Source organism: Rhinolophus sinicus, chromosome 2 (genome assembly GCF_057876585.1).
Source record: "Rhinolophus sinicus isolate RSI-liver-muscle chromosome 2, RSI-T2T, whole genome shotgun sequence".
NCBI classification, from domain to species: Eukaryota; Metazoa; Chordata; class Mammalia; order Chiroptera; family Rhinolophidae; genus Rhinolophus; species Rhinolophus sinicus.
Window position 1 is genome coordinate 145,555,896 of NC_142502.1, and position 539,105 is coordinate 146,095,000.

A 539,105-nucleotide genomic window follows, 5' to 3' on the forward strand; every position below is an offset into this window, starting at 1 on the left:
TTTTTCTCAACCTCGGGGACCCAAATGATAACAGTCTAGATTCTAGGATCCAGAGAGATTTAAGGAGTAAGCAGAATTCTTTGTTGTATAGGTACGTGTACCTATACATGTTACACATTACATGATCAGTCTCTAAATCTGTAAACATTGGAATCCCTTCAGAAGAATTCCTACAAAATATGTACTGTCATATAAGGTTGTTTTGTTTGTTTGTTTTAATTTATTGGATTTTTTTTGTTTCAGGTACTCAATATTGGTTTCCAGGGAGGCAAAAGAGAAAAGGCAAACTTTAGAAAATAGCCTGCGAAGTGAGTACTCCTAGTGTTTCTCATGTTATAGTGGAATCTCAGAGAGGTCGAGAAACTTGTCTGAGGGTACTTAACCACTCTGGGCTCAGTCCCTTGGGACATCAGTAGTACCTGCCTGTGATGTAAACAGCAGAGGATGGGTTTGATTCCAGACAATCTGGCACCACAGCCACACTCTGAACCATCACACAGCACTGCTGCCCCGACACCAAGCCTATGATCCAAAATAAAGGAATAATAACTACAAAACCTACCTGGCATATTTTCTGTTCTTCATTACTCAGGTGGCAGGTTTACATAGCCAAACTGATTATATCTGGACATTTTAACTTATTCTGAATTCATTTCTTTAATTAGTGTGAGTTGCCTTTTCTCCTCTCCTCTGGATTCTTTCTCTGTCTTACATTGCGTGGTCAGTGTTCAAGGACTGGAATAAGGTGTTCCCTCCTGTCCCTCCCCAAATCTTGAAATTGAGTGGTAACAAAAATGGCATGTTCTGCAATTGAAGCGAACAGAATCAATTAAAACAGAAAGGAAGGAAGGAGGAAGGGAGGGAGGGAGGGAGGGAGGGAGGGAGGGAGGGAAGGAAGGAAGGAAGGAAGGAAGGAAGGAAGGAAGGAAGGAAGGAAGGAAGGAAGGAAGGAAGGAAGGAAATAGCCTGGCTTTTTATTTTGACTTCTGCCACTTAGAACATGTAAACCTTGGATAAATTACTTGGTTAACTCTATGAGCCTTAGATTCCTCACCTAAAGATAGGAAAAACAACTAGTAATCTGTTTTGCCTCTTATAGGGTTATCATAAAGATCATCTCACTTGGTGTTGCCACAGAGTCTGACTAATAATGATTTTCTGTGTTGCCTTGCTGTAACATTAATCTCAAATTATTACTTGATTGTTATTACTTATTAAGTATCTATTTTCCCATCATAGACTGTAAGCTCTTTGAGAGAAAGGACCATGTCTATCTGGTACCCCAGAGCATGTCTGTGTGCTTGGCACATAATCAGCAAAAAATTTTTGTTGAATAAATTATCAAATAAGACATTTATGAATGAATTTTAAAAGCTGTAGAGTGCTCTATAGGTGTATATTCGTGTTTTCATTATTTCTTTAGGAAACATGTTGTGGATGGCAAATAGTCAACCTATAAATTTACTTTTAGAACACTAAAGGAGGCCTTTTAGAATGAGTTTTCTGTGATATATAGTTGCATAGATGATCACATTCTTCCCATCCCTGTGCCGTGCTCCTCGGCAGTGTGACTTTGTCAGCCCTCCCATTAAGAGGTAGAATGTGTTCCCCTATACCTTGAGTCTGGGTTGGCCTGTTGACTTTGTTTGACCAATAGAATGAGGCAGAAGTAATGTTGTGTGATGTCCAAGCTTTAGCCTCAAGAAACTTTTCAGCTCTCAGTCTCCCCCTTTGGAATGCTGCCCTAAGACCACTATATGAAGAAATCCATTCTCACCTACTGGAAAATGATAGACCACATGAAGTACAAACAAGTTTTTCTAGTTGAGGCCCCTAGACCCACCATCACTAACTGTCAGACATGTTGGGGCCCATCTTAGGCTCTCTAGCTCTAGTCAGAATGCCTAATAAGTCAAACGGGTCGCACGAGTGACCCAGGTAAGACCAGTAGAAAAATCTCCCAGCTGAGCTATATCCAATACTGTCTATTGTTACACAGTATAAGATAACTGATAGACCTGTACATGTAATGTCAAAGGAAAATCAAACCATGCTCATTTATCTTTGTTTAGCCCAAGAGCTGCCCTTAATCTTTGCATACTGGGATTGTATTTTTCAGCCTACTCATTTCTCACCTCTTCAGCTAGAGCTTTTAAGATTCTGTAAGTGGAAAAATGTATAGGTTTTGATTTTAAAATATATTTTTAAACATAATTTAAAATATAATGCTTTGAAGATGCACTGTGTATACAAGGATATTTTTTGCAGAGTTTTAAAGGTAAAAACAAAGATACAACTCAAATGCCACCAATAGGGGAGTTATTGGTTATACATTTGGAATCAATGTAAAAGGATATTTTCAGTCATTAAAAGTTGTGGTGGTAGTATATGTATATTGACATGGAAAGATATTCCTTATATCCTAAGTGGGGGGAGGAAATCAGACTACATATATATATATATATATGTGTGTGTGTGTATGTATATGTGCGTATATATATATCTTTTATATATATATAGTGGCATGTATATATATATATATATATATATATATATATATATATATGTCTTTTATCATGTGTATATATGATAAAAACAGTGAATGTTTAAATAAAAAAATTTATTACAATAAAAGACACATTGTCATTAATTCCCCTCAAAATACTCTCCTTCACTTCAAGCACACTTATCCCATCATTCTTGCCACTTTCTGAAGTAGTTCTGTAAGTCCTCTTTCATGAGTGTCTTTAGTTGCGCTGTCGTGGCTGCCTTGATGTCCTGAATTGATTCAAAATGTTTACCTTTCATGGTCATTTTGACTTTGGGGGAGAGCCAGAAGTCCCAGAAGTCGCATGGTGCCAGATCCAGTGAATAAGGTGGATGAGGACACACAGTAATGTTTTTATTTGACAGAAATTGCTGTACCAGAAGCAATGTGTGACATGGACCCTTTCCATTGTGATCACAAAATACGGTGAATGCTGCTGCTGAGTGACATCCAATGGAAATGCAGGGATCTTCAATACAGGAAACAGCGCCTCAAACTTTAATAACTGTGTGAGAAGTTTCAACTTGTTCATTGCAGTCAGTCAGGTGTGAGCTATGGTTGAGAGAAGGTGTGTTTTAAAGTGTACCATAAATCATCTTTCATCATGACAACACTCCATGTCACACATTGCTTCTGGTATATGGCAGTTTCGGTCAAATAAAAACACTACAGTCTGTCCTCATCCACCTTATGCAATGGATCTGGCACCATACAACTTCTGGCTCTTCCCCAAAGTCAAGATGATTTAGGACCTCAAGGCAGCCACAACAGCGCAACTAGATACTTACGAAAGAGGACTTCCAGAACTGCTTCAGAAAGTGGCAAGAAAGATGGGATAAGTGCGTTTGAAGTGAGGGAGAGTATTCTGAGGGGGATTAATGGCAATGTGTCTTTTAGTGTAATAAATTTTTTAAAAAATTTAAACATTCACCATATTGTTTGGTCACACCTTGTATATAAAGTAAGACACAAAGTTTTTACAAATTTTTGTTAAAAAAAACACAAAAATGTTTGCTTGCTTGTTTTTTGTTTAAGACTGAATAAAAATACCCAAAATGTAAATGGTTGCCTCGGGGTGGTGAGAGCATGGGTGAATTTTCTTTTCGATTATTTTTATGTACGACTATTAATACTACTACTACTACTATGAACAGGTATTATTTTTGTAATAAAAATAAAATTCATGTTGAAAGTATAGACTTACCAAAACACAAAGAATAACCATATTCCAGCACTAGAATTAATCAACCTAGCGCCTCATTCATGAATATGGAAAATCAAGAATCCACAGATATTTAAGGAAAACCAACTGGACCAAAGAGAGGGACAATGATAGAATTGAAAATTTAAATATGATGGACATGAAGATTAATTCAGACAATTAAAAAAAATATACGTACATATATACTTATATATACACATATGTATGTATATATATACATATATATATATATATATATAGATATAGATATAGATATAGATATAGATATAGATATAGATATAGATATAGATATAGATATCAAGCTATGTATAAGGGATAATCAGAGTATAAGAAATAATGCTTGGGATAGATTGCCAAAATTAAACCATTTGATAGATGGGATGAAAGGTAAAATCTGAGAAATTACTGGAACATACAGCAAAGAGACAAAAAGAGAGAAAATATGAAAGTTATGACGTGGTGTATCAATCCAGGAATTTCAGTATCTGCTTATGTCCATTTTATTAAACTGTTGGAACTAGTTGTGTCACAACATGAAACTTCTTTTTCTAAACACTTCCTTCAGTCATGACCTATCAAATTGCCCTTTTCTGCCTCTTGACAACACCTTGGGCAGATACCATAGTTTTCTGGTTACTTTCAGTTTTTAAGATTCGAGTAGATCAGTTTGAAATTTCAATTTCATATCCCATTTAAATCTCATCTCTTCTACCCGACCTCATTTTAGCTCAGGCTTTACTTGCGGCTTCAGGAACTTGCAGTGGAAAGGGAAGCATGGTCTGCATTTCATTTCTCTTCCCTGTCCTTCTGGTTGTAGCTCCTCAGGAGCTGGGAGACTAGAAGGAAAAATGGGGAACAGTGGTAAGTATTTCTTTAGTTCACTCGGTTTACAATTATAGTTCTTTGTTAGTTGTTATTGCTTTACTTCTATAAGGCAGAGATGCAAATGCTAGCTTTCTAATGCAGAGCTTATATAAATTTGTGGGGCCCAGGAGGAGGGTGCTTGCAAGGCTTTCCGGCTATAAATTTCCCTGACCTGGGAGATCTGATGCAAACTTAACTTTTTAAAAAATTTGTATTAAATTTATTGGGGTGACATTGGTTAATAAAATTGTATAAGTTTCAAGTGTACAATTTTATAATACATTAGCTGTATATTCCATTGTGTGTTCACCAGCCAAAGTCAAATCTCCTTCCATCACCATATATTTGACCCCCTTTACCCTTTTCCACCTCCCCCTCAACCCCTTTTCCCTCTGGTAATCACCATACTGTTTATGTCTATGAATTTTTGTTTGTTTGTCTTGTTTGTTACTTTCAGTTTTATGTCCCACATACACAAACTTGACTTTTTTCACCCTACCTCACCTCTTACCACTGGCAATACACCCCACAAACCCTTGCTACAAGGATCCCCTTACCCAAAGACTATTCTCCTAGGTGGGACATTTGCAAAATGGCTTAAGTCTTGCTACCTTCCAAGGAGTCATTTGGCTAATGAGAAATTCCTATTTTCTTGCCACACCAAATGGTCTCAGTGAACACTTCTCTGCTTCCTACTTTCCAACCTTAAAGTGGTACTGGGTATCTCAACAAGTAGGCTACCTAAAAAAATTTCCAAGAGGTTGATGTTGGTCTTCTCTTCTTGTGAGAAATTATTTTCAGTCTTCATACCTCACCTCGTTTGGGAGGTAGGAAACACACTCCCCTGCTCCCCATAGAAAAGGTGCTCCACTCTGGCCTACAACAATTCTGACAGTTTCTTTTTTCACTATCCTGCCTCAATCTTCTAGTTATAGACACTGGGGACAGGTGGGGAAGGGGGACTGAAGACTCGTTGGAAGTAGCAAAGATCCAACTGTTGAGGCTTTCTCTTTAAAATGAGAGATACTTAATATCTTTGTACTCAGCTTGACATATCACCAACTTTGGGGCAATGAGATAAATCCCATTCAAATCCTATGGTGATCAAAAAGAGGTTCCAGATAACAGAGAACAGAAAAAATTCAAGGGGTGGAAGTAAATAAATAGTAAAAGAAAATGTGAAGGGAAACAAGTTTTCAGAAAAATAAATGTGTTCAGAAAAATAAACTGTATGACTTAAACCATTATCTTTTTTACATTCTTAATGAAATTTCAAAGCACAGTTTCATTCATGTCTTCATCCAACAAATATTTATTGAACACCTACCATGAACCAGGCACTGGTAGGCTGTAGGTTTATAATAGTGAGCTTAACAAAGAAGTTCCTAGCCTAAGTGGGGAGTGATAGATTATAAATAAGTAAATAAAATAATAATTAAATAATTGCAGATTGAATGAAAAGCTATGAAGGAAATAAACAGAGTGCTATAATCCAGAATAAGGGGCCAGGGATTGATTTGGTAAGGTGGTCAAGAAAATGCCTCTGAGCAATGGCATTTAGACTGTTGCCTGTAGGCGCTAAAGTCCAACCCACACTATGCTCTCCAGAAGGGTATCTTAAGTTAAAACCTGGAGGCTCAAAAGGAGTCAGCCATATAAAGACTTGTGGGGAAGGTACTCCAGACAGATAGAATAGCAAGTACACAGGCTCTGAGATTGAAAGTGTATTTTAGGAGATGATGAAATTGGACTGAGGAAATGAGTGGAGAATGACAAGAGGCAAGAAATGAGTTGGAGATGTAGGAAGGAATTAGACATGCAGGGTTGGCTATATAGGTTTTGGATTAATGCAATGAAAAGCAACCTGATCGTTTAAAACAGGACACTGATGTGGTCTGATTTACATTTTAAAAAGAGTATAGAGACATATTTTGAAGGTGGAAATAGCAGAAATTGGTGATGGATTGGATGAAGAGGGAGGAGTCATGAGGAGTGAATGAAAGGGAAAAGTCAAGGAGGACAAATTAATCATAGGGCCATTTATTGAGATGGTAAAGGCTGAGGGAGATCCAGATTTAGAGGGAACCATTTTGGTCATGTTAAGTTTGAAATGCCTGGGAGACATACAACAGAGATGACAAGTAGATATTTAAAGATGTGAATCTGGAGCTCAGAAAGGAAGTCTAGCCTACTGATATAAATTTAGGAATTGTTTTTAAAAGCATGAGAATGGATATGATCATATAGGGAGGAGGCATAGAGAATAGAAAAGAGGGTACAGGAACTCCAACATTTATGGGTCACATAGAAAAAGAAAAAAACATGTGAAAGAGAAGGAGCAAAAGTGCCAATTATTTAAGAAAACCAGGATAGTGTGTGGTATAGGAAACGTCAGTTATGAGAGTTCAGTTAAACTGAGGACAGAAAGGAGAGTTAGCCAAGTAGAGGTTATTGGTTACCTTTACCAGAGTGATAGGGAGATTGAAGTAGATTGAAGTTTGCCATGTACCTTATCAGCAACATTAATTATTAAAATACAGTAGATATCTTCAAAGTTCTGAGAGAAAATTATTCTGAACCTAGAATTCCATAGGCAGACAAAACATTCAGGGATGAGGACAAATTAGGGACTTTTTCACATTTTTTGAGCTCTTAAGCACCTTTTCAGGAAAAAAAAAATGCTTAAGGAAATGTTCTTGAAAAATGAAAAGAGAACTCCAGAAAGAAACATGGGAACTCAGTAATAGGATCTGTTCTAGTAGTGCAATGAAAAGATGTTTCAGCACATATATTTAGGCTTTCAAGGTAATCAACAGTAATAGAACAGGAAGTTAGAAGGATCTCAGAAGAATGTCTTTAAGAAAAAGATAGATTCACTTTATAAAATGACATGATTAAAAGCCTAATAATATTAATATTCTTAACACTAATAATTTTAATATTAACATATGCTTCTCCTGTCATCAACACCAAAGAAGAACAGTTAGACTTTTAGTAATGGCAAAAAAAACAAAACTGTATAAACTATGGTCCAATAATAAAACATACTACCATAAAATGTGACATTATTATGAGTAATCAATGGGCATATAAGAGAATCCATTTGACATTGATACCTAGAACATTCTCCTTCAATAATTGTATGTTTTGGAACATGGTTTACATTTCCCTTTTCACAAGTCCATTTATATTACTTGATTCAGCAGTGAATAGGATTTACAAAATTCTAATATTGATTAAAACTACTTTTCAAAAGAAAAAAATGCAGAAGACAATTATTCTAAGTAAATATAAATATTGACAGTGTAAAAGTAGTGCTACAGTTAATGGAAGTTGGGGAAAGGAGGGAAGACAAAACAAACAAATATATTAATGTTACGTGATTGAGGAGTCAAGAGACACTTTCTAAAGTGGGAGGATCAAGAAATAGAAGTTTAAATATAGTAAAGTTTTGGGAGAGTCAAAAGTTATATGCAGATTGTTGACTGCACAGGGGTTGGTGCCCCACCCCTAACCTCCATGTTGTTCAAGAGTCAACTGTATTCTTTAAAGCAATAAAGTAACAAATAGAACTTAATGTGATATAATAAAAATTGGAAAGAAGAAACTAGGGGAAGAAAAGTGGGTAGTAATGTACTTGAGTTAAATTCTTATTTATTTTTCAAAGCGGGGGGTAAATTTCAAAAAGTGAGGAGTTGGACCCAAAAGTGTCGATATATGTATATTATTTTCAGTTATGGAGGTGACTATCAGAAGTACTAAAAACAGTTTGATATAGCTACCTTTAAGGCAGTGTTTTTCAAACCATGGGAGTGAAATCAATTCAGTGGGTTACAACCTATGTTAGAAGAAGTGGAAGAAAAAAGGAAATACCAAGTTGTATTGCACTAGTGAGGGTAGAACTTTTTTCAGGGGTGTGTGTGTGTGTGTGTGTGTGTGTGTGTGTGTGTGTGTGTGAAATGTATTTCCTGTATGGGTCCTGGTCAACAAAGTGCTCTAAGAAGTAGAACTAGGTTGTGGACAGTGATTGAGCTTCTTCTTTTTTTTTCTTTTTTAAGATTTTATTGGGGCAGGGGAACAGGACTTTATTGGGAAACAGTGTGTACTTCCAGGACGTTTTTTTGTTCCAAGTCAAGTTGTCCTTTTAATCTTAGTTGTGGAGGGTGCCATTCAGCTTCAAGTTGTTGTCCTTTCAATCTTAGTTGTGGAGGGCGCAGCTCAGCTCCAGGTCCGGTTGCCGTTGCTAGTTGCGGCGGGCGAAGCCCACCATCCCTTGGGGGAATCGAACCGGCAACTTTGTGGTTGAGAGGATGTGCTCCAACCAACTGAGCTATCCGGGAGCTCAGCAGCAGCTCAGCTCAAGGTGCCATGTTCAATCTTAGTTGCAAGGGGCGCTGCCCACCATCCCTTGTGGGAGTCGAGGAATTGAACTAGCAACCTTGTGGTTGAGAGCCCATGTGGGAATCGAACCGGCAGCCTTCGGAGTTAGGAGCATGGAGCTCTAACCACCTGAGCCACCGGGCTGGCCATTGAGCTTCCTTTTTAATCTTTCATTTTTCTACTGATCTGTTTGAATTTTTTTAAACTCATGCATGTATCACTTTTATCATAATAAGTTAAAATGTACATCTGTTTTTTAATACATAAAAATACAAATTCATGAGCTTCTATAACATAAAGTGTTATATTTCCTAACAAAAGCAAATATTAGGCAATTTTCTTGAAAACAAAGTAACAGGCAATCTTACCATCACTTGGCAAGAAAGCAAAGTTAATAAGTTTTAAAGATTACTTTAGGCTCAACGGAGGGAAGGCTGGGGTAGGGGTAAAAATTTAAGACATTAGGAGTCCATGCAATGGATTAAATAGGAAGAAGATAAAATAAGACAAATAAAAAATTTTAAATATCATTGTCACAATGTAAACCAATAAATACTTTTACCTTATTGATTCTATATAATAGTGTTTCATCTAACCATGAACATTGTAATTACTTGCCTTTCAATGGTGGCTTTCAATTTTCCTCAATTTGCCTTTATAGAAAATTTGAGACAATTTTTGAGTACCGGCTTTCCCAGACCCTCCCTGTTCTAAAATCTTCTACTCCATCTGGGGCAGACCTCTGTAGCCATGTGCATTTTGTGACCTGCCACCTAGCCATACCGATTTGGACCAGGGAGAGACTATTGACCCAGCTTGTGCCAGTCAGATTTTCACTCCTAGGAATTTAGAATTGAAACTCAGAAATGCTGATCATTTTGTGTTGGTCACTTGGGGGAATAAGAATATCAATTGGGAGCAGCCACGTTTGGCCCATCTTCACAGAAAATAATTCATCTTCCTAAAAAGGAAAAAACCAAGCACAGAGGAGAGGCCATTAATTCATTAAGTCAACACATACTTACTAAGTACCTACCGTTCCAGGTATTGTTCTAGGTATTAGGTATATAACAGTGAATAAAAACGAGTCTCTGCCCTGTGGGTATATATTCTTGGAGGAGGGAGGAAGATAATAAACATAAAATTTAATAAAATATCAAGTAGTAATAAATTCTATGAAGAAAGTAAAGGAGAACAAGGGATAGAAAGTTGGAAGTTGGGAGAATGGCCTCTCTGAAGAAGTAATTTGTGCAGACTTGAACCAGTCAGGGAAGCAAGTCAAAAATATATCTAGAGGAAATACTTGCTAAGCTGCAGTTCCAGGACATGCAAAAACTTTGAGCTGGGATCATTCTTGGGAAGTTCAGGAGACATGATGGCAAAAAGAATGAAAATAAATCTACATCTAGATAAAGAGAATATCTTAAAAACATCCAGAAAGAAGAGATCCATTACCCAATTGTATAAATGGGTTAAAGATGGCCTCTGTATGTCAACCCCTGTGTTGTTTACTTATTCACAGCAGGCGAGGACCATTAGATCAAAGCCTGCCAGTGCCAAACTCAGTTGCTTTAAGTGTAGCCAAAATAAGCAGATTTCTAGCCACTTAGATCCTGCCAGCTTGGCATACCCCATGAAACTACACCCAACATCTTCTAGCCATAGGTAAGACTAACCCTCTTGCTATAAAAGACCCCAAACTGTCTCCTTCAGAGCTCTCTGACCCAGAGATTCTCCACCATGCTACTGAGTGACTTATTATACACACATAAGCACCCTCTTTGATTCCCTTCTCCTTGGGAGTTCCATTGATTTTTTTTTCCTTCTGGCTGTTGGCCCCAACTACTGTCTCTGAAATCTCTTGCTGTGAGTGACTTCCTCTCTCATGCAGTCCTGTCCAAATGCCATCCAATAGACCTTATTGTGCAATACTGTGATCTCATGGGACTGTCTTTTCCTTCTTCTGTCCTGAAATCCTTGTACTCACCACATAGATTATACAAAATTAAATGGAAACTGACTTCTCAATTGCTACAATATAAATCAAAAGACAATTGAATAGTATATTCCAAGTGCTAAGAGCAAGTATCAGTCTAAAGTTTAATACCCAGCTAAACTATAACTTGAGAGACAAAAATTGAGAATTACTACTAAGTATATCATAATTAAATAAATTACACCACAAGGAAGGAATGAGATAAAAAAAAAGAAAGAAAAGAATGGTGATGGGGTAGGTAAATATATGGGGAAATGTAAACAAGTATTAATTGTATAAAACAATAGTGGTGACTCATGAGGGAGTACAAAAACAAGATGCAGCTAAAATGCTAATGGCAGTAACATGTATGATGGGATAAGGTGATCATAGGAAAAGTATTTTATGTAGGTCCTTATCAACTTTAGACTTTAAGTGTTCATGTTAAGGAAATCACTAAATGAGTATGTGTAATTGGAGGGGTTATCACTTTGTGAGGGGTGTAAATGTCTAATCATTATGTTGGTTTGTACACCTAAAACTAATATAACAAAAACATTTTAAAAAGAATATGTGTAGAATGTATTACTCCATAATGCAACAGACTGAGGGAAAAGTAAATAAAAAAATATTTATTTAATTCAACAGATACCAGCAAAAGAGAAAAGAACAAATATTTAATAAGTAAAAACGAAATACAACATTTTTTTAATTTATAAAGAGAAAACCATGAAATAAGATGGTATACATAAATCCAAATGTATAATTAAACAGAATAAATATAAATGGACTAAACTCACCAATTGAAAAATAGAGATGATCAGATTGGATTAAAAAAACATGTACAATGCACCTGAAGGGAATTTGCAGGAAACATCTAATATGAGAACACAGAAAGTTTGTAGGTAAAGGGAGAGCTTTTATAGTAAGACAAGAGAAAGAAATAAGAGTTAAAGGACGGAAACGGGACAAATAAAACTTCATTATTTGCTTGTCTACATAGCAAATATGATTGTCTACATAGAAAAATCCAAAAGATTCTACTGAAAATCATTAGACTTAGAGAATTTGCCAATGTGTCAGAAATAAAATTAACATATAAAATTTAGATGCATTTTATATACAACTAGGAAAATAATTTTTAATCTATTTAGATTTTATTTTGGTATATAGTTGAAGAAGAATATTTAATTGATTTGTTTTCCAAAATGGCTAACCAATTATTCCTGCATTTTAGTGAATAATTCTTTCTTTTCCCACTAATTTGTTGTGGTTTTTCAGCTTCATTTTCTTACCAAATATAATGGAGTTTTTATTTCAACTTATCCATTCTACATTTTACATTTATCTGTTTCTTTGTTCCAGGATGGTTTCTGAAAGAGTCGATTGAGTAACAAAATTGGGTTATCAAAATACCCCTTAGGTTTTGCTGATGTGTTTAGGGGACAAATCATGATGTCTGTGAAGTCTGCAACTTACTTTCAGTTGGTTCTGAAACTAGAAAGAGAGAGCAAGCATAGCAAAATGTGAAAAATAAATTTAAAAAGACATATCAAAATGTTAATCTGGTGAATCTAGTGTTCATTGTGGTAGTCTTTTTTATGTAAGTTTGAAAAGTTTTTAGAGTGAAACATTTTTTTACACTTCAGTGAAATTTTAAAAATTAAGGTGAGCAAGCATAAGGTGTAATTTACATACAGTAAAATAGGTTTGAAGTTTTACAAAATAAAAGTGGGGAATAAAAGCAATACATTTTAAGTGAGGCATGTGATTTGGTTCAACGTTTAAGACAAAAAAATCAGTGTCAAAGATTTTCCGGTAAATATTTGTTGTGCCATTTTAAAAGAGACTTAATTAAATTTGGTGGGTTCTTTTTTTTACAGACTTCATGAGATGGGTCAATGACAAATGAATAATTTTCTCTATAACTTACTTTTGGGAACCTGTGTGAAATAAGAGTTATTTTTAATTAATATTTGATTTCTTGAATCTGTGAGTTATATGTTTTTATAATAAAGTGAAATCCAGATTTGGGGTGTGCACAATTAAATTTCCAAAGCTGAATTTTATTATGAAAAGTCTACAAACTTAAATTTCCTGAAGTTATGAGTATGTAATAATACATAAGCATATAGCCCAGTGCTTTGTTTGTATTTTCTATGACTGTTTGTAGTATAAAACTATCCTAACACTTTTGCATGCTATGTAAATTTACATCTTTTATATGTAGCTATTCGTATTATTCCCCATATTTTTCCTTTTAAAGATCAAATTGATTGATTCACAAACCCCACCTCTTTTTTCTACTTCTTTTAATAATACATTTAATTGTTTCCCAGTATATCCCAGGAATCATACTCCCTCTGCCCTCATGTAAAGACAGTACAGATTTTTATCTTACGTTAATTAGTTAACCTGCTGAAAAGTATTTTACGAACCATCAAGGAAATACACCTACTTTTACTCTTTAACCTCATACTTAATGTGTGTGTGTGCGTGTGTGTGTGTGTGTGTGTGCGTGTGTGTGTATTTGTTCCTGAAATCCTGTGATATACTTGATTTTTCATTTTTACTTAGAACTTTAGGCCTTTGGACAGAGCTTTTAGTTTTAATTCATTTTCAGCAATTGTTCCATTTTGTATAATATAACAATCTAAGACTACTGTTAAATCATACATTTGGAAACAACAGACAGAATTCAACCTCCTGAGGACTGTTGTGACCAAATTGTAACATGACTTTTTGTGGAGGTATTTCACTCTCTTGTACCGTTGACCTTAATGTTGTTGCCAAGATACAGATCTGATCTTGTAACTCTGCTGCTTGCAAAGCTTCCATGGCTCCCAGCCACGTACAGGTAAAATCAAAACTCCTTAGAACAGAAAAAGAACCTTTCACCATCTGGCCCCACCTAACTTTTTACCCTTCTTTGTACCCCTCTTAAAATGAACATAGGAGTTGTAGCCACACATAGGTGCTTATCAGTCTCAACGATTATGTCCCATGTTAGTCCTGGGGCACTTCTCTTCTTATTTCTGTTTAGAATGTCTTGCCCTTCTCTTCCACTTCCTCACCGCAATTCTTAGTATCCTTCAAAAGCCAACTCAAAATTCACTTCCTCAGTGAAACTCCAAGTTCAGACTGCCTGGCAGAGTCAGTCATCTCCCTCTCCAAGGACTAGACAATCATAGTCTGGAGGGAGAGAGAGACAAGGAAACAAATAATCAAATGCATGGTCAAAACGACCTCATTTACTCGCCTCTGTGTCCCCTAAACCCACCAGTCATACAATAAATAAATGTTGAATTGAATTTAACTGAATCAGAAAGAACAGGTTCAATAATAGCACTTTAACTTTTTAAGAATATTGAACTATGTAGTTAATTTGGTTCATAATTTGACCTTAAAAAACAAACCACAAAATCGTTGCTAGTTTTACAAATAATTGAGTTGGTGCAAAAGTAATTGAGGTTTTTGCAATTATTTTTAACCTTTTAAACGGCAGTTACTTTTGTGCCTACCTAATAAATGTATATCTTATAAGTTTTAATAAATTTCAGTTACATTAAGATGGGGTTTTTTGTTGTTGTTTTTTTACTTTGTGTGAGGTCTGTATAATGCATAGAACCTCTGTAAATGTCTCAAGGTAATTTGAAAGTATATAAAGCATCGAAATAATATTAGAATGGATAGCTGAGATACAAAGTATAGGAATGTGCCAAAAAGAAACTCTTGCCTGAAAAGAACACATATTTTTGGCAGAAAGCAAAACCCTCGTATTTAATGAGGTATTGCAAAATTTGCTTTCCCCCCAACCCCGGCTGGAGGCAAAGTCAAGGTTTAGACTGAACTTTGTTTAGAAACTTTGGAACCCTGTGTTTAAAGATGAGAGAGGTTTGTCAAGACTTTCTGCCAAAGCACATCACAAGCTTAACATGTGCTTACTGCCTGCTCTTCAAAAGGACTCTCCAAGAGCCTGCCAGCTGCTAGCATTTGGGACACCCTCTAGCTACTTAGTTCTCAAACTGGGTCACAGCTCCAGTTCCTAAAGGAAGCTCCAGAAACTTTCTGCTGTCTCCTCTGTCTCTCATATAAGTTGTTAGCTCTGTTTTAGAAAATGTCTCAAGTTTAACCTTAGAGCCATGATACTAAAATTTATAAATATGAAAATACAGATATTAAAATGTTCCTAACTTAGCTAAATCACCTTCCTGATAGATCTGCTCATCCCACATGCTCTGCTATGATGCAGCCATCTTTGCAAACACCCACCTCAAAAAAGTTGAAGTCATAACAATAATAGCTAATATTCATTGAGGGCTCTTAATGCTCAGGCACTATGGTCTTTGTTTTTGTTTTTTCAATCTCCATTAATTCTCTGTGGGGACAGAGTCCCAGAGAGAAGTTTCCAGGCTCTCAGCCTCACGTGGAAAGGTGCTGGCTCGGTTAGTAGATGGCCATCAGCTGTAATCAGATGGCCGTCCGCTGTGGCTGGGTGGCCTTCAGCTGTAATCAGTTAGCAGTTAGCCACTAATATAACTGCCGTGGTTGCGCCGGGGGATTGCAGTTAGCAAGGGGTTGGGGTTGGTTGGCAGAGAAATGGACAGTAGATTGTGGCTCCTGCTTCCTGTATCTCCAACCCAGCCGCCAGCGAGACTATAGTGGTATGAACCCCGTATCTATGGCTCCGTGGGTGTTCCTTTTTGGCCTCACCAAGTCCTGCGCTCTTGTGTGGGGAGTGGGACCAGAGACCCTGTATTACATTCTCATAGGAGTTTCTGGTAAGAAAATGGGTTGAACATATACCCTGACTTCTTCCTACTCTCATTCCCTCTCCCTAATTCCTTACCTGAGCAACCCAGCAACTGAAAGCAGCCACCAGAGGCCCTGGGAGGTAACCTATGTTTCTGAGGCCGACCATAGGAGAGAGTAGATGCAGGACATACGAGGTCTGTAGCTTGGGAAAGCCAACTCCCAACAGGAAAATAAGGGCTGCGCAGGTAGCGAGAGTCGCTCTTCTTCCAAGTATCTGAGAAAATAGTCTCTCTCGTACTTGGAGAGCCTGAGATCAAAGATGCTCTCTCCTGCCTCCTTTTAGGGAAGCGGTCCCAATTTCCCAGCTACTCTGATTTGGGCTAGAATAGTGGTTTTCAAATGGTTGTCCCTGAACAAGGAACAATGGCATCATCTGGGAACCTGATAGAACTTGTTAGAAATGTAAACTCTCAGCCCTCACTACAGACCTATACATTAGAAACTTTAGGAGTGAGGCCCAGGAAGCTGTGTTTTAATCAGCCCTCTCCAGGAGATTGTAAGCCACAGGCTAGGAGAGCAGACAGCTTAATATCTTTCAGCCACCTGACCTCTAAAGGCAGGAGGAACTCATTTCCATTAGTAGGACACAGGGCATTATGCATTTAATGAACTCAATAATTTGAGGGAGGGCTAACCAGCTGATCAGTCAGAAGGGGTGATTCTTTTAGGGAGAAATAATCAAAGAGAAGGTAAATTTAATCTCAATAGCAACCCTATTAGCTTCCCCAATAGAAATTGAGGCCTAGAGAGGTTAAATAACTATTCAATATTACACCACTAATAAGTAACAGAACCAAGATTTGAACCCAGGCTGTCTGACTCCAAGTCCTTTTTCTTACCGTCCTATATGGAAGTCCTAATTACGTCTACCTCAACTGTTTCTGTAGAGTCTTTCTTTTGTCTTTTATTAACTTTGTTTTAAATTGTGATATAAGATAAAATACATACAGAAAATTGTACCAGCAGCCCCTCTATGCCTCTGTCTTCCACCCAGAGGTAACCACTATCTTTACTTTGGTGATCATTGTTTCCTTGCTTTTCTTTTTTACCACATCTAGAAGCATTCTCAAGCAACATAGTTTGTTATTTTTTTCTGTTTTTAACTTCATGTGAAAGAAATTATACGGTTTATATCCTTTTGTATCCTGCTGCTTTTGCTCAACATCATGTTTGTCGTATGTAACCATAGTTTGTTCATTGTCATTGCTATAGAATATTCCTGGACTCCATCATGTCTTCATTCCCACTCTCACGCTCCTAATTCAGGCATTAAATGATTTCTCATTAAGTTGTCCCAATGGCCCCTAACTGTTCTTCTCAATTTCAGGCTCTCCCCAACTGCTGCCAGAAGAATCTTCTGAAAGTCAACATGAATCATGTCTCTCCTGTTAAAAGAAGATATAGAAGGAGCGGAAGAAGAAAGGCTGGGAGGTAGGCGCTGACACATTATTCAGGGTCTTGGAGATCATTTTAAGAATTTTGGTTTTTGGAAGGGCAATGGAATGCCATATCTGGCTGATATTTTTGACTTTCTAACCTCAGACACTCTTACCTGAGAGTCCCTAGACCACTGGATTAGATCCCTTTGATAACTACGCCTGGAAGAATCCAACCAAGTTGACTAGACCCTTCTTAAGCTCTGCTCCATGGCCCTTTGGGATCAATTCAAGTTAAGCTCTGTCAGCCCTAGTCCCATCTGTTGCCAGTTCTCTCTTTCATTTCTCTGTAAGCAACTGTTAAGTTCTGTAGGAGAGGCAAACTTTTACCTTTACCCTCTTAGGGTTCTTTTAGGCTGGTCCTGAGAATTAAACTGACATAAGAGAGATCAACAGGAGAAAAGCATACCGATTTATTTAATACAAGTTTCACATGATACGGGAGCCTTCGTCAGGAATGAAGACCCAAAGAAATAGCAAAACCTACTTGCTTTTATATCAGGTTGAACAAAGAAAGGCAACTATGGGAAAGTGACTAAACTATGTGAGGAAGCAAAGGATTATTTTAACAAGGTCTGCTTGTAATGGAATTCTCTCAGTCCTCACTTCTTGTCCTTGATGATAAGAACATTATTTTCCTTCTGGTACAGGAAGGACATCTCTCATATAGGAATATCATCTGCTTTTAAGAAAAAGAATGAAAGTCAGAGTGTCTTTCTTGTCTATGCTGAATTTCAAGTTCCTTGAACTCAAAATAGTTAATATGGCAGAGCGGCATGTTTTGGGGTGGCATGTTTTGAACTTCTTCAGTTCCTAGGTGAGAGGAATGTATATATAGATAAAATGCCATGACTTTGGACAGTGCAGTAGTGAACTATTGGTTGTGCTGGAAAATGGCAAATGAAATAAAAATGAACTAATGCACTAAGAATCATAAGATTTAGCTCAAAATCTCACCTTAGTGCTGAGGGTAATGATATTTCAAGTGTCTTAACAAATACTGCTAATTCATACCCTGGAGTATAATGAGAAATACAGAATATTAGACAAGAAAAGACTTCCATAGCTGTAGACATAGAGTTATAGACTATAATTTTAGTGTAGCGGTTGGCAAATTTCTGCTATAAAGGGCTAGACAGTAAATACGTTCAGCTTTTCAGGCCATACAGTCTCTGTCAGAACTGCTCAACTCTGACTTTGTAGGTGAAAGCAGCCACACACAATATGTAAATGATTGAACCTGGCTGTGTTTCAATAACGTTTTATTGGCAGCAGGTCACATTCGGCCCATAGGCTGTAGTTTGCCAACCCCTGCCTTAGTGTATAATTTCGGTCCTCATTGCTGTTTTAGTTTATTTTTCCTTTTCAGTAATTTTTAATGAAGATGTGATTTACATTGAATAAAATGTAGCAGCTCTTAAGTGTACTTTTTGATGAGCTTTTGACTAAGGTATTCACCTACATATAACCATCCTAATCAAGATGTAGAACAATTCCATTCCCCCCCAAAAGTGCCTTCAAGCCCCTTTCCAGTCTCCCCACCCCCACCCCCAGAAGTGAACCACTCTTCTGATTTCCATTCCCATAGGTTAATTTTGCCTGTTCTTGAATTTCATATAAATAGAATTATACTCTGTCTGTATGTCTGACTATAAAGCTTCTTTCACTCAACTGATTAGTGAGATTCATCCACGTTGTTGATCAGCAGTGCACTCTTTTTTATTGCTGAGTAGTATTCCATGGTATAAATATACCACAGTTTTTATGACTAGACCTGTTATGAGTATCCTTGGACTGTATTAAGAAATTACCGCAAACGTTGTAGTTTAAAACAACAGAAATTTATTCTCTCTCATCTCTGGAGGCCTGAAGCCCAAAATCAAGGTATTGGCCATGCTGCTCCCTCTGAACACTCTAGGGGATAAATTCTGCCTTACTTCTTCTGGTGGATCAGGTGCTCCTTGGCTTGTGACAGTCTAACTCCCGTCTCTGCCTCTGTCTTTACATGGCCTTTCCCTCTGTCTCTGTGTCTTCTCTTTTGTCTCTTATATGGACAGTGTTATTGGCTTTAGTGCTCACTCTAATCGGGTGATCTCATCTCAAGATCCTTAATTATACCTTAAAAGACCTTTTTTCCAAATAAGGTCACATTCACAGGTTCCAGGTGGTTGCAACTTTTTGGGAGCCACTCTTCAACCCAGCACAATATCACAATCACCTAATAACAGGTTACTGAATTATTTCTCCTTCTTATGGCTATTATGATAAAGCTGATATGAATATTCTTGTACACTTGTATAAGGTTTTTTGTAGATATGTTTTCAGCATCACAGTTTTAGAATTCAGTTCTAATTATACTACTATGTGATTAATTTTCTTTTTTATGATAATTACCCATAATAACATTTTTAATTCTGGCAGTAATTTCTATAAGAATTGGTCAACCTACATACACCTGATTTAAATATGTTGTATAGCTGAAAACATAATATTGCCAAGAGCTAAGATATGGAATTCTAATAAGTATCTTCGCTTTTTTTTTGTCCAGACATTATCAAGAAACAAACAAGTTTCAGATCAGGAAACACTGACTTTAACTCTTTAAAATAATAATAATAATACCTGATTAAATTAAAGACAAACAAACACAGTTTCACTCCATTCTGTCAGTTCTTTTGTTTTGTTATGATACATTTCATTAGTTCTTGCAGCCTTCACCTAGGCTAAATTTGATATATTTATCTCTTTATGGGCATAACTAACATGGACCATTCCACCAGTATGGGGTTTAAATACCGCTCCTTAATAAACAGGAATAAAGCCATTCATCTGGGCTGCTCTCCCACCCCGAGATTCTAATAGACCCAACCTTAGCAGAACTACTAGGATATGGTTTAGAGGCTTTCTGCCTGTGTAGGCTGGCTGCCACTTTACAATGACAGCTGCTTGGAGGGAGGGATTCTTGTTTCATTCATCTGTGTATCCTCCAACTCCAGGCCCAGCTCAGTGCTTTCTTAACCTTGTAAGTGTTTCCTGACTAGTGCCTGTGAATAAAAAATAAGAAGGAAGATGCTGACAACTTTGCTCTTCATAGTAGTTTTCACTAATGCAAAACAGTTCCTGTTAATGAAATTTCATTGAAATAGTTTTAATAAATGATTCCTTTTTTTAGTCTATCAGGAAATCACCAGGATTATCATTTATTACACTGGTGGTTTCTTATTGAATATTTGCTTCATTTATTCAGCAATTCTGGGAACTGATGATTGGCTACACGATTCATTTATGAAAGCAATTTAAAACGCTACTCAGGTCCTGATGACACTTAGCAAGTATAACAGAGAAAAGCATAGAATTCTCATTATACTTTTTAGACAGCTTAAAAAATGGTCCTGTAAATGGTTTGGAGTTTTAAAAATAGGAAAAAAATTGTGTAATGTGCTCTGTCATTACCACCTCAGTCTTTTGCAATGTCTGTAAATAAAAATCTTACTAAACTGTTTGTTTGTTTGTTTGTTTTTTAAAGTGTAGATAGAGCTCCATTATTTTAGAATATACTTTGAAACTTTTGGGTGGATAAATTTGGAATTTTCAGTAATTCTAATTTTACATCTTTACAACATTCTGTTCCTTTAATTTTCATTTTAATAGGCCTATCTCTGAAATCAGAGTTGACAAACATACTCTATTGAAATCATATTTTTTTTATATTTATTGGGGTGACATAGATTTCAGGTGTACAATTCTGTATTACATCATCTATAAATCCCATTGTGTGTTTACCACCCAGAGTCAGTTCTCCTTCTATCACCATATATTTTATCCCCCTTACCCTCATCTCCCACCCCCCACCCCCTTACCCTCTGGTAACCACTAAACTATTGTCTGAGCTGGTCCGGTGGCTCAGGTGGTTGGAGCACTGTGCTTCTAGCGCCCGAGGTCCAACTGGAGTGTGGGGGGAGGGGCGGAAGAAAGATGAGTGGGGAAAAAAAATAATAATTTCTTCATTTTTGACACAGTTATCCACAGGATGAGGTTTTATAGACGAGACAGTGAAGACTGTGACAACACAGTGAAATGCTAGTGTAACTTATATATTTTAAAAGATACGTAAGTATCTTTTAAAACCATAGTTTCAAAATCAAATTAGGCATTTTAAAGGCATTTCATGGTAGCATTATTTACCTAATTGTATTGTTATCCAGATTTTCTAACCTGTACTAATTTGGAAATATTTTTATCTACAAGTAACAGAACAGCAGACGAATAGATCTTAAACAAGAGCGGTTTGTTTGTCTAACATAACAGGGAGGCCAGAATTAGGTGCTTCACTGGCATCAGGTTAGCAGCATAATAATGCAAAGGCTTAGGTTGGTATCTCTGTGATTCCCTTTGCCTTCTCTCTTAGTGACAAGATGGATGCAAAAGCTCCAAGTATCACAACCATTTTCAAAGGCAGGAAGCAAAGGACACTACAACAGAGCTTTCCACTTTCCTCTTTTTTTTGCCAGGAAAGACACATTTTTCAAATCACCTATCCAGTAGTTCCCTTTGCATTTCATTGACCATAATGGTGTTACATGGGTATCCCTAGCTATAACAGAGGCTGGGAATATGAGTGTCCACTTCCACCTCTGTAATTAGAGGGAAGCAAGGGAGAAGGGGTTGGGAATGACTTTTGGGTAACCAGTCACATCGCACGTGTACTACTATGTGCTCGGCAACCATTTGTTGAATGAATTAAGGGATCCACAGTGTTCCATAGAGCTAAAGTTCAGGGATACACCCTCCTTTCATTATAATTCCTATTAAATTTATAGTTTCTTTTCCTCATTTGTTCAGAAACATTCAGAGAGGTTCTTAGTTGTACTGCTTAATCAGAAAATATTTCTTAAGCATGTGGAATATACTGGTACTTGCTCAGTGATTGGGGAGAGCATTAAAAAATCCTAATTCTGAGACATTCATTCATTTACTCATTTATTGACTACTTACTATATGCCAGACACTATTCTAGAATTATGAGATATATCTGTAAGCAAAACAAAGAGCCCTACCCTTGAGGAAGCCTACGATCTAACAAAGTATATTGACATGTTAATTGCATTTTAAGAGGTGAGTTGGATTTTAATAAAGAAATGTAGTTGGGACATGCATTTCATTCAAAGCATGAGCAAAGACATGGAGATACGAATATATGTGTTCTACTTGGGAAGCATCAAATAACTCCATGAAGCATAGAATATGTGGTGAGGGCTGAAAAGGCAGGTTACTGTTAGGTAGTGAAGGGTTATGTCTAGGGAAATGTGAATCTTGCCAGATCAAAGCTAGCATCTCTCGAAGTTAGTGCCCAGACTTACTAGATATCTTCACTTGGAGGTTCTACAGACACTTGAACTTACCATGCCCCGTATGGAATCATTATATTTCTCCTGAAACCTGCTCTTACTCCTATATTTTCTAACTTGATTTAGCCCCTCACCATTTCTCATCTGGGCTATTGCCATTATCTGCTGTCTACAGTCTGCCACTCCTCCAATCTATCCTTGCAGCTGCTTTAGAAAGTGATTTTTCTAAAACTTATATAACCCAGAAGTCAGATGAAGGCCACAGACTATGAAATATCTGTAAATTCGGTGAAAGGAGACACTGTGGAGGAGGGTTGTCACATTTATATTAGTTTTCTATTGTTATATTACAAATTACCACAAATTTTAGAGGATTTTTTTATTTCACAGTCAGGGGTCGGGTACAATTTACCTGGTTCCTTGCTTAGGGTCTCACAAGACTACAAAGTATCGACAGAGCTGTGTTCTCATTTGGAGGCTTCACTGGAAAGAATCTGCTTCCAGCTCACTCAGGTTGTTGGCAGAATTCATCTGTTTGTGGTTGTATACTCAGAGCCCCACTTCTTTCTGGCTGCTGGTGGAAGGCTGCCCTCAGCTCCTAGAGGCTACTTACAGTCCCTTGTCATGTGAACTTTCCCAACATGGCTGTTTACGTCATCAAACCAGCAAGGAGGACCATGGGAGTGACAGCCCATCACCTTTGCTATTCAATTCATTGTAAGCAGGTTACAGGTCTGCCCACATTCAAAGGGGCATGAACACCAGAGATGTGAACACCAAGAAATAAAGATCATGAGGAGACATCTTAGAGTCTGTTTGTCCCAGCACTCTCCTAGTCTTTTCCATCTTTGTGTTCAGTGGGTATTGTTGCTGGAAGTTACCATGAAATGAAGCTTAGTTTCTATCAAAACAAACAAATCAACCACTCAAAGTGTGAGTTAGTGCTTTATGGAAAATATAGGAACATTACCATTGGCTATTTTGCTGGCTTCTCTCACCTCTGTCCCATTTCCCTACAGTTGTCCTAGGGAATTCCTTCTCCCTCTGGAAAGTGTAGCCGTTCAGCTTTTCTAGCTTTCCACTCACAACGTGTAGAGCTGAATTTCTTCAGAGGCTCAGCAGAACAAATTTAATCCATGTTCTTTCTTTATTTTATTTTTTAATCCATGTTCTTTAAAAGGCAGTAGAGATTAAAATAGAAAACATTTTTTCCCCTGTTACATCTAAATCTGATCCTGTTTCTCCTTTGCTTAGAAAGCCCTTTAGTGGTTCTCTATCATTGCACAATAAACATAAGAAATATGGAATACATTTGAATTCCCAAGTATGACAAATCACCCTCCCTGATCTGGCCTTTGACTGGTTTCTGGCCCTTCCCCACTTGGCACTCCAGGGCCCATGTTTTACAGAACTGTTTTGCAGGCTGATTCATGATTTGGGAACTTGACTCATGCTGTTTTTTCTCCCTACAATGCTAGTCTATTTCCTCCCTATTTATCTCTCCTTCCCTTAAACACATTTACTCCAATATTATTGTCTCTCTGAAGCTTTTCCTATTTCTCTTTCTTTTGTATTCACAGTACCTTGTACAAACTGATACTGTTAATGTTTATAACACTTCCATAAAAATATTTTGCATGCCTATGATTTTATGAAACTAATCCTCTTGATGAAGTGGGGAGAGAAATACAGGTCAACGCAGCAGGAAGAGAGGTGATGGCTGGAGTATATGTTTGAAGGTAATTAACACATAAGATGATATTTGACATCATAAGAGTGGATGAGAATCCAGAAGACAATAGGGCAGTTCAAGGCAGTCTAGAAACTCTAATTAGAATGCTCAATGCTGTGCAAAATCAACCTGGTATTTGCAGTTTACCCTGGTCTTTTGGTGCTATTTTGCATATTGCTTTTTTTAAGATTATTTTTTTTCTTTACTGGATTGATTAGCCAAATGTTGTAGAGTGGTTTGGAATCTCACTATGGTCTAAATAAGGTGTACTGTAGATGAAACTTTTCGTTTAAAGGAAAAACATTTTTTATGAAGGAATTAGATTTTTTAAAACCTTAGGTAAAACATTCTATTTTTCATAATTTGAGCAACTTGAATGATTTTTCAGTATCCTGCCAGTTTCATTTCAGTAAATTCCTATTCTTAATAGCATTTCTATTAAAGACCGTAACACATAAGCTCACAGCTTTCTGATCTCAGGTATTTTATTAAAAGAATGAGCACTGAATGAATTCAAGGTCTTAATGTTCAGAGATAAAAGCCCAATTTCTTCAGATTTTATATAGTCACTCTGTAATAATTCAACAAGTACACTGAACACCTATTATATGGATCTGTTTCTGCCTTTCTTGGTTTGATTGGTTTTTTTGTTTGTTTTTAATTTAATGTATTTTTAACAGCAAACTTACAGGAACAGCAGAGACAGCAGACAACATTAAAAACGTGTACTTGCATGTAGGACAGCTCAGTTAGAAAAGTATAGGAATGGATGGAATCTACTGTATGATAAAAATGCTACAAACATCATTTAGTTGCCATCAATAAAAATCCAAATGCTGGCATTGTCCAGCAAATTGTTATAAATTTGAACTGCTGAAACTTGGTCACTGAAACCTTTTGACTTGCATTAATACTTTATATCCCCGCATTTATATTAAAAATTCACACATAATTGAAAATGGAAAAACTGCCGATACCTGATTTCTGTCCCCTATTTTTCCACTTGCAATCATATTCTTAGGTACCTTTTGACCCTATGGGAAATAAATATCTAACGTTCAGAACTACCAATAACAGGAAGAAGAGAATTTTTTTTTAAAGAATGGAATGTTTCTATCATAGTGGATTCTTAAGCACGTTCTCTATGCTTATATGGTGTCCTAGCTGGATGTCTTCTAGCTTAATTCTTACGTGTTTGGCATGGACCACACACAGGTTGGTGTCTTCAAAACAGCCAACCAGACAGGCCTCACTTCTGCAAAGCACCAGTAGTTGCACTCCGGAAGCGCAGATGCGTTTTGAAGTCTTGAGCAATTTCTCGCACCAGACGCTGGAAGGGAAGTTTGCAAATCAGAAATTCAGTAGACTTCTGATAACATCTAATTTCTAGGAGTGGCACAATATCAGACCTGTAATGATAAGGTTTCTTCACTCCCCCAGGAGAAGAAACACAGGTTTTATAACCAATTGCTTCCTCTGTGCTTTATGTGGCAGTTGGCCTTGTATGAGTTATGGTATGGAGACCTCATTACTTACCCCACTCCTTGTGCCAGAGCTTGGAGAGCTAGAGGCCACTGGCGTTAGAGAACCACGGTGGTGTGGCTGCGGCTTGGGAACATATTGATTGCTTTTTAACATATGGCTTCCATATATTTGTGAACTTCATCAGTCAATGTAATGTCATTAACCGAGATTTAATTTTTTTTTAATTATAGAAGTCCTATCTTTTAGAATTAGATTGCAAGCAAAACTCATCTTCTCAGTTTTAATCTTTAACTCCTTTCATAGAGAGCAATTCTACATTCAGTATTAATTCCTTCAAAGTAAGTTTGTTGTTATTGTTAAAATTACTTACAATTTGACATGTAAGGTAAATTGTTGTGATACAGCTTTGAGAGAGGAAAACTACAGTGATTTAAAATTTATTAATTTTTTGCCAATATGTTTGAGAGAGGTTAGTAAAAGTCTTATGAGTAGATTAGAGTTCTGCATTAATAACTTACAGTACATTCTTATTAGACTATTCTTGAATTATTTTGAAGTGAAATAGAGGATTTCAGTCACAAGACTCCTGTGGCTCTGTACCTCATAAATGCTGGAAAGTGGTGTGCTCTCCCCTTAGTCCTGTTTCCGTGTGAAGGGACTCCCCTCCAGAGTAACACTCTGGCCTTTTACCCTACCTAGTTAATAGTCATGAATCCACAGATTATAATTGAGTGGAGTTAATCTATTAAAAAGAACATAAGCATGTAAACTTTCAGCCCTTACCAGACTGAGGCAGTCTCAAGTTCTGTTCAGGGTTTGAACAGAACCGTCCCCCTAGTACTTCTCCTATATGGGGGAGTAAGGGGTGGGACAGAGTATGTCAGGGAATATTAGCAAGCTCACTTGGCCCTCAGCCCTAACCCTCACTCCCCAAACAGCCTTATCAATAATAAACGTGCTATTTTTACCTCTAATTGTCTAACTCCAATTGGAGTCTCTAATATCCCTTCCAGTTCTGAAATTCAGTGATCCTTAATGGGATTAGGTGGGTGTACTCATTGAGTATATAGGTTCCTGATGAAAAGCAGTTTTGTCAAAAGTATATGTAATTCTTTAAAAAAATGTATTAATTAAAATATTGCTAACATAACATTATATTAGTTTCAGGGGTACACCATAGTTATTCAACATTTCATGTACCTAAAGAAGTGATCACCATGGTAAGTCCAGCTGCCATCTGACTCCATACAACGCCATCACAATATCGTTGACTATATTCCCTCTGCTGCATGTTACATCTGCATGACTTGTTTGTTTTATACCTGGAAATTTGAGCTTCTTATTCTCCTTCCCCTTTAAAAATTTTTTCAATTACAGATGACATTTAGTATTATATTAGTTTCTGGTGTACAGCATAGTGGTTAGACATTTATGTAATTTGTAAAGTGATCCCCCTTACTAGTGTAATACCCATCTGGCACTATATGTAGTTATTGCCATATTGTTGAAAAAGTACATTGAATTATTTAAAGTTAAATTGTTTTGATATAAATTGTTAGTCCTGACACTTACCTTGTATAAGGGAGAATAAAACTGCATAAATTTGATATGTCATGGCTAGCTTTCCTTTTGATTCTGTTTCTAGCCATAGACACCCTGGCATGGACCCTACATGTGCTCTTGTCATATATGATACAGTGATAGGTCTGAAAAGAAGGGGTTGGAGGAAGAGAACTATCCCACCACGACGCTCAAGAATTCTGCCAAGTCACTTTTGCTGCTCACCGACATTATTTTGCAAAGGTGGGATTTGCTACCTTGCAGTTAGAAGGATAGGGTCACATACATAGAGTTGGGATATGAGCAATTGGTTTGTTCTCCAGAACATTCCTATGCCTCCGAATGTCTGGAATAGAAATCAAAAAGGATGCTTCTCCTTAATGTGTGCTAGCCCTGCTCTGGGTATGAAAGGGAGAACTGAGCCAGATAAAATTTTATAGTCACAATCGCATTACCAAGTGTAGTATCACCTAGGATAAACCTGTTTTTGAATGAAAACTACCCCCAAAGGAAGCTATTTCAATTCAATGCCAACTTTTCTCACTCTGTCACACGTAGGTTTCTGGTGATAGAAGAGATGTGAAAAATAGAAGACCGAGTGAGCCATGTGAAATTAAATATAAAAGCATGGCATTTAATTGTCAGTGATGGTAAGTGCATATCAGAAACTAACAGTGAAATTCTGTGTATTTGTGTTCAATAATCTATATTCTCAAAGCATATCCGAAAATGCCTTACATGTGGTTGAACACTGAATTTAGTATGTGGTGAGTGTAACTGAGGGAGAGCTGTAAGCTCTTCAGTAATATTTAATAAGTGAGCTACTAGGAAAAAACTTAGATTTTTTCTCATTGTCTGCTATAGACTGAACATTTGTGTCCTGCCAAAATCGTGTGCTAAAACCTAATCCCCAGTGTGATGGCACTTGGAAGTAGGGCCTTTGAGAGGTGATTATGTGATGGAAGAGACCCCAGAGAGCTCCCTCCCCACTTCTACCAGGTGAGCACACAGTGAAAAAAGGGCTGTCTATGAACCAAAGAAGCTGTATCTCACTAGACACTGAATTTGCCAGTGCCTTGAACTTGGACTTTTCAGCCTCTAAACCTGAGAAATAAATTTCTTTTGTTTAAAGCCCAGTCTATAGTATTTTGTTATAGCAGCCTGAACAGACTAATATTACCTGTTTTGTAGAAATAATGAAACATAATAAAATAAATACAATGTGTGAATAATAATTTTTATATTAAAAGCTATGAAAAAGTACCCAGAAAAATAATTTTAAACACCCAGAAAAAGAAAGAAGTAAGGGTTACAGCAGATGGTAAGTGCTGGCAAATTATGTAACTCACTACTCAAAGTTACTAAGGCAAAGAGCCAACTTGTTCAACTTTTGGTATATGCTAGTGCTGTATTACTCAACAAAATAATATGAAAAGATGATATTTTCTAGTTTATATCATACCAATTCTGCCAAAAAGAAATACCATGCCATTTTTAGAGTATATTCCATATGTTTATTGCTTGCGATAAATTTAAAAATTATTGTAGGCAATAAATCTGATGACCAAATTTGTTTTTTTCAGTATCAAATCAGAAACTTTTTTTCTTGTATGTTTGAACTTCATAGGCCACACTCACACATCTGCTATCAGGGTTGGTGTTTCTGCCAATGAATGAATGTCCGAGTGAAAATGTCAGAATCTCATGAGACATAGTTCCATTTAGAAGCTTAATGGTAAACTTCCATTGGTAATTAATGCTAAACATCAATAGTTTGAAAAACACATGCTCCTAGACAGGCACAGCCTCTTCTGACCACCTTTTTGAAGTGTGTTAGTCCATATATAACTTTCAAGATTTGGGCCTTTGAAATGTCAGGGTCTCTAGAAATGCTACAAAAAGATCTATAGTAGATCCTTGAATAACATTTCATTAAATGTCATTTCGTTATAACGTTGATGAGAAAAGAAAATGATTCCTGGCCAGGCTTTCTATCTGTGTGGAGTTTGCACGTTCTCCCACGTCTGCATGGATTTTCTCTGGGTCTTCCGGTTTCCTCCCACATTCCAAAGATGTGCACGTGAGGTGACTGAGAGTGTCTACATTGTCTGAATCTGAGTCAGTGTGGGTGTGAGAGTGAGTGGCCCTGCCATGGAAATGTGTCCTGTCCAGGGCTGGCCCCTGACTTGTCCCCTGAGCTGTCGGGATAGGCTTCCGCCGCCTGCAACCCTGAACTGGAATAAGCAGGTTGGAAAAGAATTATCTTGTTTTTATTAAATGTACGCATAGCTCACATTTATTTCAATGTTTAATGTACTAAATGTTTTGGGTCTTCATATAGAGGTTTGGTGATGTTTTTGTGACCCGAAATATGCTGTAGGAACTTGACTCTTGTTTATACCTATTACCCTGTGGTAAAATTGGTTTTGTTATATGTCATTTCACTTAAAGTTGCAGTTTCCAAGAACTTATTGACAATGTTAGGCGAGGGCTTGCTGTAACTACAAAGAAGAAACCTTGAGCTTTTTGTGTTACAACCATGTGAAAATGGTTCACTTCCTAAACAGGTGCAAGTATGAAACCTAGGGTTTCAGTTGGTTAGAGCTTGGGTAGAATGCTCCATGTTTAGGGTAATGTCCTGAGCTACTTCTAGTAATTGGTTAAGAATGTGCTAAAGAAATTAGAATTTTACAGAACTCTTGTTCTTCCTCTTATAGGTGAAGGAAACAGAATACCGTTCCACATGTCTCTTTTTTAAAAATCTGTGTAGGCTAACAAGAATACAGATTGCTTTTCTGATATGCATCTGCTGGACTAGGTGCAGTACAGCAAAATTCTTAGATTGAGAAGTTGTGAATACTGTACAATTTTTAAAAATCATCCTCGGTAGGAAACGTTCCTCTAAGAAACTCAGCCCAGTATTCTTCACAATGTTTACCTTCAATCAGAGCTACGTAAAGGTCAGCAAGGCCTTTGGGACGTCACTCAGGACATCTACAAACCTTACTGTGAGACTAAAATAGCACTGGCAATATTACTACATGAAAGAATCTGTAGGAGTGATATTTGGTATTTCTGGGTTGATATTTTCATAAACGACTCAGTGCTGAGACTGGGACGTCCTTCCCGTAGGGCCACTGAGAATCACACACCACCGTGAACGAGGATGACTGGACATGCAAGTTTGAGGTCAAAGCTGAGTTGCTCAGGACAATAGAGGAGAGGCAATGTAATGTGCTTGTTTCTTGCTTTTCGAGGTGGTTTTAAGATATATCCACAAGTTCTTTGATATTCCTCCCTTGAAAAGGTGGTGCTTACCATCTTCCCTCTTTCCCCAGCTTGAGAGTGAGCTGGACTTTATAGTTACATAGGTAACTATGAATAGGTACTACCTATATTATTATTATTCTATGAGCGAGAGAACATTTTAATGCCTCTCTTTCCCCCAGAATGGAGGAAGGACATCATTTCAGAACAGAGGACAGTCCTTTACATTGAATGAATTTAGCGTACTACATTGCCCTATGGTTCTCACTCTGCCCAGGGCCAGTGAAAAGTATGCTGACCAATACTCTCTGACCTACAAGAGGGATTGGCAAACTACTGGCCCAGGGGCCAAATCTGGCCATTAGCCTGTTTTTTAACTGGAACTCAAACTAAAAATGGTTTTTACATTTGTAAAGCATTACAAATAAGAAAAGATTGAGAAAGACTGTTCCCCACAAGGCCTAAAATATTTACTATTGACCCTTTACAGAAAAAGTTTGCAAACCTCTTGAATTATCACCTTAGAATTGATCCATTTAGAAAAACTCTGATGCTGCTGCAAACCATTGAGATTACTATTGATTGGCTGTCACCATCAGGGATAGTGTCAAGTAAAGATTAGAGTTGGGGTTAGGTTGGTACATTCCTAAAACTCCCTCCCTCTGTCTCTGACACCTTGGGTAAGTCACTGAGTCTCAGCAAGCCTCAGTTCTCTCATTTGTAACTTGATAATGGTTGAGGTCACTTCCAAATCTAAAAGTCTGTTTCTAGGATACCACCAATCTTTTATTGTTTTACCCTCCTTATATTCAGTTTCACTTCTTGAGTTCAACAACTAATAAGAGCTTTAATTAAACTTTCTTAATTAATTTCTTCATAGGCTGTATTTCTTAGACATCTCTGTTCAGTTTGGCCAAACTTGTTCTTCAGAAATGTAGTTGATTTGCATAATAGGAAAAATTCCAGAAACAGAAAACTATTATTTGTATTGGCAGATTCAAAGTGTAAAACATTCTTAGTAGATATGGTAATTAAGCAAAGGTAAGAAATACACATTTGGTCACTTCTAAAACTTTTCAGATCATGGATGGATCTTGGATCTAGAAACAACAAAATTCAAAATAAGTAGCTCTAAGGTTGGTGTCATTTCAACTGAGAAATGTAACATTTTAGGGATATTAAGTGTAGTATTATCACCTTTCTTAGTCAAAAGAAAAATACCTTAGATTTCTCCAATAACTAATTATGATAGGTACAATCTGATTACAAGCCAAAATAAAGGTATTTGTTCTTGCTTAATTTTTCTAACCAGAGATTTCTTCTGGAATAATAATTAAAAAAAAACACTCAAAAAAACTGCACACTAAAATTGCATTTTCAACATTTATAGTTATACAAGAAGCTTAATTTTATGTGAAAGGACCAAAATGAATCTAGGTCAAGTATGGTATTTACTTATTCTGTTTTTTTTAAAAAAAAAAACTCAATTATTAAAGAGTTATTCTATGGCTTCCTGCAAATAGGTAATAGATTATAATATTAAGACAAAAGATTTCAGGATAGAGTTCACATAAAATGTAAAACCTTACTGTGCCACTTATTTCTTTGGTAACAGCTGTACATTTTTTCTGAAATCAGTTGGACGAAAATAGCTCACCATGGTTGCCCCAAGGTAAATTGGCAGGGAGTGGGGACTGGTTGTTAAGTCTCTGTAGCGAGAAGAGCCTGGTGTTTCCGTAGCAAAGTAAATGTAGATCTAATTACTAGCTCTGAGTAGGGGAGAGAACTGGAACAGTGACCAATGATGGCTGTACGAAATTTGCTTCCCTCCTTTAAAACCCAGCACAGAAGTTATTACCTTCTACATAAAAAAGCCTTCCAGCACTGTCCCTTCCTAGTGCTTACTTCTTTTCATCACTTAGATTTTATTTCCCCTACACCTTATTTTGTAGGTGTAATTATGTTTTATTGTCTTGATATTCTATTAGATAATATAAGTGAGGACAAGGAGCACAGTTTTTATATTTTTTTACTACCCCTCTTCCTTTATAATCTTCACTTAGATTTTTTGATAGCAACTTTATTGATAGTCTTGAGTACCTTTTACAACATTGTTCATTGTGAATCATTTGGACAAAGCCTCATCAATTAAGACTGATTGTAGAGAAGTTGATCTGAATTAAGTATCAAATATTTTAAGATTAATGCAACATTATTCCTTTCATGAACATAAAATTTATCGTGAATATTTATGATTGAAATTTGCTTTAAAGTACACACAAGAATGATCTGCAATTGGCATATGACTTGTTGTATTAGAAATAGTTTCTTCTAAAGTTTTTGAGAATTCTCTTAATTAGTTTAAACTCGATGACACAGTGAGCTACTTTACTTAGCTTGAGAGCAGGAATTAAGTACTTTATTCATCTCTGTAGACCTAGCATTTAACGAGTCCTGGGACATAGTAGTTACTTAATAAATGCTTTTTGAATTAAATTGAATAAGTAAATGAATGCATAGCAATGTAATATTTATGCTATTTGTTTGCTAAATCTGTTAAGAAAGAAAAACTCCTGGGTTCCTAAAAGAAATGGCACAGATCCTGCATTAGTTTGCTAGGACTGCCATAGTAAAGTATCACAAACGGAGTGACTTAAACAATAGAAATGTATTGTTTCACGGTCTGGAAGCTAGACGTCTGACATGAAGGTATTGGTAGAGTTGGTTCCTTCTGAAGGCTGCTAGGGGAAGTATCTGTGCCCAGCTTCTTTCCTTCTTCTGTGTCTCTTCACGTTATTTTCCTTCTATGCATGTCTGTGTATTTTCCTCTTTTTACAAGTATATCAGTCATTTTGGGTTAGGAGCCACCCTAATGACCTCATTTTTCTTGATTGCTTCTGAAACGACCTTGTCTCCAATTAAGGCCACATTCTGAGGGACTAGGGGTTAGGACTTCAACATGTGAATTTTGAGGAAGACACAATTCAGTCCTTAATAGATGCTGAAAGACTAGAGTCTGAATTAATATTTGTATAGTATCACTTAATAAATACATTCATACTCCAAAAAGTACACTTGAATATAGTGTCTAGGTTAGTAGTGTCCAGGCTCCACCTTCAATGAGCTGCCTGTAGGGAAGTTTGCGTCACAAAATATTAAGCAGGTGAAAACAGCTCTCAAAGGGTGAGACAGAGATATATCCATGAGGATATGAACTGCAAGTAAAAGACATCGCTTCAATTTAAATAGACTTAAGCAATAAGGATATTTATTATTATATATAACAAGAAATCCTGAAGTAGAGAGACTATAAGACTGTTTAATTCAGTGTCTGAAGGACACCGTTTCTATTGTTTTTGTCTCCTAAGCATATCAGCTTTGCATTTAGTATGACGCTCTCCTCATAGTTACTAGATGACTACAGCAGGGCCGTGCATTATAACCTGACATGATAAAGTGCAGCATGCAGAGAAGCTATGACTTTCTTGCATCTTTTTTTAAAAGTAGAGAAATATTTGCCAGACGTCTTCTAGCAAACTTCTCATGTCTCATTGCTTGACACGTCCATGTCTAAAACAATTACCAGCAAGGGACTAGGAAAATCATGATTGGCCTAGACTAGTCTGGATTTACCTCTTGGAAATGGGCGTGAGACCAATCTCTCTTGGGCACACAGATGGGGGTGGGTACCTGAACAAAAGTCAGTTCTTTCAATAAGGAAGTAGGGGGAATGGAGGTGGAATGGACAACCAACAGTATTACATATAAGTCAGGTTTCATACCTCCCTCTTCCCATACATACAATCTGAAAAATGTCCATACCTACATGAGGCATATTCATTGCATCCCCAGTGGGAAACAACACAGAGTCTGAGCCAATAACCATGTCCAGTTCCAAGGCCAAGACCTCTCTGTTAGGTAGGTCTGGAAATGACTTCTTTAAACTAGGGACCCATGGCTTAAAGGTAAATTTGATGCCCCAAACATGTTTAATATACAATAATGGAGAAGAGATAGGATAATTACAGTTAAAACTCTGATTTGCAAAGGGAATGATACTCAGTGGACATTGGTTCTTAGCCCATATCCTGTCCTATTAGAAAGAAGGGAGAGGACTGCCCACCCTAGTAGTGATGAGTTCCTTGGTCAGCTAAACCAGAAGGCTCTGAATCTGTTTTTTTTTTTCTTTCTTTCTTTTTTTAAATTCCAATTTGTCCTTCTACTTTGTGCTGTTTAGTGCTGGATTGCAGTACAGTTCTAAATGAATCTGTTTTCTAGAAGGTTCCATTACCCTCCATGGCCCTCAGTTCTGTCCTTTGGGAACATCTTCCATGATGGTTGTCCTCTATGACCCCATTTGAGACAGGTATTGGAGAGATTAACACTTCCTGTTAGTGTGAGTTTGGAAGCCTGGGGGTGGTGCCTTAGAGATTGAACTATCACAAGATTGTTCATTGTTGTGGATTGGCCAGGCTTAGAATTTCTTTAGTAGTCAATCCCCTTAAAAACGTAGTGGGTCCTGATTACTTTTCTTTCAGCCAATTCCACAAACCAGGAAATACAGCCATAGAGTTTACGTAGATATAGTCTTTGGGAATTCCAGATCCAGAACTCTCTGAGGTCTGCCCATTCCCTTGGTCCACATTTTGATGACTTCTGCCGCAAGTACAATTGGAAACAATGGATTTAGGTAGAGAATCCCATCTGTAATCTTATATTTGACACAAAACTAGCTACCTTTGTCCAACGTAGATTATTTAACAGATCCTTAAGAGAAACTTTGGCAACTAAGTTTATCTCCTTCTACTGCCTACCGTATTCATCTCTGGTTTAAGCCTAAGCTTCCCTCTTTACTATAGGTTTTTAGTGAAGACCATAAGAAGTAGCCAACACACACCAACATCCTCATTCTTACTACCATTTTCCCTAATGTTAGTCTCAGAAGGTTATGTCTTAGGTACAAAGCGTCAATTCAATGAAATGTGGTCTTCAACCGCAGAACAAGAGTGACTATCTTCTTAGTCTGCAAAAGTGGGATCCTCATTGTCCTCTGTTCTACCACTTCCACTCATCCATTTCCACAATTTGGGGTTTCTTATTTGCAGCATCCCACATTCTCCAAGCAAATTCTTTATCAGTTCAGATGTTTTCAAATTCAAAGAACAGAATACTCCAACTTAAATAGTCTTAAACATGACAGTATTTGTTAGTCATATAACAAGAAGGCTGAAAGGAGTGTACTCCAGCAGTTAAATGACATTATCAAGGACTCAGGTTTTTCCCCCCCATTTTTCTGTTTTGTTATTTCCAGCATATCGACTTTGTCCTCAAGCTAGCTTCTCTCATGGCTGCACAAGCTTCATTCAACCGATCCAACATGATAATGTCTAGTGAAAGAAGCTAGGAACAGATATTGAATAGACAACCAAAATGTTCACTGTAATGACTAGATAGAAGAATGCTCGTGGTTTGAGCTAAGAAAGATAGCCAGTTGGTGCATCAGGTTAGAAGCAAAGTGGTAGGAAATTGCATCACTTAGAATGAATTGAGCTACAAGTAACAGAAATCCAACTCACAATGGTGGCTTGAACAGTGGGGTATTTATTGGTTTACACAACTGGAAGTCCAGAGGTAGAATGGGCTTCAGATTTGGTTGAAACACAGTTCAACAATGCCATCATGGACCCATGGTAATATCAGTTCTATCCTAAGGTGATTTCCTTCTGGTCATTGAATGATATTAACAATTAGAGCTACATGCTTCTTTGTTAAAAAAAAAAAAAAAAAAAAAAAAAGCATCTTTTCTCATGACTCTCACTTATGAGTAAGGAAACTTTTCCTAGAAGCCTACAAGCAATCTTCTTGCCATGTTTCATTGGCCTAGATACAGTCATGTGCCTATTCCTAATCTAGCCTGTTTCTAAAGGAATGTGCTAACTGGTTTAAGCATTGGTTCTAGATCAGTATTGGTTATAGGCAAGAAGGATCAGATTTTCTTGATTGAATCAGACTTAATCAGGGTCTGCCTCAGTTGCTCCGTCAATTCCTTAAACTATGTGGCTGATGCCCAGTGTCAACAGGTAGGATAATGCTGAAGAGATGACCTCAATGTCTACTACACAAGTGGAAGCCAATATTAAGGGGTTAAAAAAAATGGCAAAGTACAAACATGAAACAGGGCAATTCAGAGGTGGGCTTTGACTGGAGCATGCCTTTTTTGTATGACCTGGTCAGCTTCACTATATGAGACACAGAGGCTTCAACAACCAATATCTGACATTTTTTATCTAACATTTCATCTGTATGTGTGATTCAGTAGATGCCTTTAATTATTATTCAGTTCCCTTAAGTTCTTTTACAATCGTTTCTCAAAAATTAAATTTCCTGTCGGCATTCTAAAAATGGCAATGTCACACACACACACACACACACACACACACACACTATGAAAGTACTATGTATTTTACGAAATTGAGAATTTCAAAATATAAATTGTCAGTAACATTTATACAGTTTGGTGTAGACATAGCTCTACACTAATCCCTTAAAGATTAAACACTCCACAATAAATATAATTTCCATTTATTAAGTCGTTTTTAGTCAGACTTGTGACTACCAGGGGTACAACCACAGAGTGTTAAGACCATACATATGGGGAGCACATGTGTGGGTGCTAGAATTTCAATTTAATTATCTTTGAAGATGTATTATTTTGTTTCTTAAAAAATTCAAAAAGCTCACGGTAAAAGATATTTTATTATTTTAAATGTTGTTGTTGTTGTTGTTGTTTTTTCATTATCCTAACACCTTTGGAATCATTTTGGCGTGACATTTACATTACAAGTCTGTCAGATTCTAAATCTTTGCTTTTTTCCTCCACACAACACATTATGGAGATCCTTCCTAATACCTAAGGGTGGGAGGGTGCCAAGCTCAGTGTTATTCCAGGCAGATACTCAAACAGTAAACACTGCTCCAGGATAAGCAGGCACCATTTCCATGGTTTAGGGATATCATCACCTTCAGAGAAGAATCCTAGTGAGAAGCTAGAGGTGTAAGAAATAGGAGTCAGTCTTTCAGTCAAGATCCAGAGATAGATCAGCCGCCCAGCCAAGTGGACTGGGTCTCAGTGTAAGGCTCCATCCCAGCAAGGAATTGGAATGCTAAGGGAGGAACTTGAAGCCCAGTGATTGAAACTTCGCCAACTTGGCAGGGTTAGGGAGTAACATATGGCCACTCAGGGCTCACCAGATACCAACTCCGTAACAACAAGGCTAATTCTAAGTCTTATATTGAATCGTCTAGTGTATTTCCCTATTCCAGACCAGGAATTGAGCAATGGTATGTGGGGGTAAATGATGGATCCTGGTGACGTCCAGGATTGGCACAGCCTATTGCCCTGGTGAATCAGACAATGAGTCAAGAGAAAAAATATGCTTAGCAGCTTCCTAAATGAGGAATTCATGTCAAGTAATTGCTAAATTAGTGTTTCGGAAGAGAAAACTTTTTTTTTTGGTCTTAATCCTTCCTGAATTTAAAAAAAGAAAAAGTCTGTAATTACAATCTGTATTGACACTTTCGTTCTTGCCTTATTATGTGTAAAGGAAAGCTAAAGAATGTATACTAAAAAAAAAATCTGATTATTTTCTACTCCCACTAAAAAAAAAATTCCCTTTAGTAAGAGGTCTTCTTTTAGTTAGCAGTAGCCTGAAAGATTTAAGTTATCTTTTTGTTAAGTTTTATGTAATTTGTTCTATTTTGATGACTTAGTTTTAAGCCCTGCACAGTCCGATCTTAATTGTTTCCAAGTCTCTGCTGTTCTGTTTTCCCCTCAGCAAAGGCTGCTTCGTCCTAACCATGAACTCAGCTTACCCTACGGTCCAATCAGACCTTGAACAGAAGAGATTTAAGGGGCTGTAGCTCAGTGCTATAGGGTTCAGCATCAATCACCCTTGTTGCTAGTCCAGCTCTTGACTACTTGCCGAAGTTCTGATTACAAGTTTCTGTCTTATTCTCCAAGACCCGCTTGTACTTCAGTCTGACAAACTGAGTTTGTGCCTTGTTTCCTTATGGCTGGTATCTGACTTCTTATCTTCACCAGCCAGAGTCCTGTTTTGTTATTATCAGTCTCTACTATCAGTGCTTCCCAGGGACTGGAGACTGTCCTTGAACACCAGCCAGGTGGCTAACGTTCAGTTACCTGCTGATGGGCATCCCTGATGCTGACTCTCTGCCTACTTAGATTTCCGAACTCCTTTCCTCTGTGTTCCCTATTTCCCCCCTTTTGGGGTACCCCATTTGAAGTATCAGAACTCACGATATCAACTGTTTGAATTTATCTATTGCTATACCTCTTAGATATCATGCTGCTCTATACTTTTCCCAGTACTTTGAGAGGGGACTGCTTGCTCCCAACTTCTCCTAGCGAGCTCTTAACTGGTCTGGTGGGTGGGTCTAATTCTAGGTGCAGGTAGCTCCATCAGGAAGCTGTTAGTTAACCTAATAATACATCTAGATTTTACTTTGTCTTTAGTTATAGAGCTTCCTCGATTTCTAGCACTCGATGGAAATGAAGCAATCTAGAAATTTTGAAGTTAAATTATTTTAGAGTGGGAATGCTGTTAAGTAGGAACATGAATAAAATAGCAATATCAGGTCACAATAGGCATTTTATTCAAGCCAGGTATTTTAACTTGGAGCTCTCTGTGGAAATCTTCAATCGCTTCCAAACATTGATATCTTGGGACTTGATGTAATTCTGCTCACATATGTTTCACATTATTCAGTTAAAGGGAAGGAAGAGTAACCATTTTCTTCAAATAAGAAACAGAAAGGAATAAATTTCCAAACTATGAACATTAATTTGCATATTCTTCAGAGATAGAATTTTATTTTCATTAATTTTAGCACCTATCAAGGTATGAAAGCACAAGGAAAAAGAGTGCTTCTTGACTGTAAAACAATATGACAGGCTCTAGTCTCGTTTTCTCTGCTTCTGCCATCTTGGCTTCCCATTAGCTGGGTTTAGGACCTCTACTGGGAGATCTCTACTGGGAGATGTGGTGCCATCACTGTTCCCAAACTGATCCAGCCTGGAGACTGGGTTTGCCAAAGAACCTCTGCATAGGCTAACCCCTCCTTCACTAAACTGAGTGTCATGTCACTACCCTTGGACCGACAGCCATTCCTGCATATTCTTTCAACAAACATTTCATGTGCCAGGTTCTGAGCCAGGCAGTGGGCAGAGGCAGATCCATGTTTTGTGTCATCCAAAACTTATGTAATTTGGGGCCCTCTTTAAGAAAAGGAATACTGAATTACAAAAAAAAAAAAATGAGAATGAAAAATGAATAGAGAAAAGAAATCATGACAAATTCAAGTTTTTAAAATCTGATAAATACCCTAAAATTACATAATCTAGAAAAAATTTATATTTTTATTAACTAATTGCCAGACAAACCGCTATAATTCTTTCCCCTATTTCTTGTTGGCATACTCTTTGATAGTTTCTTCATATAGCAATAATTTTATGAATTTTTTTCTATAGAAATAGGAGAGTCTTCTAGCATGGTTAACCAAAAATAAATTTTTAAATTGAAAGTTTAGAAAAGTTTCTTTCAGCCTCACTACTCACAATAGTAAATTCATATAAATTCTTTATATGTAAGGAATATATATATATATATATATATATATATATATATACACCTCTATCAAGTTTCCTTCATATATAAGCAGTAATATTTGAAGAATTTCAAATTTTCTTGTGCAGGAGCTAATCTTAATACTCTGAATTTTCACTGATGTCGTCATTGTAGTGGTGTCTTATGAGTTATATATTACCTTTATTGACTCAGCATTTCATATCAAATCAGCAAGCAATTTGAATCTTTGATTAGTGGATTCATGTGATAATACTTTGCAATGCATAAACACTGCATACTCAACTGTACTTATTGTTTGTTATACTGTTACAGGTTTGTTCTCCATGAAGACAGGGACGATGATAAATTCTAATGGGAGAAAAGTATATAGTGCATTTAGAATTATACAAGCGACATTGTCAAGTTCATTCTGTACAGAAGAGAACTATTTTGTTTAACATTGACAAGAATGAAATCGTCCACTTGTAGTTATATACACATCTAGACGAGAAGCATTTCCTCTTGATTAACTTCTGGTTCCATACATATCAAACCTAGTTTCTCCTCCACCACCCGTATAATTCTGTGTTGGCCACTACAGGAACTGTTCACATCCTGATGTAACCTCTGGCCATGTTGCCCTAGGATCACAACACACTTAATGTCAAGGCTGAGTTAGGAGTATCACTGGGAACCATTCCTGCATTAAGATGGCTAGCAAACACTTAGCTAACTCAGAAGTGACTACAAACCATGTGAACATTTCCACTAATCCCAAGCTAGATTTATCTCCAACTCAATTTTCTCTTAGTTGAGTCCACTTGCAGCTACTCCAACACTACACCAGGAGGGGAAGTGTGAGAAGTTCTAGTGGGGATACTTATTTTGGTTGTGATTGTGGTTAGACCATCTTACTTTTGCAAGAGCACTTGACAATTGAACACTTCTAAGCCCATACAACTGAAGTGTACCAAAGCTTCAACTTCATTAGCTTCACAGGAAATTTACTTCTGTCACTAGAGAAAAAATTGTAAAACAGACATACGAGTAGTCTCTGCTCCAGGCCTGTCCTACCTTCTTCTGGGGATAAGGGATGCATGAGGTAATACAGACAAGGAAATAGGCTTCCATATTCTGTGATGTCTCTTTGCATCAACCCTGATATGGGACACAATGTCCTTTCCACCACATCCCCTCTTCTCCACCCCCACCCCTTGCTCTCTTTGTTTTGGTTTTGTTAGTTATTGTTGCTGTTTTTTTTTTTTTTTTTTTTTTTACTTGTCTGTTTGTTGTGTTATTGTATGAGTATATCTGTTTAGGGTCTGAATGGTCAGAATTATAAGCATACTCTATAGACACTGTGTGTGTGTGTGTGTGTGTGTGTGAGAGAGAGAGAGAGAGAGAGAGAGAGAGACAGAGAGAGAGAGAGAGAGCATGAAGTCTGGCAATGCCAGGAGCAGAAGGCAATATGGTTGGAGAGGCAAAGAAAGAAATGAGATTTGAAAATGTGAGGGCAGCCAAGGAAGATAGATCCTGTATGCACCTAATCATCATTTTGAAAACCACTTGCAGAATTGATATAACAAAAAGTAATAACAAAGCAGATGTTTCTTTTTCTTAAAAAAAAAAATCAGTTTTGCAACTGAACTATGGTAGTTTTTTTTTTTTTTTTTTTTTTTTAAGTAACAATAAAAATGTCTTTTAGATAATATTCATACTGATTATAATGAATAATGATACAAATGAATAAAATAAGACTATATCTGTATTTAGCATTAGGAAGACAGAAGTCCTTCAGTGAGTTCTGAGAGAAACCCTAAAGATGTGGTTGCAAACAGTTTTCACAGGCCTCCTACCACTGCTGAGTCTGTTAAGTATTGAACCATATGTTTCTCTCAAGTGTAAAAATATGAAGTTGGAAAACTTACTAAGAAAAATTCTTCTGTTTCCCATTACATCTGTTGATCAGACTCCTTATTGGAAAGGGCATTGGCTAATGTCCTACGAGTCATACCCATTAATGACGTATTGCTCATTTTTGTTTTTTTATAATACTTTACTGGAACCTCATGTCTGGAAAAGTCTACTACTTGTTTGTACATGTATCTTGAAGGGCTGTGTAATTATTCTAGTTATAAAATGTTGTAACACACATCTGCAGATGTGCTAGATATCATGAGTTTGAGCAAAGCTTAAAAAGAGAAATAATATGATATTAGCCTTCAATTTTAGTGATCAAATTGACTTAGTATTTTGTTCCACAGTTTAGTTATTATTTATATTTACTATAATTTTAATTGACAGAAGTTGGATTATGGTAAATCCTCAAGTTTACCTCCAATTTTAGGTAATGCTGCTCTCATGTATGCTTGTTACAAATATATCTTCTAAAGAAGTCTGTTCTGGAACAACAAATGAAACTAAGTCACACATTTGATTCTTCAGAATTTCAGATAAAGTGTTTTTAAGTAAATCAAAATTACTTTGGCTGAAGATAAAAGCAAATCCTCTCCAGTCATTGCATATTTCATCTCTTTTTGTCCAATAGTTTTACCAGCAAGTATAGGTAGAGGAATGCCTCAGTCTCTTTTTGTACTCTACTTATTTAAACAGGCCTGTGGTGTATAAAACCAGGTGACCCTGAACAAAATTACAAAGTAGGTAATGTTTGTTTTTTGATGCCAGCCTTTCTATGTTTGTTTTTGATGCCGGCCTTTCTTTCCTGAAGTCACCCTTGCCCTTAGGGCCCCATCTCAGGCACTCTATCCTAAAACAACATAGAAGCAAACAAACAAACACAAAAAACCTGTTTTCACTTCACACTACCTTATTCTGTAAGATCGTGGATTCCCTAATTACTTTCTCTGGATTAAATTTACCTGTTCTGTGTTGATTTTCCTTAGGATTTCAGGATACACTAGTTCATATAATTAAAAAAAAAAAGAGAAGTCAAGGCAGATGTACTGATGTGAGAGGGCTAGAATAATCATGAATTAGGGAATGTAAGTATCTACCAGAAATAATGCCCTTTCCTCATCGATATTGTCTTGATCATTCATTCAGTTGACATCTTTCTACTGAGTACCTCTTATGCACCAGAAACTGTTCTAGGCACAGTTCTTAAACTAACTATACCAATACCAGAGGATAAAATTCCCTGTGCTCATGGTACTCACATTTGTACAATTTTATATCTCTTGAGAGTATGAATCACTGTTTTTCATATTGTAAGTCACAGTATCAGTGCATGCAATTTGCTTTTCTTGGCAGACTGCTTCCTCTGATCATGCTTTATGTCACGTCTGTATTACTTGATGACACACAACTTAGTGTCTTGGATGAGGCCATTCGAGTGAACAGTCAGTGACAGACTTGCTTCTCACATTATTAGAAACAAAGTGAGAGGCTGACATTTTCATGGCGTGAGGATGCAGACAGATCAGGACCTAATGAGGCTGTGTTCAACATACGTATTTGGCACCAGCAGTATCATAAGCAAATCCTCGGCATTAAAATTTCTCCAAGGTTCCTGCAGGTTTGAATTAAACCTGCTTGAATTAAACCTGTTTGAATTAAATTGCTTCAAAACTCAGATGTCCCTTCAAAACTGCATAGAGCCATCCTCTTAAAGACATTCCATAATGGGACTGAATTTTTTAATTCAAGTATTCACTTTCTGCTTAATTGACTATCACACAGAGAAACAAAATGAGATGGAAACGTAAAATTTTTAAATAAGGAATTTGTCTATGGAAAACACATACCTCTTTTTTAAAACATTTAGCTAAAGTCGGGTCAGTATAATTAATCTTGTTTTCAAACCATGCAGCTGTGCTACCAAATGTGTACTCTGTTTTTCCTGATAAAAACGTTACCCATGATTATTCTGTCTTGATGTATTCTTTCTTTTTTTTAATGTTTTTGTCTTGCTGCACAGTCATAAAACCCAGTGTTAATTCAAGTTTCTTCAGATAACCTAAATTAAAACTTGTAAGGTTCAAATTAGGGGACAGAAAATGAATCTAGGAAGATTTTAATGGTTCTTTTGCTTCAATTAAGCTGAAGAATGCAGGCATCTGGAAGACACCTAATTTTAAACCAAAAAAAAAAAAGGAGAACAGAGGAATATGATAAACCTTTCCTAAAATATAGCACTCTAGGAAAAAAAATTATGTGCAGGAGTGTTGCATTAAGAACTTTATAAATATTGGAATAGTAAATGTATATAATGCAATATTTATGGATTCTTAATTTATAAATGCCTATTTAGTATCCTTTCAAAATACTGACTAAAAAATGACACTCTACCCTTCTTCAATAATGAATGAGCTCAGCTCTCCACACAGAGGGAGAAGCAGTGAGTATGAACTCACGCTAAGTAGCCAGCCTAGTGTGTACAAAAGAAGCAGAGAGAGTGTAGGGGCTCTCTCTCTCTCTCTCTCTCTCTCTCTCTCTCTCTCTCTCTCTCTCTATATATATATATATATATATATATATATATATATATATATATATATATATATATACACACACACACACACACACACACACACAATACTTTTCCTCCCAACTTCTAAGTTGTTCTAGCTGGGCTAATCAAATAAATAGAGACAGATTAACAGGAGAAAATCAAATTTTAATATGTGCTCATGGGCAATTCATAGAAGCATGAACATTCTAAAAACAGTGAGGCAGAATCGGGTATATATGACATTTTGGGCAAAGGAAAAAGGTGAGGGACAAGATCTTAGATTTCAGAAGTGAGAATGGGTGATTTACAGGTAGTTGAACAAGAGGGGAACACACATGGCAGACAGATTCTTGCTAGACAACCCAGAAAAAATGGGACAGAGGGTATCTAGCTAACAGGCCCCTGCCAGAAGCCTTTCTACTTACCATACTTAATTCAAATTAGGCTAAGGCGGACATCCTAAGATTTCCTTCCTGAGGCTGGTTTTTCTGTCTGAATCTCTTGGGCAGGAAAGTGGGGAGGGTCAAAGTTTTCCTGAGTTTTTGGTTTCTTAATAACCAGCTTAAAATCAATATCTCAAAAGGAAAAACTTTTGGTCCTTTTTAGGAAGAAGAAAGGAAGGAAGAACTAATTCCTCTGGCATGAGCAGAACCTAGAAGGAAGCAAAAAGAGATAATCTCCTTTGTATTTAGGAACACATTTACACTAGCTTTAACTAGAAATAATAAGGATACAGTATTTAAATATTCTTATGGATGAGGAAAAAGAACAACTCGGTAAATTGAAGAACAAATCTGATGGAGAAATAGATTTTTAAGGAATATTTTTAAATGTTAAAGGACAGAGTTTATTTAATAATCATTACATTTATTGAACCCTCATATGCTAAGCACAGCTAAACTGTGTGTGTGTGTGTGTGTTGTGTGTGTGTGTGTGTATTTCCTTTTATCTTTACAATTCTGTGAGCACAATTATGTTCATGGTTTATATTAAGAAACAGGCTTTCAGAGGTTAAACCCACTCAAAGCTCCAGGATTCACCTATGGTTTTCCTGTGTCCTAAACAGAGCATTCAAAGCCTGTGTCCTAAACAGAGCATTGGTTCCTTGTACGATTTCAATACTGAGATTTGAATGCAAGAACTACAATACAATTGTATGTATGGTTTATGATTTTCAGTTTATAAGAATAAAATAATCATTTCCGTTTGCTAGCATTTGTGTTCGGTAAGTGGGTCTAAACTTTGAGTTAACTGTTATTTACTGTCTTTCCTTGTTATGGCGAGAATTTGTCAGGACTTTCCTCTAGAAGCTGTATATATATCTAAAGCTGCCATATTTGTTGTGTATAATTTTTTTATGTAGATATTTATTTTCTTTCTCTTGGGTGTATACCTAGTAGGGATTGCTGGGCATATGGTAACTATGTTTAACGTTTTTTAAAAGCTGTGTACCTTTAAATGCCAGCTCTCATTGTTTTTGTTTTTCCCATTTTTCCACCCCCTCCCCTTTGGCAACCATCAGCAAGTACTCTATATCTATGGGTCTGTTTCTATTTAGTTTCACTTATTCATTTATTTTGTTTTGTTTTAGATTCCACATATAAGCGAAATCGTATGGTATTTGTCTTTCTCTGTCTGACTTCGCTTAGCATAATAACCTCTAAGTTCATCCATGTTGAATCAAAAGGCAAGATTTAATTCTTCTTTATTGCTAAATAATATTCCATTGCATACACACACAGAATGGAATAATTTTATATATATATATATATATATATATATATATATATATATATATATATATATCTCAGGTTAAATTCATTCCTAGGTATTTTATGCTTTTTGATGCAATTATAAATGGGATTATTTTCTTAACATCTCCTTCTGCTCATTCATTATTGGTATATAGAAATGAAACAAATTTCTGTATATTGATTCTGTATTTTGCAACTTTACTGAATTTATTTATTAGTTCTAATAGTTTTTTGGTGGAATCTTTAGGATGTTCTATATATATGTGTGTGTGTGTGTATATATATATATATATATATATATATATATATATATATACACACATATATATATGTATATATGTATATAGTATCACGTCATCTGCAAATAATGACAGTTTTACTTCTTCGTTTCTGACTTGGATGCCCTTTGTTTCTTTCTTGCCTGATTGCTGTGGGTGTGACTTCCAATACTATGATGAATAGAAGTGGTGATAGTGGGCATCCTTGTTTTGTTCCTGATCTTAGAGGAAAAGCTTTCAGCTTTTCTCCATTGAGTATAATATTAGATGTGGGTTTGTCATATATAGCTTTTATTATGTTAATATATATCGCTTCTCTACCCACTTTGTTGATAGGCTGTGATTCCTGAGGACAGAGACGATGTCTTATTTACCTCTGTTTTCCTAGAACCTAGCATAATGACTGTACATTGCCTAAAGTGAGCACTCAGTAAAGAATGCCAATGAATGAAGGAATGAAATGACAAACTACCACTGAGTACCTCTAAAAAATGAATGAAATAAAGAACAAGGGAGTTTTTACTGCTATCGGGGAAAGTTAAATGTGCCCTCTCCTTGGACATTGTACATATCTTTTTTCTACCATTGGGCATGCCTGGGAATAAGTGGTATGGTGATTCCTGGGGCACGATGCCATCAGTAGGAACACCGCTATTAAATGGAAAATCTTGGATGAGAAAGGAGAAGAGATAGGCAAGTTTTTGGCTCATGTGTACAAAGTATCTTGCAGAGTGCCTGTATATAATAGGCAGCTAATTTAACTTCCTATCCCCTCCTTTAAGAGGGTCGCTCTATGCAGTTTTGAAGGGGCACCTGAGTAAGCAATTTAATCCAAACTTTTATGAACCCTGCAGATATTTTAATGCCTAGGATTTGCTCATGATATTGCTGGTGCCAAGTACTTATGATGGGCACAGTCTTGTTGGATCCTGATCTGCATCCTCACTTCATGAAAATGGGGAGCTTTAACCTGTCAGCTTCTCACTTCGGTTTTAATATAGTGACAAGCATGTTTGTTACTGACTGTCCACTTAAATGACCACATCCGACACTAAATTGTGTTTCATCAAGTAATACAGATGTGACATAAAGCATGATCAGAGGAAACAGTGCAAAAAAATCCAAATGGCGTGCACTGATGCTATGACTTACAGTACAAAAAAGGATCATTCCTACTCTCAAGCCAGCTGACATTCCAACATTTCTGGGTCCATATATTTGGCATATGCAACATATGCTGCATGAACAGGCATGTGTGATGGCAAATATGTGGCAGTCATGGAATGCCTATCCTCAGCAAGTATCCATGTGACACTTTAGGGCTAATCCAAGTCCTGGCATTTGGAGTGGGGTTGAGTATGGAAATGACATAGGAAAGAAACAGTGGCAACTGGTGGTGCTCTTAGGGGTATAGCTTTGAAGAAATAATTTAGGGATAAATAGCACAAATTGAGCTGTGTGGCTCAAAGAGCAATACACTTGTCTCAAATTCTGCAACAGACTGATTCTCTAAGTTTTCAATGTTGGCTCAATTTCAACTATGTGTAGAGATCCTATCCATTTTTTGAAGTGATTTTCTTTGTAGAGGAGGAATATAAGATGACTACTTGGTCTGGTTTTGCTTGGTTTTTGTTTTGTTTTGTTTTGTTCTTTTTTAGAGCCTAAAAAGGCTCCATTACACTGGAGTCTAACTATCTATTTATTTTCTTTATCGTTTCTATTCTGCCTGAAGTCAGTTACCATAACAAATGTTGTTCTCCAAGCTGTGCATATATTATCCATCAGTGCTAGGAAACAAAGAAAGATGTGGTGTCCTGAGAAGACTGCTATTGTTAAACAAAGCAGCAGGTGTCTTCAATTAGATCTTGGGACTGATTAAAACACTGTGATTCTCCTCCTGAAGTTGGATTTTATTTGTTACACTTCAGTCCCTACTTCTGATTAAACTAAAATGTCCTTGGGAGTTCTGTGCTTAGAAGGAAAAACATGTAACAGGAAAAATATCTACTTCTCTATAATTGAGGATAATAATGTTCAGCCTGGTTCATTAGCAGGGTATTCTTCTAGGGAAAAGCAGAATAATCCTTCTATCTGTTCTTTTCAGATTGTATTCTGGCAGCCATATTTTCCCATGACCCACAAAAGAACTGTTTCCACTAGCTTTTTTAGTGGTGATTGGAAGTTTCATGCAGAGTGAGAGATATAATATTCATTTATAAAACAAATTGAGCCAGGTCTTCTATGAGCCATATACTATAGCCACAATTAGGAAGATCATTGACTGCCAGTCACACTTTGACATAACACATTTGCAACTTGTGCAAAACAGAAGCAAACAGCTGTGCATAGCTGAAAACCTGAGTGCAGGAGCACAGAGCTGGAAATAAGTATAAAAGACAAAGATTCCTAGGTTGCTTGGCAACTAGAAAGTAGCTGTAGGTAGGTGGGGTAGTTGGGAGTATTGTAGGTAGTTGGGGGAAAGATGGTGAGCAACTGGAGGGCAGGGACTCTGTGTTATTTACCTTTGTAAACATAGAACCCTAACTGATAATATGTCAGAATTTGCCAGCACCTTGATCTTGGACTTCCCAGCCTCCAGAACTGTGGTAAATAAATATCTATTGGGTTTTAACATGGAAGTTCTGGTCAAGATGGCAGAGTAAGTAAATGCTCCCATGACCACGTCACAATTACAATTATAGAACAATCAACGTGGAGAACCATCCGAAGACTAGCTGAACAGAAGTCCCATAACTAAGGATATAAAGAAGAAGCCACATTGAGACTAGTTGGAGAGATGGAGACATGACACAGACTGACTCCACACCCACACGTGGCAGTTGAGTATCAGGTGGAATATCTCATTCCTCCCTAAGAGAAAGGGGTCCCAGTGCCACACTGAACTCCACAGTCCAGAGCACCAGTGGCGAGAAAAGGAACCCTCACAACATCTAGCTGTGAAAATCAGCAGGGATTCCATTTGTTCAGTGAGACGGAAGGCTGCTGGAAACCCACGGATCTTAAAGGGCCCATGCACAGACTCACTGACAGACACCCTGGGTTGGGAGGCACCAGAGACATACAAAGGGAAACTAAATTGTGTGGCTTCTGGACAAGGGCTTCAGGGACAGCCCCCATTGTCTATGTTGAGCCCTTTTCACATATAGCTGGCAGGTGGGCGCCATCTTTCCTGTATTGGGCCCTCCCTTCACATGGCCATATCTGAATCTGCATTACCCTGATGAATACTACTTGCCCCATCCTGATGACTCCCTGAGATCCTACCCTGCCTAAGTCACACATTACCAGAGTCTCTTTCAGCAGCGGATAGCTGGCCATGGCCCATGCTGCAGTCTTTCTTACAAACTCTCAAAAGTCTGCAGGCCCCAGGAAGGCAACAGCTGTCCTCGGTGTGCTGTATGTCTCTTGCTGAGTGGCCCCAGGCTCGGCACTGTTGCCAAATCTGAATCTGAATTAACTGGGTGAACACACTGCACCCTAAGGCCCCACCTCATCCAACTGACCTACTATCTGAGGCTCTTTCAGTGGTTGAGACTTAAGAACAGCCAGCAAGTGGCAGCAGGCTTCAGGGTCCACTGTGCCTTTGGCTGAGTGGCCCGAGACCCAGAACTGGTGATGGCCAGCCTCAGTTCACATCGTGGCCTTTCCCATGTGCCTCCAGGCCCAGCACAGGCAGCTAATAACTGCAGATCACTTTGTAGCTTCTACTAGGTAGCCCCAGGCAGGTCACAGGCAGCAGCTGATCTTGGCATGCACCAGAGCCCCTCCGTAGAGGCCCCAGAACCAACATACCTTGTGGTCAGCTTCAGAGCACCACCTCATATGCTCTACAAGCAGCACACCTAAAAGATGGTCTCAGTAAGCATCAGAGCCCACTGGAGCAAATCCTGCTTAATGGGGGTAAGCCCCCTGCACAGCAGTATGTATGCTGTGGTCTTGGCCATTCCTCACAGCCAGTCAGCCTGAGGGTCAGTCCAACCCACTGATGTTCCAACAGCAATCAAAGCTCAACAACAGGAGAGCGCACACAACCCGCATAAGGCACACTCCTGGAGCACCCAGCTCGGGTGATTGGGGAGGCTGCACCATGGAGCTCCATAGAACACCTACTACATAAGACCAGCCTGCCAAGACTGAGAGAAGTAGCAGATCTATGGGTACCTAAAACATAGAAACAAACACAGAGAAGCAGCTAAAATGAGGAGACAAACATGTCCCAAATGAAAAACCAGGAGAAAACTCTAGAAAAAGAACTAAATGAAATGGAAGCAAGCAATCTACCAGACAGAGAGTTCAAAACTCTGGTTGTAAGGATGCTCAAGGAACTTAATGGGAATTTCAACAAAGAGATAGTAAGCATTAAAAAAGACCTAGAAACCACAAAAGAAGAACCAGTTAGAAATGAAGACTACAATAACTGAAATGAAGAATACATAGAAGGAATCAACAGCAGATTAGAAGCAGCAGAGGATCAAATAAGCAATTTGGAAGAAAACCTCCAATCAGAACAGCAAAAAGAAAAAAGAATAGAGAAAGTGAGGATAGTTTAAGGTACCTCTGGGGCAACATCAAGCATAGCAACATTCACATCATATGGGTACCAGACGGTGAAGAGAGGGAGCAAAGGACTGAGGACCTATTTAAAGAAATAATGACTGAAAACTTCCCTAACCTGGTGAAGGAAATAGCCATACAAGCTCAGGAAGCACAAAGAGTCCCAAACAAGGTGAACCAAAGAGGCCCACACCAAGACACATTATAATTAAACTGCCAGAGGTTAAAGACAAAGAGAGAATCTTACAAGCAGCAAGAGAAAAGCAGTTAGTTACCTACAAGGGAGCTTCCATTAAGACTGTCCGCTGATTTCTCAACAGAAACGTGGCAGGCCAGAAGGGACTGGCATGAAATATTCAGAGTGATGAAAAGCAAGGACCTACAACCAAGACTATTCTACCCAGCATGGCTATCATTTAAAATTGAAGGAGAGATAAAGAGCTTCCCAGACAAGAAAAAGCTAAAAGAGTTCATCACCACCAAACTAGTATTACAAGAAATATTAAAGGGATTTCTTTAAGAAGAGGGGGAAAAAAATAACATAACTATGAAAAGTATGGATAATAAAATGCAATAACTATTTTAAATGTAAGTGGATTAAATGCTCCAATCAAAAGACAAAGGGTAGCTGAATGAATAAGAAAGCAGGATCCATATATACCGTGTTTCCCCAAAAATAAGACCAGGTCTTATATTAATTTTTGCTCCAAAAAACGCATTAGGTCTTATGTTCAGGGGATGTCATGCTGAAAAATCATGCCAGGGCTTATTTCCAGTTAGGTCTTATTTTCAGGGAAACACGGTATGTTGTCTGTGGAAGAAATGCACTTCAGATCAAAAGACACACACAGACTGAAAGTAAAGGGATGGCAAAAGTTATTTCATGCAAATAAAGACAACAGAAAAAGCTAAGTTAGCAATGCTTATGTCAGACAAACAGACTTTAAAACAAAGGCTATAATAAAAGACAACGAAGGACATTTCATAATGATAAAGGGATCAATCCAACAAGGGTATAACCCTTATAAACATTTATATACCCAACATAGGAAATATTGACGGACATAGAAGAGATTGATAGTTATTACAGTCGTAATAGGGGACTTTAACACCCCATTGACAACAATGGATACACCTTCCAGACTGCAAATCAGTAAGTGGACAGAGGCCTTAAATGATACATTAGACCAGATGTATTTAATTGATATTTTTAGAGCATTTCACACTAAAGCACAGAATATACATTGTTTTTTTTTCAGTATATCTATTTTTAGTTATCTTTATCAATTAATATAAACAGATGAGTCTGCATATAATTTACCACTCATTCATTAACATTTAGCATTGATCTGCTGTATGGCTTGCTTAGTTTCAATTATTTGTTTAAGTACCATACTTTGCTTTCACCCCCACCTTACAAAAAATGTGCAGCCTTTGTGATGGTGATTTAAAAACATTGGATCTAGAGCCCTATGGAAACCTGTACTTTGGAAACAGTGTAGAAAGAAGACAAATGAATCGCGTGGAAAATTATATAATTTTTCTTTCTTTTTTTCTACTGAAAGAATTCTGATAATTCCAATATTTTTCAATTATTCACATCATTTTCCTCCCTGAATTGCCAGAAAAACAGTCTTTATATGTGAAAACTGAAAATACAGGGCTCTTATAATGTGACTGGTAAATATTACTTCACATTTTACATTATTTCTGCTGTATATGTGCATAGAGCCAAAAGAAGCCACACTGAGTATACAGCCATACTCAATGAATTTGACAAAATATTGGTTTAAAGCTAAATACAGTTATTTCTTTTTAAACTTTTTATCATACATTTATTTATATGTATGTATGTATGTATGTATGTATTTATTTATTTATTTATTTATTTATTTATTTATTTGGGGTGACATTGGTTAGTAAAATTGTACAGGTTTAAAATGTACATTTCTATAATACAGTATCTATATATCACATTGTGTGTTCACTACCCAGAGTCAGTTCTCCTTCTATCACCATATATTTGATCTCTTTTTCCCTCTTCGACCACCACCCTTCCCCCTTTCCCTCTGGTAACCACTAAACTTGTCTGTGTCTATAAATTTTTATTTCTTTGTTTGTCTTGCTCTGTTGCTTTCAGTTTTATATCCCACATATGAGTGAAGTCATATAGTTCTTGACTTTTAATGTCTGATTTATGTTTCTTAATATAATAATCTCAAGATTGATCCATGCTGTCGCAAATGGCAGTATTTCATATTTTCTAGTGGCCAAGTAGTATTCCATTGTGAGAATATACCACATCTTCTTTATCCAATCATTTATTGAAGGACACTGGTTTCCATGTCTTTGCCACCGTAAGTAATGCTGCAATGAATATCATAGTACATATATCTTTACAGATAAATGTTTTCAGATTTTTTAGGTAGATGCCCAAGAGAGGGATTGCTGAGTCATATGATAATTCTATTCTTAATTTTTTGAGGAACCTCCATACAGTTTTCCATAGTGGCTGAGGGTTCCTTTTTCTCCACAGCCTTTGCAACACTTGGTATTGCTTGTCTTGTTGATGATAGCCAAGTTTACAGGTGTGAGGTGATAGCTCATCGTGGTTTTGATTTGCATTTCTCTAATAGCTAGTGAAATTGAGCATTTTTTTCATATATCTGTTAGCCATTTGTATGTCTTTTTGGGAGAAGTGTCTGTTCAGGTCCTCTGCCCATTTTTTAATTAGATTGTTTGTTTTGTTGTTGTTGTACGAGTTCTTTATATATTTTGGATATTAGCCCCTGATCAGAGGGTTGTTTGCAAATATCTTCTCCCATTCGATTGTTTGCCTGTTTGTTTTGTTGCTGGTTCATTTTGCTGTGCAGAAGGTTTTTAGTTTGATATAGTCCCATTCATTTATTTTTGCTTTTACTTCCCTTGCCTTTGAGGTCAAATTCATAAAATCCTCTTTGAACCCAAGGTCCATAAGTTTAGTATGTATGTCCTATGCTTTCTTCTATCCAGTTTATTATCTCAGGTCTTATGTTTAGGTCTTTGATCCATTTTGAGATAATTTTAGTATATGGTGACAGTCTAGTTTCATTCTTTTGCACGTGGCTTTCCAATTTTCCCAGCACTATTTATTGAATAGACTTTCTTTTCTCCATTGTATGTTTTTGGCTCCTTTGTTGAAAATTATCTGCTCATACGTATGTGGGTTTATTTCTGGGTTTTCAAATATTTGTAGCGATGAAAAGCAAGGACCTGGGTGTCCATCAATGGATGAATGGATAAACAGGAGGTGCCACATATATACAGTAGAATATTGCTCAGCCATGGAAGGCAATGGATTCTTGCCATCTGTAGCAGTATGGATGGACCTGGAGGGTATTTTACTGAGTGGAGTATGTCAGACAGAGAAAGACAGATGCAATGTGATTTTTGCTTATATGTGGAATGTAAAGAACAAATAAACAAACAAACAAAATAGTAACAAACTCATAGACACAGAGAACATTCTGATGGTTGCCAGACTGGGAGAGGGTGGGGGAGGTGAAAAAGGGGAAGGGATTAATGAGTACTTATTGGTTGTTATACAGTAGTCATGGGCATGCAGGGTATAGCATAAGGAATATAGTCAATTGTATTGTAATAGCTATGTCTTGATTCCAATAACTAGTTCTTGGAATCTTTTTGGGGAAAAAAACGAAAGGGTCATTCAGACATACAGATCTTATTTATCATAAATAGAGTAAGCTTTAAACTCCCATGCTCACACAGTGGGCTAGAAGTTGAAACCCAATGAGGTTTTTTTTTTTTTTTTTTGCTTATGTGAATTTTTTTTTAAATTAAAGTTTATTGGGGTGACAGTTGTTTTTTCAGCAGTGTTTTTGTTCATTTGAGAAAGTGATTTGCAAGATTCTCTTGTAAAACTGCCTCCATTTATTCCTCACAAGATACTTAATCAACATCAACCCTATTCCCTGCCCCAAGGAAATACACACTTGCAGATAAATCATGGTTTATTCTCAGGCAGGAATTCTGGGTTCTTCTGCCTGCCAGACAAGGGCTCATGAGGCCTGTCCTACTACATCTGCAGCAAGTGCCTCTGAGGCTCGTGCCAAATCAGAATATGTCAGGACAAGCACGTGCCTTATTTCTTAGCAGTTTTATTTTGGCTCCTTCCCAACTTAAGGAATGTAATTACCTAAGCACTATAACACCCTACCTTCTTCTTCAGGAATGGAAATGAGACTTTAACGCCTATTGTTCTCCAAGTCTCCTCCAAAATTTGTTTTATGGTTGGAGTCCATAGCAATTCATCGTACCATTAAGTAGCCATTTATACAACAGGTTGCACATTTGAGAAAACAGTTCTACTATTTTCATAGTTCACCATATTTTTATATAAATGAAATCGTACAGCATTCACTCTTTCTTTCTTTTTTTTGGTTTGGCTTCTTTCACTCAGCATAATTATTTTGAGGTTCATTCATGCTATTGCCTGTATCAGTAGTTTATTCCTTTTATTGCAGGGTAATATTCCATTGTATGGATGTACCATCATGTGTCTATTCATTGACCTGTTGATGGACATTTGGGTTTTTCCAGTTTGAGCTTTTACAAATAAAATTGCTATGAACATTCAACTACAAGTCTGTATGGATATATGTTTTCAGTATGGTAGGTGTCTGTTTAACTTTTTCAGAAATTGCCAAACTGTTTTCCAAAATGGCTGTCACATTTTACATTCCCTCTAGCAGTGATGAGAATTCCAGTTGTTCCACATCCTCACTAATACTTAATATGGTCAGTCTTTAAATTTTAGACATTCTAATAGACGTGGTTTGAATTTACATTGTGTTTTCTCTAATGATTAATGATGTTGAATATCTTTTCATGTGCTTATTTACCATCTGTATATCTTTTTTGGTGAAGTGGTTATTCAAATCTTCTGTCCGTATTTGTATTGGTTATTTGTGTTCTTAATATTGATATTTGAGAGTTCTCTTGGTATTCTGAGTACAAGTTCTTTATATGATGTATGATTTGCAAATATTTTCTCTCTGTGGCTTGTCTTTTCATTCTCTTAACAGTATCTTTCAAAATATTTTGTATTTTGATAAAATCTAATTTATCAATTATTTCTTTATGGAGCAACCTGTGTAGTTATGTTTTTTATAGGGAAAAGTTATTGAATACAGATAATTTCATATGATTTCGTTTAGGATTAAGTTGGTATTCTTTTCCTAACTTCTTAAAATTATTTTCAGCCTTTCTTCTTTTCTAATATATTCATTTAAGGCTACTCATATTCCTCTGAGCACAATTTAAGTTGCACCTTTGTTTGAATATGTTATATTTTCATAATATGAAACAAAATATTCCTTTCAGTTCAAAATAGTTTCCAATTTTTACTGTGATTTCTTCTTAGACTTCTAGATTATTTAGAAATGTATTACTAAATTTCCAAACACAGCAATTTTCTAATTAACTTTTTAGTATTGATTGCTATCTTAATTCCACTGTAATTAGAGAATATGCTCTATGTGGTTTCAATCATTGGAGAGTTTTTTAGACTCTATGACCCAGAAAATGATCAGTTATGGTCAACATTCCATGTGCCCTTAAAAAAACTAATTATGTTTTTTAAACTGTCAAACATTTTAGCTGCTATTTTTACCTCCATATAAACTACAGCACATTATCATTATCCTGCTCATGTGGTCCATAAAAGAGATTAATTTCACAGAAGTTGCATGACTCTGATCTTCCTTTTCCCAGTAAGATTGCCTAATTATTAGGTTGGTATAAAAGTAATTGCAGTTTTTGCAATTTTTAACCTTTTAAACCACAATTCCTTTTGCACCAACCTAATACCATTTCTATTGTCCCTCCCACATAATGCTGTGTGCCACTGTGTGTTCTTGTCTTTTACACAGAACTAGTTATCCATCAGCGGTCTATTTCATTTCCTTCCCATCAACTCAGAAGTGTAAATTATAACAAAGTCTACACTTGTGACCCAACAGTGTAATGCAGCCAGTTCATGAATATTATTAAAGAAATGTTTCACAGAATCAGAAACTCAGAGTAGTTGGCCAAACCGTTTTTCCAAGAATTTAACTGATGCTGAAAAGCTTCTGCACTTTCCTGTTGGTATATAATAGGCCCTTGGTGCATATTGAATGAGTAGAGCCCATCAAATATCTGTCCAGTTTATAGAGCTACAATGATCTCTTCGCCCAGGAAGCCCATTGTTCTGAGGACATCACTGACTATTAGAAAGCACCTCTTTGGGCTGAGATGATGTCTGACTCCCTGAACTTTTTGTCTATTAGATTAGAATCTTATTCCTCTTCCACCTGATAGTCCTTCAGTTTTTCTTTAAGTTCAGCATGACTAGTTAACTCAATCATTTCTTGTGTAATTCCGTACAGCTCATTCCTTTTGGAGCATTAAGCAGGCAGAACCCCACTAAGAGAGATACCAGGGCTCAGTGTTTACCACTGTGGGTACACATTAAAATCACCTGTGGAATTTCTGAGAAAATAACCGATGTCCCATCCCCAGAGATTCTGATTGAGTTGGTCTGGAGTAGTCAGGCATTAGTAATTTTTTTTTTAAACACGCTAATAATTGAAGACTTGGTATTTTTAAGATATCGTTTCTCCCCAAATTGATCTATAGATTCAATGCAACCTCCATCAAAATCTCAGCATTTTGTAAACATCGCTAAGTCGATTTCAAAGTTCATATAGAAATGCAGAGACTCCAGAATAGCCAAAACAATTTTGAACAAAAAGGACAAAATTGGTAGGACTTACACTACCTGACTTCAAGATTGAAAGATATTGGTTTCAACATAGTGAAGCAGTTCTATAGAACAGAATAGAGTCTCCAGGAATAGGTCTACACATATATGGTCCATTGATTTTCAACAAAGGGAAAGGCAATTCAGTGAAGAAAGTGTAGTTTTGTTTGTTTTTGTTTTCAACAAATGGGGCTGGAAGAGTGGGACATTTATTTGTAAAAAAATTAACTTTGCGTCTCTCACCATATAAAAAAATTAACTCAAAGTGGATCATAGACTTAAATATAAAACCTAAGACTATAAAAATTCTACGAGAAAAAAATACGAAAAATTCCTGGTGACCTTGAGTTAGGAAAAGGTTCCTTCAATACCACTCCAAAAGGATTATCCATAAAAAGTGTTTTGATAAATTGGACTTCATCAAAATTAAGAACTTCTGCTCTTCAAAAGACACTGTCAAGAGAATGATAAGACAGGCCGCAACCGGGAGAAAAATATTTGCAAATCACATATGAGATAAAGGACTTGTATCCCGAATACAAAAGAACTCTTAAAACTGAATAATGAGAACAAACACGCACATACACACACGGACAGACCTTTCACCAAAGCTATTCAGATGGCCAATAAACACATGAAAAGATGCTCAACATCATTAGTCATTAGGGAAATGCAAATTAAAACCACAGTTATATACCTATATATCTACTAGAATGCTTAAAATTAAACAGACTAACCATGCCGAATAATGGAGAGAACATGGAATTATTGGAACTCTCGTACACTGCTGGTGTGAATGTAAAATGTTACATCCATTTTGGAAAAGTTTGGCAGCTTCTTAAACAGTTAAGCCATACACTCACCTAGGTATTTACACTCAACTCATAGGTATCTATCCAAGATAAGTGAAAAGATACATCCATACAAAGGCTTCAACATGAATAATCATAGCAGGTTTATTTGTAATAACTAAAAATTGGAAACAACCCAAATGTCTATACAGGTGAATGGATAAGTATATTACATATATGTACAATGCAATATTATTCAACAATAAAAGGAATGAACTACTGGTCCACACAACATGAATGAATCTCAGAATAACTATGTTGAATGAAAATAAGCCAGATAGAAAGAATACATACTTTATCATTCTATTTACATAAAATTCTAGAGAACACAAACTAATCTACAATATAGGAAACAGATCACTTGTTGCCTAGGGGTAGGGTAGGGGTAGAACAGAATGGTAATATTACAAAGGGATATGAGAAAACTTTTGGAGGTGATCCACCTGTTCATTTTTTGATGGTGGTGATAGTTTCATAGGTGTATTAGTATGTTAAAACATCATATTGACATTTTAAATATATGAGGTATTGTATGTCAATTATACTTCAGTAAAGCTGTGTGTGTTTTTTCCCGTAAGTAACATTTGTACCTTGGAGTACAGAAGTGCAACAGAGTAAGATAACAACTGTACACAATTTCACTGTGAAAAAGTTAACATTTGGGCTTATTTACTTTCAGACTAATTTCTTTATAAATATACTTTTTAAAACATTAAGGAAATGCAAATTATATCTGAAATAAAACTGCATATGTATTTTTTTAATCCCCACGATGTGCAGTCAGGAATGAGAATTATAGCTTTAGCTGCTGTTTTCTCACACCTCTGTGAGCAGAGAAAGCTAATCTTCTAGATTAGCTGGGAAATAGTTTGGCAGAACTTCCTGCTCTGTGCTCAGCCTCCACTCAGCCATTACAAAGGTATTTATTGACTCCCTACCCTGCAGTGTGCACTGTGCCAGGTACCGAGATACTGCTCCAAATAGGATGGACAACTTTTATGGCTTCCTGGAGCAAAGGATGGCTAGGGGTGCTATTCCCACTCATAGTAATTCTACCCAAATATCTGTTAGGAAACCTGGCCCGGATATAACTGAGAGGTTTATGACTCTTCAGGCTGTTCATTCCTGGTGAAGCTTTTCTGCTCGGGAAAGCACAAACATGGCCACACCCTTCCTGCTACAGAGGAGTTGATGTGGGGAGGGGTTTCTCATGCAGATGTACACACACATGCCACTGCACCAAGCCAAACGTTTAACCTGCCAGCACCACACGCCTTAGTTTTAGCTTCTGGTATGAGACTTGATCTAAATTCCAGAATAATCCTGGGGTTTCCTGAAGAGATTGAATTCCTATCTTTTGGACAACATTCCATAGAAACCTGAGGCATGTGACGTGGCCAAACTAATGGCCTAGTGCATTTGGCTAGAGAAAAAACAGGACACCTGCCAAATCCTTTGACCAAGCCCTTCAAGGCTCTAGTTCGGATCACACCCCACAACCTTACAACCAGGAGGGACTCTCTGCGCTGCCTGGAGCTGCTGTGTTTGTAGCAGGACACTTGACTGTGCAAGTACAGGCACGTAGACAGCTCCTTCATAGACTGTATCCCACTGCTGCTCTCTCCATCCCCCATACTCAAGCCCACGGGCCTCAAACTCAAGCTCCTCCCACCTCAGATACATTTACACACTCTTCCCAAGTCCCTATCCTCCAGGTTGCAGATTAAATGTTTCCTCAGGGAAGCCTTCCCTGTCCTTCCAGACCTGGTTAGATTCCTCCATTAAACACTGCCATGGCCTACTGAACTATTCCTTTGTAGCCTTTATTATAATCTGTATTTCTGTAGTTCTATTTTAAACGTCTACCTCTAGACTAAACTTCTTAGGGACAGAGACTGTATCTGTCTCATTGTATCCTCTGTGTCTAACAAATGTCCTGTGCTTAGTTCTTCCCACACGTATTTGTTGAATGGATGAGCTGCCTTAGTCTAGTTTAGGAGTCTTCCTTTTTAGTTAAGCAGCTCTTTCAATTTCAGTTTTTCACTCAGCATGTCCACTACCCTAGCCCACCCCAGCATGAGTCCCAAGAGAATCTGGGCTACGAGAAGAATCTGAATGACAAATATAACAGTGGACTCAGAAACACCATACCCTTCTGTGACTCAGTTTCTGGCCCAAACTCTTCTCATAGGATGGGTTTTCTCTCTAAGAGCTCTCTCTTGGTCTTTCCCCTAAATATGTGAGTTCCTTACCCCAATACAATTCTCCATCAATAGAGTCAAGGTTGTGAAGAAGCAACAGTTCCTGGAGGCCGTTAGTGTAGTGTTTGTGACTTTCTTCACATTCCAACCCATTTATCAACTTTAAATCTACACTTTTCTTTTTAACCACTTACCACATCTCCTGATTGCCTGGCTATTGATAATTGAAGATCACTTACGTGAATATTCTTCAGAACTCAGTTTTTATTTTTGGTCTTCTAGAATCACCCAGGCAGCTTTCTCAGGGGCAGAAAGTTCTGTGCAAAGATATAGCTGCTGCCCCTCTGAACACACTCCCATGTTCAGAATCAGGAGCGCATCACTTTTGGGATCACAGACCGGCCCCTGGGTGGTCCTACAAACCCTATTATTAAATTACTATTTTTATATTTTTGCAGGAGAATGATTTTCATGTTGTTTCTCTATTACAAAGCTGATAGGATTTGTGCTTATTACATGGAGCCAAAGATTAACTAATGCTCAGGGTGACTGTTGAAAACGTTCTGGAACTAGATAGAGGTGATGGTTGCCCAACATTGTGAATGCACTTAAATGTTATGGAATCGTATACTTTAAAATGGTTAATTTTATGTTATGTGAATTTTACCTAAATAAAAAAATAATAACAATAATTCTCAGAGAACATAGAATTTCTTTCATAAGAAAAATTTAGGAATTTTAGTTGATTATCACCGAGGTCACAGAATTCCCTGGAGATGTGGCATCTGTGTCCCCTTCCCCCACCCCCTGTATCATTGGAAGCCAGTTGGATTTCATAGACGACTTAAAGATTCCATTTTTAAAAATAACTTCTAGCAGCAAATTGTTAGCACAGACGAATAGCCATGATGGAAGAAAACAAAAATAATTCTTGACTAATCTCTGAATATATTCTTTATAAAGCTATTTTTCTACATAACTTCATTAATCAAAATACTCTTTTGGTGTTACATTGAGATGCATTTTGGTTTCATGAAGTTTTAGTCATACTAAATAACAATATATTCATTTTGGATGAATTTCTCAAGCTATGCTATTCTCACTGCAAATGAATTCATTTATTCAGTCAACAAATATTTTTTGAGTACCTTCTAGTGTCAGTCAGGATATTGGGTGCTAGGAATACAGACACAAATAAAGTATATCCCTTACTCAAAAATTTACCGTCTAATAATCACATTAATTATGTAGATGATCATGTTTCACACATAGAAAGCTGTATCAGAAGATGAAGGTGAGCTTCAGGGTACCAAGAACCGGTTTGTCAGGTCACTGCTGAATCCCCAGCGTACATAAATAGGTCTGGCACCTTGAAGAAACTCAGCAAATATTTTTTGATACATGGATGAAGCTTTCTACAATTATGTACTATTTTCACTGTTTTATGTGGTTCTTACATAGTCTAGCATTGACTCAAACCAGAAATGCCTAACTTATTGGCTACAATCTGGAAAATGTGATGAATGCATTCTTTCTTACCTTCCTCAGTGTGCAAATATCATTGTCGTGTCAAATGTTCAGATTGTCTGCTTTTAATTTACTGATCCCGCTCACATAAGTGGGTCAAGGGCTGCAGAAAAATGCCTGTGGAGAAAGGCATCCATCCTCCTTTGTAGTCTCCTCACTCTCCTCAGTCACCAACTTCTCTGTGTTCTCCGAAGATCCTGACTTCTCCACCAGCCTCTAGTCTCTGCCCAGGCGCTGGGACTTAGTGCCTTGGTTTTGGGTTACTTGTTCTGATTTGGTCTGTAGTGCCTCCATCCAAGGCAACTCCCAGCATCTCCATCCTGCCCTGAACCTTGGGTTAATACCATACATTATGAGAAGCTACCAGCAATGTGGACAACGCACCTTTTCCAAGATTCCTAAAACAATCTGAACCAACTGATTTATCCCCAGTCATGACCTCACCCACCCATCCCACACTTGGGCTATGTTAGGAAGATTCTAGGAGGAAGGAGACTACCAGTCTTATTGTTCATCCTCCCTTGAGGGAGAAGGAGGAGACTTGCCCTCCCACCCCATGCCAAGTGGCCAATAGGAAGAGCCCAATCAGAAGCCCGGTAATAAGAGGCTGTGAGATGCACCACTCAGAGGCTGTCTGTAGAAGAAGTGGAGCTGGGGTAGCATCTCTCATTTCAGGGATTCCAGCAGTGGGCAGATCTTGCCTCTGCAGAACTCACACATGCACCCAAGGAAGGAAGGCTGAATTTGGGCAACTGTCACACAGAGGGCATCTTCAGAACCACAGTGTTGACGAGAGAGAAGTGACAACCCACTGAGAGAGGAAGAGATCCTTGTCCTGGTCACTTGCCTGTCCTGCAAATTGCAGCTTTGGGAGAGGGAAGGAGGAGAGACATCTCAGAACCAGGCTCTTCAGTAATCAGGCCCCCCAGGTCATTTCTGCCCTTGGAGGAGGGGAAATGACATTTCAGTTGAGAAAGAAATTAAAGTCTTTACACGGAGTTGTAATACCCAACATGAGTAGTAGTCCCCGAATCTGAAAGTCAGGAATCTAACTTTCCTAGAAGTTCTAGAAGTTGTTAGGGGCAGGAAGGGGATATTCCACAGACCTCTGTTAAAAGCAAGGATTGGAGGAAAATAAATCCTTTTCATGTTTAAATCCTCTGAGTTGAGACATAATCAAGCTTTCCTGGAACAGAGTTGAATCAGCTGATATGTAATAACGGATGTCGGCTCCAACTCAGGATGGGCACATTCAGCTCTCAAGCAGGACGCCTTTCATGGGTACAGCCTCACAGGGGCTCCATGCGTAAGGTTTAATGTTTTGCAATGACCATCTTGAGTTCTTAATATTTTCTTTTTCAAATTTGTTTTTTGTAAATGAAGTGAAGCCGGATGGGGCAGTGAAGCACGTGCCCAGGGCCTGGAGCCCTGGCTCATGCGCCGTCCCACCCCCACCCCCTCCACTGCCCACCGCCCTGTTCCCTGTTTCCCAGAGCCCCATGCAGCCTCCCCCACTGCCCCGCCGAGCAGTGGCTGCTGTCCTGTGCCCCCGTGGGGACCTGGGTTTGTGCACAGGGAGGTTGGGGTCAGGAGGGCATGGGCAGTGCCATCTCCACCCTGGGCTGATGGTGCCACAGCATGTTGGACAGGACTTGGCAGAATGAGCCTCTAGCCTGCCCTCGATCCAGGAATCTAGTGCATCTGGGGGTCTCTTGTCCACTGTGGGTTGGGCCAGCAGACGGATGGAAGGGGAGACTTCTTCACAGTGCATTGGTCTAGTGGCTGGTGGAGGGGCCACCCCTCCCCTGATTGAGTGTCTCACTCACCACACCAGGATCCCCAAGCCTGAGGGAACTCTGCGTTGAATAGCCAATTTAAGACACCATGACAGATTGAGAGAAAGTAGAAGGAAAAAGATTTCTATTTTAGTCCCTTTAACAACACACATTTCTTGCTTTTTGAACAAAAAGCCCAGCACTTTTATTTTGTTCCAGGCCCTACAGTTATTTAGCCGATCCTGCTTTCAAGCCTCCTTTCCCCAGGGAAAGATTAATTTCCCATTTGTGAGTGTCCTGCACCTGGCTCTCAGGCCTGAAAATGTGACAGAGCTGTCCATGCCAGCTTGCCACCTCCACACAGAAGCAGATACAGGGTCATGGGCCTGAAGCTTGTATCATAGAGGGGACACCCCTTTAAAAATTAAAAATACATAATCTCTAGGTCCCTTCACAGGACCTTGGAGGATGCCTGTGCACATGAGGGGCCTGAAGCTCACGCCTCATTTACATTATGGTAACTCCACCCTGGCGTTCACAGCATGCCTTCCAACCACTGGTGGGTCCACTGTAAGAATCTAGAGTTTTCTCGAAAATTACAGAACCTCTCTTGCTTACCCTGAAACCCACATATCACAAGCTGAGCAGTCATATTTTTTTGACAGGGAAAAAGGTGAACTTTGCTTGAGACCCTCATGATTGCGGTATTTTTCTTCCACTCTGCTTTTCTGCCACAAAGGGGTCCCTTGTGGCCTCCCTGGGAGGCCTCTTGAGCCGAACTGTTCCTGGTCTCCTTTGTGAAAACTCTTGTCAATTAAATGATGAGGGGCTGCTCATAGCCACATTCTGCAAGGAAGAAAAAAGTCTCCTCTTCCTTCAATTATTGCAGTCTCACCTTAACTGATTTTATCCCTATTTTGAGAAGCTGTGTGGTTCTACACACGTTGAAAGCACAAATAAATGTAATAATTCCTTTAAAAATAAGAATAGAGATTTTTCAACAATATTATACAGAAATATAACAGTATATTATATATATACTGAAATTGCTGAAACAAGAGCGTCCTTTATCTTTACAAAATTATGCTGGAGATTCACTCTGCTCCCCACGTCAGTTCTGTTCCCATCAACCTTTCCTAGAGAGGTAAATTACAATAAAAATTGCAACTGCTGTCTTAGGATAATTCAAGGGAGAGAAAAAAATTGCTACATTGTGGGAAAAATGTTGTTTAAACTCTGAGTATCCATGTTAGCCACCTAACCTAACAATATTCACCAGATAATTGCCATTCGTCCCACACTGTATGGCAGATTGTAGCCTAATTCTATAATGAAATAGACAAGCATACGTGACTACAGATTAGATTATTGGCTCTATCAGTGACAGAATGTTTGGCAAGCAATTTCAGATACTATTAGGAAATGCAATTAAGTTCACTAAAAATAAACTGCAACTCTATCTCAGGTTAGTTAAAACTGATCTTACTTGTGAAGTCACCTTGTAAAGGATGTGGTTTCAATGAATTAAGAAATTCTGTGCTTGTATCAATATGGATAGGCTGCTTTTTATTGTAGTAACAAACAGCCCTCTTATCTCAGAGGCTGGATCATAAAGATATTTATTTCTTGCTCACTCTACATGCAGAACCCAAGTCAGCCAGAGGGTCTCTGTTTATCTTAATGACTCAGGGACCAAGGCTCAAAGAGGTTCCCTCTCAACATGTGCTTCTGATTTCACTACAGTAGAATAGAAAAGTAACATACCTGCTCTTGAAGGATTTGCCTGCAAGTGACACATATAATTTATATTCACATTTCATTGGCCAAAGTAAATTATCTGCCCGTGTCTGACTTTGAGGGGCAGGAAAGTACAATCCTATCATATCCCTGGAGAACAGTCTTAATGGCTATTCCCCTGGTTGTCATCAAATATTTGATTCACTCTGTTTCTGACATGCAAAACATACTCACTCATTCCCCAAGGAAGAAAGCCTCAAAATTCCCTGTAATTATGGCATCAAGTGTATAATCTGAGATGTTTGAGGAAGATGTGGTAGTTTCAAATCCTGATGCTGCTTCTCTAGATCCTACCTGTATCTTGTATCTGTGTGGAATAAAATAAAACCTTCCTTCCACTCAATATGTAATGGTGGTAGAGGAACAGGATAATTGTAATAAATGCTCTCTTTGGGAAAAATGACAAATACACAGCAAACAAGGGTCTGTAGAAATGCTGAAATCCTGCTGGGGAGAGCTTTTGAGGGCCCCCTACCTGTGGTTTAGGAATGTTACTGATTAAGCCCTGATTTTTGAGAAGCTCCTTTTGCTCACTGTCCTCTGTGGTATCTAGCTCTGCCTTCTGAAAAATTCCATTTTTTTCATTTTTCTTTTTTCCCCATTATAAAGTACTGACAGACCCTGAAATGGAGCTACTGTCTCCTTAAATTATTATAGTAACAAGGCAGCATGCAACAATTCAGAGAATATAGAAGTTTTACAAAGTACTACTTCTGTCATTCCAAGTATATAGTCAAGCAAGCTTATTTAAAAAACAAATGAATATATACTATCCTCAGTGGAGATATGGGCAAAACTAGTTCTGAGTTATTAAATGTTTAGTACAAAGCAAAAACATTCTGAATTCCAGTTCATTGATGCAAAATATAATACAAAGACAGAATGTTTGGGACAAATTAGGAAGAAAATTTTCCCCCCTTGAAGTTCATGTTACAACTAAGAGATTATCTCTTCTTTAAGCAAAACTAATTGAAAACTCCTTTTCATTGACTACTTAATCTTCTGAGGTTTTACTATTTTTTACAGGAAATATAACGCGAATTACCTGATCTGTGACCTAAATCAGTGCATAGGAAACATTTCTTCAAGGGAAATTCTCAAAGAAGGGGTAGGATATTTTGCTGTTTAATGACTAGGTTTCTAGTTAGTAATGTGCAGACAAATTATACTTTCCCTGTTGTGTATGTGTCTTGGGTTTCACTAATGAACGTTAGTAATTTTTGTACTATTTTTTTAAAGTCAGTTACTTAAAATAAGTGGAAAACATTTGTTAAGGCCAAGACTAGGATGTTGGCTTTTCAGACAACCTGTTGGAATTTTAAAATGTTTGCCTATGAGATGATATGGGAAAGAACAGTTTCATGAAATAAGAAAAAAAAATTTTAAACATTGTATTGGCATGAGCCAGATAGTTGGAAATTTGCTCACTAAGATCAAGTTTTGTTGTTTTATTTTAGTTACTCATCTCTTGAATATTTTCTCTTCCTAATTCATTTTCCCAGTTGTAGCAGAGCCTGCCAGATGTGCATCTAAATTCCTCCCCCCCCCCCTTTTTCCACTATAATAAAAAACACATGGCTGGCCAGCTATACTACATGTCCTTTCTTTTCTTGCTTTTACATATGGTCATGTGAGTAAAAGCCACCTAGGCCCATAAAATCCTCCGATACATGCTTCTCTAGGATGATAGTCTACCTCCAAAATGGACCCCAATGATGCTTGATTCCTAGCATTTATGACCCTATGTAATCAATTCCTCCACTGAATATAGCTGACCTATATAACTAATAAGATATTGCAGAAAATATGGAATGTGATTTCCAAGTCTAGGTCACAAAAGCACTTTCTTTGAAGCAAGCTAGATGCCATGTCATGAGAACATTCAAACAACCCTGTAGATCGGTCTGTGTGGCAAGAAACTAAGGCCACCTGCCCACAACCAGCACTAAATGAGCCACATCGGAAGTACTTCAGCCCAAATCGAGCCTTCGTATGACTGGAACTACAACAGACACCTGACTGCAAATTCTGAAAACCAAGCCATAATTATTCAACTAAGCTGCTTCCAAATAATTAACCCACCGAAACTATGAGATAATAAATGTTAAATTTTTGTTTTAAGCTGCTAAGTTTGTTGTACAGGAATAGATAAGTGATCCATCTAGTCAACTGTATGGTGATGCTCCTGGCAATCTTGGCAGCCACATGTTAAGGAGTACAGAACTATAATCCACTCAGTTTCCTCAATGACTGTGTAAAAGAGAGCCTTCTCCTCTAGTTTCTTCATTCCCCACACCATCCTGGACTGCTGAGAGAGAAATAAACTTCTTCAGAGCCATTGCAGTTGGGGTTTATATTTTATAATAGGTTAGTATGTCTTAACTAATGCAGATGTGACAATTAAGTTCTCAAACTCATCCTAGAAAAGGTGCTACAGACATCACTGCTGAATATCACTATGGTCACCTTTGAGGTACTCCCCTTGGGAAGCTATGCACCAACACCAGTGCCCTCAAAGCAATTTTGGAACTCCTTCTGGAATGGCCATCAGAGATGTCGTCGTATTACTCTTGATGTCCTGAATGTCATCAAAATGTCTTCCTTTCAATATTTCCTTTATCTTCGGGTAAAGAAAGAAGTCACCGGGGGCCAGATCAGGTGAGTAGGGAGGGTGTTCCAATACAGTTATTTGTTTACTGGCTAAAAACTCCCTCACAGACAGTACCGTGTGAGCTGGTGCATTGTTGTGATGCAAGAGCCATGAATTGTTGGCAAAAAGTTCAGGTCATCTAATGTTCTCATGCAGCCTTTTCAGCACTTCCAAATAGTAAACCTGGTTAACCGTTTGTCCAGTTGGTACACATTCATAATGAATAATCCCTCTGAATCAAAAAAGGTTAGCAGCGTCGTTTTGACTCTTGATTTGGACCTGTGGAATTTTTCGGTCATGGAGAATTGGCTAACGTCCACTGTGCACTTTGATGCTTTTGTTTCAGGGTCGTATTGGTACACCCAGTGATAACATGGCCCAAAACATCATCTTTCCTCTCCAAAAGGTCTTGGCAATCGACTCTCCTTTGCTTTTGTTCATTGGTGAGCTCCTTCAGGATCATTTTTGCGTACACCTTTCTCATGCCAAGATTTCAGTTAAGATTTTCCTATTGATGTTTACTTGGTCTTCTGTGCTTCTCACAGTCAGCGGATGATTTTGACATACAATTCGATGAATTTTTGCAATGTTTTCATCAATTCTGCTCGTTACTGGCCGCTGTGGCCTCTCTTCATCAGTGATGCGTTCTATCCCCTCTTTCATCCATTTGTACACTGGTGTTTTCTTCATGGCATTATCCCCATAAACTTGGACTAACATATCCCTGATTTCACTTCTGCTCTTGCCAAGTTTAACAAAAATTTAATGTTTGTTTGTTGCTCTAATTCAAGCTCAGACAGTCTTGCAACAGTACACAGAAACACGAAACAACAATAATGGATGCATTCATCAAGACACCTCCACTTGTCTACATGAACACAGCTGTGAGACATTGATATTTCATATTTCTAATATGAAAGACTGTATCAATTTGCAGTGCTACCAGCAACATATTAATGCCAGTCTCTACACTGTTGGTTGATTACTATCATTTTTAATTTAAAAATATGTATATAGTGTTAATGTATATAGCTAAAACTCATAATTGTTGATTTTATATTTATTTCTTCACTGAACAAGGTAATGCTAATATACATTAACACTATGTACATATTTTTGTTGTTATAGACCTTTCATCAAATATGTATTATATATATAATATATATATGTATATAATTTATTTACTTGTTTGTTTATTTATTTTAAGGAATTGGCACATGCCATTGTGAAGGCTTGAAGAGTCCAGAATCTGATGGGGGAGGCCAGCAGGCTGGACACTCAGAACAGAACTGCAGTTTGAGTCAAAGGCAGACTGCTGGTGAACGAGGAAGAGCCAATATTGCAGACGAAGTCCAAGAGCAAGCTGCTGACCAAATTGCCTCTTGCTCAGGGGAGGTCAGTCTTTTGTTCTAATCACATTTTCAGCTGATTGGCTGAGATCTACCACATGATGGAGGGCAATCTGCTTTACTGAAAATCTGTCAATTTAACTTTAAATCTCATCCAAAAACATCCACACAGAAACATTCAATTATCAGGGCACCATGGCCCAGACAAGTTAATGCACAAAATTAACCATCACAGCCCCAAACTAGAAATAATCTAAATGTCTATCCATGGTAGGCTGGATGACAAGCTACAATAAATTGTGAATTATACAATAATGTAATGAAACACTAAATTACTATTGTAATAAGTAGAATTTTAAATAGGCCCCCTATGGTTTCTGCCCCTGCTGTTACTCTCTATATAATCTCCTCTCCTTGAATGCAAACAGAACCTATGACTTACTTCTAACAAATAGAATGTGACAAAGATTATGAGATGTTACTCACTGTATTAGGTTATGTTATATGGCAAAGGTAATGGGATATCACACCCCCGATTGTGTGTATATGTGTTTCTCTCCCCATATATTTATGCATATATATGTATATAAATATATATGTATGTCTGTGTGTGTGTGTGTGTGTGTGTGTGTGTATACAGACTCCTCTTTCCTGCTGGCCTTGTAGAAGTAAGCTGCCATGAGTTTTAAAGCTGAAAAAAAAAATTCTGCCAACAACCTGAATGATTATGGAAGCAGATTCTTCCCCAATTAAGTCCCCAGATGAGAATGAAGCCTGGCTGACATTTTGACCTCAGCCTTGTGAGACCCTGAACAGGGGACCCAGTTAAGTCCCACCTGGACTCGACCCTATGGAAAATATGAGATAACAAATGTGTGATGGTGTAAGCCATCAAATTTGTGGTAATTTGTTGCATAGCATACAAAACTAGTACACTATACAGATATAAAAATCAACAAACTACAGCTACATGTAACAATATAGATGAATTTTATAAACATAATGTTGAGTGAAAGAAGCAAGCCATAAAGAATACGGACAGTATGATTCCATTTGCATGTTTAAAAACAGATAAAACCTAACTAATATGTAATTTAGGGAGACATAAATAAAGAGTAAAGTTATGAAAAGCAAAGAAAGAAAATCACAAGAGACAGGAAGTAGGTTACGTCTGGAAGAGAGTACAGGACACACAGAGAACTTCTAACAGAGTAGCAATGTACTATTTCATAACCAGAGCTCACTTTATAATTATACCCATATATTTTTCTGTATATATATATATATATATATATATATATATATATATATATATATATGTTTTGCTGTGAACCTCATATAATATTTAAACAATTTAATTTATAAGATATATAAAGAACATTTCTGTATTTATGACCAGTTCCCTCACAACCCTCCAGCCCAACTGCCCCCTTCTTATGGTGGAATGAATTGAGGTCAGACAAACCTAAATTCAAATTAATTTTCTCACTTCCTTGCTGCATGATCTTAATGCAGAGCTATAAGATGAATATCTAAACTCCAGACTTTCCAGATGGAAGGACTATAATAACACAGTTGACAAATCATTACCTTGTTCAGTGAAAAATAAATATGAAATCAACAATTATGAGTTCTGCCTATATACATTAACACTATGTACATATTTTTGAATTAAAAATGATAGTAAACAACCAACAGTGTAGAGAGACTGGCACTAATATGTTGCTGGTAGCACTGCAAATTGATACAGTCTTTCAGTGGAGTAGGTGTAACCATATTAGAAATATGAAATGATAGGTTAAAGTATTGCTGTCTTTAATTCAGGATTTCCACTTTGGGGAATTTAAAGTTATTTAAGAAAATAATCTTAAAAAGTCAGAATCAAGTCAATATATACAGTAATGCTTAAAGACAGAAATATTTATGAAAACTAAATTTGAAACAATTCAAATTTCTTATTCTTTGTAAATTCTCAAAGTAGAGCACATTGACAATAAAAATAATGTGATAAATGTATGCTTTGTATTGGTATATGGATATATTAAACAACAGGAATGAACAACCAAAACCAAATATGCTCTCTATATGAATAAAATATCTGCAGAAGCGTTGAAATCATTGATAGTTAAAACAATGTAACTAGTTGTGTTAGGTTTATGGGAATGTTCAATTAGGTGATTATGATTTTTAAAGTAAGTGAGTACATGTTTAATCTGAAAGAGTGTATTTAATGATGGAATTTCAGGCAGTGTTATAGGCAGATGGTGAAACTATTTGTGCAGCAGGAGGTTGGAGTGGGTAGGGGAAAGAGTGGCCTTAAATCTCACCACGTGGACAGTTTCTATAATCAGAAGGTTTTCTCTGGGTTCTGCAGGCTGTGGAGCCAAAAGGGGAGAATCATACAGAAGACTTCTTACAGGGGGAAAAAAATTGGAAGGGCTATACTTAGAAAAATGTGATTGTAAATTAATATCTCTTTAGGGTGTGATAGTAAATTAATTTCTCTTTAGGATGTAATCTGCTTCCTTTGTTTCTTATATTTTTATAAAGCAATTACAACTTAATTATGTACTTCAGTATGTAAGAGACTCAAAAGCTTTCCTGGGTGAGTCTGAATCCTGTGTGCCTTGGTCTGACTAATGTGTTTCATCCCAACATTGAGAGAAGTCTGAAAAATATAGCAATGGAAGAACATAATTAGTCATAGAATGGTATCCAATTGTTTTGATGGCAGTGACATTAGGGAAGTTATGTTCTGAGTTTTAATTCAGTAAGTAAATTAAGTATTATAGTAAATAAAAGCCAAAGAAAGAATTGTTGCCATAGGCAGGAAGAATAGGGACACAGAGGAAGGGGGAGAAAAGGAAGGGGGAGGTGAGGTCAGCCGATAAAGAGAAAGTGCCACTGCAATCCAGCCAGAACGGAATTTCGGCAGCTGAGTGAGGAGCCAGCATGCCATCTTGCCCTTTAAAGTGAACTTCAACTGATTATGACGGATTATAATATTATTAACATGGCAGCCAAGAAAAATCTGCACCCCTCCCATGTCACCAAGACAATTCCGAGAGAACCAAATAAGGATAAAAACGCCCCCTCCCCACGGGAAGCAGTGGTCAGCAAGGACCCGCCTAAGAATATCTACAATGCCACCCTTAAGTCCTGAATATTCCACCCTTTCATTAATAGTGTAATAAATTTCTAAACTCCACTTCTCTCCAGGGCAGCTGGTCTTCTCCAAGTCTGTCCACTGTCACTATCTTGAGAGTGTACTATCCTTTCCAAATAAATCTACTGCCTTCTTGGCTTTTTCTGTGATGAACTCCAAGAACCTGTTTTCTGGCAACAGAATGAAGTGCCGTTTCCCACCACAGGCCAGCATAAAAGAAGGCCAGGCAGGGAGCAAGAGGAGATGGCTGCTAGCTACTGCCCCTTTCAGATTAGAGCAAAGTAGAAACAAGGAGGAAGGCACTGCTTCCTTAATTTGAATCAATAATGTATAAGTATCCTGCTCAGAGAGAAAGTGAATGCAGACAGAAGTGTGTTAAAAAAAAAAAAAGAAAAAAAAAAAAAAAGCATGAAGACTTCAACGGATCACTTTCTCTCAGTTTCTCCAGTTATAAAATAAAATAAGAAATAACTCCCTCCCTCCACCATCCCTTCGTACCCTCACCATTCATACATCTGGAACATATTGTGACTATAGATTAGAGTAATTAATGTTTTGTGTGGTGTTTTTTTTTTTTGGAACGTGATGTACAGAAGTTGTCCCTGCAATCAAGTGGCTCATTACACTTTAATCAAGACTATTGTCTGTTCCTTATGAGTTATGTGATTTCTACCCAAGTATTTTTTAAGAGAGATTTTTAAACAAAGAGAGGTCAATAGTGAGTACATTTTAAAATTCATTTTCCATGGTATTTAAATTGTAAGAAATATAAAAAATATCATGCAGACAATCAGTTTTTACTTTTGAGCAGCTCATGACTTTAAAAAAATGCTTTCAGTATCACAAGGTCTATGATGTAATCTCCCTAATAAGATCATTTGATATCAAGTTGCTCAAATGTGCGCGTGACTTTTCAAATAGAACTCCGTCTCTAAATGCCATGAACTGTCGTGCACGTATTCAGAACTTGGGGTTAAATCTCATATACATTATTTGAGAAGTCTATGTAATACCAACAAAATAATTTTCGTAAAAACCTGTTCTCTTGTTTCCAGATATATCTTGATATATATGTGTGTGCGTGTGTGTGTGTGTGTGTTTTAATTGCAGTACCTACAGATCTCTTTAGAAGCTAAAGTTTAGACAGTGTCACAAACTATTCAAAGGAATTAATAAGTTTTTCCAGCAGCAGCTGTTCTTCCATCTCCCTGGCAACATCAGGTGGCAAGGACAGGCAGTAACCAAATCCATTTAGTGTTAGGTTTGACTCTGAGAGAACACTGACGACCTTACTGAAATAGTTGGGTCTGATGCTCTGAGCAATGATCAGATAGGGGAGCCACGTGTCAGGCTGCACACACCCTTGCACCAGGCTTCATTTAGTGTGTGGCTTGACATTTTGTTGGGATAACAACTTGCATGAGGGGAGAACAGCTCAGGAGTAAAAAGTACTGGAGTTGGGCAGATCTGGTTTCAAATTCTAGCCCATCACAACATCAGTCCATGGGTCCTTGTTAACTCAGCTGTAGCATGAAGTACAAACAATACCACATTTGCTCAAATGTGAACATGGAAAGCAACATTTCTGAACAAGAGGTCAGCTCCGCAGCAGCTTCTCTAGGATGTGAACCTGTTCAATAAAAAGTCAGCTTGAATCTGGCTTTCAAGGAGTTTCTCTAAGGAATGCAATGAAACTATTGTGATACCTAATCAGCTTCTTCTGAATTAGCCTTCTGTACTAATTAAAACTTTTCTCAATTAAAAGGAGTATCTTTGGTTTAAACAAGTCTTTTCACTAAAGTAGAATTTCTCCTTGGATCTTTTTCTTAAAAAGGCCAATGGAAGAATAAAAATATTAATCATTGCAAAAAACAAAACAAAAAAAACAATACCAATGCCACTGGGTTGTTTGAGGATTAAAAGGATGTAAATAACCTATTTAGCATAAAAATAGAAGCTCAAGAAATGTTAGTTCCCTTTCTCCCATTCCCCTGTTCATGCTGACCTTTCTTATTAAATTTTCAGTTCATTTTCAATTATATCATTCTTAGATTCTTTACAGTCTAGTTAATGAGATGCGACTGATAGCATTGTGCTCTGTGTTGGTAATGGGAGGCTTGAGTATAGAGTTTCCCTGGTGCTGCGTGGTACAGTGCACACATTCTACAAGGTCAGGCATAGTCTGCAGCGTTGTGCAGAGGACACAATAAACAATCCATTAACGTTTTTATGTCATCTTGTATGGGTCTTTTTTGTTAGTCACCACTGCTCTGAGGTTTTATGTTGATGTTCTAAAGATAATCTCATTACGATTTTTTAGATTAGAAAAAGAAGCCTCATAGCAATAACAGGCTGTAAAAAATAGATTGAACAAGACTAGATTTTAGTACAACCTACTTTATTAGTGAGAGGACATGAATCAAGCAGGGCACCGTAAACTCTGATGTGACCATACCATAAGGGTCTTTTGGACCTATTCCGGAATAAGGTCGGAGGGCCAGATCTATTTAACAAAACACTAGGTGTCTCTACTCAGTAAGGATCATCTATAAGTTACCTGACACTTTAATTCAGAGGACCACTGAAACGACAAACTGGAATGTAGACATTGAAATAGAAACCCTCCTTTCTCCCTCCCTCCTTCCCTGCCTCCTTCCCTGCCTCCCTCCCTCCCTCCCTCCCTTCCTTCCTTCCCTTGTTTTGTTCTTTCCATTTTACTGTTTTGCAGAAAGAATAACAAGCTACTGACAATAACACACATGTTACAATAAGATGAACTATTAGAGATTAAGGAGACTAGTATTGCTGGACATGTAATCAAGAAATTCCTTGGGGAGGGCGGAAGGCTCAGTTGGTTAGAGCGCGAGCTCTCAACAACGTTGCCAGTTCAATTCCCACATGGGATGGTGGGCTGCACCCCCTGCAACTAAGATTGAAAATGGCAACTGGACTTGGAGCTGAGCTGCGCCATCCACAACTAGATTGAAGGACAATGACTTGGAGCTGATGGGCCCTGGAGAAACACACTGTTCCCCAATATTCCCTAATAAAAACTTTTTTAAAAATGTAAGAAATTCTTCTAGGTTTAGCCAAGAGTTAGAGATCAGGCCTGAGACAAGTCTAAGCATTCATTATCGCAATCTCTAAAATATGCCTAAAATGTGATGAAAAATTTATCTGAAGTTCAGCTATTCCACATCATTCAGTTTGCTCCTTTTGTTAAATTGAAATTAACTCTAATAATTTGTTATTAACCGCTAGCTGTTGTTTGATCCAGTTTTAATAATATTGCTATTTATCTTTATGTCTGAACTTTTATCTCTATATAGGCATAGAGAGATGTCTGGAACAATATTCAGCTAAGGTCAGCAATGGTTATATTCTGAGTAATAAGAAGGAGTAATTTTTTGCTTTATTTGTTATACTTTCCTTAATTGCTTGAGTTTTTAAAATGAGTACATATCTTTTTTTAAAAAAAAAAGTTGTTATTCTTTTAAAAAATAAAATCATCAAAAACAATGATTTACCACTTATCTAGCTTCTAGTTAAATGTTATGTTGCATTGTTAAGCGATTAAATACCAAGGGTGCCAAAAAAATGCATACACATGAATTGTATTTATCTTTTGTTATCGGTATATATGAGTATTACAACTTTAATATGTTTTTTTCCCTTCCTTAAATGTGTATACATTTTTTGTCACCTTCTGTATTAAGAGGAAACGAGTGTAAATATTATAATTGCCCAGATGAACCAGCAAAATTTAAGATGCAATGTATCAAAGCCAGAAAGCACTCGAAGTAGGCAAGCAAAGAAAAGAAATAAACATTAAATATAGTGAAATAACAAAAGACTGATTCTGCTAAGGCCATTTCCTATTCAATTAAACAATTACATTAAATGTTTATTTATAACACATGGTTACCAGAGATTCTGGGGAGAAAAGCAGCCTAGACAAAAAAAGAAGGCCCCAGGGATCTGAGACTGGTTTCCTAGCTAGTTAGTCCTTGATGACACCACAAAAAGTGTCCTTATAGATGGTTGGTCTCAGTATTTTTGAAGGATGAGCTTACAGCAAAGTAAGGGGTCGTATGATATGAGAAACTTGTTACTAATCATTGGAGTTAGCCTTTGGCCAGCAAATGGCAGCATTCTTTCCTGTGACAGCGGTACTACAAACAACAGCTGCCAGGCACCAAATGCGAAGTACTGTTGGTTATACCTTTAGATACAGCTACAAACGCAGAGAATAATCCTATCTCCCCATACAGAATATACCTACTCTGTGGTATCTACAAAGAGTAGATAATACTTGGCTGGAGGGAAGTTCACTTAGACAGCAAACTCACTCATTTAAGGTATCTGTGTACAAATTGATTGTGAGGCCCAATCATTTATCAAAGATGAATGCTGCAATGCTTAAAGTGATAGAAGTTGTGCGGTGAACGCAAGATGTATGAAAATCAAATGAAGACACTGATGATTTAAATCCAGGGAAGTCTACCTTTCTTTAAAGTGGGAAGTGAAATGTGAAGTCTTGGTGAGCATGCGGAGAAACGGGAAGTTCTGTGCACTTCTAGTGGGGGTATTTGTACAACCACCTTGTACAACTGTTTGGCACAATCTCCCAAAGCTGAACATATACATACCCTATGATTCAGCCATTCTCCCCCTTGGTGTGTACTTAACAGAAATGCATGTGTATGTGCAGTGAAAGACATATTTGAGAATGTTTGTAGCAGCACTTCTTCTAATCGTCTCAAGATATAAATGACCCAAATGCCCATCACTGCAGAATGGATAAATTGTAGAATGATCACACAATAGAATACTGTATAAAAATGAAGATGAAGAAACTACAACTGTACACAACAGTGTGAATGAATCTCAAACAAAATGTTGATCAAAAGAAGCCACACACAATGTGGGGAATAGTGTATGAGTCCATTTGTATAAATTACAAAAACACGTAAAAAAGATCTGTGTTGTTAGAAGTTGGATAGTGGTTACCATTGGGGCTAAAGTTGTGGAAAGGGCATGAGGGGGACTTCTGGGGGCTGGTGATCTGTTTCTTGCTCTGCGTGCTGGTTAGATGTGTGTGTTCAGTTTGTGAAAATTCAATGAGCCGTACACTTCAGATGTATGTACAATTCTGTTTATCTGTTTTACTTGAATAAAAAAAAAGTGGGTAATACAATCGTCTCCATGAGTCAGGCTGAAAAGGGGTTTTCACCAGAAATGTTGAGAGCTTTCAAACTCAAAGGCAAAGCAGGTAATGCAAATGAGTAAAGCAGGCCAGATGTAATATGATGGGGTCTGGTGGTGGGGTCTGAGGAAACTACAGAACCCCAAAGCACTGGTAGGACCCACCCCAGATCTACTGAATGAGAAACTTGGGGGGTGAAGCCCAGCAATCTGAGTTTTAACAAGCCCTCCAGTTTTAACCAGCTTGATTCTGATGTTCATGTTGAGAACCTCTCATCTAAGACATGTTCTAATACAATGTTTTTAAATCATGTCGGCTTAAAAAAATCATCTGGCCAGATTTGGCCACAGGTTACCAATTTGTAACTCTTAATGAGAATTAATTGAAAAAATAAAAACTTGAATTATTTGCATAATTATGTCAATTTTGTTTTTACTTTTTCTAAGATAAAGACTAGTACTGCTTGCACCTCAGGTGTTTTTTTTTTATTTATTGGGGTGACAATGGTTAGTAACACTGCATAGGTTTCAAGTATACATTTCTATAATACACCATCTGTATCTCACACTGTGGCTTGCACCTCAGTTTTATCGTCCCCAGGATTCAGGCCTATCTGGGCATGCCCGGTTGGGGTGGGCCTTCTGGAATTCTATTTATAAGACAACTCTAGTCGCCTCCAGGAAAGAAGTAATCCCAATGGAAGAAAGAACCAAGGCACAGAGGTTGCATCAGAGGAGTAGATGAAGTTGAACATGTCTGAGTGTTTCATGGTGTCTGCCATTCAGACTGTTGGCAGCCCAGCCTGGCAGACTCATTCATTCTCTCAACAAATAACTGTTGAACACCTGCCTACTCTGTCCCTGAGCCCTGTGGCCCCAGAGAAGCTGTAATTTAAGACCTAGTAAAAGCTAAAGGAGCGGTGTTTTACTAATCATCTTAGGATGCAGAAAATGCAGCTTGTTTGTGGCATGAATATTGGTGCCAGGGGGTTCAGTGGTGGTACCGGGACCCTTCACACTTCTGGTGACCTTGAAGGTGTACTTCAGGCCTTGGAGGCCTCCTCACACACATCAGTGGCTGCAACAATGCTGGCAGTGGTGTCCTGGCTGGAAGGATTGGTAGCGTCTGCTTATATCAGGCAAGAAGAAGTGTGCACCCCACTTGGAAGCGATGGGAACTGTTCTTGGAGCACACATGAGACATCCCTGGGCACCCCCACGTAGTGGAAGTGGAGGATAAAACCTCCAGCAGAGGTGGGGAAATGCTGTTTTGTAGCTATGGTTGTTATGCTGTGTGACATATGTTACACATAGAAGAACATTGAGTTCTTAAGGGAATCTATTACTTTTCTTTCTTCTTCTTTTTTTTTGGGGGGGTGTCTTGGCAACACTGAAAGAAACTACATGTTGCTTCTTGTGATACACTTAAGGTAATGTGCCTGCCTGCAGTGGACGTGGTCGACTCAAAGATCAAATCTCAAACATTTGGTTTCCTTTTATAAAATAAAAGCAGCAAGATTAGGACAGGCTTTAGGACACGAGGTTTAAAAAAAAAAAATCACAGCACACATTCCTCAATTTTTTTCCTCTCTCAAAACATCGCTATTAAATGAAACAACATTGCTGATGAGCTGTTCTTTGGCACAGGCAAGCAGCGTATTGCAAAGGATAAAGAGATTTGGAAGCAACCACTCCTTTCCTGACAGTATTTTTAGAGGTTGATGCCCTTTTCCTATATTTCTGCAACGCCTATTAGCTGCAGATTTTCAGTTACTTCTTGAAATCCCAAATTGAATTTTATTAAAAACATATTTGTAGTTCTTCCCAAAACAGTTGGGAGTTTGAAGACCACAAGTCCCTGCAAAACCTAAGGAATTCCTCTAAATAACTAGAATTTTCCAGAAAGAGTCAAGTAGTTGCTTCACTGCATTTAACGCAATGTTTTATGATACCTAGTGAGCAAGGTGTGTGGTATGTCAGTGGTCCAACCAGACAGCAGTACCTTGCAGATTTCCAATTTTATGATGGAACCGATTTTTTGATTGCTTTTTATTTGAAAGCAAGTTTTTAAACTCAAGCAAACTGAAAGAGTCACTTGTTTCAATACCTCAGTTCTAACCAACCCAGAGTATTCACAGTGGAATGTGAGTTAGGGGGTGGGGGCAGAGATCAGGAGATTTGACTTCTAACCAGCCGTGATTTCCTGGACAAGTCAGTTCCGGCTATGGGGCTCCATTTCACTATTGGTAAAACTGGAGGTGGGGTAAATTGGCCCAGAATTTTGCAATTAGCCCAGAGTTCTGTGGGAAGAGTTCTGAATTCTTTAATCTCTAGATATGAGAACTCTCCCTGAATAATCCTAATGATGGATTAAATATTCGAAAGAGAAAAATTCACCTCAAGAGGACTCTCAGAGGCTCTTGATATCACAGATTTCTTCTTTATAGAGAGTTGGGGTACTTTTCTGTGTATCTTTGCATACCAGTGACTGATATTGTTACCAGTCAAGCAAAGGTTTGTTTCTATATTAGCTTAATAGAATTTCCTTTCCTGGAATACAAATTAATAACAAGAATATGAAACATTTCTTGAATTCTGTTTTCATAATGTTTCTTTTATCCATGCCCCTCCTTCTGACTCTGGCCTGTCCTATTCTCCCCAAGCCTTTTTACATGTTTTATACTTGGGTTACCAAATTAATCCCACACATAGCTCTTCTCACATTACTTTCCTGCTCAAAAACCTTAATAGTTCTGTTTACCCAATATAAAATAAGTTCCTCATGCCATACAAGGTCCTATGCCATCTAACTCAAGCCAGCTTTTCATCCTGTGGCCCATCATTCTTTTTACCACAGCCTTCCAAGCTTCCTGCTTTCTTTACAGGCCCAGGAATGTTCTGGTTCTGTGCCTTTGTCCTCCTGGTTCTTGCTTCCTGTTTCCACCTGTTCAGACTCTACTTATTCTTAAAGTCGAAGGCCAGGATTCTGCTCCCAGCTTTTCTTGGTCTCTCTCAACTGCAGGCAACCTATTTTTTTTTCTGAACTTGTGTGGCAGTTTATCTGCATCTCTCTCATAGCAGTTATCGCCTTCTACTCTATATTATAGATATTTGTGTTCTTCTTTACTAGATAATTAGTTTCATGAAGTCAGAAGCAATATCTGTTCCATATTGGAGCCCCTCAAAGTACCTGGCACATAGTACTTCCTCCATAAATGTTTGTTCAATGAATAAATGATACCAGAGTTAGTATGGAAATTTGAATGTATCCAAATTCATTCAACCAAATTAGAACCACTCAGCATTTTTTAAGTTGGAAAATTTCTCCATTTGTCGATAATCTATCTATCTCAGCTTATGTCTAATTTTAGTGAGTAAAATAGGAAAAAAAAGAAAAACGAGAAAGCTACGATAACATAAACTACAGGTTTAGCAAGTAATTAGTATCCAGTTCCCTTCCTTCAAGCATTGTGCTGTAGTCAGCTTTCCAAAGTGGTTTAGGTCCACATGGGTTTGTGTACTGTGATGCTCAAATATTTGTTAAAGCTGATGTAACTCTGAGAGAAAGATCAACACAACTCTGTAGATGGTACATACGAGTTTTAATCCAGTGAGGTGAAGCACTGCTACATGTCAGCATTGAGAAAAGTCATGACCTTGTGTTTTTGGGGGGAGGAGGAGACAAAGAGTAGCTACTCAATGGAACTATAAAAAGGAACGAAGTGCTGTTACATGTTACAACATGGATGAACCTTGAAAACACTATATTAAATGAAAGAAGCCAGACTCAAAAGGCCACAAATTGTATGATTCCATTTTTATGCAACTTCCAGAATAGGCAAATCCATAGAGACAGAAAATAGATTCTTGGTTGGCAGCTGCTGGGGGAAGAGGGAAATGAAATGAGAGTGACTGCTAATGGATCTGGGGTTTCTTTGTGAGGTGCTGTGGATGGGAGGCTGTCCCATGACGTGACTGCTGTGTGTCCCATGAGCTGGACCCAGGCCAGGACAGAAGTTGTTTTCCACAAACCTCCCTTAGAGACTAATCATAATTGACATTCATTCTGACACATGTCAGCACCCTTCCTTTGCTTCCTGCCATGTGCTGCTTCCTGGAACAGGTGGTTGTCCTGACCTGGTCAAGCAGCTAATTTCCATTCCTGGTAGCATTCCTATACTACCTGTGACTATCCCGTCTTTACCCTGTGTAGTTCTCTGGCATGTGCCAAGTGGTGTGGGATCCATTTCTCCTTTCAGCTGCCCAAGATACGCCTCCTATGTAAACCTCCCTTAAGAAAGTCTATTAATTACCAGAGTGGGGGGCCAGCCTCTTTCTTTAGTCTTTCCCTGCCCTCCCCTTATGGAAGTAGGTTTTCAGTCTTGGGGTTTTTCCTTGGATCTGCATATACGAACAACATGAAATGTTTGGAATTAGATAGTGGTTATGGTTTACAACTTTGTGAATATAGTAAAAATCACTCCATGGTACACTTTAAAGGGGTGAATATTAGGGTATGCAAATTATATCTCAATAAAAAAAATACCAGGTGAAGATTCTGCAAAACAAGGAGGTTTTCCAGAGGTTTCGTCCAGCCTGCGCTGAAAAGTAGAGAGATGGTAGTCATTGAGCAGCAGTCTTCAACACACTTACCCTTAGTGGTCACTAGATTTTATGGTAACTGATCAGAGACCTCCTAAATGCTTCTTCCCTCTTTGTCTGGGCTGACTATGAAAGCCCACAGCTGCTACATTCCAGTGAAATGAAATCTTTCATTTGTGTGTTGGCTTGTAATTTTTCAAGCACTTTCATCCCCATTAACTTATTTGATTTTCATGTTTGATTCCCAAGCATACTTATATTTTATACCTATTTGTAATTGTTCATCCATCATGCAAAAGGAAAAATTCCCTTTCTTATAAATGCAGGAGACTTCTCTTGGGTTTTTTTGCTGATCCTTTATTTGCTTCACTCTCCTTTTCTAGTATATTTTACCCATATATATACAGTTCTCCTGACTTCATAGTTCTGCTTTTTAGGTCTTTATTTTCAAAAGGGTAATTTGTTCTTCACCTTTCTCCCTTCCTCTGATTAAAATTCATAAGTTTTTTTTCTTTGAAACTATAATTCACCTCTTCCTTTCCCCTAATCTTGGCTAAGTGACTCCAAAAATATTTAGTTATAACCTATGCAGTGGTAGTTGCTGCACCATGAGGAACATTTTTATTGTAGAACCATTGTTTGTTAAAACATTATGAGGAATATTTCTGTTTTATATTATATTTAATATAAACTATTTATATTTAATTGTATTTATTCTTTTGTTTCCTGTAGCCTCTTAGATATTTTTTTAAATACTCAGATTTATTATCTATTCTTTTATAAATATACATCTCCTTTAAGAGTTCTTTGATAGTTCCCTGTCATACCATTTCTGTCCTCAATACTTTATATTCCATTGATGATCTTTCAGCATATCTTCTGGAAAGATACCCTTTTTTATATTTACAGATCACCTTTCTTTAGCACGACTTGCTGTTTCATCTTGGGCAGATGGAATTTGAAGCTTGGTATCCCATTACTTCATTTTCTTCCCTTTCAGAGTGTGCGTTCATTCTATACTTTACATCTTCAGTGCTGTTGTATCCTCTTTATGTCCCATTTTTCATTTTGTTGGCATCCATACCTGCTTGTCTTACTCATTCTTTATTTGTTTTAAACGCTGAGATTCCTTTTATGGCCAAATGAGCCATTATAGCTATAATTGTATAACAATACCCTCTTTCATAGCTTCCCCCTAATTTCTTGGATGTGGTCTGCTTTCTTGAGAGAGGATGTATACACCATAACACCAGAAAGGTCTATAGTTAACATGAAGCCATAACTAGCTCTGTTCTTTTCTAACTTTTTTCCTGGGGAGTGAGGATTTGGTGCATATGCCAATGTAATAGCCTCACCTATTTCAGCAGTGTACCTGGCACTTTTTTGCTCTTCAGATTCGTAAAGAGAAAGTCATCATTGGTCCATGAACAAGACTTTTCTTTCTCTAAACAGAATAAATCATGTTTTTATGACCTTTCTTTGGTATCTTAACACTTCTCTTTCTAGGCCTTTTCTGCCGCTTACCTATACAATTTGATTCCATATCTGAGTTCTTCCTTAGACTGCAAGCTCTTTTGAAGACAAAAATCAGATTGTATTCATTTTTGTTACCTTCCACATTCTCCCCCCACCACAGTATTCAACACCTAGCACAGTACATTATACGAGTACATTATAATGTTTCAGCAAAATATTTGTTAAATAAGATTTAACAAATAAATAAAATGTAACAAATAAGATTTAACAAATATTTTGTTTTTCTTAGGTACATCTGTTAGCTACATCTCACGTCTTGCCATAGCACTGGAATTTTTGTCTTTCTTTGGCCAGTTTTCCTAACAGTATTGCTGCAAAACTGCATTGCTATGGGTACAGCTTGCCTTTGGGAGTGATGAATATGGAGCTAGTTAAAGGTAATGGTTACTCAATAGTGAATGTACTAAATGCAACTGAACTGTACATTTTTTAAAAGTTAATGGTTAATTTATGGTATGTAACTTTTACCTCAATTTGAAGAAAAACGGCATTGCTATGAGTTAATGATGCAAAGACCCTCCAGTTTATAAACAGCCTTCCTTATCTTTTAAAATGCTGCTGACACTTTTCCTTCATGGTCTTGGTTAGTTCACCTTTCTCCCACATGCTGTTAAAAACGACAGCAAAAGGTTGGTCCAGGCAATTGTCTAAAGGTTTGTGAAACTCATCTGTGAGACCGTCAACATTTGGTCACAATGTATTTTGTGGCTATAATTCCTACTAGTAAGTAATCCTCTTTTTGACCTTTTAAAGATACTCTCCTACTAGTTAGTGCCCATTCTTTCTCTTCCCCTTTCTCAGAAGTTTTTCTTGCTCTTGAATCAATTCCATAAAGAATTTTGCCCTACCACAGTGGTCCCCTGACCTCTAGAAACTTTATCAAGAGATAGTACTTCCAGAGGACTTCAGTCATTATGGGATTACTTGTTCCTGATACTGATCTGACTGTTCCTACTCCTTTTTTATTTTTGACAGGTCTAGCAAATCAACATCCAGAAACAGATGTGAGGAAAATTTCCTCCCTGTGGGTTTTTGGAGTCAGACAGCCTCAGTTCAGATCCTAGTTCTGTCACGTACTAGTTGTATGATCTTGGGACAGTCATTTGAGCAAATCATTTTGCTCATGTGAAAACTGTGGAAACAATAGTACCTACCTCTTAAGGTCCTTGTGAAGATTGAATAAGATAATGCCTATAAATGTCCCCGGAAGGAACACACATGAATGTGTATGGGTGTCTGTGTGCACACTTATTCTTTTTCCAGTTCTCCCCTAGCACCAGAAACGACTCCACTTCTTGACTACAAAAACTGAACTACAATTGCCTCCTTTGCTCCCTGCCTGGGGGTGGGGGGTGGCACTTTCTCCTATCCCCTCTATGCATAAACAAATGCCAGCCAAGGAAACACCCAGGTGGAAAAAATGAGCATGGATCATATTTGATGAGTTTCAGTATTATAAGAAAATAACACAAGAGGAGGTATCAGACACAGGAATAAAAGAAAAAGCAACCTCTCTGTGACAAAATTTGTAATTCCTCCTTGTGATCTTCAGTTTTTGATAGGCTTTTTTTTTTCACTGTACAAAATGTCATAGGAAACCTAAATATGGCGCAGAAATTTGGTTATAACTGTTGTATCCCTTTAATCTAGGGTAGGGGGAGGGAAAGCCTTGAACTGTAGATGAAAGTTACTCTGCGTGTTAAATAAAAAGTAGAAATTTGATTGTGCAATATTTCTGATTTATTTTTAGAATGAAGGTGACGTTTCCTAATCTGTTATCAGGAGGCAGCAAGGTTCAGGGAAAGAGCTCTGGATTGGGGACCAAAAGATGCAGGTCCCGACCCTGCCACTAACTGAGTGACCTTGGACAGGTCACTTCTTGCAGAGTCTGTTAATTCACCTGGAAAATATAAGCACTGAATCTACCCCACACTTTTTTTTACTTAAGAATTGCTTTCCACAGAACAGCTCTGCTCCCCAAGAATTTAAAATATATCTTATTATTTTGTGTGGTAAATTAAGAAATGGTTTTAGGTTAAAAATTTTTATCAGTATTTTAATAGAAATATATTAAGATAATTTTACCATTATGTTAATAAATGGTAATAAAACCATTAGCATATAACCAGAGTCCTGCATTTCCTTTTGTGACAATATTGGGTTAGAAAACACTGAGTCACATGACCTCTGTGTCAGTGTTTTATTGAGAACATATTTTTGCAAAGAAAAAATTTTAAAAATGCATGTAGTAAAAAATGACACTATGATTGATTGATTTTCAGTTTGACTCTGATATTGTAGGTAATATCACGAATTCAGACAATATGGATGGGCTCTTTGGGGGTATAATTAAGTCTTGCTCAAAAGCCATACAAAGCACATCAGTGTGTATTCTTACAAAATATAGGTTAAGGATTATTTTTTGTAGAAATATATAATTCTTGGTGCTCGTTCTAAATAGAGACTGGACAAATAGTTTGATGGAGAATAAGTTTATTGAAGCTTATAAAGTGTTCTTAGTTTGTATTTATGAGGCTGTATATTGAAAATTTCTTTGATGCCTGCTGGAAGTCACCCCCTTGGAATTCAGGGATAAACTGTTCTGAGTGGCATATACCTGGGGTGCTTTGTGGAAAAATGCCAGTGGTGAAGTCAGAAGGCCTGCACGCAAGTCTTGGTAGCCTACTCGCTAGTGGAGTAAGTGGGTAAATCACTTAACCTTGAGCCTCAGTTTCCTCATCTATAGAATGAAGGTAATTATATATCTACTTCCTAGGGATTTTTAAAGACAAACTATAAGTCATTACTTTGCAAAAGTATTACATAGATGTTTGTTACCAGATAGCATTTGGCAAGGTCTGGAGTAGGGAGGTGAATGATGTTCGAGGACTGAACATTTAAGGAGACACTCGCTATTAGGGGCGCCCCTGTACTTGACTAATCCTAAGTGAGCGCCCCCTTAGATTGAGCGGGGCTCCTCACTCCTCTCACCCTAGTCCAAGCCATGGTGTTTGGCCAAGCACAGTTCCTGTGAAAGCAGCCACACTGCTCCAATCATGGGCCTGGTTTTTTGTTGTTGTTCACACGCAGGTAAGGTTGGTTAGCAGCAGCCTTTCCTTCTTCCCAAAAGCTATAATGCTGCTGCTTCGATAAAAACAACCTCTAATTTCCTTTTTCATTTCCTTTTCCCCTTTCTTTCTATTCCCTTATTATGCTACTCTAGCTCTGTGCATAGTTAAATGTTATAAGATATATTTATTTTATCTTCAGATATTCCCCTGGAGGGAGTGTTTCATTATGATAGATTGCTAACTAATACGGTGTCTGCATTAGCGTTTTCTGGAATTTGCAGTACTGAGGGGAGGGGGTGTCTTATAACTGAGGCTTCTTTAAATTGCTTGCTTTCAACATAGAAACAATTTACTTGTCAAGTACAAAGATGTTCCAAGGTTCTCATTTTAAAAAATTCCAGAGGTGAATGAGTATGAAAGCAGTTCTTCTAGGCTCAACGTCCTAGAAATAAAAATGAATTGCCCCCTCTGCACAAACAGATCTTTCAAGAGCTGTTCACATGCCCACATGTGTCTGGCAAAGGTGGACTTTTCAGTGTGACTGTTCAGTGACAAACCTCTCATTGATTTTTTTAAACAGGAGAGGCTAGTATTACTGTTTGTTTTAGAGATTTCTAAAATTGCTCACTAGTAGAGTTTTAAAATTTGTTGCCCACTTTTCCATTTGAGTTTCCTCATGCTGCTGTTAAAAGATTGACCCGTTCTTAAAATTTGCCCCATAATACCCTATGCTTGCTTTCTAAATCTCTGTAGATGCCAGATATCATTAATGATATTCTGAAGCTAAATCTGTTACAGAGGAATTGTGATTTAAAATATACATAAAATATATATGAAAGTATAGTCAAGCTTAATGATTATTAAAGTCTGTAGAGTCAGGAATATTGGAAAATAGAGAGACTCCCCAGGAAGCGTGACCTTCACTGAAAATATTGGTGAGCTTCTTTCCAAGAGTGTATTTTTTGCCTCTTAGTAGTTAGGAAGAAGAAGAAAAAAAACAAACTTAAGACCATTTTTTGAGTCTATTAGTTTAATGGAAAGCTAGGACATAGATGAAATAAGGTACTTTTAGCCCCCCCTTTTTTTCCTATTGCAAAAGGTAAATACATTTATGGATAAGAATTTCAATATATCAAGGAACAACTATATGAAACTTAAAAAATCATTAGGCATTTTTCCTTTATTACTCAGTAGTCTGTGCTTATCAGACTGTGTTTATCTCTCATAGAACTTTTTCAAATCACGCTGGACATAACAAGCCCTGTGCTAGATATGTGGGTTGTTAGATAAGGATAAAGGAACTTCAAATTAAAACATAGGCAGCAAATCTGCTGAAATGCCACACAAATTTACCAGAGGTTTAAAATAGACACTATCCTAGATGTTATTGGAAGATTTTTTTTTTTTACTTCTTTATGTTTTTGAACTTTGCCAAGTTTTCTTAGTGAGCACATTACTTTTATAATCAAACACACAAAAGAGTAGAGGAAAAATAAGAATGTTTCATATGAGATTTTATAATGCACGTTACCTCAGCTTTGTTGGAGGTGTGCTGGGATGTCAGTGGTGAGTCAAACCCACACTGGGTGGGACTAGAGGGGGGAACGGGCCCACGGTGTGGCTCACCAGCAAGCAGTTCAAGTTGGTGGGGGGGGGGATACAGAAAACTTGGGTACTGTCCAACTGGCATTAATATGCATTCACTCATCCATAATTCAGCAATCACGTACAAAGCACTGTGTGAGGGGCCAAGCAGCCAAAGGTGAACTCCAGCATGGAGCTTCTTTTTTAGGAGAATTCTTCAATGCACATTATGATGAGGACTACACAGAAGTATTAAGACTTAATAGTATCCATAGTGGATTTTAGGGTAGCTGTTGGACATCCCAGTGGAGATATCAAATAGATAGTGAGATATAAATGCACCTGGTGATGCGTTTAGTTTGATATAGTTGTTCCTTGAAATAACAATAATAGCAGAACTTGACCATGTCAAGGAGGAGGGAACTAGAGGAACGTGGCTGTGAGGAAGTAATACATAGTCTTAGTTCTGAAGGGTGAGCAGGAATTATCCAAGAAGGAGGGGTGGGGAAAAGAAAGCATTCTAGGTGGAGGGAATGGTTTGTGGGAAGAACCAGAAATATGAAAAAAACATACCAAAGTCAAGAACTGAAATACCACCAGGGTGGGAGCCAGAAAAGTGAGGGAGTTATAGTTGTGATTTTTTTTTTTAAGATTTGCCTTTTTTAAAAGAATACTCAGGCTGCTCTGTGGACTCTGGATTAGCAGGGGCAAGAGGGACACAGGGAGCCCTGGAAGCAGCTATTACAGTGGTCTGGGTGAGAGATAATAGTGGTCTCGGTGACAGATGTAGCATCAGGCCTGGGAGTAATAGACACATTTCAGAAATAATACAGGAGGCAGAACTGGTAAGAATTGCTGCTTGGTTGGTTATGTGAGACAGGAAGTTGTTAAGAATGACTCCCAAATTTCTGACTTTAAAAACTGGGTAGAGGGGTGGCTGGATGGCTCAGTTGGTTAGAGCGCAATCTCTGAAAAACAGGGATGCTGGTTCGATTCCCACATGGGATGGTGGGCTGCGCCCCCTGCAACCAAGATTGAAAACAGTGACTGGACTTGGAGCTGAGCTGCGCCCTCCACAACTAGACTGAAGGACAACTTGGAGCTGATGGGCCCTAGAGAAACACACTGTTCTTCCAATAAAATTAAAAAACAAACAAACAAAAAAACTGGGTAGATAATGTTGTTACTTACTGAACTAGAGGACATGGAAAGTTTAGAGTGGATTTTAGGATACCTGTGAGACATCCCAGTGGAAATATCAAATAGTGAGATACAAAGATCTGGAAATCACAGGACAGGTGTCTGTAAGACGGGTGGAACATGACAGCAGCAGTTTTAGGCAATACTCATTATCTCTAAGGAAGGTATATTTACATAGTGTGTGAATGAGGAAACTGAGGCTAAGAGGAGTTAAATGATCTGCCCGAAGCCATTCAGCTAAAAAGTAGTGAAGGGGGCTGTACCAGTTCAGGTCTGAACCAGAAACAGGTGGCAAACTTGAGGAAGATAATTCAATGTGTGTGTGTTGGGGTGAGGGGTGTTAGTTTGTTTTACGAAGGATAATCTAATGAGGATGCAGAGTGAGAGAGCAGGAGGAATAGTGCACTAACCTGGGGCTAGTAGCTGCTAAGCTTTTACCACCCTTAGGATCAAATTATCAAGAGGAGAGAGTAGCTCCCAGACCCTGCAAAGAGAAAGTTGGGTGTGTAGAAGCTGCCTGGAAAGGAACAGTGATCTTCAGTGGAGGAACCCAGCCCCAGGGCAACTTCACTCAACTCTCTTATCTCTCCCACTTGTTTCCTATCAGGGCTCTCATTGGCCTAACCAATAGGAAGCCAGAGGGCGGAGAGCTGGGTGGAAGAGGGTGGAGGGTGGAGAGTGTGATCAACAGGGAGCAAATAGAAAATAACAGGCGTCTTGGGACTTCCATGGGGTCTTACTGACTCTAAAACCCATGCTGTTAACTTCTGGAGCTGCCTAGATTCCGTCAAGGGGTTGCTCAGGGTAATGCCCTGGTGTGATGGAGTCACACATGGAAGCGTGAGCAGAAGCCCTTCCAAGCCTGCAAGTCCTGGACACCAGGTGAGGGTAAGAGTTTGCTGAGCTTTGCCCACGCCCGTCAAATCCCTCTCAGCAGGCCGCCTCTGACCCCTCCCTTAGTGCAGAGGTGACTTATACAGCCAGATGCCTCCCCTCATGACACGCCTCTGAAGTAGGCACGTAGGGAACATTCGTTGACATTTTATATATTTGCAAACAAATAAATCAAGGAATTGAGTGGCAGCTCCATTTATGCCGTCATACCCATTCTCCATGCCTCATGTATCTGAAGCAGCGTTTGAATTATAAAACAGTGATTGTCAGTGCAGATTCTCCTTTACATAGAGAAGCCTGTTAAAAAACTGTTGTTTGCTTCAGGGCTTTCTGTTTAAATGTCCCTATTGTCACTTGAAATGTCAGATGAGATATTACTTGGAGATTGACATTTCAAACTCTAAGTTAATGACTATATGTCAGGTATGGCAGCGTCCTCAGAGAACTGTTAACTGTTTCTGACCAGGAGGAATTCAGAGTAAAAATGTATACGGTAATTTAGATATCCCATTCTTGACATTCATTTCAGTGGGTTGTGTTAAATATTGAGTTTCTTGTTCCGATTATTTCATTTATCCTTCATATTGTTTAACTGCTCTGTAAATGACTACTGTTCCTAGCAGGAATTCTCAAAGAATAGTGGAGCATGTATATTCAGAGATCTCAGGAATGTTGTTTATGTTCAAGAGCTCAGATTTTATTTTTTCAGAAATCACCTCAACTAGGGTCAATGGAAAGAGACACACTGGAATTATAATACTGTTTTCTATCCAGGGAAAAATAAATGAAGGAGGGTAAGTGGATGTTTGGCATAGTGTGGGGTAAGCCATGGCAGTTCTTTCATTTCGGTTAAAATCCTACATGCTACAAAATTAGCTTGGACTCTGCCTTGAGAATTAACCAAAAGAAATTGAGGATAACATCTCAATTCCATTCAGCATGTTTTTACTTAAGGTTTTGTGTTTTTTATGGTACAAATAGTATAAAAGATAAAAAATTCAGATATATGTATGTATGTATGTATGTGTTACCCTCTGTTGATGTAAGAAACGTCTAAACCTGTAGAGAAGTTTTATAAGAGTTTATCTGAGCCAAACTGACGACATGCCAGGGAGAAAGATATCAAATGCTCCGAAGAATAACAGTTCTGCAGCTTTATTTATGCATTCGAAATTAAACAGGGGATGCAGGGAAGGTTGGAGAAAGCAAGGCAGGGGGTTAATCCCCCTTTGAGGGTTATTACTTCTGATATTTCAAAGGTGTGCTAACCTAGATGCACAAGAACAATGGACAGGGCTGGCTTAAAACCTTTCACTAAAGAAGTTACAGGCCTGGGATGTGACTACCCAACGTGACCTGCCCAGGTAGGAATTTATGATCAGATCACCCTGTGAGGTTACTTTCCATAGAACCCCCTTTTTTCATCCACTCCTCCTATCCCACAGATAACCACTATTAATAGTTTCTTAAGTATCCAAATATTTTCTGTTCATCTGTAAGTAGAGAGAGATGATTTTATGCAAATATTAGTATAATGCAGCACCTACACTTTACATCTTATTCTTTTCACTTAGCAATGTATCTTGAAGATCATTTTATGTTGGCACATATCAATCTATCTTTTAAGGCTGATTTCTAATTGAATTATATTGTGTTCTATGTAATATCAATTGTTTAGCATTTGGTTCTCTTGTGACCTGGTATTGTAAATTTTTATAAATATTCCATTGCACATATACTCAGAAAGAATGTACACTCTCTACCTGTTGGAGCAGGTTCTCTCTCTACACACACACACATACCATGTCTGTCAGGTCAAGCTTGTTAATTGTATTGTACAAATCTTTTTATCTAATTCTTGGTCCCTTGGTCTATCAAGTTCTGAGAATGTTACAGTTCTCACTATGATTGTTATGCTGATTATTCTCCATTTGCCTTACCAGACCCATTTTCAGCCCTTCTCTGCCCTACTCTCTTGCCCTCTGGTTTCCTTTTGGTTTGGTCTGTAGGTTTGACCCACCTCTTTGCTCTACCAGGGGTCTTTCATCCTCTAGAACAAGAACTCATTCTCGGCAGCCCCTCCTCTCCATCTCCATCTCCAGCTCTCACTGGGCTCCAGTAATAGTGTTTCCTCCCTTTGTTCCCTTAGGCCTAGGGGAGTAATCGCTTCCCACTGTTGCTGGTTCTTTGGTGTCTCACTATCCCCTCTTGTTCCTTCAACCCTGTGTACAACTCTGTAAATAGTCCATTCATTCCTTCGCTTTAGTTAAATCCTCCTGAGCATGACATGTATTTCCTGTCAAGCCTCTGAATTTTTTATTCTTCTGCTAATTCAGTTTTAATTTTATCAGTTTCAAGACTATATTGTCAAGTACTTATACACATAAGCTTGTGATTGGTTTAGCTCCTTGGTGAATTGTTTCTTTTGTGTATTAATGGGTTTCATTTAAGTATGATTTTGTCTGCTAGAAACTGATAAAGCAGACTTCTTTACATTTGTACTTACCTGGAATAGTTTTTTTCTTTCCATCTCTTATTTTTCAACCTTTCAACGGTGTTTTGTTTTGAAGTGTTTGTCTTTAAGAAAGTTCATAATTTGATTTTTTAATCCAATCTGATAAAGAGGTGAATTTTATCCATTTGCGTTTATTGTAATTACTGATATATTTGATCCTATTTCTGCCATCGTACTTTGAGTTTTCTGTTTAGCTCCTCTTCTAGTTTAGTTCATAGATTGTATTTTTATTCTTTAAGTTTTCATATGCTTAATTATGATTTTCCCTAAAATATGAAATTGTTTACTATCTCTGTCCTCTTCCTGACAAGAGACCGACCATAGCACATTTTGACTCTCCATTGAATACCTATTCCTATATAATATTTTTTTATCATTGTAGAGAATTTTAATTCCAATGCTATTTTTGTCATAAAAATAGATTTATCCTTTATAGTCAATAATGAAAATGTATTCCCCAACATGTTCTATCAGTTCTGTGGTGGCAGCTCAGTGTCCTCATCTACAGTGATGTAGGGATACCACAAAACTACTCCCTGAACAAGCTGGGCACTGGCCAGGTCCTTGTTACAAGACCATATATGTTTCCTATGGCCTTCTTTCATAGGCAGCTTCAGATGAGCCGTGACCCCAGACAGCAACTGGGGTGACAGCTTCATGGGTGTTGTTTTCCTCTGGAGGAGCCTCATTCCTGCCCTGGTTCCCTAGTCTGATGCCCCAAATGCTAAACAGCTCTGCCCACTTTGTAGCTGGAATGGCCACTTTGTGTTTCTAGTACATTTCTGGAATGTGGAAATGTTTACCATATTTTGAAGTACAACTGTATATTCAAAGTGTTCTCTTTTTGTATTTTATGTATTATTGACATGTATTGTTTCGGGGTGCCTCGAAGTGTACATTTATGATGCTATTTTGACTGGACGTTGAATCCCAAAGTTTGTATTGAGCACCTGTAATGTACCTTGTCATAAGTGGCAGAGAACACCCACAAAAATGTGTCTCGTCTTGCTCTTCAAGGAGCTTATAATTTCCCAAGTGATATAAGACTTAACATACATACATGAAACAATTTTAAAAATGCAAGACAGACTAATATCGAAGTGTCAAGATACGTGCTGTTTTCTGCAGGTATAAAAAGACAGGAGAATCTCACAACCATTGGCGAGGCTCGGGAGGACTGTGTGTTGCTCTCCGTTTATTTGAACGGGACGGGGAACAGGAAGAAGATGATTATATATGTTAACTAACACCCTGGTGCATATATCCACACATATGATAGCCAGAACACTTTGTTAAGTAGTCTACGTTATAACCAGTCCTCTTCTGGGTGCTCAAGAGACTGTCTCAATATGCACCTTTCAAAAACAGGATTCATTTCCTTTTAACCTTCTCTAATATATTCAGTTAATTACTTCTTCCCTGTTTACCTGCTGGGAATGTCATGAGTAGGAGCTGCCCACACTGTTAATAGAATTTAATCATTTCAAAAACCAAAAACAAGGTTTCAGTTATGAATAATCAATTCAGACTGATATTTTTCTCTTTTTTCAGGTGTTTTGCAAACAGTTCTAATGAAGTCAGAGCAAAATCAATCACATTTGGTTCTATCATCATCCTATATAACAGGCTCCTTGGAAAAGGTTTCAGATCTTCTAATCACTGGGGTGACCGTGAAATCCCCACCCCTGGCCCTTCTCTGTCCTAATCTGCATCCTCCCAGTTAATGATTCTAGTAGAGTGAACTTCCCTTTGGTTTGGGGGCAGCTGACAGTGATTTGAGTGAATGGTTCTGATCTGAGAGAGAGATTCTGAGAGGTGTGGGGATGGGGTTGCTACTGGGTTGTGTTGAATCTGCACCTCAACGAGCTTGAAGTAATCACACTTTCTCCTGAACTCATAATTTATCTCTACCCCTCTGGTGGCTTTTCAAAAGATAAATACCTTAAAGTATAACTTTTGACCCCTCTAGCTTACATATTCCTTGAGGGAAGAATCATATCTTACTCGTTTTGTAAAATACTAAAGAATCATGTCTTACTCGTTTTGCAAAATACTAAAGTGGCACAAAAAAGCCAGTTGGCACAAAGTGGCCAACCCAGCAGTCCTTTAGAGATTGTAGGCATGCCCAGTCACAATGAAGAAATAGTCAGTCGTAGGTACAGTCACAAACCCAGTTAGTTAAAATTAGAGGGGCATCTAAAGGGATTCCCATCAGAAAATGTAAACAATAACTTTTAATTCTATCACCATCAGTTCCTTTTGAGAAAAAGGGGGAATGACATTATTTTCCTGGGTACGTCTTTCTATCTGGATATATTTTTTAATCTTATTAAAATACCAGAACATATTTCTGACTTTACCTCTAACCCCAATACTTTCAACAGAGAGAGTTCTCAGTGCTAACAAAAAAAGAAAAGAGGTGGCAATAATCTAAAATGGCAGATTACGCAGATATAATTTCTTTTGAGTTTGGAATGCAAGCAGAGACCCCACTCACTTGTTTCCAGAATTCTTGGCCTGACTGATGAGAGTTTGCAGCTTCACTGGGTGGCAGAAAGGAATAGGCCATAGAAAATCCACTCAATAACTGAGGAATGAAAATGTATTCAGATTACAGGAACATATATGCTTAATTTTGATAAGTAGTATTTTTCATCTATGATTCTTAAAACATGCTTGATTATATATTAGATATTTTTCTTTTTTTTTTTTTAATGGGCTTTGAGTATATTTGAATTCATTCAACAAATATTGAATACCTACTAGAGCCGGCACTGTTCTTGGTGCGTAGGATACATATACATCTGTGAACAAAAATGAAGATCCCAGCCTGCAGGGACTTTAGATTCTAGCTTTAGAATAGCTATGCAATAGTTTTGGTATTGGAAGTCCCATTGTAAATGTATTAATTGATGGCTTAGGAGTTTGATATACAAGAGTAACACAAATTTTTAGTACAGTTCCAAATTACCAAGCACTTTTTATTCTCAAGAGTTAACCTAAGGAATCCATGCAGCAGCCCCAGTGCATGGAATGGCCTTGTCTTGGGACTATTTGGACCTTGTCTTAGGAGATGCTGACAGCACCCCGGAGATCGTCAAGAAACCAAGTTAATCAGAACTCTAGTTCTAAATCAGAACTCTAGTTCTTTTTACTCCTAAGGACTCTTTTGAATTTTATACCCCATTGGTTTGAGAAATGTAATGCTTTAATCAAGTCCCACTTAATTAAGTAATAATTGATTTGCTTTCCCCTGTATGTACCATTTCTGCTAGTTCTGTGGTAGGTACCAGAAAAACCTCTGCAGCCAGGAGTGCAGGAGGAATGTAGACCTAAAGGACAGCTTGAGCACAGGGTACTCCTGCTCAGTTCCCGGACACTTACGCCCCTCTGCCACCCCAGGAGTCCTTGTTTGTGGCTGTCGAAGTGTGTGTGCGGGGGTGGGAGAGGGGGAGCCTGCAGAGATAGGTGGTGGTGTTAGAAGTCATCTGTGTTTTTTAAGATACCCTGTCATGAGAACCACAGTATAATTGGTGTAGTAGTTTCTTAGGACTGCCCTAACAAATGACTGCAAACTTGATGGCTTAAAACAACAGAAATGTATTCTCTCACAGTTCTGGAAGCCAGAAGTCTGACATGAAGGTGTAGGCAGGACTGTGCTCCCTGCAGAGGCTCTAGGGAGAAACCTCCTTACCTCTCCCAGCTTCTGGTGGCTCCAGGAGGCTCCTGGCTTGTGGCTGCATCGCTCTAGTCTCTGCCCCTCCTTCACATGGCCTCCTCTCCATCTATGTTTTCTCCTCTGCTGTCTCTTAGAGGGACACTTGTCATTGGATTTAGGGCCCACACAGCTAACCCAGGATAATTCCATCTCAATATCCTTAACTTAATTTATATCCCTTTTTCCAAATAAGGTCACATTCACAGTTCCAGGGGTTGTTACATGAACGTAACTTTTAGAAGGCTACCATTCAATCCACTGCAATTGGGTAGGCCAAAAGAAACCATCAAACCTAGAATCAAAATATTGGGTGAAGGTTTTTAAATTCTCCCTGCTTCTCCAACTCCCCAATCTTTGCTCTTGTCTGAGATATCTGGCTATTGCTTCAGCTCCCAATTGAATGTTGCCACGGGCCTTAATCTCTGCTCTTGGCTCCAAGATCTGATTTCTCATTTTGGTTCTCATCTTGTCTTAACCGCTGGAGTAGATCTTGGCATTCCCTTGCATGATTGACTTCTACTGACTCTACAGCCCATCCAGGATGCCACCTTCTATGCTTGTATGGCTTGCTCCACCATTGCCCAGTCTTGTTACCAACAGAACATAGTGCTTCAGTTGGCCAGATTGTATAAGGACGTGACCCAGTGACCTTCCAAGGATTCTCCAAATATCTTGGGTACAGCTAGAAACCAATGACTCCTTAGTGTTGTGCTCATAAAACTTTATAACCCCAGGATTAACGTGGAGCCATACTCCCCTATGGCGATGGAAAGCAGGTGTTTGCCAGACCTCCATATTCCATGGCTTCCTTTTATCCTGAAGTTCTTTTCACCCAAAAGGACTGGTACAGAGAGCTTGGAACTTATCTTATTAAAAAAAATTGATTTCAGATATTATTTGAGATACACTCATCTTGTTTCTTACTTGTCTAAACTCTGTATTTCATTTTTCTTGTTTATCTTTTGCTCTCTCAGTGATGATGTTCTTTTTTTCTCCTTTCAAAATCAACTAATTAATTTTCCATTGGAAAATACATTTTATTGTACTTTACTCCCTGTTTTCCAGCTCATTTGTTTTTCTAAATGACTCAGATCTTAGCTGAGAATTTTGTTAGCAGCTCCAACATATGATGCACTGTAATTTTCCTTGAAGGTGAAAAGTGAAAAGTATAGGAACAAGTCTAGCCTTTGGCCTGAGGTTCTTACATGAGAATCCTAAAAACTGAGTATATCATCTTATTTTGACTAATCTACATGCTGACCTTTCCCCACCAAAGTGGTATCCGGAGACGTCATACATCAATCACCACCATAACTTTTGTGCCATAAAGACAAATAAAAGCAATAAATGCAAGTATCATGAAAACTACTTGTTATTCAGATACTTAAGTTTATAGTCTTGCTTTGCATTATTGCTTTATAAAGCAATAATAAGTCTTTATACGATATCTCATAACTAAGGAAGTGTGGAGATGTCAATTTGACCAAAACATCAAATTACTACCAGAATGAGATTACAAGATAATTTTTGCAGAGTGCTTATGTGAATATCATTATGATATATTTATTATATTAACTGGGCTTCCAAATTTGGGCATCCTACCTAGTTCAGTAAACTGAGCACTGGATTAGCTTTAAAGTACACCTAAATTCTGATTTGTTTTACTACTGATTGGCTGTGTATAGTAAATAAATCACTTGTTGTTTCTTTGCCTTTGTCCTTGTAAAATATAAAAGATAAGGCATGGCTATTTGAATCCATAATATTTAATTTGAGGAATTCTTGGCTGCAGGGCCAATTCTTGGCTCCAGGGCTAATATTTATTTTCTAATAAAGTACCCATGGGGCAGTGCACCTATTGCTCCTCCTGCTTGCTCCCAGGCCTCCCTTGCACCCCCATACTGCACACCCCAACTTCTCCCGAAGAAGGGTATTTTGGGGGCCCTATAGAACAATAGTGACTATCCTTAGACCCAAGTATGTGAACAACTCAAATATATTCTGTTATTTTTATATATTTATTCAGATAGCTTTTATGCTTCTTTTCTAAAGTCAAGTTGCCCGATCATATAGATTTCAGAGGATAATAAAGAGCTTTGAAATACTGATGAGAATGCCACAAAGATGATCGAGTTAAGAACTAAGATTCTTTTACCCAAAGAATGGGAAACTTGGGTGGAGATAAGCTTTTTGCAGTCAGCTTCAACTGTTTGAAATATTATTTTATAGATAATGACTTTGTTGGCTTATCCCCTAACATTAGGACAACAAGAACGCATTCATGAAGAAACTGCATTAGATACAGGTAAAGAGGTCGATGAAGATACCAGTCCTGTAGTTGCCTTCTCTTAGGGGGAAAAACAAGAGCCTGCTCTGTTACAGCGATGCCAGAGTCAGACAAGTAAATAGTCCTTCCACAGCTCGTCACAGCCGGCAGCTTCCTAAAATTTAAACACCTCCTGAAGAAACTTGTAACCTCCTTTAGTGTCTTCTTTCAGCCTCTTTTAACTCTTGCAGCAAGAACATATTAATGCTGACTAGAAGCTTCTTAGTGCAATTAGGTTTATTTCCTCTTTCCTCTGGGAACGGAGGGCAGGTGATCACCAACCACCCCGTGACAACCTTCCAACACTAAGTCCCTATATTGTTGTCTTTCTTCTTTTCCATTACTCCCTAACCGCCACTGGGTCTATTTCCCAAAGCCTTAATTATTGTTGACCCTCTGATTTTATGGTGAATGGCAATGATGCCAAGAAGTAGAGAATTATTGGCCTTATTTTTGCACTAAGAATTTATATGCAATGGAATGTATAAGCAGAAATGGGCCATTTTTCTTTTGCAGATCAGCAACTGCAAGATTTCTTTTCATAAGAACCAGTATACCAATTTTCTGTTGAAAATATATATTTTTGTAAAGCATGAAAAAATTTAATCTCGAGCTCTTTTGCTGTCAGATAGATGAATGGCTCTTCTATTTGCAACAGCTGCCAGCAGATAAGAGGAACAGGTATCATTTCTCTCCTTGGTGAACTGTCAGGCTTCTCTTCATGAATCTGGCATGTTACAGGGGGCTGAAGTAGTTCTCATTGTCAGGAACTGAACTAGTGCAAACCGTTGTTTCTCTGCCTGTGGCTTATAGTCCTGTTGCTTGAGACTGAAGGATATTCTGAGGTGCATAGTACTTAATGCATAGAATTGAAAAAGCGCTGTTTTACATTTCTTTAAAAATTACTTTTATAAGGTGAAATTCACATATAATTAGTCACTTTAAAGTGAACAATTGTAGCATATAGTATATTCACAATATTGTGCAATCACCATCCATATCAAATTGCAAAATATTTTTATTGCCCCGTAAAGACATCCTATACCACAGGTTGTGGTAACCATCAATCTGCTTTCTGACTCTATGAATTTATCTATTCTAGATATTTCATATAAATGGACTCATGCATTATGTGACCTTTGCTATCAGGCTTCTTTCGCTTAACACTTATCCAAGGTTTGTCCACGTTGTACCGTGACTATGTCTGTGGAGAATTTACGTTTCATTCCTTTTTTTATGACTGAATAATATTCTCTTGTATGTGTATTACACAACTTGTTTATCCATTCATTTGTTGATGGGTTGTTTCCACCTTTTGGCTATTGTGAATTCTGCTGCTATGAACATTCCTGTACAAGTATCTGAGTACCTGTTTTCAGTTCTTTTGGTTACATACCTAGGAGTGGAGTTGCAGGGTCTTACAGTAATTCTATATTTAACCTTTTGAAGAACTGCCAGACTGTTTTCCTACATTTACTTCTGAAAGGGAAAACCCATAGTATTAATGAAAGGAACTTGTCTTAACAAGTGGAGCACAGCCCTCTGAACTTCTGAGGAGAATTCTCTGAAGAATCAAAGTGCACATGGCTTGCTGACCTCTGCTTCTGGATAGACAGAACCAACATACATTCTGAACAACAACGGTAAGCATAATCTCCAACACATACCAGGGGAAGAAATCTCCAATCAGCCCCGGGTAGGTTTTTGCCTTGTGGTTTTCTTTGAGATGCTTCAATCAATGCAGATCTATTGCCCTTTGGCCATGTTGCTACTATAATTAACCTGAACCCAATTAAGAGAATTGCTTTAAAGAAAGAAGCCAATTCTGATGAGGTTTATTCTGAGAAAAACCTTCAAAACAGCCTCAGGTTGCCAGAAGTCATGTTCGTGCCTCTTTCTTCCTGTTAGCGTCACGATCCACATGTTGACTAATTAATTGTATACGCCGTAATTGGTTAATTAATGTTTGACTAATTTTAGCAAATGAATGACTACATTTAAGTATCACATAGGAAGACATCTGTCTGTTTGCCCAAAACCACTACTCTGTTGTGGATAAATTGGTATAAAGACTCATCTGATTTGTCTGTTGTAGAAATTGACCGGACTTTTGAAAGTCCATGCCTATGTTCAGTTTTCTGAATGTCCCCATGGACACTTCCTTTTGTGACCCTGATTTTGAAGATCTAGTGGGGGCACTAGAATGACATACAGCCCACACCCATCCTGCAGTGCCAATACAAGGCAGCGGTAGGCTGGTCGACCTCATGGTGTAGGAAACAGTTCACCATCCCTGTAACCCCATGCTCGAGGAAGTTGTGCTGGTCATGCATGGTGTGCAATGGAATTATAACCATAACAGAGTTAAGGTGAAATAAATTAGAAACAGAACACTACTCTTTCTTGGAGATTTTGTTCAAGTCAGTATAGCTGAGTTAACGTGCCCAAACAGTACACCCAGAAAATTAGCTCATCCACCGTGGAGCTTGCCCTGTTCTAATTCAGAATGACCCCTCAGAATGACAAAGCTATTGCAGTCTGAGGGGCATGGCTGCCAGAGAATGAGTCCTCAGAGAACCCTGGGTAGCCCGAGTCAGAGGAACCGCTCCTTGGCTGCTAATCCACTGTGTCTATAATAGTTCAGCCCTGATCCCTGACATTATGCTGCCTGGATCACATGCTCTTGGAGATGACGTCAAGCTTAAGTAGAAAGGTCAAAAGAGGTCAGGGAGGCAGTGTAGCTTGGGGCTCCGCAGACGCACTCTTCGGTTCAATGGCATAGGTACAGATTAGGGAGAACAGACTATGTGGGGTCTCCTTCCCTCATGAAGAAAAAGACTTCTCTTGGAGGGGGGGCTCACAAATTCCTGAGAACAGTTTAATGATTCTGTCTGTGGAGAAATCAAATGTGTGTCCCTGAAGTGGAATTTTTTGATCTCAGTCATACATAATTGGTGGTAGCAGACAGGAGAGAGGCTGACACTTGAGGTTTTAACTATATTCAGGAGGATTTGCCTCATAGAAGAATTTATGTGAAAACCTTAAGTCCCAATCTCTCCTTATCTCAGGTTATCATCTTGAAGTACTAAGTTAGTTAGACCCCTAAAGTTTGATTAACATTTTCTAAGAACAGAAGACATCATTCTTTGTATGAGAGACAATATTCCTTTCTCAGTAATTTATCTTCTTGAGTTGGTGTAAAACTCTTAATATGTTAAACTACTCTTGATGTTCTTTTTTTAAAAAAAAAAAAATCTTGAGAAATGCATCTGATCCAAGTTAATAACTCACAGCAATATTTTTAGGTGATGCCTGAGTGTACTGCTTACATAAACTGAGTCCGGGCTCCACATCATGTTAGAGATTGTCAGGCGATGTCCTTTCAGCTGGCACACAGGGCCCTTGCTTCTTGCCAAAGTGGAGGGCAAACTCTTAGTAAACGTGCAACACTCATATGACTAACGAGAATTGCTTTGGCCCCTAATGAGATTCTAAATTTCATTAAACCAAAATAGGAATCAGAGCATCACATCAACCTTGTGAAAGTTCCAAGAACTATTCCTGTCTCCAGTACAAGGAAAATGAATTGCTGAACCTCAATGAAAACAAAAATCCACAAATGTTGCCAAATCCACCTGATCCTGTATTCTAACTCCAGTAGAAGTACCCAGGAAGTTTTGCGGAAGGGAAGCGTGGTTTCTCCAGTATCAATCTCTAAAGGTCAGGACATGCTTCAACTTCCATTAGTAAACTGTTATCAATCCACTAGACATAGGGTTTTACCTGACCCTTTAGAAGCTATTTCTGTAAACCATGTATTCCCAGGTTCCTAGTTTATGACTAAAATAGAAAGTATCCTTCCATTTTATACCAAAGTTATGACAGCATTGTCCCCTACCAGCCCATTTGCTGGAAATTCATTTCTCTCAAAGGGCTCTCAACTATATTCAAAACTAAATTTATTTGTACTAACTTATAGATAAAGCTCTAAAACAGAGCATTCCCATGCATCCCTTCTGACCTTCTCAACTCACTGCTTTGACCTTCAGGAAAGTTCTGCTATTATGAGCTCAGTTCTCTCCACTGATGCCCACTGTTGCCCCACTTCAGCTTCAGGAAAGAGAAACTTTTCCCCTTGGTCCAAAGAGAGCATCTTGATACTGCTTTCTGCTTTTTGGAGGGGCTAGAATGCAGATCCAATGCCTTACTGGTCTAGGGGTTCCTTAACCCAAGGCCTCAAATGCTGGTTGTTTCCCTCTCTGAGCTTCTGTTGTCTCTGCTGCCATTCCTGACAAAAACAAGCTTGATGTTGCTGCAACCCTAAGGAGAGCTCACCCCCAGCATGAGCCTGCTCGATGCCTCTCCATACCTCCAAGTCCAGGGTCAAAGAGATCCCTAATCTAGAGAGAGGTGGAAGCTCCTCCTTCTATAGTCCATAGTTTCCATGTATTTCCTACATGGAGATTATCCACTTCTCAGGAAGACTGACAGAGGGAACATCCATTCTCTAAAAGAGAAAGCCTACATCCATTCAACCATTGACCCAAACAAGTGTCCCTTGGTCCCATAATACAAACTCAAAATGCTATAATGTTGGCCTATTTCCCAAAATTAGGGTTAGTCTCTTCTATCCAGGGTCATTTTTTTACATTTGTATTTTCTACCCTTACTATTTTTAAGGTACAGGAACATCTCAGTGCATTAATGTTCCAGTCAGGGTCCAGCATGGGTCTGGAAACGGCTGGTATAGTCTATGTAGGTAACTGAGGGAAGTTAATGAAGGCACTATTTACAAGATATGGGCAGGATTTACAGACATCAGCAGGGATTATGCAACAATGGAAGCTGTGACTGCCCGTAAGTCTAAAGTGGAAAAGGGAAGATGCAGTTCCCAGAACCCTGAGAGAGTGCTGAGAGAGCTGTCTGATAAGAGTGGTAGCCTTCAGTGGGTAGACTCAGCCAACCCTGCACACCCTGGTAAAAAGGGAGCTGGGCAGTAAACACCCCAGCCTCACTCTCCTCCACGTTCTATTCTCCTGCCACGAGGCCTCGCACCACCGCCCCACTCACCAAAGCCAACCCTAGACAGAGGACAAGGGAGTTTGCCGATGCCTCCCGGGGCCAGATCAGGGCAGTGAAGGATAAAAATTAGATCTGAAGAGGCAAAAGAAGGTATCTAACAACAACACCTATTGTGAAACTCAAAGCTTTAGTATTTTTTCTCTAAATTTACTTTTTAAAAGTTTCAAGAAATGTTCTGACATCAGTGTAAGGATTCTATCAGTAGATTCACCTGATCTTTGCATTTGATGTTAAAAACTTTAACCATATGCCCTCTAAGTCATTGCTTTCCCAAACTGAGATCGCTAGTCATTTTTGTTATTCCTGACTCAGCAGCAGCTCTTTCTCTTCAAGCATTTTGCCATATTTCTTTGCTCCTTCTGAATATCTCTCATGATTTCTTTAAAGTGCAGCAACTAAAACAGTGTATTTTATTCTAGAAGCATGCAGCCCAGCATAGCATAGGAAATATGCTAATCCAAGCATGAGAACTTTAAGAACAATAAATCTAAAAGAAAATTTAGGGAAATAGAAATTACAGCAGTACACAATGTAGAGGTAGTTAGAAATTATTAGGAAACAACCCAACATGGACCATCAACTGAAATTCCTAGGAGGCCTTGGGGTAGAAGTTTGTATAAGTTCTAATATATTTTTGATGGCTTGAAATTGATCTTATTTTGAGGGGGGAGTATTTTGTATAGCATGATCAAATATCACTGATGACTAAAATATGCCTGAATCTAGCCCCCAAATAAAATTCCAAATGTGGTAATACCAACAAAACCTGAAAGGGGTGGGATGAGGAGAAGGATAGAGGAGAGAAAAGGCAGCTAAATATTTCAAATTGTTTGAGAATGGGTAGCTATTAATTTTTTATGTTAATATAAAAGCGTAGGCTTAAATATGTGAGGGCAAACTTGACAATATAAAGATAGGAATCAAAGTTTTAAAACACGAGCTAAAAAAGAAAATGAATAATAAAAACTCTACCATTTATCAAAAATTAGGAAAGGAAAAAATATGCATACAAGAAAACACAAAAAGTTGGAAACAAAGTATGACAGGTATACCACATTTTTCCTCATTACCCATCTGGAATTCATCTTTTATTCCTCTCTCACTCACCATGTCTGTGTACTTGATCCACCTGATTTTTTCCTTGGAAATATCTCTTGTGTCTGGCTTTTTTTATTCCCACTACTGTCCCTCTAGTTCCCTCAGGCCTGTACTAAATGCAGTAGCTCTAGCACATCCTATCCTACTTTGGCCTCACCGCAGCAACTAGAGCAGTCTTCATAAAGCATAATATTACACCCCTGCTCAAAAGCCTTCCAGGGCTCCGCATTTCTTACCATATACCCTCCTTACCTAATTTTCAAGACCTTCTATAATATGACCCCAGCTGTGTTTCATCAATTTGAAGACACATTTTTAAAAAGAAACATTTAAAATATCTCTGAAATCAGAGTGCATCCTGTGCTTGATGGCAATCGTGACCTCTTAGATTTGATGAAATATGATTCTTAGTTCTTGACATGGCTGCAGGACACCTCTTTCTAGAAAACAGAAATTCTCACTTTGTTGTGCTATGATTCCTTCTTTCACAGCTTCAAACTTTTGTTCAGACATTTTCCTCTGTCTGGGTACTTCTTGCACTCTGCCTCTCTTTGTATATGGGCCCATCTTTAAGTCCCAGCTCAGAGGCCATCTCCTTAAAGAATGCGTTGTTTACTATCCCAGCTGGAAACAACTTTCCCTTTGAGTCCTCTGTTTTTTTCTTTGCAATTCTAGCAGCTGGTATCACATACTTCCTTTTAGTTTAAATACTTGTGGACATATTTGGTCTGTACACAGGGCTCCTAGAGCCCTGTAAATTCCTTGAGAAGGTAACTAAAATTGTGACATTCTGAGGAAGAACATAGGTTTGTTTCACTAGTATAACCCAGGACATTTCAAATTGTTTCTTTACAATCTGCGAAGTACTACCATTCCAGAACTCTGTAAGAGCCCTGCTCTGAACTGCCCTCTAGAGGTAGACCATGAGACCAGCAAGAGATCCTGGAAGATGGCCAGCTGGGATGGGGAGCCGCTAGGAGGGGCTGTTCTGTCCGCATGACTCATTGACTGGGTCTGTTCCTGGGAGTAGCCATTGCAAAGCTCAATCTCTGAAAAACCGGTGTTGCTTAGAAATAGCCAGCTTTATCCACTCTCCTCACATGCTTCACCATGATGTTTTGAGAGGGTGGGGCTGGGTGGGAGGCTCTTGGTTTTTCAATTTACCCTTCCCCCAGGAAATCCAGACTGGACTGGACGACCAGGAACTCTAGGTTCTCTCCGCAGGCTCCAACAGCGAAATATTGAATGTAACTCAGCACTGTCAGAGGGTGGAGCCTGGAAAAGAGGACTACATGTCATGTCATCGTCTGTGGCAGATTCTTCTCTATCACAGCTCATTTCGAACTCTCCCAAGTTATATGAATAAGCCTTTGCTGCAATACATTTACAGGGCTTTCTCCCAGCAAACTTCTGTGGCCACAAGAAGATACAATCTTATCTTGTCGTCGCCATGATATTCTGTGGCTAAATTTTAAATGATTTGTGAATTTCCTGCTGAGTTCAGCTTCCTAAGGCTAATGCCATTTTCAGTAAGGGCCTCCCAGTGAACCAACTTTCCATGGGTAACCTCTGCAGCCTCAGTCTCTAACAAATGAGGGGGTTAGAGTCAAGAAGCTTGAAGTCCCTGCCAGCTTCAACATTCTAACATCTGCTCAGGGCTCTACACAGCTCACCTCCCAGACACTGGGTTTATGCATTAATAGGTTTGAAGCTCACTTTTCTCGGAGGCAGAGTGGTTGGCCTGATGTGATCAGGGCATGTCCCTTGAAAGCTTTCTGTAGGATGTGACTGCTCTCCACGGCTTCACACCAGAAAGCCTTGAATAAAGATCACAGTTGTTGAGCCGATTTTGCCAAAAGAAACCATTTTGTCTTAAGACTATTTTCCTCATTAGAAAAAGTCATGTTTATTACAGAAAATGTAGACAATATAGAAAATTATAGAGAAGGAAATAAGATTCACTTAAACTCTGACCTCTCATTATTAATACCATGGCATATGTTGTTACAATAATTTTTCTATGCATGTATAGTCATATGATTTTTTTAATGTTTGAGATAGAATTGGAATCACACTTTTCAAACTGTTTTTATTTTATTTTATTAGCTTGTTTTTCTCCCTTAATGATAAATGATTAACATTTTCCTTTGTCATTATGTAACAGTTAACGGTGTGGACTCTAGAGCTAGCCTGTCTGTAGTCGAATCCCAGCTCTGTCACTTACTGTCCCTTGGGCATGTCCTTTAACTGAAACAGGTATTTCAGATTACTTATCTGTAAAATGTGGATAATAACAATTCCTATATCACAGAGTTTTTGTAAATATGGGAGTCAACATGTGCCAAATATTAGAACAGTGCCTGGCAGACAGTATGGGCGTTAAGGACTAGTTATGGCTACTATGACCAGTACTGCATTTTCTTCTACAATGTTATTTTAAAGACGGGATAGGATTACATTGTTTGGGACGTAGCATAATGTATTTAATCAGGGTCCCATTGTTGGATAGAGCGTTCTACTTTTGTGGTATTATGAACAATAGTGCAACAGACATTCTTCTTCCATTGCATTTGAACAGGACAGACTATACACCAGGTAGGGAAGGAATACAGTGACGGGAGATGGAAGAACCATATTTTACCTTCTTGATTTTGAGCTTGGTGGGAGAGGCAGAAAGGACATCAGTACCTCACTTTTGCCTGGAAGGCTGCTGCTTAGAAACTATTCAGACTTTATGGCACCACCCACTCAAATATCTGATGGTCTTTCCTAGTTTGAATCATCAGTAATCCTTTTTTCACATTCCAACTGGAGAAGGACCCCTGGCCAGCCGTGTCATATACTTCTAATTCTTCATACCGCATCTGTGATAGAATGCCTCAGCTCGGTGTGCTCGGCTCCAGGGAAGCCGTGGGGCATACTGAGTGAACTCAGGGAGTCCCTCCAGCTTTTCCAGGCTGGTGAGTCCATTAGAGATGCTCCCACTCTCTTAGGGCTCAATTCCTGTAGCCTTCCTCCCCAACACTACTGGGGAGAAGGGGAAGGGGCTTTCTTCTGGGTCCTAATCCCCTGTTCTTATGGGAATGGTTGTGAGGCATTCTGGTTGAATGGGAACAATGTCTTCTCCACAGGTTGAGGGAATTACAGACTTAGAGGTATTGCATGACTTCACAGAACAACCTTATGCAACAAAGCTATCCCGCTGCAGATGAGTGCTCTAACAGAGAGCCCATGCTGGGGGATGGTGACTCAGAAGAGCACCTGCACAAAACTACATGTGGGAGTGAGTCAGATGCCTCGTTCCTACCACCTCTCTGGTAAATGTATCACTGACCAAACCATCTGCTTGGCCCTCAACCTTTCTTAGCCAAAAATTCATAACCTATCGTATCCTAGAAGACTCACAACTTCTGGATTTCTGCCTTTATTCTCTCCTAGGTCCTATGGAAGGTATTGTCCCTGAGGTTCCCTGGAAGGTTCTGCCCATCTACTACCCCCATGGGGTTCTGGATATACACTGCCTAGAGAATCCATTTAATACACGGAGGCAGGAGGGAGCTCCCCTGAGCTTAACCATCTCCAGTCAACGGGACATTTAACCTGGTGCCAGGGGTCTGTGTTCCAAGTAGGGGGACACCTTCTTAGAATAGAAGGGTGAGGCCACTGACATAAATAGAAATAATGGTGAAATGGCACCAGGTCTATCCTGTTAGAAGTCAGGGTAATTTAGCTTACCCTTATTGAAAGGAAAGGGGTGTAAGGGGCTTCTAGAGGGCAGACAATATTGTGGTTTTTGACTTGGGTGCTGGTTGCATGGGTGTGTCCATATGTGAAAGTTCAGTGAACTGTACACTCATGATAAGTGTACTTTTTTAATGTTGTACTTAAATAAAAATTTTTAAATTAATATTTTATATTAATAAAGCGGATTAAACATGGGAAGATCCACCTCTTTTCAGACAAGTGGCTCTTTCCTAGGACTACCAGATTTAGCAAATGAAAATACAGAATGCCCAGTTAAATTTGAATTTCAGATAAACAACATAATGTTTTAGTATAAGTATGTCCCATGCACTATTTGGGGCATGTTTATACTAAAACACTATTCATTGCTTTTCTGAAATTCAAATATACTGATCATCTTGTATTTGGTCTGGCAACCCTAATCTTAAATCTTCTAAATATGTATCATCTTTGATTTAATGAGAGTGAAAAAAGGATATATATTAAATGGTATATATTAAGGATATATAGTCTTAAGAGGAAATATTAAAATGAGCAAGTAAATTGTAGGAGACAGAAATGAAAAAATAAGTGTTCTACTTTTTCATTTTCTCCATTCCTCCTTCAATACATACCTCTCTTCTGTTGTTTTTGGTTTCTCATTCCCATATTCGTATCGATGGAAAGAGGAGAAATAAGCTAAAGAAATAAGGTAGTGTCAAAATTGTTTATGTTTTCATTTACTGAGTATGATTTTACAACTCTATTGGTTGCTGTTTCTGAAAATTTCACTCCTGATTTGTTTGTGTTCTTGCTTCTAATTTTTTACTTATCTGTTTCCTATTTTACTCTTTTTCAGAACTTTGTAAACTTTGCTCAAATGGAAATTGAGCCCTTCTCAGTATAATCACTGTTTTCCCTGCCTTTTCTTACCTTTAGATTTCATAAGCTAAACTTGAAAAATCTATTTGTTATTGGTCTCAGGAAGGTCATTTTCCCCTTTTCTCGCTCCAATATGTGTCTGATACATTTCGATTATGCTTCTTACACAATTGGTGGATTTGAACCAAGTTTTCAGAATCCATCTCATTTACTTTTCTAGACTTCCCACTCTTAAAGATGAAGAAATTCCAGTATAAATGATTTAGTACAATTAAGCTCTGTCAGTAAATGGAATCAAGTTCCAATGTATTGTGCTTTAACACATTTCCAGTATATAGAGATGGGTGGTAATAAAATGAAATTATTTCCTGCTTCTTCAAAGGCTTCCAAGTTGTTATTTTGTAACACGCAGAGTGTTACCCACTTTATTTAGAATACAATTCTCAAGTCAATGATAATTTTAATATTTTTTCATTTAAACAGTAAATACTTAAGGAGAGGATGAAGGGGAAAAAGAAGGAAGTTGCATCCACATTAAAGATCAGAAGATGTCTCAACAATCCACATTTGGAACCATTGCTCTAAACGCTGGCTACCTAATCTTTTCAAGGTAGTGGGTTTTCTGCAATGTTGCCAACTAATGTACATTTCTGATTGAATCACTTCACTAAGCACCGATCTAGTCATTTCTAAATGACTCCAGGCAACACTTTTTACTAATTATTTTTCACACAGGTGATTGAATTGACTGGTTATCTTGTTGTGGAGATTAAAACTTTTAAAATTTTATATATATACACATATATATGTATATATATATGTGTATATATATGTGTGTGTATATATATATATATATATATATATATATATATATATATATATCCTGTGTTAATAACTTTTATTGCTACCAGTTACCTTCACTAGGAGTGGGGTTGGCCACAGAATGATGAAGCCCTAATATGTGCAGAGGAGAATTTAAAAATGCACAAAGACAAATCAGTATGAAAGCACCACAAATGAGGCAAAAAAAAAAAAAAGCATTATGAAACTATATAAGCATAGATAACATGTATCAAGTAGCTCTGGATTTTTCAGGGAACTCAATAAGCATTACTGAAAGTCCGGTGATCAATAAATTACTTATACAGTTGCAGAACCTTTAACAACTCTAGTAGTATTTTAAAATCTAATAGTCCCCTGCAAATGCAATAGTGATGTTTAGCAGATAAATAAGCTCCCGCGATTGTTCTGGGTTTTTAACAATTACCAATTACTTGCCCTGCAGTCTCTGATATTCCTATAACAGAATAAGATCTCCAAAGTCTGTCCCCACATACTTTCCAACTTTATTTCCCACAACCCCCTCACCTGCCTTGAGTTATTCCTGATCAGTTCTCTTTATTGGCTCCTATATAAATGTCCCTGGACCCCTGTCGGAATGCCACGCTCTTTACTTCCTCCCTGCTGACTCAAATCCTTCCCCACTGTTCAGGCCCAGCTCAAAACCTACCACCTTCATTAAATTATATCTGCCTACTCTAGTCCATACCCATCTTTTCTTTTGCTTGGCTATACTATTAACTTACTATCGGTACCACTGATGTTGTATTTTATGACATACTGGCTTACACCATCTTCTGCAGTGTTTCCTTAGAGTTGTTTAATGTTCATGGGTATACAAACATACTACTGTAAACTATAGAACATCATACTAATGTAATATATTATTGTCTTCATTAATTAGTTTATAGCCATCCCAGTAACTTATGCATACATTTTTGGTATGACATCTAGGAGAGCAGGGCATATTCCCTGGCCCCTCAATAAAAATTTTCTGATGAATGAATGCATGGAAGACCACCAAAATTGGAGCTACGCAACCAGAGTTTGCATTTGCTACTTGTTAGCTATCTTAATTTGCACTAGTTATTTAATCTGCTTGTGTCTCAGTTTCCTCATCTGTAAAATGGGGATCATAATGATATCTACTTCACAGAATTGCTTTGAGAATTAAATTCATACATGTAAAATGCTTTAAAACAGCTTGCTTAGCACATAACCAGTACTCAATAAATATTAGCTATATGAATGAATGAATGAATGAATGAATGAAGCAGAATGGATTACAATTAAAATCTAGAGAAAGCAATAGCTACTTTTTGTTATCCCTGAAACAATGATTATAAAATAATAGGAAGTACATAAGAGTGTTAAGGGAAATTAGTGTATCTCTTTAAGATGTAAGTCAGGATGTATATAGTTATTCCTGGAGAGATTTTTCAGACTGAAGTTTATATTCTGTATTAGTTACTTTGTATTTTTTAAATTAAAAAATTTATATAAGATTTATGTAAAAGATTGTAGTACACTCGTTTTTCTAGGCATCACGTTATTTTTAGATCCAAATAAATAATATTGCTGAATATTCCTGAACTTGATTTACATTGTTTAGAAGATGGGACTTAAAGTAGCAATTAATTCCAGATGATTTGCTCTTGATATCTGTATTGAAATACTTTTGTATATACAAGGGTGAATTTTTAAGTAGAAACTTACAATAATAAATTCGTGATGAACTTCTTGAAAAATATTTGTTTCTAAAATGTTATCAAAACATTTAGCTTGCCTAGGTTAATTCAACAAGTTAAGTATTTTCTTTTATACTATTCAAATTTGTTATGATTAGAAAACAATTCTCTCTCTCTCTCTCTCTCTCTCTCTCTCTCTCTCTCTCTCTCTCTCTCTCTCACACACACACACACACACACACACACACACACACACACACACACACAGAGTAAAAAGATTTCCAACACGTACATGAACCTTAAATTGTTTCAAGTGATTTTTTTGTTGCTCTGTGGAGCCATCTGCTGGTCAGTGGTGTGGGGTTTTGTTTTTTGTTTTTAATATGCTACACAAAAGTTTTTTATCCTGAATGGGTAAAGTCTGACTCTAACAAATCAGGTACTCCTCATAAGACATAGCTAGGAATTTGTAACCCCCAAAAAACTTTCTGAAAATATCCTTCCAGTAAATAATGAGAGCAATTTGGCAATAGGATAATGGAGAAAATAATCACATTTAGAAAATGAGTTATTGTGGGGAATTGTTTCATTCATGCAACAAGTTTTTATAATTCCTTCCTGCTAATAAGATATATATATATGTATATATATATATATATATATATATATATATATATATATATATATATATATAATTTTTTAAAAATGTGTATAGATCAATACCTTTTTACTTATTAAAATTAATAAAGTAAAATGAACTACATTCTTATTTGGTACGGCAACTATATTTTATCACTTTTAATTAACATTTCTCTTTCAGCATCACTACGAGATCATAGCCTTTTACAGTCTTAACTTGTCCCAATCAGCCATTATTATTATCAGTTCTTTTTGGATGCTTAAATGTTTATAGCCTGTTCAGGGGAAGCTCCCTTACATAGTATCTTTTGTCCTCTTAACACTTGGATTTTTGTTTTCTGGCAACCACCTAATGTTTCAGACCCAACATAATGTTTCGTGCCCCCAAATTATGAAGCCAACTATCCTCCAAGTATCCTGGTTCATTTTAATGGAGAATCGTATTAGAGACTATAATTTAAGGGTGCCTGCGTGAGATTTGGTTGTGGGCATAAAATGCTATTATTGATGTTACTGTTGCTTATGACAGAGCTATATAATACATATATTTTAAGATTATGCATATACATTGATTTTCCCCCAAATTTGATATACAGTATTGTGTTTCTATACTTTACATTTTTTATAATATGTGGGGTTTTTTCCCTACCACCATGATATTCCGCTTGTAATTTGATTTACCACCTCTGTTAGATATTTATATTTGTTCCAATCTTTTGCTTTCAACTGCTCTGCAGTGGAGTTATTACAGATGTATGTTACACATATCTGTGACTATTACCTTAGAACAATCTGCTTGATGTTTTTTATGTGTATTGCCAAAATGCAGAGGGCCAGGGTTGTTCCTGAGAGGGAGTTAACTGGGATGGCATTAAAAGAACAAAGAGCCAGGAGTTAAATAGGGGTTAAATACCAGCTCTAAGTAAATCACTTGACATGATTGTGTCTCAGTTTCCTCATTTGTAAAAGTGTGATAATTAACCTTTGCAGCTGAGTTTAGCAGTTTTAAATATGTTTTTACAATAATTTTCTCTCCCACGTACTCCACGGGAAACTATTTTGCAAGTTACTAAAAGTAAGCAATTGGAAGTGCTTTGAACAGTGTAGAACAGGCTGTACAAATGGAAGGAATAGATGGTCTAACTCTTGACCGTCCTTTGTTCCTAGTTCCACTCAGCCAAAGCTGCCATATTCCTACTCATGCTCCCATTCTTGACCTCTTTAAACACTCATTCTGGGGTTTCCACCACCATCCGAATGCAAAGATGATAGGTACATATAGCAATAGGATATTGCTCATATCTGTGTTAGGTCTTCTTTAAAAGTCTGTGCTAGTTGCCTTATTATGATGTTTTATGACTTTCATTCTTGTTTCTGTGTAGTGCGGTGTGCTAATCACATCAAGCTGACCCCTTGGGAAGGAAAGTTAAATAAAACCTGGCAATTCTTGGAAATCTTTATTTTGTATGACACTTAGCAACTCAGTAACTCTGGATAAACCAAGAAGTAACAGAGAATAATGGGAAAATGTTGGATCAGGCCTTACTTTGTTTTTTTAATATTCATTTATGTTATTACAAGCACAATAAAGTCATGTTTTCCTCATGTAAAAACACTGAAAGAATCCAAGGACTAAAAGTGGTGTTGTCTATGTGAAAGCCACTGTTAAGTGGACTCGAGCAGGATGCCTGTAGTTTTTGGAGTTCGTGCATGAACAGCTCTTGTTCTCACACCAGGGTTAGGTAAAAACCTTGCCATCCTTATGGCTGCTGGTTAGGGTTAGGGTTATTTAAGTCTTGTTCTTAATGTTTCATCTTGTAGTCTCATACTAGAATTCACATTCCCGAAGATGAGGGCTTTTCCAGACTGATTATTGCTTATTGGTTATTCTCACCTGGAACTTGTCTGTGATAAGCTTCACATCATTTTGCTCTTCTTGCCACATATCTGATTTTTCTTTTCATTCTTCAGTGTTCTCTGCTAGTTTGGGTTTCTATCTTGCTATTGTTTCATAAGCATTTCTTCTGCAGTTCTTCAGAATCTTACATACCATGTTTACACTTGAAAAACTTTTTAAACCTTTATGCAAGTACTAAAAAAAGGTGTAAAAGCCACCAGGTAAGTAAATAAATACTCAGAAACAAGTACATTTCTTATAAACACTTTTATGAGCTGTATTAAGCTGAAAATGGGTGTCATAGAATTTTCTAAACTTAATTTTAGGAATGTAAAATAAACCAGTGCCTTAAAGATATATGTAATTCCTCTGAAGAATTATCGGTTTGTAAATTCACAGCCACGGTGATCCCTCCATACTTGTGCATTCATTAGTGGAAATAAATCCATGAAATTTTATAATGAGAATATTAATTGTACCTGCCTCATGAGTTTGTTGTGAGGATTAAATAAAATAATGCTTATAAAACACTTAACACTGTGCTCAGTCAATTATTTGTGCTCAATCAGTTAGCAATTATTACATAAGCTATTTTTACTCCTGTTTGGAATAAAAACTGAAGAGATTAAAAAAAAGAAAGTCAGCTTCTGATTACCACAAACCCTCTTTTAAAACTGCTTCTGAAAAGGGTTGACCTTGTGACAGATGTGATGCTGAAGAAACCGGGAAAATTAACAGCCTTTTCAGAACCATGTGCTGATATCCTACAAGCCCATCTTGATGTTGAGCTGCTTCTCTTCTTTCTTTGATCTCCATGGTCACAAGCATGCTTAAGTGAAGAGAAAACAGCAAACACTGACATTCTTGTCTTTTTGATAATAGCTATTCTAACAGGTGTAAGGTGATAGCCTATCATGATTTTAACTTGAATTTCCCTGGTGATTAGTGATGTTGAGTACCTTTTTATGACGTTGTTGGGTTTTTACACGTATATCTTTGGAAAAGTGTCTATTCAAGTTCTCTGCCCATTTTTAGATCAGATTGGCTATTTTTGCTATTGAGTTGTATGAATGCCTTGCATATTTTGGATATTAACTCTTTTTCAGATATATGGTTTACAAATATTTTCTCCCATTCTGTTGGTTGTCTATTCATTGTATTGAGTGTTTGTTTTGCTGTGCAGAGAAGCTTTTTAGTTTGACATTGTTCCACTTGTTCATTTTTGCTTTTGTTGCTTGTAAATTGGTATCATATCCAAAAATCATTGCCAAAACTGATGTCAAGGAGCTTTACTGCTATATTTTCTAATAGAAGTTTTATGGTTTAAGGTTTTATGTTTAAGTCCTTAATCCATTTTGACTTAATTTTTGTGAGTGGTGTAAAATAGGGGTCCACATTCATTCTTTTGCATGTGATTATCCAGTCTTCCCAACACTATGTATTGAAGAGACAATCTTTTCCCCGTTGAGTATTCTTGGCTCTCTTGTCAAATATTAGTTGACCATATATATATGGGTTTATTTCTAGGCTCTCAATTCTGTTCCATTGGTCTATGTGTCTGTTTTTATGCACATACCATACCATTTTGATTACTATAGCTTTGTGATATAGTTTGATATCAGGAAGTGTGATGGCCTCTGGATTTATTCCTTCTCAAGATTGCCTTGTCTATTGGGGGTCTTTTGTGGTCCCATACAAATGTTTGGATTGTTGTGTTCTATTTCTGTGAAAAAAAGCCATTGGAATTTTGTTAGGAATCACATTGATTCTATAGATAGCTTTAGGTACTACAGACATTTTAACAATATTAACATTTCCAATCCATAAATACAGACTATCTTTCCATTTATTTGTGTCTTCCTCAATTTTTTTCATGAACATGTTGTAGTTTTTCAGTTTACAGATCTTTCACCTCCTTGGTTAAATTTATTCCTAAGTGTTTTATTATCTTTGATGCTATTATTAATAGGATGGGTTTTGTTTTTTTGTTTTTTTCATTTCTTCTTTGGATAGTTCATTATTACTGTATATGAATACAACTGGTTTTTGTTTGTTGATTATGTGTCCTTAAACTTTACCAAATTCACGTATTAGTTCTAACAGTTTTTTGGTGCAGTCTTTGGTAGTCTATGTTTAAGGTCATATCATTAGTAAACAGAGACAGTTTTACTTCTTCCTTTCCAATTTGGAAGCCTGTTGTTTCTTTTCCTTGCCTAATTGCTCGAACTTCCAATACTATGTTGAAAAGGAGTATCTAGACTGGATACCCTTATCTTGTTCCTGTTCCTAGAGGGAAAGCTTTCAACCTTTCACTAATAAGTATGATATTACCTATGGGTTTGTCATATGTAGCCTTTATTATGTTAAGGTATGTTCCTTCTTTATCCAATTTGTTGAGAGTTTTTATCATGAAAGGATGTTGAATTTTCTCAAGTGCTTTTTATGCATCTTAGAGATGATCATATGAGTTTTGTCTTCCATTCTATTAATGTGATGTATCACATTTACTGATTTGCATATGTTGAAACATCCTTGCATCCCAGGGATAAATCCCACTTGGTCATGGTGTATGATCCTTTTAGCGTACTGTTGAATTTTGTTTCCTAGTATTTTGTTGAGAATTTTTGCATCTATATTCATCAGTGATATTAGCCTGTACTTTTCTTGTAGTGTCCTTATCTGGCTTTGGTATCAGGGTAATACTGGTCTCATAATATAAATTTGGGAGTGTTCTCTGTTCTTCAGGTTTTTTTGGAAGAATTTTAGATGTTTGGTAAATTTCACCTGTGAAGCCATCTGGTGCTAGACTTCTGTTGTTGTTGTTGTTGTTGTTATTGTTGTTGTTTGGAGGTTTTTGATTATTCCTTCAATCCCCTTATTTATTATTTGTCTGCTCAGGTTTCTATTTCTTCTTGATTCAGTTTTGGTAGGTTGTATGTTTCTAGGAATTTTTCCATTTTTCTGGGTTGTCTAATTTGTTGGCATATAATTATTCATAATAGTCTTTTGTTATCCTTTCTTTTCTATAGTATTCGTTGTAATGTCTCCTCTTTCATTTCTAATTTTATTTATTTGGGTCCTCTTTTTTTCTTGGTAAGTGTCACTAAAGGTTTGTCAATTTGATTATCTTTTCAAAAACCAACTCTTATTTCGATATTTTTCTGTTGTTTTTCCATTCTCTATTTTGTTTATTTCTGTTCTGATCTTTGTTATCTCCTTCCTTCTCCTAACTTAGGGTTTTGTTTCTTCTTTTTTATTTGGTTCCTTGAGGTGTAGTTAGGTTATATATTTCAGATCTTTCTTGTTTCATAATACAGGCATTTGTTGCTATGAACTTCCCTCTTAGAAATACTTTTGCTGCATCCCATAAGTTTTGGTATGCTGTATTTCTATTTTCATTTGTCTCAGAATACTTTTGGTGTGTTTTTTTTATTTATCTTTGACCCATTGGTTGTTTAGTCATATGTTGTTTAATTTCCACATGTTTGTGAATTTCCAGTTTTCTTGTAATTGATTTTTAGTTTCATACCATGTGGTCAGAAAAGATGCTTGATATAATTTCAGTTTTCTTATATTTATTAGGACTTGGCTTGTGGCCTAACATATGACCTATCCTGGACAATGTTCAATGTGCACTTGAAAAGATTGTGTATTCTGCTGCTTTTGGGTGGAATGTTCTATAAATGTCTGTTACGTCTATCTGGTCTAATGTGTCATTTAAGTCCAATGTTTTCTCACTGATTTTCTGTCTGGATGATCTATCCATTGATAAAAGTGGGGTATTGAAGTTCCCTACTATTATTGTATTGCTTTCTATTTCTCCTTTTAGATCTGTTAATATTTCCTTTATATATTTAGGTGCTTCTGTGTTTAGTGCATAAATATTTATAAATGTCTTATCCTCTTGTTCGATTTACCTCTTTATCATTATATAATGACCTTCTTGAAAGTGTACAAATATATCTCATCCAAGGGAAGAATGGAAGATGGGCATTTCTACTCCCTCTGCACTGATCCCTGGAGTGATAGCCGGTTAAGGATGGTTTCTTTGTTTCCTACCATGCCATTTAACCCATGAACACAAGCCCCACTGGCTGCCAGAGCCAGGAAATGAAGGGATGCGTCCTCTGGGTGGCAGCAACAAAAGTCAGGGTGCCAGATGTGTGCACAAGCTCTTTTCATAGAGACACTGGCAACCTGGGGTAGGTCAGAGGGAGAACACAAAGTTGGCACCTGCCAGCCTCCCCAGTTTCTGGAGAGGATTGCAGCCAGCCTCTAAGTGTGTGTTAAATTAGAAGTCTGACTCTCAGGCTGCAGCTTTTAAGATAAACAAATAGGCGTCTTTCATGCAAAGACTGGACATTTCAGTTTCCTGTCTCTGTGCTATGCCCTGGGGGGTTAGCCATGGTGAATCCATGCAAACTTATTAGTTTGCTATAGCCTTGTGAGTCTTGTTGATGCACATCCCATTGGCTTTCAGAGTTAGATATTTTGGGGACTGTCTCTTAGTGAAAGTCTTAAAAATTTGGGTGCAACATTTGGGCCAAACCCTTCATTCTTCAGGGAGATGCTGGGAGTTGTGAGTCACCACACTAGGGTTGGGACTTACAGTAAGATTGTGTCTCAGCCTCTCCTACCAGTTTGGATGTTGGTTTGTTTCTCATTCACCCATCATGTAGGAGTCACTCAGCTAGTTTTCACATTTCTTTCAAAGGGAATTGTTCTGTATGTAGTTGTAGATTTGGTCTATGGAAGGTGGGGAGCTCATCTTGCACAGGAACTCCCTTATTGATTTTCTGTCTGGATGATCTATCCATTGTTGAAAGTGGGGTATTGAAGTCCCCTATTATTATTGTATTGTTGTCTATTACTTCCTGCAGATCTATTAGTGTTTACTTAGTACATTTATGCACTCTGATGTTGGGTACATATATATTTACAATTCCTATATTCTTTTGATGAATTGATTCTTTTATCCTTATATAATGACCTTCTTTGTCTCTTGTCATAGTTTTTGGCTTGAAGTCTATTTTGTCTGATATAAGAAGTATACCTTTCCTTGCTTTCTTTTGGTTTTAATTTGCATGGAATAGCTTTTTCCATATCTTCACTTTGAGCCTTGCGTGTTCTTGAGGCTGAAGTAAGTCTCTTGTAAACAGCGTATAGTAGGATCTTTTTTTTCTTTATCCATTAAGCCACACTATGCCTTTTGTTTGGAGCATTTAATCCATTTATATTTCAAGTAATTTTTGATAGGAAGGACTTATTATTGCCATCTTGTTAATTGATTTCTGCCTTTTTTTTATAGTTTCTAGATGTTTTCCTTTGTGAATTGATCATTTTCAGTAGTGGTATACTTTGAGTCCCTTCTCTTTATCTTGAGGGTATCTATAATAGGTTTTTGTTTTGTGGTTACCCTGAGGCTTCCTTGAAACAGCTTATAATATAACAGTCTATTTTAAGCTGAGAACTTAACTTTGGTTGCATTAAAAAACTACAATTTTACTCCCCATCCCCCCCATTTTACGTTTTTGATGTCACAATTTGCATTTTTTTACATTGTTTATCCATTAACAAATTATTGTAGCTATAGCTATTTTTAATACTTTTGTGCCTTAATCTTTAAACTATAGTTAAGTTATTAACTCACCACTATATTACATTATTAGAGTACTCTGAATTTGACTATATATTTACCTTTACCAGTGTGTTGTATAGCCTCATTTTTACTAAAAACCAGAGTAGAAAAGAGTGCATGACAATATGTAATAGCCACCTTTCTGTGGAAATGAGATTGAACAGCAGTCAGGGGAGAGGACCAACTCAAGTATAGAGTCTTTACTTCACAACCATCCTCCCATCCTTCTCTGTATACGTGCCGCCCACCTAGAGTTAAAGCCCAGATAGAAAGAATGTGATAAAAGCACACGGAAAGCTTTGAGGAAACCCCAGCCAAGGAGACTGTAGAACTCTTAGAGAAGCCCCAGGGTTTAGTGAGCGCAAGCCAGGCTTCTGAGAAATGTGCTGCCTGCATGGTAGATGAGCCACGCTGAGGGACGTGTGTAGGCCTGAGAGGCGCTTGCCAGAGTCTCATACTCCAGGCTGGTTCTGGAAGTCACTGAAAGTTCCTGAACTCCCCGCTGGAGGTGATGAGAGATCCAGAGGACAAAAAGAAACTTGGGTTGGGGTTCAAAAGGACCCTCAAGACCAGGGCAAGTGAGGATCAGCTATACTCTCATGTTGACAAAGGCTGGAAGAAGAACAAGCCGCCTCTGCCCCAGACCAGGACATCTGATAAACACTCAGGGGAAATTAGGTCACACTTGCCTAGCAAGAAGTTGGGTAACCTCAGATCTTAGAGTTGATTTGAATGTTTACATTTTAAGCTAACATGATTGAGTTAAAATGAAAAGGCAGGATTGAATGTTTTCTATTATCAAAGAAAATGAGAATCCAAGAGATAGATAGAATTCAGTTATAGTACCCCTATTCTGTAAGTTTTAAACCACTGCAATACTATTTATAACACATTTTTACATTATGCAAAGAAGTTCTCCTCTGCAGCTTTTCCTTTACAGAAATTATTAGACTCTTCTGCCTTTTTTTTCATTCCATCTGATAAACCCTGAATCACTTTGTCAAATTTCCCAGAACCCCCCTAGAAGTTTTTGTTTACTGTATATAAATCTCTATAGAAATCCGGGGGGGAAATAAAACAAAAAAAATTTTTAACCTGTTATAGCCAAAGAGAAAAGGAAATATATAAAGTCAATCAAATTATTTTTTTTCATTTATGAGGAGAAAACATCTGTTTTTCAGTTACTGGATTCAAACCACAGGGATCCTGAGATTTTATGTAGGTTTGGTTTCTGGAAACCAGTGCTGGGAATAGAATCGTGCAGGGCTGGCGGGAGGCTTTAGGAACATGAAACAAATAGAGAAGCAAGAACAATATTCAAGGAAAAAGTCAGACCTGGGAACTCATAAAGCAGACCCAGCCTCACATCTAAAAGGAACTAGGTAGAAAGGCAAAACCCACTGCAACTGGAATTGGAAATGGGACAGATTCATGGGGGGCAATTAGAAGGAAGTTGGGTAAGATTACCTCAGATGGGGAAGCTGAGTGCCAGGCCCTAATGGAGCTTCCCCTGTGTTTGGGGATGTAGTTGTGGGGAAGGAATTTGGTGAGATAGTTGGGAAGAAGGACTTTTTCAAATAAGGCTTTCTATAGAAGGTATAGATATATGGTGGGAAGTGTTCTCTTATCCTCCCAACAAATTCAGTCAATGAGTAATGGGTTTTGATAGGCTATTGTTTGAGGTGGAGAGAACATGGAGATGTGCTCTTCAGATATCTTGTTAAGAGAGCCTTTTGTAGAGAGCATCGCTGACCAACAGTCTCCAACTGCTCCTACTAAGTGACTGAACCCAGTGGGAGTACTTGTCAGGCCATTCTTACCCGATTCCCGTAATAGGCAATTTTGGCTCAGGGACTCCCCATCAGTACTGGCCAAAACTGGCTCAGAACTGCACTGCAGTTGAAGGTCTTTCTACCCAATCTTTCTTCCGTCCTTATCTAGCTCTCCTTTCATATGTGTCAGACCTACATTGTGGTCTGATGGCACTTCCTACCTATTTCTGCTTCCTCTCACTTTATCCTTTACAGAGATTTCTCCACTAAATCTCTTGCACACCTAATCCCACCTTGGTCTCTGCGTAAAGGACTGAGTAGGGCACAATTGTCCAAGTGGGTTTGATGCCTTAACATCTCCTTTCCACCCCAACCCTCCTCCCCTGAACACAAACATTTACATACATATATTTCTCAAGCATTTATTATGTGCCAGGTGCTATGCTAATTTACGTTCATTCCCTTATTGAATCTTTGGAATCCCCTTATGAGGTAAATACCATTATTGGTGGTGTTTTAAGATGAGGAAATTGAAACAGGGAAGAGCTGAATAACTCATCCACCATGACAAAACTAGCATACACTGATTTTATATAACAGGCTAGGCCTGGCTCCAGATGTGACACTCTTATGGTTGTGCTAAATGGCCTCCAGTGGCAGCTGCAGGCATCTATCAAGAGTACCAGTAAGAGATTTTAAAAGTTCTCATCAAAAGAAAAAAAAATGTATAGGTAGTTTGGTGACGGATGTTAACCATACCTATTGTGGTGATCTTTTTGCAGTAAATACAAATATCGAATCATTATGTTATACACCTGAAACTAATGTAATGTTATATGTCAGTTATACCTCAATTAAAAAAAAAAAAAAAAAAGCATCAGGACTTGTGTCCAGCAACTCCAGAACTCTAGGTTTTTCCTCTTGCTGTAATCTGCTCTCCTCTGTTTTTATCCATTGCCTTCTGCCTGGCCCTTTTGGGTAGACCCTTAGCTGAAGTATCTGATTTTGATTCTGATTGGTACATCCCTGGCCTCCTTGACTTTGATTTTGCTGTCACTGGCCTTTTGATCACCTCATTTAATCTGCAGCTCAAAGCCCAGTTGTATTTTGACTCTGAGCCCAGCCTATGTCCTCAGCATACTGTCTCTCTTCTTCCTCCACCTTTTACTCCCCAAGCCTCCTTCACCATTAGGCAGCAATTTCTTGTGGGATCGTACTGATTAAAAACTGAGGACACCTGGTTAAATGCCCGCCTCCCCCACCCAAAGAATTGAAAAACAGGTGTTCAATGAAATCTTCTACATGAATGTTCACAACAGCATTATTCATAATAGCCAAAAAGTGGAAACAACCTAAATGTCCAACTGATGAAAGGATAAACAAAAGGTATGTACAGTCACATCTCATTATTCACAGTAGTTATGTTCTGTGACATCACAGAATTAGTGAATACTGAGCTATTGCTCCTAGAGGAAATAGAGTCAGGTTCCTGTGAGGCTCTGGTTACATTTTTGTCAACTGTTCAATACATAACCATGTCTTATGTGTGTTTCTATTTAAAGACACTTTAATATGTGTTGTTCATCCATTAACATTGAACTCAGGGCCAACAGCACTATACCCATTACCTCAGGTAATAAGAGGTTGCTGACCCTTGTTATTTACAATGTTAACTCAGTCCAAAGGTGAGTGTGATTCATCACCTCAGACATGATTTCTGACCAGATCGCAGATGTTGACGCAGGTTTATAAAGGGCAGATGGGAACATGGTCTCCAGCAATTATAGGCTCTCATCACTTCTTTCCTCCATCTCATTTTCTCTATTCTTTCCTGTTTTACATACTACCTCCCCTCCACCCTTCCACATACATGCTCACCCTTGGGCACTCACATTTCTATAATCTTCCTGCTGCATTATGATTTTGCTGCCTCTGTAGCTTCTCCGCATGGAACCAGACCTGGCATTCAAGGGTAGGAGGGAGAAAACCCAAAAGCCACCTTTCTCAGTATAATTGGTCCTAGTACTTGCACCTCCCCACACTAGGTCCTAGGATCCCACCTTCTCTGGGTTCTAACTCTATTCAAGGTTCTTATAAAGTCTCTATTGTGGGCAGTCATTGGGGTGGGAGAATAGAAGGAAAGGAGCTGTGTGGCCAAGAGCCAAGGGGAGTCAGGAAGCATTGTGTAGGCAGTGACGCCAGGTCTGCAGCAGATCTGAGGGGGAAGGCTAGTAATGTAAAAGGCTGGCACCTTGAAAGAACTTTCTAGGAGTTGATTCATGAAATTGCATCAAGTGAGAGCCTTTGAAAAGCTGTGTTCCTGTGGGTGATAGCAATGAGCTCCTGCCCTATGAAAATGCTAATTGACCAGCCTTACAGATTGTATTCTCTGTGGCTGAGTATCAGAGAAGTGGGAACCTTGGAATATGGGGACTTTAGTCCTCATTTGTTATTTTTCTCAATAATACCGAACAATTTTTACCATGTCCTTCATTACCTTACCTCATTTAATCCTCACAGCAATCCTAGGTTAGGTACCACTATCATCCGCATTTTACACTTGAGGAATAGGAGGCTTAGAGAAGATAAAGGATTCCCTGAGTTCACACAGCTGGTAAGCAGCCGGCCAGGATTCAAGCCGGGGCTCCATGTACTGACGTGCAGGCTGCGCACTGTACAACTGCGGGGATCGCTAGTCACAAAGACCGTGAAGGGCTCATGGGAGCTGTGCAGTCGGAGTCCTGACAAGCCAGAGTGCTTAAGCACACCACTGGACTTTTGAGTAAATGTATGTAACAAGAGAAGCGCTTTATAGATGTGCTTTTTAAATTAAACACTGTAGAAGAATCAGATTGCTTAGATTGCATTTAAGCACAACTCCATGTTGTGCTTAGACTTTTTACCACTTGGCACTGTGTAGGCTTTAGCTGCTGTTCGTATCCTCCCAAATGTCATAGTTTTATCTTCTGGGGTTCCAAAGGGGTAGAGTTCAGAGACGTCAGTGTCGAACCTTTCTCCCTAATATTTGCCCTGGTGTGGATGTTGGGACACTGTTATTTACTTCATACCAGAAAAGAACAAATGTGCGCTGACCTATGCATCCTGGAGAAGTTTATTTAACAACTGCCAAGTTTTGAGCATTTGAGATTGCTAGAATCTGGCTGAAAGGGTACTGGCAGCAGTTTCCAAAGCCTGTGCTTTCCCTCCTGGGAAAGGAGAGTTATTATAGAGCAATTAGTATCCTTATAATTACACCAGCACTAAGTTATGGATGATCCACCAAAGTCATATTTAGATCTAATTCCTGCCTATTAGAATATCCCACAAAATAAGTAGTGTTTAGAAAGAAGGAGGAAGGAAAGGAGGAAAGAAAGAGCCAAAACTTCTCAGTTAGTCCTGGAAAGGTTGGGGGAGAGGGGGTAGGGTGTGTACTAAACAAATCTGCCACCCCATCCCCACCTGGTCTGTGGGATTGCAGCCGGAGAAGGAAGCACAGACACCTTGATCTTGAGTGCTGCTGGTGAATGTGTATTTACGTTATAAATAAAAAGTGTACTTTCACAGTTTTTAACAATATCCTGTTTTTCTATTATAAACGTGCAGATCCGGATTTTCTTCTGGAGTAGACAGTTGTTCTCGTGTAGATGGGGGTTGAGGTGCTATGAATGATTTTTTAGATGTGCTAGAGCCAAATCTTGAAAAACCAGAACAATGTGAATTAGAACTTTTCTGCTGATTGTTGTAAAAGGATTGGGTTTTGAAGCAGGAATTTTTCTGTTAAGTCTTTTTCATTTTCCTGGGGACACTGAAACTGACATTTTGAGGCTGGGGAATGGTGGGAGTGGGGTTGCAGGAGTGAGTGAGAGACCACCCCAGAGTCACAGGGAGAGACAGCCAGGCACAGTCAGCGGCGCCCTGTCAAGGGAAGGTAGCGGGAGGCTCTAGCAATGGAGATACTCTCCATCTCACTTCGTGTCTTTTCCCATAGTGGCCACCCATCTCTTGCCTCCTCCTCCACCAAAACCCTTAAAAAGCTTTTATTAACCATTACAATGTAGACTTGGGCAAGCACTCCATGCCTCGGGAATCCAGGTTTCAGAACCAAGAGAACCAAGAGAGGGTCCAGCGTTCTGGAGAAACCATAATCAGGGCGAGAAAAGCAGGGAGGAGGCAGGAATCCAGAGTGTGTGCACACCCTCTGTGAGCCCTAGGAAACACACAAGAAGGGGCTGGATTTCTAGCTGTGCAGTATAGGCCTCGAGGTACCTCAATATTAAAGGAAGGAAGCCTGGAGAACTTTAAAGACAACTTGATTTCACTAGCTGGAATCCAGAGGGTGCAGCAAAATATTAGCTGAAACTCTTCTTCCTGGGTTATCACAGGACCCTATTCCTATATATTTTCCCTCTACTTCCCTTTTTTCCATCTTACCCTGCAAAAGATACCCATGGAAGAAAAATAAGTTTAATGCAGCTCTGGAAAAATAAAGAGAAGAAGAAAAGAGAAGAAGAGAAGAAGAAAACAGAACAAGGGGAAAACATCAGAGAATTTCTGAACTGCTTTTGGATATACATAATCTAACCACCCCTTGAAAAGAGGGGGTGGGGGTGTGGGAAGCAACAAACCTATAAGCAATCAGCTATTATTGTTAAAATGTTAGCAAAACATCGTTTCAATTTTCCATCCACTGAGCCAGAAGCCACTAGATTATTTGTTCAGGCTTTTCTGGTCACTTTGTTTGCAGTGTTAAGTGCCTGCCTGTCCCCAGCACCTGTGCCAGTCATGTCCTGTCCTCAAGGACAGGTCATTGCCAGCCTCACCCCACAGTGAATAAATGGGTGTGTGAACATCACTGGCCAAATTCTGAGATACAACATTGTCAGTGAGAGACGATGCAAAAAACAAACAAACAGATAAATTGGTTCAGGAGCCCACACATTTCCCTAACAGATGTATTAAAGTATAATTGGCATACAATAAGCTGCAATTATTTAAGTTTTAACCGTTGTATCCACCCCTGAAATCACCACTGCAATCAAGATAGGAGCCCACCATTTTAATAAAAATTTATGGATGTTTCTAGGAGATAGTTTCTTTTCAAGTCAAGTATCTATCTCATCCAATGAAATAAACTGCCTAAAATTTTTAACAAAAAGCATCTGCTTTGTGACTGTCTAAGCTCCCTTTTTCCATGGGTTGGTTGGGCTCTAGCAGTGGGAAATTTGACAAAGTCCCAATGTGGATTTCCTTGATTCTCCAGCAGAGAATGTCTGTGGAATGTGGAGAGTGTGGACATATTTGTGTGGGGAAGAATTCATGGTAAGGTTCCAACATGCTCAGTGTGGGCTTTCACAATGATAAGCAGATGAAAGTAGTGGGGTAGAAACAGAAAGAAATGGAAAATGTCCGGTGCACAGCAACCTGGCTGTAGCAGGAACTTCAAAAGGCCCCAGCAGCCAGTGGTCACACTCAGAGAGTCATTAGCACACAGGACTAAACTATTTCCAGCCTGAAGGCGGGAGCATGACATTCAGTCCTGCGGGATCCTGTAAGAAACGAATTCACCAAAACAGTAGGGAAGTTTAAAAAGGAATAAAGCATTTCTTTCAAACTGGAGTTTTAAGCATGCAGAGGAAAGCAATTCCCCGTTCTCAGTCACACATCTTTGCTTTCAGAGCTTCTCTGTTTCAGAAATACAGCAACTGGCCCCAGCAAAGAGAAATGAAAACACAGCAGGGACTGAAATCAGCCTTCTAAATCCTACCTCCATCCTGCTGCACAGCTCAAAATCTCTATTTGAATTTGCAGTTATTTGAGCACTTGCATTTTAGAAGAGAATCTCCAGACAGAGGAAAGGCATTTCATTTCCAAGGAATGAAAGTATCTGAAGTATCCTATTACTCATTTGAATAATATTAACATTCAGGAGGGGTGTATGTAAAGGTCCTTAGTATCTAAAATTATGTCTTCATTTTGGAACACAGAAGCTTCAGTGTAAATATATTACCCTGAATTTCTTAGAGTGACAATCACTATGGCAACACACCACACGTTATGCAGATATCTGCCCCAAACCAGTTGTTGATTTTTAAATCAGTTTCTAAAGCTTTGGCTTGACACATAGGAAATAACACCACCAGACTATAAAATTTCTGTTTATACTATTGACTACTGGTACTGGCTACACAGGGGTCTGCCTCCCCGTGTAGAGAGGGCTGTGCCTTTCCTATCACATCAAATTTATGTAGAGAATTATCTATGCAGATTCCCTTTATGTCCTCCCCTAAGCCCTTTCCCCATGTCAACTTCTTTATAATCCATGTCTACCAGCATCATGCTAATGGAATTGTTCTCACCAAATCTCCATAACTTCTTAGTTGCCAAATCTAATAGTTTGTTTGCAGTCTTCATTCTTATCGACCTTTCTGCGGCATTTGTATAGCTGACCACTGTTAGGCATAGGTTTAATTGCACCCCCACCCCCAAATTTATATGTTGAAGTTTTAACTCCCATTCTCATCATGTGACCTTAGTCGTAAGTAGGATCATTACAGATATAATTAGTAAAGATACTGGAGTAGGGTGGGCCCCTAATTTAATATGACTGGTGTCATTATGAAAAAGGGAAATTTGGAGACAGACATACAAAGAGGGAAGACTATATGAAGCAATACAGGGAGAGTGCCACATAAAGGCAGAGATCAGGGTGATGCATCCACAAGCCAAGGAATGCCAAAGATTGCTAGCAAAGTACTAGAAGCTGGGAGGGAAGCATGGAACAGATTCTTCCCTTACAGCCTTCAGAAAGAACCAACCTTGCCAACCCCTGATCTCAGACTTCTAACTTCCAGAAGTGAGAGAGAATAAATTTCTGTTTTTTAAGCTATTCAGTTTGTGGTACTTTAGTATAGCAGCCCTAGGAAACTAATACTACCACCATTTCTTTAAATGCTCTTATCCCGGGGTTTCTTATAGATAGAACACTCTCCTTGAGGTCCTTCCAGCTCTCTGATCATTTATTTCTTCTCAATTTATTTCACTTTATCTACTCCCTAAATGTCTGTGTTTCCTAGATGGACTCATCTTCATTTTCTCCATAGAGAGGCAGGATAGCACAGAACACACGTTCTGGAGTCGGCCCTTCTTGCTGGGCAACTTTGGGCAATGTTCTCGGTCATTCTGTTGATTCAGTTTCCTCACCTGCAAATCAACAGTTTCTACTGACAGAGTTGTTCTAAGGAGTAAATTATTTCCTATGTATAAAGTGCTGAACATGTAAGTGCTGTGTAAACATTTGTTGTAGTCATTATGTTCTCTCCTTACTTCCACATCTCTTTCATAATCTCAGCTTCTATTCTTGTAGGGGACATTTGGTATTCTTTTTGGCCACACTGCACATTTAACCCTCTTCCCATTTTAAGAAGCCCTGCCTCCTACTATAGAGGCCATATTGATAATCACATTTCTAGCCTCCCTTGCAGCTAGGACATAGGCATTTCAACTGTACCCACACGAAACTGAGTTTGGAGCCAGTGCAGGAAAAAGGAGCCTCTCATGGACGCTTCTGGCGGAAAGGAAAGCAGCACTTCTAGGGGCCAGAGGCAGTGTGGCAGAGGCTGATGGTAGTGTCCAATGCCCTGTGTTGGCAGTGTGGGTGGTACCAGCTACAAAGGCAGGACCCAGCCCTGCAATGTGATTTGGGAACTGTTTTTTGTCATATAGTTTCTAAGCTTGGCTATCTTGTCTTTCTGGAGATTCTGTGAGCTACCTATTTATTATCTCTAATAAATTATTTTTCTGCTTAATTAGGGTTGGTTTCTGTTGTTTGTAATGAAGAACGTTAATGGATACGACTTTTGTTTCAATGACTGCTTATATACCCATGATTCCCAAACTTAGATCTTCAGCTTCTATTCCCCACTTGGAATTCCATGGGGACCTCTCCATCTGTATCTTCTAAAAATGAGCTTGAGGGGAGGGGGAGGGCAAAGTGGGTAAAGGAGGTCAAATGTGTGATAAGAAAAGGAAACTAGACCAGGTAGGGAGCATACCTTAGGGAATACAAATGTCAAATTATAATCTTGTACACCTGACAATTATATAACGTTATTAACCAATTAATAAATTGGTTACCCCCATAAATTTAATTTAAAAATAAATTAAATTTAAAAAGTAAAAATGACCTTCAGACAAACATGTGCATAACCAGTGTAATGATTTAATGGTCTCAAATCTCCTGAAACTATATTTTCTGTTCAATGGAATTACCAGATGCTCAAATGCCCCTCAGTAGAGCTTGGGTTAGGTGTTGGATGGGTGTTGATATGGGGATCAAATGTTCTACCAACTTCCCAAACTAGGAAAAAAAGATCATGTCTATTGAAAACATGAAAAAAAAAAAAAGTCAACAATACAGAGGGTGCCAAAAAATGTATATACATTTTAAGAAAGGAAAAATCTGTATTAAAATTGTAATACTCAATATATACCAATAGCAAAAGATGAATACAAGTTGTGCGTATACATTTTTTGGTACCCCCGGTATATGAAATCAACATCAATTATCAAATTAAAACATTCCAGTTCTAGTTGTCCCACAATAGTATAAGAGTCACAAATATTTTTTTACCAAAATATAAGGTAAAAGCCCATCATTACAACATCCAATTAATCTATAACATCCCTCCAAATGTTTTTATCACATAACACCCAACTTAGAAATCTAAGTTACTCTAGACTCCCACCAAGTCTTACAAATCCCATGTATAAAATCTTACAACCTCCCAAGTGCACCCCTTGGTCCATTCTCCATTTCTGTTGCTATGGTTTAATCATCTCTCATCTGTAATCTGCAATTGCCACTTTATGGGGGATTCTATTTCTGTTTCCTCCCTACCCCCTCAGTCTGGGCCAGGCTGGGAGCCAAGCTATACCAGCCTTCACTATTGCTCTCTTCTCTCACTTTCCCTTCCAGGGATCTATATCTAGTCCTAGGATAGGGAAGGAGTACATCGTGTAACTTGTTTTATAAGATTATGTGGTTTCCAAATATTTGTTTCAAGGCTGAACCAGAGCTCTTGAAGAACTTGGCATCTTGGTGCTCTGATTGCCCTGTAATGAAATTTCCCCAAATAATAGTGATCCCATGTGTAAGTGCCAAGGTTGGGAGAGGGCAGGGGACAGGCACAGAGGACCTATCATGTAATAGTTCAATATGTTATCTCTCTGCATACCAGCTGCTCTCCAGAATCTCTCATCTGCAGAAATTGTATGTGTGAAAGAAGCCCAAGAAAGCAGCCAACAGATTGTTGAGGTGTAAGCCAGGAAAGCACCAAATGGAAGCATGTATGACGTGGAATAGTCAGTGGGGTTGTTCACCTTGCAGTATATAGTGGCCAGTGAGCCTTTGATCTCTGAACAGCAGTGGCATCTGTGGGGAAAGGTGTGAGAGGCCATTTGTAGCAAAGAGCACTGTTTTTAGATTCAGGAAGGGAGCTAACATTTTGGGGGTACCTACTGTTGAGATACAATTCTCCGTGAATATTTTCACATTTCTGTGCTATCTGGGCCTTCTCAACAAAGAGCACTGGGAAACTTGGTTAAAGAATGATTTAATGGCAAATGTGCTTAGGAAATTAGAGATAGACATTGCTCTGGAGAGAGTTAGAAACTTATTTCCCTGGAGCCACTTGCTCCTCCCTACTGGAGACATTTGCTTACATTACAGAGTAGAGATTATCTGTCTATCTATCTATCTATCTATCTATCTATCTATCTATCTATCTAATCTAGCATCATCTAGCTATACATATCTTGATAGGGAAATGAGCAGATACGCCAGCAGCCTTATATAAACTCCAAGTCTCATAATTTGGGGGTTCTTCCCTGTGATGCAATCCTGTTGCACAAACATTGTTGCATCCGGCTTTTACCATGTCACCCTGTAAGGACTGGGGCTTGAGGAACCAATGCTAACTAAGATGCTGTGTAAATAATAAATTGTCTGTTCTCTGATCCAGAGAGCTCGTATTTCCTGTCAGAATATGAATAAATATATATCCTGTGTATACATATACACACACACATATATGCATACAAACATAATACAGACCATGTGGCTAACCTATCACTATCTAATTAAATCCTCAAAGAAACCTCAAGTGGTATGAGCTATTATTACTACTTTATAGACAACGAAACTAAAGTTTGGTGAACTAGTTATTTGCCTAAGGCCAATCTGAAGGGCGGCAGTGCTAGGTTTCAAATCCAGCTCTTTAAAGCTAAGGTCCATGCTCTTTGTACTCTAATATTTCCTACACTGCTCTTGACTTCTGGCATAGAGGGCAAGTCCTTTGTCCTCTCTATGCCTTAGTTTCCCCATATTTAATTTGAAAGGATTAGATTATATGACCACTAAGCTCCATTCCAATTCCATTACTTTAAGATTCTGTTTCCCCTCCTGTCTTGTTCCAAGTTCTCCCTATAGTCACCATCGTCCCTTGCCAACTCTTCTATTATGGATCCCTGTCACAACAAATCCACCCTTGCGTTCAAGTCTCTGTCTAGGGTCTTCCCCCCCCCCCCCACCTAGACGCTCATTACCAACTTCCATTCATCAAGGTGCTACTGATTTGTCCAGGCACACAGATCATTAAGAGAACCTTGGTGACAGCTCTCCAACAAAATCCACCGTCCGCAATATTCATTTGATCTGTATAGTATTTGGCCTCTGCTATTTCACCTATCATTTTATTTGTTTCATAGATACTTCAAAACACTGTAGTGTGCAGCTGTTTATCTTCATGGCATCTTGCATTTGAATAGGTACTTAGGTTGACAACAGAAAGTTGTAACAGAAAGAAAATGTGTGGTGATAGTGATGGTGGTGGTGGTGGGGTGTGTGTGTGTGTGTGCGTGTGTGTGTGTGTGTGTTTTAAAGATGATTCAAGCAACACATGTCATGAATGATAACAGAAATATCCTTTTGTGTTTAAATGTCAATACTTATAGCCAATAAGTGTGTTCATTCTGTCATTATTTCAATAAACATGTATTAAGTCCTACTTTTTGCCATGCATTGTACTTGGTGCTAGGAAAACAGTCATGAACAAATAAATGTGATCCTGGCCTTCAAAAAGTTTACAGTCAATTGAGGAGGTAAGCAGGACAGACATGAACTGAATACTTACTGTTGTAGGCAGGTTTCTAATGTGACTCTAACCGTCCCCACCTCCTGGTACCCAGGGCCTTGTGTAATCCCCCACCATTGTGTCTGGGCTGAACTTAGGACTCTCTTCTAATACTTCTAATGAATAGAATACAGGAAAAGTGATAGGATATCATGTCTATGATTGGATTATAGAAGACTGTGAGTTCTGTCTTGCTGGCTGTGTCTCTTACTGGCTGTGTCTCTTGTCCTCTTGCTTCCTGCCATCTTGGCAGATTATGGAAAGACCCACGTCTCAATGAGCCAACTGCATCAGGAATTGAGGCCACAATTCAATAAATAGTCTGTGGCTTCAAATGAGATGACATTCCCAGCTAACACCTTGATTGCAGCCTTGTGTGAGACCCTGAAGCAGAGGACCCAGCTGAGCTGCGCCCATAGAACCCATAGAAGCTGACCCATAGAAACCGTGAGATAATAAATGTGTGTTTTGTTAAGCCACTAAATTTTGGGGAGATTTGTGACATACACTAATGAATATATAACTACAAATGATGATAAGTGCTATGAAATAAAAGAATAGGATAAGAGATTATAACAAGGTTTAATCTAATTTAAATTTAGATTTCCTCCATTCAATGGAATTGAGTTTTATCAAATGCAAGTAGTAAAATGGCCCCTTTCAGTGATGTTGAAGAAAACATTTGCAATAATAATTTATACTTGAATATATTCTTATGTGGAGAGTTTTCACTAAGTTCAACTACTAAACTTAAAAAAAAAAAACAGTACTGTGTTACTAAGATATTATTCAGACCCTGATGAAGGGCAGATGGGAGCATGGTTGCCAACAATGGTAGGCTCTCATCACTTCTTTGCCCCATCTCATTTCCTTTCTTCTTCTCTGTTTTTCTACCACCTCCTCTCCACCCTGCCTCTTACACACATTCAGTCTTGGGCACTTAAATTCCTATAATCTTCCTGCTGTTTTTATTGTGGCCAGAGTTGCATTTTTGCAGAGATTACTAAAATGATTGGATGATTAAAATGGAGGGATTTTCTCAATTCTTCAGAATAAAATAAGTTGGGGTCCTAGATGCTAGCTAGACCATGAGGAAGTGAGCTAGTCCTACAGTGTGGGCACACACCAGGGGGCTGAGGATGGAGGTGGCCATTATGGGACACTGTGGAAGCTTATGAGTCCATAGTCAACCGTATCTAGTATTAATATATTTGATTCCTGTGACTGCTGCAACAAACCAGAAACTGGGTGACTTAAAATGACAGAAATGTATTCTTCCACAGTTCCGTAGCCCAGAAGTCCAAAATCAAAGTGTCCTCTTCCCCAGTGTTCTAGGGGAGAATGTGTACCTTGCCTCTTCCAGCTTCTGGTGGCGGTAGCCGTTCCTTGGCTTATGGCTGCAGCACTCTACGGTCACATTGACTCCTTCTCTTTGTGTGTCTCTCTCCCCTGTGTTCTTTAGTCTAATCTCCCTTTCTCTTATAAGGATACATGTGAAGGCCACTTAGATAATCCAGGATAGACTCTTCCTCTCAAGGTCCTTAACTTCAAGTGACAGCTGTAAAGACCCTCTTTCTAAATAAGATAACATTCATAGGTTCCCGGGATTAGGATGTGTCTTTTGGGGGGGCACCATGCAGCCCACTATATCTACTTATAATTTTTTTTTCTCATGAACATTGTAATTTCTGTCATCCTGAACTTTTCAGTCAAGTGTGGTTAGTCCTAGTCTTATTTTGGCAGAGAGAGACTTATTCGCTCGAGATGAAGCTGTTAGCAGCAGTCCAGCTGAATGGTAAAGTTAGTGAGAGGAGGCCAGTTGAGATGACCAACAAAAAGCAGTTCAGACGTGTGGAACATGTTAGCATTTCCCAGCGATTCCCAGAAACACTCATATCGGAGAATTCAATAAGCAACTGTACGTCTTGCTATTGCCCAGGATGGCGTACACACATTATTGTTATTTGGGCATTTAAAGGAAGCATGGATAACCCCTGACTTTGGGAACTGCTAGGTTACATGTGTTTCCATAGTGTCTTGATTTTATAATACACAAGGATAAGCATCATTTGTAAGGGCTTGTTTTGATCGAAATACTCAATTCAGTGAAAATACTCAATGATATTTTGAATGGTTTTCTCTTTTGTATTCTCTGCTGTCTGTCCTATTATACTACTGTCTCTCACTACTGGGTCCAAGTGATTTTTCTGCATAGTCAGTACACAGGGCTGATTACCCCATCACAGAAATGGAGCAGAAAAGTACACGGCTGCAAAACAGCTGACACATCCAGGAAGGACTTTCTTAAATCACCACTTGGTCTTTTTCCAGAAATGCATTTTGACATTATATAGGGGTCATCCAGGGCAGAGATCAGCTGGACCTTGGTCATTTTCTTTTCAGTGTTAACAAGGTGTATATGAAGCAACTCTATTTAAGCCATTTAAACCATACACTGGGTTGTTATTTTTTTTTTAACCAAGTGTGAGAATCAGAGTTATGTGAAGCAATGCTTCTGTTTAGGGCTGTCGAAATGTAGAACACTACTCAGACCCGTAGAGAACAATGAGCATATTTTTATTATTTCTGATAGTTCTTTGGAAGTTCTTGTCTCCTAACTTCATCATCTGTCATTTCTGGGTCTGTTTCTATCTACCAATTTTTCTCCAGGTTATGGGTCATATTTTTCTGTGTAATTGAATATCTAGTAATTTTTATTGGATGTTGGACTTATAATTCACATGACTGAGTACTAATATTGTTCTATTCCTGTAAAGAGTGTTTGACTTTGTTCTGGCAGGAAGTTATTTGCCGATTAGCTTGATGTTTTCCAGGTTTGCTTTGAAGGTTTTCTTAGGACATGTCTAGTGTAGCCTTAATGTAGGTTGAGTTTAGCCCCATTATTAAGATTTGACCTATTTGGAGTCTCTACTAAATTCCCCACATGTTGAGCAACATGTTTCCACTCTGGCTGGTGGGAAGCTGATTCAATCTCAATCGTGTATGATCTTTGGGAACTATTTGGCTTATAGTTTCCCAGTAATTATTCTATTACTATCTCATTCTATCTCACATAGAATAGTTACCTATTCTATCCCAGTTCTTTGCCTCAGGGAGTTTTACCCTTCATATGTACAGATTGATAGTCAAAGGAGCTCTCTGCAGATTTCTGGATCTGTTTCTCTGCAAAGCTCCTTCCTCTCCACTACTTATGATCCCTGTCTCCTCAACGCAGCAAGACCACTAGGTTCTGTTTGGGTTCCTCCTTCCTGAGCCACTGCCAAGAAATTACTTCCCAGGGCAACTGTAGGGTTTACCTTGTTTTAATCCCTTCTCTTGGATATCATAGTGCTGCATTGCCTATTATCCAATGTCTGAAAACAATTGTTTCATTTTTGTTCAAATTATCTACATTTTTATCTTATGGGAGATGAGAAGTAGTGCAGATCTGTAGTAGTTATTCTTTAAAGGGTCACAGTCATACATTCAATCTCTCTCCTCAGGGATTATATTTTAGCTAAGAACAAATGGACCAAGATCTATAGTCCACACTGCATTGGATTTAAGTTCTCTAACCAGATACTATCAGCAGTTGAACTTGGAGTAAGTTTGGCAAAGTTTATCTTCAGAGTCAACTGCATTGCACTTCTGAATCTTTTTATTCTCAGATCCTAGCAGTCTCTATCCTTTCCTTCTGTCAAAACCTTTTTCTCAGAGAGTCTAAAATATTTTAATAGTGATCAAGCCTTAACTGAAGGAAATGAAGCTCCAGTGCTGCTAATTTCAGCAGATGGTGGAGAACTTGAGGCAGGCAGGAGAGCCATCTGGTGGGATCCTTCCACACAGTTGCCTATTTGTAGACCCAGAGACAGGCTTGATTTCAAGCAAATTAATCCCTGATTTCTCTTCTCAAATAAAAATACACCTTTATTTGAGTTGAGATCTGCTTCAACTAAGGGCTTTACTGCTTCTCAGTAAGAGTTCAATTACTTGAATTTCACAACAATCTGTGAATTGCACAAATCTTATGAGTCACCTTCACCCAGAGGGTATGCCATCCAAGTTTTTGGATGCCATGCATAAAGTTTCAAAGTGAACTGGACTCTGTGTGTGTGTGTGTGTGTGTGTGTGTGTGTGTGTTAGAGGAACTTCCACTGTTCTGGCTAATGTTCTGGCTAATGTTCTGTCCTTGCCAGGACTTCATAGAAGCAGCTCTGCAAATGTCATGCCAGTGTCCATGTATAGCACGATTAAGGCCACTCGTACAATTCAATATTGCTTTATCTGAACAAATGGCCCCTCAGAATTGCAGCATTTAACTTACTGATTGAGTCAGACTATGGGTTTAAGTAATCTCTTTCTCCGTATGGAGCTAAGGCTTAAATTAGGCAGTTTGTGCCCTTGAAGAAAGTTATTATACCTTTAGCAAGACATGGCTAGATAATAAACTAGTACAAATAAACCTGTTGTGAGCCATGTATGTGCTCATTGAAATCTTATCCATTCTTCAAGACTCAGCTCAAATACCACCTTCTACAAGAAGTTGTAATGCCGTGTTTCCTCGAAAATAAGACTGAGGTGGACAGTCAGCTCTAATGCATCTTTTGGAGCAAAAATTAATATAAGACCTGGTCTTATTTTACTATAATACAAGAACGGGTCTTTATAGTATAATATAATATAATATAATATAATATAATATAATATAATATAATATAATATAATATAATATAATATAATATAATATAATATAGTATAATACCGGTCTTATATTAATTTTTGCTCCAAAAGATGCATTAGAGCTCATTGTCTGGCTAGGTCTTATTTTCGGGGAAACACGGTGGTTACTTTTATGTATCAACTTGGTGAGGCTATAGTTCTGAGTCATATAATCAAATACTAATCTAAATGTTGCTGTGAAGCTGTTCTGTAGATTAATTTTGTGATTCATATCTATGATCAATTAACTTGAAGTGAAGATAGTGTGGGTAGGCCTCGCCTAATCAGTCAAAGGCCTTAAGACTAAAAACAGGTTTACCAGAGATGAAATTCTGCCTCAGTCCTGCAGCATTAAGTCCTGCCTGAGTTACCAGCTTGCTAGCCTGCCCTATATATATTTCAGGTTTGTTAGCCCCCACATTGCATGAGCCAATTCCTTAAGTCTCTGACCATGTATATTTATAATATACATGTGTATATGTATAGACTCACACACACACACACACACACACACACATTTATATATATTTAACGTGTTCTGTTTCTCTGGAGAACCCTGACTGAGACAAGAAGCTTTCTCTGGCATATCTAGCCCAAAATGACTTCTCCTTCCTCTGACTTAGCCCACATTCTACATAGACCCATAGAAAAGTAAGTAACAGTAGGGAGGGTTCAAAAGGAAGGGGATGCTGCAAGGCAACATGTGATTAGTGGCCAAATGAGTCAATTATACTGAAAATCTCTATGGGAGTTTTGAGGAGGAAGAATCACTTCAGATGGGAGCTTTATAGGCAGTGACAATTGAACCAAGTCTTGAAGGGGAGAAGGGATGTGGATAAATGGAGATGAAGGAGGATGGGCACTTGAAGCCTTGAAATTCCTTCTGTTCATCTTTTTAAAATAAGCTATTTGGGTAATTTTTGTGGGTGATCTGAGCTACCCATGTGCCAGCATACTCATATCATCTGAAAACTCTTCTCTGCCCCTTCGTTCTTTTTTCTTGTTCTCTACGTGGTCAGCAGACTGACGGGATGGGGGGAAGAGGGAGGTGGTCAAGAAATGAAAGCGGATCAGAGAATAAAGAAAATCCTCCTAGGAAACCTGATAGTGGTTGTGTTTAATTTTACATCTCAACATGGATCATGTTGAAACAGACACTCCTGACAACATATAATTTACAGCCAATTTAAAACCTGATGATTATCCCTCTTCTATCAAGAATAACACATTTTAAAAAGAGCAGTAGTGCCTCTGCTTGGAAACGTGGTCCCAGGTCATGCAGAATTATGTCAACTAGAGCCCAAGGGTATGAAAGAGAAATTGCTCCAGCGCCTGGTGATCACTGTCTAAGTGATGAAGGTAGGAGATAATCACTTACCATTTGACAAATGCAGTAAATATATTCCAAAGGAAAACAAAAAAGAACTAGGCCTGACATCTGGGTAATTAAATTCTTAATAAATTAGTGATTACGCTTGCGTGTACTGAATGCGTTGAAGGTACATAATGAAGTCCATTTCTACCTAAATAGCTGATTGTACCTCCCTTTAAGCTATTAAGTTCAAAGATGCAGTTTCCCCCCAGGAAATCAAGCATCCTCCGCCTTCCCAGTTCTCCACTCCATGCTGGCTGAGTTTTCATTCTAAGCACTTGCTTGAGCATTCTGGAGAATCTTCTTCTCAACAGGATGTTGGTATCTGAGCAGAGAAGAAAATTGTTCCATTTCCAACTCAAAGGTGGTTGTATTTACATAAGCTCCTCTTTCATGTAAATCTGTCTTAATCCTCAAGGATTTAGTAGCTGAAATGCAAAATGAATCTTTTTGATAGATGCAAAAAAACCATGAGAGAAAACAAACAGTACAGAGGAGGAATTTTAACAAATCACCTTATAAAAAATTTTTATGTTGTCTTTCCTAAAAGCGGTGTGGTTTCAAGATATTTGTTTGTATTTTCCCAACAAAAGGTTGAAATAAAATTTATACACATACACACACATGAATATATATGTATACATACACATCAAATGAAGGAATGAGGTCATAATTTCATATGAAAGTACAATGTAATCATTTTAACCTTATTTTTTCATCTCTAAGTTCAAGATCATTCTGAAAATTTTTATTTTGAGTTTGATAGCTGAGTTAAAAGGCAGCTGGTCTGCATTGTCACTCCAACAAATACATTAAACCATAGTTAAATTATTAGCTGAAAGGGTTGCAATAGCATGGCCCATGTAACCTCTTCCCCCTTCCCCACACACACCCTGAGTAATGTGCAAGGATTTATTTTGTGTTGTGAATGGCTTAGTTGAAAGTTCTTAAAAATTTCTCATCTGGTGAGGTACTAATTGCCCCAAGTTCTGCACCACAGGACCTGCAAGCAGAGCAGAGACAAAGCAAAAGCTCCTGCTTTGCATCCATTTCTAAACTTATTTTTTTGTTTTCCATTTAATTGAGCCCATTTTTCCTTGGATATGTTGGAGAATGTATAGATTGAAATGTTATTTCTTTTCACAGTCTCACTAGTATTCTTATTTGCACGTATTTTTTCTTTATAATAACTTTTTGTTCTATGCATAGGATGCTGTGTTTAAGTGCTATGAATAAAAAAAAGGGGCTATATAGTAAACCTGACAAGCTCAGGGGTGACGCATGGCAGGCCTGACAAGCCTGGTGACATAAAGTCACCACATAGGTGGTCTGATCCCAAATTTCTAACTGGGCAAGTCATTGTCACATCCCAGGCTATAGCTTCCTTAGCAAAGGTCAGTCTTGCCTTAAGCGAGCCATGTCCATTGTTCTTAGTCATCTCAGATAACATACCTTTGAACTGTCAGAATACTTTTCTTTCCTAGACCCCCTGCAAGGCACAACCACAGGCACCAGAGCACGAGACCACGGAGCCCCTGATGTTGTCTTGTTCCCCACATATCATCTCTACATGTAGTAAGTGTTAATTACTAACTGTCCGGTACCCACCCTTATAGAAGAAGTATGTGTTTCTCCATTTTGCTTTTTATCCAATTCCAGAGATTCCCCCCCTTTGCTTTCTCCCATCCCCTAAATCTACCACCAATGAATTTCATGGATCTTCCCTATGTTTTCTCCTTTGAAGCTAAATGCATAAAAGGAACTGTAAAACTGCCATTCTCTGGAGCATTTTCTCGATCTGTTGAGATCTTGCCTCTGGGCATGTCCTCAAAAATTTGACTCAAAGAAACTCTTATAAAACTTTTGTATAGGTTTGGATGTGCTTTCGTGGAAAATACTTCTACCATATTTGCATTATAATACTAAAGGAAGAAAGTAGAGTAATATGGCATTTTCCCACTCAAGATAAGCAAAACTGTCCACTAATCAACATGACTGGCAATTTCAAAGCCACTAGAATCTTAAAATGATGTTTATTTTTCTTTGATAGTTCTTATAAACTGTAGAGTAAAGGATATCTAAAATACTCAAATTTACACATTAGACTTTCTTTTTCATGTTAAAAAATTCTATTAATTTCCCTTAGACTAGTCTGGTACCTTAGCAATGGATCAAATGATTTCCTTCTGTCACTAACCACAGTGTAAGTACTAAGAGGAAGTATGTACCATTTATTTTTCACCTACTAAGTGTCAAGCACCTATATAAATCTAATTTAATTCCGTTACAATCCCAGGTGGTAGGTATTATTAACCTTATGAAAACTAGGGATGGCTATAATAGTGTCAATACAGACCACAAAAAAGTACTAATTTTTGTTGTTGTTGTAGACTGTTCTTCAAGGTGTGGACCATGTGTATTTCTGGACCATGTGTATTTCTGTGTGGTCCAAAATGCAGATGAGCTGTGTCCCAATAATCTCCTAGTTTGTATCAGTATAAGGTGAGGGTCCAGCACAAACTGGGTCTTGCCTACCTCCCCAAATATATTTTGAGCCTCTTTATCCCAGTTTGCTCCAAGTCTGTTGGCCTTTTCTTTCCTGGAAGAAGAGGAGCTCTTTCCAGGTTCAGGGCTTTTTCATTTATTATTTCCTTTGGGGAGTAAAGAAGGAATCCCCCCCTCTCCTCTCTTATTCTGTAGGTCTCGGCTTTAAATATCAACTCCACAAAAGGTCTTAAAGAACTATTCCTATTTTAGTGGGTTCTTGCCCCTGTTATTTTCTTAACATTGTATTATTTCCTCCAAAGAATTTATTGTCATTTTAATTGTGTTTATGTAATATTAAGAGAAGATAGAACTCTCAGTGTACCTGCGACTAACACAGTGCTTTGCACAGACTAATTTCTCTTTTTAATAAATGAACAGGGGAATATTGACTCCAGAGACTTTATTCTGGGAACTCCCCAGCTCAAGTCTGAGAATATTATTGTTACCAAGGCAGCTGCCAACCTGAATAAGGTAATGTTATGAATTCAGCTCTATATTGAAATAAGGAAGCTTATTCTTAGGGCCATAAAATAAGAGAAGAAACGTGAGTGAAAAGTCATGCAGCCATAAATCACGTGCAGAACCCAGGTGTAATGCCCTCTCCTTTGAGCATTAAAACAACAGTGCTCATCCAGGCTTCAGAGTGTGTGACAGTGGTGCTCTGTCTGGATGCCTTTTGGCACCTATGCTCTCAACCCCTTAAGCTTTCTGTTGCTTCCAAAAGGCAGCACCTCGGGTTCTTTTCTGGAGGATTGAGCCTGGGCTGCTAGAGGCTGCTTTGCTGGCAGCACAGAGAGTGGGAGATATCTGGGAATTACAACACATAACTGAAATGTTTGGGAGTATGACAGCCCCAGGCCCCTCGCCTCAGGACAGGAGCCCCAGACTGGTTCACGCTGGAGCCAAGCTGGCCGGATGTACCTCCTCTTCTCTGCCCCTGCTTCCCTCTTCCTTAGAGCTTTCTCCTGGGAGTATTGCCTTAGGTAAGTCATGTGCACTGGAATTCTGGAAACCTCATCTTCAGGTCTACTGCTAGAGAACTAATCTAACAATAGGACTTGGAGTTTCCCCCCTTAATCAATAAGCATATATTGACTAACTTCTTGTAATGCATTCTGGAGAAACAGATCATTCCAAGCAGAGAAAATAGCAAAATAAAGGCCTATTTCTATGAAAGTGAATAGCTATCCAAGTACTTTAATGTGGCTAGAGTGAAAGGTGCATGGGGGACAGGGAATGACAGTTAAAGATGGGTCTGGGAAGTGTCACTTGGGGCCAGATTATGACACCTGTTGAAGTGATGCTAGGAAGCTAAAAAAAGAAAAGCTCAACAAAGAAATCAAGCCCTTACTATGTGCTTTCTTTTAATCCTCACAAAACCCTTCTGAAGGAGATACTATTATTATCCCCATATTGTAGCTAAGAGAATCTTAGAAAGGTTGTTTAGGGACACCTAGAAAGAGAACTGGGATCTAAGTCCAGGTTTGTCTTTATTTCCAAGCTCAGGAGTTTGTCTATTCTGCAAAAAGTGGGAAGTAAAATATTATCCTTAACCAGCAGCCCTGGTGCAAAGTCTGGATTAGACTGGGGAGAGAAGAAAGGCATAGACTCCAAACTGAGCTCGTTCCCATCTCTATTGCAATGGTCTTTTTGGAGAGATGGTGAGGGCCTACACCCGAGCAATGGTGGTGGGGACATGAAAAAACTGGATGGATTCAAAGACATCTGTTCTGCTTAAAACTCAATTGTGTTACCCAGGCTAGGCTATTGGTTTGATTCAGCTCTGGGTCACAAGTATATTCCTACTTGAGTTAAGGGCAATGGGCAAGGACTCATTCAGTAAATGTTCAACACTCACTATATTATAAGGAACTGTGCTGGGTGACACCAATTATGGGACACCAATTAATGGGAAAACACCTCAAAGCCTACACACTCCTGCTGAGTTAGTAACCCTTTTAGGTTGTAGCAGAACCAAGCAATAACCAGAAACCAAAACATGGATATGTTTCTTGTTTTGTTAAGGTTGTTTAAAGCCATAAAGATCATAAAGACCATGAGTTCTTATTCTAATTTCAAAGGGACAAGAATGTATTTCTGTTGCTTTTTGTTTTTCAGAGCCAAATCTTAAGGTACTAACCAGGTACCTTCTAGACTTTGTAGGTGGTCAGCATTCCTTGAGAAATATTGTGGTTGGTTTATTCAAGGTGTTGTTTAAAAAAAAAGGTTTAGAAGCAAACGAATCAGATTCAACAGTATTAAAAAACAAAAAATTCCGCTGTGCTCTTGTAAGAATTTATCTCACCCATACACTTGAGCATGTGTGAAATAACCTACTTACAAAATTAGTTCAGCATCTTTACAGTAGTCAAAAGTTGAAAAGAACCTAAAAGTCCATAAACAGGTGACTGGCTACATAAAACATGGCTTATCCCTTCAATGGAAAACTACACAGCAGTTCCAATGAGGTCTTTGTAGGTATCAATATAACTCTAAGATATATTATTAAGGGAAAAGAGCAGTGCAGAACAGTGTATTTAGTATGTTATAATTTATGTACAGAAAGGGGAAGATTATATACATCCACGCCCACATACTTAACATATATGCCGGGGCTATGCACTGAATATTTCTGTACTGTAGACTAGGAGACAAACGGGTTTAAGTGGGTATAAGTCGGGTTCGTAAAGGAAATGTCACTGTATATCCCTTCACTTTAAACTATATTTTTAAAATATATGTTTATATTTTTTCTTTCTGGAAATATATATATATAAAAACTTTTCCGAAGTGTTTATCCTTGGGAGAAGGAAGAGGCTTTTGGTTTTCATTTATCATTCATTAATTTTCCAACATGTATTACTTCATATAACATATGATTAAACTGATAGTAGGATTATAGCGTTTTCCCCCCCTCCTTTATGCTTTCTTCTAATTAAGAAAACGCAATACATTTTATTTCTTTTTTTAAAGCTGTTGTTAGCCTTCTTCTGTTTAGGAAATACCTCGTATTACCAGAGGCCAATTCTCTCCTAAGGTTTATTTTATTCAGATTGTATCTTTTCTGGAAAGTTTTGAATCCAACTTTTGTTGGTTGAAAATATGTCTTTTGTCATGTGATTCACCCATGTGTCATCTCAAGTTCTTGTAAAATGCTCATGAAAGGCCTGGGCTTTTACCATCCTTGTTCATGCTTCTTAAGGGCACAATTTCCTGGGCCTGGACTGTCTATTAAGAGCAGAGGCAATAAAATGCTTTGTTTTCTTAGTTAATGTGACAGAACTGAATAGCATAAAGAAATGGCAGAGATAATACATTTCACACGTGAATATTCAAACACAAAGCCGTGCTACAAAAGCAGTTCGTGAGAAACTACTAGTTTTTACAAGTAATCTACCAGGTCTCTCCAAAGTGTACTACCATTTCATTTACGTGATCCCTGATTTCAAAGAGTTGATGAGGTTACACAATCAAGTAACAGGCCAGTTTACACAAATGGATGAGACACATTGTGGAGTCAATTTAATTTAGCTTATAATTTATCTTCCAGTTGTACCTCCTAGTTCTTACAACTTTTACACTTATATATTTTCTTTATATAACATCTTTAAAATTCTACATGAAATTACCTTGTCTTCAAGCTTCCAATGAATTGCTCTTCTAAATATGTTTAACTCATTCATTTTCTTCTTTCTTGTTTTATATAAAAAGTGGAGAGGTTACGATAGAGGAAGCCAATGGAGAGGAGCCAAGGGCATGTTCTTTCTTCCCCTTGGCCTTCTCGTCTCCCTCCTGTAACTTTTATTGACAGATTTTTAACAAGGAGCAGCTGGTAAAGAAATGTTTGCAGAGTCCCAGTATCACAAGCAGAGAATAGAAGAATGTGTTTGGAACTGAGAATAATTTAATAACTGGTACATACTCATACTTCCTTTATATAAAAAATTTTAAGTTAATTCTATATGAAATTTTGGTTTTATGCATCTAATTTACAGCAGTTGTAAAGTATTTTCCACTTTTTTTCTACCTATGAAAAATGAGATGATACGAATAACTTTAAATAACAAATCCAACCAAGGATTTGAGCATCCACGAAGAGCACTGTATTGGGCCCTATATTTATGCTATTGTCTATTATGTACGAGTTAAACACAAGGATAGACAACTCCTATCCACATGGGTTTGGGGGAAAAAAAGGCTAATAGTTTTTTTGAACAGCACTATGTTTCTAGTAATAAGCTAAGATTTGAGAACATTCCCACTAGAATAAATTCCTGTGGCATTTACCAGTTATGAAATGTAAATGATTCCTTATCTGCTACAGAGTAATACCTCAAGGGAAGACTTACTACCTTTTCTTCTATCATGAAAATGACTGCTCTAAGTTCATCCAATGGCATTAAACTCTTAACAGTATTATCTGTAACCTATTTAACAGCTAATGTTAAAATCAAATTATCCACAAGGCATGAACTGAGATTTTAAAAATGTAAGTGTTACCTAATGTAGGTAATGTTTAAAAATATATTCCGGAGTAAATAGATTCATTATCACAAGGTGGATTTTCCTATTCTATTTAAATATAAGAGAATTAAGCTTTGCCTTGTAACATTTTCCATCTTGACTGCCTTTTTCTGCTTTGAAAAAGAAACAAAAATCACAACCCTTTAGGCAAGCTGGGAAATATGCAAGTTTTTTTTTGAATAGAAACAAAATATTGGCTAAAAATTAGAGTCTGAGTCATCTTCATTTGAATATATATTTTATTTAGAATGCAACACTAACAGCATGATGATAAACTGTCACAAATTTGTACCAAGAAGCACACAATCTTTAGAATGTGCTGTTTTTCACAAGTGATTTAAGTGTAGCATTATTATTACTTATTTGGTACTAGAGTCAAAGACGACATTTAGATTCTTCAGCTTTGGGGCATTTAGTAACATCGAAATGATTGTTTAGTCATGCAGAGGAAAGAAATTCAAAAGCAGTTTCTTTTTCTTCTGTTAGTTCCTTTGCAGTAAGATCCATCTTCTCACGTGAGAAATCATTAATAGGGAGACCTTCAACAATCTTCCATGTCTTATTCTGTTTGAAAATAATTGCAAATAAGAAAAAGATTTACTGATTAAACTAGAATTGATCCTCCAGCAAGTAACAACTTAGTTTGAACTTAAATCTAGACGAGTATCTGTTTTAAAGTCTGATTCTACGGAAGCAAATCCAAATCCAAAATCCAGATCTTAACAGGGAATTCTGATAAAACAAAACACTTAAATTTAAAACTCACTGAATCTAGAACAAAATCTTTAAATGAAGATTAATTAGCAAACAAAAAAACAAATGACTTTACTATGACCACAATAAAGAGTAACAATACTGAGAATTATGCTTCATTTAGAAGATACAATCAATAGGCATCTGACAGTTAGAGGCCCAACAACAAAATGTGTCTAGTGGGCAGAGTTGAATCTTGCTTTCCAGATTAATTTCACTCTTAGTGACTTGAAGTTGTGTTTCACATGATTTTAAAGGAGAGGACAATGTCTAATTTAGTAAAAGAACAACCTTTTGGACTACATTATACCATTATCAATAAAAACATACAAATATTTCCCAGTAGGGAGCAGAGGGAAATAACCCCAAAATACCTTACCTTGATTGTAACAGGGAATGAGTAGAGCAGGTCATCGGGAACACCATAGGAGTTGCCATCAGAAATAATGCCCATGGACACGAACTCTCCCTGAAAATAACAATTTTTACATTCTCATGGTACTCAGAGATTAGTTTACATAACCAATTGATACATGGACTAACAAAATTAAAACAAGTAACACTTTCTTACTACATACGTCTAACTTCATTACTGTATAAGGAAACATCACCAGGCACTTCTTTGAAAGGGTAACTCTTGTGGGTATTATTATATCTCATTCCATACTTCCAATCCATGTGTGAAATAGGCCAGAGAAACAAAACCCTCATTTTATCAGTGATGAAACTATGGCCCAATATAGGCTTTACGAAGAAAAAATAGTCACCCCACCATGTGTGCTAGGTGATATATCAATCATCTCATTTAACGCTCACAACCCATGCAAAAGATGACAAAACAGCTCAGAAAGGTTGTAACTTTCCCAAGGTACTTGGCCAGTAGGCAGCTGAGCTGGGATCTAAACCTAACCTGCCTGATGGATAAGGCTATGTTCTTTTTATATTACAGAATCAGAGGACAAAAATACAAGAGTGGCCTGTGCAAATCACTGAGTCCTCACCTCCGGGGTCCCAAACCAAATGTCTCTGACGTGGTCACAGATGGCTTTCGCAGCCGACATCGCACTGGATAGTTTCCGAGCCTTGATGACAGCAGCACCTCGCTGCTGCACAGTCTGGGCGGGGGCAGGCAGAGACAGTGTTACTGATCTTGACAGCAGCATTTTCATCAATTCTAAGCTGATCCTGGCGGGAAAGGCTGCAACCATAGCTTAATGTGCCCCCCTCCAAAATCACACAACTACCTACCTCATGTCGGCCTTCCCAAACCATTTTAGTTATAAGCACCAGTCGTTTTGAAAAGAGAAAACTACAAATCCCCACAGAAAGTTTACCATACTTCATACAAAGGTATGGATCTCTGTATAAAGAGAATCAGATGACTAGCGGGTACTCGAGTTTTTTCCACTTTAACAGTCAATCTTGACTGCCATGCAACAGATCAGATCAGACTGGATCATGACTGGCTTAGTATGACCCCAAAACAAAGTATGCAGTCATCAGACAACTGTGAAAAGCCTGCTCTCCTGGAGTCCCTCTCTCCCACTACCCCTTGGAGAACAGTCAGGCCGGTAATGGGTGTCTCTCTCATGAGTTCTTTATGCTTGGCTGTTCAGAGAGCTGCCCGATTTTTCTTACTGTGATGAAGTCTCCCTTGAGCCAGCTGTCATTTTTCAGGGCTTCATAAACACCAACTTCCTTTCCTTGCAGTTTCACCTTGGCATGGTTGACATCTGGATACTGAGTTGAGGAATGGTTTCCCCAGATAATGACATTCTTTACATCATCAGAAGTCACACCAAGTTTAAGAGCAATCTAGTTAAACAGAAAACAAATACATTACTTAGATAAATGCTTTTCACTTCAAATTAGGACCTGTTCGACAAATGCGCTTAAGATAAAAAACTTCTGAAACTTCCAAGAGAACACAAGTTAAACTGATTTGTAAAATAAAATTGCAAATTTGACTGCTTGGTAATTTCCTAAAACAGCTTAAGAATGTAAACAAACTGTGAACTGGAAATATTCTAGGATAGAATATTTAAGTAGAATGTTTAAGAGTAGAGAGCACCCTACAGTGTGTAATTAACTTAGTCTAGTGCATTTATCAAATATAAAACACCAAACAAGAGGTTAATATTGTTCAAATACATAGATGTGACCTTTGTTTTGTTGTGATCGTTATACTTGGAGTTGTCTCCTCAGTACTTCAGAGAAATCAGGTATTTAGGTACTTTCTCCATATTTAGGTGAAAGTTTCCTTACATGCCATATATAAATTAAGTAATTTTCAAATAATCCTAAATATAAAATTTTGGAGTTGGAAAGGGACTCAGATTACCAAAGTAGGACTATACATCCATATTGTATAGAGTAGGAAACAGAAGGGTTTCCTACTCTATAATGTATGTAACATACATTATACATGATACTAAAATTGTAACAGCTATAACAATCTCTAGCTGTAGGTTCAAAAAGCACTTTAGGATCCTGCAGCATGCCTTGTGTTCACATGAACATCGGTTATATAGTATAGTCAGAGAAAGTTATGTTTTGAAAGATTTAAATAAAATCAGCTTGTTTATTTTGTTATTTGCCACATAAGGTAATGTACGGGAAAAAAAATATTGTTAGTTGTATAATTTGTTCCTAATTAGACAGTAGACTTTATGATGAACCAGAGGGCAATGTTTTGGAAAAGAATTTTTAAAAGCTGATGTGTTAGGGTGATATTTTGGGTGATTCTTCTTTCCTTATTATAAGAATGGGAGGAAAAAATAGTGTGCTGGAGTCCATAGCTTTTGCATGCATAAATAAAAGCACCACTGCATCGTAGTTCTCTTTGAGCATTCACCATGTAACAAAGGGAAAACACTCTGGTACTTTAAAGCAATTAAAAACAAGGATAGTAATAGCCTCAAACTGGATATAACCCCTAAGTCCTTCAAGAATGGTTAAACAAACTGTAGTACCTCCATTCAATGAAATAAGTGGAATAAGTAGAAAAATAATAAAAAGGAATGAACTATGGATACACGGAACACTAAACTGAGTGAGAAAAAGATAATCTCAAAAGGTTACTTAGTGCATGATCCCATTTTTATAACATTCTCAACATGACAAAATTAAAGAGATGGAGAACAGATAAATGGTTGCCGGGGTTTAGGAAAAGAGAGAGAGGGTGTAACTATAAAAGAGGAAGATGGAGGAGTTCTGTGGGTGATGGAATAGTTCTATATTTTAACTATGGTGGTTATAGTAATCTATATATATGATTAAATGTCATATATATGAGTCACATATGAATCATTCATAGACATACAAAAAAATGTAAAAATTGCAGAAATCTGAGTAACTCTAGTTAAAGAGTTGTGTGTAGTCTAATCAATTTCCAAGTTTTGACAATGCTCTATGGTTATGTAATGCTCTAAGGTTATATATCTGGGTATATGGGTACCTGGGATTCTCTACACTGTTTTTGCAACTTCTTCTGCGTCTATCATTCCAAAATAAAAAGTAAAAAGCAAGCAAAACAAACAAACACAAAACAACCAAACAAAATGGATAAAGATGAAAAAGACCATTACCTAAAATGCTTGCAATGACTTGACTCATCTTCATACTAATTTATTATGTCAAGTTAAGAAGCAAATTGTCTACTTTCACTATGACCCTTAAAATAAGCTGACACTCCTTTCTCAAATCCTACAATAGTCAGATTTAAAAAATTAACTTAGGGCCGGCCCAGTGGCTCAGGCTGTTAGCGCTCCGTGCTCCTGACTCCGAAGGCTGCTGGTTCGATTCCCACATGGGCCAGTGGGCTCTAAACCACAAGGTTGACAGTTGGATTCCTCGAGTCCCACAAGGGATGGTGGGCTCCACCCCCTGCAACTAAGATTGAACACGGCACCTTGAGCTGAGCTGCCACTGAGCTCCTGGATGGCTCAGTTGGTTGGAGTGCGTCCTCTCGACCACAAGGTTGCTGGTTCAACTCCCGCAGGGGATGGTAGGCTGCACCCCCTGCAACTAGCGAGAGCGACCTGACCTGGAGCTGAGCTGCACCCTCCACAACTAAGACTGAAAAGACAACAACTTGAAGGTGAATGGCACCCTCCACAACTAAGAGTGAAAGGACAACAACTTGACTTGGAAAAAAAAGTCCTGGAAGTACACCCTGTTCCCCAACAAAGAACTGTTCCCCTTCCCCAATAAAAAAAAAAAAAACTAACTTAAAAATTCTCTTTTTTTTTTTTAAATTTTAAATCACTTCTCATCTAAACCCTGCTTCATCTAGAATTCTGCAAGTATTAGGGCTATTCAATACCGTATCAGTCTTCACAAATTATACGGATGGTTGGTTTCTGGGATACCCAGCTACTGACCTGCTTAGTGGTTGGGGTAGAGTGTGCTGTGCAATGAGTACCATTTCCTGTGTCCATGACCTGGAAGGACTTGGAAAGAAGTGACCTTACTTATATTTAGCTGGCACTATACAGAAAAAGGAAAATTTAAACTTGGGGCAAGTAACCCAAGATGTGTATTACCAAGAACTTAGAACCCATAATTCTGCTGAATAGCAGCTTCGACTGCTCCCCTACTTCTTTTGTCCTGTTGCCCACTTCCTGTTGTTCTTTTGCTCTCTGGAGCTAATCTACTTCTGTCTGGACAGCAAAGGCCAGTATTTTGCACCCATCAGATGTAGTTTCTGAGTATCATTCATGTCAGAGCTAATCTAAATTAACATGTATCCAGGATAGCAGTTCTTTGCTCCCTTAGACACTTTCATGTCTGCATATATTAATAGATTTATTAAACAGTTTTTCACTAATTCTCCAGCTCTAGCAATTTTCTTCCTCTGATACCAGCTAACTGGTTTCATTGCCAGATTGCCATGTCAGCAGACACATATGCAGTTCTGGTTGGCAAATGCACAGGGCAGTCCTGCAGGTGATAAACAGTTGCTAGGTAGCTAAACCCTCTGAATTCCAAAACAAATGATGTAATAAAACTAGTAACCGTTTATGTTCAAGAAAAATTAATCTTTGGGTTTATTTTTTTCACTGGATCAACAACTTCTACAGGAGGAACAAAGAGTTTCTTCAAAAACTTCCTAAAAGCTCTCACTGTGCCAGACTGGCGTGCTGAACACATGCCCAAAGTTAAAGTTTGATGAAATAGCTTCTTCTTCACCCAGATTTTCACCCCTACAAGGAAAACTGCTTCAGGCATTGGGACAAAGTATTACTTAATACTTCTGGAAGCCGAACATTCCAGTGCCTGCCTCCAGCAAGGTCTCAGGTGAAACAGCAAAGATGGAAGTTTGTTGGTGTTGTCATTTTACCTCTTTCTCTCTCACAACTAAATTACCATCTGGCAATCCAGAATCTACAACCGTAAGACCTATCATATTTTTTTCTTTAACTGTTAAATAGTACGTGTCCTACAGGGTCCAAGTTAGAGGCCATGCCACTCATCTGCACTAATTTCTATAGTAACTGTTCTAAAGTACCCAAATCTCCTGCCTCTAGTCATTCAAACTCCCATTCCTTCCCAGCCACCAGACTCTGGCTAAATAATAGTGAAAAAGACCTAGCCTACAGCCTAAAGGCTCTCAAGAAATATTTGCAATTTAAACTTGTTATCCAAAGACCTTCTAAATTAACTGGAATATTCAGGGAGATTTTTTTTTTTTTTTTAAGATTTTATTGGGGAAGGGGAACAGGACTTTATTGGGGAACAGTGTGTACTTCCAGGCCTTTTTTCCAAGTCAAGTTGTTGTCCTTTCAATCTTTGTTGTGGAGCATGCCATTCAGCTTCAAGTTGTTGTCCTTTCAGTCTTAGTTGTGGAGGGCGCAGCCCAGCTCCAGGTCCAGCTGCCTTTGCTAGTTGCAGGGGGCACAGCCCACCATCCCTTGCGGGAGTCGAACTGGCAGCCTTGTGGTAGAGAGGGAGCGCTCCAACCAACTGAGGCATCCGGGAGCTCAGCAGCAGCTCAGCTCAAGGTGCCGTGTTCAATCTTTAGTTGTAGGGGGTGCTGCCCACCATCCCTTGCGGGACTCTAGGAATCAAACTGGCAACCTTGTGGTTGAGAGCCCGCGCTCCAACCAACTGAGCCATCCAGGAGGCAGCTCAGCTCACGGTGCCGTATTCAATTTTAGTTGCAGGGGGCGGAGCCCACCATCCCTTGCGGGACTCGAGGAATTGAACTGGCAACCTTTCGGTTGACAGACCACCTGCCCATGTGGGAATCGAACCAGCAGCCTTCAGAGTCAGGAGCATGGAGCTCCAACCGCCTGCGCCACCGGACCGGTCAAGGGAGACATTTTTGAGGTATGGCTCTTCTCAACTCTTGGTTATATGCCTCTTAATAATATTAAAAATCAGTAATAATAATACCAGCCAACCTTGATTGAGTTTTACAATGTGACAGGCACCATGATAAGGGCTGAACATAATAGATCTTATCTCATTCAATCCACATAGCTACTCTTTTGAGGTAGATACAATTATTCTATTTTATAGCTTGAATACAGTTTCTCTCTTTTTTTGAATATACTTTCTCAAGATCACAGAGCTATTAAGTTGATTCAGGTTACTTGATCCCATTATGTAAGAACACACACAAGGGTTTGGAGTCAGGCAAATCAAGGTGGCTCCGTCATTTACTAGCTGTATGACTTAGCAGGTTCCCTGACCTTTCTGGGCTTCAGGTTTCTTATCTGTAAAACAGCGGTAATAATGGATATCTCACATGGTTACTGTAAGAATTAAGTGATAAATTACAACGTAAAGCATCCAGCTTAGAGTATAAGCTTAATGAATGTAAATTATCTTCTCCTTCACTGGGCACTTCAAAGCTGAAAATGATCAGTTCTCAGTGTACAGCAGTGATTTTTCAACTTAGACTTCACACCATCTCTTGTTAAAAAAGTTTTCTTAAAACTAAACAAAGTTGTCTTTTCCAGAAGAAAAGGGCTAAACTCATAAACATATCAAGAAATGACGAACTGTGGATGAAGAGAGATGGCCCCAAAATCACTAAGGAAAATGGAAAAAGTTATGTCTAAGACACAGAACATGTCATGACTTCCAGGGCCACCGGGATTGTTTCGATCTGAGAAAACCTAGGAACTCAGCACAGATGAGAGGAATGGCCTCTAATTTTTTTTAAAAAAGCTATTATTAATACCATGGTCACTGACCCCTTGCTATATTTATTATCTAAGGCTCCAAGGGATAAGAAAACTTGATGACAGTTAAAAGTTAGCTGCTAAGTAGTGAAAACTAGGAAATTTTATGGAAACAGGACCACGTAGAATATTTTTTTAAAAGATATAAAATTGAAAAACATTAAATATAAAATTAAAAATCTAAATGTGATTGCTTAGCTGTAGGAAAAAAGGAAGCAGAACCACACAAAACACATACAACTGAAATCTTTCATTTTATAATCTCCTATATACCTACATATATTGGACAAAAGTAAACTAAATTATGTACCATCATGTGAATTACTTAAACTAGTGAATACTTTTTAACCACTGTAGTAAGAGAACATTAGCAACCATATTTAATTATAGTAAGCAAATGAAATATAGTTCAGAAAATTAAGTAGAAAGTTCAGCCCCAGACCTTAAGAGACTAGATTTAAAGATTCCCTAATGAACTGGAATAGCTTTCTACTAAACAAAAACAACAAAAAAGCAAAAACTAAGATTTAGCTACTTTAAAAGTGAGAGAAAACGGTTTTATAAAGTTGAACATTAATATTTTTTAAAAGGCATTTTTCTTACCTGAGCTTTAGCTCTGTTGTGATCCAAACGAGTCAAGCAACTGAAGTTCTCCTTGGGGATAGACGGCGCCGATTTGGCGGCAGTCAGGCAGTTGGTATTGGCTGGGTTTCCCACCACGATGACCTAGGACGTACGGCAGGCACAGTAGTTACAGACCATACACTGATTAACTAACTGTCTTAGGATATGGCAACATGTAACATGTAGCCTTTGTATCAAGTTTGTGTATTGTTATCGTTGTAGTTTCTAGTAGGTTTCTATTCTCCTAAAAACTTTCCCCCCCTTGTTAGTATTTGCTGTGACTACTAAAAACATTTACTTAATAAAACCACCATTATGTATGTGGTTATGTAAGTGCTACACTTTCCAGGTAACACTGTCTAAGACCTAAGGTACATGTCTTTCTATTTTGTTTTGTGCTACGCAAAACACAGACAGCGTTGACTACGTAAAACACAGACAGCGTTTACGTACTTGCCACAAAAAAACAAGTAATCTAAGGCTCTACTCAGAGTTTGATTCACTGATAAAAATTTTCCTTCTTATAAAAGTAGTTCAAGAAGGAAATTCTACTTCAGCTGTTTACTTTAGGGAAATTATTATTATTTTTTAATGAAGTATGTGTTTCTCAATCTTGCCTAATCCTAAGAATTAACTGGGATATTTGCTAAAATACCGGTTACCAGGTTCCATCCACTCCATACCTATTGAGTCAATCTTTAGTAGAAAGCATTTCAGGCTATCTTTTTTATTGAGGCGGTATAGGATACACTGGATTAAAATACAGTATAGGAAAATGTATACATGGACTTTTTTAAGTTATATTAGCTTGGTGCAAAAGTAACTGCGGTTTAAAAGGTTAAAAATAATTGCAAAAACCACAATTATTTTTGCACCAACCTAAAAATCTTTAATAAAATAATTAAAAAAAACTTACTATGAAATATCAAACTTACAGAAAACTGCAAACATATTGCAAAGACTAAGTCACACATCCCTTTTATCCAGATTCTCTAATTTGTTCCATTTTTCTCTCTCTCTCTACACACACACACACACACACACACACACACACACACACAACCTCTTAGGTTTTTTTTGGCCCAGTTGAGAGTAAGCTGCAGACATGATATCCATGCCCCTAAGTACTCCAGTACCAGTGTGTATTTCCCTAAAAAGGACACTTTTGGCCGAGGGGCAATTACTGTGCAAGCCGTACTGCAACTCTAAGCAGCCAGGATATTAGCAGTCCAAACAACCTTGTAATTTTTTACTAGAAGACCTGTGGATTTCTACTCAACTCATTTCTATTATTTTCTACTAATGATTACAGAAAATAAAAGTTAATTATTTAAAATGAAGTCCATAGAAAGCAAAAATTCAGATGTCTAACCATTAGTAGAATATTATAATCGGCAACTTTAAAAAGCTTATAAAAATTTCTTGTACCTTTCTTTCAAGTCAGAATAGAGAGGAAGTGTATTAAAATCAGTAAAACCTCTAACCAGCAAGCCTTTTGCTGTGACAACTAAGTTCTAGTTCACTGATACTTAATTGGTGAAAGAAAGCTTTATCGCAATGTCAAGACAAATTTATTTAATAGAAACCAAAATAGCCTGAACATAAAGAGGAAGTCATACTGACTCAAGAGACAAACATCAAAATTTCAGGGGACTGAGAAAATCTGAGCATTCAGAAACCACCATCTCCTATTGCTGAGAAGGCAGCTTACAGCCATCTCCCTCCACAATCACACACATAAATCCAAATGTCTGAACAAATATTCCCACAAAGCTAAAAGGCACCAGAAAGTTCTATGTCTTACGGGTTTATGAACTAATATTAAACTTCCATGTCATAGTAATAGACAAAGTATCTCCGAGTACCTCTGAATATAGATTTCTATACTATAATACTATAAGAGGAAACCTCAGAAAGGAGAGCTTATCAAGCAGAACTGGGGGGGTGGGAGGGGTATAATTTTGTTTTCACTTAAATGCTGAAAGCAGAAGTTTCAAATGCTGATAATGAAAACCCCCATAAAATACTACTGTATGTCACCTTAACTGACTTCTTGGCATATTTATCCAAGGCTGCACCCTGGCATTTGAAGATTTTCACATTTGCTCTGAGTAAATCTTTCCTCTCCATGCCATCCCTTCTTGGCATGGAGCCCACAAGAATGGCCACATCCAGGTCTTTGAAGGCAACCTCTTCTTTATCTGTTGCGATGACATCTGTGAACACAACAAATATGCAGAGATACAAAACACCAAAGTCTGAGATTTTTCTTTTTCATATTGAATCTACCCAGTAATTACTTCACTTTGTAGCAAATGTTTACTTTTACATATCACATTAATAAAAGTTTTAGGGGCCTAAGTAAAGAACGACAGTTTATGAATTCAATAACCATAACATCAGTAGAAATGTCATAACATTTATTTGGTTTTCCCTATTTCAATAATTATCTCAATTTCAAATAATCTATAGCTCTTATCTTTCATAATCGGATATGATACAATATATAACCTTGTTATATATGCTAACCACCACAAATAACACAAAAGAGAAAATGATTCACCTAACCTTTAAGTTACAATTACTTTAAGGTCTAAGATATCAATCACAAATTAAAAATAATTTTTATTGAGGAATTTGTGCCAGGAATAATGCTAAGAGATTTATTTTATCAAATTTAATCTTAGTATTTTACAGATAAGGTTTAAAGAGTCACTAGCTGCCATCGAAAAGTAGTCGGGCTGTAATTCTAGCCCAGGTCATCCAGAGTTCAACCACCACACTACAGTGTTAGTCCAATAAACATATACTACTTGCTTTTCAATTAAAGAACATATATCACTGCTCTCTTTTGTTGACAGTGTTAAAAAGGCCATGATCGGTGCTATAGACTGAATGTTTGTGTTCCTCACAAAATTCCTATGTTGAAACCTAATCCCCAATGTGATGGTATTAGGAGGTGGGTTCTGTGGGATGTGATTAGGCCATGAGGATAGAGCCTTCACGAATGGGATTAGTATCAATATAAGAGGCTTCAGAGGACTGCCTCATCCCTTTTACCAGGTGAGGACACTGTGAGAAGATGGTTGTCCATGATCCAGGTACTGGGCTGGATCACCCAAAAGACACCCAATCTGCTGGCTCTCTGCTCTCTGACTTCCCAGCCTCCAGAATTGTGAGAAATTAGCTTCTGTTGTTTATAAACCACTCAGTCAGTGGTATTTTTGTTAAAGCATCCCAAATGGACCAGACAACCAAAATTCAGCATTGTCACTGGTAAATTTGTAGATCAGTGAACTTTTTTCACAGTCAGGCTGCTATAAGCCCCCAAATAGGTTATATGTAGGAACCCTACTTGGAGGGAAAAAAAAAGTTAATCTTCTTTCCCAGACACACATTCTTTGCTGAACCTTCTGTTCTCTGTCATATTCACAGCTGACCAAGAACAAGCTGACTGTAACCTGGGCCCAATAGAGAGAGAAGAGGGAACTCATCAGAAAAAGGAATAAATATGGGAAAAAGCAATAGAGGAAGTTGATTTGGAAATAGTGGGGGAGGAAAGGGAGCCAGCTGAATAATTTGGGCAGGGTAATGCACTCTTACACAACTGTGTAACCAAGTGATTTAGATGGCAGTACCCCTTCTAGTAGTAAATGTTTATTGAACATATACATGAACTCTGAGCATGGTCTTTCTTGGGTGTGCAAGTTTTGATTCGTGCAAACTTCTGGGAGAGTATTATTAATTGGATCCTTACCAAAATAAAAAGATTATGATGAAGGTATAGCTGAAGAAAAATACTCAAATTAACTTACAACTTGACCTAGTATTTTCACGAACCTTTCAATCCAAGTTAAGACTTCTGTCTTACATTTCAATATGTTAATAGTTCAATGATTCTCAAAGGCTTTTAACAGAACTCTGGTGGTTTCTTTTTTAAAACTATACAGTGTATGATTAGGATAATTTACACTGTATCTCAACCTGATGACTGGCAGATGGGATGGGACCATATATAAGGGACCAACCAATTTCCAGCCAGCATATGGCTCTGGAAGACATCATTTAGAGTTGAAAAAGTTCTCCATTACAGGAGAACTTTCTCCATTATTTAAAGTTATTTAAATAGACTTTAAATAACAACACAATGTAGACAATCTTAGGGTATAACCCTTGTACAATATTATACTTAATTAGTAAAATAAATTATATATAAACATGTTGGGTAAAAGTATAGTTTTTTACACCTTATACTGGTAATTTCTTGCTTTTACCCTTATTTATTCTTGGTATACATTACCAGGTAGTTGTAGTTCAAAAAACAAAAACGATTGTATTTTGCTATGTATAATGCATACTTTTTTGCCCAAATTTGTGAAGGAAAAATAAGGATGCACATTATACATGGGTAGTACTAATTCCGTATCTATATATAAAAAAATGTTTATAATTCTTTATGTTTATGAGTTAAAAGTGTAATTCTAGAAACCAACAACGATATCCGTATGCAAAATAATACTCTGGAATATAATTGGTTTTGTTGCACTTAAGATGAACTTGCAATGACGAAGAGTTCTTGGCCTTCTATGAAGCATAAATATTGTAAATTTGTCACCAGTATATAAAATTTCTTGTACTTTGTATCTGTTCTTGTGTTTTGTAATTATTTGTTATATAAAATTTCTTGTACCATGTGTTAAAAAGTAAATGCTAAAATTCCTTTATAATACAAAAAACAAGTACCTAAATGTAAACAAAAAAAATTTGAATTAAAAAATTAAAATGATTTTTTACACTGACAGTTTGGGCCAAAAACGTGGGTGCACATTATACATGGGAGTCTATTATACACAGCAAAATACAGTACTTTTATGAAACAACTTCTAATTGACAGTCTAGTGAACAAAAACCTGAAATCTGTTTTTTGAAAGATGTAAAATACTATAAAATCCCTTTCCTCCACTCCCCAACTCACCTTTCAGCAGGGGCAGGGCACAGTCTTGCAGTTCCATTAAGACACCATCCAGGACACCCATCATGGGGGTGATATCCAACAGCACGAGAATTATAGGCTGCCAAATAAATAGCCAGGACAGTGTCTGTCAGTGTAGGTTATGTAATTTGTCACAAAAAAACCCTCTTACAAAGTTTTTGCTTATTTGGTATGTATACATAATTCCAATTAGTCATAATTATTTTAGGTCGGGTATCTAACATGATGCCACTTTTAGAAAAACCAGCAATGATTTTCTAACACACATTCTAACCATGACTGAATTTTAAAGGAGTACATGCACAAATATCAAATTGAAGTGACATGCCCCAACTGCTTTTATTGTTAATAGCTGTATATCTGATTTCATTTCATGGAAGTATCTGGCATGAAGGGAAGAACTTGATATCCATGGATGAAGAGAATGGGTAAATGAGTAGTTTGGAAAAGGATTTTAGTGTACAATAATCTGCTGGAATAGGGGGTGCCTGCTTCAAGTAGATTTATTGGTCTGATTGTTTTGGGTCTAAAGACCATTTATAAACGAGGAAGTGCTGATTCAGCAACTTTCTCTCCCACATGACTCTCCTTAACAGTTACTGTCGTTACTGAACACCTCCTACTGATTGATATCTGCTGGCTATAGCAAGTCAACTAAATACATGATTTGCAAAGCATTTTAAAATGCTGGAGGGATGCATATAAATAAGCTGCCAGCTTCCATTTATAGCATTGTGCCTAGTACATTTATTGGGATTGTCTATTCCTTCACCATTTAAAAATTTCTTTGCAACTATATATAGGGTTTTATTGACAAGATTCTTACATTGACTTAAGATTTATAGACACTTGCCCATACCTGGTCTTTACCAAAGACAGATCCATTTCCGATACTATACAGCAGTGAATATGCAATTTGACCAGCTGCTCCAGTTACAAGGACTTTGATTGGTTCAGGCTGTAATGAGAGAGAGCCATTAACATTTTTTGTATTAAAAAGTGCTATTTTGCCTTAAAAATATTCAGGAGTTTCTCTATTGTAAGGCAGCCACACACTTTAAAAGTTAATGTAAAATTTTAAAGTCTCTTTGTGTAAAGCTTAGTAGAAAACTAACTTATTCCAGACCTGTCATAGGAAATACAGCATGCACAAATCAACTAAGCAACTTCTAGAACTTGTGTCCTTTAGCAGCATATTTATGCAGTGTTATTTAACTCTATTACATGTTATTTAACTCTATTACACTGGATTTACTTACATAATATTATCCATCTTTTTAAAGATATTTTACCACTAAAATAGGCCTAACAATGTTGATATGCATTATATGGTGATAGAACCTTACAAATCCTCTTATGCAAATCCCCCTACTCCCATCTGCTCAATAGAATCCTTTACACCAGGGAGAGGAGTAACAGTTGTTAAAATTTTCCATTTACAATGAGCCTGAGAGTTTTAATAAAACTATTAATCATGATTCAACTTAACTACTTGGAAGAGAAAAACTAAGCCTTCTTGTTTTTTTTTTTTTTTTAAAGAAAATGAGACAATGACAATATCTGGATTATAATCAATTTTAATATTAAATAATAGTAACATGTAGTGACAGGTGACAACCTGATTCAAGGGAAAGGGAGAAAAGTACAAAGAGCATACTAATTACAATAGAGCGACACTGCCTTATAGATCTCAACAGACCCTGAACAAAATATGGACAGAGGGACAAAAAGAACTAATATTCAAAGTGATGACCCTGTCATCAAAATAAAGTTAAATTAAACTCAGAGAATTAAAAAAGCAGAAACATTTTTATTAAAAAGAGCTAAACAAAAATGTTTGGAAACATAATGGGTATTTAATTAGATGGAAAATCCAACCAAGGTGAACTGTTCCTTTGACAATGTTGGGTAAATGTACTTCTACTGTGTCACCTCTATCGCTACCTGCATGAGAGAAGTGGCCCATTGAGTTGACTGGGGATAGAAGCGTTTAACTTCTTTATATTTAGAATTCCCTTTCAGAGGAGTCATGCCTCTGGGATGGAAGGAGACTATATGACCTTGAAGGGTCCTTGTAACCTTCCAACCTTAACCTCTGAAGGTCAACAGCACTTAGCAATTTGGTACCTGTAGAAAACAAAAAAACTCTCAGGAAAGAAGTGTCAACTGTTGTAGAGAAATGAATCTAATCATAGCAGACTATGCAATTTCTTCCTTATAGATGTGACCAGGTGGGAGTGGAACAAAAGGAGAAACCTATGGAGAGAGTTTCTCCCTAACTGTCTGGGTTTCTTTCCCATCCATATCTCTAAATATACAAAATGTGATAATTCCCCAAATAAAACAATTTTAATACAATACATATTTATGTTCCCAAATAGACTTTAGGTTTCTAAAGAACACTAAAAGTTATTGTATATGGTTATTTTCTATCATTGGCCTTTACATGTTTTTAACTTTGAAATTTTTCTCCTCTTCCTTGGAAGGAGAGTAAGTGAGAAAAAAAAAAAAATAGAGGAAGAAATTATTCCCCCTCTCTCTTTAGAATGCAAGATCCTTAATGACAGGGGCTTTGTCTATTTTATTTATTGTTGCATCCCAACTACCTAGAACAATTTCCTTCCCCATAGCTGGAACTCAAATACTTGCTGAGGGAATAGCTAGATCTTATAAAATTACTACCAAAAACTTGGAAATATAAAAGAAGTGTCTGGAAGCAAAACTAACATACTTTTAAAAATTGTTTAAGATATTATACTTATATACACTTGCATTGAGAATGTTGGAAACTTAGTGGCAATAATTCCGGCTATAGTTAACAAAATTATTCTATGTCACTAATTCTAATGATATACTCTTACAAATTGAACTGTTACCTCACTTCATTCATTAAACAATACACCAATGAACCTCTGTTATTTACCTGGTACTATTTTAGGCCAGAGGGCTAGAGAGGCAGTAGGGCATAATAGTAAAAGAGACGGCCTCTAGAGCCAGAATTTCTGGGTTGGAATCTTGACTCCACAACTCATTGGGTGTACCGTGTTTCCCTGAAAATAAGACCTAGCCGGACAATCAGCTCTAATGCATCCTTTGGAGCAAAAATTAATATAAGACCCGGTTATATAAGACCGGGTCTTATATTAATTTTTGTTTCAAAAGACGTATTAGAGCTGATTGTTTGGCTAGGTCTTATTTTCGGGGAAACACGGTATGTTCCTGGGCAAGTAACTTAACCTCTCTGTATTCAGTTTCCCCTGGTAATAATAGCAGCTACCTAATAAAGTAGTTGTAAGGATTGAGAGAGTTAACACACAAAGCGTTAAAACAGTACGTAGCAAGTACTGTAATTGTGGATCTCTGTCACCATAGAGTTTTCCTCTAAGGACTCTTAAAGCCTGTTGTTTTCTATTTACATGTCCGTTACTCTCTACTAGACTGAACGCCCCCCCCCCCCCATAGTTCAGTTCAAACTAAACTGAGAGCAGTCCACCTTTGACTCAAATTTGTACTCCATATAGTGTTCAACAAATATTTGTTGACTGATTTAAAATAAGGATTTAGAAAACTATAAACACATGCTATTCAATGTAAAGCAAGTTCAGATAAGAAATGAGAGGGAAAATGAGTATCACTATCCATAATGCTTAATCTCCCAGAAAGTCAGTTAGATGGTTAGAACAGAATAATGCAGTCAATTTTAGGCATTAATTTTAGCTACTCAAAAAATGTGTTCACAGCATCAGTCCTTAGTGAAGGGGTTGTGGCCAACTAACGAACAGCCACTAATTTCACCTCAGCAGTTTCCTTCTGTATCTTTGAGCAAATTATTTTCACAGGTAGGTAATTCCATCTTGTTAAAGAGTAGTATGAAGCCTAGTTAGTGTCTGAATGTTTGATGATGAAAAGAGAAAGAACTGTGTATTTGGTTCTTTCTGCTCTTTGCAACCTGGCATTTGAAAAGCAGGAGGGTGGGAGATACCCACTGACTTTTCACAATGTTGCATTATGAAGACAGGTTACTATTCTTTGCTTAGATATCTGGGCAGTCTGCCAAGATCCAAAGAAGGAATGTCTTTGCTCTTGGCAGGGCATTTATGACCTTCCTGCAGATGCAGGCTCTGTCTTGCGCATGTGCTGAAGTCTCAGTCATGTGCTGAAGTCTCAGTCATGTGCTGAAGTCTCAGTCATGTACTGAAGTCTCAGTCGCAAACCTTGAATTTAAGTATTCCTTCTGTTATTCTACAGAAAGATACATGTATTCCTTTTTTGCTTTGTAATTTATATATATTTCTGTAATATGAAAGTCAAACAGTATCATTCAGATTCCTTCATACAATTTATTCTTGCTGTCCCTCCCTTCTGACTGACGGACACAAGCAAAGAATTACCTTCTTCTTCAAAAAAAAATTTGCTCTGAATAGCTTAAAAGAGATAGCTCTTTTCTAACTCAGTGATTATTTACACACTCCTGAGGAGGCATGGAAATCCAGAGAATCTGCTGTCAGTTTTGGCGGACAAGATTAAACCTCATAAATGTTTGTTACCTCCTGCCCAGTGACCTTCCAGGGGTGAGGCCTAGCTTGATCTACTGTGTAGCAAAATAACACAAGAATTGGGGACCAAGGATCCCTCTGTGACCTTGGGAAAATCATTTGACCTCATCAGCCTACATTTTAAAATGAGAGGAAATAATCTCCAAATTCCCTTCCAATTCTAGAATTCCAATATCCTGAATTGCAAGGAATAAAGCTATCAAGTAATACAAATGCTGATAACATAGTTTAGTTTGTATTTGTAATATAAGCTTCTATCTTCATCCAGAACCTCAGTTACTAAAAATAAATTTTCAGAAAGATTTGATTAAATGTCTGTATGACACAATATGGTAAAATGGAAAGAGGGTGAGACCCTTGGGGGCAAACTGTTGTGTGACCTTGAGCAAATCACATTCTGTCTGGGTTTCAATAAACTCAATTTTAAGATCTAAAGTGGGGAGATTTCTCAAAATTATCTTTAAAAGTTCTAAAATTATGAAGGCTGCAGTTCTCTAAGTACCTCTGCTTTCTTGCTAAGATTATTGAGTCAGGAACCACTGAAACCATCATTAAATGACTAATTGTGTTATCTGACAAAAAAAAAAGTAGGAAACCTAGGTTTAACACTTATTGAGAATTAGTAGCTATACCCACTAGCCCAATTCCCTTGCCTTGAAAAAATGTCTTTTCAGATTCTGGAAAATTTCCAATCCATTCAAATATTTCCCCACACTCCCCACCCATTTTGGTATTTTGAGATACTGGAGGAAAAATAGTCTCAACTATAAATACAAGCACTGAAGCAATTTCTCTGTCTGATGTCAAATGTCACCTTCAAACAGCGTGCAGATCATTCCTACGTCAGAGTTTCCTCACCAACCCTCCCCCTTCTCCCTTTCAGCGGAGACAAGCAGTAATCAAGATATCCAGAGCTTCATGACAAGGTGGTTACATTGTATAACATTTAAAAGTAGTGGTTCTAGATTTCATAACTCAGAGATCAGTAAGAATATCTGCAGTAGTTATTTGGCTACCGATGCCGTCACTGCAAGTCCTGGCACTACAAAAGCGGCTCAATTAACAGGTTTTAAACGACATTTTGTGAAAATTAGATATGGCTGAAACATCTCTCAAAAATGTAGATCATAATCTGTAGCACCTGATACACACTATCTTTACCGTTGAGGGCCTCTTGTTTTCAAGGGCTTTGTGAGAAAAGCTCTTAAAAACACTGTGGGCATAAAACGGGGGAAAAAAATTAGGACTACTCTCCCTGCCTCCCCCTACCCCCATATCAAATCCCATTATCTGTTTCCGAGAAAATCCGCAGTTTCATATTTTGTACCCCCGCCAACAGCAGGACTAAGATCGCACCTTTCCAAGGATAGCGATTTCTCTAGAGTCCTTCTAAGAGCCCCGGCCAAGTGGAAAGCAACCCTTTCCCAATTACTGGGTCACTGCGACAGTTCCCAGAATGTGAGTCGGGGCTTTCCAAAGGGCGCGAAGGACAGTAGCTTGCACAGCCGCCCCCTAAAAGTCCTTCAAGCGCAAGAAACCCCACATAAAGGCGCAAAGGCCAGAGGTGGGCTGGATCCAGGGCCCACACTCACCATGATTGGAAACTGCGCGGACAATTTCAAGCACCTGCAAAATGAGCTTGAAGGAGTCAGGTCACCTCTACCGCGGAACAGACTCAGGGGAAATTGAGCGGTGAGAGAGAGAAAAAGACAAGGCTCCCGACCGCGGCGCCCTCTGGGAACTGTAGTTTATACTGCTCTGTTTCTTGCGCAATCTCCAGCGCACTTCCTTCAAGTGTTGAACTACACTTCCCGAGGTCAGAGGGTCTGCTCAAGCCCTTCTGCCTGCGCTCGTCATCGCTTGCAAAGTAGTCCCGAGGGCGAGCCGCTGTGATTGGAGAACCGCGGGTTGGGCTCGGAGGAAAGGACTGCCGGATGGCGCCCAGCAATTGGCGAGGGCGAGAGGTGTTTGAGGAGTGTGTGCGTCAAGGGAGTAAAGTCAGACCTCTTAGGTACACCACCCACACGTGCACAAATGAGACTTTATCCTCCCGCAAGAGTAAAAGTGGGAGGTAAAGAGACCTTCCGCTGCGTTCAGCCGGCTCGACCCGGAAACAAAATCTTTTAAAACAGTATTCGTACTTTGAAGGGGCGGGAGGAATTGACGTGTCGGGAAGACTGAATGGCTTCTCGTGTTGCTAAGCGACGAGGCCGGGGAGCCAGCGCTTGCATGGGCCGCTGGGGGGTACCTGAAGAATAAGTAGCGGCAGCACCTCCGAGACTCAGAAGACCGAGCGAGCGCGCCGCGCCCTCCCGGATCCTCCTTCCCTAACCAGGGTAGCCTCCACCCCCGGTTGTGTCCGGTGACGAGGTGAGGGGTTTGCGGCGACGCCCCCTCAGGCGGCCAGGGCCCTGAGTCTTCCCTACCCCGGAAGGTGAGTCCGGGTGGGAGGACAGGGGGTTGGTTTTCTTTTAACTTGAAGGTCCGGGATGCGGTTTTGCGCCGTCCGGCGTTGCCTTTATCTACCTGGGTGCTGATACACTAGGCGGGTGCCCGCAGGCTCGCGGGTTCATTCGCGGCGCAGAGTGTGGTGACAAGTGTACTGGAGGGCGTAGTGCCCTGAACTTCGCGTAGTGCCACCCTCCATCCCCCGCTGTAAGATACAGCTCTTTTGAAGTTAAATGAAAAATACTGAGCGCCCGCTTTGTGGGAGGTGAGCCCCTCCCATCCTGGAGCTCACAGTCCACGAATCTAACTTTTTCTCTAAGTCTTCTGTGAGTGTTGACACTTTTTTGCCCGTTCTCTTTTGGAAACGATGCTTTTTAAACTATCTTGACCTTTAAATTATGTCACACCTGCATTTCTAAGGAAAGCGTGGCACTGAATGGGAGACCGATTGTTTCAGGCAGCCTCAGCTGGTAAAACAATTTAAGAGGTTTTCACTTATAATTAATGCTGCCTTAGAGAATTGTTGTGCTCTCTGAAACCTTGCTTTATGTGGTTATTAAAAGGAAGATGTGCTACTCTGGATTAGTATATATGTAATGAATATGAATGAAATATCTATACTAGATAACATTGGTATAACTTCTGTTTTTTCTCTATCATTGGTAAATGAATGCCAAGTGGTAGCTTTCAATTTTTCTCTTCGGTTTTAGAGGGTTTGTTACTGTGGGAAAGGAACATAACACCTTACTTTCCAACTTTGATCTATCAGTAGCATTTATCATAGCCGAATGACTCTCCTTGAATCACTTTATAAACTTGGAAATCGGGCATCATACTTTCCGGGTTTTCTTTTTGTGTCACTGTTTGCCCCCTCCCAGTGTTTCTTGCAAGTTGGTCTTTACCTCTGACCTCTTAACATTGGAGTGCCTGTATTCTTTATCTGTTCTTAATCCCTAAGTGATCTAACACATGAGTTGCATGGTTTCAAATGCCACTTCTATGTCAGAAAACTCCCAACATGCAAACGTACGTTCTTTAAGTTCCTGATTTTTTTTTAAAGCTCTAGAATGCCTTGTCCAAAACTGTAGCCTCTAGTCTCACATGGCTGTTTAAAATTAAATAAAATTAAAAATTCAGTTTCTCAGTCATACTAGCTACATTTCAAGTGCTCAGTAACCACATGTGACAGAATGTGGAATATTTTCATCACAGAAAGTTCCATTGCACAGCTGCTAGAATTTAGTGGAAGCAAGGCATCAACCAGAGCAGGAACAGCTGCAGCATATCTTTTGGGGGCATTTTTTTTTTTTACCACTGTGTTCCCTATGGAGTGCAGAGCTGTTTGTGATAATACACAGGAAGGGTCCTGTCAGCAAGAAAGAAACCCAATTCTTGTCTTAACTGTTGTCTTTTTATTCTGGAAAACACACATTAACAGTCTAGGTGTGTCGGTTTAAAAGAATGTTTATGAACATTACATTGTCCTCGATCTTGAACCAGACTTAGCATGAGCAAGCCCACGTCTTCAGGAGTGGTTGAGAAAGCAGAGTGTCACGCAGGGCGGCCTGCAGGGTCTCTGGTCCCGCTCCCCACATAAGAACACACGATGTGGCTAGGCCAAAAAGGAACACCCACGGAGCCATAGGTAGGGGAGTCATACCACTATAGTTTCACTGGAGGCTGGATTCACACGACGTGCGACCTGCTGTCCGCTTTTCTGCCAACTGACCGACTCCCCTCGCTAACCTCAGTCCGCACTTGCCAGCCACCACCTTCTTGCTAGCCACCATTTTCTGCTAGCGAGGCCATGGCAGTTATATTAGTGGCCAATGGCTCACTGGTTACAGCTATGGCCAACTAGCCACAGCTGATGGCCATCCAGTCACAGTTGATGGCCATTTACTACCTGAGCCAGCACCTTTTTATGTGAGGCCGAGAGCCTGGAAACAGCTTTCTGGGGCTCTGTCCCCACACAGAGGCATTACCTGGGTAACACTGAACATTTGTCAGCTGCTGTCTACTGTTCTGGAATACTTATGTACCTGCCATATTTTAAGGGGATGAAGAGCATGTCCCATATGCAGAGGTTTGAGATAGAATGACAGATTCAGACCCTACAAATAATGGGGGTTAGGAGAGAGGAGCCCAGTTGGGGTGTCTGTATGTTAATGTGTGTGACATGTCTATATTCATATGGACTTGTTATGAATTTTCATAATACATGTTTTACTTCGAAGTATTTGCTCTCTATGACCTTACCTCTATTATGAGTTCTGTCTATTAAATGTCCATCTGGTTTTATAATTTATATTTTCAGTTTGAATTAGATAAGCATGCTTTTTGTAAATCAAATTTCACAACAATTGTCATTTCTAAGAAGTGAGAAAGATGTCTGGAGAAAGGCCTAAGGGGACTTTAAATGTATTGGTGGGTGGGGAAAATATAGGGTATTCATTTTACTATTTGTTCAACTATACTCACTATCCAGCTTAACAAAGAATATTAATACAAATCCCTTCCTGGGGATAATGTGCTGACGTACTCACACATATATTCATTCACTTTGTGTGTATATATATATTTTGTGATTATAAAAAGAAAGTAAAAAGTTAATAAATAATAAATCAATGTTTTTTCCTATTCCCTACTAACTAGAGATTATGAAAACTTGTTTTATGTCACTGCTTATGGCTTTACATGTAAAAAATACTGCTGTATAAGCACAAACATATCTACATTTTCCCATAAATGTATCCAAAGGCTGATATATTTATGCCCATTGTCTAAAAAAATTAAGACATACAAAAAAAATCTGAAATGGATCAATTTATCATTCATAGAAAGTGGAGAAGTGTGGGAAGAGCTAGATCTTGGACAGTAAGTAGAGGTATGGGCTGGGGCAGGGACAGGGAAGTGGGGGGAAAGAAAGCAATTAAGTGTCAAGAACTTACATAGTAAAGTGAAGTTTAAAAAGGAGGGAAGAAAATCTTACCAAACATATTCATTTGCTTTATACATCTTATCTTTAGAGAACTTAATTGCTGTTGCTCAAACATGTCCTTCAGTTTTCTGCCACCATATTTTATTTATGCTTTTCCTCACTGAAATCTCATCCTCTGTGTCAGCCTGTTAAACTGTATTTCACCAGGCTCTCTCCAAGTGCTTTGGCCTCTATGAAGCTTTTTTCTTAACTCCTGAGTACAGAATTTCCAACATATACAAAATGATGAGATAGAATAATTTCTCAAGTCATCATCCAGCTTCAATAATTATTAACATTTTGCCAATCTTTGTAAATATGTCTCCTCTCTTCCTCCCTCCTCCAACATTTCAAACATCCAGGATACCGTGAATACCCTTTATAGTGGTCTGAGTTCAGGAGACAGAACTATGCTGGTTATTTAAAATTGAATATGATGAATTGTTAACTAGAACAAGGGGAGGAGTGGTTTAACTACTGAAAGGGGTAAAAGAGCTCTGAGTCTAAAGGTCCTAGAAGTAGCAGGTGCAAATAGTAGTTTTTACAATTAGGATGGGGAAGAAAGACCCCATGGGTGAGGGCCTTTCTTCCCAAAACTTGGATTCAAGTGTCTTTAAAAAGGGCATGTCTACCATGGCTACAAGATCTATGGGAGTGCCCACTGTCAGGGTGGGACCTCAGGCCACAGCTCATCTCCTCAGGAGGGCTTTGGGCTCCCACACTGAATAACAATAATAACAGAGGACCAGAATCTGGAAGGGAAGTGTCTCTCTGCTGCTGTCACCTTACGGGGGGTCACTCCATTGCCCTCTCTCAAGCTGGCAAAGGAGAAATGTTTACAAAGATTAGTTCCAGTGTCTTAAGCAGGGCAAAGAAAGGTAGATTTGGAGCTTAGAGGTAATAAATTGATAACTGGCACAATCCATCTAATTTCCACCATAATTGTTAAGCATTTTGCTATATTTACTTTATCGTGTATCTATATACGTCTATCCATCCGTATGAAGTTCTTTTTTATGTGTTTTAAATTTTGGATTTACAAATTATCTGCAAAACTAATCTATGGTGGGGAAAAAATTAACAGTAGTTGCCTTTAGAGATGGGAATTGGGGTGGGGATTGACTAGGAATGGGCACGAGGGAACTTTTGGGTGAGATTAATGTTCTATGTCTTGATAGGGGTTTGGGTTACAGAGGTATAAGCATTTGTAAAAATTTGCAAATGAAACACTTAAGATTTGTGCATTTCATATATATATATATATATACATTTTATCTAAAATCTGTAAAAATTATAAAACTCTAGTTAATGATAGGTATGCTGAAATATTTAAGGGTGAACCATACTTATGTCTGTGACTTTCTTTGAAATGCATTAAAAATATAAGATGTATTAATGGATGTACAAAGGGATGAATAGTTATTATCCATAAAAAGCCAAAATATAAAGAAAATACAGTAATATGAGGAAATACTGTATAATAAATTGTTAGAGAATTTAGGTGGTGGTCACTGTACAATGCTTTCAATTTTTCTGTATCAGTTATTAGACTGATCATTTCCTTGAGTTCAGAGACTGTGTCTTATATATCTATATGTACCTCATAGAATACAGCATGATGTCTTCTTCACAATAGGTATAAGCAAAATACCTTTAAAATTGCCGTTGTGGAAGCTGGAAGACTAATCATGGCTTGATGAACCTAATCAGTTTCAAATTTTTCTAAGCAGAAATTTTGTAAATGCACATTATACATAGTGGAAGATGATTGGAAGAAATTGTGAAATACCAAGCATATCAGTAATTTTACAGATGTAATTTGTGTAATAAAAATTGGTTATCAGTTTTTTTTGTAAATAGCTTGTTGTTAACTTGTTTATCAAATCATTTAGCTAAATTATCAGGCTTAACCTTTAGGCAGAATTAAGAAATTAAGATTATAAAATATATAATTAGCAAAATTATCTTTTGTTCCAATATGATATAGCTAAAAAAATTTTTTTTCAGTGACATTCAGTATTCTTTTATATTAGTTTCAAGTGTACATACAGTATAGTGGTTAGACATTTGTGTAATTTATGCAGTGATCCCCCTGATTAGTCTAGTGACCCCCCCGGCTCCCCCCCACATTGTACATAGTTGTTGCAACATTATTGACTATATTCCCTGTGCATTACTTTACATCCCCTTGACTATTTTGTAACTACCAATTTGTATTTTTTTAATCCCTTCACCTTTTACACCCAGCTCCCCAACCCCACTCCTCTCTGGCAACCATCAATTTGTTCTCTGTATCTATGAGACTGTTTCTGTTTAGTTTGTTCGTTTATTTTGTTCTTTAGATTCTACATAAAGGTAAGATCATAAGGCATTTGTCTTTCTCTGTCTGATTTATTTTACTTAGCATAATACCCTTTATATCCATCCATATTGTTGCAAATGGTGAGATTCCACTCATTTTTATGGCCGAATAGTATTCCATTGTATATATGTACCACTTCTTCTTTATCCAATCATCTATTGATGGACATTTGGGTTGCTTCGATGTTTTGGCTATTGTAAATAGTGCTGCGATGAACAAAGGGGTGCAGATATTTTTTCGAATTAGTGTTTTGGGTTTCTTTGGATAAATACCCAGAAGTGGAATTGCTGGGTCATACGGTAGTTCTATTTCTAATTTTTTGAGGAACCCTCAAACCATTTTCCATAGTGGCTGCACGAATTTGCAATCTCACCAACAGTGCACGAGGTCTCCCTTTTCTCTGCGTCTCACCAACACTTATGGTTTGTTGATTTATTGACCAATATGATTTAGTTATTATCTAGTATGCTTAATTTGCTTGGGGAATATACAGTAGTTAGCTCCATCTAAATGGAACTACTGAGAACTATAGATGGAGGCCCAGATAATGGGCATATGTTACTCTTATCCTTGCTTGCAGGCCTTAGAATTTATGTTGCAAAATGCTCATTATAAAGATAAATTGCAAACTGTCCCCAAAAGATGGATTGACTGGGTAAGGATGGCCTTCTGTAGCGTTGCTTCTAAATCTAAGTTCCCAGCTCCTTTTTCATTTCAGTGCCTTAGTTCCCAATTCTGTTTTTGTAATACCCTCCCATAGTTGGGGTACATTTAAAGAATTGTGGCATGTAAGAATTTAGTTATTTATATGTTCAATTTAAAATATAGCCCCTGGAAATGAATCACGTTTTCATGATTTACAGCTGAGATTTGCAATGTGATGTCTTCCTTGGTCTGTCTAGTTCATATAAAAAGGACTCATAAATTTAACCATATTGTTTTACATTTTGCAAAAAGCATATATATGTGTGTATGTATAGTGAATACATATTGAATATATATAATATTGCATTCTGTATGATTTAATCTTGAAGTAGAATGAATATTATACTCCTTTTACAGTTTAGGAAACTCAGTTTCAAAGGTTACGACTTGTACAAGGTCTTCTAGTCATGTCTTGAGAATTAAGATTTTCTTAATCAATGTTTTAAAATTACGTATCCCCTCGCGTATTTTACAACTAACAAAAATGTATCATGTTTATAGAGTTGTAAAGGTTGTAATTTTCAATGTATTATAAATGTGAATTTTTAAACAAAACTAGTATCACTCTTTAAAAAAATGTAAAATGGAATCGTAATATCCTTCGATGATCATCCATTAAAAAAAAAAAAAAAAAAATAGGGCTACCCGGGTGGCTCGGGTGGTAGGAGGGCTGTGCTCCTAATGCCTAGGTCGCTGGTTCAATTCCTACATGGGCTAGTAAGCCGCGCCCCCTACAGCTAAGATTGTGAACAACAGCTCTCAGCTGCCCTGTGAGAGAGCTGCTGTGAGCCGCCGATTGCCTCAGACGGTGGGGAGTACAAGGCTCATAATACCAGCATGGGCCAGGGAGATGGGCCAGGGAGCTGTGTCCTACACAACTGGACTGAGAAATAACGGCTTGAACTGGAGGGAGGGGGGGTGGAAGAAGGGAAAAAAAAGTAAATACCTCTTTTTTGACATTCAGAAGTTGAGGTTTCTATACATCCTTAATCTCAAACTTTCCATACACTTCCTTCACATAATTTTAATTTTATCTTCCTTTAATATATTTTAATGCTAAAAAGTCCTTTTACAATCACACTATCATACTTATCTATCACAAAAATATGAAAATAAATTGTTTTTTAAATCTGTCACTTATGGCTGTAAGTGTAATCAACTTTTTAGTATTACAACTCTTTGTCTTAATTAAATTTATTGGAGTGACAGTGCTTAGTAAAATTACATAGGTTTCAATTGTACAATTCTATAACACATCATCTATATATCACATTGTATGCTCACCACCCAGGGTCAGTTCTTCCATCACCTTATAGTTGACCCTGTTTACCCTCTTTTACCACCCTCTCGCCCCCCCTCCCCTCCTTACCCTCTGGTAACCACTAAACTGTTGTCTCTATGAGTTTTTGTTTCTTTGTTCCTTTGTTGCTTTCAGTTTGGTATCCCCCATATGAGTGAAGTCATATGGTTCTCGACTTTTTCTGTCTGACTTATTTTGCTGAGCATGATAATCTCAAGATCCATCCATGTTGTCGCAAATGGCAGTATTTCATCTTTGCTAATGGCCAAGTATTATTCCATTGTGTATATATACCACATATTCTTTATCCAATCATCTATCGAAGGACGCTTTAGTTGTTTCCATGTCTTAGCTACCATAAATAATACCGCAACGAACATTGGTGTACATATTATCTTCACAGATAAATGTTTTCAGATTTTTTTGGGTAGATACCCAAGAGAGGGATTGCTGAGTCATATGGTAATTCTATTCTTAATTTTTTGAGGACTCTCCACACTGCCTTCCATAGTGGCTGCACCAGTCTGCATTCCCACTGGCAGTGTATAAGGGTTCCTTTTTCTCCACAGCCTTTCCAACACTTGTTAATATTTTTCTTGTTGATGATACCATTCTAACAGGTGTGAGGTGATACCTCATTGTGGTTTTTTGATTTGCATTTCCCTAATAGCTAGTGAAGTTGGTCATTTTTTCATATATTTGTTGGCCGTTTGTATGTCTTCTTGGGAGAAGTGTCTGTTCAGGTTCTCTGCCCATTTTTTAATTGGATTGTTTGCTTTTTGTTGTTGAGTTGTATGAGTTCTCTATATATTTTAGATATTAGCTCCTTATTACAATTAGTAGTATACAATTTATCAAAATAAATATGTTACAGATTTAGATAATTGCTAAAAATTAAAAGTAAAATTTTGATGGCAATGAATCTTTTAATGGATGGGACTTTTTCTCCCCTGATTAGATTATGTATCTGGATGAATATTACTTATGGTTGGAATGAGACTGGATTCAGTTTCAAATTTATTCTTATTTTCCAGAGTTATGGATGTAATTGCTTAGAAACCTCATTCACATAAATAAGATGGGACTTCTTTGAACTCCTTCCATGTCATTTGCAAAAAAAAAAAAAAAAAGGCATATGGTGACATAATATCAGAAATTGTTTTCAGTGACAAATTAATTGGTAGCTCATTTTGTTCATTTTTCAATTTGATAGAAACCAAAGAATTGAAAACCACTTGACTTGCAAAGGGATTTATTACCCATTAGTCATTCAAAGCTTTACTAAGATTTGAATAAAATTATCATTACCTTAATTCAATGTGCTCTTTCATTTAGTTACCTTAATTCAATATGCTCTGAAAGTGTTAGGAAAAATTTTATTTTGATATCCCCTTCCCAAAGGAATATTTTTGATTAAATGCTTTCATCTTATATCCTTTAAGTATGTTTTTGTTAAAATGTTGAAGTGGCTAATTTGCTCATTGAATTTCCAATTTTGGATGAAATATTGCCATATGACCTAATTGGTGGAACTAATCAGTGAAATAAGATTGAATTACTTTCAGAAAAAATATGAATTTATTTTAAAATTAAATTAATGCATTAATACTAATTTGAAGAATATTATAAAAATCACTGAGAAGTTAAAGAACACATTTGAAAGAGATTATTAAAATAATAAAGTCAAGATAAAAATGATGCTGAGATAATGAAGTACCAACTTTTTTTAAAAATATATTTTTTTGTGGGGGGGAACAGTGTGTTTTTCCAGGACCCATCAGCTCCAAGTCAAGTCGTTGTTTTCAATCTAGTTGTGGGGGGCGCAGCTCACTGGCCCATGTGGGAATAGAACCAGTGACGTTGGTGTTATGAGCACTGCGCTCTAACCAACTGAGCCAATCGGCCACCCCCAAAATATCAATGTTTAAAATAACTTATTAGATTCATGCTATTTCTCATTGCTTAATTTGTAATAAAGTGATATAAAGTACATCTAAAATGATAAGTGATTTATTAAGTGAGGAATATAATAAAGGTATGGTATTCCTTGAATAAATGGGTATCAAACTCAAAGGTATCGAGCTGCTGAGAACTTATTTCTAATTTGTTCTCAAAATAGAAATACATTAATTTTGTTAGACTTCTTATACCTCACAATTAAACTTTTCCTGTGTATTTAATCAAGAAAGTGAAATGCTAAAAATGAGTTGATCTGGCAATTAGCATAAATAAACATTTTCTGAGATCAACATTGACCAGAATTGGAATAAATATTTCATTATGTAATTTGCTTTAAAAAATATGGCTTGCATTAAATTTCTTACTAAAGATTGTACATAGAACGCCTGGATGACTTCCATGGCGTAATACATAGCATGCTCCCTCGGGCTCTTCCCTTGTCCTGCCTCTCCCCTGAATGAAGAGCAAAACAGGTTGATCTCCTTTCTCATATAGAGTAGGTGTGCATTATTCTCAGAACCTAGCTTCTCAGAGACTTAACCTTTCACCCTAAGCACTTATGAAAAACTTCTCCCATTATCCTACCAAATTAATTCTACTAGAGAAAAAGGTTTTTCCCTGCTGTTGTTACTGTTCTTAAAATCTCATGATTTCTCTCCTTGAATTTATACAGTGAATTTTCCAAGAGAGAGTTTTCATAACAAGAATTCTCACTGACGTACTGTAGTAGGACAGGACAACGCCCATGTATTGTCACACGTGTGCCTCCATCTCCCCTCCCACTCCAAACTTACACAAAGTCACTTGTCTGATAGTTCAGGCCCTAATTCTCTTTATAGTTCTCTTTTAAATCTGATTAAGGAGTGAGTCAGCACTGATTAGTTTATGTTACCTTTCACAGGTAATATATGTTGCAAGAGAGGATTTTTGGTCAGGTGGGCGTAACAGCAGATATCCAGTTTTACTGCTAATAAGATTGTCTTCTCTGCCTCCTTGGAGAATAACAACCGATGTCAAGTAGTGCAATATAGCACTGCAATTTCATTGTGAGTTTGAATCTCTGGGTGGTTTCTAAATTTGTTGTAAACACTCATTTTTGTTAAGGCAACAAACAATAGAACATTAAACTGTTATGCTAGATTTGGATATATTCTTAACATTTTTTCCCCAAGCTCAGCATTATTTAGGTAATATTTAATTCAAATTACAGGACATATTTGAAATACCATTCTAACAACATTCAACAGAGCTGTTAAAGACCCTTGAGTTTCCAATCCCTAAAACTGAATGTTAGCTTTTGATGCTCTAGGTATTTTGTAGCTTACAAGATTTTATAGGTTTAAAATAGTTTAAAACTATTTAACCTCATGTTAATTTTATCTATAGCATATATAAAATTTGTATGCATCTAGTTAAAAATGAGCTATTATAATGTTTAATGAAATACAATTAAGCTTTAAATTTCTTTTATGTTATAATCTGATTCAGTTTTGTTGTAATCTGATTATTCCCTCCCATTGAAACTAGCAAAAAAAAAAAAAAAAAAAAGAGTAATCTAAAGATGCCTTTGGTGTTGGTTTAAGTACCTCCACATTTAAAAATGTGTTTTACGTAACATCCATGTAATTAATAAAGAGCCATGTTAGATAACAATGTGATTAAAAACAGGATTGTTAAAAAGCATATTGAGACTTGTGAAATAAATTGATACCAAATTATTATAACTCTTTTTACTGTGATAAAATATACATAACATAAAATTGACTGTCTTAACCATTTTTAAGTATACAGTAGTATTAAATATCTCCATTTTGTTGTGCAGTCATCACCATCATCTATCCCCATAACACTTTTCATCTTGTAAAACTGAAATTCTATACTTATTAAACAAAACTCTGTATTCTCCCCTCCCCCCGGCCCCTGGCAACCACCATCACAATTTCTGTCTTTATGAATTGTGACGACTAACCACCTCAATTAAGTGGAATCCTACAATGTCTTTTTGTGACTGGTTTATTTCACTCAGCATAATGTCCTCAAGGTTCATCCATATTGTAACATTGCACAATTTCCTTCTTTTTTAAAGCTGAATAATATTCTGTTTGTTTATACCACATTTTGCTTATCCGTTCATCAGTTTATATACACTTGGGTTGATTCCATGTTTTAGATATTGTGAATAATGTTGCTATGAACATGGATGTACAAATATCTCTTCAAAACCCTGCTTTCAGTTGTTTTAGGTATACACCTAGAAGTGGAATTGCTGGAACATGAAACTTCTGTTTTTAATTTTTTGAGGGACTGCTGTATTCTTTTCCATTAGCAGTTGCATCAGTTTTTAGTCTCACCAGCATTGCACTAGGGTTCTGATTTCTCCACATCCTCACCAACACTTGTTCTTTTCCTTTTGTTTTTAAATTTTTTTTTTTATAGTAGCTATCCTAATGGATGAGTTGGATCTCATTGAAGTTTTGATTTGTATTTCCCTAATGATTAGTGATTTGAGCATCATGTGCTATTGGACATTAATATATCTTCTTTGGAGAAGTGTTGACTAAAGTCCTTTGCTCATTTTGAATCAGGTTGCTTGTGTTTTTGTTGTTTTAGAAATTCTCTGTATATACTGGATATTAATCCTTTATCAGATATAAGATTTGCAAATATTTTCTCCCATTGTGTGAGTTGCTTATTTACTCTGTGGATAGTGTATTTTTTTAAAGAAGTAGTATCTTTAGCAACCTTTTCAGATAATTGTAGATATTCATCTTTGATACTAAATTAAAACTACACAAAGTGATAGTTTCTCAAATGTTTTTGTAAAATAGAACCTGAAACAATATCACTGAATATTTCTTATTCTGTTACATTAAAATCCATAGGCCTATCTTGTACATTGGAAGGGATCTTGTATTAATCCATGATTTTTAAAGTATTGCATTTTTTCTAACAAGGATAATGTCTTTTGAAGTACAAGATTTTTAAATTGTTCTGAAGTCCTATTTGTCTATTTTTTCTTTTTTTATTTGTACCTTTGGTATCATATCCAAGAAATCATTGCCAGATCCAGTGTCATGAAGCTTTTGTCCTGTGTTTTATTCTAAAGGTTTTATTGTTTTAGGTCTTACTTTTCTGTCATTGATCTATTTTGAGTTAATTTTTATATATGGTGTTAGGCAAGGGTCCAATTTGATTCTTTTGCATGTGGCTATTCAGTTTTCCCAGTACCATGTGTTGCAAAGACTGTCTTTTCCCCTGGAATGGACTTGCCACCCTTATCAAAAACGATTTGACCATGTACGTGAGGGTTTAGTTCTGAGGTTTCTGTATTCTATTCCATTGGTCTGTATGCTTGTCTTTATGCCAGTGCTAAACACTATTTAAATTACTGTAGGTTTATCGTAAATTTTGAAATCAGGAAGTGTGAGTCTCCAGGTTTTATTATGTTGTTGTTTTTTAAATTGTTTTGGCTGTTTGGGGATCCTAGAGATTCCATATGAATTTTAGGATGTGTTTTTCTATTTCTGCAAAATGAATCATTGAGATTTTGATAGGAATTGCATTGAATCTGTAGATTGCTTTGGGTAGTATCAACATTTTAACTATATTAAATCTTCCAGTCCATGAACATGGATGTTTTCCCATTTATTTATGTCATCTTTAATTTCTTTCATCAGTGTTTGTAGTTTTCACTGAACACGACTTTCACCTCCTTGGTTAAGATAATTTCTAAGTATTCTTTTTGATGCTATTGTGAATGGAATTGATTTTGTAATTTTTTTCCAGATTGTTCATTGTTGGTGTATAGAAATACAGTTGATTTTTGTCTGTTGACTTTGTATCCTGCTACTTGGCTGAATTTATTTATTAGTTCTGATAGCTTTTTAGTGGATTCTTTAGGGTTTTCTATATATAAGATCACATTAACTGCAAACAGATCATTTTACTTCTTCCTTTCCAAGTTCAGTGCCTTTTATTTCTTTATTTATTTCTTTGCCTAGTTGCTCTGGCTAGAATTTCCAGTACTATGTTGAATACACATGGTGAAAGTGAGCATACTTACTTTGTTCCTGATTTTAGAGGAAAAGCTTTGTCTTTTACCATTGAGTATGTTTGCTATGGGTTTTTCATATGTGGCGTGGCTTTTATTGTGTTGCAGTAGTTTCCTTCTACTTCTACTTGATTGTTTTTATTATGAAAGGGTATTGAATTTTGTCAGATGCTTTTTCTGCATCAGTGGAGATGATTGTGTGCTTTTCTCCTCTTTCATTTTGTTGATGTGTGTATTATTACACCAATCGACTTTTGAATGTTGAACCATTTTTGTATTCCATAAATAAATCCCACTTGGCATGGTGTTATTTTTTTAAATATGCTATTGAATTTTGTTTGTTGATATTTTGTTGACGATTTTTGTATCAATGGTCATGAGAGATATTGGTCTGTAGTTTTCTTGTCTGGCTTTGATATCAGGGTTTTACTGGTCTCATAGAATAAGTTAGGATGTGTTCCCTTCTTTTCAATTTTTTTGAATAGTTTGAGAATGATTAATATTAATTCTTCTTTAATGTTTGGTAGAATTCACCTGTGAAGTTGTCAGGTCCAGGACTTTTCTTTGTTGGGAGATTTTTATTACTGACTCAATCTCCTTACTAGTTATAGGTCTATTTAGATTTTCTATTTCTTCATGATTTAATCTTGGTAGGTTTTGTGTTTCTACAAATTTGTCCATTTATTTAGGTAATACAATTTTTTGGTATGCAGTTGTTCATAGTACTCTCTTATAATCCTTTTTATTTCTGTAGAATCTGTGGTAATATCTTCACTTTCATTTCTGATTTTAGTAACTTGAGTCTTCTCTCCTTTTTTCTTAGTCTACTTAGCTAAAGATTTGTCAATTTTGTTGATCTTTTCGAAGAACCAACTTTTAGTTTCATTGATTTTTCTGTTGTTTTTCCATTCTCTATTCATTTATCTCTGATCTAATATTTATTGTTTCCTTCCTTCTGCTAGTTTGGGGCTTAGTTTATTCTTGTTTTTCTAGTTCCTTACGTTGTAATATTAGGTTGTTGATTTGAGATCTTTCTGGTTTTTTGATGTAAGCATTTATAGCTATAAATTTTCCCCTTAGTACTGGTTTTGCTGTGTTCCATAACTTTTGGTGTGTTTTTGTTTTCATTTGTCTCTAAGTATTTTCTAATTTCTCTTCTGATTTCTTCTTTCAAATATTTGTTGTTTAAAAGTGTATTGTTTAATTTCCACAATTTTGTAAATTTTCCAGTTTTACTTCTGTTATTGATCTAACTTCATTTTGTTGTGCCTAGAGAATATTTTTTGTATGGTATCTATCTTTCGAAGTCTATTGAGACTTAATTTGTAGCATAATATATAGTGTATCCTGTGCATATTCCATGTGTACTTGAGAAGAAGGTGTATGTCATTGTTGTTGGGTAGTGTTCAATATATGTTAGATTTAGTTTATTGTGTTAAGTTGTCTGTTTCCTTAGTTGTCTTCTGTTTTGTTGTTCTATTCATTATTGTGGCTGGGGTATTGAAGTCTCCAATTATATGGTAGAACTGTCTATTTCTCCCTTCAATTTTACCATTTTTTGTTTCATATATTTTGAGAGTCTGTTGCTAAGTGGGTAAATGTTTATAATTGTTAAGTTCTTGCTATATTGAAGCTTTTATTAATATATAATGTCATTCTTTGTCTCCTATAACCTTTTCTTGTTTAAAGTCTGGTTTGTCTGAAAGTATTAGTGTAGCCACCCTTGCTTTCTTTTGGTTACTATTTGCATGGAATATCTTTTTTCATCCTTTCACTTTCAACTGTTTGTGTCTTTTGATCTTAAATTGGTCTCTTGAAGACAACATATAGTTGAGTCATGTGTTTTTATCCATTCTGAGAATCTCTTGTCTTTTGATTGACTAGTTTAATACATTTACATTTAAAGTAATTACAGTAGGAAGGAGCTTGTCATTATGTTATTTGTTTTCTATATATCCTGTAGCTTTCTTGTCCCTGCATTATTGTCCTGCATTATTGTCTTCTGTGTTTTGTTCATTTTTTTTGTAGTGAAATGTTTAAATTCTTTTCTCATTTCCTTTTGTGTATATTCCTTAATTTCTTTGTGATTACCACGTGGAATATGTTTAATATCCCAAAATTATAACTATTTATATTTATACCAGCTTAACATACAAAAACTCCGCTCATTTACAGCTCTATCCCCACCCATTTTGGTTGTTAATGTCACAGAATTACATCTTTATACATTGTGTGTCCCAATATATAAACTAATAATTCTTTTAAATGCATTAGTCTCCTAAATTATGTAGAAAACAAGATTTGGAATTAAACACATAAGTTACAGTAATACTAGCTTTTACATGAATTGCTTTTCTCTTTAGGTGTATTAGTCTCTTAAATCACATAGAAAACAAAAGAGTATGATTATAGATGCTTGTTACAATATTAGCTGTTATAACTGCCCATGTATTTTACCTTTATTGACATTTTTATTTCTCCATATGGCTTTAGGTTCCATTTGCAGTCTAGTGTGTTTTCTTTTCACCTTGCAAGACTCACTTGAACATTTCTTTCAGGGCAGGTCTAGTGGTGATCCTCAACTTTTGAATTTACTCCAACTTTTGTTTGCCTGGGAATGTTTTAATTTCTCCTTCACTTTAAAAAAAAATTTTTTTTTTTTTTTTTTTATGAAGCAGCCTGGGTGTTCTTTATTGCCTCTCCCTTGGGCTAAGGAAGGAGCCAGCACAAAGTCCTTCTGGAGACTCAGGCCCCACAGCAGGATCGAGAGGCAGCAGGGGTGGGGCCAGCAGGAAGCCATGCTCCAGTGTCTGGGTCAGGGAGAAATGCCCCTGTACCATGACCCTCTTGAGGCTTGAAGGGACTGCTTGGCTATGAGCAGGCTGCTGAGAGAAAGCCTGTGCTGGCTGGAGATATCTCAGGCTCACATTGTCGATCAGGGGTAGATGAGGGTCAGGAGGATGAAGATGGCCACCGAGAGCAGCGTGTTCTTCCATTTCTCTTGTCGAAGCAACTTTAGCTCCTTCTCATAGTTGGAGGCTTTGTTCTTCACCTGTTTTTCTCCTTCTCCAGAGACCTCCTGGCCTCTGGACTCAGCTCTGCCCCACAGAGCCTGGAGTTCACAGCCTCCAAGTTCCTCAGACATTGTGATAACATCTCCTCCAGCCCATGGATCTCTAGAGCCACGCCCAGATTCTTCCATTTCTTTTTAGTCATGTTAATATGTGGGATTCCCCCAGTCATTATTCTCTCCTTCACTTTTGAAGAACAGTTTTGACAGATACAGGATTGTTGATTGACAGTTTTTTCTTTAGCACTTTGAATAAATCTGCCCACTGTCTTCTGGCTTCCAAAGTTTCTAATAAGAAACTGGGAGATAATCTTATTGAGGATCACTTGTATGTGATGACTCACTCTCTTGCTGCTTTAAAGATTCTCTTTTTAGTGTTTGATTATAATGTGTCTTGGTATGGGTCTTACGAGTTCATTCTACTGGAAGTTTGTTGAGCTTCCTGGATGTTTATTTCATGTCTTTCTTAAAACTTGGGAAGTTTTCAGCCATTACTTTTCCAGATATTCTCTCTACCTTTTTCTTCCTATCTTCTGCTTGATGGTGTCCCATAGATCCCTTAGACTCTGTTCACTCTTCAGTCTATTTTCTTTCTGTTTCTGGGTTTCCATAATTTTCATTGTCCCTTCTTAAATTTCACTGAGTCTTCTGCCTGCTCAAGTCTGACTTTGAATTCATGTTAATTTTCATAGTAGTTATTGTACTTTTCAGCTCCACATTTGTTTCTGGTTTATTTTAGATTTTTCTATCTCTTTATTGATATTTACATTTTGTTCACACATTGTTTTCTTGGCTTTCTCTACATCTTTCCTTGGTTCTTTGATCATGTTCAAGATAGTTGTTTTAAAGTCTTTGCCTAGAATATCTGCCATTAAGTCTTTCAAAGACCTTTTTTTATTTATTTGCTTTGAACGGGCCATACTTTCCTATTTGTTTGTATGCCTTGTGATTTTTTTTATTGAACACTGGACATTTGAATCTAACAACTCTGGTGGTAACTCTGGAATTCAAATTTTCCACATTACCCAGAGTTTGCTGTTATTATTATTATTATTATTATTATTCTAATTGTTGTAGGGTGTTCCTGTGCTGATGATCCTACTGAGGCATAAACTGAATGTCTGCTCAGGTCTTTTCTGAGCCTTTTTTGAGGCATGCATGTTTACTTTCTAATTTTCCTTGTAGAAGCAGTGGTTTTTTAATGTGCTAGTTTTTAATGTTTGGTTCCCCAAAGAGGAAAAAAGCAAAAAATGAAGAGGAGGAAAAAAGAGTGCTGGCCCTTTAAATCTATGAGCTGTCACTTCAGCCAGTGGGGGAGGGTCTTGCAACAATGAAGGGAGATGGAAAAACAATGGGTGTCCACCTCTTTGTCTGCACTATGTGATTAGAAGCAGTAATCAGCAATAAGAGTACAGACCCTCAATATTTGGAAGATAGAGTTCTTTTATTCCACCTGACTACCATAAACTCTGTGTAAGCTTCTCCAGAAATGTGTGCACAGCTGCCTGTCATGTGTCTGGGGTTAAGGGAAGGGTAGGTGCTAGTGAGCTAAGAATTAAAATAGACTGAAATTACTGAAAGCACCAGTTCAGGTCTTCTCTTGGAAGCTGCAATCTTGCAAGGGACTCCAGAGTTCCAAAATAGTTACATCAGACAGAGGCCACCAGTGTAATTGTTGTCTTGGTAGGGAGACAGATTCTTGGTGTTTCCTACTCCACCATCTTCCCAGAATCCTCTCTGCATAAGTATTTTTAAATTGAAGGATTGTGCAATGCTAAATAGTTATTAGTTGACTTAGCTAATAAAAACTTTTGGATTGGTACTCTTTTTAACTGCAAGAATAATGTTGAGTATCTTAGACATTATTTGGTTGTTTTAGATGACACACAAAACAGTTTTTGAAAGTATTCTCAAATAACTAAAAATGAATACAGTATTTTTAAAAATGTTTATTACGCTTACTTTGGTAATAAGTAATTCCAAAACCAAATTTAGTAGTGGAAGAAATAAAAATGCTTGTAATTTAAAATTGTCACAATGAGAACTGCATTATTATTATCTTTGTTATTTTATACATACACAGTTTACACACATCCCAATATATTTAAGTATAAAATATTTAAGTAGAATTTTCAGGAACGGTGAAGTGCAGGATATTTTAACAGGATGGAAGTTGTAGTCATGTGATCTTCAGGTGATTAATTTTCTGTGAGTGGTCAAGAGGTAAAATTGACTAGACTCAATTACTAGGACCTACTCTTTGAACTTCATGTAAAACAAGATAAAATATTATCCATCAGTATTCTTTTTTTAATTAAATGCCTCCGATAATGGGCTAATATCCAAAATATATAAAGAACTCATACAACTCAACAACAAAAAACAAACAGTCAGTTAAAAAATGGGCCGAGGACCTGAACAGACACTTCTCCCAAGAAGACATACAAACGGCCAACAGATATGTGAAAAAATGCTCAACTTCACTAGCTGTTAGGGAAATGCAAATCAAAACCACAGTGAGATACCACCTCACACCTGTTAGAATGGCTATCATCAACAAGACAAATAACAACAAGTGTTGGAGAGGCTGTGGAGAAAAAGGAGCCCTCACACACTGTCAGTATTCTTTTTAATAATTATTTTCAGGAATATGAGCTACCTAACCTTGAGTTTTTTCTTTCAAGTAGGAGTAGAATTTATTGATTTTAACTCCATTACCTGGTTATATATAATCTCGAACAAGTTTCTTAGTCTCTTTAAGCCTCAGTTTATTAATAAAATAGGGATAATAACAGAGTGACCATAAAATCTGGAAACATTATGTAGCAGTTACACTCCTACAGATATTCATTTAAGTCAGGAGATGTACAAGAATGTTCTTAAGTGTTGTTTCTAAGACTAAAACTCTAAACACTCATTTGCCCATCAATAGAAGAATAAATGAATGTGTTAAAAATGAATGGACTAGAACTACACACGCCAAGATGGATGAATATAAAAAATATAATGTTGAGTGAAAAAGCAAATCATTTCATATATACAGTATGATCCTATTTTTATAAAATCAAAAAATGTGTAAAAATTCTGTTTTTCAGGGTTTCATAACCATCTGGTAAAACCATGAAGAAGAGCAGGGAAATGATTAATTCAGAATTCAAGATTGTAGTTGCCTGGGGTGGAGAGGAGCGGAGTCTTCAAAGTATTAGTAATCTGCTGCTTCTCAAGATGTATGGGTACTTGGGTATTTTTTTTTCATTTTTTAATATATTTTAATATATATTTATTACATATTTAAAATACACACATACATCTGATCAACCTTGTTTATATGATATTTTATAAAAAACATATATAGTAGCTTAGAGCTTTTTTTTCTTATGGACCAGCAACTTTGAAAAAGAATAAAAGTCTCTCAAAAATCTTCTGCCCTAAGAGAAGGATTTTCACATTTGCAAAATTTCAAGGTTAGATTTAAATCTGTCATCTTGTCTTGCCATTTTTTGTTTATACTATCTGTTCTTTTTATCCCCCTTTCCTCCTTTTGATTAATTGAAATTTTTTATTCCATCTTATCTCCTCTGTTGGCTTATTAATGGTAATGGCTTTGCTATTTTCATGACTGCTTTAGGGTTTATAGCATGCATCCTTTTGTCACATCTATCTTCAAGTGATAATATATCACTTCATTTGTAGTGTAAGAACTTTAAATAAATAATTTACTTCCATTTCGCCTTTCCCGATCATTGTGTTGTGGTTGTCATACATTTTACTTCTGCATAAGTTATAAGTCCCATACTACATTGTTATTATTTTTGTTTAAATATCTTTTTTAAAGATTTAAATAATGAGAAAAATATCTAACACTCATGAAGTTACCATTTTCAGTACTTGCTTTGTGTAGAGCTATATTTTTAATATAGTGTGATTTATTTTCCGTCTGCCTAAGACTTTCTTTTGAAAAAATATTATAATGTGGACTGCATGGTGAAATATTTTCTCAGCTTTGTATGTATGAAAATGTCTTTTACCTTTGATTTTGAAAGACATCTTCACTGGGTTGATCATTTTTTCTTTCAGTACTTTAAAAATCATGGTCCGTTGCCTTTGTTTGCTTTGTTTATTATGTCATCTGCTGTTATCTTTATCTTCTTTTGTACTTAAGCATTTATTTTTTATCACTGGTTTTGAATAATTTGATTATGATATGCCTTCATGTAGTTTTTCATGTTTCTTGTGCTTGAATTCATTGAGATTCGTGGATCTCTGGACTTTCGGTTTTCAACAAATTTGGGAATTTTTCGGTCATTATTTCTTTATATATTTTTTCTCTACCCTCCCCATCCTGCCACTATTTGAAGGACTCAAATGATAGGTATGGTAGTCTGATTGAAGTAGTCCCACTGCTTGCTGATGCTCTGTTCATTATTTAAATTCTTTTTTCTTTCTAGGCTTTATTTTGTAAAGTTTGATTCCTATGTCTTCAAGGCCAATAATCTTTTCATTGCAGCATCTAATCTGCTGTTAATTAGATCCATTGTATATTTCATCTCACATATTATAGTTTTCATTTCCAGAAGTTTGATTTGGATCTTTTTACATTTTTCACATCTAAATTTTTTGAATATATGGAATACATTATAATAATTGTTTTAATGTTTTAGTCTCTTAATTATAGTATCTTAATATCTTTCTCAGAGGTAGGTTGGTTTTGATTGATTTTTTTCCTTATTATGGGTCATATTTTTATGTTTCTTTAGATGCCTGGTCATTTTTTATTTAATGCCAGACATTGTGAACATTATCTTTTTGGGTGTTGGATATTTTTGTTTTTCTATAAATGATTTTAAACTTAGTCTGGGATGCAGTTAAGTTACTTGAAAACAGTTTGAGACTTTCTTTTAAGATCTGTTAGGTAGTGCTTGAGTAGTGCTCAATCTAGGGCGAATAATTCCCCACTCTTGAGTGAGGACTTATCTGGATCCTCTACCCAATTGCTGTGAATCACAGAGTTTTTCCGTCAGGCTGTGAAATAGGCCCTATTCCTAGCCCCAGTGCCACGCACTGACCTCTAATCATTTCTGGTCTTTCTTTCCCCGGCCTTATGAAATTCCCTCATATGCAGTTACTGTCAGTACTCAGCTGAATTCTCAAGGGGAACCCTTGGAAGTTTTCTGGAGTTCTCTTTGTGTGGCTCTTTGTCTCTCCAGAGAGTTCTAATCCCTTTGTCTGCCTCAGTCTTACAGCGCTGTCTCCTCAACCCAAGTTGTTTCCTGGGCTCCTTGTGCTTTCCCTCATTCTACACCATACCTTCTTTTTCCTAACACAGTTCCTACTTTCTTTTTGGTAAAGAGGAGCTCCTCTTTCTTGCAAGCTCAGCTATTTTTAAAAATCTTTTTTATTTTGAAATAATTTTAAGTTTACCAAAGAATTGTAAAAAGAATACAAAAATTTTCTAAGATCTCTCACCCAGATTTACCAATTAATGTCCTGTCACATTTGCTTTATCACACGTTTTCCCTCTTTTTTTTTCTCTACTCCCTCTCCAACTGCTATTTTTTTCTGAACCATTCGAAAGTAAGTTGAGGACATCATGCGGCTTTATACCCCTATATTCTTAAGTGAATATTTTCTAAGAACAAGGACATTCTTATAACTGCTATATCATTATGAAATTCAGAAAATTTGACATTGATGCATACTATTTTATAGGAAAAACTCAGTCTTCCTTCTGTGTTTCTCCTTTACTAATCACACAGAGCACTTCACTTCTGATAGTTTAGTCACCAAATGGTGGGAATTTTTCCCATACCAAACAGTTCTGCAAAATCAGCTGGGCATCTTACAGTTTAACTCATTTCTGACACTATCTACCTGGAGATAGCATCAGACGACACAGGTTAAGGGCACAGTCCAATGACACTCCCCTCCACGTCAGTGCCAGACCTAAGTGGTAGGTCCCTGGTTACCCATAACTTCTCTTGGCTACAAATCGGAGGTTCGCATGACCTCTTCCTCCTTAGAGTCTGTTATTTGCTGGAACAGCTCACAGAGCTCAGGGAAACACCTACATATGTTTACCAGTTTATTATATAATAAAGGATATGATAAAGGATACAGATGGATACCCAGAGAAAGAGGTACATAGGGTGAGATCTGGGAGAGGCTTGAGCACAGGAACTTCTGTCTCTGTGAAGTTGGGGTACATCGTCCGCCCAATATGTGGATATATTCACCAACCTGGAAGCTCTCCGAACCCCATAGTGTTGGGACTTTTTTTATGGAGTCTTCATCATGTAGGCATCATCAATTACTAATTCTATTTCCTGTTGCTCTCCCCTCTGTAGAGAATGGGGAGTGGGAGGGAGGGAAGGAATGAACATTCCAAGCTTCTAATCATGGCTTGGTCTTTCTGGTGACCGATCCCATTCCAGGAACCATCCACCCAGAGCCCACCCAGAGTCTCTTCATTAGAACAAAAGACACTGATATCACCCAGAAAATTCCAAGGGATTTAGGAGTCCTGTATCAGGAATGGGGGTCAAAGACCAAATATTTGAAGATAAGAGATTCCTAGTGCTCTTACCACTTAAGAAATTATAAAGGTTTTAGGAGCTCTGTGCCAGGAACTAGGGTTAAACACTAAATATTAGAACAAAAGATTCTCCTGGCACCCCTATTTACAAGGGTTTCAGGAGCCCTGTGTCAGGAACAGGGGGCAGATATACAAAATATGTGTGTGTGTGTGTGTTTGTGTGTGTGTGTATGTGTATGTATATGTGTGTGTATATATGATGTACATATATATATTTCTTTTACAACTATTGTTAGTATTATTTTCATCTTCACATTCTGCCAGTTGTCTCAATAATGTCCTATAGATCTACCAGTACCCTGACTTCTTTTTAATTTTTTCTGCTTCCTGCTCTTAACTGTTTGGTGTATCCACAGTTCCTCAGAAATAGAAATAGAGGGAGGGAGGGAGGGAGGGAGGGCGGGAGGGAGACAGGAGGGAGACAGGCAGGCTGGCCTGAGAGGTCATTACCATTGTTGTATGGGCAGAGCTTTCCCTACCAGGCCCCTCATCGTTTGCTTACCAGTCTCTAAGCTATGTCAGGTGTCCATTCCCTGCCCACTCAGGCATATGGGGAGGCAGCGCAGTTGGAGAGGAATCATGATTTTCAGAACACAGCTTATTCTTGTTCATTGGAATATCCCGTGGCCAGCTCCCCTGTAAGGTTGATGGAGAGGGCAGTTTCTCTAAGTGGCTACGGCCGATTTAGTTGGCGATGTCTGTCTGCATCCTGGTTCTTCATCCTGCCAGATCAGAGCCCTTCTCTGTCTATAGGCAATGTGACCTAAGGGATTTACTTTCTGAGTTATTTTCAGAATATTAGTATGGTATTTATTTTAAATAATGATAATGCTGAAAATTGGTATAAAACTAGGAGGAGCATTTTCAATAATACCTTGTATTATTCACTAAAAGTACTGTGAAACCATGACTGTTAATTAAGTCTGCCTTATTAATTTGGCCTGATTGAGAGGTATAAGTCTGCCTTATTAATTGGGCCTGATTGAGAGGTTCAGTATACTTCCTTGAACTTTTCTGTTTATAGCATCATCATTTAGCATTTTCCTTAAAAGAGCTACTCAGCACTTCTGTGAATATCTGTGTAGACTAGTAGTTAACATTTTCCAGGAGGCAAAACTAGACTTCTCATAATGTACAGTTTGCCTTTAAAAATTTCCTGCATTGAGTTGCACTTGTTCATGTGTTTTTGTTATTTAACATGACTGAAATATTAATAACTAATTGTTTAAAGTGTGGTATTTCAGTTAATTCCATGTATAATTAAAAATTTTAAATACATTAACATTTCGCAACATAGTCTGTGATTGGGATTAGGACTGTTTGTGTTTGCTGTTCAAATACTCAGTATAGTATTTGATATTTGGATAAAATACTATTTTCCATATCAAGTATATTTGTTTAAAATTTTAGAAGGAATATACTAGAGAGCTTGGAAAATTTGTATTTAACAAAATTATTTGATTATTTTCAGGTATTAAAAATACAAAACAGTTTTTTTGAATCTCACAGGCTTATATGACTATTAGATTGTGCAAGTTTGCATCCTTTAATGTTTCTTTTTCTGTCATTCATATAACATTTGATCTTTAGGTCATGCTCGAAATGGGATAAAGAGAGGAAGAGTGAGATGAGATACCCTCCCAGTTCTTTTCTAGAGAACATAAAGCTATCCCATTTCCTTTAAGCAGACTCTCCCAAATGATTAACTTTATTTCACAAGAGGTTACCCATCTTTATTTTAAAGTACAATACTTGCCTTGTACATCGTGTGAATTAAGTGTGTTGACATTTAAAAAGCTGTCTGACTGAACGAACTATTTACAACAAGCCCAGGCCAGCCACAGTTACTTTGGGAGGGGCATATAGACTTACTGAAGTTAAAACTACTACGAGGCAAGATTATTCTAGAGACACGAAGTCTGGCTTCTGACTTCAGGAAATATCACTTTGGAAATTGCTTTCTAGGGAGGATTAAATATAAAAGTTTGAAATATGCATCTAAAATGAATTAAGTTACCATACTGAATAGAACTCATCGCCAAGGAATTTTTAAAAAGCATTTTGGTTACTATTATTTGAAATTACCTTAGGAATGTTTGAAACTGAATTGTGGAACTACCTTACCGTGAAAGCTTTAAAAGAACATGATCTTTTCTGGCTGTGAAAATTGGATTTTATTATTATTATAAGTTCATTATGAGAAAGCTATTAACTAGTGGTGGATATTTAACCTATGTCTAATTGAAAGATAAAATTGCTTAGCTGTGTTCTTATAAAAAGAAAATAAACTTTTGCTTATTTATATCCCAAATTACAAATTGTGCTCCTCATTGTAATAAACATCTGGGTGAGAGTTAAAATACAGGAGTCTAGGATTCATAGTTATTTTCTGGATTCTTATTCTAAGTGGTGGAAATGATGATCCATTTACTATTAGGATAGTTCTCATTTTTATACTGCCTACAGCATATATATATATATATATATATATATATATATATATATATATGCATATATATATGTATATATATGTATGTATATATATGTATATATGTATACTGTGTACTACATGTGCTATTTGCTATATATAAGTATAGTAATGCAAGTTTATATATACTGTATAAGATATGTACAGTATACTAAATACTATATAGTATATATGTGTGTGTATGTATATATATTGTGTGTGTGGAGAGACAGACAGACAGACATAGTGTCACATAGTGTCTATAGTAGAGAACACTGCATTTCTAGGCTATTTTTATCATATAATATAGAGAAATTACTATTTTATCAATGGTCTTTAGTCTCTTTAGTTACAGCAGTTATTTTCTAACCTCTCCTTTGCCATATTATTTAAAGTTGTATTATAGAATTATTGGTGGCAATTGTGTATATTTATCTTTCCTTTTAGCCTTCTACTAAACAGACTAATGGTAAAGGATACATTTATTTTATTTTATTTTTTATTGGGGAATTTTGGGGAAGAGTGTGTTTCTCCAGGGCCCATCAGCTCCAAGTCTTTGTCCTTCAATCTAGTTGTGGAGGGCGCAGCTCAGTTCCAAGTCCAGTTGCAGGGGGTACAGCCCACCTTCCCATGCGGGAATTGAACCTGCAACCTTGTTGTTGAGAGCTCGTGCTCTAACCAACTGAGCCATCCGGCCGCCCCTCTGGCAGCTCAGCAGCAGCTTGTTGTCTTCAATCTAATTGTGGAGGGTGCAGCTCACTGGCCCATGTGGGTATCAAACTGGCAACATTGGTTGTTCAGAGGTTGCGCTCTAACCAACTGAGCCATCTGGCCGCCCCTAAAGGATACATTTTAAAAGAGAATATGAACATGATTTTTATACAAATGTAAATTGAACATGAGACAAAGATTTTATTTAACTCATTAATTAATGAGGTTAAGATATTGTTGCTGTTTTGAAGTACCATATATTTGACTATATTTATAAATATAATCAAATAAATGCTGTAATGAATTTACAAGTCAGTGTAGAACAGGGAAAACTGATCCACTGACAATAATCAGGACCAATTTGCATTTCTGTAGACAGGAATTATTTGTATCATTATCAGTTTTCTACAACTTCTCTCTCTATAGAGTTATTTAAAAAGCCTCATCAATGACTGGCAAATGGCCATGCTAGCCAACACACCCATTAAATTTCAGTCTTTCACAATTCTTCCTTACTGTTCAATACTGGTTCCTTCTCTGGGACTTTATATTAGCTTGATTTTATTAGTCGCAAGAGAGAAATTGTTTCATGTCCACCCAGCTATTTCAGGTTAGTCATGTAAAGTCTGTGAGAGCAGGTAACCGAAAAATGCATGAATCTGTAAATCAATAATACAATGTTCAGGGGGAAAATGCAAAAGTTGAATGGTTAAAACCTGTGTTCTGGTGCAGAAACTACAAGAAAATAGGGTGTTTAAAAATCTAATCTTATTTTAATTGTAATGCAGGAAGTAGTTATTTGAAGGAATCCAGGAAAGAATACTTTTGAAAATCAAGAATCCTCTTGTAATGGAATTAATTCCTCCTTGCCTTATTTGTTTTATAAATGAGAGCTTTGTATGTCAGATTTTAAGTTGGGTATAACTTTAACTCTAAAATAATTAGAAGCACTGAAGCATGAAAGAAGCAAACATGACATGTTATTTTTACAAAATCCATATTGTATGATTTTGCTCCAATATTTGCTCCCTTGCCAATCATCTATTTTATAATAAATAATAATATATTAGAACTACCTTATAGTTGCATACCTTTCTTATTTGGGGGTGGTATTAAATATGGTGAGGTAGGCTCTACCTGTATATCCCTGGCAGTTAGACTGTGAGCCAATCAAATAGTCCTGCCCAGGACACTGACGCTTGAGGAAGTGATGTTAAATTACTTAGATGAGAGGATACAGTAGTGGAGTGTGAGAGTTTGGCAGTATGGAGTGGAGAGTTGGGATGAGTACGATTCACTGGGTTCCAGGGGCTATGGTATCTGAGTGTATGGCTTAGGATTTTCATCAGACCTTGCCTCCTTTGGTTTCCTCTGGAGCCTGATTCTTTAGGCTGCCATTGATTCTGTGATGTACCTCATTTTCATGCAATGAGTTTCTTTTTTATTACAATTAATTGGAATTGGTTTCTGTTGTTTGTTAAACTAAACAAAACAAAAAATAAAACTCTAGTAGAAGAAACAGCCAAGTACATAGTTATCTACCTATATGATCATTATCACATTTATATAGGACAAAGTAAAGTGTATATATTGTTTGTGGGAAAAATAGAAACAGTGCTGACATAATTTAGGTTGCTGAATTTAGATTGCTAACCTACTAAACTGCATGAATCAATTTATGGAATAATAGTGATAACCATAAATACATCATTTTGGAGTATTGCAATCCATCTTTTACCTCATGGTCACATGTCCAAGAATATTCTTTGAATATTTAAAACTTTTCTGGCATCTTAAAATATTAGCTGCTTCTAATAATAGTGGAGTAGCTTGTATTGAACTAATCCTGCAGAAAACCATTAAAAGTTCTGGACAAAATAGAAAAAACCCACAATTCTCTGAATGCACTGGAGAGTGACCATAAGCAGGAAGAAACTGAAGGGGAGTCAACACTTGGAAAGAGAGAATAACACTGCACAAATGAAAAAAAGATTTTGTGGCCACGAGACCTGCACTACAAGAAATGCGAAAGGGAGTTCTTCAGGCTGAAGGGAAATTATACCAGATTGAAACTTGGATCTTCTGGAGGAATGAAGAACGCCAAAAATGGGAAATATGTGGGTAAATATATTTATGTCTGTCAATTTCTTTAAAACACATATGAGTATTTAAAGTAAAAAGTATAATGTTATATTGTGCGGTTTATAGCATATGTAAAAAAAAATTATAGCATAATGTTGAGGAAAGGAAATTGCAAGATTCCTGCATTTTACATGAAGTGGTACAATACTAACTTCTAAGAGACTGAAAAATTAAGGATGTACGTATATTGTTATCCTTAGAGCAACCACTAAAAAAATAATGTAAAGAGGTATTGCTAAAACATAAGGTTAGCAGTTTTCAATATGCTGGCATGCAGCTGAATTCAGATTTTAAAGAAGAGTTACAAATTTATATAAGTGATTAGATATTCAAACATAAAATACTTTTTAAATGGTAAGTAGAAAATACCAGCAGCCTGTAAAAGTACTGAAATAATGCCGAAACTCTCTGGTAAATAGTAACTATAATGGCTAACATATATTGAGTGCTGTATGTCAAGCATTATATTAACCTCTTTATGTGTATTGTCACATTTATTCATTACAACAACCTTAGTATGGTGGTTGCTATTATTAATTTGATTTACCATCAGGAAAGTGAGGCATGGTGGAGTTAAATAATTTATTCGTGGTTTCATAACTAATAAATGGCAGAGCCAAGATTTGAACCCGGGAAGCCTAACATTAGAGCTTGTGCTCCTCACAACTGTATTATACTTCCTCAGAAAATAAAACCTGAATTAAGCTTCATGGCCAGCATATTTCAAATAAAGTACAGTAAATTAACTAAATTAATGGTAAAGTATTTGTTAAAATGTGAAATATGAGAACTTTCAATTCCTACTTCTAATGTTCTTGGTATTCTATTTTTTCCACGTATAATATACACACTTCATTCTCTCCTAGGTAAACTTGATAATGATCACCTATCTAGATGTATTTCCCGATCAATCTGTGGGGCAGATAATTCCTATCCCAAATTCTTCATCCATTGGCTTTATTTTGTTCCTTAACCCTTCCTTTTCTCTTACGGCTCCTCTTCCAATATATCTGACTGGAAAACAAGAGCTTTCCATAGCGTGGACTAGGAAAATCAAGGGAAAAATTGGTGAGATGAAGGCGAAGAAGAGCAGAGAGAAAAATCAGGCTATAATTTGGTAGGGAAGGACATAAGCATTTTTTGAATTTCTTCTCTGTATCAAGTTCATAAAAATGCTCCATTGTTTTATATTCTGCCATTTCTGTTTGGTAATACATGCTATAGTTATGTTTTCAAACTTTCTTTTGTTAAATAGCAAAGAAATTTTTTTCCAAGTTAAAAATTTCATTTTATTGCAATGTATAAAACAAAAGTGATACTTTACTTACACATGTTTTTTTAAGTTCACATTTGTAATGTTTCCATCAAGTCAATGAGACCAATCATGTTTTGCTAATATCAAAATTTTAAAACGAGAATGGTAGATAATTGTGATCTTAGTTTCAATGCCTATTTATTTCTGTAGTTTGTTTTAGTTGCTCTGTATTAAGTGGCCCTACTAACTGACAGGTGGGGAGCCAATAATCCAACCATGTCCCCGTCCTTTTTCTTGTGTTACCTTGAGCGGTTATAACTACATACAGTGTAGACACTTGAGGTTGAAGGCATGTGAGAGAGTCTAAGGGTTTTCTTGTACCACTCATTGGGGTACTTCCTCTGTTGTAGTCAGGTAGCTTACTTTGAGGGAAAGAGCCCGATGTGTTCAGGGCCCAAGAGTAGCCAGAGAGGCTAAAGCTTAGCAAGGTGGGATCAGTGAAGTTGGAGAAATTGGAAGAGGTACACGCAAGACCTTGCAGGCCAAGTAAAGGACAACAGTGGATTTAATGTTAGAGAGAGGCAGGATTCATTTTACATCTTAAAGGATCTGTCTGCAGCATAGAGAAGGTATTGAATATAGATTAGTTGGGGAGGCTGTAATAAATTGTGGTGATGGCAGATGATGGTGGCGAATGATAGAAATATTTTGGATTTAGAATAGACAGAACTGGGTGGTTCTTGTATATAGACCTGTGGGTGGTGAGGGAGAGGGAGTGTCAAAGATAATCTGAGATTTTTGGTTTATCAGCCTTCTTTGTTAACTTTTAAATTGTTTGTAGTTTTTAAATTCAACACGCCCAGCCAGGTTTACAACTTTCCTGTATAGTTGTATACACTGTAATAGAATTTAGTGCTTTTTAAAAATAGATGCTTAACTAATGTGGGACTCCTGGTTATATATACACTGGTTTCCTGCTTGCTTTCTAGATTGCTTAGCAATATAGTAATATATAAAATCTTTGAGCTTTTTCAATGAGCAAGGTACTCGTTAGACACAGTGAGCAATTCAGAAGTGAACTGAATCTAGGCACAATGCTGAATCGCTGACATCTTGTTTTCCTTAGTGGCTCCTAGGTATCTTACTATAATTCATATCCTATGGATTTTGAATAGTTCTTTAATTGTCTGTGGTTTTTTAGAATACTGTGTATTTTCAAGGTTTATATCTTCTAGCTTATTTTTTATTGGTTCTGACCAATGGTCATCCATCTGTTTATTTAAGCCCTTATTAAATCTAATTGTACTTTTAGTCATGTATTTATAATGAGAAGTTCATAGGTTTCTGCTAATTAAAAAATACAGTACTTTTTTGGAGTAAGATTTTAAAACAATCTTCTATAAGCTTTGAGGGTTGCTGTCTTTAATTCTATTATTTTGGGACTTGATAATCATTTCGTATTTAGCCTATTCATGGTCTTCAAGCCTTAGGATAAATGCTATCCCATTTTGCTTTTGTCATTTAGGCAGTAGTCTTGTCTTTTGGGTCCATCATATTTTCACATGAGTAGACTATACTCTTGACTGTTGTAGTCGCTCTTAGAGAGACTTTGACCGGGTCTGTTATTTCCTTTTTAGTTTATTAGGTATTCGATAGTTTTTTCAGCCAATTATCTATGTCATTGGCTGAAAATATTAATAGTTAGCTAACACTGGGCCTAGGACAGTTCTTAAAAACAGCATTTATTATTTCCCTTTGGATAGCTCTTGTCCATTCATAACATTTAGAAATGAAATTATAACCAGTTTGTAACCACCTAATAGGTATGTGTTATATGAAACCTCAAAGACTTCCTAAATTTTCTCTTTTGTTTCTTGATTAGGCTATTAAAAATAAGTGTGCCACATAGTATCCTATTTTTTTGTAATACACACACACATACACACACTGAGGGTGGCAAAAAAATGTACACTTTAAGAATCTATGTATAATTTTATCTATGTATAATTTTTCAAAGTTGAATTACGGTAGCAATGTGTAGTATGACGTTTGCTCAAAAGATGGCGTTAATTAAATGAATGCTCGCGTCATTCATTGTATTACAATTTTAATACAGTTTTTTCTTTTCTTAAATCTGTATACATTGTTTTGGCATCGTGTGTGTGTGTGTGTGTGTGTGTGTGTGTGTGTGTTTGTGTTTCCTTTACTTGTCAAGCAGTAAAAGTTAGATTACTGGATATAAAACTTTCAGAATCACTGAATCTAATGTCTTGCCACCTTCAACATTCTGTATCCGAATGCGATTTTTCTAATCTTTAGGCACTTTTCCAAGTTTCTTGTTTGTTTTTAACTGGATTCTTCTGAATGACACTATTAACTCAATTCCTTTGGTATCTCAGAATGGCTTTCAGTGAACTTTTAAATTAAAAAAAGATCAGTTACATCATCTTTAATTAGGCCCTTGCTTGTACTTGATTTTCTACACAAACAATTATTTCTTGTTTGTTTTCCAAGTTTTATTTTGGAAAAGAAAATCATCTCTCTCTTTAGGGTGTGCGAGTTTTTGTGTAGGCAGTGGTCTTCTGAATTTCCTAACTATTTCTTCTTAAATTACTATGGCTAAATTTGAGATCTTTATATGTTAGTAGGGTTCCAAAGTTAATAGGTTAGTGCAGGTTTAAGCTTTAATAACTTTAGAAGTACAAATGCTACAGACTTAGAAAAACATCACTTAAAAGTTTATTTAAATTTTTTTATATGCAAATATTTTATGAATTTTGAATGACAAAATTTTAATTTTTTTGTTTTAGTCCTTTAAATTGAAGATGGCAAGCATTGAAGAAAAAGTTAACTGTGCTCTTGGTTAGCTAACAATAAAAAGAAAATTCAGTTTCTATTATAAGAAAGAGGCTCCCCACAGTTAATTAACAACTGGATTTAAAAAAATCAAGGATCCTGGGCTTAGTTTACAACAAGTCTGGATCTGGGAGATGCCAGCAAGATAGAGACTGTGGCTGAAATTGTAACGGTGTTGGCAAGGAGTGCCCAAAACATGCACTGCACATCTGCTGAATCAAATATTCTAAAAGCCACAGGCTACAGACTTCTAACAGTGAAACTCCAAAGGTACAAGAAGATTGCCATGCTAAGTTAGACTTCTGTCAACCAATGAAGTGAAAAATTAAAAATTCCAATTATATTTTTGACAAGTTGACCTTTCTACCTATGTGGCAGTACTGTCTGTCACATGTTAATTGCCTGGTTGGTGTACAGGAAAACCTCCCAAAGTTTGGCAACATGAGAATCTTCAAAAGTTAATGTTTGGTGTGCTACCCTGTTTCCCCAAAAATAAGACCTAGCCGGACAATCAGCTCTAATGTGTCTTTTGGAGCAAAAATTAATATAAGATCCACTATTATACATTATATTACATTATATAATATTACATTACATTACACTACAAGACTTAAATAAGACTAGGTCTTGTAATGTAATATAATATAATATATAATAGTGGGTCTTATATTAATTTTTGCATTACAAGACCCATCTTATTGTAAAGTAAGACTGGGTCTTACATTTATTTTTGCTCCAAAAGTTGCATTAGAGCTGATTGTCTGGCTAGGTCTTATTTTCAGGGAAACATGGTATTAGGAAGTCTTGCATTAGTGGTCCTCCGTTTTTTATTGAAAAATAATTCAGTATAAAATTCACCCTTTTAAAATACACAGTTCAGTGGTTTTTAGTATACCCAAAGTTTGCAACCATCACCACTACCTAATTCAGAACGTTTTTATCACCCCCAAAAGAAATCCCATAGCAGCCCCTCCTCATTTTCCCCTCCTCCCAGCGCTTGGCAACTAATCTTCTTTTTGTCTCTATGGATTTGCTTAGTCTGAATGGTTCATATAAATAGAATTATACGATATGTGGCCATGTGTCTTTTGACCTTTTTTTTTTTAAGACTCTGTAATTAGTGATGAATCTTAGCAGTGCTTTAGAAGTTTTTCATTTCCACACCGCAGTGACTACTCTATTAAATAATATCCCCTTTCAACATGGCAGAATACCTGTTATGCATTGTATATGTGACAATTTCTGCCTGACACTTTCTCAGACCAGTGAATCAGTAGAGAAGGTCTTACTTTACCCTCTTCCGTCACCTGTTCTATCTTCATTAGACTTTTTTGGGGAGCTCATGTGAAACCCATTGTATATGTATCCAAACCTTTTTCTTCGGATGATCTTAAGACTAGAATTACAAATGTAATTCTTTCAGAACCAGCAGTGGGCTATCTATGTGTATGTATATGTATTTGTATAAATGACTATATACCGAGGGTGCCAAAAAAATGAATACACATGGCTTGTATTCATCTTTTGTTATCGGTATATATCGAGTATTAAAATTTTAATATTGTTTTTTCCTTTCTTAAAATGTGTATAAATTTTTTTGGCACCCTCTGTATATTTCCTAGCTCTGACCCCTAAGAGGGCCTGGAAACAATGACAATCCAATCACAAAGAGTACACTCGTGGCCAGATCTTGGTTTCTAAATATCATTCTCCATTAAAAGGAATCAGGGCTCCTCAGAAAAATAACTTGTTGTGCCAGAAAGCATTGAAGTATTGAAAGAATGATAAAACCATGTTAAAAGCACACAGGCGCCAGCTTGAAGGAGCTCTACTAGCCATATCAGTGGCATGTTGAGCATCAAAATAAATGATAGATTGAACTTATTGAATAAATTGAAATGCATGAGTACATACTGATGTAAATAAATAAATAAATGGGATTAAATGGAAGGCTCTACCTTACAATAGAATACCAATTAAAAGCCTAGATAAATGTTGGAATTTGAAAATCACTTTTGGGAACCTTCACAGTAATAATTGATTTAGGCAAAATCATCATTGGATGCTCTAACTAGTGAGTGATGCTATAACTAGTGAATGAAAGTTTGATGAGAAGCAGGATATTTTCATAGTTTCAAAATATCTCCCCACAAAATAATTACGTTTTTAAAATTAAAGTTTATTGGGGTGACAATTGTTGGTAAAGTTACATAGATTTCAGGTATAAAATTCTGTAATACATCATCTATATATTACATAGTGTGTTTAATTACTTTTTAATAAATACAAAGTACTTACTAACTTTACTGAGGGATACCTTGGCAAGTACCATGTTAACCAAGTGATAGAATTTACCAATCCTAGTAATGGGACATGTCAACCTTGTGTGCCTCCTGATAGTATAATAAACGTAGAAGAGCATAGCATCAGTTCCATGGTGTTCTTGCCAAAAATATGTTAAGTTACATCTAATCACAAGGAAACATCAGAAAAATCTAAATTGAGGAACATTCTATAAAGTAACTAGTTTGTATGCTTCAGAAATGTCAAGGTCATGAAAGACTGAGGAAGTGTTCCAAATTGAAGGGGACTAGAGATGTGACAGTGAATTGTAAAACATGATCCTGGATTGAATCCTGGATATTATTGGAAGAATTGGTGAAATTTGAATTAAGTCTCTGGTTTAAATAAAATCATGTTCGTATTAATTTGTTGATTTTGGTGATTGTATTGTTGTTATGTAGGACAGTGTCTTTGTTTTAGGAAATAGACACTGAAGTATTAAGGGTAATGGGACATCATGTCTGCAACTTAATTTCAAATGGTTCAGAAAAATATGGTATGTGTGTATGAGAGAATGTAAGATGTTTTGTGGAGTTTTTTTTAATTTTTTTAAATTAAAGTTTATTGGGGTGACAATTGTTAGTAAAGTTACATAGATTTCAGGCGTACAATTCTGTATTACATCATCTATATATCACGTGTGTTCACCACCCAGTCAGTTCTCCTTCCATCACCGTATATTTGGAGAGAATGTAAGTTTATTGAGGGTAACATGTTAAGCAGGGAAACTAGATAGGGGTATATGAGTTCTTTGTACTATTCTTGCAACTTTTTGTTAGTTTTAAGTTATTCCACAGCATAATTTTTTTAAAAATGTCCTCTTTTTTTCTAAAGTTGAGTATCCCTATGACCCAATTCACATAGAATGCTCTACTTAGCAAGAAAAAGTGTTTTGTTTTGTTTTAATAGATCAGATTGATGTAAAGGTGAGTTTGAATGTATATAGAAAGTAGATGAGTGGAAGATTTTGCCTTGAATATAACAAAGTTTACGTGGTAATTTTTATTTTTATTTGAAAAAGTTAGGTGTTTTTTTTACTCCATATTTATACTCCAAAGTGCATAAATCATTTTTAAACAGAGATGCATGAAGGATGAATAGTATCCTAAAGGACAAAACACCCCAGGCATTCATCCCCTGACCTAACCAAATGACAGACCTTGAAGCAAGTTCAAAGCTGCAAAAATAACCAGCTCTGACATGTACTAAGGTGAGGGGAAATACTTCCCACAAACTTGAAATAAATACTTAGTCTTTAAAGAGAACAAAATAATAAGTAGTATCGTATTTCATAAATAGAATCAAACAGTTGAAGAGTTCACATTATTCATTTGTGATTTTATTTTTACTTGGAAAAACCTGGTAAAGTTAAATCAACTTATTTTTAAGTTGATTCTTCCTCCTCCCCAACCTCACCCCACCTCCTTAAGGTGGTGTGCAGGGCAACTGAAAGCTTTTAAAATATTCATTGCTTCTTCCCCCAACTGTCACTGAAAGTCATTGGATGCTTTCCTTTCAGTGCCATTAGGCCCAGACAGGTTAAATTTCATTTTACACCCCTCAGTTTGACATTGATGGTCTTCTCTAGTTTAGTGGTACCTATCATTATAACTTTTCTTAACTTTATTGCCCTATAGAAATTATCTTCAGACATATTTTTATTTCGTTTACACTGAAAAAAATCTTTGGTTCTAATTACATGTGATTCTCTCACCTCTATTTTTTTTTTCACTTTTGCTAGTTATCTAACAAAGCACATTGTGGGTTCTATTTTCCCCCAGAAGCTGTTTCTAATCACTCTTGGTCCATAGTGGTTTTTCTGTATTAAGTAATCTTATAGCTTGTTTGTTAATGCCTTTTCTTTGACATTCAATCATGTATTTTCTTTTAAATCTTCTGTAATTTTGTTTTATTACTTGTATCTGTATGCTATATCTTCTCAACTAATTTGTAAATTCCAAAAGAGGAGATATATATTTGTACCTCACATTCTTCCTGACAGAGCGTAGCTGTTTTTCAAATTGAATTACTTTTTAATGTATGCAGTTATCCTTTAAGTACTTGTTACTGAATATGGATATAGCTGTTTTAAAATTGGCATTTTATATTGCTTCCTGGCATGTTTAAAATTAAAATGATTTTTAAAAAATGAATTGGAGTAGGTAAATTTCCTTTTCTGCAAATAACTGGAAAAAGCAGCATAAAAGAAAATGAGTAGAGAAAATTTATCTTTTATAATGGAAGTTATCATTTCTTAACACTCTATTTAGTTTAAGAATGCCCAAATACAGATTGAACATGATACTAGTGAAATAAATTTTCACAATTTGGGTAATATAATACAGCATTTGCCTTGTTTTCTTTTTCTTTTTTTAAATTAAAGTTTATTGGGGTGACAGTTGTTAGTAAAATTACATAGATTTCAGGATGGAAAGAGAACTGACTCTGGGTGGTGAACACACAATGTGATATATAGATGATGTATTACAGAATAGCACTTGCCTTTTTAATAGAATATAGAATATAAAATGTTGTTTTAAAGAAAGCAAAAAGTACTCATGCTTAACTGTGTGCTAGGATAGAGTTAAGAAAGAAAAAATAAATTGGGGATAGGTTAGAAAAGAGCAACTAGAGAAATCTAGAAGATTATAGAAGTATTCACACCCTTTTCAAATGGGTACCTTTTGTTTGTTTTTAAAGATTTTATTGGGGAAAGGGAACAGGACTTTATTGGGGGAACAGTGTGTACTTCCAGCACTTTTTTTTTTTTTCCAAGTCAAGTTGTTGTCCTTTCAATCTTAGTTGTGGAGGGTGCCATTCAGCTTCAAGTTGTTTTCCTTTCAGTCTTAGTTGTGGAGGGCGCAGCTCAGCTCCAGGTCCAGTTGCTGTTTTTTTCTAGTTGCAGGGTGCCCAGCCCACCATCCCTTGCGGGGCATGAGGAATTGAACTGGCAACCTTATGGTTGAGAGCCCACTGGCCCATGTGGGAATCGAACCAGCAGTCTTCGGAGTTAGGTGCATGGAGCTCTAACTGCCTGAGCCACCGGACTGGCCCTCAAATGAATACCTTTTATTTGACCAAATATTTCATATATGTGTATTTGATTTCAGGGAACCAATATATTATGCCAGCATTTTGCTTTTAATATATTTTGGGCCTTAATTGCTTTAATGTTATCTAAGATCAGTGTGGCCAACATTCCTTTCCATTATAGTAGTTGTATTTTTGATCAGCCAGATATTTTAAATATCCAAAGTTTTTCATATGAGAAACTTCTTTTTCAGCTAGTAATTATTTTTGAAAAGTAATACGTGTCTGTAAACTCACAGTTGGGGGAAAAAAAGCAATGACTGGCAACAATCCACATCTAATTGCTAAGGTTCATCTATATTGTTATATGTCACTGTGATTCATTTGTTTTAACTGCTGTGCAGTAATTCTGTTTGCATAATCATGGTCTGTTCATGTACTCTCCTCTTGATGGACATTTGGGTTGTTTGCAGGTTTTTGGTATTCTGAAAACACGTACACTCATAGACATCTCTTGGGGAATGTACACCTTTTGGAAATGCTGGGTGATATGGTATCTATCAGTTTTAGGAGATAATGCCCAATCCAGCTGTTTTCCAAAGTGTCATTCCCTTCAAGTTGGCTCCTAACTCCTTTTTATGTAATCTCAGTAGCCTTTGAGAGCTTCCTTGTATTTCTAGTATGACAAGATATTTGAGGATCATCTTGTACATTTTTCTGTTCCAGACCTGACAACCAGCCTTTCTCCAAGGAGCTCTGGTTCTTTTGGATATGTATATGTAGAGGCCACAATTTGGGCACTAAGAGTGCCCACTATTGGATTGGTCATTACTGCTGGGCCTTCTTAATGGATAAAGATAGGAAAGAGCTGTTTTTTGAGGAGAAAAACACGTTGTGAGTTCATACTAATATTTTTTTTTAATTCAAATTCAGTAATACAGGGGTTTGTTTGATTTTACTTACTGTATCTCTTTTCTCATGGTTCTAAATGGTATCAACATAATTATTTAAACTTAAACTAAAACAGGTATGGTTTTAGAAGAACAACATCATTACTAGCAATCTGATTACCAAAAGCAGTAATATCTTGGCATTTCTCCTCTCTCAGGATATTCCATTAGGGAGGAATGTCAAATTGCTGTGTTTTAAAGTCAATTGAAGTAATTCTTGGTGTGGTTGAATTTCATTTTACTTTTGGTTTTGAGAATTGACTTTTCCCCCAACATTTTTATTTAATTGCATTTTATAATTTATAATCCTTATATGATTCCCAAATCAAATATATGAAACAAGATGCATTTAGAGAAATCTAGCTTTCATTCCTTTGCACTCCAGCAATGTTAGCCAGGTTATTGGAGAGCACTTCCTGCTTTTTACGATTCTCTTTGTCTTTAACCTTTGGCATTTTAATTATGATGTGTCTAGGTGTGGGCCTGTTTGGGTTCATCTTGAGACTCTCTGCACTTCCTGAACTTGTGTGTCTATTTTCTTCTGCAGATTAGGGAAGTTTTCAGTGATTATTTCTTCAAATAGGGTTTTCAATTCCTTGCTCTCTTCTCCTTTTGGGACCCCTGTGATGTGAAAGTTGGTACACTTGATGTTGTCTCAGAGGTCCCTGTCCTCAGTTTTTGGATTCTTTTTTCTTTCGCTATTCCGACTGGGTGTTTTCCACTACCTTGTCTTTCAGATTGCTGATTCAATCCTCTGCCTCATCTGATCTGCCATTGATTCCCTCTAGTGTGTTCTTTATTTCAATTACTGCATTTTTTTAGTTCTAATTGTTTTTTTTAAATCTGCTTTTTAATGTTTTGTATCTCTTTGTTGAAGTTCTCACTGAGATCATCTATTCTTCTCCCAAGATCATTGAACATCCTTATAACTAGTGTTTTGAATTCTATCTGATAGATTGCTTGTCTCCATTTTGTTTAGTTCTTTTCTGGAGTTTTTGTCATGTTCATTCACTGGGTCCATGTTTATTTGTCTCCTCATTTTGGCTGACTTCTCTGTGTTTGTTTCTATGTATAGGGTATACCTGCTACATCTCCTGGTCTTGATAGATTGGCCTTGTGTTGAAGGTATCCTTTGGGCTCAGTGTGTAGCCTCCCTGGTTACCTGAACCAGATGTTCCAGGGATGTCCTCTGTGTGGGTTGTGTGTGCCCTTCTGTTGTAGTTGGGCTTTGATTGCTGGTGGCATGTCAATGGGTGGGGTTGACCCTTAAGCTGACTGGCTGTGAGGATTGGCCATGAATACAGTGGATGAGCTGTTGTGTTGGGGCTGACTTCATAGAACAGGAGTCCCTTTAGCAGGACTCTGGTACCAGCTGAGGCCACGCTTCTGGTGTGTTGTTTGTGGAGCTGGTTGGGTGGTGCTCTGGTGTGGTCTGAAGCCAGCCACTAGGTGTTTTGGGTCTGGAGACTTTTTGGGACAGGCTCTGGTGCAGGCTAACATTAGCTGTCACTTCTGCAGGGCTTGGGCTGCTTGGTAAGAGCTACAAAGTGATCTGTGGTTGGTTGCCATTTGTGCTGGGCTTGGAGGCATTTGGCAGAGGCACTTGGGAGAGGAATCAAGGCCAGCTGCCACTTATGCCAGTCTTGTGGCTACTTAGTTGGAGCTACGTTACAGGCCAAGACTGGTTGCCACTTAGCCAGGTTTGGGGCCACCTGTTGGGAGTTACATTTTAAGTTGAGACCGGTTGCCACTTGTGCTGGGCATGGGGATGCTTGGCATGGGCTACAGCGTGTGCTGATTGCAGCTGCCACTTGTATGGGATTTGTGGACCTCTGAGAACGTCTGCAGTGCAGACCTAGGGCAGCCACTACTGGTGTGGGGTTTGCAGTCCTTTGAGTGAGTCTGCAGCATGAGCTCAGGCAGGCTGCTCTTGGGGAGGAGTCGCTGGAAGAAGTTCGGACTGGGTGAGTGAGTTGGGTGGGGTGGGATCTCAGGGAATCACCAGGTCAGGGCAAACGATGTTAGCCAGGTTAATGGAGATCACAGACTTGTCCCCCACCCCACACTAGTCCAGCTAGGTGGTAGGAGAGAGTTGCCCCTACCCCTGCCCCTCTAGCCCTTGCCCTGAAGTTAGTCCTCACTGTATGTCCTTGGTGCTTTTCAAGCTGTTACTCCTATGATAGAGCTAAGAGTGAGTGAGTTTGTATGCCAGCCCTTTCAGAGCACCTTATCTCAGTCTCCTGAAGCCCTTTGTCTCTCTGGGACACGATCCTCACTGGTTTTCATAGCCAGATGTTATGGAAACTCCTCTTCCTGGAACTGATGCTTCAGGCTGGGGAGCCTGGTGTGGGGATGAAACCCCTCCTTCCTCAGAGGGGAACCTCTGCAGCTGAGATATCCCTCCCATTTTTTAATTGCCACACCAGTTTATGGAACCTGCCCCTTCCCTGTCTCTGTCCCTCCTACCAATCTCACCCTGGCTGCTTCTTTATATCCTTAGTTATAGGAATTATCAGCTATTCTTCAAGTTGTTCTCAGTGATGGTTATTGTATAATTTAGTTATAATTTTGATGTGATCATGAGAAAAGGTGATCTTAGAGTTTACCTACTTTGCCATCTTGATCAGAAGTCTTGTTTTCCTTTTTAAAATATACACATAGTTAAATGTATACAGATGGATGTAGAAATAAATGAAGACTAACCAAATTTTTTTTATGGAAATGGAAAAAGTTTGTATTCCAGATAAGAAATAATGAATTTTAGGGTCTTGGTTTTTGAAATCTTAGAATAAATGTTGGTATATTAGAGAAGAAATTTAGATCAATTTGAAAAAATTTATGAAGTAAAATTTAGTGGATAGTGATTGATTGGATATGAGCAGCAAGGGCGAAGGAGTAACGAACAATACGTAAGTTTCTTACTTGAGCAATGAAGTGAATGGTAGTACCATTCAAGAAAACTGGACCCACAGGAAGATGGACAGGTTTGCTTGGTGAAGATGAGAGGTTCAGTTTTGGTCCTTGATGACATTATATGCAGGAATTCTCATTTCAGGAGTTAGAGAAGGTGGAGAAGACAGCATGCGTTCTTATGGGCATGTGCTTGATATTTAATTTTGTGGATGGAAATTGAGTCTGTGGAAGAAATTAAGATTACCCAGGGATACTAGATAAAGTGAGAAGAAAAGAGGACCTAGGACAGAATTATGAGGAATACTAAGTATAAGCAGAAAAAAATGGCACTTAAGGAAGAGTGGTCAGAGGAATAGGAAGTAAAGTAGTTTGGGGAGCATGGGACAAAGAATCTTTCCAGAAAGAGGGGATGGGGGATGGTTAATATCTCCCCTATCCCCCCACTCTCCAGTCTCCAGTAACCACCATTCTACTTTCTGTTTGAGTTTTACTTTTCATTCTTTTTCTTTTTTTTAAGATTCCACATATAAATGACATCATGTGACAGTTTTCTGTGTCTGGCTTGTTTCACTTAGAATAATGTCCTCCTGGTTAATCCATCTCATTGCAAATGGCAGGATTTTTTTTCTTTTTTAAGGCTGAATAATATTCCATTGTGTATATATGTCACATTTTCTTTATCCATTCATGTCAGTGGGCACTTAGGTTGTTTCCATGTCTTGGCTATTGTGAATAATGTTACTTTCCAGCCCTTTTTATTTTTAACTTCTTTAGGTGGATGTTTAGCACAAATAATATTTCTGTTATTGTTTGGTTCAACATACTTAACATTTTTTCTATTTTTTTTTATTTTTCTTTCACTCATGGTTATTTAGAAGTGTGTTTCTTGATTTCTAACATATTGTGATTTATTTCAGTTCTATTTTTGTTGTTGATTTCTAGCTTAATTGGTCAGAGAATATTTTGTATGATCTCATAATATTTGTTAAGACTTGTTTTGGCCCATTTGATTTTTTAATTTCCAAATTGAATCAGAAAAGAGTGTGTATTCTGCAGCTTTTGAGTGTAGTGTTCTCTGTATGTCCATTGGGACAAGTTTGATAATGGTGTTTTTTTAATCTCTATTTTCTGATTGTTTTCCCTAATTCTTCATTTATTTATCCTTTTAATAGATTTATTTGTTTATCCTTTTAGTTCTGTTAATTTTCGTTTTTTATATTTTGAGATTGTGTTATTGGATGCATGCTCATTATAAATTATTTTTTAATGGTGAACTGAACTTCTATTATTATTAATTGACTCTCTTTATGTCTAGAAAGCTTTTTATCTTAAAGTCTTTTTTTTTTGGCTTCATATTCATAATTACATCAGGTGTTTTTTAGTTAGTATATTCATGATTAATCTTTTTTCCTTCTGATTTTGGATTTTTGTGTATACTTACAATTTTTGTGTATCCTTATAAAGATATATCTTTTTAAAGTATCACATTTGCTTTTTGTTATTGTTTTTGTTGTTTTAAATCCAGTCTGACAAACTCTATCTTTCAGCTGGAGCACTTAATTCATTTACATTTGATGGAATTACTTTTATTTTCAGGTCTATAGTTACCATCTTATTTTGTGATTTTTATTTGTTTTTCCTATTTTGTTTCTTTGTCTCTCCTTTCTTGCCTTCTTTGGCGTTATTTGAGTTTTTTTCTAAATATACTTTATTTTTTAGAGCAGTTTTAGGTTCACAGCAAATTGAGGAGAACGTACAGAGAGTTCTCATAAATCCATTGTCCCCGGACTTATACAGCCTCCCTGACCAGAATGGTACATTGGTTACAACTGATGAACCTACGTTGACACATCATCACTCCAAAGTCCATAGTTTACATTAGGATTCACTTTTGGTGATGTACAAACTGTGCATTTTAATAAATATATAATGATACTTACCTACTATTAAAGTATTATACAGAACAATTTTACTGCCCTAAAAATTCCCTGTGCTTTTTGCCTTTTCATCCCTTCCTCCCACCAACTGCAGTGACCACTGATCTTTTTTACTATCTTCATAGTTTTGCCTTTTCTAGAATGCCGTATAGTTGGAATCATTAAGTATGTAGCCTTTTCAGCTTGGCTTCTTTCACTTAGTGATATTCCATTGTATGTGCTACAGTTTATTTATTCACTCACCTACTGAAGAACATCTTGGTTGCTTCCAAGTTTTGGCAGTTACGAATAAAGCTGCTATAAACATCCATGTGCAGGCTTTTGTGTAGACAAGAGTTTTCATTTCGTTTGGGTAAATACCAAGGAGTGTGATTGCTGGATTATGGTAAGAGTATATTTTGTTTTGTCAAAAACTGCTAAGCTGTCTTCCAAAATGGCTGTATTCCCACCAGCAATGAATGGGAGTTCTTGTTTCACATCCTCACTAACATTTGGTGTTGTCAGCATTTTGGATCTTCACCATTCAGATAGGTGTATAGTGATATCTCGTTGGATTGATATTTTCTTATCATTCCTTTTTCTCCTTGCATTAGTTTGGAAGTTACTCATTTCTGTTCTTGTAATGGTTACCCTAAAAATTAAACATATTGTACTTAACTTTTTAAGATCTAAGGCTAATTAATAACTGTTTTCTTCTCAGACAATAAAAGGACCTTAGAACTTTTTAATTAGTTTTGCCTACCTCCAGGCTTATATGTTATTGCTCATTTGTATTTTAATTCTTTTTTCTTCTTTTTTTTTTGAGACCTCAAAAGAAATTATTATGGGTTTAATATAAGGTTTCATACTTGTGTTTGTCACTTTTCTTTTTTTCTTTTTACATCTCCAAAATGTCCACGGAGACATTTGGTCCCTAGTTAATATAAATCCTGCTATTCTTTGAAATTCAAACCCCAACCCACCTACCTAACCAGGTAGGCTACTGAGGCAAGAAGCATTATTTTTGGCAATATAGCCACAATTCAATTATTAGATCAAAAAACATGATAGTATATTTTATGTATTAATCCTGTAAACCAAAAATAGAATAAACATTATGGATTACTTGAGTCCAAAATGGGGATGTTTTGGACAGGATCAAACATCTGCTAATCTCAGATCCCTGTCTGGTACTACTTTCCTTCTTCTTAAAGTATATCCATAGAATTGTATTTACTCAAAGTTTGCCAGACTTTTAGCTTTTGTCAGCCATCCGCTAACTGTTGCTTATTTGAAGCCAATCTGTCTAACTGCTTTTAAGATCTTGGCTTTGTCTTTGGCCTTATGCAAGCAGTTTCACTGTAATGTGATTTTTTTTTTTAATACTGCTTTGGATTTGTTGAGTTTTTTGAAAAACAGATTATTGTTTTTCATCAATGTGGGAAATTTCTTAGTATTTCTTCCAATTTAAAAAAAATTTTTTTTAAACTTTTTATTTTAAGTGTGTTTTTCCAGGACCCATCAGCTCCAAGTCAAGTAGTTGTTTCAATCTAGTTGCGGAAGGCACAGCTCACAGTGGCCCATGTGGGGATCAAACTGGCGACCTTGTTGTTAAGAGCACCGCGTTCTAACCCACTGAGCTTCCAATTTTGCCGGTGCCACAATCTCTCTTTTTGAGCGAGAATCAGATATACCATAGAACTTCTTACTTGTACTCTAAGTTTCTTACACTACTCTAAGTATTTTAAACTAACTCTTAAACTCTTTCATGTTTTCTACCTCTTTAAATGTTGTTATTTTTTTCCATTGAGTTTCTAATTTCAATTATGTTTTTCATTTCTGGGAGTTTTATTTCTCAAATGTGTCAAGTCTTTGTTTTTTAATAGTTTTTGCTCTCTGCAGTATTTTTAACCTTTTTTATTTCTTTAAATATAATAAGCATAGTCATTTTATAATCTATGCCTCATAAGTCTAACATTAACTCTTTGAGTTTGTTTCTAATTATTGTTTTTGCTGGTTCTTGCTCATGATGCCTTGTTTCATTATCTCATTTTTTATTTGAAAAAATAATTAGGAAAATCTTTAGGGTCTGGATTGAAGTGTATACAGTCATACCTCAGAGATATTCTACGTTTGGTTCCAGACTACCACAATAGAGCAAATATCAAAATAAAGCAAGTCACACAGATTTTTTGGTTTCCCGATATATACGAGGTATGATTAAAAAAAGATAGTGAATGTTTAAATTAAAAATATATATATTACAGAAAAAGACACATTGCCATTAATCCTCCTCAAAATACTCCCCCTCACTTCAAATACACTTATCCCATCGTTCTTGCCACTTTCTGAAGCAGTTCTGGAAGTTCTCTTTCGTGAGTGTCTCTACTTCATCCTCCATCATGACAATGCTCTGTGTCACACATCTCTTCTGGTACGGCAACTTCTGTCAAATAAAAACATTACAGTGTGTCCTCATCCACCTTATTCACCAGCTCTGGTACCGTGTGGCTTCTGGCTCTTCCGCAAAGTCAAAGTGACCATGAAAGGAACATGTTTTGAATCGATTCAGGACGTGGAGGCAGCCACGACAGCACAACTAAAGACACTCATGAAAGAGGACTTCCAGAACTGCTTCAGAAAATGGCAAGAACGATGGGATAAGTGTGTTTGAAGCAAGGAGGAATATTTTGAGGGGGATTAATGGCAATGTGTCTTTTACAGTAATAATTTCTTTTAAGCATTCATCTTATCTTTTGATCACACCTCATATAAAAATTATGTTTATACTACAGTCTGTTAACTGCAATACACTATGTCTAAAAAGACAATGCATATGCCTTAATTAAAAATAATTTTTTGTTGCTAAAAATTGCTAATCATCACCTCAGCCTTCAGTGAGTTGTAATCTTTTTGCCAGTGTAAGGTCTTTAGTTTGTAAAAATCAAAATATCTGTGAAGCACAATAAAATGAGGTATGCCTGTATTTGTTACTCCAAGAGGAATTGTGTTTGCTTTTGCTTTTAAAGTCCCTTTAGCAGTCTTGGGCCACTTTGGGCTAAAATCAAAACCTAAAGTGCTTTAAATACCCAGGTCAAGAGAATTTGGCCTACAGTTCTGTGTGATGGCTGACTTCAGACTACAATTTCTCAGGAACAGTATCCTTTGGCCCCCTACAGTGCCAGGGCAACTTTCTTTGGGTTCCTGTATGGGTAGGAGAGGTTGGATGGGTTTACTTGTGCTTTGTTTTTATGTTGAGAATGTAGCACCTAAGGGTTCGAGCTTTACAGTGGGTATGGTTGTGTATTAGATTCCCTAATTTTGGCAGGCCTAGACTCTGGCTGCTTTCCTCTTGAATTTAAAAGCTACATTACTGTTTTGTTTTGAGTTCATGTTCAAGACTCTGAGTTATCTATTACTACATAGCATATGCATAAAAACTTTAAGCATTCTCTACTTTTATTCTGCAGGCAAAACGAACAAATGTCGCCCTCATGTCTTCTTTTTTGCTAAGCTAATTACAGGCTGTGCCTCTCACAAGCATACTCTCTCATCTTTCTGCTTTACTGAACATAGTATCCCACAACATTTTAGCAGTTTGATGCCTTCGGGTTCTAGCTTAGGCTTAGGATCCTGTGAGCCATGAATCTCAGAATCTTAGGAGACTTTATTGTCAGATTGGTCTCTAGGATCATGGGATCTCTGGGCCAGTATAGCAAAGGGAAAGGTTTTAGTAAGTTTTATTTAAGTCAGAAAAAGTTTTGAAATCATAGCCACATATTACAGTACTTCCACATTTGAGCTCCTCATACTGTATAGAGCCCAGTTCTCATGGAAAGTAATAGTAACCTAATGACTATGTCACGAGCAACGAGAGGTGCTGGAGGAGCAAGTCTTTGCAGACCATTGTCCATTTTCTTGCCACGGAGGTGTTGTATTCCTGTGTACTTTCAGTCTCTAAAGAATACAGGTGTTTTATAAACACTTGAATGTTTTTAGGTAGATCTGGGCTCTGCTTGATATTGTGGCACCAAGGATATCACTTGGATTGATTCTATGTTCAGCTTTGGACAAATAAATTATATAAATCACACTTGTCAACGGGGAAAGTGCAAAATGAAATATCTAAAGATAAAACAAAGGGTACATCATCACAGAGTGGACTTAAGAGGTAAGTGCTGGAGAATGAAGGGAAATAGACATTGTCCAAAAAAGGTTTGATTTTATACCTCTGCTGTTTAAGTGGGGAACCTGAACTAGTTTACAGTTTAGATGGAATCTCTCTCTCTCTCTCTCTCTCTCTCTCTCTCTCTCTCACACACACACACATCCACACACACTTTAAAGTTTATTTGGCTCTTTCGGCTTCTAACACTGGAGGTTGGCAAGTTGGGGAACTAGTCTACTTACCAACCATGGCACTTTGTAATCTATGACCATGGCTCCCTGCTGCTCTCCCAAGTAGGGACCTTAGAGGACCTTTTTGTTCTATTTGGGTTTCCTTTTCATTCCCTCCAGCTTACCTTAGGTATGCTTGCTTTTAATTATATATAAAGGCAATGTCGATTATAGTAATTTGTGTGAACTGTTTACGCTTTATTACCATGTAGAACAGTAATGATGACTTCTAATCATCATGTACATTAAATAAGTTCAAGTTAATATTGTAAATTTAATATAATTATTGTATTTTATCACTCATAGGTGCACATTTAAAGAAATTATTATTCAACATTGTAATAAGAACATTAATTTCACAAACTCTAATAATTATTTCCTGAGGAAACTATAGTAGTATGTTTTTCTTATACATAGCTAAACAGACTTTATAATGTGATTGTGGGTGGAGAACAGGAACAGGAGCCTACCCTGTAGCCCTTAGGAAGCCAAAGGTGTAGAGACAAGAGAAGGTATGTCCTTTGCCCTTTGAAGAGGCCACCCACCATTCTCATTTTTCTCTATTAATTTTGGCATTAAAACACATTCTAGATTTTAAAATGGGATTCATTTTGAAATAATATATAATCAGTGTGAGCATATTTGAAATGTGTGTTTCAGAGTTGAAAGCCTATCTCAAGGCACATATAGAGTATTTAAATAGATCACAATTAAAATCTAAAATGTTAATGCATCTCAAACTATTAAATTTATATAAGTCAAACGAAGATAACAATTTGTGTAAGTTTGGATGGCTGATGTAATGTGGTGGTATCATGGTGGTGGTGGTGGTAGTTTTTGTTTTAAATACTGAGAAAGCATTACCAAATTTGTAGGAATATTGCCTGGCAAACACTAGGTGGTGCAATTGTGCAAGAACCATATAATGAAGTATGTGGAGGGTTTTTTGTTGTTTTGGAAAGCAGAAGGGTGAAATCAAAATTCTGCTTTGAGGAAACTCTTTGGAAATAAGAATTCTTGAAATATTAAATAAATGTGTAAATATCTTATTAGTTGTTCTAGGATTTAAATGGGGACCTTTCTTGTGATATAGACAAAGTTCTCAAAGTTTGAACATTGCTTCTATTGTATTTTAAGCTCAGCTAACTACAGGAAAAAAAACCCCACAAACAACAGAAAACTGATCTGATTTGGTTTTCTATAAATATTTAAATATTGATTTGCTCTATAACTACAGTTAAACAGGCTTTCCCTCTACTAGTTCAAATCATTCTAAAATGCCGTAGGATTTGAGCAATTATCTGTAATATTTCATCTTATTGAGTGATTGTTGATCAGTTAAAACTTGAAAAGTAGCTTTCCTTTTGGCATGTTTTGTCTTCTTTTATCCATTAAAAAAAAAATAGCCCTTGCATTCCTATGTAAGTTCAGGTTATTATTAAATTGAAGATTTAGTTTCTGAAATGAAAAATAATTATTGATGTACTTGTATATTAAAGAGTACGAAAATATTCTCTGCAGGTAATTATTTAAAGCCTTAAGTCAATTTTGAAAGTTGTGTTTTTTTTTTATTTTCTTTTCCTATTTGAGATATTGTTCTTTTTGGAAATTAAAAAAAGGCATGTCTTCCAGCAATTTAGTGAATGACGTTTCAGTTACATTCATATTTAAATGTCTTTCAGTATTTTGAAAGCACAAAATGAAGATATCTTACCACTTAAAATATTCACTGATAATCACAGAAAAATTAGAAACACTCTAAATACTTCACTAGGCTATCATAACGGACAGAATTGCACAAACTGTATGTGTATTTTTATGTCATTTTTCTAACTGTGAATCATATATACTCTATCAGACAGAGTTAAAACTGATATTATATTTTACCAGTGTAGTGAAACAACATAGGACTTTAAATTATTTTAAAACTTATTTTTTTATGTACAAACAACAATACAAAAATTACTTTTTAGAAGTTTAGGTTTTATGAAATTCCCTCTAACTTTATATTACTTCTCTTCAAGACTACCACCTTTAGTAATTTTCTTTTGAATCTTTGATATTTCTATTTTGAGGTAATATTATTTCATTACTTATGAATAAGCTTCTTTATAATGCATAATACCAGTTAGGTTTTTATCAGTAATTAATAGAGGTGGTTCAAAGGGAAGAGTCATTTTCCTTCTCTTTGTGAAAAAGGGGTATATGTGTACAGACTCACAGACACACCCGCGTCAGAGATGGTTTGGGATTACTGAATCTAAACAGTGGGCCGTTGCTCTTGGCTTATTTGATGATACATATTTTCATTTTAAATTTATTTTCAGTCCCCTTTGAAATTTTTGGAATGTAACACATAATTAATATTTTAATGAAAAAATACAGATTTAGTATTTGAGTCATGCAAACTAGTTTTAGATAAAAGGGTACAGAAAAAATTTGTGAAATTGAAAAATCACTATTTTTATAGTAGTTGGCAACCTTTATATTATAAAATGGCTTACTGCTCTTGCAGATATATCTATTTTTGCAGTTGTCACTATTGGCACCCAAATTAGCTACATTAGCCAGGGGCCTGAATAGCCACGAAAATGGGAGTAACCTCTGACCTCAGAAATCATTCTTTTAAAAGAGGATTGAAACATTGGTGATAGGAAATTTGAATTGCTCTTGCAGCTGCAGTGTTTGTTCTGTGAATATTTAATTTAGTTTAGAGCTATACTTTTTCTTCCAAATCTGTCAGACTTTCAGAAGCTTCAAATTCACTTCAGGAAGAAAAAAATGCTTCCTTCCCTGGCCTGTAGTATTTGAATGCGATATTCAGGCTTCAAACAGTTTCATTTAGGTAATACATATAGTTTTAAGAATGGGAATCCTCACATTCGACATGCTCTGTTAAATATATAGCTCATTCAGACCCCGACTAAGACGTTGCTAGGCAGGCACTTATTTTGGATAATCCTTTTAATGACTATACCTCAACTTCTTAGCAAGTAGAAAACTGCTAGAGTGAGGAGGTGTGTGTGTGTGTGTATTATTGACATGTAAATATGTGTATATGTATATTTATATATTAAGGTTTTATGAAGATACTATATTTTGTCTTATATATGTACATATTTATTTAGATATTTGAAAAATAAACCGTGCAAGCCTTATGTTTGATGTGTGGGGAGTTACACATGGAATACTCATTAGGGTAATAGGATTTCTGTGGATAATTCTCACATACTGACCGAAAATTGGGCCCAAAGAGTTTTAAAAGTGATGTCAAAAAAGAAAAAAACACACCAAAAAACCTGGTTGGTCTGTGGTCTCATTTGTTTTAAGTTACTAACTAGTCTGGCTTTTACACAACTCTTCTACTCTACCTTTACTTTTAAACACTTAATAATGCATTTGTTTATCTGAGGATGTGGGTGGGGAACAATAGGGCAGACACCCAATATTTGCTGCTTTAATGCCAACTGGGGCAAAATAGAAACATTTGCTATATGGTTTAATATTTGTTCCTCTATTTTTCATAATGTTAAGTGATTTTGGAAAAAACAGGAAAGGATATAATGGTAAAAAATATTTACGAAAGTAATCTGAAGTTTTTTTCAACATTGCACAATTAAGAGTAAAGTGAAATAAAAAACCATGCATTATTATGACTTATAACACACTGTATTGAATAATAAGTCCTGACAGTAGGAACTGTTTGTGTGCAATTTTTAAAACATCATAAAGAATTTGAGTTAAAATGCTTACTACTTCAAAATGGAACCAATTAAAAACTGAAATACAGAATTTAATCATGTTTTAATTAAGAAAATTTGTAATAGATGGAGTTCTAGGTTGCCCCTTTTCTATATTTTATATTTAACATAAGCAATCACATATAGAAACATAATTATTAACATGTATACTATAAAACACACTCACAAATTTTCTGGTCTACCATTCGCATTTCTTTGTGTTTGAATGGTTAGGTGCCTCTTGTGAGCACCAAGTACATTCCTTAGCCACCTGTAAGAGAAAGCTACTATACCAACAAGCTGCTGTCTTTACTCTATTTATTTGAACAGAGTGTACATAATTATCTGCTCTGAAAGTGAACATTTTATATAGTGAATTTTCTGAGTTTCATGCCTTCTTTTAATTCATTAATTTGTTTGTACTGGCTGTAAGTACTCTGAATTTATAGGAGTTTAAGTAACTGACTTATAAAAGAAAACTGTTAAAGATATTTTGATGTTTCATAAGAATGTTAACAGAGGCCAAATAAATATTTATGCCTATTGTTTATAAAAATAATTAGTAAATACTGTTTCTTAATATAGAAAACTTGAATAAAATTGTGCAAACCCTCTTTAACCCACCTTTAATTAGTGATACAGGAAACAGTTTCTATATAGTTTTTAAAATTCTAGTTGTTTTTTAAATTGTTTTTCAAAATAATACTCATTCCAAAGCTCCTGGGACATAACCTTTTTATAGACTACCTTGCTTTTATTTAGAATACCAATAAAATGATGAAATTGTTAGAGTATTTAAGAAATAAAAAATATAAAACATATCCTGAATCACTCAAGAAATGATTTATCAACTGTTATCTACATATCTATCTATAAATGACAACACTTACTAGAATTATTGGTTCAGATTCTCTGCCTATAGATAATAGTTCAACTATGAGAAAGAAATATACTAATAAAAATTAATTTGATAGTACTTGGAATAATCAAAGTTTTACCAGAATTTTTTAAGCCATCTTTTGTGGAGCAGACCTTATTCAGCGTACTCATATTACTCAAACTACATGTTATAGAAGCTTTGTCAATGCGAAAGAATCCTATCTGCTTTCACCTTGTAATATCGGTACAATTTTTCCTTCAAATGTGAAGAGGGACTTTAGGTGTCAAAAAATTAGCCAGATTGCAATGAGATAATACAGTTTTCTATATGTGTAAATTGTGGATTAACTGTCTTAGGAGAAAATATGATTTTTTTAAAAATTAATTACATATTTGGGGAAAGTTTCACTTTTCATCAAATGCTATTTTTGCTAACATAGGTTTCCTTTAAATATGTTAGCAAGAGATGTTGAAACAATATTCTTTAACAGTTTTATTAGAGTTCTAGGAGACTTGGGTTCAAGAATTACAAAGGAGAGAACTAAGGAAAGTCTGAGAAATCGACGCCAGCTCATGAGTTCCAGTGACTAGCACTGTGTTGTTTTGAAAATATCTGTACTAACCACAGAGTTATTTTGCATCTCACCTCATATTATTTTTAGAACAAAATAAAAGTGACTGGTTTTCACGAATAAATAATTTTCTTAAATGTTAGTTCATTAGGAGTGATAGGATTCTGACTCTCAGAACCATTAGATAGTAATATTCTATCAGGCTAGTTTCATCTGTTCTGCTAGCTTTATTATTTTAAAAGAAGTAAGCCCTTATAATTGCTGAGTGCTTGTCAGTTTGAAAATACATGTCAAAATAATCTATCCTTTAAAAATATTTTCCTTGAATGATACATGAATGAATGGTTTTAAAGGAGGTGTTGACACTAGTGATTCTGATGGTTGATATTAAGCTATAAAGAAAATATACAGGGTCATGTAGTGTATTTCAGGCAGACTTATGTTAATAATATATGCTAAAATTGGGCTATGGAAATCATCTTCATAGCTGGACAACCTTGCTTGTATGAATTTCTCTCCCTTTGAATACTCAAAGCAATTTGTCAAAGCAAATTTTTTATTTTGAAGTGAAATATTTTAAAATGATAAAAGCTTTAAACTCAAGTAGGTTATAGTGTCCTATATTAATGAACCAATTCATATGAAGTGAGTCAGGTTTCATTTTAGCATCCTGTTTGGGATTCTGTATATCTAATTTTGTTATTTCATATGTTATTTTTTTTAAAAATTGCTAACAATAATTTATTAATACTTGGTCACATATAGTTGAGGGATTGGTTATATTCTACTTGCTTAAAAGCAGGGGCCTGGACTGTATGACACTTGAGGTTTCTTTCCTAGCATTTTGAGCTGTACTTTCATAATTTATCAGACTCATATTTGGCGACTGGGGGACTTATGTTCTTGTCAAGCAGAGATAGAAGAGATAAGACTAGGGTTTCCAAATTCCTGACATTTTCGAACTTTCGGGAATCGAGAATGGGAAATTGTATTTCCGAGAATTCTTGAGAATTCTCGAAATAATCTTTTTTTTATTTAATTTTCATTGATCATCTGTAATAATGGCTTTAATAGTGAATGTTAATAAACAGAAAAGCCATAGAAAAGGTGGGGCAATCAGGGTTTGTGGCCCTGGCGCAGTCTTTCGGAGGTTTTGAGAGACTCCTATATGTAAAAGGTTGATGCAAAACTTGAGTAAATAAAATTTCCTAAATGGAGGTCAGCCGGAATTTCATGACTAGTGCATCTCTTGCCCTGAGCGCTAAACAGGGGTCACTACGGTATCATTTTGGCTAGGTTTCTATTATATTTCAGGTATTCTCAAAATATAAACAGTATAATTAATACAAACTTGATTTAACCAATCCTTATAGAATACAGTGAGTTTTTACATATATCACACAATGTATTAACATTCCTAATCTCATTTAAATATTTTATTTATTAAATTAAACATTAGTAGAAAACAAATGCAAATATTATTCATTTGAAAAATTAACAAAATACTTCAAATAGTTTTTACTTGTCATTTTAAAAATAAAACTTTAAGAAACATAGAGTATTAATTGCCTGATCAGACAATCGTGATCTTTGCTTTGTAACAAATATACTTGATGTGGAAAAATTTATTTCATTTTCTGTAGACATTAGTCGAATTGTTATGAGTGCGTCTAAAAGCATCTTCAAGTTCAGAGTGAGAGAATGCGTTGCTTCATATAAGCTCATTTCCTTCCTTAGAAAAGCAAATATTTTGTCTGCATGCAAAGGGCTAGGCTTTGATATCAAAATTGATATTGCTTTAGTCAATTCACACTTCAGATCAGATTCTGATTTATAATGCCAACTCTCTATAAGGACATCCTTTATTTCTTCTCTTGGAACTTCTTCTGCTGTAAATGTTCCTTTAAAAAGTCTTTCCATTAATGACTTTGCCAATCATGCAATTTCATTCTTACTTGACAAGGCAAAAAATTCATCCTCTTCCATCTCACATAGACAACTAACTGCTCAAGTGCTTTGTGAGAGACACAAGATCTCTATTTCTACGTTTAACCAATTCAAATTTTATTTCCTTTAAAAGCATTAAGAAAAAATTAAGAAAGACCTATATTGTGCAGCGAATATTTATAGCTAAAAGGTGCCACAAAACATTTTGATCTGAGATTGAAAATTATTGTAATATTGTAATAAAATATTAGCAGTGTGAGTTGTTTTTAAATGGAGTGACTTACCCACAGTAGCTGAAAGAGCCAAGAACACTGACATACATCACAATCGTCAGCCTCAAACAAACTGATCAAATGTGATTGGTAGTATCAGCCGTCACTTTGTGGAAACGATTCATCGTGGAGAACAGAAAACCGTTTGTATTTACACAGAGACATATTTATTTTCACAACCCAGGATTTGACTACAATGTCATATTAAGGTAAGCTACCTTAGATTTCCTGAGGATGACTTTGTAGTCAAATCCTGGGTTGTGAAAATAAATATATCTCTGTGTGAATACAAACTGTTTTCTGTTCTCCATGATCAAATGTGCTCGATTTACAAGAGCTGGAGTTAGCTGGTCATGTGATTCCTGATTCTAGTTGTGCATGTCTGGTGGTGTGTAACATTGTAACACAATGTAACTTTAGATAGGGATAAATAGGAAAACCGTCTAAGAGATACATTGTGAAGAGTATGTATATTACCCATTGTGGGTATTACTGGGTTCAAGGAGCCAATTTTCCCGATTTCCCAACCAACTTTTCTTGGGATTCGGGAACGGGAAAGCGAAAAATTCCCGAGAACGGGCGGGAAAGAATTCCCGCCTGGAAACCCTAGATAAGACATTCATTCATTTGACAGCAAATATTTAGAAATCATCAACTATGTTCTATAAGGGTCAGTAAGTTACCATCATGGCTGATGTTGCTTACAGTATTGTCAGAGAGATAGTCAATTAAATAGGTAATTAAAATCTAAGTATGTAAGTTAATGAGTGCTATGATTGGGAAAGCAAAAGTATTCAAGTATTCTGAAAGTACCCGTGATGGAATTAGGTTTGGCCATCTAACCAAATCTTAGTCGGGCCTGGTGTTGGAGAAATCTTCCTGGAGAAAGTTTTGGATAACCTGAGGCCTAGTATGTGTAAGGGTTAGCCAGATAAAGGATTAGAAGGGAGAGAAAAGTGGGGATAGTTAAGTGCATCTCCCATGAAATAACATGTACAAAGGCAGAGAGGAGCTAGAGAACATGTCATGACTCATGGGACTCCAAGACCTAAGTGTTCAGAGAAGAAGCTGGAGCTATGAGCAGCTATTGATCACTTCATGCATGGTCTTGTGTATCATTGTAATTGCATCCTTGGCTCAATGGGAAGTTGTTAAGGCTTTTCAGAGAAGTGACAAGATCATTGTTGCTGTTTGGAAAGATTGTGCTGGCAGCAGTGTAGAGAATGGATTGGAAAGAGATTAGAGGCAGGGATACAAAGTGAGGACTTTCTGAATAATTGGCTGAGATGTGTTGGAGTCATAAGCTATTTTGGTAGCAAAGGGGATGGTGAGAACTAGATGAATTTGTGAAATATTTAAGTAGTAACAGTAACAGTGTTGGATTGATGGATGTGGAGGTTGTGGAAGAAATAGTAGTGAAGGTGACACGTTTCTGACTTAGATAACTAGGTGGATTGTGCTTCCATTCAATGTGACTAGAACCATGGAATGGGTCTGAAAGGGAAGAATATGAATTCAGTTTTAGAAACTGAACTAAAAGTTAATGTGGATATTGTGTGGAGACAGCCAGTAGAAGTTGGATATATAAATCAGATGCTTAGGAGAGAAATGGAAACTGGTCACTAAGAGTCATCAGCTTGTGGGTAGTATTTGGAGTAGGTAAGATGTTTTGCAAGGAGCATATAAAGGAAAGAGAGCAAGATCCCGAATAGGACCCTGAGGGATCCACTATTTCAGAGATGGACAGAGGAAGAAGAATCACATAAGGAAGAAGAAAATACTAAGAGGAAGAAGAAAAATGCTTAAGCAGCAGCTGGAGAGGGCCAGGAAGAAAATGAGAAGAGTGCAGTGTCACTCAAACCAAAGGATGAAAGCGATTTAAAAGGCATCAGGCAATTAGAATGGAGATATAACTAGAGTAGAAAATGCACACTACATAGGAAACACAGATAAAGTGCTGTGTGACTTCAGATGATGTCAGGATTCTGTCTGACCAGGGAACAGGAATGCTTCATGAAGGAGGTGGCATCTGAAAGGCTTAAAGAAGCTACTGAGTGGTGGAAAATATATTCCAGGTTTGGGGGCAGCATAGTAAAAGGTAGGAAAGTATAAGGCTATAGAGGTAACAAGTTGTATGTTACCTAGTGACAGTTCTAGGGTTTGAATTAGACGTAGGACTAAAAAGGTAATGGGAAATGATCTGAAGGCCTTGATCGCCACGCTAAAGCTCTATGCTCTTGGCATATAAGCCGCAGGAGGATTTTAAATAGAGGAATTATTTCGTTTCTTTTAAGGCTGAATATTTCATTCTATGGATACACCGTATCTTATTTATCCATTCATCAGCAATATATTCTTTAGGGATGATTACAAAGGTAGTAATCTGTTTTGAAAAAGGGAAAAGAAGGAATAACCCAAAATTCAAGGTGCTCATCAACTTTGGAGGAGGGAATGGAGGGATGCAATTAGGGAGGGGACATAAAATTTTTAAGGTGCTGGTAGTGTTCTATTTCTTAAGCAGGAGAGTGGGTACAGGATACTCATTTTATTATTCATTAAATAGTACTTACATGTTTTCTACTTTGTATGATATATTTCACAATTTAAAAAATTCAAATGATAATGCCATTAGTTTAATTTCTGTGTCTTGTAAGTAGAGGAATGATATAATGAGATTTGTTCTTTGAAAAGATTAATTTATCAGTAGGTTGGGTTGGGGCAGAGAGAGGCTCTTTAGATAGAGTATTAAAATAGCCCAGGAAAGGAGTAGAAGGTCTGGAGACCAAGTCAAACTATAGCAAGGAGAGGAAGAACATTAATATTAATCAGGCAAAAAAATCAGCAGTATTTGTCAGGTGGTGAAAGGGACAGGGTGAAAAGGAGGTGTTCGTTTCTCGTTTACTTTCTTGCTTTTTCCTCACAGTGACTATATCCAAAATCACTCATGATGAGCCTCCCACTGTTCTCCCTGCCTCACTGAACAGAAGACTTCTTTTCATTCTTCATTAGCAAAAAATGTCAACAAGCTTTAATGTCTCAGTTTTTTCTCCCTACTTCACATCAAGAAGAATGAAGAGTCTGAGATTTTACCCTACTTGCAAACTGAAAAAGTTAGTTTGCCACTGTTTCAAGGATGCTGCTAGAAAACATAAGACTCCTGGGTCAGAGATGAAGGAGTTTATTATTCACAGCAATAGAGTATCAGCATTTTTACATTGGTTCCCTGAACCTCAATTCCCTTACTGTGATATGAGGACAGACACATGATACCTGCACATGCAGTGGGTTGCATTACAGGAGAGGAACCCTGAGCTTAGGGAACCTAAATATTTTATAATGGGAAGTAAGCATGCCTGCCCTTTGCTCCATAATAGACATTATCTTTATTTTCCAGGGCTGTTTGCTATCTTTGAAAAGATAGTCTAGAAGAGAGGGCATTCAGTATCTCTCTTGCAGAAACATGAGAAACCTATAAAGCATTCTCTCCCAACACTTCAAAACGTATCTTAATCTTTACGCTTATTTTATTTTCATCTAGCTCAGAAATAAGTCATTTCTTTTCATGGCTAACACTCTAGCTTTGAGGTTGATGCTATTCTCTCTTGACTTATCTGAGACCTTGTGTCATTGACTATGTCTTCTCTTCCCAAAACTTCATCAAATATTTATTGAATACTTATTATGATACAGTGGGGGGAATATTACAGAGCAGCTTTATGTAACGTTAATGCTAGTTGGAGAAGACTTTTAGGAAGAAGTGAGATTTGCATAGAGATTTGAATCATGAGAAGCATCATATATCCACATAGCAGCACAAAGGCTCTGAAGTAGGAATAAGCTTGATATTTTTTGAGGAACAAAAGAAGCCCATGTTTCTGGAGTATAGTGAGCTAAGAAGGAAAGTGACAAATAATGAATTTGGAAAGGTACATCAAAGCCACATATTCTGATATCTTTAGCCTTTGTTACTCCACAGTATTGTTCCTCTACAGATATTCTAGGGCCTTTTCCCTTTCTAAATCACTTTTCGAATAGATGCTACTACTCAGAGCATTTTTGCTCTTTAAAATGGGGGGAAGAATTAAATTCTTTAAAATGGGGGAAAGAATTAAAAGATAAATTCTCAACACTATTGGACAAAAAGTATTCATGCCATTAGAAATGGTGAGAAATTCCTGACAGACAGAAAGCAGAGGCTGGAAAATGATAACCCAAAATGTTACAGAAAAGAAAACAACTGTACATGAAAGGAGAGCCTCAACACTTTCAAGTTCTTGAAAGTAGGGGTAATTATTTAAACATCTGTTTCTTAAATAGGAGGGAAATTGCAAATGGCTGTAGGGGCCTGAGGAACGAGTAGAACATGACGTGACTTGGGGGGCCTTACCCATGTTACAGTCATGGATGGGAGGGAAAAGGAAAAGGAAAGGCAGTCCTGCGCAGGGGGGAAGTGCGGTAGAGTACCACCAGAGTAAAACTTCAGTTTTTGCCAGTTGGAGCCTCCTCACCTTGCCTTTGTGGGCTAGCGTGCACATTTTCATGTGGCCATGACCACTTACGTGCCAGCCATGAGCCCTCCTGGACAGGAGAGAGACCAGTTGGAGGAAACAGAGCTCTATGGCCATAGAGAAGACCTGAGCCAGCTATGTACTCGTATATTATCAATTTAGATATTCATTTTAAAATATGAATGGGTAGCTAAGGATCCTTAGACAGTTAAGAAAACCAGTAGCATGAAATATAAGAGCCACGATGAATAGACAACTGATTTGGATGAACCGCTTACCTCAAAGAACAGAAAAGCATATAAAACATTTGTGTGTGTGTGTGTTTAAAGTTTATTGGGGTCACAATTGTTAGTAAAGTTACATAGATTTCAGGTGTACAATTCTGTATTACATCATCTATAAATCCCATTGTGTGTTCACTACCCAGAGTCAGTTCTCCTTCCATCACCATATATTTGATCCCCTTAACCCTCATCTACCACCCCCTCCCCCATTACCCTCTGGGAACCACTAAACTATTGTCTGTGTCTATGAGTTTTTGTTTCTCATTTGTTTGTCTTGTTCTTTTGTTGTTTTTGGTTTATATCCCGCATATCAGTGAAATCATATGGTTCTCTGCTTTTTCTGCCCCATCTAACCAATCTCAAGATCCATCCATGTTGTCACAAATGTTCTTATATCATCTTTTCTTACCGCCGAATAGTATTCCATTGTGTATATATACCACAACTTCTTTATCCATTCATCTATCGAAGGACATTTTGGTTGTTTCTATTAAAACATCTTCTAATCAATAACTTTTGAGAGATTCCAGAAGATGATTGAACAAGAACAGACGACTATCCAAAAGAAGCAATGAGAGGAAGAGAGCTTTGAAATTTAAAATATGATTGTTAAAATTAAAAAATTATACATATACACATATATGTGTATATATGAAGAGCAAAATAACGTAATAGATCATAACGGCTGACTGAAATAGTAATCTGGGAGATGAAATTTAAAAAATGCTCTGAGTGAAAATAGTCTTGAGTTAAGACAAAATACGAGAGAGGAGTTGAGCGATGGCAGGTCAATCCAGGCAATGCAATATAACTAAAACTTGAGAACCAAATTATGTCCCTCCCCAGCCCCACCTAACCATTTGGCCTTAGGGAACTGTTTTGTATTCGTTGTTGGAATGGGCCCCTAGACCTCGCTTCAACCAGCACATCTCTACTTTTACAAGTTTTATACACGTATATTGGAGTTATGCGCAGTATTTGATTGAAAGAAAAAGTGTTCTGCCAGGAAGAACAAGTTTGAAAACTATTAACATATGGAATAAAGTTCAGACTTCTTGCATTTTTTTAAGGCTCTTTACTGTTTTACCCCAAGTTGTCTTTCTGCAGCGGAGTGAAGGGAGATTATGTAGAAGAAGAATGGACCAACTCACACAGGCGTGTGTAAGCCCTTGTGCGGACTTTAAGATGTATGCAACGGGGAGCTTTTTCAAGAGTTTTAGAGGAATACATAAAATGATCTAATTTGTGTATTTAAAAATATTTCATGTTAAGTATATTAAATATTCCTTATAATATATTAACAACTTTTAAATATTTTTATGTTTTATGAGAAATGGATTATAGAGGCCCAAAAGTTGAAATGGGAGACTAAGCAGAAGGCTATTGAAGTACTTGCTCCAGGTAAAATAAGATGATGGCCTAAACTAGAGTGGTAATACTGAAGATGGAAAGAAGTAGAAAGATTGATGTATATACCTGGGGTGCCAAAAACATGTATACACATGACTTGTATTCATCTTTTGTTATTGGTATATAGTGAGTATTACAATTTTAATACAGTTTTTTCTTTCTTAAAATGTATACATTTTTTTGGCACCCTCTGATTTAAGAGGAAGCAGAGGTAAGAAAGGAAAAGAGGACAAGAGGGTGGTGACTGATAATGGGAAAGACTTCAAAGGGTGGGGTTTTTGTTTTTTTTCTTTCTTTGTTTCACCCTTGCTTCCCCTTCTTTTTCTCCTCCCTCTCTCTCTTTCAGTAAAACAGTGATCATTTCTGTGTATTGTTGGGAAAGGGAAAAGAGTTGGTGATAAGACTGGAAAGGTTTCCCACATTCAGAATGAATTGCTCATATATTTAATCTAGTAAAAGAATATGAGAAATCTAAAAAAATAAACATTCATTATCCTCATAATTTCTGTATATCAGATATTTGAGAGTGGCTTAGGTGGGCATTTTTGGCAAGGATCTCGTGAGGTTGCAGTTAGTTGAAAGCTGGCTTGGAGCTGGTACGTAGAGCTCAGTCCTGGGCGGCTCAAAGTTGGCACATACCCTACAGTGAAAGAAGTATGTAGTGACAAAATGATGGGTTTTGGAATTAGACAAATTTGTGCTAAAAGTATAGCTCCATCATTTTTCTACTTTATAAAATAGGGAAATGCTGTAAAGTCTAAATGAGAAAATGCATATAAGCACTCCGCATACTCTAATTAGCTGAAAAGAAAACTGTCTTCTCTCTTCTTGATCAGACATAAAATGAGTAACACTAAAACCTTGGAGATTTTCCAAACTTGCTGAAGTTTAGAAACAAATAAATGCAATTTCTAAAGGCAAATTGCACATATTTCCTTATTGGCATAATCAGTGATTTAGATATAGGAGGTTAACAACACTCAACATAAATGTAGTTTTCAGGAATTGACCATTACTCTGTAACAATATTAAACCTTTCATTGAGTACCTTTAATGGAAAGTACTTTTGAATGTGCCAGATAGTGGATAATTTGCAGCAAAGTCACAACATAAAATTTGGGTTGGAAATAACTAAATCATGTCCAAACATCAATTTCATAAATTAGGTACTTTACATGAATATAATTTGGAATGTTCATAAAAAGAGGATGCATAGTAACCATTGTTTATGCCAAATCCACCATGCACTCATATGTGTTGAGTTATAAATAAAATGTTTTGTAGTTAAAATATGTTTAGTTTTTCTTTATTAGAAAACTAATGACATATAATGTTTACTAACTACTGAAAAAATGGTAAATTCTGCTTTGAATACCTAGACACCTTCTCATTGCTGTCACCATCTGTGACAAATCCTGAGCTGTACTGTTTACAGGACACACAGTTGCAGCCTGAGTTGGCACCAAAACCAATTATTGACATTATGCTCTTTGCAGTCCTGGACCTAATTCCTCTAGAGAGGAGGAGATGGGAAGAAAGGCTGCAAATACAGGAATGAGGATAATAACTGATATTTTTGTCTCTTCCACCTTAAAAAATAAACCCTCCCTCTACCTTGAGACTCCTCTTGCTATCACTCTCTCTCACCATCTATACAACTGTACGATTGGCTCCTAAACCCATATTTTTATTCTAGATCTCACTCCTGAGCTCCATATTTGTATTTGAGTGTTTATTATCTACCTAAAGCTTTGACATAGCCTGACACTCCATATAATATGCATCTACTCAATAATAAATGCTAACTGTGGGCAGCCCAGCAGTTTTGCACCTATTTTTAAATGCCAGGTGACATCATGGGATGTTTCAAAGTCAAAGTGGTAAATTATGCCAGAAAAATCCTAGTGTGTTTCTCTTTTATTAAATTACAGTTAATATACAATATTGTATTAGTTTCAGATTTACAACAGAATTGTTCAATGCTTATATACTTAATGAAGTGATTAGTAGACAGTAAGTCATACAGAGTTTTAATATTGGTGACTATATTCCCTATGCTGTACATATTATATCCCTATGGCTTATTTGTTTTATAACTGTAAGTTTATACCTCAAAACCCCTTCAGCTTTTTTGCCTATCTCCCCACTCCCTCCCTTCTGGCAATGATCAGTTTGTTCCATATATCTATGGGTTTGTTTCTGTTTTTGTTTCCTTTGTTCATTTGTTGTTTTTTTCAGTTCCAATATAAGTGAAATCATATGGTATTTGCCCTTCTCTGTCTGACTTATTTCACTTAGCATAATACTTTCTAGGTACATCTATTTTGTCACAAATAACAAGATTTTGTTCTTTTTTATTGCTGAGTAATGTTCCATTTTGTATATATACCATATCTTTATCCATTCACCTATCAGTGGACACTTAGGTTTCTTCCATACCTTGGCTATTGTAAATAATGCTTCAGTGAACATAGGGAGTGCAGATATCTTTTCAAGTTAGTGTTTTCATTTTCTTTGTACAGATACCCAGAAGTGGAATTGTTGGGTCATAATGGTAGTTCTCTTTTTAATTTTTTGAAGAACCTCCATACTGTTTTCCATAGTCACTGCACCAACTTGCAACCCCACCAACAGAGCATGATGATTCTCTTTTCTTCACATCCTCACCAACACTTGTTATTTGTTGTGATTCTGATAATAACCAATCTGACAGGTGTAAGGTTATCATTGTGGCTTTGACTTGCATTTCCCTGATGCAAGTCATCTTTCCCTGATGCTGAACATCTTTTCATGTGTCTGTTGGCTGTCTCTATGTCTGTTGGTCAGGTCCTCTGCCCATGTTTTAATTGGATTGTTTCTTATTTTGATGTTGAGTTGTTTGATTTCTTTATATGTTTTGGGTATTAGCCCCTAATTGAATATATCATTTGCAGATATATTCTCCCATTCGTTGGGTTGCCTTTTTTGTTTTGTTAATGGTTTCCTTTGCTGTGTAAAAGCTTTCTAGTTTGATATAATTTCATTTGTTTATTTTTGCTTTTGTTGTTCTTGCCTGGGTAGACATATCCAAAAAGTATTTCTAAGACAAATGTCAAAGAGTTTACAGTCTATGTTTTTTTCTAGGAGTTTTGTAGATTCAGATCTTACATTTAAGTCTTTAATCCACTGTGAGTTTATTTTTGTATATGGTGTAAGAAAGTGGTTTAGTTTCATTTTTTTGCAAACAGCTGTCCAGTTTTCACAACACTGTTTACTGAGTAGACTGTCTTCCCCATTGTATATTCTTGCATTCTTTGTTGTACATTAATTGATCATTAAAGCATGGGTTTCTCTCTGTACTGTTCATTGATTTCTGTTTGTTTTTGTGCCAGTACTATATTGTTCTGATTACTATCGCTTTGTAGTATAACTTGAAATCAGGGTGCAACTTTATTCTTCTTTCTCAAAATTGTTTTGGCTTGTTGGGGTCTCCTGTGATTCCATACAAATTTTAGGATTATTTCTAGTTCTGTGAAAAATTCCATTGGTATTTTGGTAGGGATTTCATTGAATCTGTAGATTGCTTTGGGAAGGATGGATATTTTAGCAATATTAATTATTCCAGTCCATGAATGTGGTATATCTTTCCATTTATTTGGGTTGTCTTCAGTTTCTTTCATCAGTGTCTTATAGTTTTCAGAGTACAGGTCTTTTTCCTTGGTTAAATTTATTTTTAGGTATTATAATTCTTTTTGATGCAATTGTAAATGGGGTTTTCTTGAGTTCTCTTTCTGATGTTAATTATTAGTGTATAGAAATGCAAGCAATTTCTGCATATTATAATTTTATATCCTGCAACTTTACTGAATTAATTTATTCTAGCAGTTTTTTGGTAGTCTTTAAGATTTTCTATATACAGTATCATGTCATCTGCAAATGGTGACAGTTTTACTTGTTTCCAATTTAGTTGCCTTTTATTTCGTGTGTGTGTGTGTGTGTGATTGTTGTGTGGCTAGGATTACTAATACTATGTTGAATAAAAGTGGTGAGTGTGTTTTCCTGTCTTATTCCCGATCTTAGAGGAAAAGCTTTCAGCTTTTCACTGTTGAGTATGATGTTAGCTATGGGTCTGTCATATATGGCCTTTATTATGTTGAGGTATGTTCCCTCCATACCCACTTTGTTCAGAGTTTTTATCATAAATGGATGTTGAATTTTGTCAAATGCTTTTCTGCATCTGTTGAGATGATCATATTATTTTTATATTTTTGTTTTGTTGATGGGGCATATCACTATCATTGATTTGTGGATATCGAGCCATCCTTGGATTCCTGGAATAACTCCCACTTGTTTATTGTATATGATCCTTTTATGTATTGTTGAATTTAGTTTGCTGATATTTTGTTGAAAATTTTTGTATCTATGCTCATCAGGTATATTGGCCTGTAATTTTCTTCTTTTGTACTGTCTTTGGTTTTGGAATTAAGGTAATGCTTGCCTCCTAGAATGAGTTTGAAAGTGTTCCTTCCTCTTCAATCTTTTGGTATTGTTTGAGGATAGGTTTTAATTCTTTAAACTTTTGGTAGAATTCACTGGTGAAGCTGGCTGGTCCTAGACTTTTGTTTGTTGGGGGTTTTTTAATTACTGATTCAATTTTATTACTAGTAATCAGTCTGTTCAGATTTTCTTCATGAGTCAGTCTTGAGAGATTATATGTTTCTAGGAATTTATTCATTTCCTCTAGGTTGTCTAATTTTTTGGTGTATAATTGTTCATAGTAGTATTCTCTTATGATTATTGCATTTCCATGGTGTTTGTTGTAACTTCTCTTTCATTTCTTATTTTATTTATTTGGGCTCTTTCTCTTTTTCTTGATGAGTCTGGCTCAAGGTTTATCATTTTGTTTATCTTTTCTAAGGTCTAGCTCTTAGTTACCTTTATCTTTTCAGTTTTTCTTAAATTTTATTTTTGTCTATTTTCTCTGTAATCTTTATTATTTCCTTTTCTTTTTTTTTTTTTAACTAACTTTGGGCTTTGTTCTTTTTTTTTTCTAGTTCCTTTAATTTTAAGGTTAGATTATTTTAGATTTTTCTTGTTTCTTGAGGTAGGCCTATATCACTGTAAACATCCCACTTGGAACTGCTTTTGCTGCTTCTCATAGATTGTGGAACATTGTGTTTCCATTTTCATTGTCTTGAGGTATTTTTTATTTCCTTTTTGATTTTTTTTGTTGACCCATTGGTTGTTTAGTAGCATGTTGTTTAGCCTTCACATATATGTGCTTTTCCAGTTTTCTTCTTATAATTTATTTCTAGTTTGATACTATTATGGTTGGAAAAGATGCTTGATATGATTTCATTCTTTTTAAATTTATTGAGACTGTTTTGTGGTCTAACATGTGATCTGTCCTGGATAATGTTCTGTATGCACCTGAAAAAAATGTATGTTCTGCTCTTTTGGATGGAATGTTATGTACAGAGGGTGCCAAAAATATGTATACACATTTTTAAGAAAGGAAAAAAATGCATTAAAATTGTAATTACGATAACGAAAGATGAATACAAGTCATGTGTTTATATGTTTTTGGCACCCCTGATATATCTTAACCCATTTGATCTAATGTGTCATTTAAGGCTACTTTTTCCTTGTTCATTTCCTGTCCAATTGATCTATCCATTGATGTTAAGTGAGGTGTTAAAGTCCCCTATTGTTATTGTATAACTGTCAGTGTCTACCTTTATGTGTGTTAATATTTTATGTACTTAGGTGCTCCAGTGTTGGGGACATCGATGTTTACAAGTGTCATATCCTCTTGTTGGATTGATCCCTTTATCATTATGCAGTGCTCTTGTCTCTTGTTACCGTCTTTGTTTTAAAGTCTGTTTTGTCTGATATAAATATTGCTATTCCAGCTTTCTTTTCATTTCCACTTGAATGGAATATCATTTTCTATCCCTTCATTTTCAATCTGTGTGTCTTTAGGTCTGAAATGAGTCTCCTGTAGGCAGCATATCTATGTCTTGTTATTTTATCCATTCAGAGACCCAGTGTCTTTTGATTAGAGCATTTAGTCCATTTACACTTAAAGTAATTATTGATAAATGTGTCCTTATTTTCAAAGTTAAATAAGTTATCTTTATTGCAGGACTTCTCAGAGTCTTTAATGGGCTGTCTTTAAGGCCCAACCACAACTCCTGTGAGAATGTTCATGTGCAGTGCTTGACCCGGGCACGATGTCTGCTTTGGGTGTGCTGGTGTGTGGAGCAGATCTCCAGTTTGGGTGGTTGTGAGGCCTGGCCTCTACGCTTGTGGGCACATTGATTTGTGGGGGCTGCCCCCCCCAGAGTGGGGTGCTGCTTTGAGGGGCATTGGTGCTGCCCAGTGGGTGCTGGGAGTCAGAGAGTACTTTGGAGGGCTCCAGTGCCATTTAGAGCTGCCCATTGTGTGATGGGGAGGTGGGGCGCCACTTTGGAGGGTCTCCTACCAGGTACTGAGGGGCAGGCCGCCACTTTGGAGGGGTTCAGTTGCCACCTGAGGCAATGTTGTGTGCTGGTGAGTGAGGCACCACTGTAGAGGGTCTGTGGTACTTGCTGGCTGGGGGAGGCAGGTTGGGCATGGTGGGTCTTCAGGGGAATGCTAGAATGGGGTGAAAGGTCAGCAGGTTAGTGGAGAGTGTCAGAACTGGCACCCACCAGTTCCCAGCCAAGTTGGTGGAAGGAGAGTAAAACGAAACAACAACAAAAAAATGGCACCTGCCAACACTTCTGTTCTGAGAGAAAGTCCCAGCAAATTCCTATTTCTCCAGCACACACCATAAAATTACTTGATAAATCTCCTTCATGTATGACTGAGACACTTTTCAAAACTGCTGCCTCTACACTGGGACTCTGAGTGATTGAGTTTGTGCACTATCCTTTTAAGGAGTCGTCTTGGTTTCCTACATCCCTTTAGCTCTCCCAGACATAAGCCTCACTTGTTTTCAAAACCAGATGTTATGGGGATTCCTCCTCCAAGTGTAGGTACCCCAGGCTGGGGATCCCGATGTGGGTCTTGGACCCCTTGCTCTTCAAGGGGGATACCTATGTTAGTGATATCCCTCCTGCATAGAGGATGTCACACCAGGGGGGTTGGGTCCTGGATAGACCACATTTCTGCTTCTCTTACTCATCTTGTGGCTTTTTAAAATACCCTTAGATGTAGGGAATCTGTCTGCTAGTTTTCAGGTCGTTCTCATGATAGTTGCTCTATAGTCATGCACTGCATAATGTCAGTGATGGACCAAATGTAAGATGGTGGTCCCATAAGATTATAATGGAGCTGATAAATTTATATCACTTAGTGATGTTGTAGCTGTTGGGACATTGCAGCACAATGCATTATTCACATATTTGTGGTGGTGCTGCTTTAAACAAACCTATTGTGCTGCCAGTCATATAAAAATACAGCACATACAATTATGCACACTATGTAATACTTGATAACAATGTTACTGGTTACTGGTTTATGTATTTACTATACTACACTATGCTATACTGTACTATACTTTTTATCATTTTAGAATATACTCTTCTATTTATATAAAAAGGTTTGCTGTAAAACAGTATGCCATGTTATGCTGGCAGCAGCCTCATGCAGCCTCTCTTGTTTACCTTGTTTCTTGATTGCATCATTTTCTCTTGTGCTTCATTTAATCTTGTACTGTTTCATTCATCATGGCTTCTAAGCATATAAAATTCATTGCTTTTGTTGCCAGTAAGAAAGAGGCCACACCTAGTGATTGACCTGGAAATAAAATTAAAAGTGATTAAGGACTATGAATATAAAAAATCATTGACAGATATTGCTTGCTTGTCAGGCATGTTCCTTTCCACCACAGCTATGATCTTGACGAACAAGAATAAAGTGATGGAAGTTGTTAAAGGATCTGCCTCATTGAAGGCAATGAAACTAACAAAAATTTGAGAAGGATCTGTATCAGACATGAAGAAACTTCTAATGATCTGGATTAAAGACCAGACACAGAAGCATATTCCTTGGAGCACCATGACGATCATGGCCAAAGAAAAAACTTTGTTTGAGACATTGAAAGAAAAGATTGGACCTGACTACAATGTTGAATTTACTGCTACTGTGTTTTCCTGAAAATAAGACCTAGCCGGACCATCAGCTCAAATGGGTCTTTTGGAGCAAAAATTATAAGACCAGGTCTTATACTAATTTTTGCTCCAAAAGACCCATTTGAGCTGATGGTCCGGCTAGGTCTTTTCGGGGAAACACGGTAGCTCTGGGTAATTTGATTCAAGCATTATTGTTCATTACATAATGTGAAAGTGGTGAGTCTGTGAGTGCTGATATGAAGGCAGCTAAATAATTTTTGGAAACTCTAGATAAGCTAATTGTGGAGGGAAATTGTTTGCTAGAGCAAATATTTAATATGGATGGAACCTCCCTATTCTGGAAACTGATCTTTGAAAGGCCTGTATCCATAACAAGTCCAAGTCAATGCCAGTTTTCAAGGTTTTTAAGGACAGGATTATAGTCTTGTTTGAGGGCGATGTTGCAGGCTACAAATTGAAACCCTTTGTGATCTGGACAGTGAGTCTCAGGGCCTTCAAGCATAGCAGTAAACACATACTGCCAGTGTACTACAGGAACAATAAGAAGTCATAGATGTCTCAGCCAAGAAAAAGCTAAAGAAGTTCATCACCACCAAACCAGTATTATAAGGAATGTCAAAGGGTCTTCTTTAAGAAGAAGAAGAAGAAGGAAAAAAAAGACAAAAAATAGGAATAATAAAATGGCAATAATCACATATTTATCAGCAATTACTTTAAATGTAAATGGATTAAATGTTCCAATCGAAAGACATAGGGTGGATGAATGGATAAGAAAACAAGACCCTTACACATATTGCTTATGGGAGACTCACTTCAGATCGAAAGATACACATAGGCTGAAAGTAAAGGGATGGAAAAAGATATTTCATGAAAACTGAAATGAAAAGAAATCTGGAGTAGCAATACTTATAACAGGCAAAATAGACTTTAAAATAAAGGCTCTACCAAAAGACAAAGAAGGACCCAGTAATTCTACTTCTGGGTATTTATCTGAAGAAATCCAAACACAACTTCAAAAGGACATATGCATCCATATGTTCATTGCAGCATTATTTACAGTAGCTAAGATATAGAAGCAACTTAAGTTTCCATTAATAGATAAATGGATAGAGAAGTGGTACATATATACAGTGGGACATTACTCAGCCATAAAAAAGAATGACATCCTGCCATCTGCAACAATAGGGATGGACCTAGAGGGTATTATGCTGAGTGAAATAAGTCAGACAGAGAAAGACAAATACCATGTAATTTCACTTACATGTGAAATCTGAAGAAAAAATAAATGAACAAACAAAACAGAAACAAACTTATAGAGAACATTTCAATGGTTGCCAGATGGTAGGGGGGGAAGGGATTAAGAGGTACAAATTGGTTGTTACAGAGTAGCCATGAGAATGTAAAGTATAGCATAGGGAATATAGTCAATAATCTTTAATAATTATGTATGGTGTCAGATGGGTACTAGATTTATTGGGGTGATCACTTCAAAAGTTATATAAATGTCTAATCACTATGTTGTACACCTGAAACTATGATGATGTAATATTGTATGTCAACTGTTACTGAAAAATAAAGAAAATATATCATAAAATAAGTCATGGATGACCTAGGTCCTCTTCCAAGATTCCTTCCTGAATTACTATGCTAGCAAAATGAAGAAGTACTATTTGAAGAATAACCTACCTTTCAAGATTTTGCTGATTGTTGACTGTGCTCCCAGACATCCGTCTTTTATTGGTGATCTTCATCTTAATATCAAAGTGATGTTTCTCCCTCCAAACACCACCTCTTTGATCCTACCCATGGATCAAGGATTTATAGAAGCTTTTAAGTCCTACTACCAAGGAGGACCTTTGCTTAGGCTATTACTGCAACTGAAAAGACATTGATGCAATTCTGGAAGGATTGCAACATCTGTGACTGTATAATGAACGTTGCTTGGGTTTGGGGTGATGTCACCAAGGAGTGTATAAATGGCATCTAGAAGAAAATACTAAAGAGGTTTGTGTATGACTTCAAAGAATTTGCCAAGGAGGATGAGGTTGCAAATATCCATAAGGCTTTGGCTGAGATGGCAAACACCTTGAACCTGGGTGTGGATAAAGAGGACATTGGGGAACACCTAGATATGGTTCCTGAGGAATTGACTAATGAGGAGTTGTTGGAACTGGGACAGGGATTCATAGCTGAAGAAACGGCAAGAGAAAAGGAGACTGCAGCAAAAGACAAAGAAGAACCCTCAAGAAAATTCATAGTAAAGGGTTTAGCAGACGTTTTTGGAGACTTCAACAAGCTCCTTGAAAAGTTTGAAAACATGGACTCCAACACTAGAAGGTTTTCATTGATAGAGAGGAATGTTCATGGTGCATTATTGGCTTACAGGCAAATCTGTGATGAAGAAAAGAAACCAAACCACCATGGACATATTTCTGAAAAGAGGACCTCAAGCAGGTCCTTTGGGAGGTGTTGCAGAAGAAAACATTGTTATCATAGGCAATGACGGCTTCCTGCAGGTTATCACCCCGAAGACCTTCCACTGGGACAAGACGTGGAGGTGGAAGACAGTGACATTGATGATCTTTCCCCTGTGTAGGCCTAGGCTAAGGTGTATTTATAATCTTAGTTTTTAACAAAAACGCTTAAAAAGTGAAAAAAATTAAAAAATAGAGGCAAGCTTGTAGAATAAGGATAAAAAGAAAATATTTTTGTACAGCTGTACAATGTATTTGTGTTTTAAGCTAAGTGTTATTACAAAAAAGTAAAAATGTTTAAAAAAAAGTTAAACTCTATAAAGTAAAAAGTTACAGTAAACTAAAGTTAATTTATTATTGGAGAAAGAAAAATACTTTTTATTAAGTTTCATGTGGCCTAAGTGTATAGTGTGTTTTGTCTGTAGCAGTGAACAATTATGCCCTGAGCCTTCACATTCACTCACTGACTTACCCAGAGCAACTTCTAGTCCTGTAAGCGCCATTCGTGGTTTAGTGCCCTATACAGGTATACCACTTTTTAAATCTTTTATACTATATTTTTACTGTACCTTTTTTATGTTTAGATATGTTTAGATACACAAATACCATTGTATTACAATTGCCTACAGTATTTAATACAGTATCATATGCTGAACAGGTTTGTCACCTAGGAGCAATAGGCTGTACCATACAGCCTAAGTGTATAGTAGGCTATCCGAGCTCGAGGTTTGCGTAAGTGCACTCTGATGTTCACATAATGACAAAATAGCCTAATGATGCATTTCCCAGAATGCATCCTCATTGTTAAGTGACACCTGACTGTATATAATTTCCGTTTTTGTTATTGATGTTGTGTTAGATGCCAGAATTAAAAACTCTCTTCTCTGTACTTTCTCCCTTGAATGTGGTTCTAGTTTACTTTCCATACTCTTATGTGATTACATTCTTTATTTTTCTCCTCTCACCACCCCATCCCCCACTAGGTTATGATCTCTTCAAGTGCAAGTACTACTTGTGTTTTTTTTTTCTGTTCATATCCAGAATGCCTAGCACAGTGTGTGGTCCAATGGTTGGCACTTCGTAGATGCTTTGCAAATGTAGGTTGAACCAAACTAAAAATAAAGAGAAGATGAAATGATGCCCAGTGAAATGCTAAAATAATAAGAATGTTTTTCCTTTTGTATTATTGAAATCAGATTCTTTTATGGATGTTGAATATTCAGGAAAAGGAAACTGACATTTATTGAACAATTAACATTTGCCACATATATTCAACATTATCCCTTTTATTCTCAATAACTTTATAGAGTGCAGTTTTAAAAGCACAGGAGACATTTTTTATTAATCCATTATTTGTGTGGGCTTTAGGACAAAATATGATCATAATCTAGAGTCTTCCTTGTTTTATTCTACTGATTTTTAAATATCGGGTAATAATTTCCTTCTGCATTAGGGAATTATTAACATTTTAAGCCATGATGATGTATGCCTGTGTTAAACATATTAAGGTGGAATTGATCCCTTCTCTGGGGACCTTAGTGGTTATTCACAGGTCTTCATTTCTTCAAGAAAAGGCTGGTTTTCCCTGAGTTACCTACTTTCATTCTTCATCCAACCACTGAAACAAAATACTGAAAGTATTATATAAGTGATAATGCTGTGATAAACCATTAGTAAAGGTGAAAATAACCAATTGGGGAAGAAAGAGTATGAAGGAAGATCCAGTTACATTATAGAAGGATTCACTGCAGAATTCTTATAAACTGTGAGTATTTAGGGATTGTTTACATTTAATTAAGAATGTGTCATGGAGACAGAGGGGCTGAGAACTTAATGAGAGCCACTACCAAATAAGGGTAGTCAAAATAAAAATAAAGCTTCTCTGATATAATACAGTAACTTAAAAGGAAGACATTAATTTATTTAATAATCAGCCATAAAACATTAATGATTCATGTCAGAGCTCGTTATATTATCTATGAAGTTTGCTAAGCAAATAGTATAAAGATTCTTTAGTGCTTAAGAAATATAATTTTTTTTAAAACTTATTTAAGTGTGATTTTCCAGGACCCATCAGTGCAATTCAAGTAGTTGTTTCAATCTAGTAGTGGAGGGCGCAGCTCATATTGGCCCATGTGGGGATCGAAATGGCAACCTGATTGTTAAGAGCTCTAACCAACTGAGCTAACCAGCTGCCCCAAGAAATAATCATTTTTAATCAGACGTTTTAGATACATCAGTTTACTTACAAACTATTGATATACTAATTAAATATAATCCTTAGATGGTCATTCAAGTAACTTCCTCCAAGGGCATTCTAAGCAAAATAAATGTAGCCAGAAAATAGGTTCCATCTATATCTTTCGCCATGGATTAATTATACGAGTCTAAACTGACACCTGTCTCAGGTGCTTAAGCAGAAGCTTAACTAAAAGGCTCTATTTAGCACAGCGTTTAGGCAGAGGGAGGTAGAGAAGAAAGAGCACTGCATAGATAACCTGGAATTCTAGTGGGTAGGAATTCTAGTCCTAACTGTTCCCCTAACAAGGTGATTGAATTTGTGCAAATTACTTTCACCCCCCGCCCCACCTCAGTTTTCATATCGGTAAATTAAAAGGTTTAGAGTCTATCAGAATTGATTTGGGGATGGGGGAGGGGAAGTAAATGCACTCCTAGGAGAAACTATTTCCTGCCCCGAAAAAATACTTTTATGCGCGCACACACACCTCGTACACACTACATATCCATGCAAATACACATACAATTTAGTACATAATTTTAGAAGGTTACTATGAGCATTAAATGAAATAAGGAATATAAAGTGCATTTAATACATTTTAAAAACTGTTATCTCCCCCTTTACTTCCCCAGTGGGAGAGTTCTTTAGCTTCTAAGTTTTGATAAAAGCTACAGAAAAACGTTTTTCAAGTCCCTTTGGGGGGAAAAAAGATTTTAAAGTATACAACTATCAAGTTGCATGAGATATTCCTCTTTTTATAAGAAGCCATTTCTTTCAACAGTTACTAGGGTTTGTTTTTTAGAGGGGGATGGCAATCTGTCATCAAAGTGTTGACAAGTGAAATCTGACAAGGTTGAGGTGGTATAGCTGCAGGCTACTTCAAAATTTTTCAGCCTTTCCTATTTGAAGAGAAAGGATCTCTATCTTTTTCATTCCTGCTCACTTTGCAACAGTCTTTGATTTATATGGCTTTTTAAAACAGTAACTCTAAATTGACAAATTATTTTGGCAGTTAGCATTGGTTTAGATAAGAGCATTTCAGTGTTCTCTTGTCTTTAACTCCGCTTTTTAGGAATTATTCCTGAAATTCAGTTTATTTTCTCTTCAAAATCACATTCCTTCTATCTGTTCAAGTGTAGCATTAAACTATATTTATGGAATTATAATCTAGAATTAATTATCATGATCACGTTGCCAACATCTCTATTTTCCTAGTTTTTTATTGTTGTGATTGAGAGATATCTTAAAAAATAAGAATTATGTCCACATTTTTTAAGATCAGAAAGGTGGGTACATGTGTTGGAGGTAGTGGTAAGCAAAGATTATGTTATTATTGTTATTATTCACTTATGTAAGCATACTTTTTTGTTTCTAAAATGCCTGATATAAGCCTTTGCAATTATTTTTCAAGGTCATGGGGAAAAAAATGCACTTTAACTAGATACAAGTCTCTTTGGAATAATGGAAATTGTGTGCAGCAAAATATTAAAAATGAGCATCAGCAAACAAGATGTTTGTATTAGCAAGAACCTAGAAAATGGCTATGCAAAGGTCAACACTGATCTTTAAATATTAGTAAAATTTAATTTGTTGCATGTAATGAGTAGAAAGAAGAAAACAAAGCAGGCCACAATGAAGAAGCCATTGATAAATCATCTAAATGTCAAAACCGCTTACAGTATGGAAAATGTTAAATTGACAAGATCTATTTAACTAAGTGAATTAAATAGTTTGAATAATGCCCTAGAGAAATATTTTCCCAATTTAAGTGTAACAGGAGATTTATAAAGATTTTTGCCACAATTTATTTGGGAAAAGTGAAGGGACTTTTACTGTTTTTTTCCTAGGCATAGATTTTCTTCTAACCTCTTTTAGTAAGAAGGATGCACAGGTTCTCTTGGAACATAGGAATCTGTTGCCCTTTGCTTAATCTGGAAATAGCATCATCTGACTAATTTTTAGCAGCTGTGAAGAACCACCTTCTGGCTACGGTACTTTGCACAGCATTTGCTGAATTGACTTCAAAGAGCTTTCTGTTATGTCATACCCAAGTTTTTTTAAATATGAATTTTATATTCCCTTATTTTTTCATATGTAAAATTTATGAAAAAATTTTAAAAGGACTAAATATGTCCAATGTACATAAAAAGGTTTACTATTGATACACAAAGGGATAAAGAACTCAACAGAAAGATGGACAAAAGCTAGGAACAGGTAATTTATAGAAACAAAATTTGTCGCGCGGGGGACCCTACTTGCGCCATTTGTCGGGCGGGGCGGCCTGCGGGGTCTCTGCTCCCGCTCCCCACACAAGAACGCAGGATATGGTGGGGCCAAAAAGGAACACCCACAGAGCCATAGGTAGGGGAGTCATACCACTATGGTCTCACTGGAGGCTGGGTTCACTGGACGTGTGACCTGCTGTCCGTTTTCTGCCAACCGACTGACGACTCTCCTTCACTCTCCTCGACTCTCCTTGGCTCTCCTCTGCTCTCCTCCGCTCTCCTCTGCTCTCCTCGGCAATCCTCGGCTCTCCTCGGCAATCCTCGGCTCTCCTCCGTAGCCGCAGCAGTTATATTAGCGGCCAATTGGCTAACTGGCCACAGCCGACGGCCAACCACTACCCGAGCCAGCACCCCTCTATGTGAGGCTGAGAGCCTGTAAACCACTTTCTGGGGCTCTGTCCCCACAAAATTGTTAAAAAAAAATACACAAAAAAATGTTTGATCTCTTTAATGAATAGAAAAATAAAATTTACAACTACCGGAATTCATATTTTACCTACCAGATTAATAAAAATTAAGAACTTTGATATTACGTCATCTTATTGAGGTTATAGGGTAAAAGGCAGTCATGTTATTGGTGCAACTGTAAATTGGTACAGTCATCTTGGAGGCCAATTTGGCAGTACCTATCAAAGCATAAGGTGTGTGTGTGTGTATTTTCATAGTATTATTTGTAAGCAGAAAGCAGAAACAGAATGTTGTTCATTAAGGGAATGGTTAAATTATGATTATTACCGCGTTTCCCTGAAAATGGTCTGGCTAGGTCTTATTTTCGGGGAAACACGGTATCCAGTGGAGCATCTTGCAGCTATTAAAAAACAGTGAGGCAAATCTATATGTTCTAACAGAGAATATCCATGCTGTGGTGTTCAATGAAAAAAAGCAAATTGTATGTACAGTAAAATCTTGTCTTTACAAAAATACAAAACAAATCAGTATGAGTGTGGACGATACTGTAAGTACATCAAGAAAGTCTGGAAGACCACATGCCATGCTGTGCGATGGTTCTCTTCAGAATGGGGAGGGCAGAAAGGAGGGCAACGTGTTCACTTTCACATCAAACACTGTGATATTGTTCGCTTTTTTTTTAACAAAAAGCATGTATTATGATCATAATTTTAAAACCCAAGAAGAAGCAAAAGACCAGACAAAGTGTCTAATGGATTTAAAAGTTTCTCTCTCTCTCTCTCTCTCTCTCTCTCTCTCTCTCTCTCTCTCTCTCTCTCTCTCTCTCTCTCTCTTTTGTTGTTGTATACTTTTAGGTTCTGTAGCTTGTTTTAAAAATAAGGACATGATAGACAGTGTTTTTAACATACTGCTTTGTGCTTTTGCATTTTGTTTCTAACATTGACTTGCTGAGTATTATTTGTTAAATCTAAAATTTCATAAGTATTAGCTTTTAACATTTACTATTTGCAATGGGTGATCATTATCTAATTATGTCCTGAATATTTACACTTAATATTTAGGTTGAAAAAGGTGTTCTGGACTTCTGAACTGATCTGTATATAACTTTATATGCTATGAGCTAACACTTATGAATAATACAGAAAAGATCTACATATTTATTTAAAATAATAATTAAAAAACAATACTTGAAATGTCATTGAGGGAGCTAGGACACTTCTGTTTGAATAAAATTAAAGGATAAAGTTTTTAATATTAGAGGCAATTAGATGTGCGATACCCACTAATAATGGTCAGTGCTTTTTATCTTCAAAGCATTATACAACATTAATTAATCCTTACAACAGTCTTAGAAATGTAGGTCAATGTCATTATCCCTATTTTTGCAAGTGGGGAAATTGAGGCAGAGAGGTTAAATGGTTTGGGGTAAAGTTGTCACAGTAAGATTAGAACTAAGACATTTTTGGCTTAGGGCCCAGTATTCAGAGCAGTAGAACCACACCTTCTTTAGAAAACTTAATCTCTGTGTCCTCGATAAAACGCTAGTTCTCATTAAACCATATTGAGGTCATGTCTACATTAAAATTTAGAAATGAGTTTGATCCCTATAGTAACCACTTAAAAAAACACATACCATTTTCTCTTTCATGGCTGTCTTAATCTGTCTTTTTCATTTTCTCTTTATTGGAGAATTACCAAAATATCTATCCTTGACCTCTGTTTTTCTTCTGGGATTTTATTCAGTGGTACTAACTTTCTTTTCTATTTAGAAAACCCCACAATAGTTTTTATATGGTCCGGCCCCTTTCTTGTATTTTGAGCTACCAGCTAGACATTTCTACCCATATCTACCTTTACACCTTGAGCTCCCACTGTGTCTAAAATTGAACTTACTGACATTAGCAAAACTTGCTCCCCTTCTAGATTAACCTGTTTTTATGTATGTTTTGATCCAAGTCCTGCCTTGCAACTAGGATACACTAGGGGGGATCAGGTAAGGTTAGGGGGTTTCTGGGAACCTGGTGTGGCCAAGAAGAATGGTATTTGTAAATCCTTCGTCAGGGTGAGGAAGCTGAAGCACAGTCTAAGGAAAAGCCAAAGTTACAAACTGAGTGGCAAGGCTGAAGTATAACAGGAGACCAAGTAGCCAGGCCAGGCACTAGGAAAACTGAGGGGTGTGGGTTGAGTAACTAAGGCAGTCGTTGTGAACAGAATGCACAGGAACCCTTTTACCTGGCGCATGGTGATGGAGGTATGTCTACTCAGTGGAGCCATGTTCAAAGCAAGGGTCACTATCTGTGCAGTAACTAGATCTCTATCCCTTGGTGGTATCTCCAGATTCTTCCTTCTCTCATCTGTCCTCACATGCTGTTGATTTCAAGATCACATGAATCTGTTTCTTTGTTTACATCCCATCTGCCACCATTCCAATTCAACTCCTTGTTACTGCATATTGTTGTTACCTATTACTTTATTCCCTTTCTAACAGATCACTTGTATCGAATATTCCTGCACTCCTCTATATCCCCATCCACACAGTTCATCTTCCAACAATTCTGATCTGTTTTATTACCCTTCCTAAAATACCAGAGCAGAAACTTTTCATTACTCCTCAATTAGCTACCTAACAGATATAAAGTCTTAATTCCTAAGTTTGGCATTAAAAGTCTTCTTAGTTTGGCCCTGATTTATCTTTTCTATTTGTGTACCAAACCAGTTGCTTATTATTTCTCAAATAATCCTTGCATCTTTCTGTCTAATGTGTATTGTTCCCCCCTTTTTATCTCTCCCTCTATCAGAATCTAACAATCTTCAAATACCCTCTACTTTCTAAGAGCATCTCTTTATTATCAAACGAGAACATATACTGAACACCCATAGCACTTTGTTTATGTTGCTAAATTAGCACTTACCACATACTTCATACTGTTGTTTTTATGGTTATTTTATCTGCTACAATAGATTATAGCTATTTGATAGTAGAGACCCTGCTTTATAAGTCTCTATGACTCATGGTAAAATGCTATACACCTAAAATGCTCAAAGTATTTGTGATACTTAATGAATGTTTAATTATCATAGGATTCTCTGAGGTCCAAATGACTCAGTGTCCCTGTTATAACAGGTTCCATAATCCAAGCTTGTGGTCTCTCTATTTTGAAACTTCTCTGTCCTTTACATGAATTTTATAATTGCTTAATTGTTTGGTTTAGTGTTGAATATTTCAAAAAAATTTTACTTATGGTAACATTGATAAAATATTTCATGCATATGCTTAACAGGTATTAATATAATTCTGTGTTAATGGCATTAGATAAGAGATTGTGGGGGCATACACTGTGTTTTATGTAATTACCTAATGATGACTTGAACACCTAATGCAACTAACCAGGGGTGTATCTTAAATTCGTACTCTGTAGTTTTCTTTAGTTTTGTGTATTTTGAATTGGTGAATAGATGTTCTTCAGAACATCTCTTGATAATAAATAGCAAGTATATGTTCTAAGTTTATGCCCAGGAAACATAATCCTTTAGGCTCTTTGAAGCATTTTGCTCATGCACATTCATCTGAAATGTCTTGTTGGCACCATGGGATCATTCATCTTTGTTAAACTACACCAAAGTCTTCTCTTTGTTAATTCTTTCTTTCACATCATGTTTTACATTAGGGTTTTATTTGCCCTCAAGTTTCCTGTTCTTCCCAAAGCAGTTAAAACAGCTGATTTCAGAAACCAGGGAAGGCAAGTCTTTTGTAGATTTATTTAGTCACCAGTTATCTTTACCTCTAAAACTTAGTTTTTGTTTTTCAAAAGAATATTATCAAAGGTATAACAAGATGCAACGTCTTAGTGCAATGGTTTCTGTTTTGTATGTTGCATTCTTAAAATTTAGTCTGTATGGTAACAATTATTCTTAAGCAAATAAATATTTATTGTAATGTAACCTGCTTTGGAGGGAAGGTTTTAAACTTTTCAAGGATGTAAGTAGAAAGTAAAAAGAGCTCTCTGGGATCCCCTCATGTCACTGTCCTCACAATTTGGGCTATCTTAGATTCTCCTCCGTCCCCCAAGAAAAAAATTATCTAGATTTAGGTCAAGCTCAATTTAAATTGTGCTTCTTATTCTCTTCGGAGACTGGAAATTTGGATTCAGGATGGCCTTCTGAGATACCTGTGACTGTCATCAACTCCCCTGTGAAATTAAAGTAAACAGACAATTGTAAAAGTTGAAAAGATATTTTACAATAATTGAAAAATTATGGGCAGTTTTTTTTTTTAGGTTCTTCTGCTATTATTTTCATTTGGATACTTCTTTTTCCTATTCAATATTCAATATTAAAGCAGTTTTCTAAATTTTAAATGAACTCATTCTTTCATTTTCCCCATGTAACTACTTTTGTTCTAGTCCTGAGTCATGTGCATTGGGCTTTATCCTCAGAGAAATGCACAAGGGCACGGAGTGGGGCAGCATTTCTCAGCTTACTTTGTTAGGCACTCCCTATTTCACTACCTTTTGCACACACCCCCTCCTGAAATGCAGAATCCAGCATTCTTCTGAAATTCTTTCCTTCCCCCTTTCAAAACGACTATTTATGCACTAATACAATATTTGAATAATACGAGTTCAGTCTTGACTACTTCCTCCAGGCACATTTTTCACACTAGGAAATTACCAGCATTCTTTTTAACTGCTGGCATTCTTAAGATGCAAGGCATTTAAATGTCTGCATGTTTCAAAACAAAAACCACCAAAAAACTGCACAGTGTAGAGATGGCAAGACATCTTGAGGACTAAAAAGGATATTGATTTGGTCCCCTCCCACCATGCCCATCTCGTTGTTAGTATAGATTTTTACAAAGTTGTTTTATTTACTCCATTAATTCTCTTTAATTTTCTATGGTCTTACTTGTACGTATTTGAAGTTTAGGGGAAAACAAGGATGAATAACTCACATTTTACTATCTTTTGCCCCCTGATAATGCCTGACCCTGCAAAGCTGCCTCCTTATCTACACATATTTTGGGGAGTCCGCAGGAGTCATCGCATGTGTTCATAAACAAGTCCACTCATTTACGAATGAACATTGACATTTTCTTCTCACTCGCCGTACCTGCTACTTCCTGGGCCTGCCTTATCAGCTGATGATTGCTGTCATTTCTTCAGGTGTATGGATTACTCCTTGGCCACCACGGCTACTTTTGCTGGGTATAGATCCCATTTTGTCTGGATACCACCACTCTTCACTGAGTACACTAATCTGAAGGGCTACCAGTCCTGCTTACTTTCTGCTGGGCGTCACCCCTGCAATCACTTCACCCCCCTTATACCAGATACTCCCTTTGGGGCCGCAAAGGAGTCCTTTATAAAGTAGAATGTCTTTCTTTTTTTGTCCTTTACTTTTTAGTGAAAACTGGAGCAGTGTTGTTTGTATGAGCATTCTGAATACTAGCTTGTACATTTTTCTCAGTCCTTCCACCCCCATTAGAACCAGACATGAATCCTTTGATGCTGAGCTGGAAGACAGGTCCCATTGTAGACTCTGCATTGTATTATTCTGAAAGTTTCCCCTTATGTCCAAATGAATAGGGTCAAGGGTTTTGTACTTGACATTTGAAACTCTTCACACATCTCACTTTGCTTATTTCCCCCCAAACTGCATGATTTCTGAGTAGTTTAGGACTTTAAAACTTAATAAAGATATGGGCAGCGGACCTACTGGTTTTCTAGTTAAAAGCGTTCCTGCCTCTTAGAAATAGTCAGTGCAGATTACAAAGAAAATTATAGTCCATTCTCCATTTCTGTTATCAGAGGAAAGTTTTAACAAATTCTCTATTACTGAATTGACTTAATGGGAAAAATAAGCTTTCAAGTTCAGTCTTCTTTTGATATGTAAGTAAAGTTGCTGCCTTTTTGGTTTTAGTTATAAAATTTTATCTATACTTAATTTGCATGATAAACCTTTTTATGTAGCTACTAACAACTAAACTTCAGCCTTGTCTTTGCACAAATTGTCATGAATTCTAATTATTGGTATTTGGATAAACTTACATTGAGGAATGTTTTTCTAGCATAGTCTAGAAATTGAGACTTTTGTTGCTCAATATCAGAAGAAGTATGGTCCTGTTTGATATACTTTCTTCCCCATCTCAGTGGGATAGTAACCCATTTGCAGGTCCTAATTTATGCATACTTCCTTTTATGTAGAAACTTCTCCGCATATAGATGTTTTTTCTTTATAAAACTCCTATGTTGTACTTAGTATCCATTCTTTCATTTCACCTTAAACAACTATATAAAATGAGAGATCATATTTAATACTTTTTTGTTTTTTTCCATATAAATTTGCATAGTGCTGAACATACTGAGTGGTAGTAGCAATAGCATCGACAATGGCTATAATAAGGTTATTGAATAATGATACCCTAATACAGTCCTGTGGTAGGTACTTCATTATACCCATTTATAGCTGGGGGAACTTAGAAATAGAGAAGTTAAATAATTTGTCCAAGTTAGCTAGTAAGCTGAGAAGTTAGAATAAGAAACCAGGACTCAGAGTCCTGGTTCATATATTAAGCTTAATAAATGCAAAATAAATATTTACTTAATTCATTAACCGATTCTTTAAATAAATATTCCAGGCATCACCCATCCAAATCACAAGGGTGCAGTTTACATATTCTAATACAGTATGTGTTTTGGTTTTTTAAAAAGTATAACTATAAAGTAATAATTTTGAAATAAGCTCCATAAAACTAACTGAAAACATTTCCAAATAACAGAGCTCTGGAAATATTTTAAGTGATAGCAGCCTCACTAGAGTCCCTCCTAAGGCGACAACTCTGAAAAATAATACTCAATTGAATGGAAAAATTAATAATTTGCTTAATATGTCTTTTTCCCTGCTCCCTGCTGATAAGGAACTGGGTCCTCTTTCATAGTAATACAGTCCAATAGCTCTCCTATCCCACACCTGTGTGCATGGCAGCCAGCTTTTGGTTAGAGCAGGGCAGATCTGGGGATTGGAGAATCCTTTGATTCATCTCTAACCTTTAAAGGCTCTTTAGTACAAGGAAAAGAGTGAATTCGGATCAATTCAAAATTTACTACTATTATTGTAGCCTATTTCCTTTCTACCATTTTCAGTTTAATTTGTCCATCACTTTCCAATATACATCTTGATTTACCACCATTCCTGGGACATGCCTTTCTTTTACTCAAACTACTATGTGTTCTCTCTACCATACCTGTGCAGCCAAATACAGTAGAGCACTGTAGTTGTGAGCTCAGATCCTGGAGCCAGTCTGCTTAGATTCAACACCTGCCTCCCCTACCTGCTGGCTATGAGACCTCTCTGTGACTCGTTTTCCTCTTTATAGAAGTGATGATGGTACTACTTCAAAGAGTAGCTATTAGGAGTAAATGAGTTACTATATAAATTACACACACACACATACATATATATATACTTACATATATACATATAGAACGTTTAGAACAGTGCTTGTTATGAGGTAAGTACTTCGTATTATCTGTTAACCCTCTTCTTCATCATTATTATTTAACTGGTGAAATCCTATACTTCTCTGAGGTCCTGCTAACACTTCACAACTTCTCTGTAGCTTTCTTAGAGGCTCATAGTTTCAGGCAGGCATGAGTCCTTCTTTTATGTTGTCACATTGTTCATTCTGCCATTTTAATAATTAGCACACTGTGTCTCATTAGTTCAACATGCATCTGTTTCTTGATGATCATAAGTGCATTGAGTTCAAATCTAAAGGAGAAAGAAAGGCCAAAGAATTTTGTACTATGTCTAAAAGTATTTTAGATGATCACCCATATAAAACTATCATGGGAAATATTTTTATTCACTCCTAATGTTAAATAAGCTGAGGGCTTATTCCTCCATCTAAAACGTGTCTTAAAATATTTTTAAAGGGGGCCGGCCCGGTGGATCAGGCGGTTAGAGCTCCATGCTCCTAACTCCAAAGGCTGCCGGTTCAATTCCCACATGGGCCAGTGGGCTCTCAACCACAAGGTTGCCGGTTCACCTCCTCAAGTCCCGCAAGGGATGGTGGGCAGCGCCCCCTGCAACTAGGATTGAACACGGCACCTTGAGCTGAGCTGCCGCTGAGCTCCCAGATGGCTCAGTTGGTTGGAATGCCTCCTCTCCAACCACAAGGTTGCCGGTTCGACTCCCGCAAGGGATGGTGGGCTGTGCCCCCTGCAACTAGCAGTGGGCAACTGGACCTGGAGCTGAGCTGTGCCCTCCACAACTAAGACTGAAAGGACAACAACTTGAAGCTGAACGGCACTCTCCACAACTAAGATTGAAAGGACAACAACTTGACTTGGCAAAAAGTCCTGGAAGTACACACCGTTCCCCAATAAAGTCCTGTTCCCCTTCCCCAATAAAAAAATTTAAAAAATATATTTTTAAAGCTTCTTTTATTATTCGTAAGTTTACTGGAAAGAGCAATTTTTAAATGATCTCTAAAAAGAAAATGTTGGTAGTTTACTGTATGTATTTCGAAGCAAACATTTGAAAGTTATATAAATTGTTTTCAAATATTTGTAAAATACTGACTTTTTTTCTGACTCAGATTAGTCTTCTCCCAGTCAGTCCAAATTGATTAGGTTCTACTTAGTTAAAAAATATTTATATCCATATATCAATAATATCCATCACTAACCCCTGCTAGTAAAATTGGGAGAAAATACAGGATGTACATTTTTGCTATTACTTTTTTAATGCAGTTGGAGTAGACTATCTGGATCTATCATGACATACAGATTAACAAACTGAATGCTAACGTGATTTCACACAGTTTACTTTGAAGTAAATGTGTTTCTTATAATAGTAACTATATACTATTTACTTTGCAAATTTCACTTTAATAAGTCAGTTTATATGTGAGAGATAGTAAATATTTGCTTTGTATATTAAAAACACAAATATGCCTGTACTTAATAACTACCTAACAGATGTTTCCTTTCCTTAAAAATGTTTTTAAAAATGCTTAAATGTTAAATAATTCTAAATATACTCAGACCCTTAAAAACCAAACATACGTTATTGAAAACTGAAATATATATTCTTCTTAGCACATTTCTCAGCGTGATGACAATAGTAAATCTAGGAAAAGAAGTGTATTTTTCTTCTAGAATTTATTTCTGGATGAGTAATAAGGGCTATACTAATGTTTATTCTAACGAGCCATATCTACAATATCAGTAGTGGCAAATGATTCTATTATATCTAAGGGATCTTGGTTTTATTAGCAATAGAAGATAATTAATTGGCACCTCTTTTTAATTATTTTTAAACAGGCCACAGATTCCTTCTGCCATCAGATGTCTTTCTGCTTGACTGAACTGCACTTGTGGTCTTTGAAGAATACCTTACACATTGGGGGTAAATCAGCTCTGGATTAATTTCGATGTTTTTGAAAATATAAGTTACAACATTATAGATAAATACCAGCAAAGGTTAGAGCCTAGATTCTCCAGCTGGAGTTATATTATTTTTATACTTAATTAAAAATTGGCTAGTGGAAAATATTCTGTTTAGTTACTCTGATTAACTTATTTTTTTAAGCTTGAGTTAGATTTTCTGTTTAAAAATTAATTTTACTAGCCTAATGTTTTAAAATTAAAATTAATTAAAATTTTTTTACTAGTCTAAAAAATTAATTTTACTAGCCTAAGATACATACATGTTTAATTTTTGCCGGAATTGTTCATAATAACTGATTTATATTCATAAATATTTGCAGGCTAGCTAATGGTAAAGGCATTTCTATTTGATTTTAAAATAATATATCAAACATGGAGCTAAGATGTACAATTAATTATATTAATGTTATTTGCATTTCACATTTTTGGGGGGAGGGAAGTAATATAAGTGTATTTTCACAATGCTTATTAGCATTATAAGATAAAGTAAATATCACTAGGAAACATTTTTTATAAAATCTTTCTTTTCTTTGATTATCCAAAACAGCTCTTGTATTTAGGAGGACAATTTTATTTATGTCTTTAGCATTATTATTATTAAGAAAATATTTTTTTCCCTTTACTAAATATATCTTTATATCAAATATATAATTACAAATGAATGTCATTATGATTTCATTGTTTACCTTGTTTAAAATGTGTAAGGATAGAGCTTCCAGTTAAAGTGGATTTAACACGCGTTGCTTCCTTCCCAGATTCTTCTAAAATGAGAGTAAATGACAAAATAAAGGAGGCATTAACCCACAAGGACTAAGAGAATAAGAGAGTAGACAATTGCAGTTGGATGGTTTTTAGACAATGGAAGGGATGAAGGAATTAGCAAAGTTTAATAATCTGAGTATCAGATTTCACTGCTGGAGAAATACAGAGAATTCCAATAACAGCCAATTTGTGTCTCAAAACTCTAGAAAGATACAGAATTTGAGGAGCTTGATACTGTAGGAGATGGGGATGTGTCATGAGGGTGACAACAAAGGGACTTCAAGTCTGCTTAAGAAGTAGTAAGATATTTTTCATACTGTGCAGATATTTAACTAGGGTGGCTCTAAACTTGGGAACACTAGCCCCAGTGGAAGAAAGCAGCGGAGAGGTGCTGAACTGAAAACAAGGATGAAGTGACATTTGAGGGGATCCTCAAGTGAAACACCGTGGTTCCTGGCTGATCTGTGAAGCCCACCAGTTGGCAAGCCCTATTCATGTACACAGAGTTTCTAATAAGCTTTCTAGTGCCTCACTTTTAAATATGAACAGGAAGAAACAAAATACAGTAGCTTCAGAAAACACTGGAAAGTTATACTATTCTCTTGGAAATTGAAAATACGAAACAGAAAAAATTTTAAACTCAAAAGGGAAATAAACACGCTTATTTCACTGCTGGTGAAAGTATAAATTGGTCCAACCACTTTAGAAAACAATTTGACATTATCTAGTAAGTTGATATACAAGTATACATCACCTGTTGACCAATAATTCCACTCCTAGATATATGCCCTGATGAAAGCCCTGACACTTGTGCACCAGGAGATGTGTACAAAAGTGTTTATAATAGTACTGTTTACAATGCAGGAAACTAGAAACAACCCAAATATTAATCAGCAGGAAAATGGATAAATATATTTATGCAACAGAAAAAATAAATGAATTATAGCTACATGCAGCAGCATAGATGAATGTCAGAAATATAATATTGGACAAAAAAAGCTTAAAAAGTAAGTTGCAGAAGAGTACATACAGTATGATTGCATTTAGGGGAAGTTCAAAAATAACAGGAAAAATTAAATAATGTATTGTTTCAGGAGACAAATAATACTATAAAGAAAACTAGAATTATGAACACAAAATTTTAGTATAGCTCTGAGAAAGGAGGGAATGGAATGGAAATTGGAAAGGGTACACAGGAAGCTTAATTTAAAAGTTATTTTTTTCCCTTTTTTGTATTTTTTAATCTTACATACATTCTTTTGTATTTTTAACATTACATATAATTATTTGTATTTAGTAATTAAACAATTTTAAAACAAAAATGTTACAACAATATTTTCAATATAACACTTTATTTAGTAATAAATATACATACAGAAAAAAACTCTAGGGAGAGACAATGTTATTAGTAGCTGTCTCTGAAGAATTGAAATATGGGACATTTAACTTTTTTATGCTTTTCTTACTTTCCAAAGTTTATACACTGAGTATATATTATTTTTATAACCAAGGAAACAAAATTATTTTGAAATATACATAAATATGTTAGAAAAAATAAAATGAATGCTGTGATAAAACACATGGATAATAAATAGGAAAAATAGGAATTTTAGTGATTTAACATAGGAACTCTATAAGTTTGTTTCTTTTTTGTTCATTCATTTTGTTCTTCAGATTCCACATATAAGTGAAATCATATGATATTGTCTTTCTCTGTCTGACTGACTTCACTCAGCATAATACCGTCTAGGTCCATCCATGATGTTGTAGATGGCAGGACGTATTCTTTTTTATGGCTGGGTAATGTCCCACTGTATATATGTACCACTTCTCAATCCAGTCATCTATTAATGGAAACTTACGTTGCTTCTGTATCTTAGCTACTGTAAATAATGCTGCAATGAACATATGGATGCACATGTCTTTTTGAAGTAATGTTTTGGGGTTTTTTGGCTAAATACCCAGAAGTGGAATTGCTGGGTCCTTCTTTGTCTTTCATTATAGCCTTTGTTTTAAAGTCTATTTTGTCTGTTATAAGTATTGCTACTTCAAATTTTCCTTTTATTTCCATTTGCATGAAATATCTTTTTACATCCCTATACTTTCAGTCTCTGTGAATTTTGATCTGAAGTACGTCTCTTGCAGGCAGCATATGTAAGGGTCTTGTTTTCTTAGCCCCTCAATCACTCTGTGTCTTTTGATTGGATCATTTAATCCATTTACATTTAAAGTAAGTGTTGATAGATATGTAGTTATTGTCATTATTCATATTTTTCATCTTTTTTTCTTCTTCTTAAAGAAGTCCCTTTAACATTTCTTGTAATACTGATTTTATGGTGATGAACTCCTTTAGCTTTTTCTTTTCTGGGAAGCTCTTTATCTGCCCTTCGATTCTAAATGATAGCTTTACTGGGTAGAGTACTCTTAGTTGTAGATCCTTGCTTTTCATCACTTTAAGTATTCCATGCCAATCCCTTCTAGCCTGCAGAGTTTCTGTTGAGAAATCAGCTGACAGTCTCATGGGAGCTCCCTTGTACTTAACTGATGGCCTTTCTCTTTCTGCTTTTAAGATTCTCTCTTTATCTTTAACCTTTGGCATTTTAATTATGATGCGTCTTTATCATTATGATGTGTAGGCCTCTTCAGGTTCATCTTGTTTGGGACTCTGCACTTCCTGGACTTATATGTCTATTTCCTTCACAAGTTTAGGAAGTTTTCTGTCATTATGTCTTGAAATACATTTTCAATTCCTTGTCTCTCTCTTCTCTTTTTGGTACCCCTATGATGTGAATGTTGATACATGTTCCAGAGGCCTCTTAAAATATCCTCATTTTTTTGGATTTTTTTTTTTTCTTTTCGCTGTTCTGATTGGGTGTTTTCTGCCACCTTATCTTCCAAAGTGCTGATTCAGTCCTCTGCTTTATCTAATCTGTTGAGTCCCTCTAATTTATTCTTTCAGTTATTATATCTTCATTTATGACTGGTTCTTTTTTATGATTTCTTTCTGCTTTTTTATTATTTCCTATTTCTTTGTTGAAGTTCTCCCTGAGATCATTAAGCATCCTTATAACCAGTGTTTTGAACTCTGCATCTGGTAGATTGCTTGTCTCCATTTTGTTTAGTTCTTTTTCTGGTGCTTTGTTGTGTTCTTTTCATTTGGAACATGTTTCTTTGTCTCTCCATTTTGTCTGTCTCCCTGTGTTTGTTTCTGTGTATTAGGTAGAGCTGCTATATCTCTGTCTTGGTAGAGTGGCCTTCTACCAAGTTCTACCAAGTTGTAGTAGTGTCCTGTGTGGCCCTGTGGCGCAGTCTCCCTGGTTACCAGAGCCAGGTGCTCCAGGTGTGTCCCTTGTATGGGTTGTGTGTGCCCTCCTGTTGTAGTTGAGCCTTGTTGCTCTTTGCACATCAGTGGGAGGGATTCATCCCTTGGTTGATTGGTTATGAGGACTGGTCGTGACTACAGTGGTGGAGCTATTGTGCAGGGGCTGACACTACAGAGCAGGATTTGCTTTAGTGGGGCTCTGATGCCTGTCAAGTTTACCCTTTGAGTGTGTTGTTTGTGGAGGTGGTTGAGTGGTGCTCTGGTGTGGTCTGAAGCTGGCCACCAGATGTGTTGGTTCTGGGAGGTGCCTTGGCGCAGGCCAAGGTCACCCACTGCCTGTGCCCTTCCTGGGGCCACTTAGTTTGAACTACACAGTTATCTACAGATGGTTGCCATTTATGCTGGGTTTGGACGTGACTGGTAGAGGCTAAGCTGCAAACCGAGGCTGGCTGATGCTAGTGCCATGCTTGGGACTGCTTAGCAAGAGGTATGGGACACATCGAGGCCAGATGATGCTTGTTTGGTGTTTGTGAACCTTTGAGAGATTTTAAGAAAGTCTGCAGCATGAGCCAGGACAGGCAATTTGTTTGGAGAAGCCACTGGAAGCAGCTTGGGTAGACCCTCAAGTTGAGAGGGTTGGGATCTCAGGGAATGACCAAGGCAGGGCAAAGGGTGTTAGTTAGGTTGAAGGAGACTCAGATATGGCAGCCACCTGCATCTGCATGCTGAGTAGGAGGAGAGCTCAACTAAGGAACAGTGGCTTCTGCCAGCAATTTTTCTGGAAAATGCTGCTCCTCCAGCCCTCGCCTTAAAACCAGACAGTTCAGTTCCTCCTGGTATGTCCCTGGCACCTTTTGAGCTGCTTGCTCAGTGCTGGAGCTCAGAGCAAGTGAGTCCATCAGCAAGTAAGTCTGTGGGCAGGCCCTTTAAGAGGAACTCCTGTGACTCCAGCAGCTCTCCGTCTCAGCCACAATCTTTGCTGGTTTTCACAGCCAGAAGTTATGGTGACTTCTTTTTCCGGCACTGGAACCCTGGGCTGGGCAACCTGGTGTGGGGCTGGGAACCCTCTCTTCTTGGGGTGCTCTTCAGCTAAGATATCCCTCCTGATTTTTAACCACCACATGTGGGTGTGGGACCAGCTCATTCCGTTTCTCCATACCCGTCTACCAGTCCTGACCTGGCTTCTTCTATATATTCTTAGTTATAAGACTTCTGTTCAGCTAGATTTCAGGTGCTTTTCAGTGATGTTGTTTTGTAATTTAGTTGTAATTTTGATGTGGCCGTACGAGGAGGCAAATAGCATTTACCTATTCTGCTGTCTTGACTGGAAGCCCTATCACACTTGTTTTTAAAGAATACATTGATGCCATTTTGAGCTTTCTAGGAAAAATATGTCACTAATTACAATATTACCAATGTCTTTGGGGGTATAAACGGATTTTTTATTTTTGGCTTTCAATATTTCTTTTTTAAATATCTAAATCAAACATGCAGGGCTTTAAAAATTCAGGTACTTCTAGATGCTTTCAACATAAGCAGCATTGCCACACTGTATATCTTCTAGCCCTCAATACCTGCTCCATAGCAATGACTGTTTTCAGTTTTTAGCTATTTCTTTGGGTATATACCTCCACATTTGTAAATAATATGCTTATTATTTATTGATTCTTTAGTTTTAGATATTGTCAGTTGCCTGGCTTGAACCTATGATTAGAAATTTGATTGATTCTATCTTGATTCCCTGATACCCCTAGTTTTCTGTTACATACCTGGCAAACTCCTTCCCTATCCCTCCATCTGTCCTAAAGTCCTCTGTCCCTGCTCCTCCTATTTGGAGACAGTGAATGGCTTTTAGAGAACAATCCCCTACTATACATAATAGCCCCCAGGGACAGTAAGGTCTTCAGCCCCAAGTGGATCTTCAGCCGGACCTGTACATTCTCTCTGCTGACACATTACTCTCTTTCCACACATATGAAATCCTACTTCTTTCTTTAAGGCTCAGCTCTTATAGTTACCTAGAGAAGCCTTCCCTGCCATTTAGACTAAGTAACCCTGTTACATGCTCTCATTATGCTTAGTGTTTAAAGTATATTTAAAATTGAGGTGAAATTGACATATAACGTTATTAGCTTCTGGTGTACCTCATAATATTCAATAAGTTTAATTAACATACATTACCATACAGTTAAAAAAATATTTTTTCTTATAAGAACTTTTAAGATTTACTCTCAGCAACTTTCACACATGTGATGCAGTATTACTAACTACAGTCACCGTGCCATATGTTAGATCCCCATGACTTATTTTATAACTAGAACTTTATACTTTTTGACTCCCATCACTCATTTCACCTACACCCCCACCCCCACCCCCACCTCACCAATCTGTTCTCTGTATCTGTGACCTTGTTTTTTTTTTTTTAATTCCACATATATGTGAGATCATATGGTATTTGTCTTTCTCTTTCTGACTTATTTCACTTAACATAATGCCCTCAGTGTCCACCATGTCATCACGATGACAATATTTCCTTCTTTCAATGGGTGAATAATACTCCATTCTATGTATATACTACACTTTCTTTATCCATTCATCCATTGATGGACACTGAGTTTGTTTCTGTTTCTTAGCTAGCGTAAATAATGCTGCAATTAACATGAAGGTACAGATAGCTTTTCAAGTTAGTGTTTTCGTTTTCTTCTGATAAGTATCCACAAGTGTAATTACTGGATCATGTGGTACTTCTCTTTTTAATTTTTGGAGGAACTGCAATACTGTTTTCTGTAGCTGCTGCACCAATTTACCTCCCCACCAACAGTACACAAAGGTTCCCTTTTCTGCACATCCTCGCCAATGTTTATTTCTTGTCTTTATAATAGTCAGTCTAATTTGAAACAATCACAGACTTACAGAAAACTTTTCTATACAGAGAATTTTCTTCTTGAACCATTTGAGAGTAAGTGGCAGACCTGCTGCCTCACCACCCTCAAATGCATTAGTTGTGTGTTTCCAACAGAAAGGTTATTGCCCTTCATCACCACTATGTAACCATCAAAATCAGGAAATTAACAATGATAGTGGTACTACCATCTAATACTCAGAGTTTCACCAAGTGTCTCACTAATGTCCTTTTTAAGGAAGGGATCTTGTTCAGAATCACATGTTGTATTTAGTCGTCATATCTCTTTAGTCTCTTTCATTCTGGAACAAACCTTTCATCCTTTTAATTTTTACTTATTTAGTTTTAAACTTTTGTAACCTTAACACTTTTGAAGATTTTACACCAGTTACTTTGTAGGATGTCCCTAACTTTGGGTATGTTTGAAATGTCCTCACAGTAAGGTTCAGATTATACATGTTTGGTGGGAATTTCCAGAAGTGATGCTGTGTTCTTTATCGGATGGTGCACAACTTCAATTTGGGTGTTTATTGATGTTCACGATCATTTGATTAAGGTGCTGTCTTCTAGGCTTCTCCACTGCAAAATTACTTTTTCCTTTGGAATTACTTAGTATTTTGTAGGGCGGTACGTTGAAATTATGTAAATGTCCTTCCTCATCAAACTTTATTTTGTCCCTCTGGACTCAGGTTTCCTGTTTTATTCAATGGTTTTAATCCATTACTATCATTATTTATTTTGATGTTTAAATTTGTTCCTGATGTGGACAGTGGGACCTTTTTCTAGCTGGCTTCAGTGTCTTTGTAACATATCCTTGTCAGTATTTGAGCATTTGCATTCTTTCTGACACTACTGATCTTCCAGCTCTTATTTTACCTTCCCTTTCCCAGCCCTGGCATCAGCCACTTCTCTCAGGAGTTTGGCTGCTTTTAGAAGAGGGTGGTATCTAGAAGCCAAGGTGGGCTTTAGGTGTATGTGCTTATTGCCATTGGAGTATCGTTACTCCCAGGCCCTCTCAGTGGGCAGAGCTTAGGGAATTTATGTATGTATATATGTATGTCTGTATACACATATTTACATCCACATTCATTTCTGTATTTATCTCTATATATTGAAAACCATGAGCTCACACTGGTATCTCCAATTCTAATGTAAATAGGGTTCATTATAATTTTCTCCCTTTCCATATTTGTACTTCCCTTTGCAGACACTGGGGATTCCATATCTTTACTTACTTTATCATACGTCCTGTATGCAATCAGTCTCCTGTCTCTGTGGCCACACCCTCCTCTGTGTGAATCCCTTCTCACCCCATGTAGGTTCTGACAAACCTTGTTGGGTAGCCTCCATATGTGGATGTCCTCACTTTGTTCAGCCTCTGAAACCCCACACGAGGCTACTGCCCCGTGTGAGTGTCCTACTCACCCTGCTAGGGTTCTGCCACACCATGTCATGCCAACTCGCTGCATAGACACCTTCCTCATCTTCCTCATCCAGCTGAGGCTCTGACACTCCGTGTGGGGTAGGTCTCCTTCTGCAGATACCTCCTTGCCCTGCTTGGGTTTTGACAGCCTCACTCCAGGCCTGATGCAGTAGGTCAGACCTATGCCAGAATTCAGAGCCCCTTATGATCTTCGTAGTGCTAATCTAGAGTTGTAACTGTTTGGATGCATGCAATGATGGAATATTTATAATAGAGGATATTACCAGTGTACATAATGCCTATGGTTCTTAGATTTAAAAAGAAAGAAAAACTTGTTATTAAATTGTAACATATGTATTGAAAAGTGTAAAATTATAAGGGCATGTTTTGAACTATCAAAAAGTGAACACACCCATAAGATTATCACCCAGATCAAGACATAAAATATTATCAGTATCTTAGGAGACCTACTCATGCCCTTTCCCAGTCATTCCTTAATCAATATTTTCAATCTAATAGAAATAAGCTGCATTCTTTAAAATTGTATGTCCAGATGAATAGCATGATGAATAAAATAGAGCTTCAGTAAGCTCTATTTCAAAATAGCTTACTGGCTATTTTGAAAACTATTTTTGAAAAGTTAATTATAGCTGTAATATATTTTTTTGAAGTTTCATCATTCAGTTTGAGAAAGTGAGTCACTAGGGGGCAGCCTGTACTGCTTCCACTTCTTGAGAACCAGTTGTATCCTTTTGTTAGTAACTAGAATTATTTTGTATGGAAGGAAACAAATGTTACTTCAAAGAAAGAAATATTTCACTATTCACAGATAGGAAGAAAATAGAGTTATTTTGTTCTCCTGTAATTAAATTGCAAGAACAGATTCCTTGATTAAATCACTGTCAACACCTAGGAAGCCTAGCTTTACTTTTTTTGTAACTCCAGCAGAGCATCCGAATTTGAATGGGTTCAAATTTGAATCCGAATTTGGAAGGTTTTTTGAATCTAAACAAGCTTCAGATAATTTATCCATACCTTACTCTAATCTCTTCTTTCTTTCCTGTAGATTCCCTACCAAACACCCTACTAAACTTGAGCTAAATAGAAAAGAAAGCCACAGTTCAGAATGCAATAGTTAGGGCATTTTCTTCCATCCACTGATTTCATTTTGCATTGCTTAGTGGCAGTTCCTTTGGGTAGCACCCTGTGAAAAATATCAGAGGAAGTGTGAAAGAGAAAAGCTTGTCTTCCTTAATTTCAGTTCTTTACTACTCCTGTCCTCATGCCATTCTAGTTTTGTGTAAATCTTTTCTAATTAGATTGATAAACTGTCCAGTTCCTGCATGCCCCTAGAATAGATGAACCCATATTCAGATACTTTTGAACTATTTTATTTCTAGTAACATAAAGACACTGTTTCTGTCTTCCTCCCTGCCCTACACTCCCACCGTGTCACATAGTATGGTTTCATTTCTTATTCTCTAGAACTTTTTACCATAATCTAATGTTATTTCTTCCTCTCTGTAGATAGAGATATCGGCATATACCAGTATTATGACAAAAAAGATCCACCAGGTAAAGTATCTATTCTACTCAACTAATTTTTATAAACTAAATATTCCAAACTATATAATTCTGACCATTAAAAACTGTTTTTATGAGCTTTAGATAAATTCTAGAATTTCAAGAAAAGTCACTTTAGTTGCTTATAAAAATGCTGAGGTTGATAGCTATTCTATATAAAATAAAGCAATATTGAGAAAATGCTGGAGAAGAACATGAAAGTTTTCATTTTACTGCTGATCAGACTGATAACTGGACAGTCTATTCACGTTTATTTATCAGTGTCCCAGTAGAGGGCATTGTTAATGCATGGGTCCCACTGATGCTGGCCTTCTGGATCCTCACCTGATATCTGAAATAGGCATTTCTGAGTGAATGATCAATTTTCTTTATCTGATTAATCCTGTTAATCCCAGAAGTTTCATGATGGGCCAAAAGGTCTTTCTAGCTAGAGTTACTTCCTGTTTTGGTCTCTGTTGAAGTGGGGCTGTATGGGCATCCTGTGTGCTTAGCTTGGTGGTTAATAGGCTGACTTCATGGTTCTGATGACAGACTGAAATAGCGTCTGTTCTGGGCTCTGTTGCAGTTTCCTTCCCTATCTGATGAGATTGCAAGCTCAGGATATTGGCCCACCTGTTGTGCTACATAAGCCCTTTCACTACAAATTTAGGAAATAACCTCTGTGAAATGAAAACATCCAAATTGTGGGATTTTTTTCAACTGCCTTTAAAAAAGTTTAGCATAATTTACTAATCTCAATAATGTGTGTGATGATACATTATGTATGTGAATATAAAAATACACAATATATTATAATAAAATAATTTCCACTTTTTTTCCTCCTTCTTTCCAACTCTCCTCCAACACAATATCAGCAGCAGAGCATGGTAACTTAGAAGAAAAGCAGAAGTTGGCAGAATGTAAGCTTACTTTATATTTGTTTGGAATTACTATAAAATTGAAATTTTAACATCTCTGAAGATTCAGTTTAGAAAAAATATTTTAAGCATTCTGCACAAGTAGGAAATGTTATTCCTTCTAAATTTCTTGTAAATTCCTGTTGTTTAGGATATAAACATATAAGTAAGAATTACATTTTGTTAGGCAGTTATATTAGGTTGGTGCAAAAGTAATTGCGGTTTAAAAGGTTAAAAGTAATAGCAAAAACTGCAATTACTTTTGCACCAGCCTAATAAAATTTAGACCATTGAAATCTCTATCCAGTTTTTAAATGCTTATATAATCATAAGCTTTCTTAATGAGCCATATTTATATTATTTAATATACTTAAAATAAGTATATCATGCTTACATTCTGATAGCATTTTATTTGTACTATGCTTAAATTATTGTTTTACCCATTTTAAGAAAATAAGATTTATAATTATTAGTATTAGCATTTTATTCTCTCTAGTCTTTTCTGTTCTAAAATATATAAGTATGATATATATGTAATATCGATACAATGAAATAGGGTTTAATGACTTAAATATAATTTACGTTTTGTTTGGAATATAGGTGGAGCTAAAAATCCTACTTGTTCTCTTTAAAATGGTTAGGCTGACATTTAACTTTTAAAAAGACTGTATTAGTTGCTGTAACATAGATTTTAAAATTTGCACATATGCTCTACACATCATAAATTATGTTTATAAAGTGAAATGAAATAAGATATATAGCAATTCTACTGTAAAATTTTAATGTCTGGATATAAAATATATTATGTGTATACACATATACAACTCTTATTTAAATTACTATTTAGGATAATTCAAAAATGAATTCATTTTTGTGATGAAGTAGATATTATAATCAATTTAACATTTTGTTCATTCTTTTAAACAAAACTATCTTTAGTTAGACTTAAGCTAACATTGAGACTCTACTGAATAATTTTGTCTTTTAAATAAATGTATTTAAAACACAACAGTGGCTTATCATTGAATCATGGTATAGATTTTAAAGAGAATTATTTTAAATAAAACACTATTAGTGCCTAATTTTTTAAAACTTGGATGTCCCTCAATTTTTCCCTTCGTTTTAATATGTGATGCTTTGATGCTTAATTTAAAATTCATTTTCCTGTGTATCATTTTTTGTATTTTACTTCTTTCCTCACTATATTCATTTACTCATTAGGCATCTTCAGGTCTGAGAAGGCTACTTGCAGAATTTGGAATTTTTTTTTTGGATTGAACATTTAATTGTTTATGTGAAAATGTTATTTCTGTGGTAAAGACTGGATCACTTACCATTAGGTACTAGATTCACAGGCCTAGGAAACTTTCCCAGGGATTCTCTCTGTGCCTTGCTGGTTGTCATCATAAAATTATGATCAGGGAGATTGTTCTGTGGTAAAAATTCTGTTCCTATGACAAAGCCTTTCAAAAGGCTGTCGTTTGATGATGGAAATGAAGCCCACTTCCTCTCAATTAAGGAGGTGTTTTATTTTAATCTTCCTAAGGCACACTGCTAAGCAGTTTTCTTTTAAAATCATGTTTAACTAACTGCATACATGTTTTATTTGCCAGCACGAGATTATCCTTGGACGCTCAAAAATAGACGCCCAGAAAAACTTCGAGACTCGCTCAAGGAGTTGGAGGTATCTTTCCAAAAGTTTCAAAACTGGCAACAAACAAATCTGTTTTAAAACATCTTTCAACAACTTTAATTTTCATAAAGGATCAACTCTCCTGGTGATGATAGCTTTGCTTTTGTCCAGTGGGGAGTTCCAAAACAGTTGCATCTTTGTGTGGCATGCTGATCTTTTTTCTGCTTGCAAATCAGAAGCACTTTAACTGATAACAACAATGAGTATAGCCAACTGCACTCTCTCTTTCTCTGTTTCTTTCAGGAGCTGATGCAAAATAGTCAGTGTGTGCTGAGCAAATGGAAGAACAAATATATCTGTCAGGTAAAATGATTTGACGTGCTTTTGCAGTGTTTAACCAATGGAGCTGAAAACTATGCAGTAATTGGTATTCTCGTGTTATGATAGGTAATGGACAAAAACTTTTTAGGAGTAGATATTTCATAGTTTGAATTCTAGTCCTTCTAGAACTAACATTAGACAGATTGACACAGGCTACCGGGCTACCTCATTAATCAGTGTAGTTGTTCTGACACACTATAAACACTAGTAAAAATCTTTTCAGGTAGTATTTTTTGTTTGGATTTGTGTGAATGTTGTATTAGATATTTACTGGTATAGATTTAATCATATTTTTGAATGAAGATAAAACCATAGGACAAAGGCTTTTTGGCATAACACTCTAGTAAGCGTTTGTGAATGCCGTGCTTATGGAAAACAATAAGCAGACTAGAGTTAGACCTAAGATAACAAAACATCTGCTCTTACTTTTTGAATCCTCTTAGCTACACTGTTTAATATGGTAGCCACTAGTCACCGGTGGCTATTTAAATGTTAAGTTAAACTAATTAAATTAAAAATTCAGTTCCTCAGTTGCACTACCCACATTTTAAGTGCTCAGTAGCCACACGTTATCATATGGACAATATTGCTACAAAACATTTCTGTCACAGAAAGCTCTGTTGGACAGCACTAGTAGGGCCTAGACAGGGAGCTACGTGTTGAATGAGTCTATATTCAGGACATAATCATAATAATTAGTGTCCATTGATCACAAAATAATGGACAAATGCCTCAGCTTTGCTGATAGGCTTTGAAAGTACTATTTGCCTGGAAAAATTTTACTTGCCTTTGATAAAAAAGAATCATTAGTCCTATTCCACTCTTACGTGTTACATCATGTATTGAAGTTATATCAGTACTACTATTAGGTTGGTGCAAAAGTAATTGTGGCTTAAAAGGTTAAAAATAATTGCAAAACCCACAGTTACTTTTGCACCAACCTAATAATAATTATAACTGTTTCATGGAATTGAATATCCTATATCAATTTAAATTCTTGCTTGTTAACAGTGTTATTTATTTTAGGTTTAACTACTGTTGTTTGCAACTTAGGCCCATGGCTCTATCCATAAATCTACAACATTGAATTTGTCATAATTAGGAACATAACCTACTACTTGAATATAGACTATCATTTTAATGGACTCTATTTTCCTCATTTTTTGTTTAAACTAGTCTACCTTTACTTATGAAGATAACTAGTTACCTATTTAATTGGCATAAGTTATTACTTTCCAGAGATTGTTTACAAGGCTGAATCAATATTTCTGAATGATAATACTTCTTAAATTTGATTTAGGATACTACTCAAAAGGACGGGATTATGTAAAAAGTCATATAATTTGTTTTCATAAAAGTTTTAATCAGACTTTAAAACTTGAATACAGAATATGCTCTAGAAAGCTTTAAACTTAGTACACCTCAAATTGTACTTCTCAATTACATTACTCACCTTAAAAACAAGCTCAAAATTATTTGACTGGAGGGCATGCCTACCACCTATAGTATGAGGTGTGTCTCATGGCCTCCACCCTTACCATCACACGGGGTAAGTTGGAACATGTCAGACATCTTAAAATATGCAGTGGAACATCCCAATAGGCAGTCCTTTTCAAACAGACTTTTTTGAATTTTAATTTAATAAGCAAGTTTGTGTGTATGTATGTGTGGGGGACTTTGGAGAGGGATATCCCTCGCTATTGAATTTATTCAATGCAGAAAAGGAATTTGCATGATAAAATATATACAGAACTACTTTTGTAATTTACTTTGACCTCACAATACTGGTTGATTAGATGTTCTTAAAATAGATATTTTACTACCAGTACATTCTTGATGTGATATATTTTAACAGGAGAACTAGACCTCCACCCTGTCCACAGGTCCTGGTTAGTCCCCGTATCTTTAGGGCCTTTGACAGACTTCTTGACATTATCCATTCGCTTCCTCAGTTTCTAAACAAGACTGTTAGCTAGGTCTAAAAATATTTGTATGTCTGTTTTCGTGGAGGTCTCTATTATCACAGTAAATTAAAAATATGTTGCTCAATCTAAACGTTTAGAAGGATCCCCTTAACCTTTTCTTAGTTGCAAAATAAGTAAACCACCTCCACAAGCTCCTTAAGGTCCCTCTTTTGTGCATCACCCAATATGGTGGCTCCGAAGATGACATATGCCTAAATTTCTACTAGCAATTGACCCCTAAAATGGTAGTAGTTGACTACAACATAATGTTCTCTAACTCTTAGAATAGGGGTGGAAAAAGTTCCTCAGTGTCCTGATGCTAATATACGTAGTTGAATTCTCAGCCTTTGACTGTGGCCTCTTAACTAGTAACCATCCACTCCCATGGCCAATTTAGGTTTTATGGAATTTATCTTGGTTTGGTTGTCTTCTTCTTAAGGGATTCTTATTTCTCCAAAAAGTCCAATTGTTTAGAAACTAGCATGGCAGGTACATCAACATAAAGGATTTCAGAGGATACAATCTGAGCTTGGATTTTTCCCTCTGTTGAATAAAGAGTTTTTATAGGTTGCCATCGTTACCAGAGCTTAGTTCATATTGTTGATCCAATGACCTATAAATTGTATCATTTTAAAAATAATTTCCTCCACTTGTAAATTCAGAACAGTTTATAAATCAAGACTTACCTATACATATGTTCCATACGAAAATTGTCTTTTGAAGTCAGTTTTCTAGAGTATGCCTATTCCTAGTTTAAAAATGCATTAAAACTGTGAGATATAATTTATAGAGTTTTAGTTTTACTAGCTATCAAATATATTTCTTGTTTTTTTGGTCTCCTAAAATGATTTCATTATGAGAAAGTGTTTAATAATTTCTTGCTTTGAATTTCTTAAACCATTTTACAAACTATTCTTAGGGAATAATAGTTTCAGCACTAAGACACTATTAAATTGTATACCACTATGGTGGAATTTTTAAATTTCTTAAATTATTGTGATTTAAGTCACTTTCATATTTCCAGACTATTGCATAATTAGTTAAAAGCAATATTATTATTAAGTAGATGTAACCTCACATATACTGATATTAGATTAAATTATTTGAATCATATGTGTACATTTAGCTATGAAAGTATATAATATACTCAGCTGTACCCTGATTTCTTTTTTCTAACAATTTCACATTTCCAGGTACAATTTTAAAATGTCAAGAAAAGATAGTTTCCTTTTTTAATTCTTGTAATGAATTACTTGACAGCCTATGTAAAAATATAAATTATTTTCCAAACCTATCACAGATAAATCGTGACCTTAGGAAACTCGTTTTATCATAACTTCCTGAATTGTAGACTGGATCATTCATTACCTGATCCTTCCTTTCATCAAATTGCGTGAAAATCAATTTGATTTCCTCATAAAATAATCATTGACAAACTATGGTTTTAAGTTACAACTATTAATAATAGTATATTATTTATACAAAACCGATCCCATGTTATTTATTGACTGCCATCATTGTGGGAGGCACCAAGGAAGTGTAAGGTGTGGGCTGAGTCCCAAGCATAATCTATTCAAGGAAAATGTGAAATTCAAGGAAAGTATGAAATCACTAGGAATGAATGAGTGCTAAGTTGTATGACACTGAATAAAAAGATAGTAAGAGTGTAGAGAAAGCGTAGCGATTAGCCTGGCAGAGGGATGTAGGATAAAACATGAACACCACAGGCAGTTTGTATAAAAAACAAATGATATGGGGTACATATTTTCTGAAAACACCAAACTAGGGAGTTTCTGGACTTGAAGATGATAAGCACAAATTCATAGTAGAAGTGAGGTGGCTAGATGAAAATAAGGGGATTAAGTGAGAGTCTGTATCTGGAATGTGAGATCTTCCTCACTGCAGCAGTTAGGCCAATGTCTCTATGTAACTTATTTATAGGACACTTCTCGAAAAACATCAACTGATTCTTCCAGAGAAGAACCTATAGATACTGATATATTTGGTAGTTCCCTTTGAAAAAGTAAATGTGCCAACGAATTTCCTTACAGTGAAGCCTAAGTTAACAGGCCTGCTGATGCACACTGAGCTGCCAGTCAATTTTCAGAGCCTTACTTTTAAATATAACCGCCGAGCCAGAGATCACAATACTTTCGAGGAAACTCTTCATCTGTAAATTGGAGGCCTGTGAGTCTGAGGATAAAACAAACAGAAAAGAAATAGCATCAAGGACAATGCAATAAACAATTTAAATTCAGAGAATTAAAATTAATCCCCACAGAGAAATAAGAGGAGCTGTTGCATCCTTGAAAAGGAAGGAATTCTATTTTTAAAAAAGCAGTAATCAGGGAAAAGGAAAGGAGCTCTTGGGAATTATGAATTGACAGAATAAGTAGAAAAATGAATAGAAGAATTGAAAGATAAAGTTGAAATATCCCTATAAAACAGAACAAGTTCACTACTTGTTCTAGTAATGAACAAGAGGCAATAGAAGATAGAAAATTAGTATCAGGACAGATATCTAACTAATAATAGAAAACAGAAGGAAAGAAACAAAAAAATAAAAGAAGAAAATTTCCCAGAACCAGAGGATGTTTGTTTCCAATTTGAAAGGATCCAATTATTGAAAAAAAAAAAACAATATCAAAGCATATTTTATAAATTTTAGAAAACCAAAGATAGAATATCCCCAAAGCTTTCAGAGTAAAAAAGAAAAACAACAAGATACATACAAAGGAATGGGAATCAGACACACACCAGACTTCTCAATAGCAACACAAGGAGCAAGAAGATAGTGGAATGAAGTCTTCAACATTCTGAAGGAAAGTGATTTTTAGTTTAGAATTTTATATGTAGAATTCTAAACTGCCATTCAGACAAGGATATTTTCTGACTTGTTTGCTCTCAACAAAATTTGCCTGCAATGCACTTTGCTCAGGAAGTTATTGGAAAATGTACTGCCCTAAGCAACACAGTAAACCAAGAAACAAAATTCTTAGGATCTGGGAGACTCAGAGGATCTTACATAGGCAAGAAGTGAAGCGAAATCTTAGAATGATAACTGTGCTTTAGGCCTAGAGAGGAGCAAGTCCAAATTGAGGCAAGGGACAGATGGTTCTACTAGGGATGTTGGAGGGAGGGAAGAAAAGGAGCTGATGGATCAGATATCTGATCTGATATAGTAGAATTAATATAATAATATTAATAAGAACAATCATTGTTATTACTATTACTATAATTAACAATAATGATTATTAATAAGAGTTAAGAAAAGATATAAGAAAATTAAACTTTGATCCATGATAATAGGAAATCAGTAAGTAATGATTAATCAAGAGATAGCATATATGGAAGACATTGCTAGTTGCTTGACCAATATCCATTTTTCTTTATGAACAGACCCTGATGTTCAGAGTGGCAATATGACCAATTTAAAGTACTCAGCTTCCCTGTTCCCCATGAAGCTGAAGGTGGCTATCTGAAGCAGTTCTGGCCAAAGTAAGCAGAGGCTACTAGTAGGACTTACAAGAAAGCTTATTAAAGGAGCCACACTCACCTGGGTTGAGCCCTTTCAGCTTCTGCTCTGCCTTCCTTCAGTCTATATCTGAGATATGCCGAAAGGGGCCCAGGGCCTGCTTTTGATCATTCTTTTACTCAAGGCACGTATAGATTTAATGCCTACAATATGCCAAACAGTATTCTTGGTGCTGGGGATACTAGTGAATAAAACAGACAAAAATGATCAATCTCCTTGTTCTCCTATAATTTACATTCTAATAAAAGAGACAGTCAAGGAAAGATTGATAGCTAGAATTCAGAGTATGTAAGAAAGTGAAAACGGTTAGAAAAAGTAAAGCAAGAAAGATGAATGAGTGGGGCAGGATGGGCCTGATATTTGGTGACAAGGAAAGGCCTCACTGAAATACCATGTGATTAAGACAGGAAGGAGCAAGCCATGGAAGCTGTCTGAGAAGAAGGTTCAGGTAGAGGAAACGGCGGTACAGAGGTCCTGAGACGGGAGTATACCTGGCATGTTTGAAGAACAGCAAAGAATCAATATGACTGGAGAAGAGTGAGCAAGGAGAAGAGTAGTAGGAATTGAGATCATAGAGGAGATGAGACACTAATTATATAGGGCCTTGTAGGTCTCTGAAAGGACTTGCCTTTAACTCTAAGTGAGATGGGAAACCCTTGAAGGGTTTTGAGCAGAGGAAGAACTTGATCTGACTTACTTTTTAATTGGATCACGTTGGCTGTTGTGGTAGGAACAGCTTGAAGCAATGAAGATCAAATCAGGAAGATCAGCTAGAAGGCCATTTCCATAGTTCAGATGAGTCATAATGATGGCTTTGACTGGATGGGAGTGGTTAAATGCTGAGAAGTGGCCAGATTCTGAGCATATTTTGAATTTTGAGCCATCAGAATTTGGTAATTGATGTAATGTGGGGTATAGAAGAAATTTCTGAGCAACTACAAGAATGGAGTTGCCATTTACTGAGATGGCAAATGGTGAAGAGACATTTTTTGAGGGAAATATTAGGAATTCAGTTTTGGACATCATTGTTTGAAATATCCATTCGCTATTCAAGTGGAGAAATCAAATAGACAGTTGATTATAGGACTCTGTAGTCCTGCAGAGAAAGGTCTGGGCTAGAGAGACAAATTTGGAAGGCAGCCACACAGAGGTATTAAGGCCAAGAGATTGCTGACGATCACCAAGGGAGTGAGTGTAGACAGTGTAGAAGGGCTGATCCATAGGGGTCCTCCAGCATTTGAGGACTGGAGAGATGGAGGAAGGAGACAAAGAAGGAGAAGCTGAAGAGGTAGAGTCCACTGAAGGGAGTATGGTGTCTGGGAAACTAGATTTTAAGAAGAAAGTCAAGTGTTACTGGTATGTGAGATACTAGTAACACAATGCCTGAAATTGAACATTGGATGGAGTAGCACAGAGGACATGGGTGACCTGGGTAAGAGCAGTTTCAGTAGATGGTGTGGGCAGAAGCCTGGTTGGAACGTACGTAAGAGATAATGGGAGGAGAGAAATTAGGGGTTTACAACATAAGAAAGAGTTACGTTATAAAGGAAAATGGAAAAATAGGGCAGGAGCTTGAGGGAGAGGTGGGGTCAGAAGAGGTTTTTATTTCTTTTTTAGGTGGGAGAAAAATATCTATTTCTGTATGCTAATGGGAGTGATCCAGTAGAGGGAAAAATTGATAACAGAAAAGAGGACAATTAATTGCTGGAGTAATGTTGACAAAAAGCCCCTTAATAAAGGGAGAGGGGATGGAAAGTGGGTGCCTGGTACCTGATGGTATCATGGAGCTGTCTTACTAGCCATGGGCTGCCTAACTCCAGATTTTTTGTTTTCTGAGGAAAAACAAGCTCCTGTTCATTTAAGTAATGACTTTCGCTTTTGGTTTCTATTACATGTACCCAAATGCAATTCTAAATGACACAACCTATTTAGAAATGTGGCAGTAGAACCAGAAGGAACTTTTGAGTTGAAAATGGTTATATTTGACAATGGGATGAGTCTGTGTGGGATGAGGCAGTAAACAGCTGTTTTAATTTCAAGTATTTGACATTTTAACAATTTATACATGTATTTCTTTAATTGAAATCTTTTCAAAACATGGTAAACAGATGTCAAGATGGTACTAGGAATGCAAGGGATTTATGGGGGAGATGTGGAACATAAAGGGGAAGGGAGCAGGAGTAGGTGGGGAGAGCTGTTTCACTCTGATGCTAGTCTGAACCCTGTGAAAGGAGAAGGAAGGAAAGAGGATTGGATATGAAGAGCCTCGGCACAGTATGGTGCTGAGAGTTTCAGCCAGGCCAAATGGGGAACTCCTCAGCCAAATTTGCCCATTAGAGGTGTCTCCTGTTGGACTAGTTTGCTGTTGGACTAATATCCCACCATGCTCAGTAATTTTCCAGTCACCACCTGGGGAAAGTGCAGCCTTTGTCAGACAGCTATGTTCCTTCCCAGCCTCCATTCCTCCTGAAGGAGCTCTGAGTGGTGCATGTCCATGGTCATCACATACTATATGCACACACAAAATGCTGTACCTGAGCAATCAACGTACAGCTAGGCAGTTTAATATTGTGTCCTGATAATTACTCTTTCTTAGACAAAAATTTCATGCCTTTCCGTGAAAAGTAGAAAGTTTACATTGTATCTTGATGACCTCAATCCAAAGTTTGATGACCTATGATGATTGATGCATTAATTATTTACTCTTAAAAATACAGTAAAATATGAACCCAGTTTTAGAACATGGTTATAACACTAAGATAATTTTAATCTTCTTTATAATAGCATATCTTTGTATCATCAATCAACACTTCCTTCATGCTTTTTTCTTAAATTTTTCTTCTCTTTTATGAATTGTTTTTATTTTAACATGTTTCTTTAAAGAAGCTCATAATTCCCTGCCTCTGCCCCTGGCATTCGTGTCTAATAATATTTTGGAAACTTCAAGGTATGTTGCCCCCAAAGAAAGCCAGTACAGGAATATGAATTTCCCTCATATATTCAGTTATAATTAATGGTAAATATGTGTAAAGCTAAATGAATTCAAATCTAAATAATCAAGTTGCTCTCATGTTGATTTTCACATGTATTTTACAGAGTAGAAACAAACACATGCCAAACATTTATCTGCTTTTTAAAGGGAAAGTAAAATTTTACTTCCATATCTAGCTAATGAGAAACTTTTAATGTATTATCTTTGAATACTTATACAGAATTTTTATACAAAGCCGTACTTATTGCATGACTTATTTCAAATTTAGAACTTTGTATTAGAGAGACACAAGTTGGAATGTGCAAGTTAGAAATGTACAAGTTAGAAATGTACATACAAACTAAACATCTAAGGTTGGGAGTGAGAACTCAGTACCTTTACATTCATGATATTTGAGAATATTATGTTATATAAGGTATGCCGATGTAGCTGATAGAGAAAACACATCAAGTGCTTTGCCAAATTATAATTTTTGCCCTAAAGTTAAAAATAAAGTAAAACTATTAGGTTAGCAGATACGTTACTTAAGTGACTATGAAATGAAAGGCAGTTAAAACTATGCTTCTCATAAAATAGTGTTGTATATAAAATAGTCACAGTGGCTCTTCACAGTGAGATACCTACTGTGTTTCCCTGAAAATAAGACCTAGCCGGACCATCAGCTCTAATGAGTCTTTTGGAGCAAAAATTAATATAAGACGCGGTCTTACATAAGAAACGGTATCATTTGGTAGTCTCTTTGGTCTAAGTAAAATCCTAGGTTGAATGCTGAGATCCCAGTTATCACTGCGTGCCAAGCATATAAAACTCCCTAGACCTGTGTCCATCCTTCTCCCATAATAGAGGAACAGTCCCTACTCTTATCTGAGGCCAAACCTTTCATCTAGACCCACAGTTCTCAAACTGTGCACTGAGGCACCCTGGGGACTACAGGGAATTCACCAGAGTTCTGCAAGATATTTAAAACTTTCAAGGAAAACACAAGACTTCTGTTGAACACTACACAAAGAAGGAGCTCCAAGTTAGTGCAGAGTTGCAACATTAGATTGTGTTACATTCCTTTCAAGAGTGTCATATCTTTATGAAGCTGGCTTTTCAGGGATTGCCGTGATAAAAAGCAAGTACCACACAACAGTTTACATAGAACAGGAACAAGGGTGTCCAACGTGATTCCAAGGCTTGGGAAGTTGTATAGTACTCAAGTTCTATTAGTGCATGCATCCTATTAGTAAGTAATTGCGGTTATTGAGGAATTCAAAGTCTTTCTTGAGGTGTGAAAAGGTGGAGGAATAAGTCAACGCTGTGCATGCCACCTCCCATGACCACATTAAAATTACAACTAAATTATGGAGCAACCAACCTTGTTAACCATCTGAATAGAACCCTTATAACTAAAGATATAAAGAAGAGGCCCCAGTGAGACTGGTGGGAGGGGCGGAGACACGAAGTGGGCTGACCCCACGGTGGTTGAGCATCAGGAAGGATACCTCGGCGGCAGAGGTTCCTCCTGAAGAGTGAGGAGTTCCAACCCCATACAGGGCTCCCCAGCCCAGGAGTCCAGTGCTGGGAAAAGGAGTGCCCACAAAACAGCATGGTACTGGCATAAAAACAGACACATAGATCAATGGAACCGAATAGAGAGCCCAGAAACAAATCCACATTTATATGGTCATTTAATCTATGACAAAGGAGGCAAGACTATACAATGGGGTAAAGACAATCTATTTAGTAAATGGTGCTGGGGAAACTGGACAGATACATGCAAAAAAACGAAACTGGATCACCTTGTTACTCCATATATAGAAAACTAAACTCAAAATGGATTAAAGAGTTAAATGTAAGACCTGAAAACATAAAACTCCTAGAAGAGAACATAGGCAGTAAAGTCTCTGACATTGCCTTTAGTAGTATTTTTTCTGATACATCTCCTCAGGCAAGGGAAACAGAAGAAAAAATAAGCAAATGGGTCTACATCAAGCTAAAAAGTTTTTGCATAGCAAAGGAACCATCAACAAAACAAAAAAAATATCCTACTGAATGAGAGGAGATATTTGCCAGTGATACAGTTAATAAGGGCTTAATGTCCAAAATTCATAAAGAACTCATACAACTTAACACCAGAAGAAACAAAACAATCCAGTTCAAAAATGGGCAGAGGACCTGAATAGACATTTCTCCCAAGAAGATATATACGTGACTAGTAGACATATGAAAAGATGCTCAATATCATTAATCATTAGAGAAATGCAAATAAAAACCACAATGAGATACCACTTCACTCCTGTCAGAATGGCTATCATCAATAAATCAAAAGCTGGTGAGGATGTGGAGAAAAGGGAATCCTCATGCACTGTTGGTGGAAATGTAAATTGGTGGAGCCACTATGAAAAACAGCTTGGAGGTTCTTCCAAAAAATTAAAAACAGAACAACCTGTGACCCAGCAATCCACTTCTGGGTATTTATCTGAAGAAATCCAAAACACTAATTTGAAAAAATACATGCACCTGCTATGTTTATTGCAGCGCTATTTACAATAGCCAATTTATGGAAGCAACTGAACTGCCCATCAATAGATAAAGAAATCTACATACATACACTGGAATTTTACTCAACTGGAAAAAAAAGAAATCTTACCATTTGCAACAACATGGATGGACCTAGTGGATATTATGCCAAGTGAAATAAATCAGACAGACAAATGCCATATGATATCACTAATATGTGGAATCTAAAGAACAAAATAAAACAGAAACAGACTCATAGATACAGAGAACAACCTGATGGTTACCAGATGGGAGGGGGTTTGGGGTGCTGTGTGAAAAAGGTGAAGGGATTAAGAAGTACAGATTGGTAATTACAAAATAGTCATGGGGATGTAAAGTACAGCAGAGGGAAGATAGTCAATAATATTGTAATGACTATATATTGTACCAGGTGGGTACTACACTTACTGGGAGGAATCACTTCATAAGTTATATAAATGTCTACCCCCTACGCTGTACACCTAAAACTAATATAAAATAATATTGAATGTCAACTGTAATTGAAAAACAAAATAAGTCTTTTTCTTTCAGTCTCTTATTTTTTTCAATTGGCTCTAAGTTGTTGGGATATAAATACTTATTGAGTCGATTAAGTTGTTTGAATCTATTTATTACATGTAACTACGGGTATTTCTTTTGGCCAAGGCACATCATAAAAATTACTGAGCCATAAAGGGTCCCATGAACTGAGAAAGTTTGGGAACCTCTGGTCTAACCTTTGGGTCTCATTGCCTCTGGTCTTGTCAGGACCCTACATGATTGTCACTTCTCTTATGTGCAGCATAGTGGTGGAAAGCACAGATTGCTCCATTCTTGGCATCAGAATCTTTACTAGCTTGGGACTTGGGGAAGTTACTTCACCTATTCGAGCCAGAGTTTATTTACCTATAAAATGAAGATAAAAATACCTAACTCCGGTTTATTTTAAGAATTAAGTTAATATTTATTTGGGCCGGCCCGGTGGCTCAGGCGGTTAGAGCTTCATGCTCATAACTCCAAAGGCTGCTGGTTCGATTCCCACATGGGCCAGTGGGCTCTCAACAACAAGGTTGCCGGTTCAATTCCTCGAGTCCCGCAAGGGATGGTGAACTCCACCCCCTGCAACTAAGATTGAGTAGGGCACCTTGAGCTGAGCTGCTACTGAGCTTCTGGATGGCTCAGTTGGTTGGAGTGCATCCTCTCAACCACAGGGTTGCCGGTTCGACTCCCGCAAGGGATGGTGGGCTGTGCCCCCTGCAACTAACAACACCAACTGGACCTGGAGCTGAGCTGTGCCCTCCACAACTAAGATTGAAAGGACAACAACTTGACTTGGAAAAAAGGCCTGGAAGTACACACTGTTCCCCAATAAAGTCCTGTTCCCCTTCCCCAATAAAAATCTTAAAAAAAAAAAAAAAAAAGAATTAAGTTAATATACGTTAAATGCTTAAAACAGTTTCTGTCATCCTTAACTGCTTTTTATTTATTTTTAAATTTTTATTTGTTTTTTAAGTGTGTTTTTCCAGGACCCATCAACTCCAACTCAAGTAGTTGTTTCAATCTAGTTGTGGAGGACACATCTCACACTGGCCCATGCGGGGATCGAACCGGCAGCCCTGGTGTTATGAGCATCGTGCTCCAACCAACTGAGCTAAACAGCTGCCCCCTTAACTGCTTTTTAAATAAATAAGTTTAACCTTTTTGTCAACTGGATGTTTCCAATCAACCTAAACAATTTCTTTAATTGAAATTTTTAAATTGTAAAACCATAACAATATAAAATTTATCATCTTAACCATTTTTAAGTGTATAGTTCAGTATTGTTAAGTATATTCATGTTGTGGTGAAAGAGATCTCCAGAACTTTTTCATCTTGTAAAACTAAAATTCTATACCCCTTCAACAACAGTTCCTCTTTCCCCTTCCCCCCAGTCCCTGGCAACCACCATTCTACTCTGCTTTTATGAGTTTGACTGTTTTAGATACTTCATATAAGTAGAATCATGCAGTATTTGTCCTTCTGTGACTGGCTAATTTCATTCAGCACAATGTCCTCATGATTCATCCATGTTGTAGCATGTGATAGGATTTCCTTTTTTCTTTTTAAGGATTAATAAAATTCCACTGTATGTGTATACCACATTTTGTTTATCTGTTCTTCCATTGATGGGCATTTAGGTTGCTTCTTTCTCTTATCAATTGTGAATAATGCTGCAATGAATATGGGTATGCATATATTTCTTTGAGATCCTGCTTTCAATTCTTTTGGATATATACCCATAAGTGGGATTGCTGAATTAGGTGATAGACCTATTTTTAATCTTTTGCGGAACCTCCATACTGTTTTCCATAGCGGTTGCACCATTTTACAATCTCACCAACAGTGCACACGCATTCCAATTTCCACATCTTCATCAATGCTTGTTATTTTTTGTTTTTTTGATAGTAGTTATCCTAATGGGTATAGGATGTTATCTCATGATTTTGATTTGCATTTCTCTATTCATTAGTGATGTTGAGCATTTTTTCATATGCTTGTTGGCCTTTTGTATATTATGTTTGGAGAAATGTCTATTCAAGTCCTTTGCCTATTTTTTAATTGGGGTATTTGATATTTTGTTGTTGAGTTATAGGAGTTTTAAAAAATATATTCTAGCTATGAAACCATTCTCAGATATGTGATTTGCAAATATTTTCTCCCATTCTGTAGGATGCCTTTTCACTCTGTTGATTATGTCCTTTGATGCACAAAAATTTTAAAGTTTGAGAGGTCCATTTGTCTATTTTTGCTTTTGTTGTCTATGCTTTTGGTGTCATATCCAAGACATCATTGTCAAATCCAATGTTATGAAACTTTTCCCCTATGGTTTCTTTGAGGAGTTTTATACTTTTTGGTGTAAGTGTAGGTCTTTAATCCATTTGAGTTAATTTTTGTGTATAGTGTGAGATAAGGGTTCATCTTCGTTCTTTCACATGTGGATATTCCATTTTCCTAGCACCATTTGCTGACGAGACTGACCTTTCCCCATTGAGTGGTCTTGGTTCTCTTGTCAAAGATCATTTAACCATATGTGTGAGGGTTTATTTCTGGGCTCTCTATTCTGATCCATGGACCCATGTAGGTCTGTCTGTATGCCAGTACTGTACTTCTTTGATTACTGTGGTTTTATAATATGTTTCGAAATCAGGAAATGTGAGTCCTCTAACTTTGTTCATTTTCAAAATTGTTTTGGCTATTTGAGGTCCCTTGAGATTCCCAATCAACTTTTAAATAAGTTCAACTCTTTGCTTTTAAACAGATAACTACAAGTCTTATCATCTCAGGTCCCACCAGGTCTTATCCCTTTCCTTCAAAACCAAATTTCTCAAAAGCATTGTTTCTATTTTTAGTCTCCATTTCCTTATTGCTCACTCAGCATTCAGTCAACTTCAGTCTTGATTTTCTCCTGATTATTACACTGAAAAACTTTCCACTAATTTAGCAAAAAAAATCAAACAAAAAATTCCATATTACTAAATATGATAGCCTTTTTAAAAAATGGATCATTTTAATACACAGGAGTACTTAACACTACTGACCATTCCATCTTTCTTCAGTGCTTTTTTCTGATAGTTCCCATGACACTTTGCTCTTCTAGTATTCCTTCTACCTCTCTGGCATTCTTCTCTGTCTCCTTGTCAGGCCCATGATCCTTTCCTCTGTCCTTGAATTTTGGAATTCCTTAAGGCCCAATTCTAAGCCCTCTCCTCTTCACTTTGAACTGCTGGGTTATCAAATTTATATTCATAGCTTTAGTGTCTTCTCTAGAGCTCAGGTATCTCCCTTATGCTCCAATTCCATAAGTCCACCTGCCTACTTGATGTCTCCTCATGGGCACCTCAAAAATATTTCAGACCTACACAGTATCTTTAAAATGGAACTCAGAGCCCCTACCTGTTTCTCTTCCACTGTTCCAATCTCAGTGAATAACTTCGCCTTCCATCCACTTATAGAAACTAGAAACCTGGAAGTCACCTATTTAGCCTCGAAAATACCTCTTCTTTACCCAACACCCCCCGCAACACACACACATCCAACTAGTCTCTGATTCTTGTTAATTTTGTCTTCTAAATCTTTCTCACATCAGCCAGAGGCTCTCCATCCCTTCACTCATAATTTTAATCAGAGCCACATTACTTTTTCTCTCTTCTAGAATACTTCAATACTTCCTGATTTACCTGCTTCCATTTTTGTTCCTTATAGGTCCGTCCTGCACACTGTAGCCAAACTGATTTTTTAAAAGCAAATCTGTCACTCCCTTGCTTAAAGTAACCCTTCTACAACTCTGGAGAATAGATAAGAAACTGGAAACTGTGATTAACTACGGCAAGGGTAAGGGAACACAGGAGGGATACAGGGGTAGGAGCCAGACTTTTTATTGTATACCTTTGTATAATCTGTTGTTTTCTTTTGGAACTTCATGAGTGTGTTATCTACTCTAAAAATCAAATCAATAAATTGAATTTTTAAAATTAGTGCATCATGCTATTCTTAAGATAAAGGCAAACTCAACCAACTGGTCCCAATCTACTTCCCTTTTTAACTTCATCTCTTAGTATACTCTTTCAATCTCAGTGCTCCGGCTACACTGGGCGTCTGGCAGTTCCTTATGCTCCACGTGCTTTGTCTTGTTTCAAGGCCTTTGCATAAATTGATTCTAGCTCTGCCTAAACTGCCCTTTGGTCTCCCTTTCACTGAGGTAACACATTCTTTCCCTTAAATCTCAGACCACCGGTTACCACTTCTTAAGGGAAGCCTTCCCTGACAAACTTTATCCCCTTTTATGTGCTGTTACAACATCATGTACTTTTTGGCACACACTGCAGTTCCAGTTTTATATTCATTGTGTGATAATCTAATTATACTCTACCTTATCAATTTGACTGAAAATTCAAGGAGGGCAAGTATTGTTCTTGGTTCTTTGAAAGTGCAAAATTATAAACTATTTGAGAGGCGACGTTGTAAAACTCACTGCTTAATATTTTGTGACAAATTCTTATTTTTAAAGATTTTTATGGTTTTATATTTCTAACTCAACAAAAAGCAGTAGTAAGAATTTAACAAAGCTTGACCAAAGAAATCCCTGCTATGCTTAAACCCACCATAATACTCTATGTTGATGAATTAGGAAGGTATCCCATTACATATTAAAAGTGGGTGAGTGAGCGAGTATGTATAAATTAACTCAGGAAGTGCTGTTGTCAGTCTTCAAGAGGGGGCTGTTATTATATATATGGTTTCCAAGCTCACTTTTTTGGAACATTATCAAAGACTAGTATTTCATGGACTATGCTGTAGGAAATGCTCTTTTACATTTATGCAATATTAGTATATACTATAGGGAAGGAGAAGTGGAAGATGTCAAGGGCAGCTTTTGAGTATGGTCCTAGTAAACGTGAATGGAAAAGGAGGTAAATTAAAAATGGTAGATCTGAGAAAAACTGAAGAAAGAGAATCAGAATTTACTGGTAAATTTGAAGTCTGTGGGGTAAAGGTGAGCAGTTAAAAATAGTAATCTCAAACCAAAGGAACTGAGAAAAGTTTTAGTGACAATCTTGAGTCTCACTTTTAATGTTATAAAATTTAGTATAATGAAAATTATTCCTGATCACTGTAAAATGGCATAAAATACAAACAGATATATGGTAAAAAGTAAAAAGTGCCCCCCTGCCCCAAGCTCATTCCCCTCTGCCTGGTAACCACCATCAACAGTTTGGCTTATGTCCTTCCTCCGTGCATTTACAAGCACTCAATCTGTGTGTGTGTGTGTGTATACACATATATACGCACATATACACACAAATATATATATGTGTCCACATGTATTTTATAAATAAATGACATCACTATATGTATTGTTCTGTAACTTGCTTCACATCGCAGTGTATAACACATCTGTCAATGATCTTCATCTACTTTCTGATTATCAGTAGGTGCATAGTAACCCATAGTTTGGATAAACCATGTTTTATAATTGTTAGGAATAATCTTTTTAGTAAATAAAGAGATCGGATATAGGTGAATGATCTAATGAGGCAATCTGGTAAGGAGAAGAGTCTCAAATTTTTTTTTTAATAACTGAAATTGCAGAGGAGAGGGACTCAGTGCAGTTTCTTACTTGATCCTTTTATTAATAATAAGGAGCCATTATTGTAGTTCATTTTCTGTGTGATTCAAGTTCTGACTTCTTAGAAACATAGTATGTGGCATAAAAGCATCTCTTATAACCATAAAATAACAAATACATTATTTTTTAAAGAGCTGCTTCTTTAATTTTGAAAAGTTTTATAGAAAAATACCAAATAATACCTAAAAAACAAAACAAAAAACCCCATAATCCCAATTTTTAAAAAATCTGTAAGGTAAGAGTTTAAGTTCATGCATCTACCTCCTCAATTTCATCTGTTTTAGGTACCTGCTATCAACAGTTTGGGACGTATTCCTACATTTTCTTGGGTTTATACAGACAATTTCTATATGCATATATGTACACATGCCACACCTGCTTTTTCCCTAATAAAATGGGATGATGCTATTCATGTAGGTCTACAGTTTTAAAAAATTTGCTCCCTGCTTCAGCAGTGTATCATGGACTTGAGCACAAAATTTTTGATTAATTAAACTCATATATCTTTTATGTTATCTTCATTTGTTTTCTTGTACTAACAACATTTACGGTAACTAAACTCAGAAGCGACTGATTTATTAACTGTCATGGCAATTTTTTAATTTACAGTGTGAGATATATCTGGCATCACAGACCTTGCTCATTTGCTTGGGGCATTCCCACCTGATAGTGGGAATTACTCAAGAGACTAAATTATAGATAAGAAGGCTGATTGGTGAGCCGAGAATTGGAATGAAAGCAAGTAGGTGTTCTTACAGGATATTTCTATCAAGCTACGGGAGCTCTCTGACTTGCCCTGGAGCTCTTTCTGTCTTGACAACTGTCATTAGTCATCAGAGTCATGGCCCAGAACATGGTTCAGAGACATATGGAACACGCTTCTTCCAGGCTCCTGATCGGAACTGTGCACTGCCCACCACTTCATTTAAGCTGTCTGACCAGGTCCACATTCATTACTCTTTCTGTATGTGAGAGAAGTGTTCATTAGAATTTGAGGATTCCCCAAATCTGCTTGGTGGAGATATGGAAAATACCTTTGCCTCCACCAACTTATTTACAGGTTCTCTCTTCAAGTGAGCTTCTGTGGAAGAGGCTAACATACAGAGGCTGTGACAATCACAGCGTCTGTAGATATTGCCAGATGTCCCCTGGTGGTCAAAATCACCCTGAGTTTAAAACCACTGATTTAGAGGGAGATTGGTTTAGAGCAGGGGTGTCCAAACTTTTTTCAACGTTTTTCACCAAGGGCTATATGCGGTAAAATACACAAACAGCCACGCCACTCACTCGAGGTGAAGTACGTATTGCCTCATCTGGTTTATTTAAGTAAACTAAATATATTTTTGGAATTTGCTGCAGGCCAATTAACAATGGATCGCAGGCTGTAGTTGGCCCGCGGGCCGCAGTTTGGACAGCCCTGGTTTAGAGTAAAGAAAGAGCTAAAGAGAGGGAAACCAGGTGGAATATTGCATAGATGTCAACTGAGAGGTAAGATTTAAGGATATTAATTCCTCAGCAGTGGGAGGAAAGAACATAGGATTTGTCCCATGTCTTGGTCTCTACTTTCCCACTAATTATGAAATCTTTGGTTACTTGCTTTTTACCCTTCTGATAGTGAATTAGAATGAGGATTAACTTTGTTACTATTATTTTTGTAGCTTGTGTACTTGTTATGTATCAGAGTTGTACTGGCATTTTATATGCATTCTAGAGATAGTGCGTTTAGACGTCCTCTGTAAATTATAAAATTTTATGCTAAAAGTACTGTGTTACCTGGCATGTCTTCCTGTTCATAGATTGGTACAAAAGTAATTGCAGTTTTTGCAATTTTTTTCGACCTCTTAAATCACAATTACTTTTGCACCAATATAATACTTCTTACCACTGCTTTTATCCCTTTAGACCTTTAAAATTACTGGCAAATATAAGATTTAACTTTGTGAATTTGACCATGGTTATAAAAATTTTCTAGGAATGATAACTTTTATGTAATTATATATATAAAACAATTACATAAATTACATATATTAAATATATATTTATTATTTTATTAAATATATATAATAATTACGTAAATTACATACATATTAAATCCAGCATATGTATGTATAGATACATATGCTGGTTTTAAAATTACATTATGGATTACAATGTAGCATCACTCATGTTATAATCAGAATAAGAGAAAATAAGATTTCTTAAACTAAAATAGACTTAGCAGGCAAATATCCAGGCATGTGTTTATTCCATATATTGAATAACATCACATAATTCTTTGAAAAACCCCATTGTTAACACTTCTATATCCAGAAAAATACTTGTTTATTTTTTGTCCTTTTGTCTCTTGCTCTTAAGTCAATTCCATAAAGCAGGGCAATTAAATTTTTTTATCCTTAAGTACATTTACTTTTGTCTCGCTAATGGATTAGTCAGGCATGGTTTCCCTGTATACTCAATAAATGTTTACTGAATAAAGGAATAAATTACAGAAATCATCTTCTCTCTCTCCTAGCAGGTTATCTTCTAAAATGATCAGTGACTAATCTTCATTATCATTTCCCCATTGTAAAATTGTCTATATTTCTGAGTTTCTCCAGACTTTGTCCCATGGTTTGGATTAGGGGGCAGGGTCGGGGAGGTGTTGGTTACCATCATGAGGCAAATTCACTAGGCCCCCAGGGGAATGGCTCTACAATACTTTAAATATTTGCTTCAGACCTATAATTCATTCCAAGAGTCCTAATACTTTGTTGCCTATCTGGATTATAATGTTTAGCACCTGCGTCTCCTCTGTGTCTCCTAATGGGTTTATGGGGTCAGTCTTGGCTGCCTGTCCATGACTTAACTCTCGATTCAGGGATTGAACCTATCACCTACTGTTGATTTTTAGTACTGACCCTGCATGCCTTTAGTTTTCATTTCTTCCCAGATGTGATAATAATCACACAGATTTGGGGATAATTTTCTTAACCAATGAGAATATTGAATTCAATGGATTTGTTTATGATCACTATTATAAAATAGCTCACTCACAAATTCTTTGCATACCAATTCTTCAATCCTTGAGACCAAGTTTGATGCATTTCTCTTTTTTATGGGTCCTACACTACCTCTTCTATGAAGCAGTCATCTATCCTAACCAAAACCTCTACTTCTTTCTGAGATTAGGTCTTCTATTATATTCTACCAATAAGTTTCTGCCTTATTCATCATTGTATCCTCATCTATCTATTTGACATATATAGGAGGCACTCACGTATTTTTGACCTACTGAATGAATGAAGTTCCAATTATTGTGGTTGTTTTGATTAATGATGTCATCTGGTATAATTTCCTCTTTCTTCTCCCAGTGCCATTTCACTTCCAATTAAGTACTCAAGCTAAGTACTATAGACTCCAAGGTTAAGAGAAACTAATTTGAAGAGCCATCTGAAAATCAGGGGAATCATTTCCCAGTTTCTTAAAGAGAAAGGGCACCTCAGCATGAGCTTATTGAAGAAAATGAGAAGGAGAAAATGATAAAGGCAATAGAAAGAAACATGGTCAGAGCAGAAATAATAAGCAAGGATACTTCCCATCTGGGAGGGTGTCAGAGAACAGGAAAAGTTTCAGTTTCTATTTTTGCATTAGTCGTCTTCTGCACAAAGAACAACATTAAAATTAGAACAATATTGTGAAATCTCATGGGCCTCCTCATTGATTCATCCTGTGGATATCTTCTCAAGGTCAGATCTACTCTGGAGGTGCCTCCCTCTGCCTCTCTGCCTGTTCTTTTTCATTTTCTGAACAGTCAGAATTCTCTAAATCCTTGCAATGGAACAGGGCAATATCTTAGAGCCTGTTTTCCTTCTTGTCCTGCCAAATCTTACATAGGTCCTTTCCATTTTGGAGAGCTTAAGAACTAACCTTTTGGGCAAAGAGAAGAAAGCGCTTTCCTGTCTGGGCTGGAATATTGTTTCCCTGAGTTTCAGACTATTTTTTCCTAATTCTAGTTACCTCCGTTACCACATCCAGAAGTATCTTTGGCACCAGTACTTGGAAAGTTTATGCTTCCCCACAGGCTGTTTTATAAAAATGCATTAATTAGCTTATTTATTTATACCTTCTTATTCCAAAATCTGGTGTCAGAGACACCTGTAGACTACAGGAGATCTGAAATGAGGGACACACCTTGATCCTAATGAGTACCCAAACTAGGTATCAAAAAGAGGGCTACTCTGATCTTTTAACACCTCTAAAGATTGGAATGCCCCAGAGCTCAGACCTTGGACCTCTTTCTCGCTTACTATTCTTTTTTTTTCTTTCTCTTAATCAGCAGAAATGTATTTTCTCACAGTTCTAGAGGCCAGAAGTCCAAGACCAGGGTGCCATCAGATGTGTTTCTGGTAAGGCCTCTTTTCCTGGCTTGTAGATAGCCGTCTTCTTGCTGTGTTGTCAGATGGCCTTTTCTTTGTGTGCGCACATGGAGAGAGAGGCCACCATCTGGTGTGTCTTCCCCTTCTTCTAAGAACACCAGCCAGACTGGATTAGGGCCTTACCCTTATGACCTCTCCACTCATTTTATTTTTTTAAAAGATTTTATTGGGGAAGGGGAACAGGACTTTATTGGGGAACAGTGTGTACTTCCAGGGCTTTTTTCCAAGTCAAATTGTTGTCTTTTCCATCTTAGTTGTGGAGGGTTCCACTCATTTTTTTAAAGGAGAGCTTATCCAGTTCCGTGACTTTAAGCACTACCTGTAGATTGTTGATGACTCCCAAATGACCAGCCCCCACTTCACCCTGGACTTCAGACCCATTTCTAATTGTCGATTTGAGATCTCTACTTGTGTGTCCATAGACACCTTAAACTTAACAGGAAACGAAACTCTTGATTCCTCCTAATCTTATTTACTTCTCCCCGGGTGTACCCTGTCTCAGTAAACCCAATTGCTCAGCCCAAACTCCTTTGAGTTTTTCTTTTATGTACCACATCGAATCCTTCAGAAAGTCCTGGTAAATCCTCTTTATATCTCAAATCTGACAACGTATCATTTCCTTTAGCATTTCTGTTCTAGTCCAGGCCATCATCTTTTCTCACCTAGAGACCACTGTATTAGCCTCTTAATGGTCTCCTTGCTTCTACTCTTGCCCTGATTCCTCCTTTAAAACACAAATTAGATTATAATTCTCTGCTGCTTAAAACCCAATGACTTCTTATCCAAAAAAGTCCAACCTGTCCTGGCCACTGACTGTCGCTCTGATTTCGTTCTCTACGAATCTCTCTCACTCCTCCCCTCTGGCTACACTGGCCTAGCTTTCTTCCGGCATCGCTGGCACATTCTGAGCTTAGAGTTTCTGCATTTGCTGTTCTCTGCCTCAAACTTTCTTCAAATAATCATATGGCTAGTTCGTTCACTTTATTTCAGTCTGTACTCAAATGTCATCTCCTCAGAGAGGCCCTTTTACTTATTTATTAGTCATCCTGCTTAAAACAGCATCATCCTATAATCCCCATCCTTACTATGCTTTATTTTTATCTGTAGTTCTTATTGCTATCTGACATTATATTAAATCTATTTGTGTATTGACTATGTTCACACTCGAATGCAAGCTTCCTGTGGAGAGTAAGGGCGAGGGCATGGTTTGTTTTGTTCACTGCTGTATGTTCAGCACCTAGAATAGAGCCTAGCTCATCCAGAGTACTAAACATGTATTTATGAAATGAATGAGTGAATGTATAAGTAAGTAGCTGGACCTGTCCTTTGGGAAAGATTATGAAGGACTGCCCAAGTTCACTGGGTAGGATCCACAGTCCCCAAATCACTGCCCCATCTCCATGTGTCAGTTAGTATCTGTCGATGTATGCACATTTTCCTACAGTACCTTGACACCCCTTTCAAATCCGTTCCAGCTTAAGTTCCCTCTTTCACCTACTCTCACAGGTTGCACTTTCCATCCCCATCCCACAAAAGTGATCTTTTAGAATTAATTTTATAACATAAATGCTCATATATAGAAAAAGCAATTTCTGTCAGGAGAGAAGTGTTCCTTAATGATAATAGTGGTGAAAGCAGAAAATAAGGAATAACAAGTTGGAAACAAATTCCAAAGTTTTGAAGGAACTTGGAGACAATATCCTTGTAAAATCAGCAAATGTGAAAGGTGACAAAAGATTGTGTTGATTATAACCCACCTGGAGTCTATTGTTCCATGTCTAATATGGAGCCAATCCCGGCACAAGATTTTTAAAAAGACAAAAGAATGTGTTCAGAGATGGCAAATAATATAGCGAGAACACATTATATGAGTAGTGGTTGAATAATTATAATTAATAATAATAACAACAACAGTAATTGCAAACATTTACTATGTGCCAGGCATTATTCTAAACACTGAAATGTTATTTAATCCTCATCCTATGAAGTAGATACTATCCTATCACTTTTCAGATGAGAAATGAAGTTACAGCGAGGTTAAGTAACTAACTCTCCTTCAAGGTTACACAGCTAATAAGAGGTAGAGCCAGTGCTACTGATTTCATTCTGATTTCAGAGTCCATGCTTTTAACCACTGTGTTATGTTTTAATATTAAAAAATAAGTGCTATTGAAGAAGGAGCTACTGTAGACATTCTAAGAAGGCAGTGTTAGTTAGCTGTCACCTTAAGTGTCACCACCTCATTCTCAGTCCCCGCCCCCATTCTACCCAGTATATACTCCTATAACAATAGGACCAGTAACAGCACTTCATTACATTATTTACTTGTATCTCTACCTCTCTCTATTAATGTATATTTAACTTATTTTAAGGATTATATTTGATTCATTTTTGAGCCACTAGATGAGTTTAGTGACTTGACATGTGGTCAACATTGTTTTTGTTGAATGAAAAAAAATGAATGAATGATCCTTAAATTGATTTGAACTGTCCAGTGGTGGAATAGCTTTTCTGTAAAGTGATGAGCTCCTGGTCACTGGCTGTATTCAAGCATGGGCTGGATTTGACATTTGAAGGATGCTTGATGGGATGCTGTAGAAGGAACCTCCATGCCATCTGGCAGTGGGAGATTAGACTAGGTTTCCTTCTAACTATGCATTATCTGATCCTACGATAAGTCGGTTATTCTTTCTCAAAACATTAAGTTGGCACCTGTTATGTGCCTAACATCGTTCTAGACACCGAAAATACAAAGATAAAAGTGGCCTAGCCAGTATCCTTAAGGAGCTAGTAGTAGCTGGGTAATTAAGAAAAGAGGTGCTTAATAGTATAGGTGTAAAGTTTTAGTAGATTAAAATCTGTCCTTTTCTATTTATTTTTTGAGATGTTTTGAATAAATGCAGAAGGGAGGAAAAAGCTGTTACAAGGAGGAAAACATTAGATATAAAAGATAACCCTAAAATTGCCTTTCTGAGAAAGGAATTTAGGGAGTAAAGACCACATGCTACAGTCTTATGGAGGGATTCCCTAAAAGGGAAATATCAGTGTTTCCCATCAAGGTATTACATGGCTGGATATAATTCAGTAGAGAAAGTAATTTGAAATTCTTTAAACAATGTACTTTCTCCAAAACCAGTAAAGATGATTATGTCCTTACTCCTTCATTCCCCCTTTAGGGACATTAATATGAAATGAACAATCCATTAAGTCATGTTGTTCACAAGACTTAAAGGTTTCTGGTGACTAAGACATGGATTCTAACAGTTAAGTACAAAGGGACCTTTCAGTTTCTTTCCCAATTAACATGTCTGAAATCTGTTAGGCAGTGGGGGAATAGTGGTCTTTCTTTATATTACCCTGGTCCCTCATGCTGCTCATCTTTCACACATGTCCAAATATGTCTCGACACAGAATCATCCTCTCTAGCTGGGACATGATGCCTAGGTAGGTGGGGAATTCCCCTGTTTTGTTTAAAATCATAGTTGTCTTTGGGTTTGGCTGGCATGTTCATAAGTTTACTGACAATTGGTTTTTTTCCCTCTTATACCATATGCTATTCCATGATTCATCTGCTTTGAGTCTGTTGCCTTGAAGGTGAAACAATTTCTTCCAATGTTGATATTTCATAATCTCGTAGATAACGAGCATACACATATGCATAGTCCTTTCAGAAGTTTTAAACATTTGGAGATGAATGAATAATGCTGCCACAAATGGAAAAGAGCAGTATAAAATCATAATGGTGATATTAAATCACCTTTTGTTGGGTGGTTGGGTGAGTACTGATATTGATAAAGCCTAGGCACTTTACTACATTTCTTGATCTGTTCTTAAGAAATTGTTTCTGGTATGTATTACTTATTTATGAATTTTAAAATTTAATGTTTTACTTTAATTACCTTGATTTAATGTATTTTAATATTTTAGACAGGAAAGATCTGTAGTTGTAGAAGTGGGGTTTAAATTCCAAATAAATTATTAACAGCTGGTTATATTTTAATGGTAGCATTTGTTTCTGTAATGGTGTAGCAATGACTCTTCAAATCTCAAGAAATCTTTTATTCCTGATATAAGTAGTAATTCTTTCAAACTATTTTAATAGAACATATTACATTTCTGAATACAATGCAAAGCAGTTATTTCTGCATGGGTACTTTCTAAGTATTTAGAAGATTAGACTTCTAATAAACATAGACTAAATCAAGTTTCTGCAAGCTTTAATCTATACACCTGTTGTGTTACATCATTTAACCACATGTATCTTTTTACTTAGAATGTCAGTGATTGTTTTTTGATGCAGAAAAGCTATAATTTCATGGTATAGATGCGCGTGTAAATATCTATATAAGTTATACATTTGGAGAGATTTTTAAAGGATTAATCCTCAGTATATCTTCCTTCCTCTCTCTCCCTTTACCTGGTTTAGCTCCTCTTTGGTTCAGGTGTGCTGGTGTCCCTAAGCCTTTCTGGGCCGCAGCTGGAGAAAGTGGTGATTGACAGAAGCCTGGTGGGGAAGCTCATCTCAGACACCATCAGTGACGGTAATTACTCCATGTGCAAATCAATTGCCTACATTAACAGTGGGGCAGGAGAAATAGTGTGTCAACAGGTAGACTAATTATTACCACTGGGGACTTGCAAACACAAGTAATTGCTTGTAATAGCATAGTTACAACCCGTGGGACCAATACAAGTTTTGGCTAATGTTTAATATGAAAGTTTTTGAGTGTTAGCCTTATATCCTGAATATTTTTCTTTCTTTCCTTTAAAAAAATGTGAACATATTTCCAAAATAGGCTTTTGTTGTTGTTGTTTTTTGGTGTGGTCTTTCAAAATTAGTCCCCTATTGTTGACATGTCAAATATTTTTTCATTTTCAAATGAATTTTAAATAAATAACCCAAATGTGTCAACACAGCCACCTGTAAAAAAGAAAATTATGCTTTGCCTCTTAGGAGGATTCTTTGTTACCAAAGTCTCTGAATATTAACTGTTGATAAAATTTGGGCAATATTTCTTCTTTTTTTCAAATTATAGTTGACATACAATGTTATATTAGTTCCAGGTATACAACAGTAATTGGTCAATATTTCTAAATATCAAAAATCAATGGCAAATATACTAGATATATCTATGAAGTGATACTACAATAGTATATAAATGCTACAAAACACATAAGAAAAATATTTTAAGCCAGTTATTGAAAACATAGGATACTGACATTTATTGAGCCCTAAGAGGCCCTATGCTGTGCCAATCTACCTATTTTATTTAATTCAAAGAACAACCTTTTATAAGGTGTAGTTATTTCCACTTGATAGATAAGGAAATTACAGCTGAGATACTAAGGAACATGCCCACAAATGAAATACTAAGGAATAGCTCAAAAATGACTGAGCTGAGATTTGAACCAAGGTTCTAGCTGCAGAACCCATTTTCTTTCCACTACAGTATGCTGATTCCTGAAGTTTTAAGATTATGTTCTTTTATTCACAATAAAAAGTCTAAAAACATTGCATTATCTTTGGAGATTGAAAATTGTCAGTATCTGAAACTGCATAATTAAAGGAAAGCATGGCCTAGTGGAAAAGACAGGTGAGAATACAGAAACCTTCCTTCTGCCATGTGCTCTTACTAGCTACTTCTGAATAAATCAGACCTAATTTCATCACTTTAAAGAAAAGCACTCTGCAGAATGGCTGTAATTAGCAACATTACTGATAATAATAATAAGTTAAGGTAGGACTGTAAATGTGCCATTTCTTCTCATAGGAATATGGTGCTAAGGAAGCTAGCTAGCTTCCCTATGGAAGAGATTCCATTGTCATATGTCTAATAATTGATCCCTTTGTTGACACTGCAAATAAAATAGTGGCTGTGATGATTTTATCATTTTGATGCACCTCTATAAGAATTAAAAGGACACTTCCAACACTTTATGTCTCTGAGATACCTTTTTTCACTTGTTTCTTTTATTTATGCCCCAAATAATACATCCTCATGAGATCATGATAACAATGTGATTTCTTGGCAGTTCTCCAATTCTCCTCTAATTGTGTAGATCTACCATTGGTCACTATTTGCACAGTAAGGAGTATAGAAGTAAAGAAAATATGTAAAACAATCAATAATTTATTTTTGTTAGGAACAATATAAAACATTTCTCAATTATTTTTATCAATAATTTTATATAACATTAATCCCCTTTATTAACCCATAAAAATTATCTACCTACTTGTATCCTTTAGAAATAAAGCTGTAGAAATATTTTTGCTAATCTTCCTTATTAAACATTAATTTATGTAATGACGTATTGGGAATAATACGCTTTATTTTATTCAGCTTATATACTCTCAAAAAGAAGGTTCATTAATAAAAAATTTAAAAATAAAAAAATAAGATTGGTGGAGAACACTGATCTGTAGCCCTCAATAAATCTAATTTATTCTCAGGTGGTTTATAGCATATAAACACAGGATTAAAGTTTAAGCATAAACAAAAATAAACATTTTCATCATTATATTCAGGAATAAAATGATCCTTATTTTATGCTTTTCTAGCCCTAGTTCCAAATACGTATTATTTGGTGATTGTCCCCAAACATCAGTGTATATTGAAATGTTATCAGAAAAGAAGGAAAAGTATCAAAGCCATTCATGATTATATTGATGATTATTGTTTATTTCCAATATCTTTAATATCCTTGTAAAATGTCATAATGATATTTAGGAGACTAATTATTTTAATTTTTATCTTCTAAAAATAGCGTTTTGTAATATTTCAGTGGAAAAAATCTATTAGTTCATTGTTATTTTATTCTAACTTAGTATTATCAAAATCTCTTTTTTTTTTTTTTAAGCTCTTCTCACAGACAGCTTTATCATCTTATCATTTTTGGCACAAAACAAACTATGTTTCATTCAGTTTGCCAAGAAGATGGGTTCTCCTGATGTAAACAAAAGATTGGAAAAACTCTCAGCCTTGGAATATAAGGTAGAGATTTCAATTTAAATAGTCATATTGTTAATTAAGGTGTGCTAGAGTGTCACATGAGTTGGTGTTACGCTTATTATTCTTGTACATTCCTGGATTTTAGAAAAAAACAAAAAAACACTTATAGGATTGAGTTTTAATCACTAGAAACAGTGGCCATCCTAAGTTTTCTTTGTTACTTTCATTATGAGGGTCCAATAATGGCATGTTGGAGCAAGTCATATAGCATTTATGGAAGTCAAAGACAGATAATAGAGGCAAGTTACACATTTGAAAATGGTGTTCTTGCTAGTGGTAGTATAATACACCATTCTTATTTTCCCCAAAGATTCCTTATTATCTTTCTAGGCTAGGACAGCTGCCCTGGTTTCTATTTCACAAGAAAAGAAAGAAGGAAGAAGGTACTTTCAAAGGTTAATAGAAAAGTGTAATAAACAAGGTGTGGGAAGACCTCCCCCCATCTCAACTATAACTGGAGAAAATGCAAAAAGAAATCTTCCTATGTTAGTATCTCTCCCTTCACTAACTCCAGGTAATTTGTTTCCTTGTATCAGGGACTTTACATCTGTTAAGGCAGGATTTTTATTTTAAATGATGTGTTTAATTTAAGTTTGCCACATTACGTTTTAACTGCTTGGAAGGTATACTGTCTGCTAGGATGAGTATCTAATACATTTTCCAGGCTGTTTCAGTTCAAGGCCTCTTTTCAGCAGTGACTTGTGTTTGCAAGATTGATCCAGCCTCTGTGACGTGGATTTGAGACAGTTCACTGTTCACTAGGAACAGAGCTGATATACAGCTTCCTTAAAAAAGATGCACACTTGTGCCATACTTAGAATATATAGCAAGAGCAAAGATTTTTAGAAGTCAGCTTTGTGGCTTGAAACTGTTCATGGGTTTTTGAAAAAGTTGCATTTAACCTAACCTTTTGCCCTTTGGGATTATTTCTTAGTGTGATTGAGATGGTAGTAGTATGGGGCAGGATCTCATTTTATTTGCTAGAAACTTCTATTCTTATAAAGATTTTTAACATGGGATTAAAACATATTAAATAAGTTTTTCATTGTGGTAATAAACTACAATTTGGTTTTATTTGCCAGCTTTGTTGAGCTTCTATAACATTGTATACTATTGATTTTCTTTAGCTTGAAATCAATGGTACTCTTGTATTATATTTTGGTTAGTCAAAAAATTGATATTAATTGATATTAAATGGGATGTTATTTTCTAGAATGGCTAACTATAGATTTACTTGAAATGTTTATTTACTAATACTGTTCTTTGAGATGCACCAATATGCCTTCAAGGTATTTTGTTTCTAACGTTGTCATGTAAAATTTTGTATAACTAGTTTCCCCATCTTAGGTTTGATGGATAGTTTAGTAAAGTTTTCTCAACCAAAGGATAGTAGTTACCCATTAATAAGAGCAGAGAGAGACTCGTAAGATGCCATCTTTTCTTATGAAAAGACGTAGAAAATAGACCTAGTATATGGACACTTATACCTTAAGTAAAGGAATTACTTATTTGTTTATGCTTTCTGCCTTTGAATTTGGGTAAATTAGGACATGGACACTCCATGTCATTTCTATACATTAGAGAAATAATCTACTTTGGAAAATCTATGGATTTCATTTTCTGATTCAGTGTTTAAATATAGATATTTAGTACTTAGTAAAAACTGCCATTTGTCAATTGGAAGGATATTTTAAGAAACTTCTTTATTTTACTTGCCTTGTTGACTATCATAATAGAATACTGATGCCATTAAAACATGAAATTTCAGATAACATATATGATTTGCATTAAGTGAGGAATAAAAGTGTCAGTTTTTTGTTTTAATTCAAATGTTCTGCATGTAGAAATTTGTAAGTAATGTGTTTACATGGCAAGTAGGACATCAAATTAATGTTTGTGTATTTTTAAGGACTTAGTAATTCCATTGTGATATTTCTCTCAAACAAGAAGAAAACTAGTAAAAATAATGATATTGAGAGCTTCAATATAAGAATTTGTACTTCAAAGCATGAAGTACATCTGTGTTGTCTGTCATTGCCCATTTGGATTTTAAAACAAGGAAATAGTGTATAGTATGATAATCCTGCTTTTCTTTACAGCTGTACCATAAATTAGTTCTTTTAGATAGAAATAATTTTGGCAAAGAAAATTGCAAGGTAAATATCCTGAAATTATTGACCTTTAACAAGTGTTCCTGTCCACAATTTAAAAATCCAATTCAACTTATTTAACAGTGAAGGGACAGTGCAAGGAGTTAAATGTTTACCATGAGAGAAGAGCACTGGTAATTACTTTGATTTTAGTTCTTTTGATGTGCATTCAGAGGATGAAGAGGTCAATAATATTATGGCCATGCAAATAGAAAAGGGTTCCTTTTGACCATATTAAAAAAAAATAGCAGAGGATTATTAAAGCATTAACCTTGATTTTAATGGCCTTGGTTGAGTGGTGAGATCACAATTTGGATGAGCCTGATTATTTACTAAATACAATACATAAATGCAACGGGTTCTTAACACCCATTGCACTCTGGCATTATCGCATTACTGCCATCCTTTGTTGCCTTGCAGACAGGAATATGAAAGCAATCTGTCATGTAGTGAGACTGGCTCCAGAAGCATTTCTCTGATAAGAAGACCCCCTGCCCTTTGCTAGTGTCTGGTCCACTAGGCTTAGCCATGCGCTTAATCCCCAGAAAGTGGTTCGATTATTGCTGACCAGCAATGGCAAGATAGTTTTTTTTTTTCTTCCAAGCTATCAACCTTCCATTAATTCCTTAAGCAGAAATACGGTGCAATCTATATTTCCTTGGCATGTGTCACCCAGATGGTGCAGTGCTTATGTTTTCAAATAACCATGTTCCAAAATAACATAGTTTGAATAATAAATTCTACAAATCCTTCCTAAGAAAGAGAATCATAATTCGCAGAAGCTGCATCAACTTTTACACAAGATACTGTGGCTTATCCTTTTATGCAGAATATATGTGTATCTGTCTCATATATTCATTAAAGTGATATTGGCCTCAATTTGTTTTTCCTTTTATTCTTGTCAGTCATTGTTAACATGTTATGTCTTAAACAGTAGTCAGACACTCTTGGTCAGCAGTACTGAACTTGTCATTTAATATAGCTGGTCTTAAATCCTAGGTGTAGGTCGATGCTGTCAAGCAACCATGACTGTACATTTTGGTATTGATTAGGATTGCTACAGCCAATTCCTCCCCAACTCACATTTCTCCCTTTCCTCTTCTCTGCTAAAAGTGGAGAAAATTTTGAACATATGTCTTTTTTTATATATGTGTCAAAAGAATTTGGTAAATTCTGACACCTCTCTAAGCACATGTTTAACATGCATATTTACTTGCATTTATCTACATTTACAGATGCTTTAATTTTTATAATACTTTGAGGATTTTGCATTAAAAATTATTCTTTTACGCTTTTTCTTTTTAACCATTAGATTTCCTACTATGAAATACCTGGGCCAGTACACAGGACAACAGAGCGTCACCTCGCTATCAATTGTGCTCAGGATATAGTTGTTTGCTGGTGGCCACTGGTCAGTGATGATGCTTGGCCTTGGGCCCCCATTTCTCCTGAGAAAGACAGAGCCAATCTGCTGCTCCTGGGTTATGCTCAAGGAAGACTGGAGGTAAAGCTAAAACATATACACATTTTATTGAAGGGCAAATAAAATAGGATTATTAGTATTTTTCTGAAATAAATGCAAATGCTTTTTTAAATGTGTAATTTATTTTTCCAAATATTCAAAAAGGAACGTGAAATGGGATCCTTAAAAGTATCGTGTCTAGAGAATACATAGATAATTTCAGGGCTGGCCTGAATAGTACAATGATTGGAGTAAGGCTTCTGGGTTCAGTTCCTAACTCTGCCACTACCTAGCACTCTCTCCTTGAGCCAGTTACTAACCTCTATGTGTTGTGGTCTTGTTATTTGAAAATTTGAGTTAACGAAGATAAATGAGTTAATACATGGATTGAGAGAGATACCTACACATGGGAAACTCACCCTCCTCGATCCTTGTTATCGTTATTAGTACTATCATTACGTTTGCTCATGATTTCAGCTGTCAAAGTTATGTTATTAATCACCTTCTGTAAACTTCCATCAGTTAGTAGTCAAATGCTCATTTTGTGCACAACCCTGTGGTACTGCCCCATGGCTGGGCAGAAATTGGTTAAGGAGTGCATAGCGCCGTGGCCTCTCAGTCTTGTGTCCTGCCTGGGACAGGAGCACCAAAGGGTCCATCTAGGAAGTGAGGACAGTGTCTCCCCCTACCTGTCCCTCACAGTGGTTCTACCATCATTCAGAATTGTGACCCTGTGGATATCTTCAGCTTGTATCGGTAATCTGAGTATGAAATTCTGTCTTATCTTTTTATAACTTAAGGAAAAGGCATCCCTTTCCCCCCACTTAGAAAAAGTTTTTATCTTGGTAAAATGTATGTTCCTGTATTTTCTCTAAGTCTGTTACTTTTTAGGCTTTAAAAAGTGTTTCTCAGAATTAGTATTCTGAGATTGAATGAACAAGTCCAAGTTTTCTCGGTCACTGCCTACCTCTTCTGGTTTTATAAACTTTCAGGCTATCTTGTAAGACTGAAGAGTCCTTTTTGATTGATTAATTAATTATTTAATAATTGACCTTTTAATGGAACTTTCCCAATTCTGTTGCAGTAATTAAAAATACTTGTAATGCTTTAGGTGTAGATTTGGTGAGGCTAAGTAAAAGCTTTGTTTCTGTTCATGCCCACCATTTTATTCCATTTTAATGCAGTAAAAGACTTCATTAAAATGACTTAATGTAACAAAGCCAATTATAATTCTATTAAATGTTCTCTCTCATAATGGAAGTAAAAATAATTACATCAGCCTTTAGTTGTACATTAAACAAATTACCTTTATTTGAAATGAGTGTATTACATGAAATTAGGACTCTTCTAAAAGGGCATACATCTGGTCTACATACCTCATCCTCTGGTGTCATCTAGATCATGGACGTTGGAGTTGGACAGACCTGGGTTTGCCTGTTGGGTGGACTGGATTCTAACTGTGACCTTAGGCAAGCTTATTCCCTCTGAGCTTCTGCTTGCTTTTAGCTAATTCTGTGTTCTTTGGCCTTGGATACATCTTCTGTCTCTTTGACTAGTTCTCTAATTTTTAAAACAATGAGTTTAAACTAGATCGGTCACCTCAAGGTCCCTGACAGCTCTAAAAAGTGCTCGTGTGGATTCTGAAGCACACATCTGATTTAGCCACTGCCTGCTCAAATGCCCTCATTTGATACTAAAACTAAAATTAGCCTCAACACTGAAAAGCCCACCCCTGACTGGCCCTGACTTGCCTTTCCAGTGTTATTTCCTTATACAAATGTGTGCTCTAGCCAAATGATTTACTCACTGCCTCATTATTTCCCACCTCCTGCCTGTACACATTGCTGCTTTATTAACCTGAAAGGCCCTTCCCTTTCTCTTTCTACATCCTTCAGCAACTACTGATCATGACCATGGAGTAAGTAAGCACTGCATTTTATGCCACAGGATACAAATGCAAAACTACCCCTGCCTGCAAGAATCTTAGTATCTACCAATGAAAGAAAAAAATAAAAATGTGTAAGTGCACTAAAATGTTGAATGGTGCTGGGGATAGAATATGTGTGAGTTATAGTAGGAGCCAGTGAGGAATGATTGATTTTACTTAAATAGCGAGGAGGGAACATTAAAGAGGCATCACAATTTGCTCAGTTATGATATTTTTACTTTCTTTTACTATTCTTTCTAAGTTTCACATCAAGGTTGTACTAGCCCTATGGAGTGATTTGGCTAGCTTTTTCCTTTTCTCTTCTCTGAAACAGTAAAATAATTATCTCATACTTGAATGTTTGGTAGAACTCACCTAGAAAACTGCCTGGGTGTGGTGTCTTTCAAGGAAGGTAGATTTTTCATACTGGTTCTGTTTTTCCAGGGTTGTTTGTTTTTCAAGAATTCTTTTTTAACTTGAGTTATCTTCCATTTATAGTCCTAGAAAATTATCCACTTCATGTATTTGAATAGATTTGCATAAAACTGTATATGATACTTGCACATGATTTTTAATTATTCACCACTGATTGCATAGTTAATGTCCCCCTTTTTAATCCTAATATGTTAAGAAACGTAATTCTTTTTTTTTCTTGGCAAGTAGCTTTTATATTGGATTTGGCTCTTTCAGTCTTTCTATCAAAATTAAACTGTAGGAAAAATTTGGAAAGATTTCTTTTTCAGAACCTCAAGTGAACTTCTGTATGCAAAAGGTGAATGTCTTTTGGAAGAAATGTTTAGGGAAATAATTGTTCCCTTTTTTTAATGTGAAGATAAAATCTTTAACTATGAATTGTAGCACTTTTTTTTTTTTTTAATGTCGTGAACTAAAACCACTACTCCATAAAGGTAATATTCAGGTGTATGTCTTTAAATTTTTTTCACTAGTGACCAATAAACTTGAACTAATCATCAGAATAAAAAATACAATGTTCTCTTACACCCTAAAATTCAAACTAAAAAAGTAGCGACCTCATAGAGAACAAATTTAATATTTGCATCTTTTAAGCTATAGAATTTTTAAAAAGCATTTCCCATCCAAGTTTAATCATAGAAGATAATAAGCTTTTTTTTTTTTTTTTTTTGGACAGTGGCAAGATCCTGGAGTAGTGAGTGGTTCCTTGCCTTGGCAACACATTACAGTCACCTGCAGAGCTTTTTACAAAGGAGCCCACCCAGACCAGTTACATCAACATCTCCAGTGGGGGAGGAGACGTCAGTATTCTTTTACAGGTTCCCTAGGTGATACTCATGTGCATCCAAGTTGCGAACCACTGCTTTGCAGCAAAGTAAAAAAAAAAAAAAAAAAAAAAAAAAAAAAAATTAAGCCATCTCTTTTGCATAACAGACCATGGAAAGGATAAAGCCCACATACTGGACCAAATGAGAGTTTTAACAGTAGATTCTAAGTAGAAAATTGGCTTACCAAGCAGCTAAAAAAAAAAAAAAAGAAAACAAAGGAAACATAGAAATAAGCTCTCTGTGACTGAATTATCTGCCTGTCAGAGAAGGAACATTTTTTTATTTATTTTATGGATATTAGAAAACTGCTGGTCTAATTTCACACCACAGAGCTCTAAACAACAGTACATATCTTAATTAAAAGCATAAAGCAGAGAGTTATGTAGTCTAGGGAGAAAATTTCTTTTGAAAAATATACGATAGTGAAAAATTTTATCAGTGAATTCATTTGAAAGCAGTTTTTAATAGTGTATGTATGCATTATCATATATAACACGGTAGTATTTTTATTTAAATTATACGTGTTCTTTGTACTTCCTTTTGGAAAGTTACTGCCATCATCCTATTTAATTCATTCACTTTGTCAAAATAAGATAACATAGTTTATTCTTCCTTTACCTTTTATTTGAGCAGGTAGTTTAATTTTTCAGCTGTATTGATTTGGTAATGCTTTCTGAGTATGGTGTTTATTTTAAGATACCTTACTCACAAAAGATTATTTGATTAATTTAGCAAATTAATCAAAACCACATAAGCAGAGCTATTAAACTTTAAAACCTGTTGTCAGGGCTAGGGATGTATAACTTTACAAAGATAACTGTATAGGAAAAAATCCTATAAAAATTAAAAACCATTTTTGCAGTGATTTAAAGGAGCATCAACTTCTGGGAAAGGAAGACTTGTGACCAACTTTTAATACAGTATAATTTGATAAAAGAAGCAGTCAGAAAGCAGTATTAAATACATTGAACTTGAAAAGCCAAAATATTTAAAAAACATTTGTTCCAACAAAATGTATGTACTGCGTTAGCTTTTAACCACATAACAAAGATTTTCCATTTTAGGGATGATTTTTTTTAATCTTTTTATTACAAAACATACATAAAGAATATCAAACAACATAAGTATATATTTTAATAAGCTATTACAAAGGACCCTGGAACCACACTCAGATCAAGGAATAGAACTTTGCCAGGCACCCAAAATACCACCATGTACTCTGTCAACTTCTTCCTGGGCCCCCAAAGTGACCTCTATCATGACTTTTAATAATTTTCACATACATATTCATATAGTTTTTATTACCTAAATGTGCATCTCCTAAAACTGTAGTTTAATATTATCCACTTAAAACACTTAAATGTGTCTCTTATTTAAAATCTCTTTAAATCTACAAGTTCCCATTGTATTCCTTTCTTTTCCTTAAAAGTTACAACATGCTGTATAGATGATGTATTACAGAATTGTACACCTGGAACCTATGTAACTTTACTAACAGTTGTCACCCCAATAAACTTCAATTAAAAAAAAGTTATCTGTTGAACTACAGTGTCCTACATCTGGACTTCGTTGTTTGCATAATCATGGTGTGGTTCAGCATGTTTCTCTGTCTTTTTAAAATTCTGTACGTTAGTCATCAGTTTTGGCAAGACTGTAAGGGACGGTGTGTTATTTTATCAGAAGGTGCATAGTATCAGTTTCTATCTCTCTTTTTCGGTTGTCTTTTTTGATGTTAGCAGCTATGGATGCTCAATGCATAAATCCGCTCTGGGGCAGCTGGTTGGCTCACTTGGTTAGAGCGCGGTGCTCATAACACAAAGGTCGTCGGTTCAATTCCCACATGGGCCAGTGAGCTGCACCCTCCACAACTAGATTGAAAAACAGCAACTTGACTTGGAGCTGATGGGTCTTGGAAAAGCACACTGTTCCCCAATATTCCCCACTTTAAAAAAAAATCCATTAATTCCTCAGGTTGCAAAATGATGATATTCTAATTAGATTATTAGTTTTCGTTTATTAATTGGGATACTTTTATAAAAAGACACTTCCACTAATCTATTCATTTTTCCAATGGTTGCCTTCATATAATATAATTAGGATAAATGTCTATTTCTTTCCTTTTATTTACCAGTTTTCAAGATAATGAATTGGTTGCCTATCACTCCCTGAAAGGTAACCAGTTAGTTTTTGTTTTTTAAACAGCATTATTAATTCATGGATTTGAACATATTTGACTTAATGGTTTTCATAAATTGTAATTGTTATTCTTTTGGAAGCTCAGATTGTCTTATCTTTGGCCAGTGGGTGATTGTTCAATTTGGCTCCTCTTTTTCTCATGACCTCAATGGTCTTGGGTAGCTTCCCTGCTATCTGGTATGACAGCATGTTCCATGCTCATCTTGTACATTTCCTGCCCCAGACCTAGAAATAGCCATTTCTTTAATAAATTCTGGTTTCTTTTAATGGAAATGGCATTTTAAGCACATAGGAATATTGTGTTGTTGTTAATGGGTTGCTCATTGTTTCCAGGTTTCTTTAGTAGAGAGAGCTAGAGATTTTATACATATATACCTGTATTCAGAATGAGTTGATATTGATACTGTAACTCAAACTCAGGATTATGTGGTTTTTAATTTAACCTTTTCTGTATTATATCTGCATCTCCTCTCTTTCATGCTGAAAATCCTAGTGCAGGGACACAGGGAATGAATTATAGTATCTCATAATTACTTGTTTACTTTATCCCACAGTCCACACCTAACAGCCTTAGAATAATCATAAGACTGGTACTACTAATGTAAATTACTGAGAGCATTGAAAAACTTTTTGCCTATGTTTTCTCATTTCTCTTCCATTTTTAAATAGTTATACTTTATTTACATTATTGAAGTATAGAGTCATTACATACAGTGCTCTCTCTCCTTTAATCCATATTTACTCATCTATGGGATTTGGTTTTGCTATTCAGTTGAACCATCTCTTTTATGTGGAGATTTAGAGAGATTCAAAAACTATAGTGCTACCATTGCCACTTTGCCACAATCAGGGATGCTATATTCATGGTCATAGTAAACACTTTTAGTTTGAACCAGCTTTTTGTGAAAGGTTTAAGGCCCGTGTGTATATTCATGTTTTTGCATATGGGTTTCCAGTTGTTTCAGCACTGTTTATTGAAAAGACAATCCTTTTAGCGTTGAATCATCTTTACTACTTTGTCAGATATAGTCAGCTGATCTGATCTCTGGGTCTATTTCTGGGTTCCTTATTCTGTTCCATTGATTTATTTGTCTTTTCTTTCATGAAATAACTTTTTTCTATATTGTGTTGATTGTTATAACAAGTAATTCTGTGAATTAGAGGATTTTATTAATACACAGACATATAAGTTGATACCTTTCACATACTAAAAATTATGGATAAGGGAATGTTTGTATTTCCTCGAGCAATGTCTATTTTTCTAAGCTTGTAAGACATTTGTATAGATTTAATTGAAGACGGATTTCATTGAAAGCTATTAAAAGTAACAGATGTAGCCATTTGAAAACAATTATTACTATTTTGCTTTTAGATGATATATTTGGATAAGTAAAGCTATGGAGCAATAGGGAACTCTCATTCACTGCTGATAGGTAAATTAGTAAATTGCTATGGAGAGCAACTTAGAAACAGTGGTATAGTATTTAGAGGGTGGAATGCTATACAGACGTTATAATGAAGGAACTAGAGCTATATGATTAAATCCCAGAAAAATTAGTTGAGCACAAAGGAATTATAGTGTGATACGGTATGATAGCATTTATATAAAATTTTGAAGCATTCAGAACAATGCTATGTGTTGTTCAGGATTGTTCTAGATTGATGTGGTAATAATGTGATAGGAGTAAATACCAAATTCATAATAGTATTGCCTCTGGGGAGAGAGGGAAGGCAATGAAAATCTGGCAGGTTTCATTGTGTCTGATATTTTATTTCTTGAGAAAAATTTTAGCAAAAGGATAGTATTTCAGAAAGCTGGCTTTCACATTATCATGCTGTTCTCTCTACTTTTATGTGTGTCTTAAATGTTTCATAATAAAGAATTAAAAATAAAATGTGTCTTTTTATCTTAAAAATTTTTGCAAAGTGAGGGAAGAATGTAGATTTAAGAATAAATTCTAGTGATAAGCTAAGAACTTTTGGTTGTTGCATAATCTTTTAAATAACCTGGCTACCCACTGGTGTAAGTTTTCAGTTCCAGAAAAGGGCTCTCTAAATAAAGTTCTTTTCTGATTTACATATTGGATGATTTTAAAGGGGTTATAATAGGCAGCTTCTCTAGCTAACCATGAAACGTGAGAATCTTGAGCCTGTCTCCAGATCACTGTGATTGCTTTTCTGCTTTTTGTGCTTTCCTTTTTTTCTTAAATATCTTCCAGAGAAGGCATCAATCATGTTAACTGCATATACCTTTCCGTCTTCATGCTATTCCTCTTTTGAAGACTTTTGGTTCAGTTCTATTTTCTTTTTTCAAATTTAGCTTTGTAAGAATAAAAATAAAATCATCTTGTACATTTTTTCAACTAGTTTCACCCTTAAAGCTGACTGATTTAAACTTGACTAAAACAATTCACTTTTCGAATGATACTACCAACTTGTTTATGCTTGAAATCTGGAAATTCCAAAACTCTTAGGACTGTATCTTTTCTGCTCTTTCTTAGCTTGAATTTTTCAGTGGTTACCATTTCTTTCTTTACCGCACAGTTTTCTTTAAAAAGGAAAAAGCAAAACAACAAAAAATAAAACATTGGACCATGGTCATCCTTCTCTTGTCTGGTATCACAATCTCCCTTCATTGACCTCTTCTAACGTTGCGTAGCCTGTGGTTTAGCTAACATACCTTCTGTGTTTTTGTGCTTTTCTTCCGTGTACCCTCCTATTACCTTAGAATTAAAGCAGAGATCTTTTCCTTCTGATCTGACTTTCAGCAGATCACCACACAGTATAAAAGTCTGTCTTTTCTCATCTCTGTTCTTCCCCTTCTCATTGTTTGCCTATTCACAGTGCCTTTGTTAGAACTTTTGACACTGTTCTTATCACAGACATTCTCATTTGAATTCTAATGACCAGTTCCTGAAACCTCTGGCATATATTTTAAGACTTTTTAAAGAATTATTAGATTTCAGAATTCACCAAATCAGGGGAGTACCTGAAGATAGGATTAAGACCAAGAACTCAAATTTGTTAAGAGAATAAATCTTAAAAGTGCTCATCACAGGAAAAAAAATTTGGAACTATGTGTGGTGATGATATTAAGACTTATTGAGGTGATCATTTTGCAGTACATACAAATATCGAACCATTATGTTGTACACCTGAAACTAATATAATGTTGTATGTCAATTATACCTAAATGAGGAAGGAAGGGAGGGAGGGATGCAAAATAAAGAGAGGGAGGGAAGGAGGGAAGGAGGGAAGGAGGGAAGGAGGGAAGGAAGGAAGGAAGGAAGGAAGGAAGGAAGGAAGGAAGGAAGGAAGGAAGGAAGGAAGGAGAAAGAGAGAGAGAGAGAGAAGAACTCAATGAGAAAGGGGAATTCTTGATCATGACGTTTGTAGAGGATAGCAACATCTCACTGAAGGTGGGAGTAGACTCCAAATTAATTTTGCTAGATTACTTTGCTAGCCACAGTTCTCTCTTTTTGGATTCTTTTCTCTCCTTTGTGGTTTTTCTTCAGGGCATTATCACTTAGCATTTCTCCCTTCACTACCCACCATACTGTGTTTCCCCGAAAATAAGACCAAATTAGACTGGGTCTCATATTAATTTTTGCTCCAAAAGACGCATTAGAGCTGATTGTCCGGCTAGGTCTTATTTTAAGGGAACACGGTATTTGGTTTTTCATCTTAGCATTCTATCTTGGCTGATTATCTCCTGACTAGTATTTCAGTCTAAGTTCATTTTGGGAGGAAAATCTGGCTGCAAAAATAAAAAAATAAGAGATGTCTTAGTCTGTGCAAGTTTGGATTTTAAAAAGTGTGTGTTCTTTCTTGGTATTTTGCAATAACTACATAATTGCATTTGGTATTTTCAACTTATTTGCAAATGATCTGCTAACAGAACTTTAAAAGGCTACTGAAAATGTAGGTGTAACACTTTATTTTCATAATCTTAGTCCAGCACATTAGCATTTTCATAGAAAAACTGAAACTGAATTTTCTTCCCCTGCATCTCATTGTTATATTTCAGCTGAGCCCATTTTTATTGATATTATCTCTTTCTTTCTACTTATACATAAAATGTCTTCTAATTGGAATCCCAGTCTACTACTTCTTTCAATTAAAAACATTAATATTATATTAGGTAACATCCAAGTATCATTTCAGCTTTTTTTTAACCTGAACTTTTTCAGTAAGGTTCTGTGCTGTGTCAATCAAATTATTTATAAATATTTCCCTGTGCAGATTTACTCTTACTACATACTTACTATTGCTCATTGCTTATTTTATTATAGTATATGATATCTTTATCATGGCAATATCCATATACTTATTGTCCAGATTTCTTATTTTCATAGACTGAAATGTTTCTTTTCTAATAATATTATCTTTAAAAATCACATAAGTATGAATTTTAAATAAATTTAAAATCATGAAATTAAGAATGAACTTTGTATGTCTTATTTAAAATATATTCAGTCAGTCGTGTTTATTGAGCTACTACCATATCCCAGGCAGAGTGCTAAATACTGTAAATAAATGAAATCAGCTTCATATTAACTTTCAAACTACATCTTTTCAATGTTTAAAATTATCTTCCACATGTGTACAAAACAATATGATTAGACATTTACACCCCTCACAAAGTGATAACCGCCCTCCTAGTCTGCTACATAGGGAATAGAGTCAATGGAATTGTAACAGCTATAGAAGATGTCAGGGGGTAGTAGACGAGGGGGGTTAAGCTTTCTGGAAGTACGATATTTTAAGCAGCATTACAGTGTTTGTTTTTTCAAAAAAATTCATAGTTTTAAAAAGTTTATCGCATAACTACTACCTGCATAGCTTTTGGCTAGCTGCTACAAGGATACACACACAAAAAAAGTTTGAAATAGATAAAACAGTTTATTTTTTTAAGCGTACAGTGAAAATAAGGCCATATGACCAAACATTAGAATTAAATAAAAGGCTGAATGTCACCAGAAAGTCATTGGCCAAGTTGGAGTAGGGAAGGGGGTATGGAGATGATATCAGAGGAAGGAGGGAAGCTGCCTGGCTGGAAGGAACCGGAAACTGGGATACCATTTTCAAGGTGAGTGTAGTTGGAAGGAAAAAACTGAGTCTCAAGGTGAAGAGTGTGGGTTTCAGGCAGAGGACATAAGTGAAGTTGTTAAAAGACAAACTGAGACATATTTAAAAATTTGAGAGTATATTTGAGCAAAAATCAATTCCAATCAGGCAGCACCAAACTGGAAGTGGCTAGGAGCGCTCCACTCCAGAGGCTAGGGGAAAGGCTTAGACAGTGAAAGTGCAGAAGCAAAGAAAGGAAATTATTTGATGGGCTATAGCTTAAAGCCTAGTTGGCTACTTGTGACTGGTTGTCCTTAGCGTTTTGATTTTGTAACTTTGAGGCACTTACAGGCCTAGATTTTGGTTTGCTTTATGTAGGCCCCCAGGGCATTAGAGCCACATCAGGCTAATAGCCTCCTCATTTAATTAATTTAACAAGTTACAGAGCTGGGAAAATGCAGGGCACGTTTTAGTTTGAACTCACAGTAATGAGGGGGAAACTAGGAGATAGCACCAGAATTTGCAAGTCAGATCCTGTCCCTCCTTTGCTTACGGCTTCTCATCTCATTTAGAGAAAAAGCCAAAAGTCCCTACAAAGTAACCTACAAGCTACTACTACATAATTTGTTTCCCTTCCCCAATTCCCACTACATACTTTCTTCCTTGCTCCTCTTCTCTAGCCCGGTCTGTCTCCTGTTGTTTCTTGATCAGGCCAAGAGCCCCAACTCAGGATGTTTATTTCTTCTGCCCAGAGCTCTCTTCTACCAAATGGCTGCATGGCTCACCCTTCACTTCTTTCAGGTCACCTTTATCAGAAAGGCCTGTCCTGACCTCTCTATATAAACTCCCCTCCCCACTCCTGCTGCTCCTTATTCCGCTTACTTTGCTTTATTTTTCTTAATAGTACTTGGGAAATATGCATATAGGATCACTAACATCCTATGGATAGATGTTTGCTTGTGAATTGTTTCCTTGTCTTTAGCCGATAGAGTGTATGTTCTCTGAGGATGAAGACTTAACGTCTATATCCCCAGGACACAGGACCAGTGCCTGGCATATAACTCATATTCAAATACCATGTTTCCCCGAAATAAGACCTAGCTGGACAATCAGCTCTAATGCATCTTTTGGAGCAAACATTAATAAAAGACCCAGTCTTATTTTAGTATAAGACCGGGTATAATATAATATAATATAATATAATATAATATAATATAATATAATACAATATAATTAATATAATGTCGGGTCTTAAATTAATTTTGCTCCAAAAGGCGCATTAGAGCTGATTGTCCATCTAGGTCTTATTTTCGGGGAAACAGGGTGTTTATAAGACAAAAAAGAAAAACAAGCAAAGAGAGTGTGAAGGAGGGAAGGAGTTAGATATGAGTCCTACAACTCTTGCATTCCAGGCAAGGGAATAAAAATTCATTAGTTGGACGGGTAACCAATGAAGGGTTTGAACCAGGAAGTGAGAGTAAAAACATTTAGTTTAAGAAGATTAGTTTGGTAATGATGTATAGGATGATTTTTTTTTTTTTTTAATTCACATCAACCCCTCTTCCCCAAGGCAGCACTATGTACTATGGATGTATTTGGTGCCTTTTAAAAAAATAACTTAATTTTGAAATAGTTTGGCTCTCAAGAAACTACTGAAGTCATTGCTAAAATTGCTAAAAGCGAATTCCCTTCCTGTACTTTTCCCCGTTTGCCCCAATGATAGTATCTCATGTTACTATAGTGCATTGTCATATGCAGGAAAATGCCCTTGGTACAATACTGTTAACTCAGAAAGAGGCCTTAGTTGGATTTCATCAGATTTTACATGCATTTTTGTATGTGTGTTGGTAGTTCTATGAGATTTTATCATGTGTAGAAGTGTGCCTTTAATGTTTCTGCATCTGCTTTTGAAGATTTTGACAAAGTGTTAGAAAATATTTAATACCACTTTAATTCTATTCTCCAGATCCTTGGTCTCCTGCATTATATAAATAAGCCCAATGGCCTGTTGTTTTATTTTTTTCTGTCTTGGTATTTCTTGTACCTTTTAACACCAAAGATGCTTTTTAAAATTTTTGCTTCACAGGTATTGACAATTCATATTACTTACCAGGTCTTAATTGTTTTTTATTATTATTTTAAATCAGTGCATTGCATTATTTTTTCTGTTGGTCATTTGTCTACTTAACCCTTCATATCTTTTCTGATAGTAAAATATTTCTATAAAATTGTCAGTAGGCTTCTGATGTTTTTTCCTTTGCCTATCCTGCCCTACTAATTAGAAATATATTTCTAGTAAATGATGTACCAAAAATTTCAGAATTGGAAAGGATAGTGGGTGAGAAGGAGATTAGCTAAACTGTTTCAAGTTCTTTCTATTCATCCTTTTAAAAATAAGACTTCTAATAATTTTAGATATTCTGCTAAGCATATTATTTTACTAAAAACCTACCTTAGTTAGTTTTTGTATACTGTGGGACATACTTGTCTGTTAGTTATTAACAGGCTTTCTAAAATAAAGTGTTCAAGTTAAAATCTAATAGGTTAATTTCTGCACCTGTGCTATTACATATCACATATGTGTTCTATTTGAGATTTTATACACAGACATACATACTTAGATCTTGATGATGTTTAAAGTAATAATTGATGTCCTTCAAAAGGATACTGTATTAATATGCAGGCCCATGTATTACAGCTGAAGAAATACTAAGGTCTATGTGAACATACTATATACATTTCTTACAGGTTCTGAGTTCTGTCCGCACAGAATGGGATCCACTGGATGTTCGCTTTGGCACCAAACAGACTTATCAGGTGTTGACAGTGGAGCACTCCATCAGTGTAGACAAAAAGCCCATGGCTGACAGTTGCATCTATGAATGTGTTCGGAACAAAATCCAGTGTGTCTCAGTCACCAGAATACCACTAAGATCAAAGGCCATTAGCTGTTGCAGGAATGTTACTGAAGACAAACTGATTCTGGGCTGTGAAGATTCTTCAGTAATTCTTTATGAAACTCACCGTAGAGTGACTCTCTTAGCCCAGGCTGAACTTTTGCCTTCATTAATAAGCTGCCACCCAAGTGGCACAATTCTGCTAGTTGGCAGCAGCCAAGGAGAGCTGCAAATTTTTGATATGGCTCTATCCCCTATTCACATCCAGCTCTTGGCTGAAGACCGCTCACCCAGGGAGACTCTGCAATTCAATAAATGTTTTGATGTTTCCAGCAGTCTTGTTCAAATGCAGTGGATAGCTCCGCAAGTTGTTTCTCAGAAGCCTGAAAGTGGGGACATCTATGATCTCCTCTTCCTCAGATTTGACAGAGGACCTTTGGGTGTACTTTTGTTTAAATTTGGTAAGTCAAAGAAGTTGGTGAGTAAGTAAAGTGTTTATGATGGTTATATTATAATTAAGACACTAAAACAAGTCTTAGAATGTAGATTTCCTATTTGTCATCCCATAAATATGCTTGCCTCTCAAACATTTTATATAGTTTCTTTAAGAAAGCTTTGTGGATGATTTTTTAAGTGTCAAGGAACATTAGATATTGAAGTATTTAGAAATTGTGCTAATTATCCATTGTGATGAATAAAAAGCCTGAACCTTCACATTTGATACTTATCAAAATAAGCTGTCTACTAAAAAAATTCCTTAATAAATAGGTGTGTGAATATTTTAAAAGCACTCAATATGCCCATTAAAAATTCTGTGTAGCAGGAATGTAATACTTTTTCTACCAAAATTATTTTAGATTATAGGTGTCCATTGCTTCCCAGATTGGAATTGTTTAAAGCAAGTGTTTTGGAAGAGAAAGCAAATGTTTAATTAGAATTGCTAAATATATTTGAATAACTTTTTTTGTTTCCCTTTTAGATAAAAATATTGAAAAAGATTTATCAATATTATGAAAATTGTATATTAATATAGCCCATTTCAATCAGGAAACATTAAAACAAAATTTTATTATGATGATTTAGTTGTCTTTGTAATTTTACATTACCAGCTATGCCCTGGAATATATGATATTCTTTAGGTAGTTTTGTATAACATTCTTGAAAGAAACTCACTTAGGTTTAAAAAAAAGATTTTAATTAAAGCACATTACTGCTACTTAAAAACATAGAAAAATAAATACATTTAAAACCCCTTACAAAATTTGGCTCGGTGGCACGAAGTTAAGTTTCTAAGACATTTTAGTGTTTATAAAATAGCTGTCAGTTTACTTTGTTTTTTTATGGATCTACTTGCTTCTGAAATTAAATATATGAAATAAATCTAGTAAAAATGACTTGATTAACCTGAAAAATATAATGGATATTATAAGGGCTATGTTTTGTCACATAATAAAAATACAAATAAATCTATTTGTAATGTTAATATTGTCCAAGAAAAAAATGTTTGGAATCTCATTTATTATGAGATTATCGAGGTCTGCTTTGCCCCACTGCATGTTTCACAGTTGTATGTCTCCATATACAACACTCATTAAAGTGGATGTTAGATGTTTTGCATGTCTGTTAAAACACACACACACACACACACACACACACACACACACACACACCCTTTTATAAATTACCTAGTTACCTGTCAAACAGAAGGCTGTCTGCCCACATGTACCTAGCTTTTCTCCAGCCATCCCTTATGGGCCTACTCACAACAGCTTTTGCAAAAAGCACAGCTTTCTCTTCCTATCTCTAGCACATTTACCTTCTTACTAAAGTAAACAGGCTCTTGGTGTAGGGATTTAGAGGGCTTCCTGCTAATTGCCAGCTTGTAAACTTAATTGGACTGTCTCCCTAGGCACTGTTCCTAAATCAATTAGGCAATGAGTTGGCTGTCACCTCTTTTTCCCAAGAAGGTCTCTTGGAAGAGAATTATCCAATAGAAGTCAAGCATTCAAATGAAAAGGTGATAACTTCTGCAACTGACATTTGTCACTTAAATTTTATTTTTAATACGAATCTTACGTTTTATAGGATAGGGAAGTTTCACAGTCTCTTTAAAAGACCTAAATATGGAGTTTCCTAGGATTTTAAAAATATATTATAAGATTAATGTTTATTACAGATTATTTTTTTTCTCCTTAGAAAGAGTAGATTCCTTGAAACAGTAGATTCCAACTAGCAGCTCTCTCTCTCTCTCTCTCTCTCTCTCAAGAAAACCCCATTTAAATGACAGATTTTTCTTAGGATCTGCTACTAAATACATCCAAAAATTTTAATATACTTCTTGAATTAACACAGTGCTGATTCTGGGCATCCATGTGGAATTTTCATGTATAATTCAAGTTACTGCATATATAAACAGGTAGTTGCATGTGCAGTTTCCCTACTAGGGAGCATTTATGAGATTTTTTTTCATATGCTTGTTATGCAAGCCTTTGGAATTTTTGACATGAAAGGTATAGCTTGCAATTTAAGAAGCTGAGATAGATCATAGTTTAAAATAGAACGTTGTCATATGTAAACGTGGCAGTGGTTTGTGCCAGTGTGCTAAGATTTTTGGAGTTTGACACTTAGAACAGGTCAGTTAGTGTAATGTTGAAGGAAAACTGTTCCAAGGCTAGAGCTTCCATTCTAAATCTTTGTAATCATCGATCAAATGCAATGGGGATTAAAAGGCCATCACCACTATTATTAGAATAATTGAAGAACATGTCTTCTTCAGGAGGGAGCTAGAAGTGTCATCCTCCCATTTAAAAGCCAAGAAGTACTATTTCATACAAAACAATATGTAACCGTAATATCTTTACCTGACAATCATTATTTCATATTTTCACATATATAGACTGAGGTTAATTATTTGAAAGGAGTCCCTAATTATATTACTGAGATATTAAAGCTTCTCCATTCTCAACAGTACCTTTTCAACCTTCATTGCTCTCTTTAAATTCACACGGTTAGCTCCCTGCCCCATCGACAGAGAATCTCATCTTTTATTTGGCTCTTCATTAAGTTCATCTTCTCCTCAGCCACTCACCTCCCACCCAACCAACTAAGCACCACTTACCTACATGTACATAAATCGTCTCATTTCAGTGGAAGAGGAGCCCTTCCTCATGTCCAAGACTAATTCCACCACTACTTCCACTCTGGATCCTACAGCATTCCCTTTGACACCTTTACTTTGTGACCCTTCCTGCTCCCCATACAAATCTTGCTACTGTGTTTCCCTGAAAATAAGACCTAGATGGACAATCAGCTCTAATGCGTCTTTTGGAACAAAAATTAATATAAGACCCGGTCTTATCTTACTATAATATTATATAAGACCTTGTCTTACAATAAATTAATACCAGGTCTTATATAATATAATTAATATAAATATAAATATAATACCGGGTCTTATATTAATTTTTGCTCCAAAAGACACATTAGAGCTGATTGTCCGGCTAGGTCTTATTTTCAGGAAAACATGATACTTGATATGTGTATTGCTCTTATTTATTTAATGACTTCTCAGCATTTGATGGTTGATGATTACTTCCACTGTCATTGAACCCTTATCATACTTGCCTTCTGTGACCCCAGATGCAACTTTCTGTCACATTTTTATGCGTTTCTGCCTACTTGTGAAATGTTGAGGCTCTCTAAGGTCCCGTTTTTAGCTCTCATTTTATACAGATTGAGAGTTTATTTTTTTATTTTGCTGTCTCATCTCTGACTTCAGCCCAGACCACACCTGACTCCACAGCCACGTACTCACCTGGCTTGCTGGATACCTCGCCTTGGATGTACACAAGAGGGTGTAATGAGCCTCAGACTCATTACGTACAGACAAGAAAGAGGTCAATGTCTTTGTTTCCAAACCTAGTTCTGTATTCTCCATTTTGGTGGATGGTGCAGTTATTCAGATAAAATCCCAAGTCCAAAGTCATCCTGGAATCCTCTCACCCTTAATGCCATATCCAATCAGTTCTGCCTTCTAAATACTGTCAATAACATTCTATTCAACCTTGCTGTCATTAACTTAATCTAGATCTTTCCTGTTTTACCATGATTAATCAGTGGCCCTCTGTAATCTTCTGCCTTCTTATCTTCCCATCTTTGCCTTCCTTCCCCCCACCCCTCAGATTAATCTAATAGTGCAGTTTTGGTCATGGATTCTCCAGCCTGAAATCCTTCAGTAGTTGATAAGCCCCTGTCTGCCTCTCAGGCTTCATCTCCCCAGCTGGGCTGCACTAATGTACCTAACTCCCCAGTCACTCCATGTGCTCTCACGCTCCCTCTTTCCCGTGGTGATGTTAATAGTATTCCATCTACCTAGTTTGCCTCTGCAATGCTCTCACAGAGCCTGGAAAGTTGGGAAAAGGTTAAATGTTCAAGTGCTAACATTAAGAAATAAAACATCTTCCCTCTCATAAGATTTTGAAAATCAGAGGCAACGTGTGTGTGTGTGCGTGTCTGTCACTAAAAAACTAGTATAACCTGAAACTAATTAAAAAAAAAAATTAGTATGATTTTTCTCTTAGCAATTTTGTAAGAAGTATTCTTTCTTCAAAAGAGTTATTTTTAATGAGTTATTTAAATATTATACTTTACCCAGGTGGTAATTGGTGGTAATGTATTGCTGGAAAGAAATGTCAGATACTTTGTCATATTCCTAGTCATCTTAAAATTCGATATTATATCATTTCAAATGGACTGCTACTCGAGACAGCATTCTGTATTCTTCAAACTAGAGAGATGATGGATTTTTAATTCAAGTTTATTGAGGTATAATTTACATAAAATTAAATGTACCTGTCTTAATATACAATTCAGTGAGTTCTGACAAATGTATATATTCCTATGATTACCACCACAACCAAGATACAGAACATTTCCATCACCCCCCAAAATTCTCTCAGGCCATTTGCAGTCAATCCCTGTCCCCTTCAAAGCTGAAGAGCATTGATCCAGTTTCTGTTATGACATACTAGATTTGCTTTTTCTAGAATTTCATAGAAATGAACTCATAAAATACTCTTTTGTGTCTTGCTTTCTCTCGGCATGTGAAAATCTTTCCTATTGGTGTGCATATCTGTAAATCTGCCTTTACTGAGTAGTATTCCATTATATAGATAAACCACAATTTGTGTATCTTTTCACATGTTGATGGACTTTTGGGTTGTTTCCAGATCGAAGCTAATGTACAGGTCTTTGTATGGACATATATCTTAATTTCTCTTGGGAAAAACCTAAGAGTAGAATGGCTGTGCCATATGCTAAGTGTATGTTTAACTTAAGAAGCAATGGACTATTCTGGAGTTGCAGTTGCTCCACATCCTCAGTAACACTTGACATTAATGGTCTTCTTAATTTAAGCCATTCTAGTGGGTGTGTAGTGATGTTAATTTGCATTTCCCTGATGACTATTAGAGCTGAGCATCTTTTTCTGAGCTTATTTGCCATGTATCTTCTCTGATGAAGTATAGCTTCAAATATTTTGCCCAAATTTAATTTGATTATTTATTACTGAATAGTAAGAGTTTTTGTATATTCTGAATATAAGTCTTTTGTAAGATACTAGCATTGTGAATATTGTCTTCCAGCCTGTACTTTACCTTTTCATGGTCTTAACAGTGTTTTAGGTAGCAGAAGTTTTTAACTTCAATGAAAACCAGTTCTTAAATTTCTTTATTTTATGGCTTCTGCTTTTTTATGGCCTAAGATATCTTTGTCTAATCCTGTTTTCTTCTAGAAGTTTTATTGTTTTAGTTCTTACAGTTAGGTCTATGGTCTATTTCAAATTAATATTTTTCATATGGTGTGAGGCATGGGTTGAAATTAATTTTTTAATATAAATATTCAATTGTTCCAGCACCAACTGTTGGAAAGATGATCCCTTCTCCATGGAATTGCCTTGACCCTATGTATGTGTGTCTATGAACAGACTGTTTTCTCTTTCACTGATCTAGATGTCTGTACTTAAAGGAGTACCACACTGTCTTAATTACTGTGATTTTACAGTAAGTCTTGAAATCAGATTCTATGAGTCCTCCAACTTTGTTCTTCTATTTCAAAATTGTTTTGGCTGTTCTAGATATTTGAATTTCTATATAAATTTTAAAACCGACTTGTCAGTTTCTGCAAAAACACCTCATAGATTTTTGATTGGGATTATTTTGAATCTATAGATCAATTTGGGGTGGAATAACAATTTAACAATATTGAGTTTCCTGGTCTATAACCACAGTATTTGTCTCCATTTGTTCAGGTATTCTTTAATTTCTCTCAGTAGTGTTTTAAGTGTAAAGATCTTGTACATATTTTGTTCATGTTTTTGGATGCTGTTAAAATAGTATTCTTAATTACAGTTTTTAATTGTTCATTGGGATTATATACAAATAAAAATTTAAAATATAACCATGTATCTTAGAACCCTTTTAAATTCATGTCTTACCTCTAGGAACTTTTTCATAGATTCCATAGGATTTTCTATATAGATGATTATGACAACTGCAATTAAAAATAGTTTTACATCTTCTTATCCGACCTGCATGCCTTTTATTTTGTTTCTTCCCTTATTATACTAGCTTGTTCCTCCAGTATATATTAGATAGAAATGGCAAGAAAAGACATTCTTGCTTTGTTTCCAATCTTTAATGGAAAGCATTTAATCTTTCACTATAAGTATGATGTTATTAGGTTAAGGAAGTCCCCTTCCATTCCTTGTCTGCTGAGATGTCTTGAGTGGATGTTGAATTTTTTTCAAGTGCTTTTTCTGCATCTATTGAAGTGATTACATGGTGGGGAAGGGGTTGTCACATAGTGAATTGTATTGATTATTTTTAGATGTTTCAGCAGCCTCGTGTTTGTGGGACAAATCTCTCTTGTTCATGATGTATTATCTATTTAATATATTACTGTTTGGCTAATATTTTGCTAATAGTTTTTGTATCTGTTTATGGGAGATATTGGTATGTAGTTTTCTTTTCCTTTTCCTGTAATATTTTTGTCATTTTTGGTATCAGTATAATGCTAACATCATGAAATAAGTTGGGAACTGTTCCCTCTGCTTACATTTTGAGTTTTGTAGAATTGATATAATTTCCTCTTTAGTTTGAGGGAATTGACCAGTGAAGGCATCTGGATATGCAGGTTGTGTGTGTACATGTATTTAAAAGTTTTGTTTCTTTTTTTTTAACTACAAATTCAAATCCAAATAATGAAGGTTATCTATTCCTTTTTGAATGAGCATTGATAGTTTTAAGTCTTTCAAGGAACCATTTCATTTATTTTTATTTGTGTATAGTTATATCCACTCATTTTTTAATGTCTAGTTCTGTAGTGATTATTCTTGATATTGGTAAGTTGTATCTTCTCTCTCTTTTTCTCAATTTAGGCAGAGGTTGGTCAATTTTACTGATCGTTTCAAAGAATCAGCTTTTGAGTTCCTCTCTTTTCCCTAGTCTTTGTTTAGTTTCTATTTCTTATTTTTATTATTTCCTTTTATTTTAGGACAATTTACTCTTCTTTCCTTAGGTTCATATTGTGGAAGGTTGGATTGTTGATTTTAGACCTTTCTTCTTTTCTAATTGAAGCATTTAAAGCTAGAAATTTCCCTCTAGGTACTGCCATAATCACATCTTACAAATTTTGATGTTATACGAGTATTTTAATTTTTATTTATTTCAAAATATTTTCTAATTTACTTTGCAATTTCTTCTTTGACTCATAGATTATTTGGAAGAATGTTTGTTAATTTCTAAATATTTGGATATTTTCCAGGTATCTTTCTGTATTGATATCTAATTCTGTTGTGGTCAGAGAATGTACTCTGTATTAGTTTAAAACATTTAAATTTACTGAGGTTTGTTTTATCACTCAGAATATGCCCCATCTTGGTTGATGTTCTTTGTATACTTAAAAGGAATGTGTATTCTGTTGTTGTGGGAAGTGTTTTATATATGTCAATTAGGTCAAAATCACTGATAGTGTTATTCAAGTATTTTCTGTTTTTACTGATTTTCTGTGTATGTGTTCTCTCAACTAATGAGAGAGAAGTGCTGAAATTTCCAACTATAGTTGTAGAATTGACTTTTTCTCCTTTTAGTTCTATCAGTTTTTGCTTTATTATTTCAGAGCTCTGTTGTTAGGTGCATTTAGATTATCTTCATGAATTTTCAACTCTTTATTATAAAGGAGTCGAATTTTAGGTTAACTCATTTTTCTCTCTCAACATTTAAAAAATGTCTTGCTGTTGTCTGCTGGCTTGCGTAATTTCAGAATTAAAATTTGCAGTTCATATCTTTGTACATTATGTGTCCTTTTTTGGCTACTTTTAAAGATTTTTCTCTATCACATTTTGCACAATTTGATTTTGTTTATATTATATGTTAGCTTTTCTTCTCAAAAGTCAGTTCTTTTTTTTTGCGAGAAGTATTGCATAGGCTATAGATACAGTCAACAGATTTTCAGATATTTTCAGTTTCCTGCAAAGTTTCTACACATTAATATCTACTGCTAAGGAACCACCCTGATTTATGAGGACTTCCCGTGCTTGACTGCAGGCTAATGAAGGTTTTTGGACAGTAGCATTCATGGATTCTACCAACACAACAAAGAATAGTAAAGTTTTATTGCTCAGTAGTCAAGGCAATTCCCCAGATTCGCTATCAAGCTGAGTCCTGCTAGACATAGCACAAGTTCACATTTTGATGTGACCAGAAGTTACTACGAAGCATTTTGGCATTTTTCTCATGCACTAATATATTTTTTAAAATCCTGAAACCTATAACTATTGCAGTTAGATGATGATGATGATGATGCTAGTAATGAAAAGAATTGCAGTAATACTTTATGTACTTTACAGCTTATAAATAGTTTCACATACATTTTCTCATTTAGCTTTATGATTATTTGTACCGAGAAGTTTTTGTAGACTCTCTCAAATCCATAAACATTGGCTGAAGAAAAAAATATTTTATAGCCGGACATTTTGAAAAAAATTTTTAAAATAACAACCTGCTTAAAAGCCCTAGTGTTTATTGTCATTTAATTACACAGAAATTGTTAGTTTCAAATGAGATAAGCCAGGTCTCATTTAAAATAAAACTAGAACAGAATACTCCCCCATGTGTTTTGTGTTCTTGTTCCTCTAAGATTAGAAGTGGATTTTCTTTCATTTTAAAAGGATAAACAAATGTATTTATAATTTACCAAGGTATTTTATAACAAATATTAGTTGTGAAGGGGATCAAAGCAGGATTAATACTGCTATTGATTAAAGTAATTTCTTACTTTAATAGAAGAGAATAATCTCTTAATGCCAATTTAAAATAAATTGGTATGTGGTATCTATGAAGAAACTATCAATTGAGAGTACCCATTAATAAAAACAGTTAAAAGCATTTATATAGTCACATTATATTTGTCATGGGTATTTGTACCTACCCACCCCCCCAAGTACATGGGCTAAAGACTAGATACAATTTAGAACTAATGATAGTCAATAATAATTTTGTTCACATCAAAATCCTGTTTTTAAATGTATATACCATGTTTCTCCGAAAATAAGATCTAGCCGGGCAATCAGCTCTAATGTGTCCTTTGGAGCAAAAATTAATATAAGACCTGGTATATATTATGTTATGTCATGTTATATTATGTTATGTCATATTATATCATGTTATATCATGTTATGTTATATCATATCATATCATATCATATCATATCATATCATATCATATCATATCATATCATATATCATATCAAAGACCCGGTCTTATGTTATAGTAAAATAAGATCAGGTCTTATATTAATTTTTGCTCCAAAAGATGCATTAGAGGTGATGACTGGCTAGGTCTTATTTTCGGGGAAACACGGTAACAGAGGCCTAAACAATTGATGGGAAAAATAGAGTTAGCTATTATGGTCTACCTAAAAATTCATCTCATGCTTATTCACTTTTATTCTAAGCAGTTTGATTATGGAGAGTATAAATTAGTTAACATGTGCTGAAATGATTAGGGTAAGCTAGATAGAGTTGGTAGTGTTATTTAAAATGAAGATTTAACCGCAGAGCCATATTATTCTTGGACCCACAAATCCCACATTTCTAGCACTTATGCAAGAAATGGTTACTGTATTTTTCCTTTATAGAAAAGTTAACTCTGTTTTTGTTATTCTACTTTTTATTGTTAAAGGATTTACTTGATTTTACGTTTTTTTTGTGGCAGGTATCTTCACGCGAGGACAGCTGGGCCTGGTAGACATCGTCTCCCAGTACCTTCACTATGATGAGATCTATGAGGCGATAAACATACTGAGCAGTATGAACTGGGACACACTGGGCCACCAGTGCTTTATCAGCATGAGTGCCATTGTAAACCATCTTCTTAGACAAAAGCTCACTCCAGAAAGAGAAGGTCAGACTTGAAATATATTTCATAAATGGGATTTTGTATACATGAAGTACATTTTATTGAATCAGTTATTTTTTGAGGATTTTTGAGTTATGTTATTGGAGATTATAAGACAAAAATGTTAATGCCCTATTAAAACTAGCAAGATCAGATACCAGATAATTACTCCCATATGGTACTTAATGTATGGTATTTATCAACATAAAGAACAACTTTTCTGTTATGTACCTGTGTTGGAACTCACAATGCAATCATTGTGTATTTCAGCCTAAGTTCACGTGTGGAATATACTCAGATTTCAAACTTTGATCAAGAATTTCATGTACTCTCTAGAGTCTGGTAGACAAAGGGTCCCAAACAAAGGTCCTTATTCTTCCTTCACTTTAGACATCAATATTTTTCTCTTCACACCCCAAGTCCTTTGTCCAGACAATAGTCCTTACCAGTGTGTGTGTGTGTGTGTGTGTGTGTGTGTGTGTGTGTGTGTGTGTGTGTCAGTGTCAGAATTGTAGCCCAGGCTGCTCCTTGTTTTCATTCTAGCTTGCAGTTCTGATACCCCCTACCTTCTGCCTGCTTGGATTTCCCTCCCATCAGTAAGTAATTTTGCCCATGGGATCTCAGATGTTTATTGTCAAAGATAGATAAGATACTGGGTTTTTTTTGTTTTGTTTTTAAAGGGAAAAAATATGTGTTACATACAATAATGAAATCAGTTTTTATATTTGCCATTTATCCAGCATGTTATTTTTGTTATGATTTACTTACTTAATTAATGTAAAATACACCTAAACATTTTTTTCATTTGCATCTTTATTTCAAATCTTTGCAATAAACATTGACATCAGTGTTGGGAAATCATGGCTAATGAGAAACTCCCTAGGTAATTTACAAGGTAGGGAAAAAAGGAAATGTGTTAAAAGGTCTACTGGAGAGCCTTTTTTCCCTACTATTTTCTTTGCATGTTTATTGATTTTCTTACTCCATTTTAGTATGTTTCCAAAGTAAACAAATTGTTTTGATAGAATTCTGTATATAGCCTTGATTTTAGTAATTTTAGAGAAAAATAATAAGAACATGTTCCTTCAGGAAGTTTGCATCATGGGATGTGGCCCAACTCACAGGAGGCTCACAATACATATTTATTTAATGTTAATTGAATGTGCTTTTTGGGAGTACTCCAACCCATCTATGGAGATTCCAGTATTTCTACAGTGAGAAAATGCCTAGCACAGTGCTTGGCCCGTATTAGGTACCCGATGGATATTAGTTAAAAACAAAAAGAGTATAACTGCAAAATTTTAGGTACTAGGTATTACTGTAATATTTCTGCCTGCAGTTATCTCAGTAATTGGATACATAGTAGGGAAAAAAAGAAGAGTTCCTGAAGAAAGCCTGTTATGGTACACACGATCTACATAAGAGATCCTAAATTTACAATTGAACAAATATGGAGAAGGTGAAATATTTACTGTCACTCAGGTCACTGAGAAATTGCTAGCACCTTAGTGAATTTGTATTGCAAAATTCCTGTGTTGTAAGACAGATTATTAGGGAATTCACAAATGGGCATTATCAGATTCTTGCTTTAATAAAGTATATTTTTAAGGAAACATATTGGGGAGATAGGGAAATGAAAAGCTTGTATGATACTAGGCTATTAAAATAAAATACTTGCATGATGCTGGGTTATCAGAATATGTACATTTTAAGTAGGTATATGCAGTTTCACCCAAGTAACTGCAAAACACAATTCTAAAACATTCAGAATTCTTCTCTATTGAGATTTATTCTCTCTGAACCTAACAAATTTGACATGGTAATTTGTTTTCCTTTTATTAGTGGTACCCAGTGAGCTCTTTTATTTGTAGCTGTATTGTGGTTATCTTTGAGATCTTCATTTCTGCCTTAAACATCAAGCTGGGCTATCTGATGAATCTGTAACTCTGCTGGGAGTTACGAGTATTCCATGTAGGCTTGAACATTTCAGATGTACAAAACATGCTGTCAAGAAAACAAGCAATGGCAAGAGAATCTGGCTTGTTTTCACAATAGCATTGCTGTATTCAATTTTAATCTAAATTGACTGCTGCTTTGAAAGAAAATACCCCTAAAGTTCATCTTACTTTACTGTCTAGATTTGAGATTAAAAAAAGAAATTACTTACAGCTTAGCCAAGTCCATAGCAATTACTCTGATGAGGTGTTTAATACTTTCAAACCCAAATATGTCTAAAACTAAAGAATTTTGCTAAATAAAGAATTGTTTGTTCCACCCAGTGTTAGTAGCGTAAAAATGAGTAGTCTTACTGTGAACTGTAGTGTTCTCATATATGGTCATACTCTCGCCAGTATGGTAATTATATAACTTCCAGGTATTTCTGGGAGGAAACACAACCCCATAGGCATGTCTTGGTAGAATTGTGAAGTAGGCAAAATGTGCCTTTCTCCTGATCGCCATCCAGCCCTTTGGTTTATCAAACCTGCACTGCAGTCCTTCTTTCCGAGGAAGGTATCAGTTGACTAAGAGCAGATTAGCATGCCATCCGTCCCAGGGGTGTTCGCTTTCACACTTGGACAAAACCAACAATCTTGTTGTTTAGGACAGGACTGAGGGAAGATACAGAGACTTTCACTGTCTCTTTAAAATTGTAATACGTATTATTACTCCATTAAGGTTATTTTTATTTGTATTATTTTTTTAAACATTTCTAATAGTGATTTCAGTTCCCAGTGTGGAAAGGTTAGTTTTCTGTTTTCAACTGAAGAGAGTAAATGTTGAGCACACTGTGAGTTGATTTTACTGGAAATACTAGTTCAAACTGTGTTACTTTGATGAGTCACTGTTTTAATTACCCATTTGTGGTGAGAGGTTGGTTCATTATGGATTTCTTCAGTTTTGACAGCTTTTTGTTGCTCAAAGTCATTGTCAGCTTTGCCTCAAGTGAAAGTTTATACACAGGTTTGTTTTTGTACCAGCTGTCATATTTTAATTTCATCTTTCCTGCAACAAGCTCACATTTCATCCAAGTTTGCAAAACCTGACTGACTGCAAACATGAGTATTCTGTTGTAATTGAAGGAGTTTCACTTGTTTAGTGCTGCTATGTTTGAATTCCACAGCACAGCTTGAGGCAAGCCTTGGAACCTTCTATGCTCCAACAAGACCACTCTTGGATACAACTATATTGGAATATAGAGACCAAATCAGCAAATATGCAAGGAGATTCTTCCACCACTTGCTCAGGTGAATGCTACCTTTGATTAGTGTTAGACTAAATTACCTATTTAAGGAACCATCTTCTTAATTAGAATATTCCATAATATGGCTGTCTGTTTGCTAATAATCCACATCCTAAGAAAAAAATCTTCCCTTGATAGTCTTTATTTAATTCGTTCTTGTTTTCCTTTTAAGGAATGTATAATATTTAAAGATTGTTTAAAACTTTTACATCAATACACTTTACTATAACTTTCCCTTTAATATGAAAGCAAAAAATACCAGCTATGTAAAGTCAATTTAAAAAATGAGAACTTAATTGTACTCCTAGCACTAGAGAAATGTTTTATTTTTACTGAAGCTAAAAGTACAAATGTGCTGTAAAAAGCTCTGAGGCAGTCATTAGTTTGCTCTGCTTTCAAAATTACTGTGGTAAGACTTGTCCATTGTCCTCTCATATAATGTGGCAAGTTGCTTGCTTTATTTCGCTTCATTTTCTTTTCTTTAAATGGGTATAATACATTCCTTTAACCTTAGGGATTGTGTGAAAAATTAGGTAATATCAAGGCATTACTCTGAGAGAAATACTGTAGAAGTTGAAGGACAAGTACGTATAGCATATTCCATATATATGAAGTTCAAAAAAACTGATGGATGAATGGATGGATAGAGATAAGACAGGTGATAGATATCGCTGGTTAAGAAATACATGTAAATGTGTCAGTACTATAAATGAAATTAAGGATGTGATTAGCACAAAATCTAGGATAGTGTAGGGTGGGTAAGAGAAATCTTATAGGAGCAGGCATATGGGAGCCTCCATGGTTTTAGTAATGGTCTATTTCTTAAGCACAGTATATATCAGGGTCCATTAAAAATTATTATACTTTTAGTTGAATGTATACATTTTGTATACTTTTATATGATATATTTTATAACAGAATAAATTTTCAACTCCATGTACCAAAAGGAAGTATTACATCGAGTTGAATTTATTTTTAATTTTACTTACAATATCAATCGGTTACAGTTTTATTTCTTTCAAGCAATTTCATGTATAATTTCTCCATTTTTTCTCAGAACAGCCCTGTTAAGGGGTTATTATCATTTGACAAATAAGTAAACTATTTATAAAGTGGCACGTTTGTCTCTACCCAACAGTGAAACCTGTGGAAAACAGTCTTTTTAGAAGCTGAGAGATGTTAATATATGAGTTATGATCTGTAATTGAATCTTGCCCCCTTTTTTGAATGACTTTAGCATATTCCAAGAGATTCTTCACCCTGAATGAGGCCATTTTCTACATATAAACATATGCCAAAAATACTGTGGCTGTTGTTTATTTGGACTGAGGGCTTTGTTCTTTGCCCTCTCTACTATTTTGTTTTCCCTGTTTCTAGGGAAAATTAATGAATTCACCTCCTGCCTGAAGAGCACAAAAGATTAACATGAATGAAACAGATGTTTTGGGAAATATGCCCTTGGTGCCTTCGGTGTGTTTCTGGCCTCTCTGATTTTATGCCATGATTTGGTTGCACATAAGCATCACATTTCATAATGCTGCTGGCCTTAGAATGCTCATATCCTACTAATATTCACTTATTCTACTAATGTACAATTGTTTTTGTTCATTGATTTTCCTCAAATGCAGTATTCTCATTATTTTTCGCATGTGCTTTGATGAGGTGACGATTATTATTATTGTCATTATTAGACTCTAGCTTTCTGTGTGGTTATATCTGGAATTGAACGTTTTCCTTGGGGTTATATTAGGTTTTTCATGTTTTCTTTTTTGCATGCTTTGCTACTATTGCAGTTATAATGAGTGTTTATTAGTTCTATTGACAGTAAGCTATACATGGCATTATAAAAAAAAGAAAATTAAGTTTAGAGGATATTAAATGAGATAGCTTAAGTTGGAACCATTCTTTTGTTTAATCTGCTGCCAAGAAGTTCTCCTGCTTAAGGGAAGAGAAACAAGCCAAATACTTTTTTGTATTTGTAAAGTGCTAAAATTGCATTACCCGCTTTGGTTAGCCAGTATTTTAATACTCTGAAAAAAAGTATTAGATAATGGAATAAGTCTTAAATGGTAAAGACTATCATAGGGGATTTTTAAATTGAAGATGAAGAAAAGCGATGCTGTGTAGAGTAGGGATGTACCTAAGATCACTCACTGGTAAAGCTGATGAATCAGATTATTGAGTCCAGATTGGACTCTTTTGGTAAAGAAGAGTAAAATATTACATTAATTTTAATTTCATGCAGCAATATAATGGGTGAGGTGATAGTATGAATTTGTGATAACAGAAAAATATAGTGTATGAGTTACTTAAATAAATTGTTTTGTATACAATTTTGTTTGTATCTTAACAGTAGAGGAAGTCCACGGACATCTTTTTTTTTTCTTGGCCTTTTTGTCTTTAGAAAGTATAAAAAATTATCCTGACTGCCGTTCTCCAAATCCAGATGAATTTAAACTTTAAAATTTACTTCTCATGTCCTTTCCTGACACCTTTATGTGTTTAAAGTGATCAATTTTCATAAAGAAATTCTCTCTATAAATGTGAATCATTGCTCCCAATGTTAAAGATAGAAATCAGTAGAAGTACAGTCTTGATATGGTAGCTAAATAGTGTTTATTATAGTAAAATTTTAAAGATGTGATACAGTCTAATTCACAAAATCACTAAGTTGGAAGACTCCTACCTATAGAAGGTATCTAGAAAAAAATCAGTGTTTTCCTTTTCTCTCCTGCTCACAACACTTCTGACACACTGACCAATTCTCTGATAGCAGCTAGGTATTCTACAATTCAGTTCAGTTCTGACACTAACCAAAGTTGGCATAGATCCCACATGGTAAGGGCTCAGTCCCACAAGTCTGGCCCTACTTTAGACACCATTTACAAGTAATAGGTCCTCAGGTTACCCACATTTTCTGTCCTACTTGGCTACAAATTGGAGGTTTCTACTACCCTCTCCTCAGGTTCAGTAATTTGCTAGAGCCACTCACAGAATCCAGGACAACAGCTTACTTACTATTGCCAATATTTTAAAGGGTACAAATGGATAGCCAGACGAAGAGATGCATAAGGCAAGTTATGTGGGAAAGGGCACAAAGCCTCCATATTCTGTCCAGGCCTGCCACTCTCCCAGCACCTCCATGTGTTCACCAGTCCAGAAGCTCTCTGAACCTCCTCCTTTTGTATTTATGGAGGCTTCATTACATGGGCACCGTTGATTAAATCATTGACGATTGGTGATTTATTCAACTTCCAACCCCTCTCCCTTTCTTGGATGTCTGGGGGTGGGGCTGAAAGTTCCAACCCTCTAATCATGTGGTTGGTTCTCCTGATAACCAGCCCCATCTATAGGGGCTTTCAGAAAGTCACCTCATTAATATGAACTCAGGTGTGGTTGAAAGGAGCTTGTTATGAATAACAAAAGACCTTACTTTCACCTTTTTGGCCTTTGTACGCATAATGTGCCGTTGAATCAGCTGTGACTCTGGTGATCCCATGAATGATGCCCACAATGTCCTGTCCAAAGCAGCCCTCCTCAGCTCCTATAGACTCATGCCATGGCTTCTTCTCTGGTGTGAATCCATCTCATATTTACTCGTCCTCTTTTCTTGCCGCCTTCTATTTTTCCAGCATTATTGTCTTTTCCAAAAAAACCCTGCCTTCTCATGATGCTTTTTAAATGCTTATAAAATACTATGCAAAATGTTGGGAAAGGAATAAAAATATTATGTTTATGAAATATTTGTGGGGAAGTGTATTGATGTCTCTGCATTTTCCTTTGCAGTATAGTAAAAAAGTAAGATGAATTAATGGATAGAAATGGAAATTGATAGATAAGTGATAAAACAATATTATAAAATGGCAGTGATAGAATCTAGGTGGTAAATATATATTCTTCAATTTTGAAAATTTTTATCCTAAGATTTTGAGGGAAAATATATATTATGTTGGAGTCAGTATTTACACTAGAATTCAGGGGGGGGGGCATAAAGATAGTCTTTTGGAAATGGCTCTTCACTTATGCAAAATATGTATGATAGACAAAAATCATTTTGTAACTAAAAATGTTATTAACCAATTAGATTTCTACCGTGTTTCCCTGAAAATAAGACCTAGCCGAACCATCAGCTCTACTGCGTCTTTTGGAGCAAAAATTAATGTAAGACCTAGTCTTATTTTAATATAATGTAAGACCGGGTATACTATACTATACTATACTATACTATACTATACTATACTATACTATACTATACTATAATACTGGGTATAGTATAATACCGGGTATAGTATAATACCAGGTATAATATAATATAATATAATATAATATAATATAATATAATATAATATAATATAATATAATATAATATAATATAATATAATATAATAATACTGGGTCTTATATTAATTTTTGCTTCAAAAGACGCTTTAGAGCTGATGGCCTGGCTAGGTCTGATATTCAGGGAAACACAGTAAATGGCTTTTTCAGTTATACTTTTCACTAATGGGCCATACACAGTAAATAAAACAATTATATGAAATAAATTCAAAGAATATGAATACTAAAACAGTTATCTAAGAATATTTAGGAAGTAAGACAGAATGATCTCCAGGGAAAAACTTCCTGGTCAGATCATCTTAAAATGCTGGACAATATATTTAAAATTCTTGTTTAAGGCATGGTTGACCTGGCAGGAAACTAAGGGAAACACTCAGGTTGAAATGACAAGGATGCTTGATTCCACAAGAGTAAGCAAACTCAAAGTTTGCCTTGAGGGCATCTGCTGGCACCTGGCAGTGAGGTGCTTGGTTTACAAAAGGCTGTGCACTGGGAGGATCTGAGACAAAGCCTTGGGCTTAAGCAAAGTGGGAGATTGGATCAGACATTCCCCACATCAATCTAGGACCCTTGAAGGGCAGTGTCTTCCATGAGAGAACTAGAGGAAGAAGGTGTGAGATGCATGAAGGAATCGTGGGCAAAAAATAATGTTAAACTTATGGGAACATAAAGAAAAATCAATTGTATAAGACATAAGGGATTAAAAATTAAAACAAAATCCTGGACAATACCAACATATATATCAGAAAAGAAGTGAAGAAGTTAAAGTATTCTAAGGTCCTCATACTTTTTAAGAGGATGATAGTGATACCTATTAATATTAGATTTTATTAAGTAAAATATACATGGTATAGTTTGTAGGGTAATCACTAAAAGAATAAAAATAGAGTATATAATTTTCAAACAGAGTGAAAATGTTGGATGTGGAAAAAAAGTTCTACTCAAAAGAAGTCAATAATTGGGGCAGGGTGCAGCATGCAGGGAGAACATAGAAAAAAGATGGAAAACAGAAAACACCCAATAAGGTAGTAGAAATGAATTTTGAAAATCAATCATTATAATTACAAGTGGACTAAATTTTTCATTTGCAAAGATGGTTGAAACAGATTTTTTTCTAGGTTTTTACAAGAGACACCTAAAACATAGAAAATTTTGAAGTTAGAGAATGGAAGAAAAATTATACTAGGTCAGTACCCAAAATGGAGCTAATAATGATATATAAATAGTCTTCAAAGCAAAATCATTAGTAGCGATTACTAGAGATCGATACTGATAGAAAAATCAATTCATGAGGAAGATGTGACAGTTCTCAATGTGTATAACATAGCTTAAATACACGTAAAATAAAAATTATCAAGTCCACTGTCATAGTTAAAGAGATTTTAATTCCATTCTTATGATAATTGATAAAGTGAACAAAATATCAGTAAGGAAATACAAGAGTGGAACAATATAATTAAAAGCATTAATTAAAGGACATGTATAAGGTACTATATATAACTGGAGACTACTTTTTTTCATGAACAAGCAAAACCATTTTTAAAAATTGACCATGTTCTAGGCCATAAAGTCCATTAAAGTTTTCAAAGGATCAGTTGTATTTACTCAACAATTAATTACTGAATGCCACATGCCAGGCACTATTGTTAGAACTAGGAATAAAGGAATGAACAAAACTGACACAAAAAAAATCTATGGCATCATAAAGTTTACGTTATAATGAAGGAAACAATACGTAAACAAGTATGTAAACTGAATAGTATGTTAGGTTATTTTATGAAGGAGAACAAAGCAGGAACAGGAGCTAGGGAGTATTGAGTGGCAGAGTGAGTGGACTGCAGTTTAAAACAAGGTTGTCTAGGGAGGCCTCACCAAGAAGGTAAAATATGAATTACATCCCAGCAGTTTGGCTGCAGCAGTGAAAGAGAGGTAGAATAATAAGAGAATGGGTCAGAGAGGTGACCCATTACAGAGCTGGTGGCTCTGTAATATAGGACTTCTGTTGACTATTGTAAGGAATTGAAATTTTTCTCTTGAGTAACAGGAAAAATCAGTACATTATTTGGAACGAACTAGTGAATGGATCACTCAGATGCTATGTTGAGAATAGACCATTTTTTTTCAGTTTCATGTGTACAAAACACTGTAATAGTTAGACATTTATCATTTATACCCCTCACAAAGTGATAACCCTCCTCCCCCAACCTACTACCCCTCTGACATCACATACAGCTCTTACATTTCTACTGTCTGCATTCCTTATGCTGTACTTCACTTCTTGTGATTGTGTGTGTGTGTGTGTGTGTGTGTGTGTGTGTGTGTGTGTATACATTAAATTATAGTTGGCCTTCATTATTATTCAGCTTCAGGTGTACAGCACAGTGATCAGGCATCTACACCATCCCTGAAGTGGTCTCCCTACTAAGACAAGTGTCCATAGGATAACCTACAAAATCTTTACATTATTGATTATATTCCCCAAATTGACTTTCATATCCCTGTGGCAATCTTGTGGTTACTGATTGTGCTTTCTAATCCCCTCACCTTCTCCCTCATCCCCACTCCCCCTCCCACCTAGCAACCCTCAGTTTTTCCTCTATATCTCAAAGACTGTTTCTGATTAGTTCATTCATTTATTCTTTAGATTCCACATACGAGTGACATCATATGGTATTTGTCTTTCTCTGTCTGCATAATATTCTCTAGGTCCTTCCATATCGTTGCAAATGGTAAGATTTCATTCTTCTTTATGGTTGCATAATACTCCATTGTATAAATGTACCACAGTTTCCTAATCCAGTCATCTACCGATGGGCATTTCAGTTGTTTCCATGTTTTGGCTATTATGAATAGTGCTGCAAGAAACATAGGGGTCCATAAATTTTTTTCAAATTAGTGTTTTGGATTTCTGTGGACAGCTACCTAGGAGTGGGATAGCTGGGTCATAAGGTAGTTCCATTTCCAGTTTTTTTGAGATACCTCCCTACTGATTTCCATAATGGCTACACCAATTTGCAATCCCACCAGCAGTGTGCGAGGGATCCCTTTTCTCCACATTCTCGCCAGCACTTGTTATTTGTTGATTTATTGATGATAGCCATTTTGACTGGGGTGAGGTGGTATCTCATTGTGGTTTTTATTTGCATTTCTCTGATGGTTGGTGAAGTTGAGCATTTTTTCATATGTCTGTTTGCCATCTGTATGTCCTCTTTAGAAAAATGTCTCTTCATGTCCTCTGCCCATTTTTTAATTGGGTTTGTTTTTTGGTGTTGAATTGAATGAGTTTTTTATAAATTTTTGATATTAACCTCTTATCAGATATATCATTGACAAATATCTTCTCCCATTCAGTAGGATCCCTTTTTGTTTTATTGATGGTTTCCTTTGCTGTGAAAAAACTTTTTAGTTTAACGTAATCCCATATGTTTATTTTTCTCTTACTTCCCTTATCCGAGGGGATATATCAGTAAAAATATTACTCTGGGTAATGTCTATAAAGTTTCTTCCTACATTTCCTTCTAGGAGTTTTATGGTTTCAGATCTTACATTTAAGTCTTTAATCTATTTTGAATTTATTCTTGTATATGGTGTAAGGAGGTGGTCCAGCTTCATTTTTTTACATGTGTCTGTCCAGGTTCCCAGCACCATTGATTGAATAGACTGTCTTTACCCCAACGTAAATTCTTGCTTCCATTGTCATAGATTAAATGACCATATAGGCATGGATTTATTTCTGGGCTCTCTATTCTGTTCCATTGATTTGTGTGTCTTTGTTTATGCCAGTACCATGCTGTTTTGATTACTATAGCCTTATAGTATAATTTGATGACAGATATCGTTATACCTCCCACTTTATTCTTATTTATCAAGATTGCCGAGGCTATCCAGGGTCTTTTATGGTTCCATATAAATTTTAGTATTATATGTTTTGTTTCTGTGAAAAATGTGCTTGGTAGTTTGATAGGAATTGCGTTGAATCTGAGAGAATAGACCTTTGAAGGCCAGCAGCAAGGAGACTAGTTGGGAAGCTATTGCAACAAGTGAATGAGAAATGGTGGCCATTTAGAGCAGATGGGTAGCAAAAGGGATGAGAGTGGTTGAATTTTAGACATATTGAAGGTTTTGCTGACAAGATTTGTGGACAGATTGAACAAAGAACAAAGAATATGTCAGAGAAGTCAAGGATGACTTCAAGTATTTGGACCTGAGCAACTGGAGAAATGCAGTTGCCACTGACAAGGCTGGTGATATTGCAGAAAGAACAGCTGCGTGGGGAAAGATCAGGAGATTGGTTCTGGACATATTGAATGTGAGTGAGCAATTCAGAGGTGAGTTCTGAGACGGAGTTATAAAGGGAAATACATAGCCTTAAATGTTTACTTTGGAAAAGAAGAAATACTCAAGATTAAAGAGCTGTGCAATTTAAGAAATTCAAAAAATATCAGTAAAATAAACCCAAAGAAAATGGAAGGAAGGCAATAATACAGGTAGGTTCAGAAAAGAATGTAACAGAAAACAAAATTATAGAAGAGCATTAGTAAAGCTAAGCATTTGTTCTTTGACAAGATCAGTAAAGTAGAAAAATAGTGAACAGTATTAGGGCTATAAGATGGACCTAATGATAGATATGTGAATCATTATCATGTAGCGATTTTTAAAAATTGAAATAAAGAGAATACTATGAACACCTTCATTACAGCAAACTTGAAAAATTAGGTGAAGTGGAAAATTTCTTAGAAAAATAAACATAACCAAAATTGACTGAAAAAGAAATATACGATCTGAATACCTCTGTAACGTTAAATTAGCAATAAATGTTTTTCCCAGAAAGTAAGCCATCGTCCCAAGATGCTATACCAATGAAATACATCCTTAAATTTTGCTTATGTTGCTCATGTTCTCTCTCAGACATTATGTGTAAAAGTCAAAATGGATAAAAACTGCATTGTTAAAAGAAAACTATGATTATTTGAAAAGCTCCATAATCATTCTGTTCCATCTGAATTACTGTAATCACTTGAGAACTCTCTTTTGTCCAGTGTGAGACAAGTGGACTAAATTCATTGTAGGAGATGGAGCTGAGAGTGGGGAACAGTCTGCTTATCAGGTATCTACTGAATGGATGAGTCTTAAGACTTTTCTTCACCTTAGTCATTAGTTATTCTTTTTGTATGTGACATAGAAATTTGTTTTCTGCCCAAATGCTAGTTGAGTTATCTATTCAGAACTGCTCATCACTCATTTTCTCTTGCATGTTATCTCCCCACCGTCTTCACTATTTCTTTTATTCAGTGAGTGATATTCTAGGGTCTGGATAAAAGGCTACATTTGTAAGTGAATGAACTCTTGTCTGCAGACCCAACATTCCTGATCACGACAGTTGTTGACCTCAAACCCCAGACTGGCCATAATTGATGGCCTCCTCATATGTCTCATCAGGAAGTCTTACTCCCTTTAGTTTGGGAGATGAGAGGGATTAAAAGACAGTAGGACATGTTCACATTCACTGTATTAAATAATTGGCCTTTACGTACATTTAAGTATAGCAGGTAGGAGAAATTGGCATGTACTAGTGATGACCATGGACACTTCTATTACAAAGCTGCAGCTTTATTAAAGCTATGGATGAGGACAGCCTTTACCAACATGGTAAAAAATCAAAGGAGTTTTACCATATAGTGAAGGACATGAACGGTATGTGCAAATTGTGGCTATAAAGAGAGAGATGATTCTTGGTTGTTGACACTCATAAACACTTTATAAAGTCTAGAAGAAATTCTGCTTTGTTAGATATTCTACCCTGTTGAGGTTGGAAAAGAAACATGAAGAGAAAATGCAATCAATAATTTGTTAGGCAGATTTTATTACATCTGTGGATCTCATAGCTAAAGGAAATACTATGATATGTAATATATGCACATAAATAAATAAGTTTCAGGATATGTCTACCTTTTTGTGAAATATATGTTTCCTATGTGTTTGATAAAGTGTAGACATAACCTTAATAATTCTTCACCCTTTTATTATATATTTGGACTTAACAGAACTCAGAAACCTACAAACAGATATGTAACCCCACTTCTAATTACAGTAAGTACTCTCACAAGTCTAGAGGAGACGGAATAAGTAACAATTCAGTTCCTATTTTTTTGATTCTCCCCTCTTCCCATTCCCATCGATAACCACGTTCAAATAATAAAATATTCATGTTACTGTAGACTCTGATCCTTTTTAACTATCTCATTATAATTTGTAGAAAGAGATACTTGATTTTGTCAGTATGTAGAGAACTAACCATCTGTCTAAATTTTAGGGAGTTAACAAATGTTAGCTTTCCAGAAAGCTTTCAAGTTCTGACAATTAAGTTCACGAACTTGTGGCAATGATGTTGCTAACCTTTTTTTTATATCAGAGGGATTATTCATTATGAATTTGTACAAACTGGACAATCAGTTAACCAAGTTTACTATTTGGAAGTGCTGAAAAGGCTGAGTGAAAAAGTTAGACGACCTGAATTTTTCTCCAACAATTCATGGCTCTTTCATCACGACAATGCACCAGCTCACACGGCACTCTCTGTGAGGAAGTTTTTAGACAGTAAACAAATAACTGTATTGGAACACCCTCCCTACTCACGTGATCTGGTCTCCCAGTGACTTCTTTCTTTACCCGAAGATAAAGCAAATATTGAAAGGAAGACATTTTTATGACATTCAGGACATCAAGGGTAATATGACAACAGCTCTGATGGCCATTCCAGAAAAAGAGTTCCAAAATTGCTTAGAAGGGTGGACTAGGCACTGGCGTCAGTGCATACCTTCCAAGGGGAGTACTTCTAAGGTGACTGCAGTGGTATTCAGCAATGAGGTATGTAGCACTTTTTCTAGGATGAGTTTGCGAAGTTAATTGTCAGATGTCATATACTGTTGTTAGGTAGAGTAGTCTGTATATGTGTTTTAGACCGAGTTGGTTATTGTGTTAAGTCCTCTATTTCCTTACATGTCTTCTGTTTGGTTATTCTGTCCATTATTGTGAGTGAAGTATTGTAGTCTCCAACTGTTATTGTAGAATTATTGTCTATTTCTCCCTTCAATTCTGTCAGTTGCTTCATACGTTGTGATAGTCTGTCATTAGGTACATAAATGTTTATAATAGCTATATCTTCTTGCTATATTGAACCTTTTATTACTATATGTCCTTTTTTGTCTCTTGCAACCTTTTTTGATTTAAAGTCTACTTTGTCTGATATTTGTATAGCCACCCTTGCTGTCTTTTAGTTATTATTTGCATGGCATGTCTTTTTCCATCCTTTTACTTTCAACCTGTTTGTGTCTTTTTGAGTCTCAAATCAGATTCTTGTAGACAGCATATAGCTGGGTCATGTATTTTTATACATTCTGCCAATCTGTCTTTTGATTGGAGAGTTTATTCCATTTACATTGAAAGAAATTACTAATAAGAAGGGACTTCTGTCAATATGCCATTTGTTTTCTATATGTGCTATAGCTTTTTGTCCCTCATTTCCCACATTACTCTCTTCTTTTGTGTTTAGTTGTTTTTTTAGTGAAAGTTTAAATTCCTTTCTCATTTACTTTTGTGTATATTCTATAGCTGTTGTGGTTACTATGGGGATTACATCCAAAAGGTATAACATTCCAATTTGATTTTACACCAGCTTAACAAAAACTGGGTTCCTTTTCAGCTCTATCGCCACCCCTTTCAGTTATTGGTGTCACAGAATTACATCTTTTACATTACATTCCCCTAAACATATACTAATAATTTTTTTAATACTTTGGTCTCGTAGACTGTGTAGAAAACAAGATTTGGAGTTACAAACCAAAGTTACAGTAATACTACCTTTGACACTAATAATTGCTTTTGTTGCTTTAAATATATTAGTCTCTTAAATCATTTAGAAAACAAACAAAAAAGTACAGTTACAAATCATTGTTACAATAATACTAGCTTTTATAATTGCCCATGTATTTACCTTTATTGAAATCTTTAGTTCTCCATATGGTTTCGAGTTACTATCTGGTATCCTTTCATTTCACCCTGCAGAACCACCTGGAGCGTTTCTTACAGGGCTGATCTAGTGGTCATGAACTCCTTCAGCTTTTGTTTATCTAGGAATGTCTTAATTTCTCCCTCACATTTGAAGGACAGTTTTGCAAACATAGGATTCTTCATTGACTGATTTTTTTTCTTTTTCTTTCAGCACTTTGAAATATCTTCCACTCTCTTATAGCCTCCAAAGTTTCTGTAAATCTACCAATAATATTATTGAGGATCTTCGTATGTGATGATTTGCTTCTCTCTTGCTGCTTTCAAGATTCTTTCTCTTTTGAGGGTTTGTACTTTTCAGCTTGAGAATTTATTTTTGTTTTTCTATCTCCTCATTGAGAATGCTTTTTCCCCACACTGGCTCCCACAGTTGTGCAAGCTACTTGAGGAACATGTGCACAGCTGCCTACCACATGGCTGGGAGTGGGAGATTGGTAGCTGCTACTGTAGTAAGAGCTGAAATTGACCGAAATTAGTCACAATTTTCCATCCAAGTCTTCCTCTGGAAGTTGCAAGCTTTTATTTAACAGACTACAATGTTCCAAAGCAGTCATATCAGGCAGATTCTGCCAGTGCAGTTGTTGTTACAATGGGAGACAGACTCCTGGTGCTGTCTACTCCACCGTCTTCCCTGAACCCTCCCTGTTGTTGTTTTAAAATCATGTTAATCAAACATTCATCTATTCCTAACCAACGAAGCATCTGAAACATATTTTGTATCTTATTGACTGACTTTTGGGGGTCTTTAAATAGGATTATATGTAACTTTTCTCCCTTTGCTATAAGGATAGTCAATTATATTAACATATTTCCTAACAATTAACCATCCTTACATTCCTAGAACGTACTACCCTAACCAGAACTATTGAAGCAATTGTAAATTATAACACTTGATCCAAAAATTGCATTCTACAATAAGATGCTTCTTTCAAAAAGAAAAAAAGGGCATGACTATTTTATGGATGAAAGTGAGCCTCAGCCTTGATGTCTCTTATGTCCTGCGCAGTAATTGAATGAAACCATCATTCTTTCAGTGACCTTGAAAACCTTAGGCTCATTCCTAGAATATACGAAGAGAAAAAATCTTGATAATAATCAAGGATATAGAATAGAATAATAAAATATGCTTGATCCAAAAGAATGCCAGGAAAACTGAAAAAAAGAAACAATAAATGTGACAAATGGGAATAAATAGTAATGTGGTAGATTTAACACTAAGAAATACCAATAATCACGTAACATGTAAGTCGTTTAAACCATTCAATTAAGTAAAATAGAAGCAGCACCAGACAGAATAGACATCCCTAAAAATTAGGACACACTTGAGATAATCACAGGGAATACAGATGAAAAGGCAAAGAGATTAAAGAAATTAGAAATATGTATTAAAGAAGACAGATGATTCAACATTAGGATAATGAGAAGACAGATAGATAGATATAAACTCAAATATACAAGCAAGGAAAAATTCCCTGAAATGAAAAAAAGAAGAGTCTACCAATGCAATCCAAGAGAATTCTACCCAGTTGAGATTTTGGTCAAGTTTAGAGACAACAGGCAAATATTCTCAAATATGCAAGTCCTCAGATAATGTAGTATCTGTGAGCCCTTTGTGAAAAAAGTGCTTAACAATGAATTTAAATAAAAGGCTCCTCAAAAATGAAGAACACTGGGCCGGCCCGGTGGCTCAGGCGGTTGGAGCTCCATGCTCCTAACTCCGAAGGCTGCCAGTTCGATTCCCACATGGGCCAGTGGGCTCTCAACAAGGTTGCCGGTTCAACTCCTCGAGTCCTGCAAGGGCTGGTGGGCGGCGCCCCCTGCAACTAAGATTGAACGCTGGCACCTTGAGCTGAGCTGCCGCTGAGCTCCTGGATGGCTCAGTTGCTTGGAGTGCGTCCTCTTAACCACAAAATTGCCGGTAGGACTCCTGCAAGGGGTGGTGGGCTGCGCCCCCTGCAACTAGCAATGGCAACTGGACCTGGAGCTGAGCTGCGCCCTCCACAACTAAGACTGAAAGGACAACAACTTGACTTGGAAAAAAGAAAAAAGGCCTGGAAGTACACACTGTTCCCAAAAAGTTCCCCAATAAAGTCCTGTTTCCCTTCCCCAATAGAATCTTTAAAAAAAAAAAAAAAGTGAAGTTATAAATATAAGCACTAACAGAAATCTTTAAAAAAAACAATGAAGAACATTTTTTGAAAATAGCAAAGAAGCATTGTGGTGAGCAATCCATTTATGAGTAACTATTGCTAAACAACTGCGGAGTATTATCTTGGATAATATAAAAACAACTGTGTAATAAAAATTGGAAGCTCGGGGAAGGGGAGATAGAGAAAACATCGGAGTCATCATCTTTCTAAACAGGGAGTCAGTGAGTCTTGTTTAAAAGGAATATAAGTTGTTGTTTTTTAAACCTGAATATTTTTCATTATCGCTTCACCTTGGAGGGATATTTTAGGTGGTTAAAAAAACAAATTTTTGAAGGTTAATAATTCCTATAAAACTTTGATTTTATTTATTTTTTCCCTCTAAATTAAAATTATATTTAATACTTTATATTAAAAACAGGATGTATAACATAAGCTCATTTACATAAAGGAATTCCAGATATCCCTCCATCTACTTGTTATATACTCACACAAAGATGTCTGGAACGATGTGTGCCAAATGTGAACAATGGCAATTTCTGGGTATTGCAATTTGGGAGACTTATAATTCTATCTTTGTGCTTTCTGTATATCAATTTTGAATTATTTTTTATGAATACATATCAGTTTTATAAAAACAAGAGTGACTATTTTGTGCATATTAAAAAACATTTAACTAAATAAATGGAAGTATATAGATCTAGATGCTAACAATGGTAATCATGTTTTTCTTTTACTTTATACATTTTTTTAATTTATAATTTTTAAAGTTTTTGATCATAAATGAAGGTAGTACCACAATTTGCCCCAAATCATTGTCTTAGGGATTTTTATATTACAGGAAAACTGAAAAAGAAAGTATGCCTAAGATTAGCCTAGTTCATAAATAAAACATTGAAACATGCACAAGTGTTAAGAAAATTGATTTAATTTGTAGAAGCAAAATATTTGTGTTAATCTAAAGTAAATATACAAATTAAAAAACAACAACAAAAAAATACCTCATCTCTGAAGGAGCCAGATCACTTTCTATATGAACACCTCAGAGACTTCACACATTCATGCTCTCTCCTAGATATCAATGGACAAGCAGAGCTAAGTAAACCAAGGGTCATTAATGAAATTTGTTCTCCTGGCATATTGGGCCCTATTCGTAGTCTTTGCACTGCAATATTAATAAAAATATCACTGATGACCCAGATAAGAATAACACATTTTCTGGTCACTCTTTTGAGTAGAATGGTTTTGTACTTTCTATTTCTAGGCATCCTCTCCTTTCTTTCCCTTTCCCTCCCTTCCTCCCACCCACACACCAATGGCAGAAAAATGGGATTCTCCTGATTTTAAAGGATATGCATGTGACAATACTTCAATAAAAAGAAAAAAATTAAAACCCTCTTCCTCTTCTCCAAATTTTCAAGTGAAATTGCCATCCGTTGATATGCCATGAATCTTGGAGCTTTGCCACCTCGCCCACTCTCTTTGAGAAGCACAGCTTTAATCTTAGTCTTGTCCTCACTGCTACTCTCTCTTTTCACTTCCCTCACTTCTGTCTGCAGAAGAATGAAAGATTAGGCCGTGCTTGAGCAGATCATCTACTACCAACATAAAACTGAGCAGGAATAGTTTTTTACCCTCCATGGTGACACATGTACATGGTGTAGTGTGAACGAGACTCAGGTGGCTTTAGTTTCAAACTGCTCCTTTGTTTTTGCTCTCTGCAGAATCTTCTCCATTTTTTTCTTTAATTTTTGAAAAAAATATTCACTCAACAAATATTGATTTACTGTGTGTCACCTGCTGTGCCACGAGTGCAGAATAGAGCTCAAAGCTCTATCTTGTTGTGTCTGCTGAGGCTTTAATCCTTGCTTAGTATAATTTTTGGGTCAATGATTATTTTCAGGATATTTCAATATATACATTTATTATCTCACTAGCTATTTTGGCCACAATATTACATTACTTAGTTTTCTTGATTACTTTATCTCAGGGGTGTCCAAACGTTTTTCAACGTTTTTTACCAAGGGCCATATGCAGTAAAATATACAAACAGCCAGGCCACTCACTCGAGGTGAAGTATATATTGCCTCACCTGGTTTATTTAAGTAAACTAACTATATTTTTGGAATTTGCTGTGGGCCAATTAACAATGGATTGAGAACCACAGTTGGCCCGCGGGCCACAGTTTTGACACCCCTGCTTTATATGATCCACTGTGTAAATCTTTCTGACATAGTCTAATCTAGTCCTTTATATAGTAGTTTATTTCCTTTTCAGTAATTTATCTGTAGTTACCGTATTTCCCCCAAAATAAGACCTAGCCAGACAATCAGCTCTAATGCGTCTTTTGGAGCAAAAATTAATATAAGACCTGTATTCTATTCTATCCTATTCTAATCTATTCCATTCCATTCCATTCCATTCAAGACCCAGTCTTATATTATAGTAAAATAAGACCGGTCTTATATTAATTTTGTCTCCAAAAGACGCATTAGAGCTGATTGTCCTGCTAGATCTTTATATTCGGGGAAACACAGTCCTCTTCAAGAACCGTAATCTTTTCTGACTGTGTGTCTAGGTGATTAGGTCACTATGAATTCTGACCTGGTCTTTCTCAGTGCTTGGTATCTTCCCTTCCTTTTCTTCGTCTTGTCCTGCCATGAGCACCCTCTACTGAGATCTGCAAGAGAGATGGAAGAGGGACATACATTTAACTGATTTATTAAGTTCCTGTTCTCATAGTTAAAATTGTTGAGGTATCACATCTGGACAAATTGACATTTATCGTCAGAATGTAGTTCATTCTTCATCAGAGCTGTGGCATTGGGCTCCCTGAGCTGACTGTGTGTGCAGTCATCCTGATAGGTTTGCTCAGGAAAACATGGCTTTCCTGTTAAGTTTAAATGATTACTACAGTGAAAGACCTACAGGTGGAATGAAAGAGAAGCCTCAGAGAATTATTAAAATAAAGGATGGGATTTGGCAGACTGGGGCTTGAGCAAAAGAAGTGTGAAACAACAGGTGCCTGGGTTGTTATCAGCATTTTTAATTAACATCTGTTTTCAGCCCCAAGCACTTTGCCGAGAATGCTCTTCGGTGCCTGTGTTTAGAGATAAACACAGGCTATTGAGAAGCAGCTAACTGGTAAGAGGTTAGTAAAACATAAAGGTTTTCCTTGAGAGGAGAGAATAATAGAAGTTACCTACTGGATATAGACATCTAAGGGAAACTCCTGTTAAAACAGTATGTTTTCAAACCATTTATTTTGATAACATGTAAGTGAAAGGTATAAACAGATACAGTCCAGCATAATAAAAGTGTTCGTCTCTGCTTATACCTGGGCTTGGGACTTGGAGGTGATTCTGAGGGGATTTTTGCTTTATCTGCATTGTTAAGTTTTGAAAAGAAGGTATTTGTGTGTTAAGTTCATAATTAACATAAAAGGATAGAAATATCTGTATGTTTCACATAAGGTATTGGGGCAATTTAAGAATTTTTCTTGTTGGAAAAAGGTAGAAAGAATTTAGAACATAAAAAATGGAATTCAGTAAGGAAGTAAAAGTAATTTTCTTGATTAGCTATGGCTAGATGGAATAATGTTCTTTTAATGTCATCTAACAATTGAGAGTCTAACCGTAAGATTAAAAGTGCTTAAATTTCTCAGAATAACCAGTTCATAACTGTAAAATTACACCAGGACACAGACTTCCATTATTTGTCCTTTAGTGTAATACAGAGCTAACGTTTGGTTTGTTTGGCATTGTGGAGAAAACAAATTTCTTAGAAATGTTTTAATGGATACCACTTTTTAAACATGTCTAAAACTGCCAATCTTACTCTACCAAGAAATGTTATTCTATAAAGTACAATTTTAAAAATAATGAAATTTACCTATCAAGGGGCATTTTAGTTGTATCCAGATTGGGGCTATCAGAAATAAAGTGTCTATGAACATTCATGTACAGGTTTTTGTGTAGATACGAGTTTTCACTTCTTTGTGATAAATGCCCAGGAGTGTGCTTGCTAAGACATATGCTAGGTGATGTGAATTTGGTTCTGTAGGAAGCTGCCATATTATTTTTATAGTTGGTGTGTCATTTTGCATTCCCGTCAGCAGTATATGAAAGATCCAGCTTCTCATCCTTGCCAGCATTGCCACTGTGTTTTATTTTAGCTGTTATCATAGATGTATAGTGATAGTTCATTGTGGTTTTCGTTTGCATTTTCCTGATGGCCAATGACGTTGAGGATTTTCATGTGTTGATTTTCCATCTATATATCCTCTGGTGAAACATCTCTTCATGTCCTTTGTTTATTTTCTAATCAGATTGTTTGAAAGTATACTTTTGAAAAGTTGTTGGAGGTGCTTTGGAAATGCAAGTTTGTATTTTATAAGCATGAGAGAAATATTGCACAGCCATTTGATGGCACTGTTGATGTTTAAATGTAGATGCAAGAACCAGAATGATGTGCCCAGATTATGCTAAGGTTCAAATACTGGGGAGATAGTATTGAGATATAAACAATATAAACATAAAAGGGAGGGAGAAGGAAGAAAAAGGAGGGAGAGGAGAGAAGAAGGAAGGGAGAGAGGGAATAGAGTGAGAGTCCAGGGGCAGGGAGGAAGAGATGGAGATAATAGGAAGCATGGAGAAAGGGGATAAGCGATATAGTGGCTGCAAGAAAGAAGATGAAATATGTTAAAGTCAGGTATGCTCTAGGAACAAGGGCTTTTCTCAGGGTCTAGAAAGTATCTCTAGGACTGATGGGAAGTGGAGACTGTAGCAGATCATACAGAAGTTTCTAAGATTTTTTAAGTGAGTTATAACTTGCAAAGTGGAGAAGAATTTGACTTCCTTGAACTGCATCTAAGGTAACTGTGGTGGAGGTGAAAGAGAATTGGAGTAAAGTGATACGAGTTTTTTAATCCCAGTTCTACCAAAGACTAAGAGATCTTTGACCGGCTCTTTATCTGTAAAATCATCTGCCTCTTCTATCTCAGGGAGTATTTTATCCAATAAAACAGCCACTGGGAAACACTTTTCCATCTGTAAGGTATTCTACAAATAAAAATTGTGATAGCTAATTTTTTTTAAAAAACATGGAAAATAGGAGCAGGACTGAAATATTAAATAAATGCTTTAAATAATTTTTACTACTTTACCAATTTTCATTAAAAAGAGCTAGTACATTACTAGTTTTTCTCATTAATGTAACCATCACTAGATACCAACTAGGGCATAGCAGGAATCAGTCAATTTATGTCAGATTCACCTTAGCTGTAAGGCACAGAGCTAGTACCCTCAAGCTGGAAAATATGACATCCCTGTATGTGTGTCCGTGGTCTCACTGGCAACTAGGGAAAGGTTCCAGCACACAGAGGTTGTCTTAGTCCATTTGGACTGCTATAACAATACCACAGACTGGGGCTTACAACAACAGAAATGTATTTCTCACAGTTCTGGAGGTTGGGAAGTCCAGGATCAAGGCTCCAGCATGGTCACACTCTGGTGAGGGCCCTCTTCCTGCTCCGTAGCCCACACTCTCACTGTGTCCCCCCATGGTGGAAGCGGGGACGGATCTCTCAGGCCTCTCTTATAAGAGCATTAATCCCATTCACCAGGGCTCTGCCCTCATGACCTAATCACCTTCCAAGGGTGACTTCCAGTGGTCCTACTACTATCATGATGAGAATCAGGTTTTAAACATGTGAGTTGTGGGGGGAGTGGGGCACAAGCACTGAGACCACAGCAGAGGTCATGTACTCAATAGCCTTCTTTCCACTGTAGGACGCTCTGGTTCCAGGCTATTCTCCTCTTTGCTTTTGAGCCCAGATTATATCAGAACACTGAATGGTGTTCACCTTCCAGCTGTTGTATTTTTAAGTTCAGCTTTCTGTGATTCCCCAAATTTGTCCATCCCATGATATAATTAAACATCTCACTCTGTATATCACTATACTACCAAATTATAATACTTTTAAAAGATACCAGTAGCAAACATTGAAAATGGCTTCATATTAATTTCTGAAGCATATTTATTTATTGCCATATATTAACTTATTTTTCACTGTAATCCCATAAAATTGGTTTGGAGAAGAAATTGTATTTTTATATTTAAGATAAAAAAATAGGAAGCACAGGAAAGTGTTAAATATTTAACATCATGCCAACATTTTCATTGTTTCAAAACAGTTTTTATTTAACGAAATTTCAGGCTAGAGACCAAGAGAGAGAGGAAAGGTCTAAAAAAGTATATAAATTGGCTATTTGAATTTGTGTAGGTAAACAGAGCATCATAGAAGCTCATCACTTGCTTTATTGCGCCTCAAAAAAATGCATGTGAATTGCCGGGAAACTTCTCAAATTTTACATAAATCCCTACACAATGCAAGAGTCCAATTTAGGGCCAAACGGAGCAGGCAGGCAGAGTTATACCCATTCCACCACAATCCTCCTCTTCAAAATACCCAGCAAAGAAAGAGGCTTAGACCTCAGAGCAACTACTCCCAGTCTAAGCCTTAAAACCACACTTCCCAGGGACTGAGGGGGTGAAAGGATGGGGCTCGGCTACAGCTGTTAGAGAAGGAGCGGAGCACATGCGAAGTACACGGTGTTCAGGGAAGGACATCCTCTACCCCATAAATTCCCCCATTTCAGCCTTTTGGAAAAGAATGGCTGGGATCTAGCCTATTCCCTGAATGGGATCTGGGAGAGTCTACAACTCAAATAGTATTAGGGAGATGGACGGTGTAGATGCCTGACCGCTGTACTGTACACCAGAAGCTGAAGCTGAATAATATTGAATGTCAACTATAATTTTATATATATATATATATATATATATATATATATATATATATATGCATATATAAACTTATATATATATGCATATATATATATATATATATATATATATATATATATGTACATCTATATAGTCACAGGATGTGGAGTACAGCATAGGGAATAGAGTCAATGGAACTGTAACAGCCATATACGATGTCAGAGGGGTAGTAGATTAGGGGAGGGGGTTATCACTATGTGAGGGGTATAGATGTCTATTACATTGTTTTGTATATCTAAAACTAAAAACCAGAAAGAAAAAAAAAGAATGACCCTGATGTTGTTAAGCAGAGAGGAACCCCTCTGTGAGTGAGCAGCCACAGGGCACATAGGTGATCTACTCGGAATTTTTATGAGCCTCCCTTTCCCAAATGTACTTTTTTCCATCAAAGGATGAAAATAAGATTGTTTATTCCTAAGCCAAATGATTTCAAATGTGTCATTTTAATGTACATTTATATATCTTTTATATGGGGTACAAAACGAAAGAACTTAGAGTTTTCTTTCCAGAGTCTTCTAACTACCACTCATTATTTATTGATTAATGAAAAAAATGCTAATAAAACTTTTCCTATATTTTGTACTGTAATAAAAAATTAATTGAAAATAGTTTACTTTGAAAATAATCTGTATAGAGGGAGATCTGGCTCTCTGAGATCACATTCAGGGAATCAGTCCCTGGTAGGTGCGGGTTTAAGGCTTAGACTGGGAGTGGCTACTCTGAGGCTTAAGGGGAAAAAACAGTCATATCCGGTGGTTAAGTTGACACAGTACAGAACAGAGGGAAATTTTAGTTGGGTTTCAAATGAACTAAAATAATAAACTTATAGGAAAATAAATTTTTAGTATTTTATGACTTAAAAGTAATATATGAATTTAAGCTAAAATCTAAATTGTTACTTTTGAAATTTATGCCCTATATAAAAACCGTCAGTTATAATTTTAGTAAAGCACCAAGGACTTCTAACAAACTCATGGTTCCAGAATAAGTCAGGAACTGTGAGCTACATTGTTACCTCTGTCCATACTTACTTCAAAGACAAAATTTAACATCAACAACCAATGCATGTAAATTTGTAACAGGTTTATTAATCACCAATTGTCATTCTTCTACTCAACATACAGGTACTTAGATCTCTCCTGTTAATCAGCAGAAGAAACTGGAGACAAACCTAAGCTGAAGTTTCCATGCAGAGACTCTGAAAAACATTTCTCAATACTTTTTATATGCATTTTCTTCTCTCAGCATATTTTACAGGGATGCTATTTATACTAGTAGTTTATCAACTCAGCTGTTATGGAAAGTCTGTTGACACACTTGTTCTAAGAAATCCTAACTGAACAATTCTTTTTTTCAGATTTTTTAAAATCATTTTGTTTTTTATTTTTTAAGGAGGGCGTAGCTCACAGTGGCCCATGCGGGGATCGAACTGGCAACTTTGGTGTTATTAGCACCACGCTCTAACCAACTGAGCTAACTGGTCACCCTGAACAATTCTTTAGAGACATGTCCTTGGTCAAACAGTACTTTTGAAACTCTCCTTTGTCAGGCCCCATCTTTTCATTTATATTCTTATTTTTAAAATATACTTGCCATTAATTTGGAGGTTTGTAGTTTACATTATTTTGGATTAATATATTAGCATAGAATTATTTTTCAACCTAGTATTTTTAATATAATGTCAGTAGTCGTATCACAATATACTATTATCATCATTATTAATATACATATGAGATCAATGAATGACTTCTATCACTATGTTTATGGTGATAGAGTCAGTCTGTTACTCATCATAGCTAACAGAAGAAGGTCTCAATATCTTAGTAAGTATTATAATGTCAACAACCTGATTCATTACTATATTCTATTTTAATAATCAACAGCAATTAAGAATAGCTCCTCCATTAGGTATTAAAGAGGATGCACTAGTTATGAGTGCTCCCTTAAGTCTTAATTTACAGCTCTAATGCAGCACTCATAGGCTGAGGTTTTAGTCAATTGTGGAGATAGTATGAAATAATTTTTGAAAAGCCCAAGCTTTGGAGTCAAACAACTAGGTTTGAATCCTAGCTTCATAATTTATTGGATTTATAACTTTGGGCAAGTTACTTAAGCTCTTTTTGTTATTTCCATTTTACGAATGAGGAGTTTACCAACCTTAAAAATCATTGTCAAGATTATAGATAATAAATATGAAGCGACTAGCATGTATTAAGTACTTTACAGGGGATAGCTATTATCATTGTGTTTATGGCTTTCTCTCCTACTAGTCCGTGAGCTGCTTAAGATCAAGAACTAATGTTCTTAGATTTTCTAACCCTTTGAGTCCTAACACAGAACCTCACACATTAGAGGTGTTTTGTAAGTACCCTATAAAAGTAAATGTACTTAGAGTTGACAGTGTAGCTTATGATAACTTTTGAAAAACATTAATTTTAAAACTTGTAGGGTTCAAATTGATGGAATTTGGGGTTCTTAATATCCTGTAGCAGCCAAATAGGGAGCTGGCTCATTTATTCTCTGGCATAGAGCCAAACCTAGAAACAATTTGATCATTCCTTTTTAATGAATGCAACATGGTATTTCTAATCTTGAATTCAGAAAACTCAACAACCAGAGACATGAGCTGAAGAAGAAGAACCTACAAACCTACAGCACATAATTCATTCTTTTCTAGTGGTATTAGAGCAGCACTATGGGAGAGGGTGCAAGTTTTGGAGCCAGACTGCCCAGGTTCCAAGTCCTGCTATACAAGTGAATAACGATGGACCCTGGGCAAGTTTAGGTTGCCAGATTTATTTGGCAAATAAAAATAAAATTTAAGTTCAGATAGTAAAGAACTGTCTAGTATAAGTATGTCCTAAATATTGCATAGGATATACTTACACTAATGAATTACTATTTATGTGAAATTCAAATTTAACTGGGTGTTCTGTATTTTCTCTGGCAATCATTATTTATTAACCTCTCTGTGCTTGAGTTTTCTCGTTGGTTAAATGGGGATAATAGTACTAACCTGATAGGGTTGTTGTAAAAATTACATTAGTTAATACATATAAAGTACCTAGAATAGTATCTAATACAAAGAAGATCTCAATAAATGGTACCATGTTTCCCCGAAAATAAGACTTAGCCGGACCATCAGTTCTAATGCGTCTTTTGGAGCAAAAATTAATAGACTTGGTTTTATTTTAATATAAGACCGGGTCATATAATATAATATAATACATAATATAATATAATACAATACAATACCAGGTCTTATTTTAATATATGACAGGGTCTTTAATATAATATAGTATAATAAATATAATACTGGGTCTTATATTAATTTTTGCTCCAAAAGACACATTAGAGCTGATGGTCCGGCTAGGTCTTATTTTCAGGGAAACCCGGTACTTACTATTATTGTTAATCTGGGTGTTGTTGATGGAGTTATAATTTTGTCTCTAATCAGTTTAATAATAACCAGTTAAATAATATTATATTGATATTATTTTTGAGACCTTCTCCTGTCAGCTATGATGATTAACTGGTAACAGACTGACCTATCACCACAGACAACTATTAAACTGGAAAAAAGTGCACTTAAAACTTGTTTTTAGAGGTTAAATGACTGACAGTGCAGGACACTGATCCCTAAAAGTGAAAAACAAATGAGGTCAATCTTACGATCTCTCAGTTTTCTGATGGGAGGCATTTTCTATATCAGAGAGCAAGGAGGGGGAACCCAAGCAGAACATGGCAGTTTGTTGAGTTGGTCAGAGTTCAGGGAAGCTGAGACAGCTGTATTTTGTGGGTTTGTGTACTGGAGAGGCAGGTGCTCCACAGAGAAAGAGCTCCAGAAATCTGTGTAAGGGTCACCATGGGTCTTTGGCTGAATGCTAAGCTATGCATGCATAGTGTGAGACTCCACAGACTAGGCAAAGAACAATAACAGAACAGGTCCATGTCTCCCAGCCTGAGAATCCCTGCTGCAGCATTCATTGGCTGAGAACAGCCTGTGGGGAATGTAGCCTCAGTATAGCTGCACTGATGAATTTCATATCAGAGCAGCTAGGGCTGTTGGTCTGTTTTGTTCCCTGAAGTCAGAGATCTGAGATGTGCATGCTTGTGCTTATAACCATTCACCCCTTTTGCTGTATAGATCTATTTTTCCACATAGGCTGAGAGAGCAGCTACTCCATTGAAACTGATTAGAGGCAAAAGGGAGGTTAGTGAGATAAACTGCATCCACTGTCACTGCAGAACTCATCGTCTTCCTCATTCACTATCCACTTTATTTCTTCCTGCACTGTTTGTGATGGCACTCAGGCATTTCCACTTCATTAAATATTGGCCATTGTTTTTTCCAGGCTTCTTAGAGCCATTCCAGCAGCAATTTACCCCATCCCTTGGGATCCTTGATAGGTTGTTAAATTCTGTGTTCTGAAAAGGTGCCCCCCCCACACATTAATGAATTCTTTTTTATCCTGTCTTATATTCCAGGTCCCCAATTCTTGCTTCACATGTTAGCTCATTCTTGCTACTCTTTTAGTGTGTGGTCTCCTAGCTTATCAGGTCCAGCATGTTTCTAGCTGGGTTGTGCTGAGATTCAACCTTAGTTGAAAGGAGTAGGGGCATTTCCTGAGGGGAGGGAGTATCTATTGCATTGTGGGGAGAGGTCTCTACAGAATCCTCTAGTACAATGGATTAGGTTTAGCACAGTGTCTAGCTCAGATTCAGGGGGTCTGCACTGTCGGCATCTTCAAGGACATCCATCCAGATGCAGCATCCTAGACATCAGCCTCCGAGGTGTTCCTAAGCAGGGTCTTGGCTTTAGCAGAGCAGACCTGCCCTGGTGGTGCATCCACACATCTCTAGAGCTCTGTGACTAGAACAGTTACATCTCCCACCTGTCAACTGTGTCTGCCCTTCAAATGCAGAGGATAAGGACCTCTGTAAGCTACCAGAGTGGCTCTCTGGCTGTCACACTTAGCCATTAACTGTTTGTAAAGAGCACTCAGTCTCTCATTATGCTTTTTCAGGACATAAATACAACTTAGCAGTAATCAGCCTATTCCACTGCCTACTTAGAAGCATTGCCCATCCACAGCCACCTGTCTCCCAACTGCCAGCACACCCCAAAGCAGTTCCAAGAGAGTCTGGTAAGGTATCAGGAGTCTCCATACCAGTGTTGCCCATCTGAAGAATCCCATGTCACTCAGGAACAAGAATGCGTTCGTATCCCTACTGCCCTCAGTCATTTCTCTAGGAGCAGCTTGTGGAAATGTAGCTTGAACATGAAAACACAATGATACATTTCAAAGTGCAGCATCTGGGGCTATCAGTCAGTTATACTCCCTGCAGTAGGAGATCTGGGAGAGATATTCTCATGAATGCCACATTGGGGTATATAAATAGAAGTGGGAGAGACGTCACGAAAACAGCAGAGTAGGGAGCTCCAAGAATCAGTACCTCCACCGAAGCAATCATTAAGCAAATAAAACTGACAGGATTAACTTTTTTTTTAACCTCAGAATATAATTTTTAAAACTTACAACAATCAGGGGAGTGATTAACAAAGACAGGGGCTGCTAAATTTTGGTAAGAAAGCATTATTGCATTTTTGTTTACCTGTCTACCATCCCCCAGGGTGACAGTGTCCATGGGGACAGTGCTCAGCATTCCTGCTGTTAGCTAACCAGTGCCAGATAGCTGTAACAGACCTTGTTCTCAAAACTATGGTTTTGCATTTTGACCAATCTTGGGGTTTCCACAGGAACTAGTGCAGAGCCTTGGCTTTGTTTTGCCTCCCTTAGACTGGAACAGCATCTCTGACAAAAGCATTTGTATATGTCAAAAGCATTTGAAGACATAATATGCATACCTGTCTCAGGCAAGGGATGCAGAATGGGGGAAGCAGCCGACAGACCAAAAGACCTGGTAAAGAGAAGGTGGAGGAGAAGGTTTTTGGGGAAATAAGGTTTTTGAAAGCCTACCTCACATACTAGAGAATCGGATGCAACACATGAAAGAACTAGAGTTGGACGTGTGCTCAGAAAACACATGAAAGAACCTCTAGAGGACCAAAGTAAGAAGGGAAGCTTAAGACAGACTCTTACATGGGTAGCCTGGCTAAGGAATGTAGGCGTTACCTAGTTCTGAGCCAGTCTACAGGGACTGGGAGAATTGTTTGTTTGTTGCTTCAGGATTTTAAAAAAATATGTATCTGGTTGATGGCTGTGATTCTGAAACAGAGACATCAGTGATTGTACATGACAGGGAATACAGGGAATGGGACTAAACAAGTTGATGACTGCCCTTAACAGCAAAACCTCACAGGGTGTGTGTGTGATGGGGGGAATGTGATTTATAGAGTTGTCACATTATGATAGTCAAAACATCTAGTTTCCAGCAAAAATCTGAAAGGCATATAAAGTATGAAGAAAGTATGGCCCATTTAAGGGTTAAAAAAATAAACTGACAACATCCCTGGGGATATGGAAATATTGGGCTTACTGAACAAAGATTTTAAATCAATTGGCATAAATAAGCTCAAAGAGCTAACAGAACCATAGACAACGAATTAAAGGAAACCAGAAGAATTATGTCTTATTAAATAGAGAATATCAATAAAGAGAATTTACAAAAAGGAGCCAAATAGAAAATTTAGAGCTGGAAAGTATAATAGCTGAAATGAAAAATTCACTAGATGGGGCTCAACAGCAGATTTGAACAGACAAGAAAGAATCAGTGAATGTCAAAGTAGGGCAATTTAAATTATCAAGTTGGAGGAGCAGAAAGAACAAAGAATAAAAAAAAAAAAAAAAAAAAACAATACCTGTGGGATGCCATATGTATTATATGAGTCTTAGAAGGGGAAGAAAATGCTGACTAAAGGCATGAATCCTGTAACCTCCAAGAAACACAATGAAATTCAATTAGAATGAATTCAAAGAGATCCACATCAAAACACAGTACAAACAAAATGTCTAAAACTAAAGAAAGAGAATCTTGAAACTACCAAGCAAAAGGCAACTTGTCTTATAGAAGGAGCCTTAATAAGATTAACAGCTGATTTCTCATTAGAAACCATGGAGATCAAAAGGTGTTGGGATGACATTTAAAGTGTAGAAAGAAAAAACATGAACCAAGAATTCTACACCTCCAAAACTATCTGTTAAAAATGAGGGAGAATTAAGATATTCCCAGATAAAAGCTGAGAAAGTTTACTGCTAGTCTACTTGCCTTGTAAGAAATGCTGAAGGGAGTCCTTAAGGCTGAAATCAAAGGACACTAGACAGTAACTCAAAGCCATACAAAGAAATAACACCGGAAAGATAATTACATAGGTAAATGTAAAAGCCAGTATTGTTGTATTTTGGGTTTGTAACTCTTTTTCCCCCATATGATTTAGAAAAACAAATGCATAAAACAATAATTACGAAACTCTGTTAATGGGCACATAATATATAAAGATATCCTTTGTGACAATCATAACATAAAGAAGGGGTTGGAACTGTATGGAAGCAAAGTTTTTGTATCCTAATTAAACTAATTTGATATAATTCAAACCAAATTGTTACAAACTTAAGATATTGTAATCCTTAAGGTAATCACTAAGGAAGTAACTAAAACATACAGAAGAAGAAAAGAGGAGGCTCAAAATGTTACACTAGGAAAAAATCAATCATACAGAAAAGAAGGCAGTATTGCAGAAATTGTGGAACAAAAAAGATATAAGAGTTATAGAAAATAAATAGCAAAAGGACAGACATGCTTCCTTATCAGTAATCACTTTAAATAAAAATGGATTAAAACCAATAATTAAAAGACAGAAATTGAAACAATGGAAAAAATATGATCCAACTGTATGCTGTGTAAAATAAGCTTACTTTAGATTCAAAGACACAGGTTAAAAAATGGAAGGATATGGGGGGAGGGGGGTTCACACAGTGTGAGGGATATAAATGATAAACGTCTAAGTTTTGCTTTGTCTTGTGCACCTGAAACTAATTAAAAAAATAAATAAATAAATAAAATTAAAAAAAAAAATGGAAGGATAGAAAAATATAATCTATGCAAATAATAAGCATAAGAGATGGTGTGGCTATACTAATATCAGACAAAATAGACATTAAGTAAAAAATTGTTACAAGAGGTAAAGAAGAACAATATTGCTAAAAGGGACAGTGCATCAAGAAGATATAACAAATTTAAATGGATGTGCACCAAACCACAGAGCTCCAAAACATATGAAGCAAAAAATGATGGAAAGGAAGGGAATAGAAAGTTGTATAATAATAGTTGGAGATTTCAGTACCCCACTTTGAATATTCTATGGCACATCCACGCAGCAGATCAATAGGGAAAGAGGGCTTGAACAACAAATTAGGTCTTACCAGACATATATAGAACACTGCCACAACAGTAGAATATACATTCTTCTAAAGTGAACATGGAAGATTCATTAGCATAGATCACTGACAGGACATACAACAAGTCTTAATAAATTTAAAAAGATAGGCCAGCCCTGTGGCTCAGGCAGTTAGAGCCCCATGGTCCTAACTCCGAAGGCTGCCAGTTCGATTCCCACATGAGCTCTCAACCACAAGGTTGCCGGTTCAATTCCTCGACTCCTGCAAGGGATGGTGGGCAGCGCCCCCTGCAACTAAAATTGAACATGGCACCTTGAGCTGAGCTGCCGCTGAGCTCCCAGATGACTCAGTTGGTTGGAGCGTGTCCTCTCAACCACAAGGTTGCCGGTTCGACTTCTGTAAGGGATGGTGGGCTGCGCCCCCCTGCAACTAGCAATGGCAACTGGACCTGGAGCTGAGCTGCGCCCTCCACAACTAAGACTGAAAGGACAACAACTTGAAGCTGAACGGTACCCTCCACAACTAAGATTGAAAGGACAACAACTTGACTTGGAATAAAGTCCTGGAAGTACACTGTTCCCCAATAAAGTCCTGTTCCCCTTCCCCAATAAAATCTTAAAAGAAAAAAAAAAGGTTCTGAGAAGTCCTGCAGTAGAGAAATCTGCTTAAAAAAAAAATTTGTAAAAGATAGATTATATGCAAAATATATTCTCCTACCACAATAAAATAAAGCTAGAAATCAATAATGGAAGGAAAACTGGAAAATTCACAATTATGTGAAAATTAAGCAACAAGATCCTAAACAATCGTGGGTCAAAGAAGAAATCACACTGTCATGTTTGAGACAGATGACAGGAAAAATACAACATACCAAAACTTACAAGATGCAACAAAAGTAGAGATTGGAGATAAACTTATACCTGTAAATATTTATATTAAAAAGAAAATAATTAAATCAGTAACATAACTTTACAATTTAAGGAACTAGAAAAAAAGGAAAACTAAACCCAAAAGTATCAGAAGGAAAGAAATAAAAATTAAAACAGAGATAAACACAACAGAGAATAGAAAAACAGAGGCAATGAAACCAAAAGTAGATTCTTTAGGAAAAAAATCACCAAAATTGATAAACCTTCAGATAATCTAAAAAATGAGGGAAGACACAACTAAAATAAAAAGTGAGAGTTGGCACATTACACCAACCTTACAGAAATAAAAAAGATTATAACACAAGACTAGAAACAGTAGTCTTGCCAGCAAATTAGATAACATAGACAGAATGGGTAAATTCCTTCCAAGATGCAAAGTACCAATACAAACTCAATAAGAAATAAATCATGTGAACAGATCTATAACAAGTAAAGAGATTGAGTGGGTATTCAAAAATCTCCAAACAAAGAAATATTCAAGATCAGATGGCTTCACTGATGAATTATATAAAACATATAAACAAAGATTAGCATCACAATCTTTCTCAAACTCTACCAAAATTTAGGAAAGGAGGGAGGACTTCCTAAATCATTCTATGAAGCCAAAGACACCACAAGAAAAAACTGCAAACCAATATCCCTAATGAATATATAAAGTGTGATCAAAAGATATGGAGAATGTTTAAATTAAAACAAAATTCTTACAGTAAAAGACACATTGCCATTAATCTCCCTCAAAACACTCCCCCTTGCTTTGAACGCATTTATCACATCATTCTTTCCAGTTACTGAAACAATTATGGAAGTCCTCTTTTATAAGTGTCTTTACTTCATCCTCTGTGATGACAACGCTCCATGTCACACATTGCTTCTGGTATACGGCAATTTCTGTCAAAAACATTACGGTGTGTCCTCATCTACCTTATTCACCAGATCTGGCACCTTGCAACTTCTGACTCTTCCCCAAAGTCAAAATGATTCAGGACATCAAATCAGGCACAACAACACAACAAAAGACATTCACGAAAGAGGACTTCCAGAACTGCTTCAGAAAGTAGCAAGAACAATGAAGTATATTTGAAGTGAGGGAGAATATTTTGAGGGGTATTAATGGCAACGTGTCTTTTACTGTAATGAATTTTTTTAATGTAAACATTCACCATATTTTTTTTAATCGCACCTCGTAGATGTAAAAATCCTCAACAACCAAATGCTAACAAACTAAATCCAATCACGTGGTACGAGGATTATATACCGTGACCAAATGGCATGTATCCCAGGAATGCAAGCATGGTTCAACATAAAAAAATCTATTCATGTAATATATCACATTAATAGAAGAAAGGTAAAAAGAAAAATACATGATCATCTGAATTGATGCAGAAAAGGTATTTGAACAAATTGAACACCCCTTCATTTTCAATACACTCCGCCAACTAGGAATGGAAGGAAACTTCTTCAACGTAATAAAGCCATTTATGAAAATCCCACAACTAACATCATAATTAGTGATTAAAGACTGAAAGCTTTCTCCCTATGATCAAGAACAAGAGAAGGATGCCCACCTTCACCACTGCTATTCAATATTGTACTAGAAGTCCTAGCCAGAGCATTTAAGCCAGAAGAAGAAATAAAAGGTATACAAATTGGAAAACAAGTAAATTATCTCTATTTGCAAATGGTTCTATATTTTAAAAATCTGAGAGAATCCACATGAAAATTACTTAACTAATAAAATAATTCAAGGTTGCAGTATACAAGATCAACATATAGAAAAAGAGTTGTGTATCTATCTATACTCCAGCAGTTAACAATCCAAAAAGAAATTAAGAAAACTATTTATAGTAGCAACCCAAAGAATAAAATACCTACTAATAAATTTAACCAAGATAATGAGAAACTTGTACACTGAAAGCTAAAAAATACTGCTGAAAAAATAAAGAAGAGTTAAATAATATAAAGACATCCATGTTCACAGATTGGAAGACTTACTATTAAGATGGCAGTACTACCCAAAGAAGTCAACTGATTCAGTGCAACCCCTACCAAAATCCAATGGCGCTTTTTTTTTTTTTTTACAGAAATAGGAAAAACCAGTCCAAATGACTATATACTGAATGATTCCATTTATATTCTATTCTTGGAAAAGCAGAACAAAATTTATCCTATTTAATTCCACACATATGACATTCTAGAAGAAAGCAAAGCTATAATAACCAGATAGAGACCAGATAGATCAGTGTTTGTCAGAGCCTGGAAGTGGGAGAAGGGCTTGATGGCAAAGGAGCACATGGAAATTTTTTGAGATGATGAAAAAGTTATATATTTTGATTGTAGCTGTGGTTATGTGATTGTATACATATGTTTAAACACCAAGGATTATTTATTTAAGATGGATGAATTTATTTAAATTATACCTCAATAAAAATGTTGAAAATATTCAAGATATCTTTCCTTAAATAAATGACTTGTGTCTATATGTTGAAAGAGCTCAAACTGTACCTGGAAAATTAACCCACATAGTCAATTCCAAGAAATGTCCCAGTGAAACTAATATAGTTTTAAAGATAAAGTATCATCTGAATTTCTAGGCAAAAACATTAAACCATTTTAAAAGGGAAAAAATAATCAGTCTAACATTAGATTTCCTGCCAACAAGACAACAGTGGTGTGATAGCTAAAAAATATTCAAGGAAATAAGGTATGAACCAAGGATTTTATATCTTCTTAAGCTATATGCTGTCAAATCAGGTAAAAAAAAAAAAAGTGCTGGGAAGATTGAACCCTTCTAAGGATTCGACTAGCGTGTATTAATACTTAATAAGTGATAACTATTATAGGACAAGCTTCATCAAACTGAAATGACGGGAAACTTTGGCAACAGCCTCGTATTAATTGAGCATATTCAGTTGGGCATCTAAAACAAAAGCAAAGGTAAGGATATGGACAATAATATCAGTGGACGTGTTAGACATGTTAGATTTGAGGTACTTGGAAACAGGAGTTTTGAGCTCAGGCAAAAGGTGGATCCTAGATATTTGTGAGTCATTGATATAATGAGAGTGGGTAAGGTTATTGGGGGAAACGAGAGTGAATGGATATAAATGAAAGAGGACCATAGTACGCCAACTGCATGGAGTAGGCAAAGAAAAATGAACTAAGGTAACTTAAGAAGATGAAATCTAAGAAATGGGAAAACAAAGAATGGCATCTCCAAATGCCGGAAAGAGAGGGTTTCCAGGAGGGAAGTTTATAAGGTCAAATGTGGCCAAAAGGGCACACAAGATGAGACCTTACCTTTAAGTTTGATCATTACAAGAAGATGAATGATTAATATTGCCAGAAAAGTTTTACTGGAAGGGAAATATGCAAAATGGCAGTGATTGTATGCAAAAGTAGTATAACTTTCTGATCCTCTATCCTCTTCCTCCACTTACGTCCCTCCTCCACTGAATGTACAATGAACCAGAAGTCTTCCTGAAACAAGAATAAACACAATGGCCTTCTGATTTTCCATAGGTGAAAGGGATTCAGGTAAATTTCTGAAGAGGCCAGTAAGAAGGGCCAAGGAGGAGATAGTAGTCATTAAACATAACATGGAAACTATGGAGTATTTCAGGTTCTGGACCTACTAGCTCATATGTTATAATAATAAGCCTTTTCTGTTAGAATTTAATTATTTTAGGTATTTCACTAATAAAATTTTTATAATCGGTTAATAATCAATATTCTATAATTCTGATGTTTTAGTTGAAATCTCATTATATTTTGTACCGCCATGTTTCACAATATAAAATAGAGAACAGAGAACAACTTGTTAATTTACCTGCTTGTTTCTAGAGTCAGAAAAACTCACGGTTATTCCTATGTAAATCTTAGCATTCAAACAAAATAAAAATGACCTTTCTTTCCAAAACTGTGCAAAGTACAGTTGACCCTTGAATAACTTGGATTTGAGCCACGGGGGTCCACTTTCATGCATTTTTTTCCAGTAAATACAGTCAGTCCTTCATATCCACAGGTTTTGCATCCTCTGATTTCACCAATTGCTGATTGAAAACAATATTTTTGATCCTGGTGGGAACATTCAGGTGCAGAGGGCTGATTGTATGCATTGTTCCACACCATCTTATATAAGGGACATGAGCATCTGTGGGTTTTGGTATCTGCAAGGGGCCCTGGAACCAAACCCCCCATGGATACCAATGGCCAACTGTAATTAAGTTTTTAGGGAGTCAAAAGTTATACACAGATTTTCAGCTGTAGGGGGTTGGTGCCCGTAACCCCCATGTTGTTCAAGGGTCAACTGTACATGTTCATGATACCATTTTCTCTCAAGATCCTAAACTTTCTATAAAGGTAATTAATTCAAACAATAGTTTGTTCTCATTTACCTTACCTTTCACAAAGAAAATTCTCAAAATTATACTTCAGGTAAAGAGAAGAAAAGTAACATTTTAAAAATCATATTTAGAAACCACTTATGATGTCATTTCACAACAGCCTAGAATGTATTTTTTTCCAAAATTTATAAACATGAGACCTTTGTAAGAATGCAGCATTTGACTTCTCAACCTTTAACTAAGCAACACAGCAGTATAATTATATGATTTGTTCATTACTCTTATCCTGCTATATTTTCCATATCCCCATACTTTTCTCTTACAAAGCACAATAAGTAAAAACATATGAAACATATTTCCTCAGCTATCATTTCCCACCATTCAGCAGCCCCTACGCTGGGTTATGTTTATCCTTGAAAGCTGCACTGAAAGCCTCCACTAGCTGGGTCCCTCAGCTCCTGCTAAGTGCAATAACGTTTCTATACAGAAGATCCCAATAGATAAAGGCTCTAGTGTTTGAAAATCTTTTTCCCATCAGAAAAACAAAAACAATTAACACATAAATGCATTAAATAAACAGCTCCTTTTAGTTTTGTTCACAACTAACATAACATTTCTTTTCTCCCTTAGGTACCAGAGATTTGAAAAGGCATTTCTGTTAGCTGTTGACATCGGTGCTCGTGACCTATTTATGGTGAGTCATTCCCAGAGATGATTTTGTGCCTTCAGTTCTAAGGATGAGTAAGTTGTCAGCTTTTGTGACCATTAAAAAGGATTAGTGTCATTTGTGCCTTAGACACGTGGTAGGAAAGCATTATTCCGTCTTGGCTTGCAGCTTTGCCTTCACAAAACTGGTCAATAGCCATCTAGTCTCTTTTGACTTCTTGACATTTCCTTTCCCAGGGCGCAAAGGATTTTTTATGTTTTCTAAGAATTTATAATTCTTGAACTTTTCTCCTCATATAGCTTGATGTGAGGGAATGACATCTTTCTACCTCATAAGCTTAAATGTCTTTCTAATCCGCTCTCCGAAGAAGTACAGCTACAGAAGCCAGGACATAGGGCAAAACATGTCCCATACATCTTGAATGTGCTCAGTTTGTCCCTTAGATTTTAGTGCAAAGTAACAAATTATGAATGTCCTCACTTGTATTTTTAAAGTAACCACAGTGTAAAGTGGACCCAAGAGGTTATAAATTCACATATACTTTAGTCCTCCCATTTATTAGCTATGAACAGTAAAATCGACCAGTTTCTTACAGATCTTTGTGCTCTGTATCAGGTTCTTATTTTATAAGATCTTTCACCACAATGTCACAGTGAGATGAAAAGAACAAAGGTGAGGTTCATTTCCTGGTTTCCCAGTGTATTCTGCTCCACAGAGATTTCATTGTTGTCAAAGAAACAAGAAACACGCCTTGAAAACAACAAAAACTTCTGGAAGGCTCTTTTACCTGAATCTTCTGCATAATACAGACATTTTGTAGTTTAAATTAAGCTGTGATGCTTTGGATCTTAATATGGGTTCATGACATTAGGTCACTTGTCTTTGGACTAAGTTTGTTATTTAAATTCTAACTGCATCATTCAGTTATGCTTTCATTGATCATGAAAGACATCTTTCTAATTATTGCAAAAATATGAACCTTCAATTATTTGTCATCTGTATTTTATGTCAAATTGAACAAGCATATTAGTATATTGAGGGAAGGTTTTATTATTTTCACCAAAGTCCATGCATGAAAACATCACAATCTCAGAAGTTTAAGTACAACCATTTTTAGATTTTATGACCCCATTGATTTTCCCTCTTTACCTCCACCTTCTCACCTCTGCCGCTACTCATCCCAGTAGAGGTAAATTTTCTTCACGTTTTTATTTTTTTATGTCTGTAATCCCAATCTTATTTTAGCCAAGATAAGAATTGAAGAGATGTAATATTTAAATATATAGTGTCTGGCAAACTTTCTCAATTTATTATACTGTTCTGTAATTTCTACTGCTTTATCAATTAATGTATAATCATCAAGGCCATTTTCTAAACTGTTTCTTCAAATTATATCTGTTTCAGCATTTAGTCTCAGTTTAGCCAGTAACAATATAAAGAAAATCTTCGTGTTAATTTAAGCCTCTTTAATCCAAATAGCCTTTCTGCTGATAGGCTAGCCCTAACCCGAACCCAGAATGATTTTTATGTGTAAAAGGTAAGAACCTAAAATAAGAGGAGAGAAATAGTTTTACTTTCCTTTTTATTTATAAAAGCGAACAATCATTATTCAGAAAGCTTCATCTTAATCTTCACATGTGACTTTGCTTATTTATAGCCCCAGGGTATATCTTAAGGAAGCATCAAGAGTCCTAAGAGAGCCTTAAGGCCTCCAAGTTACATTTAAGCTCATGAATCTACAATATATATTTGAGGCTCCATGTTGAAATTGTCTAAAAGAATTTATCATGTTTTCTAATAGATCAATTATTACTATTTAAATTATCGTCTAGCCAGAGGTCTATAGGTCTAGCCTACATATTGAGAAATATCACCTCTGTGAATTTAAAAGTTTATAAGATAAACAGGATTATCCCTCCATATAAATGATTTTCTAGCTCATATGTGAGGGAAGATATCTCGTTCAAACAGACTAAAGTTAACATCTCATGGAACACAAAGGGATCACCAAAAAGTGTATTAGTTAACCTGCAAATAAGTCTTTTTATTAGCATCTATCAGTGGTAGAGAGAGAAAAGTCATGTAGCATGACATCAACAGGCCTTGAATATAAAAAAGTCAATGTGTGGGTGCTGGACCTGAGGAAATGAGTCTGAAATGACCTACCTCTTTGTTTACTTTTTTCACTGTAGCCTAAGTGATCACCAAAACTAGGTGTAATAAACTATGGCCCGCCAGCCAAATCCAATCCAAGAATGGTTTTTTACAGTTTTAAATTATTGGGGAGGAAATAAAAAACAAACAGTATTATATGACACTTAAAAATATAGGATATTCAAATTCACATTTCAGTGTCCATAAATGAAGTTTTATTGGCGTACAGCCAACCTCATTTGTTTATGTTTATGGATTGTCTATGACTGCTTTTGCTCTACAATGGCAGACTTGAGTAGTAAATCCTAAAATATTTGCTATCTGGCTAGTTATAGAGAAATTTTGCAGACTTTAGGTCAAAACAATGATAATTTATGATTTCATTCTTATGTTTAAAACCCTTTAGTAGCTTCCCATTGCCTTTGGGATAAATTCTAACTCCTTAATGTGGCATCTAAAGCCTCTCCCAGTCTTAACTCTGCTTTCCTGCTACCTCAGCGTTCTTTCAGTTCTGGGAAATACACTGTACTCTTTATTATATCCAGATCATGTTAAGGAGTTTAAGTTTATCCTTAACCCAGATCAGCCTAGGTCCAGCAAGATGTAGTGAGAAATACATGGAATTTGGGTTAGAAGTTCCCTGCAAGTTCAGTAACTTTAGAGAGTTTTTTTTTTCTTTCTGTTATGTAAATGATAATACAGTACCTACTCATTTTGAGTCTCAGTGAAGACAATGTATTGAAAGTACTTTAAACTGGGAGTACTACACAGATATTATGTGTTATTACTATTAAGACAGGGCAACAGTTGTTATTACTTGGCTATTGCCAGAAATAATAAAGACCTGAAATAGGGCATGAATTATACAAATGTAAAGGAGAGGATATTTTATAAACAAGATAAAAATGATTCAGCAAGCCCTTAGATGAAAATAAAATATTTTTATTATAAGAATAAATAGTACTATAATAAAAAGAAAACAATACCATAAAGTATAAAGAACAAAGTAAAAATCACTTGAAATCTTTTTGTCCAGAAATGAACATCCTTTAAAATGCCTCTCTATGTGAATATACACATACACTACACTTTTCGTTTGTAACTTGATTGTTTTATTCAACAATGTGACAGACAGTTTTCCATATCAAAAAAATATAGGTCTATACCACTGCTTTAATGTTTACATTGTATTCACTTTATGAGTTGTACTGTCATTAAAAACAGGCATCCAGACCAGTGGAACAGAATGGAGAGCCCAGAAATAAACCCATGCATATGTGGTCAAATAATCTTTGACAAAGGTGCCAAGAACACACAATGGGGAGAGGATAGTCTCTTCATTACATGGTGATGGGAAAATTAGATATACACATGTAAAAGAATGAAACTAGACCCCTATCTTACACCACTCACAAAAATTAACTCAAAATGTATTAAAGACAGGGCGGCCAGATGGCTCGGTTAGAGCGCGAGCTCTCAACAACAAGGTTGCCAGTTCAATTCCCACATGAGATAGTGGGCTGTGCCCCCTGCAACTAAAGATTGAAAACGGCAACTGGACTTGGAGCTGAGCTGCTCCCTCCACAATTAGATTGAAGGACAATGACTTGACTTGGAGCTGAGCTGCCCCCTCCACAATTAGATTGAAGGACAATGACTTGACTTGGAGCTGATGGGTCCTAGAAAAACACACTGTTCCCCAACATTCCCGAATAAAAAATTAAAAAAAAAATAAAAAATAAAATATATATATATATATATATATATATATATATATATATATATATATATGTATATATGTGTGTGTATATGTATATATGTGTGTGTATATGTATATGTATATTAAAGACTTAAATGTAAGACCTGAAACCATAAAACTCCTAGAAGAAAACATCAAGGGATAGCTCCTTCGCATTGGTCTTGGCAATGATGTTTGGATAAGACACCAAAAGCATAGGCTACAAAAGCTAAAATAAATAAGTGGGACTACATCTTATTAACTGAAAAGCCTTCTTCATAGCAAAGGAAACAATTGACAAGCAAAAGCAATCTACAGAATGGGAGAAAATATTTGCAAATCATATATTTGATAAGAGGTTAATATCCAAAATACATAAGGCACTAATACACTCCAAAGCAAAAAATCAAATAATCTGATTAAAAAATGAGCAAAGGACCTGAATAGGCATCTTCCCAAAGAAGACATACAAATGGCCAAGAGGTACATGAAAGATGCTGAACATCACTTATCATCAGGGAAATGCAAACCAAAACCTACAATGAGATATCACCTCACACATGTTATGGTGACTTTTATCAAGAAAGACGAGATTACAAATTTTGACAAGGATGTGGAGAAAAGGGAACTTTTGTATACTGTTGATGGCAAAGTTAATTGGTACAGTCATTATGAAAAACAGTATGGAGGTTACTCAAAAAATTAAAAAAAAAAATTACTATGTGATCCAGCAATCCCACTTCTGGGTATATATCTGAAGGAAAGAAAATCATTATCTCAAAGACATTGTATTCCCATGTGCACTGAAACATTATTCACAAACAGCCAAGATACGGAAACAGCCTAAGGGTCCATTGAAAGATGAATGGATAAAGAAAATGTGAGACACACCACACACACACACACACACACACACACACACACACACACGGAATATTATTCAGCCATAAAAATGAAGGAAATCTTGCTATTGGCTACAACATGGGTGAACATGGAGGACATTGTGCTAAGTGAAATAAGCCAGATAGATAAATACTATGTGGTATCATTTGTTATCTGAAATCTTAAAAAGAAAAAAGCTTGTATCATAGAAATAGAGTAGAATAGTGGTTGCCAGGGGTGGGTAATACTCTTTGTATCCTGCTTTTGAAATCTTTTACTACCCCCAAGTTCTTGAAAATAGTCTCCTTTTTTATCATCTAGAAGTTTTATTATTTTAATGTTAATATTTAAACCTACAACCCACCTGTACTAATTTTTTGGGGTATGGCTCAAAATTTATTTCTATCATATGTATATCCAGTTGATCTATGACCATTTATTGACAAGACTGTCCTTTACTTACTGCTTTACAGGGCCACCTTTGTCATAAATCAGGTGTCCATATATAAGTGTAGGTCTACCACTAGACTGCATCCTTGCACTAGTATCAAACTCTCTTAATTACTATACTATATAAGTATACCCAGTAGTATAAGTCTTCCAACTTTATTTAAATTTGTTGTTCTTATTCTACTTCTTGTGATAGTTGCTTAAATCATGGATTTTTCAGCTTTGATTTTGTAATGTATGCATTCAGGGGTATAATTCTATTCAAGCAAGACTGTTCTGAAATTTTTATATGTTTTTAAAAAATATTTTATGTTTTTTTATTTTCACTGAGCTCAGAATACCTGTAACATTTCTGTTGTGAAATCTTCTTTGCCCATGGTTTCTTAAAAAGACATTTCCTAATTTCACACAATGAACATTCTCCCAGAAGGCGCGCGCGCACACACACATAACCTATTCTGTATTATATCAACCCTTTGAAATTTGTTGAAACTTCTTTTATAGCTTATTATATGGTCAATGGTAAAATTTGTGCATTAAAAAGAATGTATACTCTGCAGTTTACAGTTGTTGAGAAAAGCGTTCTATATAAAATCAAGTTTGTTAGTCACGCTGTTCAAATCTTCTATATCTTCACTGAGACGGCTGTTTTAAAATTTTCCACTGTGATTGTGAACTTGTCTACATTTTTTATTTGTTTTAAGGCTGTGTTAATTAGGTGCATGCCCATTTAGAACTATTTTTTTTTTTTTTTTGGTATATTGATCTTTTATCGTTATGAAACATTCTTCTGTTTTCTAGTAATGCTTCTTGTCTTAAAACCTACTTCATTTCAAAGTATACTTACACCACCTTTATTTTGGTTTGCATGTACTTCATGCATCCTTCATATACCATATATCCATGTTTCCTTATGTTTAAGTTATAGCTCTTGTAAGCAATATAGAGTTGGATATTTTAAATAAACTCTCATAATTAGTCTTTTAATTGGATTATTTAATTGAAGTATAACATAATAGATAGTACAATTGTGTTTGTCATGTCACATCTATTCTATGTCCGTTTAGCTGACCATCATTGCTCTCTTTTGTATTAACTGTATTATTCCATTTTTCCCTTTTATTAGATTAGTTACATTTTTCCTATAATTTTTTTCTCTTGATTAATGTCCTTTTGGTGGATCTTTTGGTTGTTGTTTTGGGGTCATTTGGTCTTATTTCTTTGCACTTTTTAAAATATTTATTTTTAGTCTATTTGGCATATATTAGTCATATTAGCTATACAATATAGTGATTCAACATTTTTATACCTTACAATGTGATCACTCCACTAATTGTAGTAATCATCTGTCAATGTGCAAACTTATCACAATATTACTGACTATATTCCCCTTCACCTTTTTCACCCATCTCTCCATTTCCCTCCCCTCTAGCAACCATCCCTTAGATCTCTGTTTATAAGCATCTGTTTTTGTTTTCCTCATTTTTTTTAACTGAACATTGGACATAGCATTTGAAAAATAGGATAATTTGAGGCTGTGTATGAAGTTATTTTCTTTCCTCCAGAAAAAATTTACCTTTGCTTCTGGAAGGCAGTTAGGGCAAAAGTCAAACAACACCTTAATCCATTCTGGGATTGAGTTTATTTGAACCTGAGTTTTAGTCTGAAAGCTAGTTTATTTCCACTTTATGCTTATATCAAGAGTGTAGACCCTCAGGAATCCAGTTGAAAGTCTTGTCTCCTCCACAGTGACTCTCCCTAAAACTCTGTGCAGTTGATCTCAACTTCTCAAACACCACTTTCTGCTAAATTTCTCAGCCTCGTGGCTACCAATACAAATTGGCAAATTCTTTGAAAAGCAAAAGCAGCACCAAATGTCAGTTTTACCTCTCTTGGCTTTGCTCCTATCTAGGATCATGGTCCGTCAGATACTCAGTCTTAGTGGTTCTCGAATGTCTTCAAACAGAGTTTAAAAAATTATTTATTCAGCTGTTCTAGTTGCTCTCAGCAAGAGTATTGGTCTTGTATATCCTTATCTGGATAACCAGAATCAGAATTTCTGCAATTTATTTTTGGAAGGTGAGTGAAGTGTTAAACTTGGCACTAGCTGATTTCCAATTTTGTATAACTCCCTGAAGTGTGGTATTATGTTTGAACTATTAATCACTAGGAGACTTAAATGTCACAAATTCTCCTTTTAAGCATGACATGTCATCAATTTTATGCCCCAAATGGATCAAATGAAATTTTATAAAATGTTGTGTATACTAGGATTTGTCACTTAATTACAGTAAAAGCACTAAAGAGAAAGGCCTAATTTTTTTCACATTTTAACTCATTTTCAAGAAAATAAAATACATTTTCAGCTCTTTACATTAAAGAATTATTTTAATCTTGTAAGATTAACAATGCAAGGCTTTCCTTTTGATAATCAAAGATATTGGTGTTTATGCCTGCTTAAATTTATAGTTTGTCTCGATTGAGGGTATGCCAAATACTTTATGATTATCAACAACAAAATCATTACATATCACAAAATTAAAGGAGTTAGCTTTTCTTGATCACCTGCAAGGTACCAGGCATTATACCAAAGGCTTTCTATAAATTATCTCATTTAATTCTCATAATAATCCTAACTGATAGAATTATTATACCTGTTTTATAGTCGATAAAACTTATTATAAGAAAAACTGAGCAGAATTGTGATTCAAACTCAGGTGCATTTGACTCTCAAATCCATGCCATTTCCAATTACACCAAACTGTTTATATAAACTAAAGATGTGGAAGTTATCCAAAGCTTAGCAATTTATAATTTGATCACTACCCATACCTAAGTCCAAGAAAACTATCCTTTCCTTTTATTCTTTAACAAAATTCACAAAGATTTCAGTAAGACTGCTTATTGCAGCAAGACATGTGATCTAGCTTGAACCCCAGTTTTACTGGGAAAATGATTCACCCAAATTAAGTGCTTTTAATATTAGTCTTTAATGAAAAGTCTGTGCAGTGAACATTAAAAGGATCACAGAACTGTAGCACCAATTGTCCATTTCTCTATTTTTCTCCTTGTTGTTCCAGGGAAGAATACTTCCAAGGAAGCATACACATTTAGGCATGATTTTCTTTGAGATAGCTGTGGTTTACGCTAGACATTATATTGATAGACCTTCCAGGACCGTGAGTCTGCTCTTTAAAAACTCAACTGCATATTTGAAGACAAAAAAAAGAGTTGTATCTTAAGGTATCATGTGAACTGGGACAGGTGTAAAGTTTTAAATAGTTATCTATCCCCGATCTCCTTTTAGAAAAGAATCAGCTTCTCATTGGTCCCTGTAGTTAAAAGTTGTTTCCTAAAACCCAACTGAAGAGGAATAATGATGTAATTAGTATTGGCTCAACTGTTGTAAAATATTACTAGTGAGAGAAGGAGGATCTTCCACTTTCAGCTAATGAACAAATTGTTTTTCAGACTTGCCCTCCCACTGTAAACCACTATAAAAGTAAACAAAATGTTGGACAACAAGAACTGCAGGACTCTGATACTCAAAAAATGTGAAATACACAGGTGAGCCCTGTATGCAATTTCCAGAGCAGAGATCAGTGATGTCACTTGGCTGAAAAGCCACAGATTAGTTCAGAATTCAGGGATGATGAGGGATTTAGAATTTGTGGGGTAGGACACCAGAAAGGGAGAATCTGTGTGAAGAGTGGGGATCCAGAAGTCTTCAAAGGCTAGGAAGGGTAGGCTGCAAGTAGACCTACCAAAGAGTCACTGTTGTGAGACCAAGAGCTGAATGGAGTGGTGGCACAATACTGAGAGATACTGGAATTCTGGCTCAGTCAAAGTAAAACAACCTCACTAGGCATTTATATGAAACCCCAGTAATGCCAGATTGTAAGAATAAGGGACACATCCTAAGACTATGTACTAAACTAAATAGATCTGCATTTAAAAATCATAAAACCAAACTTGACAGGAATAAAATCCACCACTAATTTAATGCCCTTCTAGTAAAAAACTCAGTTTTCTCTAAAGACAGACAGTACTCCAAACTCCCTATAATGTGATATCAATGATGTCCAGCACACAGTAACACATTACTAGATATGTGAAGAAGCAGGAAATGTGATACATAATGAAGAGAAAAAGGAGCTAAAAGCACCATGTTTTCCCAAAAAGAATATAAGACCGGGTCTTATATTAATTTTTACTCCAAAAGATGCATTAGAACTGATGGTCCGGCTAGGTCTTACATTTGGGGAAACATGGAAATAGATCCTTAGATGACCAGATGTTGAGATAAGCAGACAAGAACTTTGGAGCAGCTGTTATAAATATGTTCAAGGGTATTAAAGGAAAAGATGAAAATAATGACTGAATATATGGGATTCTCAGCAGAGACACAGAAACTATTGAAAAAAGGGGCAAAAGACATTCAATATTATTCTACTTGAGCTTCAGGTGTACAGCACAGTGGTCAGGCATCTACACTCTATGAAGTGATCTCCCTGATAAGTCCAGTACCTATCTGGCACCCTACATGATCTTTACAACATTATTGATTATATTCCCCATGCTGAAGCTCAAGTAATTAAATATATATTCACAGGATGTAAGGTACAGCATAGGGAATATAGTCAATGCTATTGTAACAGCTATATATGATGTCAGAGGGGTAGTAGACTGGGGGGGGGGTTATTTTGTGAGGGGTGTAAATGTCTAATCATTATGTTGTTTTGTACACCTGAAACTAATATAATAAAAAAATTAAAAAGGCAAAGGAAATTCTAGAACTGAAACATAAAATCTGAAATGAAAAATTCACTGGATAGTAGTAGCAGAAGATTGGACACTGTATAGTAAAGGATCAGTGAACTTGAAGACAGATCAATAGAAATCATCAACTCTGAATAAAAGATAAAGATGAAAAAAGCTTCAGTAACTTGTGAGACAAAACAGCAGGTAGTTTAAAATACATGTCATTGGTGAAAAACATTAGTCTACATATCCACGAAGCTCAGTGAACTCCAGCTAGAAGAAGCAATACCCAGGCACACCACATCTTGGTACAGTATATCCAAACTACTGAAAGCCAATGATGAAGAGAAAAATCTTTAAAATACCTGGAAAACAAACAAAAAATTATATAAAAGTACCTAACATGAATTGTGGCTAACTTCTCATCAGGAACAGTGATGCCAAAAGATAATGGAACAACATCTTTAATGTCCTGAAAAAAAATAAAAAAATTTCAACACAAAATTTTATATCCAGTGAAAATTATCTTAAAATGAGGGTAAAATAAATTTAATTTTGACTCAGCACCAGCAGACCTGCACTACAAGAAAAGTTAAAGGAATTTCTTCAAGCAGAATACATATGATACTATGTGGAAACCTTATCTATCTATACAAAAGAATGTAGAGCTCTGGAAATGTTAATTATGTGGATTAATAATAAAAATATTCCTCCTTATGTAAACATTTATTTAAACGATAATTGTTTACTTTTTGCTGTATCTACTGTGAGGATGAAGACCATTCTCAGCAATCAGACGGTGGACATCCCAGAAAATGTGGACATCACTCTGAAGAGACGCACCGTTATTGGGAAGGGCCCCAGGGGCACCCTGTGGAGGGATTGCAATCACATCCATGTACAACTCAGTCTCCTTGGAAAGAAAAGAAGAGGCTCCGGGTTGACCAATGGTGGGGAAATAGAAAGGAACTGGCTCCTGTTCGCACTCTATGTAGTCCCGTACAGAACATGATCAAGGGTGTTACATTGGGCTTCCGTTACAAGATGAGAGCTGTGTGTGCTCACGGCCCCATCAATGTCATTATTCAGGAGAATGGTTCTCTTGTTGAAATCCGAAATTTCTTGGGTGAAAATACATCCGCGGGTTTGATGAAGTCAGATGTTGCTTGGTCAGCATCTCAACCCAGAAAGATGAGTTAATTCTTGAAGGAAATGACATTGAACTTGTATCAAATTCAGCTGCTTTGATTCAACAAGCCACAATAGTTAAAAACAAAGATATCAGAAAATTTGGGGATGTTTCTATGTTTCTGAAAAAGGAACAGTTCAGCAGGCTGATGAACTAGATCTAAGTTGTCCAGCTACAGAAATACCAAGATGATGGGTGTTTCCTCAGAGTTATTTATGATATTGTAAAGATGCAATAAAAGTCATGTATTAAAAATAAATAAATAAATAAAAGATAATTGTTTAAAGCAAAAATAATGCATTGTGGTATTTATAACATATGTAGATGTGAAATGAATGACAGTAACATCATGTGAATGGGGGTGAGAGTAAATGGAATTATACTGTTGTAAGGTTCGTACCTTTTACCTTAAATGGTACAGTATTAATTCTAAGCAGACCATGATAAATTAAGATTGTATATAGTGTCTAGAGGAGTTTCTTAAAAATTTAAATAAGATCTACAAATAAAAAACAGTCAATAGAAATTTTAAAAAATATTTAAAAAAAAATAAAGCCAACTAATAAATGTAAAAGAAAGGATAGAATGAGAAAATCACAATTTAGCAAACGTTACAACAAACATATAATTGAATAAGACAAGAATCATTCATGGATGCTATAAGCATGAGAGAAAGTTTCATGAGCTATTTACATAGTCTCAAAATATTTCTCCACAAGATATGTATTATTTACAAAAGGAAAAACAGTTGCTTTACATTGGAGAAGGCTGGTAAACACCATGTTAATCAAGTGATCAAAATGCCATCATTAATAATGGAACAAGTCAAAATAATTTGCTACTTTATATAATATGTTGCAGTAGGAACACACTAGCCATTCTGTGGTATTCCTACAAAATAAAAAGTGCATGACCTGAATCTAATCGTGAGGAAATGTCAGTTGAACCCAAATTGAGGCACATTCTAATAACTAGCCTATTACCCTTCATAAATGCCAGGTTTATGTAAATGAAGGAAGAATGAAGAACTCTATACTAAAGGAGACTACAGAGAAATAGTTAAATGCATCAAGAAATGGATGTTTTTGGGCCGGCCCCGTGGCTCAGGCCGTTGGAGCTCCATGCTCCTAACTCCGAAGGCTGCCGGTTCAATTCCCACATGGGCCAGTGGGCTCTCAACCACAAGGTTGACAGTTCAATTCCTTGAGTCCCACAAGGGATGGTGGGCTCTGCCCCCTGCAACTATGATTGAACACGGCACCTTGAGCTGAGCTGCCGCTGAGCCCCTGGATGGCTCGGTTGGAGCGTGTCTTCTCAACCACAAGGTTGCCGGTTCAACTCCCACAAGGGGTGGTGGGCTGCACCCCCTGCAACTAGCAACAGCAACTGGACCTGGAGCTGAGCTGCGAACCTCCACAACTAAGACTGAAAGTTCAACAACTTGAAGCTGAACGGCACCCTCCACAACTAAGATTGAAAGGACAACAACTTGACTTGGCAAAAAGTCCTGGAAGTACACACTGTTCTCCAATAAAGTCCTGTTTCCCTTTCCCAATAAAATCTTTAAAAAAGAAAAAAGAAATGGATGTTTGTGATATGAAGAGCACTATTGGAGCAATTGGTGAAGTTTCATTGCTTAAGTAGGAGAAATATTACCAGTGTTAACTTCGTGATTTTGATAATTTGATTGTGGTTATGGAGGAGAATGTCCTAATTGGTAGGAAGTAAACACTAAAGTATTCAAGAATGTGTTGGCTATTTTCAATTATTCAAAAAAGAGATCTTTGTACTTTACTTGAAACTTCTCTGTAATTCTGAGATTGCTTAAAATTTTTAAGAGAAAAGAATATTTTTCTCTATCGTCACAGCTCTAGACTCTTTATTGTCCGTGCTTTCTCTACATAGAAGCTGTATGGTTTGGAAGTCTGTTTCTGTTGGTCACAGAAATGGTGATTTTAATTCTGCGTCTTTGGGACCTTATTCTGCTTTTGAAAATTTAAAAAACCTCTGAAACTTAATTATTACTGTGTCATCAAAGACTCAATTGCCACCCAAGTTTGCTCCTCTGCCCCATCTTGGATGGCATGAGGATGACTTTGCCTTATGAACATTCTCATGTGGCGTCCCTAATTAATTAACCTTGGCCATTGGATCAGGACCAATTGGAATGTCATGTGTGTGCCATTTGATAATGCTATAAAAAGACCTATAGCTTCTGCTCTCCAGCCATCTGTGCCTTCCCTTGGCATGATAGTACTGGGTAGTTTGTCTTTCACTGGCATGGTTTCTGTAGTGTGACTTTACAACTGCCACTCCTAAGCATTTGCTTGGTTATCAAGTTGACATAAAATTGTTTCTTTGGCACTGTTTCTATATAGAGGAGTTTCATACCTGCTAACTTCTGAAGTATGAATTACCATTTATTACATACATTGTAATTGTAATTTTAAATATTATGAATATAAATTTCTCAGGCCTCTAGTGACTCAATCCTGTCTTGGATTTCCAAGTTCAGATTTCTCCAATCAGAAGTCTCCACTCTGAAGAATTAACTTATAAATGAAATGTACCTCGTCTGTTTTAAGACATTGGATTGAGTGTATACATTAACCCTTCCATCTGTGCCAAATCTCTAGAAATGATGGGGTGTGTGTGTATGTTTCAAATTTATAACTGGAATTCAAAATAACAGTACATGATGGACCAGCAGCTGTGAGGAATCCACCAAAAAATGTAAAACTGACAAAATCAGATTTAAGAAAAACAGCAAAAACCTAAATGCCCAAAGGATAAGACTGTTCCCAAAGTTGGGAGAAGCATCAGAAGTTCTCCATACCCTAAGGAGGGAAAAACTAGGAATCAGAAATTGTTACAAGGCAAGCAAGGGTAAATCATCAGGACGCAGTAGGGAGGGTAAGTGGAAAAAAGTTAAGTAAATACTTATAAAGCCCAGGTATTGTTATAAAAGTAAATTGATACAAGTATGTAAAGAATTTAAGGATGTTTACCAGTAAAATAAGAAGGGTTGGCAGTATGGACTGACTTGTGTCACATCCATTCTGCAGCCCCTGGATCAATTAGTAATTTTGACCTTCAAGTCTTATTATTTGAGAAATGCATTTTGTAAAGGCTAAAGCTGCCATAGATCATGATTCCTCTGATGTATTTGAGCAAAATAAATTGAAAACCTTCAGAAAGGATTCACCATTTTAGGTGTCATTAAGAATATGTGTGATTCATTGGAAAAAGTCAAAATATCAACATTATCAGAAGTTTGGAAGAAGTTGATTGCAACACTCACGGATGACTTTGAGGGGTTCAAGGCTTCAGTGAAGGAAGTAGCTGCAGATGTGGTAGAAACAGTAAGAGGACTAGAATTAGGAGTGGGGCCTGAAGATGTGACGGAATTGCTGCAATCTCATGATGAAACTTGAATGGATGAGGAGTTGCTTCTTATGAATGAGCCAAGAAAGAGGTTTATTGAGATGGAACCTATTCCTGGAGAAGATACTGTGGAAAATTACAACAAAGGATTTAGAATATTGCATAACTTAGTTGTTAAAGCAGCATCAGAACTTGAGAGGATTGACTCCACATTTAAAAGAAGTCCTGTGTGTAAAATGCTATCAAATAGCATCGCATGCTACAGAGAAATCCTTCATAAAAGCAGGAGTCAGTCAATGCAGCAAACTTCATTGCTGTCCTATTTTGAGAAATTGCCACAGCCACTCCAGCCTTCAGCAACATCCACCCTGATCAGTCAGCAGCCGTCAACATCAAAGCAAGACCCTCCACCAGCAAAAAGTTACAACTCATGAAGACTCAGGTGATGGTTAGCTTTTTTTTTAGCAATAAAGTATTTTTACATTAAGATATGCACATTGCTCTTTAGACATAATGCTCTTATATACTTACTAGGCTACAGTATAGTATAAACAAGTTTTGTATACACTTGGAAACCAATTTTTGTGTGACTTGCTTTATTGCAATATTCACTTTATTGTGGCAGTCTGGAACCAAACCCTCCTATCTCCAAGATCTGCCTGTATATGAATAGTTAGGAGGCCCATAAGTGTATCTATCACCAAGTAAATAGACTGTGTTCCAAACAGGAGGATTAAGAAATGAAAATCTTCATGATGTAGATACAATATCAACTAAGGCTTACCCTCTTCAAATTAGTGACCCCAATTTCTTATAATAACTAAAAAATAAAGATGAATTAAGGAAGAAGAATGTGAGAGAGAGAAAATAATTCCAGAAATAATTTAATAATTCCAGACAAAACAGACCTTACATCCAAAAATTATATTACTGCTAAATACAAAGTAGTAACATGAGTAACTCACAAAGAAAACCATATTTGCATTGGTATATTTCTTTTTCTTTGGTTTGTATGTATGCATACCAGTGTTATAGAGTCTTAATGTTAACTAGAGTAAGTCTTAGATGTTCTTGGCTTTGTTTTTACATATGCAGTTTAAGATCAACCTGTAAGTCCCATGAAAACCTTGAAAGGATTTTGACTGTAATTCCACCAATTTTTACAGATGAATTGGGGTCAGAATTGATACCTTTATTATGTATAGCCTTCCCAGCCATAAACAGGTATATGTCTGTATTTTAATCAGGTGTTCATTTATGTCAGTAATGATTGGTAGTTTTTTCTCAAATGCATTGCATATCTTTTACTTATTTTCAGTGAAGAATCACATACAAATATTGCCAAGGAGAAAATAGAAAAAAGCCACCTAACTTATAAGTGTAGTAAAACCTTAATAGCAGTCAAGGGATTGTTAGTAGTCAAGCCCAAGTCAAGTCATAGACTTTTCTTAATTAAGAACATAGATGCAGAAGTTAAATAAAATACTAGCAAATTGAATACAGTAGTGTATATTTTATATTATACTAGTTTTTTATTGAACGTAAGAATCTATTGTGAAAGTATCATGACACTGAATTGATAGAGAAAAAAACTCGTGATTATTTCAATTAATGTATATTTACAATTGCTTCAATTTTTCATTGTTATAAATAATGCTACATCACCAATCTTGGACATACACTGTAACATCATTTCCTTAAGATTTCCCTAAAGTATATACATGCAAATTTTAAATTCTGATATATTGTTAAAACATGGAATCAGCAATCTTTTTTCTATAAAGGGCCAGATAGCAAATATTACAGGCTTATGAACCAAGAGGAAAATTTGAGGTTATTATGAAGTACTTGTATGTAACAAGAAAGAAATTTCCATAAATCTTTACGGGTGAAATTAAAACATAATAATGGAGTACAATATTGTAACACAGATCTATAAATGTGAATAATGGAATTTGGGGTAGGGGATAACATTTCAATTAATTAGGGTTGAAAGTTGGTGTTCTTATTATCCAAATCTATTGCAAATGTTCATCTCTTAATGCTGATCTATGATGGAACTTCACATATTTTACCTTTGCAGATTTCTTTCCTTATAGATAGGTACTGCCAAATCTTGATACCAATCCATGAGTGTATAGTTTTAATTGAGCATATTCACCAATTAGAAGTCATTTTTAGAATTCTATTAGCTAAAAGACTAGAATGCCTTTTAGCATGTCATTACATTGCAAATTAATTACTTCCAATTAAAGTTCCTTCATTGCACAGTTAAATAAATTTTGGAATATGGAAATTTCTTTGCACTTGCATCAAGGTTGAAAAACGCTGCTGTGGATTAAAATCAGAAAATATATTGCTGGGAATTTGTGTAGAAATGGAGATCTCACTTCTTTTTTAACTTTTGACGGTGCAGGAAGTGTATAACATAACCTGACATTACTTACAAGTCAAACAATGTTCTCATTCAAATAACTTTATCACAGTGTAAGTTTCACAGACAAGTAATTTTGCCTTATCGTTTTAGGTTGAAACATTTTCGAGTCTGCAGCGTAAGCTAATTCCAAAGCCATTCACAGTTAAATAAGAACACAGTTCTTCCAACCATTTAAAAATGTAAACGCCATTCTAAACTCAAGGAGTGTACAAAAGGCAGGCTGTATTTAGCCCATCAGTCATAGTTTGTAGACCCGTGCTCTATAAAGTCTTATATTCCCAGTAAATGTAAGTGCCTGTCTCACCCCAGACTTTGCAACCAGTAAATATTACCTTAATTTTTTAAATTTGAAATTAAATTATTTTCAATTTGCATTTATTTGAGTATTAATAAAATGAAATATCTTTTCATGATTATAGCCTACATGTAATTCTTCATAGTAAACTCTTCACATTCTTTTTCCATTTGTACTGCAGTAAATTTTTTCATTCCAACAATCGTTCTGAGTATCCAAAAGAGTTCTAAGTTCTTTTTAGTGGCTCTTCTTTAGTATTATTTTCCACTGATTTCTTCCACCCATCCAACACTCCTGTCATATTGAAAAACCTGCCATTGCCTGACAGAACTGTTTTCTCAAGCTGCTCTACGTATATGCGCTGTTTCATTTATTCTCTTCTCACCTTTTCTTCATTTTCCCTCCTAGCGTAACTTTTATTGATAGTTCAAGACTCAGATCAAGGCTCAGTTGCTCCTCTTTGGCTCCAGAACACTCTGTGCAAATAGCTGCCATTAAACCTGTCACACTATTATGCAATTAATTAACTGTTGTTTAGTCCTGGTCTGTCTCCTCACTAGGCTCAAACCTTCTTGAGACATGGTATTATAATTGAGTTGTATACCCCACAACAGAGCCGGCACTTAGTAAGCAATGATTTATTGAGTGAATGAGTTCAAAATAATAGTAGTATTAATAATTTTAACAAAGTAATATGTGCCAGGCACATAAATATCAGAGACAGATTTGTGTGGTAGTATTCCACACAACTGAATTTTGAAAAAGCTTTCTCAGATTTTCCTTCATTAAAATCTCACCAAAGAAAATAGCAATTAAGGGTTTTTATTCCCTGACAAAACTGAGTATATCAAACATGTGACTTAAAAACTTGTGTTTTCCCCAAAGACTCAAAATGACTTATTTAAATAATTACCATTAGTTATATCTATGATCTCCATTTCAAAAAAATTTGCTTACACTGGAAAAGAAAATACAAAAAAGAAATCGGCTATGTCTGTTTTGTAATCTGAACAATAAGTTCTTTCTTTCAAAATCTGCTTTGTAACTTGACCAAGATTCACTTTGGATTAATCTTTTACTTTGCTTTATTTCCAAAGGATATCCATTACCTTGCACTAGATAAGGGTGAATTGGCACTAGCTGAAGTGGCAAGAAAAAGAGCTAGCGACATTGATGCAGAATCAATAACTTCTGGAGTTGGTAAGAATTAATGCTGTGGGGTTTTTTTAGGTGCTTTTTGTTTTAATCAATACTTATTCAGTATCATTTCTATTTATGTTTGTAGGGCATAGTTGGTTACCTTGCATTACTTTCTTTGTAAAGACAGTTAAAAAAAAAAAAAAAAAGAATTAAGCCTTGCTAGGTAATAAAATATGGATGCACAAGTTGGAATTGTGTTAATATGAAAATCGATAATCAGTGAGTAATCACCACTTCACAGAAATAAAAAGGACTTTGTTGTTTTCATAAGATTTTGAAGAAGCGTTTATTGTCAGCTACCCCTGGCCCTCTACATTTCCATTTAAATTAACCAACACAGGAAGTTACATAATCCTTTATTTATAGATGTAGACATGTCATATCTCAAAAGAATTTTCTCCTATATCAGATAGAGTACTTCACAGGGGATTTTAGGATTGATGGGTGATATTTTTTCGTTTAGAAGCCACTAGAGTCTTTTTACAATGTAGTCTTCCAAAGAAGACAAATAAAAAGCCTAACTTGAATCTAAAGGTTCATTCAAAACTTCATAATATAGAAAAAATGATAGTTTTTAAAAACTATTATAATATCAACATAAGCTTCCTTTTTCTAAACTCAGTTTATCTAATGAGACTAAATCTGGAAGTTTAACGAGACTGATTTCTGGACATCCCAATTCCTCTTCTTCCTGATATTCCCTATTCTTAAATTAGGCAAAGTATCCTCAGAATTGTAATAGATTTCATTTCTTTGTAGAACTTCTATGAAACAAATAAGTTTTAATAAGATTTCTACTTTATAAGTTGCTTGAAAATATTATAACAAGCCTCTCCATTGATACATCATCTTGTGCTTTGTTTTTGTAATGCTGTTAGCTTGTAAACCTCTCAATCTTGTAAGAAATAAGTTCTGCATGAATAAAATATGTAAGATCAAGGTTAGTTCATCGGCTTTATGATACATGTTTTGGCTATTTGTAGTTCTTTCTTGTTTTCTATTTTCAACCATGTTTAGTTTAAGTGGACAGGTAAATGATCATTAGAAGAAAATGAGTTGTTGCTGTATATTCTGCTCATGTTAGTTTACTAGATTTTATATTGCCTATTAAAATATGGTAGCTACAGAATTTAGAAATCACATACAGTGCTATTTAAGGACAACGATAATCTTGCACAAAATGTCACTGACTCATCTACTAAAAATCAGTTAATTGTACACTTTAAAATGATTTAAATGATTAATTTCATATTATATAAATTTTATCTCAACAAAAATGTCACTGACCCTATGTTCAATACAAGTTATTTTAAAAACTACTTGAAAGATAAAAGAATCCAAAGAGAAAGAGTATTTTAAAAGTAAATTTTGCTTTCATGTAGGATGGAACACATCAGTATTCCCTCTGAGAAAGAAATCTGGATACATTTTTAAAAATTATTTGTTCAGTTATAAATACATACATATTTTAAAAATATTCTAAGGGATGTCTCCCCAGTAAGTCTTTATTAGCTCTGTATTTGTCACAAATTGATCAAATCTGTCAACATTTTAAAATAGGATGTCTTATTGTATATTAAATTATATACCCTGTCCCAATCAGTGAAACAAAAGATTGAAATCAAAAGATGGTGGTTTTAAGTACAAGTACTTTGAAAATTATCAGCTGAACTAACTGTAAGGCAAGGAACTGATTAAAAAACATCTGTAGCAATTATAGTTAATAATAACACTAAACTGTGTATTTGAAAGTTGCTAGGAGAGTAGATCTTAAAAGTTCTAATCACAAGGAAAAAAAAAACTGTAACCATGTGAGGTGGTAGATGTTAACTAGATCTGTTGTGATCATTACACAATATATACAAATACATATGTATTATATGAGATATAATACATATAACATTTTACGTCATATGTATATGTATTCTCTCTCTCTCTCTCTTTCACTCTCTTACTGTCTCATTCTCTCTCTCACTCACATATCCTAGGAAGGCCAGAGGTAGACTGAATTTTACCAAAACTACACAACCCAGCCTCGATTTAGTTTAATCTCCTGTTGTATTAAGGTGATCGTTTCTCATTCTTTTTGCTTAGCAGAGGAAAAAGAGAATCTTCTCTGGAGGAGTATAATATCACTGGAGTCTCTATAATTTTTTGGATTCAAGGTGTAGAATTCAATAAAAAATTACCAGCAAAGCCAAGAGATAAGATCATACCACTGAAAAGCAAGGGAACAAACAGATAATATAAACAGATTTACAGGTGATCCAGGTATGAGACATTACTAGATAAGGACCACTGTGATTTGGCTAGTATTTTTGTTTGTTTGGTTGGTTGGTTGTTATTGTCTCTCTCATATAACCTCAGGAAATAAAGGGGTTATTGTAATGACTCCTGTAACTGAGATTGTCATATTCTCCTAACCTCTTTCGCATGAGCTACACTTTCTCTCTCAGTGGTGCTTCTGCTCTGTATATCTGCTCCAGTCTCCTTTATTTATTTATCAGTGCAGGTAAGACCATTGTACAAAAATTTATCTTAACTTCTAGACACATCAAACAAGCATATAGAAAACGAAACTAAAAAATACACCACTTACAGTAGCTAAATATTCTAAATGCTTAGAAATAAATTCAAGGAAAGATAATCAAGACCTCTTTCAACATGGAAAATTGTGAAACACTAAGAAAAATTGAAGACTTAAATAAATAGAAGGATACATAACTTGTGGAAGATTCAATGTTTTAAAGATGTCAGTTCTCCATAAATTAATTTTATAGATTCAGTGCAAACCCAATTAAAATCCTAAAACAGTACTTTTTGTTTAAATTGACAACTGTAAAAATGGAAATGGAAATTCAAAGAACCAAGAACAGTCATTTCTGAACAACAACAAAGCTAGAAGACTTACATTACTAGAAAACCAAACCTTTTACAAACCTACAGTAGTTAAGACCATGATAATGGTGAAAAGATAGATAGATATAGTATAGTGACCTGATTTATGACAAAAGCAACACTACAGTGTAGTAGAGAAAGGATAATCTTTTAAATAAATGGTGCTGGGTCCTTTGGATATCCACGTGGCTAAAACATAAAATTTAAAAAACCATGCCCCACAGCATATGAAAAAAATAAATTCTAGATGTAAATGTGGAAAGTAAAACAAAGATCTTAAAGAAAACACAGGAAATCTCTTCATGACCTTGGAGTATTTCAAGCTTTCTTACACAGAGCACAAAATGTAATAAACATAATGGAAAAAAATGGGTAAACTGGAGTATACTAATACTAAAAACTTCTGTTCATCAGAAGACATTAAAAAAGCAAAATAAATAAATAAAAGGCAATCTAAGAGTGGGAGAAAATATTTGCAGTACATATGTCCAACAATTGATGTGTATCAGGAATATATAAACAACTCCTGAAAGTTATAAGGGATTATAACTTAACAGAACAATGATCAGAAGTCTTGAACAAGACACTTCATAAAACATATATCCAGGTTTCCAATAAATATATAAAAAGATGCTCAACCTCATGAGTCATCAAAAACTATAAATTAAATCTACAATGTAATACAACTATACATGCTCCAGAATGAGTAAAATGGTGCCAGGGGATAAATGTTGGCAAGGATGGTGATGAACTGGAATTCTTATGTACTGATAATAAAAATGCAAATTGTTTCAGCTACTTCAGAGAAATCTTTCGAGATATTCTACTAAAGTTGAATGTATGAGTATGTAGAAATAGATAGGTATATTCACCAAGGACATGTAGAATATTTGTAAGAACCCCAGACTAGAACAACTCAAATTTCCATCAGTGACAAAATGAATAAATAAATTGTGATATATTTGTAGTATACATTGGAATAATATAATAGTAATCTGGCTGTATTTCAAAAACATACTGTTAAGTGAAATAACTCAGATCCCAACCCTCCCAAAAAGAGACTCTAGTAATCATCTCTATGTATTTACAGTACATATATTTATGAGTGCACCTATTTCTAGAAAAGGATGCATGATTTTCTTCCAAGATCAGGTAAAATGATTAGTAGTATTAGAAATCAGGAGTGTTTATCCTTTGGAGGTATGAGAACAGGAGACAGAGGAGCCTTTTGGGGGTGCTGATAAAAATTTAGTTTCATTATCTGTATGTATATTACAAATATGGGTGTGTTCACTGAATTGAACACTTATAGTATGTACACTCCTTCGAATGTATGGTATACTTTAACATTTACTTTAAGAAGTTCACACTTATTTTACTATGATAGAAACAAAATTTGGCCCTTTAGAATCAAATATTGTGATCTATTCATATTCTTTGTTGAAACCACATGCTTTGGGACAGGAGTTTGTAATGACAGCTAAATAACTGCAAAGGCTTTAGAAAAAAGGAAAAGTAGGTAACAAATAAAAATTTATTGCTTGAATTGTTTGATCAACAAATAGATGTGTAAACTCTAAATATATATATATATATTTACCTTTGGATATACCTTGAATCCAAACATACTATAATACACACACACACACACACACACACACACACACAAACACACATGAGGTGTGACAACTAAGTTCATGAACTTGTTGCACTGATGTTGCTAACCTTTTTTTGATATCAGAGGGATTATTTGTTATGAGTTTTGTACCAACTGGACAAACAGTTAACCAAGTTTACTATTTGGAAGTACTGAAAAGGTTGAGTGAAAAAGACGACCTGAATTTTTCACCAACAATTCATGGCTCTTGCATCACGACAATGCACCAGCTCACATGGCACTGTCTGTGAGGAAGTTTTTAGCCAGTAAACAAATAACTGTATTGGAACACCCTCCCTACTCACCTGATCTGGTCCCCATTGACTTCTTTCTTTACTCGAAGATAAAGGAAATATTAAAAGACAGACATTTTGATGACATTCAGGACATCAAGGGTAATATGACGACAGCTCTGATGGCCATTCCAGAAAAAGAGTTCCAAAATTGCTCTGAAGGGTGGACTAGGCACTGGCATCGGTGCATAGCTCCCCAAGTGGAGTACTTCGAAGGTGACCATAGTAATATTCAGCAATGAGGTATGTAGCACTTTTTCTAGGATGAGTTCTCGAACTTAATTATCTGACCTCCTATATTCTAACCATGAAGAATCTAGAGATTCCTGCCTTACCCCAATTACCAGATATACTTTCTTTTTTTCTGAGTAAAAGTCTTTCCTAAGCATTTAAGCACTTGAACTCAATTCTTTGAAAGATAACAGGAGAAAAAAAAAGACTATATACTCTCCAGATCTTAAAAATACTATTTGTTTTCAAGATTTCTTGAAATTCCTGACCTGTCATCTTTGTGATATGTCACACCCTGTCACATCAAGTTACCCTACTTGAATAAACAGAAGGAAGGATATAAATTTAGCATGCATACCACCTGACATGAAAGTATTTGCCAGCTACTTCTCCTGCTTAAATGAATGTTTTCCAAATATCTAGATTATTACCTTGGAAAAACTATAAATTTTATAAAAATAATAAAGTAGTCATCTATACATTATTACAGTGCACACATTTATGAATACCTCTAATTCGAAATAAGGGAAGAGTTTTACTAGAAATAACATGTTTTTCTTTCACAGTTTCTCTTCTTTTATGCCCATGCTTCTGAGTGTATGTGCATAAACCTGTTTTACTTCCTTTTTAGAGACAGTCTTACCAGGAACATAGTAACTATCTAGTACAAAGAGAATTTAGCCAGAAAATAAAGAAAAAAGAACTAATTGAATTTTGAAAGAAACTTTGCCCTGGAAGTATTTATGGTGCTTGGGCTAATATGCCATTTGTTATGAAAAAGTGTTACGAACATCTAAACACTTATTTCTGATTACTAAGGTAATATGAAGTGAGTTCATAAGGATATTCAATGTAGGAAAAAAATTTTCTGACTGAGGAAAAGTAATCGCTTTTCACACACACTCAACAGTCTCTATTAATGTAAGTTATTTAGCTATATTAAGCAACTTTACCAAACAACACTTAGTCCTCAATCTCATATTTTGTTGCTATAAATACAGCTTTAAAGAAAAATACCTGCTGAATGAACAAGTCAGTTTCCTTCAGTTCTGGAGAAACTGCAGAAATTTACCATTTAATAAGTGACGGGACTGTTCAGCTCAAAGTGTAAGTTAAAGAAGTTCAGTTCCACATTAGTATTATAACCTGCCGGCTTACCACTAAAATGTGTTAGAGATTGTATGAGACAGTGCTTAAAGCCACTTTCCTGCAGAATGCTATGAAAATGGTGTAGGTACACACATTTGGCTCTGTCAGTATAAAATGGTAAACAAAGATGACAAAGAAAACCTTTCTTGATATTTTTTTTCAAAAGACAAATGAAACAAAGCAAAACAACTCAAAAATAAGTAACAAGCTATGTTAGGCAGCAGGGAATATGTGAAATAGCAGTGGACTTGAAATAAAAAACCAGAATGGAAAAGTCGTTCAGCGTATGAGATTTGGAGTCAAACAGGAATGGTTTTAAATTCTGCCTCTGACACTTCGAGTCTGTGTACTTATTTACAAATGGGAAAAGTAATACTTGACTCTTATGATTGTAAATGTGAAACACAATAGTAATTGCAGAGCTTAGCACCTTGCCTGGCAAAGGACGTACGAGTAAATAGCAGTTATTTTTAATGAAGATTGGTTCCTTTATTTTCTTACCCTGATAATATTTTATTTTTAGATTCAGCATAGTAGACAAGTTAAGAATATGTTTTGAGGGGAAAAAGGACCAATGGGTAACAATTTTCTGCATCATAATTTTTTAATCTGTAAAATAGATATATTTGTGAGGTGTTGTGACTATTAAATGAGGTAATACACAGTGTTCAACATATTCTCCAATATATTATAAGCACTTGATAAATGGTGGCCAAAATCATCAGACCTGGATTTTGGCTCTAGCTCTTGCACTGATCACTATGTAACTTCAAGCAAGGTACTCGGCCTCTCTGAATTTCACCCAAAAAATGGACATAACAATACCTGTCCTATTTATCTGGGATTGTTGAGATAATAAAATGAAGCAGGTAAGCACTTTGAAAAGTATGAAGCCCATAATAATTATTATTATGGTTCTGATGGCAGTTTTAGCACTTAAGTATCATAAAAATGGGATTTAAAAAAATCTATTTTATATAATCAAGCTGTGCTGGGCATTCGTTATTTTCATGGACAATGCACAAGTGATGAACATTATAGAAGCACCATTTTTCTCAGATGAGGTTAGTTTATTATGGTACTAAGGATCAGAAAAGTTACTAAATATGAATATTTTATTCACTCAGGAATAAGATATTAACACTTGTTTATGTACGTTGTAGTATAGTGTGTATGACAGGTGTATTGAAGGTTCCGTTGAGCAGAAAGGCCTTCTTTGGCCTCAGGAATTCACTTCTAACAGAATGATATATTATTATGTTATCAGATTAATTACAATATATAGAGCCCTTTAAAGATGAAAAACACTCTATAAATACTTAGCATTTATTGCTACTAACACCTAACAAGGTTAAGCAATTCTTCAAAGTGAAGCTACTGCTTGATGAGTTAGTTGTTAAATAACGTGACATGCCAAAAAGGGAGCTGCTTTCATGTGAGTGATTTCATGATTATAGCAATCATTAGAACTTATATTATTAGTAATAACTATTAAACCATCATTCTTCTAAGGTTATTATTGCCTCAGAAAATTGAGGCACTGAAAAGTGAAATAACTAATTTCATCCCACACTTCAAGCTGGAAGAGACTAAGGCCCAAGTTTCTGGGAAGCTTCTGAAGTCCTGATGCTGTAGAGCTGCAGTGTCCGACATGGTGACCAGTGCTGTGTGGGGCTATTTAACTAACTCTTGGAACATGGCTAGCTCCTCATGACTAAGGAATCAGTTTTTAAGTTTTATATAATTTTAAATAATTTAAATTAAAAAACTGATAGTTTAGTAATAACATTTTTTAAAACATTTGGACCAAACCTGAATACCCAAAAGTACTTATTCAACTGTAAATTTTGTGAAGTCTAAATATAGATAGTATTTCCAAAGAAAACTTAACATCTGATTTGAGATGTACTTTAAGATGTAGTATCAATTTTAAAGTTATGTATCTGGCTTACATTGTATTTCTTTTGGACAACACTGCTATACGGGTTCAAAGATATGCAATAAATTTTATGACATGGACCCTACTCCCTCTTTTATCCCCCTGATTAAATTATAGGAAGTTGAAGAAGAATACGTGAATGTTGCAAATTCAGTTCCAGTAGTTGTAGAATCGGGAACAGTTACAGATCTTTGATACTTGGCCTTCAGGAACCATAACCTGGGATTACCTCAGTGATGTGCTGTTAAGTAATCAACAACTAGCTCATCAAAAACCAAAACAAAACCAAAAACAAACAAACAAAAAAAACCCAATTTGCTTATTTCTGTGATGTAAACACTTTCCCTGCCTGATTCTGAGCTACCAACATGACCTCACTGAATTTGGAATTGGGAAGAGATACACTCTGTTGGCACTCTCAGGCCAAAGGAGCCAGCCCTAGTGCATCATTGGAATACTTTGAGTTCCTAATATCTGTATTTCTTGAAAGGTGTGTATGTGTGTGGTGGGAGCTCAAATAGATCAGCTTTAAACTAAATTCTATCCCATAGCATATTACAGGATGATTAGATCTGGGAATGTAGGGCTTTTTTTTTTTTAAGCCTTTGGAAACTTAGGTGACTATAAAACCCTGATTCTTCCCTGATTCCCCCTTAAAAATATAGATTTATGATTATGCAAAGCCATTTTGTAAACTTTAAAATGGTTAAAAATAGGTCAATATACTAATGAATTTTGACAAAGTGGATGTAAGATTTAAACTTTATAGACCAACTAAATAACAAAGATTTTTTTTTTTTTTCTGAATAGATATTTCCTGGAGACATGTGGTATTATATGGTATTTGTCTTTTCTCTGACTGATTTCACTTCCATAATCTCTGGGTCCGTCCATGTAATTTCAAATGGCAAGATTTCTTTTTTTCTTTTTTATGGTGGGGTAATATTCCATTGTATATATGTAACACCCCTTTTTTATCCATTTGTCTATCAATGGACACTTAGGTTGCTTCCATATCTTGGCTATTGTAAATAATTCTTCAGTGAACATAAAGGTGCATATACCTTTTTGAATAAATGTTTTGGATTTCTTCAGACAAATACCCAGAGTGAAATTGCTGGGTCATATGGTAGTTCTATTTTTAATTTTTTTAGAAACTTCCATTCTGCTTTCCATAGTGGCTGCTTCAATTTACAATAAAAGGTTCCCTTTTCTCCACATCCTGGCGAACACTTACTGTTTTTTCATTTATAGATGATAGCCATTCTGACAGGTGTGAGGTGATACCTCACTGTGGTTTTCAGCTGCTTTTCCCTGATATTTAGTGATGTTGAGCATCTTTTCATATGTCTGTTGGTCATGTGTATGTCCTCTTTAGAGAATTGTCTATTCAGGTCTTGTGTCTATTTTTTTATTATTATTTTGTGTGTGTATGTTAAGTTGTATGATTTCCTTTTATATTTTGGGTATTGACCCCTTATTGGGTATATCATTGGGGAATATATTCTTCCATTCAGTAGGTTGTTTTCATTCTGTTGATGGTTTCCTTCACTGTGCAAAAAAAAAAACCCTTTAATTTGATGTAGTCCCATTTGTTTCTTTTTTCTTTTGTTTCCCTTGCCCAAGGAGACATATCAAAAAAAAAAAAAATATTGCAAATAGCAACGTAAAAGAGTTTATGGCCTATGTTTTCTTCTAGGAGTTTTATGGTTAGAGGTCTTAACATTTACACCTTTAATCCATTTTGAGTTTATTCTTGTATGTGTGTAACAAAGTGACCCAGTTTCATTCTTTTGCATGTTATGTGTCTAGTTTTCCATTGACTATTCCCTATGCTGTACTCCACATCCTGTGATTATATATATATATATATATTAAATTATAGTTGACATTCAATATTATTCAGCTTCAGGTGTACAGTGCAGTGGTCAGACATCTACACAGTCCATGAAGTGGTCTCCCTAACTTTTATTATTTTTGATGCAATTGAAAATGAGATTTTTCTTAATTTCTCTTTCTGATAGTCTGTTATTGGTATATAAAAATGAACTCATTTCTGAATATTAATTGTTTATCCTTCTACTTTATTGAATTCATCCATTAATTCTAATATTTATTTGATGGATTCTATAGGGTTCTCTATAATACAATGTCAGTTTTATTTCTTCCTGATTGCTATGGCTAGGACTTCCAATACTATGTGGAAATGTTGAATAAAAGTGGTGATGGTGTGGCTTTGTTCCTGATCTTAAAGGAAAAGCTTTCAGCTTTTCACCATTGGGTATGATGTTAGCTATGGGTTTATCACATATGGTCTTTATTATGTTGAGGTATGTTCCCTGTATCCTCACTTTGCTGAAAGTTTTTATCATAAATGGATGTTGATTATATCAGATTCTTTTGCTGCATCTATTAATATGATCATATGATTTTTATCCTTCATTTTGTTTGTGGTGTATCATGTTAATTGATTTGAAGGTAATGAACCAGACTTGTATGCTGGGAAAAAATCCTACTTGATCTTTTTAAAGTATTGCTGAATTGAGTTTGCTAAGATTTTGTTGAGGATTTTTGCATCTATGTTCATCAGGGATATTAGCCTATAATTTTCTTTTTTTTATAGTGTCTTCATCTGGTGTGGGTCTTAGGGTAATGCTGACATCATAATATGAATTTGGGAGCCTTACTTCTTCAATGTTTTGAAATAATTTGAAAAGGATATGTATTAATTCTTGTTTGAATGTTTGGTAAAATTCACCTCTAAAGCCATCTGGTACAGGGCTTTTGTTTATTGGAAGTTTTTTGATTTCTGATTCAATTTCATTAGTAGTTATCAGCCTGTTCAGATTTTTTCTTCTTGATTCAGCCTTAGAAGATTGTACGTTCTAGGAATTTATCCATTTCTTCCAGGTTGTCCAATTTATTGTCATATAGTTGTTGACATTGATAGTATTTCCCGATAATCCTGTGTGTTTCTGTGGTGTTAGTTGTCACTTCTCTTTCATTTCTGATTTTATTTGGGTCCTCTTTCTTTTATTCTTAATGAGTCTGGCTAAAGTTCTGTCAATTTTGTTAACCTTTTCAAAGAACCAGCTCTTTGTTTCATTGATCTTTTCTATTGATGTTTTTAAACTTTATTCCATTTATTTCTGCTCTGATCTTTGTTATTTCCTTCATTCTACCCATTTTGAGCTGTTTATTCTTCTTTTTATAGTTGGCTTAGGTGTAAGGTTAGATTGTTTATTTGAGATTTTCTTGTTTCTTCAGGTAGGCCTGTATTGCTATAAAATTCCCTCTTAGGACTGCCTTCTGTGTGTCCCATAGATTTTGAGTCAGTGTGTTTTCATTTTCCTTTGTCTCAAGGTATCTTTTGATTTCTTCCTTGATCTCCTTGTTAACCCATTCATTGTTTAGTAGCACATTGGCATCCATGAGTTTGTGTATTTTTCCATTTTCTTCTTGTAACTGATTTCTAGTTTCATATCATGGTGATTGGAGAAGATGCTTTATATGATTTCAGTCTTCTTAAATTTATTGAGACTTGTTTTAAGGCCTGATGTGGTCTATCATGGAAAATGTTCCATATGCGCTTTAAAAGAATGTATGCTATGTTGCTTTGGAGTTGCATGGAAAATGTCCTAAGAATATCAACTTAGTTCATCTGGTCTAATGTGTCATTTAAGGCCGATGTTTCCTTGTTGATTTTCGGTCTGAATGATCCATTGATGTCAATGGGGTGTTAGAGTCCCTACTGTGATTGTTACTGTTGATATCTCCCATTTTTTATGTTAATGTTTGCTTTATGTATATTTAGGTGGCTCCTGCATTGGGTGTGTAGTTGTTTATGAGAGTTATATTCTTTTGTTGAAATGATCCCGTTATCAGTTTGAAATGCTCTTCTTATCTCGTTATAGCCCTTGTTTTAAAGTCTATTTTGTCTCATACAAGTATTGCTACCCCAGCTTTTTTTTTCATTTCCACTTACATGAAATATCTTTTTCCATCCCTATACTTTTACTTTAAGTATATCTTTCAATCTAAAGTGGGTCTCTCGTAGGCAGCATATGTAAGGGTCTCGTTTTCTTATCCATTCAGCCACCCTGTATCTTTTGATTGGAGCATTTAGTCCCTTTACATTCAAAGTAATTACTTATAGTTGTGTAGTTATTGCCATTTTATTACTATCCTTATGATTTTTTTTGTAGTTCTTCTCTGTTCCTTTCTTACTTTCCTGCTCTTCTCTTGTATGTTGATGATTTGCTGTATTGTCGTATTTGGATTGCTTTCTCCATATTTCTTGTATACCTCTTATAGATTTTTAGTTGATGGTTATCATGAGATTCATATATAACAAGCTATGTTTATAGAAGTCTGTTTTAAGTTGATGGTTGCCTTATTTATTTATTTACTTGTTTTTTGTTTAAACTTTTTATGTTATTAAATGTATTGGGGTGACAAATGGTTAGTAACATTACATGTTTCAAGAGTGTAATTCTATAATACATCATCTATATATCACATCGTGTGTTTACCACCCAGAGCATGTTCTCCTTCCGTCACCATATATTTGATCCCCTAAACCCTCATCTACCACCCCCCTCCCCCCTTACCCTCTGGTAACCACTAAACTATTGTCTGTGTCTATGAGTTTTTGTTTCTTCATTTGTTTGTCTTGTTCCTTTGTTGTTTTCAGTTTTGTATACCACATAGCAGTGAAATCATATAGTTCTCGACTTTTTCTGTCTGACTTATTTCACAGTATAATAATCTCAAGGTCCATTCATGTTGTTGCAAATGGCAGTATTTCATCTTTTCTTACCACCGAATAGTATACTATTGTCTATATGTACCACAACTTCTTTATCCAATCATCTTATTGAAGGACACTGGTTGTTTCCATGTCTTGGCTACTGTAAATAAAGCTGTAATGAACATTGGAGCACATACATCTTTACAGGTAAATGTTTTCAGATTTTTTGGATAGATACCCAGCAGAGGGATTGCTGGGTCATATGATAATTATATTCTTAATTTTTTGAGAAACCTCCACACCACCATCCATGGCGGCTGCACCAATCTGCATTCCCACTAACAGTGTATGAGTGTTTTATTTCTCCACAGCCTCTCCAACACTTATAATTATTTGTCTCGTTAATGATAGCCATTCTAACATGTGTGAGGTGATATCTCATTGTGGTTTTTGTTTTGTTTTGTTTTTTTAAATTTTACTGGGGAGTGTTGGGGAAAGTATGTTTTTCCAGGGCCCATGAACTCCAAGTCAAGTCGTTGTCCTTCAGTCTAGTTGGGGAGGGTGCAGCTCAGCTCCAAGTCTAGTCACTGTTTTAAAATCTTTAGTTGCACCATCCCATGCAGGAATTGAACCAGCAACCTTGTTGTTAAGAGCTCATGCTCTAACCAACTGAGCCATCTGGCTGCCCCTCCAGCAGCTCAGCAGCAGCTTATTGTCTTCAATCTAGTTGTGGAGGGCACAGCTCACTGGCACATGTGGGAATCGAACCGGCAACCTGTTGTTAAGAGCTCACGCTCTAACAAATTGAGCCATCAGGCCGCCCCTATCTCATTGTGGTTTTGATTTGCATTTCCCTAATAACTAGTGAAGTTGTGCATTTTTCATATATCTGTTTGGCCGTCTGTATACCTTCTTGGGAGAAATGTCTGTCCAGGTCTTCTGCCCATTTTTTAACTGGATTGTTTGTCTTTTTGTTGAGTTATATGAGTTCTTTATATATTTTAGATATTAGCCTCTTATCAGAAGCATTGTTTGCAGTATCTTCTCCCATTCAGTTGGTTGCCTCTTTGTTTTGTTGATGGTTTCTTTTGCTATGCAGGTGCTTTTTAGTTTGATATAGTCCTATTCATTTATTTTAGCTTTTACTTCCCTTGCCTTTGAGGTCAAATTTGTAAAATCCTCTTTGAACCCAAGGAGTTTAGTACCTATGCTTTCTTCTATGCAGTTTATTGTTTCAGGTTTTTTGTTTAGGTCTTTAATCCATTTTGAGTTAATTTTGGTATATAGTTACAGATAGCAGTCTAGTTTCATTCTTTTGCACGTGACTTTCCAATTTTCCCAGCACCATTTATTGAGGAGGCCTTCTTTTCTCCATTGTATATTTTTGGCTCCTTTATCAAAAATTATCTGCCTATATATGTAGGTTTATTTCTGGGTTCTCAAGTCTGTTTCATTGGTATGTGTGTCTATTTTTCTGCCAATATCATGCTGTTTTGATTATTGTTGCTTTGTAGTACAAGTTGAAGTTAGGAAGTGTTATACCTCCAGCCTTGTTCTTTTTTTCCTTAGGATTGCTTTGTGTGATTCCATACAAATCTGATGATTTTTAAATTCTATTTCTTTTTAAAAATACCATTGGGATTTTGATAGGGATAGCACTAAATCTGTATATTGCTTTGGGTAATGTGGCCATTTTAACTATGTTGATTCTTCCAATCCATGAATACAGAATAAGTTGATGGTTGCATTATTTCAAACGCATTCTAAAAATCACTACAATTTTTACTAACTCTTTCCATGTCTATGTTTTTGTCATTATTTTTTACTTCTATTGTGTTAACCCCTTTCTTTTTGTGATTACACATGATCTTCCTACTTTTGCCTTTTAACCTTTCTTCTAGCTTTATAATTGGTTGATCCACTGCTTTTACTAAGCTTTTGCCTTTGTCAGTGAGAATTTTTTATTTTCTATGTTTTCTTATTCATATTCTTGATATTTTCTACTTAAAGAAATCCCTTTAAGATCTCTTATAATACTGGTTTAGTGGTAATGGATCTCTTTAGCTTCTTCTTGTCTGGGAAACTATCTCTTTTTCAATTCTAAATGATAGCCTTGCTGGGTAGAGTAATCTTGGTTGTCAGTCTTTGCTTTTTATCACTTTGAATATTTCAGGCCAATCCCTTCTGGCCTGCAAAGTTTCTGTTGAAAAATCAGCTGATAGTTACATAAGACAAACTTTTTTTCTCTTGCTACCTTTAAGATTCTCTCTTTGTCTTTAACCTTTGGCATTTTAATTATGATGTGTCTTGATGTGGATCTCTTTGGGATCATCTTGTTCGGGATTCTGCACTTCTGGGACTTGTATGCCTATTTCCTTCACTTAGGGAAATTTTCAATCATTAGTTATTCAAATAGGTTTTCAATCCTTTGCTCTCCTACTTCTGGGACTTCTATGATGTGAATGTTCATATGGTTGATGTTGTCCAAGGGGCCCCTTAAATTAGCCTCATCTTTTTTTTTTCTTTTTTGGTGTTCAAATGTGGTGTTTTCCACTACTCTGTCTTCCAAATAGCTCATTAGATTCTCTGCTTCATCTAATCTGATGTTGATTCCCTTTAATGTGTTCATCATTTCAGTTATGGTGTTCTTCAATTCTGACTGGTTCATTTTTTGATGGTTTCTCTTTGTTGAGGTTCTCACTGAGTTCATCTGTTCTTCCCCTAAATTCACTGATCATTCTTATAACCGGTGTTTTGAACTTTGCATCTGGTAGATTGCTTATTTTAATTTCACGTAGGTCTTTTTCTGTAGTTTTGTCCTGTTCTTTCTTTTGGGAAATTTCTTTCTCTCCTCACTTTGGTTGACTCTGTGTTTGTTTCTATAGTAGATCTGCTATATTTCCCAGTCTTGGCAGAGTGGTCTTATGTAGTCGATGTCCTGTGAGGCCCAGTGACAGTATTCCTTTATACCTGAGCTGAATGCTCCAGGAGTGTCCTTTGTGTAGGTTGTGTGTGCCCTTCTGTTGAGTCTTGATGCTGTTGGCATGTCAGTGGGTAGGACTGACCCTCAGGCTGATTGGCTGTGAGGGCTGGTCATGACTACAGTAGACAAGCTGTTGTGTGGCGGCATACCCCAGAGAGCAGGAGTTGCTTTCGCAGGGCTCTAGTGCCAGCCACATCTGCCCTTTGTGTGTGTTGTGTGTGGAACTGGTTGGGTGATACTCTGGTGTGGTCTAAAGCCAGCCTCCTGGTTTGTTGGCTCTGGATGCTCTTGAGAGGGACTCCAGTGGAGGCCAAATTCAGCTGTCATTTGTGCCTGGCTTGGGGTGGTCTCACGGGAGCTATAAAGTAATCCGCCATTGGTTGCCTCTTGTGCTGGGGTTGGAGGTGCTTGGGAGAGGCTATGCTGCAAATTGAGGTTGGCTGCCACTAGTACCAGGCTTGGGACCCTGTGGTGGGCACCACAATGTGAGCTGGGGCCAGCCGACTCATGCCAGGTTTATATCCCTTTAGGTGAAGCTATGTTCCATGCCAACAACGGTCATAGCTTATACCAGGCTTTGGGGCCACCTGATGGGAGTTACAATGCAACTGTGAGCTGGCCCCAGCTCACATTGTGAGACTGGTTACTGCTTGTGCCAGGCTTGTGGGTGCTTAGCAAAATGTAAAGGGCATGCTGAGGCCAGCCACTGCTTGTTTGGATATTGTGAACCTTTCAGAGATTTTTAGGGATGGCTGCAGAGTAAGCCAAGGCAGGCCACTTGCGTGGAAAAAGCTACTGAAGGTGGCTCAGGCCGGGTATAAGAATTGGGTGGGATGGGCATCTAAGGAAATCACCAGGGCAGGGCAAACATTGTTAGCCAGGTAAATGGAGAATTCAGATTTAGCCCTCGTGTGCACCTCTGGGTGGAGGGAGGAGTTAAAGGAGCAATGGTGCCTACCAGCACTTCCATCCCTAGAGAGATCCACCCCAACACCTGCCCCTCCAGCCCTCTCTCTGAAGCCAGTCAATTCAGTTCCTCCCTGTATGTCCCTAGTGCTCTTTGAGCTACAGCCCCCACTCCAGAGCTAGTGACTCAATGAGTAAGCAAATCCATGCATGGCCCCTCAAGAGGAATACCTGGGACTCCAGCAGCCCTGTCTCACTTGACTTGAATGCAATCCCTGCTGATTTCCACAGGCAGATGTAATTAGGACTCCTCTTCCCAGCACTAGTGCCCTGGGCTGGGGTAATGGTATGGGGCTGGGACCCCTCACTTCTCAGGGGGCAGTTCTATAGCCAAGATATCCCTCCTGACTTTTAACTACAACACATGGGTGTGGGACCTGCCTGTTCCACATGTCAGCCCTTCCTATATATGGATGTGGCTTTGGATTTGGGCTTCTTTATATAGCCTTACTTATGGGACTTCTGTTCAACTAGTCTTCAGGTGGTACTCAATGATGGTTACTCTATAATTTAGTTTAGTTGTAATTTTGATGTCATGGGAGGAGGTGAGCACAGCATTTATGTACCCCATCAGCTTGACCAGAGTAAGACACCTCAGTTTTCTTAAAGTTTGTGGCATATTACTGTATGAATTGATTTGTCCATTATATTTTAGAATTAGTGATAGACGATACTGTTAATGTACTACACACTAGCCAAATTAACACATGTTCTATTTATTCCTAACCTCATCGTTTTATTACTCTTAATATTACATACCAATCCTCAAGCAAAATTTTTCATTAATTGTAGAAAATTTAATTGGCAGTGATTTTTGTCCTGAATTGGCACAATTTACTAGCCTAATAAGTAAAGCAGAGGTTTGAGACATTGACTCCTTTCTGAAAAGGATAGAAAGTAGGTTTAAAGCTCAAGTATTTAATGTTTACACCTTCCTCCAAGGGATAAGATTGTTGTTATCTATTGCTAAGTAACTGCAAATTTGTGACTAGTGAGTTCTGAAAAGATAACACCTTCTTTCATGATATAGTGATCTAGTGTTTCAGAATTCAGAAATGTATTAAATATTCAAACAATGGGAAGGTTTGATCTGAAAATAAATACCTAATTTAGAGAAAAATCTATAGTTAAGGTAATTAATGGGCATTTTTTTAATGTCACATTCTGTGATTGACAACATTATGTCACCACAAAGAAAGGAACAAAGGTTAGATAATCATGCATTCTTGGGAATTTTACTGAGAACTATAAATCTCTTTTAAGTTATAAAAGTAATACAGTCTTGTATAGATCTCTGCAGCTAAACAAAGCAGTTAGTCTTTGATGTGCTTATAATTACAAAAGGTTTAGGATTATATCTTTAGGCTAAGATGCCTAGAGGTAGGAAGGTATAGATCAAAACTGACATCATGACACAATAAAGAGAAGGGAGGTGAAGTGGAGCCAAAAGTAGGTTGGAATGAATATATCTCCTAAGTCAAACAAGTAATATGATATAGTCTCTCTAGCAGAGTGTGGGTAAACAGTTAACCACAATTTCAAATTATTTGGAGAATTAAAAACTCTTTTTGCTTAATTTTAGAAGAATTTTATATTAATAATGAGATATATTAAGTATAAGAACAAATCTTTAACTTCATCCCTGTATTACCTTGTATATATAATTTTTATACATTTTGATAGTGGTACCATGATTTTATAGTAAAACAAGGCATTTAGGAAGAAGATAACTTATTAAAAACCAGGTTTTTGAGTGATTTTTGATGACATGGAAATGTAGTCTGAACATACGAGCTGTGATAAAAAAAAAAAATCATACAGTGAGGGGCAGCCGGATGACTCAGTTGGTTAGAGCGCAAGCTCTTAATAAAAAGTTTGCCGGTTCAATTTCCACACGGGATGGTGGGCTGACCCCCTGCAACTAGACTAAAAATGGCAACTGGACTTGGAGCTGAGCTGCGCCCTCCACAACTATGTAGATTAAAGGACAACGACTTGACTTGGAGCTGATGGGTCCTGGAAAAACACACTGTTCCCCAATATTCCTCAATAAAAATAAAAAAAATACCAGCCATGCATTTAAAAAAATTAAAAAATACGGTGAATTTTTAAATTTTAAAAAAATTTTACTACAGTAAAAGACATTGCCATTAATCCCTCTCAAAATACTCCCCATCACTTCAAACACACTTATCCCACTGTCTTTCCCACTTTCTGAAGCAGTTCTGCAAGTCCTCTTGCGTGTGTTAAATTGCACTATTGTGGCTGCCTCAATGTCCTGAAACATTTTGACTTTGGGGAAGAGCCAGAAGTTGCATGGTGCAGATCCGGGGAATAAGGTGGATGAGGACACACCGTAACGTTTTATTTGACAGAAATTGCCATATACCAGAAGCGATGTGTGACACAGAGCTCTGTCATGATGGAGGGTGATTTACAGCACACTTTAAAACACACCTTCTCTCAACCATCTGACCGCACTGAACAAGTCGAAACTTGTCACACACTGTTACTAAGATTCGATGCACTGCTTCCCTGTTGAAGATCCCTACCTTTCTGTTGGATGGCACTCGGCAGCAGCATTCACTGTATGTCCTTATCACACCTTGTACCATTAGATAACAAAAAAGATAAATAATTCAAATATTGTTAAATATATACATAGTAAAAAGCGGAAATATGTAGACTAATATTTTATCTCAGGGTGATAATATAATGCGTAAGCTTTATCTTTATGCTATATTTTAATATTGCATTCTCTCAAGTTCTCCATTAAGCACAAATAAGCTTTTATATCAGAATTTTAAAATATTGTAAAAGGAGATGGCAATTTACAAAGCTACATCCAGCCTTTTTATAGCATGATAATTTCAAGATTGTATGTGCGTGTATTTGCAGCTATAATGCATCTGTAAGTTTCCTAATGTACAACTATGTAGACAGCCACGTTAAGTGCAGCTGGGAATTATCTTTGTTTGGTTGGTTTTGTTCTACTAAGTATTTTCCAGTCCCCTAAAGTAAGGCCAGGGATTATAACCCTTTTTTAAATTAATTTTTATTTTTCAATTAACAATTGACATTCAGTATTAGTTTCAGATGTACACGTTAGAAATTTATATAATTTACAAAGTGTTCCCCTAGTAAGTCTGGCACCCACCTGCCATCATACATAGTTATTACAGTATTATTGACCATATTCCCTATGCTGTACTTTACATTCCCATGGCTATTTTGTTACTACTAACTTGTACTTTTTAATGTCTTTATCTTTTGTACCCAGCCCTCCAACCTCCCTCCCATCAGTTTGTTCTCTGTATCTATGAGTCTTTTTCTGTTTTGTTTGTCCATTTATTTTCTTCCCTAGATTCCTATAAGGAAGTCATATGGTATTTGTCTTTCTCTGACTTATTTCACTTAGCATAATTGCCTCTAGGTCTATCTATGTTGTTGCAAATGGTAAGATTTCATTCATTTCTGTGGCCAAGTGCTATTCCACTGTATGTATTACCTTCTGTTCTTTATCTAAATCATCTGTTGATGTGCATCTAGGTTGGTTCCATATCTTGTCTATTGTAAATGATAATACAGTGAACATAGGGGCTCATATATCCTTTCAAATTAGTGTTTTGGATTTCTTTGAATAAATACCCAGAAGTAAAATTGCTGGGTCATAAGGTAGTTCTATTTTTAATTTTTTAAGGAACCTCCATACAGTTTTCTACAGTGGCTGTACAAATTTGCAGTCCCACTAACAGTGCATAAGGGTTTCCTTTCTCTACATTCTTGGCCATCATTTGTTTGACTTATTGATGATAACTAGTCCAACACATGTGAGGTTATATCTCATTGTGGTTTTAATTTGCATTTCCCTTATGATTAGTGATGTTGAGCATCTTTTCATATATCTATTGGCCATGTGTATGTCCTCTTTGGAAAAATGCCTATTCAAGTCCTGTGCCCATTTTTTAATTGGATCATTCTTTTTTTGGTGTTAAGTTGTATGAGTTCTTTATAAATTTTGGATATCAACCCCTTATTGGATGTATCATTGGCAAATATCTTCTCCCAATCAGTAGGCTGTCTTTTCATTTCATTAATGGTTTCTTACACTGTGCAAAAACCTTTTAGTTTGATGTAGTTCCATTTGTTTATTTTTTCTTTATTTCCCTTGCCCAAGGAGATATATCAGAAAAAAACATTACTAAGAAAACTGTTTAGTTTGATGTAGTTCCATTTGTTTATTTTTTCTTTTATTTCCCTTGTCCAAGGAGATATATCAGAAAAAAACATTACTAAGAGCAATGTCAGAGAGTTAATTGTCTATGTTTTCTTCTAAGTCTTTAATCCATCTTGAGTTTATTCTTGTATTTGGTGTAAGAAGGTTGTCTAGTTTCATTTTTTTTGGTGTGTATCTGTCCAGTTTTTCCAACACGATCTATTGAAAATACTGTCCTTATCCCATTGATATTCTTGTCTTCATTGTTATAATTGACCATATATCCATATATGTGTGGATTTATTTCTGGGTTCTCTATTCTGTTCCACTCATCTATGTGTTTGTTTTTATGCCAGTACGATGCCATTTTGATTATTATAACCTTGTAATAGAGTTTGATGTCAGGGAGTGTGATGCCTCCAACTTTGTTCTTCTTTCTCGAGATTGCTTTGGGTATTAGGGATCTTCTGTGCTTCCACCTAAATTTCAGCATTATTTATTCTAGTTCCTTGAAAAATGCCATTGCTATTTTGATAGGGATTGCATTTTAAATCTATTGATTGCTTTGGGTAGTAAGGATATTTTACAATGTTAATTCTTCCTGTTCATGAGCATGGTATATGCTTCCATTTATTTGTATCTTCTTCAGTTTCTTTCTTCAATATCTCATAATTTTATGAGTACAGACTGTTTACTTCCTTGGTTAAGTTTATTCCTAGGTATTTTATTTTTTGTTCCAATTTTAAATGTGTTTTCTAAATTTCTTTCTGAGAGTTCATTGTGTATAAATTCCCAATTGGTTGATTGATAAATATTAATTTTATATCCTGCTACTTTGTTGAACTCATTTGTCAGTTCTAATGGGTTTGTTTTGTGTTTTTTTTGGTGGAAACTTTAGGTCTCTTTCTATATATATATATATATATATATATATATATATATATATATATATATGTGTGTGTGTGTGTGTGTGTGTGTGTGTATACATACATATATATCTATATATATGTATGTATATATTCTCAGCAAATAATGAGCTTTGCTTCTTCCTTTCCAATTTGAATGCCTTATTGTTCTTATCTGATTGCTGTGGCTTGGATTTCCAGTACTATGTTGAATAAAAGTGGTGAAAGTGGACATCCTTTCTTGTTCCTGATCTTAAAGAAAGGGATTTTAGCTTTTCCATGTTGAGTATGATGTTAGCTGTGGTTTGTATATGTGGCCTTTACTATATTGAAGTATGTTCCCTCTATACACACTTTACTGGGTTTTTAATCATAAATGGATGCTGGATTTTGTCAAATGCTTTTTCTGCATCTATCGATATGGTTGTATGATTTTTATCCTTCATTTTGTTTATATGGTGTATCATATTAATGGATTTGTGGATATTGAGCCAACCATGCCTCCCAGGAATAAATCCCATTTGATCACAGTGCATGATCTTTTTTATGTATTGCTGAATTCAGTTTGTTAATATTTTCTTGAGAATTTTTGCATCTATGTTTATCAGGGATATCCCTATAATTTTCTTTTTCTGTAATGTCTTTGTTTTTTTAATCAGGGTAATACAGGCCTGGTAAAATGAGCTTGGGCATTTAATTTTTTGGAATAGTTTCAGAAGAATAGGTGTTAATTCTTCTTTGAAGCCATTCAGTCCAGGAGTTTTTGTTTCTTGGGAAATTTTTAATAACTAATTCAATTTTGTTAGTCATAATTGGTTTTCTCAGAGTTTCTGTTTCTTCTTGATTCACTCTTGGAAGATTGTAAGTTTCTAGAAATTTATCCATGTCTTCCAAATTGTCCAATTTGTTGGCATACAGTTGTTCATAGTATTTTCTTATAGTCCTTCGTATTTCTATGCTCTCAGTTGTCACTTCTCTTTCATTTCTGATTTTATTTATTTGGGTCCTCTTTTGATGATTCTAGTTAAGTGTTTATCAATTTTGGTTATCATTTCAAAGAACCAACTCTTGGTTTCATTGATCTTTTGTTTTTTTAGACTCTTATCTTGTTTTGGGGTTATTTTGTTTGTATTTGTTTTTTATGCTCTAATCTTTATTATTTCCTTCCATTTACTCACTTTCGACTTAGTTTCTTGTTCTCCTAGTTCCTTTAGGTATATGGTTAGATTCTTTGAGTTTTTTTGTTTTGCTTTTTTTTTTTTTGAGTTAGGCCTCTATTGCAATGAATTTCCCTCTTAGGACCACTTTCACTGTGTCCCATAGATATTTAGGTCATTGTGTTTTCATTATCATTTGTCTCAGAGTATCATTTAATTTCTTCCACGATTTCATTGTTAACCCATTCATTGTTTAGTAGTATGTTATTTATCCTCCATGTATTTGTGGTTTTCAGTATTTTTTCTTGTAATTGATTTCTAGTTTCATATCATTGTGATCAGAGAAGATCTTTGATATGACTTGAATCTTCTTAAATTTATTGAGACTTGTTTTGTGACCTAACATGTGGTCTATCCTGCAAACTGTTCCATGTACACTTGCAAAGAATATATATTCTGTTGCTTTGGTATGAAATGTTCTAAAAATATCAACTAAATCCATCTGGTCTAATGTCTCATTTAAGGCTGATTGTTGATTTTCTGTTTGGGATCTATCCATTGTCACTGGGTTGTTAAAGTCTCCTACTATGACTTTATTACTGTCAATCTCTCCCTTTATATCTGCGAATATTTCCTTAACCTATTTAGGTGCTTATATGTTGGGTGCATAAATGTTTTACAAGGGTTATAGCCTCTTGTTGAGTTGATCCTTTTATCATTGCAAAATGTCCTTCTTTATCTCCTGTTACAGCCTTTGTTTTAAAGTGTATTTTGTCTGGTATTTTTTCCGTTTCCATTTTCATGAAATATTTTTTCCATCCCTTTACTTTCAGTCTGTTTGTGTCTTTCAATCTGAAGTGGATCTCTTGTAGACAGCATATATGGGTCCTGTTTTCTTATCCATTTAGCCACACTATGTTTTTTGATTGGACCATTTAATCTATTTACATTTGAAGTGACTATTGGTAGGTACATAGTTATTGCCATTTTATCATTCCTTTTTTTTTTTTTTTTTCATCTTCTTAGAGCAGTCCCTTTAAAATTTTCTGTAATACTCAATTGGTGGTGATGAACTCTTTTAGCTTTTTCTTGTCTGGGAAGTTTCTTATCTCTCCTTCAGCCTTGGTGGGTGGAGTAGTGTTGGTTGTGGGTCTTCTTTTTCATCACTTTGACTATTTCGTTCCAATCCCTTCTGGCCTGGAAAGTTTCTGTTGAGAAATCAGTTGACAGTCTTATAGGAGTTCCCTTGTAGGTAACTAATTGACATTCTTTTGCTGCTTTAAGACTCTCTTTTTCTTTAAGATTTGCCATTTTAATTATGATGTGTCTTGGTGTGGACCTCTTTGGTTTCATCTTGTTTGGGACACTGCACTTGCTGGTCTTGTATGTCTATTTCCTTTTCCAGCTTAGGGAAGTTTCCAGTCATTATTTCTTTGAATAGTTTCTCAATCCTCTGCTCTCTTTGTTTTCCTTCTGGTACCCCTATGATATGAATGTTGTTATGCTTGATTTTGTCCCAGAGACCCCTTAAAGTATCCTAATTAAAAAAATTTGTTTTGTTTTTGCTCTTGCAATGGGTATTTTCTGCTATGTTGTCTTCCAAATCATTGATTGAATCCTCTGCTTCATCTAATTTGCTCTTGATTCCTTCTAGTGCATTCCTCATTTCTCTTATATCTTCGTTTCTGACTGCTGCTTTTTTATGGTTTCTATGTCCTTTTTTATCCTTTCTTTCTCTTTGTTGAGGTCCTTACTAAGTTCCTTGATCATCCTTATAACCAGTGTCTTGAACTCTGTATCTAGTGGATTGCTTGCCAATATTTCCTTTAGTTGTTTCTGGAGTTTTATCCTTTACTTTCATATGGGACATTTCATGCCTCCACATTTTGGCTGCCTCTGTGTTTGTTTCTGTGTATTAGGTAGATCTGCTACTTCTCCCAGTCTTGGCAAAGTGGCCTTATGTAGTAGGTGTTCCGTGGGGCCCAGTGGCACAGTCTCCCTGAGCACCTGAGCTGGGTGTGCCAGGTATGTTCCTTTTGTGGGTATGTTTGCCCTCCTGCTGTTGAGCCTTGATTGCTGTTGGCCTGTCAATGGGTGGGATTGACCCTTAGGCTGACTGGCTGTGTGGATTGGCCATGACCACAGCATAGGTGCTGCTGTGCGGCGGCTGACCCAACACAGTGGGATTCACCGCAGTATGCTCTGGAGTCTGCCAGGTATGCCACATGTGGAGCTAATTGGATGATGCTGTGTTATGGTCTGAAGTCAGCCAGAGGGTGTGTTGGTTCTGGGATCTCTTGGGAGGAGCTCCAGTGCAAGCCATGGTCACCTGCTGCCTGTGACTAGGCCAGGGTTACCTGGTAGAAGCCAAAAAGCAATCTGTGGTTGGTAGCTGCTTGTGTTTAGTTTGCAGGCACATGGGAGAGGCTGCGCTGCAAACTGAGGCAGGCTGCCACCAGTACTAGGCCTGGGTCCACTTAGCCAAAGGCACAGGGGACGCAGAGGCCTGCTGCTGCCACCCAGTAGTCCATAAGGCTCAGCTGCTGAAAGAGGCTCAGACAGTACTGAGTTGGATGAGATAGGGTCTCAGGGAGTCACCAGGGTGGGGCAAGTGGTGTTTGCCTGGTTTATGCAGATTCAGATTTGGTGTCAGTGCCAAACCTGGGGCCACTCAGTAATAGGGACGTGGCATACCAAGGCCAGCTGCCACCTGCCTGGGATCTGTGGATCCTTGAGAGTTTTTCAGAAAGTCTTCAGCATGTACCAAAGTCTGCAGTGTGCAAGTTGGGGAATTATCTTTGAATAGAGTTTTTTAAAATATTTCTATTTATGTGCATATGAGGATTACATAGAGGAAGTTCTCTGTTTCCTCATTTTGTTTATTTTGTCTAATACATACTAGTCTTCAAATCTCATTGTAACACATGAACTTCTGATTCCATTCAAGATGACAGAGTAGGTAAATGCTGTGCTTACCTCCTCTCACAACCATATCAAAATTACAACTAAACTACAGAACAACTATCATTGAGAGTCCTGAAATCTAATTGAACCAAAGGCCTACAATTAATGACATACAGAAGAAGCCACCTTGAGACTGATAGGAGGGGCAGAAACATGAAATGTGCTGGTCACATACCTGTGTGAGCATTTAAAATCGGGAGGGATATCAGCTGTGGAGTCCCAGCCCCACACCAGGCTCTACAACTCAGGATTCCAGTGTTAAGGAGAGAATTCCCCATACTTTCTTACTGTGAAAACCAGCACAGACTGTAGCTGAGAAGGAGGGTGGCTGTAGTCTCAGGCAATCCTTTTAAAGGGCCCATGCACAGACTTACTCACTGACACTCACTCACTCTGAGCTCTGCCGCCAGGGCAGCAGCTCGAAAGGCTCCTGGGACATATGCGGAGGAACTGAATTGTCTGACCTCAGGACAAGGGCTGGCAGTGCTCCTGAATGGATAAGCTGGCAGAAGCTATTGTTTCTTTGTTGAGTCTTCCCTACTCCTGGCATGCAGATGCAGGGAGTTGGCATATCTGAGTCTTCTTAAACTTGGCTAAAACTCTTCGTTCACCCCTGCCCTGGTGATTCCTTGAGATTCAGCCCCACCCAACTTGCAGGCCCACCCAAGCCACTTCCAGTAGCTTTTCTGTACAAACTGCCTCTCTTGGCTCATGCTGCAGACTTTCCTAAAATCTCTCAAACATTCACAAAACCCAAACAAGCAGCACCTGCCTTTGGCATGTATCAGACCTCTTGCTGAGCAAGTACTGCTCTAAGCCCAGCAGTACTGGCAGCCAATCTCAGTTTGAAGATTTGTGCCTCCCAGGTACCTCCAATCCCAGGGTGGGTGCCACCTATCTGTGGATTGCTTTGTGGCTGATGCCAGGTTACCCCAGACAGGACAGAGGCTACGGCTGAACTTGGCCTACAGAAAGTGCTTTCCCAGGCAGCCCTGGAATTGGAACACCTAGTGGCCAGCTTTGGACCTAACTGGAGTATCACCCAGCCACCTCCAAGAACAATACACCCGAAAGGGTAGGCTGGGTGGGCATCAGAGCCCTGCTAATCCTACTCTGTAAGGTCAGCGCCTGCATAACAGTTCCTCCACTGTACTTACAGCCAATCCTCACAACCATTCAGCCTGAGGGTCAGTCCCTCCCCTTGATGAGCAAACAGCAACCAAGCTCACCTACAACAGGGAGGCACACACAACCTACATACACAAGGGACACTCCTGGTGCACCTGGCTCCGGTGACCAGGGAGACTGCGTCAATGGGTCCCACAGGACACCACCTACTACGTAAGGCAGCTCTACCAAGACCAGGAGACGTAGCAGCCCTGCCTAATACATAGAAACAAACACAAGGAGGCAGCCAAAATGGGGACGCAAAGGAACATGTCCCAAATGAAAGAACAGAAGAAAGCTCTAGAAACAGAACTAAACAAAATGGAGACAAGCAATCTACCAGATAGGTAGTTCAGAACACTGGTTATAAGGATGTTCAATGATCTCAGTGAGAACTTCAACAAAAAGATAGAAAACATTAAAGTGAAGATAGAAAACAAAAAAGAACTAATCATGAATACAATAACTGAAATGAAGACTACAGTATGGCAAATCAATAGTAGATTATATAAAGCAGAGGATAGAATTTGTGGTTTAGAAGATAATGTAGCAGAAAATACCCAATCAGAACAGCAAAAAGAAAAAATAATCCCCAAAAATAGGATAGTTTAAGGGGTCTCTGGAGCAACACCAAGCGTACCAACATCTGCATCATAGGGCCATCAAAGAAGAAGACAGCAAGGAATTGAAAAGCTACTTGAATAATGATGAGAAACTTCCCTAACCAGGTGAATGAAATGGACATATAAGCCTAGGAAGTGCACAGAGTCCTAAACAAGGTCATCCCAAAGAGGCCCACACCAGGACACATCATAATTAAAATGCTAAAGTTTAAAGACAAAGAGAATCTTAAAGTCAGCAAGAGGAAAGCAGTTAGTTACCTACAAGAGAATTCCCATAAGATTGTCAGGTATTTCTCAACAGAAACTCTGCAGGCCACAAGGGATTGGCAGGAAATATTCAATATGATGAACAAAAAGGACCTCCAACCAAGATTACGCTACCTAGCAAAGTTATCATTTTTTAATCAAAGGACAAATAAATTGCTTTCCAGACAAGAAAAAGCTAAAAGAGTCCCTCACCACAAAACCAGTATTATAAGGAATGTTAGAGGGACAACAACAACAACAACAAAAAGATAAATATGAATAATAAAATGGCAGTAACTGCATATCTATTAACAATTACTCTATCCAGTCATCTATTGAAGGCCACTTTGGGAACAAGACAAATGAAGAAACAAAAACTCATAGACACAGACAATAGTTTAGTGGTTACCAGAGGGTAAGCCAGGTAGGGGGTGGTAGATGAGGGTAAAAGGGATTAAATATATGGTGATGGAAAGAGAACTGACTCTGGGTGGTGAACCCACAATGTGATATATAGATGATGTATTACAGAATTATACACCTGAAATCTATGTAACTTGACTTAACAATTGTCACCACAATAAACTTAAAAAAGAAAACAAAACAAAAGCAAAAAACAATTACTCCAAATGTAAATAGATGAAATAATCCAATCAAAAGATAGGGTGGCTAAATGGATAAGAAAACAAGACCCTTACATATGCTGCCTACAAGAGATTCACTTCAGATTAACAGACACACACAAACTGAAAGTAAAGGTATGGGAAATAGATATTTCATGAAAATGGAAGTTTTTGAAGGACCCAGTAATCCCACTTCTGGGTAATTATTTGAAGAAACTCAATCACTACTTCGAGGGGACGTGTGCATCCATATATTCATTATAGCACTGACAATGGCCAAGATGTGGAAGCAGCCTGTGTGTCCATCGATGGATGAATGGATAAAGAGTAGATAGTACATATATACAATGGAATATTGCTCGGCCATGGAAAGGAATGGGTTCTCACCATTTGCAGCGGCATAGATGGACCTGAGGGTTCTGTGCTGAGTGAGGTATGTCAGACAGCGCACGACAGATGCAGTATGATTTTGCTTATATATGGAATTTGAAGAACAAAATAAACAAAACTCATAAACACAGAGAACATTTTGATGGTTGCCTGACGGGAGGATGCTTGGGAATGGGTGAAAAAAGGGAAGTGATTAAGCAGTACAAATTGGTTGTTACAAAGTAGTCATGTGGATGTAGGAATAGTATAAAATAGTCAATAATATAGTAATAACTATGTATGGTGTCAGATGGGTACTAGATTTATTGGGGTGATAAATGGGAAGGGGTTTGGGGGACAGGGTGAAAAGGTGAAGGCATTAAGTACAAATTGGTACTTACAAAATATCATGGGGATGTAAAGTAAAGCATAGGGAATATAGTCAATGTCTTGGTAGTAACTAAGTATAGTACCAGGTGGGTACTAGACTAGACAGGGGGTCTAACCACTATGCTGTATACCTGAAGTTAATATAAATAATACTGAATGTCAACTGTAGAAAATGTTTAAAAGGGGGGACTAAGGGGTTCAAATTTCCAGGTACAAAACAAATAAGTCATGGGGATGTAATGTACAGCATAGGGAATATAGTCAATAATATTGTGATGGCATAGTACAGTTTCAGATGCTTGCTGGACCTGGGGTGATCACTTCTTTAAGTATATAAATGTTGAGTAACTGTTGTGTACACCTAAAACTAATAGTATATTGTATGTTAGCTATATTTTAATAAAAATCTTTTTTAAAAGAAAGAAATGGTATACAGACTGAAAAGAAATAAAATTCTCCATTTGCTAACAACATGATGGTCTACATAGAAAATCTCAAGAAATCTTTATAAAATAAAACTTCCTAGAACTAGTAAGTGAATTCACCACAGCTGCAGGATAAGAGATCAATTTTTTTTAATTGGCTGTATTTCGATAGACTAGCAATAAACACATAAACGCATAAAAATTAAAAGTACAATATCATATACAATTGCTCAAAACAATGAAACACTTAAGTATATATGTGGCAAACGCAAGACTTTTCTGCTTAAAACTACAAAATACTGATGAAAAATCAAAATGTCTAAATTAATGTAAACACGATATTCATGGTTTGGAAGACTCAATGTAGTAAATGTGTCAGATCTCACCAAATTGATTTTCAGGTTTAACCCAATTCCTATCAAAATTCCAGAAAGATTAACAGACAGATTTATAAAATCATTCTAATATTTCTGTGGAGAGCTAAACTAATTTTGAAAACAAAGTAAAGAGGGAAGTATCAGTCTACCCATTTTCAAGACTTATTATATATCTACACTAATCAAGACTAGGGTATTGGTGGGGGAATAGACACATAAATCAATGGAACAGAATAAGTACAGCTTGTTATATGAGGTCTGACAATTAAGGTCGTGAACTTGCCACCATGTGCTTACATTGGCAGCACTGTACAAACTGCTCAGTAAGGTTTCATAACCTCGGTATATCAGTGTCTCATAGCTGTGTTCCTGTCGACATATGGTGGTGTCTTACTGAGTGGCATTCATTATGTTTTGTGTTTTTGTGTGCCATTGCAAGAATATCTAAGCTTGAATTAGAGCAACAAACATTAAATTTCTTATTAAACTTGGCAAAAGTGGAAGTGAAATCAGGGATATGCTAGTCCAAGTTTATGGGGATAATGCCATGAAGAAAATGGCGTGTACAAATGAATTAAATGTTTTTCTGAGGGGAGCGAATGTGTCACTGATGAAGAGAGGTCAGGGCGGACAGTCACAAGCAGAAGTGACAAAAACTTTTCAAAAATTCGTTGACTTGTGCATCAAAATCGTCAGCTGTATGTGAGAAGCAGAGCAGACCAAGTAAACATCCATAGATAAACGGTTAGGAAAATCTTAACTGAAAATCTTGGCATGAGAAAGGTTTGTGCGAAAATGGTCCCAAAGGAGCTCACCAATGAACAAAAGCAAAGGAGAGCTGAAATTTGCCAAGACCTTTTGGAGACGCAGGATGATGTTTTGGGCCATGTTATCACTGGGTGTACCAATATGACCCTGAAACAAAGCGTCCAAGTGCACAATGGAACTCAGCCAATTGTCCATGACCAAAAAAGCCCCGTCAGTCCAAATCAAGAGTCAAAACAATATTGCTAACCTTTTTTGATATCAGAGGGATTATTCATAATGAATTTGTACCAACTGGACAAACTGTTAACCAAGTTTATGATTTGGAAATGCTGAAAAGGCTGCATGAAAGTTAGATGACCTGAACTTTTTGCCAACAATTCATGGCTCCTGAATCACGACAATACACCAGCTCACACAGCACTGTCTGTGAGGGAGTTTTTAGCCTGTAAACAAATAACTATTGGAACACCCTCCCTACTCACCTGATCTGGCCCCCAGTGATTTCTTTCTTTACCCAAAGATAAAGGAAATATTGAAAGGAAGACATTTTGATGATAATTCAGGACATCAAGGGTAATATGACGACAGCTCTGATGACCATTCCAGAAAAGAGTTCCAAAATAGCTTTGAAGGGTGGACTAGGCACTGGCGTCAGTGCATAACTTCCCAAGGGGAGTACTTCGACGGTGACCGTAGTGATATTCAGCAATAAGGTATGCAGCACTTTTTCTAGGATGAGTTCACAAACTTAATTTCCAGACCGCATATATACCCCAGTAAATTTAATAATAGTTTTTTATAAAAAGAAATTTAATAGCTGTTCTACTAGGTGACAGACCTTGTCCACCGCAGCAGAAGAGTGGAGGTTTATTCTTTAGGTGTTTGTTCTCTGGAGAGGGTAAAAGAGAGAGACTGCAGGGTGAGGACCATGTCAGAAACAGGAAAATTACATGATTTATGCAGCTAAATGGGAAATGCTAAGATTCCTGGTCTTCTTTCTCTACTTGGCTCTTAGAACATTGGCAGAGCATAACATCCGAGAGAGATTTCAAAATCAATCAGACTACTAGAGAAAACCTATAACATCTACAAAGGTACTATAATCTTGGGCTCCTCAACACATGCTTTTCCCTTCCTTCCCCTAAATTACCATGTGAAGCTAGTATGTCTTGAGTTTTGCATAATTCATTTAAATCTTGCCCACTAACCTCCCTACTTGAGGCTCTTGTAAACTCCATAGGGAAGCAGAAACTAGACTATTAATATTAGCTTCTCTTTTCCAGGGAGGCTTCATGTAACTGTATCAATACTGTCTATTCTCTACATAGCTAAGTTTGTGAGCGTTACTCAGATTTTCAAAACTAGAGAATATGCTGTCTAGAGGTATTCACATAGGAAGGTGGTAAAATATACTCTGATAATATCATTAGGTAAATGGAGAATCTAGGTCTTTGCTGATTATCATTTGTCTATTGGAAATAACTTGAGTAGTCATAAGTTCATTGCACAATTTAGTCAAAATGAAATAGGATTCATGAACATTATTAATGGCAGATGTGTTGTTTCCTAAAACAGGAATTCCTAGTTTTCTCATCTACTATTTCAGGTTTCCTACATTTAGACATATTTATATTTAATACTGATATAGTCTTTTCTTGTTTTTAATGAGGGACTAAAAGATTTAAAGAATATATCCATTTTATATTGTCGGTATAGATAATTGGTTTGTTGGGGTCCACTTCCCCATTTTTTTTTTATGCTTTATAGGTGACATCAGCTGTTGTTAACCTTGTTAGACCTTTTCCTCTTTTTATAACATACCTCATTATGACATCAATTTTACTTTGCTGAAATAAAATTAATGAAAATGTATGTATACACACATACATAATTTTAATAAGACAGTGTGATGTCATAACTTTAATATAGAGAAAGAATAAGTGGAAAGTAATTTATAATTTAAAAAATCCTCATGACACTGTATACTAAAAGGCATAATGAAGTATTACGCTGCTTATACCTGTAGAAAAAAATCACTGTAAATGTAACAGATGTAAACTCAGGCTGATAACAGCTATCTTGAATTGCTGACTGAAATACTGCAAGCTTTGCCTCTAGGGAGAGATATAAGCATAATCTACAATCTACCTAGCTAGGTCTGCCATCTGCTCTATTCACTCCTAGAATTCTGACCTAATGCACCGCTTCCTCTAAGGTCTTCTCAGACCAGGAGACCAAAGGAGTTACCTTGTCACTAGAACTGCACATAAAAGACTTGGTGCTTAGTGTGGCAAACAGTGTAGTTATCATCCAAGCCAAAGGCTCTTTGTTCCCATATTCCTGATCTATGTCCAAGGTACAAGAGATTTCTCCAGTTTTTGCAAATGTCTTTGGGGGGGGGAGGAGCGGGGAACTCCTACTGTGCCAATATCTTACAACTGTGATGGTCTTAATCTTAAAGAAGTTGGATTTACAGGGTAGAACTGGAAGTGGAAAAGCTTTCCAGACACTCAAGCTAAAAGTAACTTGTGATATTATTAAGGCCATGCAATGCTTCAGCCAATTCCAAAGGGTGATCTTTGATATTAGGAGTAATTACATAAATGGCTGAAATTTCTATTTTTTATCCTTAGCTTTCAACTTTATATGAGTCTGTTCAGGCAAAGCAATTCAGCTTTGGCAATTCAGTCTGCAAGAATACCACCACTGAACCAAACCCTAAGAAGGCATCTTTGAGAGACTGAAGTTTACTCTCCTAATGTTCTATCCAGTGCTGTTTCCGGACAGGATCCAGCCTTGAGTGGGACAATCCATACACTGCCCCCCATCAAAGATATTTAAACTTTTCTGGGATTCACAGGTTATTCCAGACCCCATTTTTCTAACCTCATTGTCCTGCTTAATGAACCTTTTCAAAAAAATACAAGGCTTGCCAGAGGGTAAGAGGGTTGGGGGGTGGGGGGTGGGAGATGAGGGTAAGGGGGATCGAATATATGGTGATGGAAGGAGAACTGACTCTGGGTGATGAACACACAATGGGATTTATAGATGATGTAATACAGAATTGTACACCTGAAATCTTGTAATTTTACTAACAATTGTCACCCCAATAAATTTAATTAAAAAAAATTTAAAAAAATACAAGGCTTTATTTGCATCTGATCATAAATTCTCCACGTAGTTTTAATTAACTGAGACAATTAGGAGCAAACACGTGGACATGTACACATAGCAATGCCTAACCTAACCAAGAACCTTTTAGAGACAAGCCCTTAGAGAGAAGGTATGTAGACCAGGGGGTGGAGGGGTCATCTGCCAATACATCTGGTTCTGTGTACCTAAAAGAAAAACTCAAACGTAAGTCCTGTACTGGAGGGTTACTATGGCCAACAAATAATAATTTACATTCATTTATAAAATATCACTGCGTAGTAACTTTAATATCCACATCTGCTTTTTCTCTGCACTACTGGGTAACTTCACAAACCCTCACCAATCACTACTTAGGAAGGACTTCAGACTAAATAATCTAAAAAGACAAAAAGAAAACCTAATGTACCAAGCAATAGGTAACAATCATCAGGAGACGTAATCAAAGTTGGAGATACCGTTTTCCTCCAGGACACAGCCACTCTATCCATTTTAGCTAAAATTATCCTAGGGACTTCCAGACTCACGTTGTAACCATCTACCTCACATTCAGCTTAGAGTTGTACATATCCAGTCAGATTCACCCACTCTTCTGCTGCTCCCTACACCTCTCAAGTTACTTTCTCACCCCATTCTCCAATCACAGAAGGTATGCAAAATGTAACAAACTTCCATCGTCATACCCAGTTTCGAAATCTGCGATAATAGGAATCCATTTTCTAAAACTAGAAAATGCTCAACCATATGTAGACCTTTTATTGGCTTAAGCCCTGCTTCTATCACCCAAATCTATGCCTTTAAAACTATGTACCAGATTACCACACAAAAGATAAAATATAGACAGATTATACATAAATAAGAAAAAATTACTAAGGATGCCATGTTCGGGGCAGCAGGGGAAGCGTAGCCACAGGGTTTTTTGTTGCTGTTGTTTGTTTTTACTAGACCTTAATATGCATAAAATATGCATTAAACCACTGAAGATAATTACATACATATTTAAGTCATTTATATTAACATTTTTCTAGATATGTAAAATTTTGTTATATAGATGTTGAAAACAAGGCAAAAAAAGTCCTTTAAAACCAAATTTTAACAATTTTGTTAAAATATTTTCATCATTCTTATCATACATTATATCAATTGAAAGGAAATTTTACTCTTTTAGATAGACTAGAATTCTCTGAGGACTTCAACTTTAATCTGGGGTTTTCAAATACTGATAGGATTGCATGGCCTTTTAAAAGCCTTTGAGTACAACAATGATAAAATGTGGTTTTAGTTATTGGCATGCCTGTGCAACAAAGCAGTTGAGAGGTGTGATTGACAGGCCAGGAGTGTTTATAAGGGAAAACCTATGCTTATGTCTGCTTCAGTGACTTTATTAGCCACACCCTACTTGTAAATTGTAAACTGTCATTCAAAGTAGCACAGTGATGTTTTAAACAAGTCAGGTTTTAATACCGCTACTTTTTTTGTCTTAATGCCTAAAGGTGAATTCAGAAAATACTCCTATGTTTTGGCTCATAAAAGCATCTATCTGGAAAAAAACCTAAAACCCACATAGTAAAGAGCAATGCAAAGAAAATTTACGACATTATGCATGAATATAAGTTGTAAATTTAAGCATCACAATTAGCTAATTCAGCCTTCATTATATCAGCAACTTTCAGATTGAGAACAAAGAAAATAATTTTTTTAATTGTTGGCAGGTTTTGAACCAATATTTTAAAATATTAACAATGTGTTTTAGTGTAACTATATGTATACTGAATTAATATTGCTATTAATTCCAAAAGCTTTACAAGAGACCTTTAATATCTTTATTAAAAACTATAGAAAAATCCTTGTTTCAAAGCATACTATATTTTTATGGCAAATGCTTAATTTTACATTAAAATATTAAAATAAAAGCAGAAACATATATATTCACATTATACTTTTCTAACAACTGTACAATTTTGCTGAAATAAGGTATGAAAACAAATTACAGTTTATTGACTTCTAATAATACTCTAAATACTGTGTTTCCCTGAAAATAAGACCTAGCTGGGGCATCAGCTCTAATGCGTCTTTTGGAGCAAAAATTAGTATAAGACCTGGTCTTATGTAATATAAGACCAGGTCTTTATATTATATTACATTACATTACATTACATTATATTATATTATATTTTATATTATGCCTGGTCTTATATTAAAATAAGACCATGTCTTATATTAATTTTTGCTCCAAAAGACGCATTAGAGCTGGTAGTCCAGCTAGGTCTTATTTTCAGGGAAACACGGTATTCTTTCCTGAATATTAAATAACTTAATCTTAACTAGTCTTAATAATGAAAGTAATATGAACTCATCAAAAAAATTCACATTGTGTAGAAAAAGTACAATATATAATCAATGAAAATCCCTCTTTGTTCCCAGATCAAAAACCTTACTTGCAACAAAATAACTTTTGTGGTCTAATTTCAATAATGTAATAATTCAGATGTCTAACTTTTAAATTATTAAAGGTTTTAATCCTTTTACCATGAAATACCAGATTCTGGTCAGTGCTCAAACTTGGAGGTAAAGTCCTTTCTGTGTAATTAATTGCTCAGTAACTTAGTATTTAGTAATGACACTTCTAATTTTTCATATCTGAATGCATATGAAGGATATGTCAATGGATGGAGGCAACCTTAAGGGATAGGAGTCTAGTCTTTATCTGTGGATTAAATTGTAGAATTCTTGGGTTTTTCTTTTTGAGGTGAACCAAACCACAAAACGATGTCTCAGGAAGCCTATTTATGTGACAACTAAGAAAAGATAAACACCTGTAAGTTGATGTTTAAAGCCCAAACTAGTTTTGAAGTAACAAGAAAGGGAAAGCTAACAGTTCAAATTTCAGTCACTTTTCATCTAAACCTATCAATGTGTGCACTGGTCCATTAATTATGTGGCTCAGCACAAAATGATATGTTAGTCTTCCCTTTTACTCTAGGATAACAGCTGTGAGGTAAGATTTTCATTCAGGAGAAAGAAAACTATTTCAAATATTTTAATTTATTTGTTGGTCTCAAGAATTTACCTAAGTCATGAATGAAAAACTAATAATTGAGGATCAAACCAGTTGTTTTGTTGATCACTCTGTCAGAACCACAATAAAACTGGAGAGGTGATTTAAAGCCTGGAGAGGTGATTCTAATGGACCTAGCTTTTCTAGGTTAATGAAGTATTCTAAAGTAGAGGTTGGCAAATTATTTTCTGTAAATGGCCAGATGGTAAATATTTTAGACACTGCAGGCCATACAGTTTCTGTCACAACTACTCAACTCTACTATTGTGCAAAAGCAGCCATAGATAGTACATAAATGAATGATCAAAGTCAGATTCCAGTAAAACTTTATTTATGAACACTGAAATATAAATTTCATATAATGTTCACATGCCACAAAATATTATTATTCTTTTGACTTTTTCCCAACCATTAAAAATGTAAAAATCATTCTTAGCTTACCGTTGCAAAAAATCAGGCAACAGGCTGGATTTGGCCCGGCCATAGTTTGGTGACTCTTGTTCTAACAGATTATTTTGATACCTGTTGTGTGGATTTGTTTCTACACTTCAAAGAAACAACATGTCACTGAGATTTTTTTTTTCAAATCTTTTTTTAAATATTTGATAGATTGTAAAAAGCCTATCAGTAACTTGCCAGAATAAATAAGTGGAATTATGCCATTTAAAACATGTCTTCTAAAAAAACAAAAAAACTATTTGGCACAGACAATAGTATAATGGTTACCAGAGGGGAGGAGAGGTAGGGTGAAGGTAAAGAGGGTCAAATATATGTAATGGAAGGAGACTAAACTTTGGGTGATGAGCACACAATGCTATATTAACAGATGATGTATTATAATATTGTACACTTGAAACTTATATAGCAACCAATGTTACCCCAAAAAATTTAATTTTAAAAAAATTGGATAGATCTCACAAGAAAAGATAAAATTTATGTCTTCTGGATGAACCCAATTCAATGTCATTAGACCACATTATTATTGTAGTAGTCCTTAGTAGAAAACATCAGTTTTTAGTATAAAATCTTTGGTTCCATTTATTGTATATAAATTTCCCATGCTAATAATTTTTTAGAAAAAAAGCAATTAAGTTTGGCCTTTTACTAAATTGCCTATTTTTGATGAGTTTTAAATGTATGTGCATGTGTATTTTTTGAAATTTTAAATTACATTTATTTTTTGAATAATGAATATACACATGATTTAGAATTGGAAAGGTATTATACCTAGTAAAAAGTTCTAATCTCAAGCCTACTCTGCAGTCACCCAGTTTCCTCTTCAGAGGCAAGTAATGTTAACAGTTATATGGGTGTGTGTGTGTGTGTGTGTGTGTGTGTGTGTAGAGAGATATCTTTATATATATATATATATATATATATTACATTTACAATTATATATGTATGTTTATTTTATAAGTTATGTAATGTTATAACCATTATGTTTTTAAAATATATACTTCTTTCTGATGACAAAAGTTAAGCAATACATATACATATTATAAATTCAAACATTGATGAAATGTTTAATTTGGGAAAAAAGTTCCATATACTTCCACCCACTAGAAAAGGAATCTTATTATATATTTTTCTATTTTTCCCCTAACTTTCACATAATTTAACAAAATATGGTCATTCATTACTTCCTGTTTTACAAATTCGCTTTTAAAAAGAATTTAACAAGCTATTTTGGAAAGCTCTACATGAGTATATATTGACCCCCTTGTTTTTACAGCTATTACTCAATTGTATGGACATATTATAATTTGTTTAACCAATATCCTAATGATGGATATTTGTATTATTCCCTGGTTTTATGGAATTCAGTGCTGCCAGAGGATTCTGAAAAGATGGCATCAGTGTAGTATTTGAATCTCCTTGAAACCCCTCATTAAGAACAAAGGGCAAGTAGGATATGAACCCCAAAATCCATGGACAACATCTACAAAAAAGTCTAGTGACAACGTATTCTTATGAACCCTAAAATATAAATGGCTGTGGACAAATCACCAACATCTGCAAATGCACTAAAAACTTCATGGGACTGAAGGTCCACAGTTGGGTGTTGACGCAGTGTGATTTCTACCTAGTGCTCTGAATATCAAAGTGAAGAAATTCAATGCAACACAGGTAAATGATGGACGTAACTAGAACTCCCTTAAGGTAGCCAAATGCCTCGTCATCTATTACTGACATGCATGAATGGATGAACAAGATTCCTACTGTCCCTAGTATCCAGCAAAACCACAGCCAAGGGAACAGATTTGGCAGAATCAGTGAGGAAAAAAGACTTTGCTGAGCTTGACTCTATTCTGGAACAATGAAGAGATTGGAGAGGTGTATAATAAGTGGGAGTCTCCCAGTATGCGTGCGTGCGCGCGCACACGCACACACACACACACACACACACACACACACCACGTCCCTGCCTTGTAGGGGTGAGGGGCAGCCATGTGGGCCACCTGTGAAATAGCACCACTCTCACTTTTTCCACTGACCCAGTGAGGGGAGGAAAGGGGTGAGCCCCAAGGGGCTCTTGCTTCTGGCTCCAAGCACCCAGTCACACTACCAAGGCACAACCCACTCCAGGGACATTGCCAGGTGGGGACTTGAACTGGTATTGTACACCTGTGAAACGGTAATGCAGGTATCCTAAGTCAAGCTCAGGGAGGAAAAAAACCACCCAGGGAGAAGAGCAAAAGCTCACTTGATCTTGATTTTCAGTATGGATACACATGGTGAAAGCAGCGCCTCACACACTCACAAATAATAAACATTTCATGGGAGAAGCAGAGAAAAGGTAAGGGGCTTTTTATTGCCCTGAGAAATGGAGAACTCGATTACTAACGAAAATTTTTCAGGGCCTTTCTCAGAACAGTAACAGAAACTGAAGGGGACACTATAGGCTATAATTTGTGGATACAGTGGAACTGTGGGAAGGTATGGAGATGATGAAATGGTCTAGATTCTGGGTCGTAAAAATGCTTAAAACTAACAAATCAAAATATGCTTTCTAGATAAATTCCCCAACCTGAAGAAAAACAAAGTAAAGCCCAGATTCAGTATAATAGGCACAATAGTGCCACCGAAAAACGTTGAAATTAGAAGAATATAGGTGCTATGGTCTGAATGTTTGTGTCCCCCAAAAAATTAATATGTTGAAATCCTAACCCCTAAGATGATGGTGCTAGGAGATGGGACCTTTGGAAGGTGATTAGATCACCAGGGTGGAGCCATCATGAATGGGATTAAAACAGGCTCCAGAGAGATCCCTCTTCCCCTTCTACACCTGAGGACAGTAGGACATCGGCAGTCGATAACCTGGAAGAGGGCCTTCTCCTGGAAATGACCATGCTAACACCCTGTTCTTGGACTTCCAACCTCCAGAACTATAAGAAATAAATTCCTGTTGTTTATCAGCTACCCAGTCTGTGGTATTTTGATATCACAGCCTGAATGGACTAAGGCAGTAGGAAACCATATTTTTAACTACTTGGTGAACACAACAGACTCATGTGCTCTAGACCTATAAAGATACAAAAGTTATCTTGGCCCACACTGCCCTCTTAAATGTATAGAAATACCAATTTCTCAGAAAAATGAATAACAGTAAAAGATTGCAATCAAGTCTCATACAGAGTTACTTTAAAAAAACAGAATAAGGAGAATTTCCCTACAAACAGTGAAAACATTACAGAACGACTTGCCCACAAACAGATGAAAACTGACCCTAATAGTCTAAAATAAGCTTAAATAAAATGATAGAAGTTATGAAAGAACAACATAAATCAGTATTAGAAAAACTAAAAACTGAGGTGATTAGAGAAGCAAGAATTTTTTAGAGATGAAAGAATTAAGAAAATAATTAGAAATAAAAGCAAAAAAAATCATTTCAGAAATGAAGGTTAAACTAGAAGGATCACACAACCAAAAACTCAATGTCGTATGACACCTAAAGAATTTAATGGAAGAAACACTTGAGAATCGAAAATAAGTGAAGGAAACTATCAACAAAATGAAAAGGCAACCTACACATTGGGAGAAAATACCTGCAAATCACATATCTGACAAGGGATTAATAATCAAAATAAATAGAGAACTCATACAACTCAATAAAAAAAAAAATCCAATGAAAAGATGGGCAGAGGATCTGAATTGAAATTTTTCCACAGAAGACATACAGATGGCTAACAGGTACATGAAAATGTGCTCAACACAAATCATCACGAAACTGCAAATAAAAAAAACCACAATGAGATATTACCCACACTTGGGAAAATGGCTCTGATCAAAAAGACAAGAAATAACAAATGTTGGTGAGGTTGTGGAGAAAAGGGAACCTTCGTGCACTGCTGATGGAAATATTCAGGAAAACTAGCCATAAGAAAACATCAATAAACTTGTAAATTTGAAATAATACATAAAAGTATACTCTTTTATGTATTATTTCAAATTTACAAAAAAATGAGAAATTAATAGTAAAATAGAAATGAAAAGGCCTATCACTTGGAAACTTGAAAATATAGTATTGAATAATTCTTAGATCAAGTCAAATTGCAGATTTCTTGAGAATAAAAATAATGAAAATAAAATATATCAAATCTTTGAGTTATCTGAGAAAAATTTATAACATTTAATACTTATAAAAATGAAATTCACAATAATCAGATAAAACATTAAAAACTAAGAAACAACAACAAAGCAAATCCTGTCCCCTCAAAAAAAAAAGCACAAGAAAAGACTAAATAAAAATAAAAACTGAAATTAATGCTGGAATTCCTAGCATTTAATTTCTAGAAATTTAAGCTAGAAAACAAACAATAGAATTAATAAACCCAATTTTTTTAAATTAAAGTTTATTGTAGTGACAATTGTTAGTCAAGTTACATGGACTTCAGGTTTACAATTCTGTAATACATCATCTGTATATCACATTGTGTGTTCACCACCTGGAGTTAGTTCTCTTTCCATCACCATATATTAAACCCCATTTACCCTCATTTACCGCCTTTACCCTCATTAACCCTCTTCTCCCCTTACCCTCTGGTAACCACTAAACTATTGTCTGTGTCTGTGAGTTTTTGTTTCTTCATTTGTCTTGTTCTTTTGTTGTTTTCAGTTTTAGATACCACATATCAGTGAAACCATATGGTTCTCTACTTTGTCTGATTTATTTCGCTTAGCATTATAATCTCAAGATCCATCCATGTTGTCGCAAATGGTACTGTTTCATCTTTTCTTATGGCAGAATAGTATTCCATTGTGTATATATACCACAACTTCTTTATCCGTTCATCTATCAAAGGACACTTCGGTTTCCATGTCTTGGCCACCGTAAATAAAGCTGCAGTGAACATTGGAGCATCCATGTCTTTATGGATAAATGTTTTCAGATTTTTTTTGGTAGATACCCAGGAGAGGGATTGCTGGGTCATATGGTAATTCTATTCTTAATTTTTTGAGGAACCTCCACACTGCCTTCCATAGCAGTTGCACCAATCTGCATTCCCACCAACAGTGTATGAGGGTTTCTTTTTCTCCACAGCCTCTCCAACACTTATTACTATTAGACTTGTAGATGATAGCCATTCTAACTGGGGTGAGGTGATAGCTCATTGTGGTTTCTATTTGCATTTCTCTGATGATTAGTGATGTTGAGTATTTTTTCATGTCTATTGGCCATTTGTATGTCCTCTTTGGAGAAATGTCTCTTCAAGTCCTCTGCCCATTTTTTAATTGGATTGTTTTTTTTCTTATTGAGTTGAGTTCCTTATATATTTTGAATATTAGCCCCTTATTGGAGGTGCTGTTTGCAAAAATCTTATTCAGTTGGTTGCCTCTTTATTTTGTTGATAGTTTCTTTTGCTGTACAGAAGCTTTTTAGTTTGATATAGTTTGATATTTTAGCTTTTACTTCCCTTGCCTTTGGAGTCAAATTCATAAAATGCTCTTTGAACCCAAGGTCCATAATTTTTGTACCTATGTTTTCTTCTATGCAGTTTATTGTTTCAGGTCTTATGTTTAGGTCTTTGATCCATTTTGAATTAATTTTGGTATATGGTGAGAGATAGCAGTCCAGTTCACTCTTTGCACGTGGCTTTCCAATTTTCCCAGCACCATTTATTGAAGAGGCTGTTTTTTCTCCATTGTATGTTTTTGGCTTCTTTGTCAAAAATTATCTGTCCATATTTATGTGGGTTTATTTCTGGGTTCTCAATTTTATTCCATTGGCCTGTGTGTCTGTTTTTCTGCTAATACAATACTGTTTTAATTATTGTTGCTCTATAGTACAAACTGAAGTCAGGGAGTGATACCTCCAGCATTGTTCTCTTTTCTTTAAGATTGCTTTTGCTATTCGGCGTCTTTTGTGGTTCCAAACAAATCAGATGATTTTTTGTTCTATTTCTTTTAAAAATGCCATTGGGATTTTGATAGGGATTGCATTAAATCTGTATATTGCTTTGGGTAATATGGTCATTTTAACTTTGTTGATTCTTCCAATCCATGAACATGGAATATCTCCATCTCTTTGTGTCTTCTTTAATTTCTTTTTAAATGTCTTATAGTTTTCAGTATATAGGTCTTTCACATCCTTGGTTAAGTTTATTCCTTGGTATTTTATTCTTTTTGTTGCAATTGCAAAAGGAATTGCGTGTTTTTTCCTTTATTTTTCTGAGATTTCATTGTTAGTATATACCGTGTTTCCCCGAAAATAAGACCTAGCCAGACCATCAGCTCTAACGCGTCTTTTGGAGCAATAATTAATATAAGACCCGGTCTCATTTTAATAAAATATAAGACCCGGTATTATGTTAATTTTTGCTTCAAAAGATGCGTTAGAGCTGATTGTTTGGCTAGGTCTTATTTTCGGGGAAACACGGTAGGAATGCAATGGACTTTTGTACATTGATTTTGTAGCCCACAACCTCACTGTATTCATTTATTGTTTCTGATAGCTTTCTGATGGAATCTTTAGGGTTTTCTGTATATAGCATCATGTCATCTGCAAAAAGTGACAATTTAACTTCTTCATTCCCAATTTGGATGCCTTTTATTTCTTTCTCTTGCCTGATTGCTCTGGCTAGGACTCCCAATACTATGTTGAACAACAGAGGTGATAGGGGACAGCGCTGTCATGTTCCTGAATGCAGAGCAAAGGGCTTCAGTTTTTCACCATTAATTATGATATTAGCTGAGGGTTTGTCATATATGGCTTTTATTATGTTAAGGTATTTTCCTTCTACACCTATTTTATTAAATGTTTTAATCATAAATGGATGTTGTATCTTGTCAAATGCTTTTTCTGCATCTATTGATATATAATTTTTGTCCTTTATTTTGTTTATGTGATGTATCACATTGATCGATTTGCGTATGTTGAACCATCCTTGTGCCCCTGGGATGAGCCCCACTTGGTCCTGATGTATAATCTTTTTAATGCATTGTTGCATTCGATTTGCTAGAATTTTGTTTAGGATTTCTGCATCTGTATACATCAGAGATATTGGTCTGTAATTTTCTTTTTTCTGTGTTATCCTGATACCAAGTTTTGGTATCAGGATAATGTTGGCCTCATAAAATGAGTTAGGGAGTATTGTCTCTTCTTCAGTTTTTTGGAAGAGTTTGAGTAGGACAGGCATTAGATCCTTTTTGAATGTTTGGTAGAATTCACTAGTGAAGCCATCTGTCCCTGGACTTTTGCTTTTGGGAAGGTTTCGGATGACTGATTCATTCAATTTCCTTACTGGTGATTGGTCTATTTAGATTTTCCAGTTCTTCGTGATTCAGCCTACGAAGGCTATGTGTTTCTAAGAACTTGTCCATTTCTTCTAGGTTATTGAATTTGGTGGCATATAATCCTTCATAGTATTCTTGGATGATCCTTAGTATTTCTGTGGTATCTGTGATAACTTCCCCTCTTTCATTTCTGGTTTTGTTTATTTGTGTCTTTTCTCTTTTTATCTTAGTGAGTCTAGCCAAGTGTTTGCCAATTTTATTAATCTTTTCAAAGAACCAGCTCTTTGTTGCATTAATTCTATTGTCTTTTTGTTCTCTATTTCATTTAGTTCTGCTCTGATTTTTATTATTTCCTTCCTTCTGCTGACTTTGGGTTTCATTTGTTCTTCTTTTTCTAGCTCTTTAAGGTGTAATGTGAGGTTATTTATCTGGGATTTTTCTTGTTTCTTGAGATAGGACTGTAATGATATAAATTTCCCTCTTAAAACTGCTTTTGCTGCATCCCAAAAATTTTGGTAGGATATATTTTCATTGTCATTTGTTTCTCTGTATCTTTTTATCTCTCCTATTTCTTCTTTGACCCAGTTGTTCTTTAAAAGTATATTGTTTGATCTCAACATATTTGTAGTTTTTTCCTGCTTTCTTTTTGCAGTTGATATCCAACTTCAAAGCCTTGTGATCAGAGAATATGCTTGGTATGATTTCAATCTTCTCAAATTTGCTGAGGCTAGTTTTATGTCCCAATATATGATCTATCCTTGAGAATGTTCCATGTACACTAGAAAAGAATGTATAGTCTAATGTTCTAGGATGAAATGCTCCATAAATGTCAGTTATGTCCATTTCACCTAATGTGTCATTTAGGGTTGATATTTCTTTATTTATTTTCTATTTGGATGATCTATCCATAGCTTTCAATGATGTATTTAGGTTCCCTACTATAATTGTGTTTGGGTCAATTTTTCCCTTTAGTTCTGTTAGTAGTTGCTTGGTATATTTCGATGCTCTGTGATTGGGGGCATAAATACTGATGATGATTATGTCTTCTTGTTGTATAGTTCCCTTTATCATTATGAAATGTCCATCTTTGTCTCTTATTACCTTTTTTATCCCGAAGTTTGTTTCATCTGATATCAGTATGGTTACACTTGCTTTTCTCTGGATACCATTTATTTGGAGTGTCAGTTTCCACCCTTTCACTTTGAGTCTATATTTGTTCTTGTAGCTGAGATGTGTCTCTTGGAGGCAGCATATGGTTGGGTTTAGTTTTTTGATCCAATCTGCTACTCTATGCCTTTTTATTGGTGAGTTCAGTTCATTCACATTTAGGGTGATTATTGATATATTAGGATTTCCTATCATTCTATCTTTGGTTTTCTTGTAGGACTGTGTCTCCATTGTTTCTTTGCCTTTTTGTTGCTGCCTATTATTTCAGTGTGGTGGTATTCTATGATTTTTCTCTCTGTTTCTTCTTTTATTATGTTATATATTTCTATTCTGGATTTTTTTTTGAGTGGTTATCATTAAGTTTATGTAAAAGAAAGTTTCATAGAGTATTCCATTTTCTTCAACATGCTTACTTTCTCCATTCCCTTATGCAATTTCTGACCTTTATTCTCCCCCTTTTTATGTTTTTGTTGTCACAAATTATCCCTATTCATGCTGGTCAGATAGCCTCCTTCAGTATTTCTTGTAGTGCAGGTCATGTGTTAGAAAATTCCCTCAGCTTCTGTATGTCTGGAAAGGTCTTTATTGCTCCTTCATATCTAAAGGATATCTTTGCTGGATATAGTATTTGTGGCTCATAATTTCTCTCTTTCAATAGTTTGAAATATTTGATTCCACTCCCTCCTCGCTTGTAGAGTTTCTGCTGAAAAAATCTGATGGTAGTAACCCAACAGGCTTTCCTTTGTAGGTTACCGTCTTCTTTTCCCTGGCTGCCTTGAGGATTCTTTCTTTGTTGTTAATTTTTGACAGCTTCAATAAAATGTGCCTTGGAGAAGGCCTGTTGGGATTGAGATAATTAGGTGTTCTATTTGCTTCTTGGATTCGAGGATCCAGTTCTTTCCACAAGTTTGGGAAGTTCTCATCGACTATTTGTTTGAATATATTCTCTGTTCCCTTCTCCCTTTCTCCTTCTGGTATGCCCATTATTCTTATATTGCTCTTTCTGATGGAGTCAGAAAGTTCTTGTAGAGTTCTTTCATTTCTTTGAACTCTCAAGTCTCTCTCTTCTTCTATCTGTGTCATTTCCAGATTTCTATCTTCACTGTCACTGATTCTCCCCTCCATCTAGTCAGCTCTATTACCTAAGCTGGCTATTTCATTCTTCATTTCTTTTATTGAGTTCTTAATCTCCAGAAATTCTATTTGGTTCTTTTTTAAAATTTCAACGTCTTTGGTAAAATGTTCATGTTGTTCTTAGATTGTGTTTCTGAGTCCATTAAACTGCCTGTCTCTGCTTTCTTGCATCTCATTGAGTTTTTTCAGAACTGCAGTCTTCAATTCTCTGTCACTTAAATCACATATTTCCATGTCTTTAAGTTCATTTTCTGGAGACTTTTCATTTTCTTTCTGAGCTGCCTTGTTACCTTGGTATTCATGGCAATTAGTGAATTATTTCTCTTCCTAGGCATCTACAGGAGTGGCTTCTGCAACAGGTTGGTAGGAAGACATCTTTCCTTTGCTTTCCAGTAGGTGTTGGTAGAATGTTTATTTTCTTTCCAACTGCAGCCTTAAATCTCTTTCATGCTATAGTGTTGTATTTTCTCTGCACTGTTCCGGCTTCTCACACAATGGGGGGATTCCCTGGAAAGTGGGCTTCTCCTGTGTGAGCAGGTTTCCTGGGACTCAGGGCACCACCTCTGTTGGGGAATGTGGAAAGCTTCTGAAGTTCTGAATGTCTTCCTGCACCAGATTCAGGGCCTGTGTGTTTCAGCAACTCTGTTTACCCCTGCAGGGATCCACCCAGATAGGTGGGGGTGAGGGTGGGGTGGGCTGTGAGAGGTGGCTGTGAGCAATGGCAGTGACCACCAGCACAGCCCCCGGGGCTCCCTCCCCTTTACCGGAACTAGTTGGGCTGAGTCTGTGGCTGCGGGCCACAGTTCTCAGAACTGCAAATATTCTGTTCTTTTGATCTGACACTGCTACTGTTCCGCTTCTAGCACCAGGCAGGTGGGAGTAGGGCGAGCTCTGGGATGGTAGGAGGGGGCAGCTAGGCTCCATGCCCAAGCCTTCTGTTCTCTGCTCTGCAGTGAGGGCTTAAACTGCTGTTTTCACCCTTCTTCCTTCAGTCTTTGCTCCCAGGTCTCTGCCATGAGTGTTGGGTTCAGCTGTATTATATGCTGATCCTCAGGCGGGACTGTGGGCCATAAGCGGAGCCCTAGCAGTCCAAGTTCTTCCCTCTCCCACAGCTGCGGTAGTTCCGGGATGCAGCGAGCTCAGAGCACCGATCTAGGTCTGCATTCTGCTCCCCCATGGTCCGCAGTCTCCACATTTCCTGCTTCCTCCTCCCCCGCTCACCCAATTTGACCAGCTTTAGATGATTTCAGTTGCGCATTTCTTAGTCTTGTCTGTCTGCTCCACAGGGAGTCCTTTGTGGAGTTATAGTTGTTCAATTTGTTGTAAATTCCAGGGGTGATTTCAAGAGGCTCACCTCACACCACCATTTCTATGATGTCATTTCCTAAATCCAAAATTTGATCATTTGTAAAAAATAATCTACCTGAACAAATCACTAGCTAACCTAATCAAGGGGAAAAGGAAGATAGCACAAATATACAAAATTAGACATGACAAGTAGGGAATTGTGATCAAAACAGAACGAATTTAAAGTATGAGAGGTTATTTTCTATAACTGCAAATAAATGTGAAGACTTAGTTAAATGGATAATTTCTAAGAAACCTACAATTTATCAGACTAGCATCAGTGCTATAACCTCAAAAAAATGAATTCAGTCAGCAACTTGAATGAGCTTGGAAAAAGAATCTTCCTCACAGACCCTCCAGCCCAGCCCAGCCAACGACATGATTTCAACCTTGTAAAGCCCTGAGCAAGGGGCCCAACCAAGCTGCACTGTACTTGCACTTCTGACACACAGAACAGTGAGATAATAGGTGGGTGTTGATTTAAGCTGCTAAATTTGTGTTAATTCGTATGGCAGCAATAGACAATCAACACACCATGTTTCAAAATCCAGAAGTAAAAAGGGGAAAAAGTATAAATGTAATAACCTAAAATTTAAAAATTTTACAGGCAAGAAAAAAAAACAAAATATTTCAGATATGACGAATGGCAATATATTTGCAACTTACATGAATAAAATTTAATATATCTAAGATAAAGAGCTTCTAAAACTAGAGAAGAAAAAGATGCACAGTCTTAAAGGAAAATGGACTAAGCGAGTTCATAGCAAATTAAAACTACCTTGAGATATTTTCCACCTGTTAGGTGCCCAAAATCTGATAACATATTCTCATGGCAAGGCTCTCGGGACACCTACATTCTCATACACTGCCAGTGGGAGTACAAAATAAAATAAAGCCTATATAAGAGAATTTGCCAATATCTAATAAAACTATAAAGTTAACCTTTGACCCAGAAATCCCACTTCTAGAAATCTAACCCAAAGCACCTGGTCAAAAAAATAAAAAGAAAAGTATGATGTACAGTTGACCCCTTGGTCAATGTGGAGTTTAGGCGTGCTGACCTCCCACACAATTGAAAATCTACATATAACTTTTGACTCCCCAAAAACTTAAGTCCAGTCAGCCATTGGTATGTGCAGGGAATTGGTTCCAGGATCCACGTGGATACCAAAATCCACAGATGCTCAAGTGCCTTATATTAAATGGCATAGAACAATGCATATAGTCAGCCCTCCACTTCTGCCAATTCCCAACCATGGATAGAAAATAATTGTTTTGAGTGCGGTTGGTTGAATCTTCCATGCAAAACCCATGGATACAGAGGGCCAATTAATATTTATTGGAAAAAAAATCCACATATAAGTGGACGCATGCAATTCAAACTTGAGCTGTTCAAAGGTCAACTGTATTTACATCTCCCCAAAGAATGAGTTGTCATTATTTATTTCCACTGAGGTACATATATATCAAAGGTCTCAAAAAATGACAAGGAAAAACCCAATGTTAAAGACAAACTTTCATTCATAAAGTACTATGATAACACATTATTATTAATCATGTGCATATTTTTCCTGTTTGTGCTTACATATTTTTTAATGAAAACAGAACTATTCAACACAATATATTCTGTATTTCTTACACTGGAGGGCACGACTTTTCATACAGATCAGATTAACACTTCGAAATAGCTGAGAGTAACCGTGTAGGACCTCGTAACGTTAACCCTAAAAGATAAGTTGTCGATGCTCAACTCTTTTAACCTTTTTGGCTCTTGTTTCCTGCTCTTTCTTACTTATTATAAGTTGTTGATACTTACTGAACATCCCATTACTTTCTCCCATTATCATCTTAGTCTCATGCCTTATAGCAGCTCTAAAAGAAAAAATGTTATTTTCCTTAAAAACAGCATGGAAAGTATTATATATGGAGGGATAAAAAGAAAAAGAACTTCAAGGGAGGGAAAACTATTCACAAAATATTTTTATAGATTTTGGAATAATTCCTTAACTTACATGAATATTTAATAATGAAATTATAATATGTAGTTTTATAAAGCTCTTAATATATCAAAGATTTAAAAATCACTACCAGGGGTGGCCGGTTAGCTCAGTTGTTTAGAACGCGATGTTTGTAACACCAGGATTGCCAGTTCTATCCCCACATGGGCCAGTGCAAGCTGCACCCTCCACAACTAGATTGAAACAACTACTTGACTTGGAGCTGATGGGTCCTGGGAAAACACACTTAAAATAAGCAAAAGTTTAAAAAAAAAAATCACTTCCAGAGATTTTCCGTTTAGTCTAATACTCTTACCAGTAAGCAGAAGTCATTCAATAAAATTAGCAAGCTCATACCACAGGAGCATAACTAATATCACTCTTCCCTGTGACTGTCAAGATTTTGCCAAAAGCCACTTTCTTATATTTTTCCTCTCTCCATAAATAATCTAGAGTTGTAAAAATTGCATATCATTGCTGTCTTTTGAGAAAACTAATAAAAATTACCAACATTATAGATTTTTAATAATTAATGTCTGTTTGTTAAAAGGGGTTGTTTTTAAAAAGACAAAACCAATCATTCAGTTTATAGATGAAATGTTAATTTAGTAGATTAAGGCATAAAAATGCAAATCTTCAGTTACCTTTAAACATTTATGTTCTCTCGGTCTACTTCCTATGAATTATAATTATTTTCATAAGACCACTGGCTGAAATTCTAGTTCAATAGAGAACTCAGTTGAGTGCAATAGGGAGAGAATTGTGTGTGTGTGTGTGTGTGTGTGTGTGTGTACATATGTATGTATATATAAAATGTAAAATTACGTTCAAGAATAAAGTCTATTTAAAAAAAAAAAAATAGGACCAAAACCTAATACTTCTTAAAGGATTATGTTTGGGGGCTTCCTAAATTGTTTAAAAGATCAGCATGGAGAATTCTTGTAAACAGTTCTTACTAAGTCTGTGTCCTTTTAACTTAAAAGGCTTTATATTATAATTGCTCTGTAAATATCAGAATTTTCTATATATTGTGCAGTGTACACAAAGAAGCCGACAAATGGCTTATCTTGTACTTATCAACTTGTTTATTTTTATGCCTCCAAAAGCCATGTATTTTTACAAGAGCAGCTGCTACTTTGTAAATATTTTAATGGCTTCTGTTAAGTAGAGCTGTCAGTTTAACAAACAATATTATGAAAGATTTTCATTCTTCCATGTGATTGCATATCTTGAAATGTGTTTTACCCTGAAAATCCTTTGGAAATTTTAGACTGGAAGGATATCTCCTTAGAAGGCACAAAGCCAGCAAAAGAATAGCTAGGTTTAAAGAATAATGTATAAGATCACCAGGGAAATAGAGCCATTTATTTCAGAAGACAAATGTACAACAGCAATAAGTTCTCTTAGCTCACTTCTCTTCTTTTAATTCGGGCGATTTGAAGAAATGGAAGGGTGCTGGCTTTGAGCCAGACATAGCAGGTATGAACCTTAATTCTTTTGCTACTTAATGAAGATTAGCAGACATTTGGTCGTGTCCAAAATGTCCATTGAGAATTGTGATCCATGCCACAAGGTCCTTGATATCTGGTCCTGTCAAAATGGCCATGGAGATATTTGGTCCAAAAGGTCCTTGAAATCCTTTCCTATCAAAAACATCCATGAGCATGTTTAGTCCGTGCCAAATGGTCCTTGATATTTAGTCTTGTCAAAAACATCCACACTCACAAAATATCTCTGGATTCAAGCAGCTCATAAAGTTTATTAATGCTTTTAGTTTACATGATTAGTATATAAAAACTATCATGCTTTATTGATCCAATAATTGTGTGGTGGCTTTATTGCCAATAATAACCCTTCTGAGCTGGTATAAATGGCACATGGGGTTAGGTAGCTGGGTCTGGGTTCAAATATTGCAGAAAAGCAGGAATTATATTAACTGTGCATATTGAAGACCTACAATTAGAGAAATGCACAGAAGATGACAAGTTGAGGATGAGATCTCAATGCATGGTGCGCTAATATGTCACTGGGCATTTGGTTGGATGTGGCTGGGTCATTCAGTAATGGTGGCATTTGAAAGGAGGAGCTTGGTCAAGCTGCTATGTAAAATGGCGGTGAACGTGTTGATGTAAACACTTTATAGAGCATCTCACTTGTTTAGGATGAGTGAGAATGGGTGTGGCTCTCCGACCATGTAGCCATCAGTCATAATAGCCACCATGAGGACATACTCGGCATCTAATTAAGTCCCCTACCACTATCCCATAGCCCAGGATTAATTGATGATGTTTCCCATGAATCGATGTCCTACAGAGGTACAATCACAGTAGCCTGCAAGAAGCACCTGCTGCATGTTGTTGGAGAGGTTTTAGTGGATGTGACTTCCACTTACCTGCCAGTTGGCGTGGACCAAACAGCCTTGGCTGGTGCCTACCTACTGGCTGATCCAGCCCTGCCTAATTGGGTGTCAAATCCATAAGACATTAGTAAGGTTTCCCCTACCAATAAATCACCAACTATTGGTCAGATGGCTACAAAAGAAGAAAAACAACCCCTCTTCTTTTGCTCAGCAAAATATAGCAGCTGTATTTGAAAATTATGGCAGAACATGGCAGAAATATTATACTCACAAAAGGAAAAGCCAATGCTACATTCCAATGGTTTTTGTTATCATTTTCATTCCTTTAACAGAGAGAGGAGTAAAAGGTACTGACACTATGAAGAGAGGGGAATCTGTAGTGTACAATGTACAACTAGTCAGGATGTAGATAAAATTACAGTCATTCAAGATGGGACAGGAAAACATCAGTGTTGAAGGGGAAGTCATGAAAACACTGAGTAGTTTAAAAAGACATGGAGAAAGAACCAAATGCAACACCATTGCAAGTACTTCAAAGAACTATCTGTGATATTCATGATGAAAAGTTCCTGCTATTGCTACCAGAATGAAAAGGATTAAAGAGGCAAGTAAATAGAATTCCAAACAGACATTGACCTTCAAACCCAACTTCACTGCATGGACTTCAATTCCAGTGGAGTAGAAAGTGACCAGAGGTGAAGAACCATTACTTCTGCATGATTCCAGTGCTCAATATGGTGAAAGAACTCTTACTCGCACAACATATGACAGTATTTGATATTTAAGTGCCAGCACCACATTATTTATTCAGTGATGGCACCTTCAAGACCGCACCAGCACAGTTCACTCAGTTATTTGCTGTGCATGGTGTAACGCTAGGTTGTACTGTGCCATTGACTTATGCACTAACAATGAAAAGGAGAGAAGACACATCTACATCTATATATGTATATGAATATAGATATAGACATGAGAGTACTTGCATTTGCATGGTAAAGGAATCTTAAGATTAACCCTTCATTGTACATCATGGATTTCAAGACTGCAAATATAAGTGCAAGTCAACTACTTCTACCAAATGCACAAGTAAAAGAAGGTTTGTTTCACTTTTCACAGTCACTGGTGAAAACTATCCTCCTTGAGTCTAACATGAGTATATAACAACGGAAACTTAACACCCATAAGTGTGCATCCATGTTGTTTGGACTTCTGTTTGTGCCAAACGAAACTTGAGTACACTATGGAGAAAGCAGAAGAAAATTCAGATGATCTAATGGATTATGTTCAGAGTGTATGTCTATGGAAGGCATGGCAGAGGAAGAAGATCAGAAGCTCCAAGATTTCCACCAGAAATTTAGAATGTTTATAGATTAGTACTGAACAGCCACTACAGGATGAACAACACAATGGAAGGCTTGCATAGCAAACTTCAAAAGCTAATGGTAGTGTATCATCCTTCAATTTGGAGATTTATTGAAGTTTTAAAAGACAAATGGCAAATCAGTGAACAAGTTATCATCCAGGTTCTTGGTGGTCATACTCAAATATAGTGACCAATTTCACAATGATACTGACAAAATCAAATTCATGTAACCAAAATTATTAACAGATACAATACATATAAAGCCAATAATCAGGTTAAGATATACTTGGGAGCAATTACTCATTGACTTAAGAGTAACCTGCCAAACTTCATTACAAGGAAGAACAAGAATAAATGTGAAATCCAAATTTCATCATGAATTACAATAAAAATAACTTAAAATTTTAACAAAGTTAAATGTTTACATCATTTAACAAACCATGTACCAAATGTGTCAATGGACATTTTGGACAGGACCAAATATCAAGGACCATTTGGTGTGCACCAAATGTCTCAATGGATGTTTTGGACAGGACCAAATATTAAGGACCTTTTGGCATGAACCAGATGCCTCAGTGGATGTTTTAGACAGGACCAAATGTTCTGCTAGGCTTAATAGATACTGGTTAGAGCAAGCCAATTAACCTCTTTGACCCTCAGTTTCTGTATCTGCAAATGGGACAATGATACATAACTTACAGGGTCATTATGAGAATTAGAGATAATATATATAAAGGGCCTAACTCAATAAAGATAGCAATTATTAGTCTGTCTTTCCTACTTAGCAACCAGGAGTCTCAAAATCATTTAGTCTTTACATTTTTATTCACTCACCTTATCTCTTCCCTCCTTTTTCTGTCTACTTTGTGGACTTAGGAGTGAGATAATATTTTAGGAATGATCTAATTTATCACTTTTATTGAATAAATGAGGGAACAGAAGCTGAGAGATTACATGACTTCTACAAGATCACAAATACCATGTTTCCCCAAAAATAAGACCTAGCCGGACAATCAGCTCTAATGCGTCTTTTGGAACAAAAATTAATATAAGACCCAGTCTTATTTTACTATAAGACCAGGAATAACATAACATAATATATATAATATATAAAATATAATATATAATATGTATAATATAATATAATATATATAACATATATAATACCGGGTCTTATATTAATTTTTGCTCCAAAAGACGCATTAGAGCTGATTGTCTGGCTAGGTCTTATTTTCGGGGAAACACGGTATGTATAAGTTTTTCTGTAATCATACTTATAAAGGATTTATCAGAAATTGTATTTGTATTTGATTCAGATCTTAATCATTTTTTAACAGAACTCCTGGGGCCTTTGGACAGAGGGGATATGTTAAATGAAGCTTTTGTTGGCCTATCTTTAACACCTCACCGAGAAGACACATTTCCAGATAACTTTTCTTCAATCCATAGACATATTATTCAACAAAGAACATTGAATGTCTCTTCTAACAGGTAAAATATGTTCAACTAAGAAAATTGATCCATAAAGGAAAAGTATTTAGTATTAAACAATTTAAGTATTCCTCATTTAAATGCAAACTAATAGTTAAGCAAGGATATTTCAAAATGTCAAGGGAAAAAATGTGCATTTTCTCATGACTAAGACTTTGCCGTAGTTTGATCATGCAAGAGCAGGCACGATAGAAGTAGAATTAAATGTAAACAGAATATTGTTATAATGAATGTTATTCCAGGCCAAAATGAAATTACTATAATGTATTGAATTCTATTTGTATTCTGTTGTGACATTTTAAGATTATTACATTATTAAAATACTAATTTTTAGCATGTTTAGTTTAAATTATAATTTATATGTTCATACCTATGCAAGCTTGCCATTAGTTTTTGAAGTCTGATAAATGATAATTTAATATCCAGCTTACCACATAAGGATAAATGTGAAATTAAAAACACTAGACAAAGTAACAGTGTTATTTATAATGATAATTATAATGTTCATTATGATGATGATAATATTGTAAAGCAAAGGTCAGCAACTTTTTGTGTAAAAGGCCAGATACTATGCTTTGTGGGCCATACGGACTCTCACAACTACTCAACTCTGCTGTTGTAGTATGAAAGTAGCTACAAACAATATATAAATGAATGAAAGTGGCTGTGTTATAAAAAAACTTTATTTACAAAACAGGCAGTGGGCAGGTTTTGGTCCTTGGTCTGTAGTTTACATACCTGCTCTTGAAGATCCCAACTATATGCAATGAATCATGATGAGGCCACATTTTTCATATATATCATATGCAATGTATATGAATATGGTATGATACGATATATCATATAATATATGAAGTAGATGACATATGGGAATCTGTGATGTTCTGGGATTCCTCCCATCCTCCCACCATCCCCAAGCTAGTTCAATCTTGTAGTTTCACTAGGGTAGGACAAGCTGTGAAAACCAACAGCTGACTTGATTTGGAGCCTAAGCGTGGAAAAACCCCACTCAGCAGCATTGTCAATAAAAATAGCAAACTCACCATCAGTAAAAGCAACAAACTTGAAAGGACATGAACAGGAAAAGCCACAGTTCTAACCTGCTTACTGGGTCAAGTAACAAAATGGCAGACTAGACAGAAATTTAACAGGGCAATCCTGGAAATGAGAGAACCAAAGAGGGTCTATTAAACTCCACACATTTCTGATGGAGTTGTACGACCTCATTTTTTTGCTCTCTTTTGTCTTGCACAACCCTAAAATTTCCCCTGATGCTTCTTCCCTCCTTCATACCCAGTTGCCAAAAGGTGCCTTTCCTTTGCTGCCTTTTTGGTCACCACCCAGCTCCCCACGCCAGGAGCTCAAAATCTTCCCTTTCAAACTATTTGATACTTTTAATGTTAAACCCCTTTAGTGCAGTTCATGCTCTGACCTACAAAAATACAAAAATACCAGGACTTGGAGAGATCATACACTGGGATTTGGTGTTTTTCTCCATTCTATTTACAATTATTTTGAAATTTAGACGTTCTGTCTTTAAGTCATGCCAGAAGTGTGGTTTCCATGTAGTTTCTTTTCTCCCTTTATTCTGTTGTGTATTGTTTATAGAGGAAGTATTGGGAGGTGAAAAGGAAGGCAGTCACTATTATCCTTCAGTTACCTGGCAGTCCTTCCTCTATTTACTTTTTTAAAAACAATTTTAGTGAAGTATAATTTACATGTGCCATGAAATTCACCCATTGTAAGTATACAATTCAATGATGTTTGGTAAATTTATAAAATTTGCAGCTACCACCACAATGCGGTTTTAGAATATTTCCATCACCCTAAATAGTTCCCTTGTGCCAGTTTACAGTCAATTCCCCTCCCACCTCCAGCCCGAGCCAATCTCTAGTCTGTTTTCTGTCTTTAGAGAAATTTTATATACATGAAGTCATACAGTCTGGAGATTTCATATAAATGGAGTCACACTTATGTTGACTTTTGTGTCAGGTTTCTTTTGCTTAGCATTATGTTTTTGAGGTTCACACATGTCATACCATGTAGTTAATTCCCTTTTAATTGATGAACAGTATGGATGCTATATAAATATACCACATTTTGTATATCCATTAACCAGCTGATGGATATTTGAATTACTTCCAGGTTTGGGCTATTATGAAGAATGTTGCTATAAATATTCACATGTAAGTCTTCGAGTGAAGATATGTTTCATTTTCCTTGGGTAGATAGAATTGTTGGATCATATTGCAAATTCATACTGTTAGTATTAAGAAACTGCCAAATTGTTTTTCCAAAGTGACTATAACATTTTACATACCTACCAACAATGTACAATGTCTGAGGGTCCAGTTTCTCCACATCCTCACCTATGCTTGGTATTGTCCTCTTTTTTATTGTAACCATTCTAGCAGGTATAGAATGGATCTCATTATGATTTTAATTTGCTTTTCTCTGACTAATGATGTTGACCATTTTTATGTGATTAGTAGCCATTAGTATATCTTTTTTGGAAAAATATTTATTCAAAACTTTTGACCATTTTTTTAATTGGGTTGTCTTATTATTGAACTAAAATCTTTCTTTGATATTTTTTTTAAATTTTATTTTATTAAATTTATTGGGGTGACAATTGTTAGTAAAATTACATAGATTTCAGGTGTACAATTCTGTATTACATCATCTATAAATCCCATTGTGTGTTCATCACCCAGAGTCAGTTCTCCTTCCATCACCATATATTCGATCCCCCTTACCCTCATCTCCCCCCAACCCCCTAACCCTCTGGCAACCACTAAACTATTGTCTGTGTCTATGAGTTTCTGTTTCTCATTTGTTTGTCTTGTTCTTTTGTTGTTTTTGGTTTATATACCACATATCAGTGAAATCACATGGTTCTCTGCTTTTTCTGTCTGACTTATTTCGCTCAGCATTACTCTCTCGAGATCCATCCATGTTGTCACAAATGTTCCTATATCATCTTTCTTTATATATTCTGAATATAAGTCCTTTATCAGATATACAGCTTGTAAATACGTATCTGCTCCCAGTCTGTGTCTTGCATTTTCCTAACAGTACCTTCTGAAGTACAAAAATTTATTTTGTTGCAGCCCAATCTAGCTTTTTTCTTTTCTTAGATTGTGCTTTTTGTGTTGTACATAAAAAATCTTTTTCTAACCTAAGGACTCAAAATTTTCTTCTAGAAGTTTTATAGTTTTAGCTCTTACATTTAAGTCCATTTCGAATTAACTTTTATATATGATGTGATACAAGCATCTAAGTTCATTATTTTATACATGGAAATCCAATTTTCCTAGCACCATTTGTTGAAAAGTTCCTTTCCCCCATTGAATCACCTTAGCATTTTTGTCAAAAATCAATTGGCCATGTGGAAAGGTTTATTTCTGAATTTGCCATTTTATTCAATTGGTCTCTGTATCTATACTTACACTAACAAATGCCTAAACTTGGCTATACTGAAGGCTACACTGAACCAGAATCTCACAGAATGCATCACAATACTACAAAAATAAATGGGAAAAAGATGAACTCTTCCACACAGAATTACTTCATAAAAACAGAAAATGAAAACAAACAAACATGAATTGAGAAAAATTCTCCCCCCACCCCCAAACAACCATGAAGTAGAAGAATACTGCAATGATACTCCAAGCAGAATTAACAACTGGGTACATGGAAACTCACTCTGAATTAGACAAAAAAACTAAGAGGAACGGGAGAGGCGTTGGGGGCAGGGAAAAAAGGAAGGAAAGGAGTTCACTGAACTCAGGGAAAAAAAGAAAAAGAAACTACAAATGAGAATAAACCTAAAATTAAATTTAATAAAAGGCACTGAAAACGGCAGAGAACTAGGGCATGAAAGGGAGATAAAGCAAAAAGTTAAAAAAAAAAAAAAATTGTCAGGGAGAAACTACAGGAAATCCTCAATATCATCAATAGTTTCTTGGAAACTGTGACTGTAAGTGAAATGACATATAACATAACCAATTTACCATAGGCTAATTAATATAAACAGAGTGAAGTTCCAATGACATATTTCTGGTCACAAAAACATCACCAAACTTTATTTAAATAAAGACCCAAAACACTCCTGATAATAAATACTGAAATGTGAGCTATACATACATTTAAGAAATATTAAAAATAAGTAAGATAATTTTCTAACCTGCTGATTACAGTTCAGGCTCGATGGTGGCCAGAGCCCATCCTGACAGCTCAGGGTGCAAGGCAGGAACCCACCCTGGATATAACACCCTTCCATCGCAGGGCATACTCACACATACACCCGCACTCATTCATACTGGGACAATTTAGACACATCCATTAACCTAGTGTGGACATCTTTTGATGTGAGAAGAAACCAGAGTCCCCAGAGAAAACCCATGCAGACATGGGGAGAAGAGGCAAACTCCACACAGACAGTGGCCCTGGCCAGGAATCAATTTTTGTTTTTTCTCACCAATATCATTACAAAATGATGTTGAATGAAATGATGTTATTCAGGAACCTGCTGTAATAGAATAGGAGGTAAGGCAAAGAAGCAACAGCATTTGTACAATTTGATTCCATGAAGAAGAAAAATAAAAAATGAAACAGAATTAGTATTTAAACTATAATCCAGGAAAATGTTTCAGAAATAAATTTTTTGAAAAATACTTGGATCTACATATTGAAAAATCATACCAGGTGCCTAAGGAAATTATATTAGAACAATCAGCTCTAAGGCATCTCCTAACACAGCTCTTAGATTTCAGTGATTAATTTTTAAAATCTTCCAAGATCTCCACGTAAAAAGATCAAGTAACTTACAAAAGGAAAACAAACTAACATCATCCTTTTCAAAAATAAAAGACGAGGCAAAAGTGAAGCTGCCATTTTTAAAAATTCAATGAAAGAAAGTGTGAACAAAGGATTTTATATCCACCCAAGCTCTCCTTGAAGTATCAAAACTAAAGAAAAACAGTTTTCATGAACACTTCTTGAGGAAGGTACTTGAGAGCAAGAGCTTCACCCAACCATGAAATAACACGGAAAACTTCAGCAAAGGACTGACTGTGAAAGTTTTAATATATGTAAATGAGAGATGAGTGTGGAAGACGCATGTGCAGGTACTGTATGTTGTGATTAAGTAGAAATGATACAACTAAAAAATGGGAGGAGAAGTGAGTGAAAGAGAAGAGTAGAATAAACTCACTGATTGTTGTATACAGCATAGGTGAGAGTTAAACGATGCCAATAAATCCTGACACATCAGGTAATAAAAAGTTAACTAAGAAGGGACTAAGGGTATTAGAAAAGATATTAGTACAAAGGTAACCACTGAAACAAAACTACAAACCTTCCTAAATACCATTTAAAAAAATAAATTAGAACAAAGGAAACACATATACACACCTCATAAAGAAACATAAGCAAATATAACCAAATTTACATAATTATAAAATATTCAGACAGACTTGAAGTCAAGAATATCAGTCATATCAATTAGTATAGATGGACTTACCTCATCTACTAAAAGAAAAAGATTTCCAATTTGCTTACAAACCAAGATCCTGCTATGTACTGTATACAAGAGATACATCTAAAATAAATTGATCCAGAAAATGCTAAAAATAAAGAGATAGGAAAAGATATGCCAGGCAAATGAAAATAAGAAACCAACAGTACATATCTTGGTTACAGAGAGAACAGAATTCAAGCCTCAAAGCATTAACTATTGACAAAGAAATGCCACTATCCAAATTTCACAACTAAAATATTCAATTAATGGTAAGTACTAAGAAAAAATACAAAGAACTGGTGATCAGAGAAAGGTGTATTTGAGTTAAGACCTGAAGGACATCTATGTGAAGCTGTGGTGAATTGACAGAGCATTCCAAGGAGAGGAAATTGCATACGCAAAGGCCCCGAGGGTGGTAACAAGTTTGGAAAGTCTGAGAAACAGAGTCAGTAGAGCTAAATTGTAAAGGGAGATGGAAGATGATAAATTGCTTAGGACCTCTGAGGGTCATGCTAGGGTGTATGATCTTTGTTCTAATTGTAGTGATAGGATATTACAGTGTGTGGTAGACAGAGTAATGCCTTCCCAAAGATATCCAACATCCTAATCCCAGAATTTGTGAATATTATATTATTACATGGCAAAGAGGAATTAAGGTAGCTAATCATCTGACTTTAAAATAGGGGGATTATCCTGGATTATCCAAATGGGCCTAATATAATCCTTAAATGTAGAAGAGGGTCCTTAAAAATGTGGAAGAGATGCAGAAGAGTCAGTGTCAGATTCACTGTGAGAAGGACGCACCCTGCCGTTGCTAGTTTAGAAAATGGAGGAAGGACGCCATGAGCCACGAAATGCAGGTGGCCTCTGAAAGCTCAAAAAGGCAAGAAAATAGATCCTCCTCTAGAACTTCCAGAAAGGAATGCACCCTGTTTAAGCCACTAAATGTATGGTAATTTGTTTCAACAGTAAGGGCAAATTAATGTAAAATGTTAGGATGTGGTTTGCATTTTTAATAGATCATTTTAAACAACTGGGCTAACTCGACAGGGAAAATTGCTTTGATATCGGGAAGTTTTGATACGAGATCTGTTTTCAGACCTTCACCATCTGAATGCTGGGGCACAGAGCTGCAGTTGGGGAAGTTTATCTACCCAAAGATACTTAAAGCTTTTGTTTTAATTTCTCTTTCAATAGACAAGGCGAGTTTAACCAGAGACAAGCAAAAAACAAAAAGTACAGTATTTCAGTAATGTCTCGGCTTCTAGAAGAGAGAAAGGAAGAGAGAACAGAATGGCAGCATTGGTCTGCAGCCTGCACCCTCAGCAGTAGTTAAGGGTGTGTCCGCTTTTGCTCACTGCTGTACCCACAGCATCCAACCCAGTACCAACCACAGTGTGAGCACTCAACCAATATTCCATCCATGAATGAATGAACCATAAAATAGCCTACTCTACAAAACATTCTCTTAATTTTACGTAAATCCTTCCCAGTGATTGTTTACATTCTTCATATGTTTACAAATCACTGAACAAAATTTAATTTCTGGGTAGCCCATGGCAAAAATAATAAACTGAATTAATTTGAACTAAATATATGCAGAAAACAACTGAAAACTGGTTTTGAATAGATTGTATTGTGCTTAAGTTTATAAATAACTTACTAGAATATAAACTGTATGAGGGTGGAGACGTTTGTCTTTTCTTTTTTTATTATTTACTGCTGTAGCCTCCAAGACTTAGAACTAAGTGCCTGGTATGTAACACAAACTTAATAAACACTTAAGAATATATAGAAGAATATATAGCTGGTACTAAGTGTGTAGACATTTTAGATACAAAAGAATCAGGCATTTCCAAATCTGAAGCAATTAAAACATGTAGGGTATAAATGAGGTGTGTTGTTTTTAATTCACCATTACGTGAATTAACTGACACTTTATACTTTCTATGTCATTAGTACTATTATCAAATAGTCTGTTTTTATGTTTTTGATACGGTTCACTAAGACAACCACTATTCAGATGGTTGGTTTTTCATCCTTTTGACCTGGCAATTTTAAAAGATTACACAACTCAAAGAAAAATCACTTTTGAAGAAAAAAAAAATCATACAGTGTGAGAATGGCAATGATAAATAAAATACATGATCCTAGGACTGAAGCAAAAATGCTTAACTTTAGATTTGATACTGTCTGTAACAAGTTACTATAATTAATATAAGTAAACTTCTATGGTTGCCTCAATTTTCCCATTTGTATTAGATTATCCCCTTCAAGGTCTACAATTCTTTATTGTAGAGAAAGTAAACCTCATTTCTTTAGCAAATTGATCTATTTTCACATTTACTGTTATAAATTAATTATAATACTCCTATTTATTATATCTGAATTCATACCTAAGAAACTCCAAATGAAATACTGTCCTGTTAAAAGTTATTAAATTTTGGCTTGATTTTATTTGATTCATATCTAAGCCATTTTCCTTAAAGTTAGAATAAAAAATAAAATACCCAGCTATTCAGAATCCTACGTGTGCCTAATAAACAATGTAATTGATGAAAACTTTCAGTGTTTATAAAACAAACAAAATTGTCAATAGAATGCCTGTCGGTAGACTAACCAGAAAAAAAATTTTTATAGACTATAATTCATGAAGATTGGCTCAAAACAAATGTCCCTCCCAAAAGAAAATCTGACAATTATTCTGTTGTCTAATTTGGCTCAGCCTAAATTGACCTTGTTTATTCATCTCAGTCTTATCATTCTTATTAACTTGGCATAAGAGGAGAACATATGGCATATGTCTGGGAAGTCCATTTCTGCATCTTACACTGAAATAAAGGTAGACTATACTGAGCATTTCCAAAGAGTTCAGCTATTAAGGTAGCTTAATGTATATTAGAACTAGTTAAGTTCATATTATTCCCACTTAGGCGTTTTATGTTTGCTGCCTATAAAACTAGAAACTAAGTAGAGAGATCTTTTTCTGAGCCTCAGGATATGACTAAAACTAGCCAATCTTAAACATATTTCCAAAGAAGATAACCTTAAGCTATTTTAAAACAAAAATTAAAGGGTATCAGCAACTTCACAACCTAAAGATGTTTATAGGTTTTCACTGAATTTCTAGCTATGTTTAAGAAAGCTGATCAAGATAATGTGAGGAAAGATCATGGGAGCTGAAGAACAAAAAACAGTATTTCCATTTTCTCTCCAGCCTAATCTGGTCTCCTATGAATTTTCTTATTTTTGTTTTCTGATGAACTAAATAAAGCTTATGGTGAAAGAGAAGTTACATTTTATTGTGGCTTTAATATGTCAAAAGAAAAGCTGTGAGGAAATGAACTGCTTTACGGATTCATAACTCTTTTATGGAATGGCACTTAGTTCTCCAAGTTGTAGAATTAGATAAGCAAAAACCTTAGAAAAGCCAAAGCTTCAAAATTTATATATTTTAAGTAGTAGTGTTTTCATCTGGAATGTATTCTCTTTATTAACTACGTCAAATGAAAAACATGAAAGTATAATTTCATATACAAAGCCTTACTTATTATTATATATTTCGAAATCCTTAGTCTTTATTAGTGGCCTTCATATGACATGTACTACTATTTGTGTAGTACTTTACTTCTGCAAAGCTCAGAGCATCACACTTCATAACTTTGCATTCAAATATAAAATTTCAGCTATAAGGGGTCTTTATTATCTGAAACCCTACAGTTACATAGAGCAACAGTGCTCGTAATGTGAAATCTTGAAGAATGCGCTACTTATACACTTGGTCCTTACTCAAATATCACTCCCCAGTGAACAGTAGCATTTACTCCCACTTGTTAAGTGTTAGTTCACAAGTGCTTTCACTAATTATCAGCTATGTAAACACCCAACATAGTAATATAAACACATTTCAAACAACTGAAAATCTCGCACAAAACAGACTATTTCATGAAGTCAATGAAATAGATGTTGGGGAAATGTTCAAATTTCATGCAAAAACCATAAATGAGGATATGGCACTGAGACTAATCAACTGAAAAAGAGAAATTCCACAAGGATAAAGAAATTAAAAGAATTGCAAATGAGTTTATTAGGAGTATTAATAAAAGTCTCAGAAAAAATGAAGTCCTTGAATATTTCTTGGGGGAAAAAATGGTCCTCTTTATAATCATAAATGTTGTCAAAGTTAAATGTGAACTTAAAGATGCCATTATCATGAGAGTTTTTTTTTTTTTTTTTTTTACATGATGAAACTATTTTGTGTTCTGATTGTGGTGGTAACAACATGAATCTATACATCTGTTAAAATTCATAGAACCTGTACCTTTAAAAGTCCATTTTAATGTGTAATTTAATAAAATTTATAAAGCCAAAAAACAAGTTATATAAAATTTTATACAAAATATTATCTCAACTTTATTTGTTTAAAAAGATAAGTATAGGAGCTAACTATCCAGATGAGAACTCTCAATATTTGGATTATGTTAATGTTCTTTTTCTATGTTTCTTTGAGTTTTTCTACAGTAATAATGGATTACATTTACAATTAAGAAAATAAAATTTAATTAAAAACTTTTACCATTCATTCTAATTGTGCAATACATAGGCCTTCAGAGCATCACATTTTATGCTCACATGATACTTCTTTTGAAAATTGTATATGTAAAATATTTTATTTGTATATTAAAGTTGAATTTAATTGCTCTTCAAAATGTCCTGTAATATTTAATGGTGGGAAAATTAGAAGTAGTTTTCAATGTTTTTAACATTATGGTATTTCAATGATTATATTGTTGAAAGTTTCCAAGGAAATTTTTTAATTACATTTTTAAAAACCTCAGAAACTTGAAAACATTCAATACTTAATCTATAACATATTTAACCATATAATTTTCTTTTCTATCCTTTTTCCAATTTCAAAAACCCTTATACCACAGACAAGTATTTGACAGAAGGGATGAACTTGAAAAAGACATCTGTGCTGAATCTTTGAAGGGTAAGACATGTAATAAAAAAGGTAATGGTACCCAAAGTATTCAAAGTATAACAGAAAGCAGTGTTATAACTGGCAAGAACTTTCAGTAAATAAATAAAAATAAGAAAGCTCTGGACATTTCTAGTTGGTGTATTATAAAACTGCTCTTATTTGGTACAATGTAAAATACCAAGTCAACTGATTATAACAAAGGCTTAATGAGCATACAAATAAATGTGGAAATCTTGTTAAAATGTTGATTCTCATTCAGTAGGCCTGAATGGAGCCCATAATTCAGAATTTCTAAAAAACTCTCAAGTGATTTATATGTTATCAGCCTAGAGATTACACTTTAAGAAGCCAGGTTCCTAAGGCCGCTGAGAAAAATGGCATGATTTTTGTCCAATTCAGTAATAAAGAAATGTACATAGTAAGTACATTTAAGGCAACTATGTAATATACTCCCTAAAAGTGGTACCCAAAAAAGTGTAATAAAGTAACAGCAATCACCTCCAGCCAAGATGTTCAGCTGAGTTGGTGACTTTCAAAGTACAATTTCAATGTGCATAAGAAAGTGTGTAAGTAGAAAGCACAAATAACACATAGATGACTGACTGTGAAGGGACAAAAGCAATTAATATTTCAAAGTTCTCACTATGTGCTCTTTTCACTGTTCCCTAAAGATGACTCTAAGCTTGGCCTATTCATTTCCTACCTTTCCCTCTAATAAAGGGCCAATTCTGCTGAACTAAGCCTTTAAGACTTTGAAATGCAGAATTTCGAAGAAAGGAAGATACAAAGGACGACAAGAGAGGCATGTGGCATTAAGAGGATTTATATGAAGTTTTTCTTCTGGATAGCCCAGGGGACAAGTATGTGAGAGCAATTTCAGCATCTGAGGGAAATGAATAGGAGAGAAAAAGAATTTTTAAAGAAGTATTGCATAGTGCCAAGCGTACAGCAAGGAAACTAGTAAAGCTTCAGTAACCAACCATAAGGAAATGGAGATCTATGAACTTTAAAACAAAGGCTATAACAAGAGTCAAAGAAGGACCCAGTAATCCCACTTCTGGGTATTTATCTGAAGAAACCCAAAACACTATTTCAAAGGGACATGTGCATCCATATGTTCATTGCGGCATTATTTACAGTGGCCTCGATGTGGAGGCAGCCTAGGTGTCCATCAGTGGATGAATTGATAAAGAAAAAGTGATATATATATACAATGGAGTACTACTCAGCCATAAAAAAGGAATGAAATCTTGCCATCTGCAACAACATGGATGGACCTAGACAGTATTGTGCTGAGTGGAATAAGTCAGCCAGAGAAAGACAAATGCCATATGATTTCACTTATCTGTGGAATCTAAAGAACATAAACAAACAAAACAGAAACAAATTCATAGATACAGAGAACATTTTGAGGGTTGCTGGATAGGAAGGGGAATGGGAGGATGGGTTAAAAATGGAAGGTATTAAGAAGTACAAATCGGTAGTTACAAAATAGTCATGGGGATGTAAAGTATACGTAGCATAAGGACAATTAAGTTCGCGAACTCGTCCTAGAAAAAGTGCTACATACCTCACTGCTGAATATCACTATGGTCACCTTCAAAGTACTCCCCTCGGGAAGCTATGCACCCACGCCAGTGCCTAGTCCACCCTTCAAAGCAATTTTGGAACTCTTTTCTGGAATGGCCATCAGAGCTGTCGTCATATTACCCTTGATGTCCTGAATGTCATCAAAATGTCCTCCTTTCAATATTTCCTTTATCTTCGGGTAAAGAAAGAAGTCATTGGGAACCAGATCAGGTGAGTAGGGAGGGTGTTCCAATACCGTTATTTGTTTACTGGCTAAAAACTCCCTCACAGACAGCGCTGTGTGAGCTGGTGCATTGTCGTGATGGAAGAGCCATGAATTGTTGGCGAAAAATTCATGTCATCTAACTTTTTCATGCAGCCTTTTCAGCACTTCCAAATAGTAAACTTGGTTAACTCCAGTTGGTACAAATTCATAATGAATAATCTCTCTGATATCAAAAAAGGTTATCAACATTGTTGCAACAAGTTCGCGAACTTAATTGTCAGACCACGTAGACAATAATATTGTAATAACTATGTACGGTGTCAGATGGATACTATATTTATCGGGGTGCACAGCTCATAAGTTATATAAATGTCTAGTCACTATTTTGTACACCTGAAACTAATATAATAGTGTATGCCAATTGTAATTGGAAAAACTACAAATTATTAAATAAATATATAAAAAGAAAGGGCATTTCCAAAGGTGAAATACATAAAATCTCATTAGAGATCTGCAATAACAGACAAATGTGAAATTGCGTTTGATGAGGGAGATCACAAACTTTGAATTCCAATTAATCCCATTAATAGACGTGTATCACAAAAAAATTACTCGATTATTATTGTAGTTTGAATTTCATCAATAAAAAGTTTGTAGAATTTTTCTCACTTGTTATATAAGTACTTACATAGTATCTTCAATTTTGCCTCTTGGCCTGCAAAGCCTAAAATACTTAAAAGCTGTCCCTTTATATAATGTGGGCCCTTCATTTAAAGTAAAACAAATACAATTAAGGGATGGGGACTGTCATAGTTGACAAGAAACTAAATGAAGCAATAACACTGGCTTTTATGAGAAAAAAATAAAACAGAAGTGGTACATATTTAAGACTGTAACATACCAGAGTCAGAAGCAATCACTTCATTAAACCAACCTCTTTAGATGTCCAGCTAGAATCTAGATTATAGATCTAAACATGTTTGCTATGGAAGTTAATTTTCTTTTATATGATAAAATCGGCATGGATTCAAGGAAGATTGACAATGACTAACATGATGAAAGTTGGTGTCTATTAAAAAAGTTTTGAAAGTAAGTTGTTTAGCTCAAAAATGTCAAGATTACAGGAATAACAATTACATTTAAAGCTACACAAAGTACGTTGGGCTGTTATGGTCTATAGAAGACTCTTAAAACCATACTTACAGCAGTGGAGTTCATTTTGTTTTTGTTTTATTTAGTCATAAGAATTCTTTATTGACTATTGGGAAGACAAAATGTTGAACCAGTTTCTGAGAGAGACTGTTAATTTTGTACTCCTAGAAATCTTCCAGAAGAGAATAACCATCTTACTACAGGATTTAAACTTTTATCCACTTAAGTGCAAGAGCCAATCTATTATTTTAAAAAATCCAGATGTCCTGTGAAAGCATTATAAACCGTATCACAGTATGGCTCCATATCATATTAGAAATGTTATGAAATTTTTAACTATATAGCCAAACAAAACATCCCAGTGTATACAAAAATGCCCCCAAACAGCAAGTAATTTAGAATTAATGACAGACAAGTAACATGTATTCTTATAGAAATATAATCATCAAGATATTTCTTGGTGCTAGGACTACAAGGAGGAATAAGATGCTGCAGATATGCTTTAGAAAACTTATAATCTATCTACTTGGGAAGGTAGACTAAACAAATAAAGGAAATAAATAATAAGTTAACATAAGTATAGTACCAAATTAGTGGTATATGCATGTACTAAGTGCTATAAGAGAAGAGAAACAACTGGGATTCACAAATACCAACAATTACTTATTTCAAAGATGAGAATATGTTCATTAATGTCTACCTAATATCCATCAATAATGAGAAATTAGATTGTAATAGTAATGACACTTCCTTTTTCTCAGCCTAATGGCATATAAATGTAAGTAAGGATGCCGCTTTTAAAAGTATCATTTTTATGTACTAAGCCAGGGTCTGCAGGTATATCACTGCTATCAGAGCAAATAACCCACTAATCAAATGCAGTATTCTTTGTTATTGAGAAAAAAAAGTCCTCATAAAACATCTCAACACAGTTCTCTAAGTAATCAACCAGAACTGGAAGTTAGATAAAACTTACTTGTCATGCAAGTTTTAAGGCATCATTTTAAGAACAGAAGGAACAGTATAGTCACAGTCTATTCATTTGATTTTCAGTGCAGATATTAACCATAACGTGTATGTGTATGAGAATAATTCATACTTTCATACTATTTTGAAGTTTCGTGACTGCGTTCTCTAGAGTTTTAAGTATTTTAATATGTTTAAGTTATGATTACTGTATTTCTTTTTAGTGAGGATGTTAAAAGTTTCTGTTAACAATTTTTGTTAAGGTCCTTTATTAGATTTTAAGATAACTAATATTGTGATCTTTTATTTTAGAAGGAGAAATGAGAGAAGACTGCATAGGACAGGTAAAACACTTTCTCTTACTGTTTATTATTAGACATTTAAATTCCAAGAGAAAAGCATACTGTACGTGATTATTCTGACTCAGGAAAAGCTGGCTACTGGTGTACATTAAGTGGAAACATCCTTCTAGAAAACTATTCAGGTTCTCAGTATTTCAAAGTTGTAGTTATTATTAAAATATTTATTTTTGAAAAGTAAAATTGTGTATATTGATTGTGTACAAATGAAATTATACATCTGGAATTTGCCTCAAAATAATCCAGTGGGGAGTAAGTAGGAGGGATGAGTTTAAAGGGAGTAAACTGCGGGTATCCTTAACTGTGCTGGCTTTGCTGCCCTCTGAATGCGTCTGGAAATGGCAAACTCAAATTCTGAAAGCAGCAAAAAGGATTTCTTTGAGGATGAATTGGGTAAAGAAAGTGTAATTCTCACGCTGGTTCCAGTTAATGAGGAACCTAATGAAGAACATCAAATGGAACCAAGCATTTCTTCAACCTCAGATGCCAACCTGAAGATTCCTAGGACAAATGATAAAGTTTATCTTCCTCAAATGATTGAACAGTTCAAATCTTGTCCAAAACCAATCCTCCCCTTGCCAGCCATTTTGCCTTCAGTTAACAAAGTACATTGGGACACTGTGGAACTGGTGCCAACAATTTAATTTGAGTACTGATGGTGAGAAAATAGAGGTTTATCTGAGGCTCAAGGAACATGCTTACTCTGAAGTAAAACAAATGAGTGAGGAGTATGGAGACAGTGTAAAGAATATTCCTGAAACACCACAGGAGGCCACATTGCAGTCAAGTTCAAAGAAATGCAAGATGGTGACTGAGGGAGCAAGGAGTCAGAAAAGTTGTAAGATGAGTAAGAGAGAGGAAGTGACCAATAGAGTTGAAGTGATAACTTCAGCTCAGGAAGCCATGTTGGCAGCATGGGCAAGAATTGCTGCAAGAGCCATTCAACCTAAGGCTGTGAATTCATGTTCCATTCCTACTTCTGCTGAAAACTTTCTGCTGCAAACCACTGGTATCAGGTTGTATGTGGTCCATAGCAGACGTCTCTGGGCAGACAGAAAGGGTTGAGTTTGCCTGCAGTTGTGTACAGGTCAGGCCTGGGTGCTTAACACTCCTAAGAAAATGATCTCTCTCTACCTGTTATCGGCCTGCACTTTCCCATACCCAGACCTAGGAGATAATATGTTATGCTTCAAATGCATTAAGAGGAATAAGGGGATGATGGACAGATTAATTACAATGAGGAAATAGAAGCAACCTGGTTTGAACACACCCACATCATTCCGTTTGGATAGGCCATGTTTTAATAAACAATAAATGGTGGATAGCTCACAGAAAGAAAAAAAAAAAGGATAGATATAGATGAATTAAAGTCACCCTGAGTTGATAATTGATGAAGGTGGGGGATGGATAATACAGTAGCTTACACATACCATTCTTTCTATTTTGGTATATGTTAAAAATTATCCAAAATTAAAAGTTTAAAAATAAAAGGTTTACAATAATGAAAAAGTTATCCAATTCATTTTTATTACATTTATGTGTAATATTTATAAGTAAGGCATGTGGAGGTCCCTCTGCATATTGTGCCATTGACATTACATCTAAGTTCATTTTTGGAGGAGATATCAATGCCCTGAAATTATACCAATTTCAGAAAGGAATAAGTCAGAAAAAGCCTCATAATTTTATTAAAAGCCCACAGTGGATCATAGTAACTGATTCATTATGAGTCTTGGGTTTCAATGATTAGTTTCACAATTACTAGCATTATAACTTTGGAAAGATCATTTCATCTCAGTAAGCCTCAGCTTCCTCATCTGCAAAACAGAGAAAATTCTACATACCCCACAGGATTTTTATGAAGACCTATTGTGACCATGTATGTGGTAGGACTTTGTTAATTATATGGAACTATACTAATAATATTAATTATGAACATCACTGCTTCAATCTACTTATTTATGGACATATCTGTATTTAAAATACAACTTTTTAATTCTTCATTTGTTTGGAGGAAAATACTCCATGAAACAGTTAAATGTAATGCATAATAATCTGTGCTTAATTTGCTAGCACTTAAAGAAATTTAACCATAAATTCTATATATTTTTTAAAAGCTTATTTTTTAGAACACTTGTTAACGAACAAACAAACTGCATCTTGTCAAAACTTTATAGAGCCAATCAAGAAATTGACTTCCCAAGGATCTTTCTGGAATGGTTGTTATACAGACTAGAGAAAGATCGGTTACATAGAATGGTTATCGTAACCTAATTGGCTGCATAAATCTTTGAGGTCAGATACAATATAGCTTAAGTTCAGATTAGCACTAATTTGTATACACTTTATGTTCAAACCTCTGGTTTCTTAAGTATAGATAAAATACAGATTATAACAATCTAATTATTGGTTACAAAGGTTTTTCTCATTCAAAATTTTCATATGCTACATTTTAAAGTAGGGTTTTATTTGTGTCTTTGTATAATTTTCTTTTAGTATAATAACTATTTTTCAACATATTCCTCTTTATCAACTATCAACTTTAATCAATTGAATCTATTCAATAAGAAACAAAAATTTTAAAATAACATTTGTCAAGTGCTTATTATATGCTGGCACTGGTCTCAGTACTTTAAATGTTTTAATTCAGTTAATTCTCAAAACAACCTTATGAGGTAAATACTATTATGTTGGTGCAAAAGTAATTGCAGTTTTTGCAATTATTTTTAACCTTTTAAACCGCAATTAGTTTTGCACCAACCTAATACTATTATGCTCATTTTATAGATAACAGACACAAGACTAAATAACTTCCCCATGGTAACACAGATTGTAAGGTGTACACCTGGAATTAAAACCCAAATAGTCTGGCTCTACACCAGGGTTTCTCAATCTCAGAGCTATTGATATTTTGGCTGGATAATTCTTTGTTTTGGGGGGCCACCCTGTGCCTTGTAGGATGTTTAGCACCATCTCTAGCCTCTACTTACTAGATGCCAGCAGCTCCCTCACCCCAGTTGTGACGACCAAATAATGTCTCCAGACATTGCCAAATGTTTCCTTGTAGGATAGGTAATCACAATGGTTAAAATGGTAAAGTTTATGTTATGTATATTTTACCGCAATTTTTAAAGTAATTAAAAGAAAAAGAAATGAAACCACTAGAGGTCTAGCTAGCTCCAGGGAGGATTTTTAGGAGAACTTGTGCTAATGACAAAAGCTGAGGGAAAGAATTTGAATTCCATATTAAACTTTATTAGATAAATTTTAAAGAAGTTAATTTGGGCTTGCACATTTGAATGAATTTTTAGCAGTTATGTATCTATATTGTCTTTCCTATACTACTCACTGGCATACTGTCTGAAAAAAATCTTAGACTTGGAATTGATAAGAAATTCATTCTTTTAATGTGGAATTATGACAAACATAGCAATGCGCTGTTTATATTGTTCTTTCTGTCCTTACTATCATCTAGGAGACAGCACTACAGATAAACTAGAGAAAGTATGTGTGTGTATATACATATATATGTATAGCTCCAAAATTTACATATTGACAATTATCCAAATTAAGAGACAGCACCTTATATAACTAAAGTATAGGTATGTAATTTCTAAAAGATTGATTTATAAAGTAGCAATTTTGTGTCCATTGATATCATACAGTTTATTATTGTACATCTTGAAATATTTGTTGACAATTAGGTGATAAACTGTTCTCATACTCATTTCTTTCATCCAAGAGGTTTTTTTTTAATATTTTAAAGTATATCAACACATTCCCTAAAGAGGAGAGTTAGATAAACCATAAGTTAAAAAAACAAAAGTATCAATATAGCCATAATATAGTAATCATTCTTCATAGTTATTAACCAATTTATCTTAGTATTTATGGCCTATCTACTTTCTGAAAGATTTGGGGTACTTCACAAGATTACTTTATATATAATATCTAAAATAAAATTACTTAAAGAAAAAATCAATTAAAAGTTGCAAAGTAAGAGAGGTTGTTGCATATATCTAGGCTTTTAAAACCTGAGTTTACCTCTGAATTTGGGGAGGCTAAGGCAAAAAAGGGAAATAGGTTTGCTTTGAGAGGCATAATGGTATAATAGAAAGAATGCAAGATTTATAGGCAAACTATTTCAGTTCCGGTTTTGTACCAGTCCTTTCTCACTGCCACACACCTCTTTATACCTATTTCCTTGTCTGTAAAATAGGAACAATTATATTTAATAACCACAAGATTTTATGTCAAATTATGTAATGTGAAAACATTTTGTAAAATCCAAACTACTGTTCATTATTATTGCTCTTACTGACTTAACTTTTTTAAATACATAAATAACAAATTCATCTAGATAAGAGCATTTCTAGCACTGGATTCACATTCAAGAATGTTTGTGTTAGAAAACTGAAAAACAAACTAGACATGTCTTTAAGTAGGGTTTTGACAGAAATCCTATTCACATAGATGTTTTTATTATAAATCTTCAATAAAAGCTGAGGGAATTATACTGAATCATAATTTACTGAAGGCGTTTCTGTGGAAAGGTGAAATAACATGTTCTAAGTACATTCCTTTCTGATGGTTTACTTAACACAGAAGAAGTTGGAAAGTTAGTTAGCTTAGTAGCTATCAACCTGTCTCTTATAGTAAGTATCAGAAGCCTCAAGCCAACCTTTTGTAGGTGCTAGGTTGTAGTCAATTTGACATTTCGTTTTCTAGCGAGAACACCAAGCACCAAAACTCTGGAATATTGATTAAAAAGAAATCGCTGTCTGATATCAAATATGCAAGAGACAGGGTTAATATTTCAATGGTGAAATTTAAATAACTAGACAACTTGCTCAGGAAAGCATTTCTTACTATGGGGTGGACTACTTGCATGCTTAGAAACAAAAGCCTTAAATGACAGGAACAGGCAATCATAGGAGTTAATCAAAAAGCAGCCTGTAGAATACACGTTATTTGTTAGTACATAAAAAAAAAAAAAAAGCTGTTTTGGAAAAAGGACTTCAGAGAGAAATTAGAATTAAATTCTAATCCCAGCTCTGCCACTAAATGAGTGAATGGATAAAACACTTAACCCATATGCACCTCCGTTTCCTCATCTGTAAAATGAAAGGATTTCAAATTAGGAAACGTTAAGGTTTCTTCTATCTCTAAAATAGTATACTTCTGGGATTTAATTATTGTTGAACCAAATCAGAAATTTTATGAGAGACCATTAATAATACAGGGGAAACCTAACATAATGACATGATCATTTCGTATATGTTTTTTGAAAAAAGATGTCTGTATCAAGTAATCAACAGATCAAAATCCAGTTTGTAGCAAAGAAAATCATAACTTGTCTGCAGAATTTGCTAATGAAAGTCTGTGTACATTTTTTTTTAAGTGACCTGGTATCACTCAACATCAGGTAAAAACAATAGGGTGTGGTTTAGAAAATACACTTAACTATATGTAGAATTCAAATGAGAAACTGGGGAAAAAAACTTTTGTTGCAGTAAATTATTACACGAATTAACATGCAGCCATTCAGTCAAGGATGAGCACAATTTTAGCACTTAATGAAATGAGTATCAGCCTCAGTTAAAACTACAACATCCTATTGCCAAACAAAATCACATCCTCCCAAACTCGGGAAGAAACAAAGCAAAACTACCAATTCCATACTGTTTATCCAGAGACCTAACATTTCATAAGTTTTGGTCCAATAATTCTATTTTTACAGCTCTATACCAACGAAATAATCCTAAATACAAAAAAAACTCCATGCCTAAGAATGTCTATCATAGGGTTATTTATTTAAAAAAGAAGAAATTGGGCACAATGTAAATTTAACCAAAAAAAAAAAAAAAAAAAAAAAAAGAATGGTTAAGGACCACCATAGTATTTAATGGAATAAAATTTAGCCATTAAAAACAAAGACTATGTGGGAGCATTGAAAAGTATTTAAAGTGAAGCCAAAAAACCCCAAAACCCAAATACAGAGAATTGTACATACAATATGATTTCAGATAAATAAAACATATATATGGGGGGGGGGGAGACTGAAAGCAAATACACGTTAAACCATAGTTTTTATATGACTGGTGGGACTATAGGTAAACTTTTGTACTTTTCTATTTTCCAAATTTTACTTAATGAATATACTTTATTTTTAATAATGATTAAATAACTGAGTATAAAAAATACACTATTTCATTAATCATCAAAACTTCCTCTATGGTAGAGTACAAGTCAAAGTTGTTTAGCACGAAACAGACTATCATGGAAACATTGGAAACGCCCTGAAGTCAGACAGAAAAAGTCGAGAACCATATGATTTCACTCATATGTGGACTATAAAACTGAAAGCAACAAACAAACAAGACAAACAAACAAAAACTCATGGACACAGACAACAGTTTAGCGATTAACAGACGGTAAAGGGGGGAAGGGGTGGGAAAGAGAGAAAGGGTCAACTATATAGTGATGGAAGGAGAACTGACTCTGGGTGGTGAACACACAAAGCAATATACAGATGATGTATTACAGAATTATACACTTGAAACCTATATAATTTTATTAACCAATGTCACCCCAATAAATTTATAAATATTAGCTTGGTGCAAAAGTAACTGAGGTTTTTGCAATTATTTTTAACCTTATAAACCGCAATTATTTTGCACCAACCTAATATATACATACACACATAAAAATAAATAGGATGGATTTTTAAAGAAAATCCTTCAAAGGAAAAGACTTTTTACTAAGTCCTGGTATCCTTGAGAAGTTAATTCTATGACTCCTACTTTTTAAAAATATAATTCCTAACATAAGAAAGGTATTAAGTCCTGTATATGTAACACTACAGAACATCAAGATTATGGCTGAAACAGATGATACTTCCTGGGTATGCGCACACAGGCCTTCCAGCAACAGTTATATCCAGATATTAGGAAAATAAAATAATTTGCCTAAGATCTCTGCAGTTAGTGAACAAGACCAAAAGCTAAATCCAGGTTTCTTGATGACCATTCTAGTGGTGTGAAAAATAAGATTTTGGTATAGTAGCTTATAAGCCAAGAGTTGGAGCTTACGTTTTTTTCTTTCATAAATACCAGTGCTTATATAAATGATTTTTTATTTTTAAATTGAAAGCTGAAACCCCCGAACTTGCCAGCACACACACAAGACCCAGGCAATATTAAATTATTCACTCTTCTTGCTACCTATTTTTCCAGGTTTTTTTTTTTTTTAATATTATATACATCAAGGTCCACAAACACAACATGCAGACAGACCTGTTTCCCTTATTTGACAGCCCCACACCTGTTTTCTTTGAAATGTGACTACTTAAAATATTATAATGCAATGTCTTCTCTTAATTAAAAGAAATTTCAAGATATAACTTAAGGAATAACTTTAAAACAATAGCTTTTTAAGTAAGAGAAATGTCTCCAATTCTGCTGTTAGTTTAAGTACTAACCCTCGTCCCTTCTCTCTACCTTACCCATTTCAACTCTAAGTAGTTAATATCTCCAAACTTGCAAAAATATCCCCACTGTATTATTTTTCAAATAATATCACTTATCTTTAGTCTACATTTAAACATCTTCCAATTTCAGAATTCTATCATAAAATCTTTGTTGGGAGGTGTGAAAGAAAGCATAAAAAATAAGAAATGGATGAGGTTCTTATTAGTATCTCTTTGCAGCTTCGTAACATTTTATACAGGTTCTATGAAACCATGATCTTTTCTATGAACCATTACCTCAAGAGCCACTATTAAATATTTAGTAAAAGACCAAAATTAAGAAATATATGCTACATAGGACCTTTTAGAACAGGTAGTATTATAAAATCAAATAGGTGGGATCACACATTATGTCCCACAGTTTTCAACTTTTCATTGTAGGAGCCTTCAGATGCTTCCAAATTTCAACTAACATCCTGTCCTTCCTTCTTTGCCTTTTTATGCTCGTATATTACTTATCTTCACTGATTTGTAGGAACACCAAATCAAAATTTTAAGAGTAAGATAAATACACAGTTCTTTTGTTTATATATATATACAATGCATTTTAAACTTTTGTTTCACTGTTTTTAAATATTTAAATTAAAAACATTAAAGATATAGATATTCAATGATTTTTACTCTCTACCCAAACATAATTTTAATTATTTTTATTTGTTTACTTTCAGGAAATTGGAGATGGTGGTTCTCTCAGAATGCTTCACTTTGGTTTGGTGTAAAAAGAAATTTGTGTTTTACTTAAAAGAGAAACCCACATTTTTCACATCTAAACTTTTTCATGGCCTGATACTGACTAAAATCTCCCTGTATGGATTAGAAAGAGGAAAGACAGTATGAATTAGTTAAGAGGTTTAAATTCAGAGTGTTTTCAAAACAAAGTTTTATTAGTTTCAAAAACGTACCATTATGGCAAAGTGATCCTAAATAAAAGTCCTTAACTTATTTTCAATAATGTAAAATTTTGGAAGGTTCTTCATTGTTAGGTTCTTCAAAAGTAGAACACTTAAACTTGGTTCTTACAAGTATTTTATTTTAAACATTTCCTCTTGTGCTCTGGTTTACATTATTACTTTGCATTATGATTGAAGTATTAAGCAAAACTTTCAGACCAGACCCATTGTTGGGAGACAATTTTCCAAGGATCTCTTGAATTACTGCTATGAGGTACTGATTCCCCCTTGGAGCAAGATACTAGCTCCCTATGGAACAAAGGACAGGCATGCTTACTGCCCCTTATAAAAGATCAGAGTTCCCTAAGCTCACAGTCCCTATCCTTTACACAGTCCACTGAGTGTGAAGATGTCATCTAGTCCTCTTTATATCACTCTTTACACCACCCACCTGGAAATGGGGCTCAGAGAATCAATGCCCCTCCCCACTAAAAAAGTTGATTCTCTATGTACTATTACTGTGAGAAATAAACTCCTTTATCTCTGACCCAGGAGTTTCATGTCTTATACCAGCACAAAACTGTAGTTTGATAACTTGGCAGCTTGCAAGTAGGGTTAAAATCTCAGACCCTTTAAAGTTCTTGACACCTATTCATTAGTAGATAGCATATATTTTATAATTGTATAATGTCTATAATAATGAACATCTTTTTCAAACACTGTACATGAGGTAAATTATATATTTAACTCTTATGACTAAAAGTTAATTAGATTGAAGGCTTTTATATTTCAGGTTTTTCTCCCTATTTCCTATTCATCTGTACCTCAACCAGAGGGTATGACAAAGAAAGAAGATGAAAATCAAATTACATTTTTCAGTTTGCTACTGCTCTGGAAAAGTTTACCAATGTGTAGTATGTAAGTCATACTAAAAGGAGATGTAGAGTTACCAGCAAATTTTCATTTTACTATTGCCATCGTTCTTTATCATATTAATCAAAAGTTAACTAATTTATAAGGAAAAATTGTGATTACATCACAGAAATGGCAGTATGAGGAGTACTTCTTGAACTCTCCCCTAGAATTTATAACAAGTTAAACAGCTATAATTCAACAAAGGACTCCCTGCGCAGCATACAGACACACCTGAGAGACCCACAAATTGAAGGAAAAAATTGTATTGAGAAAGATATGTTTTTTTTTATCAAGATGGCAACATTTTCTCCAGATTTTCTAGTAAATAATCATTAACCAAAAATACAAACTGCATTTCTTTTTCTTTTTTTTTTTTTTTGGGGGGGGGGGAGGAGAACAGGACTTTATTAGGGAACAGTGTGTACTTCCAGGACTTTTTTTTTTTTCCAAGTCAAGTTGTTGCCCTTCAATCTTAGTTGTGGAGGGCGCCATTCAGCTTTAAGTTGTTGTCCTTTCAGTCTTAGTGGTGGAGGGCGCAGCTCAGCTCCATGTCCAGTTGCAGTTGCTAGTTGCAGGGGGCACAGCCCACCATCCCTTGCGGGAGTCGAACCGGCAACCTTGTGGTTGAGAGGATGCGCTCCAACCAACTGAGGCATCTGGGAGCTCAGCAGCAGCTCAGCTCAAGGTGCCGTGTTCAATCTTAGTTGTAGGGGGCACTGCCCACCATCCCTTGCGGGAGTCGAGGAATTGAACTGGCAACAATTGAACTGGCAACCTTGTGGTTGAGAGCCCACTGGCCCATGTGGGAATCAAACCGGCAGCCTTTGGAGTTAAGAGCATGGAGCTCTAACCGCCTGAGCCACCGGGCCGGCCCCACAAACTGCATTTCTTGATCTACCATACCCTTTTGTTTACTTGGCCACTGTCTTCTATAGCTAGGTGAGAGACTAGTAGAAAAGTTCAGTACTATTTCTAGGTCCTATGTGAGAAGACCACAGTCTATGCTAAAAAATAAAAATTTAAATAAGATATCAAGATAAAATACGAATATAAATAAAACTATTTTGGTCTATATGATGATGAGGAGAAGGAAAAGGAGAAGTTTGCCAGTTATTTAAGTGAAAACTAAACAAAACTTAGTTCTTAGATAAATTGCCCATTTTCCCCACTTCACTTGCCTCTGGAAAAACTAACTTAAATATACAGAAAACCAAGTTTAATAGTAGTAAAAATATATTATGCATGAGATCTTTGAAAATGCCCGTGATTTATAAATGTTGTGTTTTCCAAATGTTTTAAACCTGGGGGGAGGGGGGGTGTTTATTAATTAAATATTCCAATAAATTTATATTCCTGCTCTACTACAGATTGGAAGGATTATGAAAGAGCTACTGCAGCCCCAAAGTGAGAATAGTGGCATAGACGAGAACAGCTAGGTAGCATCTATGCTAGCACTGACAGGTTTACAGTTTCTCCTTCAGGAATAGGTCCATAAACGTTTGCAACTATTCTCCAACATTCCCAGATCCCAAATAATTTCACAGTAACTCATAATAGCTATGACATTGTACCTGATTACTAGAATAAATGTGTTTAGAATACCTGTATCTAAATGGTTTGGGTTCAATACAGTAAGTCCTCCACCAAGGAGCAAGGGGTCCTAGCCCTACGCCAGGCTCCCCAGCCCAGGATCTCAATGCCAGGGAGAGAAGTCCCCAAAACTTCTGGCTGTGAAAACCAACTCAGATAGTGGCTAAGTGAGACACAGGGAAACTACAGTCCCAGATGCTCCTCTTAAAGAGCCTGCTCACGGACTTACTCACTGACAGACTCACTCGCTCTGAGCTCCAGCACTAGGGCAGCAGCTCAAAAGGCACCAGGGACATACAGGGAGGAACTGAATTATCTAACTTTAGGGCAAGGACTGGAGGGGCAGCTTTCTCCTGGATAGAGGAGCTGGCCAGCATGCAGACAAAGACAGCCACCATATCTGAGTTTCCATCAACCTGGCTAACACCGTTCATTTGCTCTGATTTCCTGAGACTCCACCCCAACCAATTTTCGGGCCCACCCAAGCCGCTTCCAGTGGCTTTTCTGTATAAATAGCTTGTCTTGGCTCATGCTGAGGACTTTCATAAAACTTCTAAAAGGTTCAAAAAACCCAAACAAGCAGCATCTGGCTTCAGCATGTCCCCTACCTCTGGTTGAGCAGCCCTAAGCCTGGCACTAGAGACAGCTGTCCTTGGTTAACAGTTTGGCCCCTTAGGCACTTCCCAACCCAGTGCAGGCCCCGGCCATCTGCAGATTGCTTTGTGGCTGCATGCCAGGTGGCGCCAGGCAGGGCACAGGCTATGGCTGAACTTGACCTGCTGTGGGGCCCCTCCAAGGAGGCCCCGGGCCAGCATGCCCAGTGGCTAGCTTCAGACCCAGCCAGATCATCACCCAGCCGCCTCTGGGGACGACACACCCAAAACTCACACTTTAGCCCTGCTAAAGCAAATCCTGCTCCATAGACTCAGCCCCTTCACAACAGCTCCTCCATTATAGTCACGGTCAGTTCCCACAATCAATCAGCCTGAGGGTCAATCCCTCCTACTGATGTGCCAACAGCAGCCAAGGCTCAACTACAACAGGAGGGCACACACAACCCACACAAAGGACACAGCTGGAGTGCCCGGCTCAAATAACCAGAAAGACTGCACCACTGAACCCCAAAGCACAGCTACTACATAAGGCCACTCTACTAAGACCAGGAGACAGGCCAGCCCTACCTGATACATAGAAACAAACACAAGGAGGCAGCCAAAATTGGGAGACAAGAAACAGGTCCCAAATGAAAAGAACAAAACTCCAGAAAACTAAACAAAATGAAGACAAGCAATCTACTAGATGCAGAGTTCAAAACACTGGTTATAAGAATGTTCAATGAGCTCAGGGAGATTTTCAACAAAGAAATAAGAAACATAAAAATGGAGATAGAAATCAAGAATACAATAATTGAAAGGCAGAATACATTAGAGGGAATCTACAGATTAGATGCATCAAATCAGCTATTTGGAAGATAAAGAAGTATAAAATATGCAATCAGAACAGAAAAAAAATTCCAAAAGGATGAGGATAGTTTAAGGGACCTCTGGGACAACATCAAGCATACCAATATTCACATAGGGGTAGCAGAAGGAGAAGAGAGAGAGCAAGGAAATGAAACCCTGTTTGAAGAAATAATGATGGAAAACGTCCCTAACCTAGTGAAGGAAATGAATATTCAAGCCCAGGAAGCACACAGAGTCCCAAACAAGATGAACCCAAAGAGGCCTACACAAAGACACATCATAATTAAAATACCAAGGGTTAAACACAAAGAGAGAATCTTAAAAGCAGCAAGAGAAAAGCAGTTAGTGACCTACAAGGGAACTTCCATAAGACTGTCAGCTGATTCTCAACAGAAACTCTGTAGGCAAAAGGGAAGGGCATGAAATATTTAAAGTGATGAAAAACAAGCACCTACAACCAAGATTACCCTGTAAAGCTATCAATTAGAATCAAATGATAGATAAAGAACTTCCCAGACAAGAAGAAGCTAAAGGAGTTCATCAACACCAAACCAGAATTACAAAAAATCTTAGAGGGACTTTTCAAGATGAAAAAATGAAGATCAAAAATATGAATAATAAAATGGCAATAACTACATATCTATCAACAATTACTTTCAATGTAAATGGATCAAATGCTCCATTAAAAAGATAAGGTGGCTGAAGAGATAAGAAAACAAGACCCTTACCTATGCTGCCTACAAGAAACGCACTTCAGATCAAAAGACATACACATACTGAAAGTATAGGGATGGAAAAAGATATTTCATTAAAATGGAAACGAAAAAAAGCTGGGGTAGCAATACCTAAACCAGACAAAAATAGACTTTAAAACAAATGCTATAACAGTCAAAAAAGAACCGAGTAATCCCACCTCTAGGTAATTATCTGAAGAAACCCAAACTCTACTTCAAGGTGACATGTGCATCCATATGTTTATTGCAGCACTATTTACAATGGCCAACTAGTGGAGGCATCCTGGGTGTCTGCCAATGGATGAATGGATAAAGAGGAGGTAGTACATATATACAATAGAATATTGCTCGGCGAGGGAAGGGAATGGATTCTTTATATCTGCAGCGGCATGGTTGGACCTGGAGGGTATAGTGCGAAGGGGAGTGTCAGACAGAGAAAGACGGATGCACTGTGATTTCACTTATATGTGGAATCCAATGAACAAAATAAACAAATGACACAGAATCTCAAAGATACAGAGAACGTTTTGATGGTTGCCAGATTAGGGCCGGGGGTGGATGAAAAAGGGGAAGGGGTTAAGCAGTACAAATTGGTTGTTACAAAGTAGTCATGGGGATGTAGGGTATAGCATAAGGAATATAATCAGTAATATTGTAATAACTATGCATGGTGTCATAAGGGTACTAGATTTATCAGGGTGATAGATGGGAGGGGTTTGGGGGACAGGGTGAAAAAGGTGAAGGCCTTAAGAAGTACAAATTGGTAGTTCCAAAATAGTCATAGGGATGTAAAGTAAAGCATAGGGACTATAGTCAATGATATGGTAATAACTATAAGTACCACATGGGTACTAGACTAGTTAACAGGATCACTTCTTAAATTATATAAATGTCTAACCACTATGTTGTACACCTGAAATTAATATAAAATATTGAATTTCAAATGTAATTGAAAAATTACAAAAGGAAAAGGGTGAAGGGGAATAAGAGGTTCAAATTTCCAGGTATAAAACAAATAAGTCATGGGGAGGTAATGTACAGCATGGGGAATATAGTCAATGTTATTCTGATAGCGTGGCACGATGTCAGATGGTTGCTGGACTTATCATGGTGATCATTTCTTTAAGTATATAAATTGAATAACATTTCTGTGGTGTACACCTGAAACTAATATAATATTGTATGTTAGCGCTATTTTAATAAAAATCTTTTAAAAATAATAAAATCATGCTGAGGTTGCTAAAATCTACAGTAGGAATAAATCTTTTATCCATGAAATTGTGAAGAAGGAAAAAGAAAATTTTGCTGGTTTTGCTGTCGCACCTCAAACTGTAAAAGTTACAGTATGTGATACGTGTTTAGTTAAGATGAAAAAGGCATTAAATTTGTGAATGGAAGACATGAATAGAAAACATGTTCTAACTGATGGTAACATTGTGCCAGAAATCACAGAACCTATATGAAGACTTCAGCAAGGGATCCCCTGCAACAAATAACACCGTGCCATTTATTGCAAGTAAGGGATGGTTACACAGATTCTGAAATAGGTTTAGACTAAAAAATATAAAAATTACTAGAGAGGCTTCATGTGCCTATAAAGAAGCTACTGCCACATTTCCAACAGTGTTGAAGAAGTTAATTAGGTACTATCCGTGGTTTCAGGCATCCACGGGGTCTTGGAACATATCCCTCAGGGATAAGCGGAGACTACTGTATTTTAATAATCTAGAACTATAATCCTAGTTAAATAACCACCAATTTGCTTTTTTCAAAAGTCATGGAGTTTAAAATACAATTATTTTAAAATCCAAATTTTAATTTTACTCTGCTAACAATCTACTTCAATATTCTACTTCCATTCTCAACTTTTCAAAGAAAGCAGTATTCCTTTATTCTCATAATTATTCTAACACAAACTACAACCAAATATTTTTCATGAGTTATGTAAGTTTATTAAAATGTTTATTTTTAACTTTATTAAAACAGTCTTGTTTAGTCAGTATTTCTGCTCTATCACAACTATTTACATAAAATGATAGTTTTAAATTGTTTTCATACAACCTCGTTAGAAAAAAAAGTATGCCTTATATAAATTTGCTTTACATATTTCTTAACTATACATTAATTTCAAGCCATAATCACCATACTATAACAGCTATCTTCATTTTTCATGCTCCATTTCAACATTCACATATACGTGTATAATTTTTACCTATTTCATTCAAAAACACATTCACAAGCAAATGCAACAATGTTCTCCTAAGAATTAACTATTTTGTTTAAATGTGAAAAGTTTATCTGTACTTGTATGATGAGGAAATTAAGGTTTAAAGTAGGAAATTAAAGTTTAACATAATGTAAAAACTTTTATATAAAAATTTAAAAAAATATGCTTACCGAGTTACTCCAATAAAGTGGGAAAAATCCAAACAATATTTAATGGCATTATTTCACCACATAAACCACCAGAGACACCTTTTCCATGAATCCTTATGAAAGTCTGAGAAAAATATGTTTCTAAGATTTATTTAAATTTGGAGAAGTATATATCAAACAGTCAAGAAGTGCGGCATTGATCCTACATAAAATAACTTATCCATTGAGCTTTTTTAGCTGAATTGCAGCCATATTTCTGTGAGTTCAAGTGATGATCTCTATATGAGGGATCAATTTGACACAAGACAGTGAAGTTCAATCCTTCAATATATCACAATCTATTCTGCATGCTAAGAGGATTTCAAATTTTGAAATTAACAGGAAGCAATGCAATAAACGTACATAGAACAAGAATGACTTTCCTAAAATATTATGTTTTAATGTCTATGTAATAACATGAATGGACTTTTTAATGTTAAAAATGTCCAAAAATATCTATGTAACATGAACTTCTTTATTTATAAATGCCAAATAAATGTCATATTTAATTTTTTTCATATTTAATTGTTACTAGGTAGAATTAACACCTTCACTTGATGACATTTTATATAAAGTAAAAAATTAAATCTTAAATACAGACATTCATTTGGGGGCGTTCTATCTAGAAGTCAGTATGTTCTCATTTTGTGATCATTTAATGAAGTTGCCACTGTCAACAGAGATGTGCTCACATAATTCACGAGTGAAAGTCACTGTCAGACTAAAAAGATCACTGGCTTCACTCTATCACATTATACATAAAAAAATAAAATTAATCATGATGTATACCAGAGATGCCAATAATTTCTTCTTTGAAAACCTGCCCTGCTTATTACCCTGGAAGGGACAGATCCCTTGTGCCATTTGATCCTTTCCCTTCACTCCCAACCCAACCTCCAGAACACAACTGACTGAAGCAATTTATTACTTTCTCCTGGGGACTTGGAATTAGAACATGGATACTTAATTGTGGGAAGAAGAACCAGAAGACATGTAGACTGTAGGTCTTAGGCTATCATTTTGAGATGGTCATGATAAGGCCAGTCACAAGTGAATATGTGGGCAAGACTGTCAGTTTCCTGAATTAGAAGAGAGAAGTAAACGTGCAGAGAAATGTCAACAAGCCAGCTGGTTCCAGAGAGCTGTTTCTTCCAGGCCGCCTGCAAATAAATGAAAAGAAATGCCCTTTCATAATATCAACTCTCCCCACACTTTTACTTGAAACTTTTTGAATGGCTTCCTGGTTTTACAATCAAACATTATTTGATATGAAAATGATTCACAAAACATTTCATACACAGTTTTACAAAAGAATTGAGGACTTCCCAAAGCATGATACAATGAAGAAACAAATTCTTTCAATTTCCTTTACAATATCTGAGAACTGCTTATTTTTCAAATGTGAGAAGCATGAGAGAAATGGCACCATTAAATAGATATTGCTGTCTGTCCCTCAGCAGTTATCAGTAAGGCACTCAAACTGAAACTTCTTCATCCCAGAAGACACTTTTCATTCTTAGTCTTACTGCATGTTAATGTCAAGATTTAATTTGAGGACCTAACTATCTCTGCCACTTTAGTGCAATTTTATTTTTTAAATAAATCTTAGATTATTTTACTCTCTTATCATTTGAACATACAATAGTCCCCACTTACCTGCGGTTTCACTTTCCACAGTTTCAGTTACCTGCAGTCAATCTTAGTCCAAAAATATTAAATGAAAAATTCCAGAAATAAACAATTCATGAGTTTTAAACTGCACACTGTTCTGAGTAGTGTGCTGTATCTTGCGCCATCCCACTGCATCCCACCTAGAGTGTGAACCATCCCTTCATCTAGTGTTTCCATGCTGTATATGCTGTCAGCCTGTTAGTCACTTAGTAACCAGCTTGGTTATGAGATCAACTGTCGTGGTATCCCAGTGCTTGTGTTCAAGTAATCCTTATTTTACTTAATAATGGCCCCAAAGCACAAGACTAGTGATGCCAGCAATTCAGATACACCAAAAAGAAGTAATAAAGTGCTTCCTTTAAGTAAAGAGGTGAGTACAGTACAATAAGATATTTTGAAAGAGACCGCATTCACATAACTTTTATTACAGTATATTGTTATAATGGTTCTATTTTATTAGTTATTGTTGTTAATCTCTTTCTGTGTCTAATTTATAAATTAAACTTTATCATAGGAATGTATGTAAAAAATAATATATACAGGGTTTTGGTACTATCTGTGGTTTCAGGTATTCACTAAGGGTCTTGGAACATATCCCCCACAAATAAGGAGGTACTACTGTTGTTGTTGTTTTTATCACTTACTGAAAAGAATGTTGAAATTTTCATCTAGAAGTGAATTTTCCCATTTCTCCTTTCACTTCTACCAGTTTTTGCATCATCCATTTTAAAGCTCTGTTGTTAGGTGCATAGATATTTAGTACTGATGAGTCTTCTTAGCCCTTTATCATTATGTAATATCCCTGGTAATTTTCCTTGCTCTGAAGTCTACTTTGTCTGATATTAATATGGCCACTCCCAATATTTTATTAGTGTTTGCATGATATATCTTTTTCTATCCCTTTAACGTTGCCTATATCATTACATTTAAAGTGGGTTTCTTAAAGAGAGTATAATAGTCTTTTTTTTAATTATGATTGAATCTGACAATTGCTGTCTTTGTTGTAGTTAGACCATTTTAACTGGTGTATTTAGACCATTTATATTTAACATAAATATTGATGTGTTTGGGTTTAAGACTACCATTTTATTATCTTCTGTTTGTCCCTCTATTTTCATTCCTGTTTCCCCTTTCTTGCATTCTTCTGGATTATTTGAGTTTTTTTTAGCATTTCACTTTATTTATTGTGTTATTTATGATATCTCTGTATATTTCTTCATTATATCATTGTATTTTTTTTAGTGGTTGCTCTAGGGATTACACTAAACTTTTCATAGTCTTCTTAGAATCACTGTTTTAACAATACAAGTGGAATGTAGAAACATTAACATCATATAGATCCCTTTACCCTCACCCTTTTTGTCGTACTTATCTCATATATTACATCAACATACACTGAAACCCCACTTGATAGTGGTTTTTTTTTATTCCAACTGTCAAACATATACCATGTTTCCCCGAAGATAAAACCTAGCCAGACCATCAGCTCTAACGCGTCTTTTGGAGCAAAAATTAATATAAGACCAGTTCTATAAGATCGGGTCTTATATTAAGTTTTGCTCCAAAAGACGCGTTAGAGCTGATGGTCTGGCTAGGTCTTATTTTCGGGGAAACACGGTAATCAAAGTTACAATAGTTCAAAAGTTCTCATCCCCTTACTAGAAACCAGTTATCTTTATTTGGGTAGCTTTAAAACCATGAATACACCTAGTAGTTTGTAATCCACACCCTTCTTCCTATGGGTGTGAGATATATCACAATTTGAGAATGAATTTTTGGATCATCTGTAATTCCAACTATCATGTATCTGAATCCTGGCATTACAGCTAATTATCCTGCCAAAAATAATGATGCAAAAACTGGCAGAGATACTGATTTGTCTGTCAAGAAATCTTTTTAAAATAATATAACATTTTAAATTTCCTAGTCAGCACTTAAAACTTTCAAATGTTTCTAAGCAGAATGTATTCCTTAACATGAACTATAATTTAGTAACAGCAAATGGCTTATTTTTATTATGCCTTCACAACTGGTAAGCCAAGAAAAATATTAGAATACATTTAATAGTCTAATAAGATATTAAAATTCACGTATAAGATGTATTTTAATTAGCAAATTTAAAATAATTTGTTTTGATAATGCACATATTGTAATAGTTATACAAATTGCTTGCTTTGCCTACAATCACCAATCTGAAAAAAATATCTGCAGATTATAGGGGTCTGTAACAATTTTCAACAAATTAAACACTTTGACTTTGGTCATGCTTTGAGACTGTCTGAAGTAACTCCATAGCCAAGAATTTATGCTTCAAAAAAATAAGCTTTCAGATAAAAATCACAGCTCATTTGCTCTGAACAAAGTGTTTTATCCAGCTCTTCTTCAGCCATTTGTACAACAGAATTGATCCTTCTCATGCATCACTGATTTGATCATCTCATATTCCACAGATAAGTAGGGAACCCTCAATTACAAAATGCTTTTTTAATAGTAATAGTAAAGATAGTCAAATTTTGGAATAGTTAAATATTATCCATAATCCTGCTACCCTAAAAACAGACAGCTTTTCCTTTTTAGGTATCCAATCACTTTATATACAAGGCCATTTATATGAAAAGCAGGTACCTTAAGAGGAAGATTTTTTTTAATACATTGAGCTATGTAGCCAAAGGGAAGAAGTCACATTGAAATAAATATAAGTCAGAGAATTGGTTCAGCACATCTTCTTTGGAAAGATACAAATATGGTGAAACTCCAGAATGACTTGCTTTAGCAATGATTTAATTATATTTTGAAACAAGTCATGAGTTGCAATGTTAACAGTTTTAACAATATTCAACTTCATCAAAAATCTTTCAGATAATTTTCAAATGAAATGATACGCTGTCTCCCTATCATTGCATTTTGCTTTAAAATAATCTTGAAAAAGGGGCAGTAAGCAAGGAGCAGTATCGCCAAAATAAGGCGAGCCATGTGTTAACTGTAGAAGTTGGATGATAGGTACATAAGGGTTCACTATATTTTTCCATTTTAGTTTATTTCCAAAATTTTTCAAAATGAAAAAAATGATTACCAAAAAAATGTAAGCGTATCCAAGCTGAATCAGAAAAATATCAGGCTTATATTTCATATATGTTAATTCAAGAATCACCACCTTGAAGTTACTCTCAAAAAAGGACTGACTATATTGTCACTCAGATATCTATCTACTATTTGCCAGGGTCACTGTCCAATGATAATACACTGAGGGATTCTTCAAACTATTTGCTTCATATGTCATAAAACCTCTGTAGAAATGAGGAAGAGACTATTCAATCATTCACTCAACAAATACTTATTAAGCACTTGTTATGTCAGCCCTCTTCTAGGCACAGGGGGTGCATCAGTAAATAAAACAGACAGAAATCTCTATGGAGTTTACATTCTAATGTGGAGAGGACAGATAATAAATATAATAAATTATGTAATATCTTATGCAAAAAAAAGCATAGCAAGGTAAGAGATTATCAAGGTGGGTGTATGGCAATTTTAAGTAGGGTGATCAGGGTCTGCTTCATTGAAAAGATAACATTTGAGCAAAGGCTTGGAGTAGAAAAGAACATGAGGCCTATGGATATCTAGACAAATGTTCTAGAATACAGAACAGCCAATGCATTGGGCCTGAAACAAAGGTATGCCTGATATATTAAAAAAAAAACAACAGCATGATTGCCGTAGTGGCTGGAGTGTAATGATCAGGAAGAAAATTGGTAGAAGGGAGGTTAGAGAGACAACAGGGGAAAGAGGTATGGATAGGAATTAAGTAAAGCTTTGTTGGCCACTGTAAAAACTAGCTTTACCATGAATGAAACAGAATGCCAAATGAAGGATTTTGAGTGAAGAAGTACATGATTAGCCCTTTTTTGACCCGCTTTGACTCTGCGGTTCTACTCCAGCAGTGACCCAAATGGTTGCTTTCTTATTATCACCCATGGTCTGATAGTCAACTGCCTGTCACATGGTGACTGTCATAGACGGTCTCCAACTCATGTTTGTTATTCTTAGAAAAGATCTTCACCCCTTACAGTCCCCTACTTAGGGATGGGATGTACAATGTCACCTCTAAAAGATGACCTACCCAGTTAGAAAATTTTGTTTCTTCTTTTAACAAGTAGAAATAATTTGCAGTAAGATTGCTTTGTAGATTATGGAAAATGGCAAAATAATTGGTTTGGTGTCAGATTAATCATGATTTAAAATCTAGGCTCAAGAACTTAATAGCTGAAGATCTTGGACAAGTTATTTAACTTCTCTTAGTCTCAATTCTTATAATTTGTAAAAGGAAAATAAAAATATATAAACTTTATAGGAGGATTAAGTAAATTAAAAGAATCTATCCCAGTGCCTAGACCATAATGAGCGTTTAATAAATGTTAGACCCATTGCCTTGCAGCCCTAAGAGTACTTCCCACGTTGCCCTGCATACTTGAGAACTCAATCCTCATAGCCCAAGAGCAGGCAAAAAAAAAAGTCATACTAGCTTAAGTGAGAATGATTTACTGTTTACACATTAATACATATAAATAGTCGAGGCTGCTGTGTAGCAGCACTTTAATAAGATATCTATGCTCCGGGCTCCCAGCTTTCCGCTGAGAACCATTCCTAGGATTAGAACTACTGTTCCCAGCAGAAAGTGCGGTTCCCCCTTCACCCCTCCCGTACATCCCATGGTATGATACTAGGTCTGTATATTCTATTAAAATGAACTGTCCATCCCCTTTATAAACTACATTTGACAGGAATTAAACCAATACTATAAACAGAAAGAAAAAAGTTACCTACATATTAAAGATATATATATATATACACACACACACACATATATTAAATGTAATGCTTTCATTTTGAAGAGAGAGCTTTGAGATTAAGTTTCCCAAGATAGATGGCTTTCTAGACATAGGATCAACATGGTTGATATAAACATATATGTCTTTCATTAAAATTCTCAAAAAATAAACAAAATTTCTTTTTTTAAAAGAGACATTTGTTGGAATTTTCCTACAGGGGAAGAAAAAAATCCAAAATTTTACCCTTCTTATTTGGAAGTGAATACTTACATATCAATATTGAAAGACATATTCTAAAATCATTTGACTATATTTTAGTTGCCAGCCCTTGGATTTTATAAATATGCAGGAATTTTTATAGTAACTAGCATTTGCTTCTTATTCCTCCTTACTTTGTACCTTGTACCTTAGTTAACCTGGGAGAAAATAGGCAGATTGCATGACAACTGAATGTTCATGTACTTGCCTTTATAAGTGATAAATGATACCTTTCATCTTCCCTTCTTTTTTCTTTGAAATTTATTCTTCAAATTTTATATGTAGCAACTAAGTATCAGTAGTCTGCCGTTCACTTGGTAAATTGGCAAATTAAGCAAAATCCTCCTGGCTCTCCTTTAAGTGGAGGAATTTGTTGCTGGGGGGAGGCAAAGGCTGCTAAAAAGGGCAATGTTCACTATAAATTCCCAGGTGCCTCTGTGTAATCATAAACTGTCCACTCTGACCACTTGTCCCTTTCGTCCAGGGGAAGGTACAGAAATTACCTTCCTCGGTATGGAAGTACAGAAACTGCCTCGGTATGGAAGACGGGGTTCTGGGTTATCTGGCCTGATGGGACATCATGCCTGGGCTTCATCTCCAGGGTTGGTCCTAACCAGAGTCGGGGTTTTAGAAGATTCCTTCAACCACCTGGACATCTTCCTATTATTCACAATGTTTCCTTTTGGACTCCTCTGCTGGTTTCCCTTAAGAAAGCAAAGATGCCCCAACCTTTTTATGATGACAGAAGGAGTGAGCCATTTAATTAAATGTGCTTGTATTTTCCTTTCTGGCCGGAGCATCTCCCCTTAAAACGGGTGATGATCCCTGACAAATGCATTTAGGATAATTTAATCTCATGCTCTGCTTTGCAGATCCTGGAGTAGCAGGTTCTGTGTCATTAACATTTAGTGGACCTGCCTACTTTGTATCCGAAGAGAGACACGTCTTACTTTCCTGAACCGAGAAGAAAGGAGCCTGGGACCAATGACTTGAAGTGTTCACATACTGGTTTACCTGCATGTGGTCCTGATGAACTTCAAGGACTTTTTTCATCATATTATTGGGTTATGTCACTCATGGTCAAAGTCTGACAATAGCAAAGGGGTTTTCTCCACTTAGAAAAAGAAAAGGAAGTTTTGCTATACTTGTGTCATTAGGAAATGTGATTTCTAGTTTGGAGACTGATGCTTTAAAAATAAAAGCACTTTGGGAAATATTTATTGTTTTTATCTGCAGCTACTTATTGACAAACATTCCTAATAATTCAGTGAGGGGAATGACACACTACTTTTCTCGGATAAATTCACCAGGCTGATGCTTCTGGGTACAGGGCACAGAGGTGCCATAGTCACTGATTCTTTTTCATTTTCTTCCAGCAAATTTGTCTTTGACTATGGTAACCTACTCTTTGCTTTGGTGTCAAAGTTCTCCATAAAGTCATCCACCTTTTCCCTCAGAGATTAACAGTGTAAAAACATTTCCCCGTACCAAGGTAAGTGAGGTCTTATCAGCAGTATGTGGAAAAATAGTTCTTATTTTTTTCATCACGTTCAGTCCAGTTAGAAAAGAAACCAATCACTGTTAACTGGGATCATCTGAAGTATTTGTTGACTATCCTTTCTCAACTCTCTGGAATGACTGATGTGCTGTTAAATATACCAATCAAAGGGCTGGCATATATTCCAACTAATGGAGGTGGGGGCATTTTAGACGGAGAGCTAGAGTGGACCCAAGTCTTTGTTTTCCAATCATGGTGCTTCCCTCTGTTACTGATTAAAGTTGAGGTGTTCCAGATATTGGGATAAAGACTGGAATGTTATTTCTTTTATCATATTCATTATTTTCTCTAGTACTTTGGTATTACCACAGATTTCCTGCCAGCTAAGCAGTTTGAAATCAGTAATTCTGCCTACTATGTGTGATAATACATCGCTCCTTTGCAAACATCTGCAATAAATTTCTGGGCTTCACTCAGGCAAGAAGTAACAGTTTCTACATATTCTGTTTAGTTGTATTCTTTCCGTAATTTAGTGGATGCATTTCATTCTCTTTGACTTTTTCATCTGATCTTCAACTTTATTTCAGATTTCTCCAAAAATTTTAACTTTTCTTTGTTCATGTTGGTATCTTTTTAGAGATATATTCATATATTTTACATTGAGTTCTCTCTGCCCCAATTTGCATATAATCTCTTTATGAATTTTTTTTCACTATTAACAAAAGGAAAATTTTTAACAATACACACCAGTTTGGTCAACACAGGAGACCTGGTATTGGCCTATTTCACCAATTTTGGCCACTCTATCTTCCTGCCACCTAAAGGTTGATTTATCAAAATCAATTGTGTTTTTTGTAATTTTTTCTTAAATTTTCCTAAGCTTATTGAATTTTACCATCCAGGATTGAGTTGCTCCATAATATTCTCGTGGAATAGAAGTGCTCACATGTGGCAAGGCATATGCAACTCTAAAAATTCTCTAGGTAAACCAAGACTGCCTACATCCCACTATAAATACAGCCTATCACAATCATTCATGCTTTTATCCTCAAAGTGCAACCCACAGACTCTAATATGCCTAAAGGGGCTATATTTTTTTAAAAACCCAATTCAGCAATTTCACAAGGACTCCACAATGGAATAGTTTAGGAAAACACATTAAAGCCTATGAAGTCATGCAGTTCAGGGAAAAAACAAAACAAAACAATTTTGCTTTGACCATAGAATACCTTCTCCCTCATGGGTATTCTATTAACATGTCAAAAACCAGTTTATCACAAAACATAGTTTGAGGAATGCTGATTTCATTCGAAAATTAAAATCATTTTCAACATTATTTTCAATGGGGCAATATCCCCAGGAAAAAGGAATTTTTAAAATTTGGTGGAAATTTTTAAAATTTTTAAATATTTTTGGAAATTTGTGGGAGCATTTTGGTTATAATTATTTGTGTGGGTGAGATGCAACTGATATTTAGTGGGCAAGAAGCAAGTGGGCACATGTAGAGCAATTCCATAGAACAAAGAATTGTGTCACACTTTTCCAAACTCCTGATAGTCATATAAAGGAAAAACTTATTTATAATTATATGAGCCTAGAATCTAACTCCATATTACATATAAACACAATGTATTCTTGCATGGTATTGATTTGGGATTAATTTTTCAGGAATGCAAAATTTGAAATGTTTTTAAGAGTAGTTCACCATTTCAGAAAATCACACTACTAAAAGAAGCACTACTCATTATATTTTAAACATATTACAACACACCTCTATCAGTTTACATATACAGCTGTCTATTTCACAGTGACTTGTTACAAGTGCAAGCATCTGACTACTTCCTCAGGATTTCCAGTGTCGTCATGCCTGAGTATATATATTGAGTATTTATTAGAAATATCTCATATTTCATTATGTCAGTTTCCTTTATTGCTTCTTATTATGATTTCAAACATTATATCGTCTTTTTAAATTAGATTTGTAAACAGGTTATCCTGTCTATAAATTTTATTTCAGGATAATAAAGTGGATGTTACAAAGCATTTATTTTCAAAAGCAGGGTGTTCAGTCTGATGAGATTGAGAACCACTGATCTATAAGCTTTGGTTCCCTAAAGAGGAGGATTTGAATTAGGAATAACCTATGACTGACCAAAAACATGATTGAACTAAACCACAAAATGGTGTGGTTAAGGTAAATATTGGGAAATATGGTATGTTTAGAATATAATAACTAATCAATAAGCCTTTATTATGTGTCTAGCACTTGATTACACTGAAGCACAGAGGTATAACACAGGCCTGTCTGTCTTCATGGAACTTACAGGGTTGTGAAGGAAACAAAGCCCCAGGCAAAACAATTAAAGAACTAAATGCCAGTTACCTTCTAAACATTTGTGAAAGAAATGTTCATAATTAGACAATCGTCTTAGGAGGCTGGGGTGGTCAGGAAAGACTTAGGATAAGGCAGATCTTCTATTGTACGTTTCAGAATTAACTGGACAATGTCATCAAGGTGTGCTTACAATGAAAGAGGAGACCAACTTAACTGTCAAGGGAAAAGGGAGAGGAGTGAAGTCAGAACCTGGAAGGAGCAGTGAGAATAGTGGAACTAGATGATGAAAAGCCTTCAAAGGCACAGGATCCTGAATTTAAAGTAACAGATAAAATGAAGCCCCTACAGACTCCTAGCGAGAGTAATAAAAATTAAGACTGATAGTAATATATAGGAAAGACAGACTTATGAAAAGACAGGCACATACTCGTATAAATGACCTCAGGAAGTTGAGAAAGGGAGTGTGACATACAAAGATGGATTAAGTTTTAGATTTGATGAAATTGAGATGATCAGTTTGAACAGCTTTAAAAGTCAACATAGAGGTTATAGCTGAATCTCTCATCACCAGAATGAATGAGCTCACAGAGATAATGATTATAGAAGGTTAGAAGTAGAAGATATGGCCTTGGGCAACACCCACAGATCAGAGGACCAAAAGAGGAACCAGCACAGCAGTCAAGACAAGATAAATACTACTTTACATACAAATCATACAAATGCTAAAACTATGGAAAGCTTTATTCTTGCCAGATAGATGATAGAAACAAAAAATATAAACATTATTTTTTTAAGATTTTAAGAAAGGTTCTAGATCAAAGAGTCATGATAGTTTACTAATATAACATAAATCCCTAAACTTTTAGGTTGATATCAAAGATTATAGCCCTGTATATAAGTAGCATATGCGTATACATCCTTCCATGAAGAAAGCTTTTCTAAAAGAAATACTAACAAAAAATGAATTGTCGTATGTGAGACAGAGATGCTGTTATCAACTTTCAGAAAATAACAGTAAGCAGAAATGGACTATAAACTCATCATCTGTCATCACAGAAAGCTGCATCACTTTCAGGATAACTGACTCAATGTAACAGACAAAATGGTTGCCTAAAGGGCAGTCCCGCTTAGAACACTGATTTAGTTATACGCAATAACAGAGGTAGTATCAGCAGAGATCTCTACGTTCTTCATAAATGACCCTTTATTATCTACGATCATCTGTAATCTAAAACTATTTACATTAAATTTCTCAACCTTATGAACGCACCTCTAGATTGTTTTAGCAGTCAATTCTTTATAGAAATTAATCAATATGCCATCATGACTAACATGCCCAAGATCAAATGCTAACTACAGTTGTAATCTAGGAATGTGAAGAGCTCTATAAAAAGGATAACCTATGTCCCAGTTTGCTTGGAGCAGTCAGCTCACACCAGCTTTCCAGGAAGGATCATTAGTAGCACTCTCCTTCACTCTTAAAGTGGAGGTAATAAATTACATGGACCCCATATCAATGAAGCCAAGCGCACAAGAAACTTTTATAAATTACACTTATTTTTCACTTTATGTTTATTCCTAATTTATAAAAATACCTGTCATACTCTATGAACATCCATTATAATTTCTAATAACTTATACAGTACTGCTCATTTGGTCAAGCTCTAGCCCTGAGAGAGCTAAGGCCTGCCTACTAGTGGTGGTGGTGGTGGGGGTCAGATTCTTGGATGTCCCTGACTGCACCTCTGTTTCAACAACACCTTATCAAGCCTGGTGATGCTCTCCCATACCTACCTATCAGTTTTGTACCAACTCTTCCCATACCTTTTTCCACTTTTGATTTTTTAAGTTTATTGGGGTGACAATTGTTAGTAAAGTTACACAGGTTTCACATGTACAATTCTGTAATACATCATCTATATATCACATTGTGTGTTCACCACCCAGAGTCAGTTCTCCGTCCATCACCATGTATTTGATCCCCTTTACACTCATCTCCCACCCCCCTTCCCCCTTACCCTCTGGTAACCACTAAACTATTGTCTGTGTCTATGAGTTTTTGTTTCTTCATTTGTTTGTCTTGTTCCTTTGTTGTTTTCAGTTTTATATACCACATATCAGTGAAATCATATGGTTCTCGACTTTTTCTGTCTGACTTATTTCGCTCAGCATTACACTCTCAAGATCCATCCATGTTGTCCCAAATGGCACTATTTTATCTTTTCTTATGGCTGAACAGTATTCCATTGTGTATATATACCACATCTTCTTTATCCAATCACCTATCGAAAGACACTTTGGTTTTTTCCATGTCTTGGCCACTGTAAATAAAGCTGCAATGAACATCAGAGCACATATATCTTTACGGATAAATGTTTTCAGATTTTTTGGGTAGATACCCAGGAGAGGGATTGCTGGGTCATATGGTAATTCTATTCTTAATTTTTTGAGGAACCTCCACACTGCCTTCCATAGTGGCTGCACCAATCTGCATTCCCACCAACAGTGTATAAGGGTTCCTTTTTCTCCACAGCCTCTTCGACACTTGCAATTATTTGTCTTGTTGATGACAGCCATTCTAACTGGTGTGAGGTGGTATCTCATTGTGGTTTTTATTTGCATTTCTCTCATGATTAGTGATGTTGAGCATTTTTTCATATGTCTATTGGCTATTTGTATGTCCTCTTGTTCTTAATAAGGTCTTTGTTTCCTCATTCAAACCAAGCTAATAAGAAAAGTGTGTATGCAAAATATGAAAGACCATTCTCGACATGTGGAATATTTTACTTTATAGAAAAAAATAAGCTTGGTTTCCTCTAAAATCAAGAACAAGACGAAGATGCCCCATTTTTGCCACTTCTATTCCACATAGTACTAGAAGCTCTAGCCAGAGCAATTAGGCAAGAAAAATAAAAGGCATCCATACTGGAAAGGAAGAAATAAAACTATTCACAGATGACATATCTTCCTATCTCTATTCACAGATGACATATCTTCCTATCTCTATTAACAGATGACACAATCTTCTACATAGAAAACTAAAGAATCCAAAAAATAAATTCAGCAAAGTTGCAAGATACAGAATCAAGAGGCAAAAATCAGTTATACTAGCAATAAACAATCTCAAAACTAAAGAAAACAATTTCATGAGCGTATTGAAAAGAATAAACTACTTCTTATACCCATTAGGATGACTACTATAAAAAAAATAAACAGAAAATAACAAATGTAGAGAAATGGAACATTTGTGGACTGTTGGTGGGAATGTAAAATGGTACAACCACTATTAAAAACAATATGGTGGTTCCTCAAAAAGTTACAAATAGAATTTCCATATGATCCAACAATTCCACTTCTGTGCAAAGTACCTGAAAGAACTGAAAGTAAACAAACATTTGTTGTTATGAACTGAATTGTGCCCCCCCCCGAAAGTTACATGTTGAAGTCCTAACCCCCGAGTCTACCTCGGATGTGACTACATTTGGAAATAAGGCATTTAAAGAGGTAATTAAGGTTAAATGAAGTGATATGGTGTATGATTGTCTAATCCAGTATGACTGGTATCCTAGTAAGAAGAGGCGGGCATACCAGGAATGTACACACAGAGAGAAAAGACCGTGTGAGGACAGGACACACAGAGAATGTAGCCAACTGCAAACCTCAGGAGAAATCAAGCCTAATGACACCTTGCTTTCGGACTTCTAGCCTCTAGAACTGTGAAAGAATAAATTATTAAGCTGCCCAGTCTGTGGCATTTTACTATGGTAGCCCTAATAAACTAATAAATTTGTATACCCATGTTCAGTGAAGCATTATCCACAATAGCCAAAAGGTGGAACCAACCCACGTCTCTATCAACAATGAATGGATAAACAAAATATGATATATACATAAAATGGATGATTATTCAGCTTTTAAAGGAAGAAAACTGTGACACATGCTATAACAGAAGAATCTTGAAGACACTATGCTTAGTGAATAAGGCAGTAACAAAAGACAAATATTGTATGATTCCACTTATATGAGATACTGTTTCTTATATGAGAATTTCTGTCTGGGGTAATGAAAAAACTTTAGAAATACACAATGGTGATGGTTACACAACATTATAAACGTAATTAATGCCATTGAATTCTACACTTAAAAATAGCAAAGTTGGCAAATTTTATATATATATATATATATATATATGTATATATATATATATATATATATATATATGTATTTCACCACAATAAAAACAGAAAAAAGCTTCAAATTTGGCTTTAATTGGATAAATATCATAAAAATCTGAATGATCTGAATTCATTCATCCATTCAGTCATTCACTCACATTTCATATAGCACATATTATGTGCCAAGAATTTGGCTATATTCTAGGGATAGATGGATGAGCAGGCACTTATGTTAATGTATTAATGACATCAATAGCTAGCATTTTTTTAGTACACTTATATGTTCCCAACAAACCAGGTAATTGCTATTATTATCCTCATTTTACTGATGAATAAACTGAATCTTATAAAGAATAAGTAACACCAAAAATAATACAATATGAGATTATGTCACAGAAATGGAGGCATGCGGAGTGCTTCTTGAAATCTCCCCTGGAAGTTACAACAAATTGAACAGCTATAATTCAACAAAGGATTCCCTGCTGGGCACACAGGCATGTCTGAGAGACCCACAAATCAAATCACCTAAAGGTGGGCAAGTCGGGGGAGTGGGGGAGGAGAGAAAGGGGAAGTGCAGAGATACGGATGGAGGGCCACAGGACACAGACTGGAGCTCGCTTCAGTCCTGGAGCTTACTGTATTCATGGGAGAAGGAAGAATTTGGGCTGCAGGCGCACCCCCTACAGCCCACAGTCCTACCTGAGAGATGAGCATGTAATACGATTGAACCCAGCACTCACAGCAGAGATGTTTAAGTGAGGGTGTTAATTTGAAGACAGCACAGGTTGGAAGTCTTGAGAAACACCAATATTTAATACAGCAGAAAAGAGGGAGTCACAAAGGAGACTAAGAAGAAGGGAGAATGAAAACCATAAGAGTTGAGTATCATAAAAACCAAGGAAAAATATTTTTCATAGAAGAGAAAATGACTACTAGTATCAAATATTATAGAGCGATTAACTATGGTTAAGACTAAAAATTGTGCCTTTGGATCACAAACATGTAAGTTACTAGTGACTTTGGCAAAAGCAGGGTGGAAGCTTCATTGCAGTGAATTAAAAAGTGAATGAGGGGCCGGCCCGGTGGCTCAGGCGGTTAGAGCTCCATGCTCCTAACTCCGAAGGCTGCCGGTTCAATTCCCACATGGGCCAGTGGGCTCTCAACCACGAGGTTGTCAGTTAAATTCCTCAAGTCCCGCAAGGGATGGTGGGCAGCGCCCCCTGCAACTAGGATTGAACACGGCACCTTGAGCTGAGCGGCCACTGAGCTCCCAAATGGCTCAGTTGGTTGGAGCGCATCCTCTCAACCACAAGGTTGCCGGTTCGACTCCCACAAGGATGGCAACTAGTAAGGGCAACTGGACCTGGAGCTGAGCTGCGCCCTCCACAACTAAGACTGAAAGGACAACAACTTGAAGCTGAACGGCACCCTCCACAACTAAGATTGAAAGGACAACAACTTGACTTGGAAAAAAGGCCTGGAAGTACACACTGTTCCCCAATAAAGTCCTGTTCCCCTTCCCCAATAAAATCTTAAAAAAAAAAAAAAAAAAAGTGAATGAAGGTAGCCCCGGTGCCTAAAGGAGGAAGAAAGGGAGGCCAAAATGTGGTGCTGGCAGTACAAGAGCCCAGAGGAGATCAACGCACAGCTCCAGGCTGAAAGGCAGAAAGCCCAGGAAGAAGAGGAACAAAGAGAAGAAGGTAGAGATGGGGCTGTAGGGGACCCCAAAAAGGAGAAGAAATCACTAGACTCAGATGAGAGTGAAGATGAAGAAGATTACCAGCAAAAGTGCAAGGGTGTGGAAGGGCTTGTCAACATCAAGAACCTCAACCAGGTGGCACAGACAACCAAAAACCTCACACAACTGGACCTGGACGGGTCCAAGGAACTCTCAAGGAGAGAACGAGAAGAATTCGAGAAGCAGAAAGCAAAAGATGATTACATGAAAATGCATTTAGCTGGGAAGACAGAGCAAGCCAAGGTTGATCTTGCCCACCTGGCAATCATCTGGAAATAGTAGGAGGAGGCTGCCAAACAGAAAGAAGACAGGAAAGTAAAAGATGACACGACTTTACCAGGAAAACTAATGCAGTTGCTCTCCCTGAATAAGTAGCACAGACTGAGGGAGGAGATACCAGGGAACTGGGCCATGAGGCCAGGGTGGCTGCCATGTCTCGCCCACTCTGTGTCCTAGCGCAGCTGCAGCAGCCACTCAAGACAGCCTCGGGCCTCCTGTTCATCTTGACATAAAAATCGTTTGGGGGGATGGAGGGTGGCAGGGCGGGGTGGGGGCAGCTGCTATCTTTGAGACAGAAAGATGCAGGACAGCATTTCATATATAACCATTTGAATGTCTTTGGTGTTTTGAGAATTCAGAACCCTTGTTGGAGGTGCCTGGGAGGTGGGGTAAGAAGAGCTTGTCCAATAGATTGCACAGTAGGGGACAATTCTGCTGGGGGCAGCTGCTGGCAAGTTTGCCAGAACCAGCCCAACCGTGTTGCCTGGGTGCTCACTCAGAGAGGGTGTCACCTGGGAGCCTGTGCCCCTTGGTCCCTGAAGGGTCATGGCTCATCCCTGGCCAGTCCCCTCCATCTGAAGCCTCCCCTCTGCCCTTCCCTGCTCCATTCCCACCCTTCTGGCCAGGGCCCATTCTTACCTCTACCCATCGATCATTTCAAGAAATCTGTTTACTGTACAGAGCCCAGGCAAAACATGCTCCACAAATCCAACTAGTATATTTGGCAGATTAAGCTTGACATTATCATTTTTTTTTAAAAGTAAACAGAGGTGAGAATGTAGAAATAATGAATAGACAATGTTTTAAGAAGCTCAACTATTAAACAGAGGAAGACCTAGTGGTAGGTATAAGAGGACAAGTCAAGGGGCGGACAGGTGGCTCAGTTGGTTAGAGCGTAAGCTCTGGGCAACGAGGCTGCCGGTTCGATTCCCACATGGGCCAGTGAGCTGTTCCCCTTGCAACTAGAATGAAGTCAATGAGCTGCCGCTCAGCTCCCGGGTGGCCAGATGGCTCAGTTGATTGGAGTACAGGCTCTCAACCACAAGGCTGCAGTTCGACTCCTTGACTCTCGCAAGGGATGGTGGGCAGCGCCCTCTGCAACTAACAACGGCAACTGGACCTGGAACTGAGCTGCGCCCTCCACAACTAAGATTAAGAGGACAACAACTTGACTTGGAAAAAGTCCTGGAAGTACACACTGTTCCCCCAATAAAGTCCTGTTCCCCTTCCCCAGTAAAATCTTTAAAAAAAGAAAACAAGGACAAATCAAAAGGAGATTTTTTTAAGATGGCAGAGATTAGAGCATGTTTGACTACTGTTGGGATGATGCCAATAGGGAAGGAGAAAGAAACTGAAGAGGCCAAAAGGAGGTCCCTAAGGAAGCAGAAGGGGATAAGATACAGAACACAAAAACAGATTTATCCTCAGATAGAAAAGAATCACCATGCCTACCACTGGACAGGAATAAAAGAATGGCTGTGAGTGCAGGTTAGGATACAAACACACATATAGACATATAAAGTATATATAGACAAAGTCTGACAATTAAAATCACGAACTTGTTGCAATAATATTGCTAGCATTTTTGGATATCAGAGGGAGTATTCATTATGAATTTGTACCAATTGGACAAACAGTTAACCAAGTTTACTATTTGGAAATGCTGAAAAGGCTGTGTGAAAAAGTTAGACAACCTGAACTTTTGGCAAACAGTTCATGGCTCTTGCATCCAACAACGCACCAACTCCCACGGCACTGTCTGTGAGGGAGTTTCTAGCCAGTAAGCAAATAATTGTATTGGAACACCCTCCCCACTCACCTGATCTGTCCCCCAATAACTTCTTTCTTTACCTGAAGATAAAGGAAATATTGAAAGGAAAACATTTTGATGTCATTCATGACATCAAGGGTAATACAACAACAGCTCTGATGGCCATTCCAGAAAAAGAGTTCCAAACTTGCTTTGAAGGGTGGACTAGGTGCTAGTGTCAGTGCATGGCTTCCCAAGGGGAGTACTTTGAAGGTGACCATAGTGATATTCAGCAATGAGGCTTGTAGCATTTTTTCTAGGATGAGTTCGCGAACTTAATTGTCAAACTCATATACTGGGGGTGTCATAAAAAATGTACATAAGTGGACACTTTGGTCAACCTTGCTCAAACAGTAGTTTGCCATAATCAGAAGTGTCTGGACACTGATGGCAACCACTGTGAGCACCTCTTGTAATTGCAGAAGTCAAATGTGACTTGTATTCATTTTTTTGTTATCGGTATATATTATTACAATTTTAATACAGTTTTCCTTTCTTAAAATGTGTATACATTTTTTCGGCATTCTCTGTATATGTATACACACACACACACACACACACACACACACACACACACATATAGTACACGTGGTTGAAAGTCAAGAGCATTCTTCTCCAATACCTTCTACAGTATTTTCTCAATGAAGTAGGAAGTAAGGTCATCTGCTGAGAAAAAGACAGGAGGTTTGAGAACAATGAAATTGGATTTAAATGGCCACTATCGAGACTAGGTTAAAGAGATGATCAAGAAACACAGAAGTATTGGTAGAAAACTGAGAACCCAAGGCCAGGTTGGTATCCAAGACTCTTTGGTAGTCTCAGTTGGCTAAACTGTGTGGTTTTTCTCTTACAGCATTCAGCAATCAGGTACAGAAAGTTTCATGATTCATAAAATGCTGAAGAGGCATAATGATGGATGGATAACAAAAAATTTACAAATTTTAGCAAGATGGATAACAAAAAATTTCAAATTTTAACAAGATGTCTATTGATAACTTTAGACTATTCCCTTTTATTCAATAAACAGACTCACAGCATCACTAATTTTGTAGCTCATCAAAGGTATATAGTGGAGTACTTTAGATGCTACTGAGAGGTGCTGCACAGTTTGGAGGAGGTCCCAATTTAAAATACCTTTCATTAAATTGATTGATTGATTGATTGATTGATTGATTGAGGTATAACTGATATACTAGAGTACCTTTTTTATTTAAGTATAGTTGGTATATGATATTATATCAGCTTCAGGTGTACAATATGATGACTTGACACTTATATACCTGATGATGTGATCACTGCACTAAATCGAATAATTATCTGTCACCATGCAAAGTAATCACACTATTATTGAATATATTCCTCTTCATCTTTTTCACCCATCTTTCTACCTCCTCTTCCCTCTAGCAACCATCAGTTTGATCTATGTTTCTATGAGTCTTTTTGTTTGTTCATTTGTTTTGTTTTTTTTAGATTCTATGGGAAACAGTATGGTGAGTCCTCAAAAAAATAGAACTACCATACACCCCAGCAATACCACTTCTTGGTATTTATCCGAAGAAATCCAAAACACTAATTCGAAAAGATACATGCACCCCTATGTTCACTGAAGCATTTTTTACAATAGCCAAGATATGGAAGCAACCTAAGTGTCCATCAATAGGTGAATGGATAAAGACATGGTATATATGTATGTGTACACACACACACACACACACACACACACACACACACACAGGAATATTACTCAGCAATAAAAAAGAATGAAGTCTTTCCATTTGCAACAACATGAATGGACCTAGAGGGTACTATGCTGAGTGAAATAAGTCAGATGGAGGACCTTCTTTTTAAACAGCCCCTGTAAGAGACAGACCAGGGAACCGCACCAGTCACCCCTAGGAATCAATACCTCTATTCAGAGCTGCATAAAAGAAAACTAGTAAGATCCACATACATAATTTTAAATCATCTAGCATCCACAGTAGAAAAGTAAAAAAAAAAACAGGTGAAATGTTTTTAATAACATACTTGGTTTAACACAATATATACAAAGTATTTCAATGGCAACTAATATAAAAATTATTAATGAGCTATTTTACATTTTTCATACTCAGTCTTTGAAATCCAGGGTGAATTTTATACTTGCATTGTATCTCCATTCAGACTAGCCATTTCAAGAGCTCAAAAGCCACATGTGGCTAGGGGCTACTGTACTGGACAGCATAGCTCTCGGTAGTATGATTGCATAGTATCTAGACTTATGATACCCTTGTTGAATTAAAAGAGCCACTGAGGTTCTTCCTCAGATATCATCATCCTATTTCTGTAATCATTCACAATACATTCTTACATAGCATAATTCATCTATGAATGTTCAGTTACTCCCAGGCTCAAAGAATCTAGACACATGTATTGCAATCAGAACATCCTAGACAGAGCTTTGGTTCCCTACTAAGCTCATGCTGGATACTTGCCTGGAAACCATCAGTATCTGCACAGCCATTGGCTGATATCTGCTATCGCTGCTAACCAGGTATAGCAGGTGGAAGGCAACTGCACAGACTGAGGGTTCAGCTTTCTTTACTAAGTTAGTTACCATTCATCTACCGATGTCCCAGCTTCCAAAATTCTGTTGACATCTCCTTTCATATTCTCTTTGTCCTTTTGGAGTTTATGCCTTTCTTTATTCCTTGATTTTCATTTTAGTACGTTTTCAAGAAGGAATGAAAATAAACACATATATTCAACTGACCATGTTTATGTGGAAGTTGCTTTTATGATTAGGGGCAAATCTATTTAAAAATCTATAAATTCATTATCAGAAGATAACTTATCAGCAGACATAGACAAACTTTTTCAAGCTACTTGAAAGATTTATTCCAATCAGAATTCCACATATAGGGGGTGGCCGGTTGGCTCAGTTGGTTAGAGCATGGTGCTAATAACACCAAGGCTGCCGGTTCGATCCCCACAGGGGCCCTCCTTAAAAAAAAGAACTCCAGATATAAACAATGTATAATATTTTAATGAAAAAAATCAATTTGCTCTTAAAATTTTATTATTAAGAACATTTTATATTTCAATTACTCTTGTGCATACAATGAATCAGTTACGTTAACATGAAAAAAGAAAAATATGTTATTGAACACTAACCCTGCTTTCTCCAGATGAACTGTGAAAAACTGTCTAGCCACAATTCAATTGTGTTGTGTATGCTGTGTGAACCTTAAGAAAACATTTGGGCTCTAGTTATCAGAGGTTTTATTTTTTATGGAGTCTGCAGAATTAGCACATGCAAGAACTGTTAACCTATCACTGTTCTGATTAAACCTAAGAAGTACCTGATTTACAGCACCTTCCAGAGTAAACATTAGCAAGCATTGTCAAAACAGAGATATATTTGTGGTATTAAAGTAATAGGATAGACTATGCTCATTAAGTGTTCTCTGAAAAAGACAAATTTCTTCAACAGTATTGTGAATTTTTTACTTTTTTAAAACTAATTTTATTTAATTTTGTATTCTAAGTCTGTTTGAAACAAAAATTACCCTTTTAAAAATGAGAATTCTGTCAATTTTATTTGTTCACTTAAGATTACTTTTGTCCCTGCAGCTAGCATTGGACCAGAGCTGCATGTTCTAATCTCTTCAGCTAGAACCCACTCACCTAAAACAGACTATTGGACTCTTTCATCAACATTTTTCCCACCTCACAACTTTGAAGTCAATGCACACATTTCTATTTTCTCTTTTAAGGTTAGCACAATTCTTTAAGTATTTATTGAGTACTATTTTGTACCAGGCACTGCTAGATTCTAAAAATAAAAAGATTAATCAAACATATTCTGTCTTCAAAAACCTCATAGCCTACCACAGGAGACAGACACACAAAGTAATAAATATAAAGCAATATGATAAGAACCGCAATAAAGGTATGAACAAAGTGCTATGGGAAGCCCAAAGGCAGGAAGGACAACTTCTTTCTAGGAATGGTTGGAGAAGGCATAGGATTTTCCCAGTGTTCCCACTGGTAACAGAAATGGAAGGAAGATTATTCCAAGCATAGAACAACATGAAAAAAGGCACAATAAAAGTCCACACCTTCTTTGGGAAACAAAACGTAGCCTGGTGAAGCTAAAACATGGATTCCTGCAGAGTAATGGTAGAAGCCATGTGAAGTAATTTGAACTTTTTGTTATAATGCAGGCAATGAAAAGCCATAACAGCAGCAAAGGGATGCCATTTGTGTCTTGGAAAGAAAACTCTGTGGCAGTGTGAATGACTGACTAGTGAACGGGGATAGAAGAAAGGCAGGAAAAACAATTAGAAGGCTATTGAACCAGACTTGGTGGAACTCTAAGCAGTAATTGTGGAACTGGAGAGAAGGGAATTCATGGATTTGACACGCATTTCAGAAGTAGAATCACTTGGACATGATGGTTATTTGGTTGAAGAAGGTAAGGAAAGGAGAATCCAAGATTCCACCATGTATTTGGCTTATATGATTTAACAGAAAACAATAAAGATTTTTTTAACGAGCTTAAACTAAGATATTTGCAGATATTTGCAAGACATTCAAGTAGAGGGATCCAGGAGGCTGTTGGAAATAAGGATCTCAGCTAAGGAGTATAGTCAATACCCAAAATACAGATTTTTGGAATTAGCAACATAAAGGTGACATTTGCACTCATGTGAGCAGATGAAGTTTCAAGAAAGAAGAATACTACACAATACAAAAAAAGTCAGATGATATGAAGAAGCTACAGATATACACAATAACACGGATAAATCTTATAAACATGTTAAATGAAAAAAGCAAGTTGGGCCGGCCCGGTGGCTCAGGCGGTTAGAGCTCCATGCTCCTGACTCCGAAGGCTGCCGGTTCAATTCCCACATGGGCCAGTGGGCTCTCAACCACAAGGCTGCCAGTTCAACTCCTCGAGTCCCGCAAGGGATGGTGGGCTCTGCCCCCTGCAACTAAGATTGAACACGGCACCTTGAGCTGAGCTGCCGCTGAGCTCCCAGATGGCTCAGTTGGTTGGAGCGCATTCTCTCAACCACAAGGTTGCCGGTTCGACTCCTGCAAGGGATGGTGGGCTGTGCTCCCTGCAACTAGCAATGGCAACTGGACCTGGAGCTGAGCTGCGCCCTCCACAACTAAGACGGAAAGAACAACAACTTGAAGCTGAACAGCACCCTCCACAACTGAGATTGAAAGGACAACAACTTGACTTGGAAAAAAGGCCTGGAAGTACACACTGTTCCCCAATAAAGTCCTGTTCCCCTTCCCCAATAAAATCTTTTAAAAAAAAAAAACAGTAACTTAATCCTATTCATATAAAATCGATGTGTTTTAGAAATGCATATACAGATGTTTAAGTTAAAAGAGAAATGCAAGAAAATAATTACTAGAAATGACGGGATAAGTGGTTACCTCTGTGGAGACAAAAGTGATTGTAACAGGCAAAGTATATGAGGTAATTCTACAGTCGCAATAATGTTACATTCCTTGACCTCGGCAGTGGTGATTACATGGTATTGATAATTACTTGATAAAACATACATATAAGTTTTAAGGATTTATAAATATGAGGTCTGACAATTAAGTTCGCGAACTCATCCGAGAACAAGTGCTACATACCTCATTGCTGAATATCACGACGGTCACCTTCGAAGTACTCCTCCTTGGGAAGCTATGCACTGATGCCAGCGCCTAGTCTACTCTTCAAAGCAATTTTGGAACTCTTTTCTGGAATGGCCATCAGAGCTGTCATCATATTACCCTTCATGTCCTGAATGTCATCAAAATGTCTTCCTTTCAATATTTCCTTTATCTTTGGGTAAAGAAAGAAGTCACTGGGGCCCAGATCAGGTGAGTGGGGAGGGTGTTCCAATACGGTTATTTGTTTACTGGCTAAAAACTCCCTCACAGACAGTGCCCTGTGAGCTGGTGCATTGTTGTGATGCAAGAGCCAAGAATTGTTGGCGAAAAGTTCAGGTTGTCTAACTTTTTCAAGCAGCATTTTCAGCACTTCCAAATAGTAAACTTGGTTAACTGTTTGTCCAGTTGGTACAAATTCATAATGAATAATCCCTCTGATGTAAAAAAAGGTTAGCAATATTGTTGCAACAAGTTCGAGAACTTGTCAGACTTTTTATATTTTATAACTTAAAATTTTAATGAACTAAATTTTGAAAATGTCTTACATTTAACGAGAGATGTAATAGTGGAAAACAACCAAAAAGATCTTGATTCTAAGGATGATTAAAAGAAACTAAGAAAATATGCTACTGAATCCACTCAAAACTAACTTTGACTACCACAAATTAAAAAGACAAGTCCATATCTGAGATGAATTACATTTAAAGCTGTTTCAAGGCTGATGACTGGATTTCATTCTTTCATTCACTCAACAAGCACTGCTGAGACCTACCTTGTGCCTGGCACTGTACCAAGGTCTGAGAGTATAGTATGTCCTCACGTATGGTGGTTGATAGGTTGTGTGACTTTAAGTGAAACCAGTGTTACCCCAGGCTAATTGATATAAACAAGAGTTAATATCTCATCAACGTTATAACAAAACAACACTGAATAAAACATTATTTGAGGACCCACTGTACAGGAGACCTTAGTCCTATCTCTTAGGCTCCTCTCAATACTAGAACCCCCACTGACTGCTAATGTCTCTTGGGATAAACGATTTAACTATTTTAAAGATGGGCTACAACCTCGAGGTTGGGGGTGGAATCTCAGTTCCAAAATGTACAAATAAAAAGGCATACAGGAATTATCAGATGCTGACCTGAGTATATGATAAAGTTTATGCCTCTACTGAGGAAATACAGGAGAAAATAGATGCTAGATGTTTTCTTCTCAAAACATTGATAAACAAGAACAGACAATCCTTATTTTTTTTTACATCAGGTAAGAGGAAGACTGAACAAGTCAGTAGCAGGAATAGAAGCATGAGATCAAGAGATTTTGGGGGTGGCCAGTTAGCGCAGTTGGTTAGAGAATGGTGCTATTAATAACACCAAGGTTGCTGGTTCAATCCCTGCATGGGCCACTGTGAGCGGTGCTCTCCTTAGGAAAAAAAAAAAAAAAAAGGGTTTTTAAAAACTGAAGAAATAAAGATATAATTTAAACAAGAGTTCTGCTTTTTGCTTTTCAATAAAGAAATCCTATATCTATAGAGTGATGTGATCTCTATTACCCAACTTGTTAATCCATTTTTTTTAATTTCCAGATTTAGCTCTGAAAAATAAAATATATGGTAAAAAGACAAGGATTTGCTATCAATGAGATTTTAAAAAAATAAGCCACAAACTTCAAAACTCAGAGTGAAGTTCCCGAATTAGCATAGTTAGAAAATGATTCCAAATATCTATTTACAAATAAATTAAGCCTCATATACAGAACTGTTAATCAAATCTCAATTCTGTATCTGGTTTACACAACTTTCCTTAGATTAGAACTCCTATAATGTAGCAAAGCAATATCCTAAAGAGCAAATATAGCTCAGCCAAGAACAGAAAATACCACTCATAAACATGAACCAATCAGTAAGGAATTTTAAAATTTCTTTGAAATTAATAACTAATAAGGAATTAAAATTAATAAGAAATTAAAAGGGAAGATAGTAAAACCTGGTCTTCTCATTTAATGTTCCATTAATATCTTTTTGAACACTCATAAAAATGAAATTGAAGTAATGTCCAGAAACATAAAGGTAGTCCCAGGAAATAATTTTCAATTACTAAAACTCAAATTTTACAACTTGAACTTAGATAAAGCATGTTTTGCTGATGTCAACCTGGTAATCTAATTCTCAAGTGATATGGTGTTTTTTAAATTAATGCTTAATATACTGAAATTTTAGGTCGTTTTTATAGCCAAAAGAACATTGAATTTGAAGACTAAGTACCAAGTTCTGCCACCTACCAACTATGTAACCTTGAGTAAATAACCAAACCACTCTGAGGCTCACACCAGCCAACCTCACCAGACTTGAGAACAGATAAAGAAAATAATATATGTGAATACCATATGAGCTCCAAAGCATAGGAAGCTCAATTTCCTCCACATACTGCAAAACTACTTTCTGCAAACTAGTATTTTTTAATTCACTTTTTATTGCAAAATATTTAAAAATACAAAAGTATAGTATAATGAAGTTGTATGTATTGTCACTCTGCTTCAACAATTATCAACTCATGGCTAAAACTATTTCATCTATACTCTACCCATTCCCTCTCTTCCTCTTTCATATTTTGAAGCAAGTCGTAGACATCACATCATTAAGCTCCTAAGAGCTAAAATCCAGTGGCCTCTTATCAGTGGATGTATAGGTATATGACGTCCATCAGAGAGGCTTGAGCTAGAAATGTGGATTTGAGAGTCACCAGTGATAAAATCAAGAGTTGAAGCTACAGCTTTGGATGAAGTCAAATATCCATGCTTGGGAAATAAGATTGTTTTGGTGCTCCTTCATTAAGAATACAAATAAATATAAAGCACAATTTTTCCATCAATAAAGAAATCCAATGATTTTCAAAGACCTATGGAACTTTTATATCCTATGATTTTAACTACTTTTCTGCCTTAAAAAAAAATGTCCCTAAGAACATCTGAGATCTTGCTTCCCAGCAATTGTTATAAGTTTTGGCTCAAATAAACTCTTATAAAAATTGTCAAAAAAATAAATAAATAAAAGGTGTCCCTATATTAACAGTCACTACTCTAAAGGATTTAACCAAATCCCTAAAACATTAATAGACATAATTTATGTAACATTAAATTTATTGTAACCAACTCCAAATCTACTTTTCCAAGAATTTAAGAACTTGTTGTTTCTAGTAATTTTCATTTCTCTTTAAACTGTATATATCTGTTTTATACTTTCTTTTGTATGTATTATTTCACAATAAAAAATTTTTAATGAACTTTAAAAAGAAAATATGATTCCTGCATTTAAATATCTATGACAGATGACGGTATATCTTATGAACATTTAGAACATACATAAGAGTATTTGTGCCCTAAAAATATTTTATGAGCTCTTCTGACACCAAGTTGTTGAATCAGAAACCATTTATTTCAACATTTTAATTAATTTTACTCCCAATGTCAAAATTAGCTGTGATTTATTTATACTCCACTTCAATCCTAAAAAAAAAGATTCAAGTTCCTTAATACTAATTTTACAATCCACTTTAAAAGATCTTCTAAAATAGTTTTCATAAGTTGTTCAATAAAGAATAACTTTTGAAAAACAAAGTATTTATGAAATTTGGAATGTAATGGAATGTTGTCTTTGATTTTATTAGCCATCAAGTAAATTATGCAAAGGGGAGAGAAGGGTTCAACTTTTAGAAACACAACAGGTTTTCAGTGTTTAAATTTTGATGGATCATCTTTGATTAAATCAAGCCTAAGTCCCATTTGATTAGAAAGGATGCTGAAATATTTTTAAACACATCCTTATCTTTGAAGTAATAGTCCTAGAAACATGAATGTATAATTTCATAATTAGAAGGATATGCATTTTACTTGTGAGCACACAATATACTTCCTAGCTCTATTTTATTCCTTAAAAAAAAAAATGGATATATTTAAAAGCAGTTTCAACTTTGGCTATATTATGTAACTGCCATTTCACCTAAACTACTGAAAGTTTTTTGGGTAAGATTTTTGATTTTTAAAAAACTTTTGAAAGACTCACCTAATGTGTTTTAAGTAAAATCCAACTCATTTTAAAAGCATGATTAAAAAATCATTAGGTCAAAATGGTAAGTTCTCACCCCACACAAAAAAATTTCAATTATTTTTTTCAGATATCAGTAAATATCAACAGTATAATGTAAGAGGCATAACTGCTTTTTCAGGAACCAACTACTAAATAAGTAGAGCCCCGGAAAAGCTTCTCTTTTTCAAAAAACTATATTCCAGGCACCACACATTTAAACAGACTCTTAAAGATAATGAAGTTTTCTTGTCAAAAGCTTTTTTGTTGTCAAATAAGCAATGCATTGTTATTATTTAGTATTCATTTTCTAGTTGGTGGTTTTTAAGTATAGGATTGTTGAATATAAATATTCCTTAAACTTAATGAGCTTTTTTCATTCTCATTTCTGACATTAAAATGTATGGGGGAAGGGAAAGGAGATACGCAAAACAAAATAATTGGGGAACTTGCTCGGTTTCAATTAAGGAATTTTATAAAGATATCTTGTTGCTGTTCCTAAATTAATTCTGCAACAGATGCCAAGTGATTTTTTTTGGTGGTGGGGGGTAATGATACAAGTTTTTCTTTACCAATAAGGTATACATACATTAACTACATTTAATGTATCAGCTACATTTTACTTCTGTATCTCTAAAGAAATCCTTAGTGCCTGTCAATGCTCAACGACATCAATAACATTAATTAATTCTGCCACAGTAGTGAACTTATCACTTATTTTCACAACTGAAAAAAATCAAAATTTTTCTGTGAAACAAAATATTTTTAACAAAAATACATGAAAAACTAGTAATTTTCTTTTGACACCAGCAATGAAACCATTCAGGGTTTTTGTTGTTGTTGTTGTTGTTTTATCTTGGTAATGTAGCAGGCACGAATTTGCCGACATTCGGAGTCTTTTTACGTAGTTTTCCTCTCAGGTGTAAGAAAACCACAATTTAAAGAAATGTTGTCTCCATCTACCCTCAATAACTACTAAGGAAGAGAACTGAAAAGCACAACGAATGAGGTTACTTCACTGAATCCTTTCAGAGCTTCAGCAAATTAATGCGGTGCCCTCCAGATGGTTTTCAGATTTAGAAACTTCTTTTTAAAAATCACAAACGTGACCTATCCTTTATACCTAAAGCACCTCATACATGTTTCCTCAGGGGTAGACTTTTTGGCCTCTCGAGTATGAGCAGAGATTACAAGCCATGAGTAGAAAACACGAATATTTCGTTGAGCACGCAAAGAAAGAGAACACTGTTGACGTCTTAACGCTGCTAAATGTTCTGAAGTTGCTAAATCTCCCTGAGTTGCTTCAATTCTAATTACTTCAATTGTTTCATGAACACCAACACACAATCGGAACAAACCTCTTCCCTTGGGAGAAGAGCTGAGGACGGTTCTCCCAGAACCTGCCAGTTAACAGGTGGCCGGGCGGGGAGGGACCTTCCGCGCTCCCGACGCCGCTGCCGCCGGGGGACTCTCGGCCAGCTTGGCCGCCCTCACCTTGCCCCGCCTGGCCCCCTCCGACCGACCCAGCCGCGGCCATGCACCTACCCCGCTCCCCCCAGCTCCCGCGAGCTGGCGGCCCCAGGTGCCCCAGGGCCTTCCCGCTCCTGGTTTCCACTCCGCGCCGCGCGGGGCCTCGACACAGTCTGGGAGGCTCTTGGAGAAGCACGTGCCTGTTCTCGAGGTTTCATCCCCCGGGCGGGAACTACGGCGAGGTCACCAGTCCCCGGCCGCCTAAGTACGCAGGCGCCGAAGCTTTTGACGCCCCGAGGTGGCCGGGCCACGGGGACTCATCTGGCCGACCCACTACCTGCCTCGGCCAAAGTGTTAAGTCCTGGACCCTCCCAGGCCCACTGGGGCCAAATAACAAATGCGACAAAACTGAGGACCAAGGGTTCGTGTACCTTGCTCTGGAGGGCACACAGTCGTCCAAGCGTGTGCAAAGCCGGGTCTCCCGGTTTCATTCCATTGAGCAGCCAAGAGGACTGCTGGGCCCCACAGAACCGGTCTCAGGGAGCTGGGGATGGAGGCAGCACAGCACCTGGGCCTCGCGCGTCACTGGCAGCTACTGCGCGAACCAGGGCGGCCCCGGCGCAGGACCGACAGTGTCGGCGGAGGAGAGCGCCGGGAGGCCCTACAGCCCGGGTTGGAAGCCTCTTTGCTCCGGCCGCCGGCCCAGCTTCCCCCGCACGTGCTGGCCGCTGACCCGAGGGGCCACGGAGCACCACTCAGGTCGGCCTCGGCCCCGCATTTAAGGAAGAGCCAGCGCGGGCGCGGCCGGGCCCTGCGCTCGGGGTCTCTGTCTGGGGATGGCGCCGCGGGGCCAGGCTCCATAGGGCCGCGGCTGCGCCCTCCAGCGGGCCTCGGCGGAGTCGGGGCTGTTGGGGTTTGTGGGAGAGGGTCTGCACGCGGCTCCGGGGCCGGTCCTACGGAGTCGGGAGGGAGGGAGGACGTGGCGGAGGAGGCTTTTCAACAGCCGGGACTGCCATCGCGGAGCGGTCCCGCTCAGGTCTCGCTCGGCGCGGGACCCCGGCGAAGGGGTCGTTCTCCAAACCCGGCCTCACGTTGTAGTCTCAGGTCTCGCACGGAATAAAAAGAATAGGGTGTGTTAGTCACTTCGCAGGAAACTTTTCGTTGTTCCCTTATTTCCTTTCCGTCCGTGGACAAGTTGAGCAGCTTCTCGGCTTCACACCTAGGAGGTTTCAGGCCAGAGTCTGCACAGCTCCGGGCTCTGGGTTTTCTGGGGGAGCACCCCACCCCTGTCCTCGTCTTCCCTCGGGGGAAGGTAGAACCTTCCTTTACGACCCCCTGCTGAAAGTCAGGAGCCTTCTTCCCCTGCCAAAGTGAAACGCGTCGTGGTCGACTTTTCTAGATTTTGTGTTTGCGTTTTAAAGAAACTTCACAATACAAAGATCATTTGGCTGCTTCTGGCAGGGGGCTGAGGCTTTAGAGGGACATCTGAGCACGTGGAAGGAATGACTCGGATCCCCCAGCCGCCGTGAAGCCACCCGGGACAGCTCAGCTGAAAGGAAGGTCGTCTGCTGCAAACATGCAGGACACGGATCGTTTTGTCGTTTTGTTTTCTTTTCCTTTTTGGCTCAGCTCTGAGAGCACTACAGACCTATCCTTTCCCGCCTCCCGACCCTCTTCCCCTCCCCCTCTTCTTTCTGGTGTAGGCAATTAGGGTGAAGAAATCAGTGCCAGGCTGCCTCTGAAGAAAAAGGAATTGCTTCGGGAATTGAGTTCTGACACCTGTCTGTCCTGGATGGCGAGAGGGGATGTGGGGGTCAAAATGCCTGGGGGAAGAGGCCGGGCTGACCGGGAGGGGAGAACACTCCCTAAGAGAACGTTCCTGGCACTCTTCTTGCCAAGTCCTCCCACCCTATCCTTTGGCCTCCAGCTTCATACAGGTCATCAACGCGAGGGTTATTAACCCGGGAGTTTCCCTCCTTTTAAGCCCCGCCCCCCCCCAGACCAGGACCCGGGGCTGGAATCAGAAGAGCCACACTGACAAGCTGTTCATTAATTTGCATTTATTTTCGGGAAATAATGTAGATAAAGGGGGAGAAGGGGACTGCCTTACATTTCAACAAGTAATTTGTGATCTTCACATCGGACAAATCAAATTTACAAATTACTTTCCCACCTACTGGATGAAACGGCCAAAGGCAAAATTGATACACAGGCGCGGGCTCTCCGCAGATTTAGGAGCATGAAGGTGCACTAAGAACTCACTAGACAAAACAGGGTTTGCTTAAAGAGAGAAGCTGACAGAGGAATGGGAACTGAGGTTTGGGGCCTGGGTTTGTTTTTCCATAATGCTGTATTTTTATTTTCTTTCCTTTTGTTTTTTGTCTCTAAACCGGAACTGCGACCCTGTGCTTGGACCTGGTGAAGGACTCAGTCCTGCGCCCAAGCCCAGTCTAGACCCCTCCCCTGTACCCTGACTTGGCTGTTTCCTCCACACTCCCGGGCCCTCTGATCCTCTATGCCCAGGTTCCTGGAACCAAACGGTTCTCTTTAATAAATACATAGAGAAAAAAAGGTGTGAGAGGGCAGGACTGCTTTGCAACAACTGAAAAAAGTAAAAGCGCCATCATTTGAGGGCGTAGGCTGGGAGACAGAGGGAAAATATTTTTGCTTTTGTTTTATAGTGTGTGTGTGTGTGTGTGTGTTTGTGTGTGTGTCCGCGCGCGCTGTATATATCTTAAAGTTCTATTTCCTGGGCGCTAAGACGAGATATGCTCAGTTCAACCAACAGCAACTAAAAGGTATAAGTGGTCCCCGGAACGGACCCGACTATGTACAGCATTCCCGCTGAGGCGGAAGGTTGAGCCAGTTCTACGCAGGGCGGGGCTGAGCGTGAGAAGCTAGGGGCGCGCTCCTCCCTCTCCCGCCCTGCCCCAGCGCTTTCCGGCCGGAGGAGGAGACGCCGGGAAGCTCTGGCCTGCAGGCGGGGAAAGGGGCCGAGGGCAGATGAAGGGGCAGCAGTCTGCACGTGAGACACACTTAGTGGTTGTTTGGGAATAGAGTGTGGGTGCACTCCAATGGGCAGATATGCCACCTAGTGAGTGACTCCAGTGTCCAGAAAGAATAAATAAAAGTGTAGGGCTCAAACACCGAGTCAGAGTGAAGAGTCTCCGAAGGCTGCAAGTGCATAATAACTGTCCAGAAAGACTGGAAGTGGGTGACTTAGGAGTTCGTTAGGGGTTGAGGAGAGCACACAACTCTCCCGTATAGAATTTGTGGCCAAGCCGCAGCACCTGTCCCCCCTCATCCAAGGGGTGGGTGGGTTTGCACACCCTCCCCCAAGCAAGTGGCACAAAGATGAGGGCAGCAGTGCAGGGAATGGGCATCTTCTGGGGACATGAAAATCAGGTCTGGAGAAGCTGAGGCAAAGGCGGGCGGTGCAGCAGCAGCAGCAAAAGGACGGGGACCACGGAGGGCGCAGGTAGTTGCGTTTCTCTTCTTCTCTTACTCCTGGTTCACAATACCTGGAACCGCCATGAGGCTTGGTCCTTATAGTCCAGACAGTCGGGCGAGTTGAAGTTGAGCTTCCAAGCAGAGGAAGCGGCGGCGGCTCCAGGTTCCTTGTAATCCAAGCAATCGGCAGAGTTGAAGGCGAGCCCCGAGCCGCCGTAGCTCTGGTGGTGATGGTGGTGGTGATGGTGGTGATGGCCTGAGGACTGGCTCAACGGGTGGTGCGCGTGCGGATGGTGATGGTGGTGTCCGGCCATGGAGGACGGTGCCATAGGGCTTAGCTGGTGCGGGTGGTGGTGCGAGTGCATGGGCGCTAGATATGAGCTGCAGTCCACGCCGCCGAAGTAGGAAGAAGAGGGCGCGGGGTAGCTCTGGCCGTAGCTGCCTCCCTGGCCGTAGGACATGGGATAAGAAGCTGCGGCGGAGGCTGCGCCTGCAGCTACCGAGCGCTGCATACACGATGCGTTGCTAGGCGCGGCCAATGGCTCCGGCACCGACACCGACGCAGGCGCTGAGCCGGGCGAGATGGAGGCTGGACTCCAGATGGATGAAGCAGCCGGCGTACTCAACGACGACGGCACTGCCACCGCCGGGTTCCCGCCCAGGCCCGCAGCGGCTGCCGCCGCGGGGTTGGCGGAGGCGCTGGAAGCCGAGCTGGAGGAGGAGGCGGAGCTGGACACAGCAGGCGGTGTGAACTGACCGCTGCTTTCCGAGCCCGAGCTCTCCCGCACCGGGGACGACTTCTTCTTGGCTGGGCGGCTCTTGGTCCCGCTCCCACTCTGCTGCTGCTGGCGGCATTTGGCGCGGCGGTTCTTGAACCAGACCTGCAGCGAGCCGGGTGGGGGAGAGCGTGTCTGGAGGCGAGTAGAGCTAGATACTCCCCCGCCCCATGCCCCCCCCTCCTATGAGGCCTCCGCCCCTCCCCAACTCCCTCACGGCCAGACCCAGCACCAGCGTTCCCAGTTTCTCCACCCTCCCCCATCCTTCTGCTCAAAGACCCTCCTCTGGCAAAGTAAGGATGTTGCCCCTCTCCACCCGCAGCGCAACTCTGCCCTAGGGCGGAACATTTGTGTCTGTCCAGACAGAAGTTCAGCTATCTCTAAACTACTGCTGTTGGCTGCTTCCCAGCAGCCCCGTGTATGTTTGGAGGCCCTGTCTAATATAACTAGAGCTCGGGAAACAGGAGAGGCACACAGCAGGCCGCAGAGTGAGGGACAGTCTGAGGCCGGAGCCAGTTGGCCGCTTGAGGCCCGGTGCGGGGCAGGGCGAGAATTTGTGTGCGAGCAGGAGCAAGGCCCGCACGCTGAACAGAGGCAGTACTTGGCGGATTAGGGAAGGAAGCATGGGCAGAATTTCTTTGGGCTTCTTGGTTCCAAGTAGGGAACCAAGTAGGACAGTCATAAAGTTCTCACTCCTTTTGGAGGGCCTGGTTCTTGGCATTGCATTAACGTTTCCTACTCGAGCCTCCGGGAAAAGAAGGCGAGATAAAAGGCCCTTAAGGAAAGTTCTGAGTTATAATCCAATTTTTCGGGGCCCTTTCATCGCAAAAACAGAAACGGCAAAGCCGATTGGCGGGTTTTGCGTTCGGCATCCTCTCCAGGCAAAGGAAGCGTCTAATCAAACTGTCGCTACCCTCCAAGCACACTCCCAGACAGGGCACAGGGCTCCAGCCAAGCTCCACTGTTCCATTTCCAGGATCCCCCGGGATGCAAGGCCAAGGCGGAGACAGAATTCAGTACCCAGAAGGAAACTGCCAAGTCCTGGGGCGGCCGAAGAAGCAGGGGGCAAGTGTCAGGCCCTCAGGGCACTTTATGTTCCGGGAGGCTCGCTTGTCCTCCCGCAATCCTAAAAAGGACTTTCGATACCGAAGGTGCCCCGGGGCCAAGGGCTGAATCCAGGGCTCTAAACTAGTTCCTTTAACTTTGCCCCCCCCTTCCAAGCCTGGGCCCAGAGCTAGGGGAAGTCCGGGAGGGGCTGCCCAGTCTGTAAGCCTGCCCCCACACGGGACCACCCTCCCCAGGCCCTCTCCCAGCAGCCCCAGCGCCCCTACCCTGACCCTGGAGCGCCGGGCGCGCGCACCTGGACTCTGGACTCGGGCAGGTTGATCTTGAGCGCCACCTCCTCGCGCATGAAGATGTCAGGGTAGCGAGTCTTGGCGAAGAGCGCCTCGAGCACGTCCAGCTGCGACCGCGTGAAGGTGGTGCGCTCCCGCCGCTGCTTCCGCGGGGTGGCTAAGGGGACACGCGGGGGCGCCTCGGGTCAGTGGTGGTTACGAGGACCCGCGCTAGAGGACGCAAACAGACCCCTGGCAGGCCCTGAGCCGAGCCGTTGCAAAAGAAAGCCGGGCTCAAGCAAAAGAAACTCCCCCGGGAGGCCGAGCCTAAGAGGCCACAGGTGGGAGAAAGTTCATGTGTGCGACTCAGAGCAGGACTCCAGAGCTGCCCCCTTCCCAGACTCGCGGAGGTTAAGAAAGGAAGAGAAATTATAGTCTTCACACACACACACACACACACACAGCAACACACTCCCTGGCTGGAGGGTGGGGAAGGGGTGAGCAAAAACACTACGTGGAAAACACTTTCCGAGGAAATAGAAGGGGGTGAAGGAGTGGCAGGTAAAAAAAAAAAAAAAAAAAAAGGCAGAATTCGGCTCAAGCCATCCACATCATCAGTACGAAAGTTGGTGCACACGACTGCTCTTCGAGGGCAATTTTATTAGGGAGGGAGAATTCCCTTTCTTAGTTCCGCCAGTCACTTCCCATAAGGGAAGCTCGGCTCTTCCTGTCAAGGCATGGCGAGTGTCTAGAATCCTCCTTCAGTGTTGGGGGAAAAGGAAGGTATTCACACATGCACACACCAAAAAGGTCACCTATGCTGGCGGTGGGGCCACAACAGGAGACAAGTGTCCGGTGTGGCGGGCCCGGGAGGGTGCACGTTGCGGGTTTTCTGTGCCCTGGCCCACCTCACCGACCCGAGACTGCCCTGCATCGTAAGCAGACTAGGCAACCTGCTCTCTGGGCCTGCTCCGTGACAAAGCGTGTCCTCAAACCAAAGACGCTGGGGGTCCCCCAAAATTGCAGGGGCTGGGGGCGGGGACTAGTGCTCACCCGGATAGCCCACGGAGGGGTGCAGGAGGTCCATGGCGGGCCCGGCTAGGCCCAGCCCGTTCATGCCGTATGGGGGTTGTTTGAGGTAAGACATCATGCTAACAGCCGGGTGGAGGCGCCCCGACGGATCCAGGGGGCCGGGAGCTGTGCGGGGCTCCCACCGCGCAGTTCTTCAAGCTCGGTTGCCTCTGGGGGCCCGGCCTAGGGAGATACGAGACACACGGAAACAGTCATTCGGAGCCATTTAGGCTTCCTGGTCTTGTCCAAGGCAAGGAGCCACGAGATCGAGAGGGGACACAAGCTATGGACTGCGCAGAGCGGCCAACTGCGCAAAGGCTTCTTCGAAAAGCAAACTTTTCTGGATCGTTATCGCCTCTTTTCGGTTTTGGAAGGGGCCAAAGACACTGGTAGGGCGTCGCTAGGAGTGAGGAGAGGTTAAAAGCAGGGATACGCTGGGAAGCAGAGCCTGAACCGCGAAGTGTGCAAGGTCCCACGTCTAGGCAAAATTCTGGTTGGGTGGGAGCCGGCCTCGTACTGCACCAGCAAACGTTCACTCGGCGCCCGGGCGGCAGGCTGCCCAAAGTATGAGGGGCTGTTTCTTTTTGTTTCAAATGTTTTTGAAAGTGGGACGAAAGGCAGAGATTCCAGAGAGCCCAGATGAGGCACTAGCAGCACCGGGGCCTCTCCAGGATGCACTACCCACTTAGAAGAGTACCCTCCTTTCACGGTCTCCGGGGCTGGGTCCCGGCCCTAGAGCCCACAGCCACCCCTCTAGTTGATTTCTCTGTGTCCAGCCACTGAAAACTGGCTCACTAGTAATCCCACCACACCTCAACCGCAGTTACAGGCCGAGGTCTCCCAGGGGCGGCCAGAAGACGCCGAGCGGGCCGCTGTAGCAGTGGCGGTTCTCAGTGGCCGCCCCAGGTTAGGGGCGCATCGCCAACGCAAGCCGGTCCTTCTTTCTGCCGGGTCCTCGTTGCGTACAATGGAGTCCCAGCGGGGACTGAAAGGTGACCCAAACAGCTGCCGAAAGGGTCCCGAGGATTTAGGAGGCCTGTGTTCAGCAGGTCCCGTGCTCTCTCTGACTACCCTACCAGCTGAAACCGCGACCCCAGGACCGGATCCGGACTGGAGAAGTAGGCCTCAGGGGCGTCGCTCGCGCTGACCTGGGCTGGAAGGTCGAAGCCTCCCTTCCCTACTTGCCCCGAACCTGAGGCGCTACCCTCAGGGGTCGGGAAGTCGTGCTGAGGGAGTGGGACTGGGGCCCCAGGGGACCTGTCTCTTCACCCCGCTTAGCGGGAAGTCTACGCAGGCCTGGGACCTGGGCTAGGGGTTCAGGGAGAGACGTGAGAGCTAAAGAAGTCTCCCGCCCCTATCCTTCGGGACGCACGGCCTGGGCTGGGAGAATCCAGCTTGCAGAGAAGGGGACGAAAAGGAAACAGCCGGGGCTCTTGGGCCTCGGCGACTCTGCTAGGCTGCAGTGTGAGTTTCAAAGACTTTCTTTAAACTTAACACTTCAGCTCGGTTACTTCGGAGGAGGCGGGGGCGCGGGGCCGCAGCGGGGCCCTGGGGTCCTCCGCGCACCAGTAGGGGAGCCAGGCCGCTCTCCAGCCCCGCCCACGTGCCGGGACCCGGGAAGTGGGGACCCATCTGAAGAGAGGAACGCAAGAGCACCCGGCGCGTACCAGAGTCCCAAGCGGCCCGGCGGCTTTCTCCTTACCTCCCTCAGCTCTGGGGCTGCTCACCATCTACCTCGCGCCCTCACGGACCCGCTGGGCAGTCAACCTGCAAAACAGAACCGCAGGAATTATCCGCCGGGCTGGCGGTTGTCTAGGACCGCCGGATTTCTTTCTTTTCCCAACTTCCCTCCTCCCGTCTCTTTCTTTCCACTGGCTTTATGCGTGTCCCTCCAAGTTTCACTTTATTGCACAGATACTTTGCAAAGCCCCACACGCTCCCTAGACACTACCTTGCCCAGGACCGTGCCAAGGGGCCTCAAGGGGGAGGGTGGAGTGAGAGGGGCAGAGTTGGGAGGCAGCTCGCTGTTGCCGCTGCACTCCCGGTAAAACGTGAGGTGGTGGGGGCTGGGGAAGTCCTGCAGAGGCACTTTGCAAACTAAATAAATCAAGCGATTTACCTTGTCGGTGTGGCTTGTCTTGCCCGGTTGTTTAGGTGATTGGAAATGTAGCCTGATGAAGATTGATCACCTTTCTACTGCCCTCCCTGGGTATGTGAACGCGAGGTGAGTGCGTAACGGGGCTAGGCTGCCAATCCTGGGCCCCGCGCGGGCTGAGTGACAGGGAGCCGGGCAATGGCAGCCCGAGTCGGGGGTTACCTCCGCGCGCCCCCGCCCTCCCCCGCCCCCTGCACCCCGCCCTCGCTGCACGCCCGCCCCGCCCCGGTCGCGCGCTAACTCCCGGGCTTGGCTGGCAAACTCCGCGCAGAGCCAAGCGAGGAAGACTTGCACAGATCCGGAGCCCCGGCCGCGGAGGGGGACGCCGGTCCCCAGGCCGCCGTGGAGCCCCCGCCCTTCTCTCACCCTTTCAGCGCCCCGGAGGGAGTGGCAGAGAGGAGGCGAGGTGCTGGAGAACCGGTTCTCTAGCTCTGCCGAGCGCCACCCGGCTCAGCGGCCGGGTTGTGGGCGCGAGGACTCAGGCGGGCTGGAGGAGAATGGGCCCCCGGCCCCCGGCCCCTTGCGCAGCGCTGTGGGCCCCAGCGTCTTCTTCCATTGCGCCGCCACCTGCAGACGGACGCCGCGGGCAGCTCGTGCCGGCACAGGCTACTCCGCCGAGCGCGGGCGCCGCGCCGGGTGCGCAAAACCCGCCTCGGCGCCCCAGGACTCCCGCTCCAGTGAACAGCACCCGCAGGAGAGGCCCCGCCATTTACCTGCTCCTCGGTGTTTCCTGAAGTTCCCAAACCCACGAAGGGTGTTTGCAAATCGTAAACGCTTCTTCTGAAATGTCGTGTCCCCTCCCAGTGTTCCCTTCCCCTTCCACACACACTCTACTTCTGAATCGAAAATTTTTGATAGGAAACTTTTTCTTTCACACTCAGTCTCTGTCTCTTTCCCGGTATTCTACCAGGGACAATCGGGTGGAAAAGGTGGCCACAGACCCCTGCCTTCATTTTCTTTCCCACATGTCGCAGAAGGAGCTTCCCTGAAGCGATTTCCCCGGATTGTTCGTACTGGCAAAGCCCATTTCTCAGCCAAACAAACTTCTCAAACACGTCCACCTGGGTGGACTTTTCAAAGCGCAAAAAACGTGTTTTCGCCCCAATCCTGAGCAAGGCAATTCTTTCAAATGGCATCTCCTCCTGAATATTAGGCACGACTTTACTGCCTTTCGAGGAATTCATACCCCTTTTTCCTAAGCCCCCTTCCCTCCACCCCTACAGGTGGAGTGAGAAGTTTGGACAGGAGTAGGTGTGAGAGAGAGTCAGAGAGCCGCCGGGCGCATTGCGGGGGTCGGGCACCGAGACAGGACGGGGCGCTGCGCAAGGAGGAGCAGAAAGAAGGGGGAGCCCGCTGAGTGGAAAGGGGCCGCGGCCGCCGCTCATCAAAGTGCTTCCCCCTCCCCCAAGCGACACTTTCCTTTGGAGTCCGAATAAAATACGGTAACAGAATATGATGGAGGGCACACTGTTTCCTTAACTGCTTCTCAAAGGACCCGGGAGATCTTCTTAGGACCTTTAATAAGGCTTTGGTCGGTTCTTTTGTTGATCTCTCAAAATCAACTCCTTCTAATTGAAGTTGGAGCTGAAAGCGAGCTAATGTTCAAAGAAAGTGGCCGCCAGACCAACGAAATTACATTTTTTTTTTTTTTTTGGAAGATGAGGGAACATCTAATCAAAGGGGCCAAGGAGGAGGGGTCGGAGTGGGGGAGTACGAAGGAGAAAAGGAGGTTTTACAAGATCCTTCTCTGGTTCACAAAAGTCAGCGACACGGGCGCTTCTCTCTAGAACAAAGACACCGCAGCCCATTCACAAAAGAGAAAGACTGAGAGAGAGAAAACAATAAAAGAAACGAGAGAAAAGGAAAAACATGAGAAAGAAAAGCTTTAACAGGAAAAGAAACTGCGCAGAGCGCAGCGCTGACCCGGCGGGGACACACCTTAGGCTTGCGCAGGCCCCGGCAGGGAGTAGCTCGCGAGGCCCGCGGCTCGGAGCCCCCGGAGACGTTGCAGAGGTTTACAGAAAGAAACGAAATACACCCTCTCCTTCAGTTCTGGGAAAAGGCGCGGGCTGGAGCACAATAGTTTTTGGGGAAGCGAATGCGGGCGTCCTGGGGTGCGCCTTGGCAGCGACTGTGTCCCTAGCAATGCGCTGCTCCAGCCCGGGCCTGCGCGCTGTGTGTGTGGCTTAGTCCTCCAGGGCCTGGGTGCGTGCCTTGTCCTAGACCCGCCACCTCTTGCTCTCATGCTTCCTAGGCGCCCGGTTATGCCTGCAGCTGCAGCGCGGGGCGGAGGTCCGGCTGGGCGAGGTAGGGCGGTTGTGCGCGTTGGAATGTGCTCAGGCGGTCCCGAGGGCCCGCCACGCGGGAGCCCTGCGCTCTGGGTTCCAGATGCTGCACGGTCTCGGGGAAGTTGGGAGGTATCAAGTAGCACGGTCTCCCCCACCCCCCCACCCCGCCAATGAGAGTACTTATCTAATCCCAAATTGCAGGCGAGTTTTCTTAATGCTCAACCCATAAAACCCCGGGATTAAGAGAAGAAAAAGAGAGGGGAGAGGGAGGAGAATAGAGAGAGACTGAGATGAAAGTTTCTTGTATGCGTCGTAGAGGACTGAGGCGGCCGTCACTAGGCAAATGTCCAGGTGGGAGACACTTGGCCAGAAGCCTCGACCTCTCCAGCAACGGTCGTAGCGCGGGGAGGGCAAGTGGGGGCATCGCAGAGAGAAGGCAAGTCGACTCAGCCCGTGGCCCGCCGGGCCGGGGAAGGAGCGTGGGAGCTGGGCTCCGGGACCCGGATCCAGCATCCAGGTGACCTCGAGGCCAGGCCGTACTCTGGAGGACACTTGGTACAAGGGGAGGGGTTTGGCTCCGGGGACGTGGGATGCTGGCCAGAGGCGGAAGTTCTGCACCGGCCCGCGGGCAGTGCCCAAGCCAGCCGGTTGCCAACGCTCCTCCTCCTCGGCGACCCCCGCTCGCACAGCTTCTTTTCCTGCAGCGCGGGCTTTCGGGTTCCCGGCCTCTCGGTATGCTGGGCTCGCGCCTGTGCTCAGGAGGCAGCCCCTGGGCACAACGCGATGCAATCGGGACACGGCGCCCTCGCCACGGGCCTGACCCAGCTAGTCCTGGGGGCCGCTCTCCGCCGCCGCTGCGGGGCGTGCGGGCGCCACGGAGCAGACCAAATGGGACCCCAGCGAGGTTCCCGCCTGGGGCAGGAGGGGCAGCAAATCTAGGGCTTGGCAGGTCGGAAGCGGCTTGGGGGAGTTGCCTCTCTGTGAGGCTCCTTGGGAGGGAAGGTTCCCCGAATCGAGCGTAAATGGGGTGGGTGATGCTGGCCTCCCAAACGTCAGGCTGCTCTGGGCTGGCGATTTCCGTCTGCCGGCTTGCCAGGGCTTAGAGCGTGCGTCTGAGAGCTTCCCCCAGAGAGCGGGCGCTGGTTCTGCTCTTCTGCTCGAATAAAGAGGGCAAATACCCGATTTCACTGAGTTCCGATAACTTTTCAACTTCCTAAAATCTTTGTCGTGAAGAAATTCTACCGTAGCAAGTGTTTATCATTTTGAAAGACTGGCAATTGTAAGTGGCTGCATACTTTCGAACGAATTTATGTGTGTATGTATAAATATTTGTGTGTATGTACACATATATATGCGTATACCTATATACATACATATATATGATCTAGGCAAAAGTGTATTTATTTGCGAGTGAACTGTTTTCTCTCTCCAGACTTGTTGAATGAGCTTTCTTTGTTTCGGACACCTCTGTAGAGGAGTAATGGAAACTACCATAAAAATCGCCAGTTTCTTTCTGTTGCCTAGAACTTCTTAGAAGTTCCTTTTTCCTCACCTCATACACACCTGCAGCGCTTACCCTCTCCACCCCAACCCCCCAGCAATAAACCTTTCTTTTACTTCAGCACCTACAGATTTGGAGGCTATCAGAAGTTGTAGTTCTTCCTCATATGGCTGTAAAATTATAACAATTGAAAATAATAATGTGGAGAATTCATCAAGACATTAGCATTTTTTTCAGTGCTGTGGAATCACAAATTTCCTCAAATCTTTAATAGAAATGACTGTTTATAAATGATAGTTTACACTGCTTAAGAAAATATGACTAACGGCTTTTCAATTCGAATTCCTGTGTCAACAGGGCCCCTCCGGGATGGTGTAAACTTATTCAGCTCCAAATACAGCCCAGTATCCTGCCCAGCGCTCAAGTGGACCATTTTTTTTCCCCCACATGAAAAGTCCTACAGAAACACAAACTTCTCAAACCAGTGTCAAGTTTTCATTGCAAGGAAGTAGCAGAGTGTTTAAGGTAAGAAAGTTTCTGCTTTTATTGAAAATTTATATATGACTTCAGCATTGTAATAAATAAACAGGTAACCATTTTCACAAAAAAATGACAGTGCTATGCTAGAGAAGAAAATATTAACTGGGGGATTTACTCATAGTGGCAAGACAAACTTTTATCAATACAGAATAAATATTAACAGCATTCTTGAGCCAATGTTGAAATCCAACAAAATGTAGGAACCAAGCTAGATGTAATAAATAATTATCTAGAGAAAAAGATGGCGCATTCTCAGAAGATAAGACTGTCTTTGTAAACTGATGCATGTCAATTAATACCATCTTCACAGCTCACCTTCAAATCACAGGACTTGTCTCAGGCTATGTTAAAGGGCAATCATCCTCTGAGGAAAGCAGAGGAGAGGAACTCTATTATCCTTAGAGTGAAATGCAAAACAACTGCAGAAAATCCCACTGGTAAATAGAACACAGTTTAATAAGTAGAATGAATATGATCTAACTATAAAATTTAGGTAACAGAGTCAGTGTTACATATGGCAGGACTGGAAAAAAAATCATTCATGACATTTTTCTTATTCCCCTCTTACCCCCCTCCCACCGTCATTATGCTATTAACAACAACAAAAAATGTTTTCAATTTCTTCCTATCAAAAAGTGAGGGAAAATACTGAGGGAAGGGTTTTCTTTTCTTTCTTTCTTTGAACAGTTTCTTGAACACTCGTAATACCAATCATTCACAAGGTGTCTGTGCAAATCTATCTCACATGATTTCAAGGAAATGATTAACTCAACAAAAAAACCCTTTAAACAAAGCTATTTTGGAGTTCTGTCTATTATCTGGAAAGGAGGGAGGAAAAGGGGTGGTGGTAAAGAAGCATAATCCAGCCAAACAAAATGTTAAAAGTTTTAAATCAACGAGTCTGACATTTTCTGGTCTGGGGACCCAAGACTAAAATGTTGGGAAAGATTCTGGTTCGGCTGCTATTGAAGAACACATTTCTCTTCTTTCTTGGCCATCTTGCCTTTGTTTTGCTCCAGAGTTCGCTCCAAATGCTCATCTTCTTCTTCGGCCCTGGAAGTCAAATAGGAAACAAAATTATTTTTCTTCGTGGAGGGCAAAGCCAGCATTCCCCTCTCGCCCTGCATTCCGAGCCCCAGCGGGAATGGGCACAGCGGGGCCAGCGGGAGGCTGCCCGGGCCCATTGAGACCTCTGGACTGAAGTTTCCGCAAACTTCTCGGCCCCTCAGCAGGCAGCAGAGCCTGGACCCCGATCCCACTGCCCACTCACTGCTTCTCCTGCGCGTCCAGGTCCCTGACGAGCGCGTCGCGCTTGTTCACCAGGGCCACCAGCTCATCCAGCAGGAGTTGCTCCCGTCGCTTCTGGGCCTCAGTCTTCTGCCAGTCTGCAAAGGACCGAAGGCTCGTTACTCACCCGCGGGACACTCGCAACCCCCCCCCCCCCCACACACACACACCCTCCCTTCCCGCCTTTTCAGTTTCCTTGTACTCCGCAAACCATATTACAGAGGCACTAGCTAGTGTTCTGTGGGGTGTTTGGCCAGCGTGGTAAGGTTTCACCCCTAAAACCCTGCTTTCTAAATATTTCCCCGCAGATGGAGATGGCTACCGCTGAGCTGGACCCTGCAAAAGAGACCAGGTGTGAACCATTGGCTAGCCGGAGGTGCGCACCTGATTTCCGCCCAAGTAGGGGAGGGAGAGCTGGAGGCCTAGAAGAGGTCGCCCAAGGCTTGGTGGTGGTGGATGTGGGTAAATGAGGAGGCGGGAAGCAGAGATGGGCGATAAAATCATTCTGAAAGGCTAGAGAATCTGCCTGAGAACCTATCCTCCTCCCCCACCCCCAAGCTACCCTGTACAGCCCCATTCTTCGCTAATTTCCTCTATGCTCTATTTTAGCAGTTGGATGTATCTCACACTGGGCGCCATATGCTTCACAATAACTTTAAAAGTAGTGAATCGGCTAATTAGCATTTTCTTTGAAGTAAAAAATAAATTTGCTCTGCAATATTACACTGCAGCTCTCGATCGCATCACAGCCAGTTTTCTTTTGGAGAGGTTTGCTGGGTGGTTTCAAATCAAAGCACTTTTGCAAATGAAAAATTACATACTTCTTTTTGAAATTCCATGTTAAAGGTTGGAAAATCTGATGGGCAGTGCTCTTTCCATGGGTAGGAGTTCTTTTGGATGGTTTTGGACCCCAATTAATATATTTCCTAATCTTTGCTGGCCTGATAATTTCCTTAAGATGAGCAGCAGTTTGGTTTAATAAAAACAGGACCTAATCGAACATTTAAAGCATTTCTGAAACCAAAGCCAACTGCTCTCTGGCCAGACTGTAAGGGCTTGTAGCTGTCAATCAACCCCCAGTCTACCCCGCCTCCCTCATTAGGAAGGTAAACAATGAAAAGAAGAAGTAGATGATGAGGCAGATAGGAGAACAAATGAGGACCTAGAGGGAAACAGGACACCAGCTTAAAAAAAAAAAGGCATGGCCACTGACTCATGCAGCCCCCATCCTCCAGCAAATGCACTTTCCAAAAAAGAGTGGAGTGCAATCCTTTCGGGTTTCTCCCTTCTCTCTCCATTGCCCTGGGCAATCATGTTAAAACTCACATGGCTGGTGCTTATTCAGATAAACCTAACAATGCACACCGCTGGTTACCATGTGAATCTTCACAAACCACACAAGAATGTGCTGGTTCAAATCCCCCCCACCCCCTCCAAAGCAAAATTTATTCAAGACAGCAAACTGCTCAGCAGCTATATGAAAGCAAGTGGTGCTAGAGGGAATTTTATCTTGTATTTACGAATTAAAAATTAGATGCATCATCATGCAACAGAGGTTAGAATAGCAGCAAGAAGCTAGAATAGTTTATTCAGTTTTATCACTATTCTTTTCATTATAAGCTCAAATACATACATATACATATGAAACATACCATATATTAATTATCCACACTTGATACAAAACATCACACAAATAAATGGTCACATCACATTCTTATTAAAAAAATGAAATATTCTGTAGCATGGAGAGGAGTAAAGAAATAATTACTATGAAAAGTTTTTCCTAAATGTAAGAATTTAAAAAATAATAACAAAACAGCAAAGCTGAAGAAAAGCCCTATCATTTTATTCTTTGGATTTAAATGCAACTGAGTTTCAACAATGCTGGTCAATTTTCTAATCTGGTTCTTGTTCTTAATCAGTCTCATTCTACACAGTAGATGTATTAATAACCTCTCTAGGGTGGAAAGATCTTAAAGGTCATCTAGTTTAATTTCAGGTAACTGTACTTCTAGAAATGTTAACTCAGAGAAAACCCTGCTAAAAGATTTGTAACTAAATTTTACAATTATTAAGATTACTAATTTTGATGAATATTAATTTTTCCAATCCAACCACAAGAAATTATTCTGATTATAAGATTTAATTTATAATTCTTTACTTCCAAAACATTTTGATAAGAACTTCACAACTGGGAAGTTTTCTCCACTATACACTTACAAGTATAATTAAATAGAAAATTACAAAATGTTTTAAAATCAAGAAAAAAATAAATTTTAACAACAGACATAATTTTATTAATTATTTTTCCTTTGCACCTGAGCAGTGACTTTTAAGGCTTTTATTAATAACTAGAAATATCAAGACTTTTTTAATTAAAAAAATAAGATTTTAATAATGTGGATAAGAGAGAAAACTCTATTTTTAAAACCCCTGAAGTATTGAATAATTTAAAATTTTTTAACTTTTCCTAGAAATTAGTATTCTTCAATTTCCCATAACTGTAACAAACACATACTTAAATTATGAATATTTAGGTAATTTTCATCATTTGTCAGATTTAACATTAGAATTTAAAATATTCCAGCATAAATGTATAGCATTTTTCATATTAAATCTGTCAGTACAACATTGATATCTATCTACAAAATATTAGTCAATTGTAGAGGCAATAGCTATGTGCAGTGAGTACATTTTATATTAGCAAAACTACTTTAACTTTGTATTTGCTTTCTCCTGGGAGTAAATTTATACACATACACACATATTTGAATGCTAATTTGGGAAATTAAGTAAACTATTTTGATGATTTTAAAGAAAATTTAATATCTTTAAAATTGATCAAGATTCACATTTGTATGTTCAAGTCGAAATTTAAAAATTAGAAGAAAATCCCCTTTTAAATAGCTTCACCAACACATAACATCATGTTTTAAAAACTTGCATCTAAGTTTATGTTACCTGTTATGCATTTTAAGAAAGGATTAGTCACCTACAACTCCAGTCACCGCTGGCTAGATGTACACTGACTTTGGCTTGGACAGACCAATGTGGGTTCTGATTAATTTAAAGATTTCAGTGTACTTTTGCTACAAAAGCCATATCCTCTCGCAACAAATAGGATTAAGTTTTGATGCTGCATTTGAGCCGAAGTGTTGAAATAAAGAGATTCTATTTATGCCCATCTGTGCTGAGCTGTTTTGCTAATTTTAAAAACTCTTTTTTATATATAGGGCCAATTATTCATTCCCTGATTCAGTTTATTTGCTGAAGTTGATAATTACCTTAGAAAAAAGGCAGAAGAAATACCTATAAACACTTTAATAGAAAGGACCTAAAGTTCTTGTAGTAAACCTTCTACCTTGACACTATAAATAAGCCTGGGACTTTGATGAAAATTAACACTAGTTTTGTAAAGAGCACATTGGGGGATTGCAGTCAAGTCTTATCTTTAGTTCCAGTCAACTAGCAATCCTGAAAGAGTTTGCATCATCATCAGAGCAGGCCATTTGATAGGATTCTACTGCTGTACCTAATCAATCTATGGAAGACTGTGGCTGTGCTGTGTAACAAAGCTAAAATAGATTTACAAATGGGGTTTTAGGGGATAAGCTCCTCCACGGGATTACATATTGATTTTAAATATAAAAAGCTTATCATATAAACCATAACTACAAAAATAGTGAACCTATGCATAAATCCCTTTAGAAGAGCACCCACTTCAAACTCTAAGCCAAGAATAAATCAAGATGTACAAAATCCTAGAGAAGATCCATTTCTTGTGCAGAAAATGAACATACCACTTTCTAAAAGCCCACCCCAATGTGTGCAGAAATAAATTTACCTTTCCTGAGGGGACATTAAATAATCTGGAACAACACACACACAAAAAAACTATAGGAAAAGTATCTAAAAGATATTTGTTAGCTTAAGGGATCCTATAACTTAGCACGGTAGAGTGAAACTCCTGCTATGAAAAACACCTCAGGAAAGAAAGGTGAAAAACAGGCCAAAGTGATTATGGATTCTCAGAAGAATGGATATATTGAATATTATTTTTTCTTTTGCTCTGAAAGCAAGCTTTTAATACTTCTTTCAGTGTGCTATGGCTATTAATATTCTGCGCTTTTCTCCTGGTGAATGGTTTCAGCTGCAGATTTATTTGAAAAGATTTTAGTTTATTTATTACGAAAACCATCTTATAGCTACTACATAGAAGAGACGGGAAAGAACAGAAGAATAAACTTTAAAACAAAGGAAAGCAAAACAAAATCAATCAGTGTTGCCTGTTTGCATGTTTTTCTGTGGTGTTTTAAAACTCCAAAAGGCTACTGAACTGTATGTGTGTCCATTCTCAGGGTTGGCTTAGAGGACACTGTCTTCACTGGACTGATGGTCACAATTGACAGTACTTCTCCAGGACAGCCCAGCGTTGTACTGCCCAGGATAATGGGATAGGCCTCTCTCTAAGAAAGTGTCTTTATTTGTAATGAACAGGCTGCTTCTTTCCTCAAGTCTTTTTTCCCTCAACCAGCAAAAGAAACTGGCTGAGATTTAAGGCACAACCACATATGGGACAATGCTATTAATTAAAAAATAAAACAAAACAGAGTTTGAAAAAATATGACTTTCTACTGACTGGTCTTCCGTATATACAAGAAGAGAAGGCAGATAAAATGTTAGATTATTTAAGCTTGTAGGTCTGGTATATAGGGACAGGACTGCCAATGAAACTGGGATCTTTTATACATATTGTGGCCCTCCTTTTAAGATGCTTATTTGGTAATAATACTGGTTTGGGGATAGAAGCAATATGTGTCTTAAAAGTCAACTGTATTGTATCATGTATTTTAGGGATGGTTTAATTTACTATACATGAGAGAATGGGTAAAAAAAACTTTTTTAATACTCGGTATTGAGGGTAATGTATAATGAATTTATAAAGAATGAACTGTACAATGAGTTACATATTATACAGACTACATTTTATATTACATACATTTTTTACAATTCATACATTTTATATTACACATACCTACATATATACTATATAAATAATATTTGCTGTAACTACCTTTCAAGTGACTATTTAGCTTTCCAATCTCTTTTAAAAAGTATACCCTGACTACAAAAATTATATCAAGAGAAAAATACCATTTAATACTTGTTCATTTTATTTCAATGGCAAGTTTCACAGAACTTCTTAAATAATTCCGACAAATTTAATAGTCATTATCAATGGTATAATTTGATACATTTGGAAAGCCACTTGAAGGAAACTGACTACCTGAAATTTTCTAAATAAAGTAAATCTGATTTCTAAATGAAGATATACAAATGTTGCCAGTCATTTATCAAATGAGATTATGGATATAAAAGTGAAATAAAACTATAAATGTATAAGATACTATTTAGATAATTAGCATGTATTTTATCTAATAACAATATTAATTAAAATATTTAAAAAATGTATGGTTTCATTTGTCTTCCCCTTACAAACTTGAATTTCCAGTTTGTGAACTAATTAGAATTGACTTATTATGGATCAGGTACCTTATCAGGTGAAGAAGGAAATTACCATGGACAGTCAATGGGTTAAGAGGTCAATATAGAATAGGAAAATAAATTTACATTGATTAGACAAAAGGTCCACTTTACAGAGCCCAAAAGATTAGCTTTTAAGCAAGCATCTTTAACTATAAGACCTTTTCAATTAAGCTGTAGAAGGAGAATAGCATTTGAAAACAACTAAGAATTAAAAAAATAATCATACAGAGTAGATATCATAGTTAAGCTAGCTAATGTTTACCATGCTTAGGATTCATAATTCATTTAAAAGCTTGATGAAAAGTGTGAAAGTGTCTCATTTATGCCAATCTTTGCCTACATAATCACTTAATAGGAACTGGAATCTTAAGAACTATAATAGACTGGACAGTGACATTTCTGTGAAAAATCAAAATGATAAATCTTTCCCACACTTCCCCAGTGGAACAACTTTAAATTGCAAATAGCAAAATGTAATTAAATCATTTAACTCCTTATATTTTCCATTTTATTGACATTTAAACTTACTGACAAAAGTTAAGACAATTTTGTGTTTAATAGCAACCATAATGATTATCTGAATTAAGATCCCCCTTAGATTTTATATGACCTATGTTTTTTGACTCCAAGGCATTTATTTGCAAATCCTGTAGGTCCCTAGTCAGACCACACCTTTGGAGACCAGAAGTGTATTACACCCTTTAAATCTCTGACAATTGACACCTCACGTACCTCACACTCCACTCTAACATTTCTTACCTTCAATGGCTAGCATTGCCCGCAATTCCCGATTCAGCAGCTCATACCTTCGTTCTAAATCATGTTCTTTTTCCCTAGGCAAGTTACAAAAGTTCATCAATATGCTAATTACTAAATCATTAAACACTTAAAAGAACCTTTAGGTTACATTGATTTTAGGACTCATAACTGACTTTTCTCTTTAACTTTAAGCTACTCCAAACAAATGATACACAAACCTAAAACCTTCCTTAGGTTGAATATTTATTAGTGCTATTATTTTTCTCCTTCAATTTTGAATTGCACAGAGGTATATTTTAATTTGCAGATAAGTAGTCTCATTCTTCAATGCTTCTTGTATTAAGTGCCAGGTATAAAGCTATTTTGTAAAATCATTTTCATAGTTCACAATAAACACTCTTTGTCTACAACTCCATGTAAAAAGTATAAGAAACATCAAAGTACTACCAGTGCAAATTTAATATAGAGACAATTAAAACTCCAGGATTAGTTATTTTTTGTGCTTCTTCATAACTCTTTTATCAAGTTCAGGCATGGCAGAAATGACAAAAATAGATCTTTTCACTAAAATAAAACATGTAAGCCTACTCCTTCCCACACTAGGTGGCATTATATAAGAACATTGCTAGTGAACAAAAAGGAACAAGCATTAAATCCTATAGTGAACTAAATGCTAAGGACTAAGAATGCTTACATTTGGTCTAATCTCCATTTTACTGTAATTCTTGCACTCATAAAACGGTTATTTCTATGTAAGTCTTAATCTTTTATCCCAAAATTTAGGGTAACATCATTTGTAGAATACAAAGTTACTTTTGTCTTTATTAAGAGTTATTTTAATTTTTAACTTAAAATTTGATATTAAATAAATTCCAATTTTATTTCTTTTCCCTTCTAACCCTTAACATATACCAAATCTCCTTTTTGTACACAATGCTTTATTTCTTTATTTCAAAAATTGTTTATATTCATTGGGTTTCTGTATAATAAACACAATTGGTTCTTTTCAGTATCACTATTTTAGAATTCAAACTGTTCAGATGAAAATTGGTCACACACTACTTTTATTTTTATATATAATATACTATTATCTCCAAGGAATAAAAAAGTTAAGCCTAATAAATACGAAACCTGAAAGAAGGCAATGACAGAAAGCTTAAAATTCATCAATGTTGTAGGAAAAACAAGCATAGTCATGAGTACTTACAGGAGAGAGAGCTGGTTCATTCTCCTTATTAAGGCATTTTTCTTATTTACTAACATAAACCATTCCTGCATCATAGCTTCTTCTTCTTCTGTGTTCCTTCCTATAATTCAGAAAAAGATTTCTTATTATATGATATTTACAAGGAAATAGTTTAACACAGTGTTGTTTTTTAACGTGAAACTTTTTAGCTACCCCGACAGTACAAATTAAACTGTTTATAACAACATAAGATTAAAGTCCAAAGCCTGAAAAAAGAAATCAGTATTTAAAAATTCATAAGCCAATCTTCTAAAGCTGGTATTATTCAGCATGTATTTTTCAGTCCCCCTTAACATATCTACACATCATACTAACACTGAGTACAGTCAGAAAAAAAGTGTTCCAACTTTTAAATCCTCCCCAGAGGCTGATTTATTATTATGTTTCAATGAGGAACTTCTGGCACTGACAGACATATGGTCATGATAAAAAAAAAAAAAAAGTTAAAAAATCATTATAAGAATTACAAGACTAGCAGGAAGATCAGAGAAGTCCAGAGATTTTGTGAAAGCTTTCACTTGTAATGACTTGTTTTTTTCTTATTTTCCTCCCCAAAAGTAAACTAAAGATTTATGTGCATATACCATTCTGGAACTCATCATCCCTAATGGGTAAATACTTGCAAATCATTTAAAATAGATTATAAATGACCAGGTTACAAAAAAGGCTTACAGCTATCTGTGAAAAAAAACAACAACAAAACCCAACATTATAATAAACATAATAATATTCAGTAAATCAGAGAACAGTTGAGCAGAGAGATGATCTAAAACTTGAGATTATAAATTTACTGACTGCACATTTAAAATTCACTTTCCCTAATATCCATTCCACCATCTGTACCACTACCACCCTTTAAAGGCCAGTGTATTAAGGATCATGATACACAGTGCATATTTGTTATTGTTCCCATAGAAGTAGGCCACAATCATACTCAAGAAAAATATTAATTCCCCACCATCTCCCTTCCTTTCTCTCCCTTCAAATTGTACCTAGTCAAATATGTAAATCTTTGACTTTTATTCCCCGTGAATTTCACCCATGATTGGTTTATTGTTTTGCTAGGCCGTCATTTGATACTTCAGTTCAACTTCTGTATAGATTCATAGGGTTTACTTAAATATCTAATAAAAAACTAAATATCCCAGCTAAGACTCAATATCCAGCTATTTCCCTAAGTTTTATTTTCTTTTAAAGCAAGGTATTTTCTTTTAACTTTCAAACACACTACCAGTCCATTTAAAAAATTCAAACAATATAGAGGGACAATTGAGTAAAAAGTCAAGTCCTCTTTCACCAACCCCACACTCCCCAATTTTCCACTCTACCTCCTTTCCCCAGAAGTAAATACTATTACAGTTTAGCATAGCTCCTTCCAGACCACATACATACTGTGTGTCCCCGAAAATAAGACTTAGCCAGATAATCAGCTCTAATGCGTCTTTTGGAGCAAAAATTAATGTAAGACCCGGTCTTATATTATAATTATATAAGACAAAGTCTTATATAAGAGCCAGTATTATATTATGTTATGTTATGTTATATTATATTATACTTTATATTAAAGCTGGTCTAATACTAAAATAATACTGGGTCTTATATTAATTTTTGCTCCAAAAGACGCATTAGAGCTGAATGTCTGGCTAGGTCTTATTTTTGGGGAAACATGGTAGCTATGTCTATCACACACATGTATACCTTGTCTAGACACATACAGTGTTCTTTAACATCAGTGAGATCATATTATGTATTGCCCCGTGCTTTTGTCACGCTGTTTGAAGATCTACTTCATTCTTTTTAATACTTGCATAAATTATGGACGTACCATAATTTATTTAACTATTGCCACATTAATAGAAATTTGAAGAAAAATTCAGAATGAAAATAAGTGTATAAAGAGCTGATTTGTGTGCAAAAGATTAAACATGTACTTCAGAACATTCCTGTAAAACAGATTATCTGTTGTTCGTTATTAGGGAGAAGAGTGAGAATATGTTCCTTCATTAAATGCTGTTAAAACTTTATGGTATGAAGCAGACTTAGGATATATTCTTTTAGAGTATGAACAAAAGTCTTTATTGTTTTACAGTATTTTTAATCTCTCCTTTAGGGTAGCTAGTTGTGTATTCACTTTGGACCATGTGATGTCTTGACACTGGTCATGTGATATAGGCTGCGATAGGAACAAATCCCTGGGTAGCAACAAAAGAAGAAAGAGTAAAAAGAAAAAGCTGAGAAAAAGCTTGCAATTTGGAAAAAGGCCAATTGTACCCTGGTGAAGGCCTTTTTGATCAGTGAAATCACACATGTGTGCAATATTAATAGGCACAGTTTTATGATATTTTATTTCCTGATTAAAGACTTAATTCTTATGTTCATAGCCTAAGTAGCTTCTAAAAATAGAGACATACTAAAACTTTGTTTTCAGTTTAATTTAACCTATAATTGAGGCTTTCAAGCAATACTAGAAGGAACTGGCCTACTCCTAAATTAGCATCATTTTCTTCAATGGAAGACTGCTTCCGTGACAATAACAATATTGGTACTGTGTTATTTTCAGTTTAACTCATGCCTATGATTTTTAGATAAGAATAAAAGAAATCCCTCCCCTAATTGTTGGGAAATAATTAATAATACGAGAGTCTCATGTTGCAAAAGGAAATAAGCCTAACCTTAAGAAATATTTAGACACATTGCTACATAGATTATATAAATTAACTGAAAAAACATATTTGAGGTTAAATCAATTATGTTTCACTAACTTGTTATCTGAGCTTGCCCACAATGATGGAAATCTATACTTAGCCCAGTAATAAAAAAATTAAATTTTCTTCTAATACATCATTACACTATTGTTTTTAGGGATTTAAGATTTTTTAAATTTAAAAAGCTTTTAAAAGCCAGTAAGTTGAACCATTACAAATTAATCCTGACTTTAATAACTGGTTAAAGACCCCTTTAGCTTTATAAGTAACAAAAAATATTAAAGCCTGTGATCACAGTGAGCTTTTCTCATTTCTCCTCTAACCATTTGTTATTTAATCCAATACTAGTAATCCAATTTGTCCATCAGACTTTTAAAGGGCAGAATGCAACTTCCTTAGCTTAGACACTTTTCAAAGTACAATATATTTTTCAAATGAATGCTGGATGTTTCATTTTTCCCAACTGTTCCTAGCTCTAATGCATGAGGAAAAAAAGAACAAGATGAACATTGTTCATACTGATTAAGTAAGAGCTCATTAAAGAGCTGTCAGTGCGGTACTTTGAATATGCATGAAGCATATAATCAGATCTAGTACCGTCACTAGAGGAGAATACGGTAAGTACAAAGGATTGATTTAATTACTTAGAGTGGGCTGTGGTGGTAAAGCAGTCTTGTTAGTGCAAAAAGAAAAGGAGGCTGTATTCTGGCACTGTTAGAAAAAAGGCAGTTTTAGCTTCTGCCACAATACATAATCTCAGAATAAAGCACTTTACATTGTAGCTTAAAATGAAGACTGTCATTATTTTATAAAATGGCCATAAATCATTAATTTTTTTCTTTAAACCTACCTGGTTAACTGCTTCTCTTTCAAAATTATCTTTGATTTCTACTTATAACTACATTTTTGTTACTTTAGAGTCAACACTCATACTTTTTTTAATTTAAAAGTTTTTGTTTTGTTTTATGAACTGAAAAATTAAAGATATAGTATTAAAGATCATTTTGAAATTTAAAAAAGTCAAAATAACCCATTTCAATATACAGTTACTAAAATGTGAAAGCATGGCTGACTTGTTATACTGTCTTTTAAAACATAGTGCCTCATATTTATTATAAATATACAACCAATAGAAACATCACCATAACATTTAAAAGTATTGACTAATTAATATAATCTCTGGTATAACTGCTTTCTACCTTGTTTCCTTAAAGACTTCTGTTTTTTAATTTGCCTCCAGGAGTGCAACATCTTTTCTGACACTGCAGTCTCCATGTCAGATTTTTCTTTTTAATCAATTATTGTAGCTGGACTATGATTTGTAAAAATTATTAAATAATCAAGAATAATGAAAGGAAAAACCTATGTAAATATGACTTCAACGTATTCTTCCTATCACATAGTTAACAAAAACTACTTAATAGAAAGCAGCATAATACACAGCACTACATACATAATGTTAGTTGACTATAGCAACCAATTTTTTATTCCATTTCCTAAAAAAAAACAAAAAAAGACTTAAAGTTAAGATTTAATTTCATTCAAAAAGTCATTCATTCACCGGGAATTTGTATGTAGTTTTCATTTATTTTTTTCAGAAGCAGTACTTTCAATGTAAATTTTTAAATAAATAAAAGCGAAGTTAAAATACTAAAATTTTGAATCGTAGTTTAAAAAGCTGTCCACTAATTAACTTTCCTAATTAATCTGTCACCATAAAGTTATCTATTTAGAAAGATACATTTTTAGACAGTTAACCCTTATATAAACGCAAAATAAGGAACAATACAATTTTAGTGGAACAAAAGATGAATTCAGAGGGAAAGAATGAGAACACAAAAATGTAGACTGTTGTACACATAAACAAATTCAAGATTTACCACCATGAAAACATTAAAGAACGCTGAAATCTTGCCATAGCCCCATAGTGGAGATGGTTGACTAGTGATCACATATGATCCTTAAAGAGCACACCATAGCAAAGCCAAACCAAACGTAAAAACAGAAAATTTGCCATTACAAATCATCTTGATGATATAATTACATGAATATGATGACCTCTTAAAGACATAATATATTACAAGAGAGAGATACATGAAAGTGTCCAACTAACTGGTATTGGAAAAACATATTTTAATAACAAAGAAAGTGAAATCTGGTAGTTATTTAAAGTATGAGAAAAGTGAGTCATGCAGGGTCATGGACACATGAACTCCAAAGCCAACATTATTGCAGGACTCCAGTGCCCTGGTTTAGAAAAGATTTTAAACTTAGGAGATAGAGCTTTATTATGAAAACAAATTTTACTACAGAAGCAAATAGCTATTAATGTTTCTACTCCAAGAATATCCTCCAATAGTAATCAATATAGATGAAGCTCATAATCTTTATTGATGTTTTCAGCAGCAATTGTCTTGAAACTATTTGCTTAGCATCATATATTTCTTATTGTATTCAGAATATAAACCTTGAGGAAAATCCTGTCTCCTTTTGTTGAAGTCAAAATAAACATACTTTTTATTTACCCATATAGTGAAACAGAATGTGGGGAGAGACTCGGCAACATCTCTCTACAGATAACTTTTGACAGACTTCTATGTATGTACTTCTTACAGGAGGAGGTATAGACAACTTCACCAAAGTTTTTCCTCCACAAACTTACACATAAGAAGCAGCTATTTCTCAAGATTGAAAATTGACAGCAGTCTTCTGGTACCAACTCCTTAACAGAGTCTGAAAGGCCTTTTTATGACGAAGGTCAGTGCCAGATTTCTCAAAAGGAAAACTAAGCACAAACTTAATATAACAAAAAGAAAAAAATAAATTTAAAAGCATGGAAGTAATCATCATGGGAATATTATAACTGATGAAATTCATTCTATTTACTTATAGTTTAGTATTTTTTTTTTAATTACATACTGGATGGGTTGCACCCATAACTTTTCAGTGCAAGAGCGTGTGCTAATATGACCCACATTTCAGGTAATGCATGACTATCTTGACTATCTACTGTTTAAACAGGCACTTGGCTAAAGGCAAAACACTCAGAACAGAACTCTGAAACTATATTTTTTAAGGTACACTTAACATATTTTGTAAAATGGAATAAAATACAGTGAGTCACTTTTCAGGCATCATTCAATCAGACTGCAGTCTACTTGGGGAATTAGTTAGGCCTCCTCCAATAAGGGGAAAATGTGAACTGTGAGCCATGCTTACACATGGAAAGCTTCCCCGGCCATTTCTCCCCTCTCTTGAAGCCCCTTCTGTTTGGACTGCACCTGGCAAACTCCTCTCTACCCCTTCCCTATTCTAGAGCCTTCTCACAGTCATGCCATGGAAACGACTAAAGAGTGGCTCTAGAAGTGACAAAGACATTCATATTATAGATGACCATGAACTGCTGAATATTATTTCTTGAAAAGTGGGAGTGGAGAAAAGCAGTATTTCTAGATTAATGTATTTTAAGATCTGTGATTTTAAATATGTATGTATATATGCCTAAATTAAATATTACAAGAGGTATTTCTAAACTTTTATATATTCAAGTAGGTCAAAATTTCTGAGGGAAATCTTATTAGAAAAGGGATTCTTTTTTTTTTTTTTTTAAGGTCATCTGGCACATAGTTTTTTATAGAGTGGTCTGGGACCCAACCCATACTTTATTTTATGGAAAAGCACTTGACTCATAATCTTTAGAATAAAGACCTCTTATAAACTAAGGACTACCTTTACGAATGTTTACTTACATGAATTCCAAGAAACTCCTGTGAATAAGACTATAAATTCTGGTAGGGCCAATTTGTATACTATCTATAGTTTCTGTGGCTGGTCAGATCTGATGCAAATAAGATCAACACTGACTCTACATCCACAATGGTTTTTTTCCAGTTTGGTTAAAAAAAAAAAAATGGACTGAGCCTCTTGATCTTAGACTGACTGACCTTGCTAAACCTCAGTTTCTCTATCTCGGTAAGAATAATCACATTACTTACCTCACACGGTTATTAGAGGAATCAAAGGAGAAAATCCATGTCAAGTTCTTAGGACAATACTCAAGACTGAAAATACCAGCTATGATGATGATAATGAAGAGGGTGATGATGGCATGTGGTGAAATCAGGAACTGGAGATACAAAGATGTGGTCCCTTCCCTCAAAAGGGCTCATAGTTTAATGTGCAGACAGACACATAATCAGGGATAGCTGGAGAGAGGGTAAACTTCTAAACTCCATGAACAAATTATATTTTAAACCTTGGTTAGTTATAACAAAGTATATAGTTAGTAAGTCATTGGTCATAAGCAGGGTAGGTGAAAAATGTGGGTGAATCAGTACAAACTTATCTCTGCAGCTGGAAAAACAAAGTGAATGTCCTAATGGGTCATCGGTGTCCTGGTGCATAGGAAAGACATCCATAGCCATCATGACACAACAATGTGGCTGTGCTCCAGGTAATGACAGTCTAGTTATTTGCAGTGAGTTTCAGAGATTTAAGAACAAGGTAGATCACTGAAAACTGCTTTAGCAAAAAATGAAAAAGGTAAGTTTTAAGATTGAAAATTATGGGCTAATAGAACACATCAAAAAGTTTACTAGTTATCAAAATAAAGTAAAAAAAAAAAAAAAAAAAAAGACAACTTGTAGTACAAATTGATATAATTTTAAGAAAAGAAAGCCCTTAACAAGAAAAACCAAATATTTCTAAAACAAAAGTTTCACTGAGAAAGTTAAGTTTTCATCATTTTTACAGAAAGAGATTTTGATGTTAAAAGCAGAGCATCTTTAAAATCAGCTTATGAAATTGGCAGTATAGATGAAATACTAAATGCCAGGTAAGAATGAGATTAGATTCTGTTGAGAGTGTGGAAAATTAAATATACATTATTTTTAAAATATAGAGAAACAAACCAGGTAGATATGTTCCAAATAGAGTTCTTTCTAATAATTTCTCCAAATATGTATTATGTAGTCAAGTTAGTCAGGTACTCTTTTAGGTAACCTCCTCCTGTGTTGCTTAAAGTCTTTAAAAACTGGAGTCTCTGTATCCCCAGAGCCTCCAGTTTCCAGTAAGGGATGAATTCAACCCCTAACCCCAGTGTGCTACCTCTTCTGCCCCGTACCTTCTTTGATCATTCTTGGGTTCAGATAACCAGGTAACCGTGGACTACACCCTCCTTTATGCAACCCCTTAAATTATTTGGTGAGGGAGAGCTGAAGGGAATTATGCCTATCCCCTTCGAGCCCATGGCCACATTCATTCTCAAGACACAGAAGCCTAATGAAAGTAGAACACTGCAGCACCATCGCCAGCAGCCTTCTAACCTGTACAGGGCTTCAACAACGACACAACACCTTGAATCAAATGCAATGAATGCTCTTGTTCAAGACCAGGCCAGTTGACTAGTGTGAGTTTCAGTACCATACTACCTTGTCCAATGCCCCTCAACCTTCTTTCTCAATGGAGACATTCTTTTCATCAGTATACACAAGAGACATTCATGATGGACTTGCATCCACAGTGCTGTTTCCTGAAGCCTTGGGAACAACAGTGTCGCAAAGAGACCTCTTATCAGACCCCTTACAACCAATAACTTTCTCATAGACAGGGAATAATGATGATGATGATGATAGCATCAAATACTGAACGAGGTTATATAACATACCTAAAATAATACAGCTGGTTAATGGTTAACTAATCCAGGCAATCTGTCCTATGAACCACCATTCTTAGCCACCCTACTTGACACTCATAGGTAACCAGTGTTACCAGAACAGGCCCTTTATTTAGAATTCAGGCCAATCTTGTCAAAGCCTTCAGAGTGGCTCTAATAAGAAAAACAATAAAAAAAGAAAAACAAACCTCTGACAAACAAACCAACCAACCATTCTGTTCACTTAGTTCATCCATTAGTAGAAAGGATTTTGTTTGCTCTTGCCATGTAGGCCACTGGGGCTTGATCCAGGGCTATACATCAAGGATATCAAGGTGAGTCAGCCTTTCTTCGTATGCAGACGTGCCCGTAAAATCCTTGAATTACAGTTTGGTGTATGATGTCTTCCAGAAACAGGGGATTCCAAAAATAAAACTGTTCACTTCTTGGGCAACTAAAAGCTACTCTGACTCCATTTGAGCATTTGAGGCAGCCTTCAATGAAAATGGCCAAACAAGAATGCTCTGCCTAGTACTGGATTATTAGGGTGCATTTAAGTTCTAGCTCTGCTCTTTAAGAGCTATGAAAACTAGGACAAATTACTTAATCTCCCTATGCCTCAGTTCCCTCATTTGTAAAACAGAGCTAATAGTACTACTTTATAAGGTTTTAAAAAGATTAAGTGAGTTAATATAGGTAAAGCACTTAGAATAGTGCCTGGCCTATAATAAATGCTATATAAGTACTATGATGTTATATAAGTACTATGATGTATAATAACGGTTGTTATTGTTTTATTCTCATTCACTCTCCCTCCTTTTCCCTCCCTTTTTCTTTCTTCCCCCCTACATACATATATACCACACACACACACACACACACACACACACAGTAGGCAGCTACATTCTTTATTCAAGCTTCAGGATTCCCCGACTGTCTGATTCCTAGGATTATTGATAGAGCAAAGCATGGTGATTGCTTTTGGCAGAATCTTACTTTTTCTGACGGCCTCTGCAAGCATCAGAAAAGCCTACCCACAGAAGTAAACATGTTGGGTAATCTGGTGCAAGTCTTAAAACGTTAGTTCCATTGAGCATGGTATTTCTAATGTCTTTACATATCTATTTTACTGGACCAATCAACTAAAATGCATCTGACCATTCATTTCAACTTTTTCATTCCTCTCAAGTATAGAAGCCCATCAACTACCCATTCTCCATTTTTCTTTCTTAAAGGAGCTACTCAAATGCAAACCCTCTATGAGACATTCTCCTTCTCAAAGTTATACAAGTTTTGTTAAGTTTATTCCAAAGGTTCTCTTGCCAATAGCAGTTCCTTCACTCAGAAATTCAGGGAAAATAAATATCTAATATGTTACTCCCCCAGAATCTCTAGAACTCCCAAAGATTTAAGTCTATTCCAAAGGTTCTTTTGCTAATAGCAGTTCCTTCAGTCAGAAATTCAGGGAAAATAAATATCTAATGTGTGACTAGCAGAATTTCTAGAATTCCCAAAGATATTAGATTTCTCCTATATTTAATCCCTGTGATATGTTTGTTCAATTCCTCCTTTTATCATGATACAAATTTTTAGATCTGAAATTTAGACGGAACATCAAACTGCCCCAAAAGTTCCTCTCAGATTCTGGCATAAATGTTAGGGGCCAGCAGTTAGCTATATGTCCTTCTGTTGTGTTTTATGTTCTCTCTCTCTCCCTCTCCCTCTCCCTCTCCCTGACCCTCTCTTTCTCCCTCTCCTCTCTAAGGCTACAGCTCACTTAAAGAGGTTCAAAGCAATCAAATCTAAAACACTTAACCTACATACCCACCCAAAGTCATGGTCAACTCCAAGTCTGTTTACAATATTCACAATATTCCTGCTAACATTATGTATTTCAGAATTTAGTAAAACAGCTACCTAGTCTACACTGACAATTTTGCAACATTCAGTATAATTTTAACCTTTTACTGAGATTCAAAATAATCACTTGAGGAAAAAAAATGGTATAAAAGTTTTAAATTTTGGCTTCCTCTAATTTTATTCTCATGAGAAATTAAAACTTTATCATTACTTTAATATCTTATTTCTGTGGAAAGTTACACCCGAAATATGAAACTATTTCTATTTTAAATTAAAAAAAATTTTTATCAGCCAAGTATCTTCCTTGACTTATATTTTTAACTCTCTTTACATAGCTAGATCCTTCAAAAGCAAAACAGATACAACTATGACCAAATCTGTCAAATTCCAGTTCAAAAGTGTCTAATGGGGGAAATGATGCTTGCTGGTGGGGAAGAAATGTTGGTACTCAACACAATTCCTAGCTTTGGCCACCAAGTGGTGCTATTAATTCAGAGTGAACTGGCATTGGGGGAGTGGGTTGGGTGGCTTTGGGGTGGGTAAAACGTACACAACCACTCAGTAAAAGCAGAGGACTTGCAACTTGGATGTTCATAACTCTGTGTACAGTGAAATTACACATCAGCTCTCACTCAATGTCACCAGCATAAAAACAAAGGCAAAAACCAATGCATATACTCTTATTTTGATGGTAAAGTCCATGATACTCCCTCAGGAAAATAACTGTTTACATATACATATCTGTATCAAATTATTCTTTCAGCTATATAAATAATCGCAGAATTTTGATTAACTTTCCTCTCTCTACAACATTCATCCACATTCTCCATTAAAACAAAAAAGCCTTAACAACAACAAAAAAACTTCTCAGTAATAAACACTAAAAATTAATCACTAATATTAAACATTTAAAAATATATAATTTAACTTTAAAAAATAGATACCAGCTCAACAGTTTTTCCTTAACATCTACTGTAAACTTTTCCTGAGGAAATGGCTTCTTTGAGTAGATGAATGTCTTTCACAATCCAGCTTAGAAATTACATATGTTCACAGGGATCAGATACACTGACTATATGTTTAGTTTTCTTATGCAATGCACACAGACGCCTATGCAAAATGTTACAGACATAACTGATAGCTAAAAGAGAGACATAGCAATTTACAATCCACTAGAAAAAAAGCTGGTAATGTCTCTACAATGGAATGAATAATGATTTGAAAGCAGAACTTTGTAGGTCTGTACAATAAAAAGAAGGTTCCCAGCTATTCAATTGGACAGTTCTATCTCAAAGATGTAGGGACCTAATAAGGGTCAGTATGTATCCAGTTGTCTCTGTACATCAACATCTGTACTTTTTAAGAAAAGTGTTTTCATTTGGGGAAACTGAGAGAAAGGTGTTAGAGCAGAGCTTGCATCCTTCCATAAACTTCCCTGATTTTTACTCTGGACTGCGGAGGCAATTCACACATGCTTCACCATTGGTGATGTCATTCTTTGTAAGAGAAAAGTTATAAAATCTTGGTTAAGTTTCTTAGGGTAGTGTCAAGATGAAACCAAAGAGGAGAAAATGCATTTGTAAAGTGGGTTCCTACGTGTATGTCCTAAAATAAATTTCTCAAAATACAATGCTTGTTATTTTTGTATGTGTCTCACAAAACTCATATAATGAAACTTACATAGCTTGAGGGACTAGCCAAATTCCTAAGGCTTTCTCCCAGTTATTTGGTTGTGAAAATGTTCACACAATTATCAGTTACTTTTTACATATAAGCCAAGGGGTAAAAAAACCAAAAAACCCAACAACTTAACAGTTTTATGCCTAATTGCCAAACCAACTCTTCAGGCATTTTTTGGGGGACAGTGCATGCGTGCGTGTTGAAGGAAGAGAGGAATTAGGATAGAATGCAAGATGTGCTTAGAAGCTAAAGAAAAATTTAAAGTAAAGGTAGGAACAATAATAAATAATGAAATTACTACGATTGATGATAGCAACTACTTTTATATTGAGTGCCAGGCTAAGTACTCATATAAATTTTATCTGTATCTGTATCAATATATTTTAGACTCTCAATAACTTCATGAAATAAGTTTTATCAGCCTTTTAAAAAAAATTAAGACCACCCAGATTCTGGCTGGGATCTTGGTGATTTTCAAGTCTATGCTCTTGAATTTTTATGCTGTTGCTGTACTACTTCCCTTAGCACTTGCAATACTGGAAGTTTAACATATCTCGGCCCCTTGTTTCTCAAAATGTGGTCTGTGGATCACCTGTATTAAAACTGCCTAAAATATGGGCCCCACCCCAGATCCACTTTATCAAAATCTTTTAGGCAGGGCCTGGGGAATCTATATTTTTAACAAAATCCTCAGATATTGTTTTATGCAGATAAAAGTTTGAGAACCACTATCTTAGCCTTTTTACAAATAAGTCACTAAGATTTTTTAAAAAGAAAGGGTGATATTCTATGTATAAGATGTTATTTTAGCATTGGCATGACATTACACAAATTTAATTTCACATTCAGAAGAAAAACATGTTGCTGCCAAATCAGTTCAAATGCCTAAATTTTGTTTCATAGATAGTTGCTGAGAAAAACACATTTTCCTGGAATTTCTACTCATTTAAGTGTTAAAAAATTTTATTGCAGTCTAGAATAAGGATGTACCTCACTTTAGGCAATAGACATGTTCCAAATTGAAAATTCTGGTGATCTGTTGATTCTTTAGTTTAAAATTTTTTATTTTATATTTCCAATTCAAAATTTCTAGTAGAAAATACTTTCTAAATGTCACTGGTGAAAATTATATACATTTGTTCTGGGTAAATGAATAACCATGAGTCAGCAAATGAAAAAGTCACCTAGATACTTAAATACTGCATATAGTAAAAAGTTGGAACATACAGTGAGTGCCAAGGAGAGAAGAAACTAATGCTAGAAATGAGAACCTTCGGATGTTTTCTACATCCTGAATCAGAGAGTTTCCTTTCTAGAAATCCTGTGATCCAATACCTATTGCATGAACTAAAATGATTCAAAACAGTTGAGTTCTACTACTTCTAGATATAATTTATGTACTTTCCTTCTTTAAATAATCCAAATAATGAAATGCAGATAGAAACAGATACTAAAACGTTTGAATTAGATGAACAAATTTTGAGATCAAAGAAATTCTGAAAGTATGACAACAGTTTTAATTTTCCTTGTAAACATAGAAGGAAAATAAACAAAAGAATTCAGAATTATTACCAATTTTTACAGTTGGAGTGTAAAAAAAGTAAAGAGTAAAAGCACTACAAGCACTTTAAAATGCAAACTCTCCTTTTAAAACAAACTTTATTATTTTCTTTACACTGCATTTCTATTAATTATTGATTGCTTTCGATAATCAAAGGCCAATTCCAATCTATACGTAATATATAATAAGTAAAATGTATAAATGTGCACAAATTAATTTATTATATCTTTTTTAATGCTTGATGGTGATAGGTAACATTCCTAACATATTAGTGTTTTTCATCTTTTGGTATTTTTTTACTTTAAAAGTGATCTTGAGAAATGTAAGTATTAACGAGATCATATAAATAATAATAACTGATATTTACTGAAGTCAGTATATGCACCAGGCACTGTGCAAATGCTTGATATAAGGCACCTAATTTAATTATCACAATTCTCTTAGATGCCATACCACATCAACTTTGACTCAGCGTGACTAAATTTGAACTAATTATATTCACTAACCAGGGTTAAGTTTCTACTCTCAGTGTATAGTACATTAGGCATCATAGAGCTCAAAAAATATTTGTTAAATGAATGAAAATCACAACACATAAAAGATTAAATGAATTTCATCCTTTATGGGAGTTGCAGTTAGCTTCTTTCCCCCAATTTTTATTTTTAAAGCCATACTGTCCTCATTCTAGTAAAGTGGAAACTGAGGCTCACAGCTAAGAAGCTGAACTAGAAAGCAGGAATGCATATAGCAAACACTAGAATGAGATGCTGGCTATCATTCTCCCAGCCAGGGCTCCTACTCACTGCTGGAAGGGCTGAGGCCATGTTTTCAGATGAAGGTATACTGAGGATTAAGCACTGAAGAAAAGCCTCTCCTATAATTATGCTAACAGCAGAGGAATACAGATGGGCTTTGGGACGTAATGGACAGGAGCACCAGAGAGAAGGTTCTCATGGAGATGTTAGAGAGCTAAGCCTTGGCTCACTATTTCTTCCACCTGGCTATAATTCTGCTAACCAAGGATATGAGAGAATCAATTGTTTGACATATTCTTTTACATTTTTTTATCTTTCTGAATATTAGATTAGGATGTAATTGCATGAAGTTGTATCACTTCTTGCACTTAGAAAATGATTTTATATTATTTTGCATATTTGGAGTTAGGTGACATAAAGTAACTAAAATCTTGACACAGCTGAAAACAGACACACAAAACAGACATATAACACCACATTTACCAAAAGTATGTAGCCTTTTACTTCCAGAAAGGAATCAACTCACAGTCTATCAAAGGATGTGGCTAATTGCCTCTGGAAATTGTGTTAAACATTCACTTTGTAGAAAATTTTCAGACACAATTTTGTTTTTTAAACTGTTTTTTTAAATTATGACACAGACTCAATGCCCTCTGAATTGTCAGTAGTAATTATTTTAGTAGGGAACGACAGGTTAAGTCTATGCTATTATGGAACCTTAAAGGTCACTTTATTTACTTTATAGCATCAAATTCCCTTACTTATTTTGTTTCTATTTATGAAAAGTTCCTTTGCAGAGACAAGATTATAATATTGTCTGCCCCTTTAATATTTTATATCAACAGAGATCAAATGGAAACATTCTACTTTAGTAAGCTAAAAACTTCTATTTTCTATTTTACCATGGTATATCATATGATGGTAGAAAAAAATTCATTAATAAAATGTACAGCTTTAAATTATTTTTAGCTTTGCAACTAAAATGCCCAAATAGACATCTCAATTAGTTTAATATATATTTTTCAATAACATGGTCTCTTTTTTATTGTAATTTGTAAGAAAATAGACATTGTTTATTAAAGAAAGAACCTCTACAAAATGGAGACATTTTATTACATGAATACTAATTCCCATTCATACTTGTAAGAAGCATAGAAATATGCTAAATGAGAAAGACTATAGAATAACCAAATATTTAAAAAACCTCTTGTATTTAGAAGATAGTTTCTATTTTTTGCCGACTTTATTAACTGTACTTGTCCAAGTTATTCCTATTAATAACGGGTTTCACCCCCTTCATTTCGTTAGAAGTGTGAATAAATTACAATTATCTTAAGAGGCAATATCTTAAGCCATGTAAACAAAGCTCAACATACAAAAATATAATTTATCAGAATAAAAGAAAATTTAAAAAATAGTGTATAGAAATATCAGAAACGTATGTGTTAATAAATGTGAGAAACATTATGAAAATTTTTCTCCACACAAAACCTGACAAGTGTAATTGTACCAAACTTCCTTTCCTGGTTATTTATTAGTTGTACACAATCAGTTTAACTCTAAGTTCAGATATCTTTATATATGACAATGTCCCCAAGTGTGGGTTTTCATTTTCCCCTTTTAGATATGGGTATGGTGAGAAATGGAGTTGACTACTCCTAATCTTCTAGTAAGTGCATAGTGATTGCTAAAGAAAAGAGATAGAGCTGGTGAAAAATGTTCCTTACAAATATATAATTTAAATCTCATAAAATATGTTTCTTCTAGCAAAGAACATATTTTTAAAGTACTCAATTCTTAACTTTAGTCAAACCTTAACTTTATGTTGTTATGTATACCCTAAACCATAAAAACTACATAACCTGCCATTTTCTAAATCATAGAATCAAATAGTCTACATAGACCCTGTTTTAATGTTAATGAATTTATAGACACAAATAGCTAGCATCAAGGCTACAATGAAAAGCAGAACACTTCAAGCATTTAATACAGCTAAAGGGGCAGATTAGAGATCAATAACAAAATCACCTGGTAAAAAGGGAAAAAGGTGTTGCATTAAAAGGCTTTTTACTTTACATGTGAAACAATACTGAGAAACCTGTATTTTAGCACTTGTACTCAATAGGCACTCCAAACTATGCAACGATGAGAACAGAAACCCATCCTTTCTAATAATCTTGTGACAAAAGCTAAAAGACATCATCCTATTAACTAGTGATCTCAACTGCTAATGCGGAGTACTTCCTGGTGCCTTTTATGTAGAATGCTGCTATTAAAAAACCACTAAACATTCACTGAGAACAACACAGAATCATTCATCTTTTATCAGCATCTCTTGTTAGAAGAGTATGAGTGGGGCTGAAGGTGTCATTGATATTATGGAGTGGAAATTAATCAGAAATTTTTCTCATATTTTCCTCATCTCACTAATTTACTTCTGTACAAATTTCCTCCTGTTAAAAAGTTCATACCCAACCCCCTGTTGTACTCTTTTAAGTTGAGAATATTCAACGAGTGCGTCCACTGAAAAGCACCAGGTCCTAACACAAAAAGCATTCGAAATTCTCATTTAGTTGTCTTTATTTTGCTAGCGCCATGTGGTCCTTGAAGATGTAGAAAACACGGGAAGCCGAGTAAAGATCAGAGCAAGCTCATTAGCATTCTGACAAAATTGGAGTGGTGGAGATGTATAGTTTGCCTAGTTTGTCGTTTTGAAAGCTACCGGTGGTAAGCTTTCTATTTCATTGTGCTTTTGTCTTTTGGGGGTGGGGGGGATGGGAGTTTCAAAGCAGCAGGGTTTGTTAGCTCTAGGTTTGCACAATGCATTGTGGGAACCTTTCCTGCACATTCAGCCCTATATAGTATCATTCCAGTTTGAGTCAAAAAGTTTTTTTCACCATTTATAAGAAAGGACATGTGTGTGAATCTTAGTGCATACCCTCAGTACATTTATCACAGCTTTGCTTTTCACTTTTGCCTGAATCATAAAGTCCAAAAAGAGTCAGAAACAGAACCTAAATGACATAATTTTCAATCTTTTAAGAATGTTGCCATTCATTTCACAACACAACATTAAACATTAATTCATTTTCTGCTCTTTGTCATAAACAACTAGCAAGCAACATGCAGGACTGATTCAGTTAGTTAAAATTCAAAAGCTCACTGCTCACTATAATAGACCTCAACTCTATTTTTGAAAATAGTATGAAGAAAAATGGTTTGTGCTTTAGAATTATGTAAATAAAGAATACCTCTTAGAAGACTTAAATAAGTTATTACACTAGTCATTTGATTTTCTTCATCGTCATCTTTTTCTTTCTTTCTTTTTTAAACATAAGGCTCACTTTGAAGAGCTAAATGGGCTACATTAATGCTACTATTCAACATGAATGTTTCCAAGTTGCAATGAAATGGATAAAGGTCTTTGGGGATGAATTTATCTGCTAAATCCTTGTGGTTGCCCTCCTATCTTGGATGATGACCCAAAAGAATGTCAACAGGTCATTTTCCCAGAGAGCTGGAAGGAGTCCCTATGCAAGCCATAATCTGCACATTCTCAAAGAACCATCTCAAACATTATAATTCACATGCGGTTTTGTGATTTTTCCTCTCATCTCTAGTACCCTAACAATATTTTGGATATCAGTGCCTTTGAAAAGAGGGCTAAACAACGTTTACACATGAATTCTACATATGGCATAAAAATTTTTAGATTTACTTTCAATATACATTTTAGAAACATGTTCATCTTGTTATAATAATATATTCATGGCATTGTGATAAATGTCTAAAGATTAGTATTTTTTTCTATTGTGAAAAAAGCAACTTTTTTATTATTAGTTATTATTTTGCTTGAATCAAACCTTATTCATGAAAAGTGTTCATAGTTTTTCTTAACTTGTAATTATTAAAAGCCCAGGGAAAGCTAAAAAGCTGTTGTGAGTGAAATATAGTATATGAGTAATCTGGTAAAATTAGTTTAGCAGTAAAAAAATAGATCATTTCTATATGAAGCCTCTGCATAGTAGCATTTGGTTATATCACATTTTATTTTCTTTGTACAGAAACAAACTACTAGACTAAGTAGTATGTTCTCATGGAGGGTATAGTTTTTATATATCAACTATTCATATTATATTAGAGCATGTAATTAAAATGATGTTTTTCTTTATTTCTAATTTAAGCTCTAATTTTCACCCTTTAAGGCTTTTCTTAGGTGTTTTACAATTTAAAGGTACATTCTCAAAAATAAATAAATAAATAAATAGAAAAAAACTGCTATGCATAATTTTGTGGTTATGGTGTGTGCCTATTTATATATTGTTAGATCATTAAACTTGACCAACTTAAAGCTTAATATTTAAATGTATCTCAACATTGAGCTGTTCTACTGCTAGCTTTAAAGCTATTTTAAAAATGCTGTTACTACAGTAATAATGACTGATTTAGTTCTATACTTTGCAATATGAATATAGCTGCAAAATTATTTATCTACTTCACTGCATTCTCCTACCAAAGTTTCTTGAATAAAATCATTTGGACTAGCTATATCAAATTAGAGAGCAGTCAGGAGTGTCTAAGTCCAGCTTAAAACAAATATCTTAACAATTACTTAGCCATATGGAAAATAGGGTATGTCTCTCCTCAAACTGTTTTAAAAATATATTTACTATCTTGAATTTAGACTTCATTAGAAACCTCTGACTTGTAATGCCAAGATTGCTGAAATATCACTCTGCTAAATAACCATGAAAAGACGTAAAAAAGCAGGACTTTTTAAAGCAGCCAATTAACAATTTTCTAATTTTTAAAGCATATTACATTTGCATTTATAACACCTTAAAAAAAACAAAGTGGAGTTAAAGCATTATGAATAAACAAATGCAGTTGTATAGTGAAATACAGCCACACACACACACACACGCTAATATAGCTTTTTTTTTTTTTTTTTTTTACATTATACCAAATTTGAAGCTTCTTCACAAGTGTTCACATTGTACTTGTGTTTGGGTTCCTATGACTTAAAGGCCAGATGCTTTTCACAAATGACCAACAATTGTAGAATAAATTAATGATTGATTTTTTTAAAGCTTTGATGGAATTAAGCATACTTCTTTTCTCAGTGTGCCTATGTGAATGTTTGCCTGTTAAACTTTTTTTTTTTTTTTGACAAGTGAGGCCACCCGGCAGAAAACAACTGATGCAAAACCCAGGAATAATCCCTCTGTTTAGTTCAACACTATGGTTAGCCTTAACACTGCCTCTATTATCCAATGGATTTAGAGAAACTTTCATTTATTTGTTGGCCTCAGTTTTCAATTCTGTTGCCCTCTTTAAGGAAACCTAGACTTATTCCTATGTAAATACATTTGCATACTGGTACAATGAAATGTTCTAGAATTTTTATTACCCTACTGAGCCAAATGAGGGCTACATTTATATGCAGTTTGAAAAATAACCAAGTGAAAAGAACCAAGATATAGGTTAATATTTTTACTAAGGATTTTAAAGCATATTGCAATAAACCTATACTGTTCATGGTACAAAGGTAATGTAATTATTTTCAACAATATTTTAATAATATACAGTCATCTATTTTAATAAACCTGGAACCACTGGAACCTGAGAAACGTATTCCATTATAATAAAATCGGGGCAAATTTAGTACATTAAAATG

At 36.6% G+C, this 539,105-nt stretch overlaps 4 protein-coding genes, 1 long non-coding RNA gene and 3 pseudogenes across 26 annotated transcripts in view; 4 read left to right on the forward strand and 4 right to left on the reverse strand.

Moving 5' to 3' along the window:
* Positions 1-147,954: 147,954 nt before the first annotated feature.
* On the reverse strand, positions 147,955-167,753 carry MDH1 (malate dehydrogenase 1). The gene is made up of 9 exons (XM_019717866.3): positions 167,442-167,753; positions 162,153-162,251; positions 161,276-161,372; positions 158,341-158,516; positions 156,280-156,402; positions 150,125-150,301; positions 149,488-149,601; positions 148,866-148,955; positions 147,955-148,297 (listed from the first exon to the last, which is right to left on the reverse strand). The coding sequence occupies exons 1-9, from the start codon at positions 167,442-167,444 to the stop codon at positions 148,172-148,174; spliced, it is 1,005 nt and encodes a 334-aa protein (XP_019573425.1). The 5' UTR covers positions 167,445-167,753; the 3' UTR covers positions 147,955-148,171.
* Positions 167,754-167,949: 196 nt separating this feature from the next.
* Positions 167,950-475,812, forward strand: WDPCP (WD repeat containing planar cell polarity effector). Of its 11 annotated transcripts, none has more exons than XM_088796122.1 (18): positions 167,950-168,283; positions 254,738-254,822; positions 264,800-264,847; positions 265,711-265,755; positions 267,366-267,436; positions 267,689-267,748; positions 293,788-293,902; positions 296,220-296,353; positions 299,834-300,025; positions 313,223-313,832; positions 323,643-323,831; positions 326,947-327,070; positions 362,727-362,790; positions 381,151-381,253; positions 436,996-437,149; positions 447,605-447,663; positions 451,880-451,911; positions 475,089-475,812. In XM_088796122.1, the coding sequence occupies exons 2-18, from the start codon at positions 254,762-254,764 to the stop codon at positions 475,098-475,100; spliced, it is 2,073 nt and encodes a 690-aa protein (XP_088652248.1). In that variant the 5' UTR covers positions 167,950-168,283; positions 254,738-254,761; the 3' UTR covers positions 475,101-475,812. The 11 variants fall into 11 exon arrangements, 10 of the variants coding, with proteins under 10 accessions (XP_088652248.1, XP_019573401.2, XP_088652247.1 ...); XM_019717842.3 differs by lacking the exon at positions 475,089-475,812 and adding an exon at positions 460,123-461,602; XM_088796121.1 differs by lacking the exons at positions 451,880-451,911; positions 475,089-475,812 and having other exon boundaries at positions 265,714-265,755; positions 447,605-451,854.
* LOC109437588 (coiled-coil domain-containing protein 167 pseudogene) lies at positions 184,590-184,870 on the reverse strand (annotated as a pseudogene).
* On the forward strand, positions 451,919-453,778 carry LOC109438195 (developmental pluripotency-associated protein 2 pseudogene; annotated as a pseudogene).
* A 7,960-nt stretch (positions 475,813-483,772) lies between the features above and the next one.
* On the forward strand, positions 483,773-484,447 carry LOC109439985 (28 kDa heat- and acid-stable phosphoprotein pseudogene; annotated as a pseudogene).
* Positions 484,448-499,613: 15,166 nt separating this feature from the next.
* OTX1 (orthodenticle homeobox 1) lies at positions 499,614-506,120 on the reverse strand. Its single transcript, XM_019717807.3, has 5 exons — positions 506,011-506,120; positions 505,594-505,658; positions 503,874-504,074; positions 502,847-502,998; positions 499,614-501,591 (listed from the first exon to the last, which is right to left on the reverse strand). The coding sequence occupies exons 3-5, from the start codon at positions 503,968-503,970 to the stop codon at positions 500,773-500,775; spliced, it is 1,068 nt and encodes a 355-aa protein (XP_019573366.1). The 5' UTR covers positions 503,971-504,074; positions 505,594-505,658; positions 506,011-506,120; the 3' UTR covers positions 499,614-500,772.
* A 2,793-nt stretch (positions 506,121-508,913) lies between these two features.
* On the forward strand, positions 508,914-512,392 carry LOC141571554 (uncharacterized). Of its 3 annotated transcripts, none has more exons than XR_012496384.1 (3): positions 508,914-509,066; positions 510,193-510,360; positions 511,971-512,392. It is a non-coding gene; the product is annotated as an uncharacterized LOC141571554 (long non-coding RNA). The 3 variants fall into 3 exon arrangements; XR_012496385.1 differs by lacking the exon at positions 508,914-509,066 and adding an exon at positions 509,074-509,283; XR_012496386.2 differs by lacking the exon at positions 508,914-509,066 and adding an exon at positions 509,291-509,613.
* Positions 510,355-539,105, reverse strand: part of EHBP1 (EH domain binding protein 1) — a 299,763-nt gene continuing 271,012 nt past the window's right edge. For all 10 annotated transcript variants that reach the window (XM_074332041.2, XM_074332040.2, XM_019717739.3 and 7 more), the window contains 4 exons: positions 519,176-519,275; positions 517,969-518,042; positions 511,646-511,760; positions 510,355-511,428 (listed from right to left, as the gene is read on the reverse strand). In XM_074332041.2, the coding sequence (XP_074188142.1) occupies positions 511,338-511,428; positions 511,646-511,760; positions 517,969-518,042; positions 519,176-519,275 (380 nt within the window). In that variant the 3' untranslated portion in view covers positions 510,355-511,337. The remainder of the gene's footprint in view (positions 511,429-511,645; positions 511,761-517,968; positions 518,043-519,175; positions 519,276-539,105) is intronic.

Coding starts and splice junctions, on each gene's coding strand:
- MDH1 (XM_019717866.3), bottom strand. Junction 161,373..162,152: donor CTGTCTTTGGTAAAGACCAG/GTATGGGCAAGT, acceptor TTTATTTGGCAG/CCTATAATTCTCGTGCTGTT. Junction 156,403..158,340: donor ATGCCAAGAAGTCAGTTAAG/GTGACATACAGT, acceptor CGTACGTCCTAG/GTCATCGTGGTGGGAAACCC.
- WDPCP (XM_074332052.2), top strand. CDS start 254,762: ATGTCTTTCTGCTTGACTGAACTGCACTTGTGGTCTTTGAAGAATACC. Junction 267,749..293,787: donor AGAACAAATATATCTGTCAG/GTAAAATGATTT, acceptor TACCTGGTTTAG/CTCCTCTTTGGTTCAGGTGT. Junction 313,833..323,642: donor TGTACTTTTGTTTAAATTTG/GTAAGTCAAAGA, acceptor TTTTTGTGGCAG/GTATCTTCACGCGAGGACAG.
- OTX1 (XM_019717807.3), bottom strand. CDS start 503,970: ATGATGTCTTACCTCAAACAACCCCCATACGGCATGAACGGGCTGGGC. Junction 502,999..503,873: donor CCCCTCCGTGGGCTATCCGG/GTGAGCACTAGT, acceptor GTGTCCCCTTAG/CCACCCCGCGGAAGCAGCGG. Junction 501,592..502,846: donor TGCCCGAGTCCAGAGTCCAG/GTGCGCGCGCCC, acceptor GGCTCGCTGCAG/GTCTGGTTCAAGAACCGCCG.